The sequence below is a fragment of the Lynx canadensis genome, chromosome B2 (assembly GCF_007474595.2).
Source record: "Lynx canadensis isolate LIC74 chromosome B2, mLynCan4.pri.v2, whole genome shotgun sequence".
Lineage (NCBI taxonomy): Eukaryota > Metazoa > Chordata > Mammalia > Carnivora > Felidae > Lynx > Lynx canadensis.
In genome coordinates this window covers 36,975,544-37,468,644 of record NC_044307.1, presented here as the reverse complement: position 1 = coordinate 37,468,644, position 493,101 = coordinate 36,975,544, and the positions used below count along the sequence as shown (strand labels likewise).

General features: G+C 41.0%; 2 protein-coding genes, 1 long non-coding RNA gene and 1 pseudogene across 4 annotated transcripts; 2 read left to right on the top strand and 2 right to left on the bottom strand.

Annotated features, from left to right (window-relative positions):
* The first annotated feature begins 7,378 nt into the window (after positions 1-7,378).
* On the top strand, positions 7,379-45,273 carry GLO1 (glyoxalase I). Its single transcript, XM_030315422.1, has 6 exons — positions 7,379-7,553; positions 28,092-28,174; positions 37,832-37,972; positions 38,754-38,821; positions 39,740-39,829; positions 43,771-45,273. Exons 1-6 carry the CDS (start codon positions 7,470-7,472, stop codon positions 43,857-43,859), a joined length of 555 nt encoding a protein of 184 aa, XP_030171282.1. The 5' UTR covers positions 7,379-7,469; the 3' UTR covers positions 43,860-45,273.
* A 20,868-nt stretch (positions 45,274-66,141) lies between these two features.
* Positions 66,142-480,839, top strand: BTBD9 (BTB domain containing 9). 2 transcript variants are annotated; one of them, XM_030315420.1, is made up of 11 exons: positions 66,142-66,260; positions 104,770-104,981; positions 108,540-108,903; positions 110,215-110,479; positions 119,042-119,261; positions 122,052-122,171; positions 336,851-336,960; positions 368,612-368,801; positions 399,126-399,233; positions 456,735-456,813; positions 477,107-480,839. In XM_030315420.1, exons 2-11 carry the CDS (start codon positions 104,797-104,799, stop codon positions 477,302-477,304), a joined length of 1,839 nt encoding a protein of 612 aa, XP_030171280.1. In that variant the 5' UTR covers positions 66,142-66,260; positions 104,770-104,796; the 3' UTR covers positions 477,305-480,839. The 2 variants fall into 2 exon arrangements, with proteins under 2 accessions (XP_030171280.1, XP_030171281.1); XM_030315421.1 differs by lacking the exon at positions 66,142-66,260 and adding an exon at positions 66,425-66,507.
* On the bottom strand, positions 165,533-180,243 carry LOC115513900. Its single transcript, XR_003968830.1, has 3 exons — positions 180,204-180,243; positions 173,616-173,620; positions 165,533-165,596 (listed from the first exon to the last, which is right to left on the bottom strand). It is a non-coding gene; the product is annotated as an uncharacterized LOC115513900 (long non-coding RNA).
* A 5,486-nt stretch (positions 480,840-486,325) lies between the features above and the next one.
* Positions 486,326-486,992, bottom strand: LOC115513895 (annotated as a pseudogene).
* Positions 486,993-493,101: the final 6,109 nt, after the last annotated feature.

Sequence of the window (493,101 nt, the reverse complement as noted above, 5' to 3'; positions counted from 1 at the left end):
TGGTCTGGCTGGTGTCGGTTTTAATTAGGTATTAGAGTCAGTCTTTGACTGTAGAGCAGATCAGTCCAAAATGAGAACTGGAAGATCTGACAACTGATTAAAACAAAAACAAAACATCCCAAAGCCAGCAATGACTATAAAAATCACAAGTAAAGTTCAATAAAACATGGTCCATCCATGTTAAGAAGTACATGCGGTGATTATGCAGTATGAAGTTATGGGGTCCACAGGGAACTATGACAAACTGCAAGACCTAACTGTCCTCTGACTCTGAGCTGTATCTTTAGCTAGTGTTTAGGCAGTTAAGTAGATGACAGCAATCACATTAGGACCTAGAACCAACTGCTCACTTCCCGTCGGAGGGGCACTGGCTGGTTTACTGCTTGCTACAAAAGATGATGAGCCCTTAGCCCTGGATTCCTTAGCTGCCCCCCCCCCCCCCAATCCACCATCTGCATGTGAGCCACAGTGTTGCCCAGTGGTACTTGGGGTCAGAACTGGTTTCCCTTGTGATGATATTCCTGCTGTTTGTTGGGCTGTGAGTAATAAAGGGTTTCTCTCTGGCCCATTTTTTTTTTTTTTGTCTCATCATCTATTTTTGGCACTTATGGTTTAGTCCTTGCCATCTTCCCAGAGTATGTCTATAGATTCTATGTAGTAACAGACAAATTACAGAATGTTATATATTTTAAAGAACCTTAAATATATCCATGTGCCTTAACCTACAAATTCCTCTTTTGAAAATATATTCTAAACAAATAATACTGTGCCAAATATGGACACAGGTTTTGTTCTAAAGATGTGCATTGCAGTATTAGGTTTGTAGCACCGTGATCCGTGTAATAGTTTAATGACCTCTGACAGAAAGTAGGCTCATGGAATACTGCCAAATGATAACACTCCTGACAATGCCTGAGATATGGGAAAAGTACATCTTCTAGAGAGTTCTCTTAAGGCTTCATGGAAAGAAAAAAACATGCAGCATATATAAAACAGTAAATGGTTGGATTGCCCAAGACCTTGAAAATACAATGAGGGACCTGGTTCTTTGTCTGGTAATAGATCCGCTGTAGATCCAGGATGATCTCACCTTGAGATCATTAACTACATCTGCAAAGACACTATTTCTAGATAAGGTCACATTCACAGGTACCAGGAATTAAGACTTGGACATATTTTAGGGGGACACAATTCAATTCACTACAAAGAACCTATACATATTTTTTGTATGTGTCAGTTAAGATTAGATTAGAAAATCTATTGAGAGTATGTTTAAAACACTTTTATGGTTAAGTTAATTTTCCTCAATGGACATCATTTTATTAGTTGCTTAGGTACCTATTGCCAGGTATTTTAGATTTCTGCATTGGCAGTCTTTTCTTTCTTTCTTTTTCTTTTTTCGCCAAATAGAATGGACAACTAAACAAGGTAAAAATGTGCTGTTTCAGCCATAAACCAATAATCCTGGAAGAGTAAACTCAAGACATTAAACTATAGATAGTCACTCAATATTTACATGTGTTTTATTTGAATGTCTGGCTACTTAAATTGTGGCTATATTAGGACAATTATAACATAACACATATTGATAATCTGTGTACTCTAATTGCATATTCCCTACGAAATCTAGACACCTTCAGTTGATTGTTTTGACATTTTTATTTCTGTCAATAGTGTGATCTTTCTGTCAGTGGCTGAGGCTTGAAAAACAGACTCATCATGGAGTTATAGATTTTTGGAACAGGAAGGGAACTTGGATATCATCTTATTTCCTGCACTTTGTTTTACAAATGAGGACATCCAGGACTAGAGAGCAGCTTCACCATTTGAGTTTCAGAACTAATTCATTGAGCTACTGGGCAGCATGTCCCATGACTAAAATTCAGGACCCCTGTTACCAGTTCAGTATTTTTTGTCCCTTACTCTGTACACTAATAATAATAGTTACAGGGCTGAGAATCAGTTCCTGACTCAGATTTGCTTACTTAATGCTTGAAAATCAATGCTGTAGAGACAAGTGATGGCAGGCAAAGAAAGGTTGCTTTATTCAGGAAGCTGGTAACCTGGGAAGAGGGCAGACTAATGTCTCAAAGACCATCTTCCCCATTCAGGGGAAGCTGGAGGGTTTTAAAGGGGGAGGCACGGGTGGGGCACCTGGGTGGCCCAGTCGGTTACGCATCCAACTCTTGATTTTAGCTCAGGTCGTGATCTCACGTTTTGTGTGGGTTCCAGCGCCTGGTCTGGCTCTGTGCTGACATGCAGAGCCTGCTTGGGATTCTCTCTCTCTCCCTCTCTTTCTCTGCCCCTTCTCTGCTCGCGCTCTCTCTCTTTCAAAATAAAAACATTAAAAAATATATTTTTAAAACAGGGGAGGCAGGAGAAAAGGGAGGGGGCTATGTGCAGAAGAAGCAGGTGCCCAGGAGATTTGTCCTATGTTGACATGACCTTGAACGGACCTGCTGGCATCAGTGGCAACTGTTTTCCAATGTAGTCAGGCCTTATCTTCTAGGAAAGTTGGGTCGAGGAAAGTTGGGTCCTTTGCTTCTCAAGGCCAGTCGTCTGAAAATCGCAAGGAAAGTAAGTTAGTTCTGCTATAGATCAAGGGACTTAGCTCAGCAAGCAAGGAGTGCATAAGCTTGAAGCAAGTTAACCCTTAAGACAGGTTGGAGTACTGTGACAGACCCTTAATTCTGTGACTGGTGTCCTTAGAAGAGAAAGGGGTGAGAGATTTTAGACATAGGGAAAAGGCCATGTGAAGATAGAGGCAGTGATTTATGCTGCTGTAAACCAAGGAAAAGCAAGAGCCACCAAAAGCTGGAAGAGGAGAAGGAGGATTCTCTCCCAGAACCTTTGTAGTGGGGGATAACCCTGCTGACACCTTCATTTTACACTTTCAGCCTCTAATATTGTGAGAGAATGAGTTTCTATTATTTTGAGCCACCACGGGCTTGACAGTTTGTTACAACTGTAGGAAACTAATAATCCTTCTACCAAAAAAAAAGAAACACTTATGCTCTATTTGGAATTTGTGTCTTTTCAAATAGTGACCATTTTACACTATTCCTTCCCCATTACTGCTGCCTTTCCTTTTATTTCTATATGTGGCACTTATTACTTTTAAGCTTTTGAAAGTATATTATTTAATATTTAAGATATACAGGGAAGCATAAAGAATGAAACAATTATCCATTTATCCACCATCACCTTTAGTTATGAAACAACGTCAAAATATTTAAATCCCCAGTATATCCCTCCCCTCTTCTCCTCTACCATCCCTTAGGGGAAATCATGTTCCTGTGTTTGGAGTTGTGTATTCCTAGGCATTTCCTGACCCCATCACTCTAAGTATACTTAGCCCCAAGCAATACATTCTATCGTTGCACAATTTAAAACTTTGCAAAAATGGTGTTCTGCCATATGGATTCTTCTGCAACTTTTAATTATTTCATTTCTATTTGTGAGATTTATCCATGTTGGACTATGTTCCTCTGATTCATTCATTTTCACTTAAGTATAGTATTCTGCTGCATGAAATAACACTGTTTTCTTGCTTTTGGACACTTAGGCTTTATCAATTTTTTTTCTATTCAAACCATGTTAAACCAGTATAGTCACAATAATCCTCTAGGACATATGCTTATTCACGGATCCTAGGATGTACTCTCTGTAACTTTACTAGATACTGTCATTATTTTAAAGTGTTTATAATAATTTGGGTTTATATCAGCAAATGTATATGAATGAATTTCAGTTCTACATTCACATCAACACAGACTTCTGATTTTTAAATTTTTGTCAATTTTAAAGGCAAAAAAGGAACCTCATTTTTATATTAAATTGCATTTTTCTGTTTACCAGGGAGTCGGAGCATTTTTTTAATATGCTTATTAGGTATTTGTGTTTCCTCTTTCGTAAACTGCCTGTTTTTCCTTTTTGTCATGTTTTCTATTCAGTTACTTATATTGTTTGCGTTGATTTGTAAGAGTTTTTACTTATTATTGATACTGATCCTTTGATGGTTATGTGTGTTGCCCCTACCTTCTCCCACTCCGTGGTTGGTTTCTTTTTTTATTTTTTTATGGTGTGTTTTAGTTAAGATCCTTTTTTCTTTTATATTTTGTACTTTTACATTAAGAAATTCCTACCATGAATTCATAAAGATATTCTCTGATATTTTGCTCTTTATGTTTTAAGTTTTTGCTTTTATATAGTGTTTATTTATTTTTGAGAGGGAGAGAGAGACAGAGTGGGAGCAGGGAAGGGGTAGAGAGAGAGAGGGAGACGCAGAATCCGAAGCAGGCTCCAGGCTCTGAGCTGTCAGCACAGAGACTGACGTGGGGTTGGAACCCAGGAACCATGAGATCATGACCTGAGCTGAAGTCGGATGCCCAAATGACTGAGCCACCCAGGTGCCCCTCACATTTATATTTTTAATACACTTGGACTTTTGTTTTTCTTTATGGTATGAAATAGAGAAATCTTTTCTTTTCTCATATAGATAAACTATGCTGTCCTAAACCATTCATTGAAAAATGTATCTTTTCCCTACTGATCAGCAGTACTAGCTCTAATCTATATCAAGTTTTTATATGTGTATGTATATATTAGTTGTGTATTGCTGCACAACAAATTATCCCAAAACTTTGCAGCTAAAAACAACAAAATTTTGTTATCTGATAGTTTCTGTGGGTTAGGAATCTGGGAATGGTCTAGATGGATACGTCTGGCTCCAGGTTTCTTATAGAGTAAAAATTATGGGGTCAACCAGGGCAGCAGTTATTTCAAAGCTATATTGGGAGAGGACTCACGTCCGAGCTTACACATGTGGCTGTTGGCCGGCCTCAGGTCTTGACTGGCTATTGATAAGAGACATCAAACAGTTCCTTGCCACATGAGCCTATCCATAGTGTTGCTCACAATGTGGCAGCTTGCTTACCCTCAGTGAGAGATTGGAGAAAAAGAAAGTGAGAAAGGTCTCCCAAGACAAGAATCACTGTATAATTTAATATCAGAAGTGACAAGCCATCACTTCAGCTATAGTCTATGCTTTGGAAGTAAGTCACTAAATCCATACTCGGGGGGGGGGGGGGGAACACAAAAGTGCGAATACCTGGAGGTGGGGATTATTGGCGACATCTTAGAGCTGCATATCACAATTTCTATTTATTGATTTCTGCCTACCAGCGCCATTACCACACTGTATAACCGCAGCTTTATAGTAAATCTTATTATCTAGAAGTTTAGGTCCCCCTACTTGTTTATTTTTCAAATATGTCTTGCCTATTTGGAGATCTAAAAATAGAATCTGGAACCAGCTTATTCGAGTTCAATAAAGAATCCATCAACATTTTTATTAAAATTGCATTACAGAGGTGCCTGGGTGGCTCTGTCAAATTCTTGGTTTTGGTTTAGGTCATGATCTCACAGTCCGTGGGTTTGAGCCCCACATCAGGCTCTGCACTGGCAGTGTAGAGCCTGCTTGGGATTCTCTCTCTCTCTCTCTCTCTCTCTCTCTCTCTCTCTCTCTCTCCCCCTCCCCTGCTTGTGCTCTCTCTCTCTCTCTCAAAATAAATAAACCTAAAAAAATTACATTAATAGGTTAATTTCATTAAAATGAATCAATATTTTATGATACTGAGGCTTCCTATCCATTTATATGGTTTATTTCTCTTATATCCTGGAAGTTCACCAGAGGGTTAGAGGAAAAGAACAGTTTGGAATGTCTTTTCAATAAAACATCTCAGACAAATTTCTTTTGTCTGGGCTTCTATGGAATAGTTCAGTGATGCACCGTGTATGGAGGGTTTATGTTGCCTCAGTTCCTGGATTAGCAGGTTTAAGGTCTATTTCCATGCTGAAGTTCTGTGGTTCCAGTATGCTGAGTCCTCTTATTTTATAAGAACAGCCTCCCTCTTCTTTGGGGGAGCTGCTGCTTCTCCCACTTCAAACATGTGGTTCTAATCCTGGTTGCCAATCACAGTGCCCTGACCACAAGAGTTAGCATAGGTCCTAGTCTAGGCCAGTCATAGCTCCTCCTATTTTATCAAGTTGGAATCTAGGGAAGTGGTTGCTCCCTCTCAGGTAAGAGGCTGAGAGGCTGAGAGCTCTAAGCTGCTGGACTGGAAAAGTAAGTATGTCTGACAAAATGAAGTGGAGATGAGGAAAGAAACTGAGGTGAGAGATGGAGACAACTTGGTGGTGGCCAGGTGCCTGGTGCTACATGTTTGGTGCCAGATGCATCCCTGCCCTGCTTCAGTCTGATTAGGTGAGCCAATAAACTCCCATTTTCCCCAACCTCTTGCCACCAAAATCCCTAACATGTATCTATCTTCTTGCTAATTTACAATAGACCCTCCTATTCATTTAAAAACCCTTTGTCAAATCTCATTCCTCTTTAATTTACTAACATAAGGCCCTTTTCTTTTTTTTTTATGTTTATTTATTTTTGAGAGAGAGGCAGAGTGTGAGTGAGGAGCAGAGAGAGAGGGAGACACAGAACCAAAGCAGGGTCCAGTCTCTGAGCTGTCAGTACAGAGACCGACCCAGGTCTTGAACTCATGGACTGTGAGATCATGACCTGAGCTGAAGTTGGACGCTTAACCTACTGAGCCACCCAGGCTCCCTGCACCAGGCCCTTTTCTAAATTATGTTTACACCAATTATGATCATTTAGTCTTTTAACCACAGGAAATATGTACTAAGCATATACTATGTGCCAGTTATCAAAGAACAGTGATAACTAAGTCTTCCAGTGAACACAATTAAAATATGTGCCTTAGCAAAATTAATGTAAACACACATTGCAAGTTGTGGACATTTAAATCATAAGTAGTGAAACTGTGACTTAAATCTCATTTGAACCTCACCAAAATCCTGCAAGGAAGCTCAGAGAGGGGCCAGTAATTATTCAAGCTTCTATAGCGAATAAATAGTGGAACCAAAACTTGAATCTAGATTTTTTTTTTTTTTTACTAAGTCAGGGTTGTTTCAATTATTCTGTACTGCTTAAACTGAGAAAATACTTTTGGATCCTTATAATTTAAAAAGGATAGCTCCCAATTCTCTTTTCATCAGGTTTCAATTTTCTACCAAGTTGCAGCCGTGAGGTCTGGGTGCTTCCTGAACTTTAACAATTAAGCAGGAAAAAAAAAAAAAAAAAAAAAATCAGGTCAAGAAGCAATACCCAGAAAACCACTCTTCCCGGCCCGCAGGGATTTTGCGTTTCCTCAGCCAGCCACCCTCTTCAAGTGCAAGGCACCTTGGGAGTTGTAGTCTTGAGGCACAGAGTCGTATGGCTGGAGGCTGACTTACTGGGACCCAATCAGCAGAGAGTCAACTTGCTGTACGCGCAGCGATTGGCTGGAAATCAGCGGCCGCCCTCCCCGCGGCGCCGTCCCTAGGAGAGGCCGGGAGGATTGTGGCTGGCTGCTGCATTCTCAGACGGTCGTCAGTAATACAACAGTGCGGCCATGGCAGAACCTCAGCCCGTGTCCAGCGGCCTCACCGACGAGGCTGCCTTCGGTTGCTGCTCCGACCCGGACCCCAGCACCAAGGTGGGCGCAGAACCTACTTCTCCCGAGTCGCGGCCCCGCAGGCCGTAGCTCGGGCCCCGGGAGGGCGCACGTCCCCGGCACAGCCAGGCCGGGCTCCGGCTGGATTCGAACCCCATCCGACCGTCGCCACCACACCTCTGGCTGCCTAGGGGGGACCAGAGTGGGCTGGGTAAATGGCTAGTGGTGTCCAATAGGGGATGCGTGAGAGAATCCATTTCCTCAGAGACTGCGACCCTTCTTGTATTAACTTGTTTATTTGGGGACGGTAACTGGAAGCCACGGCCAAGCCAGGGTCAGATCCCTTAGCCGTGCGTGTGCGTGTTCCCCGGGCCAGTAGCTATGGCGGATAAGAGGAGCTTCAGAACTCCCAGTCCAGGTTCGAAGGTCCTTATCCACGCCGGCCCCTCCCAGCCTGCTCTGGCTGCTGGCTTAACTCCTCCAAACGAATCTGATCTCCGAGTTTAACCGCGCCCAGAATTTCGCTTTTGCTTGGTTTTTATGGTTGCTCACGGTCACACTTCTGCCCTCCCTGTGCATGGTGGCCCCCAAGAAAGGTGACAGAATCGTGGAGCTTACATCCAAAGGGAATCTTAGAAATTCTTTCACCGATCCTGTCATCGCAGTCGAGACCCAGTAAGAGGAATGACTTGTTGCCTCCCTCCAGCTTGCTTAACATGTCTGTACCCAGTCAGTGTAACTGACTCAGGTGTGGTGCCTCCACGCTGCCAGGATTTGACACAACTGCCGCTTGCGGCGGGGAGTGGGGGTTATGCCGGTGTACTTGTCAGTGTCAGTAAACGACTTTGCATTTTTTTAAATTAGATTGGGGAATTTCTAAATTCCTTGAAGATTGAATATGTGCTTTATGCAGACCTCAAAGAGGAACTGAGTTTGCTCCCTGCTTGCTCTTTACCTTCAGGGTGAAGAGTCAGACACCTCTCATTGCTAAAGCCTTTGGCACTTGGTCCTTAGCTTAGGCAAAATGGTAGTCACTGAGAAATATTGGGACAGAAGAGAGAGGGAGGGAGGAAAAGAAAGAAATTTCCTTTCACACTCATTTCACTTGTATATCCTCTAATAGTAATACCTAGTTATTTCACAAAATATAAACTGAGTCATTCAGTATAAATTAATTTCCTAGATAACTGGAGATTTTATGTGCTGGGCTATTTAAAAAAATATTTCTTAGACTTTTATAAAATGTATTAAATACATTTTCTTGCGTTTTTATTTACAGTTTATTTTTGAGAGAGAGACAGGGAGTGAGAGAGAGAGAGAGAGAATTCCAAGAGGAAAGAGAGAGCCCGAAGTGGGGCCAAACTCACAAACTGTGAGATCATGACCTGAACCAAAATCAAGAGTCCAATGCCTAACCAACTGAGCCACCCAGGTGCCCATTGCATTCTTAATTTACACTACATATAATTGAAAATTCTCTTGGTTGTTTGGAGTAATTACTTCTTGAAATCAGTAATTTTTGGCCCTTGAGGTACCATGTAGGGGACATAAAATGGATAGGTAATAACAGCTTGAGTGTGCCAGGCCCTGGGTTGTTGTTTGAAGTAGATAACTTAATTTAATCCTCATAACAACTCTACGAAGAAGGCATAATTATTATCTCCATTTTATAAATAAGAAGACTCCGGGATAGAGGTATTGAGTAACTTGCCCAGAGAGGAGCTCATGCTCCCAACCTCCACCCTGTTCTGCTTCTGGAGTACTGACTTCAGCAGTAATTTTGGAAGTTGACATGAAGGAAAGTAAAAGAACTAAATTAGATTCAGTCTGATTGCTGATTTTATTTATATATATAAACACACACACACACACACACACACACACACACACACACACACACTGCTATATATAAAAACATAGTATGTATGGGGGATGGATACCGGGCTGAACCAGATGAGGTCTCAATCAAACAGACACCAACTCCAATATAAGATGGAGCTGAAATAAATGTGCTATTGAAATTATAAACCACCCTTGGCGCACAAGAGGTAGAAATTTTTGAAGGTAGCATCTGTAGTATGGTATATATATGGGGTATTCGAAGTCCAAAGACCTACATTTGAACCCCCAGTTCTGTCATTGGCTGCAGTGATCTTAGCAGGGCACTTGAGCTGAGTTTGTAAAAGCAACATAAAGAGAGCTGCTAGGAAGATAAAATGTATTAATGTTCTCTATGAAAAGTGATATAATTCAAGGTTGTGTTTCAACTGTGGGGATCAGGGAGTGCATCAAGTGGAAGGTGGGGGTGAGTCTCTGTCTTGAAAGGTGGATGGGGGTCCAGAATCACCTGGGAGACAGAGTTATATGGGAGGAGGCATTCTAGGTGAAGGAAATATATGAGCAAAAATGTGGTGAGATGGCAAAATGATGCAGTGAAGTCATGTTCTGGAGAGGTGAGTTACATGTTTTTGGTTGAAGTTCAGGTTATCTAAGCAGTGGAGCAGTGGTGGAGAAGGCTAGAATGGTAGGTTGGAGCCAGATCATGGAGAGAGCTTTTGAATGTCACATCTAAGGAAGTTGGATTTTATATAGGTCGTAGGGAACCATTCAGGGTTTCAAAGCATTTTTGTAGAATAGATTGGAGGGATCCAGGCCTGAAGGGGACGAGGACACCTAAAAGGTTCTTCCGGAAGGTGAAATAAATGATGAGGGCCTGGTTTGGAAAGTATAGGGTAGCGGTGGTAGAAAGTCACCTTCCCTGTTGATCATTTGCACCTTTGTCATAAAGGCAGATCAAGGAATGTATAGCTGTCCCACATCCTGGGTAGTCTTACTGGCCAACTGTCTTCATAAGGGCAAATACTTTTTTTTCCCCTAAGTGATAATCTCCTGAAACTAATTCTTTTTACTCTCTCAGTGTCCTTTAATATAATAATTTGGAGTCCTGTCCCATCTGAGTGGGGGGTGATCGGGTCAGGGAAAACTCTGAGTCTTGGCGACACTTAAGCTGATAGAATTGGGTGCAGGGGTAGGTGGAAGAGAGAATGGAGAGGTGGAAGGAAGGACAGTGGCCAGATGGATGAAAGACTGTTCTAGGCAGAGAGAATCATACATTATAGGCAGAATCTAGGCAGAGAGAATCATACAAATATAAAAAGCACAATAACTTCTGAGAACTGATTCAGGAATCTACAGGTAATATGAGACTAAGTTATAGGCAATGGGAGTTGAGGGGAAGGTACACAGGACAATCATCAGGATGTCCGAAGAAAATATGAGCACTCACTGCCCCTGTAAAGATTTCTCACCATGTAAGGATTTCTATTTGGTAAATATATTTTATAATATATATATATATATGTGTGTGTGTGTGTGTGTATATTTTTTTTTTAACATCTGTTCATTTTTGGGAGACAGAGACAGAGCATGAGCTGGGGAGGGGCAGAGAGAGAGGGAGACACAGAATTTAAAGCAGACTCCAGGCACAGAGCGCTATGCGGGGCTCAAACCCATGAACTGCAAGATCATGACCTGAGCCAAAGTCGGATGCCTAGCATACTGAGCCATCCAGGCGCCCCTATAATATATATGTTTTATTAGTATATTTGTAAATGTATATAATTAAAATAAATACATATTTATTGGGGCTGGTGCACTCTTTTTTAACTGATAAGGGTTTACCAGAAATGTTTGAAATGACCAGTTTAGGGGAATGCTGACAAATGATGAAGTTAGAGAAGTATGCAATAACCAATATGTGCTTGCTTTGGGGACTTTCTCCTAAAAGTTGTGAAGCACCACTGAAGGAATTATTTTTAAACCCAGAAGTGACACAATTGGGTTTTCACTATAGAAAGATCACTCTGGTGCTTTATGGGAAAATCAGTGGATTGCATCTGGGGAATACTGCAAGAAGCAGAGACCAGGGAGGCTATGACAGACTTTCAGGGAGGAAGTAGTGAGGACATGAGGAAGGTGGTGCTCATTTATAAAGACAAGGAGAGGGGCACCTGGGTGGCTCAGTTGGTTGAGTGTCCGACTTCGGCCCAGGTCATGATCTCACGGTCCGTGAGTTCAAGCCCCGTGTCGGGCTCTGTGTTGACAGCTCAGAGCCTGGAGCCTGTTTCAGATTCTGTGTCTCCCTCTCTCTCTGACTGTCTCCCGTTCATGCTCTGTCTCTCTCTGTCTCAAAAGATGAATAAACATTAAAAAAAAAAAATAAAGACAAGGAGAAAGATTTCAGAGGAATTTAATCGTCAGGTTGATAGGACACTTGGAATGGATTACAGAGAAGTGGAGAGGGAGAAATCTAGGAAGACTTCAGGTCTCTGGCTTGGGCTGACAAGGGATTCTAGAGGCCCTATGCTAAACACTAACGTGCATTATCCCATATACTTTCCAACTCAGCCCTACAAGCAGAGAACTATAATTATCCCCATTCTAAAGATGTGCAAACTGAGGTTCAAGAAAAGTAACGATTTACTCAAAGTAATGGGGGTGGAGCCAGCATTTGAGCCATATTGCTTGTGAAGAATTATTTCTCTGACACTTGGGTGTTTTTTCTGTCCCTTTGCATGAGATTTTAAAGTCCTAGTGGTCCTGAGGGCTTCTGGGATTTTCCTGTTTCTTTTATCTGTTGTAAGAGTAGTCTGGCAGGGGTGTTTACAAATTTCACAGGTAAATTTTAAATTAAAAAAAAAATTCCTTTGTGTCTCCTATCTATTTCTGTCTCTCTTATCTGTAGGGTGAGTACACTTGAAGTATGTCTTTGGCTGTTGACTTACAGAGTGGGAAGGAAAGAACCACATGAAACCAATTTAGATAAGACAGAATAAATGTAAAGGGAGTTGCTGAATTATTTTCAGGAACAATTTATCACATTCTGACATAGGTTGAGTCAGGCAAATAACTCTAGAAGGAGGAAGATAGTGAAGAAAAAAACCATATCAAACCATCCTGTGCATCAACCATGTTCTCCAGCTGTTAATAGAAGACAATTTTGTTCCCCTCAGATATGCTTGTATTTCCAAAAGGGTCTTTCACTCAAGGCAACTGTAGTTTTAAGTCAGGAAAGACCAAAACTTGATCCATTTTTGTTTTATAGGAGATATGATACCTAGAAGCATATCAGCCCTTAATTAACCCTTTGATGAGAATGTGAATTTGGTTAACTCTAGCTGTCTCCCAAGAAACCATTAAAAATATGTTTGTTACTTAGCAATATTGCTTATGATAAAAGATAAGCTGATTGGTAAATTGCATTTGGAGAGGGAGAATTGTCAATATCTAATAGGAAGTCATGGCTTTGGTCTCTTGTAACTGTCCCTTGGGGAAATTCTGGAAGCTGTGCCCATGGGATTGCTACTGGAGACACTGGTGCTTGTGGTACACACAGGGCTTCTACACCAGGGTGATTCTGGCTCCTACCAGTGCAGATCTTCTCCCTGTGCCTGAGCTGTTGGACATCTTGAGGTACTCCTGCTGAAGAGGAACACCTAACACTGCTCTGTTGGCAAGCTGTGTTTTTCTGACAAACCCTTTTAGCCTGTGGTTGTCCTGAGGGCTGTGGAGTCTGTCCAAGCCCTGTGGAGTCTGTTTATTTGAGCCTTGAGAAGACTCCTTGCTGGGGGTGATGCACTTTGTTTGTTTGTTTTTTAGGACATCACTGGATAGATTTATTATTTTTTTAATATGAAATTTATTGTCAAATTGGTTTCCATACAACACCCTGTGCTCATCCCAACAGATGCCCTCCTCAATGCCCATTGCCCACTTTCCCCTCCCTCCCACCCCCCATCAACCCTCAGTTTATTCTCAGTTTTTAAGGGTCTCTTATGGTTTGCCTCCCTCCCTCTCTAACTTTTTTTTTTTTCCCTTCCCCTCCCCCATGGACTTCTGTTAAGTTTCTCAGGATCCATATAAGAAAGAAAACATATGGTATCTTTCTCTGTATGACTTATTTCACTTAGCATAACACTCTCCAGTTCCATCCACGTTGCTACAAAAGGCCATATTGCATTCTTTCTCATTGCCAAGTAGTATTCCGTTGTGTATATAAACCATAATTTCTTTATCCATTCATCAGTTGATGGACATTTAGGCTCTTTCCATAATTTGGCTATTGTTGAAAGTGCTGCTGTAAACATTGGGGTACAAGTGCCCCTATGCATCAGCACTCCTGTATCCCTTGGGTAAATTCCTAGCAGTGCTCTTGCTGGGTCATAGGGTAGTTCTATTTTTCATTTTTTGAGGAACCTCCACACTGTTTTCCAGAGTGGCTGCACCAGTTTGCATTACCACCAACAGTGGAAGAGGGTTCCCGTTTCTCCACATCCTCTCCAGCATCTATAGTCTCCTGATTTGTTCATGATATCTCAGTGTGGTTTTGATTTGTATTTCCCTGATGAGGAGTGACGTTGAGCATCTTTTCATGTGCCTGTTGGCCATCTGGATGTCTTCTTTAGAGCAGTGTCTATTCATGTTTTCTGCCCATTTCTTCACTGGATTATTTGTTTTTCGGGTGTGGAGTTGGGTGAGTTCTTTATAGATTTTGGATACTAGCCCTTTGTCCAATATGTCATTTGCAAATATCTTTTCCCATTCTGTTGGTTGCCTTTTAGTTTTGTTGATTGTTTGCTTTGCAGTGCAGAAGCTTTTTATCTTGATGAGGTCCCAATAGTTCATTTTTGCTTTTAATTCCCTTGCTTTTGGAGATGTGCCAAGTAAGAAATTGCTGCGGCTGAAGTCAGAGAGGTTTTTTTCCTGCTTTCTTCTCTAGGGTTTTGATGGTTTCCTGTCTCACATGCAGGTCCTTTATCCATATTGAGTTTATTTTTGTAAATGGTGTATGAAAGTGGTCTAGTTTCATTCTTCTGCATGTTGCTGTCCAGTTCTCCCAGCACCATTTGTTAAAGAGACTTTTTTCCATTGGATATTCTTTCCTGCTTTGTCAAAGATTAGTTGGCCATACTTTTGTGGGTCCAATTCTGGGGTTTCTATTCTATCCCATTGGTCTGTGTGTCTCTTTTTTGTGCCAATACCATGCTATCTTGATGATCACAGCTTTGTAGTAGAGGCTAAAGTCTGGGATTGTGATACCTCCCGCTTTGGTCTTCTTCTTCAATATTACTTTGGCTATTTGGGGTCTTTTGTGGCTCCATTCAAATTTTAGGATTGCTTGTTCTAGCTTCGAGAAGAATACTGGTACAATTTTGATTGAGATTGCATTGAATGTGTAGATAGCTTTGGTAGTATTGACATTTTAACTATTTATTCTTCCAATCCATGAGCATGGAATGTTTTTCCATTTCTTTATATCTTCTTCAATTTCCTTCATAAGCTTTCTATAGTTTTCAGCATATAGATCTTTTACATCTTTGGTTAGGTTTATTCCTAGGTATTTTATGATTCTTGGTGCAATTGTGAATGGGATCAGTTTCTTTATTTGTCTTTCTGTTGCTTCATTATTAGTGTATATGAGTGCAACTGATTTCTGTACATTAATTTTGTATCCTGTGACTTCATGTATCAGTTTTAGCAGACTTTTGGTGGAGTTTATCGGGTTTTCCATGTATAATACCATGTCATCTGCAAAAAGTGAAAGCTTGACTTCATCTTTGCAATTTTGATGCCTTTGCTTTCCCTGTGTTGTCTGATTGATGATGCTAGAACGTCCAACACTATGTTAAACAACAGCGGTGAGAGTGGACATCCCTGTCGTGTTCCTGATCTCAGGGGGAAAGTTCTCAGTTTTTCCTCATTGAGGATGATATTAGCTGTGGGCTTTTCACATATGGCTTTTATGATGTTTAAGTATGTTCCTTCTATCTCAACTTTCTCAAGGGTTTTTATTAAGAAAGAATGCTGAATTTTGTCCAACGCTTTTTCTGCATCGATTGACAGAGTCATATGGTTCTTTTCTTTTCTTTTATTAATATGAGGTATCACATTGTTTGATTTGCAAATGTTGAACCAGCCCTCTAGCCCAGAAATGAATTCCACTTGATCATGGTGAATAATTCTTTTTATGCGCTGTTGAATTTGATTTGCTAGCATCTTATTGAGAATTTTTGCATCCGTATTCATCAGGGATATTGGCCTGTAGTTCTCTTTTTTTGCTGGTTCTCTGTCTGGTTTAGGAATCAAAGTAATGCTGGCTTCATAGAATGAGTCTGGAAGTTTTCCTTCCCTTTCTATTTTTTGGAACAGCTTGAGAAGGATAGGTATTATCTCTGCTTTAAATGTCTGGTAGAACTCCCCAGGGAAGCCATCTGGTCCTGGACTCTTATTTGTTGGGAGATTTTTGATAACTGATTCAATTTCTTCGCTGGTTATGGGTCTGTTCAAGTTTTCTATTTCTTCCTGTTTGAGTTTTGGAAGTGTGTGGTGCTTAGGAATTTGTCCATTTCTTCCAGGTTGTCCAGTTTGTTGGCACATAATTTTTCGTAGTATTCCCTGATAATTGCTTGTATTTCCTGACGGATTGGTTGTAATAATTCCATTTTCATTCATGATTTTATCTATTTGGGTCATCTCCCTTTTCTTTTTGAGAAGCCTGGCTAGAGGTTTATCAATTTTGTTTATTTTTTCAAAAAACCAACTCTTGGTTTCATTGATCTGCACTAACGTTTTTTTTAGATTCTATATTGTTTATTTCTGCTCTGATCTTTATTATTTCTCTTCTTCTGCTGGGTTTGGGGTGTCTTTGCTGTTCTGCTTCTATTTCCTTTAGGTGTGCTGTCAGATTTTGTATTTCGGATTTTTCTCGTTTCTTGAGATAGGCCTGGATTGCAGTGTATTTTCCTCTCAGGACTGCTTTCACTGCATCCCAAAGCATTTGGATTGTTGTATTTTCACTTTCATTTGTTTCCATATATTTTTTAATTTCTTCTCTAATTGCCTGGTTGACCTATTCATTCTTTAGTAGGGTGTTCTTTAATCTCCATGTTTTTGGAGATTTTCCAGACTTTTTCCTGTGGTTGATTTCAAGTTTCATAGCATTGTGGTCTGAAAGTGTGCATGGTATGATCTCAATTCTTTTATAGTTATTAAGGGCTGTTTTGTGACACAGTATGTGATCTGTCTTGGAGAATGTTCCATGTGCAATCAAGAAGAAAGTATATTCTGTTGCTTTGGGATGCAGAGTTCTAAAAATATCTGTCAAGTCCATCTGATCCAATGTAGCATTCAGGGCCCTTGTTTCTTTATTGATCCTGTGTCTAGATGATCTATCCATTGTTGTAAGTGGCCTATTAAAGTCCCCTGCAATTACCACATTCTTAGCAATAAGATTGCTTATGTTTGTGATTAATTGTTTTATATATTTGGGGGCTCCTGCATTCAGCGCATAGACATTTTTAATTGTTAGCTCTTCCTGATGGATAGACCCTATAGTTATTATATAATGCCCTTCTTCATCTCTTATTACAGCCTTTAATTTAAAGTCTAGTTTGTCTGGTATAAGTAGGGCTACTCAAGCTTTCTTTGGACTTCCATTAGCATGATAGTTCTCCATCCCCTCACTTTCAATCTGAAGGTGTCCTCATGTCTAAAATGAGTCTCTTGTAGACAGCAAATAGATGGGTCTTGTTTTTCTTATCCATTCTGATGCACTTTATCTTTTGGTTGGAGCATTTAGTCCATTTACAGTGTTATTGAAATATATGAGTTTAGAGTTATTGTGATGTCTGTGGGTTTCATGCTTGTAGTGATGTCTCTGGTACTTTGTGTTCCTTGCAACATTTCACTCACAGAATCCCCCTTAGGATCTCTTGCAGGGCTGGTTTAGTAGTGATGAATTCCTTCAGTTTTTGTTTGTTTGGGAAGACCTTTATCTCCTTCTATTGTGAGTGACAGACTTGCTGGATAAAGGATTCTCAGCTGCATATTTTTTCTGTTCATCACATTGAAGGTTTCCTGCCATTCCTTTCTGGCCTGCCAAGTTTCAGTAGATAGGTCTGCCACTACTTTTATGGGTCTACCTTTGTAAGTTAGAGTCTGTTTATCCCTAGCTGCTTTCAGAATTTTGTCTTTATCCTTGTATTTTGCCAGTTTTACTATGATACGTTGTGCAGAAGATCGATTCAAGTTACGTCTGAAGGGAGTTCTCTGTGCCTTTTGGATTTCAATGCCTTTTTCCTTCCCCAGATCAGGGAAGTTCTCAGCTATGATTTGTTCAAGTACACCTTGAGCCCCTTTCTCTCTCTTTGTCTTCTGGAATTCCTATGATATGGATATTGTTCCGTTTGATTGCATCACTTAGTTCTCTAATTCTCCCCTCATACTCCTGGATTTTTTATCTCTCTTTTTCTCAGCTTCCCCTTTTTCCATAATTTTATCTTCTAATTCACCTATTCTCTCCTCTGCCTCTTCAATCCGTGTTATGGCCGCCTCCATTTTATTTTGCACCTCATTTATAGCATTTTTTAGCTCCTCATGACTATTTCTTAGTCCCTTGATCTCTGTAGCAATAGATTCTCTGCTGTTCTGTATGCTTTTTTCAAGCCCAGTGATTAATTTTATGACTATTATTCTAAATTCTTGTTCTGTTATATTGCTTAAGTTGGTTTTGATCAATTCATTAGCTGTCGCTACTTCCTGGAGTTTCTTTTGAGGAGAATTCTTCTGTTTCATCATTTTGGGTAGTCCCTGCAGTAGCTCCAACCTGCAGGGTACTTCCTCTGTGCTGTCCGGAGAAACTTGTGTTGGTGGGTGGGGCTGCAGTCAGACCCGATGTCTGCCCCCAGCCCACCACTGGGGCCACAGTCAGACTGGTGTGTACCTTATCTTCCCCTCTCCCAGGGGCAGGACTCACTGTGGAGTGATGCGGCCCCTGTCTGGGCTACTTGCACACTGCCAGGCTTGTGGTGCTGCTTCGATGGGATCTGGCATATTAGCCGGGGTGGATCTGCAAGGTGCACAGAGGCGGGAGGGGCAGGCTTAGCTCGCTTTGCTTTTGGTGGTCCCCCGTGGGAGGGGCTCTGCAGCACTGGGAGGGAGGCAGACCCATCAGAGGGATGGATCCACAGAAGCACAGTGTTGGGCATTTGCATGGGGCAAGCAAGTTTGGTGATGGGAACTGGTTCCCTTTGGAATTTTGGCTGGGGGGTGGGAGAGGGAGATGGTGCTGCCAGCGCCTTTGTTCCCCCCCTCACCCTCCAGGTGAGCTCTGTCTTCTGGGACTCAACAACTCTCCCTCCTGCTGCCCTCTCGCCCTCCCTGCTCTTTGAGAGCAGAGCTGTTGACTTATAACATTCCAGATGTTAAGTCCCGCTGGCTGTCAGAACACACTCCGTCCAGCCCCTCTGCTTTTGCAAGCCAGACTCAGGGGCTCTGCCTTGCTGGGTGGGCTGTCCCTCCACCGCCCCGCTCCCTCCTGCCAGTCCATGTAGCATGCACCACCTCTCCACCCTTCCTACCCTCTTCCGTGGGCCTATCGTCTATGTTTGGCTCCAGAGGGTCCGTTCTGCTAGTCTTCTGGCGATTTTCTGGGTTATTTAGGCAGATGTGGGTCTAATCTAAGTGATCTGCAGGACGAGGTGAGCCCAGCGTCCTCCTATGCCAACATCTTCTCTGCTCCCTCACTGGATAGATTTAAACAGAATTCTAGGAAAGAGTTTGCACTGGATCACCAGCTTATCCTGAAAGTATACAGCTCAGGAACGGCCAGATGGAAGAGATGCATGGGGTGAACTACATGGAACTCACATCCTCTTCAGGGGACCTGTCTCCCCCAATCTCCATGTGTTCACCAACCCAGAAGCTCAACACTTTTGAAAACTCATTGGGAAAGAGTTGATGGGCACCCAAGGGAGTTGGCCTCAACTGTTATTAAGGCCAAAACACACACTTTAGGCCAAAAAAATCTTAAAATTTCTGAAAATTTAGCTAACGTAAGTTTGAAACTCCTCCTTTCTGAAAACTGAAGGTGATAGAGGCAATGGAGATCTTGATTTTGATGGAATACCATACAAAGCTCCTTAGCAACATTTCTAGAGAAATGTGTCTTCATCATTAGAAAGAGATATTTGGTGACCAGACATACCTACTTGTTGGGGGGCACTTGTATAAAATCAGTTTGGAGACTTTTTCTGGGAACATGGAGTGCATATACTTTTCCCTATTCCTCCTGCTATGTTCAGCTAAAGCCTCTGACATTTTATATGAAATAAACATAGGAAGACACTGAAAGGTGGAGAGAAGAAGACAGACTAGCTAGGGACCTTGAGACCCTAGGAGCAACATGGTGGTGAGATTCCTGAGTTTTCTTTTTGCCTTATTTAGCCCAAACTTGGAGCTACAGAAGTGTCAATGGGTACAGACAAAAACAAAACAAAAACCCCTGCTCTCTATTCACAGGACCAGGATATAGGCAGTATTTCCTGATAAGGCAGAAAACTTTTAGACAATACCAGCTTTGCTACAACTAGACCACAGAAAAATCAGTGGCTGCATCCTTATCTATGCCCGCAAAGGCTGGGTAGGAAGTCTGTTCTTCCACTGAACAGGTTGCAGTGTCCACCCTCCCCCTGCCAGGCTGGTATCCGAGAAGGCTGAGTTGGACGCCAGGACTTTCATCTCACCAGACAATAACAAGCTTTCCCCACTTGCTGTATTAATGCAGAAACATGGGGAACCTGAAATTCTACCCCACGCCAGCAGTGGAAATATTTTAAGGCCTTTACAAATGGGAGAGAGTAAAGGGATGTAGAGAGGGATGAGGTTTCTGCCTTCACCCAAACTGATAAAATGATGACACCAAGTGACTGTGATAACATATATAATTGAACACCTAGAGCAACCACTAAAAAAGCTATACAAAGAGTACATGAAAAAATGCTATAGATAAATGAAAATGGAGTTATAAAAAGATGTTCCAGTAACCCACAGGAAGGCAAGGAAAAAATTAACAGAAAACAAACCAAAAATAAATAAAATAGCCAACTTAAGCCCTAGTATTTCAATAATTACATTAGGTATAAATACACCAATTAGAGATTAGCACAGTGGATTTAAATTTTTTTTTCAACGTTTATTCATTTTTGGGACAGAGAGAGACAGAGCATGAACGGGGGAGGGGCAGAGAGAGAGGGACACAGAATCGGAAACAGGCTCCAGGCTCCGAGCCATCAGCCCAGAGCCTGACGCGGGGCTCGAACTCCCGGACCGCGAGATCGTGACCTGGCTGAAGTCGGACGCTTAACCGACTGCGCCACCCAGGCGCCCCAGCACAGTGGATTTAAAAACATGCCCCAACTTATCTATGAGGTGGTGGATATTAATTAAACTTATTGTGGTAATCATTTCACAACATACATGAGTCAGGGTGTATGCCTTAAGCTTATACAGTGCTGTATAAAGGCAGAAACATGTTATGTTAATTATATCTCAGTATAACTGAAATAAAAGAAAATGAAAACATGCCCCAAATATATGCTGTCTGCATGAAACTCACTTCAAATATAGTAGTAGAGGCAAGTTAAAAGTAAAAGCATAGTATAAGATTATTATGGAACCATTAATCAAAAGAAAGCAGGAATGGCTATACTCATACCAAATAAAGTAAACTCCAGAGCAAAGAAAATTACCATAGGTCGAGAAGTACATTTATGTAATGAAAATGGGTCAATTGACCAAGAAGATCTAGCAGTCCTAAATGTGTGTGCACTAAAGAACAACTGCAAAAATATCTGAAGCAAAAACTTTTATGGAAGAGAGAAATTGAAAAATCCACATTTATAGTTGGAGACTTCAAATCTCCTCTCAATAATTGATAGAACTATACAGAAAATTAACAAGGATATAGACAAACTCTGTAACACCATCAGCAAAGAAGATCTGATCAACATTTAAAGAACAGTCCACCCAATTACAGCAGAATACACTTTTATTTTCAGATGCCCACAGAACATATGCCAAGACAGACCATGTTATGGGGTCCAAATCCAACTTTAACAAATTTACTATTGAAACAACACAGTGCATTTTTCAACCACAATTGAATCAAACTAGAAATCAGTAGCAGATACACAACAGGAAATCTCCAAACACTTGGAAACTAAACACATTTCTAAATAATTCATGCATCAAGAGGAGATCTCAAGGGAAAAATTTTTTTTAAATAGGTTGAAATTAAGAAAGGAATCTCAGGTAAAACAGTCCTAAGAGGGAAATTTATATTACTAAATGAATACATTAGAAAAGAAGAAAAGTCTCAAATCAATAACTTAAGTTACTTCCTAAAGAACCTAGAAAAAAAGCAAAATAACCCAAAGGGCGCAGAAAGAGGGAAATAATAAAAAGCAGAAATCATTGAAATTAGAAATAGACTAGAGAGAAACAATTAAAACTAATTCTTTGAAAAAAAGAAACACAATAGAATTGGTAAACTTGTAGCAAGACTGACAAAATAGAAGACACAAATTACCAATATAAGAAATTAAATAGGAAATACCACTACAGACTGCAGACATCAGAAAAATAATAAGGGAGTATTAAAAACAACTCTGTATATGTAAATTTGGGAATTTACATGAAGTGGACCAGTTCCTGGAAAATATAAACTATCATAACTTGCCCAATATGAAATAATTTGAATAGCTGTATAACACAAGGAAATTGAATTAATAATAACTTTTTAAAACAGATATTTCAAGGCCCAGATGATTTCACTGGAGAATTCTTCCAAATATTAAAGAAAAATTAACATCAATTCTACATTATCCCTTTAAAAAAATTGAAGAGGAGGGAGTACTTCCTGATTCATTTTATAAAGCTAGTATTACTCTGGGCAGCTGGCCAGCTCAGTAGAGCATGTGAGTCTTGATCTCAAGGTTGTGAGTTCAAGTCCCACGTTAGGCATGGAGCCTACTTAAAAAAATTAAAAAAAAAATAAACATTTAAAGCTAGTATAACTCTGATAGCAAAATCAGACGAAGGCAGTACAAAAAATGAAATTTACAGACTAATATCCCTCATGAATATAGATGTAAAAGTCCTTGACAAAATATTAACAAATACAATCTAGCAATAAAAAAAACCCCCCATGACCAAGTGGGGTTTATTCTAGGTATGCAAGCCTGGTTTAGTATTCAAAAATCAATCAAAGTAATCCACTATCTTAGGAGGCTAAAGAAAAATCACATGATCATGTTAAATGATGCAGAAAAAGCTTTTGACAAAAATTCAACACCATGTATGTTTAATTTTTTTTCTATAAAAAAGTAGGAATGAAGTGGAAGTTTTCAACTTGATAAAGACCATATATAAAAACCTTACATTATACTTAATGGTGATGTTTTTTCCCTAATTTGGGGGAACAAGACAAGGATGTCTGTTCTCACCACTCTTACTCAACATAGTGCTACAAGTTCTGGCTAGTGCAGTAAGGGAGGAAAAGGAAGTAACAGTCATATAGATTGGAATGAAGAAATAAAACTGTCCCTATTTGCAGATGACATGATTGTGCATAGGAAATCCTAAGGAATCTACAAAAAACTCTTCTAGGACTAATAAATGAGTTTATTGAGGTTGCAGGATAAAAGATAAACATACAAAAATCAATTCTGGTTCTGTATACTAGCAGAGAATACATGAACACCAAGATTAAAAATATAACTGCTCAACAAAATTTCTTAGGTATAAATCAAACATATACAGGCCTTATATGTTGAAAATTAAACAGTACTGATAAAGATGTAAATAAATGGAGAGAAACATACTGTGTTCATCATTGGAAGACTCAGCATTGTAAAGATGTCACTTCTCCACAAATTGATATACATGTTTAACACAAACCTTTTTTTTTTTTTTTTAGATACAGGTAAGATTATTCTAAAATTTATATGGAAGGCACATAAGCTAGAATAACCAAATTTTAAAAAGGATGAAGTGGAAGTCTGATTTTAGGACTTATTCTATAGCTACAGTACTCACTACTCTGTGGTATTAGCAGAGAAGATACAGAATAGTGGGACAGAATAGAGAACACAGAAGTAGACCCACACTAACATACTCTGTAGATGTTTGGCAAAGATGAGAATGCAGTCCAATGGAGAAAGGATAGGCTTTCAACAAATTGTGCTGGAGCAGCTAAACACCCATAAGTTAAAAAATGAAGATTTACCTAAGTCTCACATCTTAACACTAAAAGATCCATTCAGAGGTGCTCTAAGGGACCTTGACCCTTTGGTTCACATCCATGTCTCACCTTTATAATTTTGTCAGGATTGTGCACTAGAAACATCCTTGACTGCACCATTAAAGTTTTTTCAAAGTAGTTTTGAGCTAATGAAATTTGGACAATGTGCCCCTCCATCCAAAGCCTGATGATTATTTATATTCTTATTTTTTAATTTTTATTTTAGAGAGAGTGAGCACAAGCAGATGGGGGGCGGGGGGTGGATCTTAACCAGGTTCCATGCTCAACACAGAACCTGACACAGGGCTTGATCCCACTACCCTGGAATCATGACCTGAGCTGAAATCAAGAGTTGGATGCTCAACTGACTGAGCCACTCAGGTGCTCCTATATCCTTTTTCTTTTTATAAGGCAAAGAAGCAAACCTTTGTTACCTAGTAGCCATCCCAGAAAACCCAAAGATAGTTTAGGCATAAGAGACATCTTTCATTGTTCAAAATTTAGAACATGATAAAGGAAAGACAAAAAATTGTCTGATGAGACAAGACATGAATGTAAGAACTACCTTTTTAAACACAAGATATATTTATTTTAAACAATATTTTAGAACCATAGCAATACATAGTCATTTTTAGGATCTTTTTGGGAAAGGAACTTTTTCTCAAGATCATTCAAGGGTTTACCAGTAGTATAGAGAGTTGACAGAATATGTTGGTGATAAATAGAAAACTGTTAGCATAGAATAACTTTCTCACTTTATAAAAAGCAATCCCTGCTTGTTTTTTATATCATCCAAATAACATTTTTATAGCAAAGGATTTATAAGCCTCTTTTTTTTTATGAATAAATCCACTGATATTGAATATACCTTTAATTTTTCAGCCATGTATGTATAGGCTTATTTTAATGTTAAAAATGGCATTAGAGTTTACATTTCATCTTTGAAAATAATCTGTTTATCATATTGAGTCTTCTCAGAAAAATGCTATATCTTTCCATTTTCCTCTTTTTTAAACTATTTTTTCCAGCTTTATTGAAATAATCCACATATAACAATGTGTAAGTTTTGGGTGTACAATGTAGTGATTTGATATACATATATATTGCCAAATGACTACCACAATAAGGTTAGTTAATGTGCTGATCACTTCAGATAGTTACCTTCTTCATATTTATGTGCGGACAGCTTTTAAGACATGCTCTCTAAGAAGAAAAAAAAAGATCTTTCTTACAACTCTCAAATAAACATACAATACAGTATTGTTATCTATGTATAGACTTGTAAAAGTTCATTTTAAGATTCTTTTATATGTACATATTTAGATAGTTTTAGTACATAGCCATGTCAATAATAAAACTAAAGGTTTTTAACATTACTTTTAAGATGTAATTAATCTTGGGACGCCTGGGTGGCTCAGCCAGTTAAGCATCTGACTTCCACTCAGGTCATGATGTCACATTCTGGGGTTTGAGCCCCACCTCAAGCTCTCTGCTATGAGCATGGAGCCTGCTTCAGATCCTCTGTACCCCTCTCTCTCTGTCCCTTCCCTACTTGCACGTGTTCTCTCTCTCTCAAAAATAAATAAACGTTAAGAAAAAAATATGTAATTAATCTTAATAGCATATTAAATAAATTATACATATATGTATTCTTTTAAACTTATTATGTCATGTGCATGTCCCCATGCCATTTAATATACCTCTAAAGCAGCATTTTAAATGTATTCATAATATTCAATTATACTTTTGTTGTCATTTATTGGTTTCTTTGTTGTTAGAGACAGTTTAGCCAAGGTGGTTGAAAGCAAGTACTTTGGAACCAAACTGCTTGGGATGGAATTTTTTCTGTGACACTGTCTCAGCAGCATAATGGGGATGGTAATAATACATATTTCATAGGGTTGTTGGGAAGATTATATAAGTTTTGTGAATCTCTTAGAACAGTGTCTGGCATGTAGTTGTTATGTAAGTGTTATGATGAATGTCCTTGTACATAAATCTTTGTCAGAATTTGTAATGTTTTCCTTAGATTTTTAAAAGGGAAACATCTTGGTCAAAGAGCATGAACTCTCTCAGAGTTTATGGACGCAACAGAAGTAATAATAAAGTCATTCATAGTCTAAGGATACCAATGTTGGTAGAAAGAGTTTGAAAAGATGAAATATGAATATAACCAATGTCATTGGTGCAATGGTAAACTGGGCCATTACAGAACAGATTTTAAAAGGATTTTAGATTTCAATTTTTTTTTTCATTGAAGAAAAGGCTAGTAATTGTTGGATGCAGCTTGATTGGAAAGAAACCTCATCTACTGAAAGTTCATTTACTCATTCTCAACAAATATTTATTGGGTACCTACTCTGCCAGATTCTGCCCTGAGGTTGCATCAAGCAAACAAAACAAGCATCCCTGCCCTTATGGGGTTTATATTTTATGGGGGAAAGAAGAACAAAAGATAAATATAAAATACTGTAAATAGCATATTGAAAGGCAACGGGTGCTATGGAAAAAGAAAATGAAAAAATGGGCTAAGTGGAGAGTTATACTAGTCAGCTGAGGCCTCATTTGGAAGATGACATTTGAGCAGAGTTTAAAAGGTTAGAAGTGGCTCTGGAGAAAGCCTTCCAGCAGAGGCCCTGAGTGAGCTGCTGAAGACACAGCAGGCTGAGTGAGTGGGCAGGAGCAGAGGTGAGAGAGCCTGCCAGAGCCAGAGAGGGCCACTGGAGGGGCTTTGGCTTTCATGAAATGGGGGAGACTTCCCACAGTTTTTGAGTAGAAGAGTGATCTGCATTAACTATTTCACGGATCTCTCCCCAAGAATAGACCATAGAGGACATGGTAAGAGAGAAAAGTAACAACCAGTGTGTGTGGCAGGAGGGGTAGGTGGTCAAGGTGCTAGGCTGGTGAGAAGTTCAGGGAAATTAGCTCTCTTGTATCCAAGAAATTAGAGTTTTGCTGATAGAATTGACAGCTCATAGCTTAATGGTGAGTGAGGGGACTGAAAGCTCATTAAAAGAGTAAAGGGCGCCTGGGTGGCTCAGTCGGTTAAGCGTCAGACTTCGGCTCAAGTTATGATCTCATGGTTTGTGAGTTCGAGTCCTGCGTCCAGCTCTACTGACAGCTCAGAGCCTGGAGCCTGCTTGGGATTCTGCATCTCCCTTGTTGTCTGCCCCTCCCCCGCTCATGCTTTGTCTCTCTTTTTCAAAAATATAAATAAACATTAAAAAAAAAAAAGTAGGGGCGCCTGGGTGGCGCAGTCGGTTGAGCATCCGACTTCAGCCAGGTCACGATCTCGCGGTCCGTGAGTTCGAGCCCTGCGTCAGGCTCTGGGCTGATGGCTCAGAGCCTGGAGCCTGCTTCTGATTCTGTGTGTGTCTCCCTCTCTCTCTGCCCCTCCCCCGTTCATGCTCTGTCTCTCTCTGTCCCAAAAATAAATAAACATTTGAAAAAAAAAAAAAAAAGTAAAGTAAAAACAGGAGTTCCAGGGACCATCTCAATACAGGGACAAGTAGTAGTAAATGTACCAGGAGCTGCTCTATTATATTGTAAGACAGTAATTGGTGTTCACAGAAATGTTTTTGAATCATTAAAATTAAGTAAATTCTGCACATTTTTAAAGCAGGTAACCTAAGTAGTAGTAGAATACAGTAGTAATTAATATTTTTTCAGATAGTTTTGATCATTTGAAAACCTGTGTATAGATCCTACCTACCTCACCGAAGTTGAAACAGTGCCTTCTTTCAATCTGTGCTGAATAAGAGTATGAAGTGGAATTGGTTTTGCTGCATTTGTTTTGATCTCACTTCATTGCAGTCACAGAATGACTTTGTAAGAGTTTCTGAGATTCTGTTCACCAGAGGAAACCCAAGGCCTGGTTGTGAGTGCCAGGCCAGCACCTAGAAGTCAGGGGTAGCTTTGCTCTTTTCCAGCTGCTTGCTGAAACCAAGACCTTTAGGAGTGCAGCACCTGCCTAGAAAAACAATCCAAATATTCTAGAAGCATGTAATTTCAGAGCCAGCTGCCTTATATGTGATTATAAGGTGTGAATGAAGAATTAAATTACATTCATTAAGATCTACTTATTAAGATAAAGTAGTTTTTAGACTGGTTTAATTTATTTTTTCATGTTTATTTATTTTGAAAGAATAAATGAGCATGTGCGAAGGGTAGAAGGGCAGAGAATCCCAAGCAGGATCCATGCTGTCAGTGCAGAGCCAGAAACAGGGCTTGAACTCATGAACTGTGAGATCATGACCTGAACTGAAGTCAAGAATCAGACACTTGGCTGTTTAACTGACTGAGCCACCCAGATGCCCCCAGAATGCTTTCTTCTTAAACATTACGTTGCAAAGGTGGACTGTATCTTGCTACAGAAAGCACAATTAATGTTGGTAACAAGTGTCAGAAGTCAAATGTGTTTAATATACACTGTTTCTCCTTAGGATTTTCTGTTGCAGCAGACCATGCTACGAGTTAAAGATCCTAAAAAGTCACTGGATTTTTATACTAGAATTCTTGGAATGACGTAAGTAAACTATTTGTGCTCATAATTTGTTTAATAATTTAATTAATTAATTTTTAAAATTTATATCCAAATTAGTTAGCATATAGTGTAATAATGATTTCAAGAGTAGATTCCAGTGATTCATCCACTGTGTATAACACCCAGTGCTCATCCCAACAAGTGTCCTCCTTAATGCCCCTTACCCATTTAGCCCCTCCCCTTACCCCTGACCCATCTAGCATCCCTCAGTTTGTCCTCTGTATTAAAGAGTCCCTTGTGTTTTGTCCCCCTCCTTGTGTTTATATTATTTTGCTTCCCTTCCTTTATGTTCATCTGTTTTATATCTTAAATTCCTCATATGAGTGAAGTCGTAATGATATTTGTCTTTCTCTGACTAATTTCGCTTAGTATAATACCCTCTAGTTCCATCCACATAGTTGCAAATGGCAAGATTTCATTCTTTTTGGTTGCTGAGTAATACTCCATTGTGTGTGTGTGTGTGTGTGTGTGTGTGTGTGTGTGTGTGTATACACACCACATCTTCTTTATCCATTCATCCGTCAATGGACATTTGGGCCCTTTCCATACTTTGGGTATTGTTGATAGTGCTGCTGCTATAAACATTGGGGTGCATGTGCCCCTTTGAAACAGCACACCTGTATCTCTTGCATAAATACCTAGTAGTGCAATTGCTGGGTCATAGGGTAGTTCTACTTTTAGTTTTTTGAGGAAGCTCCGCACTGTTTTCCTGAGTGGCTGCACCAGTTTGCATTCCCACCAACAATGCAAAAGAGATCCTCTTTTTCCGCATCCTCACCAACATCTGTTGTTGCCCGAGTTATTAATTTTAGCCATTCTGATTGGTCTGAGGTGGTATCTTATTGTGGTTTTAATTTGTATTTCCCTGATGATGAGTGATGTTGAGCATTTTTTCATGGTCTGTTCGCCATCTGGATGTCTTTTTTAGAGAAATATCTATTCATGTCTTTTGCCCATTTCACAGGATTATTTTTTTGGGTGTTGAGTTTGATAAGTTCTTTATACATTTTGGATACTAGCCCTTTGTCTGATACATTATTTGCATATATCTTCTCCCATTCTGTCAGTTGTCTTTTAGTTTTGCTGATTGTTTCCTTTGCCATGCAGAAGCTTTTTGTCTTGATGAGGTCCCAATAGTTCATTTTTGCTTTTGTTTCCCTTGCCTCTGGAGATGTGTTTAGTAAGAAGTTGCTGCAGCCAACGTCACAGAGGTTTTTGCCTGCTTTCTCCTCAAGGATTTTGATGGCTTCCTGTCTTACATTTAGGTCTTTCATCCAGTTTGAGTTTACTTTTGTGTATGGTGTAAGAAAGTGGTCCAGGTTCATTTTTCTGCATGTTGCTGTCCAGTTTTCCCAGCACCATTTGCTGAAGAGACTTTCTTTTTTCTATTGGATGCTTTGTCAAAGATTAGTTAGCCATACGTTTGCGGGTCCATTTCTGGGTTCTGTATTCTGTTCCATTGATCTGAGTGTCTGTTTTTGTGCCAGTACCATACTGTCTTGATGATTACAGCTTTGTAATACATCTTGAAGCCTTCAGCTTTGGTTTACTTTTTCAGGATTGCTTTGGCTATTTGGGGTCTTTTTCTGGTGCCATACAAATTTTAGGATGGTTTGTTCTAGTTCTGAGAAGAATGCCAGTGCAATTTTGATTAGGATTGCATTGAATATGTAGATTGCTTTCGGTAGTTCTGACATTTTAACAATATTTGTTCTTCCAATCCATGAGCATGGAATATTTTTCCATTTTTTTGTGTCTTCAGTTTCTTTCATAAGCTTTCTATAGTTTTCAGTGTATAGATTTTTCACCTCTTTGGTTAGGTTTATTCCTAGATATTTTATGGTTTTTGGTGCAAATTGTAAATGGGGTTGATTCCTTGATTTCTCTTTCTGTTGCTTCATTGTTGGTGTATAAGAATGCAACCGATTTCTGTGCGTTGATTTTATATCATGCCACTTTGTTGAATTCATGGATCGGTTCTAGCAGTTTTTGGTGGAATCTTTTGGATTTTCCATATAGAGTATCATTTCTGTGAAGAGTCAAAGTTTGACTTCCTCCTTGCCAATTTGGATGCCTTTTATTTCTCTGTGTTGTCTGATTGCTGAGGCTAGGACTTCCAATACTATGTTGAATAACAGTGGTGAGAGTGGACATCCCTGTCGTGTTCCTGACCTTAGGGGGAAAGTGCTCAGTTTTTCCCCATTGAAGATGATATTAGCGGTGGGTCTTTCATATTTGGTTTTATGATCTTGAGGTATGATCCTTCTATCCTTACATTCTTGAGGGGTTTTGTCAAGAAAGCATGCTGTATTTTGTCAAATGTTTTCTCTGCATCTATTGAGAGGATCATGTGGTTCTTGTCCTTTCTTTTATTGATGTGGTGAATCACATTGATTGTTTTGTGGATATTGAACCAGCCCTGCATCCCAGGTATAAATCCCACTTGGTCGTGGTGAATAATTCCTTTAATGTATTGTTGGATCCAGTTGCTAATATCTTGTTGAAGATTTTTCCATCCAGGTTCATCAGGGAAATTGGTCTGTAGTACTCCTTTTAGTGGGGTCTTTGGTTTTGGAATCAAGGTAATGTTGCCTTCACAGAATGAGTCTGGAAGTTTTTCTTCCACTTCTATTTTTTGGAACAGCTTCAAAAGAGTAGGTGTTAATTCTTCTTTAAATGTTTGGTAGAATTCCCCTGGAAAGCCTTTTGGCCCTGGAATCTTGTTTTTTGGGAGACTTTTGATTATTAATTCGATTTCTCTACTGGTTATGGGTCTGTTCAAATTTTCTATTTCTTCTTGTTTCAGTTTTGGTAGTTTTATTATATGTTTCTAGGAATTTGTCCATTTCTTCCAGACTGCTCAATTTATTGGCATATAATTGCTCATAATATTCTCTTATTATTGTTTGTATTTCTGCTGTGTTGGTTGTGATCTCTCCTCTTTCATTCTTGATTTTATTTATTTGGGTCCTTTCCTTTTTCTTTTTGATCAGACTGGCTAGGGTTTTATCAATTTTTTAAATTATTTCAAAGAACCAGCTCCTGGTTTCATTGATTTGTTGTTCTAATTTTTTTTTTTTTTTTTTTTTTTTTTTTTTTTTGGTTTCAATAGCACTGATTTCTGCTCTAATCTTTATTATTCCCTGTCTTTTGGTGGTTTGGGGTTTTATTTGCTGTTCTTTTTCCAGCTCTTTAAAGTGTAAGGTTAGGTCGCATATCTGAAACCTTTCGACCTTCTTTAGGAAGGCCTGGATTGCTATATACTTCCCTCTTATGACTGCCTTTGCTGCGTCCCAGAGGTTTTGGGCTGTGGTGTTATCATTTTCATTGGCTTCCATGTACTTTTAAATTTTCTCTTTCACGTATTGGTTAGCCCATTCATTCTTTAGTAGGATGTTCTGTAATCTCCAAGTATTTGTTGTCTTTCCAAATTTTTTCTTGTGGTTGATTTCGAGTTTCATAGTGTTGTGGTCTGAAAATATGCATGGTATGATCTCGATCTTTTTGTAGTTGTTAAGGGCTGATTTGTGTCCCAGTATGTGATCTATTCTGGGGAATGTTCCATGTGCACTTGAGAAGAATGTGTATTCTGCTGCTTTGGGATGAAATGTTCTGAATATATGTTAAGTCCGTGCAGTCCAGTGTGTCATTCAACGATATCGTTTCCTTGTTGATTTTCTGTTTAGATGATCTGTCCATTGTTGTAAGTGGGGTGTTGAAGTCCCCTATTATTATCAATGAGTTTCTGTATGTTTGTGATTAATTGATTTATATATTTGGGTCCTCTCAAGTTTGGAGCATAAATGTTACAATTGTTGGATATTCTTGGTGGATAGACCCCCTTAATTATGATATAATGCCCTTCTTCATCTCTTGCTACATTCTTTATTTTAAAATCTAGATTCTCTGACATAAGTGTGGCTACTCTGGCTTTCTTTTGTTGACCATTAGCATGATAGATGGTTCTCCATCCCTTAATTTCAATCTGAAGGTGTCTTCAGGTCATTAAAATGGGTCTCTCGTAAACAGCATATAGATGGATTTTTGTTTACTCATCCATTCTGTTACCCTGTGTCTTTTGATTGGAGTGTTTAGTCCATTGACATGTAAAGTGAGTACCGAAAGATATGAATTTATTGCCATTATGTTGCCTGTAAAGTTGGAATTTCTGGTGGTGTTCTCTGGTCCTTTCTAGTCTTTGTTGTTTTTGGTCTTTTTTTTTTTCCATCTTCTCTCCCCCTCAGAGAGTCCCCTTAAAATTTCTTGCAGGGCTGGTTTAATGGTCACAAACTCCTTTAGTTTTTGTTTGGGAATCTTTTTATATCTCCTTCTATTTTGAATGACAACCTTGCTGGATAAAGAATTTTTGGTTGCATATTTTTCCAATTCAGCACATTGAATATATCTTGCCACTCCTTTCTGGCCTGACAAGTTTCCGTGAATGGGTCTGCTGTGAACCTGATCTCTCTTCCCTTGTAGTTTAAGGACTTGTTTTCCTTTGCTGCTTTCATGATTCTTTCTTTGCCTGAGTATTTTGTGAATTTGACTATGATATGCCTTGTTGATGGTCGGTTTTTGTTGAATCTAATGGGAGTTCTCTGTGCTTCCTGGATTTTGATGTTTGTGTCTTTCCCCAGGTTGGGAAAGTTTTCTGCTATGATTTGCTTACATAAGCCTTCTACCCCTTTCTCTCTCTCTTAATCTACTGAGACCCGTATGATTCAGATGTTATTCCTTTCTAATGAGTCACTGAGTTCTCTAATTCTTATATCGTGCTCTTTTGCCTTAGTTTCCCTCTTCTTTTCTGCTTCATTATTCTCTGTAAGTTTGTCCTTTATATTGCTGATTCGCCCTTCTGCTTCATCTATCCTTGTCACCATGGCATCCATTCAAGATTGCATCTCAGAGCATTTTTAACTTTGTTCTGACTAGATTTTACTTCTTTTATCTCCGCAGAAAGGGATTCTATGCTTTTTTCAACCCCAGCTAGTATTGTTATTATTGTGATTCTAAATTCTGGTTCAGATATCTTGCTTGTGTCTGTATTAAGTCCCTGGCTGTCATTTCCTCCTGTTCTTTCTTTTGGGGTGAATTCCTTCATTTCATCATTTTGAAGGAAGTAAAAGAATTAATAAAATAAATAAATAAAAATGAAAAATTAAAAACAACACAAGGAAATCAAATAAAGGATGCTAGATTCTAGGTGTGTTTTGGTCTGGTTGTTGAAAGAAGCTTGATACAATAGAGAAAAAAATAATAAGAAAGATAAAAAAAAGGAAAATGTTTGAAAATGAAAAAAATGAATACAGTAAAATAGAATAAAATGAAGTGATGAAAGTAAAATAGAATTTTAAAAATTTACAAAAAAGTAAAAACTATTGTAGAAAAAATTAAAATCTTTTTTATAAAAAAGGAAATAAAAATAAATTTTTTTCTCTTTCTGTATTCAAGAATAAGAAAAGAAAAAGAAAAAACATTGAATAGATGGACCAGTGAACAGAAAGAAATGTGATTGAAATTACATGCAGTTTCCCTTAGAAGTCAAACTATGAAGCACTTTATAGTCCGTAAACTAAGCAGGCAGAGAGACTTGTGGTGTTCTTCTGGAGCACCGTTGAGCCATTTGGCTGGGGCTTGGTGTAACAGCTTTGTTCTCCACTCGATGCGCTGCTTAGTTTACTGGGGTGGATCATTGTGGCGTGTGTAGGCATGTATGCGCATGTGTTGGAGGGGTGAAAATGGTGTCACCCAGCCTACCCAGTCTCTAGTATCAGAACTCTGTGCTCTCACCCACTGGCAATCAAGCACCCCTCCTTTGTCTCTGGCTTCTGTCTACTTCCCTCTTCTATACTGTCAGTGATCAAGCCATCAGCTTGGCACCTCCCTCCTGAGTTTTAGCTCAACTGGGGTTGTGTTTCCAAACCCCTCACTTCTGAGGGCCCTACGGCTTTGACCACCTCAGATGCTGAGCAATGGCCAGGTGCTGGTCCACCCCCAGGAAAGTTTGTGAGACTGCACTGCTGCAGATGCCTAGAGACTGCAGCCAGGTGCCAGCCCACCCCAGAAAAAGTTTGCGTGATTGTGTAGCTGCAGCTTTTCAGGGATAATGGTAAATCATAACACACATCTGATGCCAGGCTTCAGTGAACCTTTAATGTCCTTGTTCTACCACTAGCAAATATGACTGTTTTCCCAGGTCCACTAGGACTTTTGCCTGTGGGGAGGCTGCACAGCCTCTCCCATATGTCCTCCCAGCAGGGGAATTGCCTTTCCCTGTGTGGCATGAGGACCCCTCAGACCTCACTGTCCGCTCCTGGGGATTCGCCCTTCCCATCAGAGCTCTGCCAGGTATTAAGCTGCGGAGTTTCAGACTCTACTCCCCTGTAGATAGAGTCATTAATGGTATTTAAACCCTTTCCTTTCTCCTTTCTCCCTTTCTCATTCAGTCCCTTGCAGGTGTTTCCACTCTTTCTCTTCAGCTGCTTTCAGGGGGCAGGGTGCTTTTCCTGTACTCTCCCCGTTGTCTCTGTCCTCTCCACGAGCAAAACCAGCTCCCTGCCCTACAAGGTTTCTCTCTTCCCCAGTTCACCTCTCCGCACCATATACCTGCTGAGTTCTCTGGTTCAAGTTGTGCAGATTGTTGCGTTAATCCTCATATCAGGTTTCAAGATGTGCAAGATGGTTTGGTGTTGATCTAGCTGCATTTCAAGGGTAAGAGAGGCAAAAAAAAAAAAACTTCCATGCTGCTCTGCCATCTTGGCCCCTCCCTGTGCCCATAGTTTTGTAAATATAGGGAATGTTTTCATTAAAAATAAAAAAAACAGATTAAACTTTTCTTCAAAAGTCACAGAAGTCCTGGGGCGCCTGAGTGGCTCAGTTGGTTAAGCGTCTGACTTCAGCTCAGGTCATGATCTCACAGTTCATGAGTTCAAGCCCTGCACATCTCAGACCCTGGAGCCTGCTTTGGATTCTGGGTTTCCCTCTATCTCTGCCCCTCCCCAACTTGTGCGAGTGCACTCGCTCTCTCTCTCTCTCTCTCTCTCAAAATTAAATAAAGTAAAAAAAAAAAAAAAAAAAAATTACAGAAGTCCTTTTGGTCAGGAGTCTGGGACTAGGTTTGACCTGCCAGGGCTTCTGTCAAGTTCTTCTTTGTGCCAACCAGGCTCTCTGGACAGCAAGGGATGAGTACTTGTGTGTTCTCTACCTCTGTTCTCTCTGGCAGCTGCAAGTTTAACCCTTAATGTGTTCAAATCCTTTCAATGTTATGGCCTCTTGTTTACTTCAGAAAAGATGTAGTTATAAACATGCATTATTTAGCAAATAAATGAGTTTACTGAAAAGTGGCCATCCGTCCCATTTTTACAGCATGTGTTCTCTTTTGCTGAATAGGTAGTGTCTACTGATCTTGTAATCCTTAAAGCTTTTTATTTTTCTTGATTTGTTTCCCTAGATAACATGAGAGTTTGTTTGTTTCTGACAATATAGATACATAAAGAATAAAAGTAAATGATTTTTATTTTACTGCCTAGATAATTTCCATTGAGAGAAAAATTCAAGTAATACAGTATATGTTTGTTTAGAAAATCTGACCAGTTCAGAAAAATACAAAATGAAAAATGGTCACCTCCCTTTCCCAGTCCTTCTCCCCAAAGATTATTGCTCTTAACAGTTTCTTGTTATTCTTTCCAGAAAAAGTAGTTTTGTATGTTTACAGTACATTTAAAAGAGTGAAAACAAATACATTGAAGACTTGGTATTTGCCAGGCACTGTATATGTTTCTTCATACAGTTTCCGTAGTAGCTTATGAAATAGTTTATATCCCATTGTACAAATGAAGGAAGAAACCAGAGTTTAAAGACATTAAGTTACTGGCCCCAGAGGCCACAATGGGTACATGGCAGAGCAGGAATTTGAATCCAGGTCTGATCGACTCCAGTGTTGACCTTGTTTTTCAAGAGCCTCCAAACAGGGTGCAACTTGACATTATACTGAAAGATATACTCTGCTGAGAAAAGCAGGTTATACAACAGGTTTATTTGCTCTAGTTCCCACCTGATTGGTCTGTAAGGCTTGTGCAATCTGTTTTAGTAAGTGCAGAGATTGTTTTTCATGACGGTATTTGAGGTGTTTGATGCCTTATTATAAACATATTAGAGTAAATCTTATTTGTGATAAGTCAATGTCTGGGTCTCAGTGGACCAAGGCATATTACATAGCAGTGATAATTGAAAGACTTGAAATAGAACTTAGAAATTTCCATTTGCTAGGTAGGCTTCAACCATTCCCTCTTATTGATTACAAATAGGGCCATCTTTGAGCACTTAATCCTCAATAATCTAAATAAAATTGCATACATCCTCATTCTACCCTACTCCTTGCAAAGTAATCTTATACTCTTTCAACTCACTTTATAGGCCATGACTTCAATTACGTTTTTTAAAACTTTAGGATTAGTAATTCATTCACTCTTTGTCTCACATCAGTTATTCCCTTTCTGCTGGCTTGTGGTGTCTAAATGGGATGTCTCTCCATTAGAGGCTGTGCCCCAAATGTGGGGCAACAATCAGTTGAGAGGAAGCTGTGGCACGGGAGGTGGGAGAATTCACCTGAGGCAGAACAAAGGGTATAGAAGTTTATTGAATATACTGCAGGGGAGTGGGGGGCAAGACAGCAAAGGAGAGGTGTCTGCAAGGAAGCAGTGGGTGGGGCTGTTTTTAAAGGGGAAGATGAGGACGTATGGCAATGTATGGAATTCTTCCTTTTTTGGTAGCTCTTCCTGGTTGTAAGTAGCCCATTGGTTAATTAGGGCCTGATGGGCCTGTGTTCAGCCAGGTGGTCCCTATAGGCCCTTTCTACATTCCATGGCTCAAGCCTGTTTGCACAAAAGTGGCCTTTACATGGCTCTTTTCCCTCAACCTACAAACAATCTTAAGTCTTCTCCATTCTTGATTCTTGCCTTCTGCTCCCTTGCCCTCTTTCCCATCATCACCGATCACCTATATAGGTCAACCATGCTTGCTGTTTTACCTGGGTACCTTCCCTTCTCTCCTGCCCCATGCTGCTGAGAGTGGCCTCGCAGGACCTTTCCATATCCAGTGACCCATTCTCAGTCTTAATGCTGTTTGACCTTTCTGCAGGATCTCATATGGTTAACCACTTTCTCATTGACATTCACATTTTCTGTGATACTCATCTGTCCTTCCTTCTCTTTTAACCATTTATCCTTAGTTTCTTTTCCTAATTTTGGCATAGTAAGAACTCAGTAAATGTATTTTATTTAACTGAATGCCATATATCTGAAAGAACAATAAGGTAATACATTGTATTTTTCACCAAAATTTTCTTTTGAAGATATTTTCCCATTTATAAGCAAGTACCATAATCCCAAATAAGTTTTATTATATTTGAAAAATTGAATTATGAAAGTTTGCTTTTTAAAATTTTTTAATTTCACTGATATTTACAGATAAATAGGTTTTTTTTAGTGAGATATTTTCATTGATTTCCCTGTTTTTCCTATTAAATAGCCTCACTACATAGGGCTTTTATTCTTAGTAGAACTTGAATATTGTCATACTGATTTTAATATGAGTCAAATTTTCCTATTGTTAATTGAGTAACTTGTTATTTAATTGTAGGCTACTCCAAAAATCAGATTTTCCCACTATGAAATTTTCAATCTATTTCTTGGCTTATGAGGAAAAAAATGACATCCCAAAAGATAAAAATGAAAAAGTAGCATGGGTGTTCTCCAGGAAAGCTACACTTGAACTGACACAGTGAGTATGAGTTTTTATCTTTTTATATATATTCTAGATTTTCTTTAACCTTTTTTTCCTTACAACAGTTTGAATCTTTTATCATGGATCTTTGGTCTTTGTACTGTTTTGGTGGGTAGGGCAAGGGGGTAGGGCTAGTTTGTCTTTTAGATAGAGAATGTAGGACTGAATTGGCAAGATACTTGCCAAACTACAGCTAATGAATGTTGAAGCACTGTAACTAACGTCTTCATAACTTCAGGATTTTAGAAATGTTTTTTTTTTTTTAATTTTTTACGTTGTTTCTGTGTCCTCTTGAACAACTAACAAAAGAGCATTTATTTCAGAGTGTGTGATTTAGTGTGTCCCTGATTCAAAACAGCTCTGGAATCAGACAGACTAGACATGAGTGTTGGCTCTGCCACCCTGAACAAGTTCTGTCACCTCCCTCCATGGCAGTCTCATTTATGAAATGGGGACTCAAATCTAGCCCACAGAGCTGTTGTTAAAGATTTAATGAAGTCCTCAAAGAAAGTATCCTCAATAAAGTACAATAAATGACAGTTGCTGTTGGTATCATTATTGGTCTTATCCAGATGCCTGGTTTTATTGTCTCCTTAGCCTAATTAAACTCATATTTTGCCCATTTGCCTTTTCTGTGGTTGAAAACTTAATATTTACAGTAGTAAGGAATAAACCAAGTATATTTAAATGGTATGATTTCAAAGAGATTGTTGCAATTTTCTTTTCAGGATATCTGTTCTACCAGTCACTTGTAATTATGTTTTCCCTCCTTTTGTAGCAACTGGGGCACCGAAGATGATGAGACCCAGAGTTACCACAGTGGCAACTCAGACCCTCGAGGATTTGGTATGTTTGCCTATGCGTATGTAATATACATGGATTTGTGTGATTTGTGCATTGTGTATATATTAAGAATAATCAGGGGCGCCTGGGTGGCGCAGTCGGTTAAGCGTCCGACTTCAGCCAGGTCACGATCTTGCAGTCTGTGAGTTCGAGCCCCGCGTCGGGCTCTGGGCTGATGGCTCAGAGCCTGGAGCCTGTTTCTGATTCTGTGTCTCCCTCTCTCTCTGCCCCTCGCCCGTTCATGCTCTGTCTCTCTCTGTCCCAAAAATAAATAAACGTTGAAAAAAAAAAATTAAAAAAAAAAAAAAAAAGAATAATCAACTTCTTAGGAGTATGGTTATTTTCATTTTCCAGGAAAAATTTGATTTAGGAATTGTTTAATTTCGTAGTCTCTACCTAAACTCTACATTTATTCTCACAATGATTTTACTTTTCAGTCTCAGTATTATACTTCCAGTGGACTTTTTAATTTAAAAAACAAAACCTGTGGTTGATAAGAATCCCCATTTCTGCTAACATACACTTCTGCCCCCGTCTATAATCTCTCAGTCAGGATGACAGGATTGTAGGTTTATATTGGCTGCTATGTATGCAGTGTCCACAACAAACCTATTCGGTATGAATAAAGGATTACTCTTTCATGATATAGTAATTCTTAACAGATTGAACTATGCATGAGCCCCACTATCAGGCCTCTTTTACATAATTTATTATTCAGAGCTACTGATTAGTTTATTATACCCAACCAAGACTTAGATTCTTGTTCTTTACTATATGTTTTGAACTTATTTGACTCAGTCTGTTTTTAGGTGTCTTATATTTTGAAATAAACTACTTTTGGAAGCTACTTGTGATACTTGGATACCCTGAAGTAATTATTTCTTCCTTCTGCCTGCCTTATTTTGGGGATGACCACCTCAGGTCACATTGGAATTGCTGTTCCTGATGTACATGGTGCTTGTAAAAGATTTGAAGAACTAGGAGTCAAATTTGTGAAGAAACCTGATGATGGTGAGTCTGCTACTGGTTTTCCGCAGGCCTCTCCTTTGAGTTACGTAACATTTACTAAGCACCCACAGAGGGTACTGATATAGTCAGTCCCTCTGGGTGCACGGAACTTTAAAGAAGTCTGTTTCAACCAGTGTAAGGAAAACAGAGGAATTATTGGAAAAATACCTGGGTATCTTAGGGAACTAAGACAGCAACTAGGGTGGCTTCACAAGGGACTCAGAGTCTGGAAGAGCCATCAAAAACCTATGTTCTCAGGCACCTGGGTGGCTCAGTTAGTTAAGCATTTGACTCTTGGTCTCAGCTCAGGTCTTAATCTCACGGTTGTGAGTTCAGGCCCCATGTTGGGCTCCGCGCTGGGCATGGAGACTACTTAAAAAACAAAAAAATCCTAGGCTCTCTCCCCCGCTTTTGACTTTACCACATTCTGTCACTGGCCACCAGTTTTTACTATTTCAGCATGTATCTAGCCATCCAAAAATAAGTTCCATAAGGCCTATTTTATCTGATTTTCATGTAACTACACCACATCTTCTTGGTTAATAATGGCTGGTATTTCATTTTCATTCTTCTGCAACCCTTGCATGTCCTTAGGTTTTAAGTCCGTCTCTAGAAATAGTATATATATCTACATTTTGTTGGATTTACACATATTATGATTATTTTACTTAGATCTGTTTCTGCCATCATAATTTATTATTTCAATTTTTGTTTGAAAGAGTTCACATTTCATTTTAATCCTTTTGTTTTCAATTAAAAGATTTGATATCCAGATATCCTCCCAGAGTGGGATATTACTGATATATTTTTCCTTTCTTTGGCCTTGTGGTTTTTTTTGGTTTTTGGTTTTATTTTTCAGTGGCCTCTGTACCCAATGTGGGGTTAAGACTTATAACCCTGAGATCAAGAGTCACGTGCTCTACCAACTGACCTAGCCAGGTGCCACTTGGCCTTGGCTTTTTGAAAATAATACATATATCAAAGTATTTGACCACCTTTTCTCTGTGTATCTCTTACAGCATCTTGTGGGTTTTTCTGTCCCTTTACTAAGAATCTCAACCAAAATAGTTTTTAAAGGGATTGTGAGGCAAAAGTTTTAACTTTGTATGCCTCAGACCCATACCTTTCTCTATGAATGGCAGTTTTGTTGAATGTAAAACCTTAAGTTTACTTTCCTTTGAACTCACGACCGTGACATCATGAGTCATATGCTCTTCTGACTGAGCCAGCCAGGCACCCCCCACTTTTATATATTTTAATAGCTCTTGGCCCATTGGTTTGATATTTGTTCTGTTCGAATCTATAATCCACTGTTTGTTTTATGGTTATGTTCCTCAAATTCTTGTTACTTTGGTCTCTGAGGAGTCTTTTTTCATTGCAACTGTTACTGTTGCAGTGCATCAGGGAATGTGAATCGGGGGAGGCTAGACCCCACTCTTTTTTTTTTTTTTTTCAACGTTTATTTATTTTTGGGACAGAGAGAGACAGAGCATGAACGGGCGAGGGGCAGAGAGAGAGGGAGACACAGAATCGGAAACAGGCTCCAGGCTCTGAGCCATCAGCCCAGAGCCCGACGCGGGGCTCGAACTCACAGACTGCAAGATCGTGACCTGGCTGAAGTCGGACGCTTAACTGACTGCGCCACCCAGGCGCCCCTAGACCCCACTCTTTAACAGCTCACACGATCTCAGGAAGATGGGCCAGGCAGAGATCCCTAGCCACCTGAAAACGAGAGTTAAACACCTCATGTTTTGCAGAGCAGCTCTTCAGGTCACATCTTCCCCCTTGTCCCTCAGAGAAAAGGAGTATTAGTAGGAGGCACTTCCTTCCGAGATGGTTATTCCCTAACCTTGTGTGGAAAGTGAAGGCTGGGGAGATCAGTTGTTTCTCACCTGTTTTTGTCCGTTCCTCACAGGCATAAGACTTGGTACTGCCCTCAATTACTCCTGAGGACATCTGAACCAGTAGTTTGAACCTCCCCCAGCGTGGGGGTAGGAGCTGATGCCCAAGGCACAGGGAGGAGCAAGAGCCAAATTAACAAAACCCCTTCTGTTTATTCTCCCACAGCTGTGATGGACTGCCTTCTGGTCCAGGCCCAAACTATCCATTCCCACATGGACCAGGTTAAAACAGTCACCCCACCCCCACCTTTTCCAGTCCTCAGTCATCACCCCAAGGGTGTCTCACTTTTTTTTTCTTTCATTTTCCATATATGTTCCTCTGGGGTTGATCTTGGGGAAAAGAGCCAGAGAGAGATAGGAGTCAAACTAATTTAGCACCTTGGTCCCAAAATAGATTGCTGAGGTCACATTTCTTCACTTAAGCAAACAACTCTACTACTGGACCTTCTAGCTTCTCAATCCCAGTTATGAATTCCTGGGAGAAAGACTGACTGGCAGAGCTTGAGTGACTTAGAATAGTGTTTAAAGAGTTTGTTATGCCCCAAGCCAATGACTCTTTTGGCTGTGTGGGTATGCCATGCTGCCTGCTCCAACACCTTCTTAGTTTATTTTCCTCTTTAAAATGAGACAGTCTTGGGGCACCTGGGTGGCTCAGTGGGTTATGTGTCGGCTCTTGGTTTCAGCTTAGGTCATGATCTCACAGTTCATGGGTTTGAGCCCCACATTGGTCTCTGTGCTGGCCATGTGGAGCCTGCTTGGGATTCTCTCCCTGCTCCTCTCTCTGCCCCTCCCCTGCTCGTGCTTTTTCCATCTCTCAAAATAAATAAATACAAAACAAATTTTTTTTAAATAAGACAGTCTCTTTGACTTCTCAACGGGTAGCATGAAATATATCATGAAGATGAAGTAAAAATCTGATGCCTAAAATTGCAGCTGGTCCCACAGTTTATTTCAGGATAGTTGGCTTCCAGCTATGTGTAGAAGATACTCTGTGAGTTATTCTCAGAAACATGTATTTGGGCAACACTGACAGAATTTTTTAAGGTTAAAACTATAAACAAAACAACGTATTTTGTTAAAATGCAGATTAAAATTTGAATAGGGGCGCCTGGGTGGCGCAGTCGGTTAAGCGTCCGACTTCAGCCAGGTCACGATCTCGCGGTCCGTGAGTTCGAGCCCCGCGTCAGGCTCTGGGCTGATGGCTCAGAGCCTGGAGCCTGTTTCCGATTCTGTGTCTCCCTCTCTCTCTGCCCCTCCCCTGTTCATGCTCTGTCTCTCTCTGTCCCAAAAATAAATAAACGTTGAAAAAAAAAATTAAAAAAAAATAAAATAAAATTTGAATAAATGGGAATGCAAGCTGGTGCAGCCACTCTGGAAAACAGTATGGAGGTTCCTCAAAAAACTAAAAATAGAACTACCCTACGACCCAGCAATTGCATTACTAGGCATTTATCCAAGGGATACAGGTGTGCTGTTTCGAAGGGACACATGCACCCCAATGTTTATAGCAGCACTATCAATAATAGCCAAAGTATGGAAAGAGCCCAAATGTCCATCAATGGACGAATGGATAAAGAAGATGTGGTATATATATATATACAATGGAGTATTACTCGGCAATGAAGAACGAAATCTTGCCATTTGCAACTATGTGGATGGAACTGGAGGGTATTATGCTAAGTGAAATTAGTCAGAGAAAGACAAATATCATATGAGGACTTTAAGAGACAAAACAGATGAACACAAGGGAAGGGAAAGAAAAATAATATAAAAACAGGGAGGGGGACAAAGCATAAGAGACTCATAAATATGGAGAACAAACAGAGGGTTACTGGAGGGGTTGTGGGAGGGGGGATGGGCTAAATGGGTAAGGGGCACTAAGGAATCTACTCCTGAAATCATTGTTGCACTATATGCTAATTTGGATGTAAATTTAAAAAAGTAAAAATAAAATAAAATTTGATAAATATTCTAAATGAACAATAAAAAATATTAAAAAAATTTTTAAAGTCTCTCTATAATGAAAATCATTTTATCTTACAGGTAAAATGAAAGGCCTGGCATTTATTCAAGATCCTGATGGCTACTGGATTGAAATTTTGAATCCTAACAAAATGACAACCATTATTTAGTTCTGTGAGAATACTGCTTTGCGATTTCAGTGAAGACCTTGTGGGAGGTAAAAAGGAAATAGTGTTAATCAAGATATTCAGATAACAGAAACATCTAAGACTGAAGGATCATTGTCCCAATTCAAATTGTTCTGAAGTCCATTCCCCTTTTCTATTTCAGCTATGTGTTTCACCTAACTGTTCAGTCATTCTGGTTTTAAAGTAGTGCTTTGTCTTGTGTCCTTGACTGTAGTTATATAACTTTACTTTTTTAGATAATAATTAGAACAGTTCCCTTCAGAGGCTGCATTTGGCTTCTGTTTCCTAAATATGAATATGACTTCTCTACAAGTCTGCCTTTGAATCCTCATTCTCAAAAAAAAAAAAAAAAATTGACAAGTTTTTGTTGTGGTTACCTTCTGGGGTTTCAGTTCCTCAGAAATAACTTCACAATGGAAAGTAAAGAACAGTGAACAAAAATGAAACTTCATGTATATTTCAAACAGTATTAGGTGTTTATTTTACAAAAGAGAAGGTAGTCTTGGGAGCAATTCAGAATCAGACTGACAAGGATGTTGATAGGAAAACTAGTTTCTCCTTATTCACGAAGTACTTTCAAAGTTCAAGGACTAACCTCTTTATTTGGGGATGGGGAGGTAGATGGGAGTAATACTTACTGGGTATGCAGACACTGGGCTAGACTGTCGCATACTGTATCTCATTTAAACCTTCCAGCTATCCTTCATCCTGAGAGAAAGCAAGCAGGCTAGACACGTAAATAACTTTAATGGAATTGAAGGCAATATAAATAGGCTCCAGTGCTTGAGCTCTGATGATCACTTTTAGTGTTTAGATTGTACCTCAAAAATTAGTGCCTCACAATACCTTCTCCACTCATCTCTGCTGTGCAAACCTCCAGTGGGCTTGAACGTTGTCCTCTCAGCTCTGGGCCCTGAGAACCACGGAGAGGGAAGAAAGGGCGGAGGAAGTCTGTAGCACACAACTGCTCTGGGGACACCTGCTTATTCCTGGGCAAGCAACGCTTGTATTACTCGTGAAAAGCCCCTACCCCAAGGTCTTCCTGATGCCAAGTAATCATTTAGGGTAAATTATGTTCAGTGACAACATTACTTAGTTATCAGAGAGCAGCTCTATGGTCTTCCTTGCCATTGATATTTGGTGGATTTTAAGAAACCAAACTGATTTTGACAGTCTCGTGGCCCAGAGAATAAGAACGTCCAGTTTGTGGTTTACCTGACATTTTAGATTTTCCATAGGCTCCAGTGGAAGACCTTTGGGTAGGCTGTGCCAACTGTGCTAACATGGCTACAAGCACCTGACATTTCTTTTTTGGATGGAATGGATTATGTGAGCAAGTCAAACAAATAGCAGGACTTACAGACTGAAATAAAGTACACTTTTAAATAAGACCGTGTTTAATTTGTAAACTGTCCAGTTTGTTCTTTTTAAGAAAGCCTGCAGAAATTTGAAAGGGCTTACAGGCTCGCTCTGAACTTGGAATAGCTGTAAATCTGCATATCCTACAAAAGCAGATAGTGTATATAAGGGAGTGTGGGAAAGGTGGAAAGAGTAAATAGGGATAAAGCAATGTGGGAGGAAAAGTACAAAAGAAGAAGGACCAACTATCAAAGGGTGACTTGTGGGAACCAACGAAGACCAATGTCACATGTTAGGTACTAGAATTATCAAATGGGAGGGTGACTAGATTTACAAATCAGTCATTTAAACCTTGTTTCTATGGAAAGAAGCTTGCTCTACTTGCTGAGTAAAACTTGCCAAAAGACAGCCCTTGTGTATTCCTTAATTCATCTCTGTACGCATTGAGAAGATGTATATTGGATCACCAGGTGAGGGATTGGGACAATTCAGCGATTTCCCAATTAACTTACTTAAAAGTGGTGATATGAAATAGTGATGTAGAGCACAAGTTTTCTTGTTTTCCACAATTGGACCACAAGACTGTGTAGCTGTCAATGTAAAATCAGTCTCATGTGAGTCCTTCACAGCTAAGCCTGGGACTCAGTTATAATACAGTGGTTTGAAGTAGGTGCTGATGCCTGAGAGAGAATTACTGTAGCTTCCCTACATAGCATTCTGAGCAGGATGCTTACAGTGTGTATAAATACTCCTTAGCAACACAACTGCTTGTGAAGAGGGTTATATTAGTAAGGATGCTTGCTGCTGGCAATAAGAAAAGACCCAACACTATCAGATGTCAAGCACTTCAGAGGTTCTAAAAATGGGTTGATAGAGGGTTCAGAAATATCAAGATCGCTGGTTTCCTTCCACCCTTCCCAAACTGACATTCTCAGCATTTTCTTTCTGGGCTACTAATACTCATGATCAAAGGCGCATGCCTACCACGATTCCAGGTGTCCAGTATAATCCAACAATGTCCAGTAAAAGAAAATGACTTTCGTTCCTCCTGTGTCTTTAATGACTTTAAAGCCTTTGCCAAAGCTCCTCAGCATTCCCCTCATGTCTTGACTACATCTGGATCACTTGCCTGTTTTTAATCACTGACAAAGGGAATGGCCTCTCTGGCTTAGATGGATCATATTTACTTGCCCACCTGAGGATGGGCACTGGGTCAAAACTGAGACTTCCACAATGTGGAGGAGCAAATAAGGGCTTCTGAGTAGCATAAACAGAAACTGCAACAGGGTGAAACTAAATGTTGAGGACCTGTAAGAAATCAGACATTTCCTGCCCTTGAAAAGCCTGGTCTGAGATTGTAGTTCTCAACCATATCAGACTTAGCAGACTCTTTTTATTATTACGTGGGAACATTTATAACATCGATCACACCCACTATCCTAAAATGAAATTCACATATAATTTACCTATACACAATTCCAGAAATGGTCAGTCCAGTGACTCTATTGTAATATAAAGGAAAAGTGAAACCAATTTGTAATACAACATGAATTTTAACATACAAATGCCCAGATACTACTACACTAGAAAACAATGAAGTAGTCAGGTGCTTCCTCTTAGGTGTGAAAAAGTAAAACTGCTCACTCAAGTACTGTTAACCCTATTAGATATTTTATTTTATTATCTTTTTTCAGTTTATTTTTGAGAGAGAAAGCATGAGTTGGGGAGGGACAGAGAGAGGAGAGAGAGAATCCAAAGCAGGCTCCACTGTGTGTGTGCAGAGCCCAATGTGGGGCTCGAACCCACGAACCGTGAGATTATGACCCGAACTGAAGCAGCTGCTTAACCAAATGAGCCACCCAGGTGCCCAACACTATTAGATATTTTATAAATTTTTTTTTTAATATTTATTTTTGACAGAGAGAGAGACAGAGCATGAGCAGGGGAGGGGCAGAGAGAGAGGGAGACACAAAATCAGAAGCAGGCTCCAGGTTCTGAGCTGTCAGCACAGAGCCCGATGCGGGGCTCGAACCCACAGACTGCGAGATCATGACCTGAGCCAAAGTCGGACGCTCAACCGACTGAGCCACCCAGGCGCCCCTGGATATTTTAAAATAAAGACCGAATTCATGATTTATAAAGAGTTGTAAGTTTACGTATGTATGTAATGAGGATAACAAGTATGTGTTATTGGCCAAAGAACATGAATAATGTTACTGTTAAAAATGTCATTTTCCACAATGGTGATCAAATTCTTGCTGAAGTTTTGAATAAAAGAATAGTATTCCTTCTGTAGGTAGCAAAGTTTGTCCCTAGCGAATATTAAAATTATATAAGTAACAAATAAAATAGGAGTTCTAGGCTCAGATAATAAAAAGGTGGGTTTATAATTTTTTTATTGAAGTAATATTGATATAGTGTGTAAGTTTAAGGTGCATATTTGATACATTTATATATTGTAGTATGATTGCTAGAGCTAGCTAACTCCTCTATCATGTCACATAAATATTTCTTTTTTTGTGGTGGGAACCATTAGGATCTAGTCTCTTAGCCACTTTGAAGGTTATAATATAATAGTTGCCTATCAGCACTATCCTGTGCAGGACTTACCTACTGGTTGCAAATTTGTACTTTACATTTTTAGAAATTTTAGAATAGTTTTAGATTTATAGAAATGTTGCAAAGATAGCACAGTCCCATATACCCCATACCCAGTTTCCTTTATTTTTAAAATCTTACATTAGTATGGTACCTTTGTCACCACTAATGAACCGAAGTCTACACTTTATTCACATTTCCTTAGTTTTCAGCTACTTTTCTTTGTTACAGGATCCTATCCAGGATACCATATTACATATAGTTGTTGTGTCTCCTTAGACTCCAGTAGGATGTGATGGCTTTTCACACTTTCCTTGTTTTTGAGAATTTTGATAGTTTTGAGGAGTGCTAACTAGTCAGAGTGTTTCTCAGTTGCAATTTTATTAATATGAATTTTTTCTCATAATGAAACTGGGATTATGGGTTTTTAGGAGAAAGCCTATAAAGTGTCCTCAGCACATCTGATCAAGGGTGCACATTATCAACACGATGTATCAATGTTGCTATTAATCTGATCACTTGGCTGAGGTAGCTTTTGTTGTTTCTTCACTGTGAAGTCAATTTCCACCCACCCTCTTTCCACTCTGTGCTCCATGGAAGGAAATCAGTATGTGAAGCCCACTTCCTTGAAGGGAAAAGCAAGCTTTTTACCTGTATGAATACTCGGTGAGATTTTTCAAAGTTGTGCAGGCCTTTACAGGATGTCTCACAGCCCTCCCTATCCCTTGTCCAGTAAGAACCAGTTGTGAAACCCAACCGAAAATGCCCCACGAGTTTCCAAAACTACCCCTAGGGGTCAGTAATGCCCTGTGGAGAACCACTGGCCTAAGATCTAAAATCTAGTTTCTTTAAAGTGGAGTGTGAACTTAAAGCATTTACAAAGGAATCTGAGTTCAGAATCCATAGTTTCATGCTTTTCTCCTTATTCACATGTTTTTTTGCCTCTAATTCAGGAGCAAGTTATTTTAGCTGTCTTTGAGAGTTCTTCAGGATGTTCAGCTTTCCTTGTACATAAACTCATTTTATTGTTTTATATATTTCATTAAATTATATACTTAACTACAAGAATAACTGTCTTGAACATGTGATCTGTCAGTGGTCACGACTGACTTGATAAGCACACAACTCATCAGGTAAGTGGAAGTGTGCAGGTGTCCAAGAGAGTGACCAACTGCTTATAGTTATTCAGCCCGCCAGGGCATCAGTTCTTTACTGAGGAAATGGTAAGTCAAATCAAAGCAATAATCAGTGAAGTGGAAACTGGTTAAGAGGATTTTTACTGTAAATGCATCGATTTGAGTCCTATCAATATTAGCAAAGATTACAGGAGATTTTTTTTTTAAATGGCAATACCTAGGACTGTTGTACTCGTAACGAAACAGGCACTTTCATAGACTTAATCCAAACTATTGACACATCAATTTTGCATTAGGTTTCAAGAGTCATTAAAGACTTTAAAATGTTCAGATCCTGGTGGCTCAGTCGGTTAAGCGTCCGACTTCGGCTCAGGTCATGTTCTTGTGGTTTGTGAGTTCAAGCCCTGCATCCGGCTCTGTGCTGACAGCTCACAGCCTAGAGCCTGCTTCAGATTCTGTGTCTCCTTCTCTCTCTCCCCTCCCCTGCTTATGTTCTGTCTCTCTGTCTCTTTCTCTCTCTCTCTCAAAAATAAACATTACATTTTTTTTCTAAATGTTTGGATCCTTTTATCCAGTGTTATTGTGATATTCTGGGAGTTCTATTTCCTAGAAAATAATCAGTTTAGTTTTAAAATTATATCCTATTTATTGCTTCCATCATTATTCATAATAGCAAAAACTTAGAAACTTAACTGTCCAAAAATGGGGAAATAGTTAACTATCATAGCATCCTCATGTGACAGAATATTATCTATTTCAACACATTGTGTTTTAAACAGACATTTAAAGATATAGAAAGATACTCATGAGATACACTAAATGAAAAGGCAATATGTGAACTTATGTACATTACTTTTCTTGATTTGGTTTTAAAAGAAAACAAGTACACAAAGAAATGACCAGAAGGAAATGTATCAAATTGTGATTATCCCTGGCTGCTGAGATTATCAGTGATTTTATTTCTGTCCTTATATTTTTCTGTATTTTCTAAATTCTCTAAAATAAGCAAGTATTGGGGCACCTGGGTGGCTCAGTCAGTTGAGTGTCCGACTTCGGCTCAGGTCACGATCTCACAGTTTGTGGGTTTGAGACCCACGTCAGGCTCTGTGCTGACAGCTCAGAGCCTGGAGCCTGCTTCAGATTCTGTGTCTCCTTCTCTCTCTGCCCCTCCCCCTCTCACGCTTTGTCTCACTCTTTCTCAAAAATAAATAAATGTAAAATTAAAAAAAATTTTTTTAAATAAGCATCATTTTTATAATCTGGAAAAGAATGAGAAATATTGTTTGATTTGCTAACATTTGATTTTTTTCACCTTTTGAATACAAAGGTATTTTAACATGTTTTTGTCTGCTACTTAAACTTCTGTTCAGGATGGTGACATATTAAAAATTATGACATGCTTTTATAGTAAGTTATATTAAGTTAAAAAGACAACATTCTAGATGAGAAAGTTCAATTCAGTGAGATTCAAAATTTCTTTTAACATTTAGAAAGAATGTTTAATTTTTTAAAAGTTGAAACAAGTGGGGCGCCTGGGTGGCTCAGTCAGTTGGGCATCTGACTTTGGCTCAGATCATGATCTCATGGTTAATGAGTTTGAGCCCCTCATTGGGCTCTGTGCTGACAGCTCAGAGCTTGGAGCCTGCTTCTGATTCTATGTCTCCCTCTCTCTCTCTGTTTCTTCCTTGCTCACACTCTGTCTGTCTCTCTCTCTCTCAAAAATAAATATAAAAAAAAAAAGTTGAAACAAGTGATAATCCATGAAGGAAGTTAGTAAGCATTGTATTTTTATCTATATTGTCTGCTCTTAGCTGACTGATTCTGTAAGAACTTTGTTTTTTATATTCATTTTTTATTTTATTTTATACTGTAGTCCAGGGGCACCTGGGTGGCTCAGTCAGTTAAGTGTGTGACTCTTGATTTCGGCTCAGGTCATGATGTCATGACTGGGATTGAGCCCTGTGGTAGGCTCTGCACGCTGAGCGTAAATCCTGCTTGGGATTCTTTCTCTCCCTCTCTCTCTGCCCCTCCCACCCCCCATTCTCTCTCTTCTCTCTCTCAAAATAAATAAAAAAATAAACATAAAAAAATTTAAAAAACAAAACAAAAAACTGTAGTCCAAAATTGGACCTCAAGTCAATGGCACACTTCGAGCATGAATGTCACCTGTGTTTATTTGAGAAAGTGCTAGTCAATATATTTGGAGGACCAACATATTGTAATCATCTTACCAGTATATTGAACAGCCTCACTACTCCCAAGGGTAGTCCCTGTATCAGCAGCATCAGCATCACTGGAGGGCTAGTTAAAAATTAAGATCTTCAGGCTTCACTTGAGACCTACTGAATGAGAAGCTTTATTTTCAAAGGATCTCCAGGCAATTAGTGTGCACAATAGTTTGAGAAGCACTGTTGTACAGACTCCTTTTTAAAGCCACTGATCTCGGAGAAGTATATTTCCAAAAATATGAATTTTTTCTCCCATTGTTATAAATATAGTAAAACACTCATTATTTGTAGCAATGAATATAAGGGATTCATATCTAATCTACAAACTCAGAGGTGTAAGAATATGAATTTTTATTCCTATTGCACACAGTTTAAAGGCCCCATTTTCTGAGGGGGTTAGGTAGAAAATGAATCTCAATAAATTCAGGATCTCTCCTGCTGCTGTTCTCTGAGGTAAAATCTTAAGTTCCTGTAATGTCTAGAAGGTTGGGGGAATGTGAGCATCTGATCTTCCACAGGAGACCCATTCTATTGGCATTTGCTAAAATGTCAAGTGTCCTGTTTGGTCCTTTGTTATAGATCTAATGTGGCTTGCTGTTAGTCCATCATTCATTCTTATTGCCGAGGCTCTTTCAGGTCTGTTCCCTCCCTTGTGATTTTATTCTGCTATTTCCATGTTATGTCAGCTATTTCCATTCCGCTATTTCCATGCTGTCAGGGAAATCTTTGGGGCTAGGGGTTCTCCTCTGCAACATTTACCGAGGGAGCACTGGATGGTTCTGCAGCTCCTACATCACAAGGGGATGTTTCCATGGGGAACCTAACTCATGAGGTTTACATATGGTCCTACCTATTAGATATCTCTCACACCATTTCTTCAGGGATCTTGCTGACGTCCAGGTTTCTACCTTGGAAGCCAAAAAAAGGGCCCTTTTCCATTCAGATCTGAAGATACTCTGTCTCAGGACTCTGATTTCCCTTTACCTTAACCCACAGGCGCAGAGGAAGGCACGGCCTCTTCTTGGGGATTCACCAGGTCTCAGAACTCTCCCTCTTGACCTGTCTCCTCACAACTCACAGCATAAAGGCTTATATTTTTGAAAGTCAAAGGCTTTTTTCCTTTTGTAACATTCCTAAGGCCTGTGTTCTAGCCGCCTGAGTGAAGAAGGGCCATGGGTCACAGAAATGTTGGGAGAAAAGTTAACGTTTTAAAACATCATGTCACATGAATAATAGGATATAAATCCTTGTAGGATTTATAAATCTCATATAAATCCTTAACAGATTTATATCCAATTATTATTTTATTATTGTAGTGTGCTCAGCATGACTGGGAGCACACAATCAATAATATTAAGTGTTTTCATAGAACCAGAAGGCTGGAAGTATAAGACAGGGATCCTGTTCTGTGAATGTTATAATTTGTGGAGGCAAACTGCACAAAACAACTACAGCACAACAGCAAAGCAAACTATCAGGAGTAAAGTAGGTTTAAAAGCAATAATAGCTATCCTACTTGGGGCTATTAGTGGCAAGTTATAACACCTGAAGGACTTGTTAGAAGAATCCACCCTTAACTCAGTGTTCCCCGGATTTGGGAGCAAGAACCTCCAAACAAGCAGGGCCGAGATCTGTAGGGATAGGAAGCACAAATGCCCCAAGTGAATAGCCAAGCAATGGTGGCAGGCAGGGGCTGCTTACAGTTCTATCCACTGGTTCCTGAACCCATATAATGCCTACTGGGTGTACAATACTAATAATGATACTTGCTTGAGGGTATATAATGTGCCCTGGCAGATGGCGTCTCATCATTGCAGGCTTATATCTCCAAGTGGACACCTCAGCTACACCTTCAGAAGAGCTTCTCATCACACTCTCATACCAGCAGCTTCTTATCTCTCCATATCAAATTTGAACTGGCTCAGGCATCCACATGCCATTTAAGTAGGAAGTTCAGAACCACTCTGTTGGTGCAGTACGTGATAGATCTAGTAAGTTCTGTGGCCATGTGTCCACTGCTACACCTCTTTTGCTGTAAAATGGACCCTTTGGCTGCCATCACCATGAGAAAAATATGCTCCAGGCAGCCACTGCCCTTCTAGCCTAGAGCCCAGCATGGGATGCATGGAGCAGAGCCATCCCAGGTGTCCAAGAGCCTGAAACAGAGTGACCTTAGCTGATCTGCACAAGCAAGAAATAAGTGCTTATTGTATGCTACTGAGATTTTTGTGACTGCTTGTTACACAGAATTTTTCTGACAATACCTGGCACACTTCTTTATCATTATCCCCCAAATTTCTTAGTTTATCTTGTTTTATTTTCTAATTTCTTAAGTGGAATGATTACTTATCAATACTACTTTAAAATCTGAAAAGTGCATTTAAAAAGATTAGTTTTTCCTGATGATACAAGCAAATGGAGAGATGTTCCATGTTCATGGATTGGAAAAACACTGTTAAAATGCCAATGCTACCCAAAGCAATCCAGAGATTTAATGGAATCCCTATCAAAATATCAACAGCATTTTACACAGAACTCGAACAAATAATCCTAAAATTTGTATGGAACAAGAGACCCCAAATAGTGAAAGCAGGCTTAAAAAAAGAACAAAACTGGAGGCATTAGAATCCCAGATCAAGATATACCACAAAGCTGTAGTAATAAAAACAGTATGGTACTAGCACAAAAATAACACATAGAACAACAGAACAGAGAGCCCAGAAATAAACCCATGATAATATGGTCAATTAATCTATGACAAACGAGGCAAGAATATGCAATGGGAAAAAGAATGTTCAACAAATGGTATTGGGGAAAATGGAGAGCTACATGCAAAAGAATGAAACTGGACCACTTTCTTACACCATACACAAAAATAAGCTCAAAATGAATCAAGGACCTAAATGTGAGACTTGAAACCATAAAAATCCAGCACAGGCAGCACAGGCAGTAGTTTCTCTGACATGGAGTATAGCAACATTTTTCTAGATATGTTTCCTGAAGCAAGGGAAACAAAAGCAAAAATAAACTGTTGGGACTACATCAAAATAAAAAGCTTCTGCAAAGGAAACAGTCAACAAAGTAAAAGATAACCTACTGAATAGAAGATACTTTGCAAATGACCTATCTGGCAAAGGGTTAGTAGCCAAAATATATACTTACACAACTCAACACCCAAAAAACCAAATAATCCAATTAAAAAATGAGCAGAAGACATGGACATTTTTCCAAAGACATACAGATGGCCAACAGACACATGAAAACATGTTCAACAACACTAATGAGGGAAATGCAAATCAAAACCAGAATAAGATGTCATCTCACACCTGTCAGAACGGCTAAAATAAAAAACACAAGAAAACAGGTTTTGGCGAGGATGTGGAGAAAGGGGAACCCTCTTGCACTGTTGGTGGGAATGCAAACTGGTGCAGCCACTGTGGAAAACTGTATGGGGTTTCCTCAAAAAATTAAATATAGAATTACCCTATGATCCAGTTATTCCACTACTGGGTATTTGCCCAAAGAATATGGAAACACAAATTTGAAAAGATATATGCACCCCTATGTCTACTGCAGCATTATTTACACTAGCCGAATTACAGAAGCAGCCTGTGTCCATTGATAGATGAATGGATAAAGAAGATGTGATATATATGTGTGTGTATATATATCTGTATATATCTCTATATATGTGTATACACACACACACACACACACATATATAGTGAAAGATTACTCAGCTATAGAAAGAATGAAATCTTGCCATATGCAACAATGTGGATAGTATGATGCTAAGTGACATAAATCAGGGAAAGACAAATACCATGTGAGTTCGTTCATGTGGAATTTAAAAAACAAATGAACAAAGAAAAAAAGAGAAAAACCAGAAAACAGACTCTAAACTACAGAGAACAAACTGGTCAGCAGAGAGGAGATGGGTGGGGGATGGATGAAATAGGTGAAGGGGGATTAAGAGTGCACTTAACGATCAGCACTGAGTAATGTATAGTTGTCCAATCACTATATTGTACACCTGAAAGTAACTTAACACTGTATGGTAACTAAAGTGGAATAAAAAAAAATTAAGAGGTAATTGTTAAAATGAAAATTAGAAAAATAAAAATACTAGTTTTTCCTTTTCCTCAGAACTGTTTTGGTCACATAGTACAGCTTTTGATGTTAGATGTCATTTACTGCATTGTGGCTAGTGAATGAGAACTGTATCACTCCTTCCTTTTGAAATTTACTATAATTTTCTTTGTGAACAAACATATGCTTGACACTCGTGAACAGTATGTATCTTCTGTTATGGGCTACTAAGTTCTATTTACAACTGCTAGATCAAAGTCACTGAGAATTTAAGTAACCTCCACAGCCACTGCTATCTCCTCCCCCTCCTCCTTCCTCTTTTTCTTCTTCCCCCTCCTCTTCCTCTTATTTGTCTACTTGGTGCATTGAATTCTGAGAAACACATATTAAAGTCCCCTAAGTAAATTTTTGAAAAGTTTTTGCCTTATATAGTTTGCTACTATAGTGTTTGATACATAAAGATTTATAACAGATCTTCACTTCTTGGGCTTTTATCATACAAAATATCCTTTCTTTCTCTGTGTAATGCTGTTGATTTTGAATTGCATTATATGTGAACTTAATATTGCCACCTCTGCTTTCTTTTTGTTTGCATTTAGCTGAAAGTTTTGCTCTTCTTTCTCCCTTTTAAAGTTTGTCTACTTTATTATCTTTAGCTAGCCAAACAAAGTATATAGAAAAAAAGTGAATAGTTGCCCTCTCCTCCTCCAATAACAGTTATCTTGAAGAAATTTACATTAAAAAGTTGGTGTATACCTGTACTTCAACACCATTCTCTAAGTCCATAAAAGTAAGTATAAATGTGTTGCAGTTGGCTGAATAATGGCTCCCTGAAATAACCAGGTCCTAATCTCTGGGGCCCATGAGTGGTACGTTATATGGAAAAATGGTCATTGTATATGTGGCTAAATTGGGGATCTTGAGATGAGGAGGTTATCCTGGATTATCTGGGTGGGCCCTAAATGCAATCATAAGGGTCCTTGTAAGAAAGAGTCAGAGGGATATTTGACACAGAAGAGAATAAGACAATCTGACAGTGACAGTAGAGATTGGAGTGATGTGGCGACAAGCCAAGGAATGATGGCTGCCACCAGAAGCTGGAAAAGACAAGGGACAGACACGCCTCCAATGACTCTGAAGAGAACATGAAAATTAAAGATATTTATAATAATCTTTGATATGTCTCTAGACACATAATGGGTATACAATGCTCCATTAACTCTCAAGGTATGAATATAGTTCCAGCACTCTTTTTTTTTTTTTTAATTTTTTTTTTTCAACGTTTATTTATTTTTGGGACAGAGAGAGACAGAGCATGAACGGGGGAGGAGCAGAGAGAGAGGGAGACACAGAATCGGAAACAGGCTCCAGGCTCTGGGCCATCAGCCCAGAGCCTGACGCGGGGCTCGAACTCCCGGACCGCGAGATCGTGACCTGGCTGAAGTCGGACGCTTAACCGACTGCGCCACCCAGGCGCCCCTAGTTCCAGCACTCTTATCTCTCCTAACCAAATCAAAAAAAATTTTTTTTCGTCTATTTATTTTTGAGAGACAGAGAGAGAGACAAAGCATGAGGAGGGGAGGGGCAGAGAGAGAGAGAGAGACACAGAACCCGAGGCAGGCTCCAGGCTCCGAGCTGTCAGCACAGAGCCCAATGCTGGGCTTGAACCCACAAACCATGAGATCATGATCTAGATTGAAGTCAGACACTCAACTGACTGAGCCACCCACGTGCCCGGCTCCTAATCAAATTTAAATTGGCTTAAGCACCCAGATGTCATTTAGGTAGGAAATACAGAATCCCTCCATTGGGCTATTCCCATTGACCCTAAATTGATTTTTCTCAATGAAATATGCATACCTTCTGTATCAAATCATCCGGAGGTATTGTTAAGAAAGACTCTCACAGGGGCGCCTGGGTGGCGCAGTCGGTTAAGCGTCCGACTTCAGCCAGGTCACGATCTCGCGGTCCGTGAGTTCGAGCCCCGCGTCGGGCTCTGGGCTGATGGCTCAGAGCCTGGAGCCTGTTTCCGATTCTGTGTCTCCCTCTCTCTCTGCCCCTCCCCCGTTCATGCGCTGTCTCTCTCTGTCCCAAAAATAAATAAACGTTAAAAAAAAAAAAAAAAAAAAAAAAGAAAGACTCTCACAATATCCATTAATCAGAATCTCTTAGGAGTGTCTGGGTGGCTCAATCGGTTATGCATCCGACTCTTGGTTTCGGCCCAGGTCATGATCTAACAGTTTGTGAGTTTCAGCCTCACATTGGGCTCCACGCTGACAGCACGGAGTCTGCTTGGGATTCTCTCTCTCCCTCTCTTTCTGCCCCCCTCTGCTCCCTCTCTTTGTCTCTCTCAAAATAAATAAACTTAAAAAAAATTTTTTTTTAAATCTTTGGCAGTGGGACGCGACATGCCCCAGATCACTCTTTTTTTGTTTATTTTTGAGAGGGAGAGCGAGCAAGAGAGAGGAGAGAGCAAGGGAGGGGCAGAGTGAGAGATAGACCTAGAATGTGAAGCAGGCTCCAGGCTTTGAGCTGTCAGCACAGAGCCTGGGGCTCGAACTCGTGAACCACGAGATCATGACCTGAGCTGAAGTTGGATGCTTAACTGACTAAGCCACCCAGATGCCCTGCCCCAGGTCATTCTTACACACACTTAACACATGACCTTTCTTAATTCCTATGAGACTGAAATTCCTATGAGACTTTTAGACTGGCACTCTCCAATAGAATTTTGTACAATGATAGAAGTGTTCTACACATGCACTGTCCAGCCTATAGCCACATGTGGTTATTGAGCCCTTGCAATGTGACTAGTATTACTGAGGAACCAAATTTCTAATTTAATTAAATGTAAAAGGTTACATGTGGCTAGAGGCTACCATACTGGACAGCGCAGTTTTAGGCTATTAGTCCTTTAGGCACCCTCTGTGCCTGGTACATGGTAACCTGTGAATAAAAACTGAAACAGGAAACAGGTCTGCGCTATTTCAATTTTTTGAGGTTCCTGGTATGTTAAGAAATGACAAAACAGGATTACAAAATCTGTGGTATACTGTAACTGTTTACCTTACACTCTTTGTTTTTCTTCTGATGAGGAATTTTAAGATCTCCTCTCTAAGCAATTTTCACATATGCAATACCATATTACTAACTACAGCCACCATGCTGTATATTCCATCTCCATGGCTTATTTTATAAGAAGTTTGTACCTTCTGACTCCCTTCATCCATTTCATCCACTCTCCATCCTCTGCCTCTGGTAACTACAAATCTGTTCTCTGTACGTTTGAGCTTGGTTTTGTTGTTGTTATTGTTTTAGATTCCACATTTAAGTTAGATCATATGGCGTTTGTTTTTCTGTCTGACTTATTTACTATAATGCCCTCAAGGCTCATCCAAGTTATTGCAAATGGCAATATTTCATTCTTTTTTATGGTCGAATAATATCTATTGTTCATATATACCACATTATCCTTATCCATTCATCTGTTGGACACTTTATTTCCGTATCTGGGTTGTTTTAAAGAATAGTTCAATGAGCATAGGAGCACATATATGTTTTTATATTAGTGTTTTTGTTTTCTTCAGATATATACCCAGAAGTGGAATTGCTGGATCATATGGTAGTTCCATTTTTAATCTTTTGAGGAAGCTCCATACTGTTTTCCACAGTGGCTGCCCTGACTTACATTCCTGCCAACAGTGCATAAGTGTTCCCTTTTCTCCACATCCTCACCAACACTTGTTATTTCTTAACTTACACTTTCAAAGAAGCCTTATTGTCCTATTCTCAGGATAATTACAAGATTAAAATATTACATCATAGACACATTATTGTCTGATGACAATGCCTAATTGTTATGGGGTATTCAATTGCCTTTCTACCTTTAAATTAACCAACATAAAAGATGTATTAAGACAATGATGAATTCTGCTTTCAGATTTTCCATGTACCTTCAGTTAAAGCATATATGTGCAAATACATATATCAGTGAATACAAATCAGATCACTAATACATGGTAGAAAGGAATTTAAACCAAGAATATGATTTAGATTAGATTACAAAAATTCTGGCTTACTAAAAGAATATACTGAGAGGTTCTGAGAAATTATTTGGTTGGAGAATTAGGGATTTGAAGTTTCCTACTTATGTTTGCCAATCATTACTTTATCTACCTCTATCAGAAGGAAAAAGCAAAATTAAAAGAATGACATGGTAAAGATTTGCAATGACATTAAAACTTCTTTGAAAATAATCGTATTCCTAGCTTTATTTAGCTGAAGTGAAACCCTAGAGACCTTATAAACAAGACATTGTTATCGGCATGGAAGAAACTTAAGTTTCAACTCCTGCTTGAAGGGTAAGCGGCTACCTTTAAGGTAGTCATCATTAAATGTTTATCATTCATTTCTCTACATTTTCCCACAATCAATTGAGGTGGCTAGTGCAATTACACATAGCATGTGGAAAATTATAAATAAGTCTGAGCAATAGAAAACCCAAATTTAAGTAGGTTAGGACCAGGAAACAAATTAGAATGCAGATAGGCAGGCCACAGGTTCCTATTCAGGCACTAAAGCTGAACTGAAACTTGACTCAGAGCTTCATCATGGCCAAAGTGAAAAGGGAAACACATCCAATTATATAATCTACTTGTCTGTAAGGAAGACATATTCAGTTATTTAAGGATAGCCAAGCATTTCATGACACTTGGCTCTGAAAAAAAATTCTCTCATGGGATTTTCCATGAGAAACATAAAATGACTGAATGCACAAAAACTCTACAGTAAACGCACTAGTGGGCTCTGTGGAGCTGTCTCTTCTAGAATCCCTTAATGTATGCTGAAGACACAATATTCAAAAACAAGTCATTAAAAGGCTCCTGGTAGGTGGTGAGGAAGGTTTATGTGTGTATGAGCTCAGGATAATACAATCAGGTATGTAATTTTCTTTTTTTTTTTTTTTAATTTTTTTTTCAACATTTATTTATTTTTTTTTGGGACAGAGAGAGACAGAGCGTGAACGGGGGAGGGGCAGAGAGAGAGGGAGACACAGAATTGGAAACAGGCTCCAGGCTCTGAGCCATCAGCCCAGAGCCCGACGTGGGCCTCGAACTCACAGACCGTGAGATCGTGACCTGGCTGAAGTCGGACGCTTAACCGACTGCGCCACCCAGGCGCCCCAGGTATGTAATTTTCTAATGAACCAGCTAATATTCTGTAGTTGACTGAAGGCTAATTCATATTTAGAATTCAGTAATGCAAATAGCAGATCGTTGACAGCCTTTTGTGAAGAATAAGTCCCAATGAGATTCTCACCTACATAGAAACACTTCTCTCTACAAAGTGGTGAACAGAGTGACAAACTGGAGGGAACCCAGGATTTTCCTTTAAAAACAACTTGTCAAAAATAAGAAAAATTAGTAAGTATTTAAGTCCATAAAGTTCTACCCAATTGAGCAGAGGGTCTGCAAACTCACATACTGTTTTGTTTGTTTTGTTTCGACAAAATTCATGTTAGTTACCAATACTTAGAGATCAATAGATTTCAAGTCTGGCAACCCTGGATGCTCCTATCACGACTTGGCAACAATCTGTCGTGTGAAGAGTACAGCGCTCACTCATCCCTGAGGCATTTGAATGCCCTGTTGGAAAATGAAGATTTGGATTGAAAAATCTTCAAAGAAGAAATTATCAGTTGTTCACGTTGGCTATAGAAAAATCTGAATGCTCCCCTGAAATGAATGACTTTTAGCGAAGTGATTATCCAGTAAATCTACCTGCAGGAATTACTTGTAAAATATACCCTTAAATAAAGAAATGAATCTGGTGTTAAGTTACTGGATCGAAGCCAATTAAACTTGAGAACATGTACCAAAATAATACTTTTAATTTTAGGACAGGTGATCTTTATCCATTCTTTCAGCCAATGGTAAACCACAAAATCAACTGTATATTAAAGATCATTACAATAAAATATCAGCATTAAGGAAGATAATCAACTTCCTATCTCTAAAGCAAGGTAGCATACGTCAAAAGAATCCATGGTAGATTGAAAGTGGTTTCAAATTACTTAGCTACAGGTTAAAAACAAGGAGGGCCACAACTTGCTTCTACTTGAAATATCTTCTGATATATCTGAACACAAATTCTATTCATCTGGACTTACAAGAAATGCAGAAATCCTGGTTTCCTAGGAACTAGGATTCTGTATTGAACTCATGGAATTTAACTTGAAACTAGTTCTTGTCCACAGAGTAAAGTCTGAGAAATCATTTGATGAAAGCATGCTTTTATTTGCTTTTTTAAATTTGTAATTATAAATGTACACTGTCAAAAATTTGTAAAATAAAGAAGAGTTCAGATTATTTTTCCCCCAACTTTTTAGTTTGAAAAATTTCAAACCAACAGAATACAGATATGCAGGCCAACGCAGTTACTAAAGCTGAGGCACAAATTTACTTGGAACTTCTAGGCAGTCAAAGTGAAAGGAGACAACAGCCAGTTATATAATTCACATTGCCTATACAGAGAAAACATATCAGTTACTCAAGTATAGCCAAGTGTTTCATGACATCTGGCCTGAGAAAAAATTCTCTTGTGTTCATTTAATAAGGAATACAAAGCAATATCACACACAAACAACAGTCCTACAGTAACTGCATTGATGAGTTCTGGAAACTATATCGTCTAGAATTCCTCCATGTTAGCAGGGGTGCTTGGTATAAAGGTAGCAGCCTGGAGGTTAAAAGCATGGACTCTAGACCCTCACTGCCTAGGGCTGAATCCTGGCCCCATCAGTTATTAATTGTGTGAAAATCAGGAAAAATATTTCCTGATTTATAGTATTGTGATTAATACTGGCACAGAGCAAGCATCATCGTAATTACAGTAAATGCTAAAATAAAGGTGTGCACATGATGTAATAGTACAGAGGAAGGGCACTTAAACCAAGAGCCTGAGGGAAGGTTTCCTGGAAGGAAGATGCCTGTGCTGGGTCCAAATCTTAGTGTACTACTTAACTGTTGTTAGTATGACCTTGATCAGATTACTTAAACTTTGTATCCTGACCTGCTACAACGGAGATATAATGTCAGTTGTTGATACAATAAAGCTGATGTTTGCAAAATTAAATGAGATAATACACGAGAATTAGATGAGCAAATGTAATAGAGCATGGAAATATAACAAATAGCTGTTTCTTCTGGGATTTGGTAGAAAAGTAAAAAAATTCTTCTTGCATTCAACTATTATGTATGTCCATTTTTTCCAGTTAAACAGTGTTCTTAGCTGGGAAGTAGCTGTACATGAATAATCTTTCAGATCACAACAAAACTACCTAAATGGAATGTTAAATGATCAGCATTGGCTTAGCAGAGCTCTCATTTTTTTTAATCACCGTGGGAAATGTCTTGGTACAGTTACATCCACCTTTGAGGTACGCTGTGCCTATCTGAGAGAGTAGGTAAATACCTTGATTTCAATTAGACAAAATCAGTTACTCCCTTATCTGTATCACTTTATACATACTCCATGTCACTTCATACAGATTTCTACTACAGCACATAGTGTACTGTGTTACAGTTAAGAGTTCATTCAATTTGTACCTTGCTTTGTTTTAAAAAGAACTACAGCAATTAGTTATATCGTTATGTGTTTATCTCCCTTCCAAAATTGTGAGCTTCTCAGATAACTGGGTCATGTCCACCTGGAGAGAAGCTAGTATATAAATATACTGACACTCAATGTTTGGTGAAATAATCTAAGTAGGATTTGAAGTGTGCTGTTACAAGCAAATGAGTCTAATATAAAGTTGGGGGGGGGGATTATCTAGGAATTTATGTGAAAATCATAGGCTCAGCCTGATCTCTCCTTCGGTACAGGAGAAAACCAAAGCCTGGAAGAGTTCAGTGATTTGCCCAAGGTTATCCAGCTAGTTAACTGCCAGAACCAAGCAAGACTAGAGTCTCAAACTCCCATCAACCAGTCCGAAGGCCAATCCACTATACTGACCTGCCTTTCAGACCCCAGTCATTTGATGTCTATATCCACTACTTTACTAAAGCCATTATTATTGGTCACCAATCCCTTTTGTGTTGCTAAATCTAGTCAGTGCTTTTCAGCCATTGATATACTTAACCTGTTTGTAATCTCTGACTCTGATGACCCCATCTCCATCTGGCAATTCCTTCCAACCTTGGCTTTTGAGGCATTATGCTCACCTAGCTCTTTTATCTCTCTGGCCATTGTTCCTCAGACTTCTTTGTGGGCTTCTGTTCATCTGTCATTCCCCTTTATTTCTTTCTTTCTTTATTTATATTAAATATAATTTATTGTCAAATTGGTTTCCATACAACACCCAGTGCTCATCCCAACAAGTGCCCTCCTCAATGCCCATCACCCACTTTCCCATCTCCCCCACCCCCCATTGTCATTCCCCTTTAAAGTCAGTGCTTCCTGGGACTGTATTCCTTGGTCCTTTTTATTGTTTCTTCTAGATTTTCTCCTGATTGATCTCATCCATACCTAGGACTTAAATTACCAATTACAAGTTAACGTCCTCTAAATCTATTTTATTTTGACTCAACTTCTCTCCTCATTCATAGATCTGTGTAATTCAACTGCTTATTGGATGTTTTCCTCCGGATATGGAGGTTCCCTCCATCAAGTCACAGTTACAACTCAGCAGTCTTTGAGGGAACCTGAGAAACTTGCACCCTTCTTTTTCAGATAAAGGAGAATGTGGCAGAAGACCAACCATCATCTTTACTACTGACTATTAGTTTCCTATTCCTGTTGTAACAAATACCACAAACTTAGTAAAGAACACAAATTTACTACCTTAGAGTTCTGGAGATCAGAACTCCTCTAAAATTGAGGTATCGGCAGAGCTGCGTTCTTTCTGCGTTCTAAGGAAGAATCCATTCCCTTGCCTTTTCTGGCTTGCAGAGCTGTCTGCATTCCTTGGCTCCATCTTCAGTGCGAGCAGTGCAGAGTCTTCAAATCTCTCTTTCTCTCTGACCTTGGTTTCCTTCATCATATCTCTATCCCTGATTCTGACCTTCCTGCCTCAAAGCCCAGACAGATAATCGAAGATAATCTCTCCATCTCAAGATTCTTAACTTAATCACACCTTGCAAAGTCCCTTTTGCCATGGAGGGGAGGGAGCATATTCAGATTCTGGAGATTAGGGCATGAACATCTTGGGGGGGCCATTACTCTGTATGATACAACTGGCAAAGTTGGTACTGAATATTGCCTGTGGAGAGCAAGCTTCATAATGCCAAACTCTGAAATTAAATAGGTTTACTAACTTTGTAGTCCTGGACCGGGCACCCTCAACCCCACCCCAGGTCCTGGTCTTCCAGAACAGGAGAACACCAGGGCATTGCACCCTGCCCGATATGGGGCTTGAACCTACAAACTGTGAGGTCATGACCTGAGCTGAAACCAACAGTCAGGTGCTTAACCACTTAGCTTAACCACTTAATTTACTGAGCCACCCAGGTGCCCCTAGTTTTTCCTTTTATAATCACCATCAGAAAGTTACTGCTCCAGGGAGGAGTGAGCTGGGGCAGGTGCAGTGAGAGGCCAGGAGTGTTATTTTAATAGATTCACTCCAGATGGAAAAGAGACATCATGAGTGGAGAGTGTTTCCCCAACAAATATATCTATATTTGAACTCATCATCATCTCATCCCACAAATCTGATCATCCTCCGAGGCTGTCAACACCACTATCTATTAACTTAGTACAGAGACTTTGTACTCATTTTTCTTCCCATCTTGTGAAATGGGAATGGTTCCACCATCTAGTATGGCACCCATACTAGAAACTTGGTCTACTCACGTATCCCCCAACCTCCCACTCAGTACTGTCAATTCTACCACCTTAATAGCACTCACATCTATTCCTTTCCCTACATTCCTACTGCCAATACCTTTGTTAAGACTCTTATCGCTTAACTGGAATACAGCAATGGCCTCAATACTGGCCCCTCTGCCTCAAGACTTAACCTCTTTCCTGTCCATTTTTCACTTCCATACCTTTGCTCATAAAACACCTTTTGCCTGAAATTATGTCCTTTTTGGTTAGTCTCCAAACCCTGGCACCCCAGTTTGCCCAAGCGTCAAGCAAAACTGACTATCCAACATCAGCCAGGATCAGACTTAAAGTTACGTTTCTGACTCCAAAGTCCATGCTCTCATCTGCTCCTGCCCGACTGCCTTCTAACAAAAATATTTTAAAGTCTAATAGGCTTTATACTTTACAAAGAACCTCCGCATACAGTATTTTATCTTAGCTTCACAATTCCTCAATGTAGGCAGGATGGGTACCGTTAGGCAGGAAACGGGAATTCAAGGCTCGATCCATCACACCCTGTTGCTGGGTTAACGAGTGTCACTCAGCAGTCTTCCGCGTTAACCGCACCCTCAGCCCCCTTTGGTCCCACTTTTGTATAACCTTCCTGCACTTTGCAGAAGTAGCCCATAGGATCCGCGCCAGTCTGGACAAGGCAGCTGCTCTTTCCGCCACAGGCGCCCTGGAACCTCGCGACGGGGACCTTCCCATCTGCCGTGACGCGATCGGTGACACCACACAGTGACGTATGGTGACGTGCTTACCCGGAGCCAGGTGCCGGCAGGGCAGCCACACCCTGGGGCCCCCAACTCAGGAGGGCGACGGGTCGGGCGGGTGGGGAAACGGCGCAAAACCCACCAAAGGCCACATCCGAGCCCTAAACCCTCAGATCCCGCCCGCCGCCGACCGGTTGCTAAGTGACGCCAGCGCGCAGAGGCGCGTGCGCGGCCACGGCGGTGTGCGTGAAGGCGGACGCGCGCCGCGGCGGCGGCGGCGGCGGCGAGGACGGCGGCGACGGCAGCGGCCGAGGGGGCGGTGGCTATAAGGGGGGTGCGGAGCAGGCGGAAGAGGCGTCCGTGCGGGCGGCTAGGTCGCAGAGAAACATCGTTGGGGTGAGTAGCCGGGACCTCGCAGGGGAGGTGGGGCCTGGCCGCACCTGCTGCGCGGGCCCGGGGCGCGGAGACGCGCACCCCCACAGTACCCGCGCGCGCCGCTCCACGCCCCTCTGCCGCTTTTTCCGGGGGCGGGGAAGGAGAGGGGACGGGGGCTGGCGAGGGTCAGTTCCTAGGCGCTGGCGCTCCGGGAAGCGGCAGCGAGGTGCCGACGGAGACTGTGTGTTCCCGGAAGGTGTAGTGGGAAGTAGGTGTCTGGGGGCGTCGAGGTGGCTTTGCCAGGCTCCCCGACAGAGGAGTCGGAATCAGGAGAAGCCCGGGTTCCCAGAACAGCCTCGCAGCCTGCTTGAGACGAGGTTGACCGGGATGGAGAGGAGGTGGAACCGGGGACGTAGTAGGGCTGGGATTCGGAAAGTTTGGCACTGCTGGGGCCTTCCTCGCCCCTGCCCTGGCTGGGCTCCGAGGAGGAGCCGGTTGTTATGGAGAGAGTTGTGAATCAGTGCCTGCGTGCGGCGTCAGACACACCCACGACCTGGGGAAGGCGATTGTCAGTACTGATAGGGGGCAGCTAACCTGTTGCCTGGAGTTTCCAACTTCACATGTGTGTGCACGTGCGTAATGCACGCATACAACTTTGCCCTGGGCATTCTGTCACGTTGCTACAGATTTTAAGGCCAGGGGGCAGATATCCATCCTAAATTCTCACTTCCCTCTGGACTCAAATCAGCTGTTTTATTTCTCAGAACCTGTTGTGTTTCTGTCATTACTAGGGCCAAAAAAAGTATGGAGGCACTGTTTTTTATTTTCCTTAATAGAAGTACAGACGTCCTATTTCCTAGGCACAAAATACAGATTCTGTTCAACGTGTGGGCTGGAAAATGTTGGTGGACAGACAAGCCTGAGTGTGAAGGTGTAGCAAATCATCAGCCCAGTGCTCTCAATGCGCTGGCTCCCCTCATGAGTCAATGTGTGGTGATTGTAGTTGCCATCCTTGGGAGAAAAGAGTATTGAAGATAGGGAAAAAGTCGGTATTTTCTGACTTTTGATTAAGGCATTGCCTAGAACGGAGGTAGATGATACTGAAATTTAATCAGGATCTGTGCAAGAAAATTGAAGAAACATAACTTGTAAGTTTTCATTCAGCTCTACAATTTTGTGGTTCAGTTTCATAACTGAGGATCTGTGAAGTATGCTGCCTGAGGTGCTTACGTCTTGGAACCAGTAGTCTTGCTCTGTAGCACCTAGAGTACTGGAAATTCAGTGTCTCTTGCTCACTGGACTAGGTAGCTTTTAGGACAGGTGTCGTGTCTTTTTTATTCATGGCTTTATCTTCAGCATCTACACAAGTTTTGCCACAGAGTAGGCATACAATAAGGTATTTGTCATATATTACACTGTGTATGAGTGTTTATCAATGAATCTAGCTTAGTCCATCAAGGAGTTAATATACGTTCTCCCCCCCTCTCCCCCCCTCTCCCCCCCCCCATCATGTTATATGTGGGAAAAGGGAAAAGAGTTATATGGGTACAAATGACATAGAAAACCTGGATTTTTTTTTAAATTTTTTTTTCAATGTTTATTTATTTCTGGGACACAGAGAGACAGAGCATGAACGGGCGAGGGGCAGAGAGAGATGGAGACACAGAATCGGAAACAGGCTCCAGGCTCTGAGCCATCAGCCCAGAGCCCGACGCGGGGCTTGAACTCACGGACCGCAAGATCGTGACCTGGCTGAAGTCGGACGCTTAACCGACTGCGCCACCCAGGTGCCCCTGGATTTTTTTGATAAAGAGCAAATAGACTGGGGGTGCCTGGGTGGTTCAGTCAGTGCAGCGTCAGACTCTTGATTTCTGCTTAGGTCATGATCTCACTTTCATGAGATCAAGCCCTGAATCGGGCTCCACACTGAGCATGGATCTTGCTTAAGATTCTCTCTCTCTTCCACCCTTCTCCCCTGCTCATGCTCTCTCTCTAAAATAAAAATAAATAAATACATTTCTAAAAAAGTGTAAATAGTCTGGGCACAATTGGCTAAGTGTGATTCTTCATCTTAGGTCTTGATCCTAGGGTGGTGAGTTCAAACTCCGCTTTGGGTGAGTTCAAACTCCGCATTGGGCTCCTCACTGAGTGTGAAGCCTACTTAGAAAAAAAAAAAAAAAGCAAATAGTTTGTTATGTGTATGTCAAATGTATGAGCAAAAATATGTCAAATCATTATGAAACCAAATGAGGCAGTATGTAAACAGGTGCTATGTGAGATGCTATACTTTAAGTGCAGTAGAAATTTAGAAAAGATAAGACCTATGGTGGGCTGAGTTAATGAACTCTTTGGAAGAGGTAAGATTTGATCAGGTCTTTGAAAGAGCTATAAAATTTGAATTAGAGAAGAGGTAAGGAATCATGTTGAGAAAATTGTGTGAATGCTTGATGAGGGAGATATTGAGGAGACCTACATGTCTGGTGAGTGGAGTTTAAGGTCTCTGATAGGGAGATGTTGGAGAGAGAAGGTTTAGCAGATTGGGAAGGAAAAGTGTTAAGACTAAGGCACTCACTGATAACAAGATAGGGGCTGCTTGCTAGGTGGAATGGAAATTGTGTTAGAATAGTCTTAGACAAGAATAAGTGTTATCCTTACTTAAAATTAAGGGATATTATGGTTGAATCAGGATTGGGTTGTTGTATACTTCTGATGTCAATTACTAATTTGAATAAATGCCTCATTAATGTGAGTGTATCTTACGTACTTTGTCAGCAGCGCGTGTCCCCATTTCTAAAATCTACCTAGTGTGCTTGGGCCTTTCCACTGGAAATCTGAAATGATGTACCCAAAGCAATTATCCAGCTATTCTCAGTGACACAGTTTTGCTTGGGATTATCTTTTAGAGTGCCCTGTGAGGTTTGTACTTAACCTCTGATTCTGTAAAATATACAAGTAACGTTTGCTGGGAAAGGAGTCTGTTTGAAGAAGGATGCTAAAAAGCATTGACAAAAAGATTTGAGAAAATTAAAGATGTTGCTGCTGAGTATCGAACCTTTGTTCTTCATAATATCTTTTGTTGTTATGTGGAAATTCTTCAGGCCCATTAAACCCGAAGCTGAATTGCTAACCTACCATGTGTAAAGTTGCAACACCAAATGTTGCATTATTTAACAACTCAGCAAATATTAATTGGGTGCTGGCTATGGCTAGATACTGTGGTGGGTGCTGGGAAGACAAAGAACACGACACGGTAAGCCCAAACCCTGTGAGTTACTACGTGTTCATTAGACGAGACAAACCCCTAAACTTGGGATGTTATGATAAGAGTTAATCACCTTGGAATAAGTAAAATGCTGAGGGCATTGATCACTTTGGAGGAAAAAAAATTGATAGAATCAGGAAAAGCTTTAAAAAGAAGAGGATAGAACTTAGCTCTGCAGGTTAAGTAGAATTTTGCCACATGTAAAAGGGAAAACACACAGTCCAGGAAGAGGGGAGAGCATAAGCACAGTTGCTAGAGATTAATATCAATAGGGTTTTTGGAAAACCTTGAATTGTTTCTTGATGAGACAGGAAAGATATGGTTGCAGCCAAACTATTAGGGGTTTTCATTCCATTCTAAAAACCCTGGATTTTCCCTCCTCCCATTCCAACCCCCATGTTGGTGATGGAGGGCCTTGGAAAGTGGACTCATAAGAAAGTTAACTGGCAGTTCCCGTGCAGAGCTGCATTGGCATGGAGAGGCTAGCAGACCGGTTAGGGTATACGTAAGAGATGCTGGGAGCCTGAAGAGGGACAGCAGGAATGGATGGATTGTAGAGATATTTTAAAATCTCTCTAATAGAGAGTTGTTAAAATCTCTAAATGTTATGACCAGTTAGTGGTGAGAGAGAGTGAGAAGTTAAAGATGTGTCTAGCTTTAGTAACTGGTGATTATGATGACATTAAATTAGAAAATACAGGAGAAGCAACAGAATTGCAGTGGAGGGAAGAAATGATGGCATGTTAATTATCAGGTCCCTGTGTAGAGTTTGGAGAGGTCCACTGGGTGATTGGAAATTCTACTCCAGAGTTGATGAGGCAGTTTAGGAATAATTGTAACAGTCTATAGGGCCAAGAAAATAGTACTATTCTAGGAGTAGTGTAGTAGTTAACACTGTGGACTTTGGAATCAGGAAAACCTGAAGTCTTGTCTGTTTCACTTATTGGTTGGGTCAGGTGACCTTGGACAAGTTGTTTAACATCTCTAAGCCTTAATTTCTTCTGAAAAGTGGGGTTAATAATACTTCAAAGAATAGTTGTGGAGATTAAATAAATAGAATGTGCACAATGATTAGCATAATGCCTAGCTTATAAATGCTTAATAAATGATAGCTGTTGCTATTAATAGTGATAGTAATAGTGACAGTTATAGAGGTAGTAGAAGAAGATACAACTACCCAGAAGAGTGGAGAATGAGAACTGGAAAGAACAAGGAATGGAACTTGTGGACATCAACACTTAGATTAAATTTAGATTGGTTCTCAAACTTGAGCATGCATTAGGAATACCTGAGGCCCAACGATCTCTTTTGCAGTGCTGGTGGGAATGCAAACTGGTGCAGTCACTCTGGAAAACAGTATGGAGCTTCCTCAAAAAGTTAAAAATAGAATTACCCTATGACCCAGCAATTGAACTACTAGATATTTATCCAAGGGATACAGGTGTGCTGTTTCGAAGGGATACAGGCACCCCAATATTTATAGCAGCGCTATCAACAATAGCCAAAGTATGGAAAGAACCCAAATGTCCATCCATGGATGAATGGATAAAGAAGATGTGGTGTGTGTGTGTGTATATATATATGTGTGTGTGTGTGTGTGTGTGTGTGTGTGTGTGTGTGTGTATATACATATATATACATATATACATACATACATATGTATATATATACATATATATACATACATACACACACACATATATATACATATATATATACATATATACATATATATACATACATACATATATATACATATATATACATACATACATATGTATATATATATACATATATATATATACATACATACACACACACAATGGATTATTACTCAGCAATCAAAAAGAATGAAATCTTGCATTTGCAAGTATGTGGATGGAACTAGAGGGTATTATGCTAAGTGAAATTAGTCAGAGAAAGACAAATATAGGACTTAACTCATATGATAAATTTAAGATACAAAGCAGATGAACATAAGGAAAGGGAAGCAAAAATAATATAAAAACAGGGTGTGGGACAAAACGTAACAGACTCTTAAATATAGAGAACAAGCAGAGGGTTACTGGAAGGCTTGTGGGAGGGGGGTGGGCTAAATGGGCAAGGGACATTTAAGGTATTTACTCCTGAAATCATTGTTGCACTATATGCTAACTAACTTGGATATAAACAAAAAAAACAACAAAAAAAAGAAATACCTGAGGCCTTGATAAAACACAGATTGCTGGGCCCCACCCCCACAGTTTCTGATTCAGTAGGTCTGAGTGGGGATTGAGAATTTGCATTTTGAACAAGTTCTCAGGAGATGCTGATGCTGGTGTTCCCAAGACCTCACTTTGAGGACTACTGACTTAAAGGATGGATGAAAGAAGAGAAACCGGCATAGAGACTAACAAAAACTGGTGGACAGAGAACCAGGAGAGAGTGTAGAGAAGGATAGGGAGGTAGCAGCCTGCAGACTGTAGATCCACCAGTGTGCTTTCCAGTTCTGTAGACTTCATCTTGTTATTACTGTCTTCTCCAGAATTTGGCATAATACTTGGCACATAGCAATGCTTGTTTGAACCTTGAAGCCCCTTAGTACTGTCCTTGTGCATGATTGCACGTACTTCATGTGCAGATTTCATTCATTCTTTTATATCTCTGCTGAGTCATAGGGTACTGTTTCTAATGTTACACACACACACACACACACACACACACACACTAACTACAGAAAATTTCTTTCAAATAGCTGATGCATTAGCTAGCTGCTGTGACTTTGAATTAGATATCTTACCCTCCCCCCTTTTATTTATAATGTCAGAGAGTCCAAAATAATTGTCAGTAACAAGTGTCAGGAGGATAGTCTGTGTCTTGAATTAGGCACTTTGCAGGTTTACAAGGTAAGCAAATAGTATACTCCCTGTACCTTGGAAGTTTGCAGTAGGATGGGTGAAGGAAGGGAACAGGAGGAGATAAGATCACAGAAATGTGGATTGAGAGGAACCTCAATATAAAGGCTTTTTCCTTGTTTGCCAGTATACTTTGTATCTTACGTGTCTGAGGACTTTAGCATATAGAGCAAATATTAGTTCTTTTTTTTTTTAATTTTTTTTTTCAACGTTTATTTATTTTTGGGACAGAGAGAGACAGAGCATGAACAGGGGAGGGGCAGAGAGAGAGGGAGACACAGAATCGGAAACAGGCTCCAGGCTCTGAGCCATCAGCCCAGAGCCCGACGCGGGGCTCGAACTCACGGACTGCAAGATCGTGACCTGGCTGAAGTCGGACGCTTAACCGACTGCGCCACCCAGGCGCCCCAGAGCAAATATTAGTTCTAATCTCTGATAGGAAGTTAAAAGATTTACACTGTATAAGGAAATCAAACACTAGTTGTGCAAAGATATACGTACTATAAAGAGATTTCAGGAGTTAAGTTGTAGTTTCATGATGGACTAGTTAGCTACTCACCATGCTTCTTTGGTTCTTGTTACCTCTCATTTATTTTTTCTGTTAATATTTAAGTATTTTACTTACTATGTGCCAGAAACTGTAAAGTGCTGGGCATAGGGAAATAATTCTCTGGGCATCTAACACTGGCTTTAGTTAGGGGGTATGATACTGTGTAAATGAGTTGGCACACATGTCAGGAAGATCTGATATCTGCATTTTATAATTTTAAGAATATATTGATACGAGTAGACATCAAGAACTTGAAGTTAAATTCATTCAACTTGTGTATGCAAGGGACCATGAAAAAATATAAGCTGAAAACCTGAGTGTCCTCTTTCTGTCTTGTACCCTCATATTCTATTTTGTTCCATTTTCTCCTTTCCATTCTTACTGCTTTTACCTTCGTTGAAATCCTCAATTTCTTGCCTGGATTATTGCATTAGAGTCTTTAACTATACAGCAGTGGTTCTAGGGACAGCATTAAAGTCTCCTGGTAACTTGTTTCAAGTGGAAATTTGTGGACCTCACTCTAGAGCTTCTGATTCAGAAACTCTGGGGATGGTGCCTGGAGATCTGTTTTATTGCTCTGTCTAGGTGGTTCTGCTGCAACTAAAGTTTGGGAACCATGGACAGGTGTTTGTAAAATTGTAGGAGCTTTTAAAGAAATTAGTAGATACCAAAAGTGGAGAAAGAAGTGAACAATCTGTGAGAAGCAGGAACACATGAACCAAGCTGACTAGGGTGTAAGGTACCTCCCACAAGCGGGAAGGCAGACTCATTTGTTTCCCTTCTGGCTGGTTTATTTGTCCTGTAGGGTACGTATTCTTTGGCCCAGGATCCTAAACTCACACTGACGCTTTCTTGCTGGGACCCCAGCTCACATAGAAAATGTCTGTATCTTTTGATGGCTTCCCTCAGGAATTCTACCAGACATTTAAAGCAGAGTTAATACCTATCCTTCTCTGGCTTCTCCAAAAAATAGAAATGGAAGGGAAACTTCCAGACTCATTCTATGAAGCCAGCATTACTTTGATTCCCAAACCAGACTGAGACCCCACAAAAAGAACTACAGGCCAATATCCCTGATGAATATGGATGCAAAAATTCTCAACAAGATACTAGCAAATTGAATTCAAGAACCTATAAAAAGAATTATTCACCATGATCCAGTGGGATTCATTCCTGGGCTGCAGTGTTGGTTCAATATCTGCAAATCAATCAATGTGATACATCACATTAATAAAAGAAAGGATGAGAACCATATGATCCTGTCAATATATGCATAAAAAGCATTTGACAAAATGCAGCATCTTTTCTTAAAAACTCTCAAGAAAGTCAGGATGGAAGGAACATACTTAAACAGCATAAAGGCCATATATGAAAAGCCCACAGCTAATATCATCCTCAATGGGGAAAAACTGAGAGCTTTCCCCCTGAGATCAGGAATACGACAGGGATGTCCACTCTCACCACTGTTGTTTAACATAGTTTTGGAAGTCCTAGCATCAGTAATCAGACAACAAAATGAAATAAAAGGCATTCAAAATTGGCAAAGAAGAAGTCACACTTTCAGTTTTTGCAGACAACATGATACTCTACGTGGAAAACCCAAAAGACTCCACCAAAAGACTCCTGGAAGTGATACATGAATTCAGCAAAGTCGCAGGGTACAAAATCAATGTACAGAAATTGGGTGCATTTTTGTACACCAATAATGAAGCAACAGAAAGAGAAATAAAGAAACTGATCCTGTTTACAGTTGTACCAAGAACCATAAAATACCTAGGAATAAACCTAACCAAAGATGTAAAAGATCTGTATGCTGAAAACTATAGAAATCTTATGAAGGAAATTGAAGAAGACACAAAGAAATGGAAAAACATTCCGTGCTGATGGGTTGGAAGAATAAATATTGTTACAATGTCAATACTACCCAAAGCAATCTACACATTCAGTGCAATCCCAATCAAAATTGCACCAGCATTCTTCTCAAAGCTAGAACAAACAATCCTAAAATTTGTGTGGAACCACAAAAGACCCTGAATAGCCAAAGTAATACTGAAGAAGAAAACCAAAGCAGAGGTATCACAATCCCAGACTTTAGCCTCTACTACAAAGCTGTCATATCAAGACAGCATGGTATTGGCACAGAAACAGAGACATAGACCAATGGAATAGAATAGAGAACCCAGAACTGGACCCAAAAATGTATGGCCAGCTAATCTTTGACAAAGCAGAGAAACATTTCCAAAGGGGAAAAGACAGTCTCTTTAGAAAATGGTGCTGGGAGAACTGGACAGCAATATGTAGAAGAATGAAACTAGACCACTTTCTTACACCATACACAAAAATAAACTCAAAATGGATGAAAGACCTAAATGTGAGACAGGAAACCATCAAAACCCTAGAGGAGAAAGCAGGCAACAACCTCTTTGACCTCAGCTGCAGCAATTTCTTACTAGACACATCTCCAAAGGCAAGGGAATTAAAAGCAAAAAATGGACTATTGGGACCTCATCAAGATAAAAAGCTTCTGCACTGCAAAGGAAACCAAATCAACAAAACTGAAAGGCAACCAACAGAATGGGAAAAGATATTTGCAAATGACATATCAGATAAAGGGCTAGTATCCAAAATCTATAAAGAACTCACCAAACTCCACACCTGAAAAATGAATAATCCAGGGAAGAAATGGGCAGAAGACATGAATAGACACTTTTCCAAAGAAGACTTCCGGATGGCCAACAGACACGTGAAACTATGCTCAAGGTCAGTCATCATCAGGGAAATACAAATCAAAGCCACACTGAGATACCACCTCACACCGGTCAGAGTGGCTAAAATTAACAACTCAGGAAACAACAGATGCTGGCGAGGATGTGGAGAAACGGGAACCCTCTTGCACAGTTGGTGGGAATGCAAACTGGTGCAGTCACTCTGGAAAACAGTGTGGAGGTTCCTCAAAAAATTAAAAATAGAACTACCCTATGACACAGCAATAGCACTGCTAGGAATTTACCCAAAGGATACAGGAGTGCTGATGCATAGGGGCACATGTACCCCAATGTTTATGGCAGCACTTTCAACAATAACCAAATTATGGAAGGAGCCCAAATGTCCATCAAGTGATGAATGGATAAAGAAGATGTGGTTTATATATACAATGGAATGCTACTTGGCAATGAGAAAGAATGAAATCCTGCTATTTGCAGCAATGTGGATGGACCTGGGGGTATTATGCTAAGTGAAATAAGTTAGTCAGGGAAAGACAGATATATGTTTTCACTCTTATGTGGATCTCAAGGAACTTAACAGAAGACCATGGGGGAGTGGAAGGGGAAAAAATAGTTACAGAGAGGGAGGAAGGCAAACCATAAGAGACTCTTAAATACAGAGAAAAACAGGGTTGATGGGGGTTGGGGGAGAGAGGAAAGTGGGTGATGGGCATTGAGGAGGGCACTTGTTGGGATGAACACTGGGTGTTGTATGTAAGCCAATTTGACAATAAATTATATTAAAAAAAAATGTCTATATCTTAAAACTTCCTGTTTCTGTTGTCCAGCATAGCACACAAACAGAAAAGTATGTGGAACACAAATACTGCACTTAATGAATTAGTTTAAAGTAACATCCAATTTTTTGTCCCTCAGCTTAAGAATAAAACACTGTTGGGGGCGCCTGTGTGGCGCAGTCAGTTGAACATCTGACTTCAGCTCAGGTCATGGTCTCGCAGTTTGTGAGTTTGAGCCCTACATCTGGCTGTCTGCTGTCAGCCTGTCAACTCAGAGCCTGCTTCGGATCCTCTATTCCCCTCTCTCTGTCCCCCCCCCCCCGCTTGTGCTTTCTCAAAAATAAATATTTAAAATTAAAAAATATATAAAAAATAAAACACTGCTGGCCCCTAGGCACTCATCAGGTGCCCTTTCCTGGCCCTTCCCAATCTCAGCATCTCTCCCAAAAGTAAATACTGTCCTGACTTTTATAATATTACTTCCTCTTATTTTAAGTTTTATCCCTTAAGTATACACTTCAAATACTTACAAGCTACTTGGCCTATTTTTGAACTTTTTGTAAATGAAGTCATAAATGTGTATTCTTTGTGTTTGGCTTGTTTAATATTACATTTTTGAGATTATTCATCTTGTTGCATACAGCTAATTTTTTGGTTTTCACTGCTGCATAGTATTCCATTTCAGGACTATACAATTTATCCTTTCTGCTTTTGGTGGACTTTTGGGTTGTTTCTAGGGCCTTTTGTTTTTTAGCTAGGATATTCTTATACATGCTCATGAACATATTTTACCTTAGGGTATAATAGTGTAGAATTACTGAGTCATATATTATACAGGTCTTTAATATCAGTAGATAACAGCAAACTTTTCTAAAGTGGCTAACCTACTTAAATGTTTCTATTTATTTTTGAGTCTTTATATTATCACTTACATCAAGCCAGCTAATACTCATACCATAGTTTTCAGTACCTAGCTGAAATCCTAGAAACAGAGAAGGCAGCTTAATGAAGAAACACCCTTTGTAACCAACACCTCAGCCAACATCAACTCATTACCTTTTTAAAAAAAATCATTTGTGGGGCACCCGGGTGGTTCAGTCAGTTAAGCATCTGACTTCGGCTTGGGTCACAGTCTCGTGGTTTGTGGGTTTGAGCCCCGTGTCGGGCTCTGTGCTGACAGTTCAGAGCCTGGAGCCTGTTTCGGATTCTGTGTCTCCCTCTCTCTCTGCCCTCCCCTACTTGTGCTCTGTCTCTCAAAAATAAATGAACTTTAAAAAAAAATAATTTTTTGAGGAGGTAATTTATGGACATGGTACAAAATTCAAAAATACAAAGGGGTACACAGTGGAAAGTAAGTCTTCCTTTCATTCGTACCTGACAGACCTCCAGTTCTTCCTTCTGGGAGCAGCCACTATCACCGCTGATCTATTAATTTGTTCAGCAGATTTTTATTGAGTGCCACTGAAGCACCGGGCACCGTTACAGTGTTTGGAGACAGAGGAGTGAATAAAATAGGCAAAGATCTGCTCTCACTCATGGATTCTTCCATTCTATTAGAGGTGATTAAAAGTAGTAAAGATGCCTGTATACCTTTGCAGAAATATTCCGTGTGTATATGGCATATTTTGTATTTGTTCTTAAACATAAATGTCACATACCACATTACTGCCCTTGCTTTTTTTGCATTGTATCTTGAGGGCTGTTCCATATTAGTATATGAAGAGCCTGCCTCATTCTCTTTAGCAGCCCTTACAGCGTTCCATTGTATGGTTGTTGTCAGGAAAAAATTGCGGAGGACTGAAATGGGCATAAAATATCCCTGACTGCCCTATCTAGTGCACTCTTCCAGGCTGTCTGTACCTTTCATTTTCTTTGAGCTGTTTTATAACTATAAATTGTAGAAAACTGATAGTAATGCAGATGATTCTTATCCATAGAGACCAAGTGGGTTTTGTCTAGTGGAATGCAATCAAATGTTGTCCTGAGGATATAGACTAGTTTTGCATCTATTTGTAAAGCAGTGTTAGTATTCCACATAGGGTGCGTGTGTCTTGTGTGTGTGTGTGTGTTCTTTGACTTCTCCATTTAACTGATTATAATATCTTAATGAATGCTTCATTAATTAATGATTTAAATAAAATCATTAAATTAAAATATAAACCATTTGATATGGTTTATATTTGTATGTGTCATGATACCTTTTAACAGATACATTATAATAAGTTCCCTCTCGATGGCCACTTTATTTCTTCAGAAAGCAGTTCATACGAGTTTTAGACAGTTTTGGGCACAGAAAATCTGTGCTATCATAAAGCAGTACTTTGTGATGCTTCAACAAAGAGATTAATGGATGAGACTGTTTGGTAGATCTTCCATCAAGCATTGTGACCTAGTCCCTGCCCTCAAGGAGTTTATAGTCTAGTGGAGGAGGAGGAGGAATGTGTCAGATGAAGTGTAGCATGGATACTGAATAATCTAGGAGATAGCTAAAATGAGGTTCCCCTAAGGGCAGAAAGAACAGCATGGACTTGCTTTCCTCACAGGATTTGCTTTTTTTCACACACCCCTGGTCTGGGCTTACTGAGGCAGAACTAAACATCGCCCTCTTTTCGATACTTGGTGCCAGTGTACTTGTTTTTATGCTTATTGTGGAACTAGTCAAGTCTTGGGGACTCCAGTGGAATCCCATGGGTCCAGTTGCCAGCACAGTGGTTTGTCTGTTCTTGCAGATGGTGGCATTAGCAGGAGAATATAGTGGAGTCACGTAGTTGGGGTGGAAGTGGGTTAGTGGTTATATTCTAAAGTCAGGACAAAATGTAAAAATCAAGTACTGTGAAAATTTTCTTTAGAAGACCCTTTAATGCCTACAGAATCCCATGTCATGGTTCTCTTAATACAGGAAATGTCCCCAAATAAGGTAATTTGGATTATGGAGTTTAATTTTATTAGAAGTTTTGTTTGACATCCTTAATTTGGCTATTAACACCTCACCATTACTAGCAATTCCTGGCTTGCCTCTACAGCACCACTAGGAAACTGTCTTGGCAGTTATGTAACTGGTGTTTGATAAAGTTCTCTCAGATACCTAGTTCCCTATTCTGTCAGTAATCATCTTGTGTGCAGTTATACTGTTTGCATTGATTTCTTTGCTCTACTGTTCTGTCACCCCTCCAGTAAGGTTTAATTACCCAAATATTAACGTAATGTTACACTTTGTTAACTACTGAGGAATTATGTACAATTTATTTCAATGGTATTAAATTCTTTTGATGTGAAACAAACACTCTTTCAGAGGTTTTTTTTTTTTTTTTTTTTTTTTTTTATTTATTTTTGGGACAGAGAGAGACAGAGCATGAACGGGGGAGGGGCAGAGAGAGAGGGAGACACAGAATCGGAAACAGGCTCCAGGCTCTGAGCCATCAGCCCAGAGCCCGACGCGGGGCTCGAACTCACGGACCGCGAGATCGTGACCTGGCTGAAGTCGGACGCTTAACCGACTGCGCCACCCAGGCGCCCCAGAGGTTTTTTTTTTTTTAATGTCTATTTTTGAGAGAGTTCAAGTTGGGGGGGAAGGATGGGGGGAAGGACAGAGGATCCGAAACAGGCTCTGCGCTGACAGTCTGACAGCAGCAAGCCCGATGTGGGTCTTGAACTCACTAACCGGGAGATCATGACCGGGAGCTAAAGTCACTCAACCGACTGAGCCACCCAGGCACCCACCCTCTCCAGAGTTTTTAAAGAAAGGGTTAATTTTCCTAAGGCAGGATAACTCTGTTCTACCACTTCTCTTCCTTTCTGTTGTCAGTGTTTCTCTTAGGCCTTCAATTAATTTTTTTGCCACCTCCGGTTATCAGTGATTGAGAAAATTCCCAAATCACTCATACCTTGTTTCAGGCTTGACTACAGCAAGGAACACTGAATGGAATCATTGAGTCTGGAGTGATGGGTAGCTCCAGCTATTTCTGACTCCTCTTTCTGTATAAGTAATTGAATTCACGTAAGTTAAATTTCAGTATGATGTGACTCCTTTGTAGTAAGAATTGGCCTAATTCAGATGGAATTGGAGATGAGATTCCCAGGCAGCTTCCGTTTCATCCATGCAAACATCTGTTGATCTCCTGCTAAGTTATATCAAGTGCTGCAAATACAAAGGAGAATAATTTGTTTCCTGTCCACAAAGGATTTGTAATCTACTGGGGGAGGTAGATTTAAAGGTAGATGATTGTAATATAAAGTGGTAAGTGCTGTGAGAATAATATATCAAGACTGTTAGCTTAGAATTTATATGCCATGAATACTTAGTCTATCAGTACTTCTGTGGAGATTCTTAATAAGCACTGATGTTCAGAGAAGGCTTCCTGGTGAATCTGATACCTATTACCCCTAAAGAATAAGGCTTTACCTCTGCAGGGGGTCAAGGGAATATGTATTTTTGACAGGGAGATGGCAAAGTGTGTCAGGGTCAGTGGTGTTGCTGAAGCATAAAGTGAGAGGTAGAGCATCCTCAGAGAGGAGGCTAGAGTGGTAGGCAAGGGTCAGTTCAGAGAGGCCTATGGATGTCCTGTCTGTGAACTTGTATACCATTCCAATGACCATAATATGATCATTAATTATAAAGTTACTAATAAACCACCTGTTAAGCACTTACTATATGCCAGGGACTATATTAAGTGTTCTGTAGTTATTTAATCCTCTTGGACATTCACAAGTGAAAATATGATTGGTTGGTTATTGGTTGGTTATTGTGCAAGCCGAGTGGATATGGAACTGAGGGGGATAAAATGGGAGGTGGGAGATAGTTTGGAAGCTGTTGAAGTAGTGCAGGTGAGAGATGGTTGAAGCCTGAACTAGAGTAGAAGTTATTAGATAGGCATATGAAGGATGAATTAGAGGAATAATATTTAGGAGGTAAAATAAGATCTAATTAATTGATTACACAGGGTGGGGTCAGGGAAAGGAAAAAGTCAAGGGAAATATACAGGTTTTTAGCATGAGTTACTTGTGTGGTGATACTACCTTCTAAGGTAAAGGACACTGGAGGAGGGCCTGCATTAAGAGAAGATTAGTTTGGTATTGAGTATGCTGATTTGAAGTGCCAGTGGGGAATCATATTGCAGGCACACAAATCTGAAATACAGAAGAGAGAGAGGTCTGGCTTAGAGATAGAAATTTGGAAGTTGGCAACCAGCAGTTGAAACCAGGAGGAATGATAAACTCACAAGGAAGGCGTGGCCCTGGGGAGTATACGTCTTAAAGACCAAGTAGTGAAAGAAGAGACTCAGGGGTAAAATGAGAACCAGGAGAGGAGAGTGTCACAGAGGCTAAGGGAGTAGAGTTTCAAGAAGGGTATGTTCAAGAGTGTCACATGCTACAGCGAGATCCAGAAAGATAAGAATGGAAAGTGAATCTTGGGTATTCCAATTAAGAAGTCATTGATGACCTTGGTTAGAGTGGTTTCAGTCGGGTGATGGGCCGTGTGAGACTTCAGTGGATTTAGGAGTGAATTGGAGTTTAGAAAGAGGAGGCCAGGGGTGTGGATAATCTTATGAAAAGTTTGAGTAAAAACTGGAAAAAGGATTAGAAAATATGTGTGAGGTGTAAGGGTGAACAGCTACCTCTAAACTCTTCATGCTCTCAACCTTAGGGAAGCTGGTTTGGGCTCAGTTCAACAAGTTGAATGTTTTTTTTTTTGTTTTTTTTAATTTTTTTTTTCAACGTTTTTATTTATGTTTGGGACAGAGAGAGACAGAGCACGAACGGGGGAGGGGCAGAGAGAGAGGGAGACACAGAATCGGAAACAGGCTCCAGGCTCTGAGCCATCAGCCCAGAGCCTGACGCGGGGCTCGAACTCACGGACCGTGAGATCGTGACCTGGCTGAAGTCGGACGCTTAACCGACTGCGCCACCCAGGCGCCCCACAAGTTGAATGTTTTTGAAACCTTTTGAGAGTGTAGACTCAAATCCTGAGAGCTAGGGTCAGCTGTTTCCTGTAGCCTCCCAGTAGCCCTTCTGTACCTGAATGGACTGTAATTTGGTCTAATTTGTTGTCAATGCAGTGTATGTGTCAGAAAATCATCACCAAAGTGCACCATCCTAAATGATATTTTGGCCAAAAAAAAAAAAAAAAAGTGACGGGAGAAATTAATAAAGGAAACCCTGGGAAGGAAAAGGTATCAACCATTGTACTATGTCCTACGCATGCTTATTCTATACTTTATTGCATCCTCATAGCCACCATTTTGGGGGTGGGGTTATCCCCATTTTCTCAATGAGGAATTGAGATCCTATAGTCCTATGTCTCCTTATCTTACCTCAGCTTCTGCCACTGATGACTGTGACCTTGGATAGGTTTCTCAGTTTCCTCCTTTATAAAAAGCTGTGGTTTTGATCCTTAAGTCCTTTCCAGCTCTAGGGTTCTAGGCATCTGTGAATATTTATTAGTGTTGCTATTTGGGCATGAAAAAAAAAGGCCATTCAGGGAATTTCCCCCCTCTCAGTGAATTAATAACTTAATAGTAACACTGTCAGGTTGTTCAGACTAAATAATTTATTTTCCCATCACAAAGTGAGTACCCATTATGTATGTGGCCTTAGAAAGCTACTGTAAAATAAATCAAGTAAATAGGCTTGGTGACAGGCTCTCCATCAGTTGTTACTAGCCCTGGGCACATGGGCAAATCGCTACCTGCAAGATTGTGTGATGATTTTAAAGTGTGTTATAGGTTAAGTGCTAAGTATTTTTATTAATTTAGGAAGTACTTTGGCATGTGGCCTTTAAAATTGCATTATTATATTATCATAAATCTTGATTAAGGCAACAAAACATATTTACTATGGCTAGCTTCACAGCTGGGGTGAAATATTTTATAGCGTGTATAATGAGCCACTAGATGATGGTGATTCTCTGTTCACATCTGAAAGATGAGAGTTGGGAAATGAATTAGAGGCTTTAAAGGGCTATTTAATTGTGAAAATTAATTTCAAGGAACAGTATCATGTGCTCAGTGAGTATTTAATAATTGAGGAGGAGGAGGGAAAAAAGGGAATTGTGAGGCTTTCAAACCTTCTTAAGTCCATTTTGGAAAAAGGAGAAAAATATAATGCTAATGTGACTTTCAAAGACATACTCTACAACAGTAATGTAAAAGAAGCAAAATTAACCAGTACTAGGCATTTTAAGAGTTAAATAATCTCCCAATTTGAAGCCAATGTGTTCTAGATACACTGTGCCTGGCAAGCAGATGTTTTCAATGGATGTGGAATCTCTCAGAGGGCATTTTGAAAACTTACAGGGGCATTTTTGTTTTCTAATGTGGTTGAGATACATATTATTTTATTATAAATTATTTTCTTTTGTTTTTTTCCCTTACATTTTAGCCAGTGTCTTATTTTAAGTTGTTGAGTAGGTTCTAAATCTCTGAATTGTATTTCAGAACAGTGTGTGTTGGGGCAGGGGGTGGTTAGCAAGATATTTGTTATAGAAAATAAGGTTGGGTCTGATGGGGTTGATGGCCATTATATTAGTTTTCTATTGGTACATAACAATGAACTACAAACTTCCAGCTTAAAGCAGCAGCCATTTTTATCTCACAATTTCTGTAGGTCAGAAGTCCAGGCACAGTATAGCTGTATTTTTGCTTGGGGTGTCCCCAGGCTGAAATCAAGGTGTCTGCAGAAGCTATGATCTCATCTGAAGCTCGGAGTCCTCTACCCAAGCTCCTTGGTGATAGACAGAACTCAATTCCTTGCACTCACGTGACTGAGGCCCTCATTTTCTTTCTGGCTGTAAGCTGGGCTGGCAGGGAGGGGGGGTCACTCTTGGGCCCTAATCACATGGCCTACTTGTAGTCTGGCAACTTCTTCAGAGTCAGCAGGGGAATTCTTCCAGTCTGCTTACACACACACACACACACACACACACACACACACACACACACACACTTAAGGGGGGATTGATTATACAGGATGCATACACCAAGGGGTGGAAATCACGGGGGCTGTCTTACAATTTCGCCTACTGCATGGCCACTGGTATCAAATCTTCATACCTCTGTCTCTTATCTATGTCAATGGACCTCACTTATTTGAAACAGGACCTGCTAGCTATTTTAAGCATTTGTATAGGTGTTGTCTACTGTGCAACAGGTATTTTTCTAGGCACTGAGATGAACAGGGTAGTCTTTGCTCCCAGGGAGGTTATCTTCTAGTGATAGGTGCAGTGAAGAAAATAAAACAGAATAGAGGGTTAGAAGTGGGGTGGAGGGTGGATGTTCCTTTAGGTGAGGTGATCAGGGAGCAGATACCTGAATGGTGAGTAGTCAGTAGTGGTCTCTGAGGACAAAATATTCTGGTAGTGCGGACATAATTATAAGGGCCCTGAGTTCAGAGACCAGCTTGTCTGTGTTTAAGGAAGGCAAGACCAGAGTGGCTGGACAAGAATGTATGAGGAGGAGGGTAGGAAATAAGTTTGGGGAGGTGCTTGGTCACAGTGCATGCAGAGCCATGTTAAAGGGTATGATTTTTATTTAACGTGAGATAGGAAGGCGTTGAAGAGTTGTAAGCAATAGGGCGACCAGTCTGATACACATTTTCATAAGGTTTGTGTTGAGAAATGGCCTGTCAGGGGGAGGGCTGATGTATAAACACAAAGAGATGAATTCTGTGAAGGAAATGATTGCGGTGTATGAGTGTAGAGGACAAGGGACCCAGACTAGACTGAAGTCAAGGAAGGCTGCCTTGAGGAAATGGCATCTGGAGATGGAAGGTGAAAGACGAAAGGTAGTCCCAGAAGGGGAACAACTTATGCCAAGGCTCCATGATGTAAGGGAGCTTGTCAAGTGAGGGAACATTAGTGGAAATAACTGCATAGTTAGGAGGCAGATTCTACAAGTCTTGAAGGCCTCGTTAATTGTGTTTTTTTTTTTCTTTTTTCTGTTGTTCTTTCATGTTAAGAGCATTGGGAAGCCACTTAAAGGGTTTTAAGCGAGAGTGGGTGTCCTAAAGGGAGGGGTTGAAGGAGACGGTTCATAATCAGTTTTAAAATTCGAGAGATTCCAGTCTGGCTGCTGTGTGGAGTATGGTTTGGAGTGGAAGCAGGGAGATCAGTTAGGAGCTAAGTGATGGTCCGAGTGAGAGACAAGCATGGCGTGGACTCGAATGGTAGCATAGAACTTGCCATGAAGTTGGGGCGCCTGGGTGGCGCAGTCGGTTAAGCGTCCGACTTCAGCCAGGTCACGATCTCGCGGTCCGTGAGTTTGAGCCCCGCGTCAGGCTCTGGGTTGATGGCTCAGAGCCTGGAGCCTGTTTCCGATTCTGTGTCTCCATCTCTCTCTGCCCCTCCCCCGTTCATGCTCTGTCTCTCTCTGTCCCCCCAAAAAATAAATAAACGTTGAAAAAAATATTAAAAAAAAAGAACTTGCCATGAAGTGAGTCGATTTCAGAGTTCATTTAGGAGGTAAAACCGAAAGACTTCCTGCTGGATTAGGGAGGGAAGGTGAGCTTAAGGGAGGTGTCGTTCTGGTTTCTCGAATTGGGTTCACTGAGCTGGCAGCTCTGCATGGGGACAGTTTTTTCATGGGAGAGAGGACATAGAGAGTATGAAGTGAGTTTTGAAGTACTTCTGAGGTAACCCAAGTGAAGATGTAAAGTAGGCAGTGTATAGGAGTCTGGAATTCGGAGAAGGGGTCTGTTAGTATCTATATGAACTTTTTTGTTAATTTTGAGGACTTAAGTATGTCTGACACTGTATTAGATTCTGGGAATATAAAGAGGAAGGAGATGTTATGTTCACTCGGTATTTGTTGAGTACCTCTAGGCACCATGTCATGGTTGTTGCCCTCTGTGAGTTTACTGACCAACAAGGCAGGTGTATAATAAAATCCTAGTGTGTTGTAATGGGGGCAGTGATAGAGGGAAATAGCATGTAAAAAGGGCGCCTGACCCAGATTGGCAACATCAGTGAAGGCTCTTGCTGAAAGGCATGAAACCTGTTCTGAGCCTTGAAAGAAGAGACAGAATTAGCCAGACGAGGGGAATATAAAAAGTGCCGGCAGTAAAAGTCCTGGTTGTCTGAGAGAAGACAGTGGCGTCTCAGAAAAGCCATCAAGTCTACATCCCTGGCTTTCACTAGAGGCTCGACAAGTGGGAAGGCAACGTCTATGCCGGAGTTGGATGTTTTTACGGTGGTGGTGATGGGACTCTTATGAAGCTACTCTTGCTCTGCAGCCCTTTTGGAAAGAGGGGAGAAGAATATTCATAGCTGGCAGGGACTTCAGAGAATTTGTAGCCCTTTCTTCTCACTTACAAAGTAGCCAGTAGCCAGAGGAGAAATGATTGGCTGATACCTTCTCAGCAAGTCCGTGTCTCCCAGAGTCAAGGCTAAGGGTCCTCACACTGCTACAAGAGTGGCAGTGCCTTTAACTACTTGTTCCCACACTTTCCCTGACATCTTTCACTGGAAAGAGAATGTCCTGGAAATACCTAGATACTGCCTGCTGTTGAGTAATGCGGGTCTCCACATGGGCCGTGTCTTTGGGAGCTGATGCTAGCCTAGGTTTAGTTCTTTACCTGTATGGCAAAGTGGACTTGGTCCTTTCTGGGCTGCCTCTTTAAATTTAAACAGAGAAATCTCTCCGGACAGTCCATATTTGTAACTTCTCTCCATCTCTCTACCCATTTGTGTCTTTGTCCTTTTCTTCATCACGCACTGGTAGTGAATCGTAATAATAGTAGTAGTTGTAGTAGTAATGATAGTAGTGGTAGATATTTACTGAGCATTTATTATGTGCCAGTTACCATAGTATTTGCTTTCCTTTACCTCATTTAATTCTACCAACAGCCTCCAAGGTAGCATTTTCTTATTGCCATGTTTACAGAAGAGAAAACAGAGGCTTAGAAAGAGGTTAAGTAATGTGTCAAAGCTTACACAGTAGTATATGGTGGTGCCAAGATTTGAACTCAGGCAGAATGACTTGAGATACTCTTTACTGCCTTTCCTAAGATAAACTATCTTATAGAAATTCTATATTTCTATCAGAAAACTATCTAATAGAAATATAAGGTGAGTTACAAATGCAAGCCATGCTTGTAATCCAAAATTTTCTAGTAACCATGTTGAAGAATAAAAATAGGTAAAATTAATTTAAAAATTAAAAATTTATAATCTTTATTTTTCAGAGAGGGGGGAGGGAAAATATGAGTGGAGGAGAGGCAGGGAGCAAAGGGAACAGAGGATCTGAAGAAAATTAATTTAAAAATTAAAACTTTATAATGTTTGTTTATTTTTCAGAGAGAGAGAGAGGGAGGGAGTGAGGGAGGGAAAATATGAGTGGGGAGGGGCAGGGAGAGAAGGGAACAGAGGATCTGAAGCAGGCTCTGCACTGACAGCAGCGAGCCTAGTGCGGGACTCGAATTCACCGACTGTGAGATCATGACCTAAAGCGAAGTCAGATGCTTAACCACTGAACCACCCAGGCGATCCTAAAAATACTTTATTAAGCCCAGTATATCTCCCATATTATAATTTCAACATCTACTCAAGATAGAAAAGTAAATGAGATGTTTTACTGTGTCTTTGAAATACAGTGTATATTTTATACGTACAGTACACCTCAGTTTGGACTCGCACGTTTCAGGTGCTCAATAGCCACATGTGATGAGTGGCTACCATTTTGGCTAATGCAGCTCCAGAGGTGGATGAAAGTTCCGAGCACTTTCTATTGCTTTAGCCAACTAGAGAGAGAAAAAAACGTGCTGGAAATCAGCAGATGAGGCAACGGAAAGGGAAGAAAGCAGAGTAGTAATTCCTGGGTCTGACCCGTGAACAGGAACAGGTAGAGAAGAGTTTCCTCTGTTTTTTTCCCTGAAGCCAGCCAGTAAGGTATCTTTTTTCTTTCCAAATTGAGACTCAGCATTTTCCCATATTGTTACTCTTCGGCTTATTTTCATAGTGGTCCATTCCTCAAGATGCTTTGGGACTAAACAAACATTTGTGACTGGCCCATCAGATATTGCAACATTGTTTCTATGGAAAAGACTTAAGCCTCCTGAGGTTTCCAAAAACAAGTTTTTAGAATGTTGTCTTTCATACATTGTGGGGAAGATTGGAGAGGAAATTATAGTTACCATTTGCTTTTTATGATCTTTAAGTCACAGATCAATGATCTGTTAAAGCACAGAAAGAAGAATAATGAACTTTTTTAGTTCCTATTTACGGGTAATGTTCATCACCTGTTACTTTCTTCCCACTGTACCTAGGTTCCTAGTAAGCCTTCACCAGTTGTTGAAGATTGGCTGAGAAGCAAGTATCTATAGAACTATTTGAATCATTTCCTTCATACACTTGCTTCTGGTTTGGTCCTACCCCTTATAATTAAGCAACACAGGCTCATCCTAACAAGCTAAATAATGTAGAAGTATAGAAAGAATGGACTTCCTTTGTTCGGAAAATGCAAACCTGTCTATTGGCTAAAAGCACATCAACAGGATTTTTATATTTTTGTGAATGGAAAAATAGAATAATGATAGATTAAAGATTTTAAGGGAATGTTGGCTCTCAGGTTTATACTGTTGTTCATGTTTGTTTATATTCTATAAAAGTACGTATGACATTTACTATTGAAAAAGCTATGCATCACTAGAGACTTAGAGGACACCAAGAAAGGTGTTGTATAATAAAGTGGTTTTGTAAGTTTAAAAATATTTGAAAGAATTTGAGAAATATGAGAAACAGTATGCAAAGTATGATACAGGAGTGTAACCGTAGACAGTAAAGTGGAAATTAGGAAATCAAATACCTGCTGAATATTAGGGGGAGGGAAAACTTGTTGATGAAAACATTTGATTGTAAGTAGTTGAGAGATTTTTTTTAAAGCTGTTAATTTATTTTGAGAGAGCATGCTCCCCTGTGAGGGTGGGGGAGGAGCAGAGGGAGAGTGAGAAAGAGGTAGAGAGAATCTCAAGCAGGCTCCATGCTCAGTGCATAGGCCAGTGCAGGGCTTAATCCCACGAACTGTGAGATCATCACCTGAGCTGAAGTCAAGAGTCAGATGCTTAACTGACTGAGCCACGCAGGAGCCCCAAGAGATGGTTTTTTTGTTTAATTTTTTTTTTAATCTTTATTTTTGAGAGACAGAGACAGCATGACTGGGGGAGGGGCAGAGAGAGAGGGAGACACAGTATCTGAAGCAGGCTCCAGGCTCTGAGCTATCAGCACAGAGCCCGACGTGAGGCTCGAACTCACGAAATGTGAGATCATGAGCTGAGCTGAAGTCAGCCACTTAACAGACTGAGCCACCCAGGCGCCCTGAGAGATATTTTTAAGATGAGCACATATATTTTTATCCTTGATCCCCAAGAATGACACAGTTGTACATTTGGGTCTATAGCCTACAGCCTATGCTTGGATCATTTCAATGTAATATTTATTTATTTATTTTTTTAAATTTTTTTTTTCAACGTTTATTCATTTTTGGGACAGAGAGAGACAGAGCATGAACGGGGGAGGGGCAGAGAGAGAGGGAGACACAGAATCGGAAACAGGCTCCAGGCTCTGAGCCATCAGCCCAGAGCCTGACGCGGGGCTCGAACTCATGGACCGCGAGATCGTGACCTGGCTGAAGTCGGACTCTTAACCGACTGCGCCACCCAGGCGCCCCCAATGTAATATTTATTGATTGAATGTTGTCCTTGTGGAACACCAGGGAGCAATACCTAGTTACTGTTCTCTAGGATTTTGTGTTGTAACTCATTTTCAGGTAACTCCTAAAAATCTGTTATTTACTAAATTTCTCTGTGCATCAGAATTTGCTCATTTCTACTCACGTTGCTTCTCAGTAAAGTACAAGTCAGATCTTGTGTTTTCATCCTTTTCTTAAAAGCCTTTTGATAAAAATATCTTACCACCTTTTTTAAGTTTCTACTTTTTAAAGTTTATTGAAATACCGTTTATGTAAAAGATAAATCAGTTATTGTTTTAATAGAAGGAAACACTTTAGAAGTACAATGAGTTTAAATGTAAAACTTCCTATTCTTTCCCTTGAGGGCCCCCACCCCCTCCCCTCCCCTCCCCAGAGGTTATTGCTGTTATTTCCCATTTGCTGCAGTCATGGACGTTTAGTCCCCCAGCTTTTTGCTATTACAAACAATGCTAAATTAATAACTTTTTATATATCCCTGGAAGTACAATTGTGGAGTTATAGGAAGTATATATTTTTTTTTAAAATTTTTTTTTCAACGTTTATTCATTTTTGGGACAGAGAGAGACAGAGCATGAACGGGGGGAGGGGCAGAGAGAGAGGGAGACACAGAATCGGAAGCAGGCTCCAGGCTCTGAGCCATCAGCCCAGAGCCTGACGCGGGGCTCGAACTCACCGACCGCGAGATCGTGACCTGGCTGAAGTCGGACTCTTAACCGACTGCGCCACCCAGGCGCCCCAAGGAAGTATATATTTAAGAATTTGGCAGATTCTGCCAAACTAACCTCCACAAAGCTGAACCAGTTTGTTATACTTCTAACAGTATATAAGAGCATGGCTTCTACACATATGATTTAGCTATAGAATTTTAGAACTTGAAGTTATCACAGAATGTAGCCTACCCCCTCCCACTCCTTTTCCAAGGTAGAAACTGGAAATGGTTTGCCTAGATCTAACCCAGCAGAACTTATGAGTACTTCCCAGTCTTAGATCTGTGTTCCCTTGGAGGCATCTTAGTTTTAGACACATTTTATATTGTGAGGTTCTACCAGACTGTGTATCTGTTTCTATCTCTTCTCTGTTATTAATCAAAACAAACTTACTTTTCAGTCTCATATTTGCAGATATTACCCCAAGACTCCTGCCTTTGCCATCTTATCTGCATGGAACATCTTTTACTTAATATCCTTAAAAAGTGACCTTCTTCCATTATTTAAAACTCACCTTATCTACAGGGTGTATGGGTTACTTTAGATATACTCATGGTTCTGCACAGTGTTTTAAGAATCTTGTTTCCTCAACAGCAGCTAAACCCTACCTGGGTGGCCAAGTAAAACATAAGCTGCTTCTTTCTTTATAAACTTAGAGCATTTCTGCTACATTTGATCATTTTGTGTTTGTCAAATAATATAATACCGCTTCAATGAAATGAAATCTAACTTAATAGCATTAAAAACTTTATTAATCACAGTATATTTTTTTCTCTTAGAAATGACCTTCGGAAATATTGTGCTTCTAAAGTATGAATAGATTCTCCTCTTGTGTGACTATATTTATTCCTTAGGTGCCTGCATTGTAGCCTTGTTTCTCTTATAAAGGCATGGTCTTAGTATCTTTTCTTGATGGGCTATGAGAATTTGTGTCAGTGATATCCCAAGTTGGTGCTGTAGCTGAGCTGGTCACATATCAAGATTATGACTTTAGGTAAAGAAACAGCTGATGAAATTCTAAGGAACAGAGATCAGCCTTGATGCATATTTTGATCATGATAAAAGAGATAGAATTCAATATTAGATATGAATTAAATTTGGTCCATGAATGTTGTTCAAAACTGAGGATGGCAGTCTAATCATAAGCTCATCAATTATTCAGTAGCATCTTGGGGGTATTAGTGTATAGAATATAGAAGACCCATATACTATCCTTTAGAGTCTTTGTTCTAAAACAGAATGAAAAAAAAAATACAGTATTCTCTCTCTCTCTTTTTTTTTTTTTTTTATGGGTTTTATGCTCCCACAGCGTAAGTGAAGTTTATACATGCACCAGAAGAGGGTGAAAGACAGGGCACATATTTGCTTATTCACAGGGGTTTGTGGAAGATTTAGGGGAAGATTGTTTGGAACATGACAGGATGACAGTTTTACAGGAAAGGTCAATTTTCCTAAGCTCAAGAGACATGAACTTGAACTTTTGGCTAAGTTTTTCTGTTGCTAAATGAAGGTTGTTTGCTTGACATGTGCTGTTCGTTCCCTTATTCTTACATATGCACTATAGCTTTGGATTTGGCTATAGATTTAGTTTGGCTATACATTTGGAGCAGTGGCTGTCATTTCAGACAATAACTCCTAGTCTGCAGGGTGATAATTACTCTGATTTTTATTCTTTTTTTTTCATTGCTGTAGAGAATGCTATGTTGAAGGAATAAAGACAATGCTCATAAAACTAAAGAGAAAAGGGGGAAAAAAACAAAAGGAAGACTAGTATCAATTGTGAACATTTCCTTTAGATTATGTTCTAGAATGGCAACAAATAAACTTATAAGTCAAGATTTTTAGGTGGACTGACTTCTTAGACTTGATCTTTTTTTAAATTCACAGCTCACAGAAAGTAGCCTGGATATGGGGTTTAACAAACTGCATCAAAGTATGCACAGTAGAACATTTTTATAACATCTACAAATGAAAAGCCAATTTCCTTTACACAGACAGTAATGCAAATGTTCACAGTAGCTTTGCTACAAAGAAATTAAATTGTTGCAATTGATTATTCTACCGCTTTAATGGGAGTTCAGGCTATAATGTTTATTAATTAGGAAAATATCATATAATTTAAATCTGGGCAAAATATTATAGACCCATAAGTTGCCACTGAAGAAATTAAACAGAAATGGCTTGTCCTGTATTTTCAAATATTATTACAACTAATAACCTCTGCACTCATCATGACTTATTCATTGCTTTTTGGCTCTAGGTGCATATATATTTTTTTGCTCCCAGCATACAGTTCATGCAGTCTTCAATGGACTTGGGACCAATAAGACTGAGCACCTGAAAAAGGATGTTCATATAAACTCTGAGAAGTATAAGTGATAGTCACATCTTAGAGTTGTAGCCTGTGACTTGTCATTCCCAAAAGTCATCCCATCTTTTAGATGGTTGCCTTACAGGGACTTAAACAGTAGAACAAACACGACCTGAGAGACTGAGGGAAGTTGGTAGCTGGATAATGCATGCCTTTGGGTAAACATTCAGAACTTAGGTTAATAAAATCTGATAGTAAGTTTCACCTTATGCTTTTCTGGAGCATAAGCTTAAGAAAGTACTTTGTAGGGAAGAAAGAAGAAGTTTCAGTATTTAGGGAAACTTTAAAACAACAGAAGGAAGCTCCCTTGGGTCATTTGATATTTTTGTTCTAGGATAGCTGATTTAAACGCTTTTGTTTGTTTGCAGGTATTTGGGAAAGATTGTTTTAGAGATTGGAGCCAGAGAAACTGAAGACAGAAAATAAAATTAATACTGTAAATTATATACTAGGCTGTTTTTGCCTTGGGAATCTTAGATATTTTGTGATGGAGTAATAGAATAGGTTCCCCCAACCACCACAAAATTAGATATCATTGCCAAACTGAGCCAGAAGCATTGCCTTATTTAGGAGAATGCTTCTCAAAAATGGCCAAGGCCACTGGTGAGCCCTGATCAAAAAATATTGGCAAGTGTCAGTTGATCTCATAGTCTTTCATTTATATATATCCTTTGGCAACTTATTAAAAACCAATCAAGTGAAGTGTTAAGGGTATGCAAAACGGCATTCATAAACCCACATTAGCATAATACTGGAGTCTAGAAAGGATTTTAATTTTTTTAATATTAGCAGTATTTTAATATATATCTGGATAAATGACACGGTGCTCTCAGTACCTTTTCAAAAAAATCATTTTTTAATTCAAGTACAATTAACATATAGTGTTATTTTAGTTTCAGGTATATGATTTTATATTCTGCTAATAATTCTGGCTACTGTGTAGTCTGTAGCAACATTGCAAAGCTCCTGTTCCATGTATGAACATGCTTAAGTTAGAATTATTTTACATTTTCAGAGAGATCCATATTATCAGTGTATGTTGAGTTGGTTGTACTTTTCACAGTTGTTTCTATTCTTGTTTTTTTATTATAAATTGCTGTTCAGTTGTATCATTGTCAGCTTAGTTTGTTATAGATTTTCTCTTAACCCTGTATTGTACATGGATGCATATTTGTATTAACAATATTCTTGGTCTGTAATTTTTCAGTAATTAGAATTTAACTACATTCAGTTAAAATCTGAATTATTCTCCCTATATTAGTAAAGCAGATGTGTACGTAATCTCCAAAAGCTGGCTTGAAAAATGACACTTCATTCTATCAGCCAAGGCATATTTTACCTAATCTAAACAGGGTGTCTTGAAAAGAATTTGAGGACTGCTGGTCAGGGAAGCTAGTTGGCAGGAATCATAGAGTCATTTCTGATTTCTTCCATGTCACTGTGGCATAGCTCTTGTTAGTTCAGGCCTTTGACAGACGTTGGTTTGGATGTGCTGTTTGTTGTCTGTGCCCTTGGACTAGTGCCTAATCTTGTCTGTGTCTCAATTTCCTATCTGTAAAATAGAATTAAAAACAGTACTTTCCTAAGCTGTTCTTTGAATATTAGATAAGATGGCATGTATAAAATACTTAAGAGTCTGCCTGGCTTAAGTAAGTCCACTGTAAATCGTAACCATTATTATTAGGTAAAAGGTACTTTTCTGTGTCCTACTGCAAAATAGTTAATTTGCTACTAGATTGTAATTTTGTTTTAAACTTCTTTTTGGGTTAAAGCATTCAACCAATGTTTGTTCAACATATGTTTTAATGCCTTTTGTATGAAGGTTCGTTGTTGATTTTTTTTTTTTTAAGTTTATTTATTTTGGGAGAGAGAGACAGTGTGATCAGGGAGGGGGGGGAGAGAGAGAATCCCAAGCAGGCTCTGCACTGTCAGCTCAGGGCCCAAAACGGGGTTCAATCCCACAAACCCTGAGATCATGACCTGAGCCGAAATAGAGTTGGATGCTCAACCAACTGAGTGAGCCACCCAGGCGCCCCTGGAAGTTCATTGTTAATAGTAGTGTATATTTCAAATGATCTTCTTGATTATTTCAAATTTGGAGGTCACTTTTTTACTGAAACATATTTGACATATAACATCATATAGACTTAAGGTGTGTAATGTGTTAATCTGATATGTTTGCATGTTGTAATATGATTGCCATTGTAGCCATAATTACCACCTTTATCATGTTACATGATTAGCATTTCTTTTTAGTAGTTGCAATAATTAAATTCTAATGTCTTAGCAAGTTTGATGGTTATAATACAATTTGTTGTCTATATTCACTGTAGTATGCATTAGATCTCTAGGATGTATTATAAAATCTGATTACTAGGAGTAGAATTATCATAATGGGCATTTACTTGTTGTTTTGGCATTGTTCCATTATCTTCAATCAGCGGTTTCCTTGCAGGAACCTTTTTTAGTCTGTTTGTCGTTTTGTGAGCAATAATTTAATTAAAAACCAGATAACATTTGGAAAATTCACATAAGCAGTCACAAGTAAACCTGATACTTACTTGAGCAAATGAGTATACTTCCTGAGCCTTATGTCTTTGTTGAATTCCCTAGATGCTTATCTATCCTAGACAAGTGAGTGTTTTTGACATGCAGATCATGAGAGACGGCAATGTTCATCTACATATTAAAGATTACTAAAGCTTAATTTTCCCTCTCATTTTTCTAGGTTAAAAATGAATGTCAGTAGAAGCGTTAAGGCTTTCTCACCAAATTCCTATGGCTTATATTGTACTTGCTCTGGGATGTGAACATCCCTTTTTGGAGAAAAGTAGCCAGTTGTTTGAATATTAACTTTTACTCTGATACAGGGATATAACATAGTTTTCTGAGTTCCTGTTCATTTAATAACCTGTTTAGCATAGTTGTGGTTGCCTTAGTGTGGTACTTACAGAAGATGGCTGTATTTTACTTTCTGAACATCATAAAATCATGGCTTGCTAGTTCTAGAATTAGTATTATTTGTCTTCCGAAGTCCTAGCTTCCTCAGCAGACAGTGAGTTCTTCAAAGGTAGCAACTTTATCTTTTATTAATCTTTGTGTTCCTGTCACCTAGCACTGGGCCTGTATCATAGAAGAGAGCTCAATAAACCTATTTTTTTCTTCAGTAAATCTTTTATCAGATGAATCATATACAGATTCAGAAACTAGTTTGTCCCTTGACAAAGTGGAGAATCAATGTGGTAATTGGTAAATGGAGTTATATACACTTCGATAAAATAATCTTGTTAAATGGTCTTGTTATAATATAGTTCTTTAGTATTCCAAACTGTGTATATCCATAAACATTTATTTACAAACGTATAAAATCATAGAGTGACAGGAATTTGGACTGGGACTGGATGTTGAAATCATTTCATCTTTCCCAGGGAAAGACGTTTCGGGCATCCTGAAGCCAGAAAATGCCTGTGAGACACAGTTGTGCTTCTCACACGGCCCTTACTGCCCCAGTGACAGGACTCTGCAAGGTTTAGGATTAGATTTGCAGAATATCAGAATCAAGGTTACACCTACCAATATGGGCAGTCTACACCTGTTTATTCAGACTTTTGGATGACAAGGGTAGAGTATATATCAAAAGAAGTGAGGTATCCCTCCCATGAGAAAGTAGAATGTGATTTTTTTGACAGTGCTTAAGATGCAGACAGGGTATCTTTTATCTCCCCAGGCGATATTAATTTAAAGTTTAAGGAATACTACTTCAAGTTACACACCACATGGGTACCAAGAGCAGAAAGAAATTGCTAAACCATATGCTTGTAAATGCCATTGCTTTCCTCAAGAGAAAGATCATTTATATTTTGTAATTAAAGAGCAGAAGGTCTTTTTAGCCGTGAAGGCCTTTCAGCCAGGAAATAGGCGGGGCCAGCAGGGCTTCCCAGGGGGATTTATACAGCATTCAAGGACTCCTTGGCATCTCCACCTGGTGGAACTTTGCTCTTTGTCTATGTCCTGATTAAACACTGGAAAATAAACTTTAATTCTAAAAAATGTGGTGGAAAGCCCTTCTTAAAAGTTTGTAAGCAGTTCTTTCAGAAGTGAACTTTAAGTAAAGAAACTGATATTTAGGTAAGCTTGTTTGTTTGTTTGTTTGTTTGTTTTCAGACTCCTTAAGAAGTAATTATAACATTACAGTGTTAAAAACGACACATGGTGATCTCATTTTATTGATGGACATTGTTTATTATTTTGGTTTGAACAAATGGGTGTGGGTTTCTTATTGCATAGTAAACAGTCAATAACCCTTAGAATATTAGTACTGCTGCATTTGTCGTCTTTTTTTTTTTTTTAATGCACTTGAACCCATGAACGTTACCCAACCATGAAAAAGAGTGTTGTTTCTATACCACAATCCCATGTAAATAAATCCATATGAAGTCCTGGAACCCTCAATTAATCATAGTAACTACATGCTCTCACGAATGGTGCCATTTTCTGGTGGTGGTATTCTTGCCCTCTCTTCTAGTAGGTCTGTCTGTATTCCCTCTGCCTTCCTGTTCTCTTTCCTCCCACCTTGAAGGAACAGCTTGAGTGAATAGATTACCCTTGCCTTATCCTGTGAACGTCAGCAAATTTAGACTGGGGCTGTCAACAGGAGCAAATCTCAGAGCACTGTTTGCATCTGAAACAATGTGCCTTCAGTCTAGAAAAAGTCGAACTGAAAACCTCTAAGGTGAAGACCTTTAGTTGGGATATATCAGATACAGTGCCCTAGTAGGCCATGCTACCCAGGTATCTGATAATCATTCCTGCCTTGGCGTAATGTCTGTCTTAGTGTAATGAACTTTTTGTCCTTGTCTCCAAGTTGTTAATTAATTTTCATCTGTAGAGATAATATATAGTCCCTCTGCTTACTGTTTTTAGTCGCTAAATCAGGTACTACTCGTTGTGGCAAATTAAAACACTTGCTGTCTCATACCTGAACTAATTTATTTTGTAATTTTAGTGGCCAAAGTTACTGAAATATTTGTATAAAGTTTTATCATAAATGAAAAATCTTATAAAATTTTAAACATTACAAAGCTATGTAGTGTGCTATTTAAAATTTTCACATTAATTAACCCTGATCCATTGGGTTGTTAATAACTCTTGTTAACAATTTGACGTTTGCTTTTTAAGACTTTATTTAACGGAATAACATTTTACTCTAGTACTGTTTTGCAGCTTGCCTTTTTCCACATAAATACATATATTTCAGATTTTTTTCAATGTCAATGGTATCTAAATTTATTCTTTTTAAATCATTATATACTATTCTACTCTATAGATTTACCATTATTTGTTTATCTAATTACCTTTAAATGAGCATTTACGTTTATTCCAATTTTTTACTGTTACAGAAAGTGCTGAGGTTGACATCCTTATGCATTTAATTTTGTGTTCTTGTGTGAATATCCAGGTTACTTTTTACAAATGGCTAGCCAACATCTTTTATTGAAAAAAATCCATATTTCCCACTACTGAATGGAAATGCTATGTGTGTGTGTGTGTGTGTGTATACATATATTTGTAGTGAATTCCTGTGCATAGTTTATTTGTGGCCTAATGTGTTCCAGTGATCTGTCTCTAATATGACATTGTTCTCTAATTGCTCTAATTTATGATTTGCTTTCTCATCCACTAAGCTGGGCCCCCACTGTTTTTTTTTCCAGAATACACACACACACACACACACACACACACACGCACACACACACACACACACACACCAAATTTCATATTTATTCTTCCAGATGAACTCCTTTATCCCAACTTAATTTAAAAACTCTGTTGTGATTGTGATCAGGATTACTTTTAATTCCTGTATTAATTAGAACTGTGTTTCTCAACCTGAAACACCTCTTGATAAATATAAAATTCTTACTTCTCAGTGTCAACTTTTTTGTCTGTGCCCATTTACCAAATTATTGTTATTTAACTGTGTTATCCCTACCAAGAATGTTTTCTTGAATGTTGAGGTTTCAAAACATTTTGTGTTCACAATTTAAAGTACAATAGAATTTTTCATATGGTGATTTAGGGGTGATAGATCTCTTTAAACATTGAATCTTTCTATGTCCAAACAATGTATGTCTCTTCATTTATTTCTCCTAAATTCTTTTATAGACTTTGATAATTTACTTATTCTATGAATTTATTCCCAAGTATTGGATGGGTTTGCAATTATAAATTGCAAGTCTTTTTCTTTATATTTTCTAGCTGGTGGTTTTGGTGTGGAAGGATGCTATATATTTTCATATAATAATTTTTTGAGATTACTTTAGTGAACCTCCTTTATTTTCTTTCAGTTGATTTTATTTTTTTCAGTTGATTCCTCCTTTATTTTTTTTCAGTTGATTCTCATGGATTTTTCTTTTTTTTTAATTTGATTATTTATTTCAAAAGGAGAGATGATTTCAGAAAAAATATTTTAAAAAAAACTATGTTGATGCACTCTCTGGTTCTTTAACATAGAAGCACAAAGTGCACAGAGGAGAGAGAATCCTTAGAACTATGTCTATAGTAAGAACATGTTAGGACAGACTTCTTAAAATTATGTTACAATTCGAAGATTGTTTCTTACCTCTTTCTTTTTTTTTTTCAATATATGAAGTTTATTGTCAAATTGGTTTCCATACAACACCCAGTGCTCATCCCCAAAGGTGCCCTCCTCAATACCCATCATCCACCCTCCCCTCCCTGCCACCCCCCATCAACCCTCAGTTTGTTCTCAGTTTTTAAGAGTCTCTTATGCTTTGGCTCTCTTCCACTCTAACCTCCTTTTTTTTTTCCCCCCCTTTCCCTCCCCCATGGGTTTCTGTTAAGTTTCTCAGGATCCACATAAGAGTGAAACCATATGGTATCTGTCTTTCTCTGTATGGCTTATTTCACTTAGCATAACACTCTCCAGTTCCATCTCATGGATTTTTCATATGGGGAATCAGATTATCTGCAAATAGTGATTATTTTGCCCCTTTGTTTTCTAATCCATTTAACTTTCACTTGGTTCGATTAATTAATTGCATTGTCTTTTGTTTCTGAAAAATGTTAATAGTGATAAGAGTAGACATCCTTGTCTTATTTCTGATCTTTCTAGGAATGGTTCTAGTGTTTTATTATTAATTAGATGCTTATATCCGTTACGGTTAAACTATGTGTATATATCAAGTTAAGGAAGTATTAGTATCCTAATAAAAGGAAATATACTTTTATTCCTATTCAATTAGAACTTTTAAAAATAAATTTAGTAGTGATTGTTTAAAAATATTTTAGCTTTTATTGAGCTAATTATATGATGATTTTTTTTTCCACTTTGGCCTTTTAATTTGAGGACTTATTTTTCTTAATATTCGTCTGTCATTCTTGGAATTGACTTACTCTGTCATGAATTGTTCTGCTTAATTCTGTTTTCTATGTTTTACATAGGATTTTTGTTATTTATGATGGTTTTTGAGTTTGTAGATATGATCGCATCTTCCTGTCAGGGTTAAATTGGCTTCATAAGAAGCAGCAGAAAACTACTTCTTCCCATGTGTAGGAATTGTTTAAATAACACTGGAATTATCTGATGCTTGAAATTTTGAAGAAAGCTGTCCTTAAAACTATTTGGATCTGGCATAATGGGAGGTCCAGGGTCAAGAATACATTTGGGCAGGTAAGGTAGGCTATTTTCTTGGTATTCCTCTCTCCAGGCCAAATCTAAGATTCAAGAAGTACATCAGATAGGCTTTTAAATTCCTTGTTTTCATTGCTTTTGCTAACATCATTAGATCCTCTCATTGTTTCTGGAACTATACAGAAAATGGCTAACATAGAAGGACTGAACTGCAAGGTTGGCCCTTGTCTGGCATCTAGATGGAAACTTAGATTTTGAAAGTGTTCCTGCCACCAACTGATAAGAGTGGCTCACTCTAAGCAGTTTGTACAAACAGTATGGTCTGTATTGAACTCTAGTCCTTCTGGGAGTCTGGAATTTGGATACATGCTAGGCAGGGGCTTACTATTGAAACAGCCCCCATTATAAATCCCCAGAGCATCGGGGCGCCTGGGTGGCGCAGTCGGTTAAGCGTCCGACTTCAGCCAGGTCACGATCTCGCGGTCCGTGAGTTCGAGCCCCGCGTCAGGCTCTGGGCTGATGGCTCAGAGCCTGGAGCCTGTTTCCGATTCTGTGTCTCCCTCTCTCTCTGCCCCTCCCCCGTTCATGCTCTGTCTCTCTCTGTCCCAAAAATAAATAAACGTTGAAAAAATAAAAAAAAATAAAAAAAAATAAATCCCCAGGGCATCAAGCCTCTAACAAGCTTCCTGGTTGGCAGTATTTAACGTGCTGCCACAACTTGTTGCTGGGGGCATTAAGCATGTCCCATGTAATTCCACTGGGAGAGGACCCTTGGCAGATTATGTCTTGTTCTCAAACTTTGTCCCATATGCTTTTTCAAAACCTTTGCTAATTTTGCTTTGTATTCTTTGGCTGTAATAAATCACAGTCATGAGTTACAATCAAATGCTGAGTCACAGAGTTGATTTCATATGTCAGGCCAAGACACTGATATTAAAAGGCGGTAGCAGAGTTATAAAATATAACTTTAAAAAAAGCCTATAACCATGTCATTACAGGTGTGGAAACAGTCTAATTGAAGTTAGAAAATTTGTCAAAGATCACATATGTCGATAGTGGCAGAATAAGGTTTAAAGCTTAAGAAACAAGTCAAGAAACAGTTTTGCTCCATTAACTTTAACATTTTCCCCATTTTATTTATCAAATTAAAATCAGCAGTTTAAAAAATTAACTTTATTGGTGTATGTTTCTAAAACAGGCCTTTTAAAATGCAGGTGGGTGGGCCCAAACTATTACTTTGTAAATAATCTAAGGCATTGGGCAAAAATATTTTCAAATATTTTTTGTTTATAAGCTGTGGCATTGGTAATTTTGTAGAATCATTTGCCTCTTTGCAGTAAGATTCAAAACGGAATCAAACCCTCAATGAACTTTCTCAGCATAAATTTTGTTTGTATATTTGTGCATCAGAGTAAGCTGTGTGACCGTACGACAACAGAGTCTAAATCAGTGGCTCCTTTTCGGCCTGCTCATTAAAATCAACTTCTGGAAAGTGATTCCACATTCCAGACCAATTGAATCAGAATTTCTGATGGGTAGGGTTCAAGCATCTCTCCGCACCACCCCCCCCCGCCCCCGCCTCCCTTTTTTAAAACTCCTCATGTGATTCCAGTGTGCGTAAGCTCATTGACAATCTCTGGTCTAATTAAATTATTTCTACATGGCTAATAAAAATTGTATTTATTCCGTAGTAAGTGGATAGTCAGAAAAGCATAATTAAACCATAAATTTAGCAAAATGAAATTGTATGTATTAGAAGTACAGATCTGGAGAACCTATTAAGATATTTATAAATGTAATGTTAATGTTTATTATGTATCAGTTGAAGAATTAAAAAATTATCTTTGTGCTAGTTAACCAAAAATCAGTCATTTCTCATTAATAGTCACTTAGTCTCACTTATGACCTAGATAAAATTTTAAGAGAATATTATACCAGAGAATATAGTCACTGGTATATGCATAGCATTTGTTCAGGCAGAGAAAGAGTCTGTTTTGTTTAGAGCCACGCACCATTCCTGAAATATGGGATAGTGATGTGAGAATTCGTGTTGAAGAGGAGTGAGATTTTGAAGTCAGCTCCCAGTAGATTCCACAATTTCATGGCTAACACAGAAAATAACCATGTTATTTTGAACATTGATTGGGTAACCCAGCCAGAAATCAAAAACTAGAAAACAGTCTGATCCTTTGTCTAGAGTACAATCTTTGATCATATGTTAGAGCACGGTTTGGCAAACTATAGTCTTGAGAGTTCTATCTGTCCCTTTTCTGTAAATAATTTTATTGGAACATAGCCGTGCACATTCATTACTTACTGTCTATGGCTGTTTTTGGCTTCAGTGATCTGTACAGACACCGTATAGCTTGCAAAGCCTAAAATATTTACTAACTGACCCTTTGCAGAAAGTTTGCCATCTCCTCTATTAGACTGTTGTATCTTGCATTAAACAATTGACTCATGCATTATTTGCTGACGCTCAAGCTGAATTTGGTCTTTCATACACAGGTGACTGGAGATGATTCAGTTTTTAAGGCTTTCAAATGGAGATTGCAGTTGAAGAAGAGGAATTTGCCTTGGCAACTAGGGAACTATGCTGTTAGACCTCTGATGCTGCTACGATAAGGGGCCAGGAACTTGTCCACTTACCTGGGGCAGGTGTCTCCTTGCCTCACTCATCCTCCATGTCCTTCTGTGTCGCTGTCCTTGCTGGTGCTCTGTCTGCTGGGGGTGAACATGGAGTAGCAAATAACTGGGGAACCTGGTCTGTGAGGATCTTTCACTGCAGTATCTGGGGATTAAGGCCATTTTTTGTACACCTTGCTAATAATGGATCTAGATATGGAAGTTTAAAGATTGGAGTGGCTTAAGCTTTAATCCTGGTCCAAGTGGAGAGTTCAAGAAGGTGTGGACGTGTAGTGAAGAAGGCACATTCCCCTAGTCTCTGGTGCATTAGAAGGGTAGCAATAGAGGCTGAGCTGTCAGCCACATCTCCACCTTGGGCACCTGAATGCCAGTGAATGCTCTTACTCATTTGCTGGGTAACTTACCCTTAAAAACATTGTACCTGCAAATATTGGAGAGATTGGAGAATATAAACACTTTTAGCTTTCAAAGAACATAACTCCCCTTTCAAACAGGTAAATCTATTAATGATGTTTCAGCCCTTTGATTTTCAGTTACATCTGTAGAAAAGCATTGCATGCAAAAGCAAGGAAGTGCCTATAAATGAGATTAAATGTAATGATATTTTGGTAAGCAATCTTACCATCAGAGCTGCAAGTTTATACTAGAAATTACAGTCTTGAGAAAAATATTGGGGTTATTTTTTTTTTGAGGGAGGATTAAAATTTCATTAATGCCAGGTTATTTTTTATAAAATATTTAAGATATTTTCAGACCAAAATCCCTGAAATTATTTGAAATCTGATGACTTAGTTTATTCTGTTTGTGATATAGGTCTAGATATATGCCTGGATGACTTTTCAACTGGGTATAGTTAGTGATACCCAACCTCATTGAATAGATCTATGCTATAAAGAGGAGTTCTTCTGGTTGTTGATTTTCCTTTCCTGAGGTTCTGATAAATAAGGGGCCTGTATCTGGGCATAGTTTTCTAGAATATGATGGCTCCAAGTTCTTTTGTATTGGAAGACCTGGCATTTTTGTTTTCCTAGTGTGATAAGACATTGAAGGGAATGGAATTAATGGAGTCAGGCTCAATTACTTCCCAGAATAAATTGGTTGATAAAGATACCAGTAATGATAAAATCTCTCTCATGTGAATTTTTTTAAAGTACTTTAAATTCTTGCTTAGCTATGTTTGTGGTATGTGATTTTCTAAGTATACTTCCCTCTCCCCCACTAATTCTTATCCCTCCTTTATATAACAGATCAGCGAATATCACCTGTTCTACAAGATGAGTAACAGTCACCCTCTTCGCCCCTTTACTGCTGTGGGCGAAATTGATCATGTGCACATTTTGTCTGAACATATTGGTGCCTTGCTGATAGGGGAAGAATATGGCGACGTCACATTTGTTGTGGAAAAGAAACGCTTTCCTGCCCACAGGGTAATTTTGGCAGCGAGGTGCCAATATTTTCGGTAAGTGTATATTACTTTTTGAAGATTCAAGTTACTTGTGGAAAACACTGGTATTTTCTACTCTATGACAAATATGTAACAAAGCATAACAATAAATTCTAGCAGTCTTTCAATTCAGCATCTATAAGAATTCCATCTTTGTAGACTTTTTGTTACTTTTTAATCACCTTTTCCTTCAGAAACCATCTGAGAATTAGCGGGATAGAAGGCTTTCCAGGCTAGACAGTCTCACACCAACCATTTTTCAAGGTCTTGAGAATATTTCTCAGGCTGAATCTTTGTTGCCCTCACCTGCTTCTCACAGTTGAACTTCAGCTGATTTATTGATTTATTGGCAGATAGGCTTCTTGTTGTGTGGGTAGACTGACCTCTGGACTTGCTAGCAAATATGTATACCTCTTAGTTTCAGACCACTGAGACTCAGGTAACCCAACAGATCTATCTCTAAGATACGCATTTGGCAATCCCATTAGATTAAAGGGAATTCATTTATTGAAAGGAAGTTTCATAGTTACGTTAGAATTAAAACTAAGCAAAATATTTATGGACTAATGTAAAAAAATCCTCCTTGGGGTGCCTGGGTGTCTCATTCAGTTAGGTGTCCAACTTCAGTTTAGGTCATGATCTCATGGTTTGTGAATTTGAGCCCCACATTGGGCTCTGTGCTGACAGTTCAGAGTCTGGAGCCTGCTTCATATTCTGTGTCTCCCTCTCTCTGCCCCTCCCCTGTTTGCACAAGTTCTCTCTCTCTCCTTCTCTCTCTCTCTCTCTCTCTCAAAAATAAATAAACATTAAAAAAAAATTTTTATTAAATCCTCCTTATACATAACTGTTGTCTGTTACTCAGACCTTTAGCTTCCAGGCTTAAGATTGTTAAGCTAAGCTCTAATGACTCTACATTTTACCTGATCATTGTTAAATGGGAATCACCACTGAATTATAGACTGAGTGATAATTTATCCTTGATAAATCCTTGGAGTCCATGGAGTCCATATCCATAAAATCATGGATTTACCTAGGAAACTTGATATCTAAAAATTAAGATGCCAAAGGCTTAGAGAAAATTTCAGTTACCTTCTAGTGAAAACTGTAGTCTGATTTTTACAATTAGAGTTAAGTAAGTCAACAAAACAGTATCTAGAGTCACACACACACACTGTTGTGAAGTGAGTCTCTTGGAAATATTTACCATTTATCTAGAACGTGTTTAGTACATTTTAAACATTTTTAGAGCATTCCATTTTGTACATATAAAATGCCACTGTCGATAAAGCCAGGAGCTTCGAAAAGAGAGCGCACACTGTCCTACTCCCCCTGCTGGTGGTCAGCTCAACCCTGACTGCTGGCCTTGGTCTAGTCATTATTCGTTACCAGCCTCTGTCCTCTGCACACTTTTCCTTTGTGTTTCTGTCCCTTTTCTTACTTTTGGTTCACTCATTACTATTAAAGTGTTTGAGAGACCATTCCTTATTAGGTCAGAACTTTTCAGCCTTATGTTTTATATTTGTTAATATTATATGCCTCTCTTCTTTCAAAAATGATTTGAGACAACTGTGTGTGGGTACCTTTAAATGTTCAGGATATTCTTAAAAGAAACTCACATACTTTTAGAAATTTGAAGATCATTTTGAATGAATGGAATGTACTCCCCTCACTTACTGAACTTGTTCTTGGTGTCTCTTTGTGGATATTAAACATTTATAATCTATGGTGGCTCACTAGGCTGAACTCAGAGTCATTACCAAAGCTGTCTTAGATTCTCATTGCAGACACTGTTCATATGCAAAGGAAATTTAGGAGAGGCCCTAGTGTTGTCATAAAGCCTATCAATTCCCACATAAAGACAAACTAACTGTACAAGAGGGGATTTTTCACAAGTTGGGGGTTCATATTTAGTGTTCTAAGGGAGCCCCATGAAAACCACTTTTAAAGTATTGAGAATTTAGGTAAATACCATGGATCACTCTGCAGGGGGAGTAAGTCTTGGCGAGCCCTCCCTAGGAAAGTATTCTTTAATCTAGTAATTTTAAGGTCATGGTGGGGTGCTCTCTGGATTATCGAAAACCTTTAAGAGTGTTTTTAGGCAGAGTATATAACCGGGTGAAGAAGTATGCTCAGAATATTTGTGAATCTTTGCCTGGATGGTTTCAGCTGTTGCCCTGAGGCAAGCCAGAATGCCAAGGCCTGGGGAGGGTGGGAGAAGTTCCAGCAGGTATTGGAGGGAACCCTTGAAATGCTAGTCCTGCTCTGAGAATCTTAGGAGCAGGGGGAGTCTCTTTTTCCCCCCCTTATTGTCTTGTTTTCACTTTTACACATTTCCTTTCTCACTTGTACTGTCCTTTTCTGCACTCCTCCCTGGTCCTCCTCTGGCTGCCCTTTCTTTCCTGATGGATTAGAGGTTTAACTGGCTCATATTATTCCTCCTGTAGTAATAGAAGTAGAAATTCAAATTCATTGCCTGACTGGATTGTCTGGTTTTCATTTTTTAGATGAGCAGATAAGCAATAATATGGGGATTTTTTTTAATCTGAAAAATACTGAAAAGACAGGAGAAAAAAAAAAATTAAATCACCCATAATCCCATCACCAGTTTCATTTTTAATTTATAAAGTAACAAATGGAAGTCCTTCCCTACCAGCCATCTAATCCCATTCCCCAGAGACAACCTCTGTTAATAGTGTAAGATGAATTTCCCCTGATTTTTCTCAACATAAATAGACATATCCACATTACCTATGTGCATACACGTATAATTATGTGGTATATGCTTTTTTCCATGCAACCCATGTGGGTCTACAACTTGACTTATCTACCGTATCCTGGACATCTTCCAAGACTGTATATATTGATCTTCTTTATCTCTGTAATAGCTGTACAGAATGCATATATCCTTTTTTTTAAGTGCATTTCTGTTGATGGACATTTAAAATTTTTTTTCAACATTTTCATTGTTTCAGTATACATTCTTAAGATGTATCTTTGCTTTGCTGTATTATTTCTCTAGAATTGAGTCCTAACAGATTACTTAAATTACTTTCTCCAAAAGGGCGCCTATTTATAGGCTCAAAGCAGTGCATGAGAGAACTTGTTTTTCTATTGCTTTTGCAGCACAGAATAGTTAACAGGATTTTTAATTTCTGCCAGTCTGACAGGGGAGAATGGCACCTGAGTGTCTGTAATTGTTTTTATCTGATTATATCTTTTCCTACAGATTTTTATTTTTTAAACATCCTTATCTATCTTTAATATGTTTATACGGATTTTGCTGTTCCTTTCAAAAGAGTACTTTCATCTTTCTGTTTAATGAATGTTTATTACATATTTGAGGTCTCAAGATAATTTCATTAGTCCAATTGTTTATGGAATTAATCCAAAATAGTTTATATAAATAATTTCTCTTCCTTTAGAGAAATAAAGTGATTACTATGCATTTCTTCACCTGAATCTTTGTGTCACTAAACAAATTTACGTTTGCATAATGCTGCTAACCATCGTTTCATGATATTGTGGCAAATCTTATTGGAGGTTTTCCTTACGCATTTCTTCTCTCATGTGCAGAGCGTTACTGTATGGTGGGATGCGAGAATCTCAGCCTGAAGCAGAAATCCCTCTTCAAGACACCACTGCAGAAGCATTCACAATGCTGCTAAAATACATCTACACCGGGCGGGCAACGCTGACAGATGAGAAGGAGGAGGTGTTGCTGGACTTTCTGAGCCTAGCTCATAAATATGGATTTCCAGAGCTGGAGGACTCTACCTCTGAGTATCTCTGCACCATACTTAACATTCAGAATGTCTGCATGACTTTTGATGTTGCCAGCCTCTACTCACTTCCCAAGTTAACTTGCATGTGCTGCTTGTTTATGGACAGAAATGCTCAGGAGGTGCTCTCAAGTGAAGGCTTCCTCTCCCTTTCTAAGGTGTGTCATCATCTGCAAGAACTTCACAGGCATGCCCTGTACAATTTAGATCTGTGCTGTAAGAGTAGAGCAATAGACTGAGATGAAAAAAAGTAAAAATCATCGGTCTAGAAGAGGTCATCTGTCTAGCCACCTGCCTCTGGCTACTGAGACTCTGTGTAGATCATATAAAAGAGAGGCAAATTACTTTTGGTTTCTTTTTTAAGATTCTTCTGGTAGGTTCTATGTGTAAAAGAGACTGTGCTACAGAGCGGTATCATCAGTGTGATGATAGTCAAATAGGTTCCTTTGTGGTGTTGCATACTATGTTTTGGTTTTGTATTTTTCCAACAGAGAGTGCAACTAATAATTCCATATCATGGGAGGGAAAATTCATAAAAGAGATCTTATGTATCATTGGGTGTCTTTAAGTCACTGCTGTTTTGTTTTGTTTTGTTTTGCTGGCTGAAAAAAATAGTCACGCTATTTTGCTCAAAATCATTCTCTGAACCCTGGTGGTTGTCTCTCCTTTCCTTTTTTGTCTTCATCCTAGAACCTGAATACTTCACATGAAAAAACCTATTTGAAAAGCTATGTATTTTGGCTTGAGTGTAAACTATGATTTTTATTATCCTACTTACTTTTTAGACGCAAGGGTCTTCAAAGGGTCACACCAAGGTTACTGGAGGTCAGTCTAGAAATCTGAGAACCAAAAATATGGGAGTGCAGTAATGCTGTGGAGCAAAAGATTTCGAATTTTAAATTCCAGCTGTATGTTACTGACTTAAAAAAATTTTTAATTTTTTTTTTTGAGAGACAGAGAGAGACAGCATGTGAACAGGGGAAGGGCAGAGAGAAAGAGGGAGACACAGAATCCAAAGTAGGCTCCAGGCTCTGAGCTGTCAGCACAGAGCCCAATGTGGAGCTCAAACCCACGAATGCGAGATCATGACCTGAGCCGAAGTCGGACTCTCAACCGACTGAGCCACCCAGGCACCGCTGACTGATTTCTAAATGTAAACTCTCCTGAAGAACCTGCATGGAATGACAGCTCCCCATGCTGCCATTTTTCTTCTTGTTTTATTGAAGATAGGTGCACAGAGGATGTGTTGGAAAAACTAGACATTTGGTGTAGTGGTTAAAGATGCCCATGGCTATTCATGGAGCCCTTATGGGCAAGAGAGTATATGGCACGAAGGTTAAAGAAAGAAGATGGTCAAAGAGAGTTGCTGAGATATAAGTGATACCTGCAGTTTTGTAACATTTTGCTGATTGATCATACACATGGTTGAGCTCCTTGATAACTGGAATTTTTTGTTTTGTCCTTTTCAGACAGCACTTTTAAACATCGTATTAAGAGATTCATTTGCAGCTCCCGAAAAAGATATCTTCCTAGCCTTGTTAAATTGGTGTAAGCACAATTCAAAGGAGAATCATGCTGAAATCATGCAGGCTGTGCGTTTGCCTCTGATGAGCCTCACTGAACTTCTGAATGTTGTGAGGCCTTCAGGACTGTTGTCTCCTGATGCCATTCTGGATGCTATTAAAGTTCGATCTGAGAGCCGGGATATGGACCTCAATTATAGAGGCATGCTCAGTGAGTACCTGCTTATCCTGCATTCCTTAGGAAGTTTTCTCCCTCGTCTGATAGTTTCAGCTACAAAACGAGCCACAAAACTCTAGTTGCAGGTATATGTGGTGTGTGGGTCTAAGAACATACAGCTCTGTTTCCTGTTGTTCTCCTCTTAATTCCTCCAGAGACTGGTGAGCCTTTGCAGACCCCAAAGTAGTGATTTCTTGCCATTTCTGGATGGATTTCTTTAACTGTTCCCTAAAATGTCAGAAATAGACACTTTTCCAAACAGCTTCTCATGCTAAGACCTTTCGTGCCTTCCTTCATCACATCAGCACTGAGTATGTGCTACACGCTTACTATTTTAGGTCCTGTGAACATGGATATTCTAAATAATAATAGTAGCTAACACTTGTGTTACATTTCCAACACTTATGTGATTTTTCTTATTAATAAATATAATAGTGGTTAACACTTACAAGGTGCTTATATATATCAGTAATAGTTCTACATGATCATTTTTTTAAATGTTTATTTTTGAGAGAGAGAGAGAGAGAGAGAGAGAGAGAGAGAGACAAGTGCAAGTGGAGGCGGGGCAGAGAGAGAGGGAGACACAGAATCCAAAGCAGGCTCCAGGCTCGGAGCTGTTAGCACAGAACTTGAGATGGGACTCAAACTCATGAATCGCGAGATACGATCTGAGCTGAAGTCAGACACCCACCCTACTGAGCCACCCAGGCGCCCCTCTACATGATCATTTAATTCTCAAAACAACCCTTTGAAGTAGCTACCATTATTGGCTCCATTTCACAAATAAGGAAACTGAAGCACAGAGAGGTTAAATAATTTGCTGAAGGTCACACAGAAAGATACAGAGCTGAGAGTCAAACCTACTAGGTAGGCTGTGTAATTAACCACTACGCTGTGTGTGTAAATGCAAAATAGTCTCTGCATTTGAGCCTTTTTAATTTCCTTGTGGAAATAAGATCTACTCCCATGAAAAGTTCAGTACAACAGTGTTTAAGACGAGCACATGCTGTGAACTTCTAAAGGGAACCTAGGTTCAGAAGGGTTGAGGGAGATTTCATGGAGATTATGAAGCCTGAGATGAATCCTAACATTTGATGCGAGGGGTATTGGGGCAGAGTGTATTCACAGGGGAGGACTGGTTATGACTGAGAGCCGAGGTGGGACATTTCAAGGACCGTCATCAGGAGAGCTCAGCTAGAGGTAGAAGGCTTGCATTGATAAACAACACAGGCTGTAATGCTCAGCTCAGGCAAAATCATAGAAGTCTTTCAAAGTAGCTTGGGATCTGGCTTATACACAACCAGAAGGTAATTTTCAAGAGGAAGAGAGACCTGAGTATGGTGGTGGTCTTGAAAGATTGATCCATGATGTAATACTTGTTGATTTGAAATAGTGAAAAACGATTCAGGGAGACCAGCTGGGTAGGTGTCTGACTTGTGTAAGGTTGATAAACTAGAGTGGTAGTAGGGAAGATGGAAATTTTATATTCTAAAAAATCAGATCTTGGTGATTTAAGGGATTTAAATCTGAGGATTAAGTTTAGGAGGAAGTTAACCATATTTTATCAAATCTAAGAAACCAGAAGTTTTGAGGTCCCATTGTGTTATGTACCACTAAGAAAGGAAACAGTATTGCCAGTTAAACCATGACATACCATCATGTCTGTGTCTCAACTTCAGAAATGTTAAAATTTGAAAAACTCTGTCTTAGAATTGATGAAATGTGGTAGTTCTCCAAAGATGCTGAGCTTGTTTTTAGACTTACTGAGTTTGAGGGTTTCTGGAACATCTTAGTACTCTGAGTTCTGTCTCATGTTAGTCATTTCCCTGAATGATCTTTTCCTTGACCATGGCTCAGACATTCTCTTGAAAACTGACTGATCTTAAATAGGTGTCCTTAGTCTGGACTTCTCTCCTGACCCATCAGATTTAGATTCCTTTTCATTGGGCACAGAAGAAAAAGCACTGGCTTTGGAGCCAGACAGGTTTGACCTCAAATCCGGAATGAGTCACTTACTAGTTGTGTGACCTGGTATTAAGTTACGTAAGGAATTTTACCTTCAGTTTTAACATTTCCTTATATTGTTATGAGAATTAATTGAAATAACGTGTCCAGGGGTGCCTGGGTGGCTCATTCGGTTAAGCGATTGGACACTTGATTTTGGCTCAGGTCATGAATCTTGCAGTTGTGAGATGGAGCCCAATGTTAGGCTCCACTCTTGGTGCGCAGCCTGCTTGGGATTCTCTCTCTCCCTCTCTCTCTGCCCCTCCCCTGCTTGCATACTGTTTGTCCCTCTCAATCAATCAATAAATAAACATTTAAAAAAAAAAAGAAATAATGCGTGCAAATAACATCTGTAAGCTCAATCAAGGAAATGATTGTTTATATTATCATTATTTGTATTCTTCCTCATCTTTATGTGTCTCTGTAGGAATTATCACACTGGTCACATTGTTTTAAAATTTTTTGTTTGCCTTTGGTCCTCGAAGGCAGAGATGATCTTTGTACGGCCTGTTAATCTTTGTACCCTTTAACATACTCTATAGCATATAGGAGACATTTGGTGCATGAACTCAAGGAGAAATGTCTAATAGCAGTGCAAGCATGTTACTGGAGTTTAGGAAGCAATCAGAACTGGTGAAGAAAGAGTTGAAACCTGGGCTAGAGTGTAGAGAAAGAAGTGAAGATCAAAGTCTGAGACTTGGAGAAGAGCTTTAGCCAAGGGGCTAAAGGTAGAGAAGGAAGAATTAAGTAGGAAGAAAATGGGGTAGGGTTACAGAAGCCGACAGAGGAGAGAACTTTTATATGGAGAGGGTGGTCACAGGTGTCCAGTGGTGCTGAGATATAAGAAGAACGAGAATTGAGAGAAAACCTTGGGGTATAAATTGTGGTGGGTTGCTGAGTAGTCTGGGCAGAAGCTTGACTAAACGGGGGGAATTAGGCCATAGGTTTGAAAAGACAGTAAGTACCATGTGTTGACCGTCCAGTGTGTAAATTGGAGTGAAAGGCAGTTGAGAAATAGTTTGGTAGCCAGAGGGAATAGGTCGAGGGAGGTCCGGGTGGAGATTGGAGGTGCTAGAGAGTGGTCCTAGTTGAGGGTCAGCCTTGGATTAAAGTGTGGGAGGGTGGACGGGGGAGAGATAACAAAATAAGTAATATACTTTTAGACTTTCTAAATTCTCATTGTCAGATCCTCTTGTATAAGTTTCTTTTTTCCCCTTTTTGCCCTGGCTTTGGTTTGAGGTGTTGGGAAGACCCTATAACTGGATTTGCTGTTAGGATAGGTTTGGTACATTTTTGTGGGAGGGAGATGCTTTGGACATTTCACATAGTTAATGGTAGCTTAGAATTGACCAACTGATAAGTATAGGTATTAGACATGGGTTATAATAAACCCATGAAATAACCATGAAAGGGACTACTCAGTTCTGGAATGATATATTTACTGTACTTAACTACTCATAAGTATTAAATTCTTCATTCTGGAATAATTCAGTGGGGTCTCAAGGAAGAGATTATACAGATGTTTGGGAATCTTTTATCTAATTTGTGAACTTGAGAAATGAATAACTAGCAGGCTGTTTTTCAGACTTTTTAACTATATGGATAGCAAAATCAATACTATCAATACTAAGGATGCATATCACTTTCCTATCAGATACTAAAAATATAGGTTATTTTCTAGATAAATGTTATCCAAACATATTGTTTTATCACATTTCTTCACTGTTAGGAAAAAAGGGTCTAAAATTTGAGAACTGTTCCTGGGATGTTCTGGAACAATAGTTCTGCTTATTTTGAAACTATTGACCAAATTTGTTTGTGTCATTGTTTTCCCAGGGTATAGTTTCTGTGTCTTTGGGGACTTTTCATGAACTGTGGAGAGGTTCTGTTCTGGACTAGGGGCAGCACAGATACTAATGGTCTTACTTTGAGTTTATTAATATTAGTTTCTGGAAAGTTGTACACTTAAAGCTGTATATCCTGGGGATTTTAACCAAATTGCAGCAATTTTTTCCTCCTTAAAAAAAAGGGGGGTACCCAAAGGATGTTTTTAATTTACCATTGATGGTTAGTCTTCCTGAGAAGGTGGTTTTGACTAGTTTTATACATACACCTGGGGAAAAGGAATTAATTTTTAATGAAATTATTTTTTTTCCCCCTTAGGGTATTTGAACTACTAGCACTCAGACCATTCCTTTAATGCTTAGTTTTGTCTTATGGAGCCCTTTCTACCTTGAAAGTTAGTGCGTTTTCTGTTTGGGCTGAGTTGTACTTTGTATTGCATGTCTTAGGTTTTAGACTTTGAGAAAGAGTACAGTAATATATTGCTTCTTCCTGTTTATAGCAGGGAGCTTATCACAACTTCCATTCTCAAAATTTCTTTACTGAGTAAAAGTCAATCTGTTCATCGGACTGCTAAGTTAAATTATTGGTTGATATGTAAATATGCGTGTGTGTTTAAATCTGTGTTGTAGGTACATGGTACCACGTAGCCCTTCTTATAGTTTCCAGTAACTCAGACGGAGAAAGCTTGCCCCTCTTGCTTTTCTTGCCTAGATTCCTACAAGACTGAGCTTCCTGAGGACTGTAATTATGCCTTTCACCCCTGTTTTTCCAGCACCTAGCACAGTGCCCAAATCTAGACTTTTCACAGTAAATGAGTGACTGAATGGATCCATCCCTTGCTTCTAGACCAGATTTCAAAATGTCTCACCTGTCACATACAGGCTATAATAACAGCAGTGAACCTTTAATACTTTCACAACCCTTTGACTCCTCTTTTATTTATCTTCTATAGTTCGTAGTATCTTCATCTGTAAACTAGGGGGGTTCACAAAGAATCTCTCCTGAGTGTTCTTCTGTGGAGGCATTTCATGTCTGATATGCACTTGTCTGTATTAGATGGTGAGCTTCTGAGTCCAGCACAGTCCAGCACACAGAAGGCAGCTTAGAAATTTTTTTTCTTTAAATAAATAGGATGAAGGTCCCATTCGGCTCTTAGAAGTTTTCATTCTGTGATCTTTATAAGTAACTTGCCTAAAGTTACTGAGTGAAATCAATGCCTGAGCCAGAACCAGTGCTGCTCTGACTCAGGAGGCTGGTGCTCTTCAGTAAAGTCTCCTGCTGGGGTTATTTTCTATCTCTGTTTTGTGTTTGGTGTGTTTGAGCACCAGTACTGTTAAATGTGGAAAGGAGGCCTGCAGAGAGTGGAGATAATGGGGCGAGTCAAGGGAAGACAAGAGTTGTCAAGAAGGCCACGTGTAGTGCCACATGTGTTGGAAGGGAGGAGCCACACATTTTTTCAGGGATGTCAGGTTGGGGAGTAGAAGATGATTGGGGCACAGAATTAGGTGAAGAGATTGCAGTGGGCAGAGAACCAAGTATGGCTCCAAATGACCCATCAGGGGTGGACAGCTGTCTCAGCCTAGATGTAATAGAAAGTTCAATAAAGGAGGAGTAAGAACATAACACAACTAAAGAAAAACACAAGATAATTAACCTAGAACCACTCAGATTTTGGCACTGTGTTGCTAGCAGCAGGTCCTACTCCATTTCTCCTTAGCTTTTCTTTCTAATACTTGGCTTGTTTCTGCCTACCTGTGGAACTTCAAAGCTTATTTTTTTTCTTCATGTTTGTACAGTGTATCAAAAATCACAAATGTTAAGAACACTGTTGTTACCCGCTATGCATTTAATCTCTAACACCCTATATTTTTTGAGAGCTCTTTTCTCGACTGATAGATATTAGGCAGTAAGAATACATTTATGGTCACTTTTCTTCTTACCTTTAACTGTGGGTCTTGTGCGTGTGTGCAGGTGTGCGCACGTGCACATAGACACACACAAATACTTGGGGGTTGTGTTTTTATCCCGTGAGATACTCCGATTATGGTCACCATGAGAGGCTTGCCACTTGTGTAAGTGTTCTCCATTTTAAAGTGAAAGATACTTTCAGGGAATCTGTCAAGAACAGTTAGAAAAGTTCTCAAGTGCCCTTGAAATAAACTTCAGAAGAAGACTTTAGACTTGCAGTAGCACTTTCATTTCCATTTTAGACTTTTAGTTACAGTCACTTGAAACCCTTACGCCTAGTGTGTTGTTGCGAGCTTGATAAATTTTAGAGAAGAAGATGCTTGTGTTTAGAGAAAATCAAAGGGTGGCAGCCATTTCTAAGTCTGAAAGCTTGAGTTCCCCCCTTCTTGGCTTGGTCTTGACTGGTGGTGGCAGAACTGGTGGAGATGGTTCCAGTGGTCTGCAGCAACGGACTTCAGACCCCCCCATTTTACATTCAGCAGTAAGGGAGAAAATACCTCTTTTTACCCAGTGTTACGCATTATTAGCACTGAAAAGTGGAGATTGGAAGTTTTTGTTTGCTTGCTTTATGAAAAGCTTCATTTCTTGGTTGGAGGCATCAGGAGGGCAGGGCCCATCTCTGTCTTCCTTTCTGAGGCATTCCAGTGGTACCTGGTACAGATTGAGTCCTCGGTAAGGGTTTTTTGACTGTTTGAATGCTTTACACTTCCCATGACCCTGTAGCATATCTTATCTGTAGTATGATCTTTACAGTAATCCAGTGAGTGGGTTGGGCATAGCATTATTTGTAGATGAGAAAACCGATCCATACAGACTGACAGGCCTCACTCAGGGGGAGTGGGGAGTAGAGCCTGAGTCTTAGACTTAGGTTTTCTCACTTTAAATCCAACTTTTCTTTTTTTTAAAAAAACCGTACCAGGCTCTGTTTTCTTCCCTCTGAGTCTCAGGCGACCCTATAGGGAAGGGTTTGGAGAGAGGGGTAAGTGTGTCTTCCCATAGGGAAGGGTTTGGAGAGAGGGGTAAGTGTGTCTTCCCATCAGAAACCCTTACAAGGCAGGTGGCAGGCAGGGCTCCCGGAAGCAGACTACAAGAATGCATATATATGATTACCATGAACTAAGAGAACTCAGGAAATTCTAAACCTGTATCACTTCATCATGAAAAAGGTTGAGCCTGACTAGGTTTTGTTTTGTTTTGTTTTTTCTGAGTTGCCTTAGCCTTTTGCAAGTTAACTAAACCTACCCAGTCCCCATTGTCAGCAGCATTTATTGTTATCTTCTGGAGCCACTCCCTTCACCTGGCTTCATTTGAAAAATGTTAAAAAATTTTTTTTTTTATCTTTATTTATTTTTGAGAGAGAGAGACAGAGATAGTGCAAGTGGGGGAGGAACTGAGAGAGAGGGAGACACAGAATCTGAAGCAGGCTCCAGGCTCCAAGCTGTCAGTGCAGAGTCCCATGCAGGGCTCGAACTCACGAACCGCAAGATCATGACCTGAGCTGAAGTCAGATGCCCAACTGACTGAGCCCCCTAGCTGCCCCAAAAAATGTTTTTAAAACCCACATTTTGGAAGAAATATGCAGTGATGAATTACCCCCTTTCGCTAAGAGTCTAATTAAGCTCAAACTTTCCCCTATTCAAATCACATAGCTGAGATGTACTTGTACTGTGAGAATTCAGTATTTGTTTACAGTCTGTGAACTTACTTAGTTCTCTTATTATTGTCTGTTTTTTAGTATATGTTTCATAATAATAATGATCATGTTTTTTCTTAGAGAGCTTACTGTGTGCTTCACAAACATTATCTCATTTAATCCTTGCAACAAATAAACAAAAACATCTGGGTCTAGATATTGCCTTCTTGAGAAACTGAAGTTCTGAGAAGGTAACTTCCCCAGAGTCATTTGCCTCATTAAAGGTGTAGCCCCTATTTGAACTCTACCTTGAAGCTCAGGCTCTCAACATCTGCTTTATGCTGCCTCCTGTCTTTCCGCGGAGAGTGTCAGTCAGAATGCTGGCACCTAGAAAACACGCTCTAGCTCTGTGAAGCAGCCTTTGCATAGAGGACTTCAGAGTTCCAGGAACAAATGACACTTAATAAATCTAGTGTTGGAGAGGGGAGGGGGCTTAATTATAACCATAATAATGATTTTGATGACAGACTGAATTTCCGTTTTTAAAAATCTCAATTAAAGTAAAAATAGATCTTCTTTTAAACATACTGTTTGTTTATTAGCTAGATTAACTGCTTCAGCATGTCTGTGTGTATGGTCCATGCCCAGTATCTCCGCTGTATTGGAACGTGTCTTCTTCTGTTGTCTTATCAGATATCTGACTTCTCTGCTTTGCTTTTATATGTCCAGATGGCGGGTACAGGTCATCTTATATGGCATTTTTGTCCTGTAGATAGTAAATTAAAGCTCCTAATAGAGTGAACTCTGCAGAGCTGGTTTGTTTGCCATAGTACCTGTTTTTTTTTCCTACTATTATCAGCTTCTTCCTCGTAGCACTAGTCTTAGGCACTTTGTGGCTATGCTGGCGTCATTAAATCTAAATGGTAGGTGGTATCTTAACCCTCGTAGACATTCCATGTCATCTATCTCTGTAGACTTGTTTCTGCCACTTTTAATTAAATGCACATAATAGAATCAACTAGAATGTTAGAATTTGTCTTTTTCCCTACAATATAGAATAATTTACTAAGTAACCATTAACCTTGCTTTCCTATTTTTAATTGTAGTACCAGAAGAAAATATTGCAACTATGAAGTATGGAGCCCAGGTTGTAAAAGGGGAGCTGAAGTCTGCCTTATTAGATGGTGATACTCAAAATTATGATTTGGATCATGGATTTTCTAGGCACCCAATTGATGATGACTGCCGTTCTGGCATTGAGATTAAGCTAGGTCAGCCATCTATTATCAATCACATACGGATACTCCTGTGGGACCGAGATAGCCGGTGAGTGATTAGCATGACTTGGACAGAAAAATGACATTATATTTGATTGAATTGGCCTCATTTTGTGGTCATCTCCTTTGGTTTTACAGTTTGCTGCTTTATTTCCTTGGGATTGTTTTGCCATTTCTCCTAAAGTTTAGTTCTGGGAGAAGAGTGAAAGGCTATATTCCTTTTAAAAAAACATTTTTTTTGCTTTTTTTCTGTTTATAAAAGTAATGAATATGTGTTTATCATGGAAAACATAGAAAATATAGAAAAGCACAAAGAAGAAAATAGAAATTGTTAGTAATCTTGCCAGCCATTAATAATCTTTGCATATATCTAGTATAGATGTAATTATCCAACTTTGTATATATTTAACTAGTTATACGCATACGTACATACACAAAACAGAAACCTGTAAAACCGTATAGTTTTATAAAATGAAGATTTGATGTCTGAAGGCTGACTTCACTTTGTAGTTGTGAACATTCTACTCTTTAAAAATACTCGTCTAAAATATTACTTTCAGTGGTTGGTATTTCACCACCTGGGTTACCATTACTTATTTACTTGATTCTTCACTTTTGGACATTATAACCTTTTAAATGCATTTTACCCTATGAATGAAGAAAATAAGTTCTCTTTTAGTATATGTATAAATAATCATCCTCAAAACAAAGGAAGTTTGTGAAAAAAATTTGATGGGCTCCAGCCTAGGAACCCCCCAGTTTGTAGTGGCTTCAAGATTCTGCCTTCCTTCTAGCACCTCTGACACTTTCACCCACTGTGGTTTCTAGGGTTCAGCCATGATGCTCAGAAGTAGTAGAGCAGTATAGGTGACCAAGAACTGTCTTTCTCATCACTGCCCATCATTAACCTAAACCCTACATACCCAGAAATTGATAGAGTCTCCTAGGCCCTACTCATGCCACTGAGCCTGGGTATGGAGGACTTGATAGTAATGGTGATGATACCTTGTAAATCTTGCACGTTAATTCATTTCTCTTAGCACCACTGGCCATCACTCTTTTAAGCCATTTGAACCAAAGATGAGGAAGTTTTATGAGGTAGGAGTCAGTGTTTCCCATAGGCATAGGTGTTCAAGGTCCCCAGGTTATCTTCATCTGTTTCTTTTTTATTAAGAATGTATTTCCTGGGGAATCTGGGTGGCTCAGTCAGTTAGGCCTCCGACTCCAGCTCAGGTCATGATCTCACGGTTCGTGACTTTAGTCCCCTCATTGGGGTCTCTGCTGTCAGTGTGCAGCCTGCTTTGGATCCTCCATCCCCCCCCCCGCCCCACCCCCCCTCCCGCTCCACTTACACTCTCTCTTTCGCTCTCAAAAAAAAAAAAAGAATGTATTTTCTGATATGTATCTTGTTGGATATAATATGATGTTTAGTTGGCAAAATGGAGCTAATTCACGTATCATTTCCAAGAGTCTCTGGATTAATAATAACAGTATAACAATAATAATACTTATATAGCACTTTCATTACTTTTATGTGATCAGTACTATTCTCAAAGCTTTGCGTATATTCACTCATTTAATTAATAATGAAATTAGTATAAAGATAATAAAAGAAAAGGTTAGTATGTTTGAAACTGAAAGTAGTTATTATCGTTTCCATGATGTTAAATATTTATGGGCCACTTTGTTTTAGTATGTGCTTTACATTCACGGGGGACTTAACTTTCCCACATAGCAGTTCTTTTCTCACAGAAGTGGTTATCATTCTAAGCAAAGGTGAAAAATGCAGAATCTTAAGCCCAAAAGATTCTGACATGTGTTGTAAAATTATATCCTGCATTCCTGATAACCCAGAGAGGTTCAATAAAAGGTTATAACCAGTTTGAGACCGAGCGATAAAATGAATGGGAATGAGGGGGCAGCAGAAAATGAGAGGATGACACAAAATAAGCTGACCTTTTCTGGTCACAACTGTTAGTTGCAGGCTGACATTTATGGTCACCTAAATCTTCCGAGATTGTTCCTGTTGATATTACAGTACAAGTAATAACTGCATCTCAAATTTAAATTTGGCTTATGACAGGGGAATATAGATTGGTTCAGCATGGGACCAGCATCTAATGGTCCAGGGTAGCTGACTAGGGGAGGGTGATAGGCTATTTTCATTACTGCTGGATTATTAGCTGCCAAATTCTTTGTTGTATCCCAAAGAAACACACATTATCTCTTCACCCATGTCATTTATTTTTCTTCAGGCTGGATGTATATGTGGGATTGTGGGAGACTGGGAGGGAGCAGGAGATAAGCTGGCCTTTCCTGGGAACCATTCTGAGTTGGCTTTCCTGAGAGAATAGGGCTGAGCACCCAGACTAGGGAAGGCAGAAGGAGAAGGCATACCTCTTACTTGTCTGTTTTCTGTCCTGTCTCTTGTCATGGCTTTATTAATCTGCTGATGTAGTAGGAGCAAGGTAGCTGGCTCTGTTTGAAAAGGAGCAAATGTCTTGTGTGCCAGATATGTGCCAAACAGCGTGCTAAACCCCAAATATGTGAAGACGAATATGGCGTGATCCTTGTTCTTAAGCAGCTTGTGGTCTACTAAAGCATACAGATGTGCCCGAGGGATAATCTTGATACATTGTGGTGAACGCTACAATACAGGGATCTATGCAGATGTTATTATTTTCTGAATTTGATTGTTATGGAGAATAATATGACCATTAGGCAGAAAATGTAATTAGTGAATACTGTAGTTTTTGTACCCTTTAACGTTTTATTAAAGTATAATGTGGTTTTGTTATTTTAATATGGTTTTTTCTGCCTTTTTCCTTTTGATTCATAGGTCTTACTCATACTTCATTGAAGTGTCAATGGATGAACTTGATTGGATCAGAGTGATTGATCATTCGCAGTATCTGTGTCGTTCTTGGCAGAAATTATATTTTCCAGCCCGTGTCTGCAGGTTAGTTCTCGTGGCTAATTAATGATTTTGATGTTTATTTAAGGAGATTTGGACTTTGAGAAATGGACTACATTTTTTTCTGTCTCATGGAAGAAGACTTTTTCAGGATATCAGCTACTAAATGCATCCCAAGTAAAAAACTTAGAGAAAATATGGAAAATTAAGCATCTTAATTCTAGAGTATACTGCGGAACTGTTTATCCACAGTATTTTGTGCCAAACTTCAGCAGAAGACCCATAAGAACAAGAAGGGAGAGCGAACACTGAGAAGTAGAGATGCTTTTTAAGCTCCATGCTATATACTGAAAGCAGAGTGATTGGTAGGGGTTGTGTTCTTCCTGCAAAAGCCATGGGAGATATTTCTGGAGGCTTCCTTGGTAGTCCTCAGGGCCAGGAGGAGATTTTTATATGTTAGTGTGCATGTTCTGAGTAGCTGTGTTCTTTCTCTAGGTTGGTGCTTATCAGTGGAGTTTGACAGAACCAAGTGTTTCTAGTGGTTTGGGCTGGGAGCAGGGGAGGCTGAGCTGGTGGGGCTCCAGGCTCACACCCTCCCTTTAACTAGAGCACCTTCGTTCTTATTGTTGTTACATATTGTAATCCCATAGAAGGTTGCTTGTAAAAAATGTTGATGAGCTACTGTTCTAATATTTCATATTCTTCCTTTAGGTTAAGGCCATCTTTTAAACCTTCTGAATTCTGTAAAACCTATACAACTAATGAATTTGGGTGTTGGAAAAGGTGGTGCCCAAAGTTCTGCTGTTTTTTTTCTTTTCTGTTGTAATTTTCCCTTTGGAAATTGCCCTCAGGTATTCCTTATCTTAGAGTCAAAAGATCAAAAGCAGAAAATGATTGGTTCATTTAGTCAGGTGTGGCAAGAAGAGAAGGAAAGGTATTTGGGGGTGTAAACCAGGAGCAATGTGGTTCTGGCCTCTTACCCACTCCCATCCCCACCCTCATCCATGACCCCAGCTGACTGATTTGGAGCAGATGGGGGTGCCCAATAGCACTTACTCTCCAGGTCAGAAGATACCCTTATACTTAATAAACTTAGGACCTAACAGCATCAGGCTGAATTCTTAACCTCCACCAAAGGAACTCCACAAAAGCTCTCCGCCTTCTGGTACAGTAAAGAATGTTGCCTTTTTTTTTTTTTTTTTTTTTTTATGGGTATGACCGGACACAATATTGTTACCCAGGGATCCTCTTGTGTAAAAATGAAGGAAATCAATTTCATTTCCCCAAAGAGAGACTAAAGTGTTGCAGGTCTGGCAGTTGCTCTTTTATCAGGAGTTTTGAATGGATTAAAAAAAGAAGGACAAGAAATTGAGTGAAGATTTTGTGTCTCAGAGCTGCCTAGGGATACTTTGAGAGTGACAGAGGGGCCCCAACTTGGAGGAGAAGATTGAGTCTGCATTGACTCAGGTATTATGGTTGTATTGGATTAAAAAGTAAGCAACATAGCAACCAAAGCATCTGATGTGGACTGAAGGACTGTATGGGTTGCATTTAATTTGAAACAAGAGGAACTGGACTCCCAGAACAAATCATCATGAATATAATAGTAGCCATGACAGAGGCTGTATGCTTTACCCACTCGGAAATTCCCACCGTGTGGAGGGAGATTTATGCCTTCATTCGCCATCTCTGGCTTTTAGAAAATATACTTCACCTTATTTACTAATGGGTATTACTTATACTCCCCTTTCCTTATTTAGTCTCTTCTGTGTGGCCTTGCTTTTTATTGATGTAGCTTTTATGTGTTGTAGAGCTTGGCTGTATTCATGATGCTGGTTTTTGTCTTGGTATAGCCAGTTCCCAGCCCTGGTCAAGAAAAACTGAGCAAAGATGGTGTTAGAGATGGTGATAACAAGACAAGGAAAGAATCTTGATATCCATAGTAGTTAAGAAATAAATTTAAAAAGATTTATAACCACTTTTACATATTAATTACTACATTCCTTTATAAACTGCCTTTTGTAATAGACTGGAATTTTGGTAGCCTTTAAAAATGAACCTAAGACTAAGTCTCAGTTGATTATCCAAGGATGTCTTATACTTGGTGTTTCTTATCTTCACACTCATTTATTGACTGTCTAAACAATGTTCTAAATACACATCTTCCAGGAACATTACTGGGTACAGATAAATTACTTGGCATTATTTAGTTAATTTGCACATTTGTACGTCACCTTTGTTTTTCGGTGTCCTTTGAGTATTTGTCTTGCCTCCGATACTAAAATTACAAAGTCTTGGAAGCAAGGAGTATGGATACTAATCTTTCAGTATTCTTGCATGGTACTCAGACTGTGACCTCGTATGCAGTAGGTACTCTGTAAATGTTAGCACAGGTTTCGTGGGGTTAAGGCCCTGACTGCGTAATGAAGAGAATTGATTCAGCATTAATATGTATATACATTCATTGGCACTTTTTATCCACGTATTTGTTAAAATATATATTAGTGCTTGAAAGGTCTCGGAGTGGTACATGGTTCTGTACTGTTTGCAGAGGTAACTTCCTGTTTTTCATCAGGAAACTGAATTTTGAGGTTAATCCTGAAGGATATGGGTACCAGGTGTTGATGAAAGATTACATCAACTGTATGCCCGGAAGAGGAGACTGTGAGTTGGGGAGTGTGAGACTAACTGAATCTCTCTGAGTCTTGGCTGGATTGCACGGAAATCAGTGCTGTGTCATAGAAACCATGGGCTGTGGAGCTAGATAGAGCTCTTCTCACATTCTGGTTTCACTGAATACTGGCATGGTGATCTTCGTTAAGCCGTGCTTCTCCAAGCCCTAGTTTTCTACACCGGTAAAAAAACAGGAATATCACAACACCATTTATGAGGTCTGCTGTGGGGAGTTAGATGACACGGCATATGTACAAACATTGAGTACAGTGCTTGGCCCAAAGGAGAGGCTCGGTCAGTAGTGGTTTTTATTTTTATTGTTTTTATTTTTATTATTTTTATTATTTTTAAATTGCTTTTATTTATCTATCTATCTATCTATCTATCTAATTTTTGAGGCTCTCAACTGGTGTTTGACCTTCAGAGAAAGAGATTCGTTCTTGCCATCCTCTTTGGCCATGGGGGCTCTCACTATGAGGAAACTGTTCCTGACCTCAGGAGCCTAGTCTTCTTAATACTTTTCCATATTGCCAGTCTATACATAGCCGTCCAAAACATGCCTTAAATGGTTTTCTTTATCTCATAACCTGCGTATTGGTGTGTTTCTAACGGATTTAATGTATTTTCATTTTGGTAAAACATGTTTTATTGTAACAGAATATATATGGCATAAAATTTGCCATTTATATATATCATGTGGAATGTAGTTCAGTTAGCAGCACTTCACTTCGTCAAGGTAGTAGAGTTTATCTAGTGGCAATAAGGATAATGTCAGGCTTCAAAGTCAGAGTGATTATTCCAACCATAATAGTGAGTGGAGGGAATGATCTGCTCTGTCTTCTGGGCCCTTTTTTAGGAATGTGCTGTAGATTAAGTGGGGACTGTTCTATAGAGCCAAAGTCTAGACTAATAACTCCCCCTGCTCAGCCCCCACCTAGGGATGAAGAAAATTGACTTGTCCACGTTAGTATAATCTTTCAGATGCACTCAGAACCACGTTATGTCTTACCAGCTTCCTCTTTCTCAGGAAAAGGCAATTTCTGCTCTACCCATAAATTCTCCAACCTTTACATTGTCTTGGCTATCTAGTAAGCTCTCTTCAAGCCCTTCCACATCTTTCCTAGATGCTGGAGCCAAGGACTGAACAAAAAAACACTAATAAGGAGTGGCAAATATGGAGTGCTTTAAAAAACTTTCTGGCTGTTTCTCAACATGGTGCTAATAATTTGGCAGCCATACAACAGTGCTAAAATAGGAGAGGACTTGAGAATGTGGGTGTGAATGGGTAGAGGTGGATTTTAGAGCCTGCAGGCAGCTAGTAGCTGGAATTACCAAGGTGATCCTGGGGCCATACCTGGGAGTTGAGGGAAGGAATAGCAGGCCTGCAAGCACCGTCTCCCAGGTATGCCTGTGAAGAGAGAGAAGAAAAGACTAGAAGGCAGGTGTGTTTTCTGGACGGGCTGGTCAGAGACACGGGAGGAGTCCGGAGGAGCAGTGACTGAAGATGAGGCCATAAAGAGTATTGAGAAGGGTGTGGCTTGACAGGAATGTGGCACCAGAGGGATGACCTCAGTTAACACAAAACGGGGCTTCTGTCTTCTTCTTCTTCTTCTTCTTCTTTTTTTTTTTACAGTTTATTTATTTATTTTGAGAGAGAGAGAGCACGCGCACATGCCTGTGAGCAAGGGAAAGTCAGAGAGAGAGGAGGAGAGAGAATTCCAAGCAGGCTCCATGCTCAGTGCAGAGCTCAACTCGGGGCTCAATCCCGTGACCGTGAGATCATGACCTGAGATGAAATCAGGAGTCAGGTGCTCAGCTGAATGAGCCACCCAGGCATCCCCCCCTTTTTTTTGTAATTTTATTTTATTTTTTATTTTTTTAATTTAATTTTTTATTTTTTAAAATTTACATCCAAATGGGGCGCCTGGGTGGCTCAGTCAGTTAAGCATCCGACTTCGGCTCAGGTCATGATCTCACGGACTGTGGGTTCGAGCCCCTTGTCGGGCTCTGTGCTGACAGCTCAGAGCCTGGAGCCTGCTTCAGATTCTGTGTCTCCCTCTTTCTCTGACCCTCCCCCATTCATGCTCTGTCTCAAAAATAAATAAACGTTAAAAAAATTTTTTTTTTAATTTACATCCAAATTAGTTAGCATATAGTGCAACAATGATTTCAGGAGTAGATTCCTTAGTGCCCCTTACCCATTTAGCCCATCCCCTCTCCCACAACCCCTCCAGTAACTCTCAGTTTGTTCTCCATATTTATGAGTCTCTTATGTTTTGTCCCCCTCCCTGTTTTTATATTATTTTTGTTTCCCTTCCCTTATGTTCATCTATTTTGTCTCATAAAGTCCTCATATGAGTGAAGTCATATGATTTTTGTCTTTATCTGACTAATTTCACTTAGCATAATACCCTCCAGTTCCATCCACATAGTTCCAAATGGCCCCTTTTGTTTTTAAGTACAAGAAATGGGAATGTCTTGTTCATGACATTTTTATTATAAAATTATAATGTAGGACATATTTTAAATACTGATAAAGCTTGCCCTCTGGTAAAGTTGTACCCAATTTCTACCAATAACACATGAAAGTGCTGTTTCTTTGAGTCCTTACCAATGTAAGCTTGTCAACATTTTGCCATTGTGAGCCTTGATTTATTAAAAAAAAAAAAAGCAACAACTTATTTTAATTTAGATTTCTTTTATCATCAATGAGGTAGAATAGTTTTTAATAATGGCCATTGTTCTTTCTCATTTATGAAAAGCCTGTTTTTGTCTTCTGCATATTTTTCTTCTGACACAATTATCTTTTTCTGTCTTGGGAGAACTTATTCTGATATATTGACATATACACATTGAGATATCTATGTATACACACACACACACACACACACACACACATGCCATCCTTTTGCCTGTCATGTACAATTTTTTTTTAGTTTTTAGTGTTTTACTGGTACTTTTTGCCATATAGAGTTTCACTTTTTAAAAAATGAAGTCCAAAAAATACATACATACCTGCATACATACATATGTATATGCATTAAGTAGTCTAACCTGTTAATCTTTTTTATGATCCCTGGTGGTCTGCTATCATGTTTAGAAAAGGTGTTTCTCATTCTAGCATTAAAGAATATTATATTTTTATAAACTTTTTCTACTATTTGTTATTTTTGTCTTTAGATATTTAAGTCAGCCAGAATATTTTTTGTGTGTATTTTCAGTAGGAATAGTCAGTTGACTAAGACCATTTATTTAATAATTGTTCCTTACCACATGAATGTGAACAGTCATATTTATCATATGCTAAATTCTAGCATATTCTCCACTCTGTTTCACTGATTTCTTTGTCTATTGCTGAAAGTGTTGTAATTATTGTAGTTTCCCTTCCCTCCTTTTGATATTATAAAGTGCCAAATGTGTCCTGGAAAAAAGAAAGGATGTTATAGAGCATCTGCCGGCCTGTCTTCTGGTCTCAGTGGTCACATTAGAGGCCATAAATGATGATAAATATCTCACTAGAATTGTTCTACTTTCACTTACAACAAGAAATTTAGGCATGCTTCACCAGCTAAGAAAATAGATTTTTCTTCATTTATTCATCAGTTCTTTCATTCATTCACTCATTCATCACTTACTCATTCTGCAGTAAGCTCTACTTTGTGCTCTGCACTGTACTTGATACCGAGGCCATAACACCTGCAGAAGACTGCCATGGTTTCTGCTGTCATGGAATTTGGGAGAAACCAACATCAATAAGTGATAATGCATCAAGTCATTTTAAGTGTTGTGAAGATGGTACTGTGATAGTGACCGGGGTCCAGGGGAGGTGTTGGGGAGGGTATTTTAGAAAGGTGGTCAGAGAAGGCCTGAGCAGGGAGGTGGGTATTCTTTGAGATGAAAGGAGTGATATTTTCTGGTCATTGTTTTAGATAGTTAGCCTTTCTTTGGTGTACATTGACTGTTATTCAGGAGTAACTGGTCTACTGTAGGAGGCCTCATTAGAGGGATACTAAAACTGCACTGTTTTTTCACATAGGACACTTTAATCTCTTTTATTGCTACCATACATTCCAGGTCCCTCCTCATCTCTGCCATCATTAGGTGCAGTATTTTTTTTTTTTTTTTTACCCATCTTCATTAGATTATGGTACCCACAGAGTGCTATAGATCTATAGGACATAAAACAAATGAGAAAATAAACATTGCTATTTATGGAAGCATTCTTTCCCAACCATGTTAACATTATACAAAAGCTGCATGTCTTCTTTCTTTTCTCTCTTGTTTTCCCCTGCTTCTGTAACTGGGCACTGATACATTCCTTTACTTTTCGAGGAAGGCACTTACTCATTGGTTCACCGGGATGCTTTAGAATTGTAGCTAGGATTATGCTGAGGCTTTATTTCTTTATGTGATTGGCATCTTCAGAATTCAAGCAATGCCTTATCCAGATGTAGGGAAGAAAGGAATAGTTTCACTTTTAAAAAAGGAAACATATTAGTGCATACTTAGTGTGAATTGTACCTACAACTTTGACGTCATAATTGAACTAGTATAGAGCAAACCTGCACGCAGGAACATTTTCTTCTGAGAATGCAAAGCAAAGTGCAGCCACATGGTGTCACTAAATCATAACAATTTTACTTGAGGCCAAAGAGGTTGAAATTGCTTTTTTGTTTTTTGTTTTTTAAATAAAACCATATTTATACATAGATTGTTCTGAAGTCTGTGACTTATGAAATAAATATGTGAAATATTTGTGAAATAACACGTGAAACTATTTGTACTATTTAAGTCTTTCAACTCACATGAAACATTATGTGTGAAGTCTGTAGATAGCAGCCAGCTCTTGACCCATCATCTGCAAAGTATAGCAGCTATGTGGGCTTCTGTAGTACATTTATCAGTTTCATACAAATAAGGTGGGTTTTTTTTTTTTAATCTTCCTTTGGAATTTTGAAAGAAATAAAAGAGTAACTCAAAGGAGATAGATCCATTAAGTAGTTATAAGGAATCGGGGAGCAAAAGAAAGGAGGATGAAGAAAAGAGAGACAGGATTACAGGACCTCGGGAGAGACAGGAAGGGACAGTCTAACAGTGAAGGAGCATGTTCTCTGGGCCAGCCACGTCATTACCTTGTGTATCCTCACGGTAGCTCTACGAGAGAAAATACCGCTAACTACCTCATTTTACAAACGAGGAAACTGAGCCTTAGGGAAGCTAAATTTGCAGGTCCCATCTGACTGTAGTTAACATCAGGGCCCTACATTGCCTTTGTAGGATATGAGGTAAAGAAATAGCTCTGGTTTAGCGCAGGAGGAGACATGAAGCCCCGAAGAAGCTCTTGCTGCCTCTGGGGCAGCAGCAGTTTCCAGGAATGCCGAAAGAGAGGGCCCGATGTGGCCGCATTCTGTTCTGCTCGTGGGGGTCATAGCCACTCAGACTACAAGGCCACTGACGATGTGGATGAGGATGAGGATGATGATGAACAGTTGGGGAAGTTTTCTCTTTTAAAATGTGCCAAAGGGAGTGTAGCAATCCTTTATTGTCAGTTTGTCAATAGAGCTTTGAATTCCCTGGCCCCTTAGTTCCCAATAAGATCACTGTAGCCTTTATTATTACAATAGGGAGCCTGATGTTCTTAACTCCTGATTTGCTTTGCGTCCAGTGTATTTAGAAAACATACTTCATATATTATGGATTCTCTCTGGAATTACTTTTTTTTTTTAAGTTTAGAAATTTTCTATTTATTATTTTCACTTACAGTCCTCCTATTAGGCCAAAAGAAAAAAAAAACCACTGTGTTTTGTTCAGTAAGACTTTGGAGACATGACTGTTTATGCTTAAGTTATTAAATCACATCCAGGCTTTTTTTGCTTGTTTTGTTTAAAGAGTAATAACACGTTGAACTGTTGTGTGTTCAGTAGAGGAATTGGAATATGAGAAAACAGAACAGGGTTGTCCTTTTCTTTTGCATTTTATTTTATAATTTTAGAATATAAATTACTGCCTTTTAATAAGCCTATTGCATAAGATGATGTTAATAATACTAATGACCTATTGTTATTGTCACAAACAGCCGTTGTCTGTTTTTCAATTCTGGAAGGGCAAGAACTATATTTGGTGGCACTAATAGTTGCTCCCCAAGCAGTTAGGTCCAGGATTAAGTTCAGATAGTACCTCTCTGGTTGAGCATCAAAAATCTTTTTTCTCATGCTTTCACTCTCCTCAGCACTGCTCTGTTACTTACAGGATTTACTCGTGTAGACATTCATCTAACAAACATTTACTGAATACCTGCTGTATTGCAGGCACTTAGTCTAGGTGTCAGGCATAAATGGATGAACTAGACACAGTTTTTGCTCTCCTTCCAAGGACTGACAAAGTAAAATACGATAGGTGCAATGATAAAGGAATAGATAGGGTATGCAAGAGCATCATTATAGGGGTTCCTACTGAAGACAGGATTTGAACTGAGTCATAAAGGACCAAGGGATTGAGCCAGCAGACAAATGGAGAAAGGATGTTCTCTGTATGCAGGACACTTGCCGAAGGCAGAGTCTGCATTGGACTTGGCCAAACCTGAACCCTCTTCTCAAGACTCTTCATCATTTGGTCCTTCTGCTTCTTTAGCTTCATCCTTGGTTCTTATTAAAAATGCCTTATTTTGTCTCATCAGTCAAAATCGTCTGTTTACCTTCTATCTTCCCATACCTCCCTAAGCTCAGAGACATGTACATGAATGACAATCTTTCTCTCTTTATGTGACCTTGTATAACTCTTTCAGGTATCTGGGACTTGGTTTGATTTAAAGTTTCTTTCTTTCTTTCTTTCTTTTTTAAAATGTCTTTCAACGAGATTAGAAGACTCCCTGGGGAGAACTGTAAATTAGGTTAATTTTCACAAATAATATTCAGAAAAGAGTAAAAATTCCCAAGAAGCAGAGAAAAAGTTCCTGTTTTGGATCCAGGATTTGAGTCAGTGTGTCTTTTGCTTAGAAAAAGAATACATTTTCGTAAGTATTTCGTTGTTGAGTATGTGCTGCATGTAAGGAAATGGACATTAGGAAATCAGCTTTCCTGTTTGAGATCTTCTTTTGGAATCTGTTTTGGTACTGCAGTGTTCCCAACACTTATTTATGGAACTTAGGAAATCCTGAACTGGGAGGCCAGGTACTGTGCAACTTGGCATGGGATTATGGGTCTATCAAGTAGAACGCAAGGAGGGAATAGAATACAAAGCCATCTGGGACTCTGGGCTTCTTAATATGAGTGAGGAGCCTCCAGCATAGGTGAGCTGTGGGACGGGAATAGGAAACCAGGAATTAATGGAAATGGTGGGAAAGAGTTTCCAGGACCTCCAGCACAGCTTCCAGAATGAATAAGAGCATGGTATCAATGGAGTAAAGCTTCACTGACTTTGCTTTTTGAAAGATCAAGAAGAGGGAAGGACACCTAGATCTCAGATCTTGGAGATCAGAAAAAAAACTTAAACACAGATTTATTTGTGAATTATATAACCATTTTTACTCTTGTTTACTTAGGAAATGGTAACATAAAGAAGATATTGGTCAAGTAGTTAATAATAGTCTCAGTGGGGAGTTAGGCCTGTGCATATACCCCACACGGCCTGGCAGTGATTGCTCTGACCTTTTAACATTTATAGCTTAAATCACCCAATTCAGCCATTAATTACATAATATATGTTGTATGCCTCTCTAATTATTTTGTATTGTAGTTCCTGGATCTCACTGTATATTCCTTTGGTAGTAGTTGCTCATCAGATATCTTGTTGAATCTCTTTAGCCTTCTAACATTCCCGAAGGAAGTTGCCTGAATAATAATCTGTTTTTCTGGAAAAATCCTTTTAACATTGCTGTTTTTTCCTCAATGTTAGAGATACTAGGAAACTACTTTTTGTAATATTTCTTTCCACAGAAAATATGCTCAAAGAGGACTATATGTACAAGCCCCATGGTTAATAAAACCATCAGAGCTTTCTCAGTGATCTTTATAAATGGCACAAGTTCCCTAGACCAGGGTGCTTTCTGTGGATACAAGGTTGGCTCAGGGGAGAGTGGACCAGAAGTGAAACCAGATTGCTTGTCTGCTGCCAGAAATTCTGGGCAGAGTGCCAAACTTGGTTCACCTTCTAAAAATTCATCTCCCAATATGAAAATAGAGGGCTCGAACCCTGCAAAGAATGGTGGTCGCATGTACCCTTGGACTCCCTTCAGCCCAAAGCACATTATCGATGATGTGAGGAAGGTGGGGGAACTGATTGGTGTGGACTGGCGGCTTTGACCCCATTTAAGAGCTGTAATATTTTCCTGAACAGTCTTACTTCATTATGTTTCAAATTATAATTTCATAAGTTAATAATTGTTCTTCCAAATAATGTGGGTCATATATACACATGAATATGTTCTGCCTGATAGGAAGCTGTAGGTTTAATTTCTAATAGTCATAGAAATTCTGTGCACATTAGGAAGCTATTAGGATGTAACAGCTGTTTTAGTTCTTTTCACCCTGCAAAAGAAATGTGATGCAGACTAAAATGATCAGTAATTATGTATTTTGAAAGCTAAAGCTCCAGTTATAGAAAGAGCTAATTTACACATTAGATACTGATAAAACTACAGTATGCTATGAGTTTCAAAGTTAGTGTTATCTCTTGCCTAAGTCTATGAAAGAGAGGCTGTGCCAAAAGACATTTTTCCCTCTCTGAAATCCTCTTTTGCATTGCCTATTGTAATTTTGAAGTTGCAAATCAACAGTAATGAAGAACTGCTTGATATTTTTGTAAAGAAAAAAATTGGAAGGAATGTTAGAGGGAGTGGGATTTAGAAGGATTTTATTTTATTTCTGTTGATCAGTGCCTACCATCTGCCTTCCATTTAATGTTGTAGAAGCATGCATGCGTTTCTCAGTTCTGAACAGATGATGTGCATGGTTTGTTGAGATATATGTGTATTCTGGATGTGTGTGTGTGTATATATACCTACAGTGCTTAAAATCACACTTGAAGTGTAAAACAGATAATGAGTCTCCATTTTGGGCTAATTTGCATATTCGGCTCTTGTACACAAAACAAAAGACTACAATGACACTGATTTTCTTTTCTACTTTAGAATCGGCACTAACCAGCTGTCAACAAATATTTTGATTAAACACTTTCCTTTATTGGAGAACTTTGGGGCACATTCTTTGTATAAACATATTGTTTTCTTTGATTTCAAGGGACATATTTTCAATATGATTCATGGATGCATCACACCGGTAAGCTGTCATGCACAAAAATATATTTCTCTCTGTAAACTTCCTTTTTACCGTTGATTTCTCTAGGGCAAAAATATGGCTCAGAACAGAATATTCCAACTCAGGATACTTGCCTGAAATAAAGGTGGCAAATAAATGTATAAACCTGCTTTAAGTAAACTGAAAATTTTAAAGTACAGTTCGTTAAGCTGGACTTTTCCAAGAGATTTTTAAAGAAGATTTAACAGTTCCTCTCATACATTCAAAATGTAATTTGAGGATAAAAATTTTGTTAATATTTTGACAAATACTCATTGAGTCTTTCTTCTGTGTATCACGGTACGTAAACGTGTAATTTATAAAAATGGTATTATGGCGCATATACTATTTTGAAACCTTGCACGTATATATTTATATTCATTATTTTTTTTTGTTTTATCCTTTTTGAAAGCACAGTATTCTTTTTATTTATTGATTGATTGATTGATTGATTTTTTCAATATATGAAGTTTATGTCAAATTGGTTTCCACACAACACCCAGTGCTCATCCCAAAAGGTGCCCTCCTCAATACCCATCACCCACCCACCCCTCCCTCCCACCCCCCATCAACCCTCAGTTTTTAAGAGTCTCTTATGCTTTGGCTGTCTCCCACTCTAACCTCCTTTTTTTTTTTTTTCCCCCCTTCCCCTTCCCCATGGGTTTCTGTTAAGCTTCTCAGGATCCACATAAGCATGAAAACATATGGTATCTGTCTTTCTCTGTATGGCTTATTTCATTTAGCATCACACTCTCCAGTTCCATCCACGTTGCTACAAAGGGCCATATTTCATTCTTTCTCATTGCCACGTAGTACTCCACTGTGTATATAAACCACAATTTCTTTATCCATTCATCAGTTGATGGACATTTAGGCTCTTTCCATAATTTGGCTATTGTTGAGTGTGAAAGCACAGTATTCTGAATGTACTGTTGTTTACCTAACAGTCTCCTACTGAGGGACTTAGAATGCTTTCAGTTTTACTGTTATAGAACACTCTAGTCTGTATACTTATCTGATTATCTCTTCACATTGGCAGAGTCAAAGGATATGATCATCTTAAAATGCAAGACCTATTGGTAAATGCCACCCAAAAACATTATACCAGTTTGTTCCTACCAGGAGTATATGACACTACCAGTTTCTCCACAGCCTTATCAACAATGGGCATTATCATTGTTTTTAATCTTTTCTCAAACCGATAAGCAACTGCGGGCTCTCATTTGTTTTAGTGTGCAGATTTTTGATTATTTGTAAAGTTAAAAAGTTGTGCATCTGTTTGTTGATAAGCATCCATATTTTCATCGAAAAGACGAAATTTAAGTTGGCCTGGAAAAATGAGTTGAGTTTTGACTGGGTAATTTTAGAGGGCTTTTTCTTGAGGTCATCTAGGAAAGTGGTTCTCCACTGGGGGTGATTTTGCACCCCCCCCAGGGGACATTTGGCAATGTCCAGAGACATTTTTGGCAGCCACACTTGAGGGGCAGGGTGCTACTGGCATCTCGTGGGCCTGTACAGTATACAGGACAGCCGCCTGTGACAAAGAATTATTCCACCCAAAATGTCAGCAGTGCCGAGGTTGCGAAACCCTCATTTAGAAGTTTGCAGTAATTCCATATGTGAAGGGGGCTTGAATTAGGATGTCTTTGGTTAACACAGAGAAAGAGAACAGGTGTGAACGACAAACGAAAAACCATTCAAACTCAAAGACTGGTTGAATATGGGATAAGAATAATAAAAAGTTGAGTCAAAGAGAGCTTCAAAGCTTGGAACCTAGGTGGCCAGGAGGTGGGATGACATTGGTGTACAGAAGTTGTGAGGAAGCCAGCTTGAGCTAGTTGCAGAATTAGTACTTAGGAAACAAATGGTGACACTGTGTGAGTTCATCTGCTTTGCTTTGGTATAGCAAGATTTTTATTTTACGCGCGGTGGCAGGATTATGTTGGATTTTGAATTACAAAATCTCTAGTACCAAATATTTGATCTCAAACAGTTTCCTCTTTCTGAAATGTTCTTTCATCTCTAACTACTGAAATCTGGTCCGTTCATGTAGGGGGTTGAAATGCCATTTCCTCCAAAAAATCTTCCTTAATCTCCCCAAATGAAATTAAGTATGCTTTCCTCATTTATTCAGTAAATACTTACCAAGTGCCTGCTACATGAGAGGTACCGTGCTAGGTAGTAGAGCTCCAGTGGAGAGCCTTAAACATACATCTCTTGCCCTTGTAGAGTTTACAGCTTAGCAGGAGAGTCAGATATTAGAACAAGATAATTACAAGTAAAGGAAGTATGATAAAGGCAAAGAAGGAAGACGCAAGTGAGCACTGGGAGTATAACAGAAGAACACAGTTTCAGCCGGGTGAGTCAGGGGAGGTCTTTTAGAGAAGTGCTATTTAAGTAGAGACCTACGTGATGATTAGCAGTTAAGCAGGCAAAGCAAAAGGGAAAAGCGTTTGGAGCAGAGACAGGAAAGCTTTGAGGGAGAAGAGAAGTTGACCTGTTTCTAAGGACATGAAAATAAGTCATTGTGGCTGGAGAGTGGTGACATGGTAGAGAGGCAGAGGTAGGTAGTGGCCAGGTTGTTCAGTACTGGCAGCGCCACATTAAAGAGCCTGAGGGCTAGCAAATATACAGTCCTGGGGGAAGGTATAAAGCAAAGGTGTGACATGATCTGACTTAAGTTTTTTGAAGACCTATGTCCTTCTTGGGGAGTAGGTTCAGGTGGGTGGGAGACCAGTTGGGAGGCCTCTGCTACAGTTTAGTAGGAGAGGTAGGGCAGTTGCTTGTAGAAGAATGGTGGCAGGGAAGTTAGGGAGAAATGGAAGGATTTGAGATGTGTTCTTCAGCTTGTGGGAATTCCAAGAAGTGTTGTTCCATGTACAGGCTAGGAGCTGAAAAAGGAGTTGGAAATAAGAAATTTAAGAGCTGTTGTCTTAGAGCATGATATCTGAAGCCACGAGAGTTGATAACATTCAGAAGAGAATGCAATAGAGCCTAGAGGGAGAGAAGAGGACCTAGAACTGAGTCTCAGTGCTCCAGAACTTGATCAAGTAGGAGAGGAGAAGCCAACCAAGGAAACGAGGAAGGAGCAGCCAACAGGAGAAGGACAAGCAGGCAAGTGTGGCTTCAGGAAGGAGCGGCAGGCCAGGATGTCAGATGTCATTGCGAGATCAAGTAGATGAGGAATGAGAAGTATCCCTTGTCCCTGGCAACATGGCGTGCACTGCCCCACTTAGCAGCAGCTGGCATGGTAGGGGTGGAAGCCAGGGTAGAATGGTTAAAGAAATAAATTTATAATGTGTCATGAAATTTACAGTGCACATACTCCTTGGGGCAGCAGTTCTCCTCCTAGTAAAATTCATTCAAAGAAACTTGTGTGTGTGTAAGGATGCTTATTGCAGCATTATTTGTAGCATTGAAAACTGGAAACTACCAAAATGCCTGTCAAGAAGGAAATTCATTTCAATTAAAAACAATTAATTGTATCTATATGAGTTGACCTACAAGGATTTCCATAAAAATTGTTAGATGAAAAACAACATGATGCAGATAGTGTGTTAATTATACTTCTTTTATCAACAAGCAAACTACCTTACATATGTATATAAATGTCTGTGTGGATTTATATGAGCATAGAGAATGGTGTGGATGGACAGATACACATCAAACTTTAATATTGATTACTTAAGGAAAATGAAGATGGGGTAGGGAAAGTAAAAAGATAATATTTGATATTTGATTTTTATTTATTTTTTGTTATACTTGATATAACTTTTTTTTTTTTTAGTTACAGTTGAACTTTAAAAAAAGAAAAAGCTCTGGGAGGTAAGCAAATGGAGAAAGAAAGAATGGATAACTCTTTTGGGAAACTTTGCTCTGAAGGTGAATAAAGATACAGGTTGGAAGGTAGAAGTGGATATGCCGTAAGGATAGAGGTACAAAAGCATGTTTAAATGCTGATTAAAAGTATCAGAGAGAGAGAGATTGAAGAGGAAGAGAGAAAGATAGTCAAAGGAATGAGAAGCACCTTCATTTTGTATAACAGGAGGAAGGGAAGAGAAAGAACAAACCCAGTTCCAGGCTGTGTCAATGTGATGGCTTCTGTTTCATATGGGGCATATGGAATAAACATCAGCTGTGGGTGAAAGGGAACTGCAGGTTTGAGTAGAGAAAGATCAGAAATTCGTAGTTGTTGCAGACAGTGGGAGGGTCTATTTGAGTCTATTTGACTGTTTATTTGAGCCTGGTAAGCATGATCTGCCAGTGGTAGATTCCATCTGCCTTGTATGGTTGTCTTTGGTGAAATCAGTTTCTCAGGTTAATGTTCAGAAAAAATGGGTGGTTGAGGCATGGGTGAGAGTTTAACTAGTCCAGTGCAATAGATGGTGGTGGGGCAAGAAAGGAGAGAGTATTTGCAGAGACTCAGAAAAGTCTAGAGGGGCACCTGGGTGGCTCAGTCGGTTAGGCGTCTGGCTCTTGATTCTTGCTCAGGTCATGATCTCCCGTTTCGTGGGACTGAACTCCGCATCGGGCTGTGCACAGACAGCACTGAGGCTGCTTGGGATTCTCTCTCCCTCTCTTTCTGTTCCTCGCCTGCACATACACACAGTGCTTTTTGCCATTTCCTGTGTTGTACCTAGAAGGGCAGTGCAGTGTTTGCAAACTTTTCAATTGCTCGGTAAATTGAAAGATTATTTTGAACATTGTCATTGAACAGTACTCATTATTTGACCATTATCCCATTGGTTTTATCAGTTTCTTATTTGTGTTTTCATCTTAGAGAAGACATGACCACTAGATATGACATCTTTGGAACAGACCTCAGGAATGTGTTTTATTGCTGTCATAAGGTGTTTTAAAATATACCTTATGGAATGTGGGTCTGAAGGACTCTGACTCACATACTGATCTCTGGAGGTTTGGAGTTTGTTCTTTTAAAATACAAATTGTTGATATCTTATTTTAAAAATGACATTATCTGTAGAGTGTTGGTAATAAAGATGGAATGGGGCGACTGGGTGGTGCAGTCGGTTAAGCGTCCGACTTCAGCCAGGTCACGATCTCGCGGTCTGTGAGTTCGAGCCCCGCGTCGGGCTCTGGGCTGATGGCTCAGAGCCTGGAGCCTGTTTCCGATTCTGTGTCTCCCTCTCTCTCTGCCCCTCGCCCGTTCATGCTCTGTCTCTCTCTGTCCCAAAAATAAATAAACGTTGAAAAAAAAATTAAAAAAAAAAAAGATGGAAGTCTTCTGAATACTAGGTGCTTTTACATAAGTTACTTTTTTCAGTTCTTAAAATAATTAAAAAAAATTTTTTTAACATTTATTTATTATTGAAAGACAGAGAGAGAGCGTGAGCAGGGCAGGGGCAGAGAGAGAGGGAGACACGGAATCTGAATCAGGCTCCAGGCTCTGAGCTGTCAGCACAGAGCCTGACGCGGGGCTCGAACTCACCGCGAGATCATGACCTGAGCCGAAGTCAGATGCTTAACCCACTGAGCCACTCAGGCGCCCCTTAAAATAATTTTTTAAAGATGGGTTTGATTATTCTCATTTTACAGACCCTCTGAAAGGTTAAGTACTTTGCCCAAGATCTCAAAATCAGAAAGGGCTAAGATTCTAACCCAGGTGTATCTGGCTTCAAAGAATCCATTCACTTACATAACTCACTTTTATTTGCAAGGCTCATTAGGTATGTGCTTGGGTCTGGGACCTTATTTAGTGGGGGAGGAGCTTTGTTTATAATACTGGCTTTATCAAGGAATGCTGACAAATTCCACATAATGATATCATAGCACCTTGTTTTTGTAGATAAGTAGAGCCTCATTAGAGACTTCTGGAAGTTTTTATACGGTCATAAAAACTACGGTCATAATGCCTGAAAGAATGAGGTATTTATTCAGCTAAGATATGGTTTATAGCTCAGGTACTACCCACAATTTTCCAGACACTTTGGAGTATTTCATTAAGTATTTCTCCTTAACTGGGAGCTAAGCAACCATTGCATTTCACACATGAGGGAAGTGGGACTTGGAGAGCACAATGAACTTACAGTCACACAGCTGGAACACAGCATCTGAGATTGAGGACCAGATCTGTCTGACTCTAAAGGTCTTTTTTAACACACAATGCTGTCTTTTCCATCTCTGTTTATCATCTTGTGGCATTATCTTTGTTTTCTTGTGAGGCTTCATAGATAAAAAAATTTTTGTTTTATTTTGGACTTTAGGATTCTGAAGTAATAGCTTTTCCTGCAGGATAATCAACACACACACACACACTCACTCACTTTCTAGAACAAGGATAATTACCATATGCTACATATTTTTTAATCTTTTAAAAGCACTTAGTACCCTCAGTAGATCCAGATTCTTACAGCTGCCAGATATACATTTGGATGCTTAAATTAATAAGTCAAGATTTTAATTTTGCTGCTGTGGTTTAGCAAATGATGCCAGAATTAAATCATTTCCATTATCAAAGAGTACGATGCATACTAGGTATCATTTTATTCAGTCTATCCTCTGATGATAGGTCATGAAGACAGGCAATGTTAAAATATAAACTGTTAGGATGTGTTTCTGGAATATACTTGTAGTCCTCTGAGGAAGATTTCTAGTTCCCAAAGACCAGCGTATCTATGATGGCTGTGGCCTTTCATATATGGCTCTCCTTGTTATCTGAATCTACATTATCTCATGCCTTATAGTTGCAAAGGTTTCATGGGGAAACAGAAGTCATTATAACATAAAAATGTTCACTCATGAGCTGTCCACGTGTAAAATTAGTTCCCACTCAGACGTTCATTCCTGATGAATATTCTCCTTGTCCATCCTGTTAGTTACAGTGTCTCAGTGATTGTTGGGAAGATGTAAAATCATTGTACTCGATTGCAGAGTCAAATGCAGATTTTGCAAAAATACAGGAAATAAAGATTTAATGAAATCAAGAAAAGTAATGTTGAAGAACTGCCAGACTTGCACGCAAAGTCATTGGCAAATTAAATCTGGCAGTGTTAGACCAGTGAACGACTGCAGAAAAGAAAATCCACCAGAATAATGACGTGTTAGGCATTTTAGAGAAGGATCTGACTATAAAAAATTAAAGGAAATTTGGTGATAGCTGTATTTTTGGAAGAATGTCTGTCACTGTAATTGTGCTGGGAAAGTTAGTTGGGAAATGTTAGAAAAACTATACCTAAATGGTATTGATTGAACAATTGTTACTACTAGTATTTTGGTCAGCACAGAGTTGCATTTATTATTTCTGAAATAGAAGATAAAATACACTTGTATTCAACCTCGCACTTCCTTAACTTAATGAAACGCTCACATTCACCGTGAAATTTTGGTCTCTGTTTTAAGTGAATTGACTTTAAATGTCCTTGTTCATATAACTGTTGTCCTCAAATAATGAGATCCTCCTGTACTGGGTTATATACCTGTCTTTATGTTTCTGTATGTTGTTCCTCTCCAGTTATGCTGGTAACAATCAGCAGCAACAAACACCGCTGTGGTGAGTTAGAGATAGGGGTGACTCATCCCAAGTAAAAATGTCTTTTAACCAGTGAGGCAAAGAGACAGAAACTTGATGAGCAACAATCTCTTCCAGAAGAATGACTAACCAACAGATTACACTTCTGTGTTGGAGGAAGGGCTTCAGGTCACTCATTAAATCAAAAGGCATTCCCTAAATAAAGATTTCCAGTTTGGGAGCGGTTGAGGGAAATGAATGCCTTAGTATTTATGTTTTTGAAGTCTTTGTTTCTATTCAGTAACATTGCCCATAGCTTTAATGTTACGCAGACTCAGATATTTTGGAACTTCCTAATCCATTTGAAAAGAAAAACGTGTTTGTAACTTCACCAGCCTTAATTTGGCCCACCAATAGACTTGGCAGGCTCAGCTGAAACAGCAAGAGTGGAGCCGAATGAACCCTCCCGGCTGCTTTCACTACAGCCAAGGTTCTGGATGCCCATTATTTCTGGCGATGGTCTTCCTTTTTGGATTTTTTTTTTTTAAGTCTTGGAGCCCATGGAATACCCCAAGGGGGTGGCAGTGGCAGTGAATTCAGTATTTTCTGAGTTTTGAAATTAGTGTAGAGGACATATATCAGTTGAAAGTATAATGCACAGTTGATTTTCTGGTAACTTCCAACAACCTGCAAGCCCTGTTCTGAGCAAAATCAGAAGATTGGTTCTTTTTTTTGGAGACCTGCAAAGTAATGTATGCCTTAAAACCATTTTCCAAATAGAGCTCATTCGTAATGACCCCCGTTTACATTCATGCTTCCCTTGAACTTAGGCCAGAATATTTATCTGTGCAATGTAAGTAGCAACATGTTAGTTAAGTGCTTGATTTAAAGTAGCTGGCATTTCAATTTATTTTTCTTTATTGGAAAAGTTCATCCCTTTGAGAGGGGTTGAATTAGTCATTGTGTGGTTTAGGTAAGTCCCTTGATCTGGGGACAAAACATTTGCAGGATTTGTGGAGTTGTCTATAGTACCTGCGTGAGGGACACGTCATGAATCTCTTGAAAGTTGTGAGATTGCTTTTCACTGAAAAGTATGACATGTGTGACTGGCTCCTTCTCCCCCATTTTATGGCAAATCACGTAGCTCATATATCATGCTAACCATAAATCTTAATTTATATTTGTCCAAGGATTTTACTCTGAGATTCACCTTCTTAGAGCTGAAAAGGTTCAATACCATATGGTTTCTTTTTATTAGTATGATTAAGAATGTATTTTCATCAAAGTATACCATCTGTTTGTTACAAGAAGAAAACAGGTAAATACACTGGTATGTCTACTTCACTTTTTTCCTTTTAACCTCCATCCAATTAGCTGATCAGTATAAATCTCTTAGATTGGATTATTTAGAAAATATTTTAGAAAATTTAAAAGTATATGTTGAAGCAAGAGCTCCTTCAGGGCAGGTTTTAGCTGTTTTGTCACACACACACCTCGCATTATGTTACATACGTAGTAAAATTTTAGGAAATGTGATGAAGCGATTTGTAACCGTGGTGTTTTCTGTTATATTATAAAACTACAGAAGTATATTATCTGGTTGGAATTACATTTGTCTGTCTGAATAATTGGTTTCTTGTTCCTGGTCTGGTGCTTGGCCCATGTTTGGCATTCAAGGTCTGCATCTTGACTTAGCTAATGAATGAATGAGTTAATTAATTGATTCTTAGGATAATTTACTCTGATGCCTAAATGGGGTATAAGACCAGTCCTATAACCTTTATTATAAATAATGTGGTTTTTTAAATTTTTAAAAATTATTATTATTTTTTAATGTATGTTTATTCTTGAGAAAAAGAGAGACAGAGCATGAGCAGAGGAGGGGTAGAGAGAAAGGGAGACACAGAATCCGAAGCAGGCCCCAGGCTCTGAGGTGTCAGCAGAGCCCGACGCGGGGCTCAAACTCACGAGCTGTGAGATCATGACCTGAGCCAAAGTCGGACGCTTAACCGACTGAGCCACCCAGGTGCCCCTATAATAGTGTGTTTTAATGATCTTCCAGGAACAGAATTTGCTAAAAACATTTTCTTTGTAGTAAGTTTGCAGTATTTATGAGAGTTTGAAATAGTCTCAAAACCATAATTTATTTTTTTCTTACATTTACTATCTAAACCTCTGTTGAATTTTGTGGGTTTTTTTTGTTGTCATTTTTTCCATTGAAGCTCATAGGTAATATTCTTTCTGCCTAGATCTTTATGTTTCTAAATGAGCTTTTAAGGGTCCAGGTTAATAAATATATAACCCAGGGGTCACTTGGAGTCTTTCACTCCATGCAGTCTGGGTAAGAGTGCCTGAAACTCCCAATTCTGTGGTCTTAGAAAGTCCAAAATTTCTCCTAAGATATGTGAAGAATCCCAGGACTTAGTTCTCTACAGCTTTGCTGCCTTTGGTCTCCTTTATCCTTATGTGCTAAATTTGTGCTGCATCAGGTTGCCCAGATGTGAAATTCCATGCAGTTTCGAGTTCCTCCAGAAGAGCCCTTTCCAACAGAAGCATTAGCAACCAACGTACACTTTTCTGAGGCTTTCACTGGGAGAGAGAAGGAAAGGTTTAACATCATTCATCCCATCATGAATGCGTTTAAAAATCTGTTTTAGACATTATTTTTCATTTACTCATTGAAGAATATTGAATGAGTCAGGCACTGTGCTGGGCACATGGTAAGCAGGGATGAGCAAAAAGTAGACAGGTCCCCATTTTCATGGAGCTTATAGACCAGCAGTGAAGTTAGGTCATCAGGCAGGCACACAGATTAATGTAAAATTCTAACTGATAAGTGCGGTGAAAAAGAAGTGTGTAGGCAGTACTTGAGGATGTTTGATGGAGGCGGGGCGAATGAAGATTAAAGGAATTACCTGGCCATGGAGGGAGGGCATGGGCATGGAGGAATGAGAGGCAAAGAAAGGCCAGTTTCTAGAGTCTCTTTACCCCACACTGCTGTCTGTATTTTCCTCTGGGGCACTTCTGTCTCTCAGTGCCCAGTCTTGTTGGCTGTCTTCTCCAGGATTTTCCCTCAGAACTTGCAAGGTCTTCTCCCTCTGTTAGAGCAGTGCTGCTATCTTCAGGTCCTATCCAGAAATTAATTAATTTCTATAAAACACTCCATATTCCTGCCAAGATTTCACCCCCAGATCAAGGGAGCTATTCTAAACCGCACATTGGCAGCATCATTCATTCATTTTTTTTTCATTCACTCATTTGACCAATATTCATTGTGCACTTGTTTTCTGCAGTTTGCCTCCTAGGAGCCAGCAATATAACCCTCCAGTGTAAAGTCCAGGGAGCACAGGGAGCACTCAGTTAAACCTCCTTGCAAGACGGTTGGGCTTATGAGAAGCCAAAAGATTCTTTTATGACCTATGAAACAGTCACTTTTATAAAGTGTCAGGGATGCATCAATGAAACACAACCAAAAAACTGTGGCTTTCAACCGAAAATAAATGGAAAAATTTGAAAGTTGTATGTTTTGATTTTCCAGACTATCAAATCACCAAATTAAGTGCTATGTAAGTCTTTTAAAATTTATTTATGTTTAAATATAATTATCTAAAAGTGGCCTTGCCTGTTATTGTGCCATCATTTTTGCCCAATTGGATCCTAAAGGAAACAACATCAGGTATGTGGGTGATTTTTAAATAATCGGAAGAGTTTTTTATATTCCTGTTTTCTGTGAGTATGTGTGTTAGTAAATTCTCATTTTGTGTGGCATTATATGTTTTCAAAGGCAGGTAGACTGTATTAAAATTATTAACTTTCTTTAGCCCAAAAGCATACTTCCTTGATAAGCCTAATGAGCTTTCCCAACGGGATCATGGGGGATGAGGGGGGAGGGGGTCAGCCTCTGTAGCAGAAAAATTGACACTTGGAAGACTAAACCAGTAAACAGGATATTTTGTTGGATGTCTTCCATGTAGCCAGTATTGAGAACAGTCTAGAAAACCACTGGATGCAGAACTTTGTCTTCCCTATAGCTTAGTGATCAGTTTTAGATCCTTTAGGTTGGCTCATTCAGCTAGATTACTAATGGGAGGTCTTGCCATCATCTCTGTTTTTTTCAGGGATGGAAGAATTATCAACTGTGGGCTCTTATGCCAGACAGCATCCTACATTATCTAGAATCTTTTAGCATTTTTTTAAATGTCTTCATTTATTTTTGAGAGAGAGAGAGAGGGAGAATGAACATGAACGGAGGAGGGGCAGAGAGGGAGGGAGACACAGAATCCGAAGCAGGCTCCAGGCTCTGAGCCGTCAGCAGAGCCTGACATGGGACTTGAACTCACAAACTGCAAGATCATGACCTGAGCCAAAGTTGCGCTCTGAGCAGACTGAACCACCAAGGCACCCCTAGAATCTTTTCAAAAGACTTTTTGTTCTTTATTACTTTTTTAAAGTCTATTTATTCATTTTGAGAGAGACAGAGCGAGTGGGGAAGGAGCAGAGAGAGAGGGAGAGAGAGAATCCCAAGTAGGATCCACACTGCCAGCATGGAGTCCAACGTGGGGCTCGAACTCACAAACTGTGACATCATGACCCAAGAGTTGGACACTTAACCAACTGAGCCACCCAAGTGCCCCAAGACATTTTGTTCTTGATCTTCTGGAGAGGCCATATGTCCCACCCCTCTGTTAGTAGGAACTGAGGTGTAAGGTCTATCCGGTTTTTTCTTTTCCAACACTCAAAATGTTAGCCTTAAAGCTGCTAGAACTGAAGTAACACTGCCAGAGGCAGCGGCTTTTTTCTTGGATCTGTTTCAGTGACCAGCCTGTTCCCTCTAATTCTGTTCAGTATTGGGTGAAAATTATAGTCCCCTCACCACTGTCTTGGAGTTAATTTTACTTTCAGATTGACAGACCGTGGTGTGCTGATCCTGTTTGTCTTTTGCCCCCTTCATTTTAATCACATTTAGTGTCTGGTAGCTCTTTCCCCCTTGTGATGATATATTAACAATATGCTGATTGAAGCAGTCAGAGTCCAGGACACTGACTGTACTGACCAGTGAGTAAGATTGGTGGATTTTGAATAATCACACAACTATCGAGTCTCCTGCCTTTCATTTCCTTTATCTCTGGGATTGGGGTGGCCTTGCCATCTTGTTCTCTCTCCTGAGGGTTTCCTGCCTCAGTGAGGTGCTCCTGCCATCAGGTTCTCCTTCAGGACTGCTTTCATACTTTATCCTTTCCTATGGGCAGTGTAGTAAATTGAACCAGATCACTTCATGTAATCAAACTTTCATTTCATGAGCATCTTATTCTCATTCTCTCTGCACGAAGCCTGAGTGTGATTGACGCTGCTTCAGGTCCCTGTACTCGTGGTTGGCTGAACTTAAGGAACTGTAGAGGCCCTTAGTTGCATTTTGATCCCAAGCCAAATGTTCTAATCCAGCATCACTAGATTCCTGCTTTGTAGTATTTGGATGTTAAACTAACTGGTGATAGAGTGGTACTTTGATTTTCTTTCAGCTTTTTATTTGCTTTAATGTAAATATATACAGAGAGAACGGTAAATGGCAGAGCAGGAATTCCAATGTCTTCAGCCATAACACTACCAAAACTCCTACTAATTTCTATATTCTGGGTCTAAGACCTGCCCGCCCTTCTCTCTCCTTCCTGCCCTAAGTTCCGCCTTCAGAATCTTTAGGTTGTACCTCGCTATTCTCTTTGACCTTCTCTAGTCCATTCTCTGCACCGTAGTCAGTCATCTTCCTATGGTACAGACTAATCTGTTATTCCCCAGTGTAAAAAACCTTGTCTATACCATGAAATCTCATATTCTTGGCACAGAGGTAATACGGTCTAATGGTTAGGAGTACTTTTCTAGAGTCTGTCTGCTTGGCTTTAAGTTTGCCTTTCATTTATTAGCTGAGTGGCTTTGGCTAGTCAGTTAATGTCTTTGTCTTCCATTTGTACACCTGAAAATGGAGATAACAGTAGTGGCCTCTATGTACAAGAAGGATTGCTGTGATGGTTGAATTGCTTAAAAACAGTGTAAAGGAATCAAAGCAATGCCTGGCACGTAGTAAATGCTTAGTAAGTATTAGACCTCTATTTTCTAGCCTCACTTCCTGCTGAAACCTTAAGCCAACCAAAATCAAACTGCTTATGGATTCCAGATGTATACTATACTAGTTCATTATTCTGTATCTTTAAACATGATTTGCCTTTTGCCCAGAATGAACTTACCCCACCTGATGACTGAGCATCACCTTCCCTGTGAAAATACCCTGGACTAATCTGAACAACCTGAGTACTGTAGGCATTGAGGTTTCAGCAAAATACAAATCGCACAAAAATGCCTGTCTCTGTGGAGATTATGTTCTAATGGGGAGAGACAGACAATAAACAAAATAAATAAGTTTAAGCAGGGAAGAGAGACTAAGATGTTTATGGGGTAGGATTAGCAATTTCAAATAGGCAAGGCCTCATTTTAAAGATGACATCTGAGTAACGACCTGAAGAAGATTAGGGAACCTGCCAGTGTGGGCAAAGAGTGTTCCGGGCTAAAGGAACAGCACCTGGCCCCGACTTGGGAATATTCTGCTGTGCTGTATGTATGGTTAGGAGCCCACTAGAACTGGAGCAGAAGCGAAAATAGTACACGATGGGGTCAGAACGGAAAGGGGGCAGGTTTGTGGGGCTTGGTTGAGTGAGATGGAGAGCCAGTGGAGGGTGTTGAGCAGACAAATCATGGGATCTTATCATCTCATGCTCATGGTGAGGTTAGGCTAGAGAGGGGCAAAGGTCATAAGGATAATTTAGGCAAAAGATGGTGATGATTTGGATGGGCGTAGAAGCAGTGGAGGTAGGGAAAAATGCTTTTGATAAAAATATGTTTTGAAGGTAGAGCTAATGACATTGGCCAGTAGATTTGGAGACAAGAAAGAAAGAAAAAAGAATCGGTGATGACACCAAGGCTTTTGGCCTGAGCAACCGAAACGATGGAATTGTGGTAAACTTCGATAAAGGGGACTGTGAAGAGTTGGTTTTAGGGTGACTCAGTTTGAGCATGTTCAATTTAAGATGCGTCTTAGATGCCCAGGTGGAGGCATTGAAGAGGCACTTGCATGTGTATCTACAGTCCAAGGGAGTCTGGGCTAGATCTATAAATTGAGGAATTATCAGCATAAGATGTGTCCTACAGCTGCAGGACTGGATCCGAGCAGTGTTAAGAGGTTGAGGACAGAAGGATCCAGCACACTAGAGCACAGTTAGGCGAGGATGGAGTCTTGGAAGCCGAGGGACGGAGTGACCAACTGTGTCGTGCTGCTGAGAGGTCACGTAAGATGGAGACTGACAGTCGGCAATGGGCTTTGGCAATAAATTGGCCCTGTGCCCTTGTGCAGTAGTTTTAGGTGAATGGTGGGATGGAAGCCTGATTGGAGTAGGTTCAAAAGAGAAGAGAAGAGGGGAATGGGAACAGCGTGGATAGGTAGCATTTTTGAGACACTTAACTATGAAAGAAAGGAAAGAAGTAGGGCAGTGGCTCCCTACTTTCTGGAAGCTTAGCTACATAGTCACTTCTGCTATCAATTGTCTGGGAAAAGTTATTTTTGCAGAAACCTAGTTATTACCATTAAGATTTTTTTCCCTCTCCTGACAGCTGTCATTTCGGGTTGCTTCCCTCCTTTACTTTGACAGTGCCTAAGTTAGGACCTACTGAAATCTCTCTTTCTGATCCTCAAATAGGATGCAAAAATACCAAGCTAGCCCCTGCTTGGAAACAGAGATACTGTCCTCCAAATCAGTTGAACAGGAGTGTCAGTTTGGAAATGCAGCATTTCCTAAGACTTGGGACAATGCCATGCACGCAGAGGAAGAGAACTAATATTTATTGAGTGCTTCCTCTGTGCCAGCACAGCCTAGGTGTTTTACATCATTATCCATTTAACCATAATAGCTACTTGGGGTGCTGGAGCTTCATAAAGAGAAGCTTACAGGTAAATAACTGGGTTTTGTGACAACCCTCTTAGCATTGTGTTTTATCTTACAAATGATAGCTCATTGGATGCCCAGGGATGTTTTATGAATGACTTTGAAGTGCCAGGCACATTTATGGAACTGGGCACAGAAGCATTAAAAGGAGTTATATCGTGGCTTGCTTTTTAAAAATATTATGAACTTCTGGTTAAGAAGATAACCTTAATTTTCTTTAATTTTTAAATGAGATGCTGGAGTTTTGGGAGAAACACCCCAATTCAATGAAAATCTTTCAAAAGATCTTAAATCCTTAGAATTTACAGATTCCTTTTACTCCTGGGTTGTGTTGTCCCTTTCTGCAGTTATTGATTTTTCCTAGTTTCTTTTCTATAATGTCTGCCTGGCCCATATCCACTTCCATATGGATTTATTGCTCATCTTTTTATCCTGCTCTCTTTAGAGGAATACTATGTCAAACTTTTATCCCTTCCATCAGGTTACAACAATTTAAAGGTAGATTGTGCTCCTGGCCTAAACATGTTGACAATGACCCTTAATATTTGAATTATAGGGTGGTTTTCTGGTAAACATCTTAGTATACTGTTTTCTTTTTATGTGTGGACCTTGCTTCTTTACTCATTTACATTTCTCTAGGGAAAGATAATGCCTGAATGGGACAGAAAAGAATTTTTGCTTGGAAATTGCTCCATTCTTTTTTTTTTTTTTTGAGGTGCAATCTAGGAATACTCTATTTTAAAATTTTGAACTTTGCAGGCACATTTTCATTTTAAAAGAAGAGGGAAAATGACTTTTAAAAATGTGTTGGCAAAACCTGAAAAGAAAGCTCTAAAAAAAAAAAAAAAAAAAAAAAAAAAAAAAAAAAAAAAAAAAAAAAAGGACTCTAGCCTGACAAGGGAACAGGCAGAAATGATTACTGATGATTTCAATTTCCAGTAAATTACAAAGCATATGTAATAGGCTTTGAAGAGAAATGATTCCTATGGCATACTTCATGCTGCCTTTACAGATAAGTGTGTAAATGAAGGGAAATGAATTGTTTCAGTCTGGCAAATCTGTACCATTTTGGTGGAATGAAAATGAATGAAATTGAAATAATTCTATCATTCCTTACTGAAAATAAAACATATAAATGTTTTTGATGTGTTCCTAGAGAATAGCGTACTTGTAGATTTGCTATAGTACACATAATACTGAATCAGAGGTAACTAAACAAGTATCAAAAATAAGGGTATAATAGTGTGTTATATAATTTACACTGCAAAATTTGAAAATTTGAAATATTGGTGACTAGGAATGATTTTTTTAAAACCTCTTTAGAACTTAGCCAATTTTTCACAATGGGAAAGAAGCTTCATATGTGTATTCATTTTTTTTAAATGTTTATTTATTTTGAGAAAGAGAGAGGGAGGGAGGGGAAGAGAGAGGGAAAAAGAATCCCAAGCAGGCTCCATGCTGTCAGCGCAGAGCCGGATCTGGGGCTTGATCCCACAAACTATGAGATCATGACCTGAACTGAAATCAAGAGTCAGACACTTAACCAATTGAGCTGCCGAGGCGCCCCCATGCATGTCTTCATTTAACAAATATGTTTTGAAAGCCTACAATGTGCTAGATTGTATTATCAATAAAACAAAACAAAAAAAAAAATTGGCTAGCTCCTGCCATTAAGGACTTTATATTCCAGAGGAGGAAACAGATAATAAACAGTCATATACATAATTATATTATTTCACTTATCATACCATAAAGGCTGTAAAGGAAAAGAGGTCCTCCCTGAGAAAGTGATGTTGAAGCTGAGACCTGAGGAATGGCAAGGAGGTAATGACAGGAGGGGCAAGGAGTTCAAAGCACTGAGAGAAGCAGTGAGTCAAGCAGTATGAATAGAGCAACAGAGCAAGAGTGGAGAGGTACAAAATGGAGCTGGAGTAGTGAGCTCAGGACAGGTCCTATAGTGCCTCATAGGTCATGTTGTGGATTTCAAACTTTATTCTGAGAGCACTCCTGGAGAAGCTAGTAAAGTATTTTTAGCAGGTTTGCATTTTTAAAAGCTCACCATGGCCAAAGGACCTGAGTAGACATCTTTCCAAAGAAGATACGCGAATGGCCAGTAAACACAGGTGAAGATGAAGATGCTCAGCATCATCAGTCATTAGAGAAATGCCAGTCAACACCACAATGAGATAACACTTCACAACCAATAGGACGGCTGTTATCAAAAACAAAGATGGAAAACAGCAAGTGTTGACAAGGATGCGGAGAAATTGGAACCCTCGTGCATTGGTGGTGGGAATGTAAAAGATGCAGCTGCTGTGGAAAAAAGTCTTCAAAAAGTGAGGCATAAAAAATTTATTTAAAAGCTGTTGTTTAAAAATATGCATAGAGAGTTTAACATATAAATAAAAAATTAAACCATATGATCCAGCAATTCTACTCCTAGGTATATACTCAAAAGCATTGAAAGCAGACACTGGAATACTGATGTTCACAGCATTATTCACAGTAGTGACAAGGTGGAGGCAGCCTAAGTGTTCATCAGCAGGTGAATGGGTAAACAAAATGTGGTCTGTCCATACAATGGAATATTACTTAAGCCTTAAAAAGGAATGAAATTCTGATACATGGTACAATATTGATAAGCTTTTGAAAACACCTTAGGTGAAATGAACAAGACACGAAAGGATAATACACTCTTCTCCTTAGATGAGATATGTAGACTAGGCAAATTAATGGAGACAGAGAGTAGCATAGAGGTTATCAGGGCTTGAAGGTGGTGGTGCATGGGGAGTCACTATTTAATGGGTGTAGAGTTTCTGTTTGGGATAATAAAAAAGGTCCAGAAATGGATAGTGCTGATGATTGTACAACGTGGTGAATGTGCTTAATGCCACTGAACTGTATACTTAAAAAATCATTTGGATGATCAAAACAAAGCATAGCATATTTTTATTTTTTATTATTTTTAAATTTTTTATTTATTTTAGATAGCATGAGTGGAGGAGAGGGGCAGAGGGAGAGAGAGAGAATCTTAAGCAGGCTCCACGCTCAGCACGGAGCCTGATGCAAGGCTCAATCCCATGACCCTGGGATCATGATCTGAGCTGAAATCAAGAGTCAGATGCTCAACTGACTGAGCCATCCAGGCACCCCACATAACATATTTTTAAAAATATTGCCATGCATATTAGTTAAGGATGCATTTTAGTACAAATCACAAGAAACCCTATTAATGGTTTAAATAATTAGGGTGCTTATTTTTCTTATATAAGAAAACTGGAGGTTGGTAATCTGGTATATAGTTCAACAATGCCTTCAGGAGCCAGGCTATTTCTGCCTTTCTGTTCTGATATCCTTAGTATGTTATTGTCCTCATGCTTGTCTCTGTAGGTCACCAAATGTCTGTTCTCCTCCAGGCCCACCTCCAGGCCCTTATCGGTATTCCAGGCAGGAAAAAGGAGGACTATGAGGAAGGAGCAGCATCTGTATCCAGAAAAAAAAAGCTAATTGGCTAGAACCTTTGTGTCACCCTGAATTTCTTTTTCTCATATACCATATCTACTCCAGCAACAAGTCCTGTTAGCCCTACCTTCAAAATACACCCAGAATTGGAACCATTTTTCACCATATCTGCTGCAACTGCACTGATCCAAGCCACCACCATCTCCTACGTTATTATAGTGGCCTAATACCTCATCTCCCTGCTTCCACTCTTGCACTCCTATAGCCCATTCTCAACCTCTGGAGTGTTTTTTGTTTTTTTTTTTTTATTATTAAGACATAATTCACATGCCGTAAAATTCAACCTTTTAGAAGGTGTACAATTCAGTGATTTTTAGTCTTTTCCACGGGGTTGTGCAATCATTACCACTATATAAGCCCAGAGGGTTTTCTTTTTTAAACATAAGTCAAAATCCTCTTAAAGCCTTCCAGGAACTCATGTCATTCAGGATAAAAGCATAGTTCTGGAGCAGTCTGCAAGGCCTGCATGATCTGGCTCCCCTCTCCTCTCAGACCTCGTCTCCTGCAACTCTCCCCTCATCACTGCGTCAGCCCCAATGGCTTCTTGCTGTTCCATGCCAGATGCACCCTTTCTTTGGGGCCCATGCACTTGCTGGTCCCTCTACCCAGAATGCCTCCTCCCTTACCTCCTTCCAGTTTTTCCTGATGTCACCCTTTCTGTAAGCCCTCTCCTGACCCCCTATTTAAAATTGCAGCCACCTCTGTACACACACGCATGCACACTCACACTCACTGACACACATTACCATTCTCCCTCTATCCCTTTCACACTGTATTTGTTCCTTCATCTTCATCACCTTCTAGTATACTGTATAAACTACTAACTTATTTTATTATCTGTCCCTCCCTACTAAATGATAAACACCCAGGGGTAAGGTTTTTTGCCCAGCGTCTTGAACAATTGTAATATGTATTTGTTGAGTGACTAGAATGTGTTATATGGCACCCCAACTGGCAACAGAGGCTAGCTTCTAGATTAGTGGAAATGAGAAAAGGGGTTGGGAATGAGTGTTGACCAAACCCATTGAAAGTTGCAAGAGCTATTATGGTAGTACATTATGTATTTGACAAGTACTTATTACTAAGTGCTAAACAGTAGAATTAGAAAGGCGAATAAGACGTTTGTGGTTCCTGCTGTAGTGGAGTGTATGTTCTAGAAGTTGGTATATCTGTGTGAATATATATATAATATATATATATATTATATATATATACATATATATATTGTATATATTGTTTTTGTTTGTTTTTGTTAATGGGCATTTAGGTAGTCTCTACTTTCTGGCTATTATGAATAATGCTGCCATAAACATGCACAAGATTTTCCACGTGTGGGAACATATTTTTTTCATGTTAAAATTTTTATTTGAGTACAGTCGACACGCAATGTTACATTGGTTTCAAGCGTACAACATAGTGATTCAACTTCTCTCTACCTTATGTTATGCTCACCAGAAGTGTAGCTACCATCTGTTACCATTCAACGCTATTGCAGTATCATTGACTACATTCCCTGTGCGGTTCCTTTTATTTCTGTGACGTATTCAGTCCAATTGCAAGCCTGTATCCTCCACTGCCCTTCACTGATTTTGCCCATCTCTCATCCCCTTCTTCTTTGGCAACCATCACTTTTCTGTATTTATAGGTCTGATTCTGCTTTTTTGCTTATTCATTTGTTTTGTTTTTCAGATTCCACATGCAAGTGAAATCGTATTGTATTTGTGTTTCTCAGTCTGACTTATTTCACCTAGCATAATACCTGCTAGGTCCATCCATGTTGCAAATGGCAAGATACCATCCTTTTTTATGGCTGTGTAATATTCCTGCGTGTGCAGGTGTGTGTATGTGCACCACATCTTCTTTGTCCATTCATCTGTCAGTGGACATTTAGGTTGCTTCCATATCTTGGCTGTGTAAATAATAAACATAGGAATGCATATATCTTTTTGAATTAGTGTTTTTGTTGGGTAAATACCCAGTAGTAGAGTTATTGGGTTGTATAGTGTTTCTACTTTTAATTGGTTAAAGAACCTCCATACTGTTTTTCACAGTAGCTATACCAGTTTACATTTCCATCAGTAGTACATCAGTGTTTCTTTTTCTCCATATCCTCTCCAGCACTTGTTGTTCTTTTTGATTCTAGCCGTTCTGACAGGTGTGAGATGATCTCTCATTGTGGTTTTGATTTGCATTTCCATGATGATTAGTGATGTTGGGCATCTTTTCATGTATCCTTTGGCCATCTGTATGTCTTCTTTGGAAAAATGTCTGTTCAGGTCCTCTGCCCATTTTTTAATCAGATTGTTGGCTTTTTTTTTTTTTTTTTTTTTTTTTTTTTGGTATTGACTTACATAAGTTCTTTATTCTGGATATTAACCCCTTATCAGATATATCATTTGCAAATATCTTCTCCCATTCAGTAGGTTGCCTGTTTGTTTTGTTGGTTTCCTCTGCTGTGCAAAAGCTTTTTATTTTGACATAGTCCTAGTAGTTTATTTTTGCTTTTGTTCACCTTGCCTTAGGAGACATATCTAGAAAAATGTTATTGGAGCCGATGTCAGAGAAATTACTGGCTGTGTTCTCTTCTATGGCCTTTATGGTTTCAGGTCTTACATTTAGGTCTTTGATTCAGTTTGAGTTTATTTTTGTGTATGCTATTAGAGAGTGGTTCAGTTTCATTCTTGTGCATGTAGCTGTCCAGTTTTCCCAGCACCATTTGTTAAAAAGATTGTCTTTTCCCCATTGTGTATTTTTGCCTTCTTTGTCATAGATTAGCCATATAATCATGGGTTTATTTCTGGGCTCTTTACTCTGTTCCATTGATCTGTGTGTCTATTATTTGCCAGTACCATACTGTTTTGATTACTACAGTTTTGTAATATATCCTGAAATCAGGAATTGTGATATCTCCAGATTTGTTTTTCTTGCTCAAGATTGCTTTGGCTATTTGGGGTCTTTTTGGTTCCATATGAATTTTAGTGTCATTTGTTCTAGTTCTGTGAAAAAAGCTGTTAGTATTTTGATAGGGATTGCATTGGATCTTTAGATTACTTTGGGTAGTATGGGCATTTTAGCAATATTAATTACTCCAGTCCATGAACATGGGATATCTTTCCATTTGTTTGTGTCATCTTCAGTTTGTTTATTTATTTATTTATTTATTTATTTATTTTTATTAAAAAAAATTTTTTTAATGTTTATTTATTTTTGAGAGAGACAGAGACAGAATGCGAGTGGGTTGGGGCAGAGAGAGAGGGAGGCACAGAATCTGAAGCAGGGTACAGGCTCAGAGCTGTCAGCACAGAGCCCAACACAGGACTCAAACTCACAAGCTATGAGATCATGACCTGAGCCGAAGTTGGACGCTCAACCGACTGAGCCACCCAGGCGCCCTCATCTTCAGTTTTTTAAATCAGTATTTTATAGTTTTCAGAGTACAGGTGTTTCACCTCCAGGGTTAAACATAATTCTAGGTATTTTATTCTTTGCCCCAAAGAATTTATGTTTTTACTTTAAATCATTGTGGAGTCATTAGAAAGCTCAGCTAGGGAAGTGATATGATCTGATTCATATTTTAAATGTGAACTTGCATTTATGGATTCACATACTCATTTGCTTTCACTGGTCATGTAGTGTAAAAGTATGTGGCAGGCTGGGACGCCTGGGTGGCTCAGTCAGTTGAGTGTTCAGCTCTTGATTTTGACTAAGGTCATGATCTTCGTTGAGATCGAGCCCTGTGTCAGGCTCTGTACAGACAGAGCCCTTCTCTCTACCCCTTCTCCCCCACCTCTCAAAATAAGTAAAAATAGTAAACATTTTTTTTGAAAAGTATGTGGCGTGCTTACCTAAAATGATATTGAAACGTCATTGATAAATGGCAACTTTTGACCTAATTGTTGGGAGACAGTGGAGAGATGGCTGGCAAACAGACCAAGAAAGTATCAGCCCTATGTCGACAGACACAGCCTCCTCTGAGCCCTACCAAGTTTAATCCAAGTGGAATTATATGGCTATGTTGCCAGGTCTTTTAATTTTCGAAGAGAAGCCAGGAATCCAAATGGTTTTTGTTAAACTTTTCAATTTGTAAGTATTAGTAACTAATGTAAGTAATTTATGAAAATATTATGGGCCAAACAGAACAGCCTTGCAGGTAGAATAGGTTTCCAAAGATGACACTTTGCAATCTCTGGATTAGGGTGATGGCAGTGGAGATATGGAAAAACAGATGGGTTTGTGATGACAAACATGGTGAAAGAGTGGCTATAGAAGGTACAGGAGAGGTGGCGGAGACAGAAGCCTCACCATTGACACTGAATTTCTGGCATGTACAATTGGGTGCATAGTGGTTCATTTACTGAGATAGGGAAATCTAGGGAAAGGCAGGAACACCAAACGTTTGGTATCGAGAGATTTTGGATTTGAGATGCCTGTGAGTCATCCAAATGGGGATTTCCAGAGAAAGTTGCATGAAAAGGACTGGCACATGGAAAACAGGTCTTGATTGAAAATGTATATTGGGAGTTAACTGGCATATAGTTGAGTTGAAGCTATAGGAGCAGATGCACTCAGCTAGGGTGAAAGGTTGAGAGAGAGTACAGAAGAGGGTGTGTGTCTAGCCTGAGAGGCATAACTATTCCTTTGATAAGCATCTCTGCTCTTCCTCTTTCTATGTGTAAACGTATGGGTTAAACATGTAATTAAGTTTATGTTTCCTGCTTGAGAAAATAAATATTCCTCTTATCTTTTTAGTAAGTGTAACAGTGATCCTAGGAACCTTAGAAACTCAAACTCATAAGGAGTTACTCATATACAACTAGAGGAAATGGCTAGTCTTATCTTAAACTTGCTAGAAGCAGAGAGAAAAAGCAGTGTTTTGACTAATTCTCAGTAGGGATTTCAGGCCAATCCCAGAATGAAAATTTTATAGTCACCCTCTATGTTCATGCTCGACTAAAGTCCATCCCATTTGAATTCTTCCTTCCTTCCCCTCTTCCTCCTGCCTTCCTCAAATACTTGAGCACCTACTATATGCAAATCATTATATAAGCATAGGTAAGGTAATAGTCAAAACAAAACCGATAAGACCCATGAAACTTACTATCTATTATCAGTAATGATATATGTTTCTTTAAACATTCTGCTACCCTGAAATTCATTTTGTAAAATTTTTTCATGCTTTTTTATATAGGAGGAGGTAGTGTGGGAGGCCTAAAAGTAAAAAATCAGAATGAATACGAGTAATATACATCTCACTTTGGGGATCTTTCACCTGAGACTACCAGAAACATAGTCATTAAGTTTCTGTTTCACCTATGTGCAACATTAAGACAGCTTTTGTGTTTTCTTGGCTTGCTGTCCTTCTGATCAACCTATGAATGGATGTAAAAGAGGAGGACCCTGCTCAATGCAGACCATGCGGGGGTGATGCTGTGTGCAGAGTATTGCCACTCTAGCATCTGGTATCTTAGAACACAGCAGGAGATATATATCACAGCTCTGCTTTGCTTTGGAGTTAAATTCAGAGTGGTAATTTTATTTTAAAAAAATTTATGTTTAAACCTTTAGATATCTCAACACTCACTCCCAGTGAAGCACCCCTGAAGCTCTCCTGCTAGTTGGTTCAAGCTTTGGTGTCCAGAGATAACAGTGTTTTCTTGGGTTAGACTTTTTATTTTATAAATCTTTATAAAGTTGGCCCTTTCGGTTGACCTTCAGGTATAAGACATACTGCTTTTGTTTAGTGCTTTAAAAAAAGAACAAAAAGTGAATCTGAACAGAGCCTAGCTTTTCTTTTCGTTAGGATTTTGTATCTGCTTTTATACCTTGTGAGCGCCGGAGGCATCTTAAGATGGACATGATTTTATAAATCTTAAATAAAACATAAATGCCTTATGGGCTTGGGGTTTCCAAGTGTGTAACATGCTGTAAGTCAGTGAGTCTGTTGTAATACAATAAGGTTTATTGTAATACAAACCAATTTATCACAACTATGGTCATGGATTACTAGCCTCATCCATAAAATGGGTCCCACTGTGGAGCATTTCATATTAATTTATTATACCTCCACTACGTGTAGTATTATTACTTAGCCCTTATTAAATGCCAGGTTTCTTAGGCGCTGTACAAAATCAGATGACAGAACTTGACTCAGGCCAAAATGTTGGCACACTGACATCGGAGCCAGGCAGAGGAAGGACAGCCCTGCTTTTCTGTGGTCCACCTGTTCTGATTCCCGTGACCCTACCATACTGTTGATTCCTAAATGATTTCAGTCCCATATACAATTTGCTCATGATTCACATGCCCTATGCATTGTAGGTATTAATAAAGAATCTTAACCTTAACTTTTAAGAGGAAAACGCTAATAACATCAACATTCCTGCCCTTCATTCTGTGAGAAACCTTTAACACTGGCAATGCAACCACCAAGGGGTTTCTAGATCTATTTATTTCCCTTCACTTGTACACTCTAACATAGCACAGAATTTTTCCTTAGTCACATCTCTATGAGTCTAATTCCACATACAGCTTAATACAGAATCGTGCTTTAAAATATTTTATTTTTAATACCTCTAGTCAAATCTCATTTATCTCTTATAATTTACTCTGCCTTCTGTTTTATTTGTGGTGTATTTTTATGCCCATGTTGAATTGGTCCAGCTTCCAGTTATGCTCCCATCATTTGGCTTGGACCCAAGAAACACAAATCATTTTTCATATTATCCCGAGAAAAAGATAATCAAATAAATCTCTTTAAAAAATTAATAGACATTTCAAACCCAATTAGAAGTGATTTGCAGATTGGTTTTGATCGTCTGTGCTTCTGCCTTCAGTTAACATAAATAATCAAAAGTTGGCTGTGGCACAGTATGACTCTTGAGCAGAGCAGTGGTCATCTGGTTATAAATACTCTCAAGACCAGCCATCTGTCCTAAAGGAATTGGGACACCAGAGTCTCAGATTCTTCACTTAATTTCTGTCCATCTTGGAAATTAGTGTTAAACCTGAGTTTATTTGATTAGAGGAGTAAATACATTTAAATAAGGCTGATGTTGGTAATACCTGTTTGAACCAAATTACAAAAACTTAATATTACATTAGTTGTTGACACTGTTGCTATTAGTTAAATGTGGTGCAAGCAATTAAAAATTTGGTAAACAAAGGGCTGTGGACTTAGTAAATTTTGATTAAAAAACTGATGTAGATGATAATTTGGGAGGTATTGAAATTACTCCTGCTTATATATAAAAAATGTTATGTAGATAATACCTGTCACTCCTAAAATGTATCTGGATTTCAGCATTAAAATCAGAATGAATACCCTTACCATTCCTCCCACTCCTATTTGCTTTTTTATTGTTAGTATAGACAATGCATATGCTCCTAAGGAACCCCTTAATTTCCCCAAAGTAATTTGTGATTTTTCTCATCTTTTGGGTTTAATACTGTGGAGTCAACCATTACTCTTTCATCTTAAGAAACTAATGAATTCCTAGGTATCGAGTGTGTAGGAATAGATTTACACTAGGTGACTTTTCCTCCCAAATTGGTACCTCATTACTATGAATTTGCAAAGAGTGGTTGCGAGTTCTAATATGCAGTTCTGATGTTTAATTTTACCAGTATCTGTATCAGTAAGGGAACAGATTAAGCTATTCTGTCAAAGAGACCCAGTGACTTTGATAAAAATAGAAACACAGTTATTTTTTTCTCACTTAATAGAAATCGAGGGCTGATAGGCAGGCTCTGCCTCCTAACCTCATGGGACTCAGGCTGCCAGGGTGACTCTGCCATCTTTAGATGGGACTTCCATGGTTCCTCTGGTGGTTTCATGGTAGCAGAGGAGTGCGTGCCCAGTGTATTAGATCAAGACTTGGAAATAATTAGCCATCACTTCTACTCGCATTCTGTTGGTGAGGACTTAGTTACTGGCCACACCTATTGGCAATGGAAGCTGGGAAATGAAATCTCAGTTGGGTAGCCATGTGCCAGCTAAAATTTGCCAAAGAGGGAGAACAAGTTTTAAAGGCATGCCACTCCATCTTATATCTAATATTTTCTTTGTCCGTAACATGAGATTCAATGTCATATTGTCAGTATGTGGTAGTTAAAGTGAAGCACTTTCCCTAACTCTCCTTCATCTCCACATCTCTAAGAGAAATAAAAATGTAAGACACTCACCCTTGTGTTAAAATGGAAGATTAACTTGATACAGTAGATCTGCAAAATAAGCAGAAATGGATAGAATTGCTCTTTGCCCTGCAGGAGTCTTTGATTATCTGTGTGTATTTACATATCCAAAAAGAAAAAAAAAAAAAAAAGTCAGTCCAAAGGACTGTTGGCCACTTGTGAAAGGATAGTAAAGGGAAATTCACTGAGATAGATTCTGAGAGAGTTTATCCAAGCATTTTATAAGAGAGTAGTTGTTTCAAGTCCCAAAAGTAAGGCTGTTGATTGATGCCTTTGTTCATTTGAATCCTAACTTTCTTTTGGGGAGTAGTACAGACTCATCAAGCACCTTCCTGAATCCCATGCCATTCTCAATACACAGAAAAAATGCATCAATCATGCAACCTATAAATATTTCTTTTTTGTTTTTAAATTTATTTATTTATTTTGAGAGAGAGAGAGTGAGCATGCACATGCACAAGCAGGGGAGGGGCAGAGAGAAAGAGGGAGAGAGAGAATCCCAAGCAGGCTCCACGCTCAGCATGGAGCCTGATGTGGGGCTCAATCCCAGGAACCATGTGATCATGACCTGAGCCAAAACCAAGAGTTGGATGCTTACCCAACTGAGCCACCCAAGCGTCTCACGCTATAAATATTTCTGATTTCTAGGACACTGATTTCTCATGATTAAAAATAAGTGGCTGGAAATCATAGTGATATATTTCTTCCTTCTCTCAGAAATTAGTCTCTGGTTATCATTTTGACTAATATTGAAGTGGTTTGACTACAGGAATGGAATGTGCTATTCATGTCAGTATGCTTTCACCCATGTGATGAAGTATTTTTTGTTGTAAACTAATAAACCACTCTGGTGCCTACTCCAGCCTTAAGTGAATTTTACTAAGAGTGAGCCCATTTCTAAGGGCTTGATCACCCAGACACTGACAAGATAGCCAGATTTAGCTGGCCTTCCCTTGTTTGGTGCCACCCTCCCCAGGGAGTGAATGACTGATTCTGATCTTTGTTAACTCATGTCTTCATCATGAGCCATGAAAAATGTCGCTAGTGGACAGAGACTACCTCCTTGTGGTTTTATTATATAATGTTTAGCAAGTAAAAGTGGCTTGAAGAAGAATTGAAGTCTGCCTCAATGCTGCCAAAACAACTATCACTGTGCCAAAACTAAAACTCGTTTCTGAATGGTTAGAACTACATAACTCCATGTTGTAGTCAGTGTGTACATATTTCAGAAGACTCACAATGTTGGACTTACTGGAATGCAGTTCTGTGTAAAAGTTGTGTTCTACAGGAAACAAGTTAGATAATTTTGAGGTCAAGGTAGCTCATCCATTTATTAAATAAACATTGATTTAAGCCTTGTTCACTGTTCTAAAAATAATCCATCACTCTACTCAGTTTTTTTTAAGCAGTTTTCTTTCTTGCTTGCTTGCTTGCTTGCTTGCTTATTTATTCCTGAGAGAGAGAGACAGAGCACAAGCGGGGTGGGGCAGAGAGAGACGGAAACATAGAATCTGAAGCAGGCTCCAGGCTCTGAGCTGTCAGCACAGAGCCCAGTGTGGGGCTTGAACTCATGTACCACGAGATCGTGACCTGAGCTGAAGTTGGCCACTTAACCAACCGAGCCACCCAGCCGCTCCAGCAATTTTCATTCTTGAGAATCCTAAGGAGAAGAAAAATCCCTTAGCCTGTCTTAGAACATTTTGTAATATATGACCACTAAAGAGTTTTTTTCCCCCAATATTCTGCATATGGATTGTTCTATCATCTGGAAATGAAAACCCAGCCACTAAGCAGCTTTTTTTCAATATGCTTTTGATATAACCTTCTATACTTGGAAATGGTTTGAAGTCACCCCCCATACCCCAATTTTTAAATTTTGGCTAGCAACTCTTATTTCTGACACTTTCTGATATTTTTTACTTAATAAATCTATTAATTAAGATTTATTAATAGTGATTAGTAACTGGAGAAATCTAACCTCTTGTTTTCCAAGTAGTGTTGTTGGCTAAGGAGAAAAACATTAAATCTCTCTTATCTCCTTCTAATAATTGAAGAGATGTCTCAAAGCAGCTTCTTGACAAATGGACAGTATGATATAGGCAAGAAATCTTAAAGGATTACAGATTAGCAGGAGAACACAACAGTTTAAAAAACATAAACTTTAGAGCCACATTACCCAGGTGTGAACTGTGGGCCCGCCGCTCACAGCTATATGTCTGGATAGTTGCTTAGCTTTCCTGTGCCTCAGTTTCCCTAACCTTTAAATAGAGATAGTAATCGTACCCACCTTGTAGCATTGTGAAATTTAAATTAAATTAGTTAATATATATATATATATATAAAATGTTTAAGACAGTGCCTGGTATATACTATGCTATAAGCATGTTATAGTAATAATACCAGGAATAAAAAACATTCTAGACCATAACACTGTTGGAAGATTTTGGGGTGGATTAAACTGAAGGACAGACAGAATTTGGATGATCTTAGAGGAGGGGAGAGACCTGTCCAGACAAGGCAGGGAGCCTGCATGATGGGTAGAGGGCACTCACTGGACTGGTTTGGTTGGGATGGAGTTGTCTGAAACATGAGGATTTGAATGCTGGCAGAAAGGCAGACTTATGCCCAACTCTCAGACTTTCAGTGTATTGTCAGGAGTTTGGATTTAACCTTTGTAGCAGGTAGAGTATGAGCATGTTTTAATTTTGATACGAAGTAGTTTGCTGGATTGATTGGTGGAGACAAGTGGTTAGTGATGGCCAGTGACATTATAGCCATCGCACAGACTTGAAGTGGGATGGGTACAGTAAAAACAGAGAAGAGATGTCTCTGCAAGAGGCATTGTCATGGAAAATTGAAAGGCTCTGCCTGGCCTATCTTTTGAGCATTTTTCTCCTGCCTAGTATGTGCTCTCCCTTCACTTGGTATTTTTAACTACAGAGGGAAAATCAGAATAAGAAGCCGTCCGTGGATAGAGTATCAGATTTTTTGGACATGCTTAGATTGAGAATTGGAAATGTCTGACAGGGAGTTGGAAATGAAGGACTGAAAGGAGAGAAGTTGAGGCTGGAGGTAGAAATATGGCAGTCATCTCCTTAGAACTAATATTTGAAGCGTGGGAAGAGTCAAGATCTTTGAGAGAGAAAATGGGAAAAGCTAGGCCAACTCCTTGAAGAACATCTGGTTTAAGGGAATATGACAAAGCAGCCGAAGAATTGGGGGGAAACCAAGACTGTGTTAACAATTCACATTAAAGAAGAGTTTGCAGAGTGCATAATGAGCGGTGTCAAGCTGCAGAACAAACAGAATGAGACCTAAAGTTGTTATTGAATCTAGTGATAAGGAGGCCATTCATAATCTTGGGAGGTAAAGCTTTGATAGAGTACAAGAAACTGGATTTGGGGACTTTTGTCTGAGAAGTAAGGATGTGAAAGGAAGAAGAAATATTGGATGGCTCTGGTAGGTCTAAGTTAACATTTTTTTCCCAAAAATGATAGATGTGCATATTTTCAGAGAGAGAGAGAAGCCAGTGGAAAGGAGAGATTAAAGTTTTGGGGGAATGTAGTAAACTGGAAAGGAGCTGCAGAGTGGAGCCCGTGGGCTTAGCCTCAGAAGGGAGGAGGCACACACTCTCGGGCAGTGGCCTGGGGTGTTTCACCTCAGACAGGGCTGCACACCCAGCAGGTATTTGGAAACACTATATAAAAGGAAGAATACTAGTTACAGAAACAGATATTCAGAAATAAGAGGTGAGAATGAGTGAGTTAATGATGCCTGTTGTGTTAGGTTCAGTCGTTAAGGTAGGAAACAGTCGTCAGACAAGATGTTCGTGAGGATGCTAAGAGTGATGGTTAACATCTACTATATGTTGAGCACCATTCTCAGTGTTTTACATGTATTATCTCATTTATTTCTCAAACCTGTAGGGTAACTAATAAGGAATATTCATGAACATTTAGGACATTTATGGTGGTAATGGTGCCTAGGAAGCAAACTGTAAGATATGTTTTTTTTTTAAATCTTTAATAGCAGTGAATTTCTTTTTTTTTTTCAATATATGAAGTTTATTGTCAAATTGGTTTCCATACAACACCCAGTGCTCATCCCAAAAGGTGCCCTCTTCAATACCCATCACCCACCCTCCCCTCCCTCCCACCCCCCATCAACCCTCAGTTTGTTCTCAGTTTTTTTTTTAAATTTTTTTTAACGTTTATTTATTTTTGAGACAGAGAGAGACAGAGCATGAACGGGGGAGGGTCAGAGAGAGGGAGACACAGAATCTGAAACAGGCTCCAGGCTCTGAGCCGTCAGCACAGAGCCCGACCTGGGGCTCGAACTCACGGACCGCGAGATCATGACCCAAGCCGAAGTCGGCCGCTTAACCGACTGCGCCACCCAGGCGCCCCTGTTCTCAGTTTTTAAGAGTCTCTTATGCGGGCGCCTGGGTGGCGCAGTCGGTTAAGCGTCTGACTTCAGCCAGGTCACGATCTCGCGGTCCGTGAGTTCGAGCCCCGCGTCAGGCTCTGGGCTGATGGCTCGGAGCCTGGAGCCTGTTTCCGATTCTGTGTCTCCCTCTCTCTCTGCCCCTCCCCCGTTCATGCTCTGTTTCTCTCTGTCCCAAAAATAAATAAACGTTGAAAAAAAAAAAAAAAGAGTCTCTTATGCTTTGGCTCTCTTCCACTCTAACCTCTTTTTTTTTTTTCCTTCCCCTCCCCCATGGGTTTCTGTTAAGTTTCTCAGGATCCACATAAGAGTGAAACCATATGGTATCTGTCTTTCTCTGTATGGCTTATTTCACTTAGCATCACACTCTCCAGTTCATCCATGTTGCTACAAAGGGCCATATTTCATTCTTTCTCATTGCCACGTAGTACTCCATTGTGTATATAAACCACAATTTTTTTATCCATTCATCAGTTGATGGACATTTAGGCTCTTTCAATAATTTGGCTTTTGTTGAGAGTGCTAATAGCAGTGAATTTCTTAAAAATGACTTCTTTTTTTTTTTTGTGAAGGTAATATATGCTCATTGAAGAAAATTTAGAAAATAAAGCATACATTTAAATTTTTTTTTTTTAATATTTATTTGGGGCACCTGGGTGGCTTAGTTGGTTGAGCATCCAGCTCTTGATTTTAGCTCAGGTCATGATCTCATGGTTCGTGGGATTGAGTCCCACTTTGGGCTCTGCACTGACAGCGGGAGCCTGCTAGGGATTTTCTCTCCCTCTCTCTCTGCCCCTCCCCCACTTATGTGCACTCACACTCCCTTTCTCTCAAAAAAAATCTTTATATATTTATTTTGAGAGAGAGGGAGAGCATGAGTTGGGGAGGGGAGGAGAGAGAATCCTGAGCAGTCTCCATGCTCAGGGGGAAGCCCAACTTGGGGCTCGATCCTACAACCATGAGATCATGACCTGAGCCAAAATCAAGAGCTGTACACTTAACCGACTGAGCCACCCAGGCTCCCCAATAAAGGATACATTTAAACAAAGTCATTCTAAACCCACAAATAAACATATGTTGACAATTTCTTTTATTTTTGTGAATCTTTTTTCTAAGTTTATTTTTTCTTTTTACAAAATTATATGAATGGGTGTATGTGCACAAGTATATATACTTTGTGGGATTTTCACTTAAAATGTTATTGAGACTATTATTTCATGTCATCAGATATACCATCAAAATCTCACCATTTTTCTTTTGTTGAACCACTGGGTCATTTCTGTATTTTGTTCTTGTAAATAATGTTACAGTGAGCAGCTTTCTTTGTTTACAGCTCTTATTATTACCTTAGGCTGTATATTAGTCAGGATGGCTTGGTGTGTAAGTGATGGGAGCCCACCTTGAACTAGCTTAGGTGGAAACAATGTTTTGGCTGGGATATATAACCGCTAAACTGTCAGGGCTGCAACTGGGCCCCAGGGGTAGCTGAGGCCAGGGACAGCTCAGACTCCTCAAAACACTCCCTCCTCATTCCTAGTTCTCTGTGTGTAATTGCTTTCAGAAGCACTTTCCCCTCCATACCTTAGGAAACGGGACCACAGATCACTCCTGGGCCATAGCTCACAACACTGGCAGCAGGGTGGGACCACAGCTTGCTTTTCCCAAAAACGATTTTATTATTAAATTCTTCAAACAAAAAGATCTACTCTTTAAGCATGTTACTTATATTTCCTTTTTCACATATCTATCCTGTTATCTATAGTGCATCTTTTGAAAATACATTTCAGAGTCAATTATAGACATCGGTACACTTCCTCCTAAGTCCTTTAGCATCATATCATTAACTTAGAGTTCAGTATTTGTTTACTTTTTTTTTTTGACGTAAAATTTGCATGCAAAGAAATGCACAAATTTTAAGTTAAATTTGCTGACTTTTGACAAATCTGTACACCTGTGTAACTCAAACCCTTAAGATGCCCACTTTTTATGATCTTAAGATAAAAAAAAAAAAAATCCCAGGAAATGGCTGTGACTCACCTACTTTGAGTCTGGCGCCCATTCCTGAGCTCACATAGTTAGAGTGAAGGAGGCAGCATTTCCTACCATAAGAGGATTCCGGACAGATAGAACTGTAGATATCTGCAGGAGAGCTTTCTAGAAGTTGAATTACACTAATTGAATTTAGACAGCATGACTTTATGCTATGTAAAAACACGTATACTGGTTTTCATTTTCTTTAGAAAGCCACATCTGATGTCCCAGAGTAGTGGTTTCTTGATTCTGTGTAACTGTGCTTCATCATTTTTTTCTTTAATTTATATATCATGTATTTTATATGCCTTAAACAATAGATAGTAAACTCTTGAGGGCAAAGACCAGTTATTTTTCAAATCTAACTTTATCCCTTTTATAATGGCATGTGATGGTAGGTACTCAGATTCTTCTCCAACCAGCCAGATCCTTTATGCATCAGTGAAGATGCTTTTAACTGCATGTAATAGCAAACTGTGATTCAAAGAGGATTAAATAATAAGGAAGTATGCTTCCTTATGTAAAAGTACAGAGATTGACCAGCTTCAAATTAAATGCCGTTAATTTGTGGCTTTACGGCATTGTCAGAGACCTAAGGTTTTCTGTCTTTAGGCTCTCACTGCTTTAGGCCATTGCTGTGTCAGCTTTGTCCTCAGACTGCATCCTTTCATGGTCATAAGATGGCTGTTACAAGTCCAGGCATCACTTCCAGGTGCAATAGTATTCCTTTTTTTCTGTCTCTCAAAAGAGCTAAGAAACCTTTTCCAGAAGCCTCCTGTCAGACCTCCATATGTCATTGGCAAGAACTAGTTGAAATCATCAACCCCACATCAGCCACTGGTGAAGTGTTTGATTCTTAGTATATTTTTAAAATGTGCATTTTAATTGTTTCTTCTTAATTTCACCTGGAATTAGTTCCTGTAAGCCTAATGTCTAAGCCTGGGTTTCTGGAAAACAGAGCCTGAGGCAAGGATTAAAGTGTTGATGCTTCCTTTGAGAGGTACAGATCCAGGTCTGCAAGGGGAAGGGCAAAAGGAGGTGAAGCAAGGAAAGATGCAAGGAAATGGATGTGATGTGTTGTTGAGTAGCTGTTGCTTCACTACAGGCTTGAAGAGACACAGCAGGTCACTCAGTGGGCATGTTTACTTGCCAACAGGATTTCTCTGAAAGGGTAGCAAGGAGGAACCATACATGGAGTAGTCCTCGGAAAAGATAAGGAAAGGGGAATTTATCTACCTGGTTTCCTCCTGTCTCCTCTTCCTAGTTGTTGAAGGTTTGTGCCCTGGGGAGCTGACTTCCCTGTACTCCCAAGCTGAATCACCCAGGCCCTTTATGGCCACTTGGGATGATAGATGCCCTGCAGTGGGGTAGTTCATCCAAGTCCAAAAGTGACTTGGATGAGGCACCAGCTGAGTGAGGAGGTGGCAGGAGGGAGAGGGAGGTGGTTGCAGATATTGGAGAAGGTACGCAGGTTTGTGTCCCAATATTCCTAAGAGGATTGAAATTGAACTTACTTGCTATATAGCTTTATAGTAGTCTCTCTTTATCCATGGTTTCACTTTGCACGATTTCAGTTACCTGTGGTCAACAGCAGTCTGGAAGCAGATAATCCTTCTGACATATCATCATCAGAAGGCCAGTAGTAGCCTAAAGTTACATCATTATGCCTATGTCATTCCCCTCACTTCATCTCATCATGTGGGCATTTTATCATCTCACCTCATCACAAGAAGAGGGTATGAATACTGTACAATAAGATATTTTGAGAGAGAGAGCACATTCACATAGCTTCTTCAATAGTACGTTGTTAGAATTGTTCTATTTTAATATTCTTATTAACCTCTTACTGTGTCTAATTTAGTAAATAAACTTTATCATAGGTATGCATGTATAGAAAAAACATAGTAGATACAGGGTTTGGTACTATCTGTGGTTTGTGGCATCCACCGGGGTCTTAGAATGTATCCTCCCACAGATAAGTGGGGGACTACTGTACTTTGGTTTTTAATTACTTGGAAACATAAGAGTCAGAAAGTGAGTCAGAAAGTAAGTCAGAGACTGTTTTTGCTACCCAAGGCTATGAAGGTTAAGATAATCACCTTATGAAATGTTTTGCTTTTCTCTGGTCTGGGAATCTCTTTAAGAGGCATTGGCAATGTTCCAGAGCTCACAAATCATATTGGTTGTTGTGGATCTAGGTCAACATCGACTTCTCCATAGTCTTCCTGAAATATGACTGAGACTGAATGGAGTGGCTCTGGGCACTGTGAGATTGTCTAGTCTTTCCAAGTTTATCAGGATTGATGGGCTCTTTGGAGCCCCAGACACTTGGAAATCCTCTAAATATTGGCTTTGAATTCTGAAAGTTCTTACAAGGCCACCTTCTTTTCAAAGAGCAATTTTTGCTTTTTATTCAGCGTGAAGAGAGACAATTGTATTGAATTGGTGACAGAAGAGGCACAATCTGATAGAATAAAGGGAGGAATGTCCTTTCTGACTTGGTTTGGTTTTTGCATTCTTCGTTTGTTTCTTCCATTTTCTTGGGTGAAGATCTCTTTGTTTTTTTCCATTAGTGTACTTTAGTCAGATCACTGTCTTGCTTAATAGGTATTACAGAGTGATGGTAGCTGTTTTTGTGTGGGCGATTAAAAGATGAGCTTGTCAGAGATGAATGTTAATTGGCTGCATCTAATAAGCCTGAGGAGACTTCCTGCTTCTGTGTCGTCATAGGAACTGAGGCAGAGCAGTTGGACATCCTTAGCATGTCTCTAGCTGAGTGTTCCCGACCCATTCTGCATTGCCTACAGGGAGCGGCACTGGCATGGACACTGGGAGGCCATGTAGCCCTGGGAGCTGCATTGAAAGTGGGAGAATCCCTTGCCAGCCTTTGGTTTGTGCTATCCAGATTTTTGAAGGTGTTCTGAAAGGATTTGTGGGTTTTTTCACCAGGCTTTATGTCTAGACTTTACCTAGGGATATAAAATCACACTAGGTATATTAGTGTTATAGCATAGTTTCTACCTGTATTATCTGGTTATTTGACCCTCTTCCTGTTTTAAGCAATTTATGGAATGACTGTTACTTACTTGATTTAAGGAAATCTTGAAAATAAAAAGTCCCTGCCTCCATTTTCTGGTCCAGTGAAGATGTTCATTTGCCTTTCTCTTCTGTTCACCTTGGACACTTGTTACCAACCATGAAGTGTGAGGCTACTTGTAGGGCTGATTTAAGGTGAGATATTTTCTCCGTTTTGAGGCTCTACTTATGAGCTAGAGTCATAAAAATTCAAGAATCGTGCCAAATGTTCTTTTGTTGATGACTGTGATTTAGTCTGTTATGTAACTGTAATGTATAATTTACACATCCTGAAGATCATCAGTCTCTGTACAAAGTGACTATATTTAACCCTCACTTCTTTGGAAAAAGAGAACATTACCAATTATCTTTGAAACTATATTTGTGAGACAATGCACATTGACCCACCCTCTGTCTCCATTTTTAATTTTTGGTGTGCTAAGTAGTATTTTATGATTTATTCTGTGCTTTTTGTGTATAAAGGCTCAAAGGAGAGCTTGGTGGCTGATGTCTTGAGGTCCCCATTGCTCATATTGTCTACACCAAGAACAACGGACATAATATCCATGTCATCCCCGTTAATATTCAGGTCCAGAGAGAACAAAGGGTAAACTTCTTTCTACTATTATTTTTTAGTTGTAGAAGGGGAGTGAAGAGAGAAGATAGTGAAATATTAAATGGTGAACAGTTCTATACTTAGTAGTATGAAAACCATACTTCCTTTTTCTGTTTTGTGATGCCACTAGTGCCTGTGTCATTTGGAAGGTTTTTGAGAAAGAAAATAGTTAATGTTGATTTTCTTGTATCTTAACCTTTGTAAGTTAAGTCCAGTTTTAATCTCAGATTCCATAATGGTGTCTTGTAAACAAATTCGCTTATTTACCACAACATTTTGCCTCACTGCCCTGCCGCGGGCTCTGTTTATATGAAGTTGTCATGATGTAAGAGGAAATGTTGACTGTGTTCACATAGGACTGTGTTCCCTTAAGAAAGAAAGCCTTGAATAAGAAAATGATGTTCTCATTAAATCAGCTCTTTAAGAGTAGGTGGGAGGAATTGCTATCGATCTAATGGATTTAATAGTTCATATACAAAGTCTGTGGAATAGAAGTAATATTCTGCAGCTGAGTAACTGTAGATTAATCCATCTTCAGACAGAATTCTGGAAGCATCTGTAAAACTGGAAAATTACTTTTTCTTTCCTTTTTTTCAGGCACAACTGGACTAAATGTATTTCCCAAATACTTTAGAATTAAATTATATCCACATAAGTAGATCTACTAAAAATTATACGAAAAATTGAAATAAAATCATAAAATATAACTGTTAGGTTCTCCTTGGCTACATTTACTCTGCTGCTGGTTTGTTTGGAAGGGCTGCAGTGTTGAAGGGTAACCAGAGGTCACTTGTAGAAAGTCTTTCTTTGTTAGGTGGTTCTCTAATAGCTAGTAGTGGTCTATTTTAGTTCAGTTGGATGAAGTAGTCCTTTTAAGGTGGGTGGTGAAATCAGACATTTAAGCTTCTCTTCATGCTCGCCCATTGACCCTTTTAAACCCTTTTCTTTTATTCCACTCACTGAAAGCACATCACCGAGCCCTCCTTCTTTGTCAGGAAAGGCCAACCATTCCCTTTCCCCTTTCCGCCCTAACCTTTAATGAGCGGTTGGTTCTGTGAGGCTATGGGGGCTCCCGGCACATGTGAGACTTTTGATAGTTATAGGTGACATTCTGTGGATGGGAATGAGGTGTCCCTGATCATGTTCATGCTTCATGCCCATGTCAACTATGTATTCTATTCATGCCTGACACCTAAAGAATAGTCCACCTGGGTGGCGCATGCCATTCGAAGGTTCTTAAGGAAAGAAAAAGTAGAATAATCATAATAACAACTACAACTCTGTGTATCAGAAAAGGAAAAATGCGGAAGAAATTGGGACTCTTGATAAATTGACAACTAAAAGACAAATAGAGCTGCATTAGGAGCAACAGCAGTCCCTTGTGTCTCTGTAAAGCATCGCAGTTTACAAAGCACTCTCTGGGTTTTGTGTGGTCTTCCCTGATAGCAGGAGAAGGGTGTGAATTGGCAGGATCTCATGGTTTCTTTAGCCTTACAATCTCTGGATCTAAATATTCACACCTGGGATTTTATTTTTTTAATTTTGAGAGAGCATGAGAGAGCGTGAGCAGGTTAGATGGGCAGAGAGAGAGAGAAAGAGAGAGAGAATCTTAGGCAGACTCCCTACTTAGCATGGAGCCCAATGCAGGACTCGATCCCATGACCCTGGGAACATGACCTGAGCCAAAATTCAAGAGACGAACGTTTAACCGACTGAACCACCCAGGCACCCTGTCACCTGTGATTTTAATTGGTATGATTGCCACGTGTTATTATTAAACTGCTCAAATAGTCAGATAGTCTGTTACTGATGCAGCTGTTCTTCTTCGTGTTTAGTCTTTTCCCTATTCTGCTTCTCTCATCACTGTCACTTTCCAGTTTGGAAACTAGAGCATATATAGCCATCTTTATTTACTTTTGTTCTGTGCTAGCATTTGCCTTCTTCTAAATGAGGTTGTCCTTTATGAGACAGCTGGCAATTTGTTTCTACAGTCAGGGCTCATATACTGCATTTCAGAACCTGGGATATGTTACTAAGCCTTCAAAAATAAAAATATCATCTGAATGAGCACTGCCCTGGTGCTGGTGTGCTATAGACACCCCTCCCCTGCCTCTTCCCTACAAAACAAAAGTCACACCTGAATGTGTCAGTGACACAATGTCAGTGACATTGGCACTGCTGCTTATTTACCCCACCTCTCCCGATAGTTTTACAATCAATAGTAGTCTGTGAGAATGGCCGTAAATAGACATGTATGTGTGTATGTCTTCATATGAATCTCTTTCTCCCAAGCAGGACCATTTCTTTGGTTCATTTTCATGAGCAGTACTCTTAATTTGATTTTATTATCAGCCCACGGAGCATTTTTTTTCTCTTTCATTTACATCAGGGTAGTTGAAAGCATCATGGGACTTTGAAAGCACAATGGGAGCACTTCTTAAAACATGCTTTTATTAAATCAACCTTCTAAGAAAAATTCTATAAGCCAGATAAACCCCTGAGTTCCCTGGGCTTTAATGAGGTTCATAGTTAGGCATTGGGTTAAGGGTAGGGAGGGCACCATGAATCCGTCAGAATTTATACTTGGGATGTGTGGACTAACCCAGGCAAAAACCAGTGCTTTTTGACCGGATCCTTGGGATATCTTCATCAATTCTGGTGTTTTTAGATTCTGTGTATTTTGGAACCTTGTTATTTTTTACATTACATGTATCACAAACTTCAGCATTAGGGTACATGGAAATACTTACGTCTCAACCAGTATAGTATAGCATAGTATATCACTATAGTGGTTAGTTAAATATATTTATTTAAAGAAAAATTTGTAATGATATGGATTCATTTTTAAAACCTACCCCTTCATAGTTAAACGCTTACTTCTTAAGGATAATGAAAGTATTTTCTGAAATCTATTAAACTGTTGATTACTGCCTCTAAAAGGATTATTTGTTTTGTTTTGTTTTTTTTGTGAAAGGGTCAGACTAAGTAGTTTACCTCCCAGCGACACGTCTGCTCTGTTATAGAAGCTGGTAAAGCTTTTGCAAGAGCAAGGTATGTAAAGTTGCTAAAGAAGAATTCATTTCAGGGGCGCCTGGGTGGCGCAGTCGGTTAAGCGTCCGACTTCAGCCAGGTCACGATCTCGTGGTCCGTGAGTTCGAGCCCCGCGTCGGGCTCTGGGCTGATGGCTCAGAGCCTGGAGCCTGTTTCCGATTCTGTGTCTCCCTCTCTCTCTGCCCCTCCCTCGTTCATGCTCTGTCTCTCTCTGTCCCAAAAATAAATAAACGTTGGAAAAAAAAAAAAAAAAAAAAAAGAAGAATTCATTTCAGTTCAGTAAGCGAACTCCCACCTTTTGCTTGGCACTGGAGAGACAGAGACGGCGCGCCCACATCCCTATTCTTAAACAGCTCACAGTTTACTGGAAGAGTGAATTTTATGTGGGTCATCTCAGTTGATTGCACCTAATTGATAGGCACCATATGGTGTTTGGGGTGCACACATTCCACAGGCCCAGTGTGATTACGCCGGTGAGGTGAACCATACCATCCCTTTCCTTTGTTAAACTTGGTGGTAGCTTTTCATTGCTCTGTGGATCGAGCTCAGTATGCCCACTCTGAGCTTTGGAGAGCCGCACGTCATTTCATTTATCTCTCATCTGCTTGCACATATGTGAGGTTAAGTCTTCCCCAGAATTGTACCTTGTGTCCTTCCTGTCATCTATATGCAGGCAGATCTTTACTCTTCCATGTAAAAATTTTTCAGATGTATGTGAAGAAGTTGACAGTCTTCCTTCATACTGTGAATTGTGCATAATGAATGTGTAGGTAATCACCATAATTCTAATATATAGGGATTCAAATATACTGAAGGTATTTCCAAACTACTCTGGGAGAGGAGCACGGTGGAGGAAATGATTGTTTCTGGGGAGTTAAGAAAATGTTTTATAAAGAAAATCATGTTCATATAGATTGTCAAGGATGAGTTGGAGTTTCCCAGGTGGGAAGTTTATTTTGGGCAGAGGGAATAGTGTATGTGAAAAGTTAGGGCATCATGAGAGAATGGCACCAGCAAGATTTGTATGATAAGCTCTGAAACGCAAAAGCCAAGCCTAGGCAGCTCTTTGAGAATGCTGCGTACTGGCGCATTACCAGCTGGTTTAGACACTTGATAATTTTTTTTTTTTTTTTTTTTTTTTTTTTTTTTTTTAAAGAAACATGAGGCTAAGAGTAGCTGGTTCTTTGATCAGGGAAGGAAAATGTGAGTAATCCTGTAAGAACCACATTCATTCATCATTCATCAGGCATTCATTCAACAAATATACACCGAGGCTGCTACGCTCAAAGCAACAAGGGAGATATAAAGATGTTCCTGCCCTGTGTATGCAATGCCTCTTCCCCAAATACAGGGTTTTATTAGATTTTTCTTTTGAAAAGTGTTAATTCTGTGCCATTTTATTATGTTTTATGCATGCTTGCTACCAAAGCACTGTATATTACTGCTCTCTCTGAAAGTTTCAAAACCATTTAACCCACTCCACTGCTTTATTTCAGGCGTTCTCAGTCTGCGTTTTGAGCAGAGTACAGGCGCTCAAATGGCCGGCATTTTTCTGCGTATTGTGCTTTGCTCGCCTGCGTTTATAAGGTCAAGTAGGTGGAGCCTGCAGTATTAGAGATGTGAAAGCTGATTTGTACTGAACCTTTTAAGCCTAACATATCTTAGCTGCCATTCTTTGCTTATAGTCGATGCAAAGAGAATACAGTTTAACTGTAGCAAAGAAAAACTGAATAACACTGAAAGCAGAATAGAAATTGTGTTCTTAAAGATTGGACTCCTGATGATATATCCTATTATGCATGTGTGAAAGAACATCCAAACCTGTTCTTGAGGATTATTTTAAATTCATCCCTTCCCTTCCTTTTCCTTCCTTTCCCTATCCTTCCCCGCCCTTCCCTTTCCTTTCATCCACCCACTGCCTGTTCCCTTCTTTCCTTTGCCACATATTTATTGAGTAACTTGAATGCACCAGCAGTCTGCTGGTATTGGTTTTCAAGCATAAACTCCATGTTTCTTGTCCTCTGGGAGGGTACAAGTTATTCTCAATCCTGGCTGTGCATTTGCTATACATGTAAGCCTTTAAAAAGTACAGGTGCCGGGGTCCCTGTCCTGGAGATTCTGATTCAGTGGTTCTGAGGTGCATAGGTAGGATTACTGATGAGTTAATAGGTAATCACAGTTCTCTGAAGTAAGGCTGCAGGATAGTTCGCGAGTTCAAAGGAGGATCACCTAGCCTAGTCTTGGAAGATCAGGGTTGGTGGAGGGGTGCAGAGTAGAAGGCAGAAGCCTTTTTCAGGCTTTTAGGAGTAACGTGTGGACTGCAAGAAGAAAGAGCATGGGAAATTAGTAGTTTATTGTGGTTGGAGCAGAGAACAGGAGGCAAGGAGTAATGAGAGATGAGACTGGAGAGGCAAATAAGAGTCCAGGTCATACAGGGCTTTGTCAGCCAGGTTAACAAATTGGAATAATGTCCTGAAGACCATTGAATAAGGGAGGGCAATTAGAACAAAATATGAACACTTTTGCAGATATCTGGGCAAGAAATATCAGTGGCTTGGATCAAAATAGTGGAAATACAGAGTTGTGGACAATTTAAAGAAACATCAGTTAAAAATAAATCACCTACAAGAATAAGTATTTCGTTGATTGAGTATACTGACCTTGGTTAATATTAGATGTGTTACTAGGGCTAGGGGTGAGAGACATCAGTGTATCAAAGACTGTATTCTTGGCTTGGGCTCATGGGATGGGGAGAAATACCATTCACTAAGATGAGAACACAGGAGAAAGAGCAGATTTGGCGAAGAGAGGTGATGAGTACAGTTTAAACATGCTGAGTTTGAGATGTCAGTTAGACATCTAAGACTGGACTTTTAGGCAAATGGTCTGAAGCATGGGAATAGGATCTGAGCTACAGATAAAGATTTAGAGGACATTTACATATTTATTGTAACTGAAACTTTATGGGTGCATGAGATGATTGATTCATTGTGTATGGAGAGAGGGTTCTGATGGGTTAGAACCCTTAGGAGCACCAACATTTTAGGAAAGGAGGAGAAAAGAGGAAGCCTTAGAGGGATATTGAGAAGGAGTGGTAAAGGTAGGAGGAACATAAAGGGGGTAAATTGTCATATAAGGCAAGAAAACTTTTTAAGAATGAAGGCATGACCAACACGGTTAAATGTCATAAAGAGGTTAGTAAAAAAAAATTCTCGTTTGCTTTGACAACTATCAGAAGGAAGAGCAGCTGCATGGCATAGAGAGAAGTGAGTTGAAGGGTCTAAGGTGAAATAATCACGAGTGGTTTCAAACCATCATATTGTAAACACCTTAAACTAATACAGTGCTGTGTGTAAATTATATCTCAATAAAACTGGAAAGCTAATCATGAGTAGACAATTGTTTCAGGAGGTTTGGGGCCACAGAGATAGGATGGATGGTAGTAACTAGAGGCAGAAGGGTTGAAGGAGAATTGCTGAAATAGGAGAAATGTGATCATTCTGTTGATCCTTCCCCCGACCCCTGCCCAGAGTGATGGATCTTTGAAGGTTCTCTGTGAGTCAGAGTCTGTGTTCTATGCTGAGAAGAAATCCTTGTTCTCATGGATCTTAATTGTAGTAGAATGGCTTCTTAGTAATTGAATAACAAACAAAAATAATGAGAAGCACTATGAAGGAAATAAGCAGGATGCTAGGGCTGAGAATAAGAGGACCTTCTTTATTAGATAGTGTGGTCAGGAAAGGTCTGTTAGAGGAGGTGTACTTTTAAACTGACATCTAAAGGATGCAGAGGAGACAGGATGTAAAGAACCTAGGCAAGAGTATTTCATTCAGGGGAGTATTAAGTGTATAGGTCCTGGGATAGGAAGGAGCTTGGTGTAGTCTAGAAACCAGCAGGAACAGAAGATTTTCGTGGCCACAGTGAGGTGAGCTGGGGAGAATAGTGTGAGCTAGGTCATGTAGTTTATGTTTTATTCAAGAGCAGTGGGAAGCCATTGGAAGAGCTAAAATGACGCAATCTGATTTAAGTTCTGAAAAAGTCCAGTGGCTGTTTTGTGGAGAATGGGTTACAAATGGAGGTAGGGCAAGAGTGGAAGCAAGGAGATCAGTTAGTGGTTAGTTGGATTAGGGTGGAGGTAGAGAGAAGAAGATCGCTAGTGAAATGTATTATGAAGATAAGAATCAGCATGATTTAGCTGATGATTGAGGGATTGAGGGATGGGGAAGAGGGACACTTCAGTGTCTGGTTCATGTCTGTATAAATGATGGCACCATTTACTGAGGGGGAAGAAACTGAGAGGGGCCCAGATTTTCAGTGTGGGTTGGGCCTGGGAGGACATGAGGAATTAAGAGTTCCTATATTATGCATGCTAAAATTCAGCTGCATAAGGATTTGGGCTCAGCACTCGGATGTAGCTATGTGGAGGTTAGAGGAGAGGTTTGGTCTGCGGCTAGAGAGTTAAAGTTTGTTGGCATATAGCTGCATTTCAAGCCATGAGAATGGGCAGGATCACCTGAGAAGAGGATGCAGGACCAAACCCTGAGGAAAATACTAGCATATAGAAGTCAGAAGAGACAAAGCTTGCAAAGAAAATTGAGAAAGCAGCTAACGACATAGGAGGAAACTCATGCTACACTGGAAGCTGAGAGAGGGGTGTTTCAGGAATGAAGGGAGTGAGCAATTCTAGAATGGTTCTCATACGATCTGAAAAGTGACCATGCATTAGTCCTCGTGTGGAGTAATAGTGACCACTGCAAAAGCACTTTGGTGTTATAGTGGGGACAAAAGATGAGTCAAAGACAGCAAGTGAAGTAGAGTTCTATTAATTGCACTAGATCTACTAGAATCTGTTGAATCATTAAGGGCTGCATGATGGTCCATGGTGTGGTTCTGCCGTAGCTTATTCAGTCTTATGTTCCGTGAGCATTTGCTTTGTTTTCATTTTTGCGGTTGAAAATAAGGCTATCATAGACATTCTTCCCTCCGCCCACCTTGCTCCACGTTTGGGTGTGTGTGTGTGGTGTGTGTTTATCCTTACACACTGGTGAATTTATTTGCAAGGAAAGATTCTAAAGGCAGGATTACTGGGTTCAAGGATATATGTATTTTATGTCATTTTAGCTGGTATTGTTAATTACTCTCCTGAAAAGCTGTGAAAATTCACATTTCACTAGCAGTGTGTGAGCGATTGATGATTTGGGAAAGGAGGTCTACCTGAAGGTGCAAAGTTCTTGAATAGATAAGAGGAGATGGGTTCTGAAGCACCTGTGAAGGGACTGGGCTTTTGTAGGGAAAGGGACACCTTCACCATTCTAGTGGGGGAGAAAGAAGGTCTGAGATGCCCATAGTTTTGCAGTTTCGGTGGTAGTAACATGAGGACATTTTACACTCTCCGTGAAATAAGATATGGACATCAGTGAAAAAGGAGGAACCTGGAAGGCTCAAAATATGAAGTTGTTACTAGAAAGTTGAAAACAGAGTCTAGTAAGATTGCTGGGTCATGCTATGTTTATTTTTTTAAAGATTTTTAAAGAAATGTGTTTTTTTGTTTTTGTTTTTTGTTTTTGTTTTTTGTTTTTGTTTTTTTTTTTTTGAGAGAGAGAGAGCAAGTGGAGGAGGGGCAGAGAAAGAGAGAGAGAGAGAGAGAGAGAGAGAGAGAGAGAGAGAGAGAGAATCTGAAGCAGGCTCTGCAATGACATCAGAGAGTCCGACGCGGGGTCGAACTACTAACTGAGAGATCATGACCTGAGCCGAAGTCAGATGCTTACGAGACAGGTGCTTTAGCCAACTAAGCAACAAAGCCAGCTGCCAAAGTCAGATGCTTAACCACCTAAGCCACCCAGGTGCCCTGCCATGTTGCCTTTAAAATGAAGTCTGACTGTGTGGTTTTTCTCTAAATATATACTGTTACTTAGGTTTGTGCTCAGAGAAGCGGGTACTTGGGGTCATCTAGTGCTGGAGTTTGCCAGGCAAGTATGATGGACAAGGGAAGTCAGGATATAGTGCAAGGAAATGCTTACACATAGACCATGCAGTCTAAGCTCAACAAAGGAGGGAACAAAAGGGGACAAAAAGGGGTTGTAACATGGTGACAGGGAGAGAATTTTTAGCCATGAGGATGCTTAAGGCACATGAACAGAAAGGATGGGAAGGGGTGTTGGAATGTGGGGTGTGCGAATTTAGAATTTTGGCTGAGGTATGATTTCTGTTGATAAAGTCAGGGAGTTGCCCGTGGATTTGGGTCGCTGACATATAGTGGAAGAGGGATCCCCAAAAGAAGCTCTTGAGGACAAGGCAGGCTGAGATATTGTTTGTGCAGTGTCCATCCTGTTGACACATGGTAGCAGGAATGGGAGTGGAGGGCCGTGAGCCAGGAGTAGAGGTTTCCAGTTGGTGGCATGAGTATGAAGTTGGTGGAGAACTGTGGCAGCCTGGGGTGGGGCTTAAGCTTTGAGAGAGCAGGGAGATTTGCAGGCAGAAGGGGAAGAGGAGGGTTGGGGGTAGTGGTGGGGAACAAGGAGAGTTGCCTCTTCTACCTCCTGGCGCTGGGATTCATGGGGCATTGAAAGAAACAGAGCCTCTTGTGAGGGGTGCAGGGGAAGCATGTTTATGGGGCAGTGACAAGGAATCGGGAGCGAGGGGAGGCTGTGGAGGCACAGGTTGGAGAGCAGAGGTTCCTGAGAAGGGAGAATAGGTGGGCTGTAGTCTTAGTGGAGAGATTAGCCTTGGCCTCCTCATAGAGGGGCAGCAGGGCCGGCTGTGGGTTGGGTAGCCAGAGGCTGGTGCCTCTCTCTCTTCTCTGCGGGAGGTGGCAGGAGCAGCTGCTAAGGGTAGGACTGTAGGGGATTGCATAGGAGATTGAAAGGCATGGAGGAGGTTTGAAATAGCACCTGTGGAGAACAGACAAGTGGAAGTGAGACAGGATCGTCAGGAGATGGTGAGCATGCTCAGCTGAGGTTGGAGATGATGAGTTAGGCATAAACTTCTCCCTCTCACCCTTCCCTTTACATATGTAATGTCTATTTTACTCTATTCCCATCAGACTGAATGAATTGCTTTCTCATCTGTGTTTCCATAGTGTTAAACACCTACTTTTATATCACTCATCACATTGTGTTACAGTGATTTACCTGTTTTCCCTTTTAGAGTGTGAGTTCCTCGATAGTAGGGCTTATGTCTCATTTATCTTCTCTCCATGATCACCTAGAATAATGACTGGAACATAGCAGGCACTCACTTAGTGTTTACTGAATTGAATTGAATTGAATTACACAAGCATAGTCATTTTATTTTCTAATAGTTCTTTTTCTTCATTGATCTGACACCATATATTCTACACAATGTACTGGTGTCTGTGGGCACAGTATGATCATTAAGGCCAAGCCATCCTATTTCCATGCTATGCAGGAGCAAGACCTGTGTCGAAGATTAAAGTATCCCACTCGTCTACAGCTTTGGCATGAATTTATTTGCCTGCAGAATTTCTGTCAACGGAATCTTTGTTTGCCTTACTGTTGACCTTACTATTTGACCATAAGGACATTTTTGGAGAATGTAAGCGGATGTCCATATTCTTCTGAGTGAATGGTACTGTGCTGTGTGATTTGAAAGCTGTGGGGGGCTGAACATGGAATAGAGAGCTTTTCTTACAAAAAGAACCCAATAAGCAAAATAAAAAAGTCACCTTGCTTCCAAAATGTTGGAAATAATGTACTGCCATGAAGACCACACAACCATGGAAAAGTATTAATTTGCCCATTAACACGCTCATATTGTTTTGTGGGTAGGAAAATGAAGGGACATCAAGTATTATTCACATTCCGTGTCAGTAGCCACAACTTTGGAAGGAAGCTTCCTTAGGTTCCCTCTAAGATGGAACTGCAGAATCTCATATGAGAAGGGACCACGGAGAGCAGCTGGTCCAGCCGTCCAGTGCAACATTTGAATCCCCTCTTCAACATGCCCACCAGGGGAGTACCCAGCATCTGCTTGTATACCTCTAAGGATCAGCAGTTTTCTTGGGAACAGAACCAAACTCTGTGCTGATACCAGAACGTTGCTGTCTCTAGAACAGTAATCTCAAACTCATATTCCCAGGAGCCCTTTATACTCAAAAATTACTAAGGATCTCAGAGCTTTTGTTTATGTAGGGTGTATCTATCAATTATCTATTTATTTATTCATTTTAAAATGCAGTACTATAAGCCCCTTCCAGGTTGACATAAATAGTATTTTTAATGGAAAATAACTGTGTATTTTCCAAAACAAAATAAATTTAATGGCCTTGCAAATCTCCTTAATATCTTTTATAAGTAGAAGACCTCTGGATTCTCATATCTCTTTCTTACTCAGTCTGTTGTGATTTCACAGATTGTGTAACCTGTGGAAAACTCAAGTGTATGTACACAGGAGGCAAATAATTTCTTAGAATTAAGAAGGTTTGGGGCGCCTGGGTGGCTCAGTCGGTTAAGCGGCCGACTTCAGCTCAGGTCACGATCTCACGGTCCGTGGGTTCGAGCCCCACGTCGGGCTCTAGGCTGATGGCTCAGAGCCTGGAGCCTGCTTCCAATTCTGTGTCTCCCTCTCTCTCTGCCCCTCCCCCCTTCATGCTCTGTCTCTCTCTGTCTCAAAAATAAATAAAAAGTTAAAAAAAAAATTAAAAAAAAAAAGAATTAAGAAGGTTTGACCTCCTAGACCTCCTGAAAGGTTCTCAGAGATCCCTTGGAGTTGCCAAACCATAACTTGAGAGCTGCTGCTCTCGTGTGTACACCAGAAGATGGGGTGATTGGTGAAGTAGGTTGTCAGGTACTGGAACCAGAGCAAAAATAGATACAACAAGAGAGAAGGAAAACATACTCATATCTGTGGGCAACAAATACTGCATGCCTACCATGTGCCTGGATGTAAAGCATTGAAAATATTAACACATCAGTTGTTCCTTGCCTTTGTCAATAGGAAAAATATCTTAGGATTGTAAATTAGCTATTTTACCTATATAATCTATTAATTGAGCAAATGACAAAAAGCTATGGGTAATTTGGTTACAGTTTTTAATAAATTTCTATTGTAATTGTCACAGCAGTGTCTGTGGACATTAGAAAATGAATCCTGTGACTGTGTTTTTATACATTACACAGCTGGTTTACAGGCAGTGCTTGGTGTCCGTGGGGATTTGCAAAACCCTCGCAAGTAACTGTACCTGGCCTGCGTAGCTGCCCCTGCCACCTATCGCCCGAAGGCTGGGAACCATGGTTCTGTGGGTTTTTCCCCCCTCGGAAGTCATTCATCAGTTCTTGTCACCAGCTAAAGGTGTTGAGTGATAGAGTTGTTCTGGAGTTGTTTTGAGGCCATTATGACTTCTGGTGCCTTCAATTAAGATGGCGGGGTGTCATAAAGGAAAGCCAAAGACAAATAAATGCGTGTGCTTCTGGGGCTTCTGGTTCTCTTCACTTGCGCTGCTCTTGCCAAGACCAGTGGATGGGCACATGCAGATTGAGCACATCTCCCCTGCTCTGTGAAATATTGCCGAGAGCTTGTGGAAGAGAATCGTATCGAGAGAGTTAATACCGAGTTACAGAAAAGTGGAAGTGTGGTAATAGTGCAAGGGGAGGAGTGAGAAATTAAATGGTATCTTTTTAGAAGTCTGCCTTATTGCAGTCTGCATTGCTCCTTGGGGATTTTTCTACTGAGTACAAGAAAATCAGCAAGCACTTCTTGAAAAACCCAGATGAAATTACTGCCATAAATTTTTATTTTTTTTTTCATGGTATAAAACCCTTAATTTAGATGGGGAGGGTTTATTACTAGTGTTTTCTTGGCATGGCTAAGTTCAATTAATTTCAGATGACAAGCTCACCACCCCCCCCTTGCCTTCCCCCCCCCCCCTTTTTTTTTTCCCAATATGTGGAAAGTACAATTTGTTATTGGTTTGCCTTTGGCTCTGGAGACCTCATTAAGGGCCCGAGAAAGGGATTTTATCTCTCTTTCTTTGACACCTTTCTGTTTTCTGCAGGATTCAGCCCATTTACATTGTCACATGGAAAGTATGTATGGTGTGTGTAAGGGGAAGGTTACTAGATAAAAGTGGTGGTGTTTATACTTTTAAAATACTGATTCGAAATGACTATTGCAAGTTAAGAAATTGTTACCACAGTGTTCAGCTGAGATAGGGAGCTCAGCTTAAGATGAGGCCTCTGAAAAGAATGTGGGCACATTTAGACAGGAAACTTATTTAGCTGTTGTGACAGTTCATATGTAACATACCTGGTTGTTTGAAAGCAGGAACAAGATGTCAACAGAATATTGTATTTGCTCCTAACTCCTAAGGCATAGCATGCCGCACCTTCAAGTTCTTGTTCCTATCAGAATACTGTGAACATATCTTGCAAACAAGGGAAATAATCTATGGTGTTTTGTTTTGTTTTTCTCTGCATGGTAATATAGAATCTATTGTAGTGTGAATAAAAGAAGTCACAAGAGATTCATTACTGTTTGTGAAGTGTGCTGTCTAGGTCTTTCAGCATGTGATTCTTTATTTTACTTACAAAGTAGATATAAAAATTAGAATTGAGGTGATGGAGAATATATATTGCATAAATAAGCAATTCAAACCAAAGTTTTACCATTATAACAAATAAATACCCTGCTTCAGAGGTTGGAGATTAGAATCCTGTTACATTAAATGCTTGACAATTAATTAGCTATTGTCTATAAAGTTCCCAAGATGACAAGTTACTTAAACACTATTATTAGGAGTAGCTGGATTAGTAATAATAATGTTCAAGTGCCATGGGCAACAATGAGGAGATTTTAAAAATAAAGATAAATGGGCGTGATCACAGTCGAAGTGATTTGTGTGCTGAATGCCGAGCAGGCGGTCCCTGCGCGCAGTGTTTTCTGAGCCTGCAGTGTGGAATGTGCAGGGCTTGGCACAGTGTTCTGAGGAGGATGAGACAAAAGTGCTTCATTTGTTAATATTTTTTCTCTGCTTTTTGTGTATTGCTTAACCCCTTGTCAAAATAGTGTTCACTTAGCAAAATTAAAAAGAAAATAAGAAAGCTGACAGAAAATAGGCTCGGCAGAAGGCCAAGTATCAAAGATGAACCTCTAGCCGTTGCTGACAGGCATTGTTTAAGATTCCAGATATGCTAGATCATTCATTAATGTGTTTTGTTTTTTTTTAATATGGTACATAATTGGATGGAGAAAAACGTGTGGGAATTTAACTTGATGGTACAGGTTTTTGTTCTGTGGAATTTATATCCTTAGGGCCCCATGCGTTTTGGATATAATTTTGTGAGAAAATCAACATGGAACCGAGAACTGGCCCAGTATCAGTAATAGGGGAAAATTTCCACAGACAATGATGCACATGTATCCTTATTGTGGAGAGTGAGTGGTGTGGGGCTTCTTGATTTTTAGAATCAAAGAATTAAATGGGATGATATACAGAAGTAGTAGGGCCCATCAACTATTTCATATGTCCCTTACGTGACCCAGCCTCTGTTGCTGTCAGGTTTGGGCTATGTGACTCGCTCAGGCCAGTGGGCTCTGGGCAGCAGGGATGTGTGGCCAAAGCATTTAAAGGCCAGTGTGCCCCTTCCAACCCTTTCAGGGTTACTTTCCACTCTGCATTTTTTCAGTACTAGATAACAGAACAAAATAGAACCATACACATTTTGAAATATATATGTGCCTCTAAATAATGACAAAAATTCAGCTTATGTTAACACATACCTATTTAGCACAATCTGCTATTTAGAAGTATGCATAATAGCATTTTCTTCTCCATGAATATGGAATGTGGATGACAGACTAGTTCTGGTATTGTGAGTGGTCCTTGATACCTCATAGGAGTCCTGGAAAAACCTCACTGAGGAAAATACTGGGATAGGTTGAATTTGGTTTTAGATATTATAGACAAGTGCCTTAGCCGGCCAAATTCGTACAGTAAACCACTTTTATCAGTGATCAGATTTCTGTCTCTGATGCTTTGCCGGGAACCACTCAAATGTTGATCTTCCTAAAGATTTGTATTAATAGGAAAGTCAGGTGTTTTTGTAAAGCTAACAAAGTTCAAACATAGCAGTGTTAAGACCAAGGGGCACCTCAGCCTTCAATCCATTTGTTTTCAGCGGACCTAACACATTATTCTCCTCGAATGCCTCTTTCTATAACCCTGGCTGTTGCCACCTTGGTGGTTTGCTTGCAGTTTGGTTCTAGCCAAGCTGGTTTAACTAAGACTTGGAAAAAATACTTTTAGCCTTGCCTGGACTTGAGAGAATAGGCGCTCTGAAGCCTTTATTTGCTGTAATGGCTGCTCAGCTAGTTGGTGGGAGTTCTGTAGCAACGAGGTTGGGAAATCCTCTAGTACATGATGGTTTTCATTGTAATAGGTCTGGCTGTAAGGGGCAGTCATCTGTATTGAGGAAAGTTCTTACTGGATACTTCATTTTTTCCCTCTCCCTTACTCTCTCTCCTCCCCGCAGCGTTCTCTTTATAATGAATTCTGAACCTTGAAAAACGGGACCCCACTCTGCTCTATGTGTGGGGTCCAGGAATCCTGATTGTTTGGAAGAGCTAGCCAGCCAGCTTCTAACGCTATACTTAGGAAGTATCTTACTGAATATGGCATCTTTTGTGATGAGTGAAATGATAAAAGAGGGAATGTAATTTGAAGGGGGAAAAAAAAAGGAAAGCATATTCTTGGACCTACATTAGAGAATATAAATCACAGATCAATATAAAGTTCAGATAATACTTCTTCATCCAGAAATTATATGTGACAGCAATGAGAGGTTGGGAGAAGTTCTCTCCATGTGTACATTTTGAGAAGCACAGTGTTTTTATTTGGTACAGTTGCATATTCATTTCTAACAGACTGCATCTTAAAAGGATTGGACTTTTATAGATTCTATGAATATTCAGAGAGTCACCAAAACCAATTCCGTCTTTTACCTTATGCATCTAGAGCCATCTGTCATTTGCTCCCTAGATGGTCCTAGGTCTGTATTGTGAGCTCTCCCTTTGGAGAAGAAGGTATTTCCTGTGTGGATGGGGGTGGGGGGAACATGTGGTACCTTTGCTGCCCTGGTTGAGAGTTTCCGCCCTCAAGGTGGATCTCGGTGTGTGTCTCTGTCTGTGTCACTAGGCCCCCTTGGGGATCTGGCGTCAGCTGTCTCATGCTTTTAGGGTGTTGTGTAGGACACTGACACAGCGAGAGGAGGCATAATGGCCATTGCTGCTAGTAAGTCATCAGGGTACTTGGCAAGCCGGCAAAAGCTAGAAACCTTACTATTTTCATTTTAATTGGCGTGACCATTAGCCTAAAGCCCGAATTTTAGAAGTTGTCCCTTGAGCCCTCTCTCCCTTTTACCCTCTCATTTTCCTGATTCTGATTTGCATCTTCTAAAAGAAATGTTTCTCAACATTCTAAGCTCATGCTCTTTTTAATAAATATAGAAATCTTACGCCTCCTTTAATGTTATTTAAGATATCCACTAAAAAGCAAGAATTGTAACAAAGAATCAAGGCAATGACAGTCTTAGAGCAATGCCTTTTTTTTTTTTTACTTCAGTCACGTGAGAACAGTGTGAAAGTGGGGTCCGCTCGCTTGCCACAAGCATTTTTCCTGTTGTTGCTAGTGACAGAGCACAGCATAGGTAACTTTCACACCAACCTGTTCAACTGCTTTGTTTTCACGGTCACCAAGGGCGGAGAGCCTGCTTTGCAAATATAGTCTATGTTATTGTAATTCTGAGAGGGCATGTTCAGACTACACATGTGCCCATCTTCCCCAGAAAAGATGTTGATATGACTCCCATGCCATTTCCCACCACCTCACTGCTTTAAATACTTAACTATAAAGAGAAAAACAGATGAAAGTAATTAAGAGGGGATAAGTAAGACATTCTTATTCATGAGCACATCCGCATCTCCTGGCCACAGTCCCCATGGGTCTCTCTTATTGCTCCTCCTCTTTGCTGTCCTGACCACCCTCAGACTCACCTGCCCAGCAGTTGGGCCCCCCACTGCAGCCTTATTTGGACAGGAGCAATCCGGCATCACCGATTCCCATCACAGTCATAATGCTGCGGGACGGAGACTTGTGGTGCCTTAAATAATAAGAAAGACTTGGTACAACAATAGTGTAAGATGCCCAGGACAAATGTGAGTTCTGTTTCCTTTCCTTCCCTCTCCAGAATTCACTGTTTTTGCTTCCAGAATCAGCTTTGGGTCTTCTCATGTATGAATAGTAAGAGAGGACAGAGTTTTCATGGATGAAATCCTAAGTGGGTTTTACTGATTTATCCATGTGCCTTCATCTCTTCTCACTTTGGTTCCAGTCCTCCTTACAAGGAGGATAGGACTTTTGCATTTTTTAATGTTTATTTACTTATTTATTTTGAGAGAGCGAGAGAGCGAGCGAGCAGGGGAGGGGCAGAGGGGGAGTGAGAGGAGCCCAAGCAGCCTCTGCACTGTCAGCACAGAGCCCAGCGTGGGGCTCAGTCCCACGAACCCTGAGATCATGACCCAAGCCGAAATCAAGAGTCAGATGCTCAAGTGACTGGGCCACTCAGGTGCCCCTTTTGCATTCTTTTAGTGGTGAGAGTGGGTATAAGAAAACCAGCATTCTTTGAGGATCTCCATGTGAGTGCAGGCACTGGGCCGAGTATTTTACTAGCATCATTACATAGAATCCTCACAGTGTTCCCATGAGATGAGAATAATTATTTCCTTTTCATAGATGAAGAATGATCTTCATGAGATGAGGCACAGGGATGTTATGTGGTTAAGTTGCTCTGCAGTGGTGGAGTCAGAATCCAAGCTCAAAGCCATTTCTCTTTACACTGTAGAGTTAGTTGCTCTGTTGGTTCCAATGAAAGGAATGATCATTTCAAAAACATGTTTAAACTTTTCTGGTTTTTGGGTAGGCAGAAGAAGAAAAACAATTAATTAGGTAATCCTTATTATTCTTTGGAAAATAATGACTTTACTCTGCCTGGTAACGATTTGCTGTAGGGTCTGGGGCAATGTTTTCCATATCTGGCAGTTTATAGACTAGAAAACCAAGAACGTTACAATCACTGGACTCTGTTTTCACTTGTTATTGTAATTAGAATGATGATCTCCTTTCATATGGGAAATCAATGTATTTTCAAGAATAAAAGTATTATAGGTTGGCCTAGGGGAGCCTTTTTGATAACCTGTGAGGGTAACTATCTTTCCCTGCTTCTTTACAATAGTATTTGGAGATTTTTAACTTTGGATCCATTTTGATAGAAGTTGTAATGATGAGAATATAATGTACATACAATGAATCTTTGATCCTGTTATGTAAAAACAAATGTTCACATATAGAAAAAATGAGTGAAAGACATTACTATAATTTTTAAGTTGCTCTTCGTACTCATTGTAGAACAGTCCTGTGATTTTTATAATCTCGCTCTAGAGTTTAGATTCGAACATATAACAATTAGTTAATACCACTCTAGTGCTGGCATCCCAGCCGTTTTTCTGGGCTTACAGAAAATAATTCACTCATTGTCATGACTCTGTGTAAGGTTTTTGGTTTCACTTTGATTTCTTTTTTTATTCTCCAGAACATTTTTTAGGAGCAACTTAGATTTGAGTAAAAGACTTTAAATTCGGTGAGGAAAATTGGCAATAGAAAAATGGCCAGATGTTGAAATGTACTGATATGTGCTGAGATAAGCCATTCTAATAAAAATAAATAAATAACAGGAGCTAACGTTTTGTTATTACCATTCACCATGGAAAAATTTTGCTATTGAACCTCTGCCTTTGGAAATTGCATTTTGAGCCTTTGACCACTGGAGGGCGCTGTGCTACTGCAAACTACCTATTCAAGTCATAAGTCATCAAATCTCTTCATTTGTTCTTCTCACTAAAAAGATAAAGGATTTATATTCTTGTAATGCCAAATCAGTTCATACTTAACATTCAGCCCTTAGCTGTAGAAACTTGTTTGAATGACAGTAATGGCTTCATTTCAAGTTATTTAAATGTTTAATGCTGTGTAATTTACTCAAATGTGTATAATCCTTTATTTAACTAGATGAAAATAATATACTGTTAACATTGTTTTTAGCATTAATTAATTCGACTAATTGAAGTTAAAAACACTAAAACCAATTTCCTCGTTTTGTTGCATGATCAGACTGCAAAGAGGTATCCCCCCCCCTGGCCCGGGCTGATCTTGGTTCAGTGCTTACCTCCCCTCAGCCCTGCTCTCTGCCCCACACACACTCCACCCTCTCCCTGCTATTTCTGTAGTTAATTTGATTTCAGTATACTGACAGCTACGGTTGGTAGCAAAACTGATTAACTGTAGATCGTTTCCCCTCTGAAAACTTGTCTTTGCAATGCATTATGACAGGAGCTTCCTAACATTATTTTGTTATTCCAAAATAAATGTAGTAATGATTGAAATCACCAAATTACTCCCACCTTAAAAGGAGGGAGAAGAGATGGAAGTACTTGTTGACATCACTAGTCATGGCAGTCGGTGAGAACTCATTTTCAGCAGGAAAAGGTGGAGCCTCAGCATTCCTGCCTGAAGACCCCAGGAACACAGCTCTGGTTGCCATTGACTCTTAGTAGTAATGACAAACAAAAACCAAAAGCCCCTGCTGTTTTCAAAGCTTTGGTATGGTCTTGGAGATCAGAGGAGAATAAGTCAAAACCAGGTAACACCTTTCTGGCAGCTTGCTTATACTACTGTGATGTGTTATATTAGAACTGCCCATTACAGTTCTCTGTTTGTAGGCATACATGATTCTTTCTCCTTAAACATGGCTCCTCCAGGGTGCCAGAGAAAGGAATATTTTTGCTTTTTGGAATTGTTGATAAATATCTTTTATTCGTCTAATTGTTAGGTCACAGTATGCTTTGTTATTTTAAACTCTGGAAGTTTTGCCTACAAACTGGACAATTTTTTAAGGCTTAAAAATGCAGAAGCAGCTCATTATTTTTAGATTAAAATCTAGATTAGAATTGTCTTAGTTTAAAAAAACGCCAAAAAAAAAAAATGGTCAACTCCTCACAGTATTTTATGTCCTCATGTGATCCTGTATATGCAGTGGCACTATTTTGTTTTGTGAATAAAATCTTAAATAGAAAATTTAAATTTAACTTCATGAGCAAAAGGCAGTCTCATTTAATTTAATGAGCAAAGTACACGTTGGCTCTGGTTTATTTGTTTATCAACAATTTTTTTTAAAGACTTATATGACATTTGCACCACAACATAATTTTCCTTTATCATAATTTTAAACATTATATGTGTATGTTTTATAAATATACATATATTAAAATATGTATTTCTTAACCATTGTGTATACTGTTAAAAAACAAAATTCAGCTGAGTCAATTTGAGTAGCTAATAGGCTTTATTCAATGATTCGTGAATCAAGTGTCATCCCATCTAGCAAATAGAAAAGATCTTGGAGGAGCTGTACAAAATGGAAGGCTTTTGTTGGCAGAAGGAGGCAGGACAAGGAAAAGGCGGACTGCCTCATCTTTCTTTGGGAGATGGAAGGGTTGTATCAGGCAGATCACCTCTACTGCTGACCAGGGACTTCTAGACTGACCCATTAAGATTAAATTCCTGGGAAAGCTTCAAATTGCAATTAGGTTCGGTGTTAAGTTTCGGTTTGGGGACGTGGGCTTAACGTAAGTGACTCCATTTTGGGCCAGTTGTGTCTTCTTTTTTTTGATCAGAATCTCAGCTTAACTAAGAAACATGACCAAAATTTCAGTGCCACTTCCAGCTGCCACTGTGAAGTTCTCTCAGTTTTTGTTGGTCCCTTGTGTGGTATTCACAGATCATGACATTTTCTGCTTGATCTCTGTGGTATTCACAGGTCATAACTTAAGGCTCATGATTTTGATTTTGATTTTACGTTTATTTACTTTGAGAGAGAGTGAGAGAGCGAGGGAGGGGCAGAGAGAGAGAATCCCAAGCAGACTCTGCACTGTCAGTGCAGGGCTCAGACTCCCAAACTGTAAGATCAAGACCTGAGGCAAAATCAAGAGTTAGTCGCTTAACTGACTGAGCCACTCATGTGCCTCTCAGGTTCACAATTTTTAAGTCAGTCATTCTTCTCATTCCTTTTCTAACGTTTCTTGTCTTAGGGAGATCCTTTGCTTGGTAGTTAATGGGTGTGAACATGCATTTAAGGCTTTTAAGAGAATAGAACACACCAGGGAGATTACCGTGGTTATTATAACTGGAACTGTGTTCCCCAAGATTCAAACCAGTCAAAATCAAATAGGTCAAAGAAAGAGCCCACTGATGGAGTCACCTTTTTAAAACCAAGTGGCTTCTGCAGTGATCTTATGTAATTGAGTTTCAGCCTCCCCAGAAGTGTTAATCCAGGTGCAGCAGGTGGTGTTGGCCATAGCACAGACACCTCCTTGCTCAGCTAAAAGTTAATCAAGGGCTATCCTATTATCAAGGACAACTTTGGCCAGAGAGTCTGAGGATTTTCACTGGGCAACTATTGGGTTAGCAGCAGATTCCGTAGTACTTTGAGAGTTAAGGAAAGGTTCCTGATCATAACCTCATTTGTATTCACTTCTAACCAAGGAGGTAGCACCCTGCCAAAGGAAGCAAATTCTGAATCATGAATGTTTCCTGATAATTCCCATTTGAATCTGTGGCTCAAGACAGGAAAGGTGACAGGCATAGAGGCCAGTAAAAATTTTAGGGTCTATAGACCACAAGGTGATTTTATTCTGGTTATCCCCCATGTCCCTCTCTTTGAACAGAGCCCAGTCACACGTTTCAGTGTTTGGGGTTGTTAACCAGAGACAGAGACGTTGACCACAGTGTTGCTAGCTAGCATCACAGACAGATTGGACTTTTGATGACAAATACAGCAGTCTGAAAGGTGACCCCCCCCCCCCCCCCCCGCCTTACCAATGGTTTGGGAGCTATGGATGATAGCATTATCTTTCCAGGCCAATGCCAGAGTGAAGGAAAGAGAGAAGAGAGGGCTTCATGTTTAGTTAAAATATGAAGTCTTGATCCAGCATCTTGGGATGAAGCAGTCTACCTCAATGTCAGCTACTTCTTTTCCTAGTCAGTTTGCTTTGGAGGTCTCCAACGTTGGCATAAGACCACATGTCAGGTGGAGCCTTTTTTACCTGTAAGATGTGTATTCAGAGTTCAAGTCCCTGAAGTTTGGCTGCCAAACTTCTTAAATTCTTATCCAGTGCAGTTTTATGATCTTAAAGTTGTCAGAAATCTGTACTTGTCAAAGGTCCTTTTCTTGAATTTCCTTGAAGATGAAGTACTCTTGTAAGAATACTTTTGCAAAGAAAGCATCAGAATAAAACAATAGCTCCTGTAGATGACAAAAGACTTAAAAATTCCCATTGTTAGGGGTACCCAGCTGGCTCAGTTGGTAGAACGTGAAACTCTTGATCTCGGGGTGGGGAGTTCAAGCCCCACCTTGGGCATAGAGCTTACTTAGAAAAAAAAAAAGCCACTGTTAAAGATCTGAAGAGAGCTGATTATAATGGAATTGACAAAGAAATTTGTCATTTCTGTGACAGAAATTTGTTATTTCTGTGACACACAATATTTTAAGAGAATAACTGGAAATATAACTGACAAATATTACATATCAGATTTTTAGAGATTTTATATAATTTCTGGAACACATATTAATAACATATATGCATACAAGGATATCCATAAAGACGGTTTAACATCACTTATTTGAAAATGCTTCTCATGTGAATTATTATGTCAAATACACTTAATTAGTTTAACATCTTCCTTTTTGTAAGGAGAGAGAATGAGTCTTAAGAGGTTCCAGAGACTCTCTTGAAAGTTTCTAAATTAGTTCAAGATCAAAAAGACTTCATTTAGAATTTGATTTTGGAAAGCTTGTCAAAAATATCGAAAGGTTTTAAAACACTTGGTTGAAAAGGATCATAGGTCAGTGTGAAACAATACTTAGTTATCTGTTTAATCATGGTGACAATTAAAGATTTTGCAGACAAATATGCAAAATTAAATAGTTGTATAACTTCTTATTAAGAGTAGACCAATAAACTAAAAACACTTGTCTTTTTAGTAGATGAAAGAAAATTAAGACTTAGTTGTACATAAGCATACTATTGATACTTTTTTCAAAACCCTTATAACAAATTTGGTCTTGTACAGCTTGACCGCACACAGAATTCCTCACTCGACATTTTTTTTCCCACAGACTTCCTACAGCTTGTCCTGTTTTTCCTCTTTTCCACTTTGAAATAAGCAGCCTTGTTTTAGGACAAAATTACATTCTTTTCCCTCAACAAAAAAAGCATTTCCATTCCTCATATCTTCTTTTACTGAACACACACATCCTACTTTCCTTGTATACAGAGTTGTCTCTCTTGATATTTCTAGTAGTTTTAGTTACATATGTGAGAATTCTTAACCCTTAAAAACCTAATTTCTAATGAAAATAAAGAAGTAAACAATTGTGAACATTGTATAGCTTGGCAAATTTATAAATATTTTTTATAATTTTTAGAACATATGCTTGCTTTCTCATAGTAAATTTCTCAGCATGGCACAAAATATGTTTACTAATAGACCCACATATCTTTAATTCCTCTGCAAAAGGAAGCAAAAAGTGGAAAAACCTATGTTTGGTAATTAATGTTTTAGTATTTTATCTTATTTAGAAATAATCTATATTCAATGAATTTAACTTGATTCAACCTTTAACTTAAGCAAAACTTTAAAGGTTTCAGGTGTTGAAAAGATTTGGGGAAACTTTAAAAATTTTTTATCTTACTCATACCTATCTAATTTACTTGTTCTTAACAGTTATGTGTAGATTACCTACAAAAGCTTCATGAGACATTAGACAAAGTCAGCCATCATCCCAAGCTATTTTTCCTGCTGACAAATTTTGTAAGAGATAACATGAACTCATTTGACCTTTAGTAAGTCGAGGGAGAATAAAAGCTGTATGTCTGCATTATTTTTAATTTGGATAACTGAAGACATATCTATGTTAATTAAACCAACAAACTTTAGTCATTAAAATTTTTTTTTAATGTTTATTTATTTTTGAGAGAGAGAGAGTGCAAGCGGGGGAAGAGCAGAGAGAGAGAGAGAGAGAGAGAGAGAGAGAGAGAATCCGAAGTAGGCTTCAGGCTCTGAGCTGCCAGCACAAAGCCCAATGAGGGGCTCGAACCCATGATCATGACTGAGCCAAAGTTGGATGCTTAACTGACTGAGCCACCCAGACGCTCCTAAATTAGTTATTTTTAATGTTTATTTATTTATTTTGAGAGAGAGAGAGCAAGCATGAGCAGGGAAGGGGCAGAGAGAGAATCCCAAGTAGGCTCTGTGCTGAGGGGCTCAAACTCAAAAACTGTGAGATCATAACCTGAGCCAAAATCAAGAGTCAGATGCTTAACTGACTTAGCCACCCATGCACCCCTAAGCCTAAATTTATTTTAATACCAAATATTTTTTCCCAGTTTCTGTGAACCTGAAATTCATTTGGGTTTGTTTCTGTTCTTAGAATTTCATTTCTGTAAATACTTCATTTTCTTAATACCAATTAAATAGAGCTCTTTTACAAATTAATCTTAATGATAACTATCCAGAGGTAGAAAAATACCATAAATCCACCGCACATCTATGTATAGACACCCTCAACAGAGACCTTATAGTTTCTGTTTTAAAATGACTGCTGTGCTAAATGTCCATCAACTGATGAATGGATAAAGAAATTGTGGTATATATATACAATGGAATACTATGTGGCAATGAGAAAAAATGAAATATGGCCTTTTGTAGCAACGTGGATGGAACTGGAGAGTGTAATGCTAAGTGAAATAAGCCATACAGAGAAAGACAGATACCATATGGTTTCACTCTTATGTGGATCCTGAGAAACTTAACAGGAACCCATGGGGGAGGGGAAGGAAAAAAAAAAAAAAAAAGAGGTTAGAGTGGGAGAGAGCCAAAGCATAAGAGACTGTTAAAAACTGAGAACAAACTGAGGGTTGATGGGGGGTGGGAGGGAGGGGAGGGTGGGTGATGGGTATTGAGGAGGGCACCTTTTGGGATGAGCACTGGGTGTTGTATGGAAACCAATTTGTCAATAAATTTCATATATATAAAAAAATAAAAAATAAAAAAAATAAAAAAAAATAAAATGACTGCTGTGAATCAGGTACAGAACTCACTAATGATAAAAGAAGTTGGATCTAAGTTGTTTTTCTGCTTTTGTAAAGATTTGTGAGATAAGGACAGTTGGTTTTAATTCTTTAAACAATGGGGTTGTAACTTAAATAATACCATAGGCTGGTCCACCCACAAATCCTTTCACAAGGGCTTTGGAAGGTTTTTCTTTGCCTCTGGGGACTTTAGCTTTAGGGACAAAGCCTACCAGATTCTGAACTTTTAACCAGAGAGATATTTACAAATCCTTTTAATTATGTTACCAGTTTTCAGTCAGGACAAACAGCAGCATTTCTGAGAGTATTAAATAACCCTCTTGGATGGAAGAGAGGTCCCCAAAGAGGATACAAAAGATATTTTGTTTTCCTCTGTCTACTGGGGACTACAGGCAGAAATCTGGGAGAGCTGACCCTCATAAAAATTCTCACTCTTGCTGACTTCTGCCAGTTTCCCCAGGATCTACTCGGCAGGCTCAGAGTGGGGTTTAGAGAGGGTAGTTCCAATATCTCCCAGAATTGGACAAGGTTTTTCATTAATTTTAATTTTAGTTTCCCTTTGCTATGTAAGGGAATAATAGCAGTTTACTAGAAAAAACCCTTGGAATCCCGTCAACCCCCAGGAGGGACCCATACAGGGGCCCTTCTTTGGGAGCAGATATGAGAGCATCTATAAAGCCACTAACTTGACGACTTTGTTTACAGTTTTGTTTCAAAGTCCTTTCAAAGTGCTCAGCTATGGCAATGAGTTCAGTCAGAACAGTGGCCTCCCATTCTGTTTTCTGCCTTTTTATCAATCCACTAATCTCAGGAGGTAACCCATTTAAAAAAACTTTTGAGGATCCTCCCTGGGTTTGGGAAATTCTTTGACTATGGCTTTAGATCAGCTTTTGACCTGGGAATGAGATACCTGAAGAGGAACCTTATAACCTCGAGTGGTCTCATTTTAAAAGGTAACTGTTTAATAGTCTCTTCAGAGAGGAAAGGCAATTGAGACAGAGGATCACTAGAATGAGTGTCAAATAAAGGAGGACAGAGAAAGGCAGTAGGAGTTAAGTCAGTCTTGCCATCTTTTGTTTTAGGTACCTCTTATATGTTTATATATATATTTTTCTAGTCTCTTGCAGCAAATTTTTCAATGAAGGTATTTTGGAATTTTAAAGCCTTTTGGAAGCTTCTCATGCCAGTTAAAATAGGCATCCCATTCTGTTTGTTTAATTTGGGAGCCCTTGCTTTTCCATGCACTTCTTCAGTGATCTTCCCAGTCGGAGCATTTCTCATAATGGCCATTGTAATTCTTGCCTGTAATTCCCCCAGAGAGCTGGCAGCAGTTTGGTAGGACCCTAGCCACAGATGGAGTTTAATCCACCTTTTATGTCTAGCCATATCTAGCTGTAGATGGTGTGTAACCCATATTTTGGGGGCCCTCAACAAATGGTTACCACACCAAGTTCTCAGGACACAGTAAGATTTTGCATTTTTGTGTATGCTTACAGCTTCTGAGACCATAGTTATTAGACATAAAATAAGTAGGTGGTATGTTCAATTCTTTGAAATTAAAGGATCCTAACTTTCTTTTTTATTTATGTATTTATTTATCCTTTTATCTAAGCTTTGGGGTCTCAGAGCCAGATTAATACCTAAGAGGGAGGTACTGCAGGATTGGAGATTGTGCGGTGTTTTACAGTGTACCTTGCACAGAAATGTACTTGAGGTCGGTGGGTGATGTAGTATCACTCTAACCCATTCCCTGACCAACTTATCCTAATATGGGAGTCTTTGAGTAGGTGGTGAACATTCTAATGCTTTTAAATGCTTGGCTTGTGCATACCAATTTTTGCAGCTTTTTGGTTTCAGAAATCCCTATTAGCAATAGCCTTGGTCTTCACAAAATAAGACAAACATATACATGTACCTTAGCATAGCAGTAACCAAGAGCCGTTACTAGACACTGGCCAAGAGAAGGGCCTGTATGCACCACCAGTAATTCCCAATCTGGAACTGGGACTGGGGAAAGGACTGAACCTAGTGGACCCCAAAAATGAGAAGTGGAGACTGGACTGGGGCTCCAAACAACAAGGGAATTGCAGGCTGGAAAGCCAATTAGATCAGGAGCACAACACAAAAAGAGCGGAGCTCACGCCCTAGAGAAACTTCCTGATGGCCTTCAAAAATGGTGAGAAAGACAGTTCACAGGGTACCATGCCTGTATTTTTTGTTGTCCCCAGATATCATCAGGATTTGCTTAAGATCCCGCTACTGCCACCAAATCTGTTAAAAAACAAAATTCAGGGGCGCCTGGGTGGCGCAGTCGGTTAAGCGTCCGACTTCAGCCAGGTCACGATCTCGCGGTCCGTGAGTTCGAGCCCCGCGTCGGGCTCTGGGCTGATGGCTCAGAGCCTGGAGCCTGCTTCCGATTCTGTGTCTCCCTCTCTCTCTGCCCCTCCCCTGTTCATGCTCTGTCTCTCTCTGTCCCAAAAATAAAAATAAAAAAAAACGTTGAAAAAATAAAAAAATAAAAAAATAAAAAAAAAAAACAAAATTCAGCTGAGTCAGTTTGAAGATCTAATAGGCTTTATTCAACAATTGATCAATCTAGCAGCTAGAAAGGAGCTCAGAGGACCTGTACAAAATGGAAGGCTTTTGTTGGCAGATGGGAGCAGGACATATTCTTTGGAAGATGGAAGGGTTCTATGAAGTGGATCACCTCACTACTGATGACCAAGGAATTCCAGACTGACTTGTTCCATTCCTGGGGGAGGTTGAAACTACAGTAGGTTAGGTGTTAAGTTTCGGTTTGGTGACGTGAGCCTATCAGATGTGACTCTGGAGCTTGTTGTCTCTTTCTTAACAACTCACATAATAGTTGTCTCAGTTGGGTAAAACAAAATAGTTGACACAAAATACTATGTTTATTCTTAAATGTATGCCGTATGGCTCTTTTAGGAGATGAGTTTATGAAATTAATGAATGACAGGATGATACAAGTTTAAAAATCATTGTTTTAGTTATATTGTTCTTCTCTCTCAAGTCCATAAATGACAAGGATGCCCAGCACTTTATAAAGAGGCCTTCCATTTGATCTTTATAAACACTATGTCAGGGAGTCTTCATAAATATTATATCCCCATTTTATAGTGAAGGACATGGAGCTATCAGAACATTAAAATTACTTTCCCGAGATCCCAGTATTAGCGTGGTGTGAGGCTGAGGCTGAGACTGAGCTCGGTTTCCTGCTCTTTCCCTCCATCCTCTCTTCTTTGAAGGCTGCTGTGGACCCTGAGGGGTGGCTGTGAATCCCAGGAGAGCCCTCCTGCAGGGGAAAGCTGGCCTTTGTTTCCCTGTGTGTTCTAGACTTGCTTAGGCTGTTTTTGTGTCAGTTTTCTCATCTCTAAAATGAGATATAGTTAGTCTTTGTCCAGTTTTATCCAAGACATCATAAATAATAACGAAGTTGTAATTTATTAAAAATTTTAAGGGGCGCCTGGGTGGCGCAGTCGGTTAAGCGTCCGACTTCAGCCAGGTCACGATCTCGCTGTCCGTGAGTTCGAGCCCCGCATCGGGCTCTGGGCTGATGGCTCAGAGCCTGGAGCCTGCTTCCGATTCTGTGTCTCCCTCTCTCTCTGCCCCTCCCCCGTTCATGCTCTGTCTCTCTCTGTCCCAAAAATAAATAAACGTTGAAAAAAAAAATTTAAAAAAAAAAAAAAAAAAAAAAAATTTTAAGCCAGGGGGTAAAAAAATCTACTAACATTGTGGTTGTTGTTTGTTGTTATGTTTTGTTTGTTTTTGTTTTTGTCTTATTTTACCTCCTATGTTTCTGGAAGGGGCAAATGGCTCTTTTCTTCTTCTTTATGAAAAACAGTAAGCAGGCTTGAAAAGGAAAATGCTGGAAGTAAACAGATGGATGAGGCATCACTGAAACACAGGGAAGCAACTCTAATTATTCCTAATAAGCCTTCTTGCGCCAGGTGGAGGACTCAGGCTTTGTTTTTCTTCCTTCATTGCTTCCTAGGTTTGTAGTTTCTTCTCACTTGAGAATGAGGTCCTTTTTTTTTTTTTTTTCAATGTTTTTATTTATTTTAGAGACAGAGAGAGAGCATGAGCAGGGGAGGGGCAGAGAGAGAAGGAGACACAGAATCTGAAGCAGGCCCCAGGCTTTGAGCTGTCAGCACAGAGCCCGATGCAGGGCTCGAACTCACAGACTGTGAGATCATGACCTGAGCTGAAGTTGGTTGCTTAACTGACTGAGCTACCCAGGCGCCCCCTTTTTTTTTTAAATGTACTTATTGGTGTGTGTTAATAGATAGGCTGATTTCTTTAATAGATGCAATGTTATCAGTGTTTGACTGCAAAGATTAAATTAAACCATAAATTAAGACATAACATTTCCTGAAGACATTTTATGTTTTAATCAGTGCTAAGATGAAAAAGATAAATAACTGCTCAAGTAGCAATAAAGTGAAGAAAACGAACCAGTGTTACCACTTAATATTATGCAAGAAAAAATAATTCCTTGTTAAGTACATGTAAATAAATACTAGTCAGTTACCAAATAAAGGTAAGAAGGGCTGTAGCTCATTTAGGTGATTTCTTGTGATGGTGTGTAGCCTGGACTGAGGACTTTGCTGGTAGTGCCCATAACACAGTGTCACTCTTCTTTAACCAACACCTTATCTCTCTTGCCAGCGTCTTAATAGTTGAGAGTGCGTACTGTCGCATCACAGTATTGTGTCTTGCAGGTACTTCACAGGGATGGGGACATCGCTTTCATCTCTGTCACCACTGCCAACCTATTCTTGAGACGTCTCTTCTCTGTGCTTCAGTTTCATGGTCTTTTGTCCCTTGTCATGTCCCCCTCATGCCTTCCCTTGAAAAGCTTCCTCTCAACCCAACCCTCACACCTAGTGACATCTTTTCCCTTTCACCTCAAAACTTTCACTGCTTTTTGTCATCCAAGTGCCTTTGGGGGCTTTGTTATTCTGGCTTTTATGCCATTATCTAACACGTATAGACCCCCAACTGACTCCGAGGAAGCCACAGTGAGGTTACCTGGTGCCTTCTCTGGAAAAATCTGCACATTAATGTTGAGCCCTTTTCCAGCTTGGATTCTGTCTGCCCTTGACCCTGCAGATCATGCTGGCCAGCTTGAAATGAATTTATATAACCTTCGTGTCAAAAGGACTTTAAGTTCTCTCCTGTCAGACTCTCTTTTGCCATCTCTCACCTTCTCCACTCTTCTCATTGACAGGTCTCTCTGGGGTGTGGATTCCAACTAGACTGCAACATCTAGTACTGAGTTCCCTGCCTTCAAGTGTCAAATAAGAACGAGCCTTTGAATTGGACATGCCTTTTGAGATTGTAGTGTCCATGCCTCTCATTTTATAGGGGAGGCATATGGTGCCCAGAGAGACCGTGGGATTTGCCTAAGGACATTCAGCAAGTGGGCAGCAAACCCAGGACTAGCATCTTATCCCCCTGGCTCTTAAGCCATCCAGTAGGGTTTCCTCTACACATTCCTGCCATCTGGCCACCGCCGAGCAGAACCTGTGCAGGCCGGGCAGATTTGGAAGAGTTACACTGGCTGCTTTTTGGAGACTAATGTAGGTCGTTGGCCAGCAGCACCAGGAGATATGGCCCCACATCAACACTGGGCTATACTGATCTCTGTCAAAATCACAAAGAACAGAGGCAGGGGATTTGACCAGATGGAAATGCTACATTGCTGAGGTTAAAAAAACAACACATTTAAAAAGACAAAATTAAAAGGTAAATGGCAAAGTGGGAAAAATACAAAATTTATGACCAAAAAAAAAAAAAAAAAAAGTTAAAGTCTTTACTGTTTGGCTTTTTTTTTTAATTTTTTTTTTTCAACGTTTTTTTATTTATTTTTGGGACAGAGAGAGACAGAGCATGATCGGGGGAGGGGCAGAGAGAGAGGGAGACACAGAATCGGAAACAGGCTCCAGGCTCCGAGCCATCAGCCCAGAGCCTGACGCGGGGCTCGAACTCACGGACCGCGAGATCGTGACCTGGCTGAAGTCGGACGCTTAACCGACTGCGCCACCCAGGCGCCCCCTGTTTGGCTTTTAAAAAGAATAAGATGAATAACCTAGAAGCAAAATGGGAATAGGATATGTGACCGTGGCAATACAGAATTCAGGAAAGAATGTGTGAAAATAAATGTTTATGTGAAGAAAAGACCACCCTCCTTGTGAAATGAAGAGAAACCATTTTGTGCTTATCAGATGGGAAAATACTCTGAATTATGCTCATAGTCATGCTAATAAGGGTGGGGTAAAACGTTCTGTCATACATGCCTGTCCTGGGAGGATTAGTTATAGGAATTATGATACATAAATATAATGGAATTGTCCCACCATTAAAACAGCTTTAGGAGAATTTTGTATGACACAAAAATGTTCACGAGTTGACTTGTAACAAGTGGAAAAAAAAGATACCAAAATAAGTGATATTCTAATTTTTTAAATGACATATGTGTATATGCACTTTTTTAAAAGCTGTAAGGAAATACACCAAATGTTAAGTGTTTATCATTGAACAGAGGGATTATGAATGATTACTCTTCTCTTGAAATTTTTTTACATTTGCTAAATTTTCTGTAATGAGTGTGTACTACTTTTAAAGTTAAAGAAACATTTTTTATAAGAGGGATTGAGAACTTGGGGCACCTGGGTGGCTCAGTCAGTTAAGTGTCCAACTTCGGCTCAGGTCATGATCTTGTGGTCCCTGAGTTTCAGCCCTGCGTCGGGCTCTGTGCTGACAGCTTCGGATTCTGTGTCTCCCTCTCTCTCTGCCCCTCCCCCGCTCATGCTCTCTTTTTCTCCGTCAAAAATAAACATTAAAAATAATTAAAGAGCTGCCTGAGTGGCTCAGTCAGTTGAGTGTCTGACTTCAGCTCAGGTCATGATCTCACGGTTCGTGAGTTCGAGCCCCATGTCGGGCTCTGTGCTGACAGCTTCGGATTCTGTGTCTCCCTCTCTCTCTGCCCCTCCCCTACTCATGCTCTGTCTCCCTCTCTCTCAAAAATAAACAAACTTCAAAAAAAGTTTTAAAAGAGTGATTGAGAACTCACCTTTAGATCACACGTTCTGTGCAGATCTGCTTATTCTCATCTGCCCTATTTTAAAAGCTGTCTCCCACTCTTCGGTGTGCAGATTGTGTCTCTGTAGTGAGGTGAAGGCCACTCGGCACAGTGGGAATAGACCCAGCCTAGGAGCCAGCATGAACCACTGAGCTGTGTGAATACGTTCTGGCCTGAAGCTCATTGCTCCTCCACCAATGGTTTCTTCATTTACAGAGTGAAGGAGTTGGTTCCCAGTTTCTACAACGCCCCTTGCAGCTCCAAAATTGGATCATTCTGATTTTCCCCAAGCTCTTCAGGAATCTTGTTTCCTTTTTATGTCCCCTTATATCATCTCATTGATCCTAGTCTGGGAGGCCAGATCCACCTTAAAATCTTGACTCTGGGAAGTTTTGTTGTCCGTGGTATTTTAAAAAACAGAAAGAACCCCTTCATAGATACTTTCTAAAACCTTCCTAGGGTTGCCTTTTCTAAGCAGGTATTTTATTCTCTGTTACAACTATTTTATATTTTTGCATCCATTTTTAAGTTCTAGACCAGGGGTCAGCAAACTTTTTTGGTAAATAGTAAATATTTTAGACTTTGTGGGCCACACAAAAGTCTCTGTGACATGTTTGTCCTTTTTTCTTTGAAACAACCCTTTTAAAAGATGTAAAATCCATTCTTGGGGCATCCGGGTGGCTCTGTTGGTTAAGTGCCTAACTCTCGGTTTCAGCTCAAGTCATGATCTCGCGGATTTGTGAGTTCAGCCCTGCATTGGGCTATGCGCAGGCAACACGGAGCCTGCTTGGGATTCTCTCTCCCCCTCTTTCTCTGCCCCTGCCCCACTCGTGCTGTCTCTGTCTCTCTCAAAATAAGTAAATAAACTTAAAAAAAAATAAGTAAAAGATGTAAAATCCATTCTTAGCTAGAAGGCCACAAGTAAGCCATGATTTGCTGACCTGTGTTCATAACCGTAGAGAAACAAGAAATTATTTTCTCATAGCTGGTGCTGCTTGCACACTTGTTCTTCTTTCCCCATATTTCTAAGCCAGGTCGTCAGACTATAAATAAAGTAATCTTTCAGGATGACAGAAGAGAATTTATATAATGGGTAACCGAAAGCACATTATTTTGTCTGGTTCATCAAATGTCTATTGAACCAGAAGCTCAGAGATGAAATCTGCATTATAGGACTGTTTTAAGTTGTTTTTTATATGATTTTCTTTGTACTATCCCTGGAAATACCTTGGAATCCTAGATTTGGGTGAAGACTCAAAAAGTTGACTCTCACACTTTCAGGAGGGCTACATCCAGTGCTTTAAACTCTCCTTTCTAAACACAGTACTTAGTTAAGAGTGCAGATTTTATAATCAAACAGACATGGGTTTTGTCCCAACTTGATCATTTATCCACTGTGGGCTTTCAATTTAGTTAGCCGTCCTGAGCCTCAGCTGCCTCGTCTCTAAAATGAGGACAATAGCCTCATAGAGTTGCTGTTAAGTGTCGAAGGAAATCAGGCTTATAACACAGCCTTGGTATGGCTCTTGGCACTCCTGGGGGCTACTCAGTTGGTAGAGGATTATTATTATCCCTTTGTTTTTAAAATTTTTTATTGTTTTTTAAATTCCAGTATGATTAACATAGAGTGTTGTATTAGTTTCAAGCGTAGGATATAGTGATTCAACAACTCTACACATTACTCAGTGCTCATCATGGTAAGTGTGCTCTTAATCCCCTTCATCTGTTTCACCCATCCCCCACCAACCTCCCCTCTGACAGTCACCAGTTTGTTCTCTATAGTTAAGAGTCTGTTTTTTGGTTTGTCTCTTTTTTCCTTGTTTGGTTTCTTAAATTATACATAAGAATGAAACCATATGGTATTTGCCTTTCTTTGACTGGCTTATTTCACTTAGCATTATACTCTCTAGATCCATCCATATTGTTGCAAATGGCAAGATTTCCTTCTTTTTTATGGCTAATAGTCCACTGTGTGTACCTACCACATCTTCTTTACCCATTCATCAGTTGATGGACACTTGGGCTGCTTCCATAAATTGGCTATTGTAGATAATGTTACAATAAACATAGAGATACATAATATCTTTTCAAAATAGTTCTTTTGTATTCTTTGGGTAAATACCCAGTATATTGCCTGGTAACTCTATTTTTAATTTTTTGAGGGAACCCCCCCGCCCACACACACACACTGTGTGACTGCACCAGTTTGCATTTCCACCAACAGCGCATGACTGTTCTTTTTTCTCCACTTTCTGGCCAACATTTGTTGTTTCTTGTGTTTTTGATTTTAGCCATGCTGGCAGGTGTGAGGTGAAATGTCATTGTAGTTTTGATATGCATTTTCCTGGTGATGAGGAATGTTGAGCATCTTTTCATGTGTCCGTTGGCCATCTGTATATCTTCTTTGGAGAAATGTCTGTTCATATCTTCTGCCAATTTTTAATTGGATTATTCGTTTTTGGGGGGGTTGAGTTGCATAACTTCTTTATATATTTTGCATATTAACAATCCCATTTTGTTTTAAAAGGATGTTTAGTGTTCTTCCTCAGGAATTAATTATAATCTCAAATACTAGTCAATCCCAGGAAGTGCTTCTATGACTCTAACTCACATCTCATCTACTCTAGGACTCCTAGTTTTAGTCTACTTAGCCTGCAGTCCATCTCTTTCTATTTATCCTTGTTAGACATACAAATAAATACATACATACATACATACGTACATACCAGTAATGATCTCCTGAAGAATGAAAATAAAATACATCCTCATTAATTTTAATTCTGTTAACCTTTTGCCATAAGTCTGATTTCCCTATGCCCTGGTTATTTTTATTTTTCATTTTTACCCTTCCTGTGCTCTTCTGCAGTTGAAGAGCAAAGAGCTGGGCACGGTGTCCTCAACAAGGATTTCATCATTGTTTCATTTATCTATTCCGTAAATATTTGCAGAGCACTTGCAGTGTACTGACCACTGTGCCTGAAGCCGGACATAAACAAATGAATGAGACCAAGTCTCTGCCCTTATGCTCTTTACACTCAAGCAGGAGAGGTAGACAAATGAGGTGTCAAGTGGCTCAGTTGGGTGGCTCAGTTGGTTAAGCATCCGACTCTTGGTTTTGGCTTAGGTGATGATCTCACGGGTCTGTGAGTTCAAGCCCCACATCAGGCTCCGTGCTGACAGTGCAGAGCCTACTTGGGATTCTTTCTCTCTCTCGTGCGGTCTCGCTCTCTCGCTCTGTGCCCCTCCCCCACTCATGCTCATGTGCTTGCTCTCTAAATAAATTTTGAAAAGAAAAAAAGAAAGAAATATGATACTGCTCTGTTTTGAAGAAATTGGAACAGGGCAATGAGCTAGCAGGTGACTGAGTTCAGAAAAGGGACATTAGAATGGGATGATTAGGGAAGGCCTCTCTAATGAAGTCAGTTGAGTTGAGACTTGGATGATCAGAAGTTGGGCATGCAGAGAGTTTAGAGAAGAGTGTCCCAGGCTAGTGAATGGCCATGGTACAGGTCGTGAAGTGGGAACTAGCCCAGGGTGTTTGAGGAACAGAAAGAAAGTTGTATATGTCTAAAATCTGGTGATAGTCTGCAGGATGTTGGGAGAAGGTGTGGCTATAAATGAGGGCAGAGAGGAGGCAGCAGCCAGGAAACACAGGCCTTGGTAGTATGGAATTTATTCTAAGAAGCCATTGGAGGGTTTCAGTCAGCGAATGAAATAACTTGGTATGTATTGTTGAAAGATCACTGTAGCCACTATAAAAATTGACTATAAAGGGGACAGGAAGTTAGGCAGGCAAGGAAAAGCAAATACTGAAAACCGGGAAGGAGCTGCCAGGGAGGCAAGAGGGAAAAAAGAGAATCTTCATGGAAGCCTAAAGAAGACAGTCTTTCAGTAAGGGCAGAGGGGAAAGGGAAGTGGGTAGGGATGCTACCCAAGGCGGGTAGGAACAGGAAATTGACTAATGGATCTAGCAAGATGGAGCTTATTGGTGACCTTGCTAAGAACCAATTCAGTGGAGTCATGGGAGGAGAGAATGGAGGGGGAGGTAATAGGGATAGCAGGCAACACAAGATGAGAGGCATATCACTGGGAAGAGAAGCAGAGGAGTGGCCAAGAGGCTGGAAGGGCACTAAAGGTCAAGGGAGGATGACATTATTGTATGTGAATTGAATGATTCTGCAGGAAGGGAGGATTTGACCATGCAAGAGAGTGGATCTTTGTAGGGAGGGGCCAAGTGAAAGAAGGACTGGGACCTCGAACTCAAGTGGAAGTTTGGCTTTAGATATGGATGAGGTTCCATCTTCCCTTATAACAGAAGGCGAGGCAGGGTGCATGTAGAATGGATATATACTGAATATATACGGGTAGATTGAAAGAAACAAAAATGGAAGAATTTCCTTCATGTTCACAATCCTTGTGTTTTGCTGCATCTTTCTGGTATGTTATGGCCCTCTAGATTTTTGTGTGTGTGCTGTTGTGCTGATTTATTTGTGCAATATATTTTTTTCTCCTTCTGCAGGCCATGTATCTTACATACAGATCTGTTTACATGTCTGTTTTTCCCACTAAACTGGCATCTCTTCAACAAGAGTGGGTATCTTTGTATCTCCAGACACTGCTCACTGTTTGGCAAGAACTGAGTTGAAGGAATGACAGCTACATCAGTACAAAGGACTCATGTAACAGCTACACAAACATGCAGTAGGAAGGAAAGTAATTCAGGAGCATGAATAAAATTCAGTGCTTATATTACTTAGGAGAATTAATCTTTTTAAAATTGAATAAATTGTTACTAGTTACCAGAACTGGGGAGTAGTTAAGGCTAAAAAAGGAACCACCTCACCATCGCCTGGAAGGAGGTGGAATTTTAGCAGCCCCTTTGGGTAGGGACGAGTTAGTATCTGGCATGCTATGGTGGAAAACACATGGGGAAAACATAGATTCAGAAGAAAGTGACACTTAACTGTATATGGGGAAAAGCAAATCCCAGTATGGTCAGCTTGTTTGAGGGGATCTCAGATTAGCAGGGAGGTTGTGTGCTAAGAACAAGATTAAATGCTAAAGAGAAATGGCCCATGCAGATTTGTGCCAAAATGAGTGAGAACAACTTTATAGAAAATTTCAGTTTAGGGTGCTCAGTTGGTTAATCGTCTCGACTTCGCCTCAGGTTATGATCTTGTGGTGTGTGGGTTCAAACTCTGCATCAGGCTATCTTCTGTCAGTGCAGAGCCCGCTTTGGAGCCTCTGTCCCCTCTCTCTCTGTCCCTCCCCCCACTCTCTCTCTCAAAAATAAACAAACATGAAAATAAAAAAAAGAAAGGTTCAGTTTAGCATGCAAAGCTCATTCCCAAATGCTTTCTACTTGGACTGGGAAAAAAACCACAGCAAAACAAAATAGTTAACTTTCCCCTTCAACATTATACAGCACATCCTCAATGAAACATGACTTTCTGAGTTACAAGCTGCCCCTGGCAAAGAGACTGGTTGTAAGAGCATAATCCAACGCAGCCCTGAAATTAATGTTCCATGGGCACTCCAGATTTGTGTGACGTACTGTAAGTTATATCTAACCCAACTGTTCTTTAAGCCGGCTGCATTAAGTATCATGAAATGAGTTGCCCTGAAAGGAACCATCTGAATAAAGAAGCTTTTACTCCTTTATAACTCCTTCTTGTGTGACCCCAGGTCACTGCTGTTGATATTGGGAGCTTCCTCTCCCACTTTTCACTCTCTTGCCTTTAATGGATGGGAGGTCTCCACACCAGGCTTTCTTTCTCTTTTTGGCTGCCAGATGCTAGCAAGTGGTGCTGCCATCCCCCTTGTCGCTGAAAGAGGCAGGCACTGGCCTCTCCATCATGTCTCTCCTCTTCCCAGCGGCCTGCGGGGTACCAGCTGAAGAAAGGTCACAGTCAGAGCTGCCCACCCCACAAGAGCTCATTTTCTCCAGACTTATGAAAATGCCGTCTTCATCTTTCCCCTGGACTTTTACTTTTCAAAACACTTTTCCGACGTGTGGCCTCATTTTATTTCACATTAAACTGACAGCGTAACATCTCACCAGGTTATCAGCTGGGAATACAATTCTTCCCTCACTGTGCTGTGCCATCTTGCCAGTTCTGTCTTCGTTACTCAGCTCTCATTCAGAAAGGAATTAATTTGAGTTACATGATGCCGTGGTTGTCTCCTTAAAGAAAGCTAGATTTTTGTACACCTTGGGAAAGTATCTATCTGTGAATGTACTTGAATCTTCTAGATTACACGCCATTCCTCTTTTCTTTCCCTTTCACATCATCGCGAGGTCCCCTCAAATTAGAGCTAAATCTTCCTATTTCTCTCTCCCTACTCAATGGGATTTTACTCAAGGGGCCCATGGTTTCTGTCTTTCATTTCCTTTTGCCTTAGAGAAGTTGATACAAGTAGAAAGGCATTTTCTAAACGTAAGGCTACTGCCATAAAAGAAGAGAATTTTTACTCTGCTGCAGGTGCCCAGGTGTTAGCTTCCCCAGGAGGATTTTGAACAAGCTTGGATTTGGAAATAAAAATTCTTGACCCAGGGTGTGTTGATTGAGCAGTAATGGCAACATCAGTGGCCTGGTCACACAGATGTGGTCCAGAAAGGGATTGTTGCTTGTATGGCAGTGATTCAAGCTTGGACCTGGATTTTAAATGTTGGAAAGTTTTGAAGAAATGGGATTGTTTTCTTCCAAAGATTTGAATAACTTTGCCATTGTGTTGTTAACGTAATCACTGCCTCACATTTGTCTTGTAGCCAATTTATGGTTTTACTAACATGAAGGACAGTATTCTTTTTATGTTTGTCCTTTCTGTCTTTCACCAGGTAGGTACACTGTGAATTATCATATAAATAATTTGGACGGTCAGTACTGGGCTAACCAGGGTTTAAGTGACACTGAGAGTGGGAAGCTGGGTGGGACAGGGGTAGGGACCGAATGAGTTGTGTGTCTGAACTCTGATCACTTTGATGGGTTTCATGTTGGACCCCTGTTAGCTTCTACTCACCCTTCATGGCATAGTTAGAAACTATCTTACAGCCAGAACAAAGTCAGGGAAATCTCTACTCTTGCAGTTTAGGTCGTGTGCTTGTGGTTTCCATCTGTAACAACATAGTGTAGAGAGAACTTTTCAAGCTTTTTGAGAACTCCTGAGACTCTTATTTTGTCTTCGCTTGCAACCAAGATAATTGAAGCTTTGTCAGTCTATTTCAGGGGCACATCCTCAGGTAGAATGTGATACTATTTGGGATGTTTAGATGGGCCAAAGGGAATGCAACTTGTAGCTCTTCCTGGAGCTATAATGCTGGTCCTGTGTATGATGAAAACGAAATGGAAGTTTTAGCCCACAAGACATACTAAGGCAACTTAGTCATTATACAGTAGCAGCCTCTCTCGTAATTTCCAAAGTCTCCTCGGATTTTTAGTCTGGTGATCATTCATTCCCTTCTTCAAAGAAAAAAAGGATTCCTCGGCCCTTCACTGCAGTTGCTGAAATGGATTCACACAAAGTTTGAAGGTGAGTGAAGTAGGTGAGAGCCCATCCAGGAGCCAAGAACCCCCATTTCTTCCCTTTCTTAGTCTTCTGCATTGTCTGTCTGTCCACATTTCCTCTCAGCGAAGACAGAGTCAAATTCAGTGATGCAGAATGGAAAGAGAGTGGTTGTTCAAGAATGATGAGATCCGGCACCATCCTTATCACTGCCATGCGTGCAATTCCCACCCTACCCCACCCCCAAAACAGGAGACAGGATAGAGATAGTCAGATCATACTAATAGACCATTTACCTATATACTCATGCCCGGAGGTGCCTAAAAGGCCAGTCAGTGGAGATGTCAAATGATATATATAGGTAAATTAATGTGATATTCAAATGAGTAAAGTAGCAACAAAATATGTTAAAGATGGCAAGGCTCATGAAAGCAGAATAGTCACAAATATATAACCTTCCTTTGCACACAGCCCCTTCTCTCAAATACCTACGCACCCAAGCAGAGACTGACAGTAAACATTTTGGACCTCAGCTCCCTTCCTAGTGGAAGGGGACAGACAGGAAGCAGCATATTGATTGACCACAGGCTCTTTCCTCTTGGGCACTTGCACGTACTTTCATCTCACCTCATCCTGCACAGCACCTTGGTGCAGCACGGCCATTCTCATTTTACAGAGGAAGAGATTGGAACTCAGAGAAGTCACACCATTTTTTATAAAAGCAAAAAAAAAAAAAAAAAAATGGTGGGACCAGATTTCAAAACTAGGTCTGCCTGACTCAGTGACCTTGCGTGGATTCTTTTTCTGTGAAACCATGCTGCCTCGCTAGAAAGCTACTGACGTCTTCTCCTGATGTATTTGTAGCATCGTTGCTCTTCAGTTTAAGCCAAGTTAGTGATTCTTAAATGGCTCCAGGATAAGAGGACCTCCTGTTGAGGCTTTATGAAAAACATATCTTCCCAGTAAGTGTTGCTTTCATCTTCACTTTCTTAACTATAATCAGCATTGATTCTTTCTTATTCCCTGATAGCATTAAGTTATGATAACATTAGGGTGACCGAAAATAAAATTGGCAAATATAGATACCACTTAGGAGATCAGAATGTGAGAATTGGCAACAGTTAAAGTAGGTCTTATCTAAAAAGTATGAAGGTAAATACAAAGTACAGGTTTAAAAGCATTTCATATAAAGATAACTTTGTTTGCTAAACAAGGTTTTTTTTCAGGTGTAAAGGAAAATACAGTCTTGCTGCTGAGCATCTTATGATAAGCATGATTCTGCCCCTGGCATGTCCTATAGATGAGAGTTAGCACTTATGAAAGAAGCCATGTCTATTCAGTTGTATTCAGACTACATTTAGCATACAGTAGGTACTAAATAAAGGTTATGTTTTGGACTGAATGTTCGTCATCCTAAAATTCATACATTGAGGTCATAACCTCCCTCTCCCCCCCATGTGATGGTATTTGGGTGGGATCTTTGGAAGTAATTAGATTTAGATGAGGTTGTGATTAGTGTCCTTATAAAAAAGGGAAGAGACCAGATCTCTCACTCTCTCCCCCTCCCTCTTCCCCTCCCCCTCACCACTTGAGGACACAGTGAGAAGGTGGCCATGGGCAAGCCAGCAAGAGAGCTCTCACCAGGAACCAAATCAACTAGCACCTTGATACTGGGCTTTCCAGCCTCCGGGACTGTGAGAAATGAATGTCTTTTATTTAAGCCCCCCCCCCCCCCCCCCCCCCCCCCCGGTCGATGGTGTTTTGTTAGAGCAGTGGAGCTAAGACAGGCTCATTGAAATGAAACAGAAACTCGGTCTCTAATAAAATGTTGCCATCTTTCCACTACTTCATTTTGCTTCTGTTCCTTTCACCTCTGAATGGCTGTACTCCCCTCTAGTTTCAACTGCCATCCCCAGCGATTGAGAAAGGAAGCACAGATTAAGGCTTCTCTTTTCTTTTCCCCAACTTGTGCCTCATTTCCATTTCAGGAAAGACGTCTGTCTCTGTCGCATATCCCTGGTCCTCAGCCCTTATTAGTCATCCTCAAATCCCACCCATCCCAGGTGTCATCTCGTGTACACCTGAACAGCATTGGCAAGACCCTTCGGAGCATTGCCATCCCCTCCCTGAGTGTATTTAAAACTCAGTTAGCAAAAGTTTCTATTTAAAAGCTCCAAGGGAAAATTAGGTAGAGTAATAACATTTTCATATGATTATTTGCCATATTGGCATTGAGGCAGAGAAATCTGTTAGAAAAACTGTTTGCTCTTTTCCCATGTGTCCATACTGAATAATCTAGAGTTGGATATGCTGTCTCTATTCTGAAGCTGTCATGTGTTGTAATAACTGGTTTGACACTTATTATCTTTTTTAATGCAAAGAGGAAATTGTCAGAGTTCGCAACAGTAAAATAGATCCTTTGTTATTTGTATTATTTTCACTTGAAAGTATATTTTACTCTCTTTGCCTTGATAAAACTGAAGTTTATGCGGTAAAAGACGACGGCATGACATGAAATGCCAGAACTTGGACAGTATCAGAGCAGGATTCAAATGAATCCTTAATTGGTTATTTTTAGAACCAATGTTTATAGACAAAGCTGTCAACTGAAATCATAGCCTAACCTCATAGGATGTTGGTGCTTTATCAGAATAATTATTCATCAATGACTTTAATCCATCTTCCTGGAGTGGCTAAAAGCGTCCTTTCCCTGCTCGTTCATAAGCACATATCACACACCCTGGCTTTCTTCGGGCCTGTGTTCATGTACTGTAGGGGTGGAAGGAGGGAAGGTGTAGCCTTGCCGGTACACTGAATTATGCTCTTAATTCTGTATCCCTGGGAGGAATTTGTGATCAGGTGATTCTAGCCTTTGTATTGTGCTGCCTTGAAAACAATTTCTGAAATGCCTAGTGGTTAACCTTAAACACACTAGTTTCATTTGCTTTCAATGAACCTTTGATATTCAACAGTTAGATTAAACAGGGTGAAAAACACAATGGCAATCCCAAATTCATTTTCTCCAGCTTGTCAAATGGACATCCAAGATACGGAATGGATGTTTCCAAACTTGCTTGCCATTTTACATTCTTGGAAGAGTTGGAGGAGCTGCTGGAATTCCAGCCACAGAATGGGCCAAGGAAAAGACCACTGAATTGGAGCCATTGTGTTTCTAGGCCTGGCTCTGCCACTCTCTCTCCCAAGGACCTGAATGGAGTCTCACTTTTCTCTTTTACTGATTTCAGTGATTCAGCTAGACCCTATCTCAGGTCTCTTCTCTGCCCCAACAATCAATCAGTGATTTAAAGTGGCAAGTATGGCAGCAGCCTTTGGCCATGAAGCAACAGGAGATGATGGCTCTGGTAGACTTCCAAGAGCCAAACAGTGCCCCCAGTGTGGAGTAACTCCATTCCGAACAAGCACCAAATATTAAATGGCTGTATAGAAGGGGCTGTGTTTGGTGCTGTGGGACAGGATGAAAAAAACAAAAACATAGTCAATTTGACAGAGAAGCGAGAGCTCAACGCACAGAAAAGACATTGATGAGCCAAGGCAGCATGTGTGGTGTCAGATGACTGCTTTGTGTAGTAGAGGTTGGGAGCAGGGATTGAGGTACTCTACGGCGAACTTCTCCAGTGCTGCCATGAGCAGTATAGCATTGCAGCCCCAGAGAAGATGCTCAAACATTAGCAGAATGGCTAATGAATGAATATCACAATCTCAGTATGTAAAACTTGAATGGAAGAAGTCTATAGGTAGCCCTCATGGACTCAGAGCTGTGGAGCAGGAGCAGGCCTTGTGCAGGCAAGGGTAGAAGCAGGTCCCTGGGAAACAGAACCACAGACTTCTGAGCAAAGACTGGGAGGGCAGCCTGGGAGTTAGGCTGGAGTCTTTGCCTTTGAAATGGAAACATTACGTAGAGATTTTCTGGAAAACACCAGAAAAACATGGTAAGAAAGTAAAAATCACTCATAACTTCCTAATCCATAGATTACTACCTTAAATGTTTTTAAGTTTGTTTATTTATTTTGAGAGAGAAGAGACAGAACTCCAAGCAGGCTCTGCATGCTGTCAGTGCAAAGCCCAATGTGAGGCTCGAATTCACAGAGTGTGAGATCATGACCTGAGCTGACATCAAGAGTTGGATGTTTAACTGACTGAGCCACCCAGGCACTCCCATAGATCACTACTTTAATCTTTGATTTTCTTTTTGGTCATGTGTATGTATGTGCATTTTACAAACGAACTTCAGATCATATATGTTTTATGTTGGTTTTTTGTTTTTTTGGTTTTGGCTTTTTTTTTTTACTTAACTTCGTATTACTTTTCTCCACATTACTAAATATTCCTTGAAAACATTTTTCAGGACTGTATATTATTTCATTAGGTAGAGGTGCCATAATTTGATTGTTCCTTTATTGAAGCGCATATAGGTTATTTGCTTTGATATTGTAAATAATGCCACGATGAATATTCTTATAAGTACATTTTTTCTTGTTCTTGTGTATAAATTTTGTGATTATTTGAGATTTCAAAAAAAAATTGTACTTCTACTTTTAAATACAATTTAATGCGGCATTTGAGGAGCTCGAACTTTATATTGTAGACTTGAGATACAATCTAAATTTTTTAAATCATGATATTGATTACTAATTTGACTCTAGAAAGTAACTGTAATTGTATCTCAGAAAGAGACTGGAGGATGCCTCTACCCTGGGACAAGCAAGAGTATCATAAAAGAAGACTGTAATAACTGATGCTGATACCTATTTATTGATTCATTCATTTGTGTGAACGAGAAACTGTGCCAGACCCTGGGAATGAGGATGGCTTGGATTCGTTCAAGTCCCTGTCTGTTCTTTCTAGGACTTCTGCAGTCGTTTCTTAACTAGCTTCCCTGTCTTACACTCTTGGCTTCACTCCATTTTTGACCTAGAAGCTACAGTGTTCTTTTTAAAACAGAAATCAAGTCATGCCCATAACCCTTTAGACTTCCCATCATTCCCAGGATAAAACCCTGTGCCACAATTGTGGCCACTGTACTGCCTACTTTATTACCTCCAGCCTTCTGGCCTTTTTTCATTTTCTAAAATGTGTTGGGCTCTTTCTTACCCCAGGGTCTTCCCACATATTGCCTCTCTTCCTAGAATCTCTTCCCCAATCTTCACCTAACTAACTCATTGCTTACCTTTGAGTCTCAGCTCAGCTTTCACCAGCTCAGAAAATCTTTTTGACTACCTCTGCCCCTTATCTTAATTAAGCCCTCTCATGGAACTCAGTCTTAAAGCACTTATCACAATTTGTAATGATGCTTTTGTGTATTTAATGTGAGTCCTCTGCTAGACCCTAAGCCCAGTGAGAGCAGGGACCATGATTGTCTTGCTCACTTTGGCCCAGTGTCTGTAACTGTCCTTGTCATATGATGGAGGTGAAAGAATAAATGAAAGGTGAATAGAATAGTCATAGGCCCAGTCTTCTTAGAGTTTATAATCTTAATGAGCTTCCATATTGTCTCTGAGAGGAAGAGAAGAGGAAGAATCAGAAACGGTGAATGAGGACTTGAATTTAGATTGTTGGTAGGATGCAAATGTCATTAACAGAAATGGTTAGGCTTAGTTAAATTAGGAGAGAAATGATGAACCCAATTTTTGGCACATTGAATTTAAGGATGAATGGGGGATAAGTGGAATAATCCATTGGAAAAATCCAGCATTTCAACACCAATCTCTTGCCTTAATGAAACAAAGCCTTAACCCGAGATTACTGTTCATTTTTTATTTGGAGATGTTACTCATGAACCAGAGAACTTTATTTATTTATTTATTTATTTATTTATTTATTTATTTATTTATTTTCCAATTGAGGCCCTGCAGTTTGCTTTTTTTTTTTTTTTAAGAATATTACATTTATCCTTCTAAATGGCAGGTGAGGAAATAGAAAGAATAAAGCCATCATTTTAGTCTCCCTTGAAGACATGGCATTCTGCCATCTCAATTACAGAAGCCTTGACACCTCCTTGTTCTGTGTGGAGAAGAAAAATAAGTTGGAACTTTCCCCCTCCTTCCCTATCCCAGCCACTGCCATCGACTCCTACTTCAATTATTTTGGAAAAATATCTCAATTACAAATTTGGGGAACTTCCATAGTGTTTTCATATACTTGCTGGGATCTAATCATAGTATCAGGCTTATAATGTTAAAATTTGAATGTAGTGTTTAAAGTCTTGATATTTTGCAGAATTGCAAACATAAATTTAAATTGGAAGCTGATTTTCTCCAAGAAGTAATAGAAATATTCTTTGCTCTCTGAAATGTGAGTAATGCAAGAATGGACTTGATTATGACTTGAGCAGGATTATGGATCTTAGAAAGCCAAACCTAGATATGAGCTCATCTGTTCACATTATAGACCTAGCATATTTTTAGAAAATGAATAAAAATATAAACCAAAAAGCCCATCTCACATGGGTGCCTTTGGCCTTGGATCTCTAGAAGTCATCGAATTTATCCCTGGACTGGTTGGTGGTTTTTCACTTGTTTTCAGGATTGAGACTACCTTTGGGATAGTAGTCAGGCACAATCTGTAGGTCACAACGTGATTTTTTTTTTTAAGTTACTTACGAGTCTAAGGCGTTGTCTTTTGCTGCTTGGGCACCTTTCTGTGACAGTGCCCAGCTCTCTTTTTCAGTAACCGACTCAGCCTGACACAGTTGTACTTGCTGCTTAACGCTCTGTAAAATGTTATTTAAATATTTCTAACTTATTGTTTCATGCTGGGTTTTATGGAACATAAATTTCTATTTAGGCCACTAATTTACAGTAGAAGTTTGTTACTAATATCACTGCAGGCTCCATCCATCTAAAAATATTGCTCATAACCTACGCTAAAAATATGTTATATATTTGCACTGTATGTAAACAGTGTTGTGTTTTATTAGTGTGCAGTGCTTTGTCTATGGAAATGTTGGTATTGCGGCATATATTTAGTGGGGATAGGAACTCAAGTATGGTGGAAAGTCTACAGAAAAGTGAAATCCCTGCAGGATGGGATTTATGGAATTTTCAGTGTGCTTTGCAGAAAATCTACATACAATATCTACATTCTCTACAAAGACAAAGTGGAATCTTGCAGAATGTTGTAGGAAGCTCTGTTATTTCCTGTATTATCCATCTTTCTAAGTGGTTTATCGAGGATTGAAACTGCAAATATATTCAGCTTAAAAGAGGCAATCATTATTGCCATAATGACCATGTTTTTATTTTTTAAAAAATATTTATTAAATGGACCAGAAATAATGTAAGCCCTATCTTCTTTCTGATCATGAAGAAACATAATTTCAAGGAATGGGATTTTGTTTTCTTCCTCTTAAGTGTCCTTGAGCCGGAAGAGATGATTTAGAGAATGAAAGGTTTAAGACTTTGGAAGAGTTTCTTGGGATCATTTTGAGTAACCTTCAGTGACTACGAGTTATTTAGACTGGTTAACCGAAAGTGTTCAGCTCTTGTCCTATGCTTCACTAGCAAAAACGAGGGAAAGAAAGCAGATTCATTATGATTAAATCCTAGTTACACAAGCTTGTTTCATTCCTGCCAACCTGATGGACCTGATTCCCCGGCTGAGGCAGCCCATGTGCTGACCCCATCCTCCTCGTTCTGATAACAGCATAGCTTCTGGGCATCGCCTAGTGAATGCAAAACTGGTGCATGTTGACTAGTCAGAAAGATGTTGTGTCTCAAAAACAGACTGATTTAAGTGGCCAATTAAATCACCAGAGCTGAGCTTTTATCACCTTTTAAAGGTATGTTGAGATTTGATAGCCAGGTTCTTAAATGGAAAATCTTAGAACTTATTTAATATACATTGGCTGGAAAGCAAGGCCATTGGTTCTTCCCCTAAAATAGGGATGCTGTGGTAAGAAGTTTGTCATCCTGTGTTTACATGGCTCCCCAGAGTGCCAGGAGCCGTCATCTGTGATGAAGATTTTTTACAAACAACTCTCAAAGAGTTTTAATGTAGCAAATGAATCTTGGAGAATGACTGTGTTTTTATTTTACTACTTCATTCAATGCATGTTAAAGAAGAAGTGGTGAATCACATAATTAAATGTGACTTTTTTAAATCCTTTGAGGTGGCACTTTCCAAACCGTACTTATTGGCATTTTGCTTGGCCTGTTGGACTGAAGCAGGAGGTCATCCAAAGCTCATCCCTTCTGAATTCAGACCAAGAGTAAAAGGTGCTTTATTAGCAGCGTGTTGACTCAGCATGCCTTTAGATAGCTCACATCGTCACACTGTCATCACTCTTCTTAGGCATGGACTCCACCAACTCTTCTCTTGGTGGTCATGTTTAACTTAGAATCTTAACAAATGTTCACATTAAAATGATAAAGCTTTCTCCAAAAGCTGACCACTAGATTATTAAGAAAAAATGGGATAGGATTTAAGTACCAAAGGTTTTCCAAAAAAGGCCCACTTCCTCAGTTGACAATAAAACGAGCACTCCCTAAACCAACATTTACATCCACAGACAAGGCATTTCCTGCAACTTCCTGAGCTGTAATCTATCCCATCTTCAACCTATGCTTTCATTTTCAAGACCAAGACAGACTTTGGCTACATGGAGATTCTTTGGGGAGGACCATGGCTGCCCTGCCTTCTCAACTTGGCCTCCCATCCATGCTCAAGCCTGTGCTAGGCAGGATGATAAATGTGAAAATTGGACTGCATTTCGTGGCTGGGTTCTTCACTTTGTCATTTTCTTTCCTCCCCTGGTTATTTCTTCTGTTCTTATAAAAAGGAAAACAAAGCCCATTTAACAACTGCAAAGCACACAGTCTGCAGAGGCCTTAAAGATTACTGGCAACAAAATATATTTATGTCTTTAATAAGGATTTGAAATTTACCACTCGCTAGATAAATTTTCCCTCTCTGTTCTTTCTCTCTGGAAATCCTTGGTGTTGGGTGAAACAATTTGGTCTACAGGATATTACATTAATGTCTTTTGATTTCTGAGGAAATATTTTATAGTTTTTTCTGCCAATAATAAAATTTTGAGATAATTCTAAATTCTGGCATACATGGGCAGTTTTGAATTAAACATTAAATTATTCTGTATGACTTCCAAATGTCTGAAAACTGAAAGAGCATATCACATGTAAGGAATGCAGGTGGATATGAGAGTTTATTGAAAGGGCAAAGATGTGGCTACAGAATACAGGTCATATATTTCAAGGTGAACATGGGGTTATCGCTTATAGAATCCAGATTAAAATCAGATGAAATAATTCTGTTACCTGTGTAATGGTCTTTTATCAAAGCCTGCCTTAAAAGATGAGGAGGTTACCATGCCACAAATCAGGCAGGGTATTTTAAGAGTAGGCTTTGGGATAACTCCTGGTCCCCCTTTTCCTTACCCTTTAGGTGAAATGGCCAGACAGGTCTCAGAGACTTTGTTTGGAGATGAGGGATCTGGAAGTACTGTTGAAGTCACTGTGGAGTACATTGGGCTAGGCCATCCACTGCTTTTGCCTCAGTCAGGATATTTACTTGTTGGCCGTTTGTCCAGCATATCTGAATAGGCTTTTTTTGTTTGTCTTTTGGATGCAACTTTAGATTTCTACAAACATATAAACAAGAATAGTAGGCATGAAAAAATTGACATTTTATTTCCTTATTAAGGAATGGAGCTACTTTCTTTTCTTTATATTATCATTTAAAAATTTTTTATTTTTAGTGTTTTGATAATCTTCTGAGTCCCATTATCTGCTTTGATTTGAATCTTAAAATACTATTTTAGGAAACCTAGAGAGTATAGAGGAAAATAAAACATGATTCCTGCCTTCAAGCGGCTTACAATTTGATAGTTGCAAAAGAACTCTAATGAAAGCAGTATGTGTTAAGTGAGATAAAGAAATACAAAATGTTCTAGGAGTCTAGCAGAAGGAAACCAGACTATGCAGTGATATCATGGGGAGGCCCTAATGTCTAAAAAATTGGGGGCATCTTTCAAGGCCTAATATAAATATTTCTTTAGGAAGCCTTCCCTGATTATCCCTGAAGTGCAGTTGCGCTTTCCTAAATGTGTTCTCACACCCTCCCCCCAAACCCCACTCCCCGTTCTGCTGTAACTCTTTAAATGTAAAACATAGGGAGTGAAGATATAGGAGTCCACTATGATCAAACTGTAAGCTTGGGTAATCTAGGAAAATTGTGCAGCCTGAACAGAGAGGTTAAGGGGAGGGAGGAGATAAGATTTTGATGAGTTGATGAATCTTCTAGACGTGATGAAAGTGAAGTGCCACCAAGATATCAAAGTGGCTTTGTCGAGCAGGCAGGTGGAAATGTGGAGTGATGTTCCATAGGGTAGATTAGGTTTTCAGTTGACTGCACAGCTATGGATGTGGATGGAAGAAACTGTCTATCTAAAGTTCTCCTAACTCTAACTTTGTGATACCCAAGTAAAACTATTCCTCATACTCGTGATTAATATCTAAGTTGGCACTATGGTCTGCTCTTCTGTTGGGAGGATGGAGATAATTTCTGTGATTTCTGCCTTGGATTATAACTGAGGTATTTGTACATAGTGATGCTAATTAGAGCTGCGTAAATTCAGAACCAGGTAGATAGGTTTATGTTTGTTCTTGTGAAAATGACAGGCATCTCTTCCCTAGGTCTAGGGGGAGAAACCTTCAGGACAAAGAAAGACCTGACAGCTTCTGGAAATCAAAGCTGAAAAGAAAAAAAAAAGGATGAGATCCTTTTCCATAGCCTTCTCTCTCTGTGGGTTTGGGAAACAGTCTTATTAACTTTTTCTACTTCTGTAATCTTTTTTTTCTCTTTCCCTAAATTCAGGACCACAAATAGGAAAAGCTGTCATTTGCATTTTAGTTTAATCACCTCTCTCATTAGCACATTTTAATGTAAGAGTTCCCTGATTTATTGACTGAAGTTTACTGGATGCCTTATGTGTGTTTGGTTATGCATACATTTGTTAGCTGTTGTTCTTGAACTTTGGTGGTGTTATTTATCGATAATATAGCTCATCTGGGTGTGAAGAGTGGTCCAGATTCCAAGGATATTCTAGCTTATTTAAAATATGATTGAACAGTGCCAGGTTTTTTTTTTTAAGTGTATTTATTTATTTTGAGAGAGAGAGAGAGAGAGAGAGAGAGAGCAAGTGAGAAAGAGGCAGGGGGGCGGGGATAGCAGATCCGAAGCAGGCTCTGTGTTGACAGGAGAAAGCCCCCATGTGGGGCTTTAACCCATGAACCCTGAGATCAGGACCCGAGCTGAAATCAGACCCTTAACCCCAGCTGAGCCACCCAGGTACCCCTGACAAAGCCAGATTTTTAAATGATGTCAGAAATTTATTTCTGGCTCTGTTCACTCAGTGTAACCTTTCTTTTGGGTGTTAGCACTACCCTGCCACACACCTATATCTTTGACTTTTCTACCTTTATGTTTGTGGTTTTAAAATACTGAATGATTTCTAGATAAAGTGCATACCCCAGTTAAAATATTTGACCCATTTTCATAACTGGATTGTATCCATAGAGAAATATTTTGAAGTTTTAGTTCAAAGCACAAACCAACCAACAAAAATAAAACAAAAAACCCACTTTGCCTCTTTCAAGAAGAAAATGGAAATGTGGAATTCAGAGTTTCAGTCAACTTGGAAGAGGTTACAGAATCATTAACAGATTCTACAGATATTAAAATAATAAGAGAATATTATGAACAATTTTGTACTAATAAATTAGACAATATAGTTGAGATGGACAAATTTGTTGAAAGACAAAATCTACCTAAGTCACTCAGGAAGAAATAAATAACCAGTATAGCCAGATATCTATTAAAGGAATATAAATTAACAGCTAAAAACATTTCCACAGAGAAATGCCAGGCCCAAATGACTTTACTGGTGAATTCCATGACACATTTAAGGAAGAAATGACATGGATTCCACACAAACTCTTCTAGAAAAATTGGAACAGAAGGGACTATTTTCCAATTCATTTGTGAGAATGAGGCCCTAATACCAAATTGGGCAAAGATATTACATAAACATTAAGAGGAAAACTACAAACCAATATCTAGTTTTCTTCATGGAACACAGGTAAAGAATTCTTAAGGAATTTCTAAAATTCAATTTTAGCAAATTAAATCTAACAATCCATAAAAAGGACAATATATCAGGGTGCCTGAGTGACTCGGTCGGTTGAGCATCTGACTCTTGATTTGGGCTCAGGTCATGATCCCAGGGTCATGGGATCAAGCATCATGTTAGGCTTCCTGCTGAGTGTGGACTCTGCTTAAGATTCTCTCTCTCCTTCTGCCCATCTTCCCTGCTTGCACTCTCTTTCTCTAAGAGAAATATATTTAAAAATATATATATATATTTTACATATATTTATTTATATATTTTTTAATATATATTTTTTATATATATTTATTTATATATATATATTTTTTAAAGGACAGTATATCATAATCAGGTAAGGTTTGTTCCAGGAATGCAAGGCTAGCTTAACATTCAAAAACTCACTAAATTAATTCACCACATTAATAAACTAAAATGGAAAAATCATGTGATTGTTTCAGTAGAGGCAGAAAAAATTTCACAAAATCCAATATCCATTCTTAACCTTCATCAAACTAGGAATAGAAAGGAACTTTCTCAAACTGATAACCTTCTATGAAAAGCCTGTAACTCACATAAAACCTAAAGGTGAAAACCTGAATGTCTTATCTCAACATCAGGAACAAGTCAGGGAGGATGTCTACTGTACTGGAAGTTCTAGCTAGTGTAGTAAGGCAAGGAAGAGAAATAGAAGGAATTCACGTTAGAAAGGAAGAAGTAAAATTGTTTTTATTCTCTGACAGCATCATCATCCATGTAGAAAATTCAATGGAATCTATAAAAAAAAAAAGCCACTAGAGCTAATAAATGATTTTAGCAATGGTGCAGGATACAAGATCATTGTACAAAACTGAGCTTCATTTCTGTATCATATCTACAAACAATTGGCAATAAAAAAAATTTTTTTGAAACAGTGCCACTTACCATAGCATCAAAAATTTGACAAAAGATAGGCAAGACACTGAAAACTACAAAACAATGCTGAGAGAAATTAAAGACTTAAGTAAAGGGAGAGGTATGCTGTGTGTATGCATCAGAAGATTTAATATTGTTAGGATATCAGATCTCAAACTGATCAGTAGACTCAGTACAATCCCAATTAAGATCCCAGCAGGCACTTTTGAAGAAATTCTAAAATTCATGTGGAAACGTCACAGTGCCTGGTGGCTAAGATGGTTAAGCATCCAACTTTTGATTTTGGCTCAGATCATCATCTCACGGTCATGAGATTGAGCCCCGCGTCAGGCTCCACACTGGACATGGAGCCTACTTAATTAAGATTCTTTCTTTCTCTCCCTCTGCTCCTCTCCCTGCTCGCGTGCTCTCTCTCTCTCTCTCTGCCTCTCTCTCTCTCTGTCTCTCTCTCTGTCTCTCTCTCAAATTAAAAAAAAAGAAAGAAATGTAAAGAAGGTAGATTAATGAAAACAACTTCGAAAGAGAAGGACAAAATTGGAGACTTAACATGACCCGATCTTAAGATTTATATATCTAGACAGTATGGGATTGATGTAAAGCTGATAGATCGAATGGAACTGAAGAGAAGATCTTGTGGAAGTAGATCCACATAGTTATGGATAACTTGTTTTCAACAGAGGTACAAAGGCAACCCAGTAGAGAAGGGAAAGTCTTCAACAAGCGATACTGGAACAAATGGATGTCCATAAGCCAAAAACACAACACAACACACTTCAGTTCATACCTTGTACAATGGGAAAAATTAACTCAAAGGATCACTGACCTAAATATAAAACCTAAAATTAGAAAAATTCTAGAAGAAAACATAAGAGAAAACCTTTGTGACCTTGGCATAAGCAAAAGTTTTTAAGGTACAGCATCAAAAACATAATCATTAAAAAACATAAAATCATTGAATTCGACTTTATCAAATGTAAAAACTTTGGCTCCTCTCAAGACACTGTTAAGACGATGAAAAGATGAGCCACAAATTAGGGGGAAATGTTTGCAAGTCATATATCTGATAAAGAATTTGGAGTCAGGACTCATAGAGAGTGCTTATAACTCAATAATTAAAAAAAAAAAAACAAAACAAGAATAAAAGGGCAAAAGATTTCAAGAAATAGTTCACCAAAGAGGATAGGTGAATAATAAATAAGCACTTGAAAAAAACGCTCACTATCCTTAGTCATTAGAGAAATGCAAATTAAAACCAAAATGAGATGCCACTATGGGGTTGGCTCAAATGAAAAAGACCAACCATAGCAAGTGTTGGTGAAGATGTGAAGGCACTGTAACTCTTACACTGCTACTCTGCTGGTGAGAATGTAAAATGGTATAACCACATTGGAAAATAGTTTGGCAATACTTGAATTGGTAATTTCCTAAAATGTTCGGCATGCATCTGCCTTATGATTCAGCTATTCCACAACTAGATTTTTACCCCAGAAAAATGAAAGCATATATCCATACAAAGACTTAGACACATGTATTCACAGCAGCTTCAGTTGCAATATCAAAAGCTAGAAACAGCCTTAATGTCCGTTAGATACACGGAGAGATAAATTATGATGCATCCACGCAATAGAATAGTACTCAGTGATTAAAAAAAAAAAAAAGGAAAGTATTGATATATGCAACAATATGGAGGAGCCTGAAAATAGTTATGTTGAGGGTTGTAAGTTTGTAGAGGAGAAATGGAAGCAAAGCAAGGAGATTATTTGACTGGCTGTAGCTTAAGTGGTTGCATTATTTGGTCTGGTTGGCTGTTTGTAATTGGTTCTTTTTGTCCTTGAGGCATTTATAGGAATTAATTCTGGCTTAGCTTTCATTTTGCTTACATAGGCTACCAAGGCATTGGAGCCACCTCAGTCTAATGACTTCCTTGTTTGATTACTTTAACAAGCAAAATAAGCCAAATGAAAAAAAAGTCATATTGTATGATCCCCATTTATACAAAATTTTAGAAAATTCAGTTATCTATAGTGTCAAAAAGCAGTACAGATCGGGAACAGGGGTGGAGAGTGGGGAGATATAGGAGGGTAGGATATCAGAGGGACCCAAGGAAATGAGTGGGAGTGATGTGTATGTTCATTACCTTGGTTATAGTGATAGTTTCATATGTCAAAATGATCAAATTATAGGGGCACCTGGGTGGCTCAGTCGGTTAAGCATCCAACTCTTGATTTTGGTTCAGGTCATGATTTCACAGTTCCTGAATTTGAGTCCCGCATCAGGCTTCTTACTGACCGTGGAGCCTGCTTGGGATCTCTCTGCCCCTCCCCTGCTCAGGCACATGTGTGGGCATGCGCGCGCATTCTCTCTCTCTCTTTCCTCAAAATAAACTTATAAAAATGATCAAATTGCACACTTCAACTACATGTTGTTTGTTTCAGTTAAATAACTGAACTACAACAACTGCATGTACAACTACAACAACTATAATACAATAACAACAACAATGCAACTACATACAGCTACAACAACAATACAACTACAGTACAACTATATGTACAATTACAATAACAACTACAATAACAAACAACTACATGTTGTTTGTTTCAGTTAAATACCAATAAATCTGTTAAAAGCAGACAAAATTACTTTCCTTTGAAGGGGGGAATGGAATTCTGAAGCTCGGAGTATTTACCAACCTGGAAGAGATTTTTAGGACTTGAACGTGGGTCCAGCTTGCCTGAGGTATTCATAATGGAAGCATGGAGGTATGTGGCTGTAAAACTTACTATGCCATTCCCTTCACCTCAGAGGACAGAGAATGAAAGTCCTAGTCAGAATTAGGGGGGTGATTTCCTAAAGCACAAAATTTAATTACTTTTATAGTTAGGTGACAAAAATTAAAGATTTCATCAATTATTAAGTTATCCAGCTTAAAAAAAAAAAAAAAAGCCTTGATTGTGAAATAATTAGTAACAAATTCCAAGGTTGCTGAGTGTCTATATGGTATATGAAGAAACATTTCTTTTTGTTTATTATAAATTCACTAGCTATTAGTTTTAAAGTATCCTATTGTTCTTATATTACACTAGTAAATTCTTTTTTTTTCTTTTCTCTTGGAAGGAGAAATACACAACTGCAGCATGCATAATGATGTTCAGACTAATGTTGTTACCAACCAAAAAACAAATAGCAATGTGTTGTCAGCTTCCTGGGTAGAAATGACATAAGGGGCAGACTGGTTTTATCATTTCTCAGATCCAACTGTTTGATGATTGCTGTGATATTACTAAGTTAGAAAGGAAAAAAACTCCGGAAAACTTAAATACATAGAGAAACTCATGTAGAAATAAGATCATTTGCATTTTTTTTACTGAATAAAATTTAGATTGTAGACCCTTGGAAGTTTAGTGTTGTAACAATTAGTCTGTTAACTACGTGTTAAAGTGTAAGCAAACATTATTTCTGAAGTCATTACAGACTCCCCACACTATTAAATAGGCTATTTGTGTAGGATTTTTAGTTGATATCTCTATCATAAGTTAGCCCGATATGATCCCCTACAGATGATGAAACAAACAGAAACCTATGGCTTTGTGCATGGAATGTTGCCAACCACAACATACAAATCAATTCAGGAGGCAACAATAGGAAACAGAATGGCTTTTTTAACATCAAAGACAGCATGCGGACTTGTACTTTAAAAGAATTAGTCTTTGCAAATAATTATACTTGCAAATAAAATATAAGTTTGTGCAGTGTGAAATGGGTTCTTTGACCAGAATTAGTCTCTGAACTGATCTCCCGATTATCTGTAGTTATAAATATGATTTTCATCTGTGAAGGTGTATTAATAAGGATAGACTAAGCTATGTTGTAACAACAGCAACAAAATCAAAATCTCAGTAATGTAGCATAACGAAAGTCTATTTCTTGTTGACATTACATATTTACCCTGGGTAAGAGATTCTGTTCCACAGAGTCTCTTAAGGCTGGACACTCCACTATCTTATAGTTGTACCATCTGGAACATGTGGCCTCCTTGGTCACTGCAGCAGGGGAAGGGAGAGTTGGAGAGGCACACGCTAGCCTTTTTCAGCATGAAAGTAACATGTTCTTTCACTCACAGTGCATTGGCCGGAACCAGTAATATGGCTCCACCTAAAGTAGCTGGAGAATTGTGGGGGAGCCCATGCATATTTAGTGATAAGTAAATGTTTCTGCTGAAGAAGTGTGGTCAGATTATTACATAACATGAACTCTACTTTGCTTGGCATCTTTGAAATAATACCTTAATAGAAAGTTTCATGTTAAATAATTAAAGTATACAACTGCTAAAGATGCTTTATAAGATGGCCTTTTTATGTCACACTTAAATTTTTTGTGTATTCTCATTTGTTAATGAGAGGAAGGGGAGAAGAGAATCTATATATTCTTCAATTTGCTATTATTCATATAAATAATAAATTGCCAGTTTCCATTTTCCAAATAATCAAAATGACCTTTGACCCAAAGTGAGATTTTTATGTGTGTGTGTGTGTGTGTGTCTGTATAGAAATATGTGGCTATAATGAAAACTCAAAATAGATTTTAAAAATGGCCAGAGTGATTTTTAGTATATTTGGTTGGGAGTTTCTCCTGTTAGGAATCTTTCAATCCCAGTTTTTACTGATTTTCCCACCAATAAAATGAAACCATTGAGAAGACTCTTCTATCATGATAGAATTATCTTGAGGTTTTATTTTGGCTATTTTCTAAGTCTTTTGGGGTGACAAATCAAATGAGGCAGGACACTAGGGTAGCAATGGCAGGGACTTCTAGACTTACTTTGCATTCTTAAGAACACCAGGGAAATTATTTACATTCAGACCCTTAAATCCACATATATTCAGTCTCAGTTTAACCCAGTCATCTGACCTATTAACATGTAAATTTTAACGAAGGGAAAGAATTCATCCTTACTTTGCTGGTAGGAAAGTAAAAGTAGTAGAAAGAGTCCTCAACAAAAGTTCCCCTTGAAAGCCAGCTTCCTTAATTTGTTAGCAAATATATTGACTGCTGTTTTGAAGAGCCCCTTTTGCTTGAGACACTAATTGCCCATCACGGACACTGCAAAATCTAGCACTTGAAGTTTCTACTGTTGGGACTACCGTCTCCTTAGAGCTGCTCATTATTGCCACTCCAGTCCACTTTAGACATCCTGATGTTCTCTTCCCTCACGTATTATGCCTGTGAGAGTTCCACAGCCACTTTTAAGCACTTGTTAAGTATCAGGCACCAAGATTTGTTAAATATAGATATGAAAAAGACATGATCTATGTACTTGAACTAACAAGCCAGTGAGGGGCGAGAGACGGGTAAACGTATTTTAGTATCATGTTGAATGCTGAGGGCTTTGTCCTGAACTCCACTTTTCTCTCCTGTGCTCTCCTTTTTTTTTTTTTTTTTTTTCAACATTTATTTATTTTTGGGACAGAGAGAGACAGAGCATGAACGGGGGAGGGGCAGAGAGAGAGGGAGACACAGAATCGGAAACAGGCTCCAGGCTCTGAGCCATCAGCCCAGAGCCCGACGCGGGGCTCGAACTCATGGACCGCGAGATCGTGACCTGGCTGAAGTCGGACGCTTAACCGACTGCGCCACCCAGGCGCCCCCCTGTGCTCTCCTTTCTTAACACACGTATGTACTCCTGGCTCTCAGATTTCTTTCTCTAGTCCAAGTTTCTCTGTTATTGTGTCCCAGCTCTTGACCTGAAATCTCTACTTGGGTGTCTCTTAGACATCTCAGACTTCACACGTCCCAAACAGGTCTTTGATCTTCACTTCTCCAGTCAGTCCTTCTCTATCCCAGTAAATGCCATTATTATCCACCCCATTTCCTTGGCCCCCAAGCCTAGGAGTCATCTTTGATGGTTCCGCTTTTCTTGTTCTTCGCATTCTAGCCCACGGGAGAGTCCTGTTGGTTTGGGCTCTAAACGAAGTCTTAAATCCATCCGCTGCAGTCATTTTGCACTGCCAGCACTTCATTTGATGCCAGCATCATTTCTTTCCTGGGCCGTAGTGGCTTCCCGACTGGTTTCCTTGCTTACCTCTCCAGTAATTCTCAGTGTAGCCAGACAAGTCTTTTTTTTTTTTTTTTTTTTAATTTTTTTTTAACATTTATTTACTTTTGAGACAGAGAGAGACAGAGCATGAATGGGGGAGGGTCAGAGAGAGAGAGGGAGACACAGAATCTGAAACAGGCTCCAGGCTCTGAGCTGTCAGCACAGAGCCCGACGCGGGGCTCGAACTCACGGACCGTGAGATCGTGACCTGAGCCGAAGTCGGACACCTAACCGACTGAGCCACCCAGGCGCCCCCAGACAAGTCTTTAAAGTTAAGGAAGATCGAATTATTTTTTTGCTTACAACCCTTCAGTGGTGTCTTGCCTTCAAATTCCTCCAAAACCTATAAGATTTTCCCTGCCTCTGCTTCTTCATCTTCGTCTCATGCCTCATTCTGCTTTGCTTGTTGAGCTCCAGCTATGATGGGCTATCTTCCTTTCCTTGAACTTGGCCAAGCTCTTTCCCACCAAAGGGGCTTAGCCTTGCCCTTCTCTCTGCCTCTCTGTTCTCTGTGGTTTCTTGTATTTGGATCTCCACTCAAATATCACCTTCTCAGAGAATCTTTTCTGATAACCCTTCTTTATCATATCACTTCATTTCATTCAGAGTGTTTATTATAGCAGTGCCTGGGTGGCTCAGTCTGTTGAGCATCAGACTCTTGATTTCGGCTCAGGTCATGATTTCATGGTTTGGGAGATTGAGCCTCATGTTGGGCTCCACGCTGCACGTGGAACCTGCTTGGGGTTCTCTCCTCTCTCTGCTCCTCCCCCACACACTTCCTCTCAAAATAAATAAGTAAATGGTTTTTTATTTTTTTAACATTTTATTTATTTTTGAGAGACAGAGACGGAGCGCAGTCAGGAGAGGGGCAGAGGGAGAGGGAGACACAGAATCTGAAACAGGCTCCAGGCTCTGAGCTGTCACCAAAGAGCCCGACACGGGGCTTGGACCCACAAACTGCGAGATCATGACCTGGGCTGAAGTCAGCCACTTAACCAACTGAGCCACCCAGGTGCCCCAATAAACATTTTTTTAAAATGGAAATTAAAACCATAATGAGATAGCAAAAACCACAATAGGATACCACCAAATGCCTGTTAGGATTACTTTTGTTAAAATAACCAAAAAACTGATTATGCCAAGTCCTCACAAGGATGGAGGGTATCTGAAATTCTCATTCATTGCTGGTAGGAATGCAAAATGGCATAGACGTTTTGGAAAGCAGATCAGCAGTTCCTTAGAAAGTTAAACATACACCTACATCTGACACAGCCATTCCACACAAAAACTTGAATATTTATAGTGACATCATTAATAATCGTATAAAAACTGAATGTAACACAAATATCTCTTCAGCTGGTGAATGAGTAAACAAATCTTGGCATATCCATATTATGGACTACTACTCAGCAGTCAAAAAATGAACAGGTTACTGACAGCCACAGCAGCATGGATGAATCTCATATGTATTACACCAAGTGAAAGAACCCGAGACTACATACTGTATGCTTCCATCGCGTGTCATTCCTTGGAAAGCAAAACTGTAGCAATTAAAAACAGATCAGTGGTTGCCACGGTTAGAGGTTGGGGAGGTCTCACTGAAAATAGCACGGGGGAAGTTTTGGATTGATGAAACTGCTCTGTGATTGTCGCCATGGCAATTTTTAAAATTCAAAGAACAGGGTGCCAGGGTGGTGCCATCAGTTAAGCATCTGACTTGATCTCTGTTCAGGTCATGATCTCATGATTCGTGAGTTCCAGCCCCACATTGGGCTCTGCACTGATGGTGTGGAGCCTGCTTGGGATCCTGTCTCTCCTCCTCTCTGCCCCTCCCCCACTTGTGCCCAGTTGCGCGCTCTTTTTCTCTCTCTCTCTCTCAAAATAAATAATTTTTAAAAAGTAAGGCTTTCCTCGGGGCGCCTGGGTGGCTCAGTCGGTTAAGCGTCCGACTTCGGCTCAGGTCACGATCTCACTGTCCGTGAGTTCGAGCCCCGCGTCGGGCTCTGTGCTGACTGCTCAGAGCCTGGAGCCTGATTCAGATTCTGTGTCTCCCTCTCTCTCTGACCCTCCCCCGTTCATGCTTTGTCTCTCTCTGTCTCAAAAATAAATAAATGTTAAAAAAAAATTAAAAAAAAAAAAAAAAGTAAGGCTTTCCTTTAAAAATAAAATAAAATAAAATTCAAAGACCAATACACCAAAAAGAGTAATTTTAACTATTAATTTAAAAATAAACTTAAAAACAGAGTAATCATGGGCATTGCTCTGTAAACCTTGATTTTGGTTTTTTGTTTCATTGTGCTGGTTGTTGTACCACCGGGCTAACAAAATTCAGTTTTTATCTTCTTTCCAGTAAAGAGGTATCTAGTTACAGGAAGTGTTGGTTTCTCTCAGGCAGCCCACACGACAATGACATTCTTCAAGCTGATAATGCTGTATTGATTCTTCTCATTTTTTATTAGCTTTTGTTAAATGAATGAGGTTTAAATTTCTTATCATGAACTTACGTTATTATTTCCAGTATTTAATTTTACATTAATGTTGCTTTTTAAAACTACTTGTGGAAAGATATTTTTTTAAACTTGCATTTTCCTAAGAGTGGGATGATTTTCAGTGCTTAATGACCCAGCATTCCATATGTGAACTTTCACCTCAAAAATAATTAGACTAAGAAGGTACATAATTTTTAATACTTTGTGCTCATCTCTACTAAAACAGCTGGCTCCACCAGAGGATATGAACATTGAGCTAACACTTGTCAGACAGTGTTTTGTACGCTAACTTCATTATATTTTGTCGCAATCCATTGTGCAAATGTTAGGTTAATTACTTGAAACCCAGACCTACTTGCCTGAAGAATTTCCATTTTGAAGTACATCAGAGTCATTATTCACTACACCTTTTGATCTCCTCTGAAAAACTTCCCAGCATTTATTTTTCTATTATCTCCCTCAACAAAAGGAAACCACTTTTTGAGCAGCTGATGCACGACCTGGTGTGTATGGTTCTGTTTCCTGAGTCTGTGGAATACATGGATGTAGAATGCGTTCCCAACATGCCTGCCCCGTTTGAAACTTATCCCACGTTCTGACGTCTCCTCTTTCCAAAAAGCAGCTTGATTTATTTACGTGACAGTCACAGCAGCGTTAACATTTTAATTCCCTCTATCATCTTCTCTCTCCATTTGGGATGATATGCAATATGCAGGCGGACATTTGATGTTCCAGTGGATATCATAAGAGAATGTTGAAGAGCTAAGTAGGAAGCATTCTTCATACGGAATCTATCCAGTTACCAGGCTGTCCTCAATCACAGGGTGGTTCCGGAGCTACATCCTCATCTACATCATAGCATTTCTTTTAAAACTTGTCATTTAAAAACTATAAAGCCAAATATTTAAAAGCACTCTGGGTGTTTACTTTGCTGAGGCTCACTGTTGATTTTGTTGTTTTATGGAAGGCTGTAGAGGAGTCCATTGTTAATCACGTCCTAACCCTATAAAATATGTAACAAGCTGCTGAACAGAATGATGACAGCAGACAGAGAACAGAGTTTCATTTGAATTCATGCAAATGTAGAGGTTTCCCAGAAAGCCGTCTTTAAAGTATGAGCCACATTTTGAAAATAAAACAAAGAATAACGCCTTGGAGTAGAAATCTGTAATGAAACCCATAATAGCTGAAAGAGTACAATAAATTCTGCTGGGAGAGCGTTCCATTTTCTGTTCCTTTTCAAATTCTAATACTAAACTCTATTAGTAGTCAGTATAAAATAATGAGACATGAAGCCCTGCTGGTGTAAAACTATTACTAATCTGTTACTTTGCATAAATTTTCACTCAAACGATTGTCTGTGGTCTTCTTATGAAGGACCTGTTATATGCTTTCCAGCTAAACAGATGAGACCTATTAACCATCTCCTTTGAATGAATGACGGTGGAATTTGCAGGCATTGCACTTTTTTACGAGTTGGAGAAAGAAAGGGATTGCATACAAGGGACACAAGGGTATTTACTCCAATCAGAGATCAGTGTTCTCATGTGAATACATGAATTGAAGTCCCTTTCAATAATTTTAGGGTCACGTCAAGGAAAAGCAGAAAGGCATTTTTACTCTAAAGATAGGTATATTCTAAAGTCACCTTCCTGCATCTTGGTCACATCATTGTTTTACTTTTCATAATTATAACAAGAAATTTATGGGGTTCCTGGGTGGCTCAGTTGGTTAAGCACCTGGCTCTTGGTCTTGGTTCAGGTCATGATTTCACGGTTTGTGGGATCAAGCCCCAAGTCGGGCTTGATGCTGACAGTGCAGAGCCTGCTTGGGATTCTCTCTTCCTCTCTCTGCCCCTCCCCTGCTCATGCGTACATGTGTTCTCTCTCTCTCTCTCTCTCTCTCTCTCAAAGTAAATAAACTTAAAAAAAATTTTGTCATTTCCTCTCCTGCAAACTCTGATCTTGCCCTTGTCATTCCTGTTTCAGTCATATAGTTTCTTGGTCACACAGACTTTTAAATTAAGTCCATTTTGATTCTTTCTCTCTTCATAGGTTTAAGTGGCCGCCAAGTCCTTTTGATTCATCTTTCATAATTTCTCTCATATCCGTCTCTTTTTTCCATTTGCACTGCCAGCATCCTACTGCAGGCCATTATGGACTCATGCCTAAATTATTACATCTTTAATTGGTTTCCCAACCTCAAGTTAATTCCCTTCCAATCCATCCTGCATATTACCACTAGATTTATCTCACTAAAAACATGGCTTTTCTTACACTCACCCATTTGAAAGTTTGGAAGTGATTGCAGAAGTAATTGAAGCTATTAGTGTTATGAAGAGATGGTGTGGTATTGTGGTATATTGGCTTTGGAGCCAAATAGACATGGGCTGGGATCTCAGATTAATCCCTTAGTAGTGGCATGACCTCAGGCATTGAGTTACTTGACCTTTTGGGGCCTCAAGTTCTTCAACTGAAAATAGAATAATACCATGGTTATTATAGGGGAGTAAACACAATATGTAAAGTACCTTGCTTAGTGGGCTCAACGAATGATGGTTATGCTGAGTAGAAGTATTATTGCTGTTACTATTAGGACAAAATGGAAGATGGAAGCAGAGATTAGAAAACATAAGGGAAAAGAGCCCTTCTACATTGGTAGGTGCTTCTGAAAGAATGACAATTTTTTTTTCTTTTTTTAAAATTTAATTTATTTTTTAAATTTACATCCAAGTTAGTTAGCATCCAGTGCAACAATGATTTCAGGAGGAGATTCCTTAATGCCCCTTGCCCATTTAGCCCATCCCCCCTCCTATAACCCCTCCAGTAACCCTCTGTTTGTTCTCCATATTTAAGAGTCTCTTATGTTTTGTCCCCCTCCCTGTTTCTATATTATTTTTACTTCCCTTACCTTACGTTCATCTGTTTTGTCTCTTAAAGTCCTCATATGAGTGAATTCATATGATTTTTGTCTTTCTCTGACTAATTTCACTTAGCATAATACCATCTAGTTCATCCACGTAGTTGTGAATGGCAAGATTTCATTCTTTTTGATTGCCGAGTGATACTCCATTGTATAGATATACCACATCTTCTTTATCCATTCATCCATCAATGGACATTTGGACTCTTTCCATACTTTGGCTATTGTTGATAGTGCTGCTATAGTGCTGCTATTTCACTTAGCATAATACCATCTAGTTCATCCACGTAGTTGTGAATGGCAAGATTTCATTCTTTTTGATTGCTGAGTGATACTCCATTGTATAGATATACCACATCTTCTTTATCCATTCATCCATCAATGGACATTTGGACTCTTTCCATACTTTGGCTATTGTTGATAGTGCTGCTATAGACACTGGAGTGCATGTGCCCCTTTGAAACAGCACACCTGTATCCCTTGGATAAATACCTAGTAGTGTAATTGCTGGGTCGTAGGGCAGTTCTGTTTTTAATTTTTTGAGGAAGCTCCATACTATTTTCCAGAGTGGCTGCCCCAGTTTGCGTTCCCACCAGCAGTGCAAGAGAGATCCTCCTTCTCCGCATCCTCGCCAACATCTGTTGTTGACTGAGTTGTTAATGTTAGCCATTCTGACAGGGGTGAGGTAGTATCTCATTGCAGTTTTGATTTGTATTTCCCTGATGATGAATGACGAGCATTTTTTCATGTGTTGGTTGACCATCTGGATGTCTTCTTTGGAGAAGTGTCTATTCATGTCTTTTGCTAATTTCTTCACTGGATTATTTGTGTTTTGGCTGTTGAGTTTGGTAAGTTCTTTATAGATTTCGGATACTAACCCTTTATCTAATTTGTCATTTGCAAATATCTTTTCCCATTCTGTCGGTTGCATTTCAGTTTTGCTGATTGTTTCCTTCGCTGTGCAGAAGCTTTTTATTTTGATGAGGTCCCAATAGTTCATTTTTGCTTTTGTTTCCCTTGCCTCCAGAGATGTGTTGAATAAGAAGTTGCTGCAGCCAAGATCACAGAGGTTTTTGCCTGCTTTCTCCTCGAGGATTTTGATGGCTTCCTGTCTTACATTTAGGTCTTTCATCCATTCTGAGTTTATTTTTGTGTCTGGTGTGAGAAAGTGGTCCAGGTTCATTTTTCTGCATGTCTCTGTCCAGTTTTCCCAGCCCCACTTGCTGAAGAGACCATCTTTATTCCATTGGATATTCTTTCCTGCTTTGTCAAAGATTAGTTGGCCATACATTTGTGGGTCCATTTCTGGGTTCTCGATTTTGTTCCATTGATCTGAATGTCTGTTTTTGTGCCAAGAGAATGAAGATTTTAAAACATTTATTTCTCTTATACCATTTGCATTTTTTATATGTCTAGGTTCCCTCTCCTTAAATAGACTACAGTGTGTAATTTTTCAGATACATTAAGACTTCTTTGCAAAGCCAAAGATCAAAGGTCATCAGTTTTGATTAGGAACTAGTCTCATATAGAACAGTAGGTGCCAGACAGGATTGAAAAAGAGATGGGCATAAGAGAAATTAATCAAAGGTAAATCAAAAGAACTTCAGAAAAAAATGCCAGGAGTAAATTGTAGAAAAGCAGAGATAGCGGTAAACCTTTTATCCGGTAGGTTTAGTGAGAAAAGAAGGAACAAATAGGGCACTAGCTGTGGTATCCCTGGCAGGGAGAAAGGGAGGCTTTTCTACCACAGGCTGGTGACATAAAATATTTAGAAGACAGAAGGGAACCACCATTGAGGGTAAGTGTGGAAGTAAGGACCTCCATGGGTTGGAAGGACTGATGATTACTGTATTTCACATGACACTTGGGCTGCTCTTGGGCACTACTCTTGTCTTCCTGTGTGGTCACCATCCTTGTACCACAGACAGAGTGGAGACTGCTACTCTTTATGTCTCTCTTCTGCAACTCTTGATCGTTTGTAGATGTTTGAAGTACACATTTAAGGCTAGTGGGAGTTATAAGAAGTAAGTAGTGGCAGGTACTAGATGAGACACAACTGTGTTTTGTAAAAATGTCTTATTTAAAACCCAGGAAAGAAATGGCTGTCACTCATCAGTGAGTTTGATTCAAAGTTTATCATACCTTCTGGTCTACTTAAGCATTGCACTAGGACCACAGTGACTAGAGATGAGCACCTGCCTTCACGGAGCTTACACTTAAGTGAGCACAAAATACAATATAAGACATACATTCATTCAGCGGATATGTGTTAAATTTATGTTTATAACACAGCGTTATAACTTGCCAACTTCTGTGCAAATAATGAGGGTGAAATGGGTCTGAGATGCAGACCTTTCCCTCCAGGTATGTGTTGTTAACTCCACTGTGTAGTAACAAGTTCCATTGGTGTAGTTAAAAATAGTGATACAGTTTAGAGTAATTAGGTGTCACACGTGCTTGGAAAATCAGCAGAGAAATCATTTGTTGAAGCTGTTTCCTGAGGGGGTGGATGGGCTTTCAATGGCCAAAGAAAAGGAGTTAGTGAGACTGGAGTGAGGATGTTTCCTGACAGAGGCATCAACACAAATAAATGATCAGAGCAGGGAAACTGGTTGGGCAGCCCGAGTAATATTGAGGATAAATGATAGATGAAGATTCAGAAGTCACCTGGTCTAGTCCCCAATCTTGAGTGTACATTAGGATCATCTTGAGGGCTTGTTAAAGTGCAGATTCCCAGGCACTCCCCCATTCTGAGTCATGAAACCTAGAGAGTAGTCTAGTCTAGGAGCTTGCATTATTTCCTGAATTCCTATTATTTTCTGTTCGTCAAGCACATCAAGTGGTTCTAATTCAGCTTCTCCTCATTTTACACTTAAAGAAATACTGACCTGGTCCCAAACTTTCAATCAGTGCTCAAAACCCTTTCTTAGCATCTAAGTGGTTTTCTACCCTTTGCATGAACTGGGACCCTGTCTTCTGAGACAGCGTATTCTCTCTTTGAATAGCCCTGCTAAGCAAGCTTTTCCTTTTGTTGAGCTGAAATTTCTGTCTATTCTATCTGTTGATGTTCACTCTCCCACCTTGAGGCCATAGGAAACAATAATAGGCATTTTCCCATGTGAGAGCCCTTCAAGTATCAGAAGGCCTCTCTTCTGTAGGCTGAACACATCCAGGTCCTCATTGGTTTGGTCTTGAGTCCTTTCCCTGTCCTGGATGCTTGCCTCTGAATGCATTCCGGTTTTTCTGTGACCTTTGTAAAGTGTAGCACCCAGAACTAAACATTATTACTGCATGGTCTCTGAGTTGTGAGTGAATAGTACCCAGATGGGCCATGTGGTTTTATCAATTATTTCCTCATATGGTCCTCATAAATATTGTAATGGAAACATGGGGACAAAGGGTTGATTGCAATAACCTTTATTAAGAGATTTTATGCCACTGAGAAAAAGAAAGAGACTTGAACTGGCTTGTGTGCTCGGTAGTTGTCAGCTACTAAATTTTGGAATGAAATAGAATGAGAAAGAATACTGTTCTTGTCCCTTTTTTCCCTCCTCTGCTTAATTTCAGTCTTTTAAGTCTTATAAAAATATGCATCTCTTAACCTCCTTCTACCATAACACTTTCTTTTTAAATTTTTTAATTTAAAATTTTTTTAAATTTTAATTTCTGCATAGTTAACATACAGTGTTATATTCGTTTCATGTGTACAATATAGTGATTCAGCGATTCTATGCATTACTCAGTATTCATGATAAGAGTACTCTTAATCCCTTTCATCTATTTCATCCATCCCCCCACCCCCACCCCCCTTCCCCTCTGGTAACCATCAGTTTGTTCTCTATTGTTATGAGTCTGGGTTTTTTTTGGCTTTGTTTTGTGTTTTGGTTTGTCTCTCTTTTTTCTTTGTTCTTTTTGTTTCTTAAATTCCACATATGAGTGAAATTATGTGGTACTTCTTAATGCTTTCTTTTTTCTCTCCCCTTCCCTGTCTTTTTTCCTTTCCTTATGTGTGAAGAATTTTGCATGTGTCTGTTTCTAGAGAGATTAGCTGACCTTTCATCTCATTCCAGGTACTTTCCAGTAGGGCAAAATGGAGAATCTAGGTGATGCAAGAGGAGTTTCAGTTTGGGGACAGAGCAGTCCGCCATTTCCATCCCATTCTCCCTCCTGTGTGGTGCTTGGCACACCCTGACTGCTGTAGGAAGTTCTTAGGCTGGGGCTCGGGGTTAAGCTAACCAGAGCTGCATCTGAGCAAGCTGAATTTAAGTCATAAATTGCCTTTTGGAGGGTTATGTAAATGTACGGTTCTAGGTCTGTTTTAAAGCTGTTGAACCAGGACCAAAGAATGTTCTTGTACCTTCTGCAGACTTCATTGTCCAATGGCTGCAGTTTTAACTCAGTTTTTGCATGCTAGCAACTACTTTGAATTTTCCCTCAAAAGCTTAAATGTCAATTGTTTGAAGATGGGGTATTTTTACAGTGTGGTAAACTATATTGTATAGCCTTCCAACAAAGAGGCTGGTTGGGGCGGGGGGCAAAAAGGGAGATACAGTGTTTTTTCCTTTACCTGAGGAAGCCCGATAATAACTTTTCCTGTCTTGTAATCTTAATTATTAAGAAAAGATGTCTGTCAATTAGCTCTTTTATGTCAAAGTTCAGTATAACTGGACAGAGCCTGTACTCCAGCCTTCTTGAATTTTTCCGCTCTCTTGCCCTTTAGCAACATGTTAAATTGGTTGATGACTGTTAGACCTTTTATTTCTTCTCCTGCTGATATTTTTCTTCCAGAATAAGGATGCCAGTGGGCTTTACATGAACTCAATCACAGTTTCCAAATATTACCAACGTTTTAGGTTCTTTTTGACTTTGCTGAATTATTTGCAGCATCTTCTGTCTGTTGCTTGTCATACCAGGTGATTGAAAAGTCCCTTGAGTTTCTTCCTACCTTTCTGATCCCAGAATTGACAGCTGAATTGTAACAAATTGCTGTATACACTGACCCAAATTCTCTGTCTCTAATTGATGGGTCGTTTGTACTTCCATGAGTGTTAACAAAGCAGCAAGATTTTTTTGACTCTCCCCTCTACTACAGTGTTTTGTCTCAAGACCAATCAGCTTTTATAGAGCTTGATATATTTTTCCTTACTGGAAATAAATAAATAAACAAATAAATGAATGAATGAATGAATGAATGAATAAAACAAAAAACCCTGCAGTTAAGTACCCTTAACAAAAATGTGAGCAATGACAGTTCTTTTGATGAGTTGTAAAATTGCCATTAATATAGAAGAAAAATATTAATTACATGGGGAAAAGTTATTGTTCATTTTAAAAAAAACAAGGATAATTTTTGGTTTTCTGATTAGCCAGGTGCACAGGAATTTTGCCTGCTCTGATTTGTCTAGATTTGTGTGCATGATTTTACTTAGGACTTTGCAGTATGTGCTAAGAGATTGATTCCACTCTGCCTAACCACTTCGTCTAGTGTACTAGGCATTTGCTTTGACATCGAACAGACCTGGGTTCAAGTTCACCTGTATGACCTTTGGTAAACTACTTGCCTAAGCCTCAATTTCTTTTTCTATTAAATATGGCTAATAATAGATCCTACCTCATATAGTCCAAGGTTAAATGAAATCATAAATGTAGAGATGCACTCAGTGCGTGGCATAGAGTTAGCACTCAATAAATGGCAGGTATCAGGATGAACAAGAGTGTTCCATGAACAGAGTCCACCTCATTGTCTACTGATGGAGAAGGCTGCTAAACAAATCCTTATGAGAGTACAGGCGTATCTTGTTTCATTGTGCTTTGCTTTATTGCATTTCAGAAATAATGTGTTTTTTACAAACTGAAGGTTTGTGGTAACCCCGTGTTGAACAAGTCTGTCAGTGCCATTTTTCCAACAGCATTTGCTTATTTCATGTCTCTCTGTCACATTTTGGTAATTCCCATAATATTTCAGTTTTTTTTCATTTCTGTTATATTTGTTATGGTGATCTGTAGTTGGTGATCTTTGATGTTACTATTGCAATTGTTTTGGGGGAGCCACGAACCACGCCCACATAGGACAGCAATAAATGTTGTATGTGTTCTGAGTGCTCCACCAACCAGCTATTCTCTTTCTCTCCCTCTTCTTGGGCCTCCCTGTTCCCTGAGACACAGCAATAATGAAATTAGGCCAATGAATAACCCTACAGTGGCCTCCAGGTGTTCAAGTGATAGGAAGAGTCGCATGTCTCTCACTCTAAATCAAAAGCTAGAAATGATTAAGCTTACTGAGGAAGGCATGCCAGAAGCCAAGAGAGGCCAAAAGATAGGCCTCTTGTGCCAAACGGTTAGCCAAGTCATGAATGCAAAGGAAAAGCTTTTTGAAGGAAATTAAAAGTTCTGCTCCAATGAACACATGAATGACAAGAAAGTGAAACAGCTTTATTGCTGATATGGAGAAAGTTTTAGTGGTCTCGTTAGATGATCAAGCCAGCCATACCATTCTCTTAAGTCAAAGCCTGATCCAGGGCAAGGCCCTAACTTTTTTCAGTTCTGTGAAGGCTGAGACAGGTGAGGAAGCTGCAGAAGAAAAGTCTGAAGCTAGTAGAGGCTTTAAGGAAAGAAGCCATCTGTGTAACACAGAAGGGCAAGAGGAAGCAGCAAGTGCTGATGTAGAAGCTGCAGCAAATTATCCAGAAGATCTAGCTGAGATATTGATGAAGAAGATGGCTACGCTGAGTAACAGATTTGCAATGTAGACAAAGCAGAAAACAGCCTTCTATTGGGAGAAGATGCCCTCTAGGACTTTCATTGTTAGAGAGAAGTCAGTGCCTGGCTTCACAGTTTCAAAGTATAGTCTGATTCTCTTGTTAGGGCCTAATGTAGCTGGTGACTCCAAGGGGAAGCCAATGTTTAATTACCTTTCTGAAAATTCTAAGGCCCTTAAGAATTATGCCACATTTATTCTGCCAGTGCTCTATAAATGGAACAACAAAGTCTGGGTTGACAGCACATCTATTTACAACATGGTTTACTGAATATTTTATTTATTTATTTTTTAAGTAAACTCTACCCCCGGTATGGGGAACTCATGACCCCAAGATCTAGAGTCACATGCTTTCCTGACTGAGCCAACCAGGTGCCCCTGGTTCACTGAATATTTTAAATCCACTGTTGAGATCTACTGCTCAGAAAAAAAAAAAGAGTCCTTTCAAAATATTACTACTCATTAATAGTGCACCTGGTCACCCAAGAGCTCTGATGGAGATGGGCAACGAGGCTAATATTGTTTTCATGCCTGCTCACACAACATCCATTCTGCATCCATTTCATGGGTCAAGGAGTCATTTCAACTTTCAAAATGTATTTAAGAAATACATTTCATAAGGCTATAGCTGCCGTAGGTAGCAATTCCTCTGATGGATCTGGGCAAAGTAAATTGAAAACCTTCTGAAAAGGATTCACCATTCTAGATGCTATTAAGAACATTGGTGATTCATGGAAAGAGGTCAAAATATCAACATCCCCTGGATTTTGGGAGAAGTTGATTCCAACCCTCATGGAGGACTTTGAGGGGTTTCAGACTTCAGTGAAGGAAGTATCTGCAGATGGGGTGTTAACAGCAAAGATGTGACTGAATTGCTGCAATCTCATGATTTTAGTTTTTTTTTTTTTTAATGTTTATTTTTGAGACAGAGAGAGACAGAGCATGAATGGGGGAGGGCAGAGATGGGGACACAGAATCTGAAACAGGCTCCAGGCTCTGAGCACAGAGCCCAACGTGGGGCTCGAACTCACGGACTGCGAGATCATGACCTGAGCTGAAGTTGGACGCTTAACCGACTGAGCCACCCAGGCGCCCCTGCAATCCCATGATGAACTGTTAATGGATGAGGGGTTGTTTCCTGTGGACGAGCAAAGACAGTGATAGAATCTACTCCTGGTGAAGACGCTGTGAAGATTTTTGAAATGATAGCAAAGGATTTAGAATATTCCATAAACAAAACTGATAAAACAGGAACAGGTTTGAGAGGATGGACTCCAATTTTGAAAGAAGTTCTGTGGGGTAAACGCTGTCAAATTGCATCACATGCTACAGAAAAATAGTTCATGAAAGGAAGAGTTGATCAATGTGGCAGATTTCATTGTTGTTTTACTTTAAGAAATTGCCATAGCCACCCCAGCCTTCAGCAGCCACCACTCTGCCTTGATTAGTCAGCAGACATCAACATGAAGGCAGGATCCTCCCCCAGCAAAAAGATTACAACTCGCTGAAAGCCCAGATGATGGTTAGCATATTTTAACAATAATGTAGTTTTTTTTTTTTTAATGCTTATTTATGTTATTTTTGAGAAAGAGTGCACGTGCACACACTAGCAGGGGAGGAGCCGGGAGAGGGGAGGAATCCCAAGCAAGCTCGTGCTCAGCGCAGAGCCTGACACAAACTGTGAGATCATGACCTGAGCCGAAATCAAGAGTCAGACACTTAACCTACGGAGCCACCCAGGTGCCCCAACAATAATGTTTTTAATTAAGGTATATACATTGTTTTTTAGACACAGTGCTATTATTGCTGTATAGTGTAAAGATAACTTTCATATGCACGAGGAAACCAAAGAAATGATTTGTTTTATTGAGATATTTGCTTTATTGCAGTGGTCTGGAACTGGAAGAACCATAGTATCTCTGAGGTGTGCCTATAGTTGTTTGATTTTGATTACCTATGCAACATGGGCAAAATACAGGGTCCATTTAAAGAGGCTGCTTTTCTGTGGTCAGTCCCTTTTGGTGGTTTACATTGACTGAATGTGCTGTGTCTTCAGCTGGGCTGATTACCCGGATGTGTGTATGGGAGCTAGAAGTGGTGTGAGAGGGAGGGAGAAGAAAGGTGGGTGGAAAGAGAATGAGAGAGACTGGAAAGGAGTGAGAAGGAGAGAAAAAGAGAGGAAGGGAGGGGTGAGAGAGAGAGAGAGAGAGAGAGAGAGAGAGAGAGAGGGAGGTTAAGGCCAGTTTCTTGATTCCTGGCTTGAATGCTGAGTGCTTGCTCTTCCCTACCATCAACAGAGAGAATAGTGGAGAAGCCTTTGGAGGGGAAGACATCAGGACGTAGCATTATGGACCCTTGTAGTGGGAAACAGGAGTGGAAATGCCAAGATAAGGGGAGAGTGAGACAGGGACAGGTATGCATCGTGAAATGACTACAAAAACATGCCAAAAATTAAAGTGAGCAGCTAGGCTGTGACACATCTCTAGGTATTGAGGCATGGAAAGATTCAGCCAGGGAAAGACACATTTGCATCTCTTCACATGGACTCAGGACCAATCTAAACTAATCTAAATGTATTTTCTGTTCATAGAGGACTTTTGTCTGTAATATCATGTTTCAGTCTTTTTTTTTTTTAATGTTTATTTATTTTTGAGAGAGAGTGTGAATGGGGGAGGGGCAGAGAGAGAGGGAGACACAGAATCTGAAACAGGCTCCAGGCTCTGAGCTGTCAGCACAGAGTCCAACTCAGGGCTTGAACCCACGAACCGTGAGATCATGACCTGAGCCGAAGTCGGACGCTTAACTGAGCCACCCAGGCGCCACTCAGGTTTCAGTCTTTGTTAGAATCTCTCACAAAGGCCTGAATCTATTTTCTTTGATTAAGTCAGTATAGAAGTATTATCCATTCTTGTGTGGGAAATTGTTCCATGTGGCTTTTTGTGTCACAAGGTCATGTCACCACAGTCCATTCGCCTGCTAAGTAAATATTTTTTGCACATACAAAAGCAGAAATGAAGTGATTTTGTGCAGTTTGAGCTTGTTACAATGTTTTTTTTTTAAAGCTTTGCTACTTCTGTATTCATTATCACAAGTGACATCATTCTACATTACTCTTTCCAACTTTCCTTCTTCATAGGAAAGGGGCAGCTGTCACTGACCAGAGCAGATAAGGTGAGCTTTCTGGTGGCATCATTATTAGCGTGGGTATCTTCTTACTGTCTAGAACTCAGTACTTTTGTTTTTATTTTATACATACCTCCAGAAAGATTCTGTTATTATATGAATTCAAGTTTATTACAGACTAAATCTTGTCCCCACAAAATAATAGTTGAATCTAACAAAAACCTGCTCCCCAACACTAGCATTACGAAGGTCCTGTGATTTTGTTTTTTAGTGTTTCTATACATTTTGGTACAGGGGGGCCAATCTGTCTTGCCATGGTTTTGCTTGGGCCCTTAGAATAGGAACTTTTGCTCTCCTGTGGAATTCTGGGGAGGAAGCTTCATGTTTAAGGGAGTGACCCTGGAACCAGAATGCCTAGGTTATGTCCTGGCTCTGTGCCTTCTAAATGTGTGTTTATTTTTGAGAGAGTGCTAGCAGTGGAGGGGCAGAGAGAGAGAGGGAGACAGAGGCTCTGAAGTGGGGCTCAGTGCTCACAGCAGAGCTGGCTCTGTGTTTCCTAGCGGTGTCACTGAGCAGTGTGACTGCGTGACTGTATTTGTACCATATGTAAAATGAGACTGCTGGTAACATCTACTGTACTTCATAGGTTGTTGTCAGGAATAATGAGGTACTGTACGTAAAGCACTTAGAATAGGATCTGGCACATAGTAGATGCTCAATAAATGTTACCTGCGATTGCCTTCCCTCTGTCCCCCAGGTTGGAAGTGATAGGTTTTCCTTTCTGTGACACTGTAGCATCTGATATAGGATTCTGTATTCAGAAACCTCCTGCAACCTCTTTTCTCTCTAGAAAGTTGTAGGAATGAGATAAATGGAGAGAGGCTCACTATATCCAGAGGAACCACTAGCACCCAGGAGAAGTGAAAACCAGCGTCAAAACTGAACCCTTTTGAGCTGTGAGCAGTGCCACAAGCTTTGGTCTTGGTTTGGGTCACCTAGCATTCTGTGCTCCTCAGGGACTTTCTCTTTTACCTTAGTATGTTAGCTCTCAGTTCTGTAGAATAGTGTTTGTTTGTTTGTTTGTTTGTTTTACCCCAGGCTTATAATTCCCTTTATTGCAGTTTCATAGGTGGTCATACTGCTTCTCTACCTCTCCACAGGGTGTTTCTTGGAGTCCTACAATAAAATGAGTTATAGTTTTCTATAGAAAAAATACAAGTGTAAATTACTTCTCTAACTTAGACCTCAGTATCAAAAAACATTCTGGTTTTGGCCAGTGCTCGATTAGAAAAGTAAAGACAGATCAAGTGAAACATCTTTCACTTAAAATGAATTGCTAAACATTGTATGATTTTAAGGTGGCAGAGGACTTAGAAATGATCTGGTCTGACATTCATTTGACAAGTAGTAAAAGAGGTCTGGAGATGCTGTACTCACCATCCACCTGCCCTCATCACGGCCACCAGTTACTTCCACTGTGCTGAGCCCGGCGGTCTGTTAGGACCTGGTCCTCTTTCACCGACTAGCAGCGTTTGATGCAGTGGGTCACACTCTGCTCCTTGAAACACTTCATCTACTTGACTCCAGGACAGCACTCTTCCTGACTCTCCTCCTACCTCACTGGCTCCTCCCTGTCTCCCTGCCCTCTAAAATTGAAGTTCCCTGGACTCTGTCCATGACCCTCTTTTCTTCTCTGTTTATACTCAGGCTCACACTGTTGGTGATCTCATCTGGGCTCCAGGGCTTTAAACCATTTCTAGGCTGAAGATGCCCATATTTATATCTCCAGCCCAGACTTCTCCCTTGAGTTCCAGACTCATAAATTCATCTGCTTACTTGATACCTTTATTTGAATGTCTAAGAGACATCTGGAATGTAACGTAAACAGAGTCACACTCCTGAGCTAGCCCTTGAAACCCGCATCCTCCTGTGGTCTTCCATACTTTGGCAAATAGCAACTCCATCATTTGGCTCAGGCCAAAAACCTTGCCATCTTCTAGTCTGTCAGCAAGTCCTGTTAGTTCTACCTTCAGAATATTTCTGGAACATGATCTTTTTTCAGTGTCTCAACTGCCCCCACCCCTATTCAACACCTGCCCCCCACCCCCGTTGGATTATTACAAAAGCCCAATAACTGAGCTCCAACCCTTGCCCCCCCCCAGAGTCTTCTCTCAACCTAACAGCCAAACTGATCCTTTTATTATTTTATTAAATGTTTATTTATTTATTTTGAGAGACAGAAAACAGGGGATGGGCAGAGAGAGAGAAAGAGAGAATCCCAGGCAGCCTCCACACCCATCAACACAGAGCCCGAAGTGGGCTCAATCCCACAAACTAGGAGATATGACCTAAGCCGAAATCAAGTGTTGGATGCTTAACCGATTGAGCCACCCAGGTGCCTCCAAACAGATCCTTTTAAAGTGTCAGATTATTTTACTGCTGGCAACACTCCTAGCTTCCTCTGTACTTCCCATTCCACCCTAATTAAAAGTCATACTGCTTACAGTAGCCTACAGAGCCCCACGTTATCTAGTGCCACTTTACCTCATAGACTTTCCTTTCTACTACTCTTTTCTTTATTTTTCCCACTCCAGCCACACTGACCTCCTTGCTGCTCCTTGCACACACAGGGCATACTCTAGCCTCAGGATCTTTGGATTTGCTGTCGCCTCTTTTGGAAGCTTTTTCCTCCAGATATCGGCATGACTCATTGCCTAACTTCCCTTCAGGTCTTCACTGAAATGTCATTTCCTCAGTAAGACCTTTACAGACTACCCTATTTTGAAAATTGCCAAATGCGTATGTATCATCCTTCACTGTTTTTTCTTCATAGCATTGATCACCACCCATCATTTGTATTCTACTAATTTATTTTGTCTTATTTAACTTTTTTACTATCTGTCTCTTCCCCACTAAAATCCCTCCTAGATCCTCCAGGATCTCGAGCTGTACATGAAACACAGTAGATGCTCAATAAACATACTTGAAAGACTGAAAGAATGAACTCTTGCTCTTCCTTGGTAGCTTTCAGAGGAATCTGTTCACTTAACTGAGGCCTGAATGACCAAAAGTTCCTTGCCTATTGTTTACATTTGAAAGCATTGCCTTATTGGTAGTACTTGGGAGACATTTGAGTAGATCTATTTGTGTCTTCCCTCTGAGCTTGTGCCCTGTCATCACTCCCATAGCCCTACCAGAAGAATTGGAGTCATCTACATGCCATCCTAGCTCTGAAAGGCTGTTAGCTCCTAGTCTGCACCTTGCATAGGAATCATCATCTACCCACTTCTACCGTTTGTCTGCTACCCACACTTACATGAAAAGTCCAGAATATGTGAAAGCAATTTTTTATGTACCACATTGCCATAGAGCAGCGAGACAGTAGCATTCTCAAAGTCGTATCTCTTCTACAGGTGTTTCAGAACTTCAAAGTCAATGCTGTCGATGTAGGTGAAAGTGTCTTCCTTCTCTTTCCCCAGAGATCACTGGACTTTGGAGCTGGTGGGTTTTGTTTAGATTAGAATTCCAGCTCTGACACTCATCCAGGTGTGTAACCTTGAAAAGGTTTCTTAAAATCTGAGAGTGGGTCTGAAATGTCACCCTTCAGCACAAGTTGCTTGCCTTTTCCTTTTCTGCTCCTTTGTCCCTTGTCTCTTCCCATCCTGTACCCAGAAAAGAGACTTGACTGCTGGGTTTTCAAACCTTAAATACAGAGGTCTCCATTTGGACATTGTCCTGTGCTTTAAAACTGTATTTTAGATTAATCTTGCACATTTCAGTGTGATCTTTCCCCGTTAATTATTATTAATGAAACCACCTCCTCTACGTGACTGTGTACTGAGAAAGCCTCGAATCTGTGCTCTACAGGCGTTGCAAAGTGAGACAGATATGTCTTGGATGTAAGATTAAAGATGACTGCATTAGAAAACATGTGGAAAGGGTATTACCGCTTTCACAGTCCTTCTCAAGATGCCATTCTTTTTCAAAGAAATAACAAGAAACCCAGAAAAGGACATATATTATTTTCACACTTCTTTTTTTTTTTCAGTGAATAGAAGTAAAAATGAATAATAATGGGAAAAGAACATGAATCTAAATGAGGTATTTGCATCTTCCTCTATTTCTTCTTCCTCAAGCTGTTGTGAGCTGAGTTGGTAAACCTCAGAGCCTTGGAGCCAGGGGCAAGATACTGAGCAGGACCTTCTTCCCTCTTGTAAGGAGTTACTAGTTGCTGTCACCCTTCCATGTCTACAGTAGGGGAGTAGGGCACATCCAGGGTTTCTTGCCATTAATGTCCCTGTTCTCCCTCTATCTTTGTGTCACTTTGACCTTTCAGTCTTAAAACATACACGTCATCCTCGATTCTACATTTATGTATTCATACTCCTTAAGCCTTGGATTTACTGTAATTTGTGCTAATTAGTATATTAGTGTAGTATACATTTTCCCCAGCCCAGCTTTTTGTGATACCATGTTTGATTCTGCATCTTTCAGAGGATAGAAGAAACTAGTTTGCTTCAGGTATCACAGGAAGCAGAGGAAAAGCTGGTTGCTCGAAGAGTGGGGCACACATACATATTCCTGTGACTACAACTATCATCATCATAGGCTTGTAATTTATTGCACTTCCTGTTTACAGATACTGTGAGGGGTTCACGGTGTGACCTGAATAATGCCAACAGCTGACTCAGATAGAGATTCTGGTTCTTGCTGAGGGAAAAGCACAGAGCTAGGGACTGAGGCATCCAAACCTGTGCTGCTCCCTTTTTTAATTAAAAAAAAAAATTTTGTTTCAACGCTTATTCATTTTTGACAGACAGAGCATGAGTGGGAGAAGGGAAGAGAGAGGGGGAAACACAGAATCCAAAGAAGGCTCCAGGCTCTGAGCTGTCAGCACAGAGCCCGAGGCAGGGCTTGAACTCACGGACTGGGAGATCATGACCTGAGCCGAAGTCAGATACTTAACTAACTGAGCTACCCAAACGCCCCTGTCCTGCTCCCTTTTTTTAAATGAAAGCCTTCATGAATGAGAATGTTGATGTTAACATATATCCATCCAGATTAGAATTTGAGTGGCTGTTGCTTCATTAGTTTCATTTATAAAATATTCTGTAGCCTTTTCTTGCAGGGTTAGACAATAAAATATGGGGGTGGGAGTGAGTGGGAGATTGGGATTTAAGATGAGAAATTGGAATGTGTTTTTTGGATGTTCCTCACTCTAATGCTTCTATTAGCTGTGGGCAGGAACCTGTAACTGTTAGCCTCATTTTTTACCTTTAATAGAATGGTACTTCCTATTTATCTGCTTATTAGTACAAGGCAGAGATTTTGTATAATATCAGGTTCAAGATACTTAAGAGATTTATGACATTTAGTGATTTTGCTCCATGTTGTTAACTTTATATTCAGAGTGTTAATATTGAACATTCCCTTAGACCTGTGGTTATACCAGAATATACTTATGCCTCAGTGGATTATTAGAAAGATAGAGATCTTATGGAGTACTTCTGTTCTAAAGGTTGGTTGTTTTTGGTTTTTGGTATGCTCTAGATTTTTGTTTTTGAGAGCAAATGTTTAATTATTTTTTCTCTAGGGTCATATTTAATAGTTTTCTGTGACCCATGCTTGTGAAAGGTTAAGAGGAAAACCCGACATGTTTCCCTGGGCTAACAGTGAACCAAAGGACATAGCTCCTTAGCTGTGGTAAAACAAATCAAACCTGTATTAAGCATTGTATATGTTCTTAGATTTGGGGGGATACTAAAGAAATAACAGCGTATTTCCCCTTTCTAAAAGTGTTTACATGGATAGGCACAGATAATCTCTTCTATATCCTTATCTGTATCTATATCTGTGTAGTATATATATCTATCTGTATATGTAAATATACATGTTATCTATATCTATGTATAGATAGCTACTGTATATTTATATATACATGTACATACATGAAACAATTAAAATTAAATTTAATGTATAATCATAGACTTTGAATGTGGACTAGTACCAGAGAGAGAATGAAAGAGAAAGCTCTTTGAATTCGGATGAACTCATTCAACAAATATTGATTGAGTGCCACGCACTCACTGTTGCAATCACTGAGGATACAGCAGGGAACCCAATAGACAAGGTCCACAAGGTGGTTGTGGAGCTTATATTTTATGGTAGAAGAAAGAAAGATAGTAAGTAAACATTGAAATAAATGTGACAGTTGCAGATATGATGAATGCTAGAAGAAAATAAAACATGGCTTAGGAATGGAAAACTTCAAATTCCATGGTCAGAGAAGATAAAATTGGAGCTGAGGCTTAAATGGCAGGAAGGAATCAGGTAAGTAAAGACCTCAGGGGGACGGACACATTCCTGGCAGAAGGAATGCTCTGGAAAAGCCACAAGGCTAGGATGAGCTCTGTTATGTAGAAGGACCAGAAGGAAGGCCCGTGTGGCCAGAGGGATGGTGGAATGTGTGAAGCCACAGACGTGGCTAGAATCCTAATGAACTAGGGCCCTGCAGGCTCTGTCAGGGAGTTTGAGTTTTATTCCAGTGAGATGGGATGCCATTTTAAGCAACTTTTAAGAAACTTGAAAGAAGCCTTACTCTTGTTGCAGTGGCGATATAGGCCGAGGAGAAAAGAAGCAGAGAGACCAGTAAGGAGTTAAAATGGCCTAGAGGAGAAGTGATCAGAGCTGGGCCTTGTGTGCTACTAGTGGAAAAAGAGAGCTGTGATCAGATTCAGGATGTATCTGCAATTTGCCAGAGAAGTAGATACAGTTTGGGGAGGAGAGAAGTTTTTGGGTTAAGCAAGTAGATGCAAGATGGTGAGGAGGACCATGGGAGGAGCCCATTTCAGGGATGGGAATCAAGGGTTTTGTTTTGGTCATGTTACAATTCACATACATATTTCTAACAGTTACTGGCTGTGGAATATTGAGCAAATTGTTCCAGTGTCCTCATCATTAAAAAGAAGGGTTGTAACAGCACCTGTGGTATATGGTTGGTATGAAAATTAAGGGAATTAATACCTCTGGAGCACTTCACACAGGGTTGGACACCTATTAAGTTCTCAATAAATGTTAACTATTGCTGCTACTGTTATTAATATTGTTATGATTGAAGTGTTATGTATCCAGGGGTGATGTTGAGTAGGCAATAGGATGTATAAGTTGAGCTCAGAAGTAAGGACTGGAGATGAACTTTGATAATTATCAGTATTATAGGTGGATATTTAAAACCATGGGACTAGATGAGATTGCCCATTGAGGGGAGGGGAGAGGGAAGGGAAGGGAAGAGGGGCAAGGACTGAAGCATGGGGCCTCACCACCATTTAGAGGTCAGGAGAAAAGGCAGAGTCAGCAAAGAACTGAGAAGATGCTGTAAGGAGATGTGAGAGAAACCCAAAGGGTATGGATGGCACCATGGAAGCAAAGTATAGAAAGTGTTAAAAGACAAAAATTGACTGTATCAAATGATGCTGAAAGTAAACTAAGAGTAAAAAGGAGGACAGACCTGATAATTGGGTTTGTCAAAGGGTAAATTGATGGCAACCTTAACAAAGAGCCACATCAGTGGCATGGTGGGAGTGAAGTCCCTATTGGAGAGGCTGGGGAGAATGGGGAGGTCAGAAATGGGGCAGTAACTAGAAAGGGGAGGGGCTTGGAAGTGTCTTGCGTTTGTATGTTACCTGGAATGATTCCTCAGAGAAGGAAAATTTTATGATAAAAGAAGGAAAGGGAACAATTATTAAGAAAATGTCCTTGAGTAGTCAAGAAAAGGATATGATCCAAGAGAGACATTGAAGGGGAACAGAGATACTTCTTCCATGTATGTGGAGGTGAGGCAGAATATGGACACAGCCATAGTGGATTTGAGGATGGAACGGGGGTAATTTTTGTTTCATGGCATACCTTTCAAAATGAAGTATAAGGTGAAATAGTTTAAAAAAAAAAAAAGGAGGAAGACTTGGAACTATTCACAGTGAGCTCAGGATCTGGACAAATATTATAAGGTAACAAAAATTGGTTTAAAAAAATTCAAAGCTACATTCTATACAATAAGGAAATAATGACGGGATAGTCCTCATGTTGCAAAGATGATCTGGTATCATGTATTACCTCTGATAAAACAGAATTATTAAACTCCTGACTTCTATTTTCTTCAGTAAGGAGTTTGGCCTTCAAAAAGGAAAGAGTAAAACAAACATGGTTGAGAAGAAATTGAAGCCCAGGGTGTAAGAGAGTCAAAGGAAGAGTAAAGAAGTATCTGTAGCTTTAGATTAGTTTCTAATCTGTAGGCTGTGCTAAATTACACCCCAGGGGAGTCAGGGAACTTTCAGATCTGATTTGGGATTTTTCATTTACTACGATTTCTAGACAGAAGACTAATAATCCAGGTGATCCCCGCCCCCCAAAAAAAGAGAATCTCTTTACAAATAACAATACGCCTGATTTTTTTATGCATGGTAAAATTCTAGAACTAGTGATTGATTAATTAACCTGATGATTTATAAGCATTTAAGGAAAAATGCATAGTTCTAGTAACCAATTTGAGTTGTCTAAAAATAAGTCATTCCCAAATAAATGGATTTTCTTTTAGAGTTTTATTGGAAAATCAGGGCAGTGCTGTAACTATAGTATGTCTTGATTTTAGCAAAGTGTTTGATGCTGTTTCTCATGACATTTTCAAAAGTAAGGATGAGCTAACATTTAAGTATGTATGTGTGCAAGGCACTTGATAAGGTGGTGAAATTATATTGAATGTTGGTTCTTAAATCAGCCACCCCCATAGTGGAGTGTCACAGAATTCTGTTCTTGGCTGTGTCTTAACCAATGGTCTTCAGCAATCTAGATGAAAATATAATAAGCACATGGAGAGAACCAATGCAGTAGATGACATAGCCAAATGAATAAATCATCTCAATTACTGGATAAGCTGTGTTATTTAACAGTCATTCAGGAACCATTCATTAGTTCATTTATTGGTATTTGTTGAGAGTTTGGTATCAAATACTCTTCTTGGTGTTGGGAATACATGGGAAAACAAAGAGCAATGAGTCATGGTCCGTGCCCTCAAGGACCATATAGTATGCTAAAAGAATGCATTAATAGAGCAGTTTTCAATATAGAAGAGTGTACAAAGGTCTTTAGGGCATCAGTAAGGGAGTGGTCAGTTCATCTGGGGTGCTGTTCCATGCTGTGCTGTTTTTTCTTCCAAGTGCCCAACACCTGTCGAAAAGTCATCACTTCAGGCTCCTTGGCCCCTTTTTAAAAAGTCCTCTGTGTAGCACCTCTTGATGTTTAAATGTCACATGGAAGTATCTCACTTATTAACCTTTGCAGCCCCATCTTTTCTTCCCCACCCTCATTCCCACCACCATTGACAAAGCACCCCTCTGAGAACCAGTAACCTTGGGAGTAGCTGTTCTTTGTTCCCCATACCTTTGAAAGGACCTAGTTACCTCCTTTTATGCAAATATGGAAAAGTACCTTCACTTATGCAAATGTTGAACATTAACACTTCCTAGTGCCCAGGAGCAATGTTCCCTCAAACATTACACTGTTCTGGAGTAACAAACTATGAAGGTTAAGTGTACAGGAACAGTTTAATCTTGTAATCAAATAAAACTTACTCTAGTTAACGCAAAACACGTAATAACGTACCTTATCGTTATTGTGCTGCATTGTAATTAGTCAAATAGAGAGTGGTTGACCTAAGAGAATACAATTAGCATTTCTTTTATATATGAAAGTAGATCTTTTGTGCTGTTTTCTTTTTGTTAATTCTCTGTTACCTATAATTATCTTTACTCTCAACAGTTTTTCTTGAGACCAATATAACCTAATCATTTTGTGAGCTCATAAGCACGCACACAAATACTTTGACACACAGGTTAGAAAAATAAAACTCTAGTCCTTCTAGTTACTGGGATTCCCTCTTCTCCCTTCTAAGGGAGGTGTCTTTTCTGTGCTTGGTTAACTCGTGCAGTATAAGGCTGCTCTTGCTCCCCTGGTATTGACTTCAGCTGTATATTGGGGATCATTTGGGGAGTTTTTATAAAACCATGATGTCTACATACCCCCCTCACTGAGACTTTGAGGGTAGGTTTGGGGTAGGTCTACTACCATCAGAATTTTTTTAAGGCTCCTCAAGTAATTTTAATATGCACCTAGGGCTGAGCATTCACTGCATCTAAAGGGTTGGAGGTATGTTGGCTTCTTGATGTGTCCCAGGAGGGTCAGTGTGAGCCTTATGGTGCTGCTGTAGAGGGCAGAGAGGTCATGCCAGCCTGGAATGTAAGATGCAGAGCCTAGAGAGACTGCACTTAGGAACCTGGGGAGACCAGGAATCAAAGCTTCATTTCAGGCATTTAAGGGAGTATTGAAGGCTGGGTGATTTCTGTTTCCTAGTCCACACATTGTACCACATCAGACATTCTTCATTATTTCTTGCAACCCCTAGGAATAGGCTTGTAGCAGCTCTAGATAGTCCCTCCTCTCTTCTTGGAGGTCCATCCTGATCCTCCTTTTCATAAAGACGCCAGAATTATATCAGATTTAGTTTCTGGGTTGGGCTTGCCATTAAATACGATGTGATTGTGAGGGGCAATCCCTCTCCCATTCTCTGCCTTGGGTGTAACTTGTAGTTAGAATATCAGAGTTTGAAGAATGACTTATCATGAGACATTGAAACCTATAGAAATTACATGAGACATTGAAACCTATAGAAATTAAATTTATTGCCTAATGTCACACTAATGTTGTGTTAGAAATAAAATGAAAACCCATTTCTCTTGGCCACAAGTTCACTGTCTTTTCTATACATCATACTGTTTTCTAGTATATTCTTCTGAATATTTCCAGTAGAAAATACCTTTGTATTTTGAAGATAGATTAACTTTTAGAAACTTTGTAACTCATTCAGATTCAAGCCTAGTAGGATGGAAAATTTACCTAATATTTGCGGTCTGTAATTGACAGAAAATTTACAATGAACTCGAGCATTGTCATCGAGCCAATTGTTGGGCAAGATTACTTTTTCTGTATCACAGAGAATTTCTCAACTGCTTCAGAATTTCTTCCTTATAAACTGCATGGACAGTATGACCTTGTGGGATGAATTTTGAATGTACTCTGCCATCTGCTTGCTGATGCCTGAAGTTCCTTTAAAGGAGAAAAAGATTTTCATTCCACAATTAGAAGTAAAAGCCTTAAGATGCAAATGCCTGGAGACATAATCCATTGAAACTCATTCACTCATTCACAAATCATTCAGTAAGTATAAAAATAACACTGATGGCCATCACTTCCTTAGTTCCTCTTAGATACCTAGCTCCTAGGTGCTTTGTGTACTCATCTCCAGTAATCCATACAAAAAGTTGAATGTCAGTATTATTTCCATTTTACAGATAAGGAAGCCAAACTTCTGAAAGGTCAATTAACTTGTCCAAGGTCATGCAACCAGTAAGTGAAAGTGCCGAACATGGCACTGGCTCATATCATGAGCCAGTTAAAAATACACCCATTTATTCATCTTGGGGGAATAGGCCAACAGGTCTGGTTTAACTTTTTGAGATTCCAGAAACATTCTTTTAACCCATTTCATTATTTGATTTATCATTTTTTGGATTGTATGATTTAACTACAGAATCCCAGTAGTAACTTTTATCCTTTGACCTGATGGATTTCCACTTTTGTTAACCATTTTGACTTTTATTGCCCAAATTAAGAATGAGGAGTTTATTTATAACGACCTGTTTGGCATTAGTGTATGTGTGCTTTGGTCCTCTTATGATAATTTATAAAGGAGCTAATGGATTTTGGTGAAATCACTTAAACTCCTAAAGGGTATCAAAGCATACCTATGCCTGGAAAACCCTGGGTAAAATAATTAAATGGGCAAGTCATGACATCTGAGAAATGGGGTTTTTAAATGGGTATGTTCTCAATTATCATCTTCAGTAAATTTTGTTTTTCACGGAAGATCTAGTCTTAGAATATTAAATAGAGGAGAGTGCCACATCCTTAAATCATTTAGGACATTGGTTGTTATATCTATGAGGCCCAACATTCCCTTTTTTATAAGAAATATTATGCAATGGCCCTTAACATCCTGAAATAAAATTTTAGAAAACATAACCTACCCACAAAAATAAATTTAAAAAAAAATCAGTATAACCCCAACTGTTTTTTTAGTGGAATTTAATAGGCTGATTCTAAAATTTATAAAGAAATATAAAGGAACAAAAATAAATCACCTATGAAGGAGAAGAGCGGGGTGGGAAGACTGGCTTGACTATTTGCCAGGACTTACCAGGAAGGGGCATGTGCTGGGCTTCTGGGGTGCTGGGCATGGGTTTATTTTACAGCTATTGTCTACATTGTCCCTTTGTACTTTATCCATTTTTCTACGTGTTGGTTATATCACAATGAAAAGGGGGTTTGAATAAATCAATATTATGTTCTTGCTGTGGCATAAGGAAGAAATAAAAGGAAAGGATTAGACTAGAAGATAAGGTGCTCCTTTTCCAGGACGCCTCCTAGAGTGATACCCTACCCTCCCTCCACGGAAAACCTCCGATTTAGAGAATTAACTTGATAGGGAGGTTTTACAGTTGTATTTGATGGCACTGGTTTTTTATTTAACCGGTTGAAGACCTGTTTCTTAATTTGTTATTCTCAGTCTTATCTCGTGCTCATTCTGATCGTCTGTGGAAACTAAGAGCAAGTGATCAGTATTTCCAGAGGCAAACATGCATGTTTTTGGCCAAGCTGTCTGTATTTTAGTATTTGTACTCCCTATTTCCAGTCCTTTCTTCATTGTCTTTTGCTTTATTGATGTACCGTATACTTGTCATAATGAACTTAATTATTTATTCCATTGACACTTTAGCTTTAGTGAGAACTTCTAGTGTCTAGCTAATGGCTTGCTATTTGTTACCACCTCAGAATTCAGTGGCGTCTCCTTCTCATGCAGTTGTCTGGTCATGGATGCAAATGTTAAACACGCAGCACTGTTAAAGCTGGCCACGTTACCATGAACCCCTTAAGTCCTTTGCTCCATGTGCCTTATACAGAAGCAGGCATCTTTGAGATGAGCTGTCCCATCTAGAAGGCAGGGTAGAATCTGTATATATACAAAGGAAAGTGTTAAAAGATAAGAATAAATTTTAAAACTAAAACATGTTCAGAAACAAGTGAACAAAATAATCTTGCCATCTAAATAATTTTGCCTTCTGAAACTAAATGTTTTCTAAAACACTTTTGTTGTTAAATACGCTTTAAGACATCATAAAAGGAAATAAAAATCCGAAAAGTTTCATCTAATCATATCAGTGTAACATTTTAGTTTTTCTTTTTTACCATATTCAATAGTTCTAAGGTCTTTTTAAATTAAAATTTTTGTGCTTTTCTTATGTAGCATTGTCTTTCAAGCATTTTGTATGTAGTCAACACAGGTGCCAGTTTTAACGGCTGCATAGTATTTTACCATTTTGATAAAACCTACTGTTGACATCTTGGTGATCTTGAATTTAACAAGTCAGAAGCAATCACAAAGGTCTACGATCCAGGGATTTTACTGAAGCACAAGTTTGGGTCACTGTTGGCATTGCCCCAGAGGTGCCAAATGAGTTTCTTACATAGTGAGTGAGCAGAGTCCCCTGCCAAACATACCACCTTAGCACCTTCATGCTGTTTTCTGTGTGTGTGTGTGTGTGTGTGTGTGTGTGTGTGTGTGTCTGCATTGAATTTATTGTATGACTTCCTTTTTTTAAATATAATTTATTGTCAAGCTGGCTAACATACAGTGTATACAGTGTGCTCCCGTGATTCATTGCTTACATACAACACCCAGTATTCATCCCAACAAGTGCCCTCTCAATGCCCATCACCCATTTTCCCCTCTCCCTTGCCCCACCCCCATCAACCCTCAGTTTGTTCTCTGTATTTAAGAGTCTCTTATGGTTTGCCTCCCTCTCTGCTTGTAACTATTTTTTCCCCTTCCCTTCTCCCATGGTCTTCTGTTAAGTTTCTCAAGTTCCATATCTGTCTTTCTCTGACTGACTTATTTCACTTAGCATAATACCCTCCAGTTCCATCCATGTTGCAGCAAATGGCAGGATTTCATTCTTTCTCATTGCCAAGTAGTATTCCATTGTAGATATATACCACATTTTCTTTACCCATTCATCAGTTGATAGACATTTAGGCTCTTTCCATAATTTGGTTATTGTTGAAAGTGCTGCTGTAAACATTGGGGTACATGTGCCCCTATGAATCAGCACTACTGTATCCTTTAGATAAATTCCTAGCAGTGCTATTGCTGGGTCATAGGGTACTTCTGTTTTTAATTTTTTGAGGAACCTCCACACTATTTTTCAGAGCTGCTGCACCAGTTTGCATTCCCACCAACAGTGCAAGAAGATTCCCGTTTCTCCACATTCTTGCCAACATCTATTGTTTCCTGAGTTGTTAATTTTAGCCATTCCGACCGGTGTGAGGTGGTATCTCAGTGTGGTTTTGATTTGTATTTCTCTGATGATGAGTGATGTTGAGCATCTTTTCATGTGTCTGTTGGCCATCTGGAATTCTTCTTTGGAAAAGTGTCTATTCATGTTGTTTTCCACTGGTCTTTATGTGCACAGTAACTCTTATAAAGTGATTAAAGAAAAATACCCTCACAGACTCCTATAAGTTCTTAGATATTGTCACCATAGTAACGATGCAGGATAGTGTTTATTTAATGACAGAATCTATTAGTCTTATAAAAAGTTCTAGTCATCTACTTATAGAGTAATTAAGAGCTTGACAGGGTTATTTAATTATTTATTTATTTATTTTTCTTTGTCAGGGAAGTGAGATGTTTTCAGTAGTTTTGCAAAATTTGTAGATTTATGAGTACCTTGGGATAAATCAGTTTTGACTGTTTCAGGTCTAGTGCAATTTATATTTCATTGTTGGACATGTAGTTGGTAGAGAAGGAAGATTGTTTTGACCACCATAAAAAGTGTTAAAATGTTTTCTCTTAATACTTCTTTTTATGTAAAAAAAAAAAATTTTTTTAAAGATAGAGAAGGAGTGGGGGAGGGGCAGTGGGGGGGGCGGGGCGAGAGAGAGAGAGAGAGAGAGAGAGAGAGAGAGAGAGTGAGTATGAATGAGAATGAGAATCTTAAGCTGACTCCAGGCCCAGAGCCCAGCATGGAGTATGACGCGGAACTCAATCTCATGACTGGGAAATCATGACATGATCTGAAATCAAGAATCACATACCTAACTAACTTGAGCCACCCAGGTGCCCCTCTTAATTCTTCTGAGCCCTTATTTTAGAGTCTTCTAAAATGTACATTTTCTCTTTTTTCTGGAGTACATCATACTCTGATTCTTTTAATTACCATGAATTTGAAATTTTAGACAAAGAAGAAAGGGACTGATCAGAGGGTCTCATAAATGTGATTTCCAAACATTTCTAAATTATAAGCACTACCTCTTTTTTTTGTTATTGAGATATAATTCACATACCAAACAATTCACCACTTAAAGTATACAATTGAGTGCTTTAAGTATATTCACAAGAGTTGTGCAACTATCACCACAATTATTTTTATGACATTTTCATTGCCCTCAAAAGGAACTCCATGCCCTTTAGCTATCACCCTCCCCATTTCCCCATCTCCACCCCCAACCCCAGCTTCAGGCAATCACTAATCTTTCTATCTCTAGATATGCCTGCTCTGAATATTTCGTGTAAAAGGAATCATAAAATAAATATGTGGTGTTTTGTGAGTGACTTCTTTCACTCAGCCTGTTTTCATGGTTCATCCATGATGTAGCATGATACATGCACTGATAAGTACTTCATTCCTCTTTATGGCCAAATAATATTCCATCGTATAGATATGCCCCATTTTGCTTATACATTCATCATGGAAAAGTAGGATTCTTCAAGAACTTGAAATCCCAGTACCCTAGAACTAATGGGGTTTACTGGGTAATAGGAATGGATATGGAATGTTTTGCCCTTAGCCAACCTCCCAAAAACAAATAATCAGCAAGTGGAAAGGATGTCTTGACCCTTTTCTGTAGAACTTTTTGGGAACAGAAATTGCAGACAAAAATTAAATCTATTCCTAATGTCCCATAAACAGAATCCCCCTTGGGGCATCAGGATGGTGGGAGGGAGAGCAGAGAACATAGGGCTGTATCCCACGTATTAAGTAAAGAGATAGGATTGCCACATAAGAAGATTACGAAATGCATACCAGTAGTATTCCTATATAAAGGCATGTTCCATACCTGAAATTCATCACACTAATTTTCCTCAAATGCAAACACATGGCTATTTTATAAGAATGGGTTTAGTGATCTTTGGCCCACCTTGCTTAAGAACAGGGGTTACCATGTTCACACCCTTATGCATTCTCATCAAGGGAGGCTATTATACACAGGGGTGAAGATTGTCTCTCAGGGTCAAAAAAAATCTTACTCTTATGTATAAAACACAGATGTATATGCAGTATATAAATAAATAGATCGTTGTGCTACTAAAATTTCACTGGGGGTGAGGATAATTAGGAAAAAAAGTCTACAACAGCTCCTTAGGAGGGATGGTAATGAAAAGTATGATGAGAAATACTGCCATAAGGAGGAAAATCATTATTCTAGAGGAACCTGGAACAGTTTTGGCTTCATTTGGGGATTTTCCTGAGGATTTCATACAGCAGCCAGGAAACTTTAGTTCGCCCACTACACTCATACACACGTTCACTCTCTTCCTCCTACCTCCTTTTCCTCTCCTCTTTTTAGGGGTAGGGTAGGAGGTGTTGGGAGTGGTAGAGCTCAAGAGAGAAAAAGGACCAGAATTCAATTGGGTAGAGAAGTCCAGACCATTCTGTAAATGGACAGTCTTATATACAATTAGGCCAATTTCTGCATCTGGACCACAACACATTTACATGATAGTTGTGCAACCCTAAACGTATTTCTCCGTATATTAGAGTCAGAAAGAGTGATTTTGTGTAATTTATTTCCCTTGGAAGGCTCATCTCATACCAACACTTTTGTTTCATCAAGATCCTTTATATTTTTCCCTTAAAATTTCAATGCAGTTAAATCTGACTCTTTATGGGCCATAAGCAAAGACATAAATGATAATAGAAAAAAAACATTCTTCAGTTACAGCAGGCAAGAGTTCGAGGGTACATTGTTCAGCTGCTTTCTTTTCCCATGGTAGAAAGCTGATAAATGACTTTTAAAAGGTTTTCCTTTTTTTTTTTTTTTTTCCATCTTCCCCTTTGGGAAAATGTAAGTTGTGATAATCAGTTACTGAAAACAAATGTTACTCATACTGTGGGAAAATGAAAAAGTCAACTAAAACTAATATTCGTATACTGATTTATCAACAAATGTTTGACTACCAGTTATTTGTCAATACTTTATTAGGTACTGGGACACAGAGGTAAATATGACAAAGGCTCACCTTCAGAGAGGTTACATTCTAGGCAGAGGAAATGGATGAAAAAGCAGTTAACCCTTATATCTCAATGAGATGCATGCAACAGTAGAGAATGTCCCAGGCAGTGTAAGAGTTGACAGGGGGCACATAACTCAGGCAGGTGGGGCTAACTCAAGCTCTACCTCTTAGGAGCTGCCCTTACAGACACATAAGGTGCTTGAGCAGAACCTGGGTGTTGCAGATAGAGCCACAGGTGATGAGAGAGAACATAGCTCCCCAGATTTGAGCAGACAAATTACTTGGTTCCCTTTTTAGAAGTATTGTTTAATAGTACTTTAGAGATACTGAGGGCTATAGAAGAAAGGGGTTGAGCAAGTGCTCTGGTGACTGGGTCCCAAATTGCAGAGCCTTTCTGGTCATGTTCTGAAGTTAAAGGGATAGGCCTTTCTTAGATGGCAGTTCAACATCTGTTTGTGCCACTCAGGACTACCCCTAGGGACTTTCACCCCTCCCCAGCCTTCCCATATCCCAGTGTTTGCTTCTAACCTCATACAGTGCTTGGTACTTTGGAATTCTCTAAAGTGTAGTTTTCCTCCATCTCTTTATGTTTCTAGCAATGTTTAGCCCCCAGCAGTATTTTAATGTCCCGTATAGCCAATGTTCTGATAGGGCTTCATAGGCTCTGCTAGGATATTTGAACTTGGTCCTGAAGTCATTGATAAAGTATTTGAAGAAATATGATGAAGGAAGGGATGCTTTTTTTTGTTTTGTTTGTTTGTTTGTTTGTTTGTTTTAGAACTCCTCTAGCAGGCAACAAGTATCAGTGGATAGGAGTGAAATTGGATGAGACTACCAAACCAAAAACAGTGGGAAACTATGATCATCATCTGACAAAATAAGATGATATGGTGGTAATGGGGATGAAGAAGAGGAATTAGATTTGAAAGTTATTAGATGATACATCAATAATACTTAGAGAGTAACTCTCTACCTTCTGCCTTGGGTGCTGCATTAGTTTCCTATTGCTGCTATAACAAACTACCGCAAACTTAGTGGCTCAAAAACAGCACAAATTTATTGCCCTGCAGTTCTGGAAGTCAGAAGTCTGAAATGGGTCTCACCAGACTAAAATCATGGTGTCGCCAGTGCTTCATTTCCTTCTGGAGCCTCTATGGAAGAAGCCTTTTTATTAATTTATTATTTTTGCTATTATTATTATTTCAGTCTTTTTCCAGATTCTTAAGATTGCCCACATTCCTGGATTCCTTGAGTCATGGTCTCCTTCCATCTTCAAAGCCAGAAATGGCTGGTTGATTCTTTCTCCTATCACATCCCTCTGACTTTGGATCTCTACCTTCTTTAAAGACCTTTTAGACTTTATTTTCCCACCCAGATAATGCAGTGTAATTTCCCTATCTCAAGGTTAGTTGATTAGCAACATTAATTCCTCTTTGCCAGTAACCTGGACTGTTCACAGGTTTTGGGGATTAGGACATGGACATCTTTGAGAACAGGGCTACCTACCTGTTGTGCCTACCATAAATGCCTATGTAGATAGTGGTACCATTGCTGTGTTGGGAAAGGAAAAAGTTTCTGTGGTGGGAGCATTGAGTTGATGATTACTATCTTAGATGTTTGTGGGTTAAAGTCCCCCATGGAACCTTACAGCGGAGATGTCCAGTAGGCAGTTGGAAGTGTGGGTTTGGAGCTTAGAAATGATTAATTTGGGTGTTCTTAGTTTAAGAATAGTAGCTGAAGTCATGATTTTGGGTGAGATTGCCTAGGATAGGTCTACAGAGTAAAAACAAGAGAAGGCCAGGTGATATCTTGGATAACACCTGTGTTTAAGGAACAAACTAAAGGAAAAGAGCCATGCATAAAAGAGGAAGGTACTGATGAGGAACATAGAAAGAAGAGGAGAAGAATAAAAGGAAAGAATGGTGTCACAAAAGAATGCCCAGCAGTCAGCAGACTGAAAAATACCTGAACAAGTCCTGTGAAGTGGTGGGGGCAGAAGAGCAATGGCGGCACACTGTGGAATGAATGGGAAAAAGGAAAGTATGGATTGATATGAAGGACGGAAAAGAGAAAGGGCAATAGCTAGAGGGAGGATATAGGTCTGAGAAAAGTTTTTTTTTTTTTAAATAATAAATGGTTGGGAAAAAATGATGATTTCATAACAGCAGGACCCTGTGACTTGCATCCTGTATGATTCAAAGAATTAGTGAAATGTATTGGTAGAGCCAGTATTAGCTATTATTTTTGAGATGCCAGGGAGCACAAAAGACAGTTGTAAAAAACTGGAGAATTGCTTTTGGATGACCCTGGTAATTACAGATGTCTTCCTATTCCAGATAGCAAGGAAGATACTACAACATATCATCAAACAATCCACTTAAAATAAGCACCTTGACAAATACTAGGCACTGAATAGCAATGACTATTTTTGCAAATAGCAAATTTTGTCAGTTGTTAAGTCTCCTTCAGTGATAGGCCACAAACCAAAAGATAATAAATGTAACATCTGAACTTTGGTGAACCTTTTGGGGATATTCTGTATTGTATAATTGTTAAATGTGCATAAAGTTGACATAGGTACATTGATAGCATTAGTCGCTTTGATAAATTTATGTGCCAGACATTGTGCAGAACACTTGATATGTATCAAGTCATTCAGTTTTCACAACAGCCCCATTAAGTAGATACTATATTATTATTCCCGTTTTATGCATAGGGAACTTCTCAAAAATCACACAGTAAGTCAGTGAGACAGAGGGCCTGAATCAGGCATCAAAGCAGCTGGCTTCTAATCCGAACTCTTACAGGAAAAAAATTAGTTTTGTGACTGTGGGAAAGTCCCAACACAGGATGATGCACTACTTCGTTTTTATTTTTTTAAAGACTGAGATTCTAGAATGCTTCTATAGGAAAATGACATGTAAAACTAAGATGTCACACAATGCACCAGTCCTGTCACATTCGTAGAAAATTATGTCCCCTTTTGGACAAATGATGTCTAACCGGCTGCTTTAGAGAAGAGCAATCAGATGATGAATCAGTTAAAAAATAAGCCCCATTCAAAAACATTTAAAATAGAGCTTACAAACTGGAGGTCTAAACAGTGGCATTTTTGCTTGACCCGTACAATGTAAAGAAGTCTGAATTGGATGTTAACTTAAAAATTGGGGAATTTCCCATAAAAAATCCAAATCCCTAGCTGCTCTTGAAAAATAGGAAACTTTGTCAATCCCCCTTGGCTACACTGAAGAGAAGTGTATGTTCTCCAGTATGCCCTTCCTTGCCCCCTGCCCATGACACCCACATGGACATTACAGTTTGCCATTCCTAGTTCAGGCCATATGGTTAGAGAGGGGTCTAACTTTGAGACAGAATGCTTTTGAGAAGAGGGATGTTATTGTCCTCCTTGAGGGAGTCGTTAAGAAAATGAAAAGAAAAAAGGAAGGAGAGGGAGGTGAGGTTTAGGAAGAAAGGAAAAAACTTAATTTCAATCAAAATAAGAGTTTGGTAGGAAGAAATGATTTCCTAAGGGTTAGGTACTTGGTAGCAGGGCTATATATTGAACAGCTCCAATGGGCACCACTTTGAATAGCCGTGTGAAAGTCCCCCTGTGGTGTTGTACACACCCATCATGTACAGCTATATATATGCAGCAGGCTGGATTGAGAATCTCTAAGGCAGTGTACAAAATTTCCAACTGTGGACTTTTTTACATAGTGCAAATGGCATGCCGATTCCATAGTACCCTGTCACGCAGTGGTAGGACCTCATCCCTTCCCTCAAATGCAGATCCCCCTGCGATATATGAGAGGCTGGTTTTCCCCACAACGTTGCCAACAGAGTATGTTTTTCAAGCTTTTGGAAATCTAGCTGACAAGAGATCTTTACGTCTCTTAAGGGGAGGGAAGTTGAGCATAATTTCACGTTTCAGGGATGCTTGACGATTCTGTGAACTCTGCTCAGTTCTCTCTCCCAGTTTTCGGCACAAGTTTTAGTTCTTTAATTTTAGGAGTTCTTTATGTATTAGGAATATTAACCTGTGTACGTGATAGGAGTTACACAGATATTTTTTCTCATTTTGTTATTTGTACTTTTTGTTTTGTGTATGGAGGTTTTTTGGAAGTTTTTTGTCTTTTCACTGTGTACAATTTTGTTTGTTTTTATGTAGTCAAATTTACTAGCCTTCTTTCTTTCTACTTCTGGATTTTGAGTCCCTTAGAAACATTTCTCCACTCCAAGGATGTGGAGCGATTTACCCATTTTCTTTAATACTTAATATTTTTTCTTTTTTTTATATTTAAATCTCTGATTTATTAGGAACTCATCCTCATGTACGATGTGAAGAATGCTAACCCGAAACTATTTACCAAAAATGTCAGTCTTTTCCAAGCCCTGATCTGAGATGTTAACTCCTTTGTAAAGTATGTGTATATTTTCATGTACAATTTGATCCTGTGTCTTGGATTTCTCCTCCATTCGACTGAGCTGTTTATTCATGTGCCAAGACCACATTACTTTATTTATAGAGGCTTCATAACATGTTGTAATATCTGCTCTTCTTTTTCAAGGTTTTTCCTGGCCTTTCTTGCTTGATCGTCCTTCCAAATTAGCCTTTTAATTAACTTGTCATTTCAGGGGGGAGGGGACTGATGGTATTTTTGTTGGGATGTTACAAGTTAGGAATTAGGGAATAGGGATATCCTATGATTTTGAGTCTTCCTCTCCAGGAACATAGAATGTCTTACCATTTGTCCAAATCTACTTTTATGCCATGTTCTTTCTTATACATGTTGCCCATCAGTTTGGGCCAGGCTGAATTTGAAGAGCTTTGAAGAGTTCAGTGCAGGCAGGCAGTCTCAAGAGAAAGAGGTTGGGCTGGAAATATATGCTCAGAACCACTTTCATTCATCATAGATGATTTCATGAAATGACATTTTCACTGTTGCATCTTTGAGTTAGTTATTTAATAACATTTTCTAATGAACTGCCTCTTTTAAGACATTTAATTCATACTAGATACAGGACCAAGTAACATTTTTATGCCTTATCAGTGATAGAAATGTTTAGAACTGTTTTTAAATCCTGTGTAGCACAGTTTTTCAGTTTTGTGGAACTAGAACAACTTAAGTTTTTGAGACTGTTTCGTTAGCTAAATTTCTTTCTAATTCTAAGACAGAAAGATAGATGTTTTCGACTTTATCAGGTATACAGAAATATTCAAATAAAACCATCAGTATTTTTTAAGTCATTCAATTTCTTAGAAAATGCAAAGAAAATGGCAGTGTTTTAAAATAAAAACTCAGTGATGCATTATAGCCCAGAAAATGAAATAGTTTAGCTTCAGAACTTAGTAATTATGGAATTGGGTTCACTATAAGGAGGTGACTAGGTGAATTAGTTTGAGTTATGCCTTGCTTTTGGTTTTATACTCCGGAAATTGCGCGCGCGCGCACGCACACACACACACGCACACACACACACACACACACACACACATTCTAGAGATAGCCTTTTAAAGAAATTTGTAAGCAGAAAAGTAAGGTAGAGTCACAAGTATCTGTTTTTCTGTATTTTAGAAATATTTTTACAGATTAAAAATTAAAATTAAGGCAACTGCTGGCTAGTCTCTACCTTATGCATTATCCTTCATTTCAAAACGAATTAATACCTCTTAGACCTGTGTAGACCATCTTCTGAAAGTAATGCATGGTGTTGCAAATTAAACTTGCTTAAGGAATTAAGGTAATTAACTTCACAGTCTAGGCCACCACATATTTCTCTTTGGAGAGTTGTCTGGGTATCTGTTTTTCTCTAGCACTAGTGCCTGCAATAGTACCTAAAGCAGTTGAATTTCATACCACTTTCTCTCTTGGTCCTTGCTTTAGGCTGTGTGTGTGTGCAGAATGGACTGAGGGCGGAATGGAAGAAATGCCTACCTTTAGCCTTAGTGGCAGAGAAAGAGGGATATAGACAAAAGTAATTTGGAGTCCTGTTTGTTGGCAGCCAAGACTTAGGAAATAACAAAAACTGTTGCCTCTTTTTTGTATAGATCTCTTTTTTTTCCTTTGTGGATTCTAGTCAAAAGCTATTTTCTTTGGAGTATTTCTAGCTCGTATGTTAAATGATTTTTCAGGAATTTTTCTTATTAGGCCAATATGCAGCCATAATGGCCCTCAGACTGCGTCTCTTGACAGGGGGCTAAGGTATGAATGTCTTAGAACTGTTTCAACCCAGGCAGAAGAAAAACAAACCTTGGTGGACCTCTTGCCCTATCTGCATTACAGAGCTTTGGATTCTTCCAAGTTTCCAATGCATTTAACCTTCAGGCATTAGAATAAGTGGGCAGAAGGAATAAGAGATGTGAGAACATTTTTTTTTAAGTTGGAAAATGGATAAGATGTTGCATTGTCACTCATACTGCATTATGACAACGGAAAGTACATGGCAGGGATGGCCTTTGGAGAGAGTGAGTCACAGGTGGCAGTGACACAAGTTGGCTACTGCTGTCTGTAGGGCCACCTCAGGGAATCATGTTCACTCACTACTTAGATGCTATGATTTGAAGTCACGGCCTTCAAGTGTGAATAAATAAAAAAGCTTACTTTCAGGTTATATATTAACTGTTTCATTGGTACTCCTTTTCTGGAGAAAAAAAAATCCGTTATCTCCAAAAAGAAAGCGTAAAGCAGCTTTCTTTTGATCATACATCTGATCATCCATCAGAGAGGCCCATGCAGGTTCTTGAATGCAAGGATTCTTGAATCGATCTGGATGGGTAGACAGGCATCATGGATTTTGTTCATTTTCTAATTAAATCCAGGTCTGATGATCATTTGCATAGTTTTTTCAAGGTTTCCTATTGATCATCCTTGTAGCCATTAACATAGGAAAACATTGTGAAAACACCTTGGCAGAATGAGATAGTATTTTGCTTTTTGTTGAAAACAATCCCTGAACGGATTTTATCCTGCATACTTACCCACATTTAACCACCCAAGCTATCTCCCTTTTCTAAATTAGAACTGAAGTCTAGCACATTGACAGAATGACTTTAAATGCATAACCAGAATTCTTCAAAACCCCACCACACTACTCAAGCGGATACTACAGATTGCACACAGGAACAACAGTAACTGATCGAACTCCTTAGCCAGATTCGCACACAGCCAGGCTTGTGCACAGACGTGAGAAAGGGTAAACAAACATACCTGATAAAGAATTGAACATAAAATTTCAAAGAACTGGAATTCAAAACTGATGCCCCACCAAAAGAGCTTCCTCCCTTATTGCTCAGAAGTGATCTTTCAATTTGGGCTCATTCTGAAAGCTACCATTTGAATTGGACTGAGAACAAAATGTTGAAATTTACTGAAAACAACTCATTGCTTAATCTCTGGCAATTTTGTTTCATTATGTGATCAACAGATGTGTTGCAAGTCGGATTCAAAATGAAAATAAAAGTTTAAACAGTTAGAGTGTGGTCATCAAATAATCTTCCAGACTTGTAGGAAAATAAAATCAAAATCTGAGAATTACCCTCAGATGCAACACAGATTTTTATTCTTGTTCATTCCCATCTCTACACCACTGGTTATATTTGTGTGTTTTTCTTGTTCATTCCCATCTTTTCTTGTTCATTCCCATCTCTACACCACTGGTTATATTTGTGTCTTTGTTTACAGAAGTCAGTCAGGTAGCGGGACCAGAACAAGGAATTTGGACTCTGAAGACTTCATTTCAGGACCTGGTTCTGTCCTTTATTAGCTGTGTGAATCCTTCTCAGACCGGTCACTGAGTTTCCTTGAGCAAGGTGATAAAAGTACCTGTCTTTCCTCCCTCACCAGGGCGATTATTGATTTCAGATGATACGATGCATTTAGAAACTTTAATTTGGATCCCAGTGTCATAATGAGATCACACACCCAGGATCGGTCCTTTAATCTTCTGACACTGTTTTTGAGGGTAAGGGTATCAGAAAACTACTTTCCCAGTCTTTTGTACTCCCACCAAACTCTGTGGAATTGGGAATGCCAAGTCCTTACTGTAAGAAAATTTAATTCCCTAATCTAAGATTCCTTTCCAAGTGCCAATTCTGACAAGAAATTTAATGGAATGGTAATGTATGTATGTTCCTATACAGTGTGACGTGGGACTTGGTGATAAAGTTGCTGATAGTAGAATTTGGAGATTTTTTTTTTTTTTTTTTTATCAGTTCTCAGACTATAGATCAAAATGTCAACAGTACTTACAACTTGGCAAAGAATTTCGCCTTTGGCCTGTGCTGATACTCCACATAGTTTCTCTTTTGGGGACTCTAAAATGTTAGAGCTCTGTTGGAGCCAAAGATTTGTAAAAAGGTGCTAGGTCCCCCTCCTTCTGAACTGCAAAGAATTTGTTTCCTTATCTTCTCCTATCCTTCACCTAAGGACCTATGACGGCCTGTTGGATAGAAGCTCAGATTCTGGGTTGAGAGGCCTAAAATTTAGCCCATTTGAAGGGTAGCTTACTTACACATCTCTTTGCTGGTGCCAATGCCTGTTGACATTCTTACCACTATTACTGAGCTCTGAAGCTCCCATATTTCACCACCACCCCCCAACATCTCCACACTTCACCAACTAATCCTCCAGAGGCTCTTTAGCAATTCAGTTTGTAAGTGTTGCACACACGACTTGTAGAATTAGTCTAAGTGCTGAATTGTTTATTATTTTAATACTAGAATATTTATGATTAACGAAGAAATTCAAGTAGGCTTTATGGCTACTTTTCCTGATTGCACTCCTTTCTACTTATTTGAGGACATTTGGCTTTTAGAAATCAAAGAACAAATCGGGTTAAAATAATTTGAAGGTGCAGTCACAAAACAATGTATTATTTGCACTGGGAATGCAACACTAGCTGTGTGTTCCCTTCCTTCCTTCCTTACTTTTTCTTTCTTCTTCTTCTTCTTCTTTTTTTTTTTTTTTTTTAACAATAGCACCAATAAAATGGCTAGTATGTGTTTTTGCCAGAGCTTACTTCTCATTACAGCTTCAGTACTGGAACAGAGATTAAGTTTCTGAATTTGAATCCGATTTTTCAGACTTCCAACTTCCTATAAGTTTTTATGTGCTGATGCAGGGTTGCTGTTTTTTAGGTCATAGCGATTTGGCTTTTCTAGAAGCTATCCTTTTTCTAAGTGACTGACAGGAATCATTACTCTCCATGGCAAGAAACCAGAAGTTGGCAGGAGCCCTACAACAACTGTCCAATTGGATTTATTTTTTTTAAGTGTTGTGCCAATTTCAAAATTATCTTCAGTTATAGGGCATCTGTTTTCTTAAAAAGGTTCAAAGCGAGTGATACACATGTAGTGACAGCTTTGCCCAGGTCAGTTGTGAGGGGATGGGCCCTCCCTCAGACAAAGAGTTTCTATTTAGTGCTCTGGACAGAAGCCAGAGATCACCATTCATTCCTAGAATTGTGCCAAGCCAAAGCCACAACCATCAGGCAGTTTTGTATTTGTTCCTGAAACTCTCACACTGCGACTTTGATTTCTTCTGGTTGTTTAGAGGTATGAATCTGACAAGGATCGCTTTGTAACGATTGACAATAAGCACTAAAAGCCTCAGTGATTATACTAATATTTCCTGCCTCAGCCACTTCCCAGTATGAATTTTAAAACACTGAAAAGAAAGGGCCAGGGCTCTAATCTGAAGAGAATTCTGAATTTGCCTCTTTCCTGAGAGAATTAATTGACGTAGAAAGTGCTTCAGGTGAGGGCCACCCGGAGCTGAGCCCTACGTTTTCACCTGTATTGAACAGCCCCACTTTTATCCCCTGCTTTGCTGGCCAGGACAAATTTGATAATAACAAGCCCAGAATGAAACACATCTGTTTATTTTCCCTTATCTGCTGGTAACAACTAGAAATGCTTTTTGCTTGTTTGAGCTTTGCCCTCCCCAGAATCTTGGTATTTGTTTTGAATTTGGTTTTTGGCAGGATGATATCCCTTGCGTGCCAGGCAGACCAAGGCATGTGTGTTTAGTAGTGTGGGGCTTTGCTTTCTCTTCTTTTATTGACTTGCTTTGGGCTGAAGCTTTCAGTTTTTAAACGTCTGCCTCTTCTCTCGTTGTCCTAGCTATGCTGTCAGTAATAAATGCGTCCTCTATTTTGGAATTGTGCTGGATGAGATGCAGATTTGTCTCTCCTGTTCCTTTATCTAGTGAGTTTCCCCAACCGGGCCTGATGCTGTTTTAAAATTCTCAAGGCTTGGGGCACCTGGCTGGCTTGGTCAGTAGAGTATGTGGCTCTTGATCTTAAGGTTGTGAGTTTGAGCCCCACATTGGGGATAGAATTTAATACTTAAAAAAATTGGGGGGCTCAGTCAGTTAAGTGGCTGACTTCGGCTCAGGTCATGATCTCACATTCATGGGTTTGAGCGCCGCATCAGGCTCTGTGCCGACAGCTCAGAGCCTGGAGCCTGCTTAAGATTCTGTGTCTCACTCTCTTTCTCTGCCTCGCCCCAGCTCACACTCTGTCTCTCTCTCAAAAATAAGTAACCGTTAAAAAATTATTAAAAAATACTTAAATTTTTTAAAAAATATTCAAGACTCACAGAACTGTTCTATGTTAAAAGAAGAGGGTTATTCTGTAAGTCTGCCCAGCAGTCTAGTGCTGTAAAGGAATAGATCTAGATTAGCTTACCTTTTTTAAATTTATTTTTTATTGAGATACAATTCACATATCATACAAGCCACCATTTTACAGTGTACAATTAAGTGGGTTCTAGTTGTGCGACAACATTCAGAAGGTTGTGCAACCATCACCACTATCTAATGTAACATTTTCATCACCCCCAGAACAAACCCCACACCCATAAGCAGCCACTCCCCATTAGCCTTTCCCCCCACTGGCAACCGGTGATCTAGTTTCTGTCTCTATGAACTTGTCTAGTCTGGATAGTTCGCGTATTTCATGCAATATGTGGCCTTTTGTGTCTGCCTCCTTTTACTTACCACCTGCCGTAATGTTTATCGGGTTCATCTGTGTTGTGGCATGTTTCAGTACCTCGTTCTTCTTTATGGCAGAATAATGTTCCATTGTATGGATGTATACTATTTTATTTACCCACGTGTTAGTTTTTGATGTTTGGCTTGTTTTCACCTTTTAGCTGTTATACATAATGCTGCTATAAGCACTCATGTGCAACTTTTTGTGTGGACATATGTTTTCACTTCTCTTGAGCATAGACCTAGCAGTGGAACCACTAGGTCATATGCCAACTCTATGTGTAACTTTTTAAGGAACTTTCAGACCATGTTTGTGTGTGTGTGTGTGTGTGTGTGTGTGTGTGTGTGTGTGTGTGTGTTTGGAGAAAGAGAGATAGCAGAGAAGGGGCAGAGGGAGAGGGAGGGAGAGCAGGCTTAGTCTCAGGACCTTGAGATCATGACCTGAGCCGAAATCAAGAGTCGATACTGAACTGACTGAGCCCCTCCAGAGCCTCCAGACTGTTTTTGACAGCTGCACCATTATACATTCATCCCCACCATTAGTGTGTGATGGGTCTTACTTTTCAGCATCCTGACTGACGCTTGTGTTACCAGAATTTTTGTTGATAGACATCCTAGTGGCTATAAAATGATAGCATATTGTGGTTTGTTTGAATTTACCTGATCAGTAATGATGTTGAGCATCTTTTTCTTGTGCTTATTGAGTATTTGTATATCTTCTTTGGAGAAATATTCAGATCCTTTGCCTGCTTTTTCATTTAGTTATTCTTTTTCTTTTTTTTTTGGTCCATTATTTAATCAGGTTGTCTTTTTATTACTGAGTTTTAAGAGTTCTTTATTCTGTATTATAGACCCTTATCCGATACACGTTTTGGGAATATTTTCCTCCTATTCTACAGGTTGCCTTTTTCTTTCTTGATAGTGTCCTTTGAAGCACAAAACTTTTAATTTTGATGAAGTCCAATTAATTTTTTCTTTGCTTGTGCTTTAGGTTCATATCTAAGAAACTATGGTTGCCTAAACCAAGGCCATGAAAATATATACCTGTGTTTTTTTCTAAGCATTTGGTAATCATAGCTCTTACATTTATGTCTTGGATGCATTTTTTAAAGGTTTTTTTTTTATTTATTTTTGAAAGAGAGAGAGAGAGCACAAGTTGGGGAGGTGCGGAGAGAGAGGGGGACAGAGGATCAGAAGCAGGTTCCCTGCTGGCATCAGAGAGCCTGATGCAGGGCTCGAACTCACAAACTGTGAGATCATGACCTGAGCTGAAGTCAGAGGCTTAACCGACTGGGCCACCTAGGTGCCCCAGGTCTTGGATGCATTTTGAGTTAACTTTTACATATGGTGTATGGCAAGACTATAAATTCATTCTTTTGCGTGTAGATATCCAGTTGTCCCAGCACCATTTATCGGAAGAATCTTCTTTCCCCATTGAATTGTCTTGGCACCCTTGTCAAAAATTGACCACAGATGAATGGGCTTATTTCTAGACTGTCAGTTCTACTCCTTTATTATATATGTCTGTCCTAATGCCAGTACCATGCTATCTTGATTGCTGTGGTTTTGTAGTAAGTTTTGAAAACAGGAAATGGGAGTCTTCCAACTTTTTTTTCCTACAAGATTGTTCTGGCTATTTTGGGTTCTTTCCATAAGAATTTTAGGATTGGGTTGTCAATTTCTACAAAAAAGCCAGCTGGGATTTTGCAAAGGAGTACATGTAATCTGTTGATTGCTTTAGTGGTGGTGGGGGTGGGAGGAATGGGGGGGAGTATTGCCATCTTAACAATACTAAATTTTTCAACCCATGAACACAAAATGTCTTTCATTTATTTAGGGCTTCTTTAATTTCTTTAAACAATATTTTGTAGTTTACAGTATACACATCTTTCACTTTTATTAAATTTATACCTAACCATTTTATTCTTTTGATGCTATTATAAATGGTATTATGTTTTTCCTTTCACTTTCTTTTTTTTTCATTCTCATGTATAGAAATGCAACTAATTTTTATATTCTGATTTTATTCAATACTTTTAAGAGTACATGCTGTTATAATTTCAAATATATTGGAACCAGTTGATAAAGCCAGTTTTATCTTCTTTGCAATTCTTTAAAGATGAGAATATGTATAGATAACATTTATTGAGCACTTACATGTCATACGCTAAGTATGTTACACTGAATTATTTTCATTTAATGTTTACCTCTATCTCCATTTTACGGTGACAAACTCTTGCCCATATCCCTACTGTTAATAAATATAAGTGGCAGAGCTGAGACTTGAACCCAGATCTCTTACCCCAAAGCCTAGCTTCTTAACCATTCGACCATACTGTCTTACTGGAAAAATGAACAGTAGTTCTACCCTGAAAGCCAGGCAATAGATTAAGTAACATGGAAATATTTTTCTGGTCTCTAATTTTTGTTCCTTATCAGAGTTGATCATTTTTCTTTTGTACAGAGGTGATTCTCTCCCTCTTTGGGTAAATTTTAATTTCAGAGAGATACTTCAGCAAGAACACGTGAGCCATTGTAGAGCCTGGGAGTAGGAGGTTCTCAACAGGCAGGAGTGATTAAGGAGCAGTAGGAAACATGAGATAAGGTTATGGCTTTGAGAGACATTTTGAAAGTAGAATCAAGAAGCCAGTTATATATGGGAATGAAAAAGAATTCCTAGCCTAGGCCTGTCACAAAGTATATGCTTTAAAACAAACAAACAAACAAACAAACAAAAAACCTTTTTTAAAGGTGCTTATAATTAGCATGAATACTTTTATAGTCAGAAAGCCAGGTAAACTTTATTGTTTAAAAGTCATTGAAGCTCTGGAAGAGACTGAATTAGCCTTGGAGAGTGAATTTGCTGAAACAAGAAGATCTGGGATTCTTAGGGAATGACCATTGGGGTAAATCCAAGAGGATGCAGGTGCAAAAGAACCTGAGAAGGAAAGATGAGACAGGCAGGAGGAGATGGGGAGAGTGTTACAGAAGGTGGGGGGGGGGGGAAGACTTTTGAGAAGAGAGGGTGAGTAATTATGCTAGATGCCCTTAAGGCTATCAAGTAGGACAAAGACCGTGAGAAGTCATGGCCCTTATGTTGTCACTGGTCAGTCTTTAAGATCAGTTTCAGTAGAGCAAGGAACGAAGAGGGTAGACTAAGAAGTTAAGCTGGAGATGCAGAAATGAAAAGAGCATGTATGAACTATGAATTCAAGAAGTGTGATAAGAAAGGGGATAATTTCATACAGAGCAAGTAGGGTGAGAACAGGTGTGTTGTTTAAGGATCTGGTCTGAGAGGAAGTGGCTGGTGGAGAGAGAGCAGCTAAAGATACTAGGGAGGAAGGAATTGGTGAAGGAGGCAGGATGGAGCAGGGGCCAGAACAGAGTGGAGAGGTGTGTATTAGAAAGGAAGATTGACAGGGAAGGAGGAAAATAGTGAAAAGAAGGAGACTTGGAAGACACCATGTCAATGGCCTCCATTTTCTCCAAGAAGTAGGGGGCAGGGATTGAGTAGAGTGCTCCAGGAGAGAGGTGAAGGTTTACAATCTCCATAAGAAAGAGAGGTCTACAGAAAAAAGTAATTGTGAATTCTAGTGGCTTTGCAAAATATGGTATAGCTAGGAGGTATGATAATGTGTTTTTTCTCATTTACGTGGTGTTAATTAATTTGTATAATATACTTTATAATTTACACAGTGCCTTTACATATACTGTTTTTTTCTGATCTCTGGTAACCCTATAAAGCAGATGCCTAGATGCATTGATTGTCACACCTTCATTTTTGTCTTTCCTTCTTTCTCCTTTTCCTTACAGAGAACGTTGTCAGTCATTGTACAGGTATTTATTATCTACTATGTGCCAGGCACTGTGGATTCAAAAGCAAATGAAACAGACACAGTTCTGCCCTCGCTGAAATCAAAGCCCTAGTTGGGGAAGCAGGCAGGTAAACAAGCAATTACAGTACAAGTGTGTTAAGTAGTAAAATTAGGGAAATGTATGGTTTTATGAGACCACATAGGAAAAGTACCATATCAACTAGTATTAGGTTCCATTGCATGTAACAGAAAACCCAAGATAACAATGGCTTAAGCACACAAGAATATACCTTCATGTAAAATAAAGTTGAATGTAGGCATTCTGTGACTGACATGGTGACTCCACGAAAACCTGAAGAACCAGATTGCTTTTATCTTTCTGTTCTGCCATCATGAGTACTAGCTTCTTTTCTCAAGATGCCTCCTTGTCCAAAATGGCTGCCAGAACTCCAGCTATCAAGACAAAATTCCAGACAGTGGGAAGAAGAGAAGTGCAGAAGAATGCATATCCCAGTTGAATTAGCAACTTTTGAGGAGCATTCCTGGCTGTTTTGCACAACTTTTCTTTCTTACATCTCTTTGGTTAGAACATAGTCTAATGGCTATTCCTAGCTAGCTGAAGGGAAATTTGGGAAATGTGGGTTTTATTTCAGGCAGCTATGTGCTGAGCTTAAAAAAAAAAAAATCAAGGTTGTTTAAAGACGAGGAGAATAGATTTTGGGGTAGGTAATTCACAGTCTCTGCCATAGATAACCAGACCCATCCAGCCTAGTTGGTAAGCATGTGTAGAGTTAAAATTATTTACTAGCTCATCAGTTACCTCATTTTACTGACAGTAAGGAAAGTTAAGTGGCCACATTTCACATGATGAGTAGATAGCATAGCAGAAACTAAAGTCTTCATACTCCCAAATCTAGCATTCTTTCTCTTGCACCATTGCTTTTCATGTGATTATATGCATGTAGTATTGGTAGTTCAACTAATTGACAATTTTAAGATTTAGAGCTTTACTTCCAGATGTCTAAATATTTTGAATCTAGGTAGTATTATATGCATTATATTAAAGTCTAGAGAGATTAAGGAGTCAGTGGGATTTAGATGTGGTCCATTGAAAAGCTTTTTATAATGGGTTTAATTTAGTTTTTGTTCAGAAACTCGTTTGGCTTTTGAGACATAGTCATTTCTCAGTGTTTTGCAAAATGTTTGCAAATTCTTCCCACCATAGGACTTACTATTATATCATAAGTAACATCAGTGAAGGCTATTCCTGAATACCATTTATTTTAAAAACAAACCTTTTCTTAGTGAAAACAAATGTTTCTCCATCTTAGTGTTGTGAAATGCGTTTCATCTTAGAAAACCCGCAATGGAATGAAAAGCTGTGTGATTGCAAAGGCTTTGAACTGAGGACCAAAGAGTATGTGATTCTGGGCAAGTCACTTGTCCTAGCCATAAAATAAAGTAATTACTTTTTAAAAATGGGTATGAGATTGGGGTGCCTGGGTGGCTCAGTCGGTTAAGTGTCCGACTTCGGCTCAGGTCACGATTTTGAGGTCTGTGAGTTCCAGCCCCGTGTTGTGCTCTGTGCTGACAGCTCAGAGCTTGGAGCCAGTTTCAGATTCTGTGTCTCCCTCTCTCTCTGCCCCTCCCCTGCTCACACTCTGTCTCTCTCTCAAAATAATAAGTAAACATTAAAAAAGATTTTTTAATGGGTATGAGAAATTAGAGGGGAAAAAAATGAAGTGCTTAAACTTACACATTTGCAATAAACAGACAATGTTAAACTGTCTTTCAGCCACTAGCTTACTTCCCCTTCACTATCATAATTAATTTGTTTGGGGATTTTCTTGTTTTCCTGACTTGTTTGCCTATGAGGGGAGGATAAGTGTGCAATGAAGAGCTGAAGAGCACATGGATGGGGGATGGTGAGCAGGCCTGGATGAGGTCTCTGCTGGATAATCAGCCTGTAACTTTCATTGTTTCTTTTTAGTTTGAGCTGTTCAATGACAACCCTCAAGAAGGTATTAACTTCCTTCTTCCTGAGTATTTTGCCTAAATATGTGCTATGCTACTTTAAAGTGAACATTGGTTCCTTCGTATGCCTATGTACTCCTAACATTCAGGCTTACACCACATATTATCACCTGAGAGTGAGTGAAGGATGGAGGATGAAGAAGGGGAGAGGGAGAGACTTGTGAAACTGGCACAAGTACCATTTTATACTTTCCTCACCAAACCTTGAACCATAGGCTGTTTAGATTTTAAGGTGTGGAGAAATCATCTAGCCCAGTGGTTTTCAAATTGTGCACCATGGAACTCAATGATATGTCAGGGCCAAGTGGATGGGGACTCCTTTTTGTTAGGAACATGTACCTTAAAGAATGCTGTGAAGATCAAATGAGGTCATGTCACTCCTCTACTTAAAACTCCCAGGACCCCTCCCTCCCCCACCCTGCTTGGCCTACAGAATGAGATCCAGGGTCCTTAGCTTGAAATACAAAGCCCTTCACCATCTGCTCGCTTTGTGCTCTTGTGGTTTCTCCTGTCCCATTCCTCATTTGTTAGATTCCAGTAGGACCAGACTCCTGCTGTTTCCTGAATTTGCAAGGCTCTTCCACAACTGCCTGCATTTGCTCTTGGTGTTTCTTCTATGTAGAAGGCTCCTTCTCTCTCCATCCAACATTGTTCCTTGTTCCCATCTCGGTTATTCCCAGACTTAAATAGCGACCCAGCCCTATCCCATTTCTCACTGTCCTTTGATCCTGCTCTATTTCTGGTATAACACCCATCACAATCCAGAATATCCTTAATGTATTTGTTTATTTGTGTTCCCTGCTCTTCTCACTTTGCACACCCTCCCCAGGTAATCTCATGGGCTCATGTGACACCAGTCCAGCAAGATCTTCAATTCCTGCCTGAATATCTCCCTGTGCTTGTAGCTAACACACTGAAATGGCCACTGTGTAGTTTCCTTAGAGTGAACAACAGAATGCTTCAAGCTAACTAATTCTACACTCTAACACGTTCCTCTTCCTATGTTCTCATCTCAGTGAAAGACACCCACTTGTGCCAACCAGAAACCTCGGCATCATCTTTCACTTCTCACTTCTTTCTCCTTCTGCAGCCGGTCCTGTCAGTCTTGGCAGGTCCTTTCTCCTCAGATTCCTTCCCATCCATCCTCTTTTCTACATCTCCACTGTGACAACTAACTGCCCTTTTCTTGTCTAAATGTGTGTTATTTTAAACTTTTACATTCAAAAAGGTAAGAAGAAATAAGTGAAATTAACTTCAGTAATCATTTTTTTGTTGTTGGAAAATCATTTCTTTTTTTTTTTTAATATGAAATTTATTGTCAAATTGGTTTCCATACAACACCCAGTGCTCATCCCAATAGGTGCCCTCCTCAGTGCCCATCACCCACTTTCCCCTCCCTTCCACCCCCCATCAACCCTCAGTTTATTCTCAGTTTTTAAGAGTCTCTTATGGTTTGCCTCCCTCCCTCTCTTTTTTTTTTCCTTCCCCTCCCCATAGTCTTCTGTTAAGTTTCTCAGGATCCACGTAAGAGTGAAAACATACGGTGTCTGTCTTTCTCTGTATGACTTATTTCACTTGGCATAACACTCTCCAGTTCCATCCACGTTCCTTCAGTAATCATTTAAACCATTATATGCAAAATATAATCAGTTCAGCATGTAATCCATATTTAAAATTATTTGTTATACATTTTAAACCACTTTTAGGTATGATATAACAGAAAGCTACACAGATTTATTATATACAACTTGGTGAGTTTGAAGTTAAGCATATACCCATTAAACCACTATCTAGGCCATTAACAACATAACCATCACCTCCTAAAGTTTCCTACTGCCCTCTTTATAGATGATCTTGAGGATATTGATGATCTTCATCAAGAAGAAGATGACGAGGACAACTTAACATACATCCTACCCCCCTTAGCAAATATTTAAGTATAACAATACATTATTGTTAACTATAGGCATATGCTGTGCAGTAGATCCCTAGATCTTATTCGTCTTGTGTAATTGAAACTTTGACTTTGACTGATGCCTGCCCCACCCCCAGCCCCTGCAACTACCATTCTACTCTCTGCTTGTATGAATTTGACTATTTTAGATTCCTCATATGACTGATACTATGTAGTATTTGTCCTTCTGAGTCTGGCTTATTTCATAATGTTCTTATGTCCCAAAGTTCATCCATGTTATCACATGTGGCAGGTTTTCCTCCTTTTTAAAGGCTGAATAATACTCCATTGTTTACATATGCCACATTTTCCAATACAAAAAAATTATTAATGAGGTGTTTTAAATTCTCTTTTAAATCAGTGTGTAATTTAAACTTCCAGCACATCTCAATTTGGATTAGCCACATTTCTACCTCTAAATAGGCAACTGTAGTTAGTGGCTGCTGGATGCAACATCATAGCTATAAAATACGGAGCCTGAAGCAAGGATTAAAGTGCTGACATTGCCTCTGGTACGTTCCATCCCAGAGTGGTGAGGGTAAAGGTCAGATAAGGAAAAATGTGAGGCAGTAAATTACCATGCTGGTCACCACCTCACAACCAGTGCAAAGACACATAGCAGGTTGTTCAGTGGACATCTTCTGTCACCATCAGTTAGGGCTCACCACTTGGAAAGCTAATTTCTCTGTATTTCCTCTGCCCCTTGACAACTGTTTAGAAAGTAGTGTGACATTTTATCCGAGTGCACCTGTGGAAGGGTGCCTCAGCATGGCTTAAAGAGAATGTTGGAGGAGGTCAAGAGAATCACAGAGTCTACGTCAAGTTTGCATCCAGTACAGTGAATGAGCTTTGTGTCTCTGGTTTGTGTCTCTCCAGTACATTCTCCACACTGTAGTCAGGTGCTCTTGCTAAATGCAAACCTGACTCCATCATTTCCCTATTTCAAAACCTCCCATGACTCCTCATTGCTTTCAGGATAAAGTCCAACACATGTTTTATTCAGAGTTTTACTTGATCTGGCCCTGTCTACCTTTCTAGCTTCTGGTCTCAACCACCTCCACCCCTATCTTGAGTGCTATATGTATTATTTACCTATCTCTGGGTAACAAATTATCCCAAGCATAATGATTTTAAACAATAAGCATTTATTATCTTATGGTTTCTATGGGTTTGGATTTTGAGACTAGATTAGCTGGGTGGTTTTAGCTCAGGGTCTTTTATGGGCTTGTGGCCAAGATGTCAGCCAGGGCTATGGTCATCTAAAGGTTTGACTAGGTTTGAGTGATTCACTTTTTTTTTTTTTTTATATATGAAATTTATTGACAAATTGGTTTCCATACAACACCCAGTGCTCATCCCAAAAGGTGCCCTCCTCAATACCCATCACCCACCCTCTCCTCCCTCCCACCCCCCATCAACCCTCAGTTTGTTCTCAGTTTTTTAACAGTCTCTTATGCTTTGGCTCTCTCCCACTCTAACGTCACTTTTAAAGGTAGCCAGTTCTCTGCAGGCCTTAGTTCCTCTCCCCTAGAGGGCTGCTGGAGAGTCCTCACAGCATGGTGGCTGCTTTCTCCCAGAGAAGGATCTAAGAGAATAAAGCAGAGGCCACAGTGCTTTGTTGTGTTTTGTTTTACCTAGCCTTGAAAGTCACACATCGTCATTTCCATAATATCCTATTGCTTGCAAAGGTCAGCTCTTTGTAGGGGTATGAATAACAGAAGGCAGCCAGCAAGGGCCATATGGGAGACTGGCTACTACTGAATGGTGCATCTACAGAATTTCTTTAAGTCCTTTTAACATGATCTGATTTATCTCTGAGCATTCGTACATATTGTTCGTGCTTATCACAAAAAGAATTCTCTCTTATTTCTCTTTTCCTTGTTTGCCTTTCTAACTCCTGTTTATCCTTCACCAATGGTGTCCTTATTCCATGCTATCAGAGTACCCTGTCTTTCTCCTGTCATAGCACTTATCACATTTTGTAACATTTACCTGTTTCCTGGCCTATTTCCCCCATTTAGGCTCTGAGTTCACAGGACCAGGTCTTTCTGGTTCATTGTTGTGTCCCCAGTGCCCAGCACAACACTTGGCAAACGTTGCAGGTTGGTTGGAAAGATGAAGGAAAGGATGTGTGAATATATGGATGAATGATTTACCAGACATCTTATCTTTTCTACTAGAATCTGAAGTCCTAGAGAACAGTGCACTGGTCTTTTCATTTCTGTGTTCCAGGATAGAACATAGAGCCCAGCAGATGACAGGCCCCTAATAAATATCCCTTTCTCTTTTCTACTTTTTCTCCCTATTCTTCTTAGTGGAATAAAGATTTCTAGAGACTCAACATCTCTATGGATCTGTCATTAGGGGTAAATCTGATTATTTACAAAAATTCACCTGTTGGTTATTTCTAATTTCAATTATTGCTGATATTCCCCTGCAAGTGAACATTGTAATAAGTTTCAGATCATTTATATTTGTGTTTAATAACTGTAGCAGTGTTTATTCAAGCTTAAGTGGATGCCTTGAACATGAAAGGTGTTTTGTGAATGGTAAATAAATTCAACATATCAATAAGTGCTTTTTAATGAGTAACTGGTAAAGCTTCAAGTTGTGTGATAAGTGAATAGTTTTTCCTAGGTCTTGAATCTGTGAACACAAGGAATTACTGACATGTAAGTTGAAGTAAATTGTTTCTGTTTCTGGATTTGAAATTTAGGAGAAAATTGACCTACTACTGTGGCATTGGATTGTTTTTAAGGCCAGTCCTCTTCAGCTACCCTGCTAGCAACATAAAGGTAGCAAGTGAAAGGGAGGCTAATTATCAGTAATGCTGGTCCTGCTGCCCAGAGGGTACAGAACCAAGGGCCAATTATGAAGAATCCAGTAGGATGAAAGCAATAACCTGGTAAATAAAATGTGGTGATGTGGTCCTTTTACTCTTTTCATTTCCTTTAAAAATTAAGGTCTTATTTCATATTTTTATTTATTTTTATACCTTATGAATTAAGTCCATATTTGTTTTTGTTTGCATTTTCATTTTCACATTCCCTACTAGCGGTTCATTAAAAGGTTGTGGGCTTTGGAATTGAACAGAACTACATTCAAATTCTGACTGCTGCTTCTTACTGGCTTTGAGTCATTGGACAAGTTACTTTATATCTCTGAATCTTACCTTTTTAATGTGTAAGATGAAGATTGAAATGACCCCTCCGTGAGATTGTCATCGGGCTCAGTAAGGTATTTTATGTAAAAGCCTAGTGCGGTGTTTGGTGTATCGTAAGTAGATGCTTCGTCGTCAAGACTGGGGAATACCCCTTCCTTACACAGGTTTGCCCGGCTTGAAGCAGTGCTTAGCAGCGTGTCATGACGATCTGAGTCACATTGATGGGGTTTTGGGGTGATGGTGGGGGTTTGTAGCCGATGGCCAAGAAAGAATTCTTGAAAAGGTCTTCGGTGCAAAAAAGGTGATTTTATTAAAGCACGGGGACAGGACCCCTGGGCAGAAAGAGCTGCTCTGGGGTTGTGAAGAGTGACTGATTATAAACCTTCAGGTTGGGAGGGGGTTAGGGACAGTGTTAAGTCTCTAAGGAATTTTGGAAGCAAGGTTTCCAGGACTTTGAGAGGCTAGCTATTGCTAGGAAAACATCATTTATTACTATTTAGTAAAACTTTAGTCCTGAGACCCTTCAGATGGATATCAGTGGGCTATATGCTTGGAAGATGATTGCCAACATATACTTGGGGGTTAAAGATAAAGGAATTTTTGTGTGTTTAAGGAGACCCATAGGATCCTGGTGAACCTATGGGTGGGGATCAGGATAATAATAAGCCAAGATTCCCTTTTGCTCTTAGGGAAGTGTCATCACCGAGGCAACTGAGCTCCTAGAGGAAGGTCACTCGGCCTGATTCAAGGACTTGTCAGTGGGCTGTAGGCAGTAAGGGAATTTCATTTCTCATTTGCCTTTGTTTTCCACATCACCACGGCAAGCACTTAAACCCCGTTACATCTTGATGAGAGTGATATTAGAGCTCCAGGAAATGGAGTCTATAGGTTCCTGGAGATTAGGCTATGGATGAGATTGCCTTTTTCTTGCAGTTTACGAAGTTATCCGTAAACTGAAAGACTCGTGTCCTGCATGCCTGTGATTTCTGTCAGTCAACCGTTTGTTTTCTTTCTTTTCCCCTGTTCTTGAGCAGCCAAGAGTATCTGAGGAATATCACCCATAGCCCACCTGGGGGGCAGGGAGGGGGTGCTGTTAGCCTGTTCTTTGCCCTCAGCTTGCCTCACACTCCCTCATCAGCATTGCCCCAGCAGTAAGTGACACACATCTCTTCTGGCAGAGAGAGGTGGTTCTCTAGATCATCTGATGAAACTCCTACTCTGCTCTCTTCCTTAGTTTATTTCTCAACCAACCAAAGTAGAGAGTATTGTGCTTTTCCTGTATGTGTTTTCTTTTCTTTCCTGTTTTGCATTCCCTTTCCTTCTTTGACCTTGTTTTTTTCTCCTTCCCTTTGATGATGACCGATATTTTTAGATCCCTGCTTACTTCCATTTTCTGATATCACCAAGACTCGTTCTTCACCCTGCCTGCTTTTGCCAGGCCACAGACTCCCGACTGTCTTCCTGGGAAGCCTTTGCTCCCAACGCTCCTAGCTGGGCTTTACTTGGCATCCTGCCAGAGAGTGGTTGTTTGGTGATGTGTCCTCCTTTTTCTCCGTATGATCTTCAGAGAGATCTGTCTGGGAAGACTGTGATGGGACCTACAAATAAACCGTGTGGGTATCCAGATCTTGAGTTGAGTGGCCTGTTAAAACAGGTCTGTGTCAAAAGTGATGAATAGTTTTTGTGGGTTTTGAGCAAGTTGCCAATCGATCAGCTACTGTTTAATGAGAGAGAGGCACTGTAAGAGGAGCAGAAGCCCAGCTGCCCGTTCAGAGAGCCACCTGCCTTTTTTCTTTACTTCATTTTCTTGCTAATGAAGGAACCAATTGGTTTAGAGCGATCAATGCTGACCTATTAGGATCAGACATTGTTTTGGCATTGCCAAGGCAATTAAATTCAGCAGGGTGAGGATTAGAGAGAGAAAGGCAGTGAAAAAAGAGAAACAAGAGACTTTTTATTCAGAAACAGCCACTCTGGTGTTAGAGGTATAAAAAGGATTAGTTAAAAAAGAATTAATCATTAGAGCATTTTCTTTCTTGGTAAAATAATCAGAAGATTTGTTGACATTAGTTCTTAGATTTAGGGAGATAGGAAGTGCTGCTTGGCTGATCTGACTTAAGGTACAAGCCTTTATTATTTCCTATTTAGAGCTTTGACTCATCCAAAAAGCCTTCTCTAAAAGACTGCATCAGGTAGTAGGTACCATGACCTATATGTGCTAGATTTTCCATAGCAGCTCCAACTTTAAATAGTCTTGCCCCTCATAGTGCTATTAACAGTTGATGTGATTCAGAAATTGTTAATCAGTCTATCACGGAAGACTTGATGGAGAGCATAGTACATAAAACCCTTGAGAGTAGGGTTCATGAGCTAATCATCTTGGCACACACAGTCCTCTTCCTAATTCTTTCAGCCAAGCATGGTGCCTTCCATTTAGATGCTCAGTAAATATTTGAGTAAGCTGACAAATTGGGTAGAATTTGAAAACTTGGTGTTCCAGAGTTAGGGAAAGAGCAGAAACAAGCATATAAAAGCAGGAATGAGGGGTGCCTGGTGGCTCACTCGATTGAGCATCTGACTCTTGATCTCGGCTCAGGTCGTGATCTCAGGGTCGTGAGACAGAGTCCTGTGTCAGGCTCCATACTGGGCATGGAGCCAGCTGAAGATCATGCGCACACACCCTCTCTCTCTCTCTCTCTCTCTCTCTCAAAAAAAAAAAAAAAAAAAAAAAAAAAAGGCAGGAATGACTAGAGTAAGTTAGAGAGACCGTAGGTCCTATCTAGAGTAGAAGGCATATACTTCTCAGACTGGGATTTCACCAGCCTGTGTAATTTCCAAAAGTAATTTTGCTAAGCAGAAATGTTGACTGTCTGTTGTCCCGTAATACCAAAATATAGAATGTATATAATTTTGGCTCCAAAAGAGCACTTGTTTATATATTTTGCTATATTTTTAAAATCCTCTGTAGTTCTTTCTGTTCTGTACTAAGAAGAGCTATTTGCACAGATACAGGTGACAGCCTCTAATATCTTGGTCCTGGTGGAGTGCCTCCTCAGAGTTGTCACTAGATTGCCTTTCATGGACTGCTGATGGTGTGCCCAGGATGTAACTAAGATCACTGCCACCGCCTCTTTGCAATGAGGGTAGAGACAGGCATTAGCTTACGCGATGGTGACAGTGAAGGTGATTCCCGACAAGTCCCTCAGAGTGGTGTAATATCCCTGAATTGGAGGCAGTATCTCGATGTCTATATCTGGTGGATCTTTGATTCTCCCACGGGTTTCCCATACTTTTTGGTTTAATTTGTATGCCATCTGTGGAAGTGTCTTTTTTCTTGTCTATGAAGAGCTAAATGCCTTGTGGTGTTTGCTTCAGAATGTTCTTCTGGAGTTTTCATTGGATAACTGCCCTGAAATTGCCAGAGAACTTGATACCAGTGGTCTCAGAATATTTTTGGTCATGCACACCATTAGTTTAAAGAATTGCATGTGAATAAGATAATCAACATTATTAGTCATCAAGAAAGTGCAAACCAGAGCTACAGTGAAACACCACGTCATGCCCAGTGGGATAGCCCGAATCAAACATCAGTTTGATTGCCACGGGGGAGAGGGGTGAAGAGTTAGGCAAAATGGGTGAAGGGGAGTGAGAGATACAGGCTTACAGTTATGGAACAAATAAGTCACCAGAATAAAAGCCATAGCAAAAGGAATATAGTCAATGATACTATAATGCCAGTGTAACAGGACAGATGTTAGCTACACTTTGGTGAACATAGCATAATGTACAAACTTGTCAAATCACTAAGTCATACACCTGAAACTAATGTAACATTGTGTGTCAACTATACTCAAATGAAAGGAAAAAATGTGGTATTAAAAAAAAGTCCCTGATAACAATAAGTGTTGGCAAGGATGTAGAAACACAGAACCCTCATAAACTGCTGCTGGCAATGTAAAAATGGTTCAGTCATTTTGGAAAACAGTCTGACAGTTGCCCCTAAAGTTAAATATAGAGTTACCATTTAACCTAGCAATTCCACTTTTAGGTATATACCCAAGAGAAATGAAAATATGCATCCACATGAAAACTTGAACATGAAGGTTTATGGCAACAGTATGCACAACAGCCACATGGTAGAAGAGACCCACATGTCCTTAGCTGATGAATGGATATAGAAAATGTGTTATAGCTGTGCAGGGGATTATTATTCAGCCATTAAAAGGAATGAGATACCTATACATGCTACAACACAGAAGAACCTTGAAAATGCTATGCTAAGTAAAAGAAGCCAGTCATAAAAGATCACACATTTTGTGACTCCTACTATATGACATGTCCAGAATAGGCAAATCTATTAAGACAGAAAGTAGATTAGTGGTTGCTTAAGGCTAGAAAAATGGGAGGAAAATGGGGTTGATGACTTAAAAAATACAGGGTTGTTTTCTGAGGTGACGAAATGTGCTAAAAATTGATTGTGGTGATGGTTGTACACCTCTGTGGATAAACTGTTAAACCACTGAACTGTGTACTTTAAATAGGTGAATTATAAGGTATGTGAATTTTATCTTACTGAAGCTTTTACAAAAAATATTTTCAAGTGGGCACCCCAGTATATTTATTTGTTTATAAATTATATGCATATATTCCCATACCAGTAAGTATATTATAAAACACAAAAACATAAGCATTTTAAAAGCCTACAATAAAGGTAATGGTAATATAAAATCTAGTATTTTCTTCTGGAACTAATGAATCAAAATTTTACAAGCCCCTTGGGGCGCCTGGGTGGCTCAGTTGGTTAAGCGTCTGACTTCAGCTCCAGTCATGATTTTACAGTTCATGAATTCAAGCCCCACGTCGGGCTTTGTGCTGACAGCTCGGAGCCTGGAGCCTGCTTCACATTCTGTGTCTCCCTCTCTTTCTGCCCCTCCCCCTGTACGCACTGTGTCTCTCAACAGTAAATAAATGTTAAAAAAAAAAAAAAAAGAAAAAGATTAAAAAAAATAATTTTACAAGCCCCTGGAGTGCGTGCACCCCACTTTGGAAAGCACTCTTTGTGACCACATGATAGAGGTCAATGTATGTGAGACAAGCCTGCACAGGAAGGCTAGGTGTTGCAAGTCCAAGGAGCCTTCTCCCCTCTTATAGCCCTACATACACAGATAGGTGATGGCACCAGCATCTCCAATCATTTCATTGTACCATCAGAGAGAAGTTTGAGTGGCATATGCTAACAATCACTAAAGGCCCTTATAACCTTATATTTCATAATTACTAGTAGAATATATTCAATATGTATGTGGGACTCTACAGAGAGAGAAGGAAGAAATCCTATTCCCAACTGAATGACATAAAGCTGTATTTTTATTAAGAGCTTTGACTGACAATATAAATCATGAATCACCAACATGAAGCTTGAGGCCCAGAAGCCAAAGAGAAAATATAACCTATAAAATGTACCATTCTGGTGTATTTTAATATTCATAGCACCCAGGATTTTAAGGCTATCATATACTAAGTTAAGGCATCCAATTTTTTTATTCAGTATTTTCTTTTTTTCAGGTGAGTTAGTCTTCTTGATCCCTTGTGTAATTTCTTTATCATATCAGCCAGCAGTAATCAGTTTGGATATTTCTCTGTTTGAGTGGTTCATGAAAAAGATGGTGAATAATTACATACTTTTCATTACATTGTTGTATACTGTAGTCACTCTAAAGCACACTCAGTTGTGAACGAATGTGAATACCCAGCAGCATTTAGCATGGGTTTATAAGCGTAGTGCACACGTGTTTAATACATATTTATTGGCAGTGATATTGATGTTGAAGGGTTAAAAGGGGAATATTTTCAAATTCCCAGGCTCTGTTTGAAATGTACAAAGAACATGGTATTGCATTTGCTTGTTTTTTGGTGCAGTAATGTATCATTAACGATTTATTGTGGTGTATCAAGCCATGAAACAGACCACGTATTGAGCATATTTCTCTGGCAGACAAAGGTGCAGATTTTATGTATTGAGTTAAAGGAAATGAAACTTTCCCAGCAAGATTAAGCAGAAAGAAATTTGGCTCTAGATATAATATATGTCTTTAAAATCTGGTAAAAATAAGTTAAAAAGATTCTTTATTAAATCCTCACCTCTATCAAGTAAAGTATAAATTATCACAGATTTCCTGCCAGTTAAAGACAGTTAAAAGGTCAAGTGGAGAGTTTGGTGCATTACATAGTCCTAAAAATAAATTATTGTACTATTGTCATTTGCCCCCTTTTGTTTAAAAATTGTTTTTGCTAATACCTGTGGTCTAACACAGCTCAAATTTCATTCTTGAGAAAGGATAAGACAATGCATCATAAAATACAAGTTATGTAACCCCTTTAAATGTACTTTTTATGGTGACATTTTAATATTTCAGAAGTCATGAAGGTTTAACTTTAAGTTCCAGTTTATACGATTGTCGGGTTTTGGATATTAGTATTTATTAGGAACAAAGTCATTTCAAGGTTAAAGTTTAGAAACAGCATAGGTGTTTGTATATATATACAAAATATGTACCATCAGAAAGAAGGTACTGGCCAAAGAATTGATGGGGACTGCTGTTTTCAACACACTTCATTTGAAAAGGACCATATCAAATCTTTCAACACACTAAATTCAGCTGGTATATTCACTTTCGGTCAGTAAGAACTCTGGTAATACAGAGGAGATAAGAAAAAGCTAATACACTGTGTGCAGAAATCCACAAATAGCTCCCTGTTCCAAAGCATCTTTGTTCCCTTTTCCTTGGTGAAAAACAGAAAGCTGTAAGACAAATCATTATAAAAGTCTAAGTGGACTATAATCCTAACAGCTAATATAGGTGCTAAGTGTTACCATCTTCCTTTTCTTCATTCCTTAAAAAGCAAAACAAAACAGCCCCTAATGTTGGAGAGCTAAAGCGACTGTCATTGTACAAGCCAAGTAGGAGAGGGGCCCTGATTACAGCCACGCGGTCTGGCTCCAGCCAATTAAACTGTGAACCTCGAAGCTGTTTTACTAAAGCAGACTTTTTGTCGGGCAGTCATACTAGAAGCATTTTCTTGGCACAAAGTACACATCGGAACATTTAAATCCAAATATGCTAACAGATGTCTCTTGAGCAAGAGCATCATAAAACCAGATTTCACTTGAGTGAGGAAAATACTTTTTCCATCATTTTATATTTTTCACTTGGAGATTACATTTCACTTTAGACGATAGCCCTATGGACTGTGAGTAGCATCGGCACATCCTAACAGGGTGAGTTGAGCACATGCATTTTAAATCAAAGTGATGTTACCTAGTTCTGAGAACAGGGAATGCTAATGAAACGGACCATTATTTTCCTCTTTTGGATTTCAGGCCTGCTCGACCCACAAATGTCTGACACCCTGTGAATCCGGTCTTCTCCTTTATGATTCTGCATAAATGTATTTGGCATCTGGGCAAGTTCTTTCCCCAAGAATTTAGTGGAATAGCTTATCTATTTGGCTGATTTCTCCTCTGGGCACAGATGGAACAAGCTGAATGTTACTCATTTAGAAGGTCTGTCCCAAATCCATGCAGCCAGTCATGTGGCCATCACCCATAATCCCTGCTGCACTGACCGGAGAGCAACTGCTGAATGATGCACATTAGACACAGGATCCCTTCCTACGGTTTTTGTCTTATAATCTAGACTTAATATAATGTCTCCCCAAAGCAAACAAATATGTGTAGATCTTCACTCAGGACATAGAAGTAGTTGAAATAGAAATGATTATTTACCTTGAAGTTCCTAATAAGGTGAATGTCCGCAAGGAAATTCATAAGTGTTTCATTGTTCATTCTACTGTATGTTATACTGTACGTTATCTCTTCTTGCAACATAACATAGAATGTCACTTCAGAGGTACACCGGATACATAGTTTGGCAAAATGTAAAATTGAGACCAGAAATAGAGGACTTTTGACGAAGAATTTGAAAATGTATCCCAAATATAAATATCATTACAATTTCTACAATTTTAGGAATCAGAATTTTAAAATTTGACACAATATGATAGGAACCAGCACCCTCAGCACTACCACCTGTTAAATTGATCCTATGACCACTATATTGCATGATAATAGACACTTTGAACTAAAGTCTGATGATTCCTAGCAGCAGCTCATTTTTCTGTAATTCTGTATTCTTCTTTTCATATTTATTCTGTTTAAATTGAAGATAAGTATCATGGATGTTATTTATGTTAGAGTCTTCTCTCCTATGAAAGTTTGAGGTAGCAAAGTTGACATCTATCTTAAATTTATCCTTACATGACATGAAGATTTCTCAAATAGAATTGTTTCTTGAGGGGCGCCTGTGTGGTCCAGCCAGTTAAGCATCAGACTCTTGATTTCATCTCAGGTCATGATCTCGTGGTCATGGGAGCCCCACGATGGGCTTTGCGCTGAGCGTGGAGCCTGCTTAAGATTCTCTGCTTCTGCCCCTCCCATGCTTGCATGCATGCTCTCGCTTGCTCTCAATAATTTAAAAAAAAAAAAACTTTTTAAAAAAGGAATTGTTTCTTGAAACTTGTATCCTATGCGAAAGAAAATAAATTTAAATAGAGGTTTTTTGCTTATGGTTATGAATAACAGTTCACCAAATAATATTAAGAAGATTAGAATTAGGATACTATTTAATCTCTAATAGTTGGTCTGGTATTTTTAAAAATTTTGTAGAGATATTTTGATTCAAAAAGCATATAATGGTCTTCCTAAAGATAACTTGTGAATCTGTTTCTTAATATTTGCAATATTAATCTATACCCCTTTTTATATGACCATTCTGATTTTTAATAATTTAATACATAAAGTTAATACTTTTGTAATGATTTTCACACAGTAATAATTATCATTATAGCATTTTAGTCTCACAGTAATGAACACAGATTCAAACTTCAGCTGATTAAGATTTCAGTACCCAAATTACAGAAAGAGCTTTTCACACCAAGTTGTATCTAGCATGCTTGACTATATTTGAAAGTGAATAAGTAGATACTAAGGATAAGTCCAAATGGCATACCTTGTTCATAGTACTTTGGTTGTTATGTTAGTTGGGTTTTACAGGAGCCTACATATCCATGATCATTATCATGAATACATACATTCAGTTGCCCAAAATGACACTGAAGCAGATCGTAGGCTTTTAACCCCCTTCCAAAGACTAAGGGTGAAGCCAATAGTAGAGAACTGAGGTCAAAGCTAAAAGAATCCTGCACATTTAGATTTGATATGAACCAAGTGTATTTTTGTCCGTATATTCCAAGCAAGATGAGAGAAGATTCCCCGTGAAGCCTAGATGTCTTTTATCCTTTTTTTTCCCCCTATTGAATTGGCCACCATATTCAAGCATTGTCTTCTTGTGACATTTGAAGTCATTCAGGAGTTATCAAATATACCCCAGCCAAACTGTTTTCCAGTCTACTGGGGCCTGAAAACACCGTGATTTTCTTTATCAATTATGTGACTAAGGAAACACTAGTTGTGAAGACTTTCTAATATGTATCTTTTAGAAATGGGTTATTCTAGTTTATAAATGCTAACTGATCTAACTTCTGTATGAACTAAGCAGACCTTTACTGCTGGGATGCATTTTGCAAATCCAAAAGAACCATTTGCCAAAGGCCGAGGCTCAGAGGAAAGATAAAAAAGAATTTATATCTGACAGCAATCTTTGTCTCTTTTAATACCATTTTATTGAATTCTTCATAAGGTGAAAACTACTCAGTGAATCTAAAGATATACAAATTAGGCCTGGAGAATCAAGCACATTTGATGTTATAGCAGAGAGGCAGTAAAACTTTATATAATGCAGTGTGCTTTATTTTTATATAGCCTAATTCACAGTATCACAAGACACTTTACAGAGAGAATCAATTGCAAGCTTAAAAGAAAAAGAAAACTTTTTAGGTGAGATTTAAGGATAGAAAATACTCTTATTTTGTACTTATAGTACAACTGAGTCAGTCACTGTTCCTTATGTGCTGCCGTGAAAATTAGGCTTATGGTTTTCCCACTGAGCCCTATAATATCAGCCTGCCAGAGGGGAATATTGTTCTCATGTGGCTCGCCAGTTGTCTAATATAAAAGGCACTGTCTCTGCTACAGTGCATTCAGTCATCCTGGGATTAGGGCAAAATCCCACCCAAAGTCCATGCCCTCTGTCTCACCAACATCTTTGTCATTGTCTCCACAGAACCTACCTTCTGATTTTATTCCAGTCCTCCTTATCATTGAGTGTTGTGTGTGCATATATATGCATGTGTATGTGAGCTATTATTAATTTTTTGGCTGAACATTTGATATACTTAATGATTTTTGAAAGGAATTTTTTAAACTTCTTTAAACTAAGACTGTCCCTTTAAAATTTTCTTAAAACCTTATTAGTTGGACCGTAAAAATTTTTGTCTGAAATAGACCATACATGCAAAAGAAGGCATATAATGTTTGGGTACAGTTTAAATAGTTTTAATAAAATGAAGACCCATTACTCATCACTAAGTTTAAAAGAGATCAAACATTACCAGTACTTTTGGCATCTTTACAATGTTGGGTCTTCTTATCCATGAATGTGATGTGTCTCTCCATTTATTTTGGTTTTCTTTACTGTCATTCAATAATATTTTATAATTTTCTCTACATCTTCCATCTTTTTGTTACAAATTTTGTAACATTTTTGAGATATATATAGCAAATATATATATATATAGCAAATATATATATAGCAAAAATATATATATGCATAAAATATATATATTTACTGCATATAAATATAGTATCTTTAATATAATCTGCATATTACAAAATGTATAGACAAGTAACTGACTTTTGGATTTTGATCTTGCATCTGGCAACCTTGCTAAACCCTTATTTACCATAATTGTTTGTAGTTTCTTTGCAATATTTTATATGGATAATAATTTCATTTGGTTTTGTTTTCCCTTTCTTTTACTCTGATTGTAGGAAATCAGAATGATATTAAACAGAAAGAGCACTGGTGGTCATCTTTCTCATATTTGTTTGTTTTTAAATTTTAAAAGTAATGCTTGTATTTTACCATTAAAAACACATTTGCTAACAGGATTTTGATACCTACCCTTTATCAGGTTAGGGAAATTGCCTTATATTTCTGGTTGGCTAAGAGTTTTTAAAATTTTTGAATAGTGGCTGAATTTTATCAAATGCTTTTTCTGAAAATGTTGAGATGATCATATGTTTTTTCTTGTTTAAAGTTAATGAAGTAGATTATAATATTTTCTAATGTTAGACATACCTGGAATCCCTGGAAGAAATCTAATTTGGTCATGATAACTTTTTGTATATTGTTGGATTCGTTTTACCAAATATTTAGTTTTGCATTTGCATTCGTAAGTCAGGTCAACTAGAATTTTCTTGTACTTCCTTGTCTGATTTTGTTTTCAGGTCTTATCAGTCTCATAGAATGTGTTGTGGGGTTTTGCTTTTTTTCCCCCCTAAAATATTTTTTTTTAAATACTAAATTTGTCTGTTTCTTGACTGTCTGGCAGAACTTACCTGTTAAACCTTCAGGGTCTTGTGGGAAGATTATTAGCTGTTAATTAAATATCTTATTATTTATGGAACTAGTCTTCTATTTTTTATTGAGTCAGTTTTAGTAATTCATATTTTTCTAGAAATTTGTCCATTTCAATTAGGTTTTCAAATATATTGACTTAAAGTTATTCATAATTTCTTAAATTTTTTAATCTCTGTAGCATCTGTAATTATGTTCTCTTTCTTATGCCTACTATTGTTTATTTATCCCTTTTTACTGTTATTTCTGATCCATCTTATTACAGTTAACCTTTTCCAAGAACAGATTTTGGTTTTTCTGATTCTCTACATTATATCATTGTTTCCTGTTTCAGTGTTTTCTGTTCTTATCTTTATTATCTCTTCCATTTTCTATTGCTGTTGTTTTTCTAATAACTTTAACAATTTCTAATAACTTTAACAATTTAACAAGTTGATTCAATATCTAATTCAGTAATTTTCAGTCTTATTTTCTAATGTAAGCATTTTAAACTATAGATTTCCCACCATGGTGCACATAATCTATGGCCTACAAGTTTTAAAGTCTTTGTCTAGTAAATCTAGTATCTTTTTGGCTTCCTCTTGGATAGTTTGTATTAATTTCTCCCCCCACCCCCATTTATGGACCATACTTTCCTTTTTCTTGGCATGTCTTGTAATTTTTTCCTGAAACTTGAACATTCTGAATATGATAATAATGTGACAACTCTGAAAATCCCCCCCTTCCCAGGGTTTGTTGTTGCTGCTAGTTATGGGTTGCTATTATTTAACAGCTAATGACTTTTTTAAATTACTTTAAAAAAATGTATTTTTTGGTATGTGCAGCTTTTGAGGTCTGTGTTCTATTGCACAGTGTTTTGACCTAGTGTTTTGACAATTTCCTTAAACACTTGGAGCCAAGGAAAGAAAAGAAAAACCTCTCCCAGATTGGTTCTATGTTGAGGAACTGCTTCAGTGCTTAACCAACCTGTCTACAACTCTGCTTTATTTAGCCTTTACTTCCTGCTTGCACAGAGCTTGCAGGCCATCCAGGAGTGAAAGCTTAAGGGTTTCTCAGGCCTTTTTGAGTGTGTACTCGGCCCTTGGAATGCCTGTGGATTTCTGTATCCCCCCTTGTGCAGGAGCTTTTCAATCCCCCACATGTCTCTTTTTCTATCGTCTTCTTTCTCAGGCTTCTCAGTCTATCATTTGTGCCCATTGTTGTCCCTTGGCCAGGCTGCTCAGCCAGTAATTGTACTTGAGTGCTTTTGGTATATAGCCACTCAGAAAGCCAGCTGAGCCCTGGGAATGTTACACGTTGAGCAAAAGAAAGGCAACTCCTCACACCAGTCCTGAAGGGCACCACCAGATAGATCGAAACCCACAACCACAATTCTTTGGAAATAAGGTCCATATTGTTCCCTCTGGTGCTGGAGACCTGCACCAGGAATGCAGCTGCTCTCTTCACAGCCACTGCCCTGAGGTGGGAGGTGCGAGGGGCGAGGGATGAAGGATGGTAAGTCGGCAGTTTAAGGTTCACAAGCACTCTTTTCCTGCAAGCAGCTGCTTTTCTTCACCTAGCCTTCTTCTGGTGGTTCTCAGTTTTTGACTAGACTCCAGAATCCTGCAAAAGTTGATTCTGACAGTTTCTGCCAGCTCATGAGTTGATTTTGTAAAGAACTGGAGTCCTGGAGCTTCTTATATACCACCATTTTCAGTGACAGCCCCCCATGAGTTTTAGTGTTATTTTCATATTGTTTTTTCTTGAGTTTGGCTTTCTTGTCTTTCAAACTACAGAATTAGTCTATGTATATTGATTGTGATTCCTAATAAATTGGGCCCTTGAACAACATGGGTTTGAAGTACATGTGGATTTTTTTGGAACTTACACATGGATTGTTTTATACACACGCACACAGACACACACACACACACACACACACACACACACACAGTATGGTTCTCTCAATGTATTCTTTTTTCCTTATGATATTCCTAATAACATTTTCTGTAGCTTACTTTCTTGTAAGAATATAGTAGATAATACACAGAACATGCAAAGTCTGTAACTGATTATGTTATCAGTAAGGCTTCTGGTAAACAGTAGGATCTTAGTAGTTAAATTTTTAGGGAATCAAAAGTTATATGTGGATTTTCAAATGCATGGACGGGAGGAAAGGGGTCAGTGCCCCTAATCTCCACATTATTCAAGGGTCATCTGTATTTTCAGTCTGTTTCTATGATATAATATTTTGCTTTCTATTTGTCCAGTTTTTTTCCTTTAAATTTCTTATTTTACAAAAAAATAAATTTCTTCTTTTATCCTTCCTTGTATTCTTTTATGTTGATTTTTTTGTTATTTTTTCTTCATTCTGTTTTCTCCCCCTTCTACTAGTTTGGAAGTTACATATTCTGTTTCCACTTTAGTGGCTATACTAGATTTTGGGAAATAAATCTATGTTTTTACCCTCTATTTAGATTTCATCCGGATCTTAGAAGACATTTATCTTCTGGGGCACCTGGGTGGCTCAGTTGGTTGAGCGTCCGACTTTGGCTCAGGTCATAATCTCACAGTTTGTGAGTTTAAGCCCCACATTGGGCTGCTTTCCTCACGGAGCCTGCTTTGAATCCTCTGTCTCCCTCTCTCTCTGCCCCTCCCCTGCTTATACTCTTTCAAAAATAAATAAAGCATTTAAAAATTTAAAAACAAAAAGAAGACATTTATCTCCCATTATCCCTTATCTGACCAAATGCTGTTCCCCCCACCCCCACCCAGAATTTTGTGTATACCTTGATTTTTTTAACCCCACCAATGTGACATATTATTATTGTTTTACCTGGTCTATATGTGTTTAGCATTATCCACAAATATTTCATATTCTTGACACACTATTCTTTCTTGCATCTCAGATCTTCCCTGCAGGATCATCTTCCTTCTTTCTGAAATATGTCACTAAAAATTTAAGTAAGAACCTATTGGTAATTCACACCAGTCAGAGTGGCTAAAATGAACAAATCGGGAGACTATAGATGCTGGCAAGGATGTGGAGAAATGGGAACCCTCTTGCACTGTTGGTAGGAATGCAAACTAGTGCAGCCACTCTGGAAAACAGTGTGGAGGTTCCTCAAAAAATTAAAAATAGATCTACCCTATGACCCAACAATAGCACTGCTAGGAATTTACCCAAGGGATACAGGAGTGCTGATGCATAGGGGCACTTGTACCCCAATGTTTATAGCAGCACTCTCAACAATAGCCAAATTATGGAAAGTGCCTAAATGTCCATCAACTGATGAATAGATAAAGAAGTTGTGGTGTGTGTGTGTGTGTGTGTGTGTGTGTGTGTGTGTGTGTATGTGTGTGTGTGTGTACATGTGTATATGTATATATATGTGTGTGTGTGTATATGTGTGTGTGTGTGTATATATATATATATATACACACACACACAAGCAGTGGCATAGTACTTGGCAATGAGAAAGAATGAAATATGGCCTTTTGTAGCAACGTGGATGGAACTGGACAGTGTTATGCTAAGTGAAATAAGTCATACAGAGAAAGACAGATACTGTATGTTTTCACTCTTATGTGGATCCTGAGAAACTTAACAGAAACCCATGGGGAGGGGAAGGAAAAAAAAAAAGAGAGGGAGGGAGGCAAAACATAAGAGACTCTTAAAAACTGAGAATAAACTGAGGGTTGATGGAGGGAAGGAAGGAGGGGAAAGTGGGTGATGGGGCATTGAGAAGGGCACATGTTGGGATGAGCACTGGGTGTTGTATGGAAACCAATTTGACAATAAATTTCATATTACAAAAAAAAAAAGAACCTATTAGTAATTAATGCTTGTTCTTTGAAGATTCTTCATTTTGAAATTCTGAAAATTCTGTCTTTATTTCACCTTTATTTTTGAAAATATTTTAATTTTGGTATATGTTTGTGATTGTATTATTTTTCTTTTTATCAAAGTAATATATGCATATGGATTAAAAAGTTGAATAGCAGTTAAAAGCATATATAACAAATACAGCTGTTGCCACACTCACCCATCCTTATTCAGTACAGACTCCATCTCTAAAAGTGATGACTCCAGCTTTTTCCCCAGGCATTTACACATACCTATAATTTTCTAGTGATGCATTAATTCTTTTGATTAATCAACTGTAGCCATTTTCTGTTCACTCAATAAGGAGTTATTATGATGGTTATTGATGAAGATTTGGCTCCCTTACACTGCCATGTCTCCTGTGCTATTGCCCCCCCCCACCCCGTCTCCCAGTGTAGCTTTATTACAGTTTGCAGTTAAAGTGTTTTTTTACTTTACTTTGTTTATTTTGTTGTCATGCAAATATTATTCACACCCAAGCATACGTAATATAATTGTTTCCCTTCTGATTTTTTTCCCCTAAAGTTAGTTAAAAAATTTTTTTTTATTTATATATTTATTTTGAGAGGGAGAGAGAGAGAACACAAGTGGGGGAGGGGAAGAGAGAATGAGAGACAGAATCCCAAGCAGGCTCTGTACTGTCAACACACAGTCTGATGCAGGGCTTGAACTAACGAACTGAACTGTGAGATCATGACCTGAGCCAAGATCAAGAGTTGGAAGTTTAACAGATTGCGCCACTCAGGTGCCCCCTAAAGTTAGGTTTTAGTAGCTACTCATGATTTTTTTCACATGTTCTAATAGCCTCTAAATAAAATTTTCTTTGAGCACTCCCTATCAATTCCATTTTTGTTCCTGATAGATATCCTTCCTGGAGACCTCTATTCTCCTCTGGTTGCTATCTCAGCCTTATAAGCACCTGTTATTCCGGGGCTCTTCTGTGCAGCTATCTACAAAATTCTCTGCCTTTCTCCTGAGTTGTATTCTCTGTTTCTTTGATTTCCTACCTTCCATTTTTTGTTTCACTCCCTTGCTTTAGTAGAGCACATACTCCGGAAGTTGCATCAGACTGCAAAGTGTCCAGTGGCCACAGGTGTGGTGATGAGAGCCTTCAGTATTCCTGCCTTTTGAGTTACACTGCTCCCGTCATTCAGGTTGCTTACCCTCTGCGATGGTCATAGTGGTCATCTCCCTTCACCATCATCCTGGAGATACCCCTTGATTCTCTTCTTTGATAGATCTTGTTTCCTATATTCCATGATTTGGGATAAATTATTTTCCTTCAGAAGTTTAAAGGCATTTCCTATTGCTTTCTGGCTTCAGTGTTCTTGAGAAATCTGATCCCTGGTTTTCTGTTTCTTTGTTTTTCTCTCTCTGGAATTTTCTAAGCCCTTCTCTATGTCTGATGTTACAAAGTTTCAGGGATATGCTTGAGCTAGTTCATTTTGATCATTGTTCTTAGCCCTTTAAGTATGAAAGTCTACATCCTTGAATTTTCTCCTATCAATTTTTTTTGGATGTCTCTTTCTGAAGTTTCCATTATTTGAATGTTGGCCTTCCTGGATTGGTCTTCCAATTTTCTTATCTTTTCTCTCTTACTTACCTTTTTCTAAAGTTTGTTTTTGTTTTTCAGCTATATATTCTGTGATATTTCCACATGTTAATTTCTGACTTTTATTTTGATTTTTAAAATTTCTGCTATTCTGCTTTTAATTTTCAAGAGCTCAATTTTGCTTCTAAATAATTATCTTAAGGTTGTTGTTGTTGTTGTTTTTAGAGTTTCTGTTTCCTCCAGGTTGTGGTGGTTTTTTTCCCTGTTTTTATTTTCCTCTCTCTCCTGTTTTAGAAGACTTTCTCATATGTCCTCTTAAGTAACCCTTGATTTCCCTCTTATTACTAACAGAAGACGAAAAACTGATTGGAAGCTTTGAATATGTTTTTGAGTTTCACTGTAAGGTAGTGGTTCTTAACCATGGCTGAACCTTAGAATCACCTAGAGAGATTTTTTTAAAATCTCAACTGTTGGCCATCTCCCCACACCTTCCCTCCCCCAAGACACTCTTGGGAGTGGAACCGAGGCACCACTATTTTTTCAGAGCTTCCAAAATGATGCTAATAAGCAGCCAATATTGAGAGCCATTGGTAAGCCATTTGTTGTGTAACCCCAGGTGCCAATATTTTAGCATTTTCTCCCATAAGCTAGTCAGATTCCTCAGAGGAGAAACATCTGCCTAGAGAGGAAAGGTGCAGCTGACATTGTTCCAGTTGCTGAATAGGGAAAGAGGGTTGGGTATCTCAGCATAACTCAGTAAGTATGGTCACTTAATCACTTGATTTCAGTAAGATGCCCATGTCTTCAACTGCCTAGGCCAACTTCTAGTCCAAAGCCTGTTTTATCCTCTCTGAAGCGTTTACCATCAAGTTTTTTGCTAGGACAGTCTTACCCAGTGGCATGGAGTGGCGAGGGATCTAGGCAGTTAAGTGCTTAACAGTTAATAGCTTTCACTCTGTCTCACCTCTCCTTTACCCCTAGTTCCAGAAGTATCAAGGACTGCTGGTTTCTGAGACTTTTCAGGATTCTGTAGCATAATAAAGACTGATTGTTATCTTCCCCCACTACTAACTAGGAATCTGTGGAGAACTGGCCTGCTATGCCAGTTCCCAGCCTTCGAAATTTTGTTATTATCTTTTCTCCTTTTCTTCCTGTCCTTTGGCTTTGACTTTTTAAAAAATCTTTTTATTGGAGTTTTAAGGGATTTCAGGATTGAACTTTTGGTCAATGCTAGCTTTCTCTATAACTCTTTGATATTATTACACTGTCTTCCATTGTTGCTATTCAGAAGTCAGATGTCAGTCTCAGGGTCTAATCAGCCTGTGCACATAATCTCTCTTTTTTCCTGGTTGCTTTTCAGATCTACGTTTTGGTTTTAATGTTCTTCAGTTTCTCTAGTGTTTAGGTGTGGATTTCTCTTTATCCAGATTGGGGTTCTTTGGGATTTCTTTTTCTGAGTATTAGTATTTTTCAGTACAAAATGCTGTTCTGATATCTCATTGAATATTGCCTCTCTCTCATTCTTTATATTCTTCCTAGAATCTTGATTAGACTAGATGTATTTTAGGCTTCCTCACTCTGTTCTTCATATTTCTTAGTCTTTCTTTCATATTTTCCATTTCTTTGTGTCTCTACACAGCATTCTGTGTAACTTGTTTAGCTCTAACTTATTATTTTCTCCAACTGTCTTTGATTTTTCTGGTTGACTTATTCATTAGATAGTAATTTAAATTATATATTTTTAAAAATTTTTAATGTTTTTATTTATTTTTGAGACAGAGAGAGACAGAGCATGAGCAGGGGAGGGGCAGAGAGAGAAGGAGACATAGAATCTGAAGCAGGCTCCAGGCTCTGAGCTGTCAGCACAGAGCCCGATGCAGGGCTCAAACTCACAGACTGTGAGATCATGACCTGAGCTGAAGTCAGACACTTAACCGACTGAGCCACCCAGGCGCCCTGTTAAATTATATATCTTTGGGGTGCCTGGGTGGCTCAGTTGGTTGGGCGGCCGACTTCGGCTCAGGTCATGATCTTGCGGTCTGTGAGTTCGAGCCCCGTGTCGGGCTCCTTGCTGACTGCTTGGAGCCTGGAGCCTGCTTCAAATTCTGTGTCTCCCTCTCTCTCTGCCCCTTCCCCATTCGCACTCTGTCTCTCTCTGTCTTTCAAAAATGAATAAATGTTAAAAAAAATTAAATTATATATCTTTAAATCTAAGTACTGTGTGGTGTTCTTTAAATATGCCTTTTCAACTTCGATAGTCTTATGTTGCATTATCATACTTTGTCTCCCCTTTAAATATATTAAGCACGTTCTATATTCTTAATCTGATGATTCTAGTCTCTACAGTTTATACCATTCTGATTATGGTGTTTGTTGTTTCTGTTGACTCTCATTCATGAGGCTTCTTTCCACTTGTTTTAGTGATTGTTTTTATTGTTTGTTCATAATCCTTGGAATTTTTTTAATGGGAATTATTATTTGAGACCTGCCAGTGTGTTCCTCCATGGATGACTTGGTTAGCTTCTCTATGGTATCTAAGGGCAGACTACCAACAAGGATTATTTGAAACTTAATTTTTAATTTCAGGGTTTCTTAATGCTACTCTGTTAAGTATGGATTCTGTCCTGAAACCTGAATGAGAGTGAATTTGTGCTTTGGAATTTTCAAAGGAATTCTTTTTGCCCCCTTTTTTTTCTTTTCACATATATGAAAGAGTCAAGTTCCAGTTAAACATGGCTGTCTTCTTCTGTAAGACCAGTTTCTTTCATTTTTTAATTTTCTTTTCTTTTTTTAACATAACCACTATTCTGGTATCACCCTTTGTGAGTCAGGGCTTTGTTTGGTGGGGGGGGGGGTGGTCTCTGGGTCAACCTCTCACTCTATGCAGCCCCTAGGCTTTGTCACCTTCTCCCATGTACACATGTGGCCTGTTAAAATCCAAACTGCTACCAAGGATCAGCAAAAGACTTCAAGGTATGGTGACATATATCCTGGTGTGCCTGGGAAAGTTTGAGTTTGTTACGGCTTAACTACCCGTACTCAAAAATGTCCTCGTTTGGCCACCTAACCAGAGGGCAAACACCAGCTGTAAGACTTGCTCATTCCTGTGAAAGGTTCTTTTTCAAAGATTCTTGCCTCCCGTTATTTCCTGTGCTTTACTGCCAACTTAACCATACATTTAAAAGAATTTTAAAAATATGTTTTATCCATTATTTTTAGATATTCTTCTTGGGGAGGGGTTTCTCTGCATATATAGTCAGCTAGTTGCTGGAAATGGAAACCCTGCCTATATCTTTTAAAAGATTTTTTTAAATGTTTATCTATTCTGGGGGCAGGGGTGCATGAGTGGGGCAGGGGCAGAGAGGGGGAAGGGGGAAGGAATCCTAAGCAGGCTCTGCACTGTGAGCACAGAGGCCAACACGGGGCTCAAACCCATGAACCATGAGATCATGCCCTGAGCTAAAATCAAGAGTCAGATGCTTGACCATCTGAGCCACCCAGGCGCCCCTAAAAGAATTTTTCAAGAAGGAATCTAAAGATTTCTTTCTTAAAAAAGAACTTACTATGTTTCTTCCTTATACCTCCCTATTGATTATACAACATTTCATAGATTAGAAAAAATAGTAATTCTATCAAAATGGAAAAAGTACTATGTGGAAAATTAATGTGTTAGGTAAACATGATTATAAAAAAAAAAAGAGGAACATCCACATTCTCAAATATTGTAAGTGGAAGTTCCTAGGAAAGTCCAGAATTATTAAAATGAGAAATAGTTCTGAATAAATCTAAAAGAAGATTGTGTGTGTGTGTGTGTGTGTGTATACACATATGTGTATTCTTGATTCTTATGAATCCAAGAATGAAATACACAGTAAACTGAGAAACAGAAACTCAAAGTAGAGGTTAAATCTTATTCCTCATCTTTAGACAGTAGGATTGCTTTGGCCTCAGCTGTTAACAGTTGTACACCCTCACTGGTTTGTGATATTCTTAAAAGGTGCCATGATAAATAATGTCTGTTCCTTCATCCCTAAATAGAGAAGATGATTTCATTCTGCTATGAGTAATTGTTTGCGATGGAAATACTAGTCTTAGCCCCAGAGTAGCTTCCTTGCTGTGCCTGACATGGTTTCTTCTGAGAAGAATATATTAGGCAGCAGTATATAGTTACATTCTCAAATGCATCTTCTACAAAGAAGTAAGAAATCATTATGTAAAGTGTTTACTTTTCATTTATATACATATCAAAATACACTTATAACAAGTTCAACCAAAAATTTATGTACTTTCTGAACCAAACAAGACAGTTATAAAAGAAATATAGTAGGTTCAAGTAAGTGAACCTGATGAAATATTCGAGACCTCATCCATCAACTCAAGAAATTGGTTGAGATAAGCCTAACTTTGCTCAAAAAACTTAACTCTGTGCCTTGGAAAGCAGCCTTTAATACAAGGCATGCTGGGAGGGTAGGTGTCACCAGTAGGATAATGCACTTAAAGGAAATTATGACACACAGTATATTCCGATGGCAGTCATTGTAATTCTAATTATCCAGTCCATTCAAGGTACTGGATAGCTTTTTATGATTATAACCACTCCAAGAAGGACAAATATAAGGTAATAAGCATACAGAGCTATTGAGTACCCAGAGTGCGTAGGCTAGGTAAAATGAATGATATTAGAATACATCAGCTTGTCTCCAATTTTCTTTGTACACAATTGCAATAAAATTTGATGTACATTGCAGGGTGTTAGGAGGTTTCTTAGTAGTTAATGATTTACATAATGATTTCCCTTTTATCAGAGAGTTAACACAGCTCTTGTTTCTAGGTTTAGAATAATTTTGTTACAGCCTTCATTCTGTTTAACTTAAATGTCTATCTGCACACATACCTGCATGATTTGAGATGTGTATTTTTTATACATTAACCTCCATACATTGTATTTATATTATATAGATGTGGAAAAGTTCTGACATCGAGGATAAATTTTCTTTCCTTTAATTTAATTCCTTTTTCTCCTCAATTCCTTGTTTCCCTAGCACACTAACAAATATTACCCAAAAAATTCTTCATCCTTGGAATACTCTTAGATGTTATTTGTAGAGAGTATGACCCTGCTTAGTCAGCCCTTAGCTAAATGGTATGTGCTTAACTCTTACAGTCTTTCTGCTTGAATTGTCCCCTTTTTTCCACATGCATTGCTTTCCCTAATTTCTCTTCACTATGTATAACATCTTTTTTTTTTTTAAGGAACTTTTCCTTTGTGATTTCTCATGCTCATTAAGCAGCAAGGGATAATTTGGTGTTAGCTTTTGGCCCCCAAATATGGGTATTATGCTTTCTGGTTATATTGAATGAGACATGAGATTGCAGACATGGCTTTATTTTCCTATTATAGTTACCTCTGCATGGTTTTTTTTTTTGGTTGGCTCAAGGTTAATTACTTTAGATAAGTTTTTGCTAAGTCCAAATTTACTTTTTAGTTTAGTAATAAACTGATGTCCAAAACATACTGCCAGTATCTTAAAAGAACTAGAATTGTTCAGTGTGCAGTGTATGTGTATGTGTGCGTCCACCCCTAGTGACTCAAGCATGGCTGAATCTTCCAGCTTGCCCTTTCCCACAGACCTTGCCTCCCTTGAAGAGGTCTGTTCAATAATTCAAATGGTTAAATTCCTCTGAGCAAGAAAAGGTCTGATATTGTTGCCAGAGTTCAAATATCTGGTAACCCTTCATGCTATGGTTAGCAGTGCTGGATTGTTATCTGGAAGACGTTGTTCCCAGCCTCAGCTCTCTGACTTTAGATGCTTGCCAACTTCCCATCCTCAGCAGTTAGTGGATGCAGTGATTAGCATCTGGTACTGCTTGAACTCGTCTTGAAGATTATAAGCACTTTCAGAGCACAGACTTTCTAACTTACATTAAAACTTCTTAATGCCAACTTCTAGCACAGTAGTATGCATCTTATGATTGCTCAGTAAATATTTGATGCTAATGAAAAGCAGGATACAAGCAATTCAGTTGTCCAAATAAGCCTTCCACAGTTCCTGTTGAACGTGATTTTAACCAAATTTATATCTCATTATTATACTGACTGTCAGTCACTTTGCATTCTGAGCAAGAGCTCATGTGGACAACTCAGCAGCATTTCTTCTACTGACTTTCCTTGTACTTACGTAGTCCTGGCACATCTTGCCTCCTGACTTCTCCTTCAATGCTGGTTTTATCAGGGGACTTAGAATTCCATAGATGGAAGGAATATTGAGAAGTGATTCGGTAGTCCTGCCTTAAAGACAAGAACATATGAAAGACAACTGTAAGCCTCTTTTTCCCTCCTCAAATCTCCAGAGTGATGACTGTCACATCTCAGCTGCTGCTGGACACTGCCTTGTGTTTTTTGGACATTGTTTTCCAAAGATCACTAAAATGTCGCTGCTGACTCTGAATCACTTTCCTTGTTACTGTAGTCAGGGAAGAAAGCCAGTGATACTTTTCTAAGACACAGTAAGTGTATCCATAGGTCTATCAGTGTTTTCAAGGCCACATAAAAGGTATTGATTTCATGCTGATTTCTATGCAGGGTTAGTTCTCTCTGTAGGTCATGTGTGTGTGGTGTGTGTGTGTGTGTGTGTGTGCGTGCGTGTGTGTGTGTGTGTATGTGTATTGGGTGGTATCTGCATGCATGCATAAATTTTTTTCAAATAATTTGTTTTAAATTGAAACATTTCATTAATTAGTTTGTTCATTCTGGTGATTATGCTAAAAGTGAGAAGTCTTGGGGAGACAGTTCTAGTTCTTTTATTAGGAAACCGTAAGTTGAAATAATTTATAAAATTTTCAAATAATGGTATTTGTAATAATACAGACATTTCAATAAACTTGGCTTTGAAGTTCACAGACTATAATCTCTATGCTGTCTCTTCTTGCTATTATGTAGCTAGAGTGTTGATATTTAAAAAGCTTCTAGGGGTGCCTGGGTGGCTCAGTTGGTTGAGCGTCCAATTCTTGATTTCAGTCAGGTCATGATCTCAAGGTTGTGAGATCGAGCCCTGCATCAGGCTCCACACTGATTGTAGAGCCTGCTTGAGATTCTGTCTCTCTCTCTCTCTCTCTCTCCCCCTCCCTCTCCCCCCCCCGCCCCTCTTCCCTGCTTGTGCTCTCTCTGCCTCTCTGTATAATAAAAATACAAAGGTAAATTAAATAAATAAAAATAAAATAAAAAATAAAAAGCTTCTATTTCAGAGAAATGCTAGGCATTGAAGCAGAGTTAAATGTTGACCTTGATAGTTTTGATATTAACTTTTAAACCTGAGTATTAAACCAATATTAACAAGTTTGTGTGTACCTCCCAATACTAAATATAGCAGAATGCTTTTCTAAAGTGCATATTTTATGGTCTCATTAAAAAGGAAACTATCACAATAAGTTTCCTTTAACACAAATAGGGTATTTAAATAATGTACTAATAATGTGGGATATACAAAGATGACTTAATCACAGTTCCTATATTCAGTGAACTTAAAACCTACTAAATGAGATCCAAAGCTTAATCAGGAATTTTTCTGAATTTAAGGTTATTTTCAGTATTGTCCAGAGAATTCTGGGAAGCATCAAATGACACATTTTATTCTTGATCTCTTAAGGCTCTCTGTGTAGCTTCCTGAGGAGGGTGGCCCGGAATGACCAACACCATGTTTTTTTTCAAATCATGGTTTCTAAGTTCTTGGTTCTGGTCATCACACAGTTAGCCAGCAGACCTTAAGCTGCAAAAAGAAAAAAAAAAAAAAGCTAATAGAAGAACTTAATTCTCTGAAAGATAGAGAAAGGTGCACACATACACATGCAAGGCATACAAAACCTGGAGAGGATGGGGCTCCTGGGTGGCTCAGTTGGTTAAGCAACCGACTTCGACTCAGGTCATGATTTCGCAGTCCATGAGTTTGAGCCCTGTGCCAGGTTCTGTGCTGCTTTGGATTCTGTGTCTCCCTCTCTCTCCCCCTCCCCCGCTCACACTCTCTCTTTCTCTCAAAAATAAAATAAATATTAAAAAAGGGGGGGGATGGTAGAGAAAGGCGTGGAAAAAGAAACAAATGGAGAAGGAAGTCCAGCTTAGAGTTTTCACAGAATGATAGACCTTTGCTCTACTTGTTTTATGGCAAGTGTGAGATGCTTTTGGCTGGAAGGGAAGGCATTTGGATATATCACAGGTGGAAAATGGTAGAAATCATGTCAGGTTGGGGAAATTGTTGGAAGGAAGACTGAAAAGAGGCTCATGTGGTCTGAGTGGAGGGTATAGAGGGCAAAGCCGGGGAGTCTGAACAGCCCTTCTAGGACTTTATGGCACCAGATGGGTGGGCCATGCTCTCAATGCTGACAGTGCCTAAACGTGTATTCCCTAAAAAGGGAATATAACACAGAAAATGATAAATTTGTTTTTCCTGAAAATATGGATGAAAGGGGTTTTATCCTGTTCTGCTTCTTCATACTTTAAAGTGTTCTTTTTTTTTTTTTTCTTGAAAGATCTGTAGATTGATGGAGCAGGATTTTCTTCGAGCTGCTGTAGTGCAATGTTTGATTTTTAGAAAATGGGTTATGTCAGTCCATACCAACCCACTAAAACCCCAGCTCTCCGCTGCAGAAATAGCCTGAGGAAGTGACAAATTAGTGTACCTCATCATACTGTGATTAGGCTTAGCATCTTTTAATAATGAGTGTGACTCCATGTGAGAAGAGAATAAACTGGCAGTTTTTACAAAGATACAATTTCCCAGGGATTTTGGTGATATTTAAATTTTAATCATTTTAGATTTGGGGTTATGAATGAGCCAAAGATAAGGTTAAGATTCTGTTGCTCATGGCCCAGGGACACTTGTCTCCTTATTGACACATGTGACTGATGGCCTAGGAGATGGCAAAACGTATGTACTGCCTTTTCCCATGGGATTCTCAGGGGTAGGACATCTAACTGAACATACTTGTTTTACGTTGAGGCGCTGTGATTTGTTGTTACATTGAGGTGTTAGGCTGTGGATAAATTCTCTTGTTTTATTTGCATGGTCCAAAACTATATACTAATAATCTTTCCTTCGATTTTATAAAAAGTAGATACAGGCATTGAGGCCATAAAAGGCACCATAACTTAAAAATTTTGTTTATTTTCGCAGTTGCAAGCGCAGGTTAGATACTGCTGTAACAGTTCAGAGAAATGAAAGATCATCAACCACGTCATGCTTACTCGATTCACTGTGGGTACATGCCTTATTTTGTGAGCTAACCTTGTTTACATTATTTTCAATGTGCTGGTGTGCAGATTACAGAAAGATTGGAAAGCTGAGAGATTTATTATTTACAGAAGGTGGACAGTAGAGTCTATTGCTTTAGGAAAACACAACTCAGAGCAGCAGCCTGTTCGACATTAATGAATCATGGCCATGGCAGTGACCTTGAGAAGCCATCCATCTCATTCACCCCATGCTTCTGCACAGGTCTGTGTCTCACAAACACCCCTGGGCAGAACAGGCCTGTCTGTCATGTGCGGGATGAGATCCTGAGAAGGAGGGCCTACAGTCTCCCCCAGTCCCCCTGGCCAGGGATGATCTGGTAATCCTGAGTGGCCTTCGCATCCATCACCATCACTCAGGGCTGATTTTATTCATTGCTGCTTGATTATTGGAACATTTTCAGAGTGTAAATTTCTCTGTCTTTTGGAGAGAAAGCCAAAGTTAAACTCTAGCAAAATAAAAGGTGTCATCTGTGCACAATACACGGAATGGTAAATTGTCCCAGACACACTGGATCGCCTTTCAGTAAACTGATACTGCTGAGATCCATTAAAGCAGTGGGGGGCTGCCAAGTACTCACATCCTAGACTCATCAACTTGTTTTTTTGCTGACCACTCAGTCAGTCAGCAAGAGCAATGCGATAAGTCCTGGATGATAAACATGGTTCTGTTGCAGAGACAAAATGGATCACAGCAGAGAAGAAAAAATGTTTCAGATGAGAAAAATAAATGCCAGGAACAAGGTCCTTTTAGATTAGAGCAAGTCCCTTCAGATCCAAGAGAGTCTCGTTTCCCACATGGAAACTGGGCAGGCGTGTGGGGGTGGGGAGGATTTAAAAAATGTCCCACACCAGGCCCTTAGCCTCAGTCACCTGCAAGTCTGCAGAAGCTCTTGAGGGGAACCCTTGACTCTCTGGCATCTTAAGGGCAAATTTCAGTACTTGCTTAATAGAGTAGAGACATTTGTTGCCATGAAATGCAGATCTGCTGTTGGTGTGAATTTATTGTGCTGCTGTAGCATCTTTATTATTTCCTATAAAATACAATCTGATTTAAAAATAACTGGTCCTATGACACTTACAAGGTTGAATCTGATGGGATGTCCATTGCAGATGAATAGCCCTGTAAATAATTTATATCTTTTGTCACTTGTGTGTGTATTCTCTTAGACCTACAGTAATTAGCAATAAGTTCTGGAGTAAACTGGAGAGTGAAAGTATCAGAAAGTCATATAGGTTAGTGAGTTCTATTGATTCTTTAAAATAATTCTATAGTAACGACTACGGGAAAGAAGCCAGTGTTTTTCCAAGTCTGATTAATAGCTGATTTAATTCATAAGCCTTAAAGCCCAAAGCAAAGATTCATTTGTGTTCAATTCTGTTTTATGTTTTTTGGAGCATCAAAGCTTGGATAGTTTATTTAAATGAGGTACATTTATGACTTTTGCTATGATTGCCCTCCCATTTACACAGAAAGTAATATATTATTTTCAAAGAGGCAGGACAAGTGAGTACCACTGGCTCTGAAACAAAAGAAGGTGATGTGGATCCCATGTTGGATCAGTGCTGTACCGATGCTGACATCATCAAGTCCCTTCTGTTGCAAGGAACAGAACTGTTGCAAGGAGTAGATACTCAGGCTAGCTGAAACAAACTGGGAATTTACAACCAGGAGACCGGGATAGCCGTTAGAACCAGGAAGGAAATGTGGTCAGGCCTCATTTGAGACCAGAATAGGGACTAGAAAGTGATTGTGAGCTCGTGTTACTTTCGTCGTCCCTCCAGTCTTTTGTCTCTCATCACTGCTTCTATGCACAGGCAGACTTTCTTCTTCACTGTGAATATGTGACCAATCATGGTTGCCTTCATTTCAGATTTATATTACTTCCCAGTTCAAGAAATACCTGCCAACCAGCTAGGATCCTGATTCCTAATTCCAGATTCCTTGAGATAGAAACTGATTGGCCCATTGTGGTCAAGTAGCCAAAGAGCTATGTCCAGGAGGACAGGGCAGTCCAGCACCAGAAGGGCACTAGGGCCAAAGCTCCAGTTTTGCCTAAGATGCTTCTTGTCATTCCTCCTCCCTTACCTACCTGTCTTTCTTCCGTGAGCATTACAGACGTTTTTAGAGCAATTACTTCACAAGGTGCAGAAGGGAAAAAAAGATACCGAGGACGTTTCAGGCAGAAGAAATGGCAGGAATGTGAAGCGGCATGATGTGCCGAGTGAATTTGCACGCAGTTGGTAACAGCCGAGCCCCAAGTGTGCAGCGTGAATGGCATGAAAATGAGACAGGAGCAAGTGATTTGGAGGCTCTGCTAGGAATCTGGGACTTTGTGTGTGTATGGGTTTGTCTGGGTTATCTATTTTCCCCAGAGAGTTGGTCATTAAAGGGTTTTAAGTAGAACTGACAGATGTTGTATCCTTGGAAGCTTACTTAGGCAGAAGTTTGAAGAATGGATTGGCTCAAGAAGAGCAAGAGTAGAGGCAGAGACATCATTTGAGAGTCCTGGGTGGGGATGGGGCCTGAACTAGCAGAGCAGTAGAAGGGAGGGACCCATTTGAGAAACATTAAGGAAGAACAACGAGTAAGACCTGTTGATGGGACGACTGTGAAGTGAGGAGAAAGGAATCAAAGTTAATGCAAATTTTTTTCTGCCTGGGAAACTGGGAGACAGGGTGTTAGGAACTGAGTTGGAATCCAGAAGTAGGTTAGAGTGGAAGACCGTGAGCTTGGTTTGGACAATTGAGTTCGAAGTATCTGTGGGACATTGAAATAGATATTTCTCTCGGCCTCAGCATCTGAGTCTGAAACTTGGAGATGAAGTGGGATTCCAGAGTACTCAAATGGTAGTTAGAGGGATGAGAATACGATAACCCCAAGAGAGCATGCAGAGCAGAGATGCTTAGCCTGGGGCCCGTGGACAGGCCCCAGAGGTTCTAATAAATGTTCTGATTGTATATAAAATTTTGTACAGATGTGTTAGGGGCAGGGAGAGGGCGGGGAGGAAAGGGTCTATAGCTTCCATCAGATTCTCAGAAAGGTCCATGAATCAAAAAATTGTTATGGAGCTTTGGTGTAAAGCATGCATTCTGAAAGGGGGCAAAGAACAAACAAACCAACAAACAAAAAACCCGTGTTCTTTTTACTGTATGAAGTGTAGATTTACATATATGCAGTGTACCTGTGGTGTTAAAATTTCATTGGAGCGATTAGAAAGAAAATGTCTTAAAAGGCTCCTTAGCAGAGTGACAGTGAGGAAAGGGTGCAAGACATCGATGTGGAGTAAGAGAAGCAGTGGGCGTACCTTACCATCCGTGTCTGAAAGCCGAGAACAAAAAGAATCTGTAGTGTTTATTGCTGTCAGCCCACCTTTTCCCCCCATCTGTTACAACCCATCACTGTCACTACCACCACACACATACCCAGTATATACCTTCTGAAAAGTTCTAGTACAGTAAGCTGCAGTTACTAAGAGGACCAGGAATAAAGGGAAAACACTGCATTTTCCAGAAATGGGGTGTGTGTGTGTGTGTGTGTGTGTGTGTGTGTGTGTGTGTTCGTTCCATTTCTGGTACAAACCTCTTTCAAGATGATGCACATAATTAAGGTTATGAACATCTAGAGTTGGGAGCACATTTTAAAACCAGTCTTCCCCATTAATAGAGATGTCTACTAACCCTGTCTGCTAAGTGAGAAAGAAAGCACCGTTTGTGGTCTGCACTTGCTAGAAGCTTCCAAGAATTGTACTCCCTTGGGCCTTTTCTCTACCTTCTCTTCTGTGGCTAATAAGTTCCTCCGCTGAGTGTCTATTGAGGCCTCACTGCCCATGACACTAGATCTAAATGTTGAGGAGCTTTACAGAATTCAAAGAGGACCTGGTATGCTCTTTGAGGACCTTCTCTTTCCCTCAGAAGTAAAAGCAGCAGTTCATTTCAGAGGCAAGCCATTGCTGCCGTGTCATTGTCAGAGATCACGCTCTGTGTCCCAGAAAACCTAAGTCACTACAAAGTATCAAGGGGCTGTCACTTCACCGTGTAATGTATTATGTATGTTTCTTATCTTAATTCTTTTATTAGTTGCTTACGAAAAAATATGGTCAAATTAACCAAATTTCACTCATCTTTCCATTCTTTTATTTTAATGTAAATTATTGGTCACCCTTGGGGCCAGAGCTGAGAGCAGCAAGTTTTGGAAGGGGAAAGCAAGATCAGCAGGTTTCTGGCCACTGTGGTTCATTAAGCCAGAAACCATTTATCTGCATTAACTCTTGTCCTAAAGTGTTCAGATTTTTAAACATATGTGTGTGAGGGTTTTCATAGGGTAACTGCACTTCAGGAAAACAACTCGGCCCTTTGAACCTGTACTCATCTTGAAGCCTTATTACTGAAAATGGTGCTATTCTCAGGCCTCCACAGTCAGAACATCCGGAGCATGCTATGTGCTTACCTTTCCTACCCAAGCACCAAAATGCAGCAAAACTGCAATAGCAACAAATTGGGAATGCTAGAAGAAGAGACTGAACTTGTATCATTAGACGGAAAGATCATTCTTCTTTCCATTGCTAGTGAATGGTCATAAAACTGAAAGCCTTTTTTTTTTCATTCTTCCAAAAGGCCCCTAAAGACAGATCACCATTACATTTATCATTCTTTCCCACTTTGTTTCATGGGATCAATCACAGTTGTGTGCTTGAAACTACTTAGGAGCATTTTGATGTGTAGCAACTCCCAAAATTATGATTTTAAATGCCTCTTTTGTTTTTAATTCTCAAACCAAGAATACTGTTTTGTTAAGGGAAGGCCGGGCCTCTGTTTTACACATACTCTTTGGTTGTGCCCTGTAATGAAGTCTACAGTATATACATGCTTTTTATGACATGCTTTGGGGACAGCTTTCCTTTTCAGACCCTGCTTTTTGTGTCAGCTGACTGGCACTCCCAGTGCTGGGGAAATGGAGTGGTTCCTTGGTGACTCCAGATAGCTGTCAGAATTAATCTGTAGACAGGAAAAGATTTTCCCTGAAAAGAAGCTAGAGGAAACTGCCGAGCAATATGCCTGCACTTCATTTTAAGGAGGCATTTAATTGCCGTGGTGGAGGCGAGGAAGGGGGTGCGTATTTTGCAAATTAAAACTGTGCACCTCTTTTCTTGACAAGTGAAAATCAGATTCGGTGGGTTTTAATAAATGTTTAACTTGCAAGTTCTTTACATTTTGATAGATCAAGACTATCCACTTATGAAGCAGATCATATTCTCCTTTTTTAATTCTGAACAAGTAAAGCTGGCATTTTTCTCACTCTCGAGCACTACAGAATCAGATACCTTACGGAAGGAACCGTCTTCAATGTTCTCTCTTCCTTTTGAGTGAGAGGTATCCAGTTAATGTTGGAAACAAAAGTCTTTGTTTTCTGCTGTTTCTTCTGAACCTTGCTTCTGGAAACCGGCATTGTCTAATTTGTGAGCAGTCTTTCCTTCCATTTTTTAAAAGCAGAATTTATTTTTTAATCATTCATCTACAAATTATTAAGGAGACACAAAAGTGTTACTTACGGATTGACTTGGTCTTGAGGGATTGTATTATGTACCAGTTGTGGTAGCTTGTTACGGTTACTAGTATGCATACCATGATTGTAAGTGGGTCAGATTTTTACTTCCTGTTTTAGCTATGGAGATTAGACCCCAAGGCCATGGCCTGGGACTTATGGACAGATGCAAGTTTAAGTTTTTTTTGTTTTTTTTTTTTGTTTTTTTTTTGTTTTTTTTTTTTTAGAAAGGAACCTGTGGTGTGCCCGGGTGGCCCAGTCAGTTAAGCATCTGACTTTGGCTCAGGTCATGATCTCATGGTTTGCGAGTTCAAGCCCCGTGTCAGGCTCTGTGCTGACAGCTCAGAAGTTGGAGCCTGCTTCAGATTCTGTGTCTCCCTTTCTCTCTGCTCCTCCCCAACTCGCACTCTGTCTCTCTCAAAAAATAAATTTAAAAAAATACTTAAAAAATTTTTAAAAATAAAAATAAAAAAGGAACCTATGACTTACCATAGCTGCTGTGTGCTGGCCAAGCAGTTTTAGTGAACGTTTAAAACGAAGCTGTGATGTGTAGCCTGGCTCAAAGCGTCACTCTTTACTTCCCAGCTTGTGAGCTTGAGCAAGTTGGTTAAACATGGGATTGTGGGGTGCCTGGGTGGCTCAGTCGGTTAAGCGGCCGACTTCAGCTCAGGTCATGATCTCGTGATCCATGAGTTCAAGTCCCACGTCAGGCTCTGTGCTGACAGCTCACAGCCTGGAGCCTGTTTCAGATTCTGTGTCTCCCTCTCTCTCTGACCCTCCCCCATTCATGCTCTGTCTCTCTCTGTCTCAAAAATAAATAAACGTTAAAAAAAAATTTTAAACATGGGATTGTGCCTCATTTTACTATCTTGAAAATGGGGATAGTAGTAATGTCTACCTCATGAATTATGAAGATTTGATGAGATAAAATGTGTAAAGTGCCTGGCATAGACTCCATGCTGAATTGTTTTTTTCCTTGCCATATTTCTTATAATGTTAGCATTATAAACCGTTTGACATTAGCTTGATGTTGTAAGTGTTATAGTTTAACACTGTCCTGAAAACACCTTCCAGGGCCTGGATTGTTCGGTCTCCCTCAAGTACTTGGGAATTTCTGTTGTCATAGGATTCAGTGTTCCTAGGGCTTTATTCAGTGGTTTTGAGGAATCTCTGGGACAAGTCTTAGAGCAGGGAGAATGCATCACCTCTCAGGTGCCACACGACCTTGTCTCATGCATCAGCCTGTTTGGCTAGGTTTTTTTGCAGTCACTCATATGTCAGTATTTTCATCTTACCCTGTTTGGAGAGCTGAAAGAGTAAGGTGAAAGGATTTGCTCTAGATTGCCTGGGTTTGGTAGCAGAACTAGGCACAAAACCACTTTGACCGCTACTTGTGGAGGTGGCTTATTAACATGAAACCCTTCCACAGCTAAGTTGACATACGTACCATATCACATGAGTTGCCAAGGTCAGCCAAGGAATATTGCAGAGTTTCGTATCTCGTGGATTGAATCACTTAAATGTTAATTCTAAACATTTTATCATAAATATTTAAAGCAAATAACCAATTTCCACTTAATCATAAAGCACAACTCTTGTTAGTCTGAAAGCATTTGCATGGAAAATTACACATCACTTTAATGTATTTTCTGTCTGCTTTTGTGTCCATATAAAAATAACAAACCACAGATGCATGATGACATCATCATCACTGAACCAAAGAAGGAAGAAAAAGAAATTATTTCATGAGCTGAAGATTTAAAGATTTAAACTGTTCTCTATCAGGTTGTCAGTGCTTTGCTTAATATTTTTAGGAGGGAGGGCCTGTGTGTAGAGTCAGCTGCAAGACCAAGGACCGTTGACACTTCTTCCTGCAAAATGAGTCCAAAATTTAAACACAGTGTCCTCCAAATGTCCCTTGGCACCAATGAATGTGACTTTTTTTTTAATGCTACATTAGCTTCTCTAGTTCATCCCACTCAGCTCCATTGCATTTTCTCTCATGTTGTGTCCAATTTTAAATGACTTGAGTGATGGGACTTCCATCTTTTACCTGGCCAGCGTAACCCCATGGTGCCCAAGATTCACAAGGCCTTTCCTGTGACAGCCAGGCTGCAGCAGACCCAAGAAAGGGGTGGCAGAGCTCACAAGGTTTTAATTGCTGCCTAATAGGCTATAGCAACCTGAGCATTTTATTAAGAGGGCATTTAAAATTAGCATTATTATTCCAAAAGATGCTTTCACACTGCAGTAAAAATCATGCTGAGAGAATGTCTGATATGCAACCTAATTTCACCATTTTCTTAATTTCTTTCCATTACTCCTAGTAATATACCTCTCAAGCCATTTTATATTCTCTTTGTACTTCTCTGATGACATAAGTAATTTTATCTCCTCCCTTTCTGTTTCTCCCAGGTACGTTTGCCCAGAGCATTCATGGCAAGCGTAATCCTGCCGCTAGAACTGGAGGGTGTTACCTGCAGACTTCTCAGAGTGAGAGTAACTTTTAAAAAGCACATGCTGATGAATCCCATAGAAGTAGGCAATATGCACCTTCTCATAGCAATAATCAGGATAGTTTTGAGGGTTTTTTTTTTTTTTCTTTTACCTTCATCTTCCCCTAAATCATTCAGTTCTATCATTTCCGGGCTACTCTTTCCTATTACTGACACTCCCATGAGTGAAAGCCGGATTTCAATATCATCCTCTTTCTAGAGAGGAATTTTTATCTCTCCTCTGTGATGATATTTGAGCAACTCTGCTATCATACCACGGTTATTTAATTCTATTGTATTTATAAGCAATTCTCTAACCTGCTGACGGTTGTCATTTAGAATCCTTACTGGTGTTTTTCCTTTCTTCTGCTATCCTCATCAAATCCTGCCACATCATTCCTGCAACTGTGCACTGTCCCACCAGGATACAGCTACCTTATAAAAAAAAGGCTTTGAAAAAAGAAATACTGTCTAATCGAGACTTCCAATATACTAAAGCCTAAGCGTCTACTTCCATACTTGGTATAACACTGCTGGAAAATTCTTTGTCCTTTGCCCTTTGGGAATAGTTTATATTCCTCTAAGAAGTAATTTCACATAAATATCATTTGCTTTGATGAATTTTAACTATCTTTTAAAATTACTATATCCTTTTTAAAAAATTCTTAAATCCTTAATGCAGTTCTTACAATGATCACTTTTTGTTTATCCACATTCATTCATTCATTTAGCAAACATTTGAGGGCATTCATTGCGCTCCACTGGATACCGTACTGGGTGCTTTGAAAAGGAAAATGAGGTCTCTGTTTTCAGAACGATCAAAATCCAATGGGGGAGGCCCGAAAATGGACACTGAACTGTCATACAATGTGAGATATGCTATCATAGAAGTTATGTGAGCACTAATCAGGGAGAAGTTCATGCTTCTCGGGATAAATCAGTATCATGGGATATTACATACAGTGTGAGACTGGATTTATGGGAGATGTTAAGGTTTCACTAAGGAAGTATGGAAAGAAGGGTATGCCCGGGAGCAGAAACTCCATGAGGAAGGCATAGACACCTGAAGCACATTGAGGAATGACCCGTGATTCAAACATAGGGCATATGATAGAGGTAGCTAGTAATGGAGCCAGAAAAATAAGTGGAGGTACACTGAAAAAGAGGAGCAGCGGTCCAGTGATCCAGGGGAGGATTAATCCCAAACTAATCAGTCTTTGCTTTTGAAATGGGCGTCTTTACTGATGTATGACTATAGGTGTTTATTATGATTTAGACTAATGGTTCCCACCCCTGACTATATAGTACAGTCTCTATTAAATTAGAATCTCTAAGGGTGGCATCCATATATTTTTAAATCTCCCCAGTGATCCTGATGGGCAGCCAGGGTGGAGAACCACTGATCCAGACCTCCTCAACTCTTGAACAGGTTAGTGGAGGCACCCAGTGAGACCCTGACTCATTAGAGGTGGAAAGCGGTACCCTTAAGTCAGAACCCACTCCCCTCTTGACTGCTAGGAAGCAGCAACCTCTGCCTCTCTACTCACAGCTTTTTCCCCTGTAGCATTTAAAGCTTCCTGTATCAAAAAAATAAAATAAAAGAAAATAAAATAAAGCTTCCTGTATCACTTCCACTTATAATTAAAACGGGCCCCTCTCCTGACTCTCCAGTCTCCCTCTAGCCATCATCCTGCTGTTCTCTTTATAGCCAGGCCCTGTGCTTCCAGTTCTTTCTGCTCTGACCCAGTACAGTCTAGACTCTAGTCCCATTGTGCTGCCCAGTCTTGCTGACCTTCCAGGGTATCACATTCTTAGACTTTGCACGTGCTGCTCTTCCCCCTGGATTTTTCTTCCCCATATGTCTTTTCCCTGGAATTACCTACTCATCTTTCAATAGGCAGCAATCACATCTGGGAAGCCACCTCTAATCTTCCCAGTCTGGATTAGGTGATGATCCTTGGTGCCACCATGCTATTTTATATAGAATTTGCATAATAACATTTATTAGTTATCTATTTTAATTACCTATCTGCACTAAAATGGTAGACTTTTGAGGAATTGACTTACTCATATTTGTTTTTATATCTAGTGCCTAACAGTGCTGAGTATATAGTAAGTAGTTCCTCAATAAAAAAAAAAAATGCTAAATTACACTAAATGTGGGGGCGCCTGGGTGGCGCAGTCGGTTGAGCGTCCGACTTCAGCCAGGTCACGATCTCGTGGTCCGTGAGTTCGAGCCCCGCGTCGGGCTCTGGGCTGATGGCTCGGAGCCTGGAGCCTGTTTCCGATTCTGTGTCTCCCTCTCTCTCTTCCCCTCCCCCGTTCATGCTCTGTCTCTCTCTGTCCCAAAAATAAATAAACGTTGAAAAAAAATTAAAAAAAAAAAAAAGAATGGATGCTGTATTTAAAAAAAAAAAAAAAAAAAAAAAAAAAAAAAAAAAATAAATTACACTAAATGTGTTCATTTAACATTTTTTAAAATTCCCCTCTTTTATTTTTATTTATTTATTTTTAAGTAAGCTCTACATCCAACTTGAGGCTTGAACTCAAGAATTCAAGATCAGGTGTCACATGCCCTACCAACTGAGCCAGCCAGGTGCCTCTCATTTAACATTTTTGAGTACTGACTACATGTTAACTACCAATTACTGAACTTATTATGTGCCTGGTCAAGTACTGGCTGCTGGGCACATGTATTTTTAATCTTAATACCAGTATTATTATACCCCTAAGTTAGGTGCTGTTATTTTTCCCTTTACAGATGAGGAAACTGAGGCTTTAAGAAGTTAAGTGATTAAACCAGAACTGAATTGCCCTTGTGGTAACTTTCTCAAATTACTATTTTACATTTAATCTGAACCAGCTGGAACTTCTCTTATTTAGGCTGTAAATTGTTAGGTGTTTTTTTTTTTTTAAGTTTGTTTATTTAGAGAGAGAGAATGTGAGTGAGGAGTAGGGGGGAGAGAGAGAAGGAGAGAGGCAATCCCAGGCAGGCTCCATGCCATCAGCACAGAGCCTCATGCAGGGCCCGACCTCATGAATCAGGAGATCATGAACTGAGCCAAAATCAAGAGTCAGATACTCAACCGACTGAGCCACCCAGGTGTCCCTAGTCTGTAAGTTTTTAAAACACAACATACAATCATCTAATTATATGAATTTGTAAATTGGCAGCATTACCAGTTTGTCAAATAATCTTTTTAAAAAGATGGGACCCTGTGTGGTTAACTAGTAATTTTTTTGTCTTTTTGTCTAACATTTATACTTTTGCTAGCCCTTCAATGAAAACTGAGAACCAACAATTCATCCTATTGGGGAATTAAGAGAATCTAAGTGATTAAAATCAACATAGTGCCCAATCCCCAATTCTCAATTCTCTGTCTCCACGGAAAAGCCTCTGGAGCCAATAGTTTGAACGCCCTCCCTAGAAACCTGCTCATAAAAAGAAAAATCGGCTAGATCGACTTGCCCCCTCCTCCTCCCTGCTAATGAGCAGTGAAATGGCCTAATGAGTGGGGCCAGAGGGAGGGGAGAGCAGAGAAGAAAGCCAGAGTAATGTGCACTCTGAATTATCAGCCTCTGTGTAATTGAGTTTTTTTGGCTTCCTTCTTTTCAGAGTTCAGCATTTTAGAGTTGTTGAGGGGTGCACTGTCTCTCCAGGCCCTGAGACGAGCCATGGTTTCAGTCTGTGCCACCGTCATTTTGATTCAGCTGTGTGGGCTAGAAGGCCTGTGTGTCTGATAGGGACTCCAGAAAGGAAGCAGGGAGAACTCTGGATGGCACAGCTCCCTTTTCCACTGAGAGGCAAGCACAGAATGGCCTTTTAATGCCCTTGTCTGTTAGACTGTGCATGATATAGGCTGAAAAGTGTTTGTGTGGCAGGAGTGGCCCTGGAAGATAAGGAAGGTGCTGAGTGGAATATGAATGCAGCCAGCTTCACATAAGCCCTGGAAGGGGAAGTAGCTGTTGGTGGCATGAGGTGAACATTTATCCTGGTTTGCCTGAGACTGAGTGGTTCCCTGGGCCGTGGGACTTTGAGTGCTAAGACCATCACAGTCCCGGGAAAACCTGGGTGGTTGGTCATCTTGTGTGCTTTAACTCCTTTCCTCAGCCTAAAGAAAAGCTCCCAGTCCGTTGGAAATCATTTCCTATTGTCTTTAAATCCTGTCTGGATTCGTTGAATGAGAACAAACAAAAAACTTGAGAATTTCCTTGGATGCCCTGGAGTAAGCAGTAAAATTGAATGGACCCTTGTTGAAAGATGTCTTCCTCCTCCACTTGCATCTAGCTCTCCCCTTGCCTAATTTAGAACCCCTGGCTGCCCTGCTCCCCACGCCTGTGAGGTATTTCTTTGTTCTTCCTCCCCTTCTCCTCTTGCGGTCGCGGTAACTGCAAGGATTAAGGAGGATGTACAGTATGTACTTTCTCCTACTTTGGCACTGGCTTCCCGTGGCTCTGCTTAGATGCAGCTGGCTGAGCTGGGGCATTAGGAAGCCTCCAGGCGACCCACAGCTGAATCTCTCAAGTCCCCTGCAGCAGCTGTTATCTGAACCAACTGGGTCGTGCCGACAGCAGCAAAGGAAGGGTGCAGTGCGAATGTGCAGGAAGAACACCAGACAGGCCTGTCTGTGCTCCAGAGAGTCTAAATCACCCCATCTGCATGTGGAGCATGGTGATTGTTCTGGAGAGAGTGGGAAGGGGAGGAGACAGTGTTTTTCCACAGTTATCAAGATAAACAGAGCAGCCAGTGCTGTCTGTGCAGCTGTTTCAGGGTGAGGATGAGCCGAATTATTTTATTTTTATTCGGTGGGAATTAACACTCTCCCCCACACCCGTTTTCTTCTGGAGAGAGGGAGGCTGTGGCTAACCAAATCACTTGGTGATTTGAATCTTTCTGCAGAATGCTGATAATTTGTGGGACTGTCTGGACATATCCCTGTTTGGACATTTAATTAGTGAAAAACCAGTCCAATAAATAAAATAGCTAAATCATCAGAGACAGCCATTTGAAGAGCTGGTAGAAGGAATGGGGCAAGGAAATGGGATGGAGGGACGGCAAGAAGGTGACAACGTGATGTCAAGACAAGAAGGGATACAGAGCTGTAGCCCTCAGACTAAAGACAGGGAAGGAAATGAGGAAGAATGGTTATTGTCTCTCGTATTATCATCCTAACTACCAGTTTTAAAGGTTGTACCCTTGTGGCCATAGCAGCTTGGAAGACCCAAGGTCTCAGACCCAAGTCTGGCGGAGATCTTGGATTAAAACGGTATCGTATAGGAATAACGGCAGCCATGGACATACTCTTGTGACAGATGGTTAAGGTTTCAGGTAATGGTGGCAGATTGAACACATATTGATTGTCATGACTTTTAGGACAATACTCCACTAAAGTGACAGTAAAGGGATTTTTTTTTTAGGTTATTAACCTACGAGGATAAGGAAAAGGGGAAGAGGAAGTAAAAACACAAAAGAAGGAGCTGTAAAGCAGATAAACGAGTGGTAAAAGATTTAATAGGCTCAAGAAAACTCATTCCTAAGCCACCGAATTCTCAAAGGCTTAGGAATTAGAGGAACCAGGCACCTTTGAAGCCACAGTGAATAAGGCAGATAGGAAAGGGCTAAAATGAAGATTGGTTGACTATGTGTTTATGCAGCAATTAAGAGCTCAGATTCCCTTCCCCGCTCCACAGAACTTTGCTTCTCCCTCACTCTGATGGAAAAGTAGAAATGTATTCTTTTCTTTTTCCAGCTTTATTGAGGTGTGATTGATATCTGACTTTGTGTAACATGATGTGATACACTTACACATCGTGAAATGATTACCACAGTAGAGTTAGTTAACACCTCCATCACTCCATAGAAGTCCTTTTCTTTTGTGGGGAGAACACTTAAAATCTCTCTCTTTGAAGATTTCAAGTATATAATACAGTTTTGTTAACTGTAGTCAGTCACCATGCTATACATTAGATCTCCAGAGTTTATTCATCTTATACTGGAAGTTTGTACTCCTGGACTAACGTCTCTACATTTCTCTCCTCCCCTCTCCCCCCACCCCCCACAACCACCATTCATTCTACTGTGTTCTAGGAGTTAGGCTTTTATACATTCCACATGTAGGTGAGATCATGTAGTATTTGTCTTTCTCTGTCTGACTTTGGAAGTTTATTCTTTGATGAGGGGCAAAACAGTGTCTCTGAACCAGGAAAGATACCGTGCACAGTTGAGGAAGGCCATGCTATATAGAAAGATGTAAGTGGCATATGCTGAGAATCCCCCCTCACAGTAATTATGCACCCCCCCCCCAACACTCACACAGACAAATACCCTTTGCCCTCTTTTACCACTTAGCCTCTGGAACTCTGGCAGGCAGACCCATACCATCCATGCAGACGATTAAAAACCTCGTCCTACGTAATTTGACTATCCCAAGTGGGAAGAGCTAAAGAATCTGAAAGTCAGGTTTTCCTAGCAGTTGACCCATTTAGGCAACTGTATTCTCAGAATTTCCTATAGTATGTCCAGAGGTTCCTTCCTAATAACCTTCTTGACAGCGAGACATCTGAGGAAACTAATATGAAACATAAAGGCCGAAACAGGAAAAAAACAAAAACAAAAACAAAACTATACATGGGGATGAAAAATTAAAAAAAAAAAAATCATTGTTTTCTTCAGAGAGATTGAGTAAATATGGCAATCTTAGACCAAGAAAATACCATAAAAAAGGAACATTTGGAGAATAATAAGTATACTTGGAAATTTAAAATATTAAAGCAGATATGAAAAACTTGGTAGTTAGCACAGATGATAAAGTTGAAGAACTCTCTCAGAAAGTAGAACAAAATGACAAAATGGTAGCAAATAGAGAAACTATAGAAGTGTGGGTGAAGATAAGACTGCTAATATCCAAAACAAAGAGCTTCGTAAAGAGAGATTTCGGGGCTCCTGGGTGGCTTAGTCAGTTAAGTGTCCGACTTTGACTCGGGTCATAATCTCATGGGTTCTTGAGTTCGAGACCCACATCGGCTCTGTGCTGACAGCTCAGAGCCTGGAGACTGCTTCGGATTATGTGTCTCCCTCTCTCTCTGCCCCTCCCCCACTCGCGCTCCATCTCTCTCGCTCTCAAAAATAAACATTAAAAAAGAGAGCGAGATTAAAACAAAATTCAAAGGAAGCAGTCAGTACCTATAATTCAAGAAAATTTACCAAAACTGAAGTATATGGGTTTCCAGATTGCAGGGCCTTCTGAGTGCCCAAACTAAGGGAAGAAAATAGACCCACACTAAGGCACATCTTCATGAAATTTCAGAATACTAAGGATGTAGAGAAAATCTACATGCTTCCAGAGCAGGACATAATTTTTCTTAAAAAAGAAGAAAAAGAGGGGCGCCTGGCTGGCACAGTCGGTTAAGCGTCTGACTTCAGCCAGGTCACGATCTCGCAGTCCGTGAGTTCGAGCCCCACGTCGGGCTCTGGGCTGATGGCTCAGAGCCTGGAGCCTGTTTCCGATTCTGTGTCTCCCTCTCTCTCTGCCCCTCCCCCGTTCATGCTCTGTCTCTCTCTGTCCCAAAAATAAAGGTTGAAAAAAAATTAAAAAAAAAAGAAAAAGAGAAACCAGATAAGGTATCAGCATGACTTCTCAATGGCAAAACTAGAAGCTTGACAGGCAGCAGAATAACACTTTCAAAGTTCTGAAGGAAAACTACTAACAACTTAAAATTCTATACCCAGGCAAATTACCAGTCAAAATCAAATATGAAGGTAGGCCATAGGTATGTTCAGACAAGCAAAGCCTTAAGATCTTTACCCTCCAGATAACATTTCTGAGCAAGCTACTGGGAGATGCTCTCCACTGAAATGAGCGAGTAGACCAGGAAAGAAGACAGTATGAGATACAACAGAGACAGTCCAGCACAGGAGATAGATGAAAGGAGATGGGGAAGACCTATCCCAGGATAACACCTGCATCACATCAAAGGGTACCCACACTTGACTGAAACTAGCCAGAGGCCTGGGAAGACTTCTTCAGGAAGAGGAAATAACTAGAAATACCTGATGTGTCAGAATGTTTTGAGGGAAGCTTTAGTTCAAATAAGGGACAACTGGGAGAGAGGGGGTGAGTTAGTATTGAGCACATACAAAACTAAGGAAAACAAAAATCAAGACTATTTTTAACTCTGTAAGTGAAAAAAATGTGCAGGAAAAGAAAGTACTTCCATATATTTGTTATGAATAATGTTTACATAATCATAATGTAAACACTGACTATTGATTCAGCTGAAGTTACAATGTAATCTAAGTTGGGCGATGGGAAAGGGTGCATGTGGAGAGGGGAGAGCTACATACTTACCCTCCACGATAGTAGATTGTTGGTAAAGCCTAAAATCAGAAAATCAAGAAGTAGCATTAAAAGTGTGATAATTATAGATGTGAAGTAAATCCTAAAATAATCCACGTAAGCAGGTAAAAACAGTTGTCTGCAGGGAGGGGAGGAAATGGAGCACGGAGGAGTATTTTTTTTTATAATAAAACAGGCGATTTGACCTTTCAAACTATATATGTATAAAACTTTATCTTAAAAATATAAAAGAAGAAAAAGAAATAGTTAAGGTGGTCTTATTTTAATGAGGCCAAACACCACAACAGTAGCCATGACCATTGGTCATATTATAAAATTCTCTTGTTTATTAGAAAATTCCCTCTTACCAAGTATGCATTTTATTCGATGTGTGTTCCTCTCCTAAGTTTTCCTCTCCTTGAATTTCTGAAACAAGTGTAAGGATTGACATTTTCTTTCTGACCACTGGCTTAGCACTAATACTGTACCAGTAAAGTCTAAGTCATGAATGGTTGAACTCTCAAGAAGCTTTGGGGAGGGGAAACAAAAGCCTTGCCAGACTACTACACCTCCCAACCTGCTTGCTAATCCAGCAGAAATATGGACTGGAAACAGGCTTCAAAACTGAACCTCAGTAGTACACAGGACTCTTAACACAAAAGGTGTACGGGGAAGTGTCTTCAAATGATTGGGCAGATTGTTAGATTTGGACCCGGCCCATGCCTGCTCACCCCGTGCTCTAGCTGCAGATTCTGTAGACCACCCAATAGTGCCAGCTGGGGCATCTTGCTGTTTCTTCTCTGTTGCTCGTGTGAAAGTTCTACCACACTGACAGATTTTAGCAGCAAAATCCCTTACAGCAGTCTAGTGCTGAAATTAGTAATCCTTCATGCTGTTCAGAAGCTTGAATCCATTGGAATCAGCCCTTCACTCCCAGCTTTAATGACCCCTGAGATATAGGACATTGTACATATCCATACTGACTTTTGCACCCAGGACAAAAAGACTTCTGTTTCTCTCTTCTGCTATCAGTTGCATGTTTTGTGGTGTTGGCGGTGAGCATTCTTCCCAAGTTTTCTGTAGTTTTATTTTTATTTACTTTGATTTCTCTGCCTCTTGTTGGTAGGTTTGTACATAGTTATATTGATGCTCAAACTAATGTGCTAGGTAAACCTCTGGGACTTTTTTCTTTTCCTCCTCATCCATTTTCTAGGTAAAGGTCTAGAACTTCTCAATGGGCAAAGGAGCACCCCTCAAATTTCCTGTGAGCATCGAAGCAGTTGGGGATAGTATATGGCAAGTGTCGGACTTTTCTGGGTTTCACTTAGTTCTCTGAGGAACTATTACTGCCAGAAACACAGGTTTCTTTGCATAGCATGTAAAGAATTCAGAGGCTTTGGGGGACATAGGTTCTGTTGATCTTTGATATCTCCAGCCTGATGGTATGTGTGTGTGGGGTATGGGTTTTTCGTTAAAGGAAATAATGCATTGCAAAGTGTAGCACATAGGAGGTGTTCAGAAGTTGCTGGCTCTCAAGGGTCTGGAGTGAAGATCTGCAATTTCCTTACCCCCATGATCTCTTTATTATTCTCTTGACTTTGACTTTGTTTTCACTTCTGTTGTTCTGAATGTCTTGAGCAATTTTTATCTTCTCAGTATGTCAAATATTTACATTCTTAGAAGTATTCTTAGATTTTTCTTTGGGGAGCAGCAAATTCTTTCTCCTTCTCTTTACCTCTCTTCCTTCTCTCCTTATCTTTTACTCTATAAGGACAAAGGCGGCGGGGGCAGGGTGGGGGGGCTCCTCCGACCCTTAAAATTTTAAGTTATAATAAATTGCATATACCTACCATAGTCTTAGATTTAAAAAAAGAGAACCTTTCCTTACCCACCATGATCCTAAAGCAGGCTTGCTACAGGTCATGGTCACCAAATGAGTTCTTACAGATTCATAGGGAAACTAACAGATTTAATTTTCTTCTGCTTTTTCTCTAGTGCACAATTCCATTAGACTCATTTGTCTACATTCGTGGGGATGCACAGCCTATTGGATAAACTGAAAAAGATAATGCAGCCATTTAAAAGATAAAAGTAGTGAAATCCTCTCCCCGGCCCCCAGCATCTTGGGCGAGGAGAAAAGTTAATGAAAAAATGCAAATGTTGAACTTTTGGTAATTTAGTTGTATTTCTTAAAATATACTTTTTGTTGGTTTCAGTGTTTTATTGAGTAATAAAATTGGTTAACAGTATTCCCACATGGGGATTTGTTCACATCAGCACATAACAGAGACAGAAGAAGGGATTGGTTTATTCCTATTCATGCTCTCCCTCTCTCTCTCTCTTGCCCTCCCTCCCTCACTCCTCTCCACTCCCCACCCCTCCCTTTACCCCCTTCTCTCTTCTCCCTCCTTCTCTCCCTCCCTGTCTCCCTTATTCATTTTTCATTTTATATCTTCCACTTCCCATTTTGTCTCTTTATAATCCCCTGAAAATTACAATCTAAAAAAAAAAGCAAAGATAAAAAGAAAACTAAACCATGAAATAAATAAGACATTTCTTCGCATGAAATTCAAATCAGTTCCTCTTTCCAGATCCTAAGAAGCCTACTTAATTAGATTTTTGCCTGTATCCTGCTAAATATCTGTAATAGGTGAACTGTGTCTGTACATCAGACTCATTTACACTGTATCTGTGTTCTCAGGCTCAGTGTCGCGCCTTCCCATTTGACCCTTTTATTCCTGCAGGGAGACGTTATATAACTGTTTATTCTTCCAGTTTAGCAAGTTTGTCTATAAAGTTCAATGTTAAATAGATCACCTATCAACCAGCGGGTAATTATTTGATTTTTTTTTTTTTTTAATTTCTTGTCTGTCCCCTGACCCTGAAATAAATATTCCACAGGGAAGAGATTTTATCTGTATTGTTCAATCTCATATCCCAACATGCAGCAACAGTAGCTAGCACATAGTAAATACTGAATTAATACTTGTCAGGTGAGTCAGTGATCATTTGTGTGTATGTGTATGTGAGAGAGAGTCTGAGGATTATTTTTCTTTTAGCCACGTTTGTTTTGTTTTGGTCTTTGAAGCAAAAATAGTTCACAGAGAGGACTTTTAAAGTTCATAGTGCTAAATTCAGTGTTATAAGAGTTGGCTAACCTCTTCACCATGTATGAATAGATAAGAAGCTCTTATGTTTTTCTCTTGACCCCTACTACTAATGTGTTTTAGTCTTGCCTTCTGAACTGCACTGTAACCTTCTTCAGATGAAGGTGTGTGTCCTGTCGTTTGGGTCCATTCCTTACAGTGCTTAGCACAATTTCTTGCACCTAGTAGGTGTTTCTTAAATCTTTGTTAATAGCAGATTTACCCCGTATCCCTACAAGGACTGTTGACTGGTTAATGTGCAATCAGGAAGTTAAATGTTATGTATTATATCATTTTCACAGGATTTATGTAAATATTATAATTAAGTTCTTTTTGTGATATTAATTCCAAATATAATTACATGAGTTGAACGTGTATTATTATGACAGGATAAGTTCTACATATTTGGGGGTGGGGAGAAGGCCTACTGTTGAAAATCCACTTTTTTTCCAAATAAAAAAACAACACTTAAATATTTATCTCTAATGTTGAAATGACTGTGTATTTTGGTAGCACTGGGCTACGATGTGTTAGTAATATTTACCCATCTTATCCTTTCTGCACACTTGATTCGATACAGCATCAATTTTCTCGGGAAACCAAGATGACTTCTTTCATTTGCCCTTCAAGTTGGATAGTGGAGGTGCTGGGACATGATCACTCCCTCTGCAGGCCTTATGGTCAGACAGCACGGGGGCTGCTCTCTGAGAGGGTAGCCTCTGATTAGGCTAACTCTGGACCCAGACTCTTTAACCTTTCAATAATTCTTCCTCTCCCAAATAAGCAAATGCTGCTGGGGCCCTTTGCTGAAGTCAGTAGAGGAGAATCTATAGCTCCACAGATCAGCCAGAGGGAAGGTTTTCTAAGAGTAACAAATCTTTTCTGTTGCAACCTGCTTTTTCTAGAAGCTTTTTGTCATTCTGGCAGTAAACTGTTTTCCACTTGCTGCCTTAGCAACAAGACCTGAAGTCACTTCCCCCTCCAATCTGCGGTTTGATTATAAGAACACTAACACCGTACACAGAACTGGAAGAAAATACCATACTGGAGAGACCTGCAGACATTACCTGCTTCTTGGGTCAGAGAATTATTTATGTACATTCTTAGCACCTCCTTGAAAGGAAAAGTCAGACAGGAAGTCTTAGAAGTGATGAATCCAAACCCCACACAGTTGCAAGTCCCTAGCAAGTGTGGAGCTAAGGTTCTCGCTAGATGGCTGCATCTGGCCGCAGCAGAGTTCTCTGGCTAGCTCAGAGGAAGAGCCAAAATGTTAAGGAGCCCTTCTTGCATTACAGTCTCAGGCTGAATCTAGTTTCCTCAAGAGTCTGTGTTTAACCCAAGGGTATGAAGTTCACCTCGAGAATAAAACTTTGTTTACCAAAGAATAGAATTCTGATGGATTTTGGCTTCAGGTGTTCCCTTGAGAGCTCATTTAACTATTTCTTACTGAATTCAATTTTATCTGGTAGCAGAACCCACTCAGTACAGACGTGGGTGATCCTGTAACTAGAGGCAAAGGTTAAGGGTTAACTGTAACCTCAGGTGGGCTTGTGGTCCACCAGAACTGAAGACTAGAGAATACCAAAGGATTTAGAGTGGGAATGTACAAGTTGCTATTTTTCTATACTTTCTACTTTTCTGTACTTCCCTTAGTATGTTAAAGATGTATGTGACTTAGAAGTCCAATCTGGTAGCACCCTGACAAGAAATGATAGAACAATAGGTTAGGAATAGGAATCTGTACATTCCCAGAACTGGTAGGGAATGCAGTGAATCTCCAAAGCAAAATTCCACTAGGACACAGTATTATGATGTCTCTCTGTTAGGAAATGCTAATGTGTTTTCCTTAATGAATTAAAACTCCAAACTTCTAGAGTTTGCACAGAAACGAAACTCTTCTGTGGGCTTGGGTAACTAGACTCAATATGGGCAAAAGATTCTTGGCTTGCTTCTTCATGTAAAGCTGACTCAGGTCAAGAACATTTTAAATAGACTTTTCTGGGGACTAGATGCTTGAAGAATGAAATGCCGTAGGGCCAGGTCATTTGCAACTGGAATGTGTACTGCTGTGGCCACAGTGCCTCTGCTGTGGTGCCCTAAGAGGAAGAGCGAGTGCCAGCCTGTGTTCTTGAAGTCTGCCCCTGGGTGGGCCTGCCTACTCCTAGACGAACCTTCTTAACAGCCACAGCTAGGGACACTTTTCCAGACAATCAGCGTTCTCGGGGTCCAAACCAAGATATTTTGTATCCAGTAATCTCTACTCTTCGAATTTCTGATTAATGCCGAGCGCTGCATTAAACACTTTAAATTCTTACCTCATTTAAATATCTTATAAGGTGTGTGTTACAGACCACATTTTATAGAGAAGAAAACTGAAGTTCAAAAGGTTTAAGGCATTTTGTTTTTTGGTTTTTGGTTTTTGGTTTTTTGCCCAAAGTGACAGAACTAATTAAGTGACGCGGCTGGGCAACAACTGTAGTCCTGTTAGACTCGAAAGCACACTCTTCAAAACTCCATTGTGCCTTTCAATTTTAGAGTGCTCTCCTTGGAGGCTTTAGGTTTCATTTCATTAAAGAAGAAAGAATCTCTTTTCACCCACAATATTACAGCTTCTGGAAACTTCTGCCTCGAAACATCCTGTTGTGAACTGTGTTCCGGGATCCTGCCCCTGTCGGGGACAAGGAGACAACTAACCTGGGGAAGGGAGGAGCACATTAGAAACAGACGGTTACATGAGGGCTCACGTGGACAGCATTCATCCCCCTCAGAAATGGCCAATCTGTTGCATATGTGCCTTTCTCAGCGCTGTTTAAGTTTTAATTATCTTCCAACTGTCTGAGCTGCTGTTGAGGATCTCTGAGAGAACAAAGGCCGGCTGCGAGATTTTTCAGCAGTGCTCCTCTCTGCACACTGATGAAGTCACTAGCTGCCACTGCCCTTATTATCAGGTTAAATCAGAGTCTGACTGTGCTTTGGAGAGATGCCGAAAGGAGAAAAAATTAATCTTAAGCTCTGCCCCTTATTCAAAATCTTTTGTGGCAGAGAAAATGTGATATCCACTCCTGTTTAGGTGTTGTGACCCAGAAGCAAGTCTGGCTTTGTTTTTCAAAAAAAAAAAAAAAAAGAAAAAGAGAGACTGGACCCTCTCCTATCCCCATCCCTTGGACTTTCAATAGTGCAGGTAATAACTTCTCTTCTGCCTCAGGGATGCTCCGTTGTGAGCACCATGAAAGAAACATGCTTGTCATCAGAGATGGTACCTGTGCTGGTCCCTCTCCCTCTAGGCACTGCTCATGGGTCCAGGCCTCTGAGTTCTCAGTGTAGAGCTCCAGGTACCCCTGCCAGTCACTGAAGTTGGGGGATTAGTGGAAGCCTGTTTCCCACCTTCTAGCACAGACCTTTAGTGAAGAACAGAGTCCTGTGCTAAACAACACCCTGCTGAGAAAGAGGAGTGTGGTGTTTTTCTTGTGACTTGGTTACCGTTTTTTTTTTTTTTTTAATGTATTTGAATAAGGACTTCATGCCATTTTTGTGAATTATGCTATAATTTTGTGGAGACTTTGAAAGTATTGTAGAACCAGAATAATTAAACTTGTTATGAGCATTACGTGTAACAGGCTAATCAAGAAGTGTGATGTACAGTGGCGAATTGCTAATTTGACCTGAGGATTATGCGGCAGAGATAACATTATCTTCATTTATATAGAACTTTCTATCTGGAGGCATCTCTCAGTGCTCTTCGAACCATATACATTATCTTGTTTGTTATCATAAGCACCATCATTAAAGCTGTAAAATGTATTCCAGGACAGTCTTTTGTTTGCAGTGTCTTACAATTCGAAGATGAGGGAGGGAGGGAGAGGTTGTATATTTTCTCTTATTTTTGGTATTTGCACCAGGGTTAAGTTTATCTAAAGTTGGAGAACATGGTACCATGTAATGTTTTAAAAAGAAGGGGGGGGGGGACATTACTGCATTCCCTTAGGTCAGCGTGGAGTCTTAACCTTAAGAACTGCCAACGAGGAAGGCTCTGATCTATCTGTCATTTCCTGGCTCCTCTACCTTGTACAGTGTTAGGAGAGCTGCCTCTCCTTTGGTGGAGACTCAACCTAGGGAACAGGAAAGTGATCTGATCAAATTCCCCAAACCACATTCCCTCCATTCCCTCCAAGGTTGCAGACAGCAGCACTCAGGCTGTCATGACCATGAGCACCTGAAAGTGCTATGCTGTTTGAGTTCTTGCAGTTTTAAGGAAATGGACAAAATTAGATCCAGGCCACTGTTCCAGGCTTAACACACCCCTTCCCTTCCAGAAAGTCCGTAGAGACCTGTCACCACCAGCAGTAGAGAACAGCACAATTCCTGTTCTACACAGACCACTTAGAACTTATTTTACACAAACCTCACCTACCCACCCAAACCCAGTAACATCAGTACCTTCTATCTGCCTTGAGGGCTGTGGGAACACAGGAAGGATGGTGTCTCCCTGCAGTGGGCATGCCCGGGAGATAGCATTCATATGGGTTATGAAGATGAGTGGCCAGCTCATGTCAAGGAGCAGATGGCTAAATGAGGTGTACTGGGAATGCTGTGAGATTCATGCTTGAAGGAACAGGAGGGAAGATAGCTTATGAGATAAAAACCCCAAATACAGTCTCCTTAATGTGAATATTTTAAATTGGCATTTACATTATACAGTTAACTTGGAGTGATGAGAAATGTAAGGGAATTACCGAATTAGTGAACAGCGATTAACTCAGAAGTAAAATTATATCATCTAAGTCGAAGGTTGTTTTACACAGCAGAGGAAGGATATTACTAAAACCTTGCCCGGTCTGTCATCGCCTAATTGAAATGTGTTCATTTAATATGCCCCATCCTTCAGAGTGCATAGCTCATAATTTGGGAGAGTGCTATCACTTAATCTAGTTATTTTTCCTGGTTCTTCCTTTGAATCCTGGTAAGACAGTGTGTGGCACATTCCCCAGGGATTTGTGTGACACTCAGAAGAATGAGTCTGTCTGTTCATTAACCTGTGAACTGGCAGGTCCCTTTGGAGAGTGAAAGGAACAAGTCACTCCAAGGTTAATGCTTGTTTGTCGGAGGTGAAGCCTCCAGGGAGACGCAGAGGGTGAGCAGGCCGGGATGCTCAAGGACTGCCCCATGAAACTCTGCACTGTGTCCGGATGCCAGATCCATGTGGCCAGGAGGGAGATTGCCGAGCAGGCTGGGTCACCTCTGCGGATCACTTCCTCTGGTCAGGAGAAGGCTCCCCAGCAGTCAAGTGGGGTGGGGTGGGGGCTGGCGTAAGTATATAGGGTTAACTTTCTACAAGGATCTAGGAGCAGTGTTGAAATATAAGAAACTGTGAACAGTTTCGGTGGATCTGTCTTTTACACAAGAAGGCAATATTGATTTCATGCATTTGCCTCCAATGGCTGAAATCTTTCCTTGAGTTGGAAAACATTTGATTTTGCGAGTGTTTGTGCACCTGTGCACAGGCACATTCCTAACCACAAGACGAAGGTAGAAGCGGTTTGTTATTCTCCAGTGTAGATGCCTCATGGACATGCAATTATACTGACATTCAGGGGTTGAGCTTGAACAGCACCTGGTCTGAATTTCTAGGTAAATCAAATCTAAGTTCTGCTTAGTTCTCTGGAAAGTGGTATGTCCCTAGTTTTGCCGTAATTCTTCTAGGCTCAGTTGGAGCTAGCCCTAAGGAGCAGGTAGAGGGTCTGAAGTCAAGTTCAAAGTCTGCTTCAGTCCTAGCACACTGTATGTGTACAAAATGTACTTTATTCTGTTGTCTCTGGATTGGTTGTGATAGAAGCTTGTTTTCTTCAACAGATTTTCTTTTTACCCCCAGGTATATTCGAATAGTTGGGACTCACAACACAGTGAACAAGATTTTTCACATTGTGGCTTTTGAATGTATGTTTACAAACAAAACCTTCACTCTTGAGAAGGGGCTGATAGGTAAGTATCACAATTACATTTTTGTATATATGCTTAGATATTTTATCTTCAAATATTTTGCTATCTCATTAACTCATCTTAACCCACCTCTTAATCAGCTTTTGACTAAAAATTGGTTGATTTGAATGCCTTATGGCTGAGTAACATAGAAGAAGTCTTATATTTTTAGAAGTAGTCAAAATAATAATAACCTTAAAAAATATAAATATTGCACTAGGAGTTAAGAATTGATAATGTTCTAGTGATGCATTCAGACTTGCTATGTGAGGAATGCTTATGATAGTCAGGCAAAGCCTTTTACACCAAAGGCTTTTCTATTTTTAATGGTAGGTAGGATCACGGAGGAAGTCTGTAGAATATTGATCCAACGCTCATGCTTTCCAAGGCTATGGAAGTATTTTGGCCTTTAATTGGATATGAATGCTGTGCTCACTGTGAGAGTATCTTCTTTTCATGGACACATCAGTCCATGTTTGCACTGTTTAGCCAAGCTCACCTCCAGAAAATGCCTGCCTGTAATTTAAATAAGACCGGAGTAACTGAATTGTCATTGTGAAAGTCAGGTTATCTTGTGGGAAATACTGTCTGACTGATCTTTTAGAAGAGTATTTTTAGTTGCTATTTGGTTGTGTTCTGTTGTGTTTTGTTTTTGTTTTAGATAATACTTAGCGTGGCATTGTTTACAGCCCATCCCAGGTCTTGGCACCCTAGATAGCGCGAGCCATGCCCCCGGCTTTTTATACACGTGCTGCAGAGATCCTAGTTTGACTGACTAGTGCCTCAGATCTGTGTCTTTACTGCAGCTTCTTTGGAAAGGGACTCTGTACGTTCAGGTGCCCTTGCCTTGCTATTTCTAAAATAGAATTCTGTGCCTTTATAAAGGGATCCACGTCTTCTCTCCTTCTGAGGTCCCCTCCATCTGGGACGTAACATACGGACACACGTCCTGAAAACATGGTGATGACCAGAACAGGAAAGATGAGTGTAACTTGTAAATGTTTCCTAACTCTTGGGAAGGTCCTAAGTCTAAATTTCCTTAATACCTGCTGTGTCCTAAATGTAATCCTTTACTTAGGGAAGTTTGGAAGACTAATATTAATAGTGTAGCAGGAGTAGAAATTATTCCAATGTGTAGAGAACATTTAGGGCTCAACTAAGATAAATAATTTGGTATTACCTTTGTTGTGCATGTAACTTTTAATATTAAATACAAATGTTAATCATTGTGGCGACTTGTAAGTAATTTGAAAGTCAACAATGCTGAAACATTTCCTGGTATTGTTAAGGCTTTTAATTCTGTGGGCTGTGGAATTGCCTTCCTAGTCCTGGCGTGCACACCACTTGGCTACCCATCTCGACCCCGTGCACTGCGTTCTTGAACATGCTGCATAGCAGGCACCCTCTACTTCAATCAGTCTCCCCTTCTTATTGGAGGAAGAACAGGTTTGTGGACACGGTAATTATCCAAGAAGCAGGTCTGTGTGGTATGAGAATCCATTACAGGATGAAACTCAGGATCAGTGGTGGTGAGGGATGTTGTTGTTGGTCTGCATTTTTTGTCCAAAGCGAACTAGTCAGCATTATCAGAAGCCATAATGGTCTCAGACATGTCAGGGGATGAAAGAAGATTGCAGAGATGCAGGAAGTGTGTTTGGTTTCTGGTCAAACACTTTTCTTCGAGCCCTTTTCTCTGATGCTCATGAGTTTGACTGCAGAGAGCACTGCAATCATCTGCCTGTCACCGTCCCTCAACTGAATGGGAGCAGTGGGGCAGGTTGGCAGGTATGTACGTGCACTTGGTGGTGGATGGCCTGCAGTGGGATCCTGTCTGGCCCTCCTCCTGCCATCCTCACAGCTCAAGCTGTCCCCACGCTGGGCAGACAGGGAGGCGGTGTGAGTCGTATGGGAGTGCAGGGGGATTGCATTATCCTTGTCTGACATGGCAGCGCTGCTTAGTTTAAAGGGGCGTTTGAAATAGCAATGGCCAACTTTCCACATTGATGATCTCAGGTGCATTTTGGCTGCACGCAGGCCTCAGCCAGCCGCCCGTCAGGGGCCTCCAAGAAGGGAGTGGTTCTCCAATGGGGGCACAGTGTGCGTCAGAATCATCTGGAGTCACTTTTAGATGGAGCTGCCTGCCATTTACTCCTTCCTGTGCCCTGTGAAGTACACACTTCTTCCTTGAGAACCACTGCTATGCACTCCCGGCCTTCAGGGAGGAAAAAAGTAAAAAGTAACATAATATCGTCATGAATGACTAGTAGGGTATCAGACCCTCCTTTTACGGTTTAAGATTCAGAACCTCTCTCTTTCACAGCTCCTGACCTTTGTTTCATAGTTTCCACTACTCCCATTGGGGCAGTACTCTCCTTGTAGGCCTCAAGATTACTTTAAACATATTTGTGTTGGTTTTTTCTTTTAATCAGATTTTAGGATCATTTCTTACAACATACCATGATGCCAGGAAAAAGTAAGCTTTGTGTGGTTTTAGTCCTGTTTCCCAGCGGAGAGTTTCTTGCATGTCCATCCCTCACACATCTTCACTTGTGCAGATTTGTGGGGAAATCCCTGGGAACAGGCCCTACCTCAACCACACTGACCAGATCTGGTGTCAGCCTCTCCCAGCTCATCGGCTGCTGCCCCCACAGCCCCTTCTCATTTGGTGGCTGCTTCTGGATCGCACTGGGATGTATCCTCGCCTGCGAGAGTCAGCCTGTGATGACCATCTCCTCTTTGTTAGGAGGTGTTGATAGAACTCTAACCTTCTGACCCGTGAGGCATGGAAGGAATAATTAGAATAGATATGACCGCTATTTTACAAGCATTCAACCTCCCAAAGAAGGTATTTGCTTTGCCTTAGCACTCCACCTTGTGATACACAATGGCATTTGCCAAGTCCTTGTACTTTTTCATAATAATTACCAAAGCTTCCTTTCATTTAATCTTGCATTTAAATTCACTTACAGACAACCTACTTTTGTCTGTATGCTGCCCACTTCCTGTCTGTCATATTATTTTGACACCAGTCCCAGACATTTTATCATCTTATCCATAAATATTTCAGTATGTTGTCTCTAAAAAGTAAGACCCCCTTTTTTTGTTCCCATAATGACGATGTCATTATAATATCCCCAAATTGAACTGTAACTTTTTATTGTATTGTTTTTTAAGTTTATTTATTTATTTTTAATTTTTATTTACTTTTTGAGAGAGAGAGAGAGAGCGCAAGCATGAGTGGAGGAGGGGCAGAGAGAGAGAGAGAGAGAGAGAGAGACAGAATCCGAAGCAGGCTCCAGACTCTGAGCTGTCAGCACAGAGCCTGACGTGGGGCTCAAACTCACAGACTGTGAGATCATGACCTGAGCTGAAGTCAGACGCTCAACCGACTGAGCCACCCGGGTGCCCCTATTTATTTATTTATTTTGAGAGAGAGCGTGCACACACAAGCATGCGAGGGAGGGCAGAAAGAGAGAGAGAGAGAGAGAGAGAGGGAGAAAGAGAGAGAGAGAGAGAGAGAGAAAGAGAGAGAGAGAGAGAGAGAGAGAGAGAGAGAGAGAGAATCCCAAGCAGGCCCCACGCTGTCAGTGCAGAGCCCAACAGGGGGCTCAAACCAACAAATCTTGAGATCATGATCTGAACCAAAATCAAAACTCAGATACTCACCCGACTGAGCCTCCCAGGTGCTCCAGGATATTTAATACTCATAAAAAGTTACAGTTCAAGAGTGACTCTTGATTTCGGCTCAGGTCATGACCTCATGGTTCATGAGTTTGAGCCCTGTGTCAGGTTCTGCACTGACAGTGAGGAGCCTACTTGGGATTCTCTCTCTTTGCCTCTTTCTGTCTCTCTCTCTCTCTCTCTCTCTCTCTCTCTCAAAAAAACATTAAAAAAAATATATCCAGTCAGTGTTCAGATGTCCCTAATCGGATCAAAGTCTAGAGTGAGTTTATGTGCTTTTACAGGTTATTTAAATCAGAATTCAGATAAGGTCCATACTATCAATAAACAGTATGACTCTTAAGTCTCTTTAAATCTGTAGATTTCCTTCCACATTTCTGTCCATCTCTTTCTCTCTTGTTTTTCTCTCTATTAATTTATTTGTTGAAGAAACTAGGTTTTTGTTCTGTAGAGTTTCTAACAGCTAGATTTAGGTGATTAAATCCCCATGGTAACATTGTCATTTTTTTTTTGTGTGTGGTATTTTTTGTAACTTAGTAGTTAGATAGAGACTTAATCTGATTCAGGTTCTGGGGGTTGGTTTTGTTTTGTTTTTTGTAAAAACGCTGTGTAGGTGGTAGTATATATATGTTTATTAAGAAACACAGAAAATCTTTGATTGTCTCTCTCTTTTGGATGTTCCCCTTCATTCATGATTGTTTCCTGGATTCATTATTTCATAATTTGGAATTGCAAAATGATTATTTTCTTATCGTATCCTTCCTTCTTTATTTAGCGGCTAGGAAGAGAAAAATTTCCTCGACGCTTATTTGAGAATTCTGAGATGCAATTTGCCAGGGAAAAGAAGGGTAAATGTCACACCCTTTCTGTGTATTTGCCATTTTCAGGTAGGTAGTTACCTACCATCTTACACATGGGACCACTGAGAATTGTTGGTGGGGACTGTTGGCAGGGGAAGGGAGAGGAATACACATCATTTTCAATTTATGGGATTAAACAAATTGAACACCTTTTGATCACTTGCAGTTACTATTATTGACATTCAAGTTGTCCCCTTCTTTAGCCTTTTCATACTGGCTCTTGAGTCCTTCTGACATGACCTCCATAGTCCTTAATAATTCCTTGATTTCTGGCAGGACATGACATCCTGGGTTCGTTTTGTACATTTCCTGCCCCGATCTGGAATCAGATTTCTGCAAGAAGCCCTGCTTCCTTTCAGTGGGAAATGACATTTGGAAACCTCAGTCTAAGCCCTTGCTGCTGGGATGGTCACTATTTCTGGGTCTTTCCAGTGGATGGAACTAGGAAATGCGTGCACATTTCTTTATTTGTTTGTCATATATTTGACAGGTTAAATATATCATGAGTGCATGCTGACACATCCAGTTAAAATTCAGTACGCAAAGTTTTTGTTTAGCCTTTTGTCTTGCAGCTCCTTTTTCCCATACTAAAAATCTTGGTTACCAGTGATACAGCACAATAATTCATTCGCTTTGTCCCCAGCACATACAAAACAGCCTCAGAATTACAGTATCATTGCTACCATATGGTTACTGAAAATAGTTTAAGATTTTTGCAATTATTTTTGGGGCCCTTAGGGTATATCCCACTAGAGATATATATTAAAATTACTGTGTTATAAAGTCATCTAAAATAATTCTCTGTGTGGTCATGCCACTGTTTCAGTATACAGTTGGATTCATTTACTCCATTTTGCTTTCAGTGTTTGGCAATTGCCTTTAAAGATTTTTTGTTTTGTTTTATAACCGTGTAAACTATATACACAGTTCCAAAGTGAAGTCTGCAAAGAAGCTGTATTTAAAGAAATCTAGCTTCTGTTCCTGTCCCTTCTACTCCTATAGGTGATCTCTTTTCAAAACCCTTGAGTTTTTTGGGTTATCCTTCTATTTTAAATGATGAAAAATAAACCAATATATTTTATTATGTTATATTACATATAATTTATATTTTGTATCCTCGTCAATATTCTTTGATAATTGGTAGCACACCGTGTGCTATTCATACTTTCTTTCTGTGGCTTGCCTTTTTGTACTTAACACTCCTCCCAAAACTAGCTATATAGAAGGATACGATGCATTCCTTTTCCTAGCTGCATGGTAGTCATTAGAATAGATGTACTGTAGTTTATTTGTTCAACTAGTTCTCTGTTGATGAACCACTTGGGTTGCTTTCTGTCTTCTCCTACAAATTGTGCTATTGCCTTGGGTAGAAGTCTTTTCCTGGTTTTCCGACTCTGTCCTTGGGCTAGATTCCTAGAAAGGGGATTATGTGGTCAGAGGGTAAATGCATGTTTAATTTTGCAAGGTGTTGCCAAAATCACCTCCACAGGGATTATACTATTTTGACGTTCTCATTGGCAGTATAGGAGAATGACTGTTTCCCCACAGCTTTGCCAGTGGAGGGTAGTTTCACGCTTCTGGCTTGTTGCCAGTTTGCTAGGTGAGAAATGGTATCTTCGTGCGCTTTTAACTACGTTTCTCTTTTGAGAGAAATTGAGCATCTTTTCGTATGTCTAAGGGCCATTTGCATTTTTTCTTTTTTAAATAGCTCTTCTCTTCTTATGAGTCTTGTAGATGAATAGAGAATATGCTTTTAGTAAGACTTGGGGGAGCAGTAAACACTTTACACTGATATTAGACTGTGGTATTTAGCATTACATGAGTCTAGTTTCCCTTCTTAAGGTCTCCTACTTCTTCTGGGAAACATAAGCTGTCATAAGTCCCTCTCCATCCTTATCTTTGGCTCTGCCGCAGCTTAAGAAAGAGATAGTAGGCTAGAGCATGGAGCCCTAGGCTCAAAATTCAAGGTCCTTTAACCCTTCCAAAGAACAAGAAGCTTCCATTACCAGCTTTAGGCCTTTAAGGGTTACCTCTGTGTCTGCCGGTTCGTATCCATGAGGACCAGTGGCTCTTTTGCTCTAGTTTCTTGTTAGTAATTGATGTAGGGCAACCCAAATACAGGAATTCTGTTTCTGAAGCTCTGGGAGCACTCACTGCCACCGCCACTGCCACCATGGAATCGTGCTGTCTGCACAGGAACATGGGAGCCCGTGCTCATCTGCCACCAGAAGCAGATAGAAAGAAACATTTCCTTTCTTCCTCCCACTTTCCGGTCTCTCACTAGTTTCTTCTACTGGCAGAACTTCACCAAAAACCAAGCTGGCAAGCTTGGGAGATACGGTTTGGGGAACGTTAGCCTCCGAGATACTCTGAGAGTATTTAGTTGGGCTCTGAAGGAGTAGAGATATTTTCTTGCCTGGTAAGAGAAGGCTTCTTGAAGAATAGTAGTATTCTGAGGGGTGCCTGGGTAGCTCAGTTGGTTGAGCGTCTGACTTCAGCTCAGGTCAGGGTCTCATGGTGTGTGGATTCGAGCCCTACGTCGGGCTCTGTGCTGACAGCTTGGAGCCTGGAACCTGCTTCAGATTCTGTGTCTCCCTCTCTCTCTCTGCCCCTCCTCCATTTACTCTCTGTCTCTCAAAAAAATGAATAAATATTAAAAATTTTTAATGGTATTTTGAGCTGGGCCCTGAAGAATTCAATAAATAGTATAGAGCACTACAAAAGTGCTAATTCACATAGCAGCAAAAATGGCTGATGCTCAGTGCGCTCAGAAGAGCTGGAAGCAGGAAATAGAAATAGGTTGTCTATAGTTGCTACTGTCATCTGAAAGTATTTTGAAATTGTAACAGTGTGTTTAGAATTCTGTTAAGTTCCTGGGGAAATAAACAGTTACAAATCTGTGCTGTGAAGGGCTTTTGGCATCCACTGAACTAAGAATATGACTTCTGTGCTTTGCAACTGTGTTTAAATAATAAGTGTACTCTGGAGCAAAAACAGAGATTTGGGGGTGGGAGAGTTCACTAGGGGGTGAACGTGTTAGAATGTGGCATCGAAGCAAGCTTGCAGGAGGTGGCAGAGGGGCCCTAAAGACCTTAATGCATATGGTTTCCTAAAATGACACTACTGAGTGTGGACTAGTCTAGACCAAGAGGCTATGCTTTTCCCAGCCTATTTCTCTAACCAGATATTAAAGCTGGTTCTAATTGTCAGTGAAGCTTAACTTCTTTATCTACTGTAAATTACTTGGCATTAAGCAGACATTTATTAAGAGGCTGCCAAGTATATCTTAGGCACTGGGGATTGAAAAATACAGAGGTGTAGTTTCTGCCTTGGAGGATCGTGTGAGCTAATGGAGGAGAAAGACACTTAAATAGAAGGTGACAACACAGTAAAATAGTTCATCTATTGGGAGATTTCAGCAGATGCTATAGGAACACTGGAATGGGGGCACCCAACCTGAGTTGGGGATGGTGTCAGGGAAGAGCCCCCAGTGGAGGTGATGAATGGGTCAGTCCCTGAACAAAGTCAGAAAGTGGAGGGTCAGGGGAAAATCACGGAAAATGATCAGTGTGTGCAAAGGCCTGTCTATCTCTGACCTTCTTCAAAACCAGTGCCCATTCCAGTTGACCACCTTGCATCTGGTCAAAGGGTTGGAGTAAGAGTTAAGTTAGTTGTGGTCTCTCAACCTTCCTGAGGAGAAGGTTAAGCACTGCCTTCTTACAGGATCTTAGAGTTTAAAAACAAACTCAGATAAAGTAAATGCCCCACAGTAATGCCCACAGAATGTAACACAGTTTGCCTCCTTCCCTAGTGAGCCTGTGTTCGCCAGTGGAATGGGCTCCAATTCTTACGTTGGGCAGAGGGCGAAGGAATGGTTAGAAAGCAACTTACTCATAATCATTTAGGATTCTCAGTCTAGTGTGTGGTCCTTGGTACACATGGAAGTTTCATTTTCCTTTATACCTATATTTTGTTTCTGGTGGTGGTGGTGTTTTGTTTGAGAATAAAGACAACCTGAAAAAGATTTTATTGCTCTAATTTTACAGAATTTGCTTCTGTAATTTACAGGATTGATTTTTTTGGATCCTACTTAATATATCCCCTTGTTTGTAACAGTGGTATAGTGGGGTGTGTGTGTGTGTGTGTGTGTGTGTGTGTGTGTGTCCGTTCATCCAGGTTAATATAAACATGCACAAGTTGTCTTAAATAGGACATCATGGAGCATAAATCCAACATTATGCAATGGTATCACTTTCTCAGAAACCATGGTTCTCCCTCAAACTAGCATTAAGAATAGCCACGTTATAAATAGGCAGGGCGTTTCTCTGGCACCTACTATGAAGGATGTTCCAGTGGTCAAGGGGGTGTAAAATCTAATTTTGTTGGTCTAGTCCCTAGTGCAGGCCTCTACCCCAAACCTAGTAGGTAGTTTTTTAATTTAATATTTAAAAAAAATTTTTTTACATTTGATTTATTTTTGAGAGAGAGAGAGAGAGAGAGAGAGAGAGAGAGAGAGAGAGAGAGAGACAGAGCACAAGCAGGGGAGGGGCAGAGAGAGAGGGAGACACAGAATCCAAAGCAGGCTCCAGGCTCTGAGCTGTCAGCACAGAGCCCAACGCAGGGCTTGAACTCACAAACTGTGAGATCATGACTTGAGCCCAAGTTGGATGCTCAACTGACTGAGCCACCCAGGCGCCCCTAATTTAATATTTAAATAGATAATACAAATATATATATATATATACTTATATACTTATATATACTTATATATATATATATACTTATATATACTTATATACTTATTTCCCCCTTTTTATTAAAAATCATAGCACATATTCTCATACATTTTTTTCAGTTCGTGTTTCTTGGCGATCTTCCCTTACCAGTATACATAGACTTTCTCATGCTTTTGATTTTTACATTTGTGCAGTATTCCATTAAATAGAGGTCCTGTAATTTATTTAAACAGTCCCCCTGAGATCATGACCTGAGCCAAAGTCGGACGCTCAACCAACTGAGCCACTCAGGTGCCCCATGTATTGGTGGTTTTTAATGCAGATAAAAGAGCATTTATCTTATTGTGGAACCAAAATTTTACAGTTCACATTTGGTAGCTCATGTGTATGTGTTTAGTTCTTACCAGAACAGTGGAAATTCTGCACAAAACTGAATTTTTTTATTTCACTTCTTAGTTCACAGACATTCCATAAAAACTCTCCACCCTTGGCTTAATCGGTAAGCCTCCTTAATAAGGAAGGACTGAGGGGGAAAAGAACTATGGGTTGCCTGATCTTTCCCTTCCTTTTTTATCTTATTACTACCAGCATACATATTTGGCTATAATAGGGAAACAGGAGTGAAAAAAGACAGAATGCAGTTCCTTGGTCATTAGTGCTTCTTGGAACACTGTTGCCTTCTTTCTCCCTTGGAGACAAGTTCTACCTTGGGGAAGTGTGGCTTCTCTAGGCTGTCAGCAGCCTCACTCACTCAGTCACACTCACAGTGTGTTTACGTCGTCCTTGCTTTGAGTCTCATTCAGCACCTGTATGGTGTGTGGGTTCACTGGAATTCTGTACTCAGGGGGCAGCAGGTAACTGTGGACACACATGTTGCGTATCTCCTGTATTCATAGGCTTGCTCCATAGTTCCATCAGACTTTACTTAAAAAACATAAATTCAGAGATAAGATTATTAAGAATTTTAAGACCAATACAATAGAGCGTTAAACTCATGGCGGGTTGCTTCTGAGTGCAGGGCCTGTCTGAGAGCACTGGTTGCATGCCCATGAAGGGGCCCTGATTACGGCTGTTATTTAACATTGGTACGTCTGGAAGTTCTGGTGAGGGGACCCGGGGAAGAACACAAATAGGTGTGATAAATATTGAGGAAAAGGGACCAAATACCATTATCTGTAGATGAGATATGATAAGACATCCAAGGAAATGAACTGAAAAATTACTAGAACTAACAAGAACTCTGAGGAATGTAGCCAGTCACAATAATAAATACAAATAAAGTGTTCTCAAAACAAAAACAAAAACAACCCAGGGAAAATATAATGAGGGAAATTCCGAAATTCCATTCACAATAGCATTGAAAACTGCCAAACACCCAGTAACAGCCCATGAGCCATACATCAGTCCATCCCTAGCCCTGTGACCAAGGATCAGCCATCTCCAAACCCCTCTTACACCTTTAGAGATGGGAGCAAGGTCAGGAAAGCAAAGGTGGGAGCCGTAACTGTACATTATGAGGGGAGCATGCCAGGAAGATCTGCCAGAATTTTTAAACTTTTCTCCCCCTCACAAACAACAAATACCTACCAAGGAATAAAATTAATAAGTCCACATGTTCTAATTAAAACTATAAGTCTTTAAGAAACACTGAATAATGGAAAGACGTATTTCTGGATGGAAAACTTTAATGCAGTAAAAATGTTGGTTCTTCCCATCTTAATCTACCAGTTTCATGCAGAACTACTCAGAATCCCAACTGTGCTTTAAAAACAAAACAAAACAAAAAACTTTGAGTTAAAAAGAATTTTTCCAAGAGAATAAATACATGGAAATCCCTTCCCAAAAACAGAAAAAAAAAAAAAATGAAATGAGAGGTCTAGTATTAACAAGGTATTAAAATTAGTACTACATGCTGCAGTAGTATGGCATTAAATGCAAGAATAAACTGGTAGATAAATTAAGCCAACTCGGAATTAGATCTTAGCATATGTAGGAATATAGTGCAGGATAAAAATGACATTTCCCATGAGTTGACAAAGGAAATATAGTAAACGCTGCAGCAGTTGGTAACTAAAAACACCTGAGATTTTCCCCACATACTGTATACCAAAATAGTTTCCTGTTAAGAGTTAGATAATATTACTCCAGAAGAACCACAGAGAGCTGTTAATAAGTATTTATCTGAGCTCAAGGTTGAGGAGGTACTTCCTCGGCACAAAAGCAAAGGCAGAAAGCACAAATAGAGCTCAAAGGTGTTTGACAAACTGGGAAGAAATAATTGCAGCATACATGAAAATGAGTAATTACCTTTAATATAAAGAAAGTACTTTCAGACGAGTAAAAAAGTTGTGGATTCCCAGGGTACCTGTGTGACTCAGTCAGTTAACCGTCCAACTTCGGCCCAGAGCATGAACTCATGGTTCATGAGCTCTGAGCCCTGCATTGGGCTCTGTGCTGACAGTGTGTGGAGCCTGCTTGGGAATCTCTCTCCGCCCCTTCCCCACTCACTGTCCCTTTCTCTCTCTCTCTCAAAATAAATGAATAAAATAAATTCATTTAAAAAAAATGAATTCCCAACAGGTAATGTGCACAAACAGCAATTTATTAAAAAGGAAAGAAAAAGCATAATTGTCAGTAAACTTGACAAGAGTGTGGCCTCACTAATAATCAAAGAAATACAAACTAAGATACCATTTTTGTCCTCTTTTATCGGCAAGTATTTTTAATTTAAAATTTTTCATTTACATGAGTAATACAATCATTTCTCACCAAAACACAAACACAAAAATATATACAGTGAAATAAGATATTTCCATTTTAACACGTATTAGCCTAGTTATTGCTAAACTTGAGTATCTTTATGTTTATTGGCCATTCCTACTTTTTTTATGAATTATATCTTCATGTTCTTTCTCAACTTCTTTTTTGATTGCTTGTGTTTTTTATTATTAATTTGTAGATTATGGATAATCATTCTTTGTCTTTTATACATGTTGCAAATATCTTCTCCCACACTGTTATTTTAACTTTGTGATGTCCTTGTTGTGCAGAAATTTTTTATTTTGACTTAGTCATACCTGTCAGTCATTTCTTTTCTTGCTTCTGGATTTTGTGGCTTGCTTCGAAACTCCATCCTCAGCCCAACATATAAAAATGTGCTCCTCTTTCACTGTTGTCAGTGGCTCGTTCTTGTTGTCATACTGCTACGTGTGTGTGTAGCATTTAGCTCTTCGATCCATTTAAGTTTTATTCTGTGTTTGGTCTGAGGAAGGGGTTCCCCTTTTATTTCTAAAATATGTGACAAGTTGGGGGCGCCTGGGTGGCTCAGTCAGTAGAGCATGTTACTCTTGATCTCACGGTTGTGAGTTCAAGCCCCATGTTGGGCATAAAGCCTACTTAAAAAAATAAATAAAAATAAAATACGTGACCACTTGTTCTGAAATCCTTTATTGATTATTTCATCCTTTCCCACATTGATTTAAAATAGCAGGTATCCTGGATCTCTCCATCCTAGATTCTGTGACACATCATTTAAATAACTGCAGCTTTATAATCTATTTTGCTGCCTAGTATTGCAAATCCACATTTATAGCTATTCTTTTTCTAAATTTTCTGGGCTATTCTTTCGGATTTTCTTTTCCAATGAACTTGAAAATCAGCTTGTCAAGTTTCATTTCAAAATCCTGTTGGCAAAAATATTTTAAATGAAAATACTTCGTATGAGTGAGGCTGTCATGATATGGGCAGTGTCATACTGTGGAGAAACGTGTAAGTTTTCTTGAAGGCAGTTTAGCAATAGATGAAGTGTCTTAAAAATACCCCCTCAATCTACTACTTTAGTAATTTATCCTAAGGAAATATTCAGGAAGAACATTTCTTTTACATGAATGTATAATGCAGTGTCATATTTATGATAACCAAAAAAGTGGAAAGACTGCAATGTCTAACAATAGGGGCATAATGAAATAAATTCTGGCACGTTCACACATCAAAATTTCTATATAATCATTCATAACATAGGGAAATGCTCGTAATATAAAGTAGAAGCAGGATGCCATCTTTATAGCCAAACTGATGCCAGTATTTTAAAGATAGTATATGTATTTTTATATGTGCGTATATTAATTTGCTAGGGCTGCCATAAAAAAATACCAGAGCCTGGGAGGCTTAAACAACAGATGTTTACCTTCTCCCAGTTGTAGAGGTTGGAAGTCCAAGATCAAGGTGTCAGCAGGTTAGGTTGGTCCTGAGGCCTCTCTCCTTGGCCTGCTGATACCTGTCTTCTTCATGTGGGTTTTTCAGCATGCACTCCCATCGCTGACGTCTCCTCCTCTTCTGATGAGGACATCGGTCCTGTTGGAGCAGGTTTCCACCCTTATTTAATCTTGATTATCTCTTTAAAGGTCCTATCTCCAAATACAGTCACGTTCTAGGTTAGTGGGGGTTTCCCCCTCACATTATGAATTTGCAGGGTACGGGACACAATTCAGTCTATAACAGTTCATGAAAACAGCCCTTGTTATAACAGGACAATAAGAACATCAAAATGTTAATCGAGGTTATCTGGATGATGAGATTGTAGGCAATTTTAATTTTTTAATTATATTCTCTGCATTTACATATTTTCTTCAGTGAATATGTGCTACTTTTATGATCAGAAAAAAATATTAATGTTTCTTTTTCAAATAAAGCTGTTTCCACACTGCCTATCCTAAGAGAGAGACAAGGCAGGGTGGATAGGGCCAACACCGGAGCCCTCCAGGCACCACAGCACCCTACGTGCTCCCAAATATAGCCCACTAAATTAAGTCCTATTTCTGGGTTAGGTAGGGGAATTTCTTTGTGAAGTATAGTGATTCACCTGATGATGATTCTGTCAAGTAAACCAGGAGTCCCTGAGAATCTAGATGAAAGATGCCAAACAAACAAAAAAAAGAAGATATACTGTATAATTCCACTTACAAGCAATTCTAGATCATACAAATTCACATATAGTAACAGAAAGCAGATTCACAGTCCTCTGGGGCTGGGGGAGGGATTACAGAGGGGCATGAGGAAGCTTTCGAGGATGATGGAAAGGTTTGTTATCTTGATTATGCTAATAGTTTCATGGGTGTGCACATATGTCTAACTCATCAAATTCTACATTTCAAATATGTGAAATGGTCTGTGTGTCAATTATACCTCAAGAAAGATGTTTAAAAATGAGAAGAGGGAATTGGAAGGAAAAATTCCAATAGCCTTTGGGGCCTTACAGTATTCCTTATTTATTAAAATAGCAATGCGAGGGCCGTGCTTCTGTGAATCAAATGAAATCCTTGGGATTTGGAAGCTGTTGGAGCAGGCTGCTGTATAAAATGTTTGGGGAGGGGACCTCTAAACCTGATGGCCTTTTCCTGCTTCATAATTCAGTGTAACAGGGCTTGGGTGTGTCACTGATTTGAGTAAAATTAAGTGATTGCATGATACTGGGTGCCTGGTAGGTGAGCCAGTCCGGGACGCAGCAATCTTTTTGAATTTATTGGCTCGTTAATATTGTGAAGATGGGTATGTTTCTTTTATAGCTGCATTCGATACTTAGCTTTTTAAAGACAGGAACTGGTACAGTGCTACAAGAGAGAAATGTACTTAAAATCACAACATTACCTGTGGTAAAATTATCATAAAAACCACCCAGTACTGAAGCAGGGGATTACTTCAATCCTGCCCTCATAATGACAGGCAATGGTCGTTGGTGAAGTTGTTTTCCATGAAGCTGTGTTGAAATCAACTAAAATGGCAATAAAGCGGAGTGTAAAAATGAGGGGCTCAAGTGAGATGTAAAAGTGCAGAAGGTGTTAGATGTTCAAATTAGAATCTTCAGGAAATGATTCTGTAAAATATTAAAGATGAATTGATTGAGTTCTAACTTCAGGACTGTAGGCACCCCAGGCGGCCCTTGTGCCTGCCGGAGGCAGACGCTGCACCCCCGTCCTAACTGGGCAGCTACTGCTTTGCTAATGGCCAGCGAAGCCGGCTGACAGAGCAATGGTCTTTGGTGGCAAACGATAGTTTAGGGAAGAGCTTAGAGCCCCATTTCCTTCCTTCTTGCTCAAAACCAAGGAGCCAGTTGCCCCAGGAGCATTATCAGACTTTTCCCCAGTGATCCTTTGATGAATGTTCAGTGGTTGCTTGTTATAAAAAACTGGAAGCACACCTCAGTAAAACCTCAGCGAGCTGTGGAAGCACACTAAAACATGTATCATCAGAGATATTTTTATATTATAGAAATAACTTATATCGATGCTGCATTCCAAATGTCAAATGTATTCCCTTCTTGCCCCCACGGCCACTACCTTCCGAGTGCAAGCCACCCCTGGCTCTAGCACTGCTGTCATGCCTGGCTACTCAGCAGGGTCCCGCATCCTCTCCAGTCCTTCCCGTTGTCCTCCACACCCCCATGGAGCACTCCTTTGCCCAGAGTCACTCAGAGCCTTCCCGTTCCTCTTAAGAGAAATTCAGTCTTCACCGTGGCTTGTGATCCCGTGTGTAATCTGGAGCCCGCATACTTGCTTCAGCTTATTCCAGTTCCCATCTAGCCTTCTGCTGTTCAAGCCGCAAGCCTTCTCTTCATTCCCAGAACGGACAGGGCATTCTCTGACCACGGGGCCTTGCACTTGGCATTCTCTCCGGAATGTCCCTTACCCTCCCCCCATTACACCTCACCCCCTTTATCTAGGTAACCTCCTATTGATCCTTTAAATTTCAGTTTAAATGTTACTTCTTAAGAAAAGTTTTACCTGACCCTCTACCTTTGTATGATGCTAATAGATATGGATTTCTTTCCCTTCAGAAGCTCTTAGTTTCATTTACAATGATACATTTTATTCACATGGTTTGATAATAGAAGGGACCGTGTCTGTTTTGTTCACTGCTATATTCCCAGCACGTGGAATCCCAATACTCAATAAATGTTTATTGAATGGATGGATGGACAGAATGGTGTGCTGCATTCTGAGGACCAGAAGATTAGCCCAGATTCTGGTTCCCACTCTGCTGCCGATTTGCCATGTAATATAAAACAGCATCTCTCTGAGACTCAGAATTCTCAGCTATAAAATGAAAAAACTAACCGAATGATCTGTTTCTTTTTTGTTTTGTTTTTAAATAAGCATCCTTTGGGTGTAGATAATTGTGTTAATCATATACCTCAGGGCATTAATGCATCATCCTCGGTGTTCCAAGCAAGGCCTTTTTTTAAATTTGTGTTTCTTCTTTGCTTTGAACCCTGCTTCTGTTCTCCTCTCTGTGACATCATCTTGAGCATGTTTGGCTCTATCCTTAATATGCACTTATATTTGTAAAATCTATAACATTGGCATGTCTTGTATATGTGTTTTCATCTTCAAAAATGTTCGTATGCTATAAATCTTATTCATTTTCATACTTTTCTCAAGGAATACTATGTTTTTAAGACCTATGTATCATTGCTTCTTAATGTGACTTAGCATTCCATCATAATAATTATAAATATATTAACAAACTTATATAGTCCTACTTTTTGCCAGACGCTATCTAAGCTCTTATGTAAAATCATTTAACCCTCTCAACAGTCTTGTAAGGTAGGCAGTTATTCTCTTACCTGTTTTACTCATTCATTCCCCATTGTGATGGATACCTAGGTTGCCTCCAGATTCCTGCTCTCAAAAACAGCCCCGTGACGAATGTCCTTGTGTCTATCTCCTTTGTACCTGCATGGGGATTTCTCTGGGACCTGTATTCAAAGTATGATCCTTGAGCACTAAAGCACACGGCTTTCATTCTGCCCCTTGCTGCCAGATTGCCTTCCTGTATGGCTGCTGCTGGTTTGCATTCCCAGCACCAGGAGTGCATGAGAGCGCTTTTCCTCCCCATCCCCTTAACCCACATACAAGGTGGGTGTTCTATTCTTTGCCCTTACAGTGACCTGATGGCCCTAAGGTCATAGTGTTGTTCAATTTGCACTTCTTTCATTCCTGGTGAGTTTCTTGCCACTGTTGCTGCTACCCCCCCAGTGCAAGCCACCACCATCCCTCCAACTGCTGCGTAATGTTTCTGCCCCTGGCTCTGCCTGCATCCTCTCTAGTCCTTCCCACTGTTCTCACACTCCAGGCAGGGTGAGCCCATTGGAACACCCTTTTGCTCAGAATCACTCAGAGGCTTTTTTTTTCTTTAATCCATTGAAATGATGCTCTGGTGATGACCCCTACTTGCATTCCTAAGATAATTGCTACTTGGACATGATGTATTTTCTAAGTAATTGGATTTGGTGTTGGTTAATATTTATTTTAGAATATTTATACCTATTTTCTTTCTTTCTTTCTTTCTTTCTTTCTTTCTTTCTTTCTAGTTAGTTAGTTAGTTAGTTAGTTAGTTAGTTTAAGTAATTTCTGTGCCCAACATTGGGCTCAAATTCACAACCCCAAGATCAAGAGTCTCATGATCTCCCAACTGAGCCAGCCAGGAGCCCCTACATCTATTTTCTTAAATAAAATGGGCCTGTAAATTTCTTTTTTTGACCCATCTCTAGGTCAGTTCACAACCAAAGTTATATTAAAATGACTTGAGCAGCTTTCCCTCCTTTTCTGTTTTCTGGATCAATTTGTAATAAGATATAAATTATTTATTCCTTGAACTAAAAGGTTCTCAAGGTTCTTTTCTAACTATAACTTCGATGACTTGATGAGCTCTGGTAGCTATGGGTTTCTTACCAGTGTTTCACTGGTCTTGTGGATTAGCCAAGCAAATTCACAGGTATTCATCACCTCAGTGATACGAGAGAGGGTTAACCGACCGTGCATGCAAAAATGGCGTGTTTTCCATCGTGTGTACGGATGGCTGTAAACAGGAGCTCCGTGACCAACTCATAACTATTTTCATCCATGCATTGGTGTTACTAAATTGTAACCACAAAAATTTCGTATAAATTCTATCTAATACATTATAAAGGAGCTTTCTTGGCCTTACTCTCACCCCAACCTACTTCCTGGACTCTCATTTCCTTGCCCATAGAAATACACTGCTTTATTTTATTCCTTCCTCCTCCCTTCTTTCCTCTTCTCCTTCCCATCTTTCTGATTTTTATGGCTCTAGAGAAAAATTGGGTTCTTTGAGCCTAAAGACAGAGACATTGCCAGAAGGGGTGGGTTTTGCAAAATTGGAATTGTGGGTAATGGAGGGAGGAGATTCAATCTCTGCAAATTTAGCAGGTGATATAGAAGAAATTCTCATGCAGGTGCATATTCCATGGTGAAGAGCTTCTGGGGCAGACACAGGGTGTTGGTGTCCATACCCAGTGGCTTTGGAGGACTTGAGCAGTTACACACTCACTCTTGTGAGCTTAAGCCACTTGGACAACTGCATCACGATTCTCTGAATCTCAGTCTCAGCTGGGACATGTGACCTCACTATTCCGACATCTCCCATTCTTCTTAGTACATACCACTTTAAACCATAATAGTAATTTTTATATCATGTTATTTTTATTTCTCATTTGGCTGAGGACACAGTGCATGCAGAGAACATTACTCGTCAGACAGCGACTACCCGGCACACACAGTCCATATAGTGGCAGTTTAGCTGAAATCCAGAGACTGACAAACAAGCTATAAAATCTAAAAGGCAGGATTTCTTGTGGTAGATCGGTTATAATAATTTTATGCCTCAGTATTTTACATTTGTGACATTTTGTATAATAAACAATTAACTGCCTGCTTTTGACATTTGAAAGTTAATGTGAAGAGAGTTATAAAACAGACACTGTAAACATCACCTCCCAAAGCGAAGTGGTAAATGGCTATCGGCCTCTGGGAGGGTAAGACCTAATTATTCCTCACAGTGCACTCTGTACCTTTTTACTACCAGTTTGGTTTTCATTGTCTTTGATAAACAAGATAATTGATATAAATGAGTGTGATCCTGTAAAATGGTTCCCCAACTGCAGATTTTCATGCTGGAGGTATAATTTTCCTTATGGCACATTACTGTTAATCTTTAAATGGATAGGTTGGTTAATCTGCCTTCCATGAGAAGACATTAGGTGACTTACTCCTTAATCAGAGCTGATAAAAAAAAAAACATTGGGTGTAGCCAGGGCACAGGAAGAAATGACTCATGGTCACATTAACGAGAAAGAGCATGTGGATTTTTGAGCAGGAGGTTCAGAGTCGGGAATGCCAGAAAACGATGTTGGAGAAGAAGCCACAGCCCTCAGGAAGAGGACACAGGCAGTGTATGTTGAAAAGTGAGGCCTCAGCACATTGGGCTTTCCCCTCTCCTTCTCAGCCCCAGCTCTTTCCAGTTCAAATGCTGATTCCGCTACACTGACTGATGAACTGAGGATCTTAAACAGGCAAGCCCTAACGTGCTTTCTTCCTCTTATCTTGTGGTAAACGACTAGGGCTTTTTGTCCCATAAATTAGCCTTCAACATACTTGATCTTCAGTTGGGAGGCTTTCTTTAGGAAATGTCAAGAGCCAAGCCAGCAGAGGAAGCATGTAAGCTTGCACCCAGTTGGGTGTCTGTTTAACATCATTGGCAGTTTGCTTTGAGGAACCCATTTCTTTTTATGCATAAAGGAAAGCAAGGAAGAAAGAATGAAAAAAGAAAGTGGACAAACGCTTAGGAGAGAGTATAAAATGGCTTATCCATGACTTCTCTTAGGGGAGTGTTACCACTCAGAGTCAGGGCAGTTTAAAAAAGCAATAATTAATAATCAGTTACTTGTCTAGGGCATTCTAATATTTAGTTTTAAAAACTAATTTAAACTCATGGCAGGGAAGGCCACGGTGAAATGAGATTTCTCCCAGGACAGTTCTCTTTGGCAGTGTTATCACACAGCCTTTCAAAGATCCAGCAGGCTCAGGGTGGTTTGCTGTCCGGTTTAATGTCATCTCTTCACTGGAATACGTGGGCTCTCTCCCTCCCCCGCTCCCACTCTTGAAAGGTTAGCCTTTCTTCAGAATAGTACAGGTTTTTCCAGCAACATCTGTCAACCTGGCAACGAGCACACCCTAAGGAAATTATGAACATTTGAAGACCATCTAAATACTGTAGGGAACCTTTACTCTCCCTCTTCCTCCCCTCTCTCCTTGTGCCCCCTCCTGCCTTCCCCCAAGAAGAGTAGGGCAGCCACATGGCATTTACCACTGCCTGCCTCACTGGTAAATGATATGCCCATTTGTGTCTGCAATATTTTTAATGTGTTTTGATTTTGCTCACTCAGTTGTGATAGTTCATGAAACCTCAAAGCAGTGACTCTTCTAGAAGACAGGCTTCAGGCAGACCCCTTAGTTTAATGAAAAGAGACCCCCAGCCACTGTACCGTTAGCACAAAGAGGCTTCTTTGGTCTAATGACTCAGACGATCTTGATCTGATTCAGTAGGTCAGAAATTGCTGTCCCCAGCAAATATCGACCAGAAGGAACTGCTTTCTTGGTTATTCTGAAACTGCCAGCTGCATATTACACTAGCAGGTGCTAATAGTTTTTGCAGGTCAGTAGAATTGTTATTGGTTCTTCCTTCCCTTGCACCCTGTCCTTTTGCAATTATAGGGTACCTCGTGGGAAAAAGAGTCTCCCCTCTTGTATGATACCGAGATTTCTGAAATGCTGGTCCCACCTACCCATACCACATGGCCAAAACCCTGACTCTTTCATGGCTAAGAAAGTACCAGTCCTGGGTCTTGTGCTTTTTTGGTCTCAAGGTGCTTTTGTAAACATCTAATTTTTTCTGTCAATATTCATAAGAAGGTAGAGAGAAGAAGGGATTATTCACTAAGGAAAGAAACTCAGTCCCAGAGCAGTTAAATGGCCTCCTCAAGATAGCCTAAGAAACCATCCCCGGAACTCAGGGTAGTTCTTTGGGTGCCTGCATTCAGTCCATGGCCTGGTCCATTGGATGTCAGAGCTGAAGGCGGGAAGGGGAGAGTAGCATTTCCCCTCTCAGAATTAAAGTGTGTAGATATGATATGAAGAAAGCTAGAACCCAAAAATGAGATGTTTCTTATTAGGCGGGTTTGACAATATTCATAATAAAGTTCATTTAAAAATACTTGCACCCATTTTTCATTTCCCAAAGCACTAAGTGTAAACCATTGAAAGAATAATCGAAAATAGTAGCAAAAGGCTCTCTTTAAATTACTTTTTTATTGTATTTTAGACAAGACTTTTTTCATCACACACTGTAAGTCTACTGGAAAATGCAGCATGATTGTGTTTCCTCAATCTGGATTAACTTTGGCCTCCAGAAGGTAGTATACATTGTAGGTTTTGCTGAGGCTTTTTTTTTTCTTTCCTGAGAACTACTTAGAGGTATGAATAGAGTTGTTCCAGGTCACTTGGAAGACTCTGATTGTCAGTCTTTGAAGCCAGGTAGCCAGATTCTCCCAGGGACCCCAAGTTCATCAGTTAGGAGGCATCACTTGTGCCTCACCCAGGGGGACTGCTCCATTCCCCCACAGCCCTGGGTGGTCCCTCAGACTAAAACTGGGAGAGTGCCCAGGAGGCAGGATTTTTCCCTCAGTCATCCTGTGTGGTCTGACTACAGAGTCTTAATTCTGAGAGCCCAGTATTCAGAAGTTGAGACTCACCTTTACCTATCTGTTTCTTCTAAATTCCAGTCTTGCTCCCTTGAGATTCTCAGAGATTCTTTTCCTTCTCACATAACTCAGTCCAGGATGGTTTGTGGGAGCTAAAACATGTGAGAATTTGGCATTATCTCCAACCTTTTTCTGTCTGCCTCCAAAAGGTGTGGCAGGAAGATTCTGCCAAAGCAGAGTTGTAGGAACATACTTGTCACAGATCCGATCAGGACATTTTCTGTACAATGTACAGGGCTCCACTTAATGTTTGGGATGCCTCACTACTGACACTACTTTGAGTAAAAACTCAAATTTTATAGTTATTGATGCATTTTAAGGAAATATTCAGGATCTTAAAACTCAAGAGTCATCCATGATCCCAGAATCATTCTGATTGAAAATTGTTAAAGTGTGAACCAGATGCATCCTTCAGCTTATATAAAAAGAAAGCCACTGCTTGATTAAAGGAACTTTTAAAAAAAAAATCTCCTTACAAAAAAGTATTGAGCAGGGCGCCTGGGTGACTCAGTCAGTTGAGCCTCCTGCTTCCGCTCAGGTCATGATCTCATGGTTTGTGAGTTTGAGCCCTGTGTTGGGCTCTGTGCTGACAGCCCAGAGCCTGGAGCCTGCTTCGGATTCTGTCTCCCTCTCTCCCTCCCCTGCTGTCTCACACACACACACACACACACACACACACACACACACACACTCTCTCTCTCTCTCTCTCTCTCTCTCTCTTTCTCTCTCTCTCTCTCTCAAAAATAAAGAAACATTAAAAAATTTTAAAAAGTAAGTATTGAGCAAACCATTACTTCTTTCGTGGGGCTTTTAAAAACCTTTTGCACATCCTTTGTTCTATGCCCAGCATGAATGAGAAATACTCCCCCTAGCTATAGTAACAGCTCTGATCTTGAGTCAGTAAAATTGTTGTGGCTTGATAAGACCTTTTAACCAGTGGTGGGGAACAAAAATAATTCTGTTGATATCATCATCTTTTAGGACATAAGGAAAACTAAATCCATGTAAAACTTACGATACCACTCATAGAAAAAAATGCCTTTTACGTTATAATTTTGTGATTTTTTTGAGAGTTTCCAAAAATTTCAAAACCAGTTTCAGCGACTCTTTGTTATGTTAGGTATTTCCCCCTATATGAGCTTGAATCACTTGTCCTGATGTAGGGGCAGATGTAGAGGCTCTTTTTCTAATAGATTATGTCCAGAGAAAAGAAAAAGTCACCCCAATGAGATATTGCCTATTAGTTCAAACACATAGTTGGATGTTTGGGATATCTTTTTTCTTACACCTGGAAATGCCTTTGTCCTAAATTTCAAGGCCTCGCCTACAGAGTGAATCCCTCTTTGATACACTGCAGTGGTTACTGCTGTGTAACATCTGATGCTTGATTCTTTAAGGTCTTTTTGCATTGAAGATTTTCACAGCTAAAACCTCCAGCATTCAAGCTACACCTAAGAGAGTAAACCTCTTAAACAGTTAGTTCTGGACCATGCTTTCCTTCAAAGGCCCCAGTATGAGAGAGAATTCACTGATCCTAGTGAGTTGTACCTTTGAGATCCACTGGCCCCACCCACCTCACCTTGGCCCTGGGGATAACCACCTCTGATTTCTCACCTTCCCTCTGAAGTGTTTGGAGCTATGGCCTTACATAGTTTGCATATGTTTGGGGAAGGGGGAAGGGGGGCACATTTGAACTTTGGAAAAGTATTACCTCCTCCTTTCACTGGCCAAGTAGAGCCCAGCATGACTGTCAGAACCCTTACAGTCTCAGGAGATGGTGTGATTTGGGCAACTTTGATAACATCCGGAAGTGGAGCTAGACGGGAATGATGGGAGCATGCAGATTCATACTAACTCAAACAGAGGAGAGTGAAAAGCAAAGAGAAAAGGAAAGAGACACAGAGGAAGGTGTGGGGGGGGGGGCGGGGGTGGTCCAGCATTCAAAAGGCGTGGTCTATTTTCTTCTCCTGGGCTTCCCCTGTGAGTGCGGAGAAGTGATCCTGTCCAAATCCTTTGCAATTGTGTTAGGAAGCAGTCTTCTCACGGAATTGGGAACTGGGGGAAATTTGGGGAAAAAAGTTTAAACGTTGCATGCCCTAAATGATCAATGGTTCTTCTTCAGTGATACGATTGATGTAACATATGATTGAAAAGTGATTTTTTTAACCTGATAGATAAAAACCAGGAATTAATGTAACTTAGTGCCAGTGTGTAGAATAGATTTTTGTAGCTTTTTGATAGTTTCCAAGAATGATGGGCTTGTGCTCTAATTAGCTATTGTTCTTTTACAGCTGTTAAGATGTAACAGCTGCGGGTATTTTCTCCTTTGAAAAACTGGACCAAAGGTTGGATTGCAATCCGGTTGGGAGTTTGCATGCTCTGCAAAGTTGCAGTATAGGCCTGCGGGTAGGAGCCTCGGGTGAGCCCCTTTTTTTTTATAAAAAAGTTTTGGGAGGCACCCAGGTGGCTTAGCTGGTTAAGCCTCCGACTCTTGATATGGGCTCAGGTCATGATCTTGCGGTCGTGGGATTGAGCCCCACATCTGATTCTGTTCTGCTAGCACGGAGCCTGCTTGGGATTCCCTCTCTCCCTCTCTCTCTGCCCCTCCCCCCACTCACAAGCACACTGTCTCTTTAAGTTTAAATAAATAAACTTAAAAAAGTAAAAATAAAAAGTTTTGGTCTGTAGGGGAATATCTAGGTGTGATCTTAAGCTAATAACCTTAGTAGTCTTTTTGAAAGAAATTCTTTGTGAAAATCTTAGCAGTGGAGAAGAATCATGAGTCACTGTGCCATTAGAAAACAGTTTGTAATAAAAACAGCCAGGGAAACATTGAATAAAGCCTAACACAGGTATGGTTTGTGAGGATGACGGTCCTCTGTAAGTGCCACATGTTCTTTCATTTTTAAAAATCTGCCTCAAGTGGGTTTTTTCCCTCACCTCTCAAAGGTGATCTCTGGAGACAGTTAACTAACACGTCAGTCTTATCTTTAAATGGAGCTGGTACAGGTGGCCCTCAGGTCATGTCCCAGTGAAGTAATACTGCCTTTTAAAAAATTTATTACTCCTGAATTAAATTTACTGGCAAGCTGTTGGCCACCACTGCTGCCGAAGGATGGTGAAGGAAAAACAGAAAGAGACAGACACAAGATGCTGGATTTTGGCAGTATGGTTTTGTAAACAAAGTGACACAAATTGGGGCAGAAATTCCAGGGGGACAAGAGAGGAAACTGGAAGACTGGAAATACAGCACAAAGCCAAGTCCCATCCAGATGGTGTTTTTAATAAATTTATCAGACGCATTATGAAAGATGGTAATGAACATTCAAACGGGGGGTGGCTTGGCCCCTACGAAGAAGAAAAACAGTAATGGCACCTTCTGTGCTTTGCAGGCAGAATCACTCTCTAATTTTTCCCAGTAAAAAAAGACCACAAAATTTATTCCAACCGTTGAGTAATTATTGAGACCGTTCAACTAGGCAGGCCGAAGTTTGTGTTTCTAGGAAGAGGAACTTAACAGAATTACTTTCTGCTGACATGGAAAACATGGTCTCTATGTGTTAGTGGGCCCAGAAGTGACTTTCAGGACAGACCTCTTCTGGAAGGATTCCTGTAGTGTAACTAAAGCAGATAGCACTCTCTGCAGGCATAAAAGAGCTTTTCTATTTTGTAAAAGCCACACTGTCACGTACGTTCCTCCTCTCCACAGAATGGTTTCTCCGCCAGAAGGTATTTTTGTCTACCATGAGCGACCATGCTTTCTGTATGTGGGGTGAACTTTTAGGGAAGGAGAAGTCAAGAGGGTTGAAGGCGTGTGGAATGCTTACACAGCAGCTCTTCCACACTGACCATATTTACTTTCTTTTTAATGTTTGGGTCAGGACCCAAAAATTGATCATACTTTACTTTTCTAAGAAAACTTTCACCAAGAAAGCATTTTTTTTTCCTGCTTTATTCAGTAACTTTGAGATTTTCTAGCTTTTGGTGAGGAACTATGTTAAGCAAGGTTAAGCGCCACAACTTGCATAAGCATCCTTTTTTTTTTTTTTCTGTCTCTGATTCATTCATTCAGCAAATATTTATCTAACACCTACTATGTATGCTCAGCCAGCCCTGCTTCTTAGCAGTTGGGACTTGAGCAATGAAAACAAGAAAAGCCCCTGCCTTATGAAACTCACATTTTAATTCTCCAATTGTCCCCTTAGATGGGATCGGCATACTGGTCAGAATGTTAAGAATCGGCACAGTGCTGGAATGATGGTCTCATCTTGGTTGCCTATAAAATGTCATTATCCTCTGGGTTTGTGCCTAGGTCCCCGTTCTTCTCTTCTTTTGATCATTTAGTATAATTTGGTCATTATGTTGTTAATTTGACTCGTTATCAAAAAATAGGAGTGAGAATTAAGAAAAGTAGTAATCTTTTGATTTTGTACCTTACCGGTAGATACAGTTGCTTATCAAGTTGCCAGTAGAGTTCTAGCAAAAGCTGTTTCTTAAAAGGAAATTTGGGACTTGGGGTAGATTTCACTAATACAGTTTATCTCTGTGTGTGTATGTTGAGATGTGTCTGTGTGTTTAAAAAACAGTGTTTAAATGTGTGAAACTTGGAAAACAAACAATATTCCATATGTGCAAAAGAATATAAAGAACATATATGTGAAGTCTGGGGGGTAGGAATACTCACATGCTGACCACTATGCTGAATAGAATACTGCCAAACCTCTAAAGCCCTGTGTGTGTCCCTCCCCACCCCCCACTCGTGCTTCTCCACTCTTCTTGATTTCAGTGTTTACTGTTCCCTAGATTTGCTTTCTGATCTCACCACCTAAGTGTGTATCATTAAACAACAGAAGTAGAATCATACTCAGTATTTTGTTTTGTTTTTTGATTTAGCTCTTTCCTTAACCAACTTTCTTTGTGAGACTGACCCTTGTTGGTACACATAGCTCTAGTTCATTTATTTTTAAAACTGTAGTTTTTGTTTAATAGTGAAATTTCACTAACTTGGTGAACAGGTTAAACAGCAGATTAGACACACCGAAAGAATTAGTGAACACAAATAGTAATTTTAAGAAATTACCCAGAATGCTTCAGAAAGGGGTACAAAGGGGGAAAAAATAAAAGAAAGGTTGAGAAACATGGAGGAAAGAATGAAAATTTCCCACAGAGGTCCAGTAGGGATTTGAGAAGCACAACAGCAACAACAAAACAGAAAAGGAGAGAGAATTGACATTCAGGGAAATAATGGCCAAAATTTTCCAGACTTAATAAAAGCCATAACTGCTCTTATTCAGTCCTGAGAAGGATAAATGTAACCTACGTCTAGGTACAACTCAGTTAAATTGCCAAACACCAAAACCAAAAAGAAAATCTTAAAATTAACTGTAGACAAAAACAATTACAACAGTTAGGGGGATAGCAGACTTTAGCAGACATAACAGTAAAAGTCACAAGACTATGGAATAATACCATCAAAGTGCTGGGGAGAAACAGCTTTTAACTAGAGTTCCATACTAATTAACCTATTTTCCAAGAGTGGTGGCAAAATGCACTTTCAAACAGAGACTTTGCTGAATGCTAGTGGACATGTCTTAGAAAGAAGGAAGGTGGGCCAAGAAGAAAGGAGGATGTAAAAAACAGTAATGGTGAATAAATTGGTAAGTGTGGGTAAATAAGTTTTGACTGTATGAAAAGAGGAAAGGTTAATGAGTTGAGTATTCACTTCAAGTAGTTGGAAAACAAAACAGTAATTTAAAAGGAGTTGAAGAAGAAATAATAAAAAGAAGAGCAGAATTTAGTGAAATAGGAAACAAAGAATCAACAAAACCAAAAGTTGGTCCTTTGAAAACGCTAATAAGTAGACAAGCCTATATAGGACTGAAAGAAGAGGTACAAATACAGATATTTGGAATGAAAAAGGAAGCATTCTGAAAAATTTTATGCCACTATATTTGAAAGAGTGGGTAAAATGAAAATTTTTTCTAAAAAGGCCAAGAATATCTAAGACAATTTGGAGGAAAAAGGAAAAGTAAAGGGGGAAGGAGAGAGAACAGAGGTGTTCACTGTATCAGATTTGAAGATTACTGTAAAATCCCAGTAGTTAAAACAGCATGGTAAAGACACAAGGCTAGTCAAATCAGTGAAACATAGCACAGATCTTAAGAAGAGACATCAGTATATATGAAAACTTTGTATGTGACTGAAGTCTCATAAATCAGTGGGAGGAAGAGTTCATTAAATGGTGGTAGGGAAATTAGCTAAACTTATGAGTAAAAAATGAAAGTAGATTTTCTGTGTTACGGTAACCAAAAATAAGTATGTGAAAAGCAAAATTTGAGAACTTGTAGAATAAAATACAGGAAAATATCTTTATAAAATGAGGGTAGGAAAGAATATATAAACAAGAAAGGTACCAATCTTAAAGGAAAAGATGAATATTTCATCTCAAAACATTAACCAACAGAAGACTGGCACCCTGCAATCAATTAGAAAGACAACGGAAAAATAGACAAAAGATAAGATAGGTAGTTTACAGAAAGGAAAAAAGAAAAAAATAAGTTCAACTTCATCAAACAAAAAAAATGAAAAACTAAAACCACATTGAGATATGTCACACTCATCTGTCTGACATCACCAAGAGCTGATAAGGATGTGGTGCAATGAGTTGAGAGTGTACATTTTTACAACCACTTTGGTGACTCATTTGGGCAATATCCAGGAAAATTGAAGGTAACTCATAGCCATGAGCTGCACAATATCTTATGTATTCCTTTAAGAAACTCTTAGCCATGTACACAAGAAGACACCTTTGTGATCGCCAAGAAAGTGGTGGTAACAATCTAAATGTCCCTTTGCGGAGACTAGATAAATACATTTTGGTATGTTTATGCATTGAAATATGCCATATACTTTACATAAATTGACTAGATTTATCTTTCAGTTGAAAGTTCCTTCATCCTGGTTTAGTGTTTGTGCTAAAAGTTAATACTATTCCCCAAGCATTCCCCTTTCTTCTCCTGGGCACACAGCAGGGTTGTACTTTTCCCACCCCCTTTGAAGTTAGGTAAAGTCCTGTGACTTGCCTTGGTCAACCAAATGTGACAAAGGTGACGTGTGTTACTTTGAAGGAAGAGTCTTAAGAACCAGGACACAGGTCACTTCTCATTGCTGCTGTAACTGAGAAAACCCATAGCAATACAAAGCCTCTGTCACTTGGATCCTTGTGTGATACAATGTATGAATACTGTGTATTCACAGGGAACACAAAAAATAAACATGTGCTGTGGAAAGGGAGAATGGGGGCTGTTACTGCAGCCTAAGCTATGACTGCAGTATTATTTTAATTTTTTTAACGTTTATTTATTATTGAGAGACAGAGACAGAGCATGAGCATGGGAGGAACAGAGAAAGAGGGAGACACAGAATCCGAAGCAGGCTCCAGGCTCTGAGCTGTTAGCACAGAGCCTGACATGGGGCTCGAACTCACAAACCGTGAGATCATGACCTGAGCCAAAGTCGGATGCTTAACAGACTGAGCCACCCAGGTGCCTCAGACTACAGTATTATTTTATGTCTCAACTCAATTACTGTGCATCTTCTGCCACTTCCTTAAGTTCTGCCTTCCAAATCACGCAATACTTCCCCTTTTCCATGAGATAGAGGTACCATGACTTAGCCTCCAAATACAGTCCTTTCTTGTCTTTCCAAAGTCACAGGGAACTTCTTTCGGAGCCCCCTCCTTCTCTGCCAGGAAACTGTACTCAGAGGTTATTTCTTGTTGCTTAGAGTGTTTTTGCTTGTTGCTTTGGAGTTAAGCTTGATAGTCAAGGGATTTATCACCAAAAATTCATCCTCTCTCCCTTCCTCCTTTCCCTTCTCCCTTTTTTAATCTGTGGATGGCTTCCTCTGCAGAAAACAAAGCAATTAGTGAAGCTGTGTAAGATGAGGACTCAAGTCAGGCATGCCCAACTTTGGAAAATAAATGCAATGCATCGTGCAGAATGTATGTTTAAGATTATTTACTCTACATCATTATAAAGGTAGAACGTTTTGGTATGGTGGTAGTCTACTGCTTACCCTCTCTCTTCAGAGAGTATGTAATATACTGAAAAGTATAGTATATATCTAATGAAAAATTGTCTTTTTGCTAACCTATTTTTAAATTATGTAAATAAAGTAAGTTACAGACCTTGAATGTAAGTAGCTGGGTTTAATTGTAGATTTGGTTTAAATAATAAATTACATTAAAACCCCAACACTAGTAAATGCACAGAAAAGGTCCCAGGGGGACTTAAAAGGCCCTGACCTTTTATCGTACTCGTCTCAGAGAATCTATATCCATCTTTCTTTCTTTTCTTTTCTTTTCTTTTCTTTTCTTTTCTTTTCTTTTCTTTTCTTTTCTTTTCTTTCTTTCTTTCTTTCTTTCTTTCTCTTTCTTTCTTTCTTTCCTTCTTTTCTCCCTTCCTTCCTTCCTTCCTTCCTTTCTTATTTTAGGTTTTGTGGGTTTTTTAAGTAATCTCTACACCCAACATGGGGCTCTCATAACCCTGAGATCAAGAGTCACATGCTCCACCAATTGAGCCAGCCAGGTTCCCCATATTTCATTTTTAGACAGCTGTCATTTTGTGGAAGCCCTTTACTTTTATAAGTGAGCAGATTGGTATGGATTTGAAGTAGAGAGAGACTCAAAATCAAAACAGAGCTGGTTCAAAATATAGCAGTTCATGAACAAAGAGAAGAGCATTATGTGTTGAAATGTTCAGAATAGTAAACAAACAAAAAAGGGAAACGAGTCCTGGCTGAGGGCAGCTGTGTATTCTGAAAAGGTATTGGTACCATTTCCTAGATCATCTTCCTGCTTTATGAATTTTAAAACAATCTATTATATCATGTTTCTCCAAACAAATTTATTATATTTACCAAGTGCAATAAATATCTACAGTTTAGAGTATACTAATAAAACAAGTGCCTGTGTATTCACCACCACCTAGCTTAAGAACACAACAAGACCAGTACTTTTGAAGCCCCTCCAAGATTTCATCTTGGAAATGAAATCAATTAATGTTTGGACCCACTGGTAGGACGCCCTGCAAGATTTCATCCCCCGTTCCCAGACACATTATACTGAGTTTGATATAATAATTCCCTGGATTTCCTTTTTAGTTTTATGTGTGTGTGTGTGTGTGTGTATGTATATATATATATATATATATATATATATATCTCCATCCTAAACAAAGTGTATTTCTAGTTTTGCCTTTTTAGAAAACTGTATAAATGAACTCATATTCTGTGTTTTTCTTGTGCCTCGCTTTTTTCACTTGACATTATGTGTTTTGTTTTTTGAGTTTTTAGTTTTTTTAGAAGTCACGTTTTTTTATGAAGCAACATTATGGTTTTTGATTCATCTATTTGTATATAGCTATAGTTCACTGAGGTCAATTACTGTGTAGTTTCCTATTATAGTAATATTTTCAAATGTATTTATCCATTCTGTGTTTTATGCAGTATCATATTTCTTTATAGTAAAATACTTCAGGGTTAATTATTACATGCTGTTTGGTTTGTTCCAATCTTAGGTTCAACTTTTTGTCTTGAAGCTATTTGGCATGGAAAGTGTGTTCATGTCTTGAGATAATCAAGATGTTCTAATTTCCCTTTTATCATTGATTTGAGATTGTAATTAATTTTGTTCATTGCACACTATCAGGATATATTTGGCTTCTCTTATCTTGATGCTGAATCTTGTGTTGCACTCACAGTTCCCATGGAGAATGTTGCAACAATTGCTGATTGTGCCAGTGTGATTGAAGGAGTCAGCCGGAGCCGAAATGCCTTGCTGAATGGGGACACCAAGAATTATGATTGGGACTCTGGCTATACGTGTCATCAGCTAGGAAGTGGTGCAATTGTGGTTCAACTGGCACAGCCGTACATGATCGGGTCGATACGGTAAGGAGATTCCTTTTCATTCATTACTTTTAAAATGGAAGACACATGTGCAAATTCTGTTTTAGAACAATGATGATACCATTAACTTCAGTGAAGATACATTTCTGTTCTGTGCTCTAAATATTGAAGGGGGAACAGAGAGAGATACAGGGTGCTTGTTTGGGTCTTCTGGTGGGAGGATACACCAAGATTAGACTTGCAGAGAGACTAGAGTAGAGGCTCTCCCTGGGTACGGCTCACCTCCTTTTTTAAAAAATGTTTATTTATTTTGAGAGAGAGCATGAGAAGGGGAGGGGCAGAGAGAGAGAGAGAAAGAGAGAGAGAGAGAATCCCAAGCAGGTTCTGCACTGTCAGCTCAGAGCCAGATGCAGGGCTCAATCCTATGAACATTGAGATCATGACCTGAGCCAAAATCAAGAGTCGGAAGCTTAACTGACTGAGCCACCCAGGCCTCTGGCTCACTTCCTTCTTAAGTCTGTTTGAGTTGGTTAGGGGCTTAGAGGATAATTCAAGAGAGGTTATGTAGAATCAAAACTAATTTTCAACTTCAATAAATGGCTTTACATATGAACCAAACAAATGTGAGTATGAGACCTGGTACTAAAAAAAAAAAAAAAAAAATCTTCTTAATGAAAAATCTGGGCTTGGGGTGGTTGTTTTCATTTTGTTTTGTTCTGTTTTGCTTTGTTTTTTAAGAAAGGAACTTTAACCCAACATTGTTTGACATATAGGCTCATATAATTTTAAAACGCGAGACTAATGATATCCCCTAGAGAATATACTTCAGTTCAAGAGAGCCATCTGGGTGTTGAATAGGCTGCCCTTTTTGCTTTTTTTATGAAGGTTCTAACAAGGCCTCTGAAAGACTAATATATACATATTTGTGTTACATATTTATATTTATGTTTAGCAGTAGTTAAGGTATCTTACATGATAACCCACATGGAGATGTGGGTGGGACAGGACTGCCTCCCCCCCCCCCGCCCTGCCCCATCACTGTCTACCACATTTGCCTTGTTGTTTTCTGTTCTCATTGTAAAGTCAGCGTATATAAAGAGAGAAATAGCACCAAAAAAATAAGGTAGTAGGATTCTAACAGGCAAAGGTTTATTGATGTTAAGGCTAATAACCACAGAGGTTACTGCAGCTTGCCAAGTCCCCAGGGACCTCCTGACGAGTGATGCTGGATTTCTGGGAGAATTCTGACTGTGGATTTCTTCATTTAAATTGTTAACCTCTTTTCATAAAGGGCTACATACAGGTTGCGTAACATAGGCAGCAATTCACACAGATAGAGAAGCACTGCAGACCAGACAAACCCACTTTGTGCTTAGGAAGGGGGAAGAGAAGCCACAGTCAGTCTGGACAAGCTACCAGTGCAAATAAACTTCTGTCAGATAGCAAACAACATCCCTGTCCTTCCTTTTTTCTCAGCTGTGGGTGTGAAGTAAAGCAGTCATAGGCCATCTATTTAATAAGCCATTCTAGAATTTTTGTCATTGATGGTGTGAAACTTACCCAAATGTTTCCCGTTACAATCTATTCCTCTTCGCTTTAAAAATCTGGGGAACAGTTGTCCTTCTCCGGTCACTGGCACTCCTTATAGTCTTCACAGTCTCTTGAAGATTACCAATCGTGGCTCTGAGATTACATCTGCAATTTCTTTCAGCAGGCGTGGGGTGTAACTCACCGGAGCTAGGAGACTTGGAGTCATTTAAATTGACTAGATACTCTCTTTCTTTCACCTCACCTATTTGGGGCTCCAATTTTCCCTTTTTTTACGTTGTTCTGCCATTTCTAATTTGAAGACCAGTCTTCTCGCCAATGAAGATGGAAGCAAACTGGCAGCTTAGTGGCTCTTCCCACTCTCTTGTAATGTTCCCTGTGTTCTACCCGCTTACCTGGTACTCCACCTCCGCCCCCAACAATGTTACACATGCATCTCACACGGACACGCCGGAAATGGAATTCCGTTATCCTCCCTTCCCCTGCTCAAGTCACCTTGAGATTTCCCTCAGCTCATTCAGTGGTACCACCCATCTATCCGTAGACTGCACTAAAAGTACGGCAATCTTCCTGAATTTACTCCTCTCCCTCACCTCTCCTCTTCAACCAGTTCTGTCAGTACTGGCTCCTACATATCTCAAAGCCTTCCACCCTTCCCCACGCCCACTGCAGTTGTACCTTTGTAGTTTCTCCTCTCTGCCTGGTCTTCCAGACCTCCATCTGGCCCTTCCTTCCCCACCTGCAGCCAACTCCCCACCCCAGATCTGACGCGGTCACGGCCCTTCGGGAGAAAGTTCAGACGAAGGCATTTAAGAACAATCTGACTTGCTTCTGTCTACACAGCCTTGTCCTGCGCTTCTCCACCCACCCCTACACGAGCCCGTCTTAGCCTGTCCAGCTTCCTGCAGTTTTGCACATGCCACCCCTCTCTCACCTCTATGCCTTCAACTCTTTGAACGTGCTGTTCCATTGCTAGTGTCTCTCACTGCTTTCTCCTCACCCCTTTCTACCCAGCTCTTACTCCCCCTTCAAGACTCTGTTCCTTTGGGAATGCTACCCTAACTGCCCATCATCTCCTGGGCTGATCTAGACCCCCTTCTTCAGTGATCCCATTCATTCTCTATATATTCATTCCAATAGGGATTATATTTGTATTATAATCATTTACTTGCTGCCTCCTCACAGCCTCACCTGATATATAAAGCCTGTGGCAACTCACAATAAGCATCCCTGTCAGAGAAAATGTGTAGAAGGGGAAATTATAGCAGGTGCAGTAGGAGATCTAGAATTTTAGATCCAGCAGGAACACATGAGGTCACTGCCCAAGTGACAACTCAGAGTGAGACAAACAGGCTCTTTTTGTGACAAAGCCTCCTTGACCTCTGGCTCTACCCAGAGAATCAAAGATATTCAATCTGACTCCAGAAAAAGGTGTCACTGGGCTTAAAGCAAGAGAAAACAGTGCCTATTTGGTTTTCTTTAAACATGGAATGAAAATGGTTCCCCTGAACTAATTTTTCTTTCCATGACTCAGAGTGGCGATAATGAGCATGAACACAACCAAAGGTAGAATTGTCTATCTCAGCCTCCAAACTTCCTTAAGCCCAGCTATTGTTTTTGCAGTGAGAAAATCCATGCAATTGAAGCCCCATGTAACTGGCTGAGCACTCAAAGAGACACGTTTCTGTGAAACTAACATTATGTTGTTAGGATCTGCATTTGCCTCTTCTGTGACATTATTAAGAAGAAAGGGAGAGGGATTTCTTAACCACCGATGCCTGTGGACGATGCTGGGTATCTTGGCGGGCCATGGTTAGCAGCTGCTAATGTGCCCAGACAGACATTTATTGATAGGAAACTAGATCAGTGGCACCTCTTCGTGGGGGTAGGTAATTGACCAATGACAGGATGATTAGTCAGTGACATTTGACCCACAGCTTCTATTGCTTGTGATGACTGACTTGCTTTCCTAGTCACTGTATCTGAAAAAGCTCAATGATTCTGAATCGACACCCAGAGGGAGAGTGTTACAGAACTGAGTAACTAACACTTTCCCCGTCTAGGAGATAGGAGATCTGGCAATCCTGGAAACTCTTCCTCTAGGAAAGGAAGCCCAGTCACATGGTACATTGGCTTTAAAAATTCAGGTTTCTTTGTGGATGGTGACTAGGAAGGCAAAGGACTCAAACATGAATTGTCTTAATCACTGTGATCTTTTTTCCTAAGGGAGGATGTAAGTGTTTTATGGATAGAGATGTCTTTTGTTTGTCTGTTTTCATCCTCAGAAATCATTTCTTCCTTTCCTGAGCATTTAGCTGTAGGCAGGCAGGCAGGCAGAGCCGCCTTCTTTGCCTGGTGATGCTTGCTCCTAACCACAGTCCTCGGAAACCTAATTCTGCTAGTGTGTCTGGTACCAGTACCTTGTGGTATCCTGGAGAGGCTGATCGTGAAACATGACCCCTGACCATCCCTCCTCCCCCCCATTTTCTTTCATTCATTTAGCAAACATTTATTGAGCCTTCTACTGTGTTCCAGGCACTGTTCTCAGCCATGGGGATAGAGCATCGAATAACGAAAACAAACATCGATGCTGTCATAGAACTGACATTCTTGTCAGGGGGAGATAAACAGTAAACAACACTGTAATATGTCAGATTTTTCGAAGTGCCACGGAGCAATCAGGAGGGAGGACTAGCAGGTAGAAACAGTGCAGTGTTAGATGCAGTGGTCAGGGAAGGCCTGTGCAGAGCCCGAAGAAAGGGAAGAGCAAGCCATCTGGGGACCTAGGGGATGAGCATCACAGAGTGCCAAGGCCCCAAGAGGGAGCATGTCTGCCAGGTGGCAGGTGCAGTGAGGAGGCCAGTGTGACTAGAGCAGGGTGAGGGGGGCTGAGAGCAAGAGGCAAGGCGAGGGAGGTGACTTGGAGAGGCGACAGCCCTGAGATTTGTTGCCATTTGGTTTCTGTATTCAGTCACCAACTCCCAAAACCATCCCACCCACCACCCACACAGCCATCTCTGCATGCATTTCATTAGCACCACGAGAGGAGAGTTTTCTGGGCTGAGGAGAAGAGGGGTCTGGTGGGGAGGCCATCACGCCTTCAGAAGCGCCTTCCTTGCTCCTGACCTGCCTTTATCCAGCCAACTCCTGGAAGAGAAACCACAGAGGCGTCCAGTCCTTACAGCTCAACAGGAAACTTGCTCCCCAGCTCCCTCTTCTTTTTCTCTCTCCTAGGAGCCAGAGCAGGCAGTGTAACTGGGAAGTAAAGAAGCTTGGCTTTGTTGTTGCTAGGTTGTACAGGCACAGCCAGAGTTATTCATTGTCTATGAGAGAAAAAACTGCCTGCAATGTACCTTACGTGTGGGTAACTGAGTAGTAATTATATCATTTTCGTGCCCCTTTTAAACATTAAAATTTAAATAACAGGAAACCTTCAGAGGCCTGATCACATAAAAAGACCAGGGTAAAGTCATAATAACTAACCAAATCTACCTAATGTCTTAGTTTATAGTCCCTCTGTCACCTTAGTTTAAGACTTACTATCTTTCTACTTGCTAATCATGATATCTTTATCATTGTTTTCTGGCTGGTATGAGAATCACATATGCTGTGTATTACGTATGCCTGTCACTCAGTCTTTTTCAGCTAATCAGTGACAGCACTTTGTGGAAACCCTAATTATAAGATAGTCAATTGAATTAACAATTTTTACATTTGCCTGAAAATGATTGTTTTGTAATTGATATGTGCAATGCCGTAAGTAAAACGCCCCGAATGCTTTAACTAACAAACCTCATTGTGGGTGGGCTATCCAGAGATGACGCCGTGCATGTAGATGCCACTGCCCATAGTCTGTCTGAGTGCTGTGAGGATTAAGGAGTTAATGACACAAAAATAGTTAAGGTTCCTCAGTTGGAAAATGTTGTATGAATATAATATGTAAGGACAAGATGGGTCCAGCCCAAAGTATGTTCTTGGTGGGTATTCATGATCTCTTCAGTCTGTAGGGATGAGCCTCTTTTTATTTTACAATAGGGAAAAAAGTTCTACCGCTTATAGAAGTTAATGTGGTGCAGAATGTCCAAAGCATGAATCAGTTTCTCTCTTGCAGCTATTAAACATAGAGAAAATGAAGCAATAGCAAGTTGATCTCAAAAAAAAAAAAAAAAAAAAAAATTAGGTATGCCTCTATGGTCCTTATTCATCCCAGTGTATTTTTCTTTCTCTGGGAGCTGTCAAGCCCAGGCCCAGTTCAGCCGCCCTTTCATTATTGTGCGGCTACAACCAACTGTAGATTATCTCTTCCGTTTGTAAATTATGGAGACTCCTTTTCGACTGCTATTTTCCCTTCTTCCCACTGCTTACCACCCTGCCAGGCTATTGCTCATCCACTTCCCTCCCAAAGGATAGGCACAGAAAAGAAAAAGGAGAGGAATCACAAACCATTCAATTTCCTTTCCTATTTAATAGTTCCAAATGAAGCCTTGGTCGATAGGGTGGGGAGAGGAATTGAAGCTAATTACGCAAAAGATGTTTTGTAATTGTTTGAGTATTTTCGACATCTGTGCTGCCCTCGGTCTCTCATAGGAGCACGGTTAATATCCGGTTGAAGATAGTGATTTTATAGTACTGAGATGGACGTGGGTTCCTGGCGGTGGTTTCCAGGTGCCTAGTACAAGTACTCTGTGCTGTGAGTACTCAATAAACACTCATTGACTGAACTGACAGCATAGTATGTTAGTGCAGCGAAAGGGAGTTCTATCTATCAACTAAATTGGACATCATATTTGCTCAGTGTGTCTGATCTAAGTGTATGTGAGGAAACTGCTAAAGATTTGGCATCTCCAGCAAATGACTGAAATTAAGCTCCGGAGTCAGGTGCTCACATTAGCACAGGTAAGGGCACTCGCCTCACACGTTTCATGCCGCTTCCATTTCATTCTGTCTGAGTGCCGCACAGGCAAGCAGTACATCTATTTACATCAGGAGAGCCTTCTTTGCAACCTAGAGAGCTAGAAATTTCCTTTTTATAGTTTAAGGAATACAACAAACATCTAAATATATGACTCCTCTGGCTTGGATTAAGATTGCCTATAATTCTAGTCAAAATTGGAAAGATATTTTACAAAATTTGCTTCATATCAGTCATGCTGAGCATCTCTGTCACAGCCCTGAACCAAAGAATTCTTCCTTGTCTCACTGATCCATGATTTATTTACCAAGCGTTGTTTCTCTCTCAGCCTATCTGCCTTGCACTAAAGTCTTCTCTTATCACCCTCAGACCTCAGAACACTGGTTCCCAGAAAAACTGTTGAATAAAAAATTGTATGTGTGGTTCCCAGTAGACACTGGAGTCTGAGCTGGGTGAATGCTTAGGAGACTAGAAATCCTCGAGCCTAGAAACAGATAACAGAGTTTGGGGGCAAGGTAAATATGTCTCAGCCAGTTTCATCCTAGAGGTATTTCAAGACCAGAAAGTATTGCTATGGCAACTAAGTTGAATGTTAAAAATACAGGAGGGGCACTAGAATTCGGATGTTCTTCGGAAAAGCAGGAAAGGTTAAATGCCCCCAAAAAAGGAGAGAGAGAGAGAGAGAGAGAGAGAGAGAGAGAGAGAGAGACTGTGTGTGTATGTGTTTGATTTACCTCACATGTCAGCCATTTATTTCTCTTGAGTGATTAGAGAACTTGACAACTAGTCATCATAAAATATAGCTGGATACATGAAAAGAAAAATTTTTGTACTTTTCAAAGATTAACCCATCAAGAAGACATTTTTATAGGCGATATCAGCCCATTTGACCCAGTATTTCATGTACAAACATGCTTAATAATTATTCAGAATTTTTATTTAAGACACTTCGAAGGGGCGCCTGGGTGGCTCAGTTGGTTGAGTGTCCGACTTCAGCTCAGGTCCTGATCTCGCCGTTTGTGAGTTCGAGCCCCGCATCAGGCATTGTGCTGACAGCTTGGAGCCTGGAGCCTGCTTCAGATTCTGTGTCTCCCACTCTCTCTGTCCCTCCCCCACTCACACTCTGTCTGTCCTTCAAAAATAAATAAACATTAAAAAAAAATTTTTAAGACACTCCTAAGAAAATCTTCAGAAACAACCACAAAACAAGTAATAAAATAGCAATAAATATATATTTGTAGTTACTTTGAATGTAAATGGACTAAATGCTCCAATCAAAAGACTTAGGATGACACCTACAGATTAAAAGTAAGGCAATAGAGGGGTGCCTGGGTGGCTCAGTTGGTTAAGCATCTGACTTCGGCTCTGGTCACGAGTTCACAGTTCATGGGTGCGAGCCCCACATCATGTTCTGTGCTGACAGCTCAGAGCCTGGAACCTGCTTCAGATTCTGTGTCTCCCTCTCTCTCTGCCCCTCCCTGGCTCATGCTCTCTCTCTCCCACTCTCAAAAACAATAAACATTTAAAAAAATTTTTTTTAATAAATGTAAGGAAATAGAGAAACATCTGTCATGCAAATGGATATCAAAAGAAAGCCAGAGTAGCAATACTTACATTGGACAAAATAGACTTTAAAACAAAGACTCTAATAATAGACAAAAAGGACATTATATAATAATAAAGGGGACAATCCAACAAGATCTAACAATTGTAAATATTTATGCACCCAACATAGAAGCTCTCAAATACATAAAACAGTTAACAAACATGAAAGAATTAATAATAGTACAATAAGAGTAGGGGGCTTTAACACCTCTTTACATCAATGAACAGATCATCTAAACAGAAAATCAACAGAGAAACAATGGCTTTGAATGACACACTGGACCAGATGGACTTAACAGATATATTCAGAACATTTCATCCTAAAGCACCAGAGTACACATTCTTTACAAGTACACATAGAAAATTCTCCAGGAAAGATAATATATTAGGCCATAAAATAAGCCTCAGTAAATTTAAGATCAAAGTCATACCATGCATCTTTGCTGACTACAACGCTATGAAACCAGAACCATAAGAAAAAGTCTGGATAGATCACAAATACATGGAGGTTAAATAACATGCTACTAAACAATGAATGGGTCAATCAGGAAATAAAGGGAGAAATTTTAAAAGCATGGAAATAAGTGAAAATGAAAACACAACTGTCCAGGGGTGCCTGGCTGACTCAGTCAAGAGAGCATGCAACTCTTAATCTCTGGGTCATGAGTTCAAGCCTGATGTTGGTTGTGGAGCCTACTTTAAAAAAAAAATTAAGAAAAGTAATTCATTGAGAAGACACAACCATCTAAAGCCTTTGGGATGCAGCAAAAGGGGATCTTAGAGGGAAGCTTATAGCAATACAGGCCTACCCTCAGGGAGCAAGAAAAATCTCAAACAGCCTAACTTTACACCTCAAAGGGCTAGAAAAAGAACAACAAACAAAACCTAACACCAGCAGAAGGAAGGAAATAATAAAGACTGGAAAAGAAATAAATGATATACAAACTTAAAAAAAAAAAGGGACACCTAAGTGGCTTAGTCAGTTGAGTGTCTAACTCTTGATTTTAGCTCAGGTCATGACCTCAGGGTTGTGGGATTAAGCCCTACATCAGGCTGTGTGCTGAGCATGGAGCCTGCTTGAGATTCTCTCTACCCCTCTCCCATTCATGCTCTCTCTAAAAATTAAAAAAAAAGAAAAAGAAAGAAAGAAACTAAAAAAAAAAAAAAAAAAAACAATAGAACAAATCAATGAAACCAGGAGCTAGTTCTTTGAAAATATCAATAAAATTGATAAATTTCTAGCCAGATTTATCAAGAAAAAAGAGAAAGGACTCAAATAAAATCATAAATGAGAGAGGAGAAATAACCAATACCACAAAAATACAAATAATTAGAAGATAATGTTATGAAAAATTATATGCCAACAAATTGGACAACCTAGAAGAAATAGATAAATTCCTAGAAACATAAACTGGCAAAACTGAAACAGGAAGAAATAGGAAATAACCAGCAAAGAAGCTAAATCAGTAATTGAGAAAGTCCCAACAAACAAAAGTTCAGAACCAGATGACTTGACAGGCAAATTCTACCAAACATTTAAGAAGAGTTAATACCTATTCTTCTCAAACTATTCCAAAAAAAAAGAAAAAGAAGGAAAACTTCCAAATTAAATCCATGAGGCCAGCATTATCTTGATACCAAACTGGATAAGGACACCACAAAAAAAAAAAAAGAGAACTACAGGCCAGTAGCTCTGATAAACACAGATGCAAAAATCCTCAATAAAATACTAGCAAACTGAACCCAACAATACATTAAAAGAAATCATCCCAATAAGTGGGATTTATTCCTGGGTTGCAAGGGTGGTTCAGTATTCACAGATCAATCAATGTGATACATCACAACCATAAGAGAAAAGATATGAACCATATGATTATTTTAATAGATGCAGTAAAAATATTTGACAATGTACGACATCCATTCATGATAAAATCCTTCAACAAAGTAGGTTTAGAGGGAACCTATCTCAGCATAATAAAAGCCATCTATGAAAAACCCACAGCTCACACCATCCTCAATGGGGAAAAACTGAGAGCCTTTCCCCTAAGGTCAGGAAAAAGTCAAGGATGTCCATTCTTACCACTTTTATTCAACATAGTACTGGCAGTCCTAGCCATGGCAATCAGACAACAAAAAGAAATAAAAGGCATCCAAACTGGTAAAGAAGTAAAACTTCCATTATTTGCAGATGACACGATACTGTGTATAGAAAACTCAAAACACACCAAAAATCTGCTAGAACTGATAAACGATAAACTTTCAGTAAAGTGTCAGAATACAAAATTTTTGTACAGAAATCTGTTGCATTTCTATACACCAATCATGGAGCAACAGAAAAAGAAATTAGGGAATTTATCCCATTTACAATTGCACCAAAAGTAATAAGATACCTAGAAATGAACCCAACCAAAGAAATGAAAGACCTATACTCTGAAAACTGTAAAACACAAAAATTGAAGATGACACAAAGAAATGGAAAGACATTCATGCTCATGAATCAGAAGAACAAATATTCTTAAAATGTCTATACTGCCCACAGCAATCTATACATTTAACATAATCCCTATCAAAGTACCAACAGTATTTTTCATAGAGCTAGAACAAACAATCCTAGAATTTCTATGGGACCACAAAAGACCCTGAATAGCCAAAGCAATTTTGAAAAAGAAAAGCAAAGCTGGAGGCATTACAATTCTGGACTTCAAGTTATGTTACAAAGCTGTAGTAATCAAAACAGTATGATACTGGCAAAAAATAGACACATAGATCAATGGAACAAATAGAAAAACCAAAAATGAACCCACAACAATATGGTTAACTAATCTTCAACAAAGCCGGAAAGAATATCCATTGGGGAAAGGACAGTCTCCTCAACAAATGGTGTTGGGAAAAGTGGACAGCAACATGCAAAAGAAAGAAACTGGACCACTTTCTTACACCATATACAAAAATAAATTCCAAATAGATTAAAGACTTAAATGTGAGGCCTAAAACCATAAAAATCCTCCAAGAGAACACAGGCAGTAACCTCTTTGACACTGGCTGTAGCAACTTCTTTCTAGATATGTCTCCTGAAGCAAGGTGAACAAAAGCAAAAATACAGTATTGGGACTACATCAAAATAGTTTATGTATAGTGAAGGGAACAATCAACAAAACTAAAGGCAGCCTATGGGATGGGAGAAGATATTTGCAAATGACATATTTAATAAAAGGTTGGTATCCATATTACATATATAAAGAATTTATAAAATTCAACACCCAAAAAACAAATAGCCCTATTAAAAAAATGGGCAGAAGACATGAACAGACATTTCTCCAAAGAAGACATACCGATAGCCAACAGACACATGAAAAAATGTTCATCATCACTTACCATCAGGGAAATCCAAATCAAAACCACAATGAGATATCACCTCCCACCTATCAGAACAGCTAAAATCAATAACGCAAAAAACAACAGGTGTTGGTGAGGATGTGGAGAAAAAGGAACACTGGTGCACTGTTGGTGGGAATGCAAACTGGTGCAGCCACTGTGGAAAACAGTATAGAGGTTCCTCAAAAAGTTAAAAATAAGATCTATCAGTCGCACTACTGGGTGTTTACTCAAAGAACACAAGAACACCAAGTTACACTAATTCAAAGGGATACATGCACACTGATGTTTACAGCAGCATTATTTATAATAGCCAAGATATGGAAACAGCCAAGTGTCCATTGATTGATGAATGGATAAAGAAGATGTGGTGTATATACACAATGGAATATTACTCACCTGTAAGAAAGAATGAAATCTCACCATTTGCAATGACATGGATGAAGCTAGAGAGTATAATGCTAAGTGAAAGAAGTCAGAGAAAGACAAATACCCTATGATTTTACTCATATGTGGTATTTAAGAAACAAAACAAATAAGCAATGGGAAAAAGAGAGAGAGAAACCAAGAAACAGATTCTTAACTCTAGAGAGTTAAGATTGGTTTACCACGGGGGGGGGGGGGGGTGAAACAGGTGATGGGGATTAAGGAGGCCATTTATTGTGATGAAGACACAGTGATGTATGAAACTGTTGAATCACTATATCGTACACCCTAAACTAATATAACACTGTATATTAACTGGATTTAAAAACTTAAAAAAAAATAAGACCCTCTAAAATGAATACTACTTCACCAGTAGTTTGTTAAACAGTCATTTTAAACACCAGAATCATTCACCTTGGAAGAGCAGATGAAAGGAAAGCATCAACCTACTCTTTATGTGGTTTCACTTTGGCAGATAATTTACACACTGCTCCCCCGACCTGGCCCCATAGGCCATACAGGGGCACAGAAATGCAACTTTTCTCATGAGAATTTACAGAAGCATAGAGCTTTCAGCAAATTGCCCAAAATTACTACAAATTTAATACATCAAATTGCTTAAGTATACCTTTTAAGTATTAAGTGAATAAAGCTATTCTTAACGCTGATGAAGGGTCACAGACATTTAAGGTTAATCCTTGAATTAATCCAATGCAGCAATCTACCTTTGAAAAAACCTCACTTCCTTAGATGCCCTTAAATCAGAGATTGTTTTTCCCCTAGGAGCCCAATTTTGTCACCTTGTTAAGTTGCTTTTGATGCATCTTGCTTGGTAGCACCTGATACTATGTACCTCTCTCTTTTTAAGCTTAGCCCTTTGTAAACTGGTAACCACAGAGGCATTTGATTGAAACATTCTGAACCAGCAGAAGGACTGAGATCAAGAAAAAATGCTTCCAACACCCCTTCTTGCCTCTCCCCTCTGCCCACCTCCATCCTTCTCCAAGGAAAAATGATTATGATGACAGGCTGGTTGGTGCCCCTCAGGGACTATTTTCAACAACTTTCCTGGATACTCAGGGGCTGAGATCCAGCTGAGGAATCTTTTTTGTCTTTCTGCTGTGTTGCATCTTTCAACAATGTATTAGATTCAGTATAAGGGGTATTGGTTACCTAGATAAATGCAGAGTATGCTTTTACTTCTCCCTGGATTTTCTTTCTTTCCCCCCTTAAGACCTCACAGTAGGATCCTCTTTCTTCCTTTTGCCTTATGCTATCTGAAACCATGTCCCGCAATGATTATGACATAAGCCGCCCTGCCACATTATTCTTTTACTGTAACTGAATACCAGTCTAGACTGTTGAGATGTTCCATACAGTTTAATGTTTAGAAATGGCTAATGGTCCTTTTACTTGCCATGTCTTACAGTAGCTCTGAAGCTTTAGTTGCTTCATTGTCTCCATGTAAGAGGTGAAGAAACCAAAGTATAATTTGAGTTCCTTCTCTTTCTCTCCACCATGAACGTGACAATGCAGCCAGTGCTAAAACCCTAGCTGGGAAGATTCCAGTGTATTGCACAAGCCTACAGAGCTTCCTATGGCCTTAAAAAGAAAATGAGAGAAGGCATCATACTTTCTGTTCAATCCATCTTCTTTCCTAAGGGTGTAAGTTACAGTAACTTTCATTAAATGTTGTGGCTAAGCCTTGACTATGTTTGTTTTTATTGCTAGCCTTCGTTTGCCCCAAAGGGGCTTGCATTTGGGCTGCATTTAGCTACAAATAACAGAGAATCTGATTAAGACTTTTTAAAGGTGTGTGTTTGTTTATTTTGCCTTGGCTTATTTGTTTTGGTCTCACATAACAAAATGTCCACAGGTGGATGGTTGCTGGTATTAGTTCTGCAGTTCTGTGAGCTCTTCAATTTTCTTGGTCTTTTTCACATGCATTTTGGCCACAGGAAAATGTTGGCTGCTAAGGCTTTAACTACCTCATCTTCATTTAGGCAGAAAGAAGGAGAAGAGCAAAGGGTAAAGAGCCCTGCCAGCCAAGTCTGCACCTTTTTATTAGGAAAAGTCAAAGCTTTATTTGAAGCTCCACCCAGCTGACTTCCACTTAGTTATTGGGTTGAACTATGTTACACGGTCAGCCCTGGCAAGGTTGGAGAGGAAGTTGAGGGTCATGGTAAGGGGTTGGCTCATCCAGTTAGCAGTTCTGCCACAGAACCCTACCTCCTACTTGACATTTCACATCTACCTTGGAATTTTTATAAATCCCCATATTTCATGTGGTCTTTTTTTTTAAACAGCCTTATTGAGATATAATTCATATACCATTTACCTATTTAAAGTATACAATTCAATAGGTTTTTTTTTCTATTTATTTTTTAAAGACACCCTTTAAGCTTGTAGCTTCTGGGTTTATCCAAAAGAGTAAATATAATAATTGTATTTTATATTATTCAGCTTCAAAAATGTTCTGTAAATAAAAAGCCTATTATCTGCCTACTGGATAATTCTGATCCAAAACAAGCAGAATTACTCATTATATATGTTTGACTTCTTAGTCATGAAGTTTATCTCTTGAAAAACACTTCACTTTTTGTTACAAACTGTTGCTGATTTTCTGTAACTGGTCTTCATGCTTTACCACCATAATGACAGTGGATGCAACAAATGAAATTGGAGAGGCAGGGCAAGATCCCAGGTACCTTCTAATACATCAAAAGGTGAATAAGTTTTATTTGGTGTGGTTTTACTCTAGTTATCTAGTTCGGATATTTTATCATATCTGAATTCTTGTTAAAATCGGCAGTCCATACAGAGTCTGTTAACCAGACATACTTACTTAACTAACCAAAGCACCTACTTACCTAACCAAGTTATAGAGAATTGACTTTTCTTCTGTACCTATCACATTCTCACATCAAAACTTCACTGCATATCCGTGTTATTTTGTAGTGGCAGACGAATTATGTCAAAGTCCTGCTAGAAATAATTTTTTAAGTCTTTAAAAGATCTGGACTCCTATCCATCTGTCCTAAATAAAATGATACATTAAAAGATCTCTGACTTTCAAAGGGGATGTTGGGCAGTAGCTGCCCTAGCACCTCCAGTTTTTCCCTCCTCTGAGTTCTTGGAATGTGGTATTTTGTTTCATAGGATTATAGTGAGTGTTTCTGGCTTTGGGCTGATGAATGGATAAAGAATATGTTGTGTGTGTGTGTGTGCGTGCGCGCTGATGAATGTGATAACGAATATGTGGTGTATATACACACATGCACACATACCTGTATATACATACACACACAATGGAATATTACTCAGCCATAAAAAGAATGAAATCTTGCCATTTGCAATGACGTGGATCAGGCTAGAGAGTGTTATGCTAACCAAAATAAGTCAGTCAGAGAATGACAAATACCATGTGGCTTTGGAACACTTGAAATAAGAAGTATAATCAGTCAGAGGGTGATGATAGTAATACTCTGATTTTAGATCTTGAGAGAAGAAACTCAAATACCCTCTGCTTTTCCTGCCACTATTTCTTCACTCCTCCCCAAAATGCTGGTCATGGTCAAAGCATTTAGTTTTTTTCCAGGAAAGATGCTGATCATATTGGTGAGTTTGTAGGACTGAGAGTGGGCCACAGTTCAATGGAATCATTTCTTGTGTCTCTGGTCTCCCACTGGGCCCTAAGTGGTATGGGCCAGGACTAATTCTGTTAGAATGATGTCCTGCCTTCCCTCCTTGTCCCAACCTCTCCCAGGCTTCTCCTCACTCCTTTTCTCTCTTCTGCCCTCACAACAAAATGGTAAGCATAGCCATCCTTTTGTCCTTGGGCACTCTTACTTCCTCTTTTATCTTTTAGGGCAGCTGGGGTAAGGTAAGGTAAGCCTCAGCTCAGGGACAGTTCAGTGCCTGACAGCAGAAGCCAATGATCTCTTACCCGCTCACTCTGTTTCGGTGGTATTGTTGGGTTGATCCTTTCTAAAATTGTAGTGGTAAGAACCAAGAATAAGTTTTGGGTGTTGAAGAAGAGACAAGGCAGGCCACCTGGCTTGCTTTGGTTGAAATTGTTGAGGCATAACCAACTCGGGAATAGGGAGTACTCCACGTCTTATGCCTTTTGCATAAGAGTTTTGGGCCAAAAGTTCCACTAGTGATCACGTATCCCTTCTCACTTGCTTCTCACTTGCTGGGACTCTCTTTGGCGTATACAAGAACCTTGTGGGGAAGGGTAGTTGTGGTCTAGGCTAATAAGATTTTACTCCTAAGTCCCTTAGGCATCTACCATTTAATGTCCTCTAATGCCTAATGCAAACCTTTCTCAAATCTTTTCTTGATATCTAATCTTCTATATTCATTTCTTCCTGGAGGTTAAAAAAATAATAAAGCATCTATAATCAAATAGTATCTTTATTAGGAAGTTTATAGTAGCACTGTTAGAAACAGATAAGTATAGTCTATAGAGAATTGCCTGAGAGTTGGTGGTAAATCAGATAAATAATATCCTTTTGATAACAGCCTTCTTGATTGAACAGGTAAATGTCACGATTATGTTCACTATAGTGAGATTTTAGCTGTATATGTTAGACTCACAGAAAAAGTAGAGAATTCATGGAGATTGGTTGGAACTATTTGGGAAGAACATGTTAAACAGAGTCATCCCTTCAAAATTGGTTTCATTAAAAGATTCCAAATGAAAAGCTCTGTTAGCACACCAAACACTTCACGGTTTTTATTGTTCTGTGGTCATAGACTGCCCCGGTCAGCTATCTTGTAAGATGCTTTTTATACTCACAGTAGACAGAGCTGGAGAGATAGCAAGGGGATGGATCCATACATATCTATTTTCTCCTGGTGACCAATAAACAACAACACTGTCTGCCTAATTAGTGTGTTTTCGTCTGTGGTGTCATTTTCCCCTATAGCTGATACATTATTTTACTGCTGTCATATTAACCACCCTATCAGTGACTGTATAACTTCCATGTGCACATATTGGTTATTGACTTTAAACATCCCTGCAACTTCTTCGCCTTATCCTACTATTTCCATGCCACCTGGAGAGTGGTGGTTAGTACTGACCGTCCTGTTTGCACATGTCTTCAGTTTGAGGATGTGGCTCCTGGACACTTCATCAGTTCAGGGAGTAGAGAGGGTTTGGGAATGGTTTTCAGACTTTTATTTTTAATGGGAGCTTTTTTTTGAGGGGGGGTTCTCGTTTCCTTTCTTGTTCTTTTACCCTTAGGAGAAATACCAGAAATTTGGGGTGAAAGGCAAGCCAAGAATTGTCAGTACAGTTGTCACAGAACAAAGACAGGACTATAGCAGAATCGAAAGACTCCACGTGGAATTTGCTATATGAAAATCTGTTGAGGGGTGCCTGGGTGGCGCAGTCGGTTAAGCGTCCGACTTCAGCCAGGTCACGATCTCGCGGTCCGGGAGTTCGAGCCCCGCGTCAGGCTCTGGGCTGATGGCTCAGAGCCTGGAGCCTGTTTCCGATTCTGTGTCTCCCTCTCTCTCTGCCCCTCGCCCGTTCATGCTCTGTCTCTCTCTGTCCCAAAAACAAATAAACGTTGAAAAAAAAAAAATTTAAAAAAAAGAAAATCTGTTGAAACACTTTCAACAGAAGAAAGAGATTTTAGACATTTCTAGGCTAAACTCTGCCTTGGTTTAAACTATACCTTTATTTCTTGCCTTGGTGCCATAACTCTTTACTGCTCAATAAGAACAGCTCTAGTTTTCTGCCTGTTCCTGGCGCCAGCAAACTTTTTCTGGAAAGGGCCAGGTAGTGGTTATTTTAGACTTTGTAAGCCATAGTCTCTGTCACAACTGCTCAGCTGCTGACTGGGCATGGCTGTGTTCCAATAAAACTTTATTTACAAAAATAGGCAGCCACGGGCCACAGTTTATCTGTGCTTAATCTATCCAGTTCCTTTCCTCACTAACAGCTCTGGTCCATACAGGTGGGAGCGAAGAATTAGGGAAGCCCCTTTGCCTTTTATAGTTTCAAACAATGTGAGTAATAATACTTATAAACCTGTTATCAAGAGACATGAATATTAATATCACTGTTTAGTTGGGAGTCAACATGCACACCATGACTCAGTGGTTTTTCCTACCATGTGTGTAGGAGGTGAGCTTTGGGGGCTGACACAAGGAGAGGCTGATGAGAAAACCTGGCGATGAGACTTCATCCCCAACTCTGACCCTGGTAGAGCAGTTTTACTTTCATCTGTCATGGAGATTGAGGTTCTTCTAAGATGTTGTCTGTGAAGGGGTTCTGCTACCAAAGAACATTTTTTGAAATATTGGTTTACCTTTTTTCTTTTTTTACAATTAGTAAAGGATGCTAATTGTATCTACTAAAAGATATCTAATACTAATAGATACTTTCTAAGAAGTACCAAAGCATTTATTGTGTACTACTTTGTGATTATAGAAAAAAAAAAACAGATTAAAATAAAAGGAACCACAAATCATCTAAATTAAAATTCATCTCCCTGTCTTCTCCTACCCCACGCCCCATTAAACAGATTATAAATCTGCGAGTATAGGGTTCCAAGACCGAGGCAGAGTTGAGACCCCTGTCTCCCATCTGCCACCACTGCTTCTGGTTATACCGTATTGCTTCGGAATGTCCTTGTGTCCATCAGAGGCAGTGGGAGAGTCACTGGAGCTTTTCCTGCTCCAAATAGACTGAGAAGATCATTTGACCCAGAATGCCACTTGAGGGCCACACTGTTTTCCTCTTCCTTGCTCACATTCCTTCTTCCTTTGAGCTACCAGGAGCCCCCAAGCACCTGAATGCCCCAATTTCCAGGGTACAAACTGTGCCAAGAGCTGGACTAATTCCAGCACAACCTCTTTGGAAGTTATCCCAGATCTGTCTCCCAGCCTCTGGCACCTAACCATCGTCGGCTAGGTAATTGTTGGTCATCTGAAGAGCATTAGTTACAACAGTATCACGTGTGACTCAGACAGGCTGTCTTAGCCAGTCTCCTTCTGCCTCTCAACTTGATTATCGATGTTGACTATTGGGATTTGGTGCCAGAGTGGGAGGATACTTAGAAATCTGAGATCTCGCTACCTTGGGTATGATTTCTTCCCTGGCTTGTAAGAGTTGTTCATCTTTTCTGCCTGTACATTTCTGAAGGTGAGTCAGGGCAGTGATATAGCAGGTGAGGTGTGTGTGTGTGTGTGTGTGTGTGTGTTCACGTACATGTACATGAACATACATACATTGGGTGCCTGCGTGGTATGAGGACTATGCTCTCAGGATGTCCGTGTATATCCTATCAGCCAAAATAAAAAGAAAGTAAAAAGGGGGTTCGAGGGTTATGGGGCAGAAGGGAGATAAATGTTTGTTGTTCTTGGTGAGGAAGCACAAGCCAGATCAACAAAAGAAACCATTTAATTCGCAGAGTGCAATGTTCTAATGCATCCTCATGCTGTGTTTGAGTCACAATGGCAAGGTATGGCTACAGCAGGGCCTTCGACAGATTATGAGTGATTTATTCATCCCTGCCTCCTTCACTCAGATTTTCTCCTTTCAGCCATCCAATATCCATCATCAGAAAGCCCAGTTTCTATACAGGAGTTTACCCTGGTAGCTTGCCTGGAATACATTTTGAAGGATTAGTGTCCGTGGCATGGAGACTGGCCCCTGTGCTCGGTACACTCTGGTGAATATTCATGTTGGCACCCGGGAGGGTTATTTCTAAAAGGGTAGTTCCTACAGAATGCATTCTAAAGAGGGAGTATTTTTCCCATCTGATGATCCTTCAACCAAACAAATGTGGGAGGGAGGGGAAGCTGTTCTGCAATGCTGGTGAGTATTTATGAGACAGAAAACTGCATTCTTCCATCTCCTGCAGCAGTGGGGGGCACCTTGGCCCCTCTGAATTCGGAGCCTTTGCCCCGGCCTCCCACCCTGGGGAAAATAGTGTAGGCAATTCCAGAAAAAAAAAAAAAAAAAATGGCAAATGCCTGTTTAGCCTTTGGTCCTGTAACCCACACGAGTTTGATTTGATTACAGCTGTTTAGCAGTTAGAAAAGTTAGAGTTATTAATGTTCAGCTGAAAACGTTTGAATTAAAACTTATCATCCCAGCTTTGAAGACCTGGATCAAGAAACCTGTACTGAGTGGCCAGTGATCAAAAGAATTCTACTGAAAAACATAATTAGCCATTTTTTCCTCTAGCCATTACAAAAAATTCTATAAAATCTTGCTTTTTTTTCTTAATTCTTGCCATTCTTCAAAAGCTTTATCACATAGTTACATATTAAATTAATTAATTATCTTTTGTTTGTAAGAACTTGTCATAGTTAGGATTCTCACTTTTATGTAGTGGTAGAGATGCCACTATTATTATTCTCACTAATGTGGTCTTTATTTTAATGGTAAGTCATGTACTGCACGGAGGATTATGATTTGTCAGACACCTCAGACTTCAAATAGAATAATCTGTTTAAGTGTTTTAATTTTATAGCACTTGCAACTTATACAGTTTTATTTTTTCTGCTTTAGAGTCTAGTTTTTTTTTGGTTTTTTTTTTTTTTTGGTTTTTTTTTTCATGTGAAAGCCTTCACAGAAGAATTTCGTGAAGGAAGTTCATTAGAGAAGGGACTGAAAGGGAGGAAATTTAGACCAGGTGAGTATGAGAAAAGAGTGCAGACAAGCATCTGATCGTGCAGGGCCGAGGAGGACAAATACTAGAGTTGGGAATACGACGGAGGGGGCAGTGACTTAGCAGAGAGGGGACATGAAAGAGGAACAAGCAGTGGCTAACACAGCTGGTACAGTTGACGGCAGATGAGGGCCTGTATTGGACGGGCAAGTGCTTTCAAATCATTTTCGTCAAGAGCCCAGGACTTTATAGATTGGGCCCTGTGGGGAAAAGAAGCTGATTCAAAGCTGGAGCAAAGGTTGAAGCCCAGATCTGATTTGGGTGAAAAGGTCAGGCTGGTAAAAAAAAAAAGAGAGAGACATAGGAAAATAGTACTGGCTGTGTTAAGAGAGACCAGGGGAAAGATTTGGTGAGAACAAAAATAAAGAGATTACCTGCCTGAATAGGAAGATTTTTGCCTTATTGCTCAGCCCTGCTGGAACGTTCTCTCGGCTGTAATATTCAGAGTCAAGCCTTCCCCACCTTTGTTTGCCTCTCCATTCTCTCCCTTTATCACCAGGTTGAGGTAATACAAAGATCTACCTGTAGCTAAATTGTGAGTTCTCCCACAGACACAGGTTCCTGTGAAAACTTGACCTAAGGGAATAGAAAGGAGCCGTGGAGCTTATTAAATTTCTCTTTGGCTCTGCTTCTTGGAGCTTTGTAGGCTGTGTGCATGTGGACACACACTAGCATGTGGTCAGAGGAGGGGCAGGAGAAAAAGCTCAAGAGAAGAAATAGCAGTGAGCATTAATGTACTTCATAAATTTTCTCTTTAAAAAAAAAATTTTTTTAATGTTTATTTATTTTTGAGGCAGAGAGAGACAGAGCATGAGTGGAGTAGGGGGAGAGAGAGAGAGGGAAACACAATCTGAAGCAGGCTCCAGGCTCTGAGCTGTCAGCACAGAGCCTGACGCAGGGCTCGAACTCACGAGCTGTGAGATCATGACCTGAGCCGAGGTCGGACACTTAACCGACTGAGCCACCCAGGTGCCCCTTCATAAATTATCTCTTAAGTGAGACCCTGCAAAATGGAGTGGGAGTGGAGGACTGACTAGGGGAGTGTTTCAGCTTGAAAAGTAATTTGATGGAGCATTAAAAGATGGAGCTACCTGGGTTTTATGAGAAAGGGGATTTATCTGTAGTTCCCTGTCTCCTCTCCATCATCCTCTCCTGTCCTGTCCCCATGGTCGCGGGCATGTCATAAGCTCTACTGAGTTGAAGTAAAGGAGCTATGGGGAATACCAAGACATTAGCCATGCATGATCCCTGCACTCTCAAAGCATGGTCAGGGTGGTTCCTCTTGGCCGGACTTGGTCTGAAAGTTAAAGGAGGGGCCTTTGGATGGTGTCATATAGGGAACCTGGAGCCAGGTGACACTTTACTCCCCTACCTGTTGGATGAAGACTCACACTGGGGCCATCTTATTTTACAGGGGTCATAAAAGTGAGTTAAAATCCAGTGAGTCAGATCCCTAACACACAACTGGTAGATCAGTGAGCTCTGAGCTCTTAAACATGCCAGCACCTTCTCACCCTTCGAATAATTTCATAGAATTGGGTGCAGGGAACAGAAATGCTCTCACAAATGGATATTGTCCTCAGCCATTAACGGAAGAAACCAATTTTTGCCTTTTTAAATCACAACAGCCTTTCCTAGCAAATGCCCCTAAAAGTGAGCTGGACTTGATATGTAGGGAGACAAGCCCTGTGGTCTGGGTGGGGCCTCTCTGTTTCTACCTCTTGCACAATCCTTTTCCAACCCTGTTGGTGGGCCAAATTGCACCCATGTCACTGATGTTATGTGTGCGTCATGATGAGGAAGCGGCTGGGATCAAGGAAAACGGCCTTGCTGCCGAGAGGGACATTGATGATGCCAAATTTAAACACAGGGAAAGATCTGTGAAAGCTGCACCCCTGCTCAATGTGTCACTGCCGAAAAGGTCTACAACATAATGAGACTTCACCTTGTAAAATATAACAAGACCATGTGAAATGGCTCCCAATGGTTTTGATGCCAACGTCCTGCTTCAGGAAGGGACTGTATTGGAAAGAGGCACCTTGAAAAATAGACGAAAACTGCTTTTCTTCTTAAGGGCTGTTTGGCCTGGACAAGATTTTCTCACATGTCCACACTGAGAGCATAAAATGAAAGAATTTCCGTCAAATTGGACTGTGTGGTATGGAATCTAGATCATAAGTCTAGGCCAAACCTTATTTATTAATAAAGGGTTTGCCAAGTGATTGAGTCAAATCTGTGAAAGATTGCTTGGGCAGTGTTTGGCCCCTGTAAGAAAATTAACCAAGTAACTTAGAAGAATAGATTTGCATTGAAAGCAGGAAATGTGCTGATTGTAAGTTGTGGGTTTTTTCCAAATGTGATAATGCATGCAAAAACATTTTGAAGCCAGTGAGGTCTGTGTGAATGTGAGGTGGGATTATGATTAGTCTATCACTGTTCGTTCCAGCCTTGGTGTTTGTTGAACGTTGCAGAGACAGCCATGCTGCCTTGTATGTTATCACCTAAAACTTGAAATTAAAAACTTAATCCCGCCAGAGAGTGAAATGATAGTCTCAATTAGCTGTTAAAAGTCAGGAGTTTTGTACTGTCTCAAACTCCTGGAAAGTTTTGTCCTGTCCCGCAATCCATATAGCCCTATCCTGCGGGCATGTTCTCCATCAGCATTTCTCTACTGCCATAGAATTTACCTGGAATGTAGGATTTGTAGGAGAGAAAGCCCCTTCTTTTATTCCCTCCCTTCTCAGTAAACCAGCCTGCACGGTGAAGCCCGAGTGTATGCTTTGCCCCATCTCCTCACTTTTTTTTCATCCTGGGGCTTCAGTGACTAAATGCAGAAACTGCATATGCCAGACGACCGAGCGCTTGCACCTGTCTTTTCCCTCACCAGCTGCAAGGGAATCTTGTTAGCCAGTGCCATTATTTCTTCCTCTGTTGGAGAAACCGCCCTCTGTGTCCAAGACATGGGCAATTCCGCGGTTGCAGACAGTGCGTAGGCTCTCTGATGCCCTGTGACTAACACATCTCCCAAGATCCCCTTCCGTCTGGTGAGCAGCCTGTCTCCCTCCTCCTGCTGTCAGAAGAAGGCGGGTGTCCCCTTCGCCCTGAAAGGCTGTAGGGCCCCTGTGGTGGCCGCTCCTCGGGGGTTCTCATGTCTGGAATCTGCAGGGCAACCACCTGCTCTGCCTCCCACACTTTCCATCAAACGTTGTTACTTGGCTCCAGTCTCCTGCTGAGAATCTCATTTTGGGCTCGTGGTCCTCCAGCAGCTCGTCTCAGCTCGACCTTGCTCTTCACCTGCAGAGGAAGCTGCATGACTGAGCCCTGTGACAGCCCACAGTGAGGGTCTCTCTCATCTGTGGGAAAATTCCAGTTTCTCCCCCAGGAAAATACTCTTCCTCCGAAGCAGTATAATTCCTTCTGGCAGCTGTTGCCGGCTCCCCCCTGCCTCTCAGCAGCAGCGATTAGAGTGGAGCCTCTGTCATGATGTTTGTCTTCCGGCTCCTCACTCAGGAGAGTGAAAACTGGGCTCCCATTGCTTACTGAAGTTTCCCTCTGTGGCCACAGCTCCGTACCCGTCTCCCTCGCCTCTGTGTCTGCTGCATCTGTTCTTTTGCTTCACGACCTGTAGTCCCTCTCTATTCTGAAAGTCAGTCAGCCCCCTTTGGCCCCAGTTAACTCCTCAGCAGCTTCAAACTGGCCACTGCTCCAACTGGCCCTTGTCTTCCCTGACCCTGCCCTGAATCCCCCTTGTCACTGGTGGTCCTGAGTTATCAGCTACACTGAGTGTCCTGTCTCTGCAAGGCCCCCTCCCTCAGCTCTGCAGACCCCACAGAACTTGCTCCAAAGCTTAGGTTGCCTTTCCACCCCCAGTGCAGCTCTGCCACTCTCAGCTTCCATCGAGAATCTTCTTTCATACTTGAATGAAGATCTCCATTCAAAGTGAGCTTCCTCACCATCCCTGTCCTTCACCTCCTATCTCGCTGGTCCTAGAGCCATCACATCATCCTCATCATGAGAACCTCTGCTGTAAGTTGAGTAGCTTTTCTGGCTCATGCACTCTCTGCTAGGAGCTTATCTTAGGCTCTTTGGTTCCAAGCTAAAGAAACCACATAAATATGGCTTAAGCCATGTATGGCAAGTTTATTAACATGATGGGGAGATTTCTCATAGAACACCAGGGCAGAAACTCTGGTGACCCTCATAGGGACTATAGTCAGATACTAGAATCCTGCTGGGAGCCCAGATAACCCTCCCTGGGCCACATCATCTGTCTTCTTGGTTTCTCATTGCAGGTAACTTTCTTTGCTTCTTTGTGTCTCTGATGAAAGAAAGTCACCCCAGAAGGCCTGCATTTTCATCATCTTATTTTAAGTGAACAGGACCAATTAAGCTCGAATCTTATGTAATTCTCAATTTTTGAGAAACGAAATTCAGTTGGTGCAGCATGGGCCCTGTGTCTTCCCAGCATGCACTCAGGTCCACAAGCCAAGCTCAGGAACCCCCTGTGTCCACCTTAGGGCTAGGCTAGAAACAGTTCTCAAAGAGGGAGGTTACTGTATAATGGACAGACATGCAAGGAAAAAACTAAAACTAAAAAACAAACAACCCATCACCTCTACTGCTGTCATAGCAAATTATAAAATGTTAGAACTGGAAGAGCCCTTAGAAACCGTTGAATCTAGATCTTTAATTTCACATGGGATGAAACTGAAGTACAAGTAAGTTAAGTGACTTGCCTAGTGTCACTTAGTCAATACTCAGTACATATTTGTTGAACAGAAGAAAATTATTTCTAAAGAACTTAATTTCTCAAGATGTTTAACAAAGAATGGACTCCAAACCTGTGAGGTCAGACTCTCTTTGATTTTGACCAAGAGATTAGAAATGGGTTTGATAATAAATTATGTTACTAATATCTTGGCAGTTCTCTTCTCTCAAGTTGCCTGCTTTTGTCCAAGCAAGGAAACATGGCAGCAGCAGGAGAGGTGACCCCAGGCCTTCCAGTGGAGTCTCCCACGAACAGTGGACAGTTAGAAACAGGCAAAACAGACACTTGCTTCTGACCTAAAAGATACCAGTTCAGCGGAGAGGCTGTTGATCTCCACTGTTTAAACCTCAGCACTGTTCACAATCTGGCACAGAATTAATCCCTTAAGAAAGGGATGAAAAAAATGCCATTCAGCACAACATAGTTTGTCATCGCATGCATAATGCAGACTCTCCAATTAGAATGCTACAATTTGAAAACTTTCTTCACAGACTGATGAGAGAGCAATTATTTTAAAGAAGGGAAAACTCAGTCCACTGGGTTTGCCTCAAGTCACTTCTGACTCAAGCCGCAAAGACAGGAGTTTTGAAAACATATTCACTATTGAATTTTGTATCAAAACACCAGCAAGGAGAGCAATTAGTTGCTGTAAACCGAACCCCGGTAATCAATGGTATGCAGCCAGCCAGGGCATTTATGGAAGATGTAAGCAAAATCACATCTGCTAATCAATTACAAAAAGCCCAGCACTTCACTGCTTTTAAGGGAAACTCCACAATGAGTCTGAGGGAAGATGGAGGAGACAGTGTTTAATATCACCAGGCATCTCATGCAGTGCTCATTAGGTAGAGGGGTTCATGGCAACAGCTGAGTACAGACCTGATCTGCATCAATAGATCTTGGCCAGCAGCTTCCTTTACTCAGCCCCTTTTGAAAATAGCTTCTGATGTCTGGGTGGAGGTGTGTAGATGTAGGGGGATATGTTTAAGAAACTCTTCTCAGTTAAGGCCGGAGGGGGTGTGTCTGTCCTGGGCAAGCTCATCGGGCAAACATTCCTTGGCAGATTACAAATCAGAAGTATCTCTGTGTTGTTGCAGGTGCACAGACGTGGGAACAGACTTTGCTGGCAAGGAAAGAAGTGAGGGAGTTGGTGGGTTTTTCAATTGTGCCTTATTAGAACAAAATTCCTCTCTGTGGAAAAAGAGAGATTGAGCCAATTTTTCCTGTAGTGTCCTTAGACTGTGCTTGCTTTTTTCAGTTGAATCAACAAAGGTATTTTCATGCCTGGCTAAGCCGAAATTCCAAGCAAATATGCATCCTGGCACATGAATTAGAATCTATCTTAAAAATTCCAAAGTGTAAGTGGCTTGATAACCTGAGATCCATCAGTGTCCCTTCTCTACTCAGGAGTCACCATGACCCCCCATTTCCAGCCCTCAGGGACTCTTAATAGAGGAATAGAAAGGAGATGTCTCAACCAGTGTGTGCATTTGGCTGCTGTTCAGAAAAAAGAATTTAGGCCAGGAGAAATTATTGAAGTAAAGATCGATAGAGTGAGCTAATAAAAATTAATATCTTCAGCATGCCAACTATGATAGGCAGCAGATTAATATCCGTCAAATACAGAGGGCATCGTGTAAGTCATTAACAAAAGGATAAATATAAGTAGAAAATGGGTAAAATGTTCAAGGTCAATGATAAGTGAAAGGCTGCGAATTAATGACAAAGATTTCGTCTATCGAATCGGCAGTGTTTTTAAAGATAATACATGATTATCAGCAGTGACACACAGAAACAGGCGTCTCTTATGCACTGCTGGTAGTATGAGTATAAATTGGTTCAGACTTTTGTTTAGGGGAAAGGGAGAAGCGTGCAGCTGTTTGGTAATACGCGTCAAGGCCTCACGTGCTCTGCTCCAGCTTCACCCACAGAAGCTTTCACAGGCAACAGTCATAGATTTAGTGTAAGGACGTTCATCACAGAGTTTTACTAGCAGTGTAATACTGTCACCTACCTAAATGATCACTAATAAGAAACCGATTAAATAATTTATGGGGCATCCATACGGTGAAATTCCATGAAGCCAGGACGTGTGATGAGGAAGAGTATTTGATAGATGCAAAAGAAAGGGATTCATAATACGTCGTTAAGCGAAAGAAACAAGTTACAAGAAAAATTGCACCATGTCTATGAGTTTACACCTGGAATCACAGGTGATGTTCCTTTTAAAACAAACATTTGTCTCAAAACAAGTCGGAGGGCTTATAGGAAAAGCTACTATGGGACAAAATATGTGCAACCTTAAAAATTCTTTTAATATCCTATTACTCCCAAGAATTTCTACCAGAGCATTTATGATGCTTGCTTATAACTGGTCTTCCTTTTTATCTTCTTCATATCCTATCTCCCACATCCCAGTATTTTTCCATGAAATATTCTGGAATCTAGTTACATTCTATCCCAAAAGGCTTGATTATTTTCATTTGGATACACTGGTAGAAACACTAACTCATGATTATCCAGAAGGATAGGGATTATCATAAAACTGGCTCTGCATCAATGATCCAAAATCCCCTTGAGAAAATAACCTCAACATTGTCTCCCAAAAAGCCTGTTACCAAGGCTGTTAAGTGAAGAGAATGATTAATTAATTTGAAGGGTTTTTTTTTTTTTCTTGTTTTTAATCCACTCTGGCAAAGTTATAAGTTATTTCAGCCCGGAACATGTATGAAACATACACTATGAACAGAACCCATATGTTCAGAGTAGAATTTTTTAAAAAGAGAAAGATCAACAGTCTTTCTATAATCTTTACAAGAGCTAGACAAACATAGAAACAAAAATTACACTTTTACAAGTTACTCAACATAAATGTAAATTAACAAGCTAACTGCATAAAAGTGCTAAGAAACTAGAATAATATACAAGGAAATGACTAATGAGGGAAATGATTCACTTTCTTACCAGGCAAACTGGTAAAGAGCAGAATTATTAGACACTTAAAAACAATAGGGTAGAATCCTGTCTGATTCATTCAGAGTACTTTGAGAGATTAAATACTCAGGTGAATTAAGGGGAATATTCAGGTAGATTAAGGCAAACTCTGTTTCTGCTTTGCTTAAAAGATGAATTCCAAAATATTAGGTAGTGTGGGTTTAGTCATTGATAGCAAACAAAATTACACTTGAAAATAGGGAACAAAGGGTAAGGGGAAAGGGGAACACAGTGGCATTTCTGATACCCAATAATAGCATTGTAGGTGACATTAAACTGAGCTTTGCAAGGGTTTTTATTGATTATAATCACAAGATTAAGGAGAAATAATATGAACTACTTTTGTAGAGTCATAGGTGGCAGGTTGTAAATTGGGACCCAGGTCCATAAACTGGGAGTAAAGAAGCACTTGGCAGAAGGATGACAGAAATGGGCTTTGGCCAGGATACCAGGTTTGATGAACCCCCTGTATCTGCCAACACTGAGTATAGACACGTTACCCAACAGTGTTAAGCCTTACTTTCACCGTCTATAATTTGATGAGAGGGGTTCCCCGGGTGGCTCAGTCGGTTGAGCATCCAATTCTTGATTTCAGCTCAGGTCATGATCCCAAGGTCATGGGATTGAGCCCCATGTCAGGCTCACTTGCGCTCACTCTCTCTCTCTCTCTCAAATTAAATATTTTGTATTTAGATGGAATATATAAATTAAATATATATGATATATATATAATTAAATATATATAATTTGATGAGAAGAATAATGCTTGCTAAGGGGATTTTTGGAAGGATTTAATAAGATAAATTATATAGAGCACTTAACACAGGGCCTGGTACACAGTATGAACATTAAAGGTATGTTGACTATTATGATAATAATAATCGTCATAACAAATAAACATTCATTGAGTATAGGCTCTTTGAGACACTGTGCCAAGTATTGGGTATAGAAAGATCAAGAAGACATAGGCTCTGCCTTTAGGGAGCTCACTTTCTGTTCTAGCTGGTGGAGGAAGCAAATATGCATGACCAAATATAAAACGGTAAGATATCCTGTATGGGAAGGACTTTGGAAGCTGAAATCATAGAAAACAGTGGTCTCGCGTCCCTCACCACGGTGGCACTGTCAGAAGCAAAATGCTGGACCGAAGTCTAATCCTGTATTGCAATTCTTAGATCCTTTTTTCTTATTGTAGGTTTTAAATTGAGGAATAACACACATACAGTGCACAAATCTTTTATATATAGTGCGAATGAGTATTTACTGTGTGTATACCCATGAACTACCACTCAGTCAGAGTCCTCACATTTCCAGCATCCTGGAAGGTTCCTTCATACCCTTTCCAATCATTACCTCTCCCAGAGGTAATCACTGTTCTGATTCCTGTCACCATGGATGAATTTTGTCTCTTTTGAGCTTCATGTAAATTAAATTACATAGTCTATGCTTTGGTTCTTATCTGGGCTCAAAAGGAGATAAGAAGAACAGAGCCAAAATAATCAATCTCTAAATAATAAAAAAGTTTTACTAATGAATATGTTTGCTTGTATCTCCAAATCAGATCATTATACTACAGCTATGCAAAAAGTCTGCTAAGAATGAGAAGGAATTTGAAACATGATAGTTAAGGTCATTGGGACTTACTAGTTACTACCAGTTAGAAAGCATGGATTTCCCCATGAACAGGAGTCTCAAGGATATCACTTTTGGTCAGCCCAGTCAACTGGAGATGAATCAGGAGGGAGGATTTGGGGCCATCTTCTCACCCATAAGCGAACCAAAGAGCTTTGACAGAGGCTGCCTGAGATTGGGTGACTTGTGAAATAAATTCCTAAAGAGACACTGCTTCTTCTTCAGACTGACTCCACCTCCTCCTACCATACTTTTGCTGGGATTCTCTTCCTTTTTCCAGTCCTGGAAGTGTGGTGGGGCAAAGGAGGCAGGGAGGAGGGGTATGGCAGACATGGATTCACTCATGCCCACAGCCTCAGGAAACAGCCAGTTAGAACATTCACAGCATTCTTAACGTATTTTTCTTTGTTCAGGTTATTACTTTGGGACTGTGATGATCGAAGCTATAGCTACTACGTTGAGGTTTCCACCAACCAGCAACAATGGACCATGGTGGCTGACAGAACTAAAGTCTCTTGCAAGTAAGTTACATCATTTCCCAGAATTTATTACAAGTTAAAAGAGTCTTATCTGATGGATTCAGAAGTTTCTAATGAAGATTTGTGGAATCACCAAATTACGTTCTTATTTGGAGGTTGAAAACATCCTAATGATCCTTCATTTCAATTTTGACTATTAAGTACTTTGGTGAGAATTTATATGCTCAAACAAACTTTCCTTATTTTGTGGTTTGAACTTGACTCTTGAAAGTGACATGTAGGGGTGCTAGGGTGGCTCAGTTGGTTGAGCGTCCAACTCTTGATTTCGGCTTGGGTCATGATCCCAGGGTCAGTCGTGGGGTCAAGCCCTGTGGAGCCTGCTTCGTATTCTCTCTCTCTCTCTCTCTCTCACTCTCTCTCTCTCTCTCTCTCTCTCTCTCTCTCCCCCTCTCTCCCTCTCCTCCTCCTTCTCCCCCTCCCTCTCCCTCTCTCTCCCTCCCTCCCTCCCTCCCTCCCTCTCTCTCTCTCTCCCTCTCTCTCTCTCTCTCTTCGTCTCTCTCTCTCCCTCCCTTCCTCCCTCCTCCTTTCCCCCTCTCCCATCTCACACTCTCTTGCTCTCCCTCTAAAAATAATAATAATAATAATAATAATTTAAAAATAAATAAAATAAGTAAAAATTAAAAAAAGAAAATGGCATGTACCTGAGCAGGGAAAAGAAGGATTTCCATATGCAATCCTCTCTTGTGTCCCTGCCCCCATCACTGCACACTACCTCTTTAGAACTTGTTTCTTCCTTCGAGAATTTTGCTGATGTGATACACACTTTAGTAGTTATTCTGGGACTCCATTTTCCAGCCACATATGATTCTCAAGGTTAGCTTTAAATATTTATCTCATCTCAGTGTTAGCTACACTGTTACCTAAACCAAAGAAAGCTTGATATGTAGGTCTCTAGTCATTTAATGTATATGGCATTGAGCCTCTGTTTGCATTTACGTTGTTGTAGGGGAAGCTAGGAGGAAGGATTATGTGGGTTCTGACTGGCCTGAGATCATGACTAGAATGATTATTTACATGTGTATATACCCATATAACTCACTCAGATCAAAATTAGCATGTTTTCAGCATCTTAGAATCATACCTTTTCCCAAACATTACCTAAAAAGAGCTCAGTGCCTTTTCGTGTAGAGCCAGATTCACTGGGAGGCAAGGTAAAGCAAATAGCTGAGATTTCTCTTTTTTTTATTATTGAAATATGATTCACGTACCATAAAATTCACCCTTTTAAATGCACAATTTAGTGATTTTTAGTGTATTCACACTGTTGTACAGTCATCCCTACTATCTAATGTTTCAAACATTTTCATCCCCCCCCCCAAAGGACACCTCCTACCCATTAGCAATCTTTTCATTTCCTTCCAGTTCCCACAGCCCCTCACCACTAGTAAGCTCCCTTCTGTCTCTATGGATTTGCACATTCTGAACATTTCATACAAGTGGAATTAAATAGTATGTGATCTCCTCTAGCTGTTTTCACTTAGTACATATTTTTTTTCAAACTTATTTTTTGTGTTGCAGCATGTGTCAGCATTCCATTCCTTTTTACTGACTGAATAATATTCTATCATATGGAAATATATATGTCACATTTTGTTTATCCATTCATCAGTGGATGAACATTTGAGTTATTTGCACTTTTTGGCTAAAATGAGTATTTCTGCTGGGACATTCCTGTGCAAGATTTTGTGTGAACATACGTTTTCAGTCCTTTTGGATCTATTCCTAGCAGTAGACTTGCTGGGTTTTATGCTAACTCTGTGTTTAAGTTTTTGAGGAACTGCCAGACTTTTCCACAACAGCTGCACCATTTTGCATTCCCACCAGCAATACAGGAAGGTTCCAATTTCTTCACATTCTTGCCAGTACTTGTCACTGTCTATCTTCTCGTTCATGGTATCCTAGTGAGAGTGAAGTGGTGGTTTCAATTTGCATTTTCCTCGTGGCTAATGATGTTGAACGTCTTTTCATGTACTTACTTGGCCAGGATTTCATAATAGCATTAATAATGGCTTGTTTGATGCAATGTCTGACACACTTACTGTCATTATTATAGTACTTATCTTAGAGCATGTTTAATGTTTGCATTGGTTAAGGTAACACTTGCTGCTGTGACAAAAAGTGGCTTCAGCATTCCAATGCCTTAACACAGTAGCTATTTCTCAATCATGCAACAGTCAGTAGGGGTGTTTCTGGTTGTCAGGTGGCTCTTCTCCACACATGACTGAAGAACCCAGGCATCTTCCTTCTTGTGGCTCTGCCCTCTCCTAGGGCCTCAGCAGCAGTATCTGCATCTGGTTGGCAAATGGGGAAAGAACAGAAAGAAGGTATACCTGGCTCTTCTGAACGGCCTTGGCCTGGGTGTAGTGACCATCCCTTCCACTTATATTCCACTGGGGAGAAGTAGTCAGTTACCACATTGGATGCTGGTCAGGCTGGGAAGCATGGCTCTGCTGGGCAGCCACTTCTCAGTGGAGCACACATCTTGTGGCCATCTCTGCGATTGGATGAGAAAACTAGCAATTATTCAGCAACTAGTATTCCATCACTTTCCTGTATTTTGTCTCATTTTTTCCTGAATATAAAACACCTTGTGGGATATTGCCCTCTCTTTCTAAAAGAGAAAATGAAGGCCTCTTTCCATTGTACCTCAAAGCATTACTAAAGAGGGTTAAACCAAGCTAGATGATGGAAACAGGGAAATGAACTGATTACCTTATTTCCAAGCTCCCAGAACCCTTTCCATACAATAGGAAGGCCTTCAAGGCCCATGAACAACTGCCCATTTATCTTTTCAGAGCCATTGCTCATTGAGTATACAGCTCACAGGCCAGACCCTCTGCTTCCCCATCTTTTACACATCTCACTGGTTACCATCACCCATCTTGTCTGTCATTTTATGTGTTATAAATTAGATTCCTCATCTTTTTATGTCCCCCTACTGAAGGTGTTATACAGTATGAGTTTTTGACAAGAACTGGTTGACTAACTGCTGACACAGATACATATTATAATGGTTTTATATTTATTCAAATGGGTTTTTGCTTGATTCAAAAAGGCATTCACTCATTAAGTCCTTCCCATTAGCTTTGTATTAAGTCATTGACATCTCCCCCCCCCCTTTTTTTATATTTTATGTCCATTAGTTGCTGGATTTAAATAATTTATGTTTTTAACCTTCCATGTTAGCACATATATGCTACAGCAATAGGTGTTTTAGAGATTAATAAATAAATAATACATTTTAAGAGTAAGAAGGCAAGTGCCTGTTAACCCCCTAAGAATCAGTGGAACCAAAGGTTATGATTTTATGTTTATAGGTATAACCCAGATCTGTTGTGCCTTTCATTTTTTAGTTAGGTATTAAAAAATATAATAGAAGATATGCAGATGATAAAAGAGGAAAGCCTTCCCTTTTTAACTAATATACTCTAGAGCAGTCCTTGAGAAGATTCTACTAGCTTCAAAAATTATAGCTGCTTTTTATTGAAATAAAGTATGTGAGTCATGTTATGAATGAAATTCTATAGGATCTTTAGAGATCACAGCCCTGCCTCTTGATAGCACTCTACCCATGTCAGGAAATTAAATGACAGATTTTGGACAGACCTGGAAAATGAGATTCTCCAAATGTCTTCCCTTAAGACCCTATGCTCCTAGAACAGGACGTTTTCCTTTATTGCTACCCTGAGTCCTTTCGGCTATAGCTGCAGCTTGGCTTGCTTTACTTTTAGGATAAAGGCTTATTTACCATCACAGGTAGCCATGTTTTTGAATAGACGGATTTTGGGTGTTTTCCAGCTTTTTCGGAAATAATTGATATATAACATTGTGTAAGTGTATGGTATTCAATGCAATGAGATATATAGCAAAATGATCACCACAATAAGTTTACTTGACACAACTACCATCTCACATAGTTACAGGTTTTTTTTCTTGTGATGAGAACTATTAAGATCTCTTACCAACTTTCAAATATGCAATAGTTTCGTTTGCTGTAGTCACCATGCTGTACATTACATCCCCAGAACTTACTTATCTTGTAACTGGAAGTTTGTGCTTTTTGATCCCCTTCACCCATCCCCCCCCCCCCCACACACGCCCCTCTGGCAACCACCAATCTGTTCTTTGTTTCCATAAGTTTGGCTTTTGTTTTTAAGATTACTCATTTAAGTAAGATCATACAGTATTGTCTTTCTCTGTGTGACCTTTTTCATTTAGCATAATACCCTCAAGGTTTTTGCAAATGATTTTCTGAAATTACTTTTTACCCCTCTTTTTTCACATAATTCTGTACCTTTTAGCTTTATTCCAAAGACGTCACCTTCAGTCTTTGATTCCTTTTCTCTATCATCTTCTAAATTGTTGAGCCCTACATCTGTTTTGATACAGTAAGGCACTAATATCATTTTTTTTATTATAAATGTAAAACATGCATGGAAGATTAATTTAAACAATACAGGAAGAGAGAAGTGAAAAGTAAAATTTTATCTTCCCATCTTGTGCTCAGAAGTACTTTTGACTTTTTTTTTTTAGTTTTCATAACGTCTCAACTATAAATAATATTTTTATATCTGTTTATTAATTTATCAGCTTTATTAACTTAACTACCTCTCATTTTTTGTTATATTTTTCTCTTTAGTCCTGCTATTACTTACCTTTTAAAATTAAACAATATACTGGGGCACCTGAGTGGCTCAGTCAGTTAAGCATCTGACTTTGGCTCAGGTCATGATCTCATGATCCATGAGTTCAAGCCCCACATCGGGCTCTGTGCTGTCAGTTCAGAGCCTGGACCCTGCTTCAGATCCTGTGTCTCCCTCTCTCTGCCCCTCCCCCACTCATGCCCTGTCTCTCTCTGTCTCTCAAAAAAATGAATAAATGTTAAAAAATTAAAAATTAAACGATATACTTAAACCTCTATTTTTTGATCCATCAATTGTAGATAGTATTTCTTTACTCTCCCTACTATGTATGAAGAAATTACCACCCTACATTTCCCTTTCCCATCTTCTGTTAACTGTCCCACCACATTGACATTTTAAAGATTTATGATACTTATTTTCTGTTGGGTAACTTATATTTCACTTAAGTTAAATCTTCCATGTGTTAACTATCAATTGGTCCTGAAAAGGGAAAGCCAGTAAAACCTCATTATAATATTATGATTATGTAAACATTATTCACTACAGATCTATAATTCAGTGAGGGATCTATAATTCAGTGAGGGAAATATTATTCTATATCACTAAACTTGTGTCCCTCTTGAAACAATTGTATTGTACTGTGTTCAGATCAAATAGATTTGGTTTTCTTACAAGTGCTCGGAATTATTCTACAAGTAATAAATCAGTAGCTTCATATTAGCCAGCTTTTTGTTTTCTTGGAGTTTCTAATTACCTCTTTTTTCCTGTTTACAGAAGTTTCTGGGGCACATTATTTGTTCATTGGTTAATTTTGAACAGACTGCTTCCTAGGCCTATATATATATAGCTTACAATTCTTTTTCTTTCTAGGTTGGTTTCACTTTTTCTTGGATTTCTTTTTCTTCTTGTAGCATGTGGGTAAAGGGTTAACAAACCCCTGTTTGCTTTGCAGTGAGATACTGACCTTGGGCCCAGTTACCTTTTTAGATCTTTTCTCCTGAAAACATGATAGAAGTAGAATGTCAGCTATTAGACGACATTGCTTATGATGAAAATTACCCCTAATAAATTGCATCTGGCCTGGAAGGACTGTAAATATCTGGTTGGAAGCTATAGCTTTGGGTTTCCCGAGTACAATAACTTTTGTGACTGGGCATGTCCCTTGTGAAAATTCTAGGATCTTTGTTTATGGAGCTATTACAAGAGATAATAGTTTGGATTTGGAATGTGGGGTTTCTAAGCCAGAGTGGCTCCACCCCTGCCCACTCACCTGAGCTGTCCTCTTGTGTGCCAGCAGGAATAGCTCCCGTACAGTTGTATAGACCACTACAAGGACTCCCACTAAGGAGAAATGCTTGCTGCTGCTTTAGTGGCATGGTCTTCTGTTCGCTCCCCTGCATGAATCCGAAGCCAAGTAGGACTTGGTTGGATCTCAGTCAAGATCTCTCAGAGGCATTGCACAGAGTAAATGTATTCAGAATTGTTTTCAGAAACAAAGCGTATGTAGAAGGCAAATTTTTAGAATTCTTGCATGCCTGAATCATAGTTTGGGTATAGAACTCCATTCCTTCAGCATTTTGAAATCTTGGATTTATTGCTATCTTGCATCTAATGTTGCTGATGAGAAATCTGGTAGAATCTGATTCTTCTTATTTGTAGTAATGTATTTTTCCCTATAGAAGCCTTAGAATCCTCTCATTATTGGAGGTGTTAAATTTCACAATGATATGTCTGGATGTGGACCATTTTCAATTTATCCTGCTTAGTTTGCTTCATTATGGAGATCTGCCCAGCTCCCCACTGATTTATAAATAATATTTCATCCACCTGCCATTTTCTAGAAATTCACAAAAATTTTGATTTGCTCATATCCTTCCCTCCAGTTTGCAACACCTTTATGAGTGTATTTCCTTTGTATTTCTTTGATGTCATCTCATTGGTTTTCAGGACGGGAGAAAGGTCAGTGTGCCTACAGTGTCATCCATCTTGAACCTGAGTTCCCTAAAGCTCTATTACATGGGCTGTTGATACTCCCCAGTGACCCTAAATTCTTTGCCTTTCCTTCCTTGTGCCTGGCTGCCCTTGTCCCATGTTATATAGCTGTCTTTTTTCCTGCTAGCGTGTACTCCTTAACATATTGACCTCATTCATGTTCATTTTTTAACCATTTCTTCACTTTGTCATGGTCCCATTGACTGATAATTGTGTCTGTAGAAGTGCTAATGACCTCAGCCATTATCTGTCCAAGACTGTGCCCTTGGCAAACATTTTGGCAAATATAAATAAATTATCAGATATAAAGAATTAATCATTGATAATACTGAATTTTTTTCCACTTGAGAATTCTATGATCATAATTTAGAACTACCTAGGATTTCTAGTTTTTAGCTGAATTTGCTCACAAGCTCTCTGTCTGCCTGCCAGATATATTATCCAGATTCCCTTTTAAATAAGTTTTTACCTCCAACCTAAGTCTTCATTAAAAATGTTGTGAAAGAGTTTTTAATAACTTAAGAAAATACTTATATAATAAGATATTTTTAAAGCAGAGTACAGAACTGTAAGAGTATTATATCACAAGTAGAAAAAGAAATGTGGAAGAAGAAAGCCAGATGGAAATACACCAAAATGTTGTTAGTGGCTGCCTCTATGTACTGGGATTATGTAAAGTATTTCTAGTTTTCTATATTTTTGACCAATTTACATATATTTCTTTTACAATCAAAAAGAAGACTGTATTTGAAAAGATATTTTTTTCTTGCTGCAGCCATAAATGTTTTGTAGATGTTTGTCCTTGCCTTTATTTGAGTAGCATATGCTAGCAGAGTGCATGGTTTATTCACTGCCAGCAATAAATTAAAGAAATTAAGTAAGTGCTGTCCATAGCAATATCCTAGTAGCTTTTCAGAACCTTGCAGCCACTTACCCCAAGCACGAGTTGTGCTTTCCTGAAAAGGACACCTGAGCTGCCTCTTCCCGTGAGCCTCTTAAAGCCCCATTCTGGGAGAGTGCTTCCTCCTTTTGCCTTTCCCCAGGACTTCAAAAGTCCATTTCTACCTGGGTGTCCCCTCTCATAGAGGTCTGGCCTGCTTGAGACCTTGGAGCAGTCCCATGGATCAGGCAGTTTCTATAGCATCTTAACTTTAAACATTTCTCCCCTGTGCCTTCCCTGAGGAGAACTTTGACAGCCTCAGTCACCTGGCAAGGCCTCTGTGGGGTCAGCTCACCTTCTCCCTAGGCTTCAGCATGATGATATTAATATGCGAGAAGCAGTGTGTCCCCCTTGCTGAATATACTGTCATTTAGTCCTGGCGAAGGGCAACTCTTTCTGTCCTGGGGTCTGTTTCCATAGTTGATGCTATTTATTCACCAGGAACCTGAGAAAGAGGAGTCATGTTTCTTTTTCTGAGTGCTGCAGTGGTTGAGGACAATGGGATAAATTAAAGGGGCAGAGTTACAGCCTCAGAAAACTCTTCTAAAGCATAGCAAGATTGAAAAATGAGACATTTGAACCTAGGCTATTTACCTTGCCTGCGATTTTCTGCATCTTCTTTGCCATTGTCAGTGCTAAAGTTGAGAAAGCCTTCTTTTCGCCAGCTTTGTTTCTTAGCCTGACCCTTAACAAAACGAAAATCTTGGACTGATTCCAGGAGGTCACAGCTAACCATGTGACCCCGGGGGTTGTGTGTAGAGAGCTCGCACCACTAATGTGATGCAATAGAACGAAAGTGGGTTTTAAAGAAGGAAATGTCTCCTCCATTGAGACCGCTGACAGAAAAAGTTCATACCAAGTGTCAAGTTTTAGTTTCCAGGACAGGATTGCAGCTCTTGGCTGTGGCAGAGGTCCTATATTGAAATATTACTAGTTCTTGCAAGTCTGTGCTGTGCTAACAGACGGTCACCCTCACCTGCCCAGCTGCCCATCCCCGTGAGGTTGGAGGAGTACACTTGCTTGCTCCTTCAAGAAGAGTGAGCCAATTAATGGGCTCTGCTTGTGTAATTGTCACTGTTAAAATGCTCTATGGAGATTTTATTTTTCTCTTTTCAGACTTAATTCCATTTTTCTACACAGCATTTGACAGTAATGAAAAAAGCCAGTCATGTTCTTTCCTGTGTTTTTTTTAAAGGGCAAAAGCATTGGTGTTAATTTTGTCACGAGTCTTAGAATTTGAACAATAAAGAAATATGGACTTGTAAGAGAAATGGCAAAAAAAAAAAATGAAAAATGAAAAAAGTAACAGAATTCAGATAGCGCGCACACACACACACACACACACACACACACACACACACGGAGGACAAGTCTGGTACTAGGCAGACCCCTGTGTTAATGACAAGATGTCAGAGCCTGCCTTGTAGAAGGCATCTGTCTATTAGACTTGGAGACACTTGTTAATCAAACTGTTATTTATGCAGTTATAAAGTACCAGAAAAAGATGAATATTCTGGAGTAGAAAACATCAGTAAGGAGTCAATTACTCATACCTACTCATCTAGAGAAAGTGTTTATCTGTTGTTCTACATAAACTTTTTATGCAAAACTTTACCCATATGTTGGAAGCCATGTGGATAGTAGATTTTTATGCAAAGTATGTGAACTAAGTTCTGAATTTAGAGCTATCAACAGGTTCTGTGGACCACCACCGGGAAGGCCTCTCCACACCACAACATTTGATGAAGGAGCATGAAGGAAATGAAATCCCCTCAGATAGCAAATGACCAGAAGGAAGAAGCTAAGAGCTCTTTTCCCTCCCCTTACTTAACCCAGAAGCCACGTTATGCTGTGAAGACAATAATTTTTCCGTGCCTATTAAAAAAAAGAACAAAACAAAACAAAGCATACCTCAGTAAAACTTTCTCAATGAGCTGTGTGAACACACTTAAAATATGCATGGTCAGAAAGATTTTTCTTTCATTATGGTAATGACTTTCATGTTAATATTACATTCTAAATGACAAAAATCAATCAAGAGCACACTAGCCCAACTACAGTCATCTCTGTCCTGTCCTCCACTCTGCTAATTGCCCCCACCATGGTCTCTCTGTACCATCCCTCAAGTTACTTACTATAGCCAGAGTGGCACATCTGAAGCACAATTTTGATATTATATCTGCATGAACCCTTAACTGGCTTCCCATTGCTCTCTGGATAAAGACCCAAATTCTTCACATGATATAGACTACCTACACAATCTGGCCCCCTCCTGCCTCTGCAGGCATTTCCTGCATCAGTCTTCCTATGTTCTCTGTGTTCACATCAGCCTGGCTTCCTCTCAGGCCCCACCATGCATCATGCTGTCTGCCCTCCCACAGAGCCTTTGCACACGTCATGACCTCTGTCTGGAACCCACACCTTGTGCTTTGACTGGCTAACCCCCATTGTCCTTGACTCACGGGCCACTTTCTCAGGAAAATCTGCCCTGACCACCCATCTCAATCAGAGTGCTTTGTTATTCCGTCTCATAGAACCAAGCTATTTTCCTTCACAGCTGATACTGCAGTTTGCAGGGACCCATTCCTTAGCGTAGTATTAGGTCACTGTTTTTCCTCTCTGCTAGAATGTAAGCTCCATCAGGGCAGGGATGTGGTCCATTTCATTCTTACCCATGGTAGCCTAGCAAGGACCTAGCACTTGTTGTCTGAATGAATGGTTGGATAAGCACTACCACTCTGTCTCTGATCATGATACATGTTGGTTTCATTTGTCCTGCAACTATCTGGAACTGTTGTCTTCACAGGGCTCAATCTGGAAGTCTGTCCATCCCAGTTCAGAGGCTGTCACATGGAGCAAAGGAGAGTTTGTGGGAGAGCATAAAAGGTGCTCATTGACCCTGATCATGTAGTCCTTGTAGAACTAGGAATATGTCTTCCCAACTTCTCTTTATGAATCCATTATTGATCTGCCATCATTGATTCATTCACAGCCTTATTTCACAGATTCAGTCCTTGCCAGAGGTTCAGTTTGCTCTGGTCTCTGCATCTATCCTTGCCCCTCAAGTTAATGACTTGGATCCCCCAGTAACAGTTTATCACTTGAGATTGGTTACTGGCTGGAAGTCCATTACCTTTATTTTTAACCACTCTTAGAGTGAAGTGGTTCTTTACAGAGGGGCCATGTGCTTTACAGACTGTTTGCCAGCTGTGCCCTTTCACCTCGGAAATTGATTTGATTTAAAATCCCAAGTTTGTCAGCTTAATATGTTTTAATTGCTTCTCTGGATTTTTAGAGGAAAAGGTTAAAAAAAAAAACAAAAAACACAAAAACCTGGCCTTATTCTCTAGAAGGGAACTCCAAACCATTTGCCAAGGCAGTCCATGTACCTGTCCCACCAGGGTAGAGTTTGTCCAACCGAACAGACCTTACTCTGGAGTCCTGGAGCTCTGAACGATAAAGAAGTGTGGACCTGTAAGAGGAATGGCAAAAAATGAGAAATGAAAACCTTCCCCTGGTTTCAGGATGGCTGCGGAGAGTCCTGTCCCAGCACTGTCTAGACGGGTGCTCAGGAGGTACCCCTTACCATGACCGAGCCTTACCATGACCTTCCCTGAGAGAGGCATTGCCGTTAAAAGCAATGCAGATAGCCCCTCAAGGGGCCTCCAGTCAGAGTCACATAACCTCAGTGAAGGCAAGCAAGTTGAGCACACAGTGACACTAGAATAGCAGTCCTCATAGAAATCCATTTATAAAAATGAATAGTCAGCATGCACATCTGCAAAAAGAAAGTAGAGCCTATTTGTTAGTCAGTGAACAAAGGCAGTGGGAAGGAAAGTCAGTATAGTTTGATCATATCTGGTTAAAGTGGCCTGCCTCGTTTGTCTCTGGGTCCAAGTGAGGAGTGCTGTCTTGGTAATCTCACCATGATTAATGCTGACTCAGCTCTAGCCCAGAGTGTGAAGGGGCTCATATTTCTTCTAGGTTAAAAAAAAGAAAAAGGAAAGGGACGCCTGGGTGGCTCAGTCAAGTTTCCGACTCTTGATTTCAGATCAGGTCGTGATCTTGCAGTTTGTGAGATCCAGCCCCACGCTGACCCACGTTGGGCTCCATGCTAGCAGTGTGGAGCCTGCTTTGGATTCTCTCTCTTCCTCTCTCTGCCCTTTCCCCACTCCTGCATGCACTCTCTCTCTCTGTCTCAAAAAAAAAAAAAAAAAAGACACTTAAAAAAAGAAAAAGGAAAAAGTGTTCCTGTGAATTCAGGGATCCAGCATGCACATAGAACCAATTTTTAGAGCTAAAAGGGCACTTTTCCTTGACTCTCTGATTTATTCTCTTGGCTTCAGCTGTCTCTTTCATTCATATTTTCCATTAAACATTGGCCCTGTCTAGAATGGCTTTTCAAACTCACCTTGTCTAAAACTGAGCTCCTTATCATCTTTCCCTGTAAGCCTCTTGTCCTTTGATGTCCCTGCTTGTGTTGGTGGTAAACCCCTTCTCCTGGGCATCTTTTACCCTTTGACTCTGGCCTCCTCCTTGCCCCTCCACAGCCATTCAGGAACCATGTCTTCTCTGTTACACTCTTTCTTCTTTATTCTGTTCCCATTGCCTCCATCTTAACTCAGACCTTCTACCTCTCACCTAGCTTACTGTAGTGATTTCCCCCAATCTGTACTCTATCTGCATCTATTGCTGTTTTGGTATCTGGAACACTGTTGCCAGATCGGTCTGGCCATGACTCCTTTCCTCCCCTGAACAGGCTCCTCCAGTGGCCAACTGAGAAAAGCCTCAGATCTCTGCCTGGATCACCTTCGGTCTCCACACGACCAAGTTTTCCCAAACATCTCGTTTTCAAATATTCTGCCCTACTGTTAGACTTCATGTTCAGATTTCAAATATATAACGACCATACTTATCTGACTCTCACCAAACTTTCTTACCTTTATTTCTTCAACTCTCTCCTTGTAGGTATCATTTGTCCTTTAAGTCTGACCCAATTGCTGCTGTCAAATGAGTCCATGCTGATTATTGCCACTGGCCGGTCTTTGAGTCTCTAACCCACCCCGGTTGCCTTAAAGACCCAGCCCAAAATGCCCTGTGAGTTCTTCCTTGATCTTTCTCCTCCTAAATACAGCCAACTGCTCCCTTTGCTGAATGCCCACTGTACTTTGTTTCTGTGTAGCTGGGACAACATTCACTTTTTCTTGGTTCTATCTCAGAGGAGGGAGAAAATAAGGGGCTAGGCTGGGAGGAAGTTTGCTTTTTAAAAAGCTGGCCATTTTTCAATGAGAAAGAATGAAATCTGGCCTTTTGTAGCAACGTGGATGGAACTGGAGAGTGTTATGCTAAGTGAAATAAGTCAGGAAGAGAAAGACAAGATACCATATGATTTCACTCATGTGTGGATCCTGAAAAACTCAACAGAAGACCAGGGGGGAGGAGAAGGGGGTGGGGGGAGTTACAGAGAGGGAAGGAGGCAAACCATAAGAGACTCTTAAATACTGAGAATAAACTGAGGGTTGATGGGGGATGAGGGGGAGGGGAAAGTGGGTGATGGGCATTGAGGAGAGCACCTGTTGCGATGAGAACTGGGTGTTGTATGGAAACCAATTTGACAATAAATTTCATATTTAAAAAAAAAAAAAAGAGCTAGCCATTTTTCAAGATGCACTGGGATCTATCCCCTGGAAGTACAGGCCAGATCTTTCCAGAGTAGTCTCTGGTTACTACATCTGTAATCAAATGCATAGCCCAGCCAGCTTTGATTCAGCCTAATATTTGTTAAGTGACCCTGGTAGATAAAAGCTACATTGTGAGGGCAAATACTAGGAGACACAGGACACTGTTTCAAAGGAACTTACAGGATGTCCACAATTTCTGAATATTTAGGAACCATCACACCCACACCCACAAAGTAAAATACAAAACAGGATCCTGTAGTCATAAAATAGTTTAACTAAAAATACCTTGGAAATCATAGTCTAAGCCTCTCATTTTACAGATGGGACTCTGAGACAGGTACAGAGTACAAATGCCTCCTCAAGTTCTCATCTGACGGATCCAGATTCCAACCCAGATCTCCTGATTCTGCATCCCTTGTTCCCAGAATGCTGCATAGCCAATAAGCCCATGGTGAGAGACAGTCATATGAAGGCTATGCGAATATAGACATGATCAGAATATACCATGCAGCTAGGGACTTTTTCTGAGAAGATGTATTTTGAACCTAGTCATTCCCAACCAAAGGAAGCTGTGAACTTCAGATTTGAAAATCACATAAAGGTACAAGTCGGAAGCAGACTCACCTTCCAGAAGGCCTGATGAAGACTATAGATTACAAAGAAATCCACATATATTTTCACATGATCTCTTACCTTGCTCTCATTACTACTTCTTCCACAGAATATTAATGTATCCAGCCTGTTAGCTGTATCATAATTCAGATTTTACAAATTGGTTTTAAAAGCCTAGTCTCTATATCAAATCACCTAGGGCTTCATTATCCAGGTTTGGAGTCTATTAGTCTCTGTTTTTTTTCCCTTTTCCTTCCTATTGCTTACAAAAAAAAAAACCCAAAAAACAAACAAAAAACAAAAAATCATTACCCTGTTCATTAGGCTATTTATTAGATTATTCCCTTCTACCAAAAGAGACTTGCATGTGTGTTTTTCGTCTGTTTTCAGCCAAGATCCATAAAGCATATTTCCCCCATAGTTGACATTTTCTTTTCACAAGCCCTTGAAATGGAATGTACGAATTTCACCACGGTGTTGTAAATTACGTACTGAGTATCAGTAATAAACATTTCTTACAAAGTTTTAAAGTGTAGTTGCAGATTGGTGATCATGTGGAATTGCACACATTTACCAGCTGCTTTGGAGGGAGTTACTGAGTGCTTTCTGCTCATACACTTTTCACCTCTTTATCCAAATTTATACCACAGTACAGAGCCCACATAGTAAACCTAAACTAAACAAAAGAATGTTTGCACTCCCAGGAATGTGGCTTCACAGTCTGGACCTGGAGGGGGTGACGAATAGTCGTCTTGTTTGTATTTCTCCTTCCAGGCATTTTGCACATTAAACTTGTACCAGAGAGTTCCTGATTTTTCTCTGGTGAAAAAACCTGGATAATATCCCTTGCTTCCTTATCTCTGGTTCTCAGAGCCTCTACTATAAGTTCCTTAGGTGGGGGTGATGCTCAGGCAAAGGAGGGCAGCTCCTGTTGGTACTGCTTCTATTAGATGAAGGTAACTTATTTGTATTGTTCTTTTTTCCTTCCTTATTCTCTAGGGAGTTACTGAATTCTCTATAGGACTTGGCAGTAGATACATAGGCTTAATAGAAATTCTGACTGCTGGAGCTGTGAAATGTATAGACTTTTCTCCAGGGTGTGCTGGGGGCGACGGGGGGGGGGAGGGGAGGGAAGGAGAGGCTCATGGAAGCTTTGGGCTTGCTTCACGTTTCTGAATCTTCTCAATTCATTTCTCCTAAATAAAATAAAAGTCCAAACCTCCACTAATGTAATGTTGGATCACAGGTTTCAACTAACAGGAGGGTATGATTCTAAAGTCCATGTTCTCACAGCACCATTGAGCCCCTCATATACAGCCTCTGTCTGTTTGTAGGTCCTCCAGGTAGACTAATTGAAGGCCTCAAATACATAGAGAAGTGGTTCTATTGCCCTGTGGGGACAGAGAACCACAATAGGTGTTTCGTAAGACGTGCTGTGTACTGTCATCAACAAATGCATTCATTGTTGGATTTCTTGTCTGATTTTCAAATTTATACCTTCACAGTGCATTAATATCATATTTTTACATTAATATTAATTAACTTTATAAATTTCTGAGGAGATGAGAAGGGAACATAGGGCACATTCTTCTAAACCATTCATATTTGGAAATGGAACACCTGATACTCTCAGATACTATTTTCTCCTTTTGCCACTTCCTTAACTAAGATTATCTTGCAACTAATACTGAATCACTGCTCTGCTAAAGCCCCCAGTCTGTGGAGCATGGGCCCATGTTAACCCCAAACTTGCTGTTTATCCATCCATTAACTTAACAGTGGACAGCCTTCGAGCCACTGCGCTAGGTCAGGCACTGTGCTGGGTGGGCACTTTCCTCCTCTATGGGCTCATTATATTTAAGCTTTTCCAATCAGCCCAGGACCAGCAGTAACTGAAGGGCCTTGATCTAAATGTAAATAGAGGCAATTGTGGACTCTGACACACTTAGCTAGACCAAATCTTCTCTGAATGACTCAGTAGGGATAACATTTATGGGAGCAAGCAGCATGCTAAATCTGGACACACATACTACATAGAAGGGAGTGGGCTTGGCCTCGGTGGATAAATAAAGATCACTCCTCCTCCCTTCAGCCTGCTGGAGGGAAGTTCAAGTGTGCCTTTGAGCACAGATCTTCCCAGAGGTGGCAGGATTGCAGCCTGTAAACTCAGCCAGTCCACTTCTTTGTCACCGTTGTATTGGTAACAATAACCTCAGCCGTAGGTATGCTTAGCAAACTGAGCGTGTTTTGTTGCACACCTGTGCCCATGCTCTCGCTGCCCTCTCTGATGATAAGTGTGATGTGCAGTTTGTAATGAGCACTTGCAGTTGCTGTAAACTGTGTAATACCATATAATAAGCAGTAGTTTTCCACTTATCCTTGATAACAGGAGGTTTCTGCCTGGCTTTTAGCAATAGCCAAAATGTGGGTTGGTTTTTTTTTTCCAGCAACCGCCTCCCCCCCACCCTCACCAACATGATGCATGAATTTTCAGAGGCATCTCTCTTTTCACAGATAAATTGACAGGTTGTTTTCCAAGTGTGTCCAAAATATGTATTGGCTAATCTTTGCCTTTAAAGAGTCAAAGTCAAACAAAATGGTTCCAAAGTAGCCATTTATAATAAAATGACTATATACATTCTTAAGCTCGTTTTAGCTGTCTCCTGGCTATGCTTTTCCTCAAGGGATTAGTAGCTTGAAGCTTAGCCCAATAGCTTGGATGATAAAACTGCCAAGTCTCAAGTTATTGTTTTAAATTTCCTATAAGAGATTATATCTTAGGTATAAAGTGAATTCACCCTAGATGACTTGGTGCTCTTCCCTGAGAGGAAGAGGGCCATTATGCTGTGTACTTTTCTCTTCCGAGTCACACACTGTCAAGACTGGATGGGGTTCTTACTATGATTTCTTTTTAATCATTGGGAAATACTTCCAGAAAAGAAATGGACTCAAGCTTTACGTTGAAATCCCTCCACCTCTGTTTAAAGTCATCTCCTGACTTTCCCTTGATGCTCAGAAGACCATAAAATTCAGTGTTTCCCTGTAATGAATTAAGATTGCCTTTTCATCAGACAGTCTTCTCCCTTTCTGAGATGCTGCTTGCATTATCTATTCATTCGTTCATTTCTGCGGGCCTCTTGGTAACCACTCATCCCCATCAGATGGCCTAAGCAAGACCAACAGCTGTTGAGTTTGTGATATCAGGGAGATCTTATGAATCATGCTGATGGGAGCCCTGGTACTTCATGATCACTGGGCACTGCCATTTGTCTGTCACAGAGCTGGCCTTCCTGCGGATTTCTTGCCTGGCACTTCGGTGTGTCTGACCTGCTAACACCAGGATGTCAGTGAATGGCTGCTACTAAGGTGCAGAAGTTGTCTGAGCTGACCTCACATTTAAAAGACGATTGTGCCTTTCTGGCACAAACAGTTGCATTTTTTCCATCAGAGTGATAGATTGATCCTCTCTGCATGCAGAGCTCCATGTGGGATCACGAGGAAAAGAGAAGATGGACCACTTGCCTGTAGTCTAGTTCAAAAACAACATTACACATCAAAAAAGACTCTCTTATCAGCTGACTCTTTCCAAGTGTCACCTAAAAAGCAAACTGAAGCCCAGTGATTGTTTGCTCTTCATGTCTGCTTGAAGATTCATCGAAATTACACAAGAACTAGCGTGCGGTTTATAAAGACAATGTATTAGAACTAAAAAGCAAGCAAGTCGCGCTTTTACCAAGTTAGACCGCTGATCAGGGAGATGTGGGGAGGAGCGTGTGCTTGGGCAGAGGCCTGGCTTCCTGCAGACCCCACAGCGGTGACAGTGTTGCTCAAAGAAAGTGCTTCTCATCCATTTGGTACATCATACTCTCGCAGCTCTTTTGTTTCCCAGATACGAATCCAGATATACCATTTCAGTGGCTCTGGGGTTTGGGGAGCTACTGCTTTTCTTTTTTTCCTCCCGCGGGGCCTTCCATTGACACGGCTACTCTGCATGCAGAGCTGAATCGTGCCCGTGAAACGCACTGACCCAGGTGGAAGCAGGTTTTTAATCAAGTGCCAATAGAACGACCCATTTTCTGCCAAAACCTCTGGAGCCCTACCATTACCCGGTGCCCACATTTTCCAGTTGTTTCCTGGGATTTGATTTCTAGCCTAGCATGTTGTCTTTGGGTGTACTAAGATTGATTTAATTAAGGTAGGATTTATAGCTCTTGTGATCCTCTTACTTAGGAACTTTACATGGAGACCCCCCCGCTACAGACAGAACATTGTGTGTTGGCAGACAGGTGTGATGACAGTGGTCTTTCCTTCAAAGCAGAAGTGGTTTGCCCTACCTTTGACTTGGGTGTTATTGCTCAGCCTTCGGTAGGGTGTGGGATGTTTGGATTTGCAGGTTGGGGTAGCTTTCTAAGTTGTTCGAAATGATGTTACAGACCAGTGTTGTTCTTTAGCAATGTATAAGTCAGATGATTTGTTAATTTTACTACAGTGAAAAGTAAAGTAAAGGGGAGGTTGCTGTGGAAAAAACAGAATTGTATTTTCAAAGAGAAGACCTAAAATTTGCACGAGTGTTGCCAATTCCTGGTCTCCATTCTGTTTCGAAAGGGAAGCTGAGGAGGAAAAGTAAATACCAGGGAGGATATGGGCGAAAGGGCATGGGGAAAGCAATATAAAAACCGCTGTCAGCACTGTTTCTTTTTTTAAAAAAATAATTTATTTATTTTTTAATTTACATCCAAGTTAGCATATAATGCAACAGTGATTTCAGGAGTAGATTCCTTCATGCCTCTTACCCATTTAGCCCATCCCCCCTCCCACAATCCCTCCCGTAACCCTCAGTTTGTTCTCCGTATTTATGAGTCTCTTATGCTTTGTCCCCCTCCCTGTTTCTATATTATTTTTGTTTACCTTCCCTTATGTTCATCTGTTTTGTCTCATTTGAGTGAAATATGATTTTTGTCTTTCTCTAACTAATTTCACTTAGCATAATACTGTCCAGTTCCATCCACGTAGTTGCAAATGGCAAGATTTCATTCTTTTTGATTGTCGAGTATTGTGTGTGTGTGTGTGTATATATATATATATATATATGTGTATATATATATATATGTGTATATATATATATATATATATATATATACACACCACATTTTCTTTATCTTTCATCCATCAATGGACATTTGGGCTCTTTCCATACTTGGGCTATTGTTGATAGTGCTGCTATAAACATGGGGGTACATGTGTCCCTTTGAAACAGCACACCTGTATCTCTTGGATAAATGCCTAGTAGTGCAATTGCTGGGTTGTAGGGTAGTTCTATTTTTAGTTTTTTGAGGAACCCCCATACTGTTTTCCAGAGTGGCTGCACCAGCTTGCATTCCCACCAACAATGCGAAAGAGATCCTCTTTCTCCACATCCTCCCTGACATCTGCTGTTGTCTGAGTTGTTAATGTTAGCCATCCTGACAGCTGTGAGGTGGTATCTCATTGTGGTTTTGATTTGTATTTCCCTGATGATGAGTGATGTCATCGTTTCTTAATGAGGCGTTCCTTTCCCTTAATAAGAGCATCTAACTTCATGTTTTCTTGAGAAATGAGGATTCTGGTAGAAGGAGGTCTAGAGTCTCCAGTTCCATCCAGGTTCTGAAGTCTTATGCCACGTAGCACAATTATGTCAGGTGATGAGGCTTATTCTTTTTGCCTCCTGCCAGGTGTCTTTCAGTGTCCTTTTGCCCATGGGGTCTGTGGACAGCACTGTAGTTCATTATCATTGGTTTCCCTGCATGTTTGGTTGTATGCATTCGAAAACATTCTGAGAAAGGGGTTCATAGGCTTCACCAGACTGCCAGAGAGAGCCACGGCACAAAAAAGGGAAGATCTAAGGGTCAAAGGAATATTCACATATGTCTGCTTTGGATAAAGCAGACATTTTGATAAAAATAGGAGGTGTTGGTTACAGACATCTTTGTAATTGTGTTATTTACTTTTTTTTTTTTTTTTTTTTTTTCCTGATTTCTAGTTGTTCTTCAGTGACCTTTCCATCTGGTGTGCACCTTAGGTCTGGGGCCACTCGCCGCTAAGGTGAGCATGTCAGGCTCATCCTCGTTACTGACCTCTCTATCTTAAACCTTGAAATTGGTGACTTCAGTTGTTCTGCTTCAGCCAGTGCTGCGGAGGGCCAAATGAAGTTCACGCTGAAACCGAGTCCTCCTCGCCAGGCTCAGATTTCAGAATCATTTCTCCCTTCACAGCTGCATTTGTCCATCAGTCCTGAAGGTTGTTTCTAAAAGATTAGGGCTAGGGAAATGTAGCCAGCCCTTGGCTTCATGTCAGCCGATGCTCTAGCCCTTCAGGCCCACCTGCCCCCTTCTCAGGGCTTCCTTTTTCCTGGCAGGAAGCCTGTGCAGATCTTGATTGATTCATTCAACCCATTTCTATGAGGTACCTTCTGTGAGGTTGGAACTATGCCAGGCAAGCATCCACCTGACCACAAAAGTCAAGAGCGCATGGGAGTGGGCTGGTGCTTGCATCTTGGCAGCCCCAGTTGACTACCAAGAGTGTGAAGTGCAGGCTGCCTGTGGGTTAGCAGTTTACTGTTCACCTACTGCTTCCCAGGCCCTCGGCTGGTAGAGACATCAGAGCCCCGCCCCCAAGGAGGGTACAGGCTGGTGGATGAAATAACGTGCGCATGGATAAAAAATGAAAATCTGTGTTGGAATTGTTTGGGTTTAATGTAAAATATTTCAATCTCAGCCTTTATGTTAGGGATTTTGTTCTTGAAGTACTTACCAGTATCTTTCCACCAGAAAGGGAAAGTGTGCAATACAGCACCATTAATTGCACATGCAGAATAAAAATCCCTGGACTAGAAATCAGGAGGCTTGGCTCTCAACCATAGTTCTGCCTCTGACTGGCCAAGCATCCTTGGGCAAGTCCTTTACTCTCCCTGTACCTCTGTCTCCACCTCTGTAAAACACCAAAGGCTTATGTGCAGGCTCTGGGAACTGTACTTATTAAAATAGTACAGTTCATTGTTATCAACAAAAATGTGAAACAGTTATGTAAAACATAAAGTACAATGGATTTATCTCTAACGTTCCTTCTAAAGTTTACATACCACAATTCTAAAGTCCTACTAGGATATGTGTTGGCTGGACAGATGTACCGACACCAACATGCATGTATGCTATGCATATAAAATATATATGTGAGCTTTAATAAACTCCTACATGTGAGGTAGAGCCAGCTGCTTCTCTGTCCTCTCCCTAGCCCCTGGAAACTCTCATTTGTTGCCATGAACCGGGCCCAAACAGCTGCGAGGAGCTCCACCTCTAGAGAGAGGCCTGCACCCTCTGATATTCTTGTTGTTGAGTGAAAAGTAAATAAATAAAATGAAATATATTAAATACCTTGAGCTTCCTGAAGATAAAAGCTGTAATATATACAGTTAAGGTATATTTGAAAGAAACGTGGTCATGTAGAACAACAAATAGAGGTGCTAAAGCACAAGGTTAAATGACTCTGTGTTGAAAGAAGGGTCAGGAAGTTCGCCTCTTCCTTCTACAGTCACTAAGTACACACCTCATGACTGGAAGCCGTTTCCTAATGAAATATTAACATCCAGTGGATGGTGGGTATGCATTAAAAATGTTTTAACATTTGTATTTTTAGCATGGACACCGTGGTATCAGTTAAAATAATTAGCCCTTGCCTTTAATCTAAAAGCCTTATCTCTTTACTCTTACTTTTTTAGAAGGCAGATGTTTTAAAACTGATTTGAAAATCAAATTTGCCCTTCAGTGATTTCATTTGGAAGAAACATAGAAGTAAACATTATAAAGGAGGCTTTTCAGTACATTATGCATGCAAATGTGGCAGCCGAATTCAGGTTCACAAGTGGAGGTGGATGACTGTTCTGGTTGAGAAAGGTTGAGTTGTTTAAATGAATACAAAGGTCATCCACCCTCAGAGCGTGTTCCTCTGTCATTTAGTAGCAAGGCTATTGCTTCATGGTAAACTCTATCTGCCAAAAGGGAAGAATTGAAAGGCTTTGGCAGGCAAAGTGAAGCCGCGTTAATAGTGCAATGGCCGTGGATCGCTTTTCATCGAGCCCCTGCTCTCTGCCTAGCCCTGTGCCGGCTGTAACACAATGGGGTTGAGGGGGTTTTGTGCTCCTCTGGAAATACCCACTGCTGGTGTTGAGGCTGTGGTTACAGCAATTAACTGTGTCCTGGAGAGACGGCCTCAGATATATTTACAGGTTTGTCTGATACTCCTCGAGGGTCCGGGACTATGTCTTATTTGTTTCTGAATCACCAAAACTCAGCACACAGACTGACATGTGGTAGGAGCTTAGAAATGATTCGTGAGCAAATGAATGAATGAACTTATGAATGAATGATGAGGGATTATATTTGGGGGGCATTTTTTCTTAATGGAATGGGAACACAGGTTTTTCAGACTCACAGGGAATTAATTAGATAAAGGTTATCACTACGGAAGAGTGGAAAATGAGATTGAAACTAATCCAAACCAAATTCTTGCTCTCTGTCCAGGAGATCAAAAACCCGAGCCCTCCTACAGGTCTGTAGAGAAGTAGTCTCCCATCTAAGGACCTGAGACCACCCTGCCTACATTTTGGATCAAAAACCCTGTAGGCCTAGCTCCTCACTGGGTGGATTCAGGAACAGGATGAGTGGAGCATCCCTTGGGAAGAGCTTGCTAGAGCAGGCAGGAGGAAGCCTGGGCTTTAGGAGGAAGCTTGACCTCTTTATGTGATAGTAATCCGCGATCCAGAGAGACTCGTTTAAAAAGGCCTCATTAAATGAACTGCAGCTCTAAGTCCAATGACAGTCAGGAACCTTCTGGGAAGAACTTTATGCTATGCTACCTCTCTCTTGTATCTTTTATCTCTTTCTATTTAAGAATCCTTATTTATCTCAGGTTTCTTAGGGAACGTGATAAAAACTTTTCCGGGCTGTTCCCTGGTTTCTACCCTCCTTTTCTGCCAGGATGGTTCGGATTAGGCGGGAGGTTCCATGTGTAGCGCATACCCCCTCCCATTTGCTCCTCTGGCACTCTCCTCAGCCTGGGCAGACAAGACCACCTTCGCCTCTGGTGTTGGACTGGTGCTGATGGCTCCAAGAGTTTTTCCCAAATACTTCTAGCTGAAGCTACTTCTACATCTCTAATCATTGGAAAGCATAAAAGGGGCTTCTTTCAACAAATATTTTGGCATGCACTGCACACAAGGGAGAGTCAGCACTACATTCATACTCATTGTTCTGTGTCCTGAATCAGGTTGAGAATTCACTGAACTCCTCCTTGAGCCCTGGAAAGTGGACTTTCTACATCATAGGTCTCCCTAGGAAGCCCTTGGAAGGCAAAACTTTCAGCCTATTGACAAACAAAAAAGTTTCTGAGTTTCTTAAGAACCTAAGTCATTCCATGAATAAAAAAGATGTGGTGTGTATACATAATGGTGTATTACTCAGTCGTGAGAACGGAGGATATCCTGCCATTTGTGACCACATCGATGGACCTTGAGCACATTATGCTAAGCAAGATAAGTCAGACAGAGAAAGATAAATACTGTTTATTGTTTATATGTGGCACCTAAAAAGGCCAAACCTGTAAAGCGCGCGCGCGCACACGCGCACACACACACACACACACACACACACACACACACACACACACAAAGTAAAATGGCAGTTACCAGGGGATGGGGTGGTGCATAAGAGTGACGTTGTTTAAGGGTACAAACTTGCAGCAAGTAGTAAATAAGTCCTAGCGATCTATTGCACAGTATAATAAATATAGACAACAATGCTATACTATAATTATGTAACTGATAAATATCACTACAATGGCAATCATATGATAATATGTAAATGTATCAAAGTAACACACTGTACACCTTAAACTTACACAAAGTTACACGTCAGACATCCAATAAAAAAATTATTGTTAAAAAAAACCTCATTCAGGGAAGAGAAAGGGGTGGGGTGGGAGAGGTGGAGTGTACCTGCCAGATGCATGGATGACTGATCTGTTAGGAAGCAGAGACTATGCCAGCCCCACTCATTTGTCTTTGTGTCTCTCAGAGGCTGGTGTAGAGAGATGATGAAGGAAGTATCTCATTGGTTTCCTTTACGTTTGAGGCACTCGTGTACATATGAGCCAAGAGAGCTAGCACCGGGGTTCTCCATTTTACCCCTGCCCATAAAAGCATCCTCTGTCAGCAAGGGACAGCAGCAGCCTGTGGGGCTGTAGACGTCCAGAGAGAGCAGGGGATGGGGAAACCTCCACGACCAGCTTCACATGATGGCCCACAGTGTCCTCTAACGAGAACCCCGAGGGGGCCGTCTCACAGACTCCTCAGGGTCCACTCTTCTCAACTTCCTTCTCCCCCGCTGTCCCACACAAGCTAATGCCTTCTTCTATATTCACTTCCATTTATTCCCCCAACCTAGAAACATCTAATCATACTCAACTCATTTCTTTCCATTGTCTGGATCGATTGTGTTTGCTTCTGTCTTCTCACCGACTCTCAGCTGGTCTCTACAGCCTCCGCCTCCACCTCCTGTCTCTCTTCCCTTTCTCTGCCCTTATAAAACAGAGCTATCATACCACCACTTGCCCACAATCCAGATGTCTCTGCCTGACATCTGTAGGATCTCTGCAAGATCCTATAGTCTGACCCCAAACTTCACATCCACCTCTTTTCCTCTTGCTTCTGTATTCGCCCTCTGCTTTCAATGCCGTGGGCCCCTACTTGTTCTCTGGACCTGATCTGTGCTTTCTCGTCTTGGTGAAACATCCATATGTTATTGCCCCTACCTCAAATGCTGGTCTTTATTGTCCATCCCTAACCCCTGCCCCTTCTGTGGTGAATTCTGGGTCATCCTTTATGCCCAGCCTAGTGTTTGTTCTCTATGAAGTGCATCACGACCCCTCCAGACTAAACGTGGAATAGCTAGAATCCCCAACTCAGCTAAATGTGGGAAAGGCTCTTCCTTGATCAGCCCTGAAACTGGACTCACAGACTTAGCAAGGAAGCGGAGGATTTCAGGCCTGGCTAAATGATGAAGCCATTTAAAGGGTTCAGAAGAAAGTATTTTAATTGCGTGGTAAGGAGGGCAGAACTGAATCTGGTTTGTTCACTTCCATGTTCCTGCCATTTGGTACAAGTTCAGTACATGCTAATGTGCATGAAGGATCCAGGAGACCATGTGTGTCCTGATCTAGAACTTAAAAGTGACTGCTGGAACTTGAGGAGCTCGTGGATAACATAGTCGTCAAAAAGGAACTGCGGGACCCAGAGACTCCCCTTCTAGGCATACACTCAAGAGAAGTGAAAACGTATGTCCACATAAAAGCTCAGACATGCGTATCCATTCACAGCAGCACTAGTCATAGTGGCCTCAAATTGGAAACACTCCAAAAGTCTGCTAACTGATGAATGGAAAAACAAATGTGGTACATCCATGGAATAGTATTTGGCCATAAATAAAGGAACGGAGTACTGATACATGCTGCAACCCGGATGAACTTTGAAAACATTTTGCTACGTGAAAGAAGCTGTGTATTATATGATCCATGTATCTGCTATGTCCAGAATAGGCAAATCCATCATAGAAACAGAAAGTGGACTATGGGCTCCCAGGGGCTGAGGGTGTTGGGGAGAATGGGGAATGACCATTAAAGGGCAAGGCGTTTCTTCTGGGGGAGATGAAACTGTTCTAAAATTGATTGTGATGACGGTTTGCACAACTCCGTGAATATACTAAAAACCATTGAATTGTACACTTTGAAAGGGTGAATTTTATGGTACGTGAATTATATCACACTAAAGCTGTTATTTTTTAAACAGAACAAAGAGTCAGTGGAGCATTCCCAGGTGGGGGCTAAAAGTACCCTTGCACGAAGCAGGAAGGACTCATGTTAGGGACTAGGGACAGCTCCTCACAGTAGGAAGGCCCTCACATTGCCCCGTTTTGTTAGCATGAATTCCAGCTTCCAGACCCCCTGCAGCTTTGGCTCACAGAAGGACCACACTGCTGTTGGTGGGCTCTTAGCTCCTAGAAAGAGACTACACTGAGACCGCAGCAGAGAAACATAACTTCTCCCCACTACATTTTCTCTGCCTTGTCCTTGCAATTCCTTCGAGAAGGAAGAAGAGAGGCATGGTTAAGAAATTCACTTTTCCCTTCTCTCCTGTTTCCCGCTCCTGTGTGGCTGGGCCAGGGATTACTGCTCTAATGCATTTTTAATTTACAAATGCAAATTCAGAGATTTCATTCTGGGGCTTTGGGGTGAGAGGAGAGCAAAATACAGACCAGAGGGCCTTGCTTACATAGTAAAAAGAATGGTCCTATTTTCCTCACATGTGGCTGGGCCACCACTGAGCCATTGCAGCCCCATTTCTAGCCCACTTAATATGTTGGATACCAGGTCAACAGTATGAGTTCCTACTATAGAGTCTGATATTGTAATGGGACTCTAAGTCAATAAAATTCAAATTTTAAAATCAGAATGATTCTTGCCCTGAATGTTACACTAGAATAAGCATATATAAATGCACAGGTTAGAGACATTTACATGAACTTGACCTGATTGAGCAACAGCCCTCATAAATGGTCCTTGTGATGTGAAAACAATCTAATCCTGTAACCACAGAGCTACATGTGACATGTTAATTCTGCACCAACATCATACTAGAGGTCTCTCAGAGTGCATGGTTTTTAAGTGGCATGTCTGTGTTATCTCACATAATACATTTTTACTACCAATTATTGTCTGACCTAACTCACTGCTGGTAATTCTGTTTGATTCTTTAATAGCATCATAAAATATTGATAACAAACCAAAGTTGATAACAACAGTGGTAAGAAAGGAACCAAGAACCATTTTTATTAATACAAGGGAAGTCATAGCAAATTTATTTCGTTTCTCCTGATTCCATAATTCTCACTGTTATTCATCCATTTAACAAATAAATTGAGCACCCACTAAGTGTTAGGCACTGAACAAGAGTAGACAAGATACCTACTTATATCAAGTATACATCTTAGCAGGGGGAAACAGGCAATAACATAAATAAGAAACTTCCAGCTACTGATAAATGCTATGAAGAAAACCAAACAGAATAATAGATACTGATGAGGCTGTGCTAGGCAAAAAGCAGCTACTTGAGCTCAGGCCTCTCTGACAAAGTGACATTTGAGCTCAGTGATATAGAAGCCAGCCTTACAAAAGGCTTGGGGAAAGAGAATTTCTGGAAAATTTAAGGTCACAAAGAAGAAATGAACTTGGTGTATGTGCAGAACAGAGAAATAGCTGGGGTTGCCAAAGCTTGAGGAAGGAGTCAGAGAATGGTATGAGATGGGATGGAGAGGCCAGGACCTCTCAGGTCGTATATGACCTTTAGGTCTTGGTGTAAGGAGTGCAAGTTTCATTCTAAGAGCAATGGGGAGGGGCGCCTGGGTGGCTTAGTCAGTTAAGCATCTGACTTCGGCTGAGGTCGTGATCTCACGGTCCGTGAGTTCGAGCCCCATATCGGACTCTGTGCTGACAGCTCAGAGCCTGGAGCCTGCTTCAGATTCTGTGTGTGTGTGTCTCTCTCTGCCTCTCCCCTGTTCATGCTCTGTCTCTCTCTCTCTCTCAAAAATAAATAAACATTAATAATAAACAAATTAAAAATTAAGAGCAATGAGAAGTTGTTGGAGGGTCTTAGGCAAACGAGTGGTATGAACTGATTTCTACTTTTTAAAGATCACTCTGGTGGCTGTGTGAGAAATGAATTGAAGGGAGGTAAATATGGAACTGAGAGACCAGTAAGGAGGCTGGTGCTATAACCCTGAAAAGCCATGATAGGGTCTCAGACTAGGGTGGTGACACTGGGGATGATGGGAAGTGGTTGGCTATGGAAAACATACTGCTGATGGACTGGACGGGGAGCCAGAGTAGGGATGGGAGAGAGGAGAGAAAGAGCTCCTGGTATATACCTTTTGACTCTGTCCTTAGTCCTGGACATTTCAACATTTCACTGTTTTAATCAATGCCCCGAAAGAAGACAGAAGGCAGACGTGAGATTTAAAATGATCTCTCCATCCTCTAATGTGGCACCAAACCAACAGGATGGGTTTTAATGGGAATAAATGTGATGCCCTCCATTTAGGTTCAGAAAATCAATTGTACAGCACAGTATGGGGGCAGTGAAGCTTGAGAAATGTTTATGTGAAAAAAAGCTGTGGTTTTAGTTGACCACAAACTCAGTATGAGCTGTTAGGATGAGGCTGCTACAAACGTGAGGCAGTCTTAGTCTGCGCTGGCTGCATAGTGTCTATATACCCACGAGACCTTCCTCTTGTGCTCTGTGTTGGTCAGGACGCATGCATCCATATTTAAAGAGGTACATTGAAGATGACTAGATGATAAGAGTTCAGGAAGCTGATTCATGATGGAGGGGAGTGGGCAGGGTATCAACTGAAGGAACCAAGGATAAAACAAGACCCAGGTATGACAAGACCAAGGAAGTGGGTTGTGAGGTCACGATAATGATCTCTCTTTTTTTTTTTTTAAGTAAACTTTATGCCCAACATGGGGCTTGAATTTATACAGCCCCCAGATCAAGAGTCACATACTCTACCAAATGAGCCAGCCAGGTGCCCCTGATAATGATCTTTAAATGTCTGCAGAGCTGTCTTGTGGAAAAGAGACTAATTCTATGAACCCCAGCAGTTGGCACTGACATTTTTTATCCATACCTTCAACACACATTTAATGAGCATCTACTCTCTCCCACTTAACAATTTTTTTTTAAGCTCCTGAACTTATGGTGCTCCGTTACGGTCCAGAGAGACAGATACATACATACATACATACATACATACATACATACATACATAAATAAATAAGTGCAGTAGAGTATTCCAGATGCCACCATAGAAGTATTCACTGAGTACAATGGGGACACAGTGGAGGGAGCGACCATTCCAGCTGAGAAGGGTTAAGAAAGGTCTCTTGGTGGAGGTACCACTTACACTGAATCTTGAAAGATGAGTAGATGCTGGCTGGGGCACCATGTAGGGTGGGGAGGGGTATTTGGAGGTGCCTCAGGCAGCAGGAGTGACGTGTGCAAGGGCATGGGATGTGAAATAGCTTGGTGTGTTCATGGTTTGGCATGACTAGAGAGTGGGGTGGGAGGTCCAGGGACTTCCCCTTCTTGGTTCGGGGCTGAGGAGGATTTGTCCAACTTCCCAGTACCCTGGGCTGCCCCTGAAGTATAGTGTGACAACAGGGAACAAGCTGGAGAGAAGGCTGGAGGGACAACCTGGGACCAGACTGTGGAAGTCCCTGGATGCCGTGATGGGGAGTTTAACCTTGGTCTCCTCTAATGCAGAAGAGAGGACTGCTAAAGGTGTGCTTCGTTCAGGTAGATTGTGCTTACAACAGTAACTAGAATGAATTGGCGGTAAGAGAACCAGGGGACAGGAAAACGGGGAAGCAGCAGTTAGAGATGAGGGTTAACGAGCATTTACACTAGAATGGGAGCAGTATTCCGGGTGAGAAGCTGAAGTGGGGTGGGGAGCCCTTTAGGGAGAGCAAGAAAAATTCTCTCTGTGCTCTAGTGCCCCAGGGCAGTGGGGCAGAACTGGGGCAACCAGTCAGCAGGCTGGACAGCCAAGGGCCCAACAGAGGCAGAAGGGCTTCTTCTGGGCCACACACATGTTGTTCCAGAAGTGCCAGATGGCAGCAGAACCCACTGTTCTCAAGTCTGCCCACCAGTCTGTGTCCTGGTGCCTGAGTTCTCAGCATGGAGAGACTGTGGCCTTCTCCCATCATGCCCTCCCTCAGAGCCCCATCAGCAGGAGAAGCCGCAAGCACAAGACAGAGTGGCCCCTCATTTTCTTCACAGACACAGAGTCGTGGACTTCTGCAGAGGCCACTTCTGAAGCACTCTCGAAGCGCTTCCTCAGCCAGCTGACTCTGGCTGCCACTGTGGCCGGCCAGCCCTGCTGTCTCATCCGCCTCGTGCCATCAACCACTTTCCTTCTGTCCTGCCCCACCAGAGCAGCGGGGACAAGGACAGTCACTGCCGTGCGTGTCTAGGGCTCTGTAGCATCCAGCCAGCCTCACCATGTGGCTCTTTATTCTACAGCCATTTTTGAGAGGCTCATTGTTCATTCCTTCAAGAATCTCTGGATTAGAAATCTGAGGAATTTGAAGCCAGCGGGTAGCAGAATATAAGCTGGGAAGTGCAGAATAAGTATGTACCCTTAAAACAACAGCAAGTGGCAGCAGTAATGCCTATTGCCAGCACTTCAAAGCACAGACCCCAACAGTGGTCCCATTTGGAGAGAAATCAGAATCCCAGCATTTTTGAAAACTTGAAGAAAGGAACTACCTGACCGTCTGGATGATGTTCTGCGTCTCCTTGCAGTACAGCATTTGGTCTCCCTGTTAAGTGGCTTGCACAGGGGAGGCTGGAGGTACACATTGGATAAGAAAGCCGCTCCAGGACACTCTTGTGAAGTGTTGTAAGCCTCGCGCTGCCCAAACCTCTGCTTGTCTCAGCTGTAAAATCCTGGGTCAAATTGTGGTCATAAAGTCTATTGCTTCCAAAGCAACCCTGCTGTCTTTAGGTCTTTGTTTTATTCAGGGCTGCTCTGTGAGCTATAGCTTGCCTTTGATGGGCCACAGCAGTGTTTTTCATGTCTAACTAGTGTGTTAATGTTTGTGAGAGGCTGTGGTTAATTGGATCCCCATGGTACCACAAATGGCTTCAGACGCCTCTTACGTTGGGGGAGGTAACTCCGTGACTGTGTGCATGCGTGTGTGTGTACACATGTGCACTCACACCTGAGCAAGCACCATGAGACAAGTGTTCTTGGGCCCAGGTCTCAGCTTTGCGAGTGTTAATACTTGTTTTTCCAGAGTCAAAAGTCTTGGCATCATCCCTAGATTCTTAACCTTTCTTCTCTCACACTCTTTTGTTGTGTGTATTGTTCTCGGGCCGATTGGAGCTGCTGAGCCAGACTCTTCTCGACCATGGCTTAACCCACACTCGCAGGCCCCTTACGAACTTCCACCATCTTGCTGGCTGCTGTGCGCCATTCAGTCCCCATTTACTGACTTTCCTTTCTCAAGGTTGCAGCACCAGCAGGGGCTCCCACTGTCCCAAATCTGTAAAAGCTTTCAAGTACCTTCCTGTTGCCCTGTCTTGCTTTGTTTTGTTTGTTTTTCATCACTGCATTATTTAAGGGCTCATGACTGACAGCCATCCCAGACCCAGCCCCTTCTTCCTCTACAAAAAAGGAGCTGTTCTGCAAGGGCCCAGCCTAGGGGCCTATGGGCCTGCAGCTTTAATTCTCAGGCCACAGGCCTCGGAATGCAGGAAAGGGGGGCAGGCAGTCCAGTTCAAATGGGTGGAGTGCTGGTGAGGCGGATGAGGAGCCTGGGAAGTCCTGGAGAGCCCTTGCCCGGGATGACAGGACACCAGGGCAAAGGAGCCAGCAAGTTAAAGGCTTTCAAAGCGAGGTGAATCCATGCCCACAAGCACACCCCCACAGCCACGCACACTCACAACCACATCCGTACCCACTGCATACACACAAAGGGCTGGGCTGCTGGGCAGGTCCACAGCAGGTGCGACTGCCAGGGGAGTGGGTCCTCTGCCATGTTACTGGTTGGCTGCCTGACAGGCATCTGTCTAATCTCTGTAACATCCACTGCCTCTGACAGGTAATGTGATGGGCTTGTGGGATTCCTCTAGGCATGCCGTTCAAGAGATGATCCTAGTGTTGCTGGCATGGTCCATTTTCTCCTCACAAACTTCTCGTGGTTGCAGGAGGGGCAGGTGAAGTGGGGCTCTAGGGCGCCTCCATCTTTTTGGAGGGGCACTTCCGTTCTGACTCTCTGCATCCCGTGTCTATAAAAAGGCGAACACTCGCCTTCCCCTGTTGGGATGACACCCGGAGACCATGACTTCTCTAAGTCACCATACTTTGAATTGTGCAATCCAACCACCGAGATAGGGATCGGCGTTTTAGCATTTTTCCAAAGAGAGGGTTTCACACTCCCATCCCCTCTCTAAAACCAGTGGTGACCTATTTCTAGGAACTTGAACAAGCCTAACTAACATTCCTGTGGGTGGAGCAGAGGGCAAATCAGGGCAGGTGTTTTTGTAAGGAAACAGGAATAAGTAAGTACCCTGGGGCAAGGCAGGCTGCTGTGCCCTAGGATTTGGGATGCTTGGAAAGCAGAGAAGTCAATCTGCCTCTGGCTTCTAGCCTTATATTCCATCCCAGCCAAGGGACTGTGCTCGCTCATTGATCACAAGTATTGTTAGTCTCTTTTTATGTGTGTGCCATACCTGCCTCAAATCCATGTACATGGAGGTCATCTCCAAGTGGTAAAACTCTGTGCAAAAGTAAGACATCACTAGATCTCTTCAACTAAGTCATAATCTCCTTCAGATCCAAGATTGCCTCTGACACTTCTTTGGACTCTCAGAGGTAGTCCCTAATCTCTGCTCTTTGCCTGGCTGCTCAAATGACCATTGAGCCACACTGGTTAAATGACCGTTTCCAGGCAAAGTAAAGTTGGCCTCCTCTGTTAGTCTCTCTCATAGAACCCTGTTTTTCTCCTTCATAACACCTGTCACAATTTATAATATTACGTTGTTTGTAATTTACTAATTTCTGTCTTTGCTGTAGACTTTAAGTTTCATGAAAGTAGGACCTTGTCTGCTTTGTTCACATCTACATTACCAATACCCATATAATACCTGGCACATATTAATATTTTTTTGAGTTACTAAAGGAGTGGTTTTGCAGGAGGACATTAGCCACTATAGAGCCAGAGAATGCCTCTGTTCTCCTAGATCGTATCAACTAGGGAGGTCCTTGACCTTCACCAGTTTTTCTGGACTAGCTTCTTCATGTATCCTGAGCGTCCCACCTCTTCCCATGACCACTGAATTTGACTGCTGGTGACTTGATTCAAATGGATCTCAGAGCCTCTAGGGACACATCACTGGGTAAGAAGTGGCAACTTCCTTAACCAATTTGTCTCATTCCATTTGTCCCTGGTGTTGTGGGAGGTGAAGAGATGGGTGGTTTTAAGGCTCTGGAGGCACAGAGCTGGGTAGGTGGACCTCTGACCAAGCATGCAGGGACAAATGCAAAGGCCGCCCTGGGGAGCATCCACAAAGAAAGCATACTCTCATATCTTCCTGTCCATGGCGACTATATGTGCCCATCTCATAGGGAAGCTCATTAAGACATACATTTCACCACATGCCAGCAAGAATTCCATCAGAAGTTACTTACCTTAAGCTGTGACTTTCTGACCCACATTTATGGGTTTACCCAAATTAAATTGTGGAATTGCAGCATCACACTTCATTATTACCTTGAAATTACAATCCCATCCTGAATGACCAAGCCTTGTAAGCAATGTAAGCACCACCTGATGCGCACGCTCTGAAACAAGTCCCATGTTAAGCTGCACAAGTGTGTAATGGGTGATACTTGGATAACTCTGATTAAATATATAAATCATGAAAATTAGAAGTGGGAAAAAAGTCAGCTCTCTGCTTGGATTAGCTACATACTACTGTTTGGCTCAGTAATAGATCATTTTCTCTCCGCAGATCTTGCTCTTACACAGCATTTTTTTTTTTTTACATGTTTACCCTTCTTTCATGGCACTTCCTTGCCCATGTTCACACCTTCCAGTAGACAGAGCCTCTCCATTTCTACTCTTTGTACATTGTGTGTACTTTGGCTGGTAATCTCTAAAAGGCTTTGTGCAAGGTTTTTAAGTATTTTTCATCCAACATTGGTTTTGCCCCAAGGATCATCTTCCCCCAAGCAGTGACACTGGATTTTGACAATCCTTTTCTTTCACATCATTATGAGATGGCCCTCATCCAGAAGTATGCTCGTGACCATATCCAACATTAGGAATATTGCTCAGAAGGCCAGGGGCTTGCCAGCTGAGCCAGGCAGACTGATAAATCCAAGAAGAGGAATGACAACATAGAAAAAGAGGTTGTGCAGGCCAAAAGACTCGAATAAATCTTACTACTGAATTATCCATACTTCAGAATTATAAAGAACTCCCAGACACTCCAAAAGACTATGGGAAGAAGACCGACCAATACAGGGGTTTCAAAGCCAGATGAGAAATTGGGCAAGTTAGGAGAAGATGTTGGGGCTGGGTTTAAGTGATTAAAAAAAAAAAAAAAAAAAAAAAGAGGGGCGCCTGGGTGGCGCAGTCGGTTAAGCGTCCGACTTCAGCCAGGTCACGATCTCGCGGTCCGGGAGTTCGAGCCCCGCGTCGGGCTCTGGGCTGATGGCTCGGAGCCTGGAGCCTGTTTCCGATTCTGTGTCTCCCTCTCTCTCTGCCCCTCCCCCGTTCATGCTCTGTCTCTCTCTGTCCCAAAAATAAAAATAAAAAAAATAAAAAAAAATAAAAAAAAGAAAAAAAAGAAACAAAACAAGAATGAAATAAAACATTTGGCTGAAATGGAAAGGTTGAGCAGGAGCAGTGTGACAGGGTGGGGAGAGACCTGTGGATGGGGGAGGAATTGGGTAAAAAGAAAGATAATTGAGTATCTAAATCCCAAATGCCTATGCAAGGACAACTTCCCGTGTTTAGAAGGGTGGTTATCTGGCACTACAGTTCGGTGGGTTCAGCTGTTAGAATCCTTTTAAATCAGGGGCACCTGGGTGGCTTAGTCAGTTAAGCATCCAACTTCAGCTCCAGGCATGATCTCACAATTTGTGGGTTCGAGCACCACATAGGGCCCTGTGCTGACAGCTAAGAGCCTGGAGCCTGCTTCGGATTCTGTGTCTCCCTTTCTCGATTGCCGTCTCTCTCTGTCTCTCAAAAATAAACGTTAAACAAAGTTAAGAAAAAAGAATCCTTTTAAATTCTTTATTGTGATAATCTACAAATCTTCTCCCAAACTCAGGATTATAACTTCATTTCTGCTGGTTCACACCACATCAGATCTATTAAAAAAAAAAAAAAAAAAAGGTACAGAATGGGTAAAGAAAGCAGTGAGAGGAGATAGAATGGAATATGCCAGAAAGACCATCTGTGGCCACCCCCTTGCTTACATGTGTGTAACATGTCTAGCTATAAGTGAACATTTTATATGGATGTCTCATTTACTTTTGATATATGTGGTGTTCCTATTTTTGAGAGACAGAGGTGAGTATTGTATATTTTTTTAGCTGGAACCTTTTCAGTTCATGGTGTCTCCTTGGGATTATATTCTGCATCTCATTTTGTCCATTATTAAAATCAGAGTTTTTTTGTCAAGTCAATAAAATGATTGAGTTATCAATGCTAATTTAGTCCTTTCTCTCTTCATCAGTGTGATTTTGAAGCATTTTTATTAATATGCTATGTTTGAGTAGCTAAAAGTCCTGTTTTTTAAGACAAACCTTATATTTCAGTGTCAGATGTATCCAATTCATGATAAGTGCTTAGACCAGTCTCTTAGCTTCTCTGGGTTTCATTTCTTCTGAACAATGAGTAATTATGCCAGTTCCTCCCTACGCGTAGGGATATTTGGAAGGTAAATGAGATCACATCTCTGACAGCACTGCCTGGTCTTCAGAGGAAATCTGCAGTATTGTTACTGGGCTGTTACTGCTCTCTTCCAAATTGCACAGCACATAATGCTTGTGGCGCCCACAGTCTAGCTGGGCTTTCACTGGCAAAATGATTTAAAGGCACTGGCTTGTCTCGGGCCGTGCTCAGGGTTCCCTGATGTTCTGTGGGCAGGAATCTGGTGGTGCTCTTGGCCTCGTGTGTATACAGTGGGGTGTTGAGTGTCTGAGCCTGGAATAAAGAAAGTGGCAGTGGGCTCCTGGTGGGAGGCTTTTGGACGGGAGGCGTCTGGGATTATAAGAAGGCAGGTGCTGACTTACCTGTTTGCCAGTTTATTTTCTTTGGGGGAGGCAGTGTTTCAATTTACTGCATTCCTTGGAGGTTTGACATATCAATTAGATGTTATCGACAGTAATAGAGGGGCAGTTGCTGTAAATGTGAAGTTTTTACTGGTAGGCCATGAAATGACACCCCAAGGGACTGTAGCAGAGTGGCATGATAAATATCGTGTTACCTGCACACGGGCAGAGGGACTGATTAATAGGGGAGGATGATTCTATCTCCTGCACTAAAATGTTATTTATTCATTTGCTGTCAATCAAACCTTCTGTTCTAATTGGCTGAAAGGTTAAATCATCAAGATCTGCTCATAAACTAAGTTAAGGTAGGAAGAAAAGCAGCATTAAATCATAATCAGTAGCTTGTTTATTTACAGCATTATTGTATCTGTGTGACCTTGGAGAGCCTCTCTCTACCCTCTAGTTACAGTAGCGGCCCTGAGCTGGGGACTCACATGCATGAGTGGAGGTTGCTGGAAAGGAGGAGGTGGTTGCCGTGCCTGGTGGTGTAGCCAGAATCTGAAGAAGGCAGTGCTCAGCGCAGTGTTGCCTCAGCATAATTAAACCACCACTACTCTTTCTGCTGCATTTTTAATGTATGGCTCTGGTATTGCACAATACTTGTAAAAGGAAGACTTATTTTCAAAAAGACAAATATATTTCCACACTAACAGTTTTATAAAGATGTCAGTGAATAAGTATAGGCACCATTAAATCACATTTTAAAGGCAGGCTTCTCGTCATGATAAATCTGCATTATCAGGTCTCATTTCTGAAATGAATCACACATTGTAAAACTTTATGGGAGTTGAGTTAAAGATCCCTTGTTGGCCAGTACAAGTGTATATTGTCAAACCATGCAGGAAGGGTAGCTTCAAATCCCAGTGAAAATGCTGATAGGGTGACACCCCTTTCTTAGAAGCCGTATTTCAAGTACAAGCTACTTTGGGGAGGTAAGAAGCTTTTCTCACTGCCAAAGAAGCTTATTCAAAGAAAGCCAAGAGTAAACTCCCATTCAAAGGTTCTCTCTGCTCAGCTTGGTGCCATGAGAACACAGCTTGCTCTTCAGTGGGGCTGGTAAAGGTCAGTAACCCAGAACCACAGCGCCGAGGTGGAGGGGGCCTGTGCTGACGGGGCGTGCTCACCCTAGCATTCTGTCCTCACCGCACGTGCGTACCACCCGCGACACACCCTGCGCTCCTGCTCACTCACCCCCACCTCCTCCTTCAGCAGTCCAGACAGGCAGACACTGCAGCCTAAGAAGTGACTGCTCTACCTTTATCTTGATGTTTAACAAATTCACTTCCACGGTTGTTTATTTGGATATTTTAGCCACAGATAGCCATGTCAGCTCATGAATCGTGAATCTGATAGACTGTATTACCATGTTAAATACCATCAATCTGCCGTATTAAAAATAAATTTGCCAAAGAGGGTCTGATCATCACCTTTGTGGAGGGCATCTGCAAGATGACAGCTGAATGCCTTCCTCAAGGTTTGAAATCATTTGCGTGTGTATTTTAGGTCATCGTATCTGTGGAAAGGTGTAACAAATGTTTCTAGACGGCTCGTATGGCAAAAATGGCCAACATGATCTGCTTTTTCATCTTCAGTGACTGCTGAGTTCATTTTGCTGTAAGAACACACACCCACTTCATGACCACCCAGCCTCATTGTTCCTAGTGAATTACAAACCTGTGCGGTCATGACCACCCGGACTCACTCGTTCTGGTGAATTACAAAGCTGTGCGGCTGTGTTGTTCTGCAGTCAGGTCGCACGTGAGATGCCGACACTGTCCTACATGGTAGGACAAAATTGGAGGTTGCTTCAAGTCTGAGAATTAATCAGAAAGAGGAAAGTTAAGAAGCTGGACGTGGGTGACTAATTCAGTAAGGAGAGACTATTTAGTCTAAAGAAGAGAATGTGATAAATGAATGTCCTCGTGCTCCCTCTGAAGGAACAGACTGAGCAGCATTGGAGCGTGTGGCTTCTACCCACTAAACCCTCCACAAAGAGCTAGTCAGTCATCAGTAGCTGCCAGTGTTAACAAACCTGGTGCACACTCCGGGGGGTGGGGGGCACTCACAAAAAACTGTGTAGGAAGTCACACTCAACAACTTGACTGTTTTCCCCTATCAGACAAAATGTCATACCCACATAGAAATTAAATTTCATAGAAATGACATATCCTGTGTAACTAGTCATTAAAGGTTTGTGCCTGAGAAATACACAATCTGCTGATCATTGGGATTTGAGAATAAAGAAAATTAAGACAACCGGTGTTTCCTTTGTTATGTTGCCCAGTCATCATAGCTTCACATAGCTCTCCATGTTGAGTTTCTGTCCGTGTTACACACGCTCAGCCTATAGGCTAGAACTCAGGCAACTGGTGGTAGATGTTCCAGATCAGGAACGTCAGAACCTGGACATGGGTTCAACTTCCTGCTGAGATAGAAGAGAAAATTTGAGAACATCTCTGCAATAGGAAGGGGCAAAAGTCCAAATAAGCAGTCCTAGGAGGAAGTCTGGTAGGTCCAGGAGGTCGTTCTAGAAACAGCACAGCCTAGGAGCTGGTACTTAGGGAGTGTTCCAAGCAAGGTGCAGAGACCCCACCTTGGATATTGGAGTTCAGAAATAGACTATTGGACTGGAAAGGTTATAGCAGGACCTTAGGACTTTAGGGAGTGAAGGGAATTCAGCAGAGCAGGGGTTAGGGCTGTATTTGGCCCACAGCCTGTTTTTATATGGCCTCTAAACTAAGAATGGTTTTTACATTTTTAAAGGGTTGTAAAAAAAAAAAAAAAAGAATAGTATGTGACAGGGAGCTATGTGGCCTAAAATATTTACTCTCTGGCCCTTGATAGTAAAAGTTTGCTGACCCTGGGGGTAGGCGTGGACTTGAGTACAGAATAATTACTGGAACGTGCTTGTTGAATGACAAGGAATGAGGTGAGAGCCAGTTCCTAGGACCCAACTACTTGAGAACAGGGTCCAAAGCAGGGCTCACCTTAGTGCTGAGTAACTTCCTGCAGACCCCCCCCTCCCACTTAGGGTGGGGGGAGATGGAACTAGGTAGGGACTGCAGGGAAGGGAGAGTCAGGTGGGTCCCACAGCAGGTGGAAATCCCTCAAGTGTGGCAGCAGAGGGATTTCTGACATTTACAGTAACTCTTTATAGAGGGCTCTCCCAGCCTCTGCTTCCTTTGACTCCCTGCAGGATAGGTATTTTCCAGGTGTGACAGCAAGGACTCCAGAGATCAAGTGATTTGCCCAAGGCCATAAAGCTAGTGAGTGGTAGAACCGGCCAAAACCCGGATATTGTCACTACTGGCTGATGAACTTCCTGCTCCAACACAGCTCCTTTCCCAGGGTAGTGATCCTTGGCCAGCAAACCTCTTCACCTGACCAGGATACCTGTGGAGTACTTTGGAAAGCTGGATCTAAAACCTTCCTGCTGGGTCACCTGGGTGGCTCATAGCACCTGACCCTTAATTTCGCCTCAGGTCATGATATCCCGGTTCATGAAATCAAGCCCCACATCAGGCTCCACACTAACAGCATGGAGCCTGCTTCAGATTCTCTCTCTTCTCTCTCAGACCCTCTTGCTGCACAGTATCACTTCCATATCCGTCCCCCATCCTCACTACCACGTAATTGTCTTCTTATGTCTTTCTGGTCACCTTATTCTAAAACTACCTATGATTTTTCCAGCTTGCTGCCTTCTACCTAGTGTAACATAGGCTTGTCCTCTTTGTTACAAAATAGAACAGTGGATCTCAAAGTGGGGTCCCCCGTTCATCAGCATCACCTGGGAAATGGGAACCTGTTAGAAACTCAAATTCTCAGGCTCTACCCCAGACCTGCTGAATCAGAAACTCTGGGGGTGGGGGCTGGCAGTCTCTGTTTAACATGCCCTCCAAATGCTGCTGATGAGTTTGAGACCCCCTGGAACAGTACATCAGAATGTGCATCAGAATCTTATGGACTACACCTCCTCCCTCCCTGTGGGAAGCCCTGAGCTAGGGCATGTCAGTGTTCCCTCCAGAAGGTGGTTCCTGTATTCTTGAGTGACCATGAGGGTAGGGTGTTAGTGACAGCTACAGCACAGGTCAGGGTTTACTGGTTCAGTTATGAGAACCAGTGGGAATTTCAGTGCCATGGCAAATTCTTCAGATGCTGTCATCAGCTGCTAAGCACCCCTGTACTGGGGGGAGAAGTTTAAGAAGACGGAAAATAAACCTGCGACTGTACATGCAGGGACCCAGACCTGGGAGTCCCAGTATCCAGGATCTTCAGCAGAAACCTGTGTTTCCCAAATGCTGCATTGCTGTGGGATGCATTTTAGTGTCCCTAACTCGACTCAGTCACTATAAAAAGAAGGCTGAGACAAGACCCCTCTGAAGAGTTCGGCAGAGCCTATACCAGTTTGCTGGTCCCAAGTCTACTGCTAACAGGGTATTTTGACCCAAAGTTGGGAGTCATGATCATTCCCAGAAAAGATTACAAAAATGAAGAAAACGAAAATCATGAAAACAAAGATGGACATCCATATCCACCACCAAAGATGGTGCAGCCATCCCCAGTTAAGTGCTCTGAGTCAACAAATGTAGCAGTGTCCGCTGCTTTCCAAGTTCAGTGTGGTTCTCTTTCATGATGTTTTGTCACATCCGGGGAAATGGCTCCAAAAAGGACATTTGCCATCTTTAGTCGTAGAATAGAGCAACGGTCCTTCATGAGGAGTGAAGGGCAGAAATATTGATATCCTCCCTAAAGCTTTAAAGTTGATGTTGAGGGGCCTTCTCCCCGGGGCAGTTTTTAAGCTAGAGCTGGAGCTGTTCTTAGTGACGACAGTGTTGGTTAGGGTTTTGTTGTTGTTGTTGTGTTCGTCTCTAGTTCAGAGTCTCAGATCTAGAATTCCGCTGACTTGATGGAAAAAAACAAGCTGAATGACAGAAGAGCTGAAATTTCATCCATTTCTACACCTCACACCCCACAGCCCTTCAGGACTAGACAGCAGGACACCGGCGTGATCCTGATGGGGGCAGAGCCACAACGAAGCAGGGAGAAGAGTAAATCCTCTCGCAACTTTAGGAAAATCTACTCTGTGCTTTCACACACTTGGTTGAACTTTTCAAAAATATTGACTAAACAACTTGCCAGCTGTGATTACCAACAGCTCTATTTGGCAGTCGTTGACAGAAAGCCAATGGGCGTGTGCAACGTCATCTAGTGCTAACAGGGCCTTCATTAGCAACTGTTGAGGAGATGAGTGCTCTCCTGGACCCAGAAGAGTGATTCCTGTCCCCTGGTGGTGCTCACTCAAGCGTCGGTAAACTGTTTGCTTAGCAAGCCCAGGGGCAGACAGGAGGCCTGCCTGTACATCTCCATCACTCTGAGGGTTTTTTATGTCCCGAGCTCCAGGAACACAAATAATATTCTTTCTAAGCTGCTCCAAAATGCAATTGATAGAAAATATCATGGAAAAGGTGAATTGCCAGACAGTAAGCCCTCATGACCGAGAGCTTATTCATAAAATGATGACAAATTTATTGCACACATTCACTGCTGGCTTTCTGAGATTAATAGCTGATCTATCTGATTTTAAAGGCTGACAATGGAATCAGAAAGAGTTACTGGTCAGTTTTCTCACCCATCCCCTTCACCTAGAAACCTTCCTCCCCAAGAAATAATACAGAAAAATAAGCTGATTAAGCTTCAGCAACCGTCTTATAGTATTTTATTGCAGGAGATTTCCACGTGCCAAGGGTAACTTTTAACCTTGTTGAATGCAGTTTGACTTCTTGGCATCTGCCTTCAACTCTGCAAAGCCCTCAGGGCAGGGGACTAGCACAGCAAATAACTAGGGGTAGATTAAAACACAACCTGAAAGGAAACCGTATTTTTGTGCGGGTTTCATGGCTGCTTGTTTACTATGAAGTAGTAAAGAAGTCATTGTTTGATGTCTTAGCCTTGGGGCATGAACAAAATTCAAAGCAGGTGTTAAGAGATGCACTGCATCAGATCTTGGTCCCGGACACATGTGTACACACACAAACACACACACCTGTGTGTACACACGACGTCTAGGTTTACAAAATACAGGAAGGGAATCTCTGAGGTTGCTGGCCTGAGGGGACTCAGGATTCATCACAAACAGTGAGATGCCTCCCACGCATTTTGCACCTATGGTTTTGATCCTGATTTTGCTCCTATGGCTTATTAAAATGATCCAAACAGACCCCTGACCTCCCATACCTCCAACCACTCTCCTTGCCCAGCTAAATCCCCCTACCTGTCTTGGCATTTGATTTTTGTGTCATAAATTACCTAAATTATTTAACCTGATTTTGGTACTTCATACCTGCCCTCGTTGTCTCCTGTCCTGTTGCATTGACCACCATGTTTTATAAGCTCACAGGGAGCCAAGGGCTGCCTCTTTCCCTCCTGCACTACGGTGGCGTGGCTGAAGACACTAAGACGAGCAGAGCAGGGTCACAGGGCGGAGTTCTTCCCTGCCAGTATGTAGGCCTGAGTCCAGGGAAGAGGTCAGAGAGTGACTCAGAACCAGGAGAGCCAAGGGGGCCTGCAAGAGAGCACACGCACCCAGAAATCCATGGATGCTAAGTTGGGGTGGGGGGTGGTAGTGCTTTTTATCAAGAAAGTGTTTGAAAAGAGAGAGAAATTATCTTTTTAAGTTCCACTTTTTTATTAACAGAAAATGTCCCAGAAGAAAGATTGTTACATACTGCCTTACATCGGCTTTAATTGTGTTGAATGTGGCAATTTATGCAAATTCCAGAAAGGGCCTTTATGGGACCTGCCAGAAACACTTGTCACCTTTTTATTGTGGAACTCATATCAGAGATTCCAGTGCGTTCAGCGGCTCTAGGCTAATCTTGGACGGCTCCATGCAGAGAGTGATAGGTTTCATCATAGAGAAACATTCTTTTGTACTCTGGAGATTTTTAAAACTCTCCCCGATGCCCCCAATTTCTTACCTGTTCAGCTGCAAATATCAGGCCCTTAATGGCTGGAGAGGGAGAGTCTATTTTTAAGTTTTCACTGAGTATCTCCCCAGTGTTAGGTGCTGAACGAATTTGGCATATGTCATCAGATCTGGAATACCCGCAGGAGCTCGGTGTAATTTTAGTTATGAAATTGGTCAGATTTGATTCAGAGAATGCCTGGCAGTCCTTCTGGAGGGCCACTGGCTCACCTTAGGTGTATGTGCTGTGGTGGGTTTCTGAGGTCAGGGTCGAGTTTTGTTCTGCACAGGCACTTGGCGTGAATTTCCATAAAAGCAGCCCTTTTTTAAAACCTGCAACGCAGGACTGTTTAGTCCTCATTGTGTTCTCAATCCTTTTGGTATTTAAAACACTAGGAAACGAAATTGCCAAATTCTTAACATTTGAAAATTGGCTCCTGCTCAGGCATGGTCCTCACATTTCCAGCGTGCATCTCCGAGGGAACGTGCTTCTGGAGGAGAAACGGAGGTGGCGTTGGACGGTCACACAGAGCCAAGGAGGAGGAGGTTGTCTCCTCAGAGGCAACAGCCTTTTCAGAGTGAGCCTGCTCTCCTTGCAGGCTGAAAGGAGCCACTCACGTCATTAAATCAATAATTCTGTTGAGCATTGTACTTGCCGGGGACAGGGGATCCTCTGGGGAAGAGCAAACTGAATGTTCTCTCGCCACCCTCCCCTCCCCCCCGCCCCCGGCCTCTAGAGCTACCTGCTGGCAGAAAAGTATGGCCAATGGCTGGCTCTTCCACCCATTCAGTGGAGACCAAGACCCAGGTGGTTGTTACATTTCAGGCAGATTTCAGCAGAATTCCTAAGCACCTGAGCTGGGCAGCAAACGATCAAAAGTAGGAACATCCCTCCTAAACAATATGGAGCAAATCAAGGTATGTGGAGCCTGTTCAGGGCCATGAGGGAGAAGAAGTGTGTCCCCTCAAGCCCACCGTAGGCCTGGCCTAAAGTAGCCAAATGCGTCCTGGACAGGAACTTCACAATACATGAAACCCAGTTAGATCATTCTCCCCAGCTGCCATCACTAAGCGAGGTGAATGGCCCAGAACCTGTGCGATAGAGAGAGGGCTGCTCCTGTCCTGGTCTTTGACATCACCAAGAATGGGACCTCACAACTTCCCGGGTCACCACATTGATGTTTCTAATTTCTCTGGTGGGCTGAGAGTTACTACTCAGTTGCCAGAACCATCATGTTGCTGAAAGGGTTCATTTCCCTTCTGCACATGAACCAGTACTGGGCCTAGTCACATCAGAAGAGTCAGTGGGTGGACTGAACACACTGGTGGCAAAATGTTGGTCTAGACTGCTCTGCCCGGCTTCCTGAAGTCTGGTCTGTGTCTTTATTTCCAGAGTGAGCTAGGAATTTTGACCTCCCAAATAAGGGGCAGCAAGAGTCCCTATGTTTGTTAACTACACAGACACTCCCCTTTTCAACCTCATCCTGCCTGGCTGTCACCAGTGTGGGGACTACTTGGTGGTATTTATTCTTCATGGGGGAAAAAAAGGATTTTTGTCTCTGATGTGGACCTAGAGCCAAATGAATAATGAATTTGTCTGGAGAAGATAGTGACTGGTGGGTAATCCTTCAATATCAGACAAGGGGAATATTTTTATATGAAATCTTGTATTTATTGGAGCCTTTGAGGACACCAAAGAAGTGGACAGTACCTGAAGTGTTTAGGGGTAAGGACTCCCCATCCCCACACTGTATCTTGTAAAGTAGTGTGTCGACATCCTTGCGGGCTCTGGATCTCTGGACTTTGAGCAGGATTATCTTGGATAGTAGCTGTTTCTGAGGCCATTTTTTATTCCCTCGTGCGTTCAAAAACCTTAGAGGTGTGAACTTTGTAACATAAAATCTTCCTACCTAAATTGCTCAGCTCTCTTTGGCTTCTCCAGGAAAACTAACAAAGCTCCCGAAGAATACGTTTTACTCTCAGCGGGGAGGGGAGGAGCATTATTAGGCCAGGGACTCGGATGGCACGGATAGCACGTGACCCAGTGGTGGTTGGGAAGGTCTGCAGGGACTCCTAACACTGTAGCAATTGGCTTGAGACACACTCTCCCTTGGAAGAGCCCCAAGTTTTCCTCTGGTACCTGATGGGCTCTTGGAGGAGGCAGATAATAGGCAAGGGTAAAGGTCATTAATTATAAGATCCAAGTGTGACAGAAACCCTATTAGAAAGAACACATCTCTTCAAAAGACTTCCCAGACATTTAGAACTGTTTCAACAGAGTTTAAATTTGCGAGGGAAGCCATTAAACCTTGGAAGAGAGAAATGCCAGACCACGAGGGTGCTTTACAGACACTAATTTGATTGACCAGGCCTCCCCTGTTGCTATACCGCACAAAAGCTCTTGCCCAGGTGCAAACGTGGGCGCGTGCACACGCACACACACGCGCACGCACCAACTCCCACCACCGGCTGTGTACAAACATGAATACAGAGGCAGGAAGACACATAGATTTTCTTTTTTTCTGCATGATACTCAAAACCATTGCGTTTCTAGCACAGCTGCTGCAAGAGAGAAAGAAAAGCTCTTGGCCCCAGAGTCTGTTTATGTGTTTGAGCCGAGAAAGCGATTTTTGTTGCAAGGAGCTCTAAGTGAGACAGACAGAGTCAGAGAATAAGAGAGAGAGAGATAATTATCTAAATTATGTTCGTGCTATTATCGAAGACGAATATAGTTAAAATGTAATTAAATATGACGGGCTAGCAGGATGTAAGCCAAGCTTTGGAATGCTAATCATCAATTACTGCATCCCCTTAGGGGAATCAAGGAGCGCTCCGTGGCAGGGAGTGGATGGCACAGAGTGGGAGCGGGGGCTTGGGGATGGGGGGCTGAGTGCAATGCAGAGTATTAAAACGGCCCCTCTCCCCTTTGCTCCCCCACTGCTCATTTGAACACTCTACGAATATCCCCAGGACACAGACCTTCCTGTGGCTGCCACAGGGTAGGAAGTTTCCGGCTCCGCTCTTACGAGGAGCTGGCAGGAGGGTCCTGACCCTTCCTTTGAGAGGAAACTCCTCTAAAAGGGAAAATTATGCTATGAGCAGGGAAGGTAAAACCCAAGACCAGTTCATGTTAGAACAGCAAATGCAAGTGCATTCACCAGAGAAAAGAGGCCAGAAAGCATGAAATGCCCACATAGGCCCAGAAACCCCCAGGGCAGGAGGAAAGTAGGGGACGGCTCACCTGCACTGTAAATAGGAAGGGACACACGTGTCCGTCCCAGCAGGCTGCCCCCCAACCCTCATCCCCAGCCGGGGGAAGGGCTCCACCCCCACTGGACAGTGAAATGCCCTGAGGAGTTTCAATGGGACTGACTCATGCAGAGCCCACCCCCAGGGATTCTGAGTGTAATCGGTCAGGGGCATGGCCTGGGAGTTCGACAGAATGTTTGGAAGCGCCACAGAAAACCTTCTACTACTGACTGTAGCCCAGGGGAAGACAAGCAGCAGTGACTAAAGACTATCAGTATCAGCTGTTCTGCCCTCAGTCGTACCAGTTCTCAAGGCCAAGAATAGAACAGTGTAAGAAGATAGTCTTTTGTAAAGATTTTACTTCTAAGTAATCTCTATACCCAAGCTGACGCTTGAACTCACAACCCCGAGATCAAGAGTCTTATGCTCCACCAACTGAGCTGGATTTTTTTTTTTTTAATTGATGAAACATAGTTTGTGTATCTATTCTGGTGCTAGGTTCCCAAAAAATTTGGAGGTGGTACGATTCCTGTTCAGGAGTTTGATATTTAATTTGTTCCATTTTAACACTGTCTGAGCTCTCTCTAAGGCTGGGATGGAAACCTGGCCACTTCCTTGGGCCAAATGGGTGATGGGAACAAGCACAGCAGGCCAGGACAGGCTCCAGAGAGTGATGGAGACCACCAGAAGCCCACTGACCTCAGTCTGTCTTTTTCACCTCAGCTCTAGCCAGTGTTGTCTCTGCAGAAAAGAGGACCCAAGGATGCCAGATCTTCTAGCTTTCAAAGGAAACTAGAAGTTTGTATTTGTATTTTTATGTGAAATCTCCCGAATTTTAAGTGGGAGATAACTCGGATTTTTAAAAATACTCAGTAGACCAGCAAAATATGCTTAGGAGCCTCCCCTGTGTGACCTTTGATCTCAGTAAGCATGTGGCTGATCAGCATGTGACTAAATGGTCACAACTCCCAGGTGCTGCTAACAATCTGTTTTCCTGCCACCTCAGGTCTGCAGTCAGGTTAGACTAACTTAGCAGTGTTTTTCCTGGGCCTGGCATGTAGAAGGCTTTCTGTAAATAGTTGTTGAATGGAGAGACAGACAGGGTAAATGGAGCGAACCCAGAATTCCCTGGAAGTCAGGGCAGTGAGACAGCCATAAACTCCAGTTAAGCATCGTGGAAGACAAAAGAATTTCCTCCCATGGTGCCAGATTAGACCTGCACCACACAGAGGCTTTCCTTTAGACTGGCGTCCATGATCTGAGGACCGGGAGCTCTTGGGAAGGGGTTCATCAGAATCTGGGCCGACCCTGCCTCTCTGCTGCATAGGACACCATGTCACTCTGCTTCTGGGGCAAGGGAGGTGCTCCCTGGATGTGCCAGGTGCTCACCAGATGTGCAGGGGAGAGACACGCCGGGCCCGTTTAAAGACTGTCACAACTCTAGAATTGTCGCCTCCCCCAGTGCTGTACAAGATGCACCGTCCCTCCCATGCCCAGGCCCCAGTGAGGTGTTAGATCTGATTAGAGATGAATGTGGGATCCTGGGCCTGTCGCAGCTGTGAGGCAGACAGTAAAAACAGCGCGTGCGAAGGGACGGCAGGCAGCTGTGGGGTCAGCATGAGAGGCGCACTCATAAAGAACTGTCAGAGGGATCTTCAGGCTAGTCTGGAGGCTCACTCAAGGCCTTTAATACCTGTCACGTCTCAGCACCACACAGCTCCGAGAGGGCTCCGATGTCACTGCAGCTCAGTTGATAGGGGACAGCCTTTAATATTCCCTTCCTTTACAGGAATCTTCTCCGAAGGTTCATGTTTGCCTTCCAGCCCTGCTCCCAAAGGTTGTAAATAAATCTATTCCCCACATACCCTTTCCATGCCTCCTCACTGTAGGTTTGTCTCCTCTTCTTGGCTCTGCTTGTATTTTTCAACTTCTGAATTTCCTTATTTTTTCATCCAAGTTATACATGTACGTCGTTTTAGAAGTCAGGTAGAGGGGCACCTGGGTGGCTCAGTTGGTTAAGCACCGACTTCAGCTCAGGTCCATGATCTCACGGTTTGTGAGTTCAAGCCCCATGTCGGGCTCTGTGCTGACAGCTTGGAGCCTGGACCCTGCTTCAGATTCTGTGTGTCCTCCTCTCTCTGCCCTTCCCCAGCTCTCTCTCTCTTTCTCTCAAAAATAAGTAAACATTAAAACATTTTTAAATAAATAACTAAAAGGTAGCAGCACAAGATTTATTAACAAAAGCAGCAGTATGCTGCTTCACCGCCCCCAGCCCAGGTCCCACTCACCAGAGGCAGCTGCCTGCCTTCCTCCTCCCCAACAGTCTTTTAATATTTGTAAAAGATAATACATTCAGAGCAAATGCCTTTAATATGGTTAAAAATTAAGGACTAAAGACAGCAAAATGTATCTCACCCACCACCTCTTGCTCCAGAGATTCCATCGTTTATACATAAACAAATGTGTGTATTTTCCTGTTTTTTTTTTTCATACAGATTTTTCTATACCTAGGAGAACTCTAGAATGTTGCCTTCCTCTCTCCCTCCCCCACCCTCTCCATCTCCCTTGCCCTCTCCAGCTGCACGGTCTTTCATCATAGGGAAAGAGATGTACCATAATCCACTTGACCAGTGAGGAGCATTTGGGTTGTCTCTATTCTCTTGCCGTTCAAGCAGTGCTACACTGCAGTCCTTACTCCTGGGTCCCCCGGCTGGAAACGTGTCATAAGCTCAAGTGATGTAAGAGGAATCGCTAGCTCTAGGGGTATGCGCATTTAAAATGTTGCTGGTTGGCACTTCCTTGAGCGAGCGGGGTGTGAAGGCGCCTGTGTCCTCCCACTTGGCCACCATAACACATGATCAGACTTTTAGACTTTGAGGCAAACATGTTCATGTCTTATAGACCTTTATTTTGGTCAGTACCTTCAGGTTTCTAAACTATATGCTTATCCTGCTGCTTTTTAATACTGTTACCAAAATTATCTATCGTCTCCCTACTTTGGAAGATAAGGATTTAGCTTCCTTACCCTTCCCTCCCATGATCGTATTTCTCTCCCTCTCCCCTCTTCTCACTCCCGTTAAATCAGTTTTTAGCATTTAGCGTTGGCATTAGTATGACTGACTATTGTTCTGGGCTAAGCCACATAGTTTGCTAAAATTGCCTTTCTTTGTAATATAATTTGTTATTCCTGGAGTTAAAAATTACTTAGGGGGCGCCTGGGTGGCTCAGTTGGTTGGGCATCCGACTTCTGCTCAGGTCATGATTTCACGGTTCGAGGGTTCCAGCCCTGCATCTGGCTCTGTGCTGAGAGCACAGAACCCGCTTCGGATCCTCTGTCTCCCTCTCTCTCTGTTCCTCCCCTGCTCGTTCTCTCTCTCTCTCTCTCTCTCTCTCTCTCTGTCTCTCTCTCTCAAAAGTAAATAAACATTTTTAAAAATTACTTAGTTTTCCATATTATCTGTCATTCATTAATTTTATAGGTACATATCACTTATTTTTGTCAGAGCCACACAAATCCCCGCAGCCTAACACCTCTTGGTTTTTCCCTCTTGGAGCCCTGCCTTCCCTCTCCTGCAGGGTTGGTCCCCTTAAGCCTCTGCTCAGCTCTCGTCCTCAACTTTCCCTTCCCATCCTCCTGGGTCATCTCTTTTCTGGATCCTGTAACTTTCTTTGCCTCAGTTTAATCCTTTGTTATTGATGGAGTACATTTTCCAGAAGTTTCTAGTGAATACCCTGGAGGTAAGTGTTTTCAGATTTATATGCCTGAATCCAAGTTTCTTTATTCTATCCAAATATGTGACTTGGCTAGGAATAGCCCTCTGGCTGGGACTAATTTCTCCCTCAACACTTAGAAGGAACAGCTCGGCTCTATCTTCTCCTGACTCCCAGTGTTGCTCTTGAAAAATCTCATGTAATTTTGGTTCCCTCATCTTTAGGTTGATTTGCTTTTGCCCTGTCCAGAAACATTTAGATCTTCTGAAATTTCTCAATAATATGTTTTGTGTTCTTACCTATTGGAGTGACCATTCAGTGGGCTCTTTAACTTAGTAAGTTATGTCCTCCATATATGGGAAAATTTCTTTTCACTTTGACAGTATTATAGCTCATACCTTCTCTGCTCTTTTTTTCTGGGACACCTCCTAGTTGGATAGTGGACCTCTTTGTTGGTCCTCTCATTTTCTTATCCTTTTTCTTCTATTTTCTATCTTTGCTGTCTTATTGGATGTTCCACAAAATTTCAACTTAAGCTAGCTTCGTTAGATTATTGATTTCAATTCATAGCCTCAATTGATAAGAGCATTTTCTTGTTCTCTGAATATCCCCTTTCATATCATCTTATTCTTATTTCAAGAGTGTATGGGGTATCTGAGTGGCTCAGTTGGGTAAGCATCTGATTTCGGCTCGGGTCATGATCTCACCGTTCGTGAGTTCAGGCCCCGCGCTGGACTCTGCTGACAGCTCAGAGCCTGGAGCCTGCTTTGGTTTCTGTGTCTCCCTCTCTCTCTCTCTCTCTCTCTGTTCCTCCCCCACTCTCACTCTGTCTCTCTCTCAAAAATAAATCAAGATTACAAAAAAAAATTTTTTTAAGAGTATAATAATTCTTTTATCTATCTGGCAGTGTATAGGGGTTTATTCCTCAAGTTTTATTCTGTCTACTGAATTATAACGGTATCTTCTGAATTATTTTTCTTTTCTCTGTGCTTTTGGTCTCTCTTTTCCATGTTAGGATTTTTGGTGATCCTCGACTGGCTGTTCTCCTTCAAACCTTAGGCAATGAGAAAGCTGGTTGGAAGATTTTCGTGTGAGGGTGGGTTTGCGGGCTTCCTTCTGGGTTATCAGACAGGGATTTGGTGTTTCACTGGGAGATCCCTGCCCGATCTCATTCAGGTCCAGCACAGCAGCTGCCTTCTGTTTCTTCTCACCGGAACACTCTTCCAGATCCACGTGGCCATTTACTCCGCTGGTGTAGGTCTTCGCTCACTTGTCACGTACCAGAGCGAACCTCCTTAAATATGTTCTCTAAAAGCAGTGTGCACTTCTGAATCTGCTTACACTGCTTTACTTTTCTACTTAGCCCTATATTTATTTGTCTCTTTCTCCCACTAGAATGTAGGCTTCTTGATGGCAGAGTCTAAAATAGGGCCTACTCCATAGTAAGCACTGAATAAATATCTATGGAAAGCAGACTGGAGGGACAGGAAGAAAGAAACTGGATAAGTGGCTCTTGGTCTTTCCTCTTGGGCTGGTTAGAGTCTCCAGAGGGATCCTCCAGAGGGATCCTCCAGTGTCTTGCATGGGGATTAAGCCTGGATCACGGTGGCCTGAAAGCCAAGACAAGGAGGGTAGGGGACTGGAAGTCTCACCATTTGAGACATTCACTTCATGTAAATCCTTCTTCATAGACCCCTAGGTTCCCACCCTCTGCTGTGCCTTGATCCCCTGGAGTAGACCCTCTCTGTTCAAGGACTCCAGAGTGAAATCTCTGTCTCCTGCCAAGGTGGGAGAGGGCTCATCCCTGCTGTAGAGGAGGAAGGAGAAGGGATATGGGGGGTCAATTTGCTCCTTTCACCTACTTTCAACCAGTTCTCATAGTTGAGTCCCCTGTGTAACCCCCACCTTCAAAGGTAACTGATAGTGAAGGGACATGAGCTTTTCTAGGGTTCTGTAGTGTGAATCTACTTGCTTCCTGTGCATTGTCTCTCAGGCGAAAACACAGAGAGGGTAATGTGTCTTCACTGTTTCTCTGCTTGGGGTGTGTGTGTGCGCGCGCGCGTGTGTGTTAGAACACATATATTTAATATTTGATATGATGCATATATTAGATTTCCTTACTGCCCTTTTAGTGGAGCAAAGATTAACCCGTGTGTTCAGTTTGCCATGTTTAACTGCCAGTGTGGCCCTGGCCATCTCCCCAGTGTTTACCAGGTCTGCTCCAAAAAAGTTCTGACCCTGGCATTCTCTTTATAGCATAGGCATCAGAATCACATAATTTTCCAGAACCTAAAAGACCAGCTTCCCTTGGTACAGGATCTACAGGACCCCCAGAGAAGGTAGGATGAGGCTTAGGATGGAAAGCCAGTCTCAGCTGAGTCCCGCTGCCTTCCTTTCTCTGGTGGCCCTTGTCACCAGAGCCATTCACACAAGCCTGGCACCTACAGACGGCCGCTGTACCCCTCCCCAAGCCGGCAGCTCTCCTGTCCTCTGCTCCCACAAAGACGCACGTGTCCCCGGAGCCAGCGGCGCTACCCGGCAAATCCACATGCCCACCGAGGGACTGACTCCACCTAGCCCCCTAAGTTTTATATTTGCACTTTGGTTAACTCCACCCCTGGTAAATTCTTTCTCGTATAAACACAGGCACTGTTTCACTGCCTTTCTTCTCCCTCTTTTTTTCTCTATTTCAAGAACTGTTTAAAATGCAGAAAAGAATAAGAAGTATTATAACATTCACTCACATACTCATCCCCAGAATTGACTGTAGTTAATATTTCTCACATACACTTCATCTTTTTTATTTTAATCAAAGAAATAAAACATTCCAGTTAATGATGAAGCCTCCTTTGTACTCCCGTCAGCAAACCCATTCCTCACCCTCTCTCTGAGACAACCACTGTCATGAACTCAGCCTATCTCCTTCCAGAATATTTAAGAATATTTTGTAAGCATGCTTGTTTCCATGAGTAACGTGTGCAGCTGTAGGGGTGGGGGGCACATTGTAGATGCAGTCCCCTGGCTTGCCTGTCAGTACGACCCCGTGTGTTCTCCATGTCTCCACGCTGATCTGTGTGGAGAGGAAGCACCTAGGGAGCCTTTTCTTCGCTCTTCCATACGTGTGAGTATGAAGACAGAACAGCAGCCGGAAGCCACTGTGCGCCCACCGTGTGCCAAACACCGTCGCCCCATTGAACCCTTCCGACCAGTTCACCGCCATTGCATGTGGAGACCCAGAGGTCAGCCTGCGATCCGCTCACGTGCGTGATCTCCAGCTTGGCATCATGGTACCAGCACATAAATGAGGTCTGAAACTCGAGGACCCAGGCGACAGGGATTAGTCAGTGCCCCAGCCTCTCGGTCAGAAAGTTCCTCACTGTGCCCTTGGGTGGAAGGAGCACAGACAGCCATTAAATCTGGCTTCTGTTGACTCTACACCTGGTGGCACTGGAATGTGGACAGATTGCCTCTCTTTCTGCCTCAGTGTCTCACCTCAGAAATGGGATTGCAGTTGGCTGCCTCGGTACCTAACAGATTGCTGGCAACCAAATGTGATAGATCATGATCGTGAAGCACTTTGTGACCACGCAGTGGTCTGCAGACAGAGGACAGCTCCTGGCCTACTTTTTCACTCCTAAACAGACCACCTACCATATGCCAGCCCCAGGCGCCTGATTGCATGCGCCTGACAGTACTTAATCCTTCGTCAAGCAGCAGCTTTAGAGAGACTGTTCTCGAGCTCTTGTTTTTCTGGCTTGTTTAATTACCACTATGGCAACAACATCATTTTCTTCCTTTTTTTTTTTTTTTTTAACTTCATATATATAGTATTTCAGCCTCATTATGGGTTAAATTGAATGTTATGGGTGGGTCTGGAAACCCAACCAAAATTTATAACTTTATTTCTCTGGAAAAATTGCTTCCAAGCTTCAAACAACCAATTACAAGGGAAGCGTTGGAACACCACCAGTTTGTGAGTTGGGACCAATGCACTGTTGACATTGTTCTCTCCATAGTTCACAGAAGGATAGCTGATCTCCCCAGAGAGATCAGGAAGCCCATAAGGGCCAGCACTACGTCTTTGTGGATCCCCTGGAACGCTCAGGTGCCAGGCTCAAGAGTATATTCAAGAAATGCTTGCATAATTCCTCCAAAGCCCAGCCACCTTGACTGCCTCCAAGAAATGGGTGCTGATGGGGTGCCATGGGTACCCCTGGGAACCTCTGCAGTAGTCAGTAAATCACATAGTAACAAACTTGGTGACTCCCAGATGAGGCCCAGGAAAGCAGTGTGTCCTGTCCAGACTCTTTTGGCTGAATAGTAATTTAGTAGTAATAACAATACCATCTCCAGTAGTAATAACAGTACCATTTTTAGTGCTTTAGTACTTAGCATATGGTTCTAGATGTTTTATACTTGTTAATATATTTAATCTTTACCCAAAAAAGCTAGATATTTTTATTATCTTCATTTTACAGATGAGGAGCCTGAAGCCCAGAGAGGTTAAGCAGCTTGCCTAAGGTCACAGAGCTGGTAAAAGTGCAAAACTGAGATTCTGACCCAGAGCCCATGTTGTCAACCAGTGTGCCGTACCACCTCTAGTTCATGAAGGGCCAGGATCAAAGCCTCCTGTCTTGACTGTCACCCCCCTTGCCCTGCCCCGTTCCCCCCACTAGAAATATCTTGCATAATAGTATAGCGTTGGCATGTTCACTTGCTTCATGTCACGTGATCTGTATTAAAACCTTGAGTAGTAGGCAGGACAGGTACTTTTCAAAAATGCTTACCTCTACATTCTACCGAATTCAGACAGTGCAGAAAAGTACAAAAGTATAGTAAATTTCTCTGGGAATTCTTTCATCCAAAGCTAAAATCCTGATCAACATTTTGACAAACATTCTTTCCGACCTCCCTCTGAACACATCTGTGTGTAGATACATATTTACACTCCCCGGTCCTCCGGAGCGCACTCCAGGTGAGGTTACTTCTGTAACCGGGGGAGCCTGTTCTTGAGCCTGCTGCTCAAGGCGGGGAGTGGTTCCTGTGGTCGAGAGCCCCTCCTGCGAGTAACAGCTTGGGACTTCAGTCCAGGGTAGGGCTTTCTGTCTTAGTGTAAGTGCTCGAAGCAGAGACCACATGTGCTTTGACACCCTTTGCTCCTGTGCAGACACTTCCTCCGTCACCCAGTCATGGCCATGAGCCAAACTGGGTGCCGCGCCCCTAAGACTCCGTTGCCTCCCTGGGCATGCTGCCTGCTAAGGAAGGGACTCAGGGTACTTGGCAAGGAGGGATATTTTATACAGCTGTCAGTAAAGCTCAATAAATATGGCAGTGGAGCCTCGTGTGGACTGAGTGATGGCTGTAGTTTCCTGGCGCTGTGAGATCGCGGCTCAGGCAGCCGTCCTCCAGTTGCACGGTGATTGCATACACAGCCCCAACGTGACAAGGACTTCCGGGGCCACCTTATCATGTCCCCATCGAGCAGCATTTAAAGTTGTTTGCAGGAAGTTGAGGGGAAATGGGATCTGATACTTGGGTAGGGAGAGATGCTCATTACCTCACCCTAACCAGCATCCCTTCCTCCTGATATTTTGTTTTAGGGTCGGTATCCAGTTTTGCTGAAAATGAAATCATCTTGCAACTCTCAGGCTGTGTTAGTGAAAATGAACTCTAATGTGATTAGATATTAATGCGGTGTAATGGAGGATTGGTATTAAATTGAGGCCTTCTGATCTTATTACTCCACAAATGCTCCCTCCCGCTTGGGCTGCTGCCCTGCCAGCCCTGCTTCCCCAGGCACAGGCAGGGGGCACACGCGCCCAAGCCGTGAGCCCGCTGCCCAGGGAGCCCGGCTCTGCCCAAGGCAACTCCCGTGAGATCTCCCTCCCTTCACTGCCTTGGGCTCCCAGCCCTGTTGTGAGAGGAGGACAGGTGGAACCTCAGGAGGCATCATTTGGATCCCCCAGCACTCTCAGGGCCACAAGCATGTTGTTAAAGACCGTGAGCCAAGTTTTACCTCTATGTCCAGAAGCACTTAAGGATTTTTTTGACAGGCATGCAGCTAGAAATCTAAGAACACAGTCTGCACCTCCTCCACACCCAGCCCCTCTCCACTCCAGTCATTTTTCTGAAACCGATTGGAAGATAATAGTTGTCAGTGGCTGCTGTCACTTGTCCTGGCTCTGTCTCCCTTTCCTGGAGGGCTGGTCTGAGAAGCAGGCAGTGGCCCAGACTCAGTGTGTGCTTCCCTTAGGAACAGGGATGGGCCTCTGCTGCCCCACGCAGCGTGGACCCCTCGCTTCCTCTGACCTGCCAGAGGAAGGATGCCAGTCCGTCAGTCACACAGCTCACCTCAGAAGTGACAGGTTTGCCTGTGGGAGCCCAGGCCCGGGGTTGAAGCCCCACAGGGCCTCCCTCTGTAGCCCTGGCCCCAGCCCACGGGCTGCATCCCATCCAGCAGACTCCCCAGGGGAGCCACGTGGGTGTGGGAGCAAAACACCCCCCCCCCCCCACCGAGGACATGGGCCAAGAGTGCAGTCTCTGGGGATGATCAGATGGCATCACCTTCACATATGAATGATAGCATTTTTGCAAAGAGAATGATTTTTCTTATGCTGTTTCCAGAAAACTGCTTTCAGAGGCACAGACTTTGCACACAGGATGGTAACGACTTTTTAATGACCTGAAGGGGCCTGGGTGTCCGGGCAGCAGTGAATCAATCTCAGTGGGAGGCTCACAGTGAGAGAGAAGATGGAACACCTGAAACCAAAGGGGGAAAAAAACAAACCACAAATACATATATTTTCTTTGGTAGCATTGCTTGGTAATTAGACAATTACAGGAAACAGCTTCCCAGCAGCTGGCATCTCCACTGTGTGAGCGGAGGAGGGATGGCAACAACTGTGAACTCCTCACATTTATTACAGAAAATATTATTGGAGTTTACAGTCGTGGGTGCCGAGCTCTCCTCCAGTGCATTCTGATGAGCTGTGAGCCTTAAACCAAGAGCAGAGCTCCTCCTCTCGGGGTTGCTTCAGAGCCTGCCTGGCTGGGCTTTAAAGCAGCTGTCTTTGAGCCCGCCCAGAGACTGGCAGGTCCTGAGAATAAGCCCTTGGGGGGATGCCTTTGGAAGCAGGAAAGGGGGGGAGGTGGAGGCCTGTGGAGAAACTGCCTCTTCTTCCCCAGGTGCCACCACTTGCACTCATGGCAGTGAGTGAGCCCCTCCTCCCCCTCTCCCTGCCCCTGCCCTGCTCAGTCCACATTCCTGCCCAGGTTCAAAACTCTCCTCCCAGAACCCACCACACCTCTCAGGCGCACGCCCATTCAGCCAACAGGCCCGTTTCACAGATGAGGAAATGTGTTTTGTGAACTCTCACTGACCTTGATCACTTTTCGGCCTCACAACTGTTCCCTCGTGAACTTGGTCTGTACTTTGTGTGTGTTGATGGGGGAGCTTTATGTGAGTCCCAGGTTGCCTTCACAGAAGGTAGGGACACTACATACTCACTGCCTTCCTCCGGCACACATGAGGGAGAGCCCTGTTCCCATTCCCCTTCCCCACCCCCCGCCCCTGCCACCTCACAGGCCTCCTGAGGATAGAGGACAGGCACCCTCCTTCCTCAGCACCTGGCTCCCCCTGCCTGCCGACAGGGTTAACCGTACAGTCTAACCAGGCAAATGGTTGTGCTTCCTCTCACAGGTCCTGGCAATCTGTAACTTTTGAAAGACAGCCTGCCTCCTTCATCCGAATCGTGGGAACACACAACACAGCAAATGAGGTAAGGGTCTCCTTTCATGAAAGACGCTGTGCTGTTTCATGATGTCCAGGTAAATGCTACATCCCGAGTTAAGTGGGACTGTTTGTTCTCCCCGCTAATGGCCTGTTGTTCAGACAGCTCGGTACAGAAGAAAGTCCTGCTCCTGCACAGTGGGGATATCATTATCATTTCTAGATGTCTCTTCACTGGGAAATGAGAGCCAACTCCTATGGCTTTGCTTACTCCCACCAGCCTCCCTATGGAATCGGCAACCACAGAGACCTTGAGAGGTCAAACAACCCTGTCCTCAAGTCTTCTGCCCTCCCAGACGACAGCTATTTCAGAGGTCCCTCAGTGCTCTGAACATGGTGTTTAAGGGACCCCGGCCCCACGGGACCACCGTGGAAGACAGTTGCTGGTTTTCTCTGCCTGTCTATTCTGTCCTGGGCCAGACTGCACATAAATGTTTGTGAGTGGGCCTGTTCCTCCACTGGTGTCCAGGTCTGGATCGTCCCAGCAGATCATGTTGTTTGTAGACGTCCCTTCATTTTTGGATTTAACGGGGGGAGAGTGGGCAGGTTGTTTCCCTCCATTTTGGGTACCCACAGTCAGGGCAGCAGTCAGGTGATGGGTCTGAGCCTCAAACCGCCAGGCTGTTTTCTCGGGAATGTAAATGGCCCCAGAAAAATGCACTGGATCCCTTGGATCAGGAAAGAGAAGACAGTGCCCTTGGTGAACAGAGAAACCAGGACACTTGAGTGTGAGGGAGGGCATGATTCATAATCACACTAGGACAGCAACTGTAAACCAGACATGAGCCAGGCACGCCTGGACTGTCATCCCCTCGACAATATGGATTTCCAGTGAGCTCACAGGGGCACCTGCGGATTCAGTCACACCATTTAAGATGTGAATAGTGTCAGTCAACTGTAAGTTCATTACTTACCTTTTCTGTTCTTTGGGTGTTGAGTGAGCACTAGTGGCCACTCTGTTGACTTCATCTGCTTATTATACCCTTGCTTTTTATACAGTCATGAGTGTTGAGTGTGAACCTCTGAAGGACTGCTAGTTAAAGGCAGGAATCATGGGGTGCCTGAATGGCTCGGTTGGTTGAGTGTCCAACTCTTGGTTTTGGCTCAGGTCATGATCTCATAGTCCAGTGGGTTGGAGCCCCACGTCGGGCTCCATGCTTCAGCATGGAGCCTGCTTGGTATTCTCTGCTCCTCCCCCCACTCTCGTTTGTGTGTGTGCATGCTCTCTCTGTCTCTCTCTCTCTCTCTCTTTCTTTCTCAAAATAAATAAACTTAAAAAAAGACAGGAATCATAAGGAACAGGAAAGCTGGAACTCAAGAGGAAATGAAAGGCATCAAAATAGTAACCATTCTGTAGTTTTCACCTCAACATGGTATTTCTCAGCTCTACACAAGACTGGCTTCATGGGCATGTGACCAGGGCAGTTGCGTGAGGCTCCACACCCAGAAGGGGACTCTGTGCTTGGGGTTTATGTTCTCCAGCACCATCTTGAATTCTTCACAATTTTACCTGTGAATTTGTTTTCATAATGGGAGCCCCATGGGGAAGTGGGGCACTCACCAGGGGCCGGGAGCCTCAGTTTACACACAGGCCCACCTCTGCCCCCTCTCACCTTCCCAGGACAGGTTCTCAGCCACCCACTGACCCCTGGTACCTAGACCTGCCCAGCCTCCCCCTCCTAGCCTGACCCATGCCTCCCACCACACTCCACTCCCCTTGGAGGCCCAGCGTGTTTGCAGGGAGGGTCAGGGTCTGGTGTGACTCTCACCTGAGTCACGGGATTGGGCCCCAGGCGCCTATGTGGGTCTGCCCCGGCCTCGGAGTCCCTTTGCCCAAGGGATTGCAACATTAAGTAGCAAAAGAAAACCCTGTGTCCGGTCAAGAGAGGAACTGTGGGAGAAAACATAAAGCTTTATTCCTGCTTTTTTGAACAGAAGGCTCTACATTTTCATTTTGTGCTGAGCCCTGCACATTACATAGCTGCCCCTGGGTTCGTGCATTGTGGTTGTCAAATCAGAATTCTCCAGAGCATACCAGGGTGTTTCTGGTACTTCAACTCACATTCTCCAAACTGAAAATATTGTGATAATTTATACTCATTTTGCCTTTTTATTCATTTGCATTTGCATTTTATTCATTTAGAACAGTGTGCCTACAGTGTGCTTCTTAGAGAGCAGAGCTTATAAACAGTAGTCTGAAACTTTCTCTCTTACCTCTTCGTTTCTAACCAAACCTGAAAATTATAAAAGTAAACAAATTGATATTTGTTACGGCACAAAATTAAAGAACTCTAAATATCAGGTCATAAAAGCACTTTTTTTTTTTTTGATGAGGTAACAAAAGTAAATTTGAATCTGAATCAATGTATATTTGAGGCCCAAACCAAATACCCTATTTTTTAAAATTTTTTTCTAATCTTTTTAAAAAATTGTAATTTCAGTAAAGTTAACATACAGTGTTATTATTAGTTTTAAGTGTACAATATAGTGATTCAACCATCCCATACATTACTCAGCATATTTTTTAAATTTTGCCAATAAATCCCAATTTTTTTGCCACTTATACTTACATTAAGTTATGTGTTTTTTATTTACCAAGTTGGAAAACAATTTAAATTTATCTTCACATAATATATCAAGCTAAAGTTGAATATTTTTCATGTGGAGTCACTTCTCATATAATACATCCCCAAAAAACAAACCAGTTCTGTCTTTAATCCCTACATGGGACTCTGCAGTCTAGTATTCCAGCAGAAGGAATTCTAGGTCAGAGAAGGCCAGGGAGCACTGGGATGTATCTAGGAGGGTCTCCCGGCACTCAGCCCCAACACTGTCACCTACCTCAGTAACCAAATGAGGAATAATTTCCCATTACAGAACCCTAAAGTTGGAGTGCAAGACCTTCTCTTCCCCAATGAGTTTCCAGAACTGTCTATGCAGGGAACTCCAAGTACACTCACCAGCCCGTCTGTACAGGTTGACTAATTAACCGGTGATCTGTTGCATCTGGCTGAGCAGCAACTTGCCAGGCTGCCTGACTGAGTCAGTTATTGTTCAGGGAAAAAAGCCTCAATGTGGTGTTGCCAACTGGGAAACATCTGAAATCATAACATGAATAATGAATGGGATCATAAGGCAACACCCACAAACTGTCTTTCTCAGAGCACGCAAGAAGACGCAAAAGTGCTGAATCTCCCTGAGTGTCAAGAATCTAGCACTCTCTCAGGGCCCCTGGGTGGCTCAGTCAGATGAGTGTCCAACTTCGGCTCAGGTCATGATCTCATGGTTCGTGGGTTCAAGCCCCAGGTCAGGCTCTGTGCTGATAGCTCAGAGCCTGGAGCCTTGCTTCAGATTCTGTGTCTCATTCTCTGCCCCCACCCCCTTGCACTCTGTCTCTCTCTCTCAAAAATAAATATTAACCAAAAGAAATTTTTTTCTTTAAAGAATATGGCAGCTCTCAAAGCATTCTCTCCTACAGCATACTAGTTTTGGAAAAAGTATCACCTATCTTAGAGAACAGTGGGAATGTGTCTAAGTTGGGGTGGTGATGTTCAGAGGTGTGAGAGACAAGGCTGTAGTATGGGAAGACGGGTGACTAAGGTTGGTGGGGCAGGACTCCTGGGGAAGGCAGCCCGGGAGGAGAGCCGTGATGGCACAGACAGCCAGGGAAAGGAGGCTGGGGGCAGAGTCAGGAAACCAGGATGGCAGGGAGATGGGGTCCAGGGTAAGCCCATCTCTAGTCCCATGGAAGCCAGAAATCTGCCATCAGGATATTGGGGTCTGGGCCCCTCTGTCTCACAGTTGAGGGTGGTATAGGGAGAAGCAGAACTTCCTCAGCCTGTCACTGCTTGTTTGCCAAATGACACCTGTGGCCTTCATTTAGTCAGAAGCAGGACCTTTAGATACTGAATGTTACCAAGCCACAGGTTTTGTGCTAATTTCAAGAAGCGTAGATGGGATTGGTTTTGAGCATGTGTGGGTAACAGAGAAATGTGGGTAACTGCCACATCTCCCAGGGAAGACTGTTTTCTGCAGGTGCTGTCCCCTCCAGGGAGAAGGTCTGACAGGGGATGGCAGGGAAGGCCCAGCTCAGAGGTTCCTCTGACTTGAACCCTCCTGGGGGGCGCGGGCGGTCTGTTTTGGTGGCAGGTGGAAAGTGGCCCGCACAGTGTGTCAGTGGCTGGGGCTACTAGCAGCTTGCGGCTGTGGTGCTGGCACCTACCCCGACCCCGGATCCCGGCTGCTGCTGGAACAGCAGAGGCCTCTGAGCTGAAACAGCCTGGGATTTCCTGCCCAGCGTGGGTGTGCGTCCCACCCCAACCAGCCAGGCCTTCCTGCACTCGAGGTCCGCCTGCGACCGCTGCATGTTAATTTCCCCACTTCCCTGCGATCGGGCTCTCAGGTGACAGCAGCCTCAGCCACTGTGGAGGTTCAGATTTCTTGATCACCTGTCTTGGCACGCTTCTGATTTCCTGCAGCATTTCATCCCTTTCCTCTGGGAAGTGTGTGTCTGCTGCTGGCATCTGTCTCTCATCTATCCTTTGTGAGCACCGCAGCAATGAATTCATTTCATCTTTTAGCTACGTTTATGACTTCTGTCAATAAATTTCCCTAACGCTTACCTTACAGACTCCACCGCTGCCTCATGTGACCTCCCGCTCCTCGTGTACTTGGCATCATCCTTGTCACTTATCTTCGCTTCTTATGCTTCCTCTCCCTCCCCGCCAGCGTGTGCTCTCTCATCCCCTGCTCTGCAGTCTCCCTGTGCTTGGCGTGTTTCCCACACGGCTCGCGTTTCTCCCCTTTACCCTCGGTTGCCTTTCTTGCATGTCTTCTCTGCCCACTCGCAGGGTTTCCTTTGTCTTCTTGTCACGCTTGGCACTAGATGGCAGACACGCGTCTTTTAGCACGCACGCCCTCTCATCCTGCTCTCCTTCAGTTGTTTCCATTTGTCTGATTCTCCCCAGGGCCAGTGGTCCGAAAGGTCCTCCTGGGCTGTTTCCTCAGTCACGTTATGGTGGTCTCAGCCGCCAGTCTGGCAGTCGTGAGGTCGTTCCCGCGCGGTTGCCCATCTTCCTCAACTGCTAATCAACTCTGCGTGTTCAGGAGGCAGGTACTGCTCAGCTTTCTGAGGCTCTCTTGTCTGGAAACGGTTGCAACCCGGGCCTTGTCAACAACACCACAAACGTCACGGCAGATCTCCAGTTTCAGCTCTGGAGACCGTGGAGGAGCCCTGCTGCTTTTGAAGCAGCACCTCGCGTGGACCCCTTCGTTTCCATTTCATTAATTATCTTAGCAGGACCACAGAGGGACACGCCTCCATCCTCAGAGGCCAGACGAGGTCCAGACGAGAGCTGTCTGCAAATCTGTCCGTGTATTAAAGGAAGTAGAAGTGGTACCTGTTTCTTCTTATGGCTTGGATGGGAACCTGGGTTTGAGAGCACGTTCTGGAGCGATTTTTCAGTAGGCAGAGAGCTCAGGGGCACAGATGGCCCCTGGGGGCTCAAAAAGACTATAGAGAAAACTATCTGCAATATAGAAAGACTGGGGTCCCGCTCCCAAGAAGCCACATGCAAACCTTTGCCAAGTCAACAGAAGCTGAGGATAGGGCTGATGGTCCATAGGCTGCTCTCAGGGTCCCACTTCACCTATTGTGTGTGTGCAGCTGAGGAAAGAGGCTGTGTCATATTTATCTTTGTATCCCAGGCACCTCGCATGGGCCTGGTGCGCATCAGCATAGAGTACCTGTTGGCTGAGCGAGTGAAGGAATTGTTCAGTCTCCCTTGTGCATCAGTCAGCCACGTAAAGGGTTCAGTAATACAGGTTCTCACCATCAAGAGACTGTGGTGGTCTAAGGCAGACTTTCTGTAGTCACAATGAAGAGTTTCTTAAACCAGTCACTTTTGTAAGTGGAAAGGTAAATAAGCCACATACCTCAGCATGTCCTAGTTCAATACCCTTTATAATGATTATTCTTATTATAAATTATAAAACAGGAGCTCATGTGTACTGAGCACTTAGTGTGTGGCAGGCTCTATTCCAAACCCTTTAGGTTTATTACACTATCTAACCGTCATATGGAAGTAGATTCTACTCTCATTCACTTTTTAAAAATGAGGTAGCTCAGGGGAACCTGGGTGGCTGTCAGTTAAGCATCCAACTTCGGCTCAGGTCACGATCTCATGGTTCGTGGGTTCGAGCCCCACGTCGGGTTCTGTGCTGACAGCTCAGAGCCTGGAGCCTGCTTCAGATTCTGTGTCTCCCTCTCTCTCTGGCCCTCCCCTGTTCGTGCTCTCTCTCTCAAAAATAAATACATATTAAAAAATAATAATAAAATATTTTTTTAAAAGTGAATTAGCTCAGTACCAAGTGTTGGCAAAGATGAGGAGCAGTGGGCAGCTCACATCCAGCGCTGTGAGAGTATGACCTGCTGTAGTTGCCGAAGAGGATGGTTTGGTAAGATCTACTGAAGTTGAGCATCTGCATGCCTGCCCTAAGACTAAGCATCTCACACTCGTGTGTGTTTTCTAAAGAAGCTCTTCTGCAAGAATGAAAATGTTCACGGCAGCACCGTTCGTCCATACCAGACCGAAGTGGGACACCACCCAGTCATCTGTCCAGGGAGATGGATAAGCCAAGCCTAGTACATCATCCAGGGGGCTGTGATCTACATGATGAATATCACAGCATGCCAAGGGAAAGAAGTCAGATACAAAAGAATACGTAAATTAGGATTATGTTCTTAAAACTTCAAGAACAGGTAAAAGTAACCTATCACATTTGAAGATGTGGACACAGGTGGTGAAACTTAAAAAAAAAAAAAAAGCAAAGGAATTATTATTATTATTAAAACCAGAATTGTGGCTTCCTCAGGGTGGGGAGGCTTGGATCAGGAAGGGCCGGCCATGTGGAGGGACCAAGGTACACCAGCAATGTTCCTGGGTTCTTGAAAGTTTGCGTGGCTTTCATTACATAGTTATTCAACAAGCTATACATTTGCATTTGCATGTACTCTTTGGTGCATGGTTTTCACAGCCAAAATGTTTCAAGCAAAAAGGAAAATTTGATGAGGAAACTAAAGCCGAGTGATGTTAAGTGACTTGCTGTGTCATGCTGCTGGTGAGTGACAGAGTGAGGATTTGAATCCAGGTAATTGGTCTTTTTTTTTTTTTTTTTTTTTTTTTAAGTCTGTTTTTGAGAGAGAGAGGGAGCGCGTGAATGCACAGAGAGGGAGGGGCAGGGAGAGAGAGAGAATCCCAAGCAGGCCTCACACTGTCAGCTCAGAGCCTGACACAGGGCCCAAACTCACAAACTGTGAGATCGTGACCTGAGCCGAGATTAAGAGTCGGACGCTTAACTGACTGAGGCACCCAAGGTGTCCCTGAATCCGGGTAATTGGTCTCTCAAAACATCCAGGCTGCTCTGTCTCCCACAAATGCATAACAAATAGTAAAGCCACAGAAGTGAGCCCATCTCTGCCGTGGCACAGTCAGACTTAGCAAGTGGCTTCTGTGGGCACACTCCCCGTGCCAGCCAGTGCCTAGGAGAGAAACCACGGCAGGGCCCTTCCTTAGAGGGATTTCAGCCTCGCGCCTGGTGGAAGTCCGCCACGTGAGGGGCGCCTGAACTCGTGGCACCGTGGAGGGCAGCCCGCGGCGGAGACGGCAGTGCGGGCTGCCAGCCCAAGCAGCACAGCTGGCGTGCGTGGATGCGGGGGCCGGGTCCGGAGGAGGGGGTTTCCTCATCCGTGAAATGGGTCAGATGATCCTGGCCCTGGGGACCCCATATACACGAATGAGATCGTGTCATGGAGGGTTGCGGAGGGTGGGCGATTGCAGACTGCCCTGCGCGCTCCGTGCTCGCCGTGGCAGAATAGCAGTCAGCTCGCGAGCTTGCCGCAGGAGGGTCCTGCGCACGCCGGCACCAGCAGGACAGAGTGTCAGCAAGTGGCTGCTTGAGCTGCCCTCCAGGACCACTCAGCGCGGAGCCCGGAGTGAGGCAGAATTTATTTACAGGCTTCTGTCAGGCCGGTGAGTGGCTGTGGGTCCCAGTGCCATCCTAGTTCCCATAGCAACATGTGGCTCTAGTGGAGGGAAAAAAACAAAAACAGGGAAATGGGCTCTTTAGAAACAAAACAAAACGAAAAAGGCTCCTTCCTGGCCTGGTGATAATTATTTCCCAGAAACCCCCACCAGGTCTGATCACTCCCTGTCTGGTCCCCCCCGGGATTTCCCCGGCAGCATCCTCCGGAGGCTGTGCTCTAAGCTTCCGAAGGCAGGTGCACGTCACAGCAGTCATAGGCTGGCTCTCCAGGCCAGAACTTCCGGTCGGTCAGCACCAGAACTGAAGCAGACATCCCAGCGGCAGAGACGCAGAGAGATACAGAGAAAGTGGACGAGTGAGCCTCTCCCTCGGAAGACCTACAGACAGAGACGCAGTGTCAGCTCTCAAACTCCCACTTCTGTCAGGGAGAAGGAACCGGGCCATCTGGGGGCATCATGTGGCAGTGATGGGGAAGAGATGTGCACAAAGAAAACCTACTCAGGAAGAGAAATAACGAGCACCAGCCAGGTTTCAGGTGTACCTGGATGCCCTGTGGGGTATATGCAAGATGGAGGTGGTATTTGCAAGGGCGGGACCAGGTGTGGGCCAGAGACCAGGGAAGCACAGGAACAGCAGGGCCCGGGCATGGGGACAGGTAAGCCAGCCTGGCACCTAGGAGTTTGCTTAATTAATAGAGGCTTTGCCTGGGTCCCGCACTATATTGTACTTTTTTTTTTTAATGTTTATTTTTGAGAGAGGGGTGAGGAGCAGAGAGAGAGACAGAGGATCTGAGGCAGGCTCTGTGCTGACAGCAGAGAGCCCGATGCGGGGCTCGAACCCACAAACAGTGAAATCATGACCTGAGCCGGAGTTGGATACTAATTATGAGCCACCCAGGTGCCCCTCCACTGCACTTCTTGAGAGCAGAGACAGTGTCATGGTATCTTCGTGTCCTAGCACCCAGCCCCGTGCCCCACACACAGTAGCCCCTCCATAAATCAGACTGAGGGCCATAGCTACAGTGCAGTGTTCTGAGGAAAATAAGCTCTCAGGAATCACCTGTGACAACTTGCATCTGAGGAACGAGGGGGAGCTAAAGATTGCACCAGGCTGTCATCCCCATGACCTTGGAGAATGGCAGGGCTGTGGTGGCTGGGGGAAAGTCTGTGGAAGCATTTAGTTACAAGATACTGTAGGGCACAGTGAGCGGGAGTTACAGGTGCCATCCACACAAAAATGTGGATTTAAGGAGTACACATGTAGCTCGCAATCCAGGTCAAGTACCTCAGAAGTCGGGCTAAGAAGAAAGGGCTGGAGAGGTCTAGAAGTAAGCTCTGAGAAATAACCCTGATGTGCAGGCTAGCAAAGTAGGGAACGAGCGGAGGAGGAGAGAGCAGAGGGTGGAAGGAAGGGAGGGAGGGCCTCATGGAGTGTGGCCCAGGAGACCCCAGCACTGGTGCCAGCCTCACCACCCCCCCCCCGACCAGCTCTGTGACCCCCCCAACAAGTCACTTCACTCCCTGGCTCTCAGGACACTTGTCTTTGAAATAAGGAGAGTGAATTCGATCTTAAATCCAGTCTCCTTCCCAGTGAGACAGAAAAAGCAGGAAGATATTTAATTTGTAGCATAATTACAAAAGAAGACCTGTTCTAGGCATCTTTATTCTTAAATGCCTATTATGGAAGACTTGCTTGGGAAGAGGGAAAACGACCCAGCAGTGAGCATGTGTCATTTCACTTACGCTGCCATCTGCAAGGTCCTCGTGTGTGCCGTGCTGCAGCCGCACCGACTCGGCACCAAACCACTGCTCTGGGAGGCGGCGCCCAAAGAACCTGAGTGGGTGAGGCGTGGGGCCTCCTAGCAGCGAAGAAGGGAGATAACCCGGCTTGTGAGGATAATCTCGAATGGCGTCCTAGTGCCGAGCCAGCAGTTAGCAGCCGGCCCGAAATCTCCAAGCAGCTGGGGCTGCGACGCGGAGCAGACACACATCACCTGGAGGAAGTGAAGAACTTTCCCGGAAAGCTGGGGCTACGCGTGCCGGCCTTCCGGGGCTAGTGGCCACAGACAGACTCTCCCTTGATGTGGGAAGGGGGCCTTGGTAAGGCCACACCTGCCAGGCTCTGCCTGGGAGCTAGAACATTTCCCGTTTCTGTTTCTTAGTTTTTCAAAAATAAAAAGAAGCCACTAATACTCCAGGGCCAACTTCATTACGAAGAGAGAGTAAATCGCTCTCCCTGGAACTCCGGAGTGTGCACACATCAAAAACGGTAACTGGGGATTGTGGGGCTGCCTGTATTGATAGGTATTGGAAAGACTCTTTTTCCGGAACCTTCCAAGCAGTGAAGTTCCAGGGATCTGTGGGTGCCCTGGCCTACATGAATATGGGAAAGTGATACTGGAAAGTTTAAAAACTTGCCATATAAAAGCAGTGTCACCAAGAAATGTACTTCTATATGTATTAGGATTAAATATTTGTGCAAAACGATGTTGGCATCCTATCATCCGTAAGCAATGCTGAAAAAGTATTGTTCAGAATCTGGAAATATCTCCCTCTGAAGAGGGTTTCTTAACTGAAAACAATGGTTTGGGCTGTTCAGATGTACAATTACAGAACTTTTGTTTATAAAAAGGGGTGTTTTGTCGGAGACACTTGGACTTCATTTTTAAAGGAACGAAAAGTAAAACATCCCCGCAGCCTACAGAGGGACTCTTGACCTCTGCCCCTGAGGTGAGTGTAAGAAAGATGTCAGTTGTCACCAGCGTCAGGATCTGTCAATGCTCATTGAACGCGCAGTGGGTGTGGGGTGAAGAAAGATCGGCAGTCTTCAGGGTGGCATAATTCAGAAGCCATGTCTCTGTGTCTGACTTACGGGCAGATATCACTGAGAGGTGGTATCTATTTTATAAAGATATGTCACCTTGGAAATGTAAGCTGAAAGCTTGGGTCAGGAATCCTATTTGTATTGGTTGGCATGAAAGCAGTCTGTGAAAATTACTCAGGAGAAACCAGAAAAGCAAGGTAGAGCCACGGATCAACATTTATTAAATTTTCCCAATTTCTGCTACAGTTCACGGCGGACTCTTAGTGCAACTTGGGAAAATTAGCAGAGGCTTCTCTGCTTCTAAAACCCTTGAAGATGTGTCGAGCACAGCGTGCTTGGGGAGTCCCTGTAATGAAAGGCGGCAGACAGCGGCCAGCCGAGGAGCCAGCCCGTCACCGAGAAGAGGCCAGAGCGTTTGTGCTCATCCTTTCCAGGTTCACAGGGAAAAAGAACACCCCAGACTATCTCAAACATGTCGAAAATTATGGCTCCCAGAGAGGAAAGGCAAAGTGATAATAAACAGCAGCTACCAAAAAAAGGACACCCGGATAGCGACTAAGGCTGTGTCGGATTCATACACACGACTACATTCCAAATTAGCCGGCTCCTCTCCAGGGATAGATCCAGAGGCCATTGAAGCTGGTTCAGCGAAGGTGCCCCTTTGTGAGCGGCGGCAATCAAACAGGCTAATGGGATACATGATTGCCGAAAAGGGGAAGGGAAAATGATGCGGCGGCGGTCGTAATGGTTTTGCATAAATCAGTAGTGCGACTCTGCCCTGTATGCCTCATTCACTTTTGGTCACATCGTTTCCGAGGGGTATTGCAGTCTTGGGAAGGTTCGCAGGAAAGAAATTGAATTGCACAAGCTTCTGAGTGAAGAGAAACTCAGAACCTGGCTGTTCCACCTAGAGGGAGGCCAGAGGTGCACTTGGGCAGAGCAGCCTGAGGGTGTGGCAGGCAGGCGGCACACTTCCGATGGCACCCCGCGCCCCCGAGCCATCTCTCCCTCCCCTGGTTTCCGTGTGAGAGCAGGGGCCCTGCGGCAGGAGGAGGGAGGCGCTTCAGGCCCCTTCCGACCAACGTGACCCCCGAGGAAGGAGCCAGTTTCCCCACAACAGGCTCGCCTTCCACCCCCGCTCCTGAGAACAGTTAGGCCCCCTCTCTGGGTGCCCAAGGTCCCGACGGGGGGAACCCCAGTTTTGCACGAGATGATGGTGGTGAGGTGCCGTAGCCCAGGACGTGGCGGGTGTTGGCTTCGTACTGTGTTAGGTTCAGCTGGCGGGTGGGTGGATCCTCAACCACAGCCCAGCCTGCACACTGTTCTGCAGACAGGTGAGCCGGCTCAGAGCTGCTTGGCCCTGAGGCAGAATGCCACGACGCATGTGACCTTGGGCACACTGCTGCCTCCTTTGCAGAACAGTAAACTCCTACAGGCAGGGGCACCCCTGCTTAGCGCCTGGTCAGTGTTTGTGCTCAGTGGGGCAGTTGAAGTGTGAAAAACAAAAGCAGGGAAAGGATCTGAAGATGAGGACAGGCCCTCGGAGGTTGGCTGAGCCGGGAGCCCCCTCGGACCCGCTGCTGCCATCTCTGTCCTCCCAGAGAATCCCCGGAGCCTTTTCTTTCCTGTGTCGGTCTCACCTCATCTGTTACCCAGTTCTGTTACTCTTCCTTTAAAAAGGACTCTTTCTGTTTATCCCAAATTGCTAGTCTACATCAGGGGGTTTCAGCGTTTAAGGGTTTGTTGTCATCTACCCTCCTCCTTTAACCACTTTCATTAGTTGTCACCATAAACATGTATTTCTTTTGTAGTATTTTAAATTTAGTCCCTTTTCAAGAGTCTCTTCTGTCCAGAGCCCCTGTCCCCTGCTCCCTACCCAGGTCTGGCCAGTCCCTCATGGTACTGCCCTGGGCCATGACCCCACTGCACCCAGCCTGCACCCTCCTGCTCTCTCCATCATCACCCTCCCCGCCAAGGCTAGAGCTACAGTAGCCTCCCCTCTCCTGCTGCGCCAAGGGCTCCCTCCTCTGGCCTTTCCTGCTTGGCTGCCTCAAGCTTCCCGACTCAGCTCTGGCATCTCCTCCCCCAGGAAGCATTTCCGACTCCCCCGGGCCGGTTGGGACCCCACCACACCCTCATGGCTCCCTGTAGGCCCAGAGCCATTTGCCTGTCCACTGAGGTGTCTGCTGTCCTCATCAGATGATGCACCCTCTGAGGGGCCAGGACCCGCATGGTGGGCATGCCGGTGGTGCATCATAAGTGTTGTGGAGTGAATGAATGCACTCAAACCTCCTGACCTCCAAACCCCATTCACCCGGTTCCTCTAGCCACACCTGCCGCCTATGTGGGGCTCGCTCTGTCCTCGGCGCCTGGCACGCAGAGGCACCCTTCATTTCCCGACTCCCGCCCGCCCTTTGCCTGCTCGTTCTGATTCCCACTGCACGTTTTACCTCTTCAGTGACTCCAGTCTCTGGGTAAGACTTACCCATCTTTCCATTTGTAAAACACCCTTTTCCACTTAAAATCCTCACTACACCAGTTTGTGACTTAATAAAATTAACTGTTTCTTGTGTGCTGCCTTTGAATCTGGCAGAGCCTGCTCGGCTCCCTGGAGATGCTCAGGGAACCCATGTTACAGTTAATTGGTCCTTCAGCGACACTCAGGATTCCAAGTCCCAAACTGAAGCTCAGCTCAGAGGTGGCCCCATCCCCCCGGTCCGGTCACATGTGCGCCCACCCCGGGGCCGCATGAGCACAGTCAGGCAGCTGGGATTTCCACGGCCTCCGGTCTGCCCTACCTCAGGTGGAAGGACTGACCACTGGTGGCAGGGGAGCAGCGACTAGGATTTCTCAGGGAGGAGTAGCCAGAGCAGAACACAAAACAGCCAGTGGAGATTCGCTGTCAGCATTGTGAGGTGTGTTGGGAATAACAGCCGTTTGCACTATTATTTTAAAACAGGTGGGTCAGATGGGCTAAAGACAGTTGTGCAGTCAGCATCACCCAAGTTAAGAAAGAAATGCAGACTAGGAGCGGGAATGACAGTGGAAATGAGGGCAACAAGAAGCAAGCCAGCAAGCATTCATTAGGCACCCGCTCCATACAATCTTCCCAGGCTTCACCAGCACCATGCAGAGCAGATGGTAGCGTCGCTAATGTGGACCCTTTCCGAGGTGAGAGGCATGTTCTGAAGGACCAGCTTGTTAGCGCCCAGCCTCACTGAGAGTTTTTTAAATTTTATCTTTCAATCCAGAATTTGTACTGACGTGTTTATCATTGTGCAAGGGCTGCATGGGAGAAAGGGCAACCACACCTTGGTCCTTGAGTTGCAAGGTTGCAAGGTGGGTAGACAGAGGCAAGAGGGGGCCGGGCTTTGGTAGGGAGCCTAAAGCCTCGCAGGGCCTGTGGGGCAAGAGCTCACCCAGAAATTAAGGACACTGAGGAGAAGGAGGGGGATAAGTCTCAGTCAGTGCAGGGATTAGCATCAGCTCAGGGGCCTGAGAGATAACCTCTGGAGATCGGGGCTGAGAACGCAGGCGATGGGATTACACAAATAACAGCACGATGGGACAGGAAAAGGGCTCAGGGTTGGAAAGGGGAAGGTGCAGTAAGTACAGCATGTTCAGAACATTTCCCTCTCAGAGGGTGGAGATGTGGGCTCTGGGGACAGAGTGTGACCGGTCGGTCGGACTGAGAAAGAGAACAGGATGTTTGCTGGCTTAGGAAAAGCTCCAGGGAGGGGCTTGGGAGAGGGGGCTGGGGTGGGGGTGGGGCTCCAGGCAGCAGAGGTGTGCCCAACAGCACCATCCCCTCCCTACCAACCCCCACCCCCTCCTTACTTGGAAAGAGGAGTGTTCATAAAGCCAGAGGACTGTCGCTAACCCACCAAAAGATGGTCTTCTCACTTGAAAAGCTGTGAGAACGTTAAATTGATGGAGGGGAATAGATGGATAGCTGCTACCAGGAAGCTGTTCAAATTTGCCCTGCATGGTACAGGTCAGAGCCAATGGCCTAGACAGTTTAAAATCCCCATGAAAGGCTCTCCCATTGAACTTTTGACCAGTAAGCACCTGCAGATGGGCCCAAGCAGAGAGATGTGCTAGAACAGGCAGAAGAAGGAAAGAGAGGAAAGGAGGCACGGGGAGTACTGAGGGCAGCTGGCACCATGAGGCCCCCAGGAAGCACCATGGTGAGGACAGGGCCACCTGAGCTTCGGGGAGTGGAATCGGCTCGCTCTGAGGGAGACCGGCTTTGCCAAAATGAACAGGATAGACCTGAAGACATATGGCCTCAGTCTTCACGTTAGAGTTTGAGATGTGAAATTTGAAACAGCAGTAGATAAATGAATTAAAGTGGGAATGTGGAGAAAATAGGATGCAGGAAGGTAAGCACAGAATTTATAATCTCACAGTTGATATCACATTTGCCTTCTGTGAATTTGATTCTACAGTAAAAAGGGTGTGTGTGTGTGTGTGCACATGCACATGTGTGTATGTGTGCACGATGCATGTGCATGCACACACTGGAGCCATGGAGGACATAGAGCCCCCAGGACAAGGAGAGATGGTTCCTCGTCCACCCCCCGCCCCCCACCCTCTGCTTGCACTTCCTCCCTTGGGGAGAGAAACAGGTGCCCACCAGCCCTGCCCCACATCCTGCCCACTCCCAGGACACCAGTGCCATATCCACTACAGATGGACCCTCATCTAGGAGCAGACTCACCAAACATGGGCAGATCCAGAGTTGAATGGCTGCTCTCCAGCCAGCAGGCCCAGGGAAAGAAGGGGTGGACCCCCATCCAAGGGAGCAGGGGTTGCAGTTCTCCAGGAAGCACTGGGTGACCAGGGAAGGGCCGGGAGTGTGCCATGCCCCTCTGCCCCTGTGGCACACAGCCTGCCTTGCACACTGTCTGCACAGGCTCCAGGCTCCCACCAGCCCTTCGCATGAATGTCACTACAAAGCAGTTACACACTCAGCGTCTGCAGCCAAGTTCAGTGGTAACTTTACAAATTTCACCACTTACTTCTTTAAGCAGAAGCCTGGGGATGAGAGGGAGAAGGAGGTGTTTGTCCAGGATGCTTGGGTCTAGCGGCTGGGCTTCTGCCCCATCGGTCCCCCAGCCTCAGTTCCTGTCCCAGCCCAGCCTAGCATACCAGTTTGTTTAAGACTCTCTTGTGCCATCAGGCCCCTCAGAAAATGGGACTCACCCCTAAACCCCATTCCAGGTGAGGCTTCATCTGCTCCTATTGCCTCCCTCCCATCACCCCCCTGCCTCTCGCTGGGATCCACCACTGCCAGAGCCCTCCTCACCTCTCAGTTTCCCCAGTGAGCCTGTGCGGCCCCTCTTGCCTGGGCTCCACCAGATACCTGGGCTCCAGCCTCCTGTGCCAGCTCATCTCAGAAGTCTGGGACCCCTCTTGGATTTGTCCCACTTTGCTGAACTTCAGCTCTAACAAGTAACCAAGATCAATGTGTGTTTCTCTTTAATCACCTCATGGGCTGTAACTCCTCTCCTTGGCCTCTTTGACCTCCCGCCCAAAGCTCTCACCCCTTGTTGAGGACAGCGTGTGGGCCCCAAGCTGACCACCCTGCCCTCATTGCCAGATGAGTCTTTTCAAATATCCCAGTAGCGCATCACCAGCACGGGTCCTTTTGAGGTCAGTCTTTGTTGTTGGATCTGATGTACAGGCCCAGCTCTGTGGGACATGGGATGAGCATGTCGTGGGGTGTTCCTGCCCCAGAGACCTCGCTGGCCCTGCCGACTCGGATCTTTTCCTCCGGCATCGCTGGGCCCTTTCCTCCCCTGTGTTATTCCCCTTGCCTGGAACACTTCTAACCCCAGATGCCCTCTCCTTCCCTCCAGGCCATGCCTATTAGCTTTTTTTTTTTCTTTTTTTTTAATATGAAATCTATTGTCAAATTGGTTTCCATACAACACCCAGTGCTCATCCCAACCGGTGCCCTCCTCAATATCCATCACCTACCCTACCCTCCTCCCTCCCCCCATCAACTCTCAGTTTATTCTCAGTATTTAAGAGTCACTTATGGTTTGCCACCCTCCCTTTTTTTTTCCCCTTCCCCTTCGAGTCTCCTAAGTACAGCAGTCATGGCCTTCAAACATTTTGTTCACTTATCCCATAAAAGAACTTTGGAAAAAAGTAATCCTTTGAACATTTAAGGTTGAGAAGTGAGATACTAAGTTTAAATACAATTATTTTTATAAATATGAGGTTAAAAAATAAACATTTTATAAGATGGAAGATGACCAATTACTAGGAATAAATATTTGGTGACATGATTTTAACCAATTCATTAAATAAGGCATACCAAATCTGAAAGTCATTGTGCAAAACTTTTACTCATGGGCCTTAGCCAGTGTATCTTGAAAATGTTTTAGTTCTGGAAAAATCCCAGTTACATTTAAAAAAATTACATGAGGCACAAATACACTTGAGCGGGTCTTCACCCTCAGAGGGGCCAGGAGGTGTCAGGGCCCCTTGCTGAGGGCAGGTGAGGGGGCTGTGCTTTCCTTCTGTGAGGTGGGGAAGGGTGTTGTGAATTCAGTCATGTTCTTAGTGTTGGAAAATACAGATATTGAGGATCTGGAAACGGATTCCCTCAGAACTGCCAGCTTGCTCCTTGGAAAGTGAATCTGTGTACCCCACACCAGAGACCACCACTGCAGAGGATGTGATTCCTCCCCTTCAAGAGTTCAGGGCAGGCCCCAGGGGGCTAGAACCCCAGAAGGATATGGTTGTTAGTGAAGAAAGGAACTTCCGTGTGCGCAGGGGAGGGCGTAGGTCAGCTTCCCCAAAGGCCCACCTCTGACAGAGTTCCTGACTGTCCCCTGTCACTATACCCCCAGCTCACACACCTTCTGTTTCACAGCGGGTATGTTAGGCTCTCTCTCTCTCTCTCTCTCACACACACACACACACACACACACACACCCCATGCTGTGTATTCTCAGGGTCGGCCATGCCTCCCCCTTATTTGCTGAGCTCTGTGCTGTGCCCTGTTCACATAATAGTTGGCCCAACACTGAGTACAGAACTCGGTCGTGCTTCCAGGTAGCAAGCTTTTCCTGGCTCCTGGGGGTGGCCGGCTCTTCCATGTGAGGGTTTCTTTTCCTTTTTTTTTAAATCTAAATCTTAGTTAACATACAATGAAATATTGGTTTCAGGTGATTCATCACTTACAACACCCAGTGCTCATCACAAGTGCCCTCCTTAGTACCCGTCACCCATCTAGCCCACCCCCCACCTCCATCCCTCCATCAACCCACAGTGTGTTCTCTATCGTTAAGAGTCTCTTGTGATTTGTTTCCCTCTCTCCTCTTTTTCCCCCCTTTCCCATGTGTTCATCTGTTTTTTTTCTTAAATTCCACATATAAGTGAAATCATATGCTATTTATCTTTCTCTGACTGACTTATTTCCCTTAGCATAATACACCTAGTTCCATCCACATCATTGCAAATGGCAAGATTTCATTCTTTTTGATGGCTGAGTAATATTCCATTGTATATATACCACACCTTCTTTATCCATTCATCAGTCAGTGGACATTTGGGCTCTCTCCATAGTTTGGCTATTGTTGATAACACTGCTATAAACATTGGGGTGCATATGTCCCTTCGAATCTGTATTTTTGGATCCTTTGGGTAAATACCTAATACTGCAATTGCTGGATCATAGGGTAGTTCTATTTTTAGTTTTTTGAGGAACCTCCATACTGTTCTTCAGAATGGCCACACCAGTTTGCATTCCCACCAACAGTGCAAGAGGGTTCCCCTTTCTCATCCTCACAAGCACCTATTATTTCTTATGTTGTTGATTCTAGCCATTCTGACAGATATGAGGTGGTATTTCATTGTGGTTTTGGTTTGTATTTCCCTGATGATGAGTGATGTTGAGCATCTTTTCATTTGTTAGCCATCTGGATGTTTTCTTTGGAAAAGTATCTATGTCTTCTGCCCATTTCTTAACTGGGTTATTTGTTTTTTGGGTGTTGAGTTTGGTAAGTCCCTTATAGATATTTGATACTAACCCTTTATCTGATATGTCATTTACAAATATCTTTTCCCATTCCATAGGCTGCCTTTTAGTTCTGTTGATTGTTTCCTTTGCTGTGCAGAGGCTTCTTATCTTGATGAAGTCCCAATAGTTCATTTTTACTTTTGTTTCCCTTGACTCTGGCGACGTGTCTAGTAAGAAGTTGCTGTGGCCAAGGTCAAAGAGATTGCTGCCTGTGTTCTCCTCTAGGATTTTGATGGTTTCTGGTCTCACATTTAGGTCTTTCATTCATTTTGAATTTTGTGTATGTGTATGGTGTAAGAAAGTGGTCCAATCTCATTCTGCATGTTGCTGTCCAGTTTCCTTTTTTTTTTTTAATTTTATTTTAATGTTTATTTTTGAGAGAGAGACCGAGAGTGAACAGGGAAGGAGCAAAGAGAGAGGGAAACACAGAATCCGAACTAAGCTCCAGGCTCTGAGCTGTCAGAACAAGAGCCAGACGCAGGGCTCAAACTCACAAACCTCAAGATCATGACCGGAGCGAAGTCAGATGCTTAACCAACTGAGCCACCTAGGTGCCCCAACTGTCCAGTTTTCCTAACACCATTTGTTGAAGAGATTGTCTTTTTTCTATTGAATGATCTTTCCTGCTTCATCACAGATTAATTGACCATCCAGTTGCGGGTTTATTTCTGGGTTCTCTATTCTGTTCTGTTGATGTGTGTCTCTTTTTGTGCCAGTATCATACTGCCTTGATGATTACAGCTTTGTAGTAACAGCTTGAAGTCCAGAATCCACGTGAGGGTGTTCATTCTAGGTTGGCCCAAACCACGTCAGGGTGAAGCCCCTTCCCCAGCAATGCTGCCCAGCAGATAATTACACGTCAGGAGCTGTTCCCTTCCTGAGGGCACAGGAAGAGCATGAGAGGGAGGGACTCACTTGGACCCTTGGAGATAAGCTGCTCCTCCCCCAGGGTGACACCCTGCTGGCTTTTTATTTTTAAGGGCAACTTTATTGAAATATAATTCACTTGCTATACAACTCACCCATTTATAGTGTACAATGCAGGGGGTTTTACTACAGTTTTGCGCCATCACCAGTCAACCCCTGTTGACTTTTAACCCTGCTGCCAAATGCAAGGATTAATTAATTTAAAAAGAAGAGCTCATATGATGAAGGTAACCAAAAATGGAGTCATCCGGTGAGAACAGTCTATAGGAATCCATGTCGTGCTGGCTGTACCTTTTAGACCCTCGGCCCATGTACTTTCACCCCACCTGACTGAACCATGTGTCACCTGTTAGTCGCTGTCCCAGGTCTGCGCAGGGGTGGCGGGCAGGACATCGGCAGCCTCCGGAGGCTGGACAATGGCCGTCACTCACCGGCCTTTGCTCTCTCTCTGCAGGTGTTCCACTGTGTCCACTTTGAGTGTCCAGAGCAGCAGAGCAGCCAGAAGGAGGACAACAGTGAGGAGTCGGGGACGGGGGACCCCAGCCTGGTGGGGCCGCCGCTCGACCCCCATGCCCTGCAGGCCCCCGGTGGCAGCTCACTGCCTTCCAGCCCAGGCTCCGTCTCCCGCTCTCCCAACCGGCAGCACCAGTAACCGGGGCACAGATGTGGAGTGATGTGGGTGGGCCCCAGGGGCAGCGGCAAGAACCGGTGTCCTCCCAGGAGGGATCTCTGTGGACTGCCCCTCTCCCCCTCCGGGGAGGAGCAGACCTGGCTGCAAAAACGGACACAGAACAGGCTTTCTCCCAAGGACAGAAAGGGGCTGCTTTGTTCTCCTCAATTTGTTCAAATCAGGCTGGTCTCAAGGGGGAGAAAATGGGTCTTCAATCTTCATCAAGCCCACCATTAACACCCTACCTCTCTAATCTAACCCGGGCAAAGGGGACAGGAGGAAGCGGTAGACAGGCCCGTGTCAGAATACAGCAATGGCCCGCCAGCACTCAAGCGGAGGAGAATATGTTAGGCCTTTATTACCTGGAGGCTCCCTGTAGGAAATGGGTTTCCATAGAGTGTTTACTTTCATGGAACACATCGCCCTGGCAACTAAATGATTTTTTATTTCTTAGTTAGCATCCATTTGCTGAATCATAGGTGTTCCAGTTCTTCTTGAAATGCTCAAACAGCAAATCACTTGTTTTAATCCCTTTTGATGCTGTAATTTTCCTTCCTTGGTTTTGAACGGTTAAGCCTGGGGTGAAGCAGAGATACTGTGCACACGGCCTGTGCGAGGCTGAGACTCGGCTCATCACGGCACCCGGTCTGACCAGGAAAATCCTTTGAGGAAGTTCAAGAAAACATACAGCAAATCAGTGTGAGGACACTGGAGTTAATGGTCACTCGAGTTCCTGAGTGACTCACCTGTCATTCCTGAAATGTACCTCGCCTCTAAGCTTGGGAGGCTGACAAGGAACTAGTTCTTACGCCACCCACTAATTTAATGTTCACACGTATGTAAATGTATATATATAAGTCTGTAGCGGCTTCCAGTTGGGTGGAACCCTCCCTCCAGTCACCACAGGTTAGCTGAGCCTGGGGGAGGGCAGCCCTCCTGCCCTTCGGTGTCTGGAACACAAAACTGGGCCTTTGCAGTTCGGGGGTTGCTGTGTTTCACCCCCAGACCACACGATTCAACTGGGGATTGGAAGGAAAAGCCGTTCTAAGAAGCTTTTCTCCTCATCCTCCTCGAGACCATCTTCTCTGACTGCCGTCGCTTCATCTGGCTCTGTCATGTCTCTCAGTAATTTCCAGTCTAGCACTAACTACCCCGTGGAACTTGATCAGACTGCCTTTTGATTTTCACTCATCTCCAGAGCTCACCCGAGGGCTCTGTCACACTCAACTCCACGGGAAGCTCGGTCAGGCTGGGCACCGTGGTCCTCTGGTCCCCCAGATGCACACCCAGGTCCTCTGCACACCCTGTGACCCCACTTGGAGGAAGATGGGCTTTCATGGGGGCTCTTCTCTGGTGTCTGAAAGATATCTGTTGTGGGCGTACACAGAACCACTGGCCCGACTAACTAAATGCTTTCCCCAGTATACCTTCGTTTTGAGTGATCTATTGACATGGGAACATGGGATCATCAAACCGCATGATTAAACAGTTAAGTTAGGTGGGCTTTCTGTTTGAACGTTGGCGGGAAGGAGAAACCATGGGGCCAGCGTCCCTGCTCGTGCCACAGGGGGCTCCAGGTCCCCCTCTGCCCTCAGCCCACGCATTTGACCCCTTCCCCACTGTGTGGGGTGAACAGCACCCCTGAGGGGTGCCAGGCAGCTCACGAGGGGAGGGAGGCTCCCATAACAGATGGCAGTGCCTCCCGCTTGCCGTGGGTGGCTGCCCTCTGTGACTTGGCCGCTGCCTTTGTCAGCATTCAGCACGTGGTTGCCAATTAGCCTGGAGAATTCCTGTCCACTCGGCACTTCCTTCAGCAGTGCAGTCCTGCCCAGCGAGAACAGAGGAGCCCGATAAGTCAGCAAGGGCTGAGTTCCGATGTTTGGAAAGTATCCATTCAGAGGGTTCCTTCTCAACTTTGAAGTCTCCTGTCCAGAGAGGAGTCCCTGGGCTCGGGGGCTGGCACTGCTGACCTGGGAAGAGGGGAGCGGGCTGGCGAGGACCTGGAAGGTTCCAACCCTCTATGTCCAGACCGTGCAGCCCCACTGCCCCACGAGGTACATGTCGCCATCCCAGGCACAGGTAACCAAGCTGGTCTGGCAGCTCACCGTCCCGTCCGAAAAGGCACAGACCATGAGGCTTTAGCACCAGACCCACATCTGGGCCTTGCCCAGCCAGCGGCTTGCTGTCTCCTCCTCTCTCCCACAGATTTCCATCGGTGTTCCCACCCTCCACACATCGCTGTGAGGTCTTGAGAGAGCGGACTTTGATCCAGTAAGGGAAGAAGGGGAAGATGAAGCCATGCCGATCACACACGACAGTGGGCGGGAGGGGTGGGGTGGTTCTGAAGGCATCTCTGCAAGCCATCAGCTGGCCACGCCGTCTCCTGGTGCCGACTGGAGGCCGTGCCTGCAGGGAAGCCTTCTCGGGACCCCAGGCAGACACAGAGCTCAGAAGCTGCTCTGGTCTACCTCCCGTTACCAGGCCAGTGGGCTCCGTCTCCGTGATGGGCCTTCTGATCTGGGAGCAGGGAGGGGCTCCTTCTGCTGGCTGGGCCAGGGCCTTCTGGATGGGGCCTGCAGAGCCCAGTGGAGGTGTGTGGCACCAGACAGATGCCGGGTGAAGCACAGATCTCCGGGGAATGAGGGGTGAGTGGGCAGCCGAGAAGAGGTCCCCAGTTGACTGGCATTCAGGGCCCTGGCTGGCCCTGCGGAGGACTTCTCCCTGCAGCCAACTAGACCAAAATGGCCCGAAGCTTAAACAGACTAAGGGAGCTGAATGGGAGAGCATATAAGACAGCCTGGCACGCAGCTGGAAGGATTCCCAGATGCCCACAGAGTCCTCAACCCAACAGGCGGTGGAGGCTAACTCCGCCGTGAAGTGTGAGGAGGGAAACAGCCCAGTGATGAGGGGGCCAGGGCCGATGAGGGGCTGTGGCTCCCCCACCCCTGTGAGGATGCAGCCCCGGTGGTGTTTGGTTTGAGGAGAGGCCAGGTGAGGCCTGGCCCCCAGGGGAGACAGAGGGGTGCTTGTGGCCCCTGTCCCTTTACTGGGATGCTTCTCAGTTAGAAACTGTGCAACCACTGCCCAGGTCAGGAAACAGAACACTGCCAGAACCCCCCGCTCGTCATCTTAGATCATGTTTTTCAGGAGAGTAAAAAACCGCACTGGGGCTTTGGGGGGGGATGGCCTTCACCTTCTGGTGGCTCCTGGGAGGGCCAGCCGGGGTGACAGCAGGCCAGGCGGGGCGTGTCCCAGTGGGGCTGGCAGCCTGGTCAAGGCGGTCTGAAAGCTGGGGTTGCTGCCGAGCACTTGGGACCCGAACCAGCTGTAATAGTAGGACGCGTGCGCACACCCACCCAGACACAGATGCTTGTTTTCTCATGGTCTCAGTGCTTTTTCTGGTTTTCTTCTTCTGATTTTAGTTAGAACCATGAGCCGTGATGAATGTGGGACTCTTCTCAATTGCTCTTTAAATTGTCACTTTTTAAATCTTATTAAATGAAGTGTCGATTCCTGACAAATACATTAAAAATGTTTTATTCCTAGAAGAGTTGGGAAAAGAAATTATTTTCAGCAAGAGTGGGATGTGTTTGTTAGACTGATTCCTTGGCCAAAAAAAAAAAAAAAGAGTTCTCAATTGTGCAAAAAATTGCTCTGTAGTTATACTGTCACCCCAATTGTCAAATCGCTGTGCAGATGGATCTGAACCATCAACTTCACCTTTTTTTTTTTTTTTAGAAGATAACAAAATTGTAATCACTTATTCTTTCTAGATAGAGACTTGGAAAAGAAAACAAAGTAAGGTATCATCTGCAATAAAAAGGAGAGCATGGTGTGTGCCAGGGCCACTGGGTAATGGAGCAGACATGCCCCACCGCAGGCTTCGATCAAGAACCTCCCTTTGGACAGGGAAGAACGGTGTGAAAAGAGGAAAAGAAAATTAAACTTCTCCTTCCAGGAGTTTCTCCTCATTAGCGTTTGCATTTTGGCGTTACCTTTTAATCCTGCCTTCTGTGCAGGTGGTCGGTTCCTCTGGATGCTGCGAGGTCAGGGTGGCCGTCGCTGGTGATGGCTGCGGCGGGCGTAGGCCATGCTCCATTTATTTTTGCGGCCACAGCCATCGATTCTGTGTGTTTGTCCTGACAACAGCTCCAGCAGGAGTTCAGTGCTCATTAGTGGCCCTAGGAATTTAAAATGCAGCTCATGGTTCTGTACCACCATGGGTTTTATTATTATAATATTAAATTAGAAGTCATCCCAATGCCTGGTGTTTGCTCAGGAGTTTCTGGAAAAGGAGAAGGGAATGGTTTAGACACCATGCAGGACAACTGGGACTCTTTCTCCTCCTGGAAGGTGACCGGTCACCCCCAATTACTGAACAGGATTCTAGAAGCCCCAGTGGTAGGAGAGCATACATGGAGAAGGGTTGGGTTGGAGGATAGGACCAGCTTCCCATATGCCTCGGCCTGACCCCTGTGCAGTGTCGTGGGAAAGGACATGGTGATTCTGCTGGTTTCCATCAGACTGGCTGGCAGGGCCCTGTGCCTCCTGCCTCTGCAGACAGGGTCTGTTCAGATGACTGCGAGCTCCCCCACCACACACCCCCACATCCCTTAGGCAGGACTTCCTGCCGGAAGGATGCAGGCAGAACCTGTCTCCGTGGCAGGAGTGTGGAACAAGTATAGAAGAGCTCCCCCGCCCACCCCGACAACACACACTTTTTGAATATCACTGGTCTCTTAAATGGTTAAAAAACATTAAAGGGGCACCCGGGTGGCTCAGTGGGTTGAGCATCCGCCTCTGCCCAGAGCATGGAGCCTGCTTGGGATTTTCTCTCCCTCCACCCCTCTCTCGGCTCGCGTGCTCTAATTACAAAAAATATATCAGTAAAGTAATAATGCTCATGGAATAACATTCCAACCTAACAGTAGGGACAAAGGTGCCCTCCCTCTCGTCTGGCTCAGAGTCACCCTTGACCTGAGCCAGGTCATTCGTTTCCTCTGTGATTGACTCACTGAGGGGCGGTAGTGCCCCCTGCCCCACCCCCAGTCATCCTTCCCCATACCCTGGCCTCTCCCAGACAGAAGCCAGGCTATGAAGGGGACCTCCTAGACCATCAGGTTAGTTTCTTCTTTTTTTTTAAAAGAACTTAAATATTCCCCCAAGGGGCCTCATGGCCTAAAGATTCACAATCATCCACCTATAATTTATAATGAACATCTAGAGCATTTACCATTTGCATCCTGAGTATTTATAGCCCTGAGAGGGGGGAGCAGGGGGAGGCAGAGGAGGCAGCAGCCTACACCTGTCTCTGCTTTTGTCTCCTGCTCAGCTGTCACTGGCTGTCACTGGGCTGGGACAGCTGAAGAATGCCAACTTTGAGAACCTGCGGAGAGCGGCTCCATCCCATCTAGAGGTGGGAGGGAGGCCCCAGCTCTGTACAGAATGAGGGTGGGGCAGCGCTACCCCGAACAGCAGGTCTGAGAGGCTTTTAGGATGGGGATCTGGGCTCTGGGGCTTGGGTTTCCATGGATGCCCTGGGAACACTGGCAATGCTTCTGTCCACCCATCCATCACCAAATAGTCCCATCCTGTCACATGAGCCCCGGGGTTTGTGGCCCAAGACAGGGCACCTGACCCAGATGGATACACACATCGCTGGGGGTGGTGGCCTCTGCTTGCTGTCCAGGGGGCAGGGGCAGGCTGGTCCTCCCATGGCTGCTTCCAGCCCCGGGGTCAGGGTTAGTCCCCATCCACATCTCCTTCCACTGGGGCCTGATGGTGCTCCCTCCGAGACCTGTCCCAAGCAGTTGGGTCTCGCTTTCAGCGGCCCACACCCCCATCCACGGCGCCACGCACTGACCGTGAGATCTGAGAAGCTTATAGGCAAGGACAGCAGGGCACAGAGCCTACTGACCACAGCCCTGGGGCACCACCTCTCCTGGACTCACTCCCCTGGAGGGCAGCTCAGTTCTCGGGGCTCCTCCCTTCCAGAGTGACCTTCTGGGAGGCAGCACTCTGAGGAATAGAAACCTCCTCCGAAACTAAGGTCCTGAGGCCATCCCAGCACAGCACCTGGAAAGGCCAGAGGTGCGGTGGGCCTGGGGCTCAGCTTCCAGGGGACTGTGGAGAGGGTGATGTTCCGGGGCTGGCATGCGGCTTGACCTCTGAGCTACTCTTGCCAAACTTGTGTATACCCTGAATTTACCAGACACCATGACCCTCCACCCCCTTCGGGTTTCTGGGCTGCAGAGGTTGGTGGGCGCGGCACCCACCCCCCTTCCCAGGCCTCTGGGATGTGGGGGGCTCATGCTGGACCTGGGGTGGGAACAGCCCTTCTCAGCCATCTATGGAGGACTCCAGGAGCTCCGTCCAAAGTTCTAAAAAAGCCCAAAGGGCAGGTTGCTGTTTAGAATAAGCATTAATTTGTGAACAGGATGCAGCCTCTTCCTCATTTTGCAGAGCAACCTAAGTTAGCCAATATACCAAATGTATGAGTTCAAAACACCCGGAAGGTCCTGTCTGTGAGCCTGCTGCTGTGCGTTTCCTCTTAAAAATAAAGTGACGACTGCCTGTGTCTGTCTTCCCTCTTCCCTCTCCCCTCAGCGCCTCTGCCAGCCCCAGGGCCCCCCCTTGTTTTCCATGCCTCTGGGAGGGAGGGGACAGACATCTCCGGAGTCAGCGCTGTCCGCTTGGGTGGGGCCCTTACATGCAGTTCCAGGACTCGCCCTGTGACCACACTCCCTGGAGCTTTCTCTGAGCAGGGACGGCCCAGGAAACCCTTTCCAGGCCCCTGTGAGCCCTCTCAGCCCCTGCAGTGCCTGTTCCATGCCAGTTCTGGTGAAGAGAAAATTCCATCACCTTGAGCCCAGGCCTGGTTCCCTCGTTGTTTCTGCGGCCCTGGTCAGTCCGGCTGCCATCCTTTTCTCTCTTCTCCTGTACGACCGGCTCACAGGTGCTCCCCTGTGGGTGTCTCGACCCTCAGCTCGCTCTCACTCAGCGCCTTGTCCTTGCATGTGGCCCCCGCATGACGCCTGCAAGTGAGGGTGACGTTCCTGCAGCTCCGTTGCTGCCTGCTTGGCCTAACTCCACGCGCCTGGGGGCGGGGCCTAGACTCCATGTGTGGGGACCGGGCGAGACTCGAGACTCCACGCGCGGAGGCAGGGCTAAGACTCCATGCACCTGGGAGCCCTGACGCCAAGCGCCAGAGGGCGGGGCCCTCACTCCACGTGCCAGGGGGCGGGGCCTAGACTCCACACGCTGGGGTGGGGGTGTGACTCCAAGCGCCAAGGACCTAACTCCACAGGAGGCAGTGGGCCCTGACGCCATGCGTGGAGGCGGAGTCCTGACTCCACGTGCAGAACGTAAGCCTGCACTTGGCCACGTCTCACCTTGGGCTCACACTGAGCCCTTTTCACTTAAATCGGGCAGCTGTGCTACTGCTAACGTAGTTTCTTTTCTGAACCTAAACTCAGGACTTGACATTTCTCTTTGCCAACTTCCATCCGGTGGTTTTAGCTGAGCACTGGAACTTACTGTCAAGACCATTTTTAAACTTGATTTAGGCACCATCATGTGAGTGAACCCTCCTAGTTTTTGATCGTCTAGCACTGACAGCATTTCCAACAATCCCTTGATGTATTGAACAAGACAACCCCCCCCCCAGAGAGCATTGGGGTTCACCAAGCAGCTGCTCCCCCAGTCCCCTCAGCCTGTGAACACCACCAAGCTCAAGTCGTTTTTGTTTTTTTCCCGTGGTAACAGATATAAGGGATTTAATTCTATCATCCCAAACCAGACTTTCTCCTTTGATTCCAACAGTTTCATTTCTCTCCTTAAAATGCATCAGGGAGGGGCACCTGGGTGGCTCAGTCAGTTGGGCGTCCGACTTCGGCTCAGGTCATGATCTCGCGGTCCGTGAGTTGGAGCCCCGCGTCATGCTCTGTGCTGACAGCTCAGAGCCTGGATCCTGTTTCAGATTCTGTGTCTCCCTCTCTCTCTGACCTTCCCCCATTCATGCTCTGTCTCAAAAATGAATAAACGTTAAAAAAATTTTTTTTAAAAATGCATCAGGGAAGGTTCACTTATGACATGCAAGGTGAACAAAGGACAATCAGAAATTCACCAACTTTAGAAAGTGTAGGTAGTCTCCGGCAAAGGCGTGCAAAGGACCTGGGCCAACAAAGAGCATTTCCAATAAATAAATTTTTCCTAACACCACATAGAAAAACACTTAACAGGAAATGACAGGGAAAACAATTTAGTAGGAACCAGAGTGCTTAAACAATCTTTTTAAGTAATAGGCTTCAAAAGGAAGTTATCCTTAAAACATAGCTATTTAAGACCTGATACAGGGCTGCCTGGGTGGCTCAGTCAATTGAGCGTCTGACTTCCGCTCAGGTCATGATCTCACAGTTTGTGAGTTCGAGACCTGAGCCCCGAGCCCCGAGCCCCGCGTCGGGCTCTGTCCTGACAGCTCAGAGCCTGGAGCCTGCTTCGGATAATGTGTCTCCTTCTCTCTCTGCCCCTTCCCCACTCATGCTCTGTCTCTGTCTCTCAAAAATAAATAAATGTTAAAAAAAAATTAAAAAAAGAAAAAAGACCTGATACAAGTACTCAACTTTCCGTGCTTAAATGCAATCTCAACAGATAATCTTTCATCTGTTTTTTAAAATTCTTTTTTCTTAGTGATTTAGAGGGACTATTTTCAAACTACAATTAAATATTTTGTAAGTATTATCTGGCAGTTCCTAATAAATGGAGTATATTGTACAATAAACCACTTCACATCTTTCAGCAAAAAAACCCCCACCACATATTTTTTTTTTAATGTTTATTTTTGAGACAGAGAGAGACAGAGCATGAGCAGGGGAGGAGTAGAGAGAGAGGGAGACACAGAATCCAAAGCATGCTCCAGGCTCTGAGCTGTCAGCACAGAGCCTGACTCGGGGCTCAAACTCATGGACTGCAAGATCATGACCTGAGCCAAAGTCAGATGCTTAACTGAGTCATCCAGGTGTCTCAAAACCCACAAAATTTGAATAAAGCCATCACCCAATGAATTTGGACACAGTTAAAGTTTGCTTTAAATACTTCTTCGGGGGAGAAGATACCAAGCTGGTACTCAATTAAAAGAAACATTTTTACAGTCTTGAAAAGTCTTTTATTTTTTTTACATTTATCATGCTATGAATTCATAGGGAATGGGTTCCCAGCTCAGGCTCCTTTCCACTGGTTCTCACAAAGTGTGCTTCTCTGGGTGGGGCAGGCTGGTGCTTCAGTTGAACCCAAGTACCTTTCTCCTTGGCTTCCTTCTTTTTCTGATCATTTTCCTTCACATGCTTCAGGAAGCTGTCTCAGCTCTTTGCTTAACGTGCTCAACATATACATGAATTCTCTTGGCAAGAATCTTGCCCTTGTTTGTTTACAATAATGCCAACAGCATGCTGGGTAACATTGCAGACTCTTCCAGTTTTGCCTGGGTAACATTTGTGGGGCATTCTTTTTTGAACAGTGCCCATTCCCTTGATGTGCACCTTTCTTGTAGATTTGCGTGTATGTTCCTAAAGGAACAACTCCATGTTTTCTAAAGGCCTAGAGAACATATAGCGAGTACCTCTCCTCTTTCCCTTTGTGTTGGTCATTTTGGTGAATTACTGGAAGATGGCGGTTCCAGCTGAAAGGCAGCTCAGGTCGTTTTCTAAGTGCTGGGTATGTAGCAACGATCAAAGAGGACAAAACAGGCCAATGGCCTGCCTTCATGGCACTTACATTCCAGAGGAAGGTGACAGACAAGAGACAACATACACGAGTGTAAATGTGGCTCACGCCTGTGTGCTCATGTGAAGGAGAGGGCTAGAAGTGGTTGCCCAGGTAGAAATCAGAGAAGCTTTCAAAGCCCTGGGGACAAGGGACAAAGACTGAGGCCCAGGGAAGTGGGGGGGGGGGGTTCTTTCCAGGAGGAGAGAGAGCAAAAGGGAGGGCCCTGCCTTGCAGCATGGTTGGTGTGGTGGGGACTAGTGAGAGGCAGGGGTGGGACGTGAGGCCCAGTGTGACAGGTCCAGTGGGCAGGGGAGGGCCCTGGGATCCTTAGAGAACATTGGGTTCTTCTCTAAGTCGTGGAGCCGGTGGAAGTTTCTGAGCAGAGGAGGGCCCTGGTCTGACTCACACTTTAACAGGCTCACTGGCTTCCTGACTGGAGAATTCCTGTAGGGAGAAGGGACAGAGCAGTAGGGGTGAGGGCTGTTGTAGAAATCTGGGGAGAGGGGGTGCTGTCTGGGCCCGCTGAGCTTCAGGGGCTGGGGCAGGCAGGATTTGTAGGTGGGTGCGGTGAGAGACGCCACAGAGTCAAGGTAGACTCCAAGTGGGGTGGCCTTCACAGAACCAGGGATGGGGGGAGCCTGCTTGGGACATGCTGGGTTTGTCCAGAGAGAAGGCAAGGAAGCTGAACTTCTCAAGGACCTGCTCAACAAACACAAACCCAACACGTGTTTAAGGAAAACCATACAAACTTTACAAGGTGTTCAAGTTCATACTCATCTGTCTGTGACGGAAGAGGAGCTACTTCTCACTTACCCCTAGTCCTCAAGGTCACAATTTACCTTGGTACATCAGCTCAGCAGAAGTTAGGGATAATACTGCTTTAACTCAGTATTGGTTTGCAGGAACTATTCAAGACTGTATTGTTATGGGAACCAGAACATGTCAGGATGGCCCTGTTAATTTCAGTTTAGCTCAGGGTGCTGGGTTTCTGTTTTCTCTGAGAGTGGTGTGGAAAGTCTGTCATGGTTGTACCAGGAAAGAGCATCGGGTTTTTTTCTAGAAGTTTGAGATGAGTACTAGAAGCAGTCCTCAGACCACAGCACAGATCAATCCCCCGGGAACTTGATAACGTGTCCACGACCACACCTGCGACCTACAGGTCTGGACTCCAGGGCTGTCATGGCCCAAGGATCTGCATTCTCAAGCATCCATTGCTACAGTGCTGACAGCCCACCCTGGCTTGGAGGAACACTGAACTAGATGTGCGAGCCCCTGGGAACCTGAGCCCCGAGCCAAGGGCTGAGGTGTCAGCTGGGGAGAAAGGTGTCATCACCAGTGTTCAGGTAACTGGGACGAGATCACCAAGCAGGGAAGAGACGGGTCCTGAGCTGAGCCCTGGAGCTCCCAGTGGATAGAGCCTGAGGAGGTGAGAAGCAGCAGCAAAGGTGCTGAGGGACCAGGAGACCCTGTGTCTAAACACCTGGTGGTGATAGCCCAAGTGAGGGCAGATCGGTGTGTCAAATCCCCTGAGGGTTCAAGAAAAGAAGAGGGCTGAGGACTGATGGAATTTGGGGGTGGGGTGCCTGATTCTGATGGTATCTGGTTCTCTGGGCTTCTTTTCTGGAACTGACCACTTCTGAGACAGTGCCTGAGGCTATGAACTCATGTGTGGGCACCTGGGGTCCCCACTTTCCTTTCTCAATGTTTACCTAATACACTCTTCCTTCATTTCACTAAGGACTGGCATCAGACTTCAAGCACAGCATTTGCCTGCCTCTGACAGTCTTAGTTCTTCTTCCGCTGACAATATTTTTCCACCAGTGACCAATGGTTATCTTACAATATCTGCACCCAGGACACACTTGCCCAGGACTTCTTAGGATGAACCCTTTTGAAGTGGCTACACATTTTCTGTCCCTTCACCTGTCTGGGACTGCAAAGCTTCCAGTATGTTCTACAGGTCTCATCTATTTAAATTTTAAAGATCCTGGACTTTGAATTCAAGATGGCAGACTGCTATTTGGAGTACAATCTGGCTGTCTTGACTAAAATTTAGCGTGTGCAATAAGGTAAAATGAGCACACACTGCCTCCCCCTTCCTCTAAATCACAAGCAATGACCAAAAAGATACAGAGTTTGAAAATAAAAATAACCAGAGTGGAAAACCAGGAGGAGATTTGAGAAACTCAGGAAACGGTGAAAGATCAGCAACAGAGGGATTGCCTAAAACCATGAGCTTGATTTGACCTTGACACACAGAACAAGATACACCACAAACGGAGGGCATTCAGAATGACACACAGAGCGAGTCTTCAAGTGGTCATGGCTCTGCTGGCACGTTCTGCATAAAGCATGGGGACAGAAGGGGATGTGCTGGGTCCTCCTGCTGGGGCCCCACGCAGTGTCCAGCAGCTGCTGTTGTTCTGGAGAGAAGCAGCCGGGACCTCAGGCAGACAATCGCCATCACCTCACCTCTCCCAGCCGAGAGTGACATTCCATACAACTGGGGAGGGTGACATCAGTGTGTGACAGTCTCCTGGGACAGCACCTGGCTCCAAGTAGGTGTGTCATAGATGCCAGCTGTTGTGATTACCTGTTGGCCTAATGCGGTGGCCCAGTCTGCATTTCTCTTGCTCCAGACATAGTTCTGCGCTGTACTTCATAGGCACATAGTCCCCAGGCCTCAGCTCCCCGATCTGATGCTCTCCTTGGAGATGCCTCTCGGTGCCCTTTGGAAACGTGAGCCCAGAGCATCTTGAGCACCTCTCCCTCAGGGGTGTGATCCTGGGGGTTGGTGGGCGGGGCCGGGGGCAAACATTGACCTTGAACAGCCACAAGGGGAAAGCCAAGCAGGAGAACCTGATGGGAACATAGGGGTTTTGGGGGGATAGGGTAACAGACCCTACCTGGGCGGGGCCTCTGGTGAGAACGGGAGACACATGTTGGTCTACGATGCTCCAGACTTGGAGACGGCATGGTTCCACAGAGGCCCTGGCTCTTTTTTCCCTTAGTGGGATTCCGACACAATTTTACGTCACGTCCTTTGTAAACTCTTTTCCCAGTAATATTCTCTGGCCATGAAATCACTTTCCTCTTGCTTTTTAAACCCGTTTGGCTTTGATCCTTGGTTAATGCCAGGCAGGACCTTTCCTGATCACGACAGGCTCCAAGATGACATATTCCTTTGTCCGGGGGCCCTGGCTCCTCCGTGTTCAGGCCTTCCACCTGGTCAGGTTTACAGGGAGCAGCACCGGTCTTGCATCCTGCATTTCCACACCAGTGATCCACTGCTGGGGAGGCTGGGGGGCTTCTGGGTGCTCTTCCTGTGGCCTCAAGGCATCATCAGGTGCAGCAGAGGTAAGTCAATGCCTGGTTCCAGTCTGTCAGGAGTAGCCAGGCCACCACGTCCCTCCTGAGTCTGTGTCATCCCTGCCCCGCGGGATCTGGGGCACCTAACCAGCGAGTGCTGTCTCCTGGGCCTGGTTGGCATCTGCAGCATTGTTAAGATGTCTCCTTCTGTTTCCATCAAAGGGCCCACCCCAGCTAGGGTGTGCCACCCCAATAGCCTAAAACCCTGGTGCCATTGGCTCACCTGCTGGGGTTTCCCCACACGGCTGCTCAAGGTCAGTGGTTTGCCCCTGGTCCTGCCCACACCCCTGAGGAGGAGGTGCTCATGGGTGATCTGTTTAGAACCCAACAGATGCCCACAGAAGAAAAGCACACTGCTGTTTGGGGCAGAGTCCGATGTCCTGTGTCACATGCTGTTGCTTATCTTCTACAGGCTCCAAAGTTTAAAGGGGAAAAAATGGGAAGACATTTTTGAAGAAATCCACCCAGTACTTTTTTTTTTAGATTTTATTTTTAAGTAGTCTCTACATCCAACATGGGGCTCAAACTCACAGCCTCAAGATCGAGTCGCACACTCCACCTACTGCCAGGCTGGTGTCCCCACCCCAGTACCTTTTTAATCTGCAAATTGAGAGAGTTGTTAGCTGGGGTACACCACTTTGAGAATTAGTGTTTTGATGGTTACAAAATACACTCACTCTCTGTGCCCTCTTAGAATGGGGCAGGATGACAGCAAAGGAAACAACCAACAAAACTAAAAGGCAACCAACGGAATGGGAAAAGATATTTGCAAATGACTATCGGACAAAGGGCTAGTATCCAAAATGTATAAAGAGCTCACCAAACTCCACACCCGAAAAACAAATAACCCAGTGAAGAAATGGGCAGAAAACATGAATAGACACTTCTCTAAAGAAGACATCCAGATGGCCAATAGGCACATGAAAAGATGCTCAACATCGCTCATCAGGGAAATAGAAATCAAAACCACACTCAGATATCACCTCACGCCAGTCAGAGCGGCCAAAATGAACAAATCAGGAGACTATAGATGCTGGAGAGGATGTGGAGAAACGGGAACCCTCTTGCACTGTTGGTGGGAATGCAAATTGGTGCAGCCACTCTGGAAAGCAGTGTGGAGGTTCCTCAGAAAATTAAAAATAGACCTACCCTATGACCCAGCAATACCACTGCTAGGAATTTACCCAAGGGATACAGGAGTACTGATGCATAGGGGCACTTGTACCCCAATGTTTATAGCAGCACTCTCAACAATAGCCAAATTATGGAAAGAGCCTAAATGTCCATCAACTGATGAATGGATAAAGAAATTGTGGTTTATATACACAATGGAGTACTACATGGCAATGAGAAAGAACGAAATATGGCCCTTTGTAGCAACGTGGATGGAACTGGAGAGTGTGATGCTAAGTGAAATAAGCCATACAGAGAAAGACAGATACCATGTTTTCACTCTTATGTGGATCCTGAGAAACTTAACAGAAACCCATGGGGGAGGGGAGGAGAAAAAAAAGGTTAGAGTGGGAGAGAGCCAAAGCATAAGAGACTCTTAAAAACTGAGAACAAACTGAGGGCTGATGGGGGGTGGGAGGGAGGGGAGGCTGGGTGATGGGTATTGAGGAGGGCACCTTTTGGGATGAGCACTGGGTGTTGTATGGAAACCAATTTGACAATAAATTTCATATATTGGGAAAAAAAAAAAAAGAATGGGGCAGGATGCTGCCGCGTTTGAGCGGCGGCCTCAATCTAACTGCACCCCAGAACGGCCTCGGGAGCTTTCAACAAACATCTATGGCCATGCTTACCTGACACATTCTGGTTGACCTGGCCTTGGATGGATTTGGGCATGGAAATTTTTGTAAAAGCTCCACAGATTATTCTCAAGGACTTCTGTGAGCCCCCAGGGGAGTGTCCAGGATGGAGAAATCTTCCACATTCCCCAGCAAAGGAGCAGGCCAGAGGGAGGGGGTCCCTTGGCAGAGAGGCACTTGGGAGAGGCCCAGCTGGACAAGATCTGTGTCCTGCCTCCTGGGGTCAGGGCTACCCCCCCTGCCACTGGGGCTGATCAGGCGAACTTGGGAGGGGATGGTCGGTCACTGTTGAGGAGCTCAGTGAAGGTGCCAGAATCCACTGCTTCATCAGCACCTGCTTGAGTCCATCGTGATGGCTGCCACCACACACTTGTTCCTGGTTACCCTGGGCACCCTGGGGTGCCCTCACCCCTCATCTAACCCCCCACCAGCTGTCTGGTCCATGGTGCTCCGCTGTCCTTGCTTGGCACTACCACCTCTGATCCCCAGTGCCACCCTCCAAGAACCTGGCTGGCTGAACCCACTTGCCATTGTGATGCCCAGGGGGCTGGGGACTCCCTGCAATTGTCGGACATCACCTGCTCAGCTCACATTACTGCAGACCAACCCTCCCAGGACCTAGTGGCCTAAAACACTTATTTTGATCACAAATCTCCAGTTTGCTAAGGGCTCAGTGAAGACAGCCATCTCTGTTCCCCTTGGTATCATTTGGGTCAGACAGAAAGGCTGGACCAGCTCATCTGAAGACTTGCTCATTCCCCACGTATCTGACGAGTGCCCTGGGGACTCAGACAGCTGGGCTCCTGGACTTCCCTCTCTCATCCTGGGCTCTCCACA

Coding starts and splice junctions, on each gene's coding strand:
- BTBD9 (XM_030315420.1), top strand. CDS start 104,797: ATGAGTAACAGTCACCCTCTTCGCCCCTTTACTGCTGTGGGCGAAATT. Junction 336,961..368,611: donor TCTTGAGAAGGGGCTGATAG/GTAAGTATCACA, acceptor TTGCACTCACAG/TTCCCATGGAGAATGTTGCA. Junction 456,814..477,106: donor CACACAACACAGCAAATGAG/GTAAGGGTCTCC, acceptor CTCTCTCTGCAG/GTGTTCCACTGTGTCCACTT.
- GLO1 (XM_030315422.1), top strand. CDS start 7,470: ATGGCAGAACCTCAGCCCGTGTCCAGCGGCCTCACCGACGAGGCTGCC. Junction 37,973..38,753: donor GCTACACTTGAACTGACACA/GTGAGTATGAGT, acceptor CTCCTTTTGTAG/CAACTGGGGCACCGAAGATG. Junction 38,822..39,739: donor CTCAGACCCTCGAGGATTTG/GTATGTTTGCCT, acceptor TGACCACCTCAG/GTCACATTGGAATTGCTGTT.